The 516,990-nt window shown below is 46.5% G+C and overlaps 9 protein-coding genes across 17 annotated transcripts; 3 read left to right on the forward strand and 6 right to left on the reverse strand.

The window, feature by feature from the left end:
- Positions 1–20,331: 20,331 nt before the first annotated feature.
- Positions 20,332–44,664, reverse strand: PANK2 (pantothenate kinase 2). 2 transcript variants are annotated; one of them, XM_074951912.1, is made up of 7 exons: positions 44,448–44,664; positions 31,748–32,100; positions 30,437–30,690; positions 28,913–29,089; positions 27,033–27,156; positions 21,753–21,878; positions 20,332–21,243 (listed from the first exon to the last, which is right to left on the reverse strand). In XM_074951912.1, the coding sequence occupies exons 1-7, from the start codon at positions 44,659–44,661 to the stop codon at positions 21,193–21,195; spliced, it is 1,299 nt and encodes a 432-aa protein (XP_074808013.1). In that variant the 5' UTR covers positions 44,662–44,664; the 3' UTR covers positions 20,332–21,192. The 2 variants fall into 2 exon arrangements, with proteins under 2 accessions (XP_074808013.1, XP_074808014.1); XM_074951913.1 differs by lacking the exon at positions 44,448–44,664 and having other exon boundaries at positions 31,891–32,021.
- Positions 44,665–49,495: 4,831 nt separating this feature from the next.
- On the reverse strand, positions 49,496–92,587 carry MAVS (mitochondrial antiviral signaling protein). Of its 4 annotated transcripts, none has more exons than XR_012639385.1 (8): positions 92,478–92,587; positions 85,012–85,141; positions 82,718–82,892; positions 80,184–80,470; positions 78,348–79,293; positions 75,761–76,107; positions 72,282–73,634; positions 49,496–49,686 (listed from the first exon to the last, which is right to left on the reverse strand). XR_012639385.1 is itself a non-coding variant. In XM_074951915.1 (7 exons), the coding sequence occupies exons 2-7, from the start codon at positions 85,126–85,128 to the stop codon at positions 72,864–72,866; spliced, it is 2,418 nt and encodes an 805-aa protein (XP_074808016.1). In that variant the 5' UTR covers positions 85,129–85,141; positions 92,478–92,587; the 3' UTR covers positions 67,013–72,863. The 4 variants fall into 4 exon arrangements, 2 of the variants coding, with proteins under 2 accessions (XP_074808016.1, XP_074808015.1); XR_012639384.1 differs by having other exon boundaries at positions 72,194–73,634; XM_074951915.1 differs by lacking the exon at positions 49,496–49,686 and having other exon boundaries at positions 67,013–73,634; positions 78,573–79,293.
- A 29,899-nt stretch (positions 92,588–122,486) lies between these two features.
- Positions 122,487–377,932, forward strand: PTPRA (protein tyrosine phosphatase receptor type A). 3 transcript variants are annotated; one of them, XM_074951917.1, is made up of 25 exons: positions 122,487–122,714; positions 159,099–159,198; positions 247,247–247,319; positions 313,871–313,949; positions 315,472–315,834; positions 317,060–317,080; positions 319,156–319,179; positions 335,204–335,288; positions 337,621–337,694; positions 341,133–341,269; positions 345,708–345,798; positions 346,750–346,826; positions 349,599–349,635; positions 351,957–352,054; positions 352,955–353,074; positions 354,768–354,934; positions 356,478–356,613; positions 357,986–358,135; positions 359,345–359,438; positions 364,854–364,930; positions 368,717–368,851; positions 369,386–369,511; positions 370,139–370,290; positions 370,937–371,072; positions 371,854–377,932. In XM_074951917.1, the coding sequence occupies exons 3-25, from the start codon at positions 247,293–247,295 to the stop codon at positions 371,926–371,928; spliced, it is 2,481 nt and encodes an 826-aa protein (XP_074808018.1). In that variant the 5' UTR covers positions 122,487–122,714; positions 159,099–159,198; positions 247,247–247,292; the 3' UTR covers positions 371,929–377,932. The 3 variants fall into 3 exon arrangements, with proteins under 3 accessions (XP_074808018.1, XP_074808017.1, XP_074808019.1); XM_074951916.1 differs by lacking the exon at positions 159,099–159,198; XM_074951918.1 differs by lacking the exons at positions 159,099–159,198; positions 335,204–335,288; positions 337,621–337,694 and having other exon boundaries at positions 122,488–122,714.
- A 21,495-nt stretch (positions 377,933–399,427) lies between these two features.
- On the forward strand, positions 399,428–406,216 carry LOC141986012 (progonadoliberin-2). The gene is made up of 4 exons (XM_074950179.1): positions 399,428–399,670; positions 403,639–403,803; positions 404,862–404,945; positions 405,654–406,216. The coding sequence occupies exons 2-4, from the start codon at positions 403,666–403,668 to the stop codon at positions 405,690–405,692; spliced, it is 261 nt and encodes an 86-aa protein (XP_074806280.1). The 5' UTR covers positions 399,428–399,670; positions 403,639–403,665; the 3' UTR covers positions 405,693–406,216.
- Positions 406,217–410,948: 4,732 nt separating this feature from the next.
- Positions 410,949–414,943, forward strand: MRPS26 (mitochondrial ribosomal protein S26). Its single transcript, XM_074950180.1, has 4 exons — positions 410,949–411,171; positions 411,967–412,104; positions 413,635–413,758; positions 414,557–414,943. Exons 1-4 carry the CDS (start codon positions 410,966–410,968, stop codon positions 414,686–414,688), a joined length of 600 nt encoding a protein of 199 aa, XP_074806281.1. The 5' UTR covers positions 410,949–410,965; the 3' UTR covers positions 414,689–414,943.
- Positions 414,944–418,900: 3,957 nt separating this feature from the next.
- LOC141986016 (neurophysin 1-like) lies at positions 418,901–424,060 on the reverse strand. Its single transcript, XM_074950181.1, has 3 exons — positions 423,870–424,060; positions 419,928–420,132; positions 418,901–419,100 (listed from the first exon to the last, which is right to left on the reverse strand). Exons 1-3 carry the CDS (start codon positions 423,987–423,989, stop codon positions 419,051–419,053), a joined length of 375 nt encoding a protein of 124 aa, XP_074806282.1. The 5' UTR covers positions 423,990–424,060; the 3' UTR covers positions 418,901–419,050.
- A 16,288-nt stretch (positions 424,061–440,348) lies between these two features.
- On the reverse strand, positions 440,349–447,700 carry LOC141986017 (vasotocin-neurophysin VT-like). Its single transcript, XM_074950182.1, has 3 exons — positions 447,512–447,700; positions 441,596–441,797; positions 440,349–440,637 (listed from the first exon to the last, which is right to left on the reverse strand). Exons 1-3 carry the CDS (start codon positions 447,629–447,631, stop codon positions 440,474–440,476), a joined length of 486 nt encoding a protein of 161 aa, XP_074806283.1. The 5' UTR covers positions 447,632–447,700; the 3' UTR covers positions 440,349–440,473.
- Positions 447,701–477,533: 29,833 nt separating this feature from the next.
- On the reverse strand, positions 477,534–503,241 carry UBOX5 (U-box domain containing 5). Of its 3 annotated transcripts, none has more exons than XM_074951921.1 (5): positions 503,135–503,241; positions 485,274–485,377; positions 482,605–483,799; positions 479,529–479,690; positions 477,534–478,434 (listed from the first exon to the last, which is right to left on the reverse strand). In XM_074951921.1, exons 2-5 carry the CDS (start codon positions 485,325–485,327, stop codon positions 478,229–478,231), a joined length of 1,617 nt encoding a protein of 538 aa, XP_074808022.1. In that variant the 5' UTR covers positions 485,328–485,377; positions 503,135–503,241; the 3' UTR covers positions 477,534–478,228. The 3 variants fall into 3 exon arrangements, with proteins under 3 accessions (XP_074808022.1, XP_074808021.1, XP_074808023.1); XM_074951920.1 differs by lacking the exon at positions 503,135–503,241 and adding an exon at positions 494,429–494,556; XM_074951922.1 differs by lacking the exons at positions 479,529–479,690; positions 503,135–503,241 and adding an exon at positions 494,429–494,556.
- FASTKD5 (FAST kinase domains 5) lies at positions 495,084–503,231 on the reverse strand. Its single transcript, XM_074951919.1, has 2 exons — positions 503,135–503,231; positions 495,084–497,606 (listed from the first exon to the last, which is right to left on the reverse strand). Exon 2 carries the CDS (start codon positions 497,566–497,568, stop codon positions 495,088–495,090), a length of 2,481 nt encoding a protein of 826 aa, XP_074808020.1. The 5' UTR covers positions 497,569–497,606; positions 503,135–503,231; the 3' UTR covers positions 495,084–495,087.
- Positions 503,242–516,990: the final 13,749 nt, after the last annotated feature.

Here is a 516,990-nt window from a genome sequence, read left to right on the forward strand (position 1 = left end):
CATAAGCTTTCGTGAGCTACAGCTCACTTCATCGGATGCATAAAAGTGGAAAATGCAGTGAGGATGTTTTTATACACACAGACCATAAAAAAATGGGTGTTTATCACTTCAAAAGGTTTTCTCTCCCCCCACCCCACTCTCCTGCTGGTAATAGCTTATCTAAAGTGATCACTCTCCTTACAATGTGTATGATAATCAAGGTGGGGCATTTCCAGCACAAATCCAGGGTTTAACAAGAACGTCTGAGGAATGGGGGGGGGGGGAGGAGGGTAGGAAAAAACAAGGGGAAATAGGTTACCTTGCATAATGACTTAGCCACTCCCAGTCTCTATTCAAGCCTAAGTTAATTGTATCCAATTTGCAAATGAATTCCAATTCAGCAGTTTCTCGCTGGAGTCTGGTTTTGAAGTTTTTCTGTTGCAATATCGCAATTTTCCTGTCTGTAATCGCGTGACCAGAGAGATTGAAGTGTTCTCCGACTGGTTTATGAATGTTATAATTCTTGACATCTGATTTGTGTCCATTTATTCTTTTACATAGAGACTGTCCAGTTTGGACAATGTACATGGCAGAGGGGCATTGCTGGCACATGATGGCATATATCACATTGGTAGATGTGCAGGTGAACGAGCCTCTGATAGTGTGGCTGATGTGATTAGGCCCTATGATGGTGTCCCCTGAATAGATATGTGGGCATAATTGGCAGTGGGCTTTGTTGCAAGGATAGGTTCCTGGGTTAGTGGTTCTGTTGTGTGGTATGTAGTTGCTGGTGAGTATTTGCTTCAGGTTGGGGGGCTGTCTGTAGGCAAGGACTGGCCTGTCTCCCAAGATCTGTGAGAGTGATGGGTCGTCCTTCAGGATAGGTTGTAGATCCTTGATAATGCGTTGGAGAGGTTTTAGTTGGGGGCTGAAGGTGACGGCTAGTGGCGTTCTGTTGTTTTCTTTGTTAGGCCTGTCCTGTAGTAGGTGACTTCTGGGTACTCTTCTGGCTCCGTCAAACTGTTTCTTCACTTCAGCAGGTGGGTATTGTAGTTGTAAGAATGCTTGATAGAGATCTTGTAGGTGTTTCTCTGTCTGAGGGGTTGGAGCAAATGCGGTTGTATCGTAGAGCTTGGCTGTAGACAATGGACCGTGTGGTGTGGTCTGGGTGAAAGCTGGAGGCATGTAGGTAGGAATAGCGGTCAGTAGGTTTCCGGTATAGGGTGGTGTTTATGTGAGCATCGCTTATTAGTACTGTAGTGTCCAGGAAGTGGATCTCTTGTGTGGACTGGTCCAGGCTGAGGTTGATGGTGGGATGGAAATTGTTGAAATCATTGTGGAATTCCTCAAGGGCTTCTTTTCCATGGGTCCAGATGATGATGATGTCATCAATATAGCGCAAGTAGAGTAGGGGTATTAGGGGACGAGAGCTGAGGAAGCGTTCTAAATCAGCCATAAAATTGTTGGCATACTGTGGGGCCATGCGGGTACCCATAGCAGTGCCGCTGATTTGAAGGTATACGTTGTCTCCAAATGTGAGATAGTTATGGGTGAGGACAAAGTCACAAAGTTCAGCCACCAGGTTTGCCATGACGTTACCAGGGATAGTGTTCCTGACGGCTTGTAGTCCATCTTTGTGTGGAATGTTGGTGTAGAGGGCTTCTACATCCATAGTGGCCAGGATGGTATTTTCAGGAAGATCACCGATGGATTGTAGTTTCCTTAGGAAGTCAGTGGTGTCTCGAAGATAGCTGGGAGTGCTGATAGCGTAGGGCCTGAGGAGGGAGTCTACATAACCAGACAATCCTGCTGTCAGGGTGCCAATGCCTGAGATGATGGGGCGCCCAGGATTTCCAGGTTTATGGATCTTGGGTAGTAGATAGAATATCCCAGGTCGGAGTTCCAGGGGTGTGTCTGTGCGGATTTGATCTTGTGCTTTTTCAGGGAGTTTCTTGAGCAAATTCTGTAGTTTCTTTTGGTAACCCACAGTGGGATCAGAGGGTAATGGCTTGTAGAAAGTGGTGTTAGAGAGCTGCCGAGTAGCCTCTTGTTCATATTCCGACCTATTCATGATGACAACAGCACCTCCTTTGTCAGCCTTTTTGATTATGTCAGAGTTGTTTCTGAGGCTGTGGATGGCATTTGTTCTGCACGGCTGAGGTTATGGGGCAAGTGATGCTGCTTTTCCACAATTTCAGCCTGTGCACGTTGGCGGAAGCACTCTATATGTAGAAGTCCAGTCTGCTGTCTCGGCCTTCAGGAGGAGTCCACCTAGAATCCTTCTTTTTGTAGTGTTGGTAGGAAGATCTCTGTGGATTAGTATGTTGTTCAGAGGAGTGTTGGAAATATTCCTTGAGTCGGAGACGTCCAAAATAGGATTCTAGGTCACCACAGAACTGTATTGTGTTCATGGGGGTGGAGGGGCAGAAGGAGAGGCCCCGAGATAGGACAGCTTCTTCTGCTGGGCTAAGAGTATAGTTGCATAGATTAACAATATTGCTGGGTGGGTTGAGGGGGAACCATTGCTGTGGCCCCTTGTGGCATAACATTCATAAACCAGTCGGAGAACACTTCAATCTCTCTGGTCACGCGATTACAGACATGAAAGTTGCGATATTACAACAGAAAAACTTCAAAACCAGACTCCAGCGAGAAACTGCTGAATTGGAATTCATTTGCAAATTGGAGACAATTAACTTAGGCTTGGAAGAGACTGGGAGTGGCGAAGTCATTATGCAAGGTAACCTATTTCCCCTTGTTTTTTCCTCCCCCCGCCCCGTTCCTCAGACGTTCTTGTTAAACCCTGGATTTGTGCTGGAAATGCCCCACCTTGATTATCATACACATCGTAAGGAGAGTGATCACTTTAGATAAGCTATTACCAGCAGGAGAGTGGGGTGGGGGGAGAGAGAACTTTTTGAAGTGATAAACACCCATTTTTTTATGGTCTGTGTGTATAAAAACATCCTCACTGCATTTTCCACTTTTATGCATCCGATGAAGTGAGCTGTAGCTCATGAAAGCTTATGCTCAAATAAATTGGTTAGTCTCTAAGGTGCCACAAGTCCTCCTTTTCCCTGTCCAAAGGAAAACAGTCACCATCAACCTGGGAGAGCCTGGTGTTGGCAATTCAACCTTGCATTGTCCAAATGCAATGTCCTGTCAAGCTAGATGAAGCTGAGCCAATCATTCACAACAAAGAATTCAGGTGAGGAATTCAAGGGTTACTGTGTATTCTTCCCCAGCTCCATTGGGGTGCCTTTTGGCTAGACTTCAGACTAGATCCCTGTCTGTACAGAAGAAGTTGCTTGGAAGGTCTTCCCAGATGAGTAAATAGCTACTTAAGACTGCGACTACTCTTTGGTCAACAGTTCTACAGCTTTCCCTGGGGGGTTTCTGATGCCAAATAGAGAAACAGCAGCTGTGACATTCTCACCCTTGAAAGATTTGCCCTCTCTGGAGCAGAGACTTGCCTTCCCCAGGGTGGTGGTGGCTGTTTCCAGTTCAGGGGGTTCTTGGCTTTTCCATACCAGGGCTCTTCAATCTATCTGGGATTCTCCCTTCCCTTTAACCATATGGATAGGTCGGAGCAGTTGTGATGCTCTGACACCCATTTGCAACCCCGGGAGGGGGGGGTCACAATCCCCAGGCTGAGAAGCCACATTCTTGTGTTCCAGGAGCTGGGATACTATGGCAATGGAATCATCTGGAGTAGGCCGTGCCAAAACCAGTCAATGCCAGATTGTCTTCTGGGAGCAGAATGGAACGCTTTGGCTCAGCGAACCTTTCCCTTCCAGGGGAAGTGTCAGCTGCTGTTGCAACTGGAACTCTGCTGCTGCCCTGGGCCGATCCCCATCTGGCCCAAAGGAGTCTGAATCGCCTCCCCAGCTCCACAGATGGGGGCTGCTCCTGCAGGGGGAGCACAGGGGCAAAACCACACACCGCTGGAATTCTTCCAGGCCAGCTCTGAGCAATCCGCTCTGACTCTCCCCCACCCCCTCGGGGCTGGTAGTGGGAAGCAGAGTTCTTGACTGATGGCTGCAGTTAAGTGAATCTGAAGCAGCCTGTTCCTAAAACAGGAAAACCAGCCCTTCCCCCATCAGAAACGAGGCACTGCTGGTTCAGGGCAGGTTTCCTTACTGAGCTTCCCTGAGAAGTTCTGGTCTGCCAGGGACTTTCCATGGTGCTCTTGGCACTGAAGTAATTCAGGTCCCAGAGCTACATGCAGTTGCTGCCTAGTGAAGGGTTCGGCTCAGACACTTTTTGTGTGTTGTCTGTTGCTTTCACGGGGAAGCAGCAGCCCCCTGGGCTCTCCCCCCGGTGAGGTGCTGGAGAACGCAAGGGAAAAGAGGAAATTTTTTTTTTCTTTTTTGAACCATCCTAGCAAAAGTAACCGAACTAGCCCAGGGAGTATTCCACAAGGATGGCTCCAAAACTCTCCAGCAGGGACTTCTCTTGTTCTTCAATGCTACAGGCTTTTACAGCAATAGAGGAGGCTATTCATGATAAGGACAGTCACAACTGGAAGGGACCTGACCCCTCCTGTTTCAGGGCATTAGACAACCTCTTACTCTAGGGACCCAGAGGCGATTCTCCTAGGGAGGCAGGTTTAGAGGGAAAAGCGTCTATTCGGTGCGAACTGCAGCAGCCCACAGCTCTGTGTGAACAAACACCTCACCCTGCTCTCTGCACTGGCTCCCCTTGGACCACACAGAGCATCTCCACGGCAGCTGCGTTGCCCCTGGAGAAGGGGGCAGGGGAGGGGGCTTGTGGCTTAGCAGTTCCCAAGCCATTTAGGGCTTTCTAGATCAAAGCCACCACCTTTAAATTCCAGTGGGAAACCCCCAGGCGGCCAGTGTGACCTCCTCATGATGAGCGATGCTGCTTAACAAGCAGGCTGGCAAATTCTGCCCTAGCTGCTGTACGGCCACTATGGTTGGTGAGCAAACGGCAAGAGGAGAGGAGCTGCGGGCCCTCCCTGCCTTGTTAGCGCAGCTCTCCTCCGCTTTCACTCAGGGAGGTGTTACCATGGGGTCTCCGGGAGTTGTCAATGGGGGGAAGAAGGACTTGCCATGCCTCTCTGGCAAGATGGTCTATGCACTGTGATCTAAACAAGATGGGACCTAGACATGTCCCATTCCCCTGCAGCAGAGAGTTCCACAGCTAAGGTGCCCTTTCTCCCTGAGCAGGTTCCCTCATATGGTTTTGTTGCTGGACTCAGCCCAGCTTGCAAGGGCCTGGGGTACCTGTGCCAATTCTGGTACCTTCTTCCCTATCTCACAATGGCACCTGGCCTGTCTAGGCACACCAGTGCGGGAGGTGTGTGCTGTTGTTGCTTGGCCTGTACCTGTTCTGTGGGCAGGCGCCTCCAGGCTCCAAGATTGGGTGGGCTGATGCCTTTCACCAGCACTGAATTGCTTGATGGATCGGGAAGCCCAGCTAGCCACCTGAGGCTAGAGCAAAGAAACGATGTCAGGCTTTCCTAACCTTAGCAGCTCCCCCGTGGTACACCGAGCCAGGCTTGTGTGGCCTGCAGTGCCCTGTTGCTATGCATCTCACTTGGGCCCCTGAGAAGATGCGGGGGGAGCCTCCTTTGAAGGCAACTGGGGATCCCCACTTCAGAGCACAACTTTTTAAATCTCCTGCCAAAGTCACAACACACAGCTGCTGTCTGAGCCAGGAGGAGGAGGAGGGGCTGAGCTCCCAGCAGGTAAGGATGGGGGTTGGGAGCAGATGTTAGTCACATGAGATCCATGGCAGTTGGATTTTATGATTCTGGGCCATAAACCCCAGATTCATCGCCACTCCCCACCAGCCGTGCTAGGTATGGAGGCCATGGGTGCTGCGCTATACTCCTTAGGAACTGGCTGCATCCCAACATAACATACGCACCCTAGAGCCTTACTGGCATGAAAACTGGCCTCTACAGAGGAAATGAATAGAGCTGTGGTTCCATGTCTACAGGTGGAGAAAGCTGAAAAGGCAGCCGTGTGTGTTTTAAAGTAACTGCACTCCACATTAAACCCCAAACCCAAATGAAAGTATTAGTTACTTCTATCACAGTAGCACCTCTGAGTAATCTGAGCCCCATTGTGCAAGGTGCTGTACATTTTAAGCCATAACTACCACATTAATTACCTTTTACATGGGCTAAATGTGAGCTGCTTGTTGCCTCTCCCCTCTGGCTTCAGGGGAAGGCTGCACTGAAGTTTAAGAAAGCAGGAGCTAGAGCCAGCTGGGAGCTGCTGATGAGGCAGTGGTGGCTCCAGGCAATGACCTTTCTGTGCCTGGAAAGTGAGGCTTTTGTAGGCATTCTGAAATGTAGCTGTAAAAATGGCAGCCTGGGCTTCCCTTTCTCATGATGTCTGTGTAGCCAGCCTGCTTGACTGACAATCCAAAACTGCATCCTCTAACTGCCTGCCCTGCAAATTCAACCTGGGAGCTGAGAGTCAAGCTGGGTACTTCCCTTCTCATATCTCACCACTACTGCTAACATTTCTGCTGAAGAGCCAGATGACACCAAAGCAGTCCTCTATTGCTGCCTTCCTTGGTGGGACCAAGAGGAGTAAGAAAATTACTCTTGGTGTTAAAGTCAGTAGCCCTGTCTCTGAACGTGCACACAGCCTGAGTCTGCTCTAATTTACATTGGTTTTACCCGGGTGAAATTCCATTGACCCCCCATGGTGTTAACTCCTGATTTACATGGATGTAAGTGAGAAGAAACTCCAGCCCATGGGACAGATCTTTAGAGCAAGTCTGGGCCATTTTTACCTTGTCATGTAATTGCACTTTATGGAAACCCACAAGGGCATTTAATGATTCTTCAACAGCCAACACAAATGACTGCTGTGATTCCTTTGAACAGACACTCAACCAACCAGATCCCCTCCAGTTTTTACCCTGTGCTGCTCCCCCTCCCTCCTCAGAGACCCACCACTGAAAATGAAACGGTAGATTCATGAGAGACGTGCCCACCTCAGAACTCAAGGTCCAATCCCCACCTGAATTGTGGTCCTGCAGTGCCTGAACCCACAGCGTTCTCTGGGTTAGGTTCCAGCCTTTCCCAGCCTGAGGCTGCTCAGCACACCACACAAGGGATCAGACCAAACAATTAGCTGTTATCAGCCCTGGGCTGTTACCTCTCTGGCAGTCATCAGAAATCTTATCACACTGGCTTTGCTGCTCCACTCACATGCAACCTGGGGAGGGAGGGAGGTGGGGAGGGAGGGAGGCGGGGGGGGGGGGGGGATTCTGCTAGCCTAGGTGATACATTTAAGGCTAAGAACCTGATCCTATGTCCATTACAGGCAATGGGGAAATTCCCCAGGAACTGGGCTCAAGCCCTGAGTGCCACACTCTCTTCCCCCAGCTCCAGCCCATGAGACTTTTGTGTTGCTGGCTGTGCGTGCAACCGGAGCCAGAAGCTGAGCCAAGGGGCAGCAGCAGGTGTTTCAGCCGCACCCCATGACAACAGAAGCACAACTAACTAGCGGGGAACCAAAGCCTCATGTGCTAGCGTAAGGCAAAGTGGATTTATTTCCCCCTTTTTTTAATAAGCAATAATCACCTGTCAACACTGCATTGTTGGCAATAAATAGCCAGGTGGCAAGTCACGCTCGCTGCCTACTATCCATGGGCCCAGCCCGGGCTCAATCCTTCATGCTGTGGGGCCATGGAGCATTTCTCTGCCCCATGTAATGCTGGAGTAGGCCCCTCCCCAGCTCACGCCATATGCCTGGGTGGGTGCCATGTTTACAGTGTCTTTCTGACTCGGGCAGAGGGAGGTGAAGGACGTTTGCTGTGTGCTGGTTCCTATGCCTCTGTCACCCGCTGCACCAGCCCCCTGCAGCCGGCCTGCAAAGGTTTCATTGCTCTTCTAGGGGCCTCAGCACCTCACAGGCCCTGAGTTCCATTTTTCTCCTTGCCCGATTTACAGCTCTGCTCCTACATGCCCCGCTGCTCTCTCCACACCCCTGTCCCTCTGCGCACCCCTCAGCCCAGTCCCTGACCCTGTGCTTCTGCTTTCCCCTCACCCCTGTCCTCCCCTCAGCTAACCCCTCATGTCCTCGCAGTTGTGGCCGAAAACCCACCTGCTCAGCAGAGCCCACCTGCTGCCTGGCTGATGGGCACCAGGCCCACGACCCAGGTTTTAAAGGTATCAAGGCATTTCTCTGCTCGGCGTTACAAGGGAGACATGATTTAGGAGGCTGCCTCAGTTTCTAACATGACCCAGCCCCCAATGAGACTCAGGTTCCTAACTGAGCGCCCAGTGATGGAGGACAAGTGTTTCCCTGGGGTGGAGTGGAGAGAGGTTGGGGGGCTGAGAATGGGGGAGTTTGGGAAGCCCGGGGGGTGGGGGGGAGTGGCAGCCATTTTGCAGGAGAGGGCAAAGAGCTGTGAAGAGGCTTAGCTAGAAGCTGGGCAGGTCCCGAGGGAGGCTGAACAGGGAAAAGAGACCTTGGGGAGGGATGGAGAAGGGGATGGTTAGCAGGCAGAGCCAGAAGGGGGACTAACAATAGCTTCTGCTCCAGGAGCTCTGGCCAGGGGTCATAGCAGCCAGCTAGCTGGAGACAGTTATTGCTGGCCTCAGCCCTTTAACCCCCAACAGTGGACTCACTGCCCCCTCCCACTGAGCCAGGAGATGTTTTTCTCCTTTAGTAACAAGAGGGGAGCTAGATCCTGTGCTCCCTGATCTGTCCTGTCCCTGGCCTCATGGCATCTGATCACCCTCCAGTCAATTCAGAGGTGGGCCAGTGCTACAGCCATTCCTCTAACCAACACTGCCAACTGCCCTCCCAGGAATCAGTTAATTGAAACCAGGATCCTTGGTTTGGTTTAGCTAAACCTGAAACTCCTCCAAGAAGGTTTTGCCCATCTAACCCATCCCCTGTTTTCCCATCCCAGGCTGCCTGCTGTCCCCTTCACAGTCTCCCCTCTGTAACTTAGTGGGGGTAGGAATCTGAGCTGTGATGCCATGGAACGGCCTGCTACTGATCCAGCCACACTCCAGCCTCCAGCCCTGCCACAGGACCTTGATTCTTTTCTCTTCTCCAGCAGCTTGAGCCCTCGTTGAGATCACACTGATTAGTTATCAGGGTGGCAATGCTGGTGTGGAGGGTGCGGTCTGCTGCTGTTCCCCATCCGGCAGCTTGAGTGCCCTGTCTCACACACATCCCTTCCACCCAGCAGTTTCTGTATGCCCACCTTGGGGCTCGTCAGCTACCAGCAGCCTGCGCTGCAGGGCCTCTGTTTCTGACATTCACTGAGCCCATCCTCATGGGCACCACTGCTCCCTGCGACAGGCTGGAACTGAGGCTAGGCCAAGTTTTCAGAAAAGAGTTGATTTTAGTGTTCATCACCCCCCAGGGGGAACAGAGGCAGGTGAGAGGGGGTAGGGAAGATCTGCGATGGAAGATGTGGTATAATGACCCACCACCATTGACGTTCAACCTCCGTTTGCTGCCCTAAGCACAATGAGTTAGGGGGCATCAGATCAGTTCCTGTCAGAATAGGGGTCCGTCATTAAAGCTATTACAATTGTCATTGGTAAGCAACAGCAAAGGGACAAATTGTCCCGGGGGGGGGGGGGTGCAGAGAAGAGGCTACATGGGTGAGAGTGTGAGGCAAAGCTTCCCAGCTGCTGCATGAGTTATACCAGTGCCCTAGGTAGAGGGCTTCAGCTTGCAGAGCTGTCAGTCCAGCACTATGCACCATCTCTGAATATGCACATGCAGCTGCCAGTTCACAGTAAGGAGGACTGAGGAAGCCAGAGCACAAAGCTGCAGGCCCAGCAGAAGTGGCAACTCTGTGATCAGCTCCCCCCACACAAACAGGAGCAGGGAAAAGCCAGGGTTCGGTCAGAGCACGAGGAAGATAAGAGGCCATTTACAAAATGTGGAGCCTGCTTTGGATTTTGGGGTATAGGAGTTTGGTTTAAACTCATCCCAGCCAGTAGCAGGGCCCATCTCCTCCATATCTGTACTTCACCGCAGCAGGAGGAGGCCCAAGGGCCCAGTTCTATTGTCAAAAGTGAACGTACTTGAGCACCAAGGCTGTTAGTTTTCAGAGCAGCAGTCGTGTTAGTCTGTATCCCCAAAAAGAAGAGGAGGACTTGTGGCACCTTAGAGACTAACCACAAGTCCTCCTTTTCTTTCTAAGGCTGTTAGTGTTCAGCTGTTCCCAGCAAGATGTTCTAGCATGGTGCTACCCTGCCCCCTAGTGTCTGTGGCATCTGAGTCCCATAACAGAGCAGGGCTGGACAGGCAGAGGCATCCGTTGGCAGGGGACTGCACGGGAACCGCACTATCTAATGTCACACATTTATAACCTCCAAATCCAAAGAAAAGTTCAGCCAAGACCACTGTCATCGTCGTCATCCCCGCCGCCCCGGACTCAGCCCCAGCTCAAGGGCAAGCCTTTTGGTAACCCTGACTCATTTCAAGGAGAGGGCTGTCCCTCCGCTGCCCAGGAGTATTTCCTGCTCACGCCAGTTCCCAGCACCTGCCTAAATTCCTCCGGAAATTTCATTTGGATACAAGACAAGTCTTCGATTTTGTCTAACCTGTTCTGTCGTGTTTCTATGCTCTGCTGATCATTTGCTGTGTTCCACCACAGAGGTGGCTAGATTTCATTATCGTAATTAGAATTAAATCATCAGTAGAAAATGACAATCTCCCTGCAACTCCAAATAGCCCTCAGTTGTTACAGGCAGCTACAAGGGATTTTGGGAAGTGGGGTGAAAAAGGAGATGACACCAAAAATATTTTTTTCCCCAAATACATGTAAGTTTAGATGAACAAGAGTTTGCATGCTATCAGTACTTTGCATAGCTATAGCACCTCTGCTCCAGGGGCCTGAGCACTGTGCCCCTCCCCACCACACACACACACACACACACAGAGTCATTATCCCCATTTTACAGATGGGGAAACAGTGACACTTGGGGGAGCACAGCAGCTCCCTGGCAAGGCTGGGAATATAACCCAGCACTCACAATTCAGACCTGAGTTTTTTACTGCACATGGTAAAAAACCTTCCTCTGCATATGGCACCCACACCCAGCCTCTCCGCTGACCATTGCACATACAGAGCGGAAACCATGGTAGCTAGCGGCAGGAACAGAGGGCACAATTGGGACTCCTGGGTGGTCAGTACTGACTGACTCCCACAGGGCCTTGAGCACAGGTTTTCAAAAATGGCTCCCCAATTTCAGATGCTTCCGCCTTGGTCTGTGTTTGTATAGCACCTAGCAAATATATTAAGAACAAATAATGGTACTAGTCCATTATTAGATGGAAATGGTAGAATTATCAATAGTAATACAGAAAAGGAAGAAGTGTTCAATACATATTTCTCTTCTGTATCTGGGGGAAAGAACAGATGACAGTCTCATCAAATGGTGATGATAATACTTTCCATTCCCCCAGCTCTGGAGGATGTTAACCAGAAGCTACTAAAAGTAGGTAATTTTAAAAATCAGCAGGTTCAGAGAACTTGCACCCAAGAGTTAAATGTTGCTTTTCAGTAAGGCTATGTCTACACTACTGCGGTAAGTCGACCTACGCTATGCAACTCTAGCTACGTGAATAACAGAGCTGTAGTTGACATACCTTAGGGTCTACATTGCGGGAGGATCAACTTACCTTACTCTTCTTGTCGGGGGTAGAGTACAGGGGTCTACTGGAGAGCGATCTGCTATCGATATGGCGGGTCTTCACTAGACCCGCTAAATCAACCGCCGGTGGATCGATCTCAGAGTGTCAATCCCCACTGTAGTGTAGACCTGCCCCAAGTCTTGGAGCTCTGGGGAAGTTCCAGAAGACTGGGAGAAAGCTAACGTTGTACCAATCTTTACAAACGGGTAAATGGGACAGTAATTATAATCATATTATAGGCCTGTCAGCCTGACATCAATCCTGGGCAATATAGTGAAGTAGTTGATACAGGACTCAGTTAATAAAGAATTAAAGGAGGGTAATGTAATTAATGAAAATCAACATGGGTTTATGGAAAAAAAAACAGATCCTGTCAAACTAGATTAATATCTTTTTTCAGGATTACGAATTTGGTTGACAAAGGTAAACCAGTGATGTACTATATAGCAGAACCCCATTTATCTGATCTAATTGGGACTGGGACCAGATCGGATAGTCAAAAATTCTGATTATCCAGATAATGGGAAAGTGTGAGGCTGCAGTGCCATCTAGCAGTCACAGGAGGGACTGCCTTCTTCCGGACTTCTGTGCGCTGGTTATTCAGTTAATAAGGAGAGCCAAATAATTAGGGCCCTACCAAATTCACGGCCATGAAAAACATGTCATGGACTGTGAAATCTGGTCTTCCCCCATGAAATCTGGTCTTTTGTATGCTTTTACCCTATACTATCAGATTTCATGGGGGAGACCAGTGTTTCTCAAATGGGGTTCCTGACCCAAAAGGTAGCTGTAGGGGAGATCACGGTATTTCCACACTTACTTCTGCGCTGCCTTGAGAGCTGGGTGGCCGGAGAGCGGCGGCTGCTGACTGAGGGCCCAGCTCTGCGGGCAGCAGCGCAGAAGTAAGGTGGCAATACTACCATACCATGCCACCCTTATATCTGTGCTGCTGCTGGTGGTGGCTCTGCCTTCAGAGCTGGACTCCCAGCCTGCAGCTACCACTCTCCAGCTGCCCAGCTCTGAAGGCAGCGCTGCCGCCAGCAGCAGCCAGAAGGGTAGCATTACCTCAACCCCCCCTACAAGAACCTTGCGACCCCCCCCCCCCCACAACTCCTTTTTGGGTCAGGACCCCTACAATTACAACACCATTAAATTTCATATTTAAATAGCTGAAATCATGATTTTTAAAATCCTATGACCATGAAATTGTCCAAAATGGACTGTGAATTTGGTAGGGCCCTACAGATAATGGAGGGTAGGATAAACAGGGTTCTACTGTACTTAGATTTCTGAAAAGTGGTTGACTTGGTACTGCACAGCAGTTTGATTAAAAAACTAGAATGATATAAAATTAACATGGCACACATTAAATGGATATAAAGCTAGCTAACTGATAGGTCTCAAAATATAATTGTAAACAGGGAATAGGCATCAAGCAAGTTGTTTCCAGTGGGGTCCTGAAGGGACCGGTTCTTGGCCCTACACTTTTTAACATTTTTTAATCAATAACCTGGGTTTGTCTAACCTGTTCTTAAAAACCTCCAAAACACCTGTCAGGAATGGTCTAGTGTTACGTAGTCCTTCCTTGAGTGCAAATGACTGGACTAGATGACCTATTGAGGGCCTCCCAGTTCTAAACTTCTATGATTCTATGAAAATCATCACTGATAAACTGTGCAGATGATGCAAAAATTGGGTAAGTGGTTAAAAAAAAAAAAGGACAGGGTCACTGATTTAGAGTGATTTGGATTGGTTGGTCACCTGGTCACAAGCAAAAAATGTGTGTTTTAAAATAGGTAAATGTAAAGATATACATCTAGGAATTGTAGGGTGTACATACAGAACCAGGGACTTCCACCTGGAAAGCAGTGACTCTGAAAGATTTGGAGGTTGTGGTGGATAATCAGCTGAATATGAACTCATAGTGTGACGCTATGGTCAAAACAGCTAATGTGATCCTGGGATGCATAAACAGGGGACTCTTGAGCAGGAGTAGAATGGTTATTTTACTTCTGTATTTGGCATCACTGCTGGAATACTGTGTCCAGTTCTGGAACTCACAATTCAAGAAGGATGCTGATATACTGGAGACGGTTCAGAGAAGAGCCACAAGAATGATTAGCGGATCAGAAAATATACCTTATAGCGACAGACTCCAGGAGCTCAATCTATTTATCTTAACAAAGAGAAGATTAAGGGGTGACTTCATTGCGTAAGTATCTACATGAGGAACTAATAATTAATAATGGGCTCTTCAGGCTAGTAAAATTATTACATAATCCAATGGCTAGAAGTTGAAGCTGTACAAATTTGGATTGGATTCAGTGTAAATTTTTTGACAGTGAGGGCAATAAACTGTTGGAACAATTTGCCAAGGGTCATGGTCGTTTCCATCACTGACAATTTTTAAATCAACATTAGGTGTTTTTCTAAAAGATCTGCTCTAGGAATTATTGTGGGGAAGTTCTTTGGCTTGTGTTATACAGAATGTCTAGATGGCCACAATGGTCCCTTCTGGCCATGGAACTCTACAGTCATGCTCCACCTGGGATGCTCAACACCCAGGCAGGTATCTTGATGATCACAGGGCCAATACACCAACTGAGCTGGGACAAGGCATCAAGTAATACTTTGGCTGGTCTTGAGCACCAGCAATTCCCCTTGAAGGCAATGGGAGCAGCAGGTCTTCAGCACTTGTAAGATCAAAGTAATAGTGTTGATAGAATTTTCGATACATATCCCTTATCTTAAATAAAGATGGCAAAAATTAAATTTATCATAATACAGTTTTCTCTCTCTCGCTGCAGATCTGTCTACCCTCAGGCTAGGTGCAGCAGAGTTCAGCAGTGCAATCTTCAGCAAAACCACTCTGGCTGGAACTCCCTCTATTGATTAGGCCCATTTAAGCCCTGGCCTTACTGTAAGATAACCAAGAAAGATGACCATGTTAGAACCTGACCATTTCGCCCCAATAACAAACACTATGTTAAAACAGCTCTCAGGATGACTACAGCTCAGTGGCTCCCACTATACTTAAGCTACGCTTGGAGTGGAATAGCATACAAACCATGAGAACTATTCGGATAGCATCCATCCTGGTAAGATCCGGACTTGGTTACTATAGCATAGGCCTTAGTCCAGAACTGCAAGGAGATAGTTTGTGTGGAGATACTGGACAGCACAGGTTACATTAGCCAAGAAGCTAAAGAAAACGACACGGTTTGTGTCCAGCAGCCTCCAGAAAGGCTCCTCTTTATATTCATTACAACCAAATCCTGTCTCTTCTCTATGATACGAGATGCTAGTTCCGTATCTCCAATAACTATATTGTGACTGATAGTATCTGCAAAATAATTATTTTCCAAACAAGATTACCACAATGGATAATGTGCATTTGAGAGAACTGAATTGTATATTTAAGCACAAAGCTCTTCTTGACCTACGTTCATTAGTTACAGATATAAAATCTCTTCCATCAGGACCTCTGCTTCCCACTCCCTGAGATTAAGGGCAACCCAGAAGGGTTGCTTAAAAATCTGACATGCTTCAAGCAGTGAGCATCAAAAAAGGAAAACAATTTAGAGTCAAACCATGTCTCTAAATCAACCATTTGTACTGTCTCTCTGGCTGGTTTTCTCATTTATGGCTGAACAACTGAGCCAAGAATAGAAATGCACACCCATACTCTGAGTTTAGATACACCAGTGTAAATCCAGGGAAGTCTGGATGCACTCTGGGTTTACAATGGGGTAATCAAGTGCGCAGGTGAATCTAGTAGTTACTGGTTTATCTGGAATTAGTGGCATTTTTGCAGATGAACCGTGAGAACAACCACATTGTTCCTAAGACAAAATGTCGATCTGTGTAAGATCTGTTCAGGTTTTCAGCATTTTAAAACAGCTCTGGGCTCCGTATTCAAAGCCAAAACAGATACAATTCAAAGACTGAATATTCACAATGGAAAAAATGAAAGGAAAAAAAAGGGATTTGGTAACTCTACCAAACATTTTATATATACAAACCCAACACGACCATCTACAAGGCCTCTTAAATTAGCCACTCTCCTGAACAATCAGTGCCCATGGAAATTTTATATGCTATATACTAAAAACCAGCTGCAACATAAATTCAGTCCCTATTATTTGCATCAAACTCAAGGATAAAAGGTTTATTTTTATAGACTTAAAAGCAGCGGAGAATTATTTCACTTATTATGATACTTTTCCGCCCCCTTAAGAAAGCCATAAAATAATATTGATTATATTTGAAGCCAAAGGAGTTTAGTTTTACAAAATCATCTCACGGCTGCAAAGGAGCAGGGGTTTGAGGTTTAGGAATGATTAAGTTTTGGCATCACACCTGATGGAAGTTATCAAATTAGCAGGCAGGAGAAAATACAAAAATAAGAATCAAGCAGTAAGACAGAAAGTCCTTTAGCACCCTAAAGAAACGGACCATTCATTCCAAGCAGAATCTGTTTCAAAGATTGTGCTAAGATGCTCTCAGCTCTCAAAAGCTAAGAATCAGGAAAGGTCACTAACTAGGATGGCTGCGACCAACAAGTAAAATTAAAGTGATAAAAGGGAATATTTCCTGTCTGTACTGAGCCCAGTGCCCCAGGGTGGCAATGGTGGATACTGTGCTGCTTGGAGGCCATGTCTTTCAGATAAGGGGAAAATGAAAGTCCTGACATTACAGATCATTCAGCACTCCCATGAAATAGTAGAGGGCATTAAACCTTATAACCTGGCCAACTACGAGCAGTTACAGTCTCGCTATCTAAATTACTTCTGCAGTTTCCATTTGATAGAACATTTTTCATTTCCCATCTTAAAGAGATGCTTTGGTTCCCCTCCAGAGGCTACAATACCCTTCATACATTTTAAGGATAAAATGGACTATTTATGCTCATCCAGCCTGCACAACACAGATCACAGAATTTCACCAAGTGATTCCTGCATCAAGCCCACATATCTTTTAGAAAGACACCCAATATTACTGGCCCCTAGGGTACTGTGAGCCAGTTACTGTTTGCAAAATATTTTGATATCATTGAATAAAAGGCATTACAAAAGTACAAAGTACTCAGGGATTTAAAATCAAGTACAGAGTTAGACCCAGATTCAGCAAAGCACATGCTTAAGTCCATCTCCATTCAGCAAAACACCCTACTACATCAAGACCCACTAAATTCAATGGGGCTTAATCACAATGCTTAAGTTCTTTGCTGAATTGGTGCCTTAACCCTTTAAGCAAGCCAGTGCTTTAAATATTCCCCAAAACCAATGAACTACGAATTGCTGGAATTCTGGAATGCTGGAAGCAGAATTAGAGCAGCTGTGAAGCAATCAGTGCTTCTCCATGACAAAGACGAAAAGGCATTGTTTTCGCAAGAAACCGTGAAAAGGGATACTGAATAGCACTAACCTTTGCATTTTATTTAAACTTAATATTTTAGGAGTCTATATTTATCTCAACACTTGGCGAGAAGGTACCTACTTTAAAACCTCCCACACCAAGACAGAAATAGACTGAACATTCTGTAACAACAAAAAACAGCTTCTTTCTATGCCTTGCCTTTTGTAGATGCTGCCGTCATTTGCCTTGAATATATTTTTAAAAGCAATGATTCAGACTGAGGAAGCTACTGTTTGGAATCTCTTCTCAATACAAGGAGCAGGTAAATATTGGATTCTTTTCCTCCAGGTATCCTGCTTTAAAATATAGCTAATTTCCAATGATGACCAACAAAATGTATATGTTTAGTTAGAAGGGCTTAATGACAGTCAACCCCATAAAAAGAAAAAGCTTTGTCAAAATAGAGTTAAATGTGGAGAAAACTTTTCAGTAGGTCAGACCTGCCATCTCATCCTAGTACTCTAGATAATTATTCAGATTGGTTCATTTGCTGAGCAGGACGAGAGACTTTAAATAGGCAACACAAGAATGAGTCTCGAGTATATAAAAATAACTAATATTTTATCCAAAGAAAAAATTAAAAACAAACAGTTTTACAAAAAAAAAAAAAAAATACATAGGTGAGTTCCATGTTTAAGCAAAGACATCACAACCCACAACTTCAGCCTCTATTTAAAAAAAAAAAAACCCACCAAAAAAAAAAAAAAGACATCTTACATATACATGTATGTGGAGTGAATGGGGGAAAAGCAGCCAAGAAAGGGGAAATTCCAAGACACTAGATGGCTTGCTTTTTTACTCCAGTTTCAGTTCCAAGGTTTGGCATGTGCACAGCTGCAACATGGCACATGACCTGGTTTTAGGCCAGATAGCTTACTGCAGAATTTATGTACATTTCTCTTCCCTCCACAGGTTCCATTTGTATACAAGACCATATGAAAGCACTGTCAGATAGCCCCTTTCATCATCCTTTAACTCATGACCATGCTCCAAGTAATTGCTATAGAAAGATAAGCTGCTTTCCTGTAACCAACATGTATGTACGTTAATCTCTGAGAGGTCCAGTGTAGGTCCTTTGTTCCTGCTGCTAAAACACTAAGTGTATTAATTCACCTCTGCACAGGGATTCCAAATGAAGCCCTTTGCACCATTTAAATCTCACATTAAGCAATGTACAGAGGGTCCACATGAGCTCACTGCATCTTATACCGCAAAATAAGGGGTTCAGTGGTACAAAGGGTCTGCACAGGGGTAGACCTCAACCTAACAGATAAAGACAATAAGAATTTCAACTGGATTCTAGACCAAAGCTGAAGCAAGGACTGAAATTCCAGTTGAGGTTGTGTGACCAAGCAAGCTGCAGAAGTTGTCTAAATTCACTGAGCATCAAAAATTTGCTGTGCATTATACAGAACATGGCATAGAAAAAGCCCTTGCCCCAAGGAGCTTACAATCTAAGTTCTGCTATATCTGGAACTAGGTATGTTAGGAAGTCTGACTTATTTCTAAAACGATCCGGTATTATCATATTATTTTTAGTGGGATATCATGATAAAGCACAAATCCAAGATCCTAGGCATGAAATATTGTCTCCTCAAATGTGCACCTTCAAAAGTAGCGTAATTCAAATTTTGTACGCAGATCACTGCATGATCTAAGTTAGCAATGTTACACTTAAAGAGCTAATGCAATTTTTCTAAGTAGTTACTTATTTTTCCACATATCTGGGAAGATTTCCTTCTTTGCAGAAGAGGTGACAAGGACTCTGGTCTACAGTGGAGAACTAGCAGCTGAATCTCTTGAATGGTACAATCCTTCATATGTACCAATACAGCTGAAGAGGTTTAAAGGTTCTGGATTCTCTCATCCGATGTTCGATCATCATTTTTGTCTATGACTAGATTGCTGAGGCTGGAATTTCTTGAATATAAGTTCTAACAATACATTATTTTACAACAAACCCGGTGGAATTTAGTGCTTCATACTGCAATGTAGCTAACACCACTGCCTTTAGTAAATAAAACAAATGGCCTGATCTTGTGAAAAACCCAGGCACGCTCAATTCCCAGTTATTTCTCAAGTACAGACATGGTGGGACCAATCCTGCAAGGTGAAGAGCACCTCCTGTGAGCACTCAGCTCATAGACTGCATTTGGGAGTTAAAGGGGCACACAGTACCGTGCAGGTGATGTCTGCAGATGGCAGCATGAAGCCCTAAGACAACTCCCACCCATCCCACATCTCTGCTACTGCACCTTAATTCTGAACTATTTCAGTTCAGGATTGCTAATCATGTCAAACTATCAGACTCGTGTGGATTTTTTATGCCGTGATCAAAAAATATCCACCAGGGCCTATATAAGACCAAAGAGCTTTCATTTGAGATCCACTGCAAATATGAACCCAAATATAAAGAGGCAGATGCATTAATTTACTAAATCCTAAAAAGAATAAGTTATTTAAAAGGTTCTGGAGCAGATTCCCCAACTGGTGTAAACCGATATCAAGTGGAACTATGAAAATTTACACTAGCCGAGAATCTATCCCTGTATTCGCCAGAAATTTTATTCAATTTTTCCTGCTGTGAACCAGGTTTCTACATATAGTGGAGCTATTCAGCAGAAAAGCCATATTACCATTTTCCAGAAAACTCTCCACAGCAGCAACACTGGTTAACATCAGGGTAAGATGCAGTAGCTTTTAAGGAAGGAACTGCTTCCAACCCCCTGCAGTGAAATTATACTGAAATACCTAGTGTCATCCATAGAGGAGGGAGAGCATTTACACCCTCCCAGTGGACATTCTGTTCAGATTAGTAGCCCAAGACTATAGCTCCAAGGACGTGGGGGACCCTGGAACCTGACAATTATTCCAGACAAAAGGCTGGTTTATAAGCCACATGCTTGTTTCAAACATAGCTCTTTTAAGGGTAGCCTACTGCCAATGTTGTTTAACCTATTGTGCATGGAAGGAATGTTCTCTCACACAATATCTTCTAGTTTAACATCTTGAAAGGTCAATGTCTTCAAGAATCTGAAACCGTGGCAATGAAGTGTTTGGATTCTGCAGGAATGCGCACACCAGGGAAACAAAGAGAGAAAGAGAGAGAGTAATGCTGATGTGGAAAGAAGATTGATTTTCCTCCTGAGTCTGGATTATGTTATTAACTAGCTGACAACAAACATCTACAGAATATTAAGTTATACAGAACAGCCTGAGTATATCAGGAATAGCATTATTATAATTTTTGGTAAAGTTACATACAATTCTTTAAAAAAAAAAAAAAAAAAAAAAAAAAAAAAAAAGTAACACACACTAGTTATAAATACTCTTAAATTTACTCTTAGTGGATTTCAAGTGAGATATCTGCTGCACGTTGCTAAGACTACATTATAAGGGTTTGACCCTCACATCCAGAGGAGTTTCTGGTTGGCTTATAAGGAGTCACCAGGGTGCAGATGGTAGGAAGTTGCTACACACTTTTACAGAAAGCAAGACCCAAAAAAGATAGAGAAACAAGAAATGAGGACTAAAAAACAGTGACTGTCTTGCCAGAAAATAAGCCACTACTGATCGTAGGATGATGTTTTTACAGGCCACTATAATGTTCAGAACAGGGCAAAAAACAAGGACTTTCAGAAAAAGGTCAGTTTTTATATTTCTGGCTTCTGTTTTGATAATTTTCATATATAAACAATACACTATTCAATACTACCACAAATACTTCAAGTCCTTCAATCCCATACATATAAACATTGCAAGTGAAATATAAAATAGTTAACAATGTAGACACTTGGCATTTTACAAAAGAAGTCTTTTGAGAACAGGATAGCCTAAGTCTCACATTAAACTATCTCCATCTTGCACCTTCCCACACTATCTCAACATGTGTAGCAGATTATAATAAAAACTGCAGAAATAATATTTCTTATTATTAACTAATCTACATTAAGATGCAGGATTAATTTTAACTGTTTACAAAAAATTCATTTGTCCTTTTCTTTTCCGCAATGATTAGGTCATGTACAATTACTGTAATAGTCACTTAGCAGATGCTTTAAAAAAATCTAAACAAATGTGGGAGTTCCAATAGGGTAGAAGCTCCTGCACCTTATGTCCAATGTACAGGATCTGTAATGACTCAGGTTGAATTCAAAAGCTCCAGAAAAGCACCAACTGCTCCAAAATAACCCTATAAAGCAAAAGGCAAAGAGTTTCTATTAGATTCAAGGTTTAAATATGTTTGACAGAAATACTGGGAAAGGAATATTAAAAATATTCATACCGTTTTAAAATACTGGTTATAAAAGAAAACAGAAGAAACTACTGTATGTAAACTTATTACAACTCCTAGTTATACTGTTTATACAAGGAAACAATTTTTTTTTTTTAAATTACATTGTTAGATATGCAGGTGAAAAGTTTTCAAAAGTAGATGTTGGCAAGCTATTACAAAGTTAGCAATAAAGTAGACAAAGTTTGCATTTTTAACTTCTGAAACAATAAATGTTACATGGATAGAGTCCTAGAACTGGAAGTTCTGCAATAACTGTGGCTATAGTAACAAATGCATAGAACTGGCTGCAAAACGTATGTTGCCAATGCCAAGAAACTCAACATTGGTATGTTATAATCAGATAATTTTAAATAAAAAGGTCTTCAGTTTTGACAAGGCACAATGGATTTAAACAGTAACTTCACCTCATGTTCCAAGAAAAGTGCTTTCAACTGCCCCTTGGACCAATAATCCAAAGCATATGCTAGAAGCCTCATTGAGATTGTATTGATCCGCAAGAAATTGCCAACAAAAACCACCCGATTAATGTTCTGCAAACACAAAAAAAGATAGGAGAAACTTTAAGCTGAATTCAATTTCATCTTCACAACGAAAAGGCTATCACACTGAAGGAGAATCCATATATTACACTTCTCACATTTAATTATGAGGATACATGAAGCTTTTCAAATATGGCTTCGAACAGAGCAGTAAAAGTCAGCTAAAAGCCAAGTTAAAGTTGCCAGTATTTGTTAAACTGAGTAAAGTCTGGATACTGAACTTCACAGCACTCCAAATATCCATGCTCTTCATAGTGATTCCTTTGTTCACACCAAGGGAGAAAGCAGATACGCAAGAAAGGGCAGTTAGATGGAGGATGGTTGTCTTGAGTGAGGGGAGGGGTGTCTGGGGCTGAGAAGAGACTCATGATGTATTTGCAGCTTTCTGTATTTAGATCCTCATTAGGAAAACTCCAATCAAATCCAACAGAACAGAATTGCAACTGGGAAAGAATGAAGTACCAAGCAGACTGGGGTCTTGCAGCAGTGTAGTGGAACAAGAGGAACTAGAGTGGGATGAAATCAAGAGGCAAGTTCAGGTGTTCAAGATACTGGAAGAGAGGAGACAGAGAATGCACTGAAGGGGAGAGGATGAACAGTGATTGCTGAAAAGCATCAAATAGGATCTCAAAAATACATCCAAATATAAAAGGGGTTGATAAAGTTTATGTTAAAAGCACAGCATCCAGCTTATTTCAGGGTAGGTTCTTTTCCGGAGTCCCTTTCACACCGCTTTATATCCACTCTCTAGACCAGGGGCGGGCAAACTTTCTGGCCTGAGGGCCGCATCAGGTTTCGGAAATTGTACGGAGGGCCGGTTAGGGGAGGCTGTGCCTCCCCAAACAGCCAGGTGTGGCCCGGCCCCCACCCCTATCCCCCCCCCCCCGGCTTCTTGCCCCCTGACAGCCCCCCCCCCCCGGGACTCCTGTCCCATCCAACCCCCCCGTTCCCTGTTGGCCCCCCCCAGGACCACTGCCTCATCCACCACCCCCGCTCACTGTCCCCTGACCGCCCCAGGAACCCCCACCAACCCCTCCTCTCATTCCTGACTGCCCCCCCGGGACCCCTGCCCCATCCAACCATCCCTTCTCCCTGTTCACTGACTGCCCCCGGATCCCCTGCCCCTGACTGCCCCCCACCCCATCCAACCCCCCACCTCCTTCCTGACTGCCCCCCCGGGACCCCTGCCCCATCCAACCATCCCTTCTCCCTGTTCACTGACTGGCCCCAGATCCCCTGCCCCTGACTGCCCCCCACCCCATCCAACCTCCCCACCTCCTTCCTGACTGCCCCCCCGGGACCCCTGCCCCATCCAACCATCTCTTCTCCCTGTTCACTAACTGCCCCTGGATCCCCTGTCCCTGACTGCCCCCCGCCCCATCCAACCCCCCACCTCCTTCCTGACTGCCCCCCCCCCCCCGGGACCCCTGCCCCCATTCAACCCCCTGCCCTCTGACTGCCCTGACTCCTATCCACACCCCCACCCCCTGACCACCACCCCGAACTCCCCTGCCCTCTATTCAACCCCTCCCCCCGCCCCCTTCTGCGCTGCCTGGAGCACCAGTGGCTGGTGGCGCTACAGCCGCGCCACCTGGCTGGAGCCAGCCACACCACCGCGCAGCACCAAGCACCGGGTCAGGCCGAGCTCTGCAGCCGCACTGCCCCAGGAGCTCGCAGCCCCGCCGCCCAGAGCACTGCGCTGGCGGCGCAGTGAGCTGAGGCTGCAGGGGAGGGGGAACAGCAGGGGAGGGGCTGGGGGCGAGCCTCTGGGGCCAGGAGCTCAGGAGCCGGGCTGGAGGGTCCTGCGGGCCGGATGTGGCCCGCGGGCCGTAGTTTGCCCACCTCTGCTCTAGACCCTGAGTTGCAGCCATATGTTTTCTGGCTAATGAGTCTGAACCCCTTGTGGAATAACAATGCCAGTCCTTCAGCTGGCTAGAGCAGCATTTCCTGAAACTGGGGTCCACGGGTCGCGCTGAGAAACTGCTCCCCCTCCCTCCCAGGTGCGCCTCCAGCATGCTGGGGAACAGGCTTACCTGTCCTGACTCCCCGAAGTGGCGGGCACGTCCCTGCACGGGCAGGGGGCCAGAGGGGTCTCCATGCACTGTCCCCACCCTGAGTGCCGACTCCGCAGCTCCTATTGGCCAGGAACTGAGGCCAATAGGAGCTGCAGGGGCAGTGCCTGCGGACAGGGGCAACACACAGAGACCCCCTGGCCTCCTGCCTAGGAGCCACAGCGAGAGGGATGTGCTGGTCGCTTTTGGGAGCGACCCGAGGTAAGTGCCGCATGCCTCACCCCCTCCCATACTCCAACCCCTGCCCCAGCCCAGACCCCTCACCCAAACTCCCTCCCAGAGCCCGCACCCCCTCCTGCACTCCAACCCCCTACCCCAGCCTGGTAAAAGTGAGTGAGGGTGGGGGAGAGGGAGCGATGGAGGGAGGGGGGATGGAGTGAGCATGGAGCTGGGACTCGGAGAAAGGGTGGGGCAGGGCCCTAGGGAAGGAGCAGGGCAAGGGCTGAGCCGGGAGACTTGGGGGTCCCCGAAAAAATTTAAATCAAAATGGGGGTTCTGTTTGCTAAAGTTTGAGAACCACTGGGCTAGAGGGATGCTGTTGAACAATGAAGGGTACTCCTCCTCCCACACTCCCTTTGGTCCCACAAACTAAAAGTGCAAGTATGCTTCCTCCACACCCACTACCAGCTTGAAGATCAAGAAACCAATAATCAGAACAATCCAAATGTTTAAGTGACCTTATGCAGTGAAGTGGATACATCATCATTGATTCTGCAGAGTGACATTTTGGGTTTAAACAATCTCCATCCACGTTTTAATAACTATACTCTTGAAAAAAAGATGTTTTCCCTACTTGGCGCAGGGAGTTCTGCAGCTTCTTGATCCTTCAATCAATAAAGAAATGTAAGGTTCCAAAGTGACTGAAGCATCATGACTGAGCACCATCTCTGGTCCTTCAAACCTGTTCTTCCATGCATTCTTCTGTGATGGAATGCACCCCCATAGTCACACCCTACATACCACTGTAAATAATCTTTATACAAAATATGCTTTGTCAGGTATCATTTGAAAACTAGTAACTCGCTGGTCAATAATATCATGGTGATGTGTGTGTAGACACATTACATAGAAAGTTATGAACATAAAACCGAAATTATGACTGAAATGTGTTTACCAGACAACTCTGGGAAGGGGGTAAACCTGTTTCTCAAAGACAAAGGATAAACTGACGCCTCTAGTCAGGTGTCATCAAAGCTGATTGGCAATCACAAGTCAAGTGGCCATTCTTTGGCAATGGAGCGGGCAGGAACAGATCTAGCTGCATTTTAACCAACAACATACAACCTTTTTCATCACAACACTCTCCATCCTCACAGTGGGAAGAACTTTACCTAGGGGTAACCCTCAGGAAAATGCACTTCCCAAGGGTAACTGGATTATAAGAGTGAGGGGCAAAATCACCCCATGATTTCTCTCCCTTGCTCTCTTTCACCTAAGAGACAAAAGAACCAGCCTTTGGACTTTGGGAAAGGTTATGACCTGAGAAATTGGTTAGCCCTGTTGCTAGGAACATGTGGTAAGGATTTTACCTTGAACCAAGTCTAGTTTGTTAAGCGATAATTACTAGAAAGCGTTTTATCTTTATTTCTCTCTTAACCATTTCTGACCTTAAGACCTCATACTTGTACTCATTTAAAATCTCTCTGTTTGTAGTTAAATAAAGATAATCAAGTGTTGTGTTTAAACTGAGCTATTTGGTAACACCATTTATAGTAGTCTGCTGGATATTGCCCCGTTACAGGGGTAATGAAACTATGATATCTGAACTGTCCAGGAGAGGGCAGAACAAATGCTTTCAGGGAAAATTTGGGACTGGGAGTGTGTTGTGGTCACCCTGCAAATAGTAACCTAGGCTGCTGAATGTCAGAGGGGCGCTCATGTGTTGCTGGCAGGCTGCTGGGGTCAGAGCTGCTGGGCTAGGGCTATACAGAGACACTCAGGGCGTGACCTGCATGCTGTTAGGCTCTTTGTGAGTAACCCACGGTGGGAGCTGCAACAGCAAAGCATTGTGAGACACCCAGATTACAGGGGAAGCTGTGACAACTCCTCACTGGTGTGGATTGTACCCCAGGATGTGACACCTTCCCATGGTGTTCTCCACTCCAATGAATTCACCACATCTTCCTGTACCTGAATTGTTCAGTGCCTTGTGTGCATTAGATTCTATATTCATGGAGGAAGGGGGGGGGGTTGGGGGGGGGAGACAAGAGGGAGAGAAATGAACATACCATGGGCAGGGCTGTTTTTGGCTGCCATTTTAGATAGTGCCTTGTACATTTATTGCCCTTGCTCTAGTGCAGAATAGTAACTGTATGCTGATAAGAACTATGAAAAAGTTATAAGTATGCTTCAACCTGCTGGACTCAATCCTGTTTAAACAGCCCCAAAATAAAGTGAAGAACAGGTCTCAGTTCTTTCATAGCCCTGTACAATGCTGCTTGACATGAATGCAACAAGGCAGCACTGTAAAGAAGCTGAAAGCACAGAGCTCAGAGAGACAACCCCACTAAGGCCCATGAGTGTTGTATTAGCTTAAAAATGCAAGAGTAACTAGAACAAATGACATACAGAAGGTCCTCTTTCAGCAGGTATAGTTCTCTTTTCACTGATGCGCTTAGTTTGGATTCCTAGCAAGGACAAGATATGATAATTTTGTGCCTGAGAAGAAACAGGATATTGCTTATCATTTTCTACCTGCAGTTCCAGGAGACTAAAACACATTGCTATTCCACAGTTCCCTCAACTCTCCCAGAAAGCAATTTACCTCCTGAATAATAAGGGAAATTGACTGGACCAATAAATGACAACACATCATATTATTATTATTTTTTACAAGGCTTTGAATTGTAGAGCTATTATTTGACTAGACCATATGGGCCCCTAGACCATATGGGGAAGGGAAATCTAGGGTTACAATTTAAACTAGAGCATCTGGACAGGTATGCATGAAGGTGCTTCTACAGAATTGAAAACAAGCTACTGCAGACTGGTGGCACACGTGAGTAATTGATTTACATGTGTGTCTCAGAAAAAAAAAAAGAGGTTATATGCTGTTTTCCATATTTCTCAATACCTCATTAAGTGCACACATCCGTGCTATGGAGCCAATGTTATTGGTGATGGTTATTAAAGTTGCTCTTGCCAGGTCCTCTTTACTGACAGACTCTCTCTTCTCCTTGCTCATCATATTCCCAAAGCTGTGCAGAAAATTATAGAGTTAAGTGTCCATTTACAGAAAACTATGCAGTATCAGAACGCATGTAGCAATGTCGCAATTCCAAAATGAATGCACAATACCATTTTTAATGGAATTATGTAAAATTCTAATCATGTAGTTACAGCCTCTGTTACTTAAATCCAGTAACAATGAATCACAATTAATGTTGGTCTAAAATAGACTTATGTTATTGTGATGGGGTATAAACCCCACACTAGTACTGAGAGGGTTAACAAGAGACTGAGAGCTCAATTCAAGATTAACTAGGTGAATTAGGAGGTCCACTGGAAACAAGTCAGGTTTCCTTAAAAGGACAGAGAAAGATCAGTTAGAAAGAGACCCAGAATGGGAGACTGGTCCAACTGAAGTGAAGCGAGAGAATAAGGAAAAACCACAGGAGGAGAGGTTTCAGAGAGGTAGCCATGTTAGTCTGTATCAGCAAAAAGAACGAGGAGTACTTGTGGCACCTTAGAGACAAACAAATTTATTTGAGCATAAGCTTTTGTGGGCTAAAACCCACTTCATTGGATGCATGCAGTGGAAAATACAGTAGGAAGATTACACACACACAAACACACACAGAGAACATGAAAAAATGGGTGATGCCATACACACTATAACGAGAGACATCAATTAAGGTGTGCTATTATCAGCAGGAGAAAAAAACCTTTTGTAGTGATAATCAGGATGGCCCATTTCCAACAGTTGACAAGAAGGTGTGTGTAACAGTAGAGGGGGAAATAAGCATGGGGAAATAGTTTTACTTTGTGTAATGACCCATCCACTCCCAGTCTTTATTCAAGACTAATTTAATGGTGTCCAATTTGCAAATTAATTCCAATTCAGCAGTCTCTCATTGGAGTCTGTTTTTGAAGTTTTTTTGTTGTAATATTGTGACTTTTAGGTCTGTAATCAAGTGACCAGGGAGACTGAAGTGTTCTCCGACTGGTTTTTGAGAGTTAGCTCCTATGGTGGGTTTCAAAACAGACAAGACTCCAGGAGGAAGTCCTTGGGTGTTGGTGTTCATTTGAGGAGCACAGTATTGGGGCAGACTGGGAAGGACTAAAATTCAAATCTGGGAAGGGCAGAAATGGTTTACGTTTCTCCTTTTGGTTTGGGATTTGTTGGAGAATTCCAGGGGCCACAGCCCTGAAGGAAGGGTGAAGTCCAAGACCTCAGGGAGCCTGAGAGGAACATAGGTGAACAGGGAGCCCAGGAACTGACTTGTGGGGAGGCCTGTAGATGTCCAAGGTAAGAAGTAGCCCAGAGTGGAAGAATGGGGCTTGAGTAGACAGACCTTGCCTGCTTAATGCAGCGTCCCTAGAATGGAACCCAGAGAAGAGGAAAGGCCTGGGTTCCCCTTCTGACCACCAGAAAAAGTAGTGCAAAGATCCCAGAGACCAGGGAGTGGAAGGACTACTGAGTCAGAACTTGAGGTCATGGGACTATTGTTTGTTGGACTTTTAGTGCCACTCCTTCCAGGGTAACCAAAAGTTACATGAGTTACAAGAGGTAGCACACCAATGCAGGGCTGGAGAGGCTGTCAGTAGGGTGTGCTAGAGAGGAGAGCCTACTATGCTACGCGCAGCCATGGGGGGTGCATGAATGGTGAGTCTACACTCCACAGTGCCAGTTCCACAAAAAAAACTAGAGGTGCTAAAAATATACCCTTGCTGCCCCAGTTTTTCATTCAGGCACATTATATGCATCCTCAAAAACCCAAGGTATATCCTTACCTGGATGCTACAGCCCAGCCTGGCAGTCCAAATCTCTCATAATCCCCTCCATAGATGTCCCGCACCAGTTTATCCACTTTCGTGCTGTCTCCAAGGGATGCCATTTCAAGAGCCTCTTCAAAGGTGGAGCAGCCAGTAAGAAGACAGCAGAGACCAAAAAATGTTCCTCCTCCAAGACTAATAAAACAAAACAGAAGCGATATTTTCTACCTCTCACTTTGAGGAGAGGGAGAAAAAAGGGCTTGTTTTTGTTTTTTAATTAAGTTATGTAGCTAAACTCCTCTGACTACCAAAAATTAGCTGTGCTGCCCAAGCATTTTTTAAATTTCCTTCTCATTGGAAATCTAGAAAGAGTAATTAGATTTATGTCTCCTTTCTTACCACATTTAAATCTGCCTCCTTCGGGTAACTTCACAGCCCACAGATAAACCCACAGCTTAGCATCCTTCCCCAGAGTTATTGCTTAAATGAGAAGTGGGTTTTCTCCACTTACAATATTCACTACACAGTGTTGAACAAACAGCTATGTACAATGTAAGATGTCAACCTGCAATGAGCTCCATGAATCTGCAAGGGTATGCCCATATGGAATTCACTGCAGAACTCGGGTCTAATTGTTCAAAGCCTGGAAAAAGTACGTTCTGCTGAATCATTGCATACACATGCTGGCAAAGATGTATAACAAAACTGTCCTTCCTGAGGTGCACTGTGCAATCCTTGTCTGTACTTTTTTTGTAACAACAATATTCCTTAAGTCCAAGAAAGTTCACATGCACAGATCTCTTTGGCTCTGCTGTACAATAGGTGGCTATATTATTCTTTCAGACCTGACTAGAACTGTGAACACCATCCCATCATTCATAAAGGGTAGTACAGCTTTTAAAAGTCAGAATCCAAACCCTGAATACCGGAATTAAAGTGATCACATTAAAAATTCATCTATTTGAGCATACCTGGGTTGTTTCCAAAATATGATTTACACTCCTCTGATGAAAAAAAAAATTAGTTTCTTGCAGTAGCAGACGGATGACCAGGTCAAGAACTGGCCTTTCTGAAGAGGCTGACTGTGGTAAGGAGAAGATTGTGACATGCCATCCAGACCACAAAAAAAGACCTTTGCTTACTGGGGGTGGGAATGAGGAGGTACTATATTATGGTGAAACAAAGTTCTGTCAGATAAGAGTCATTTTTAAAGCAACTTGTCCATGAAGATGTGATCTACCTTTTACCACGAGTAAATTCCAAGCTCCAAGACTATGCTCTTAAACAGGGGTTCTCACACTGGGGGTCGGGATCTCTCAGGGGGTCACAAGGTTATTACGGGGGTGGGGGACCAGGAGCTGTTAGCCTCCACCCCAAGCCCCGCTTTGCCTCCAGCATTTATATTAGTGTTAAATATATAAAAAAGTGTTTTTAATTTATAAGGGGGGGGGTCGCACTCCGAGGCTTGCTATGGGAAAGGAGTCACCACTACAAATGAGAACCACTGCTCTTAAAGGTAATCACATTATTTATAGATCTTACCTGGTCCCAGTTACCCGCTTATAATTGTCTTTGGAATACACAGCCAAGATGCTGACCCCTGAGCCAATGTTCACCAAGAGGAGAGGATATGGATTCTCCAAGTTGAATGGGAGCTTCTGACATTTTTGAGAATCAGTTGGGTTTTCAAAGTAGTAGCACTCTGAATGTCCATTGAATCCAACTGAGTCAATGTACAAAACCCCTTTAATAAGGCAGTCAAGTTCATCTAGTTTGTGAAGTTGAAGGTCACCCATCTGTTAAAGGAAATAAAACTATGAAAGAGCTGAAGAGATCTAATGTTTTTATACTCAGGGCTAGAAAAATGCACTCACCAGTGCATTCAGTACCCCTCCTTGCTCTGAATTGTGGCAGAAGGAGTAGAGTACAGATCACAAGAGGGTTCCTACTTTCCCACATATATCTGTATTGCGCGGAGTGGAATGCTCCCTGTGCTATTTAAGTTTAGTGCTTGGCAATTTGTAACGAGGTTCATGCACATCCTCACCCCATTGGGTAGGAAGTATTAGAAGTCCTGAGCAAATGCCAATGGAAAGATTCCCCCTAACTTCAGTGGGGTTTTGGATCAGGCCCAGAGTGCCACACAACATCTGGAAACGTTAAGGGGTAAAGGGAAGAAGAGAAAATGCTGACTTCCTCACAAAAGCCAGGAGGGAGCAGCATGATAATCTTTTCATTGGACCCTGCATCGGACCCCTTAACGTTCGGCTGTATGATAAATATATTGTAGAACCTGGGCTTGAAAAAGTTAACATACAATCAAGCTATAAATATATTATCTACACATATATTCTGCTTATAATGAAACACACCTTCTTATGATGAATCTAGACCAGCAAGTCACTTGCAGTTAATTTACCACTTAATTCAATAGAATCTTAACCAAATCACAGCAATATAAGTTATAAATGAACCTTAATCAACCAGGCAAGTACGAAACAAATATTAAGCTCATGAATAGACAGCAATGGAAAAAATAAAGTTAAGGTAGGTAGCAGAGCTGACTTAAGTCTAATGACTATTCAAGTCTGGTAAAGGCATATTTCATGGAAATTAAAATGAATAATTCTGGAGTCACAGCAAAGCTGCACAATCTTAAAATAATAAGTATCTGTGTTTACAGAGGTGAGCTTATTTCTAGCTCATATTAAACTTGAGCTCAATTTAGGACGCTAGACTTTTCAGAGGCTAAGTCAGAGACTGAAATTACTTTCAGCCTTTATCTTACAATCTTTCAAGTTACATGAGACTTCACTACCGTATCCTAAGTGTATAGAAACCAAAAATGCATACTGTGCGAAAGTCCTGCTCAAATTTGTAAGCTCCACCTCCCGTGGCACATAAGGTAGTGTGGAGACTTGAGAAGTGTTTTTCGCTGCCCATTTGAATAAAAGCAGGCATGTCATGAGTAGGAAAGCGTATAAAGTGCAGATTGCCTTTACGTCCACACAGGGTAAGGTCCTTTAGTTCCAGGTGCACATCCCGAATGCCTGTAGATCCATAGGCTACATTTGAGGTCAGGTATTTTCGGATACTTTTAAGATTTTCCACTTCCTCCTCCTCCTCCTCAGCAGTGATGTCTTTTGGTTCAAAATAAACAAGCTTGACCAAGGTCCCGCCAATATCCAAGCCAAACCAAGGAAAGACTAAGATGAAAAAAAAACAACACATATTATAATGTCTTAATTTCTGCAGAACAAAGATGTTAAATTGTACAGAGAACCAATTTGTTAATAAACAATTTCATGCCATGCAGTTTCCAGAAAATTCCACAAAATGCCTATGAATCGCTACACCTACCTTCACAGTCCCAGTAACCATCTCAAACTCACCAAGAAATCTGTTATCTATAGTCAGGAACTCAGATATGCTCTGAGGAGAAAGTCCAGGGTACACACCTTAACACACTTAAAAATGCCTTCACTAAACAAGCACACTCTACCAGAGAAGTAGACTGTATCATGGAACAGGCCACTCAAATACCCCAAGACAACCTGCTTGGAGACAAAACCCCCTCCATCCGCATACCCATAGTCATTACCGATCACATAATATTGGAACCTATACAGAGTATCATTAAACAATTACGATCCATACTTAGAGTCATAGAACCATAGAGTCAGAAGAGACCACAAGAATCGTCTAGTCCAACCCTGTGCCAAGATATCTGATGGGGACCATATCCTGAAAGAAATCTTTCCTGAACTCCTTCTTCTCGCCTTCAAACAACGCCCCAACCTCATCATCAGAAGCAAGCTCCCCACAGGCCAGGACACACCACCTCAAAGCAGCACCAGAACAACAGGTGTAAAACTAGTAGACATATCTCCACTGCTACAATGATCCACACACCCCCAACATACCTTTCAAGATCCATGGATCCTACACATGCCTATCACAACACGTGGTGTGGCTCATTCAGTGCATTAAATGCCCTAATAATTATGTGGGTGAAACAAGACAATCACTACACAAGGGGCCTGTCTACACCTGAAATGCTACAGCAGCATCGCTGTAGAGTGTCAGTGTAGACATCACCTATGCTGATGGGAGGGGTTCTCCCATCAGAGTAGGACTGTCAGCAATCTACCTCCCTGAGCAGCGGTAGCTAGTGCATGGAAGAATTCTTCATTCAACCTAGTGCTGTCTACACTGGAGGTTAGGTTGGCTTAACTACCCCCCCCAGGGATGTGGATTTTTCATATCCGAGTGATGTAGTTACACGGACTTAATTTTCTAGTGTAGACCAGGCCAAAAACACCGTATCACCTGTGAGTGAACACTTTTCACAAAGCACTCTATATCCGACTTCTCAGTTCTCATCCTAAAAGGATACTTGCAAGAGATGAGCCTGGGACCTTAAATTCATAAAACTGTTAGATACTAAAAATCGTGGACTGAATAGAAACACTTGGATTTATGGCTTATTACAACAATCAATAACAGACTGGATCTCAGCTTTTTTTTTTTCTTTTCTCCTTTCCCCCTATGACTGAAGAGGTGTTAACTGGCCACTTCACCTTGAATGGTCTCTTGAAACGTGTTAACTACTTACGTTAAACAAGCTGTTCCACCTTGTATTTAGCGGTGACACCGAGGGTATGTCTACACTGGCCGAGTTACATCGCCGGCAGTTACAGCGCCACTCAGAGAGCGCTGAAGGGAAACCGCTGTTGTGTGTTCACACTGTCAGCTGCCTGCGCAATAGCGTGTTCACGCTCGCGGCACTTGCAGTGGTATTCGGAGCGGTGCACTCTGGGCAGCTATCCCACAGAGAATCTATTCCTCTTCCCCCGCTAAGAGTTGTGGGAAAGCAGAGGGGGTCACGGGGCATCCTGGGTCCTGTCCCAATGCCCCGTGATGCATTACTTTGCATCCCAGCAATCTCTGTGCTTCTGTCCGCATTTGGCGCCATCTTTCAACGGTGTGTGTACTGCATGCTCTGCCTCTTTGGTTTGCAGGAATGGATCCCACACTGTTGACCAATATGCTGCTCGCTCTCACTAACATGTCACGAGTGGCAGTGGAGGTATTCCTTAAACTACAAAGGCAAGAGGAGTGCGACATTGATCTCACCAGGCATAGTAGCTACGACACGAGATTGCTTGTGGCATTCACAGAGGTGCTGATTATAGTGGAAAGCCACTTTTGGGTTCGGGAAACAAGCACTGAGTGGCGGGATCACATTTTCATGCACGTCTGGGATGATGAGCAGTGGCTGTAGAACTTTCGGATGAGGAACGCCACATTCATGGGACTGTGATGAGCTCGCCCCAGCCCTGCGGCGCAAGGACATGAGAATGAGAGCTGCCCTGCCACTGGAGAAGCGCGTGGTGACTGCACTATGGAAGTTGGCTACTCCAGACTGCTACCCATCAGTCACTAACCAGTGTGGAGTGCGAAAGTTGACCGTTGGACGCATGTTGATAGAAGTGTGCAGGGCCATTAATCGCATCCTGCTCTGAAAGACCGTGACTCTGGGCAAGTGCATGACATTGTGGATGGCTTTGCACAAATGGGCTTCCCTAACTGCAGAGGGGCGATAGATGGCAGGCATATTCCAATTCTGGCACCAGACCACCTAGCACATTAATCGGAAGGGGTGTTTCTAGCGGTTCTCCAGGCGCTTGTGGATAACCGTGAGCATTTCACAGACATTAACGCAGACTTGTCCGGAAAGGTGCAGGACGCATGCATCTTTCGGAACACTGGCCTGTTCAGGAAGCTGCAAGCGGGGACTCTCTTCCCGGACCAGAAGATCACCGTAGGGGAAGTCGAAATGCCCATTGTGATCGTGGGAGACCCTGCTTACCCCTTAATGCTGTGGCTTATGAAGCCATACACAGGGCATTTTGACAGCAGCAAGGAGCAGTTCAACAGGCTGAGCAAGTGCAGAATGACTGTTGACTGTGCTTTTGACCATTTAAAGGCCTACTGGTGCTGCCTATATTGGAGGCTGGACCTGGCTGCTGACAATATTCCTATGCTTATAGCCACGTGCTGTACGCTCCATAATATTTGTGAAGGGAAGGGTGAAAGCTTCACTCAGCGCTGGACCACTGAGGCTCAATGCCTGGAGGCTGAATTTCAACAACCCGAGACCAGGGCTATTAGACGGACGCAGCGCAGGACCACAAGCATCAGGAATGCTTTGAGGCAGCAATTTGAAGCTGAAAGCCACTAATATGTGTTGCTATGCTCGGGAGGGCAGTGCTTGTAATTCTAGGAGGTGATTGTGATTGGTACAGACGATGCACTATGAAGGTTTAAGAAAATTGCCTGTTGCTTTGCGGGGCTCTGTTTGCTTTCAATTAATGGAATAAAGATTGCTTTCAAACCAAAACAATTTTTTTATTAAAAAACAACCACCGGAGGAGAGAGACAAACAAAAAAAAATACATCAGCATTGAGGAGGATGGGGAAAGGGAGGGTCCCAGGAGGAGGTGGGGTCCTGGGACAGTTAAAGATTTGTGTATGTTTAGGTATCATATCCAACCTTCTCCTTTGGAGTACAGTGCAGCAGGTACTGCACTGCAGCAGGATTAAACTGCAGAGGGCCGGGTGTTGAGTGCAGTGGGTACTGGGAGTCCACAATGCTGGACTATGACGGGGGAGGAGTGGAATGACGCGGGTACAGATTGGAGCCAGGAGGTTGACAACTGTGTGTTGGTCGGGTCTGGGGGGCACATAGGAAAAAGTTTTGCGATAGCAGCTGCAGGGGAGGGCGGGTGGCTGCAGAGCTGCTCAGTTTGCAGTGCTAGTAGCACCTGGAGCGTGTCCGCTTGGCGCTCCATAATGTTTAAGAGCCGCTCCGTGGCTTCATTCTGGCACGCCACGTTCTCCTTTCAGTCCCTCTTCTCGTTGTCCTGCCACTCCTTCAATTCTTGTTTTTCGGCTGCGGAGTGCATCATGACATCACGCAGAAAGTCCTCTTTAGTTCTTGGTGGCCGATTTCTAATTCTGCCAACATTTTACGAAGCAGTATTGTTTGCAACACAGAGACCACTGATTCAGTTATTTAAAACACAGCCACTATTCACATACCTATCACTAACTGGCTGACCCCAGGCCAGCACACATGAGCCACAAGACCCTCAAAATGGTGAGTAATCGCAGGGGAAATTAGTGTTCCAGGACCATACTGTACACTGGGCACATAGCTCTTGGGGAGAGTCAGCACTGTAGGGAATGGGCCTTATAATCATTACTGTCCCCACATTTTTCCCAGGCTGTGTTAATTATGGAAGATATCTCACTGCTGAGGGTGAGCAGGGAATCAAGGGAGGGTCTTCTCCAAGACTGCAGCTTCCACCCTGGCTCTTATGCGGCTCACCTGTGTGCAGCAATGGTCCCCCCATCCCCCTGTGACAGCAGAGTAACGAGGAAAAGTTACCCTTAATGGGGCAAGAAACAAAGCAGCTCTGCCAAAGAACCTGCAGCAGCGGATTGCCCAGTATCTCCATGAATGTTTTGTGGAGATCTCTGAGGCAGATTCCCGTGAAGTGAGGGAGGCAATTAACACCCCACTCCGTCACTCAGACTAGGCACATGGTGGTACATGCATCATACAGACACAAGCCTGCTTTCTGCAACCCTCCTGCCCTAAACAACTAGTGTTACAGAATAACTCCATGTGTGGACAAGCCTTAAGTAACCATGTGTTATTCTCATAGTAACTCTTGCCCTACTCCTTTCCTCTTCAGCCGCAAGTCAAATAAAAAATTAAAGCATGAGCTCTAGTGTGAGCTCTTTGGGGCAAGGAACATGTAACGTTTTTATTTGTTCTGAAAAGCATATAGCAGTTCTGGACATTATGGAATTTGAACCTGGTAGAGTGCATAAATTTTCTGTTTTCTTGTTTATAAAAAACTACAGAAGTGTCTGATGAAAAATCAAGGTGGATAAAAATCAATGATTTTTAAAAAAAAATCAAAACAATCAGATTTTTTTATTTAAATCAGATTTTTTTGATAAAATGCTTTTGGAGGAAAAACACTTATCTAAAGATAAAGATACATTATAGTTCAAAGATATCTCATCATGGAACAGGGATTATAAATTCTAATTCTATAGTATGAGGCTATACATTTATGTAAGGTTTAAGAAAAGTTTTGTAAATGAGTTCCAATAGTTCATGGATTAGGGACCCAATTTTATGGGGTTCAAAGGGCTTCCGTAAAGATTATTTAGATTAATCTTTCCATCTACCCAATGGGACTCAGTGCTCAGTCTAGAAGATACCATCAGAGATGCTTAGTTTCACAGTTCTCAAACTGTGGATTTGTGTCTCCAGAGATAACATGCTTGTTAACAGCAAAAATGTTTTTAAATAAATAAAAATAAAATATATAGAGGTGAGAAATAACAGACCTCAACCCTAAATTTGTGTACACAGAGTCAATCCCTTACCTCTCTCTAAAAGTACAAAGTTTCAAAAAAAGTTCAATGAATAGAAGATTGTTGGGGGCGAATAGATCTGGATAAGGAGAAGAAATCTGGAGATAAACATGAGAAGGGAGGGACAGGCAGTAGAAACAAAAGTGAAACTGTTTGAGCACCATATTCCAGAAGTCTTGAGGTCTTTCTGAGTGTAGCCTTCATTGGTTTGAGATCTACCATACCATTCTCTCACTAGAAGGGAAAATGGCAGCAGGCCAGAAAAGAGAGCCAGTTTGAGAATATTTTAATGAAGTTCCTCTATCTGGGGGTAAGACAGGCATGCATGCAAAATGCAAAACACTGCAACAAAGAAATGCAAGGCCTGGCTGCCAGAATGAAACAACATCATGAGACGTGTTCCATCTCAGGAGGAAGCTGCGTTGAAGATGATGAAAGGAACATGTTTGAACATGCAGGATCTTCAGGCTGGTAAACTTTTTTATTCCATACCTCTTTCTTAAGGACTGCCTGTCTTCCTTCTGGACTATTATTGCATTGTCATGTTTGAGCAAAAAATATAGTTGTTACTCTATGCTACTATCAGTTTAGATGCAGTTGTGATAAAAAATAACTAGTTGAAAGATGCAGATCTTCCTTTTACAATTTCACCTTTAAGGTAGTACTGTCAGTGAATGCAATGAGTAATACTGAATGAGCAGTATGGGAATAATAATTAAATAACTGTATTGACTTATTTTGTTTAGGAGAATCCATCCTCAACATACAGGATTCGGAAGACTAGCCACCTTCAAGAGCACCATCATTTTCTACAGTTTCAGAAAAAAGAAAAAGGAGGACTTGTGGCACCTTAGAGACGAAGGTGCCATAAGTCCTCCTTTTCTTTTTGTGGATACAGACTTACACGGCTGTTACTCTGAAACCTATAGGTTTCAGAGTACCTGCCAATGATAGTGTTTCAGTCACACCATGTATATCACATACCCACAGGATATCACCTGAAGCAAAAAAAAAAAAAAAATCTCCATCACCCAGAACCAACCATAGATAAGTTTGTGATAAGAACCAGCAGATTACAAAAAGAGGTAACTGATGACAAAAGTGCCCGATTTGTTTATGCAACAAGCTCTCCTTTCCGTATGATTGAGAACCCACACTTCATTAACATGGTTCAGTCATTAAGACCAGGATACAGTCCACCCAACAGCAGGTGTGACAGGCAAATTGGTGCATAAAGTGTATGAAAGAGAAATTGAGCAGTGTGCAAAAGGTCTAGAGGGTGAAATTGTTAACTTGAGTCTTGATGGGTAGAGCAATGTCCACAATGATCTTGTTGTATGTACTTGTGCGACAACAGAAGAAGGGAATGTCTTCCTTACAGAAACAATTGATACACCAGGAAATGCACACACAGCAGAATACTTACAAGTAGCAGCAGTAAAAGCTATAACACACTGTGAAAAAAAATTCAGATGTCTAGTATGCAGCTTGGTCACAGACAATGCTACAAATGTATCCAAGATAAGAAGAAATTTAGAAGAGAGTCCCAAGCTAACAACATACAGTTTCAGTGCTCATTTGATGCACCTCCTAGCCAAAGACTTCAGTGTTCCAAAAAATAAAGGCTAATGTTGTTGAAATTTCAAAATACTGCCGTAACAACCACTTGGCAGCAGCCGCTCTGAAAAAAAGTGGGAGGAACCAAGCTAACTCTCCCACAAGACCTGCGATGGAACTCGGTAGTGGACTGTTTTGAACACTATATCAAGAACTAGCCTAATCTGATGACAGTTTGTGAACTAAATCGTGAAAGAATAGATGGTACTGTCACAGCCAAAGTTCTCAACATTGGGCTTAATAGAAATGTTGAACACATGCTGAGTACCCTGAAGCCTATTTCTGTAGCCTTGAACAAAATGCAGGGAAACAGCTGTTTTACTGCTGACGCTGTTGAAATTTGGAAGGAACTGAGTGAGATCTTAAGAAGAGAAATATGCAATGACAGAGTTAAATTACAAGCATTAAAAAAAACCGAATGGGACAAGCACTATCTCCAGCTCATTTTCTTGCAAATATTCTCAATACTCGGTACCAGGGTCAAACCTTAACTGCTGAAGAAGAGGAGTTGGCTAGGACATGGACATCCAGCAATCATCCCTCCATAATGCCAACTACAATAAACTTCAGAGCTAAAGGTGAACCATTCAAGAAATATATGTTTGCTGATGATGTTTTAAAGAAAGTCACACCAGTGAACTGGTGGAAGTCACTTAAGCACTTGGATTCAGAGATTGTTGACAGGATAATCTCACTTTTAACAGCAGTAGCTTCTTCTGCCAGTGTAGAAAGAATATTTTCTTCCTTTGGACTAATTCATTCCAAATTGAGAAATCATTTGGGACCTGAAAAAGCAGGAAAGCTTGTTTTTCTTTTCCAGATTATGAACAAACAGGAAAATGAAGGTGAAGACGACCGAGTTAGCTGCAGAAGCCAAAATTTTAAGTTTCCCATGTTGATCTGGCTGACATAGTAGATTTAATTTTTCTTTTTTAAATATATTTCATTTAACTATTTTAGTTAAAAACAATTTTAACAAAAACAAACCTGATTTTAAAAAACTTGAATGTTTAACTAAATTCAAAAATTCATATGCCTGTTTTGTTAAAATATTATGTTTGCTGTTGAAGAAAAAAATCCAGAATACATAATGTTGTTGTTTTAGTTAAATAAAACAATCTAAATGTCTGTCTGGTGATGTTCTCCTCCTAATACAGCATGGCAAGAAAATCCTCCAACTATTAATGATTAACCCGTTGAATTGGAGATAGTTCACCTCCCAATGACTTCATAAATATCTGCTTCAATTACCTTTGGTAAATGAAATAACCAAACAAGCATTCATTTTCTGATCTTGCTGCAAAACTAATCTGAAAAGTTTTCAAAATAAATTACTTTAAAAATGTACAGTTTTAAAAATGAAACCTACGTCCACCTCTAAGTTGTGAAGAATATGTATTTAGGTTATAACAACCAACAAGAATGCACTTTTCTGTAGAAATCCATGATTAAATCGAGTCTTCCTGACTAGTGACTACTGATCATGATTTAAATCAAATTGATATAAATGAAATCCACCCTGTGAAAAATGGAGATATAATCACAGATCTCAAAAAGTTATGAAGCTCAAACTGTATTTTTAGACTGATCTTTAAGTTATGAAACAATTATAGTAAGAGCTAACAAGAAGCTTAGCCTACAGAGCACTGAAAACTTACAGATGACAGCTAAATGTAGAACAGCATCTCTCTACTTACTCTAAAATATTACGTATTAAATCTTAACCACCTTGTACCATTATGGAAATTATACAACTGAGAATTTTTTAGTACAACTTTTTATTAAACATGTGTTTAATAAGTCTACACTTCTTCACCTCTCTAAAATGGAGCTTCATTAGTAATTAACATTTTATATAAAATTTCAAATCATAAAAGGTAATTAAATCAGGACTTAAATTTAAGACAACAAAATAACTACCAAAATATTTTATTTTTACCTCCAGTTATTTACATTACTTTCTGTTCTAAATGTTATGTGTAGTTTACATCTTTGGCTGGATTTGATCAAATATACAGTATTTGAAAGGCTGAAAGATACAGAAGCCCTTTCACAGAAATCAGATAACGGGACCAGAACACCTAGGACAAGAGTTGGGTGAAATTTTTCTACCAAAACTTTTTTCTGGCAAAAAATGTAGATTCTGAAACATTTCACGAATCCACGCCAATTTCACTGAATTGTTTAATAAAAAAAATAAATAAAAAATAAAAACAAGAGCAAAAATCAAAACATTTAATTTCACCATTTTCAAAATGAAATGTTTAGATTTTTTAAATTTGGAACAACTTTCTTTAGAAATTTTAAGTTTTAAAAAATGCTCAAATTCTAAACTTTTTGTGACCCAAAATTCTTTTTTCCTCCAAATACTTCATTCCACAATGCTCTCCAGCTAGACACACACCATGCACCCTATTCCCTACTGGGGAACTACTGATGTTTCCTCTTCTATTTTCTATGTCAGTACATTTATATGAAAGGAAAATATCTGTACGCAGGAATAATAATCCGAGTGCTGCTCTCAGAGCATATACAAAGTATTTTCTTGCAGTTGTTCGTAGTGTCTACAAAGACAAGTGGATTCTATCCTTGTTCAATCCATTTCTGTTAACAGAAACAACACTCATTACCGCATAGATTCCATGAATCATTTGGATCTAGTCATCATCAGTTTTATATCCTACACTTGAGGGAAAACGTTGTCTATTCATGTCCAGGTCATTTGGCATATCTTCTCCTACAGTCTTATCAAAATAGATATGATATTGATACCCTCTTTCTTCATCTGGGCTATTTACTACATTACCTACTACCAAAAATGTACTTACTGAACTGTGTGGAGAAAAGGTTCTTTTAACTGTGCCACAGTCCTGTAAGTGTGCAAGTATGAGGAAAAAAAATAAGTTATCTCTGGATCGATTTTCATATGTACATTGGCGTTGTGCACATGCAAATACAGAGAGTAATGCCCCACCACTAAATACTTTTTGAATTGGCACTAATTTAAGATTTTGATATTAGTTCAAGAGCAGCCAGAGATCTCATAGGAACCCTGTTTCACATAAATTTCCAGGAACATCTTTTTATTCCACAAAGCAACACACAGAAAGGAACAAAGATCATCAACCTGAACGACAAAGCCACTGGAATCCTTTCTTACTTGAAGAAGCAGGCTCATCTACTAGTGTAATGTACATGGAGGGCAAGACAAACCTCAAGGTCAAAAGGATTATTTGCCACATACCAGCGCCAGATAAGTGGGAGCTAAACTAGGACAATCTTCGATCATCTGCCCATTAAGTGGTTCTCTCATTTAGACTTACTTGTAACATAAAACAAGAGGGTACCAGTACTATACTCTTGCCAATGCGATCACTGAACACAGATGAGGGACACACATTCTACCTGTGACAGGATCTACTTGTGAATGTCTTTCCCTTATTTCTTAAATCATCAATGATCTGGAAAATAAGTCTAGACAGACTATCTGTAATCGTAAGTACACCACGCTGGTCTCTCAGGCTGCAGATCCCAAGGTTTATAAAGATACCCAAGATTCAATCCTCAACCCTCAGGAATATTAACCCAACATTTCTAGACCCAGCCATCTCACATCTTCTGTTTCACTGGGATTCTCCTGTGAGGCATATGATGAAACTGACATTTCAACCTTGTTTTGTAGCTCTCCAAAGCCTTTTCAATTCCCTAATGGAAGCTTCACCATATTTGTTTTTTTACATAAATTAGGAGAGTAAACTTGGTCAATTAAAGAACCCCATTTCAATGCTTCTTTTAAAAAGATGATCCTTAGTCCAGGTACTAACTTTCTAAACATAAAAAGGTGCCCTTATTTTTGCTCTAAGTCTAAATCTACTTCGAATGTGAAAGGGGCTTTAATGTCTATGAACACTAGATCAAAGAGTGAAGAAAGTTATATTTGTTCATTTATGGGGATCTTAAATGATTGAAGGTCTTCAATACTCAGTCTTCTCAATGGATCAAGAAAAGGAGGACTTGTGGCACCTTAGAGACTAACAAATTTATTTGAGCACAAGCTTTCGTGAGCTACAGCTCACTTCACTCATTAAAGCTTATGCTCAATAAATTTGTTAGTCTCTAAGGTGCCACAAGTCCTCCTTTTCTTTTTGCGGATACAGACTAACATGGCTGCTACTCTGGAATCTGACAATGGATCAAGTTATACACTAAGCATGCAAAGCATCCAATAAGATCCCTCCTCAAGGCAAAATCTGCAAAGGACTCTCTAAAGCCATAGCTGGGAATAATAGAGCTTTATACTATTCAGTATGCCCCCCTAAGATCTGCAATTCCTTCAAACACTATAAGACTGTCTCTCCTCAGCCAATGCAACCTTTGACTCCTTCAGGATCCCTCAAACTAAGCAAGCAAATAAAGTCTCAAATTACAAAAATGAACAAAAAATTTTCCATTTTAATTTCTCCTGGGGCATTTTGAGATAAATGTTTTGTATTTACTTTCTTTCCCACTTTGGAATTTGGTATTTACTGCTTGCTATTTCCCATTAAAGATATCCACACAAGTGCATGCTCATGTATCATGACGAAAAAATTAGCTTCCTTACCTGTAATTATAATGATGGATACCCTTTGTTATGGCTATTACTTTCCTATATATAAAATATAGAAAGTATCAACAGGTTCCTAATAAAGGGATAATTTCTTTCATCTTATACTTTGGAATTCTTTCTAATGTCTTCTACTCAACTATGCAGTTTCAGCTTTGGAAGTCATTTCCTGACACAACTGCGTTGCTGCAGCAGTTCTGCACAATTTGAACTTGAAGTGAGGAAGGAGGCGGGGAAGCCTAGGATGCTCACATTATGTGAAACTGGCACTGAGTAGTACTCCCTAGAAATCAGCATAAATAACACCCAGACCAGTGGATGCTTTCTATTATGAAAAATAAGTTTCATATGTTAGAGCCACCTCAACAGCAGCTGCTCCATGCCCTGCTAAGATGAAGGCGGTGTTCCTTTTTCCAGCTTCCTCATTCTACATGCCATTTCTAACACAACATTTCTAAAACATGCTTTTTCTGATCTCATTTGCACCTTACCCACCCTACCTAGTTCCCCCTTCAGCCCTGGGCAGCTCTCCCCCATCACCATGGCTCAAACCCTGACGTGTACGGCTCCCTGTGTGCCTCGTTCATTCCCCATCCAGGTTCTAGCTCCACCTTTCGCCACTCCCTTCCTAACCCCTCCTACTTCTACCCATCTACTTCTCCTTACCCCCCCCTTACTTCAACCTCCCCCCACCCAGCTCTACTTCCACCTGCCCCATTCTTCTCCAGCTCTGACCCTGCTCGCCCAGCCTCATCTACCCCGCCCCCACCTCTCCCCAGCCCCGCCCACCTGCCACGCCCACCCCCACTCCCTCCCCCCAGCCCCGCCCCAGCATCACCTCCGCCCCACCTGCCCCCATCCCGCATCACTTACGCGGGCGGCTCTTGCGGAGGGAGTCGAGGCGCTGGCGGGTCACGGAACCGCCCCGCTCGCGGGGGTGGGGCCCTGCCCCGCTGTCAGCGTCGGCCCCGGCCCCGCTGTTGCTGCGCCGCCGCCGCGGAAGGACGGGCTCCCGCCGCCGCTTCTCCTCCGGGCCGCTCGTCGACGCCGCCTCGGCGCTGCCACCGCCATTCTGCAGCGGCTCCATCCGCAGCGCGGCCCAGCCGCTCGCCTCAGCAGCAGCCGCGCGCCACCGCCGCAGCCAACAGAGGCACTGCGCCGGCGCCAAGTGGCCGCGAGCGTGCCCCTTCCTGGGGGGGGTGGGACAGCCCTACAGATTGTGCCAATCGTCAGCTTCAGGGGCCAGCGCGACAAGAGAACTGACCAATAAAAATGGGACATGGCCAACGAGGCGGGAAAACGGCCCATCGATCACCCTCGTCCAATTATGTCCTCCTGTCGCAGATATTGACAGGTGATCTCAACGAATAATGTGGCGAGAGTTCATATAGGGCGTTTCACATGAATTTATCGGGGGACGGTTCAGAGTCCTACGATTTAGGAGGAAGAGTGACAGGGATTCCATCCAATGGAATCTTAAGGGTGACCAAGCGGGTTGGAGTAGAGGAATGATTGACAACCATAGTAGCTATAACAACACGGCCAACGAGAAAGCCGCGTTCGGCTCCGTGGCTCAACCCGTGAAGAGCAAATTCCCCCAGAGGGCGCTGCGGCGCAGACTAGCGTGCGATTCGTTTGCATTATATTAACATATGCAAATAGCGGTGGCCTAAAGTGGCCTGCTCGGTACAAAGCCAACCCCCTACCCCCTATACCGTCATGAGCCCCCTCCCCACGGAAACATCCTACCCGCTCCTCCCTACCGCCCCCCCAGCACCGTGCCCCCCCCACTCCCCACGGCAACCCTCCTCCCCCCCAGCACCATGCCCCCCCCGCTCCCCACGGTAACCCCCCCGCCCCCACAGCACCCTGCCCCTAACGGCAGCCCCCCTTCGTCCCCACAGCACTGTGCTCCCCACGGAAACCTCCTGTCCGCTTCTCCCTACCGCCCCCCCAGCACCGTGCCCCCCCCGCTCCCCACGGCAACCCCCTCCCCCCCAGCACCGTGCCCCCCCCGCTCCCCACGGCAACCCCTCCGCCCCCCGGCACCGTGCCCCCCCGCTCTCCACGGCAACCCCCCGCCCCCACAGCACCCTGCCCCTAACGGCAGCCCCCCTTCGTCCCCACAGCACTGTGCTCCCCACGGAAACCTCCTGTCCGCTCCTCCCTACCGCCCCCCCCAGCACCGTGCCCCCCCCGCTCCCCACAGCAACCCCTCCGCCCCCCGGCACCGTGCCCCCCCCGCTCCCCACGGTAACCCCCCTCCGCCCCCCCAGCACCATGCCCCCCCGCTCCCCACGGCAACCCCCCCCCAGCACCGTGCCGCTCCCCACGGCAACCTCTCCGCCCCCCCACCACCGTGACCCCCCCCCCGCTCCCCACGGCAACCCCCCCGCCCCCACAGCACCCAGCCCCTAACGGCAGTCCCCCTTCGCCCCCACAGCACTGTGCTCCCCACGGAAACCTCCTGTCCCCTCCTCCCTACCGCCCCCCCAGCACCGTGCCGCTCCCCACGGCAACCCCCCCGTCCCCCAGCACCGTGCCCCCCCGCCCCCAACAGCACCGTGCTCCCCACGGAAACCTCCTGCCCCCTCCTCCCTACCGCCCCCCCAGCACCATGCCCCCCGCCCCCCACGGCAGTCCCCCGCCCCCACCGCACCGTGCCCCCCCGTTCCCCACGGAAGCCCTCCGCCCCCACAGCGCTATGTCCCCTGCCCCCCACTTCACCCCCAGTACTGCCCCCCCACTCCCCACAGCAACTGCCCACTGCACCGCCAACACCATGCCCCCCCGCTGCCCACAGCAAGCCCCCGCACCCCCAGATCCGTGCCCCCCCACTCCTCACGGAAACCTCCTGCCCTCCTCTCTACTGCACACCCAGAACAGTGCCCTCCGCTCCCCACGGAAACCCCCTGCCCCCGTTCACCACAGCACCCCCTCGGCAGTAATTCACCCCCCCCACAGCATCCCATCCCCTGCAATGCACCCCCATCCCCCACAGCACCCTGACCCCTGTTCCCCACAGTAACCCCAGGCCCCTGCCCCCTCCATAGGGTTACCAGCTTTCCAATGGCACAAAACCAAACACCCCTGCCCCACCCTTTCTCCAAGACTCCATCCCCCCTCTCTCCATCGCTCGCTCTCCCCCACCCTCACTCACTTTCACCAGGCTGGGGCAGGGGGTTGGGTGTGGGAGGGGGTAGGGGCTCTGGGCTGGGGGGTGCAGGCTCCAGGGTGGGGCCAGATATGAGGGGTTCAGGGTGTGGGAGGGGGATCCAGGATGGGGCAGGCAATTGGGGTGGGGGGGTGAGGGCTCTGGCTGTGAATAGGGGCTCTGGGATGTGACTGGAGATGAGGGGTTTGGGGTGCAGGAGAGGCAGGGGGTGGGGGTGTTGGAAGGCGTATGGGCTCTGGGCTGGGGGGCGCAAGCTCTGGGGTGGGGCCAGAAATGAGGGGTTCAGGGTGCAGGAGAGGGATCCAGGCTGAGGCAGGGTGTTGGGGAGGGGCTCCAGGCTGTGGCAGGGGATTGCGGTGCAGCTGGGGGTATGGGCTCTGGGGTGGGGCCGGAGTTTGGGATACAGGAGGGGGTACGGGCCCCAGGCAGCACTCACCTCAGGTGGCTCCCAGGGCCAGGGTTAAGCACAGCAGGGGGGTTGGTCCCCATAGTGAGTCCGGGGCCAGGATAAGTACAACGGGCGGCGGCTCACGAAATGAGGCAGGGGCAAGTATAGAGGAATGGGGGGTGTCGGTTCCCAGAGTGAGGCAGGGGCTGGAGGCAAGCAGAGAGGGATGGGGGAGACAGGATTCCCCCCAATGTGGTGTAGAGCCTTGGGAGCCAGTTCTCTCTCTCTCTCTCTCTCTCTCTCCCCAACTGAGCGGGGGCTCCTCCAGGCAGCAGCAGCTGCTCTTCCTGCCCTCCTGACAGGGAGGCTGATTTGTGGTTACTCCTGTAACTGGACTTGACCACACAGTGCTGGTTGCAGGGTTCTGGGGGGAAGGTTTTTATTTATTATGCCCCCATGCAGGTTCCAGGGAATCCAGGGAGATTACTACTGAACACAGGAACCTGAGTAGCAAATACTGCCTTCTCAGCCGCCCCAGAACCTGCATGGGGCATATCAAAAGCTTCTTCCAGACCAGAGACATTTTTCCCTGGGTGGCTTAGGGTCCGGGGAGGGGAGGCACAGGTGCAGCTGGTCCGGGACTTCTCCGGGCTGGGGGTGGGAGGTGTCCAAGGGTAGAAACACATCTCTGAGGAGTATACGGCAATTCTGTTCCCCAGGAGTCTAGACAAAAACAGAATCTTGCGGAAGTCTTGGACAATGTGTCTCAGACCGCACTAGAACATGTGACTTGTGCAAAACTCTGTAGAGTTTAGTAGCACCTCTCTCTGTGGCACTGATGGCAAGCATGATAATTTTAGTGTCAGCTTCCTCACTGGGACTACAGAGCAACTCCACTGAACACTGCGAGGTGGTAGCTTCATTATACAATGCAACGACTGAAGTCTTTGAGCAATTCTTCATATGCTGGAGCATTTTTCCTACAAGGTATGTGGTTAACTCATCCTTCGTCCAAGTATGAGACAACAGCTTCTTCACTGTAAGATTGGAGATGTTTGTGGAGTAAATGATTTTGACAAGTGCCATACCATGGAGTCTCTTCTTTCTAGTAATATTTTTAATTGATTCCTCTGCGTATGTGTCAGACACAAGGTGGACTTCGTCATAGGTTCAGTATTTTCTCTGTAGCCTCAGAATGAAGTATTCAGCCAAATCTCGGCCAGCGTTAACAGGTTCTGATTTGTCGAGAGTTGTATCTCAGGTATACTATCTATGATTGCTATACTGAAAGGCCTTTGCTGGATTACGGTATTGGTTAGGTTGTCAGTAGGCGCTGGTTTAGAAAGACCAAGCAAGATGTGCATTAGTTTGCTTTTCCCCTGGTGCACAGGCATTGTTCCGTTGCTTTCGAACAATGATCATGATACCACAGAGAACTTGTACTTTCCCGAAGTCTCACACAGATCAACATCATGCTGAGGTCTGGACACAACCAAGAGATGAGTAAACAATTACCAGTCTGTGGTTAGCTCTGTAATAGTCCCTGCCACCTTCACTCTGACTATTGTCTTTGCATTTGAGCACAGCTTTAGTCTGTTCTTGATTGGAGTCCATAGACTGACAGAACTTTGGATAATTCTTTGGGTTTTGAAGGCTTCATACAAGTCATGACCTGAAGTATCCATTCGACTGATATTTTTTAACTGTCTCATCATTGAAGGCTGCTTTCATCAGAATATCAATGTCAGGAAAATCTAGTATTTTTTTCTGTTGCTTTTAGCTTTTGATGCAACACATTACATACACTCTTGGCGTAGTACTCAATGCCGCATGCATGGGCGTCTTTTGGGTCAATGCACCCACTTACCTTTACTTTCCATGCAGTCTTCTCACTCAAAGTGTCTGCTTTTCACTTGTCTCATGCTGAAACTGCTTAATTGAAACCACAGGCGCTGGAGCACCCCCCAGCACCTCCTGCCCACCGGTGGGCCCTGCCAACAGCACCTCCCCCTTCCTCCCCGCGTCTCCCGCCTGCCACAATCAGCTATTTCATGGCGTGCGGGAGGCTCTGCGGGGGAGGAGCAAGGACATGGCGCACTCGGGAGAGGGGAAGGAAAGGGATGGGGGCACGGCAGGGGTGGGAAGAGGCAGGTAGGGCCTTGGCGGAAGGGGTGGAGAGGGGACGGTGCCTGGGGCAGAGCCGGAGGTCGAGCGCCCCCCGGCACATTGGAAAGTTGATGCCTTGTGATTGAAACTGTGCTTAATGGATGCCTGCAGGTTTCTGGCTTACCATAGAAACATATGTTCTGCTTGAAATGCATGCCGTGGGACCTAGTATAAGGTGAGTCTCACCCACAGCTGGTGCTTGTCCCATCATCTTCAGCTTTTTCCTGATGCTCAATGTACTTCCTCTCCAACCTTACCAAATTAAGTTTATGGTGCACTTCTTATGTAAGGTGCCACTGAGTGTTGTGTTTAACAAGGTCCTCTGTGGTTGTATTCTCCAGAGATTCAACTACTAGTTGGTACTCTTCATTTCCCATTGAGGCCTAAAAATGATCAAGAACAAAGTAAAAGGGATTTTGTAATATATTACTTTGGGATTGTACTTATGTAACATAATTAACTGTAAAAAGAAAAGGAGTACTTGTGGCACCTTAAAGACTAACCAATTTATTTGAGCATGAGCTTTCGTGAGCTACAGCTCACTTCATCGGATGCATACTGTGGAAACTGCAGAAGACATTATATACACAGAGACCATGAAACAATACCTCCTCCCACCCCACTCTCCTGCTGGTAATAGCTTATCTAAAGTGATCATCAAGTTGGGCCATTTCCAGCACAAATCCAGGTTTTCTCACCCTCCGCCCGCCCACACACAAACTCACTCTCCTGCTGGTAATAGCCCATCCAAAGTGACCACTCTCTTCACAATGTGTATGATAATCAAGGTGGGCCATTTCCTGCACAAATCCAGGTTCTCTCACCCCCTCACCCCCCTCCAAAAACCACACACACAAACTCACTCTCCTGCTGGTAATAGCCTATCCAAAGTGACCACTCTCCTTACAACGTGCATGAAAATCAAGGTGGGACATTTCCAGCACAAATACAGGTTTTCTTACCACCCCCCCCCTTTTTTTTCCCCCCCAAAAAACACACACACACACAAACTCACTCTCCTGCTGGTAATAGCTTATCCAAAGTGACCACTCTCCCTACAATGTGCATGATAATCAAGGTGGGCCATTTCCAGCACAAATCCAGGTTTTCTCACCACCCCCCCAACACACACACAAACTCACTCTCCTGCTGGCAATGGCTCATCCAAACTGACCACTCTCCCCACAATGTGCATGACAATCAAGGTGGGCCATTTCCAGCATAAATCCAAGTTTAACCAGAATGTCTGGGGGGGGGGGTAGGAAAAAACAAGGGGAAATAGGCTAACTTGCATAATGACTTAGCCACTCCCAGTCTCTATTTAAGCCTAAATTAATAGTATCCAATTTGCAAATGAATTCCAATTCAGCAGTTTCTCGCTGGAGTCTGGATTTGAAGTTTTTTTGTTGTAAGATAGCGACCTTCATGTCTGTGATTGCGTGACCAGAGAGATTGAAGTTTTCTCACTTGGGGGGGTGAGAAAACCTGTATTTGTGCTGGAAATGTCCCACCTTGATTTTCATGCACGTTGTAAGGAGAGTGGTCCTAGCGGATCTTAAACATAAAAAAGAAGCTTACAAGAAGTGGAAGGTTGGACATATGACATATGACCAGGCAAGAGTATAAAAATATTGCTCGGGCATGTAGGAATGAAATCAGGAGGGCCAAATCGCACCTGGAGCTGCAGCTAGCAAGAGATGTCAAGAGTAACAAGAAGGGTTTCTTCAGGTATGTTGGCAACAAGAAGAAAGCCAAGGAAAGTGTGGGCCCCTTACTGAATGAGGGAGGCAACCTAGTGACAGAGGATGTGGAAAAAGCTAATGTGCTCAATGCTTTTTTTGCCTCTGTCTTCACTAACAAGGACAGCTCCCAGACTGCTGCGCTGGGCATCGCAATATGGGGAGTAGATGGCCAGCCCTCTGTGGAGAAAGAGGTGGTTAGGGACTATTTAGAAAAGCTGGACGTGCACAAGTCCATGGGGCCGGACGAGTTGCATCCGAGAGTGCTAAAGGAATTGGCGGATGTGATTGCAGAGCCATTGGCCATTATCTTTGAAAACTCGTGGCGAACGGGGGAAGTCCCAGATGACTAGAAAAAGGCTAATGTAGTGCCAATCTTTAAAAAAGGGAAGAAGGAGGATCCTGGGAACTACAGGCCAGTCAGCCTCACCTCAGTCCCCGGAAAAATCATGGAGCAGGTCCTCAAGGAATCAATCCTGAAGCACTTACACGAGAGGAAAGTGATCAAGTACAGTCAGCATGGATTCACCAAGGGAAGGTCATGCCTGACTAATCTAATCGCCTTCTATGATGAGATTACTGATTCTGTGGATGAAGGGAAAGCAGTGGATGTATTGTTTCTTGACTTTAGCAAAGCTTTTGACACGGTCTCCCACAGTATTCTTGTCAGCAAGTTAAAGAAGTATGGGCTGGATGAATGTACTATAAGGTGGGTAGAAAGTTGGCTAGATTGTCGGGCTCAACGGGTAGTGATCAATGGCTCCATGTCTAGTTGGCAGCCGGTGTCAAGTGGAGTGCCCCAGGGGTCGGTCCTGGGGCCGGTTTTGTTCAATATCTTCATAAATGATCTGGAGGATGGTGTGGATTGCACTCTCAGCAAATTTGCGGATGATACTAAACTGGGAGGAGTGGTAGATACGCTGGAGGGCAGAGATAGGATACAGAGGGACCTAGACAAATTGGAGGATTGGGCCAAAAGAAACCTGATGAGGTTCAATAAGGATAAGTGCAGGGTCCTGCACTTAGGACGGAAGAACCCAATGCACAGCTACAGACTAGGGACCGAATGGCTAGGCAGCAGTTCTGCGGAAAAGGACCTAGGGGTTACAGTGGACGAGAAGCTGGATATGAGTCAGCAGTGTGCCCTTGTTGCCAAGAAGGCCAGTGGCATTTTGGGATGTATAAGTAGGGGCATAGCGAGCAGATCGAGGGACGTGATCGTTCCCCTCTATTCGACATTGGTGAGGCCTCATCTGGAGTTCCGTGTCCAGTTTTGGGCCCCACACTACAAGAAGGATGCGGATAAATTGGAGAGAGTCCAGCGAAGGGCAACAAAAATGATTAGGGTCTGGAACACATGACTTATGAGGAGAGGCTGAGGGAACTGGGATTGTTTAGTCTGCAGAAGAGAAGAATGAGGGGGGATTTGATAGCTGCTTTCAACTACCTGAGAGGTGGTTCCAGAGAGGATGGTTCTAGACTATTCTCAGTGGTAGAAGAGGACAGGACAAGGAGTAATGGTCTCAAGTTGCAGTGGGGGAGGTTTAGGTTGGATATTAGGAAAAACTTTTTCACTAGGAGGGTGGTGAAACACTGGAATGCGTTACCTAGGGAGGTGGTAGAATCTCCTTCCTTGGAAGTTTTTAAGGTCAGGCTTGACAAAGCCTTGGCTGGGATGATTTGATTGGGGATTGGTCCTGCTTTGAGCAGGGGGTTGGACTAGATGACCTCCTGAGGTCCCTTCCAACCCTGATATTCTATGATTCTATGGTCACTTTGGATGGGCTATTACCAGCAGGAGAGTGAGTTTGTCGGGGGGGGGGGGGTGCGGAGGGTGAGAAAACCTGGATTTGTGCTGGAAATGGCCCAACTTGATGATCACTTTAGATAAGCTATTACCAGCAGGAGAGTGGGGTGGGAGGAGGTATTGTTTCATGGTCTCTGTGTATATAATGTTTTCTGCAGTTTCCACAGTATGCATCCGATGAAGTGAGCTGTAGCTCACGAAAGCTCATGCTCAAATAAATTGGTTAGTCTTTAAGGTGCCGCAAGTACTCCTTTTCTTTTTGCGAATACAGACTAACACGGCTGTTACTCTGAAACCTATAATTAACTGTGTGCATACATTTTGCAGAAGGATTCCAGTAATTTCTGTCTGGATACTGATGTCTTAAACAGGGCCTCATTGCAACTCTTTTGGCATAATAAATAAGGCTGATAATCAGTCCCACTGACCCACTTCTTTTTTGTCGACTGCAAATCAACTTGAAATATTTTTCTATTTACAGTAATCTGTAATATTAAAAAAATTAATCAGATATCATGGTCTGAGCATTAATGGTATGGTCAGCCAACGGCCACAATTTAACTTTGTGAGGGCTACATGTGTGACATGCCTGTGTTAACGTATAATAAAAAAAATAATTTTTTAAACATTTTTCTCAAATATCTATCTACATAATTGTTCTAAGTTGGTCATGTTTGATACCATTTTGTTTGTGGGAGAAAGGGCTTTCAAATGATACCAAACTCAACCTCTTTCCAATGACACTGTATTATCAAAAGTACCATCAACTGGAGGCTCTGGAGCTGGGAGCCAGGGGCAACGAGTCACAGAAGGTGACACCATTGAAATTATAATGCTGTGGACTTATGAATCAAATGGCACCTCCCCTTAACCTTTTTATCATTAACTTTCTCTGTGGTACCATGACTGTTATTCAAATGCAACAGAACAATGCCTATGTGTCAGGTAAAATATCTTGCAGGGCTTTAGCTCTTTTTATGCCAGGATCTCAAAGTGCTTTACAATATTAATTAAGCCTGGAATGCCATTATTTTTTCTAAACGGGCGTAAACAGGAATACAAATTTGGCTGCTTTGGAGGGGCACTTTGTGTGCCCTGCGGATGAAGGAGCTAGCTCTCCTTCCCGCCAGCCCCCTGGAGCTGGCTCTCCTTTCCCTGCCCCCCCAGGAGGACCTGGTTCTCCCTGCCACAGCCCCAAGGCCAGTGGAGCTGGCTACCCTCCCACTCCCCCGCCCCAGGGTGGTGGAGCTTATTCTCCCACAGCAGTTGGAGGAGCTGCCATCCTCGCCGTGGTCCCAGGCCCAGAGGAGTTCTGTGCCCCCACTGATTGGGGGGCCCATGCCCGCTTGCCCCCCCTTGCTAATGCCCCTGTTTCTAAATATTTTAGAGATGGAGAAACAGACACTGAGCGGCTGATTTTTCAGAGGTGCTGAGCACTTACTGTTATAAGAGCACTGAAAGAGGTGGGTACTAGATGGGTGGCATACAAAAGTAAGTAGCATTGTTCAAAAAGTAATAGATTCAATAAAGTTGTTGTTATGCACTACCAATAACTTTCTGAGTCAAGCTCTTAACACTTACCATTCCAGTTAACTTCAGTGTGAGGTCGGGAGGGGATGTAATTCCCCTCTGAAAATCAGACCCTTGGCATATCAGACCTGAAAACTGAGGCATACTAAATGACTGGCCACTTCTAATTTTGGCATTAGTAACCTGCCCAGAGCCATACAGCAAGTCAGAGTCCAAAGTAGGACTAGAACACAGGAATACTGGTACACAGTACTGTGCTCTGAGCACTACATAATCCAGCTTTCCCATGTCACATCTGGTCCCCGCAATGTAGGTGCTTAACCTGAGCCATTCTGGGTGTGTTTTCAGAGATCCTTGTGCTGTTTTTGAGTTGAGGCTTGGAATAGGTAACCTCTCTGTTCTTAAAAACATTATCACCATTAACCTATAGCTTTTATTTTAACCCTGTTCCTTCTGAGAAACTATGGGGTTATCCTGTTCTGATCAGAATATGAATTTGAAGATTAGGTTTCTCAGTTTAAGAGAAGCCTGTTTGATTAAAAAACAAATTCTAAATAATCTACTGGAGATTAAAAATCTAAAAGTTTGTATTGTAAAAACATGTAACAAATCTGTTCTCTCTTGCTCCCAGAGGAGTGTTTGCAAAGATCCTCAGCCAAAAAAAAAAAAAGATAGAGTTGTCATGCACTGCAACAGGGACACTGGGCAATGTTTGCATTGTGAGAGTCAGACTAGTTCAACCAGGGCCGGTGCAAGGATGTTTTGCACCCTAGGCGAAACTTCCACCTTGAACCGCCCCCTCCACCCTGAAGCGCCCCCCCCGCCCCCCGCGGCAGCTCCCTGGCACCGAAACCACCACAAAGTGGCAGGTTTGACACTTCCTGGGATTAGCAGGCTATTATAGGTGGTTTATCCCAGATTTCACCATGATTGCAGTCCAATTGACAGACCTGGTGATAGACATAGCCCTCAAAAAGGTCTGGTGGTTTCAAGAGTGCACCACAGCCTTCAAGAAATTGAAAGATTGACTGACGCGGGAGCCCATCCTGTTCCACCCTGATTTTTCAAAACCTTTCACCCTGCAGATGGATGCCTCTGACCTTAACCTCAGGGGAGCGTGTTATGCCAAGAGGTAGAGGGAGAAGAACACCCAATCCTTTACCTCAGCTGGAAATTGTTTGGCCGGGAAGTTGTGTACTCAGTAATAGAGAAGGAGGCCTTGGCAGTAATATGGATATTGAAGCACTCTGCTACTACTTATGAGGACAAACATTCCATCTCCTGACGGATCATGCACCCCTGTGATGGCTGAACACCATGAAAGACCATAACCCGTAGATTATAATCGGGTTCCTCAATGCAGCTGTACAAGTTTGAGGTACTACAGTGAGCAGGACATGATCATAAGAACATGGGAGTTCTTTTCGTGGGACGGAGGAGACCCGTCTGCACAGACTCCAGTGCCCAGTCTGAGGGGGAGAGTATGCGATGAGGTTGTTTACAGACCCGACACTAAGGTTAAAAGAGTACTGGAACAGTATTGGGCCAAGCAGGCCCTGACCTTCTGCAGCTGCTGGGCATGCTTCCTATCCTATGGAGGACCTGCTTAAAAGGGAGCTCTGGCAGGTAGGCATGCAGGAGAGTGAAGGAGAGACAGGCAGGCAGTAACAGCTGAAAAAAAGCGGGCAGACAGTAACAACTGAAACAGAGCAGTCTGCAGGGGAAGGACTGGGTCTGAGAGTAAGACTTGGCTGGGGCCCTGCCCCTTTTTCTCCCCTTCTCCCTGAATAGTAGGATCAACTGGACTCTGAGTGAGCGGGGAAGCCTCCACTCGGGGCTCTGAATTACTGAGACTGTGCAAGGAGAAAGCTGGGGCCACGCCACAAGCTGAAGGAAAAACTGCCAGGGAAGGTAAGGAGGCGGCTGGGAAGGCCAATTTGGAGCGGCACCCACAAGGACTGAGCCACCCCTCGCCTCTCTCCCACTGGGCCAGAATCAAGTGGAAAGGGAGAGCCAGGTCCCCCTAAAGATCTCTCCTCCCACTGTCTGCCTGAGAGAGCCTAGAGGACTCCGGGTTGGGGGTGGGCTTTGTGACTAACTGGGACTTGGCTGCCAGGCTACCCAAACGGCCTGGAAGAGCTATCCCAACACTCAGAGAGACTATTTGGCCATGGCCTGACCACTAGGCCTCAAAGTGAAACCCACTACAAGCAGTGAGATTTAAAACAAGAGAACCAGTAGGAGGAGGAGAGCAGTCCCCTGACTGCTATAGGAGTGATAAGAAACTGCTTCTGGACTGACTGCACTGCAGCACGGAAGGGAATCCCAGCACTGTGGTGTGACCCTACAAGCCCTAATGTGACATGGAGGGATGAGGTGAACAGGGTGGGCTGAGCACACGTATGGCAGAAGGGTAGGCAGAACTGCACAGGGCAGTTAGAAGTACTCCATGCTCAGCACAAAGAGCCAGGACCTGCACCCGCAATTCCTGCTGTAAAAAGGGGACTGTTGGGGCAGAGAGGGACTGTGTCTGAGGCCTCATTGTTGCTGTGAAAATGAGGCGCACAGAAGCAGATTACTGGGGGGTGGAACAACCCCACCAAAGTCTTGCTAAGACTAGGAATGCCACTGGCCCTGTGCTGTCAGATTTCAACTGCACAGCAGGGGGAGCACCTCAGGAACACGCTAAATGTAGATAGGTTTCAGAGTAACAGCCGTGTTAGTCTGTATTCGCAAAAAGAAAAAGAAAAGGAGTACTTGTGGCACCTTAGAGACTAACCAATTTATTTGAGCGTAAGCTTTCGTGAGCTACTGCATCCAATGAAGTGAGCTGTAGTTCACGAAAGCTGATGCTCAAATAAATTGGTTAGTCTCTAAGGTGCCACAAGTACTCCTTTTCTTTTTGTAAATGTAGATACGCACCCTCTACTGTCCACCCCCCAAACATTCCTGTGGCCTCAGGCATCTCTGGCCATTTTAAAATTGCACGAGCTGTTATTGTCTGTGGGAGAAACCTTCTGGGGAATCTCTGTCCCAGAGTGCTTAAGAGGGTGTGGTATGAACATAAGAATGTCCATACTGGGTCAGACCAAAGGTCCACCCAGCCCAGTATCCTGTCTACCGACAGTGGCCAATGCCAGGTGCCCCAGAGGGAGTGAACCTAATGGGTAATGATCAAGTGATCTCTCTCCTGCCATCCACCTCCATCCTCTGCCAAACAGAGGCTAGGACACTATTCCTTACCGTATGGGAGCTGGATTAACAGCATTAACATTAAGTGGAACAGTATCAGAAGTTCCTGAGCCTGACACATCCTGTAAAGCACTAAAAGGCATCCAGCCACACTTGGATGCTTGCCCATCTCCCTCGCTCACGAGGTTTTCAGAACTTCCTCAGAAGAGCTAAGATGCCACTGTTATGAGGGAGGAAACAATGCCCAGTGAAAAAGAATTCCATTTCCTTTGCGTGAAGGACGAGAGGTTAGACCTTATACAGCACCAGAAAGCTGTGGAATGGACGGTAGAGAGGGAGGATGAAGTGACAGCTGGCTGGCAAAACTGTAATGTAACATATATGTAGCGATATCTTTCTCCTGAAACTATCAGACTGACACTTTACTTTGGCTACAGAGGGAACAGGTGTGAGATCTTCCAGATCATTGCATGTATTCTCAATTAGTAGCTGAAGAGAGACTTACCTTCCCTTTATACCACATGATCCAATTTAAAACAGTCCAGGGCTAGTACCTGCACAGTGACAGTTGCTTTGTTTTTACGCAACCAGTGCATGCAGCATGACGACAGCACATCCACCCTCCTTAATATTATTAATTACAATAGTGCCTACAACCTTCAACCAAAATCAGGGCCCATTGGGCCTGCCCCAGAGAGCTTGGAAATCTAAATAGACGAGAGAGACAAAGGGTGAGAGAGGAAAAAGAGGCTATGAGTTAGGAGGAGAGATGACAAGAAACTAAGGTCCAGGTTACTGGATGTGCTCAGCACCCAGAAACTCCCACTGAGCTCTTTTGACAATGTAGATGCTTCATTTAGGTGCCTAAATAGGAGTCATTAGATTATGGCCAGATTTTCCATGTATAGGTTGGCTAAGCAACAACTACCTACAAGGATTAGAAAGGTGTAAACATAAAGGCAGGAGAGAAGTTGATAAGGGGATACAAAGAAGTATGGAATAGGAACAATGGGATCAAATCAGTGAGGAAAATTTAGATGAGTATCAAGGAGGAGAAAAAAATTCCAGACAATGTGCTGTATTCAGCTGTGAAGTAGTTTCCCAAGGAACAAGGTGGGAGCTCCATCAGCTGGGATGTTAGAGATATACTGGTTAAGCCCTCGAAGACAGAAGCTAGCCAATAGCATTGTGTGAGCTGTGGGTGTACATTAGAAATGTTCACTATTAAACACTTAGGATCTGGTAGTGAGTGTAGTGCTAATGAAAGGTGCTGCAGTGCCAAGCTCTGGAAGTTGAAGATTCCTTTTTATCCACAGCACGCTTCCCTCCTGCCTTAACCAGCCAATGTGCCACAATAATGCTCTGGAGGAGAACTGAATCTCTGTGGCCCTGTCCATCCTTAGCTCCTCTCCCACGATTGCTGACAAGACTGCCCATTCGAGTCAGCCATGGTGTTGTTTTTGATGATGCAGGCACCTGTTCACTGGACTGCACTGAGACCAGACTCGTTTCACACAGGGTCATGAGCTGCTGGACAGTAACCAGCATTGGTCATGTCACACCTGGCCCGAGCCAGGCTTTGCAGAGGAAGCACCTGTTCCCATCTCAGTTTTACTATTTATAATTCTGGACTATAATCCAACCAGAGGGCTGTTTATGCCTGTACATTTCCCTTCAGGAGACATGTAATAATGCACTAAGATTGCCTGGGGATAAGGGCCACAGTAGGAAGGTCTTACACATAGCTTCTCTTGGGAATTAAGCTTTCTAATTATGAGCAAGATTTTGGTCTAACTTACACAGCAGTAAATCCAAACATATACCAGTAGTGAGATTTTTACTATGCTGTAGAGTCTCCCAAGAGAAGTGGTGGAAGGCCCATTGCTTGGGTTATTTGAAACTGTACATGGCAAAGCAATGGAGATGGTGTAGCTCTTTTTGCCTTTAGACCTCAAAAGTACCTTATAAGGTGATTAATAATAACACCACCTACCTGTTTTCATCAGAAGATTTCAATGTGCTTTACAAAGGAGGTCAGTATCATAATCCCCATTTTACAGATGGGGAAACTGAGGCATGGGTGACCAAGGCCACTGGCAGAGCTGGGAATAAACCCCAGGTCTTCTGAGTCCCAGTCCAGTGCTCTAGCCACTAGTCCATACTGTTCCACCCATCAGTAACAGATGGGAAAAAGTGAAGCAAAGAGACCTCAGGTGAGTTACCCAAGGTCACCCAGCAAGTATTACACCTGTCTTCCGAATCACTCTGTCTGCTTGAAAGAGGTATTGGTCCCACACTGTTTTGTACTGATCCTACGAGGCTAGATTAGAGGATTTCTCCATTTCTAACTTCCATGCTAGAACCTCTTATGAATGTCTCTTTGTTCTATATGTGCTTCAAAAGCCAGATTTACTCCTCCCGAATTTAGGAACACATATAACAGCTTCACAACTTGAGTTTGATTTGAGAAATAATTTTATTACCTCTCCTACAAAATGCTTCACGAAAGGTTTAGTGGACAGTGAAATCATGGCTTTTCACTTTGCAGGTGCATCTGACCTTTATTTTAAAAGGATCACGCTTGAAAGACTAAAATTTCACACCATAAAAACAAGGTATGTGCAATTTCATAATGTTAGCAGATGCCGCAAACTGACCATTTCATAGAAAACTTTACTATGTGAAAATAAATGTGTACAAATCATTACTACACAGCACAGAACAAAACAAGAGAGAGCAAAACTTTGAAGAATAGGCTACTGCTTGGTATGACCAATCTGTTAGTGGTCCAGCTTGCTAGCCATTCCACATACATGCTGAGAATTGTGTTGGGAAGTAAGCATATGAAGATACACGTGCTCCACCACCTTAAAATATTGAATGTTCTGACTGACTGCACAACATGGTAAAAGTGTCTGATTAAACAGGAAAAATTCTGTCTCTGTTTTATAATTAACAAGTATTGCTGATGATCTCAGATGATTTCCATCTGTTTTCCCAATGAATTGGCCTCTTTCCATTCAACTCCCTCTTTCTAATAATAACAAAAAACCCCAACAACCCAGACTTTCAATGATAACTCACCATAGTTAGAGACAGAAGCCTTGGGAGAAAATTTCAGAACGATTTTCAAAGGGCCAAATGCTGAGCTTGTATAAATCAGCACTGCTCTATTAACTTCAAAAAAGTGTTGCTGATTTACACCAGATTAGACGCTAGCCCTAGCCCTTCAATTGATGTTACTGCTAGGCTGATTTGGATGGACAGCTCTTTGGGTGTAGCCAATAATATGCATCTTCTTCTGTAGTACAGCACTGCACATTTAGATCGTAAGTTCTCTAGGACTGGGACTGTGCCCTCCTGCTGTCTGTACAGTGCCTAGCACTTTGTGCAGCCTATTGGGAACAAATAAACAATAGTAATAAATGATAATTACTACTTAGGGACACCCATCATGTACTCATTACTTTGCAGATGTTCCACTAACATCCTTCCATGTAAAAAGATTCTTGTGTTTACCCCAGAGCTGTGTAAAGGAAAAGGCTTTAGATCTCTGGTCACAATTGAAGCTTTCAGGCTGTCTGTCAATGAAGCCAAAGGTCAGTATCAAACTTTTTTCTCTAGAAAAAAAATCTGATTTAAACATAAAGGAACCACTCAGGGAACTATCGTTTATTAGAGAATGGAACTGGGAGTCTGGCCTCCTGGGTTCTCTTCCCACTTCTGCCACTGACCAGCTGTGTGATTTGGGGCAATTCACAGCTTTAGTTTCTCCATCTTTGAAGTGGGATAATAGCTGCCTACCTTACAAACTGATGTGAGGCTGAATGCATTCATATTTGGAAAGTGTACTGAGACCTTCAAAGAGGCACTACAGAAGTGCAAAGAATTAATAAGCCTGGTTCTACTCTGAAAAGTGACTATGTGGATTTAAAAAAAAAAGCATTGTGGAGTTCCATTTTTATTGTCTCAATCACTTGACTGCAAAGCTTGCTGTTTCTGTGTAAAGAGATGGTTTCCTAACTGCCAGACCTACAAACTCAGCCTGGGATCTAAAAGTCAAGCTGGGCTTTTTCTGGCTTGAGTATCATCTGCAGAATTAACTAAGTTCCATCTGCTATTTGTAGACTGGCAATTCTGTTGATGCACGAGTCAGAACAGACTCCAGCTCACCCTCCCACCAAGCTGTATCGGCTGCAGTGTTAACAAGATTAAACAACAAAATTTCAGACCAAAAAGCCTCTACGACTAAGTAAAGCAGCCGTGAGTCTAAAAACAGTAGGAACAAAATGAGCAGGGTGATGACTAAGCTTTTAGGCCAGATTTTCAAAGGTAATTAGGTGCCTAAAGATGGAGAAGGGTGATCTGGGAAATCCCACGAGGCATCCATCTGCATCTTTAGGCACCTGATACCTTTGAAAATCTGGCCCATATGGGAAGTAATTTTTTACAGTCATTTTTCTACCACACCTATACTTCAAGGATAAAAGAAAGTCAATGTCCATCATTTGATGAACACTAACTGGTTAGCAGAGCTAGTTATTGCCAAGATGCATCCTAAAGGCACAGAATATAAAAGGAACCTCATGTCTGATTATTCCCAGCATTGACACGTTGAGTATGTCTGCACTGCAAGAAAATACCTGTGGCTAGCCTGTGTCAGCTGACTCAGGCCTGCGGGGCTCAGGCTAAGGGGCTGTTTAATTGCAGTGTAGATGTTTGGGCTCTGCTGCAGGCCGATCTCTGGGACCCTCCCACCTCACAGGGTCCTAGATCTCAAGCTCTAGCCTGAGCCTGAACAATCTACACTGCAAATAAACAGCCCCATAGTCTGAGCCCCATGAGCCCAAGTCAGCAGCCACAGGCCAGCCGTGGGTGTCTAACTGCAGTATAGACATACTCTCAGGGCCCATGCTGGAGCCCAAGCCCAAATATCTACTCTGCAGTTTTATAGCCCCACAGCCCAAGTCAGCTGCCACGGGCCAGCTGCAGGTGTTTTACTGCAGTGTAGACACCCACTGGGAATTAAGTAATGGTAGCCACTCCCCCATAGCTCTCATTGTTGAAGTCTCTTTGTGGTATCATCTCAACGGTATTGCTGAAGAGCCAAATGCATCCCTGAGTGGTTAAGGGAAGCAGACACTGGTGGTGCATCGTCAACCCTGGAATCCTGCTGAGCAGGGAAGGATTCCAGTGCAAGAGGGAGGTGGTGAATATGTGCGTGGAGGGGGAGGGGGGCGGATGCACTTTGTTTCTTTAAAAAGGAATAGCATTTGCCGTGTGTTAGCTTGCATGAATGGCATGCTAGAGCCTGCATGCTAACAGGGGCCAGACCCTTAGCTGGCACCCCAAGCCCTCTTGGGCGCATAGTGCGTCTGTCAGAACGGGAGTCAGTCCCCCTGGCTTAGCACTCTCTGGCATGCTTTGCAGAGAACCTGCCCTGCTGTTTAAACCATACAAAGAGGCTCCCTAATACCTTCTTCTCCATCCTCTCCTACCAAAGCATAGCAGGATTCATCAGGGTCTATCCTCCCTGCCATGTAGTGTATGTGTAACTGCCATTAGACTCAATGGGGAGTGACATGCACATGTAAGGGGAGAACAGACCATCACAGGATTATAAACAAGTCAAAGGACTACAGAATTTCCAATCCCAGACATCATATCCCACTCAGCACCGGTAGGAACATACTAATGACATCTCTTATTAGCACCCAGCATTCTGGGACTATGCGGCTGCATCCCATCTGTACTAGGGACCAGCAAGCCAGTTCCTAGCCCTGGTCTACACTACAGAGTTAGGTCGACCTCACTCTGTAAGCGTCTATACTAAAATTTCACTCCCGCCGACGTAACTCGCCTGCTACATGGATTTAATAACCCCATCTCCACAAGAGACATAGAATTAATGTCAATGTAGTTAGGTTGACGCAGTGTCAGTGTAGACACCGCACTGCTTATAGTGACTGTTGCCGGCTTTCAGAGGCCATCCCACAATGCCCCACACTGACAGTTCAATCAGTGCAAGTGCTCCTGGTGAGGACGCAAACCGCTGACACAAGGAGTGTAGTATGGACACGCACAAGCGATGTAATTACCGCGGCGGCTGTATGCTGACATAATTTAGGTCAACATAATTGTATAGAGTAGATGTGGCCTAGTTAGAGAGTTAAAATACAAACCAATAGGTTTGTGTAAAGCTGACGACTTTGCTACAGAAGGACATTCAGGAAAATTAATTTAAAAGGGAATTAAGCTAAACTGACTTAAGGCCACGAATTCTAAATGAGAGTGTCTACACAGGAGTTTAATGCAGTTTAACAAATCCACTTTAAATTCATGTTAGTTTATTCTGATTCACTTTTTTGAGTCTCCCCATGTGGACAAGCCCTAAGGTTACAATGTTCAGCACTCAAATCAGGAAATGAAAAGGCTTTGGCTACAACATAATATTGTAATGTTAACCTGGGCATGTTTTCACACATCCAAGCACATCATTCCCTATCACAGAGTGATGTGGCTCCCTTTTAAAGGACCTTGTCTCATCACCTGGAGATGGGGGAGGTAGGTAGCCTGGGCCAGCGCTAATAAGGGAGAGTTGAATAATAACTGGGCCATGAGGATCAGTTGAAAGGTTCTATCTATTTGATGACTATCACCTGGTTAAGGAAGCATGTGAGACTAGAAAGAGGAAGGGCTGGGGGCTTCAAAAGGGGGAAATGGCAGTGAGAGAGGGAAACTAGGACTGAAGGTAGCTGAAACTGCAGGGGAAAGGGAGGACCTTGGTCAGTGGACCCTGAAAGAGGAGCTCGGAGTGAAGGTAGTTGTGCTGCAGGGAATGAGAATACCCCGGAAAGAATGGCCAGGACTCAAGGGGTGCTGGGGTGCAAGGGGAATGAATGTCCCTGGGCAGCAGGACTCTGAAGGCAAAGGATCCAGACAAGGGGATGTTAGGCACCGTGGGACAAGGGTCTGGAAGAGAGGGTGATGGCTGAGGGGTAGGGTGGCCACCCTTTCAAAACATAAAAACAGGGACACATGCAGGAGCCCTGCCCCAGCTCTTCCTCTTTTCCAAGGCCCTGCCCAGGCTAGAAGCCAGAGCCAGGCCACCGTAAGAGCTTCCCAGGGAGCCCAGGCCACTCTGGGGAGCCCCGGACCCTCCATCTGCTCTGGGTGAGGTGCTGTGGTGCCCAAGAGCAGCCCCCCGTCTGTGTCCCTGCCCTCCAGGGTGCGCTGCCCAGAGCAGGTGAAGCGTCCCGGGCTCCCCACAGTGGCCTGGGCTCCCTGTGTGGCTCTTACTACTGCTCGGCTCCGGCTTCTGGCCTCTGGCCTGGCCATGGGTGGGACCGCAGGGGGAAGAGGAGCAGGGGGGTGGGGCTTCATGGTGGGGCAGGGGCCCACCTTAGACCCCCCTGGGAAGGGGCTGCTGCTGCCCCCGAGCCTCAGGCAGGCATGGAGCAGTGCCACACGGAATCCGGGACAAATGGCATCCCAGTGTCATCCCTCCTAGGACCTTAGAGACTAACCCATTTATTTGAGCATAAGCTTTCGTGAGCTACAGCTCACTTCATCGGATGCATACTGTGGAAAGTACAGAAGACATTTTTATACACACAAACCATGAAAAATTGGGTGATTATCACTACAAAAGGTTTTCTCTCCCCCCACCCCACTCTCCTGCTGGTAATAGCTTATGTAAAGTGATCACTCTCCTTACAATGTGTGGGCCCACATTGTAAGGAGAGTGATCACTTTAGATAAGCTATTACCAACAGGAGAGTTTTTTTGGGGGGGGGGGGCGGGGGGGGAAGAGGGGAGAAAACCTGGATTTGTGCTGGAAATGGCCCACCTTGATTATCATACACATTGTAAGGAGAGTGATCAGTTTACATAAGCTATTACCAGCAGGAGAGTGGGGTGGGGGGAGAGAAAGCCTTTTGTAGTGATAATCACCCATTTTTTCATGGTTTGTGTGTATAAAAACGTCTTCTGTACTTTCCACAGTATGCATCCGATGAAGTGAGCTGTAGCTCACGAAAGCTTATGCTTAAATAAATTGGTTAGTCTCTAAGGTGCCACAAGTACTCCTTTTCTTTTTGAGAATACAGACTAACACGGCTGTTACTCTGAAACCAGATTTTATATATACACACAGACCATGAAAAAATATACATTGTAAGGAGAGTGATCACTTAAGATGAGCTATTACCAGCAGGAGAGTGGGGTGGGGGGAGAGAAAACCTTTTGAAGTGATAATCAAGGTGGGCCATTTCCAGCACATTTCCAGGAGTTAACAAGAATGTCTGAGGAACAGTGGGGGGAATAAACAAGGGGAAATAGTTTCACTTAGTATAATGACTCAACCACTCCCAGTCTCTATTCAAGCCTAAGTTAATTGTATCCAATTTGCAAATTAATTCCAATTCAGCAGTCTCTCGTTGGAGTCTGTTTTTGAAGTTTTTTTGTTGAAGGATACTCACTTTGAGATCAGAAATCGAGTAACCAGAGAGATTGAAGTGTTCTCTGACTGGTTTATGAATGTTATAATTCTTGACATCTGATTTGTGTTCATTTATTCTTTTACGTAGAGATATGTGGGCACAGCTGGCAACAGGCTTTGTTGCAAGGATAGGTTCCTGGGTTAGTGGTTCTGTTGTGTGGTGTGTGGTTGCTGGTGAGTATTTGCCTCAGGTTGGGGGGCTGTCTGTAAGCAAGGACTGGCCTGTCTCCCAAGGATCTACAACCTATCCTGAAGGACAACCCATCACTCTCACAAATCTTGGGAGACAGGCCAGCAACCACACACCACACACCAGAACCACTAACCCAGGAACCTATCCTTGCAACAAAGCCCGTTGCCAACTGTGCCCACATATCTATTCAGGGGACACCATCATAGGGCCTAAGCACATCAGGCACACTATCAGAGGCTCGTTCACCTGCACATCTACCAATGTGATATATGCCATCATGTGTCAGCAATGCCCCTCTGCCATGTACATTGGGCAAACTGGACAGTCTCTACGTAAAAGAATAAATGGACACAAATCAGATGTCAAGAATTATAACATTCATAAACCAGTCGGAGAACACTTCAATCTCTCTAGTCACTCGATTTCTGATCTCAAAGCGAGTATCCTTCAACAAAAAAACTTCAAAAACAGACTCCAACGAGAGATTGCTGAATTGGAATTAATTTGCAAATTGGATACAATTAACTTAGGCTTGACTAGAGACTGGGAGTGGTTGAGTCATTATACTAAGTGAAACTATTTCCCCTTGTTTATTCCTCCCCCACCCCCGCCCCACTGTTCCTCAGACGTTCTTGTTAACTCCTGGAAATGTGCTGGAAATGGCCCACCTTGATTATCACTTCAAAAGGTTTTCTCTCCCCCACCCCACTCTCCTGCTGGTAACAGCTCATCTTAAGTGATCACTCTCCTTACACTGTATATTTTTTCATGGTCTGTGTGTATATATAAAATCTGCTCACTGTACTTTCCACTTTATGCATCCAATGAAGTGAGCTGTAGCTCACGAAAGCTTATGCTCAAATAAATTGGTTAGTCTCTAAGGTGCCACAAGTCCTCCTTTTCTTTTTGCGAATACAGACTAACACGGCTGCTACTCTGAAACCATCCTAGGACCAGGACTTGAAATGTGCATTTCGGGCCTGTCCTGCCCAATTCAGGATGGGTGGTCACCCTACCGAGGGGCGATAAGGAGGCCTGAGCAACGAAGAGGTGAACCAGAACTCCAGCTGCACAATGGCTGAAGGACTGTTCCATTGGTGGCCACAGATGGGTTCCTGTTGGACTAGTGAGGTAAAAGACACTCCACGCCTGACAGGGCTAGACACTAGAAGGAGTCTGACTGGAGGCCAGGCCAGGCCTCGATGGCAAGCGCAGTGTTGCCAACTCTCATGACAACCTCAGCTGGGGCTGGAGCCAGTCTGGCGATGACTCAAGAGACTCCAGCCCTCTAGCAAATCTGAGCCCTCTGGCTGCCTGCCCCACCTCCTGGGGCAGCATAACCACTCCCTAGAGCAGTGATACTGCAGCTCATGAACCGCAAGTGGCTCTTTAATGTGGCTCCTGTCACTCTTTGCAGATCATTATATTAAAACACTGTGTCATTTAATTATTAACCAGTCTAAGGTATTAACCAATCAGGATGCTTTTACAATATTATTGACCAATGAAGTTAAAGTTATTAACTTATTTGCTATGAGAATAATACATATAAACTAAATAAATAGTTCCCCTGTGATACTGTGTAAATATGAATCTCTAGTACTATAGTAAATGAAACCATGAATTCACACGACTGTCGCTCTTTTGGGTAATGCTGGTTGCTAATTTGGCTCCTGAACCACTGAGGTCTGAGTATCATTGCAACTCAAAGCCACTCTCACAGGAGGGGAGGAAGGAGCTAAAGAACCCAGCAGAACAGTGCAGCTCCAGTCCTCCTTGGGATGGGTCCTCTGCTCCTCCCCTCCCTCCCTGCAGCACCCAACCTGGGAAGGGGCATGAAGACCCCCTGGTGCTGCTCCTCCCCCAGCCTGGGAAGGTGGAGTGTGGACTCCCCTGCAGGAGCAGGAGGGGGTAAAGTGCTCAGGAGGAGCAGAGGTGAGGCAGGGTAAGTGAACTGATGGAGCAGGGGGCTGAGCTGATGGGAGTGGCAGGCAGAATTAGCTGCTGGGCAGGGGACGGGCAAATATGGGGCTAAGCGCTCCCGCAGCGGGGCCCAAAATCACCATGCCCAATAAATTTGGGAGAGGGGGCAAGGCTAGTTGTCACACGCACACACTGGGGATGGGTGGGGGAGATCAAAAAATCAAGAGACCCCCCAAAATTTGCAATACAGGGGGTGAAGATTTTTTTTTAAAAAAAAAAATCTCATGATTTGGGTGGGGGTCCGACTCATGCATTTTGATCTTTTGACACTGGCAACACTGCATATGTGCCGGGGTGCTCTGGGGTCAGTACACTTTGTGACATTGCTATGGAAAGCAAATGGGAGTTGGGCGCCTAAATCAGAGGGTACATCTACACCGCAGCTGGTGGTGTGCTTTCCGGCTTGGGTAGATGTACCTGTGCTAGCTTTGATCGAGCCAGCATGCTAAAAACAGCAGCGTGGCCACGGGGCAGGGGCTAGCCACCCACGTATGTACCTATGGTCTCAGATAGGATTACACTTGAGTGGCCAGCCCGTGCTGCTGTGGCTATGCATGCTAGCTTGCTGAGAGCTAGTACATGCATATCCGCCTGTGCTGGAAAGTACACCTCCAGCTGCAGTGTAGAAGTACGCTCAGTGACACTTCCCAGCTCCAGAGCAGACCTGCCCTTAGACAGGTTTGAAAATTGTACCCATTATCTTTCTCATACCCCAGCTTTTGAGTGTTTAAACTTAGGAGCCCAACTCTCCTCAAGTCTCATGGGGATTGATGTTAACTCCTGTAGGGTCCATTAAAAACTGTAGACTAGGATTTCTAACTTCAACTGGGCACATTTATATTTTACGTTTCCCTCTTTTTCTCTGAGGGGGAGAAAAGGAAAAAGCTAAAGGTGGCTTCTAAAACTCAGGGCACCTTCTGCTACACAAGTCTTGCACTTGCAGAGGTTGTTGGAGTTACAGTTGCCTGACGCTTCCCATTATAAAAACCTGTTTTCATAATGTTACAGGGTTTATGAACTCCGCTAGGACAGGGCTTGTAACAAACAAGACTCATAAACATGGCATAAAACTGTTTGTTTCATGCCCAGATATGCTTAATGCTTACACTGGGACTGTTGTCTTTCAGACAGTAGGCCACATTCTGAGAGACAAACTCCCTCCCCAAACTCCGTTCATAGAATTTGGCCCATGGATTAATCCTCCTCCACCCTGTGAGATGGGCAAGTAAATATACCCATTATCAAGATAGGGATACTGAGGCAGGGAGGTTAAGTGACTTGTCCATGGCCAAAGGGGAGTCATTGTCACAGATGGGATTAGTGCTCAGGAGTTCCTATTCTAGGTTTGGGAACAGGTTACCACCTCCATCTCCAAGCACATAGATTTTATGTACTGAATTGCTCCCCTCGCTGCTGGCTTGTTGAAGAAAAAATTAAAACCAACCTGCAAGATTTTTTTTTTTGTTTTTGTTTTTTTAAGCCTGTTATGTGCTCACACAACAGATTTTTTTTCTCCCACTCTGCAGAGTTGACCCTCCTAACTGAGGCTAATACAATCCTGGAATTGCATGCAGCTAGCTTTCAGCGGACAGAACTTACTCCATAGACGGCTTCCAACCCAGAAACTGCCTCAGAGCCTGATCCTGTGTGGTGCTGAGTATAGTACCTTCAACTGAGAGATGAAGGTGCTCAGCACCATGCAGGTTCAGACCCAGAAGCAGGTTCTGGACTGGAAGCTGTCTTTGGAGTAAGTTCTATCAGCTGAAAGCTAGCTGCACATAAATTAACTACTGGACTGTACTAGCCTCAGTTAGGAGTGTAAACTGCCAAATGGGAGGAAAACTTCCACTGTGTAAATGCAGAACAGACTCTTCAGAAATGCTAACAACTTGGGGGGCTGTCTGTGGGTTTGTTTTTTTTTTGCAGCAAAAAGGACTATTGGCCTGCAAATTCCTACACTGTAAAGTCCAGCCAGTTGAGCATAGGAATGGGGGAGGAGGAGAAAATCATTTAAGCATTTCAATTTTTCATCCATTCATCAATGACTACAAAGTTGTGGTTTTTGTTGCACATTTTTTTTCTGCCCTTATACCCCTTGCATCTTTTGGCTCCAACTAGAAAATGTTAACCTCACAGGAACTGATGTGATCTTAAGTGCTATACAGTTCTTACTGCATTCACCTGGCAGAGAACCAATCTGATCTTCTGTTTTACTGCTGGATTATTTAAGGGTTGAACAGGTTCAATTAAGGAGTGGAAGAGGCTCTGCCTCACAAGGTACATAGTTAGTTAGCTGTGAAGACCATCTTGGGACCAGCCTCTCTCTAGTCCCACTGCAGAGCCTCATGCTGGACACACAGTTTAGAAGCACGTTGTGTTTTGGAATGAAATAGGGCAGAAGTTTTCAACCTTTTTCTTTCTGAGCCCCCTGCTATAAAAATTCCACAACCCACCTGTGCCACAGCAATGGTTTTTCTGCATATAAAAGCCAGGGCCAGCATTAGGGGGTAGCAAGCAGGACAACTGCCCAGTGCCCCACATACGGGGGCCCCCACAAAGCGAAGTTGCTCAGAATTCGACTTCAGCTGTGGGTGGCGGGGCTCAGGGCCCCAGGCTTCAGCCCTGCCGGGGCATGTGGGGCAAGGAACAGGGAACACTGTCGGGTCCTGGGCAGTTGCAGAATTGACACCTGGAGAGTTTTACATAAATGGCCACTCTACCATAGCTGTCAGTTCTGATTTCTCATTAGTAAGGCTTTGAGTCAATCATGGATTCTGTGATTTTTACAAGACCTCTGCAATTTCCTCAAAATTCCACTGAAGCCAAAGCCCGAGCCCCACCGCCTGTAACTTAGCTTTGCGGGGCTCCGGGCAATTGCCCTGTTTGCTACCCCTTAACGCTGGCCCTGTATACATATCCACGGTTTATTGTTTATTTCCCACATCCTGCCTGTGACTTTCAATAAAATACCCTTGCCAAAATCGTGGCCCAACTCATTAGCAAAACCACTGAGACAATGCGACAGGAAAAGGAGTAAACCTCATGCTCGCTGGAGCAGTGAAGCTGGAGGGATATTCTCTGTTCCTTGAATCCTGCAGGACAGTTGCTTCAACTGACCTACAGACCCAGTTACATACATTACCATCACCATGATGGTGGCCGAGTTCTCTCCAACTACTTAATTCCCACCCGCCCATTTCCACTTAAAGTTTGATTCTACAGTAAAATTACGCCCAGACAATTTGGAGGCCTAGGACGGCAACAGGCAACACCTGCCTTTGCATGTAATCCCAGGCTCTGACTAAGGCTATGCAGCATGACAGGTATGGGAAATGTACGCTAAGGGGAGAAGGAAACCACAAGCTTAGTGGTGTCCCCTGCAGGCATGGGAAGAGAATTTTGTGCTAGTGAAAGGCGACAGTCTATTTGACCTCTCTACTTAGTCACAGAGCAGATACAGCATGGAAGCTGCAGTGCAAACTTCCCCACACTGCCTCAAAGCTGGAGGGACCCCCCTGTAGGCATATAGAATGGTAGTTTAACCTCCAGGGTCCATTTTAAACCTGGGCCTCTCAGCTGGGACTGCCACCAGTGGGACCAGCTGTGGGATTTTTGTAACTTGGTTACCTGCTGAGCAGATTTTCAGACCCTGCTCATTTCACACAGGGCACTGAAAAGGCATTAGATGTTAACAACCAAGTTACTGATCTGGTCTGAATTCAAGCCGGTGAGGTGTAAGCTAAGGGTGAAATTCACCCCAGTGCAAAGGGCCTAGTTGCCAGTGGGATCTGACTGGCAAACAGGCCTCATGCTAGCCCTCCATGAGTGAATAGTTGTACCAGCAGCACAGCCATTCAACTCAGCGAGAGCAGAGGATCCTGAATTGTGGACCCAGTCAGTCATACACAAACACATGGCAAGAAGGAAGGGGAGAGTGAACACAGACCCAATCACGAGGCATGGCTGGAGGAGAAAGCCAGAAGAGCCCTCAATGGACCACGTTTGAGTTCAAGGTAGTATCCTTGGTCAGGTACCTGCACAGGAGCTAGTGCCCAGCCCCTCTCCATGCACCAGCATTTTAAAGTTGGGCAAAACCTAGCAGCAGAGGCCAGCTGCGTTGTCTTGATGTTCATACACTTCAGATTCTGCAAGGAATCTCCTTCTCTCAGAGCTGGCAGTAGGAATCCTGAGATTCACAGGACAACAAGCTCTCTCTTGTAGAAAGCCTCCACCTGTCTCTTTGGTACCCGCTTCCACTGCACTGGGCCACAGACAGGTGTGGATAATGAGCATCTGCAGAAGGGGTTGCAAATTTCACTGTCTCAGATAAGGGTCCATCAGCGACGGCTTGCATGGTGGGTTGAGGTGCAGCAGGAGAAGGAAAGTATATGAGAAGGCAACTAGTGACAACAAGGATGGAGAAGAGCACAAGGGGGTCAGGCATCTGAGGCCTCATTTCCAAAAAAGATTGAATAGTGCATTCGAAATTCCACCCTCCAGCCTAGCCTTAAATATGCCAGTTAAAATTCCTATGCAAGAGAAAGCTAAGCATGAAGTTTACAGTTGACTTTGTGGCTGAACAAAGTGATGTTCTACCTCTCCACCCTGCTCAACTCCTAATTCCGCAGATGCTTATAGAACAGGAAAGCCACAACAGAAGTGAATGCAGCAATGGCAGCTGGCAGTATATAGTCCTTCAAGGGGAAGGATGTCCCATCACTGTCTCGCTTTGGCCTGTTAATGTTCGAGCCAGAGCTGGCTGGAGATGGGTTCTCATAGACACTGGCTACAACCCTCAGGCTGGGAGCCTCCCCCAGATCAGCGCCAGGATACTCAACCACATGGACTTCGTGAGTTCCCACAGCTGTGCTGTCCCAGGTGCTGCTGCTCTCTGGCAGAAGGGAGGCTCTGCTCGTTTTGGTAGCCTCGACTCTTCTTGGGCCATTGCTGGTAGCCCAAGATGGGAGGGGGTGGTCAGACTGAGAGGAGTAGTGATTCTCTTCAGGCTGATTCCTCTGGGCTCTGCTGGAGCTGGGGCAGGCACTGCTGGATTCGCTTATCATTAGGGGATTGCTGCCCAGAGAGCACTCGCTGCTGAGGAAGAAGCGGTTGGACCTCCCAGAATATTGGACATTTGTCTCGGGTGACTCTGGCTGCCTCTGGGCTGGCTCCTCCACACCTCCGGTGGAGGTTAGCACACCTGGCTTGCTGAGCTCCACCTCTTCATCCGGCTCACTGGAGAACACTTGGCAGCCCCCAGGGGAGCCTGGCAAGGCGTTTTGGATCTTCCACCCTGCCTCCCTTGCGGTGGTGCGAACTGTGCTCCCAGGGAACCCTGGACTGGTTTGGGTCACATTCGGAGCAGGGGGCTTTGGCGCTTGATTTGCCTTCAAGAGACAACAACAGGGACTAGTTAGACCACAAACTGAAGCATGTCACCAGAAGCACTGATGGCACCCAACCTCTTGCTTTGGGGCTGAGTGCTGCAAGCCCAGCTTCAGGCTGCCCCCAGCTTAACACCAATCCCTCCCAACACTCTGTGGCTCAGAAGGAAGGGTCATAGCCAATGTTCCCTCTAATTTTTTCCATCCACGTGCGGAATAAATTTTGTTACGTGCACCAAAGTATGTGCGGATGTGCGCCACCAGTAGGAACAAAAAACCTAGATATAATATATATTTTTTAAAAGTTACCATAGGGATATTACTCCAGCCAGGACAGGTTGGGCATCATAGAACTCACTACTCAAAGAATTAAATTTAAGTGTAAGAGAAATAAAAATTATGAAATACATAGACCAGTCAAAACAGTAAAATAACACACTTTGAAAGAATAAAATTACAGAGAATATATGTGCATTGCAGGAAGTACCAAGTAGTAACAATAATAGGGTGAGTGAGAGAGAGAGAGTGAGTGTGAGAGAGAGACCTGGGTGGGGGTGTGTGTGTGTGTGTGTCTGTGTGTGAGAGACAGACAGACAGAGATGGTGTGTGTGCTGGCTGTGTGTGAGAGACAGAGGTCGTGTGTGCGCCATGCGCTGTCTCTTTAAGCCACTCACTGAACGCACTCCTGCTCTGTCCTGAGCCCTATTGTCTTGTCTCCCCTCCCCGGCTCTGTGGAGATGGGGTACACGGGGAGGGGGAGAGGGAGAGACAGAGACAGAGAGTGTGAGCTGACTGCTGGGGAAATCTCAGAAACAGTGCACTCTCTCTTTAAGAAGGCACTCAGCCTCTCACCATTCAGACCTCAAGAGCTCCCAGGCCTCCTGAGCCAGGCTGTCCCCTCTGCCCTGCTCTGCAGAGATGGGGTACAGGGGAGGGGGGACACCCTGACATCAGCACCCTCCTCCCCACTCTGCACAGCCAGCAGGAGGATCCTGGGAGCAGCTGCAGGATGGAGCAACGTGGCGGGAGGGGCACCTGAACACACACTGCTGGCTGTGCACGCTCTGATAATCAGCTGGGTGGCATCTGAATCTCTCCTGCACGGTCGCCCAAGCGCGCAGCTTAACAGGGAACACAGGTCGTAGCTAGCTCCCCTCGGCTGGAGGGATGGGGAGCCTCTGGGCAGGTGTGGAGAGGAGGTTATCAGGGCTCTGGAGGACCCTTTGGGACGGGGAGGGTGAGCAAAAGGTGGAAGAAGGGTAGATAAACTGTGGGGGGAGTGAAGGGGGGGAACTGGGACACTAGCCACTAAAATGAGCACGAGGCTGGAGGAACTGATTTACAAACAAAGGGGAGAAGAGTTAACGGGCAGCCTGGCTGGGGCAAATCTCCACTTCCCTTGTCTGCAAATAGCGTCTTGCCCCATGGCAGCCAGACCAACGGCTGCTATCAGGGCCACTTCCAAGCATAGATAAGGCCCTGGGGACAAGGCCAGGAGGGAGGTTCGACACCTGATCCAACAAGCATTTGCAAACTGTAACCACCAAGGTGGGAGGGGAAGTATTCAGTGCAATGCGCAGGGGTCTAACCAGGAGGGTTGGGATGAAATTAAGAAGATGAAATTCCAGGCTGTTGAAGGGGAAGCTTCCTAACAGTGAGATCTATCTGCCAAGGGAAGTATGGGAGGCCCCATCATTTTGGACACAAAAGACTGTACAAGCCACTACAGTACACTACAGGGAACAATCTTGTTTACTCCTCTATGCCAAGGGATAGACTAGGTGACCTACAAAACAGACCTTGCCAGTCTTTGGGGTATGAAAAAGTCTTTCCACCGACTTCAGTGGGCTTTGACTCAAGCCCTTCATACCCATGATTACGGACTGTGCTGCCTGATTCTACCATTAGAACCTCACTCGGTTTAAACAAGGCTCTGGGACAGGGCAAGGAGAATGGAGAGAAAAAAACCTGCAGAAAGGGTCCAGGCTAAAGGGAGCTTGTTTGGCAGGATCTCTCTGAAATGCTATGGTTCTGCGGGAGACCATAGCTCAGGCAGAACAAGACCATTTGGGGTCATTGTGTACAACAGGATCAAGGTGAACACACACCCAACACACGTGACAACCTACGTTCTCCTTTGGCATGGAGGTGCTGCTGCTGTCTGTCTCTCTCGTTGGCAGTTTGCACTCTTGGACAGGAGATTTCAGCTCACGCAGGTCGCTGTTGAACGCTGGCTCTGACGGGTCAGAGGGCAATGCAGGTGAACTAGGCGGAATCACAGCAGTAGAGGAGAAGCCACTAGGGTCAGGGAATTCCACAGCAGGCATGGCATTGGAGAGCTTGAGAACTGTCTTAATGCTAGTCGTACTGGGATGGAGGGGGGAACTGGTTGGAAGAACGTTGCTGGGTCCAGGAGTTGAAGCTGGGCGTAGCATGTGAGCTGCAGGAGCTAGGATCTGGACTTTGCTTTGAGGATCTGGAGGGAAACAAGGCAAAACGTGTATTAATCAGGATGTATGAAATGAATAGGAGTTGTGAGTTCCTTCCCCCCGCCCCCAACAATATTTCACTATTAACAATGGGAAAGTCCCAGTTCAAGGGGGGGGGGTGGTCTCCAGGGTAGAAGGAGTCTCTTATCTGGTGCCTCTTTATGAAGTCACGTTTCTTGGTTTCCTTGTACAGGGGAAAAACGTTATACCTGCTCCAAACAAAAAGGGAGGGGAGGAGGTCATTCTGCATTAGGCCTGCCAAACATGAAGTGCATTGTTAACAAACCATGTGTGCAACAGGGGTCTGAGCCACAGGGCTCTGACGTCAATGGAAAGACCCCCCCAATGACTTCAGAGAGCTTTGGAGCAGGCCCATGAAAGAGAACAGGAGTGTGACTGTGGGGCACAGGGTGATGGGTCTAACGCAGGGGTTCTCAAACTTCATTGCACCGTGACCCCCTTCTGACAACAAAAATTACTACAGGACCTCAGGAGAGGGGACCAAAGCCTAAGCCCGCCCAATCCCTGCCAGCCTGGGGAGAAAAGTCAAAGCCCTCGAGCTTAGGCTTTGGCCCTGGGCCCCAGCAAGTCTAAGTCAGCCCTGGTGACCCCATTAAAATTGGGGTCGCAACCCACTTTGGGGTCCTGACCCACAGTTTGAGAACCGCTGGTCTAATGAGAGGCACTAAGGAACGGACTCAGGTCAGGCATTTAGTAACGTCCATTGTACTGTAATCTGAGCTAAGAGGTTTGGTCAATTCCAGGTAGACAGGTAACTGGGAATGCTACACAGCATCCTCAGACACATCTGTCTGCTGCCAGCACCATGCGAAGCCCTACCCTTCACACCCCATCCGTCTCGCCCCCACTGAAAGGTAGTAAGGGCTCCAGCTTATAGCTCTCTTTTCTACCTCCCATGTTGACGAAGTAGCTAAGCTCACTGGCTTCCAAATTCATCTCTCTAGTACCTTCAAGCTCTGAGCAAGGTGTTTGGCCCTCGGCCTGGGCCACAGGGAGCAGATGGATTGACCAGAGTGCTGTGGGGTTCTCTCTTGGTTCTGTCTCTCACAGCGCTCTGATCCGTAACACAACTCTACAACCTGGACCTACTGCTGGGGAAAGTCTTTGTAAAGAAGTCAGCTGGGCTAGCATAGACAGCAACAGTCACATTCACTATCTTGTTACAACCAGCATCTCCACTTTGCAGGGGTTCATGGGAAGCCATTTTCTGGTTTTGGTTCATGAGAGGTTGACACCCCCCTCTATTCCAAGTCCAAACCCAAATCGAAACTCAGCCCAAGATAGCCAAGTTTGGCTTGGTCCCACGTGGCATGTCACCACATTTGGCCGGTTTTTCCCCTGGCAAACCTGATTGAAGGCAGCGCAGGTTGGCAAACCTACTGACAAACGGGGCCCAAGTCTCAGGTGCATAACTAGGCCAAGAGACTGTCCCTCACTTCTGGGTGTATATCTGTTTCCTACAGGGAAATTGTACTAACAAGTTACTTTGCCTGGGACCCAGGCACTGGAGCAAGGAGGGCTGTGAACTGAGAGACACCATGGGAGGGGCCCTCTCTTGACACGGGCAAAGTCTGGCTTTAGCCTTCTGGGTGGGGGAACAGGAAACTCCAAGACTAGCAAGGTGGTCAGCCCCATTCCTCCCTGTCACACTCACCCCAGGTCCCATCTGCCCCATGTCGCTGGGAAACCAGAAGTGGCTTGGGGCTTCAAAACACATGTGGTACGTGGTGCTGCCTCCTTCAATGCTGGGCTGGGCCAAAGCTGTGCCAGGCTTGAGGATGAGCTGTGAGGAATCCAGCTTTGGCTGCTCTCAGCCAGCGAGTGGACCAGCCAGTTCCACATGGAGTAGAGTGGCACAATACCAAGAACAGCCTTGCATTGAGTCAGGTGCACCTCTAAGTGTACCTCCCCCACACCACAAATTCTGCTTGGGGGTAGGAGAAGCTAGTGGATGCTATGCAGACACTGCAATTCCCACTGCAGCTGGAAGCCAGTGCAATTTTGATCACAGGTTTCAATGTCCCTAACTCATCCCCGGTGATGAAGATGCTGCCCCCTTTGCACCAGGAGCAGACTAAAACGGCCCTGTGTGAATACTGACGGGGAAAGCTCTTACTCCTGCTGTTTGCTGGTACACTGGCAACGCCCAGGGTATCTGCTAGGCACCCGCCCGACCACCCACCCCAGTGGGAATTGATGCTGCTACCTGAGTTCTGCTCAGGGATCCCCTGGGAAGGTCCAGCAGAGGGGCCTGAAGCCAGTTTTTCAGAGGAGCTGGCCAAGCATGTTGTGTCGAGATCTAATGCTCCCAAATCATGAGCAGTCGCATCCTCACTGAGGTCCGTGGGGATGGTGCTCGTCGTCTGAGAGGCGGGCGCTGATCCGATTGCAGGGCTAGAGTCAGCCCTTCCTTTGATGGCTCCCAACTCACCATAACTGTGTGTGCTTTGTGCGGAATCTCTGATTTGGTGTAGAGGAAACGCATCCCTCTCTCCACCATGGTCTTCTCTCTGCCCCTGGGCACGTTTCTGCTCTGCATCAAACTGGGTCTGCAGGAGGACAGGGTTATGAACATCCACCATGCTGCTCGTCAGGTTCCCATTCTCGTAACCCTGCAAAGCCTGAATCTTCTGTTCCCGGAGCGAATCTCCAGCCTGCTGCCCATGTCCGGGGACAGCTCTGTTGGCACTGGCAGCCAGTGGAGAGCGCTCAAAAGAAGAATAGTAAACCTCTTCTGGCTGGTTCTTGAAATCCTCTGGGCTAGGAGCAGCGGCCGGCTCACCTCTCTGAACAGGCTCTCCAGGCATGGATGCCTTTCTGCTGTTCCCAATGTTCAGGTGATTCATGTTCCCAAAATACCCACCGTTCACACAGACCGGATGCTGCTGGCGGCCGGCCCAGTCCTGCCCCTGTCCGCTTGGGTCAAATACTGGTCTGCCTGGCTGAGCCACTTCCACCTCTCCTCTGGGCACACCCCCACAACCCAGCAGGTGTCCCACTGGTGATCCAGGAGGTAATTGGACTGCTGCTGAGGACAGACCATCTCCATGGTTACTGCCTTCCTGTGATGCCCTGAGATCAGCTAGTGCTGCGTTCCCAGTGGGCTGGGGACTCGGAGCTTCCCTCCCCGGGGTCAGGGCATCTTCTGCAACCTGGAAGAAAAAACGAGATGTGTTCAGACCATAAGAGAATTATTCTTTAGGCCCAAATTGGGATGGGGGCTCCCACGAGGCGCTGGACAGACCCACCCCCAGGCCTTGTTTTGACCCAAGTGTTCAGAAGGAGACAGAGCCCTGGTGTCCAAACTCCTCTCTCCACAGCGCTGCCTCTACACCTAAGCCCTGGACCACCCTGGGAGGTGGTGTTTTACCCTCGTCACTGAACTCTGAAGAGAAGCAAGGACTGAATGGACATGGAGACTAGCTTTCCTCCTCAGCCTTGGAGGCAGTCACTCTGGGTTCTCCCCTGCCTTGAGGCCTGCGGGAATTAGGGGGTGACAATCCAGCACTTCCCTAGCACCGACATCGCCTTTTAACCAGAAGGAATCGCCGTGTGCCGGGGCACGTAGAATGGAACAGCTACCTCCGGAGAAAGAACGTGACTGACAGGGTACCCGGCACATGCTGCAGCCACTTCTCTGTGGCAGGAGCGATGGCAGCACCAGCTAGAGAGAGAGAGAAGGGTCCAGACCACCTTCTGGCCCCCAATCTATCAAGCCCATGGCAAAGGTGGGTATCGGGCAGCTGGCTGTAACACCCTGAATCTCTGGATCATGTGCACCAGGCTGGAGTGGCTGGAGCACATCTGCTTTGGATGGAATGGGAGCAGTGCAGGAGCCAGGGATGCTGGCACTGTGCCACCTGCGTGCTCCCACGCCCTGCAGGGCAGCCAGATCTGGCTGACTTCTCACCCCTTTGAGCGGTCAGAACAGCACAGGGGGCTGGGACACAGGCAGGAACTCGGCCCAGTTTTAAGAGTCAGGTTCTTGTCAACCAAACCCAAGAGATATGACGCCACGGGACACTCTCAGAGACCAACAAACCTTTTGCTTTGCCAACGGCTCCATTTCTTGCACAGGAGTGTTGTATTCCCCCAGGTCTTGGTAGCTTTCCACTGCAGACGGATTCGTCTGGAGAGGCAGGGTTGTGTCAGGCCCTCGGAGACTTGCTGGCTGCCTAGGCAATGAAGGCGTATGGGGATTGTTCTCAAAGGTGGGGCCAGCGCGCTGAGGATCAGGATTAGCTGTCGGTGGAGGCATCTGAGAGCAAACCGACTTGCAGCTGGGCAGAGAGTTATTCACAGCAGGAAGTTGTGCCTTGTTCCGAGGACCTGCAGGAAGAGAGAGCACAGAATATTTGAAGTGATGGGTAATATGGGAGATGGGGAGTACCGGCAGGGGCTGACTTTAGCACTGGTGTGGCCCTAGAAGGGAAGCATGCTGTCTAGTCAGAGGGAAACCAGGCACCGCCAACAAATGTACCTTCACTCAGAGGTGTGTCCTCTATGAGGGAGTGAGGAGTTCTTGCTCTCCATGGCTCATTCAACCTCCCAGCTCTCAGCTGAGACAGTCAATGAACAGTTGTTGTCACTGTGACAGCACTTCCATTGAAATGGACACGTCCCCTAGCAACCGGGCTGAGACCCACCTCATCTCACCTAGGCTACGGAGCATTTGTGTGTGTCTGGCACGCTAAGCCCCGGCTCATTACAAAAATATATGAGTACAAATACAATCTATATGCAGGGCAGGGCATCCTGCCAGGCACAGATCACCCACAGAGAAACCAAGAACTATCGATCTCCTGCTCAACTCTCCCAACTCAGCCTCCCCCACTTGCTGATCAGCCAGGTGCTGCTCCAAGTGAGCAGATGAGGAGAGGAGCTTGCAGCGTCCCCTGAAGCTCAAAGCCAGGCTGTGGCACGCACAGGAGGATTCCAGGAGGTGACCTTACCGCCACCAGACTTCTCCCATTTGTCCCTGGAAGGGACTGTTAGCTTGAGCACCAAAGCCAAGCATGCCAGGACAGACAGGATCCTGCGCTGGACCCCTTTGCCTTCACAAGGTCCCATTCTACCACGCCACTCATCCAACGTGGACTAGCTAGTGAGTGAAGGGCCCACAGTCCATATTTTCTATGTGGATGATGCTCAGGGTTCTCTCCCCATCTTACCCAACCCACTAGTGCGTGGCAGTGCCATTTACCCCGTGCCTAGCAGAGACGGAGGCTTGGACAAGGCCTGCAAGGCTAAGAGTTAGCCCATGAGCAAGCGCTCGTAGGTTGGCAGAGGCAGTCACAAGACCTGGTGAGGTTTGTTGCTGCTCCCTGCACCGAGTGACTTTGCTGGCTGTTTGTGACACCAGTCTGCAAGCTGGGGATGGGTCTCATCGGCTCTCTAGTGGTCCCAGGCAGTTGGAAGGAAAGATCACAACCCGCTTGAAGGGGGGCCAGACCTCGCTACAGTTTTGCAGGTCTCTGTCACCTCGAGTCTGAATTACTGCAAAGCAGACAACATGGGGCTGCAGCTTCAGGCCATTCAGAAACTCCAGCTATTGCCCAGCACGAAGGTCCAGTAGCCACCTTACCCTTGTGCCCTGCAATTCTACATGTGGGATTCAACCTCAGTGATTTGGGGTGCCAACTTCCACCTCTTTCCTTGGGCGGTGCCACTGCAGAGGAGATCAACTGAGCAGCTGGAGCCAGCAGCCTGTAGGTTTTAACAAGGGGAAGGGGCAGGTGCTGTTTCTGAGGAGAAGCCTCCAAGGTTTGGAACCTGCTAGCATAGCCAGGACCTGCTGACTTCCAGAGCAGATGCATCACCAAGCTTTCAAGAAGGAGGTGGGTCGGGAGAGGGGTAAGCGGGTGAAAGGCTGGGGTTAATTTATTAACCCTGCGGGCAGGAGGGATGGAGGAGTCAGACTTTGCTACTGGTGCTGGTCTCTACAATTGATTGGAGTTGTATATTTAAAACTTACACCCTCCTAATAACAGCAGTGATAGCTCCAAAGAGACTTCCAGGAAATGGGAAAGAAACAGTACAGTTTCAAGGGAGGAAGGATTGACCAGTGGTTAGAACATAAGAACGGCCACACTGGGTCAGACCAAAGGTCCATCTAGCCCAGTATCCTGTCTTCCAACAGTGGCCTTTGCCAGGTGCTTCAGAGGGAATGAACAAAGCAGGTAATCATCAAGTGATCCTCCCCTGTCGCCCATTCCCAGCACTAGCCTGGGCCTTGGGAGACCAGAGTTCAAATCCCAGCTCGGCCACGGACTGCCAGTGTGACTTGGGCAAGTCACTTAGCGCCAGATCCTCAGAGGTGTTTATTCGATTTCAATGGGAGTTTGGTGCTGAAACCGGCTTTGGTGCTTTCGCAAATCCCACAAGGTGTCTATTGGCAGCTTTACGCCTCTCTGACAACTTGGCCCCCCTGTACCTGTGGGATAACAGCCCTGCCCTACCTCACAGTCAAGGCTGCGAGGCGTTGAGATACTGTGGTGATGCTAGAGAGAGTCCCAGGGCCAGGCAGTTAAGAGAGCGCAGCATGTATTAAGGGACAGGTGCTGCAAGGAAACTTACCGACTTGATGAGCATCGTACTTGCACTGAACCCTGTCTGCGAGATCATGGTGCCTGTTTTTCCTGAGCGCCTCAATGAGCTCCTTCACCCAGCCATTCCTGCATTTCAGGTAGGAGAAGAGCTGCCCCACGGCGTGCTCGTTCCCTTTCCTGTCGTCGTGGGCTTCGATCTCTTCCTAAAAATCAGCAGGGAGAGAACGCTAAGAAAGGGGCTGGCTACGGGGCATTTCATCAGTCTCAGAAGGAGTCAGACAAAGCTCTCGGCCACTCAGCACCTGGGGTCCCGCTCAGGCCGAGGCATTTAGCCAGGAGTCAGCTGGCAGGGTTGCTCAGGGTGAGAGGAAGCTCCAGGAGCCACGGCGCAGTTTGGCAGAGTTCTGTGTTGTGTACTAGGAGGTGGCCCCGTGCTGGAGCAGCAAGGGGAATTGCAAGGCAGGATGGTAACATGTTACTGGGTCTGCGTAGAGGCAGGACAAGCAGGGGTGCCGCAGGTCAGGAGTGGGGCGCTCAGGAAGGAGGGACGACAGAGCAGGAGGGCTGGAAGCAGTTACAGCTCACAGAACCTTGAGCACCCTCCATGTTGTACCCTACATTCCACCTCCCCACTGCGAGGACTGCAGCCAGTGGGAGCTCTGGACAGGGGAGCAGGCGAAAGCCAGGAGCAAGCCAAGGCTGGAGAGCAGCGGGAGCAGAGGTTCGGTTAGGGAGGGAGGAGGGAACAGAGTAAGGAAGGGGGGGCAGGAAGGGGCACTATTTTTCAAATCCTGCTGTACGGCTCTCCCTTTACCTTTCAAGGTTTTTTGGGGGGGGAGGGATCAGTAACTGAGGGTCAGCAGCCCGCCTACTAGTCAGAATACAGCCATGCACGCCAAGACCATATAGTCTCCATGAGCTGCAGTGGCCACAGACCTAACAACTATATTAACCCTCATACTTCACGGTTTAAGCTGATCACTATTATGGATCAGGAGATCATCTTTCTGCGGGGATAGACTACCCCACCTCTGCCCACTGCAGAGTTCTTGCATCTTCCTCAGGAATACCTGGTGCTGCTCGCTGTCAGAGACAAGACACAGGACCAGAGTCACCGGATCCAATCTGGCAATTCCTAGGTTTCCTAATTCCATGGGCTGTTCTTAGCTGGCAGGGCACACTGGTTGGTTACCTGCAACCGTGCTGCAGGAAGAGCCTGTCCCTGAGATGCAGACAGAGAGCCCAGGCTGCAGAAAGCAGCTCCCTGCTCTAACTAGGTAGAGACTTCGTGAGCAGCAGCAGCTATAGATACAGCTGCCACAAAACACTCCCACACGTGGTGGTTTTCTCCCTCTTTCTTACCATACACAGAGCTCAAACCAAAAATTCTCCTTTACTGGCAGCACAATCCAGAGAGAGAGAGAGAGAGAGAGAGACAGACAGACACTCTCCTTAAAAACAAGACAGACTTTTCAGGTGTCCTGCCCAGGACGGGGGCATTTCACGCTGGGGTTGGGACTGGGTATGACATGAGTGTCCATGGCTGCTCCAGGGACAGATTGCTGGGTAACATGACGCCAGCTCTGTGTCTCCCATCCCCACCCCCTCCACCGGTTGGTTAGTTTTCCCTCATCACTTTTCAATATTTAAATATATATATATATATCTGAGACTGTAAGGATCTCTCTGACTTGTGCTCCCTCCTAGTTACAATTCTGACATCACTGTGTCCCACTGGCTGCATGGCTACTCCTTCTGGGTTTGGACTGGGCTTCATGCCTCCCAGTATCCACCTCTAGTTTGCAGCCACCATCCAATTCTGTATCTGGCAAGAGACTGCCTTAGTTTTGCACATCGCCCTGTGATGAGGGATCTGGCAGTGTAACCCACTGGTCAGCATGCATTATGTGTCCCCCTCTCTGTGCCTGCACCATAGAGGATGTGAGCCTAGTTACTTGGGAGACTTGATGCTTTAGCTCAAGCTGTGGCAGTTCAAGCTTCTAGCTTTGGAGGTCACAGGTTAGCTCCCCAGCCGGTCGGCCACCACACTAGCATGATAGTTCTGTCCAGGAATCTAGAGCAGTCTAGCTTGTTGTTTTCTATTTGTTCTTCCCAGCGATTTGTACATTGGTGTTTTAAGCATTGATCTAGCACGTTGAGCATTTTCCAGTTTGGGGCGAAGTTGCTGGTTCCGCGAGACAGGAGGTTAGAGTTGTGGAGGGATGATATCTACTGTCACCCCAACCCCGTTCCCACACATGTGTGCCTGAACTAGCATGGCAGGTTCAAAGAAGAAAACAGAGGTAAAGAATAAATAATTACCCTGTCTGCATCAGAGAGACACGGCAGATGGTGAATCAGCTGGCGCACCCGGATGCGATGGAAGTCGTGCATATTTTCCCTAATGTACTCATAAACCTTGTCCTCAGCAAACCCCATCTTTGCTTCGCACCTAGGAGCGAGAAGATCAATTTAGCAAAAAAACCCAACACACAGCAGTTGTTATTAGTTAACTTTTATATTGCAGGTTGGCCCACTGTGCAAGGCACTGTACAAACATAGAAAAAACAGATGATCCCTACCAAAAAGAGCTTACAGTCTCATAATAATAATAATTGGAGCTACTCAGAACATTTTTATTGAAAAAAATCCTATGAAAAATGAAAACTTTTTCTATTAAAACTGTGTATCTAGCACAGGGATCGGCAACCTTTGGCATGCAGCCCAACAGGGAAAGCCACTGGAGGGCCAGGCCAGTTTGTTTACATGTGGCGTTCACAGGTTCGGCCCATCACTGCCCCCAATGGCTGTGGTTTGCCGTCCCAGGCCAGTGGGGGCTGCGGGAAATGCGGCCAGCACATCCCTCGGCTCGCACTGCTTCTCGCAGCCCCCGTTGGCCTGGAGTGGCAAAACGCGGCCGGTGGGAGCTGCGACCGGCCGAACCGGCAGACGCTGCAGGCAAACAAACTGGCCTGGCCGGCCACGGTCTCTCTCTGATGGGCCACGTGCCAAAGGTTGCCAATCCCTGATCTAACAGCACTTCGCATCTAGTCAGTTTCACTGTATGATCAATTGTTCATATTGGGCTTTCACACAGCAAGAGAGACATTTTTAAGAACAGGAAAATGGCATTATAAAGCCATTATTTTTACAATTAGGATTAGATTTGTTTCAGACTTAATATTGTGGCTGCCTTGAGAGTTTACAAATTATTCGATTTTAAGTAAGGGATTTCAGTCAGTTCAGTGTGTTGATGTATTACGCATTGCAGCACCAGGTTTTCTGTGCAACTCTTGCTACAGTAGGAATGTTGGGCCCCCAGACTGTATATTACTAGAACCTCCTAAACAGTGTAAATAAGAGAGTTATCGCTTGGGCTGGGAAGTGATGTGGTATTCTACACAGCAAACACTTGCAGCTTCCTGAGAAAGAGAATCAAAGCATGTTCCTCAGTGAAACCGAGAGATGAAACTGGATGGAGTTTATGACAGAGAAAACTGATACACATAAAGCGGATGAATGAGTCAGTGGATAGCACGCCGGATTGGGAGGGACTTAGGTTCCAATCCCAGCTGAGCATAGGCAAGTCACTTAGTCTACCTTGTCCCTTATCTGTAAAGCAGGCATAATACCTTCCTTTCCTGACGTGCTGGAAGGATAAAATCCATTAATGTTCGTGAGGTGCTCAGGTACCATGGTGATGAAGGCCACAGAAATAACTGGACAGATCCTTGCAATTTGCTGGGCTCACCTGTATTGGCTAAAACAGGGTCTGTCTGTTCCAAGCAATGGAAAGAAGGTCAGTTTCCTTGCTGCCTCTCTACTCACAGTGTTCCAAATTTGAATTAATGGCCATTAAACCAGTGGTGGGCAACCCATGGGCCGCACACAGCCCATCAGCGTAATTTAATTGCGGGCCGCGAGACATTTTGCGGACGTTGACCATCTGCAGGCACGCCCCCCCCCCCCCCCAGCTCCCAGTGGCCGCGGTTCGCCGTTCCTGGCCAATGGGAGCTGTGGGAAGCGGCGGGCTGCAGGGACGTGCTGGCCACCGCTTCCCACAGCTCCCATTGGCTGGCAAAAATACTGGGCCGAAGTCTGCTCTCAGGTAAAAGTGTAAATACAAGGTAATTCCACTACCATCCATGGGGTTGATTTACACCAACGTCACCAAAAGCAGAATTTGGCCCACTCTCCCTGCAACTGCTGTCACAAACCGGATTTGTCACGTCAGCATCTTCTGCTCTGAACTGGCTTCAGCCAGTTCCTTGCCCCAGCTTCCTTTAGAACTGTCAGCAGCAAACATATGTTTGCGATAGGTCTGCTCCAGCCCTAGTGCTCAGTTGGGGATTTATTATCCCCATAAGAGCACTAGCTACCTCTCCAGTACTTAGACACTGATCCGGTGGTCAGAGCAGATATAAAACTGAGGCATTGGGCACATGTAGCGATTGATTAAAAGTGATCTGCAAAGGGAGGGGAGGGGGGCGGGAATCAAGAGAGTTGGTGCTCTTTTTAGTTTCCTTATGGTGTAGACCTGGAAGAATATTAATTGGTTTGTGGGTTATTCTCGTTTTTTTAAGGGTTTTTCCTGCCTGTTTGTTGTAGAGGTGCCAGGAATGCCCACAACACACTGATCTGGTGTTGAAGACCTTGAAAAGCAGTACATGACCTTCACTAGTCAAGGCAACACACTGTATCAGGGTATCACTTTCTGAAGACATTGGGCTTCATGCTTGTGAATGCAGCATTGTTCATTTCCTTTCATTTCAGTCTATCATGAGAACACTTCTGTGTTCCGGGAGAAATCTTGTGCCATTTTGTCTGATACTGGAGAGACAAGGTGGGTGTGGTAATACCTTTTATTGGACCAACTTCTGTTGGTGCAAGAGAAACTGACAGAGAGCTATTCTTCAGAACCCACGAGCAGCATCTGGCACTTCAGCAGCAAAAATCTGATTGGTCAGTCCAAGGGAATACAAATCTTTATTATTTAGTAGGGATGCACTTGGCATTCGGGAAGAGTACAAGGCACTGCTAGACAAGGATAGCGAATTCCCTTTGTTTTTTGTGGAAGTGGTGGTAGTAAGGGGGATATGACAAGGGACACCCATGCTGAGGGAGGGGGTTGGCACCAGACTTCCTGGGAACATGTCACTGCCACTCATTTATCAGCTCTGTCCTTCTCGGTACCCCGAGTAGGGCTGGAGAGGCCGCAGGGAGATAGGAAGGTGGTAACCGTTGGGCTGGGAGGAGCACATCTACCGGCTGGAGGCAGCAAGGGCAAGTGGAGGAGAGTCACAGACTTCGGGGGCTAGCCTCAAGGGAAGGGGCGCGGCACAACCCTCTGCAGTAGAGGCAAGTGGATTACAGAGGTGCAAGGTGAACCGTTCGGCTCCATGGGATATTCTCAGATGAATCTACAGGCCACGGAGCCAGAAGGGCTGCCTGGGCCACATCCCAACCACTTCTGGGCTGCACCAAACCTTAGTGGTGCTGAGATTCCATGAGCCACGTTGCAACACCAGTCACTCAGATTTGGAGGGGGTGGGTGAAGGGGATCATGGGCCAGGGGGAGCGATGAGAGGGGCACCTGAGATGAGAAGAGAAGAGGATCAGGCAGAGGGGCCAATCAAAGGCCCCCATTTTAAATGGTGCTCCGCAGCCCCATGAATGAGAACACATGACACAGAAGCTCTGAGAGGTGTGGACTGGCCCATTCATCTCAGTGGGTGTTCTCCCACTGTCCCTCAAAGCCTACTCCAGCCCCTGCTGTGAAATACCAGTTTTCATGGCACTACCGCTATACACATGCATTTTAGAACACTTTATTAAAATCAGCACTGTACTGAGAGGGCGGGGGTCTGTATCTGAGAAACCCTAGACCACACGACCCCAGTTTGCAATAGGAATTCTACCTCTGGCCCTAATGTGGCACAGCAATATTATGGCTGGGTGACAGTGCTACCACAATGAAGGTTGCACCAGGTTTTGTATTTATCAGGGGTAAAAATGGGTTACAAAAATTCTGTCTGCTGGGCTAGTATAATTTTTAAATGTTTATTGTAGCATGTGCACCGCTTGATTTTTCTATAGCAATTGGGGGGGGTGGACGGGGACGGACGTCATTTGAGGTTTGCTCTGATTTAAAAAGGGCATATGACAAATGTTTAGCATCTGACATCTTCTTCACAGAAATTACAGCGCTTTGAGCAGGGTGAAACTGATAGGGGTAAGCTCTTGGCTGAAATACTGCAGAAAGCTGAAACTCCATTTCCTGTTACTAAGCAACCCCTTTGATCATGACTACTGATGAGCCAAAGCTACTTGCTTTTCTCAAATCCCACTGTGGCTGTGTACACACTACAGTTTAAGTTGACATAAATTATGTCCATCAAGGGTGTGAATTAGCTACCCTCATAATTTATGATGACATAAGTGCAGGTGTGGACAGTGCTATGTCCATGGCAGAGCTTCTCCCACCAACATAGCTACCACCACTCGCATGCGGGGGGGAAAGGGGGGGTCTGCCTGTAAAGGCCTGTATTTTAAGAATTTAGGTGTATTTTTATCATTTAGCTGGTTATAGAGGTATAAAACAAAGACTCAAAATCACAGTCTGCCTGTATATGGGCCTTCTCTCACTAGGATAGTCTGATGCCTTGTTCTTAGGCTAAGGCCTTTGGCTAAGTAGCAGGGGCAGCCATAAGCTGGGAAGCCTACAGTCACATCCTCACATTCCAAACCAGTCACCTTGAAATAAGGTGGCATGTGGCTGTTAGGAAGACGATCCTGTCCTGATAGTGCCCATCACCACCAGATAAAGAAACAGATCTTAAGATGGTTAAAGAAAACGTAGTTTGATAGCATCCTGTCTGGCAAGAAATCACCTATCAATGGTTGTGAAACCCTCATTTCTGTATTGTTTTATCTTTATGGCCCACAATTTTCTATTGTTAATCTGTCTGTTTCTCTAATTTTTCTGTCTGGTGTATAATTAATTTACCTAAGTGTAAGTTAATTAGGGTAGTGGGATATAATTGGTTAGAGAATTATGTTACAGTATGTTAGGATTGGTTAGTTAAATTTCAGTAAAATGATTGGTTAATGTATAGCTGAGAATATTACTATATAAACTGGGGTCAAACAGGAAGTGGGTGGGAAAATTGGAATCATGCTTGCTGGAAATTAACCCCAATAAACATTCCATTGTCTGTACTTTGGATTCTGGTCTTTTGCTGCTTGCGTGAGAAGAACTAGGGAAGTGGGAGGGTGGAGGGAAAGCCCTCTAACGGGGGGAGGGGGGCTGGAGTAATTAAGTAATTAGAGCAGCTACACTAGAGTTTACAGCTGTAAACTCTCTAGTGTAGCCATAGCCTCAGTCCTACCATTCAGGAAACAGACAAGGAGCATGCAGCACGATTACATTGCCCTAATGCTGCTTCTTAGGATAGGTCTACACTACTGCTTCTGTTGGCAGAACCCAAGGATGTGAATATTCCACCCCGCTCAGAGATGTTACACTGACATAAGATCTAGTGTACCCAGCGCTATGTTGACGGAGACAGAGCTTCTGCTGCTCGTGGGGGTGATTTTATTATGCCAACAGGAGACCTCTCTGTAAGCTTTGAGAGTAAAGGAGCAAGGACTACTGAGCCCAGATTGATGCGGAAAGCCTGGTATAAGTTTGTTAGATTTAGGTTTTGTTTGGGCTTTTTTGTTACCCTGAAAGGGGTGAGGATGGAGAGATCACTGAGTGGCCCAAGCTATTCCTGGCAGGGGCTGACGGAGACAGAGGGACTATTAAACCATGCCAGCCACCCCAGAGCACACGGACTGCTGACTGGACCTCATACATTGTCTTTCATGTCTCCTCCATTTTCCTTGACAGTCCTTCTATGAGTAAAATATGAGTCTGCATGAGCTCTATCAGAGGCTCATTCACCTGCACATCTACCAATGTGATATATGCCATCATGTGCCAGCCATGCCCCTCTGCCATGTACATTGGCCAAACCGGACAGTCTCTATGTAAAAGAATAAATGGACACAAATCAGACGTCAAGAATTATAACATTCAAAAACCAGTCGGAGAACACTTCAATCTCTCTGGTCACTCGATTACAGACCTATAAGTGGCAATTCTTCAACAAAAAAACTTCAAAAACAGACTCCAACAGGAGACTGCTGAATTGGAATTAATTTGCAAACTGGATACAATTAACTTAGGCTTGAATAAAGACTGGGAGTGCATGTGTCATTACGCAAAGTAAAACCATTTCCCCTTGTTTATCCCTCCCCCCACATTCTTGTCAACTGCTGGAAATGGCCCACCTTGATTATCACTACAAAAGGTTCACCCCCCCCCCCCAGCCCCGCTCTCCTGCTGGTAACAAGAAAAGGAATACTTGTGGCACCTTAGAGACTAACCAATTTATTTGAGCATAAGCTTTCGTGAGCTACAGCTCACTTCATCGGATGCATCCGATGAAGTGAGCTGTAGCTCACGAAAGCTTATGCTCAAATAAATTGATTAGTCTCTAAGGTGCCACAAGTACTCCTTTTCTTTTTGCAAATACAGACTAACACGGCTGTTACTCTGAAACCTGCTGGTAAAAGCTTACCAAATCACTCTTGTTACAGTCTGTATGGTAACACCCATTGTTTCATGTTCTCTGTGTATATAAAATCTCCCCACTGTATTTTCCACTACATGCATCTGATGAAGTGAGCTGTATAGCTCACAAAAGCTTATGCTCAAATAAATTTGTTAGTCTCTAAAGTGCCACAAGTCCTCCTGTTCTTTTTGCGGAATTTGTCTGTGGCTTTGGGCGGTTTCCACCCCATCTTTTATGGGATCTCTTGTCCACAAGAGGTCAGGACCACAGCCATGGATCTCTTTAAAAACATGGCACTCTGAGCACATGATGTTAGGGGACTGGTTCACTACTGACAGCACAATTCATTTGGCCCTTTTACACCTCCTTTGCCAATGCAAAGGGGTTGTGAAGAAGTTAACCCCTCCCATAAATAACACCTGTCCTGGGAGCCTCTCTGTGAGGTACAGGATTGGCTCAGGGGACATCCTGGGATGTGTGGTAACATGTGGGGAGCAAGGCACCAGTGATTCCCTGCATGCCACGAAAGCTGTAGAGGTGAACTGGTCCCCAACAGTCCCAGAATCGAGGAGACCAGTCCTTTCCTCACTTCCTGAGTTGAACTGAGTTCAGTGCCGGGGTGCCGAGTGCACCTTACTTAATTCCCCAACACCATCTTGAGGTTTCCCTAGGGCGCCCCCGTCCAGGATGGCCAAGCCTAATGTGATGCGAGATCACAGTTTGAGGCTGTAATGCCACAACAAACTCCTGCACAAAAGGGGAGTGCGCTCTCTGCCTGAAGAAGGAGATACATTTCCACAGATTTTTGCATCCAAAAGGGGGGTGCTCCAGGCCGAGGGACGTGCTGCCGCCCTTCCCGCAGCCCCCCTCGGCCTGGAGCCGTCTTGTTCATTTCTCTGCTTGATCCAACGAGCGCGCTGCTCCGCTGACTCGCACCCAACTTGCCCTAGCTTCCTTCAGACTCCCTTCCGCCCAGCGGCGCGGCCAAGCCTTTTGCTAAACAAAGTGGGCCCGCCAACGCCTTTCCCTGCTCCTGCCTCTCGCTGGGGCTGCTCCGGGCGGAGAGAAGGCGTCGGCAAACCTCAGCCGGCCCCCGCCGCAAAATCCGGCCTCGTGCAAGGACACCCGGCGTCACGAGCCGGGAGAGGGCCGGGGGTCGCCGCTCCTTACCTGCGCGCGTGACACCAGCCGCGGAAGGGCCTCCCCGGGAACGCGAGACACGCCCGCGCGCGCGCGCAGCAACCCCTCTCGCGCGCGCGCCCTCGCTTCCCTCCCGGGCAGCGTTCTAAGCCCGCCCCCCTCCGCGCCCCGGGCTTCCGCCGCCCATTGGCCGCTCTGCCTCGCTCCGGACGTCCATCAAGCGCTCGGCGTGGCCGGAGCCGCGGGGCCGGGCAAAGGGCGGGGGTGAGCGGAGCTGAGCCGAGTCTGCGGGAGGAGTCGGCGTCTGCAGCGCAGGGGCTTCCCGGCCGCCGCGATGGCGAATTACACAGTGATGGTTGCTGCGTCCAGCTCCCAGGGGAGGCTGCAAATGGGGGGCCGCTAGAAGCCTGAATTTTAATTTTAATTTTATTTTATTTTTCTGCCTCCCCAGCCCCCAGAGTCCTCACAGAAAAGGTCAGATCTGCTTCCAGAGGGGTGGGTTCGATCTGGGACGAAGGCGAAGGCTTCGGCTACAAGAGTGGAAGGAAAGTGGGCAAAGCTTGGTCACTTCTGACCCCTGAAAAAGAGGGGCGCTCGGTGGTTCCAGCAGCTAACTTTTTTGCTACTGTGTGGTGAAAAAAGAGAAACAGATGACAGATGAAACCGCCTTTACTGAATTCCCCTCCCTCTGGCTTAGTGCTCAGGACAAGCATGGTGTTAATAACTTCAGTCATTTGACTTTAACACAGTAGTGCGGGATGCAAGAGAACAGGGGTCATTCTCTGCCCCTTCCCCCAGTCCTGGAAATCTACCTTCAGCAAAGAAGGATGTCTTTATGGTGGGCAGAGTTAAGGATGTTTAGGTGCCTTGCTTAAAAAGTGCCATTGTGTCTTTGCATTTCCTTGGTTTCTAACATTGGGGAAGATTGGTTGGTTCTTTGTGTGTGTGTGTGTGTGTGTGCGCTTTTGCTTGTGCATGAATTTAAAAACATTTTAACGTATTTGAGAGGTTGTATGCACTCAAACCACTTTGTGTCTGCAGCTCTGACTTCATCTACAGTAAGAGCACTGGCTACAGGCTTGTGCCCCAAGTCCTGCAAAGACTCATGCACGTGCTTAATTTTACACACTCTGATTTCACTCAGTGCATCAGATTTAAGCACATACAAGTCTCTGTGTCCTCCGCACAGTGTGACCTTGCATACACTGTATGTGCAAGATGACTGACAGGGACCCTGGAATTGAGCTTTGCAGGGGGCCCCAAGGGGACAAACAGTGTCACTGGTGACCACCGGTGAGCAATGACTATCCCATGTTAATGTTTGCAAGAACTGGGGGGCTAGTCTGGGCATCCTGTGAATATTTCATGGCATTAAATTACATTCTGTCCCTTTAAGGCCCATTGTTTCAGTTGGATACAATTTTTTTCCTTTATTTCTTGCCCTAAGCTGTTGTGTAGTGGTGCCATGCAGTGTTTGGTAGCTGCTGTGTTCCACCCCAGAAGTGGCTGCATTTCAGATGCAAGTGAAGTGATCTCAATATATTCCTTACCTTCCTCACAAGGGCTTGTGTGGCTTAGCTAGTTCAATATGCAAGACACCTTGAGAGCTGCAGATGAACAGGCCTTTAATGCTGGTATTTTTGTAAGAATAGGATTGTAAACATGAAAATATGGTGATTTCTACCTTAATACCAGCTGTACAGAAAATAGCACATCCCTGATGTGACAATCTCCAACATCAGTCAGTTTCTTCAAGGAAGTGAATGGTGCATTCCTGATGGATCCATTAGAGAACAGAAAGGTCCAATCCAACCTGCTCCATAAGCACAGAATGGGGACGTAGCTGCAGAATGCTGGGTCACATTAAATGAATGACAGAGCAGAAGAAAAGTCCAGGCTGAAACGAAGTGGAGTTTGGTGCTTTCGGTGTTGACAGTCAGCCAGCATCCACTCGAGGGTGGGCTACGGGAGCTTTTGGCCCTGCCTGGGAAAACCATCTACAGGAACTTCGTTTGCACAGGGGAAAAAGCAGGTTTATCAGGGTCTGGTAGGGGACAGCTATGGAATAATCTGCCCACAGGGGAAGTGCAGCAGAGCAGCCTGTCCCTTTAAGGGCCAAGAGGCCCTGGGCCGGTCAGCCCAGTTCAGCTGCACCTGTGCTGGGTGTGGGGCTTAAAAAGAGGAGCGAAGTCCAGCACTGGGAGGCAGACATGCATGTATACAGACTGCAGGTAGGAAGGCCTGGGAGTGATTGCTTGGGAAAAGCAAGGAGCAACCCAAAGGAGCCCAGGAAGGGTGAAAGCTAAGCCCAGAGTGTGGGCAGAAGAATGCTTAGAATCATAGGGGTAGAAGGGACCACAAGGGTAATCTACTCTAACCCCCTGCCAAGATGCAGGATTTGTTGTGTCTACTCTAAACCATGCAAGACAGATGGCTATCTGGCCTCCTTTTGGAAACCTCTAATGAAGAAGCTTCCATGACCTCCCTAGGCAGTCTGTTCCATGGTCCTACTGTTCTTACAGTTAGGAAGTTTTTCAAGAGATTTAATCTAAATCCTGCTATGCTGTAGCTTGAACCCCTTATCCTGCCTTCTGTGGCAAGAGAGAACAACTTTTCTCCATCTTCTTTATGGCAGCCTTTCAAGTATTTGAAGACCGTTATCACCATTAATTTCTTTTCCAAATTAAACATACCCAGTTCCTTCAGCTTTTGCTCATATGGCTTGCATTTCATCCCTTTAATCATCTTTGTCACTCACCTCTGGATCCTTTCCAGTTAATCTATATCCTTTGTGACCAAAGTACTCCAGCTGAGGCCTAACTGGCACTGAGTAGAGTGGTACTGTCCCTTCCTGTGACTTGCATGTTATGCCTCTGTTAATGCAACCTAACATTGCATTTGCTTTTTTTTTTTAAATTTGCAACAGCATTGCATTAGTGACTCAAGTTGAGGTTGTGATCAACCACAACTCCCAGATCCTTCTCAGCAGTGGTGCTGCCAAGCCAGTTTTCCCCCATTCTATATTTGTGCATTTGGTTTTTCTTCCCTAAGTGTAGCACGTTACATTTGTTTTTGTTGTATTTCATTTTGTTGACTATAGCCCAGTTCTTCCATTTATCAAGATCCTTCTGAATTTTAGCTTTAGCCTCCAAAGTGTTGGCAAACTCCTCCCCTCCCCCACCAGCTTTCTGTCATCTGCAAATTTGATCGGTGTGCTCTCTATTCCTACATCCAGGTCATTAATAAAGATGTTAAATAACACCAGACTCAGAACAGATCCCTGTGGAACCCCACTTGAGACCTCCATCCAATCTGACACCATTCCATTAATAGTTACTCTTTGTTTGCTGTTGTTTAACCATTTATATATCCACTTAATGGTAGTTCCGCTGAGCCTGCATTTCTCCAGCTTACTTCTCAGAATGTCAATTGGGACTGTGCCAAAAGCCTTGTTAACATCCAGGTATATTATGTCCGCCACATTTCCCCCATCCACCAAACCAGTTACCCTATCAAAGAAGGAACTCAAGCTGGTTTGGTATGATTTGTTCTTAGTAAATCCATGCTGGCTGCTAGTGATCACCCCTTCATCCTCCAGGTATTCGCAAATTGAATGTTTTATACATTGATCTAGTAGCTTCCCAGGTATCAAAATCAGGCTTACTGGTCTATAGTTCCCTGGCTCCTCCTTTCATAGGATCATGGAAGATTAGGGTTGGAAGAGACCTCAGGAGGTCATCTAGTCCAACACCCCGCTCAAGGCAGGACCAACCCCAACTATATCATCCCAGCCAAGGCTTTGTCAAGCTGGGCCTTAAAAACCTTTAAGGATGGAGATTCCACCACCTCCCTAGGTAACGCATTCCAGTGTTTCACCACCCTCCTACTGAAATAGTGTTTCCTAATATCCAGCCTAGACCTTCCTCACTGCAACTTGAGACCATTGCTTCTTGTTCTGTCATCTGCCACTGCTGAGAACAGCCGAGCTCCATCCTCTTTGGAACCCCCCCTTCAGGTAGTTGAAGGTTGCTATCAAATCCCCCCCTCACTCTTCTCTTCTGCAGACTAAATAAGACCAACTTCTCCTCATAAGTCATGTGCCCTAGCCCCCTAATCATTTTTGTTGCCCTCCGCTGGACTCTCCAATTTGTCCACATCCTTTCTGTAGCAGGGGGCCCAAAACTGGACACAGTACTCCAGATGTGGCCTCACCAGTGCTGAATAGAGGGAAATAATCACTTCCCTTGATCTGCTGGCAGTGCTCCTACTAATGCAGCCCAATATGCCATTAGGCTTCTTGGCTATAAGGGCACACTGCTGACTCATATCAGGCTTCTCATCCACTGTAAGCCCCAGGTCCTTTTCTGCAGAACTGCCGCTTAGCCAGTCAGTCCCCAGCCTTTAGCAGTCGTCCCCAGCCCTTTTAAAAGATGGGCACTACATTAGTCCATCTCCAGTCTTCCAGTCTGTTAACCATGAGTTTGTAAATATTATTGCCAGCAGCTCTGAGATTTCTTCAGCTCATTTCTTCAGCACCTTTGGGCAGTGTTCCCTCTAATTTTTTACATCCATGTGCGGAATGAATTTTTTGTGCACCAATATGGAGGTGATGTGTGGTGGGGGTAGGGCCGAGGGGTTTGGCTTGTGGGAGGTGGCTCAGGGCGGGGGCAGAAGGTTGAGGTGCAGGAAGTGAGGGCTCCAGCTGGGGCTGTTGGATGCCCACATTTACATGCCTTCATTCAGCAGTAGGAGGAGAGTAAAGAGAGGAGAAACTTTATGCAGACACTAGCATCCAGTGGTACAAGTAGGGCGGTCTGGTCCGCCGTACCAGTAAGAGATTTATAGCCAGTACGGCATACCGGAAAGACGCAGGAGGAGCAGAATGTGGGGCCACCTGGTGGCTGTACCACCCCCAGCCCTTCCAGACAGCTGTGTGCCTGCATCTCCTCTCCGGGCTCTGTACAGCAGCCCCACGAGAGGACAGGGGTGGGGTCGGTACAGCCGTGCCAGAGGAGCTGCCAGTGTGGGGCTGCCCGGTGGCCCCATGTTCTGCTCCTTTTGCTGCTGTGGTTCCCGGGAGCAGAATGTGCAGCTCCTCTGGCATGGCTGTACCACCCCAACCCTGTACAGACCCCCCGGACAGGAGACACGGGCGTGCAGCTGTGTGGAGGGGCTGGGGGCGGTACAGCCGCACCAGAGGAGCTGCATGTTCTGCTCCTTTCGCCGCTGCTGTTCCCGGGGGAGCCCTGCGGTTCACATGGGGAGGTCACGTACACCCCCTTCCCCACCCCCTTTAGCTTTTACTGGCAAGAAATGAATTCTACTTGCACCACTGCTAGCATCACTTGTTGTATTCTGGGGCCTAATCCTGTGAGGTGCTGAGCACCTTGAACTCGCATTGTGAGTATCAAGTGAGGCCTCACCAGTGCTAAATAGAGCAGAACAATGCCCTCCCATGTCCTGCATATGACACTCCCATTGATGTATCCCAGAATGACATTTTGCCTTTTTCACAACAGCATCACATTCATTATTGACTCATATTCAATTTGTGGTCCACTATAATTCCCAGATCCTTTGTCAGCAGTACTACTGCCTAGCCAGTTTTCCCGATTTTGTAGTTGTGTGTTTTAGTTACTGTTTCTTTTTCGTTGTCTTACTACACAGGAGAGGAAGGAGTTAATGGAGGCCTCATGGGCCGGCCATGCTCTGTCTCAGAGGAGTAGTGGAGGAAGGGTGACCATATTTCCCAAAGGGAAAACGGGACACGGCCCGGGGCTTTCCCGAGCCTCCCCTGCCCCACAACATTCCTCTTTGCCCCACTTTTTTGGCAAAATTATGTTTTTGTCTTGTTTGCTCTTGTCAGCCGATCATCAGTTGGCAAGAGCAATGGGACAAATGCCCAGTTTTGCCAAAAAATCGAGATACCTGGGACAGGGCTTAAAAAGAGGACTGTCCCGGCCAAAATGGGACACATGGTCACCCTATGTGGAGGTGAGTCCTCCAAGCAGCCAGTTGGAGGGAGGCTGCACGGAGCACCAATCAGGGCCCAGCGGGCTCACATAAGAGAGCTGCAAAGCAGAGCAGGATCAGTGGCTGCGGGGCGCTCAGGGAATGAGGACTGTGTCCCTGAGAGACTAGGAAGTACCTTGGACAGACCCGCTGCTAGCAGGACTAGGGGAGCGTGAGGGAGCTTCTAGCTGGCTCAAGGCCCTGAGAAGAGGGCGGAGAAGGTGCTGGGGCCATGGGGAAGTGGCCCAGGGAACTGAAGCAGCCCAGACAGAAATTAGAGGTGCAGCAAGTGGCTGCTATCTACAGAGGACCTGGAGTAGTGGGCGGGCCTGGGTCCCCCCTCTCATCCCTTATTCGTCACTGGGAAGTGGCTGGATTATAGAACTGGGAGAGACTCCCCCCACCCCCCACCCCTCCCGAAGGGGGGGAAAACAGATGGTGGCATGGCTGGAAAGTTGAGTCTTGAAGAGGTCTCTGCGGTTCCTGGACTGAGGGGGGGTCTGCAGGCGGAAAAGGCAGCGGGATAGGCACCACCAGGAGAGGGTGCAACAGCTGAGAGCTAATCCATGAGCCAGTCAGCAGGAGGCGCCGCTCTCGTGCGTGAACTCCATCACACACAGAATCGTACTTTTCACCTGTCTTCAGCCAATTTCACTGTGTTGGTTTCAGACCAATTTATCCAGATCATTTTGAATTCTACTCCTGTCCTCAATAGTGCTTGTAACCCCTCTCAGCTTGGTGCAATCTGCAAATTTGATAAGTGTACACTCCGCTATATCATCCAAGTCATTAATATTGAATAGTACCAGACCCAGGACAGACCCCTGCGGTACCCCTCTTGATATATCCTCCTGCACTGATAGCAAACAGGTTAATTCTCGGAGTATGGGTTTTAGAACCAGTTGTTCAGCCAACTTTCAGTAATTTCATTTAAACCACATTTCCCTAGTTGGCTTATGAGACTTTCATGGAGAACTGTGTCAAAAGCCTTGATAAAATTGAGAGACAAGGTGGGTGAGGTAATTTCTTTTATTGGACCAATTTCTGTTGGTGAACAAGAGCTTGTGTAGCTTGAAAATGTGTCTCACCAGCAGAAGTTGGTCCAATAATTACCTCACCCACTTTGTATCTCTAATATCCTGGGACCAAACGGCTACAAAAACATTACTAAAATCAAGATAGCACATCTACTACTTCCCCCTTTCCACTAGGCCAGGAACTCTGTTAAAGAAGGAAATTAGGTTGGTCAGGCATGATTCGTGCTTGAGAAATCCATGTTGGCTAATGCTTATATCTCCCCATTATTCTCTAGGTGCTTACAAATTGATTGTTGAATAATTTCTTCCAGTATCTCTCCAGGTATCAAAGTTAGGCTGATTGGTCTATAATTCCTCAAGTCCTCTTTGCTCCCATATTAAAAGATAGGTACTGTGTTTGCCCTGCCTTCTCCAGTCCTTTGAGTTCTCAAAGATAATTGTCAATGGTTCTGAGACTACTTCTGCTAGTTTCTTAAGTACCCAAGGATGCATTTCATCAGGCTCTTCCAACTTGAATACATCTAAATATTCTTTAACTTGTTTTTTCCCTATTTTGGCTTGCATTGCTTCCCTCTTGTTAATATTAACAATGTAACATTAATATTATTACATCTAGAAATGGACAATGTAGGTCGCACTTATAAGGTGGAATCCTGGAATGCAGTGATTCTGAAAAGGACTTAGGGTAATGACAGATAACTGAACATGAGCCTCCGTGTGTTGCTGTAGCTAGGAAGGTACATATATGTGTAAGCAGGGGAATATCAGGTAGGAGTAGGGAGGTGGTATTCCTCTGTGTACAGCGTTGGTGAGACTACTACTGGAAATCTGTGTCCAGTTCTGGTGTCCATGCTTCAAAAATGATATGGAAAAAATGGAAAGATTTCAGAAAAGAGCTATAAGATCAATTCCAGATCTGGAAAACATGCCTTATGCTAAGAGATTAAAGCAGCTCAGTCTATTTAGTTTATCCAAGAGAAGGTTAAGAGGTGACTTGATCAGTCTGTAAGTACCTACATAGGGAAGAGATTTCAGGTAGCAGATGGCCCTTTAATCTGGGAGAAAAAGGCATAACAAGATCCAATGGCTGGAAGCTGAAGCTAGACCAATTCACACTAGAAATAAGGTGCAAATTTTAACAATGAGGGTAATTTACCATTGGAATGACTTATCAAGGGACATGGTGGATTCTCCATCACGTGAAGCCTTGAAATCAAGGCTAGATAGCTTTCTAGAAGGTCTGCCATAGTTCAAACAGAAGCTATGGGCTTGGTGCAGGAATTACTGGCTGAGATTGTCTGGCCTGTGTTATGCAGGAGGTCAGACTGGGTGGTCATAATGGTCCCTTTTGGCCTTAAATTACCTTCAAATGTATTACATTCAAACAAGGGAAACATGAAGCTACCGTCATGCCTGTTTGCTGGCATAGGGTCACATCTATCCCTGACTCACACTGTGCAAAGGCCATTGAGCTTTGTGGTGTTACATGAGATCTAGATGATAAATTATTAATACAATCACATGGGGCGCTTTAAAGTGCTTTAAAGTCAGATAAACAGTGATTGAGCCCTGTCCCAGGGTGCTTACAACAGCTTGATTCTGCAGCCCTCACTCACGCTGTGTAGCACTGAAGTCATTGGGACGGCTTGCTGGAGTGGGTGCTACTCAGTATAAGGCAGGGTTGCAGAACCAGGCCATAATTAAATGTAACACAACAAGAGAGGGCTGCCTGGAGAGGCAATGTGGTCTAGTGATTAGAGCATTGTCCTGGGAGTTGGGTGACCTGCGTTCTATTCCTGGCTCTGCTGCTAACTTGCTAGGCCTCTGTTGTTATGTGATTCTGTAACCCATGTGCCTAATAGGGAGATATCTCTTTAAGAGACCCATTGGAGAGAGGTAGGAGTGAGTTGTGTCTAGGTCACTGTTGCTAGGCAGATTTAGCACTCCACATCCAGAAGCTTCTGGAATTGGGTGTGGTAGCTTTGGGTCTGCTCCACTAGGTTCCCTGTGGCTGGGGTCAGACCCCATGAGGGTCAGCAGTCAGGGCAGCTGCTTTGCAGAAGGCCATGTGCCCTGTGTGAGTTGCGAGAAGCTGAGCCCAGGAGTAGGAAGCAGGCTGGTGTCCCTAAGGCTGAAGCATTTTGCAGCAGGGTTTTCTTTAAATCTATACACGTAGCTGAGTGGTTGGTTAATCAGTTCGCTGACTGGCTGGCAGTGATTTCAGCACAGGAAGAGTCTGCCTGGATTCCAGCTGAAGATTCCTACAAGAAAGCGGAGGAAAGATGGTTTAGACTTCTCACTGTGTTTCTGTGGGGATGGAACTGTTCAGATTTTAATTTGTTTTCTTTATTTATGTTTATGTATAACTGAAGGTAATGTCTGTGGATTATAAAATAGCCATGTCGTGCTGTAAAAATTAGATTATTTGTTTCTTTATCATAAGATTTTATAAAGTTATTTAATTAAATTCATTTCTTTCGTTCCTTTTGGGACTTGAATGGGGGAGGTTGACCCTGTGCAATCCTTGCTGAGAATCCTTAGAGATTGAACTATGGGTCTCCAGCTACTCTTCTGTGGGAGTTGGGGTTTTTTAGCCCACCCAAAGTTACAATTCTACAACACCTCGCTCAACAGGATTTCGTTTGGGGTCTTGAGGCATTACACTAATACAAATAATTCTACTGCAGAGAAGACACTAAACGGTGGGGGCAGAAAGAGGGCTACATTGCATGAGAGCAGCTTAAATATTTGTCTTGCCATGGAACTTGCAATCGAGCCACGCTGTTGTAAGGGAGCATTCAGTCCCCTTTGCCACAGCGAAGCCACTCTCCTCAGTAGCATTCGTGAGACAGCTGCATCTTGCTAGTTCCCCTTTGGGATTTTAAAAATTTTCAATTAATTTAATGCATCAGCATTTGGGGAGTGAAGGTCTGGGCAAGGTCAGCCTATCACATGTGACAAGAGAAGTGATACTAAGTGCTGTTAGCAAAACTCATTGTCCCTCCCACAGTGACAGGCATTTACTCTGTGTTACGTTGCATCCACTGCCAGCATTTGTTAGTGGGCCCTGGTCTACACTAGGAGTTTAGGTCAAATTTAGCAGCGTTAAATCGATGTAAACCTGTACCCGTCCACACGATGAAGCCCTTTTTTTCGACTTAAAGGGCTCTTAAAATCGATTTCCTTAATCCACCTCTGACAAATGGATTAGTGCTTAAATCGGCCTTGCCGGGTCAAATTTGGGGTACTGTGGACGCAATTAGATGGTATTGACCTCCGGGAGCTATCCCAGAGTGCTCTATTGTGACCGCTCTGGACAGCACTCTCAACTTAGATGCACTGGCCAGGTAGACAGGAAAAGGCCCGCGAACTTTTGAATTTCAGTTTCCTGTTTGCGTGGTCACCTGCAGCTTGCCACGCTGGCCAGAGCTCATCAGCAGAGGTGACCATGATGGAGTCCCAGAATCGCAAAAGAGCTCCAGCGTGGACCGAACGGGAGGTACGGGATCTGATCGCTGTATGGGGAGAGGAATCTGTGCTATCAGAACTCGGTTCCAGTTTTCGAAATGCCAAAACATTTGTCAAAATCTCCCAGGGCATGAAGGACAGAGGCCATAACAGGGACCCGAAGCAATGCCACGTGAAACTTAAGGAGCTGAGGCAAGCCTACCAGAAAACCAGAGAGGCAAACGGCCGCTCCGGATCAGAGCACCAGACATGCCACTTCTATGATGAGCTGCATGCCATTTTAGGGGGTTCAGCCACCACTACCCCAGCCGTGTTGTTTGACTCCTTCGATGGAGAAGGAGACAACACAGAAGCAGGTTTTGGGAACGAGGAAGATGATGATGATGATGATTGATGAAGTTGTAGATAGCTCACAGCAAGCAAGCGGAGAAACCGGTTTTCCTGACAGCCAGGAACTGTTTCTCACCCTGGACCTGGAGGCAGTCCCCCCCCGGACCCACCCAAGGTTGCCTCCCGGAACCGCCAGGCGGAGAAGGGACCTCTGGTGAGTGTACCTTTTAAAATACTATACATGGTTTAAAAGCAAGCATGTTTAATGATTAATTTGCCCTGGTATTTGCAGCTCTCCTGGATGTACTCCCAAAGCCTTTGCAAAAGGTTTCTGGGGAGGGCAGCCTTATTCCACCCACCATGGTAGGACACTTTACCACACCAGGCCAGTAGCACGTACTGGGGAATCATTGTAGAACAAAGCATTGCAGTGTATGTTTGCTGGCATTCAAACAACATCCGTTCTTTATCTCTCTGTGTTATCCTCAGGAGAGTGATATCATTCATGGTCACTTGGTTGAAATAGGGTGCTTTTCTTAAGAGGACATGCAGAGGTGCCCGTTCCTGCTGGGCTGTTTGCCTGTGGCTGAACAGAAATGTTCTCCGCTGTTAGTTGGGGGGTGAGGGGCTAGCCACGTGGTGGGGGGAGGCAAAATGCGACCTTGGAACGAAAGCACATGTGCTGTGTATGTAATGTTAACAGCAAGGTTTACCGTGAAAGAGTGTAGCCATTGTTCTAGAAAATGTCTTTTTAAATACCACTGTCCCTTTTTTTTCCTCCACCAGCTGCATGTGTTTCAGTGATCACAGGATCTTCTCCTTCCCAGAGGCTAGTGAAGATTAGAAGGTGAAAAAAACGCACTCGTGATGAAATGTTCTCTGAGCTCATGGTGTCCTCCCACACTGACATAGCACAGACGACTGCGTGGAGGCAGACAATGTCAGAGTGCAGGAAAGCACAATATGACCAGGAGGAGAGGTGGCGGGCTGAAGAGAGTAAGTGGGAGGCTGAAGAGAGGGCTGAAGCTCAAATGTGGTGGCAGCGTGATGAGAGGAGGCAGGATTCAATGCTGAGGCTGCTGGAGGATCAAACCAATATGCTCCAGCGTACGGTTGAGCTGCAGGAAAGGCAGCAGGAGCACAGACCGCCGCTACAGCCCCTGTGTAACCAACCGCCCTCCTCCCCAAGTTCCATAGCCTCCTCGTCCAGACGCCCAAGAACGCAGTGGGGGGGCCTCCAGCCACTCCACCCCAGAGGATTGTCCAAGCAACAGAAGGCTGGCATTCAATAAGTTTTAAAGTTTTAAACTTTTAAAGTGCTGTGTGTCCTTGTCCTTCCCTCCTCCTCCACCCCTCCTGGTGCTTCTCTCCTCCACCACCCCTCTTGGGCTACCTTGGTAGTTATCCCCCTATTTGTGTGATGAATGAATAAAGAATGCATGAATGTGAAGCAACAATGACTTTAGTGCCTCTGACAGCGGTGATCGAAGGGAGGAGGGGAGAGTGGTTAGCTTACAGGGAAGTAGAGTGAACCAAGGGGCGGTGGGTTTCATCATGGAGAAACAAACAGAACTTTCACACCGTAGCCTGTCCAGTCATGAAACTGGTTTTCAAAGCTTCTCTGATGTGCACCGCACCCTCCTGTGCTCTTCTAACCGCCCTGGTGTCTGGCTGTGCGAAACCAGCAGCCAGGCGATTTGCCTCAACCTCCCACCCCACCATAAACGTCTCCCCCTTACTCTCACAGATATTATGGAGCGCACAGCAAGCAGTAATAACAGTGGGAATATTGGTGTCGCTGAGGTCTAAGTGAGTCAGTAAACTGCGCCAGCGCACTTTTAAATGTCAAAATGCACATTCTACCACTATTCTGCACTTGCTCAGCCTGTAGTTGAACAGCTCCTGACTACTGTCCAGGCTGCCTGTGTATGGCTTCATGAGCCATGGCATTAAGGGGTAGGCTGGGTCCCCAAGGATACATAAGGGATTTCAATGTCCCCAATGATTATTTTCTGGTCTGGGAATAAAGTCCCTTCTTGCAGCTTTTGAAACAGACCAGAGTTCCTGAAGATGCGACCATCATGTACCTTTCCCGGCCATCCCACGTTGATGTTGGTGAAACATCCCTTGTGATCCACCAGTGTTTGCAGCACTATTGAAAAGTACCCCTTGCGGTTTATGTACTCGCCGGCTTGGTGCTCCGGTGCCAAGATAGGGATATGGGTTCCGTCTATGGCCCCAGCACAGTTAGGGAATCCCATTGCAGCAAAGCCATCCCCTATGACCTGCATATTTCCCAGGGTCACTACCCTTGATATCAGCAGATCTTTGATTGCATTGGCTACTTGCATCACAGCAGCCCCCCCAGTAGATTTGCCCACTCCAAATTGATTCCCGACTGACCAGTAGCTGTCTGGCGTTGCAAGCTTCCACAGGGCTATTGCCGCTCGCTTCTCAACTGTGAGGGCTGCTCTCATCTTGGTATTCTTGCGCCTCAGGGCAGGGGAAAGCAAGTCACAAAGTTCCATAAAAGTGCCCTTATGCATGCGAAAGTTTCGCAGCCACTGGGAATCGTCCCAGACCTGCAACACTGTGCGGTCCCACCAGTCTGTGCTTGTTTCCCGAGCCCAGAATCGGCGTTCCACAGCATGAACCTGCCCCATTAGCACGATGATGCCCACATTGCCAGGGCCCCTGCTTTGAGAGAAGTCTGTGTCCATGTCCTCATCACTCATGTTACCGCGCTGATGTCGCCTCCTTGCCCGGTATCGCTTTGCCAGGTTCTGGTGCTGGATAATGCGCGTGGTGTTTAATGTGCTCCTAATTGCCAAAGTGATCTGAGCGGGCTCCATGCTTGCCGTGGTATGGCGTCTGCACAGAAAAAAGGTGCGGAACGATTGTCTGCCGTTGCCCTGACGGAGGGAGAGGCGACTGATGACATGGCTTACAGGGTTGGCTTACAGGGAATTAAAATCAACAAAGGGGGTGGCTTTGCGAGAAACTGAATGGCCCCCTCAAGGATAGAACTCAAAACTGGGTTTGGCAAGCTGTTGATTTCACAGAGGGAAGGAGGAGAAAATGAATACAAAACAAATCTGGTCTATTTCTTGTTTTGAGCCACTTCATCTATCTTTATACATCTTGCTGGCAGCAGACTGTGCAGTACGACCGCTAGCCGTCATCATCTCCTGGGTGCTCGGCAGAAGACGGTGCAGTATGATGACTAGCCATCATCTTCTGCTGGTTGGAGGTTAAAAGACAGTGCACTGCCGGTAGGACTGAATCGCCACAAGACGAAACTTAAAAGGGAAATGACCTGGCTGAGTCACTCCCATGTTTGCCCAGGTGCCCGGTTAAAAGAGCACCCAGGACTACGTCGACGACGGCTACCAGTCATACTGCACTGTCTGCTGCCAAAAGGCAATTAACTGCTGCTGTATAGCAATGCAGTACCACGTCTGCTAGCACCCAGGAGACATACGGTGACGGTTAGCTGAGCGGTCTCCATGCTTGCCGTGGTATGGCATCTGCACAGGTAACTCAAGAAAAAAGGCGCAAAATGATTGTCTGCCCTTGCTTTCACGGAGGGAGGGAGGGAACAGGGGCCTGACGATATGTACCCAGAACCGCCCGCGACAATGTTTTAGCCCCATCAGGCACTGGGATTTCTACCCAGAATTCAGATGGGTGGTGGAGACTGCGGGAACTGTGGGATAGCTACCCATAGTGCAACACTCCGGAAGTCGACGGTTGCCTCGGTACTGTGGACACACTCCGCTGACTACATGCACTTAGAGCACTTGTGTGGGGACACACACAATCAACTGTATAAAACCGCTTTCTACAAAACCGATTTCTATAAATTCGACCTAATTTCGTAGTGTAGACATACCCTGGGAGAAATGGCTCTGGGTCCTTTCGGATATAAAGAATTTCCACCAGCAGAGGGCAATAGCACTCTTGGTATAGTCGGCTGAGGGCTATACATACTTTGCAAAGTAGGATGGGTTACTGAGTGGGACGCGATTTATGAATCAAGGGCCAAATGGATGAGGGAGGCATTGTAGGGGGAACATCAGAGAAGCAGGCAGGTGGTGAGCGAGTCTGAGATGGCGGCTTCCCTGCTGAGAAAAAGAAAAGAACCAGTGCCATCTCTTAGCTACAGCCAGTGCATCCGTTCCCAGCCTATGAGAGTCCAGAGGGCCATGCAAGCAGTGCTTAATTGTAATGAAAGAGGTGCCAGGGCTCAAGTAGTGTTTTTACACTTATAACTGATGCGGCAAACCCAGAGGTGCCGGGGCTATGAACTGCCAAGCCTAGAGGTGCCGGGGCTCAGCCCTGGCACGAATTAAGCCCTGCATGCAAGGCAGGGTATCCTGCTCTTCCTGTCACGCAGTGAAGGGGGCTGCGGGAGTATAAACATCTAGCTATTTGCGTGGACTCTCCTGATATGCCATGTTGCTATGAAGCCGTGAGGGTTGTTTTGCCAGGCACTGCATGATTGGCACACTTTATACCTCCCCAAAGAAATAGTCGCACGCAGGGGGATGAATTATGCCTCTGGCAGGGCAAGCCCAGGCCTGGGGCCTCCACTGGCAGCGAAATTGGTGGTGGTGGTGGTGGGGAGTTTTGCCAGCATAAGCTGAAAGCAGACTTCTCTGTAGTAGGAGGTGAGTGGCCAGGGCAGCCCCGGAAATGGGGCTTGTTGAGCACATCTCCCTGTGCAGCTTGATGGAGCTCCTAGCTGGGGTTAGAGCTGCCCTCCCTTGGTGGAAAACTCCGGAGTGGGCAGGCACTGTTGCCACCGCTGAATTGCTCTTTGGGGGCAGTGGGACAGGATGGCACAGAAAGGGGCGCTCTGGGAAGTGTGAATCTGGTCCCAGGAACAAAGCCAACCACTGGGCACCTCATAACTCCCAGGCTGGCCCGACTGCTCCTTTTGGCAACAGGACCAGCCCCTCCTGTAGCTGGGTGGGGTTACAGAGCTCTCCCGGAGATCACCTTGTGGTTACGACACTGGACTGGCATTCAGCAGAGCTAGATTCAATTCCCAGCTCTCCCAAAATCATACTGGGATGTGGGAAAGGGGGATAACTGTTCTTTCTTGGTCTTTGTAAACTCTTTGTGGCAGGAACTCTTTCTCAACATATGCAGTGGTCCCTGAACATTTTACCTCACATCCCCCATTACCTCTGTCTGCACCCCCCACTCCCGGGGCCAGGAACAGGGCTGTGGCTCTGGGGTGGGGGGTGGGGGAATGCAGACAGGGGTAAGGGGGCCAGGAGTGGAGCTGGGTGATGCTCCCTCCTAGCCCCCCACGGGGGCTGGCCCAGGATCTAGCCATGCCCCCCCCCACCGTAAACGTTCCTCTGCCCTCCCTTCTCTGGCCTAGAGCAATGGGGCCTGATTTTGGTTGGGGCGACTGTAATAAAAAGAACTAATAAAATGTTACCCCAAAGCAGAATGGTGGTGATCTGCACCAATGTGGAGCCTTTACAGTTTATAAAATACTCTTGAACCCATACAGAATGATAGCTGCTGCTTCTTGGCCGAGACAAGGCCTTAATTCAACTACACATTCGTGGTCCTTCTGCATTGCCACCCACACGATTCCTGCTCAGCGTCAACACCCTCAGCCAATGAAACACAAGGCAGAAGCACTGTATCATTGGGTGACCATACTCTGAGGGCAGGATTCTGTTACTTAGCAGGCATGGCAAGCTGCTTGCCCCCTTTGTGGGAGTCCCATACCTCACAGATCCCCGTGGTATCCGTGTAAGAATCTGAATAGAAGAGACTCTCGTTGCCTGAGCCCTGCGGACTTTGTGAGAGTCAATGGTACCGAGGGAGCCTGAAGGTCTCTGAGTAGCTGTGAGATGCATGTGCCCTGTAGCATCCTCCCAGACTTTAGCTTTGCAGAACAGGACTAGTGCAGCTCCAGGAGGAGGGGGCGGGGAGTCATCTTCAGCCTTTCACCACATCTCCTCAGGGCTCTCTTTGGGGGGCGGAGGAGCTTGGAAAGAGCTTTCAGCCGAGCTTCAGGACACAGGCACTGAAGCTTCCTCCTTGCAGAGCTTCATGCTTCTGTCAGAGCCCAGGCATCTGGAGCAACGGGCCATAAAGCACAGGGTTGGGAGATGTCCCCTGTGCCTTGCTAGAGTGGGAACAAGCAGTAGATACGTATGAGTCAGCTTCTTTCTTGTTAATAGAGAAAGGAGCTGAACGGAGATTCCCCAGGGACTGAAATCCTTCATCTAGAGCATGGGCTGTGACTTAATTCTACTTCAACTTGAGAAAGGAGCTTCACTCGTGCAGTTCTGGTCAGAAAATGGACATTGTACAACACCTCAGCGCTGTCTCTCAGATCCTTGGCTCAGGGCTGTACTCAGCCAGGCCGAAGTCCTGGAGTGCTTTAATGGGAGTTTTCCCTGAGGAAGGGCTGGGATTGGTTCTTGTAGCACTGGAGGTCCCCGGTTCATCCCTGGTGTGTCAGGGAAGATGGCGGTCATTCCACCTGCTCCCATTTGAGTCAGTGGTGAAATGCTCTGTGACTAGGATGGGCGTTGTTCCGCACACAGAGTCAGAGAATGTAAGGTGACCCCTTTGCTCCCCCACGTGGGCTACCTGCCTGGTGGATCACAGCATGGGAAGAGCAGGCCCTGTGGGTCTGGTATTCCCACTCTTGCACAGGTGGGTGCGGAATAGGCAGATCCTAGTCTCCAGGCCCATCATGCCAGTCAGTTTACTTTCTCTTCAGAGATGGTCCAGCTAGTCTGCTTCTGGTATAGATGGGTGGCAGGTCTCTCCCCCACTGGAGTAAGGGGAGAGCCAAGGGGGAAATATCATGCTGTCAGTTTTCTCTCCCGGCTGCACTCCTGGGGCAGAGCCAGCATGTGCTGGACCTTACTGTAGGCTGAGAGTAAACTCTCCCTCTAGTCCTGTGGGAGAAGGATCAGGCTCAGCGTTAGGGACTCTGTGCATTTCTTAAAGTTGTATTTGCTTCCTTCAGTGTCATGAGCAAGTTTCTACTTCTCTTGCCCCATAGCGCCAACCCTGCTGAACTGGGTCTTAGTCAACTGATTCATGCTTCCTCCATCACACTGTGACAGAGGTGTGATTTCAAGATCTTTGCTGTGTGGGTGAGGCAAAGGGGTGGAAGGAACACAGCTGCATTTTCAGAGGCTGAAGCTCTGGCAGTCTGAAAAGTCACCTTTGGAATTGATGAGCCCATCTGGAAATGTCAGCCAGAGAGAATAAAGCTGGAGTCCAGCAGTACACCCTCAAGTCCAGTGCCAGAGTAGGACTGCATTGTAATGCTGAGATTTTAAACAAATGGGGAGTAGATTCTACCTTAGCTTTTGCACCCCAAATGTCTGGCTCATGTTTGGATAGCCCAGATGGCACAAACCTTTGCCGATCCATCAGAACAAAGTGTCCTACTGCTCTGAAAGTGCATAATACTGGAGGCTGTTGGAGCCCCACACTGGTGTGATGAATGTAATGGCCACACTGGGTCAGACCAATGGTCCATCTAGCCCAGTGTCCTGTCTTCCGACAGTGGCCAGTGTCGGATGCTTCACAGAGAATGAACAGAAGAGGGCAATTTTCGAGAAATCCATCCCCTGTCATCCAGTCCCATCGTCTGACAGTCAGAGGTATAGGGACACCCAGAGCATGGGGTTGCATCCCTGACCATCTTGGCTAATAGCCATTGATGGACCTATCCTCCATGAGCTTATCTAATTCCTTTTGATGTCCTTTTGTTGTTCATCACAACGAGTTCCACAGGCTTACTGTGCATTGTATGAAGAAATACTTCCTTTTGTTTGTTTTGAACCTGCTGCCTCTCAATTTCATTGGGTGACCCCTGCTTCTTGTGTTAAGAGAAGAGGTAAATACCACGTTTTCTCCATACCATTCCTGATTTTATATATTGTTATCGTATCCCCCCTTAGTCATCTCTTTTCTAAGCTGAACAGTCCCAGTCTTTCTAATCTCTCCTCACCTGGAAGCTGTCACGTTGCCCTTCTCTGTACCTTACGCAATTCCAATATATCTTTTGAGATGGGGTAACCCGAGCTGCCTGCATTATTTGAGGTGTGGGTGTACTATGAATTTATATGGCATTATGATATTTACTGTCTTATTTTCTACCCCTTTTCTATTCGTTCCTAACATTCTGTTAGCTTTTTTTGACTGCCCCTGCACATTGAGCAGATATTTTCATAGAACTATCCAATACTTAGTCCTGCCTTGAGTGCAGGGGACTGGACAAGATGACGTCTCGAGGTCCCTTCCAGTTCTATGATTCTATGATAACTCCAAGATCTTTCTTGAGTGGTAACAGCTAATTTAGACACTACCATTTTGTGTGTGTAGTTGGCATTATGTTTTCCAGTGTACATCACTTTGCACCTATCAGCACTGAATTTCATCTGCCATTTTATTGCCCAGTCACCCAGTTTTGTGAGATCCCTTTACTGTCAGCTTTGGACTTAAATATCATGAGTAATTTTGTATCATCTGCAAATTTTGCCACATCACTGTTTACCCCTTTTTTCCAGATGATTTATGAATATGTTGCACAGCACAGGTCCCAGGACAGATCCTTAGGGGACCCTACTGTTTACCTCTCTCCACTGTGAAAACTGACCATTTATTCCTACCCTTTGTTTCCTATTTTTTAACCAGTTAGTGATCCATGAGGGCCGCTTCCCTCTTAACCCATGACTGTTTACTTTGCTTATCAGCCTATGATGTGGGACCTTGTCAAAGACTTTCTGAAAGCCCAAGTATACTATATCAATTGGATCACCCTTGCCAATATGCTTCTTGGTACCCTCACAGAATTCTAATAGATTGGTGAGTCATGATTTCCCTTTACAAAAGCCATGCTGACCCTTCCCCAATATATCTTGTTCACCCATGTGTCTGATCATTCTGTTCTTTACTATCGTTTCAACCAGTTTGCCTGGTATTGAATTTAGGCTGACCAGTCTGTAATTGCCAGGATCTCCTCTGTAGCCTTTTTTAAAAAATGGATGTTGTATTAGCTATCCTCCAGTCATTTGGTACAGAGGCTGATTTAAGTGATACGTTGCATATTGCAGTTCTGAAATTTCATATTGGAAATCGTTCATAACACTTGGTCGATCAGATTGTGTTGTAATCAGCCTATCACTGTGATCAAACAGGTTAGGATGATGTGGGTGTCCCTCATCTGTAAACAGTGGTTGGTTAGACCAGTTCTGGTTTGCTTCTAGTGCAGGGTATAGGTTGATATGTGACTGTGATGGGGTGTTCACCCTACACTAGCCTAGAAGGAGTTAATGAGGCTGAGAAGGGGCCAGTTAACAGGATAGGCCACAGCTCAGGGGAAACAGCTGATCCCCTGAATGATGATGGAGCTAGCCGAGAAGGAACAGGCAGGGATAGGATAAAGCTGGGAAGGGGTTGTAGTGAGGGAGCCTGTAGCCACACTCTGGACATTAGGGAGGGAGAGAAGGAAGGTAAAGAGGAGGGGAGAGGGTGTAGGAAAAAGGTCACGGAAACAGCAGCAAGGTTTAAGATGGTGCAGACCTTGGCTGCTGATTAGAAAGGCCATGTGCGGGAACCCGGAGCAGTGGGTGGGCCTGGGTTCCTCTGTGCAGGGAATGGGAAGACTGCCTGAGACAGTTCGTACGGACTGACTTTGATAACGCGGAAGGGGAGGACTACAGTGACCTGGCCGGAGGGCCAAGCCAATATGAGAGATCACCCTGAATTACAGAGAGAGAGGAGGCAGGGCACAACAAGCAGCAGAAGGGGGCATTAGACCTGGAAAGAGCTAATCCCCAGAGCAACCAGGCGGAAGCGCTCTAGCGGTGAGTGGGACCCTGTGATAGTGACCTGTTATGGAAACCCAGGAGAACTCTCTGCACTTCAGTCTTTCTTATGAGATTTTAGACGTGGAACCAGACCACTTTTGGTCATTGAAGAGACGTGTCACTTTTCACTAGGGCAACGGGTGCTGACACCAGCACCTTACTCAAAATTCAGTGTGTGTAATTGCATTCTGCCTAGATCCCTTGTGCTGTTTCTATTGGCTATGGGATTCTTCACTTCCTATACTGCAGTATTCCATCTCAGAGGTGGCTCCATTTCAGTGGCCAGTGAAATAATTCCTACATGTTCATCAGTGTATAGTTTGTAGAGAACTTGGAGATAAAGTATTCTATATAAATGTAAAGGGTTCACTATTAATAATTGTAATGGGGGGGGGGTGTCCCTTTAAGGGCCTGGGGATAAACAGACCTGGTAGTCCGTCAGAGGGAAGGGGTCAAGTGTCCCCCAGAAAGGGCAGAGAGGGCTCAACTGGAGGAAGGCTGCAGGAGAGAGGTTGCCTGGCTCCTGTAACAAGTTCTGGAGCTGAGAGAGGTGAGTAGATGGACAGGCCTCTGGGTCCCAGAAGCATACCTGGGGTTATGAGGTTTCATTTGAATTAATAAAATGGCATGCTGGAGGAAGAGCCCGAAGGACTGTGGGTATTACAGTGAGCCCTTGGTGGGTTGGGGAGACAGGCCAGCAGCAGCACATGTGGTAGAGAGCAAAGGCAGGTACTTGCCCCCTGAAACTGAGGCAGCAGCTAGCCTGAAGCCAGACTAGGTAATGCAGGCCTGCTGCAATAACCACAATAAAGCATCTGATTACTTCTAAAGGGGGATGACACTCTCCTACTCATAGAGATGGTGCCTCCAGGTCAAGGATCAGGCACCAAGTGAAGGAGAAGGAAACTGTGTAAGAGAAGCTACCCATTGTTTTATTTCTTTGTGCTCTAGGGACCTGATGATCCACAGCCAGTAGAAGTCCAGGGGAGCTTTGCACTCCTGGGCTGCCAAGCAAGCACCTTTCATCAACTCTAAATTCACTTAAAAATAATAACCCCCTACCAAGAACATATGAAATGGACTATCTTTTCAAAGCCTGCCACATGTAATCAAGTGAGCGAAGAGGAGGCCTGCATGACCCATATCGTCTGTCCTGTACTCCCTTGAATGCTCCACAGATCACCTGAGTCACTTCACAGCCAGGGGTTAAAATCACCTGCCTGCTCTGGAATCTCAGTGCTTGGCTCTTTTGACTTCTCCCTCAATTACCCCGCCCCCTGTTTCCACACCTGATTGTTCTGTAGAGAGGAACTCCCTGTCTCTGAGGGATGCAGGTGCACAAATGTCTGTTGCGTAAGATTTCAGAGTAGCAGCCGTGTTGGTCTGTATTCGCAAAAAGAACAGGAGGACTTGTGGCACCTTAGAGACTCACCAATTTATTTGAGCAGAAGCTTTCGTGAGCTACAGCTCACTTCATCAGATGCATAAAAGTGGAAAATGCAGTTGCATAAGAGTTACCGGAAACGCGAATTTATGGGAACAGAACCATGAGCAGAGTCTCTCAGCTTGGGACCTGATCTGGCTCCCTTTACAGTCAGTAGAAAGACTCCTATTGACTTTAGTGGACGTGGAGAGGCTCAAAGTGTGACAACAAGGACTGAGCTGCACCTGGGAAAACTGGCGCAACTTCATTCATTTAATGTGACCGCGAACAGCCTTTACTGCCCCTCCCCTCACTATTGCTGGCAAAGCAGCCTCTTCTACCCCCCAGCAAAAGGCAATATGCAGAGCAAGGAGTTAGCCTGAAAGAGCCTCAACTCTGCCTTCTCCTGATAACTTGTCACAAAGAACCTGTGTTGTGAGCATCACTAGAAGCTGGAGGAATCTTCCGTAAGCTCACTAAATAGGGCAAGGCCCGCTGGAGAGCCTGTATGGAGATCCTAACTACAAATGAGGAAATTACCCTGCAACGATGGTTTTTTAGGCTATTGGAGCTTTTCAAACAACTGTGCGACTCCGGTCACTCGTGTTCCTGGTGCCTCCATCCTGTCTCCCATGCCCTGCTCCTGCCTTTCCCGGGAGTTTAAAAAGCCTTTTGTTGGGATTGCTCTGCATATTTTGCAGTTTGCTTGACCAAACTGCGGCCCGGGTTAGCAGCATCTGTTAACGTCAGTGCACCCTGCAAAGGAGATCACTCGTTAAAGGAATGGTCTCTTGGCACCACAGCTTTATGGCAGGTGGGGAATTTCCCCCTTGTCGGTGAACCTGAAATGAAACGGACTCTTTTTCGCCTCGGAGGCTAGGATAGGTCAGGTGAGCAGTCTGAGCATCAGGGTAGACTGCTTGGTGCCTGTGACACAGAGACTCCTTGGCAAAGAGTCCCTTCCCCTGTTCATTGCAAACATCTCACCTCAGACCTGGCAAACTCACCACACCAAACCTGTCTTGCAGGGTATTTATCCATAAAGAGTAACATGTCAAGTATCAACAGAAAGTTCGTAACTTGTAACGATTAATAAGTGTTGTGTGGGGTCTGTAAACCCCATGGCTAAACCAGCTCAAGGTATAGAGCAGTACTGGGTTAGGGAGGCTCTGCCCCTCAGCAGCTACTTTAGGACATGCTCTAGGTAGAGGAGTAGTGTAAAAGGACCGTGGTAGGCACGGGGCAGAGCACCAGGAGGTTGGTGCTGAGCATTCCTATGGCTATTTGGAAGCTGTGATCCAGATTCTCCCTTGCCCCCCGACTTCGAGAGGTGGAAAAAAATGGGATGTTGTCCCACTGACAGACTCTCCTGTGTGACCATGCCCCAAACGGCCTGGTAGGATGTGACCGGGGGAGAGGGGACCAGCAAGTGGATAATGCCTCTTTAGGGTGCTGGGTTGGGATCTAGTGGAGTGGTAAAGACTGTGTCCCCTTCCTTTGCCCCCCCATACCTCTGCAATGACAGAACCCTATGGGGAGTGGAAGAGCTGCTGAGGAGAGATTGAGGCCTGCCACATATGACTTGGCTGGAGCCCACTCTAGAATGATCAGGCTGGAAAGGGCTGTGGAGCCACTGCCTGACCAGTAGGCTAGCTGGCTATCTTACTGACCTGTTACGTAGGGTTAATATTGACGGAATAATGTATCCATATTTATGGACTTGGCACAGAAATTAGTCACCAGGGTAATGTGTCTTGGTGATGACCCATTTGGGCAAGGGTGAGTTGTCACCTCAGCCTGTTTGGCTGGTGATGCAATGCAAGGCTTCATTGTTTTGCCTTGTGCAATACTACGTCTTTTGTTGTTGTTACCTCTGATGGTTTCCCATTGAACGGAAACCACTTGAAGGTAAAAAAGCTTTACCCCGGATGGGGATTCACCGTGTCTGTGAATAGAAACAAAAGGCTGTTGTCCGTATAACACACAAGGGGGAAAAGCACTCTGTATCCAGTCACTGAGGAAACCACTTAAGGAGTGGGGTGCTTTCATGAACATTTGGTCCTGCTTCTTGTGAAACCAGCCAGTTATGCAAGAGCCTGAACTTTGGGGGCAGAGAGGAAATTTACTTTATTATCTAGGAAAGGTAACTATTGATAAAATGTGAATGTAGGTCTACACTTATTCTATTTTTTGTTGTTACTGGTTGATTCCATAACTACCTCTCACTTCTTGTTGAATCTTTATTTCTTACAAGAAAACAGAAGAAGGTTTCTTTAAGTGCTACGTGGGTTACAGGAGTGGTGGTTTAAGATAAAACTAATAAACTGAGGCACACTGCACATTTGAGTGCAGAGGATCTGAAATTTTTGTGAGTAGCCAGTGTTGTGGGCTGGATATCAGAGGGGAATGATTCAAGGGGACTGGGGTGCACCAACTATTAACTTGCAAGGTGAAGTTAGGGCTGGCCTAACCCAGAGGAGAGCTCTCAAGTGGCTGAAAAGCTGGTGTGTTAAGGAGCTGACACCCAGCTACCACAAGACAGATTCCCTCATGCTGGAGGCATAGGGTAATGAGGTGACTCTCAGTCCTAGGTGCCCAAGAACTGTCACAGTACCAGATTTAGATCCTGGGATGACCAGCCTAAGCCCTTCATCCCTCTGAAGAGATTGATTTAGATCTCATGGAGCTTGGTCTCTATGAATCTTGTAGGGACTCAGGAGACATGGATTTTCTTCCTGGCTCTGCCACTGGCCTGCTGTGTGACCTTGGGCAAGTCACTTTCACTCTGTGCCTTTTTTTTGCCATCTGTAAAATGGTGGATAATGATACTGACTGTATTTTGTAGTGATTGGCGGTATGTATGGATGAAAAGTGCTATATGAGTTAGGTATTATAATTATTTTAGACATGAACTGGACATTAAAGATCCAGCGGGTAGAGGGGGAGCAGGAGGGTCCACTTAGAGAAGGATGAGATGTAGGAACAGAGAACAGGAGAAGACGGAGAAAGCCAAAGGAGGATGAGAGTTCAAGGAAGTGGGGGTGATCAACAGCATTGAAGGCAGAAAGGCCAGAGAGGCTGGGAATAGAGTGAAATTTTGGCCCCACTGAGATCAATGGAAGTTTTGCCATTAATTTTGTTAGGGCTATGATTTCACACTTGGAGATTCAACCAGGAAGAGGTCATTGGAGACTTTGGTGACCATGCTTAACTTGGAGTGAAGGAGGAGAGGAAGCCATGCTATAGGGGAATCTAGAGGACTGCTTTGTGGGGAAGGATAGCTCAGTGGTTTGAACATTGGCCTGCTAAACCCAGGGTTGTGAGTTCAATCCTTGAGGGGGCCATTTAGGGATCTGGGGCAAATATTGGGGATTGGTTCTGCTTTGAGCAGGGGGTTGGACTAGATGACCTCCTGCAGTCCCTTCCAACCCTGATATTCTATGGTTGCTAACCTTACAGCATTCAGAACAAAATGCAAAACCTCCATTTCTTTAAGTGAAGCTTTTCCACCATAAGCTCTCCTTATAGATTTGCATACATATATGCTCATCCTCATTTAAAAGACCGTGAAACTGAGGCAGAGAGAAGAACAGTGTTTAACCCAAGTTTAGAGGAGGAGTGTGTGCCACATCTAGGACTAAATCACTGAGGTTCTTGCTCTTAACTAGTCTTGTGTTTAGAAGCTCAAGGTTGCACCTCACTCAGAAAGCATCGCCTGTGGGACTGAGCATGCTAGCACAGGGGAGAGATGTGCTATCCTGGGTGAGCAGAGAAGACCTCTTTTTTGGGGGTGTTTTTTTTTCCTTCATAGCCAATGTGAGTTTATCTGAGTAAAGACCTCTGGATTTGGCCCTGTATGAACAGCAACCGGATTCCTTTCAGCTGGTTGGAGAGTGGGGCTTAGCTTGAGGCTAGTCAGAGTGAGTTGCCTGACCAGATGTCCCGATTTTATAGGGACAGTCCCGATTTGGGGGTCTTTTTCTTATGTAGGCTCCTATTACCCCCCACCCCCATCCTGATTTTTCATATTTGCTGTCTGGTCACCCTGTGCTTTACAAAGCTCTTTGTCTGACTCATGAATGATAATTAGAGCTGTTTGAGAAGCAGAAAGATTTGGCTGTTCAGGAGCTCAGGGACACAGAAGAAGAGTCTGAGGAGCTGAGTTCATGATTCAATGGGTTGGCATAAGTGTAACAGCTGAAACATAGCAAGTGATTCTGTTGATGGTGGAGAAGGAAGAATAGAATCCAGTTCCCTCACCGGTAGCTGGGCTGGCTCTGCAGGGCTAACAGGAGTAAAAAAGCAGTTTAAAAATTCTGCTGAGGATGTACAAGAAGGAAAGAATCAAGCTTAGCTCTCTGATCCCAAGCTGATCTGCGGGACTGACATACTGGAGGAAAAACAGTCTTGTTTGTAAACTGAGCATGTCTGATAGGGAGTCACTGATAGACAACAAACAGAGCCCAGCTATGCTGTTTTATGACAAATGCTTTCCTGCGTGTGGAATGCCCACCTCTAGGTGTCAGAGTAGCAGCAGTGTTAGTCTGCAGCCGCAAAAAGAACAGGAGTACTTGTGGCACCTTAGCCTAATAAATTTATTTGAGCATAAGCTTTCGTGAGCTACAGCTCACTTCATCAGGTGCAGCACTTCCGGTTTAGGTAGAGAGTGTTAACTACAGAGCGGGTACCTCAGTGCAGCCAGAAGCAATAAATGTTTGAAAGTGGGGGGTGGGCTGGCTTTTAATTTTTTGGGGGCACGAATTACAGCAAGTGTGTTTGTGTGCAAGAGATTTTCCCAATGTGCAGAGTCTTGTTTTTTTAAATTTTTCTTCACACATTGCTGGTATGTACCCATCAATGGCCTTTGGTCACTTTGTGAAATATTTGCTCTTAGCTTTATATCTGCTTGAACCAAGACTTGGGTCTAGGGTATGAGGATTTTAGAAACCTCAGCTCAAAAGTTGTTATGCTGAGGCTGACTTTGCTTGCACATCTGCAGTCCACAAGCCTCACTGGCCTAAATTCCTCAACCCCCATAAGCTCACAGAGTCACATCCTCCCTGTGAGTTGTTCTTTTCTGATTTTTTTTGCTTCCAGCTATCGCAAAGCAGACTTGCAGAATACATGCAGTCCTATTTCCGATCGCCTGAAACATACCAGCCTTGGAGCATCCTGCTTTATGGCATGACAGGAATTTTACCTGCATCTAATTTGTACACAGAAATTGGGAGGCTAAATCATTTGCAAATCAGAGTAATAAGTAGTGACTAAATCTGGTGCCTCTGTTTGTTAGGCATTTTAGACTAATGCTGTAGGATGTGTGTATATAACAGAAATGGTTCAGCAGCTTTTCCCAAAGAATGGCATCTTATTACAAACATCACACCACACCCTATACAGAGTCTCTCAAACTCTTGTGACTGATAAGTAAATCTGCACACCTCCATTGACTTCAGTAGTCACTTCAAGGTAGGGTGCTGTCCCAAAGTGAATAAGGTGGGTAGGATTTGGCCACTGGGATGTGGTCTTGTTTCTGGTGAACTCAGTTGGAGTTTTGTGGCTCACTTTAAAGGAAGCAAAGTAGACCCCACTGAGCTACCTGATTCTGAAAGTTCCTGTGCACCTGTGGAGCCCACTGAAATCACAGGAGTGGGTGCTTAGCACCACCCAGACCCAAGCCCCTGGGTTGGATTTCAGCTGGTGTTTTAGAGGTGGAAAAACTTAATATCCCACTGGCAATCTGCTTGAGCTACACCATCCTTTTGTGTTGCCAGCTTTGATACCTGGTGATTTTTCTCAAAACTCCAACTTCTAGAGTCATGTGGTTAAAGAATTTTAGCTTTAATTTTTTTAAAAGTAACTTCCTAGCCCTCATGATTGCAGAGAGGAGCTTGAACATGTGAAGCCTAAAAACTCCAAAACCAGAAAATCAAATAAAAAAGTATCCAAACTTTCTGAATTTTTTTTTTTAGCAAATCTGATAATATTTGGACACTTGGGGTTGACAATACTGACCCCTGCTGATAGTTGAATCCAAAAATGTGTGTGTGTATGTATACAAGTTTAAAAAATGTAAGACAAATAAAAACCTCAAATGTATTATTTTTAAAGGAAAATGTCCACTTTTAAAAGCCATTTTCATTACTCTTAGGACTTGATTCATGATCTTTTAGTGGTGGGGGGTGGGATTGGGACTCATTGCATGTGCCACTCATTGCATGTCCAAACACAAAGTAGAAGCCAGTCTCTGTCCTGAAGAGCTTACAGTAAAGACAAGATGCAACAACTGGTAGGGAAACAATGATAAAATCATGATGGTGTCTCTTAAATTATATGCTGGGTTACAAAGGAAAAACTGATAAAGCATATTGTTTGAATAGGCACTTTTATTGTTCCCTGTTGTTTTAGTGCATCTGCCGAGCAGGTGGCAGCTACATCACTGAACACCCAAGGTCAACAAACTGACCTGGGTTTGCTACCTTTCAAAAATGGTAGATACACAAACATTTAAAACTGAGTCTGTAAATAACTTAATTACAAAGAAATCCTGAAGGCCTGCGTGGTCTGCCATTCCACATACCTATCTACAATAGTACAAAGGTGCCACTAGGTGGTGCAGTGGAGCTAGTGCATTGGGGCGCATCTCTGGGACTCAAATCATAGCTTAGGTGGCAAATAAATATTAGTGTGGTGTACAATCATGACAGTCTGCAACACCGTTCAGAATACTAGCAGTTTCAACTGAAATGAGAGCTGGGATTACAAGGACATGTGAGGAGGTTTGAGGTGCACTGACATAACTATCTTGGGGACCTGGGTCTGGTGTTGTAAATCAGGATCAAGGAGAGTGTAAACTCAGGACTGGAACATCCAGGAATATTGTAGAGACTTGGCAGAGCTGAATGAAGATCCATGAGTGGAATAACCGGAGGTATTAAGATAGGTCACTTCTGTGGTGCATTGGCAGATGCGAAGGGAGCCCAGGATTTGAACATCAGAATGAGCATGTGTCAGGATTGGGATGTATAGGCCAAGCCATGTGTGGGTGCTCCGGACAAGAAGGGGTCAGGAGGAAGTGCAATTTAGGACTAGAGAGCACAGGAAGAGCTGAGTATGTGCCCAGCACTAGAAAAGCATAGGGGCTGTAAGTCAGTAGGGTGGGGTGCTGGCAGAGCTATGTGGGTGCCCAGCACTGGAATAGCAGGGGGGCTGTTCGGCTGGAGGTGCACTGGCAGGGCTGTGGGGGTGCGCAGCCCTGGGATTGCAGGGATCTGTGGGTCAGGAGGAGGTGCACTGGCAGGGCTCTGGGATTTCAGGGATCTGTAGGTCAAGCTGGGATTGTTAAGCACTGGGATTGCAGGGGGCTGTAGGTCAGGCTGGGGGGCGCACTGGCAGGGCTGGGTGGGTGTGGGTCTGGCTCTGGGATTGCAGGGGACTGTGGGTGCACTGGCAGGGCTATGTGAGTGCCCGGCAGTGGGGCTGTAGGTCAGCCTGGGGGTGCACGGCCAGGGATAGAGGGTGCCAAGCACTGGGATTGCGGTGGCCTGTGTGGGCGCTGGTAGGGGGCCCTGGGGCGAGTAGCGCGCGGGGCGCTTGCCCAGTGCGGACTCTGCGGACCCCTGGCGGTGCGGCGCCCCCGCGCTCAGGCTGCAGCAACCTGCGCGCGCCCGCCCCGTCCCCGTCCCCGTCCCCATCCCCGTCCCGTCCCGTCCCGTCACGCGCCCCCCGCCCCGGCAGCACATTCAAAATCCACAGGACCAAGAAGAAGGGAGCCCCGTCGGCGGCCAATCAGCGCGGGCGTCTGATCGGCCAATGGGAGGGCGGCTTACAGAGGCGCGTGCCCCCGCGAAGGAGGCTCCGCGGCAGAGCGGAAGCGGCCCGGCTGGGGACGCGCTGCGGTAACTTTTCTCCTCAGCCGCCGCCGGCCTGTCACTCGCGCGCCGCGCATGGAGCGGCCCCACGGCGGGGAGGCTGCGGGGGCGCCGAGCCCCGCGGCGGGGTGCTGAGGCGGGGAGACCCCCCCTTCCTCCCCGGGGGTGGAGCGAGCGGGGTAAATGCTCTGGCTCCACGGGCCGCTGCGGAGTCACGCCGGAGTCACTCGCGGCTCGTCACGCACCGTCCCCGCGGCAGGGTGAGTGAGCGGGCGGCGCGCCCTGGCTTCCCCCCTCCGGGGGCGGCGAGCGCGGCTCGGGTCTGGGGGCGTCGCGTGTCCCGGGGAAGGAGGGGAGACCCCCCCCGCCCCGACCCGGATCCGCCTGCGGGCTCCGCGCGGGCGGAACGGGGCGGCCCCCCGGCCGGGTGTCTGCGGCTGAGCGGGCTGGTCTCCGCCCCGGCCCGGGGGGGCCGGCTGGAGGCGATGGGCTGGGGACCTCCCTGTCCATCCGCTGGGCAACTTCCACTGCCAAGGCCCCCTCCGGCCTGTGCGCTGCCCGCCGATCGGCCGCCCCCGGGGGTGGGGTGGGGGGGCGTGAGCGTGGGTCTGAAATGCCCCGTCTAGGGGCGGGACAGATATTCCCAGTGGCGCCCCCCCTCCCCTCCCCTCCCCGCTCTGGTTAGATCCTGCCTCAGTGCTGGGCTGTGGGGCGGCGCTGGGGGGACCCTCGGCTTGAAAAATCCTTGTCCCTGTGGGGAGGTTTGTGGTGCTCAGCTGAAATCTCGCTGCCTTGTTCGGGTTCTTGTACCTTGCCCGTCACCATGGTGTCTAAGGCCTGGTCTGCACCGGAAAATGAAGTCTGCTTAAGTACATCGCTCAGGGGTGTGAAAAAGCCACCTTTCTGAGTGGCACAGTTAAGCCAGCGTAAATCCCCGTATAGATAGCTGTCGGTTCACAGAGGAATTCTTCCATCCATCTAGCTACCGCCTCTCTGGGAGGATTATCTGCACCAACAGGAGAACTCCTCCTGTTGGCATAGGTAGTGCCTGACTCCACACAGAAGCGCTGTAGCTGTGCAACTGTTGCGTTTCAAGTGTAGACAAGTCCTAAGTGCTTGTCTCTCTATTATGCTATGTTATAGGAGTTGCATTTCACAGCTACGTAATCGTTAAAACCGTTGTTAGTTTGAGGGCTGGCCCTTTCTGGCTATGTGTGCAGTGCCCAAACTCCCACTGACTTCACAAGAGTGGGCTCTTACTTGAGCCCAATCCTGGAAACTGTTCCATGGAGGCACAGTAAGGCTCTGTGCATCCATATGGAGAGGGGCTTGGTGTAGAGTGGAGAAAGAGGGATATCAGTGGAAAATGTTGTAGGCAATTGGTATTAAATTCAGTCCTAGTGTAAACAAGCATAGCTGTCATTTTAGACGATGACTATTCAAGTGATTTATGCTAAGACCAAACTTATTCTTCTGTTTTCTAGGTCGTTTATCAGGTTCAGAGCAGTTTATAGAGTAAATGATCTCAATCAGCTGCCCCCTCCCTCCTGACCTTTCGAAAAACTTTTATTTTTACTTTCTCAGTTCACTCTGATTTTTAGAAATACAATCCCATCTCTTCCATCATATGTATTCCTCACTGCAGGAGAAGAAGTGCAATGCAAAGAGTCCCATATGCAAGATGCTCAGATATCCAGGGAGGGATTATAGATGGGTGTATAATATGACACATGCTCTGGTCACCATCCTGCTTCCTTTGAACTCAAGAAGGAACTTTTCTGTAGACTGCAGTGGGAGCAGGATTGAGATTTAATTTCATATTTAGGTCCGTATCCTGAACAGTGTAGCCTGCTGTGTAGATGCAGCATTCTGCCCATGTTCCACATAGGGCACGAACAGGGCCACAAATTCAAATGCTGTTAAAATATATATTATCTTACTGGTAGTACTAATATGTAATACTGTTCATACGCAAGCTCTTTATGAGGATTGATTAAGATATGTTGTTGAGACTATTCCCATTCTCTCCACTCACCACCACCTCCACCCCAAAAAGAGGGGCAGGGGAGAAACGTGACAAAGACCAATAATTATTTTGATAAATTTTCAAGTATAGACAAAACTTCAGATATTGAGGTGGAGGAGGGGTGTGTGTGTGGGTGCATGTAATTTTTTATACTACTATAGCATCTGGAAGTCTAAGAAAAGATCAGTGCTCCATTGTGCTGGGTACTCTACAGACACACACAGATGGTTCCTCCCCAAAGAATTTGCAATCTGAACAGACAAGATGGACAAAGTGTGGGAGAAACATTATTATTCCCATTTTACAGAGAGGGGAACAGAGGCACAGAGTGATTAAGGCTCAGATGGTGCAGTGAGTTCTGTATAACCCACTTGGAGCCCTGCTAATTTCAGTGGGGGTCTGCACTCTTGGTGTCTGCTCATGGCGAGATTATTGCATGGTTGGGGGTCTTTTATGTGATTTGCCTAGGTCACTCAGGGAGCTGAGAATTGAATCCAGATCTCCTGAGTCACAACCCAGTGCCTTGGTCCTAGTTCAGTGTCTTGATTACAAGACTATCCTTTCTCATCCTAGATACATATATACATTCTACTTATTAAAGGGAGAGAGTGCTGTCTACTGGTTAGAGCAGGGGCCTGAGAGGTGGAGCTCCTGAGTTTTCTTCCTGATTTTGCCAATAACTTGCCCTGTGGCCTTGGGCAAGTCACTTTATATTTCTGTCTCAGATCCCCCATCTGTAAAATGGAGATGACACCTGCCTATCTTGCAGAGGGTGGTATTATGGTTGGCTAATGCTCATAGGTTGAACGTTCTGTGCAAGTTAAAAATGGCTGTTAGTGTGTGAACCAGGCCTGTCTTATTTTGTTTAATCCTCTTGTCCCCCAAAATCACCCTATTTGCAGTCTAAATGACAGATGAACAGGAAAGTTATTCTGACATCCAGGTCACCAAGTGGAAAGGAAGCGGGAACGAGAGACTGTGGCCATTTTGGCTGAACGCACTGAGGAAAGTGATGCTTCTGTTAGTGGAAATCTTGGATACAAGCAGAGTGGGGGAAAATAATTCTAGACTCCCTGAACAGCAACCCCCTGCGGTAGTACATGGAAGCCCCCCAGCAGGGAACAGGCCCTATCATGTTGGGTGCTGTACACAAATATAACGACAAAATAGACTATGCGGGGCGGGAATTAAATTGCTGTATAATAGACTTGAGTATCAGTGCTGCATTCTGTAACACTGCTGCACTGTTGCATGGCTTAAGCCCCCCAGTGTTGTGTGAAGTTGTTACTTAACATAAGGGAAAACAAATAACAAATGGCTTGAATTAGGGGGCCAGATTCTCATCTGGTATAATTCAGTATGGTTCCCACTGACTTATGCCAGCTGAGAATGTGGGCCTCAGAACCCAACCCTGAGAGGTGCTGGGGACCTACATCTCCTGTGGAAGTCAATGGAGAACCATGCTGACTGCACCAGATAAGGATCTGGCCTTTTATTTTTAAAATCCCCTTTCCTCACCACCTTCCCCCCCCCCTCCCCCCGCCCCACCCCACCCCACCCCAAAGATACAAAATTTAAAACCTGGAGGTGGGAAGAGACCTGTAGAATTCTGTCAAACATAGCTGATGTCTGCTAAATAGTACGTTTTCCATAGGGTAGATCTCTCCCTACCTGCCTTGGGAAGTGGGATGGGGGTGCGCATGCATATGTAATGTAGTATTAACTGCTCCAAACTTCTGTAAGTAACGCTGGCTTTTGCTCTCCCACGCCTTGGTGGAAAGCCCCAGCTCAGATGAAGATCTGCTTATTTCTGATCATCTGGGATGTCATCAAGAATGGAAAATGTGACAGGAAGGAAGGGAGGCTTTTTTCTCCTGCTAAATACGGAGTGACATTAAAATCTGGAAATAGCAGATATCGGTGTGAAAAGAATCCTGGCCCATTTTAATCTTGCTTCCATTTTAACTAGATCCCAGTGGTTCTTTTGTAAGGTGAGGGGAGTGAAGGAGGGCCCTATGCTTTGCTCAGCCACTTTGCTGGGTTTTTTGTTCCAGACTGGAAGATGCTAACCCTGTTATGGGCCTCTAGAGCTTAATTCAGTTCTGTCCTAGAGGCTGAGTGCTCTTCCAGTTTTGAAATCGTTGTGTGTGTTAGCAGGAGAGAGAGGGTTCATTTCTATCTGCTGTTGATTAATAGTTTGCTGAGAGCATTCAGGAAGCTCTGGAAATGTTTTTGGGTTTTCTCTTCTGTTTGTTTGGTGATTTCTAGAAGAGAAAGAATAATGGTAGAGAGGGTGGCATGCGTGTTAGCTAGAACCTGCAATGCTTAGTGCTACAGAACAATCTGACAGATACGTAAAAGCAATGTTGTCCTTCCTGCAGAGAAGTTTTTCTTTTGCTCTGTGTGTATTAGCCAAAATGTATTACATTTTTAAAATCTTTTACTGCAGATCAACAAGAGCTGCCTAGGTCCCAGCTCTGAGCATGGGAGAAAGGGGATTAGGAATTAAACATGCAATCGAACTGCAGCTCCTCTTTTCCTTTTTAATTTTAACTGCAGTTGCTGCAGCATGCTCATAGCAATCTAGGTGCCTTTTTTAGTGGTCTTTTCAGCCAGTGTGATGAGCAGCCATGTTTGTTCATTTCCTTCTGTCTTCTAAGCACATTTTCCAGGGTCACTTGTGTGTACTCTCCACAGGAGGATTTAATTATTTCCAGCCAGCATCGGAAGCAAGCTGTTGTCATCCTCTCCATACTGCATGGGATACCTGTGAATTATGCAATATAGGATCAAATTTCCAAGGCTGTCGGGGGAGAAGGGACATAAGGGCTGGGTATCAGTATTTCCGCGCAGGCCTCTTCTCCCTCCCCCTTCCTGCCCCTTTCTCAAGGATGCCAAAAATTTTTTGTGGGCCACTTCAAATGGAAGAGGGAAACCCGTTTGGCTTCTACCTATAAAAGCCTCTGTTTAAATACAGGGTGGATGTGCTTCCAGGTGTGGCCTTTATATTATCCACCATGCTGATATTTAATGACTACATTCTATGCTGCTTTTGGCAGGTGTGGAACCCTCCTTTTCTCTTGAACTAAATGCAATTTACGGAGTTTCAGGACTGCCCATGAGTGTTTAGGAGAAGGGAGAGCAAGTTGTCTTGGTCTGATCCTGGACGTGGGAAAACTCTGAAAATCTGGTCACGGTGGGCCTGGGACAAATTCTGATCTGACTAACATGAGTGTTAATTTAGGATGACTCCCATGAAACCAGTAGTTACTCCAGTGTAAAAATGGAGTATGTCCTGGGTGGTGTAGTGGGCACAAATGTGGCTGTTTTGCTGGAAGTCAGGGGAGAGTGCACAGAAAGGTATTGGTAATGGTCCACAGGGAGAGAGTGAGTGTCTGGTAACACCCCTACCTCTGCTTCCTCACTACCCTGAGGGCTTGACTCTGGTGGGGAGGCCGGCTCTGAGGGATTTTGTGGGTAGGGTAGGGGATCTTGCTGTAAAGCTTTGGGTGGGCTGTGGGTGCTTACAAAGACTAGGCTAGACTTTGTCAAATCAGCAGGAACTATGAGAGGTGTTTCTCGTTCCCAGGGACACCACTTCCCTGGCATCTACCTTGCTGTATTGTTCTTAGACTAATAAAATATATGACCCTGAATTCTCTAAAACAAAACACAACAATCCTATAACAAAGTGGTGCATATTACACTGATCCAGATTATCAGTCAAAGACCAACAACAGCATCCTAATGGAACAACCTCTTTAATCCCCTCTGTCCCCAGCCAAACACTAAAATCCTCTCCAAACTCCCTTCACTGACTTATTCTAGTATGGTTACAGGCTGTGTGTGTAGTTTAGAAGGAAAGACAATGTTGTGAGCAATGATCGCTCATACTTCAGTGCTGCTAGTTGGTATTGCAAAATATTCTTGATGTGAGAGAGGTGCAAGTATGAGGAGTTGTGTGAGCTACAGTGGTGATATGCCAGAGCTCCTTGCTCATCAGTTTTTCACAGGAGATTTAAACCCCCAGGCACTGACCTCTTGTGATCACTAATAGTCCTGTGACAGTTTGGTGGAGTAGACTCATTGTCATCCATGCCCTGGTTTATTAAATCTGGTTGGCCGAAATTCCCCAGTTCCTGTTTTAAGGTCTTTTATAGAGTTACTGTGTCTTAACCAGTTGTTGCTTCCCCTGCAGCTGGCATTAAATGGTGTGCTGGGCTAGCACTGTTCTGCTGGCATTATTAGTTTCTGCAGTATAGAATGTTCCGAAAGATTCTCTAGTTCAGCCATAACCTTTAAGCCATATGCAGGAATCACTAGATGAAATTCTCTGGCCTGTGTTATGCAGGATGTTGCCCTGATAAAGTGAATTCTGTGAGCTTTCATTTGAGATAAAATGTAGCCCTGTCCTTATTGTTTCAGAGTAAAGCTTTCAAACTTTCCAGGTATAGCAATGTATTCCCACCTCTCTCAGCTGTATTTTTCTGCCTGTCTACAGATTAACTGTTTTGCTACTATCATGCCATGTCATTGCTGATCACTTCAGTGGAAACACGGAGCTGTTGTATTCAGAGTTTAGGTAGAATGCTGTCAAGGTGCCCTGCAGTGATTTGAGCATGAGTACCAACCTCAGGGCAGACTGTTAGGAAATGGGGCCCAAGCCCACATTGGTGAAATCTAAATATAGATTTATATAAATATAGAATTCACAATCAACCAATTTATTGGGTGTAAACTCCTCATGCACTATAACAGCCTTAACATGGAATCACAGACAGTTTCCCTTGCCTACTCCAATCTGTGTTGCCACCCAGGTAAGCTTACCTTTGTGATAGTCCCTTAAACCAAGGATCACAACAGTATTCAGGTTCCAAAGAAACAGTCACTTACCTCAGGTCAGTTGCACCTTAGATCTCTCACTGGTGCAACTGACCTGGTTTAGATAGAGATGAGGGAAGAGAGGTGGTTTGTCTTCTCTGTTCTCCCTTCTTATAGCATTTCTCCTCTTTTGAGAGTCATCTCCAGCTGGGGTTCAGGTGACAGCAAGACTGTTCGCTAAAATGTAAATTTCTCTCACACCCCTCTTCCTGTGGAAGAATGGCTGCTTACCCAGCTGATTGTCCAGCTGATTTTGTTGACACCTGGCTGAGGCATCTGTTTGCCTTTTGTCTCTGAGGAACTGGTTTGGGATGCTTACTCTGGTTTGGAATATCCCTTAGTAACATCATACAGTATAATCTTATGACTGTACAGTATTGCCACACATTTTACCAGGATAATAATAATCAGCAAATGATGAGATTTCAAATGATACCTCACAAGGCATACTTTGCACAAAATTTATCATCATTTTATAAAAGTGGTGAACATAAGGGTAGAATCTGACACAATTTGCCATTACCTTTTCTTTTTCTTTGATATGGATGACTTCCATGTAGAGCTAGGCACCAGTGTAGTCTGGAATTGGTCTCTTTGGCTAAGTGCAACCATGCAAGTGGGCAGTGGTCTGTTAGAACCTTTAATTTTTTATTATACAGTTAAGGCTTAAAGTTGCTTAACAGCCCAAACTATGGTATAACATTCCCTCTCAGTGACAGAATAGATCTCTTCAGTTCTTCACTCAAGAAGGCAGGGGGGTGCCTCGTGTCCTCCATCCCAGCCTATGATTAGCACTGCACCTAACCCAACATCAGTGCACAGCACAAAGGGTTTGCTGAAATTAGGGTTAACTAATACTGGCTCTTTAGACAAAACCTCTTTTATATTTTAGAAGCCCTTTTCACAGGCCATAGTCCATATCATCTGGTCTGGCTTCCCCTGTTTTTGTAAGGTCTGTTATGGAGGCCACAGTGTTGCTTACAAACCTCTGGTAATAGTTGGCCAGACTGATAAGGATTGGACCTGCTTCTGGGTTTGTGGGGCAGGCCGATTCCAAACGGCTTCTACTTTTAAAGGTTCAGGGTGAATAAACCCACTTCGTCCCGTGTCCTAAATAAGTTACCTCTGAGGCCCCCATCTTGCATTTAGGTACCTTGATGGTGAGGTTGGCTTCTGTAGACCTCTGCAATACAATTCCCACATGGTTCAAGTGGTCTTGCCAGGAGTCACTAAAGATACCAAAGTCATCTGCGTAGGCCCTAATGAAGGTGTGCAAACCCTGCAGCACTTCTGTGACAAGCCTCTGAAAAGGTTGCCCCTGCATTAATTAATCCAAAAGGCAAAACCTTATATTTATACAGGACAGATTCCACTATGAAAAATGACTTTTCTTGGGCATCCGCATCCAAGGGAATTTGCTAATATCCACAAGCCGCATCTAGAGTATTTATGTACCCCTCAGTAGATCCAGGTCCACTGTCCTTGGTGCAGAGTGTAAGGATCATGTTGGGTGATGGCATTTACCCTTCAAAAATCCACACAATCTCATGGGTCTTCTCCCTTTTAAGTACCATCACAATAGGAGATGCCCAGGGGCTTTTCGATTTAGCAGTCACCCCCTCCCCATAGCATGCCTTCTGCCTCCTAAATCTTTTTGCGTTTCTCCTTTAGCATGGTGTGCTCTGCTAGGGGCAGGGCATGGCCCTGTAGTTTCTATGGAATGTACTGTTTTCATAGTTAAATCTGGTAGGCTGGAAAAAACCTGCCTCTGGTATTTCAGGAGGGCCAGCATCTCCTGCTCTTGAGTCAGCAAAACAAACTGTACTCACTACCAACTCTCTTTTATGGTAAACTTTTAATCTATTGACACGTACTGTTTGCATAGCTATTCAGCCTTGGGATTTTACTACATTAGAAGTGACCTCATTTGTGCTGTCTGTCATCTCAAAAGGTCCTTCCAAACAATCTTGCATCTTGTTCTTTCTTACTGGAATCAACAACACCACGTCCCCCATCTCAAAAGATCTTTCTCCAGCATGCTTGTTATACCAAGATTTCTGAAATGCCTAAGTCCATCAGTCTTTAAATTCTCTTTAAGATGAGTGACATGCTGCCTTACAGGCTGTCCAGACTCTTCTGTATTCCCTTTCCAAGAGCCTCAAATTAAATGTAGAGGTTCCTTCACCTGTCTCTTGTAAAGGAGATCAAAGGGGGCAGACCTTATAGACTCTTGGAGTAATGCCTGTATGTGAATAACAAATAAGGGAACAACATATCTGTCATTCTCTCATCAGGTAACATACATCTTCAGCGTAGACTTCAGTGTCCCATTGAGTCTTTCTACCAGAGCATTAGTTTCTGAATGATAGGGAGCAATCTTTATATACCTCACTCCACCCAACTCTTATAACTCTTTTGAAAATGACAGACATGAAATTTGCACCATGGTCTGACAAGATTTCCCTGGGAAAACCTACTGTGCTAAAAATGATAAATAGGGCAGCAGCAGAGGTGCTGGAATAATTTTTATAGTGGGGATGCTGAGAGCTATTGAACCAAACTGTAAACCCTGTATAATAATGGAAACTACTTCAAGACAGGTGCTGGAACTAGGGAGGGTGGAGGATGCTGCAGCACCCCCTATGTGCAGCAGCCACAGTTTCAGTTTCTGTATTAGATAGACCTGTGATTTCAGGATAATTTCTGGAAGGTCAGTATAGGACCTTCCTTGTTGGCCAGGATGTAACACCTTCTATTGGATATCAGCACTTCACACTAGTTAACGTCTCTTGTGTCTGGTGATTTATACAGTTACTGAGGCTTACACTGCAAACTCTCAAATACTACCTTATCATGTGGGATGCAGATGTTATAAGTAAGATTAATGATGGACAACTTACAAGCATTCCATAAAGTCTGAGTACTAAACACATACTTACAATTCTACTATATATTTTACCAGTACCAATGCACAGGTGAGCTGGACTGATTTTAGCCATGGTATTTGTCAGTGTTCCACCAACGCTTGAGGACCTTGGGCTGAGCTGGCACCTGGTCTGTCAGCATCACATGTGCTATCGGCTATCAGTCTTCTCTCCATCCACAATCTGACCGCAGAATCTTACTACTTAGAGCTGCATTTTACTGGTGGGTGAAGGGTGGATTAGATGTGTATAGATACAGGTGTCCTGTGTGTGTGTGTGAAGTGCTTTGGGATTGAAAAAAGAATTAGACATCTACATGGATAATGAGAACATCAGAAATTACATTAAGTAGGATTAATATTACAGGTTTGGAATATAAACTCTTGTACTCAATCACTACTGAGGGGATTAGGAAGAAAGATTCCCTATATGCAGGGTATTTCATGACTGGCCTCTACATGGTTCCATGTATCTTTCTCTGAAGCAGCTGATACAGCTACTGCCAGATACTGGTCTGGTATTGCAATTCCTATGGTTCTAACTTTTGGGATGAAAGGTACAAAAGTTAGTATTTATTAAAAAACCTCTTCATGACACTGAGAACCCTGTCTTCAGATACTTGTGACCTTGTTGGGAAATGTTAGCATTAGTGCAAAGCAGTGCCTTGAAACCTGTATTTACAATCAAAACTTTCCCATATCCTGAAAATACTTGTTACCTGTAACATGCCACCTCCAGCTACGTCTTCCCTACCATCACTCCTAATCGTTCCTGTCCTTCATATCATCATTGTCTTTGTTCTTGGTTAACCATCTGCCAAGCTCCCTCTTCTCCTCTAAAATGTTCCTGGAAACCTCTGCAAAGACCATCTGTAACCTACTATCTTTTACCTGCTTGTGGTGTTGGACTGTAACATCTTCAGGGTGAGATTATTTTGTCTCCCTTTTGTGTGAGATAGCACGGTCTAGCAGCTTGGGGTCTGTTCATGACTCTATTGACAGATTGTGTGACATTGGGTATGTCTCTTTCAGAGATGTTGAGCAGCCAAAATTTGGATTAAAGTTAGTGGGAACTCTGATACCTCAAGGCCTCTGAAAATTCTAGTTAGTCTCAGTGCTTCAGTTCCCCCAACTGTGGAACGGGAGTAATGCTCACCCAGATGAGTCAAATGTTTAGGGGTTTGTCAGAGACAAGTGCAAAGATTATAGGGGTGGGGCTAAAGTGCAAAATATTGCTTCATTGTAAAACAATGTGAGCATTTTAGCCCTAATCCTGCTGTTGGATCCACCTTCTCCTATGCCAGTGTGCACTTCCAGTGAAAAATAGAGCCCTTGTAAAGATCCTAGAAAATAAATCTAAACCCTACCTTTTGTCCTAAAAATCGACCACTGCAAAACTATGTACTGTACAGTATAGGAAATAATCCTATATATCAAATGTAATAAATACCAAACAGTACAGTTTTTAAATGCCTGTCACCATTCACTGCTGAGACAAGGTAAATAAGTCTTATCAAACGGTTCTAAAATTGTAAAGCCTGCCTTCTTGAGAACTGACTAGAGTTAGACACACAAGTGGGTAGTTCAGGTCCAAAACATAGGAACTAGGATTTCTCCTGCATATGCAGAATACAAAATCGATATCCTAATTCTAGAAGCTCCAATGAGGATTAGGATCCCATTGTACTGGGTGTTGTCGTACGCATAGTACGAGTAGTTTCTGGCCTGAAGAGATGACAGTGTAAATAGGTAAGACAGACAAAAGGGTGGGGGAAAATGATGCAACATGTATGCTGAATGATGGTGGGCAAAAGTCATTTTTGTTCCAATTTTTGTATTTGGGTTTTTTCAGTTTTAAAACTGCATTGCAGAGGATGAGGTTGGGTGAAGGGGTGAGTTAATTGGAGCAACGGAGTGGGATAGACAGTGGCTCATTGAAGCTGAAGAGAAGGGGAAAGGGCTGGGACTGTGTGTCTCAGACCAATGGATCTGGGAGGGGAGGGTGCAGCTTGGATCAAACAGCCAATCAGTAAACTGAAGAAGGTGCCCAGAGTTAATATTCCAAGTCAGTCTGATATCACCAGCATCCATGGAGAGAGTCCTTCTGATCGCGGTCCTGCTTTTTTTGGAGCTGCTTTTTTTTTTTTTTTTTTTTTTTTTTTAAATAGCTCCTCTGAGCGCATATGGCTGGGGTAGGTGGCAGGATGGGACTAGTGCCCTGGGCAAGTCTGGCGTCAGGGCTTGAGAAATGGGGTCCCAGTTGGGCTTCATATCCTTCCCTTGTTGCTGCTCCCGGGCTTATTAGTAATGTTTCCATAAATATTGCAGACATGGAGACATAGAGCATGAGAACTGGAGGTGAAATTGAGTAGGAACAAAAGTGATATTAACAAGCACTGGATCTAGACTATTCTCAGTGATAGCAGATGACAGGACAAGGAGTAATGGTCTCAAATTGCAGTGAGGGAGATTTAGGTTGGATATTAGGAAGAACTTTTTCACTAGGAGGGGGGTGAAACACTGGAATGCATTACCTAGGGAGGTGGTGGAATCCCCTTCCTTAGAAGTTTTTAAGGTCAGGCTTGACAAAGCCCTGGCTGGGATGATTTAGTTGGCATTGGTCCTGCTCTGGGCAGGGGGTTGGACTAGATGGCCTCCAGAGGTCCCTTCCAACTCTGTTATTCTATGATTCTAAGCAAGGTTTTCATTGTATAATCAGAGACAGCATCTACCTTGCATAGTAAGTTAGATCTTTCCATTTTAATAGTCTAAGGTATTTTTTGCATGAATAGGATCTTCAGAGTTGCTTTAAGTGATTTCCCAACTCCCTTTTAAACTTAAGTCCTCTCATCCACTCCTAAACAGAGCTTCTTGTTGGAAAATCTTGTCTCACCACCCCAGCTTTAACGGCTGCTGGGTTGTTCCATGGATCTGTAAGATCCACTCTAACATTACTGACAGGTTTCAGAGTAACAGCCGTGTTAGTCTGTATTGGCAAAAAGAAAAGGAGTACTTGTGGCACCTTAGAGACTAACCAGTTTATTTGAGCATAAGCTTTCGTGAGCTACAGCTGTAGCTCACTAAAGCTTATGCTCAAATAAACTGGTTAGTCTCTAAGGTGCCACAAGTACTCCTTTTCTTCTAACATTGCTGGCTTAGTGGAAAGCATTAACATAGTCTGTGGAATTGGGTTAGTGGAACTGTGGGCTTGTGACTCCTGTTTTGTCACAGAGGTGCATACAAATGGCTGTGACAACTTGTGATGGCTAAGATGGTCAGCAGACAATATAATGGGTGGGGCGGAGGGAGAGATTTCAGATGATTTGAAGCCCTCAGATTGTGCGCACAGCTAAATTATATAGCCAGTTTTATTACTGATATAATATTTACTAATCTGTATTAGTGTTGCTTAGAAGCTCCAACTGGGATCGGGGGCCTTGTTGTAGATGCTGTACAGATACCTAATAAAGACAGTCCCTACTGAGAGTTTACAACCTAAATACACCAGGCAGACAACGGATGGGAAGGGAAACCGACTTAGAGGGGAAATGACTTGCCTAAGGTCATGCGGTAGCTCAGTGGCAGAGCCACGGGCACAATTAGAATAAAACCCCTGTCACTTAAGTCTCAGTCCTGTGTCCTATCTGCTGGACCACACTGCCCTTATCCTTCACACCCTGTTCCCTTAGTTCAGGGGTCTCAAAGTCCTGGCCTGTGGGCCATCTGGGGCCTGAGAACCTCCCCACTGCAGCCCCTGAAGGAGAGACCCATGCAGGCACGCTGCTGGCTCTCTCTTGCAGGCGCTGGCCCCCGCAGCTCCCATTGGCTGGGGGAGAGGGACAGAGATAACATCACTAGTCGCTGGGCAGACATCTAACGTGTCTAAGTAATTTTTAACTTGTTTTTTCCTATTTTAGTCTCTGATCCTACCTCATTTTCACAGGCATTCACTATGTTAGACGTCCAATCGCTACTAACCTTTTTGGTGAAAACTGAAACAAAAAAAATCACAGAACACTTCTGCCATGTCCACATTTTCTGTTATTGTTTCCCCCCCCCCCCCCATCCTGTCCTTGGTCTTCCTTTTGCTTCTGCTGTGTTACCCTTTATGTCTCTGGCTAGTTTAATCTCATTTTATGCCTTGGCCTTTATAATTTTGTCCCTACATACTTCTATTAGTTTGTAATTTGACCTAGTTTCAACTTTTTGTAGGACTCTTTTTTTGAGCTTCAGATCACTGAAGAGCTCCTGATTAAGCCAGGTGGTGGTCTCTTGCCATATTTCCCATTTTCTCTACAGCGTTTACTCTTGTGTCTTTGATAATGTCTCTTTTGATAGACAAACAGTTGCTAGTTTTGGTTGTGGTGGTTTTTGTTGTTTTGTTACAAGCTGATATAAAATGTGTTTTTCTTCATCCTTCCCACCCTTAAATGTGGCAATCCCTCCACCAACCCAAGAAGTAGTACACCACTCTGAGAGACAGAGCAGGCGATATTCACTCCTGTACCAGTGATAAGTTTAAGGTGCAGATAAGTTCAGGACTAGAAGCAGGATCTGTATGCCTGGCAAAGTTTGTCAGTTTGTCAAAGGAATGGACAGTACTTTCTTCTATTCTTCATTGTAGCATTTAGAAGTCCCAATAGATATTGGGGCTCCTGTGACCTGAGGTGCCTTGAGTAGCCCACGCTGAGAATGCAAAGGTCAGGGCAGGCTGCAAAAAGGAGAGAAGATTACCCCAAAACTGGTGGTTAACACAAATTAGATTCACCAACCAGTAACAAACTGAGCTCCTGATCCCCCACACTGGTAATAAAAAGGGCTTCTTGATAGCATTCCAGTCTCTGGCTCCCCATCAGCAAGTCGGTCTAGTAAAGTGAGAAGTTATTTCAAGCTCTATTCACTATACAAAATGTTCTGATTCCCAAAGGGCCAGCCACATAACCAGATCAATACTAGTTTGTATCTTACCGAAAATATCACACTACCAGCTAGTCCTTTAGTATCTAAAACTAATCGTTTTATTATGAAACAGATGAGAACTCTTAAATGGTCAAAGCAATCAGCTACATACATATGACTTTATAGTCCACATATCAGGTTCTTAGCAGCACTGGTGAGTTTTCTGGCTTGTAAAGTCTCTCTGGAACACATCCAAAGCTTGGATGTGTCTATCAGTCCTTTGTTCAAAGGTTCAGTTTATAGAGCAGTTACTCCAGAGGTGAGAAGCATGATTGAAGACAAAATGGAGAAGATGCAGGTTCCTTTTTATATTCTTTGCCATATGGCTTGTATGTCCTTTGTCCCAAACATAAACTCACAGCGCATGGAATGGAAAAGCTCTTGGAGTCTCCTGTCCACAGACATGTCCCTATATGTCCTGCTGACTCGTAGGTGTAGCCCTCAGCTTCTCTCAGTGGGTTAATTGTATAGCCGATTGCCTCGATATGCCATCAAACAGGCTAGATAATGCTGATGCCAATCTGTCTGGGAGTGTCCCCCAGAAACACAGCACAAGTTTGAGATGCACATATATCACACACATTTATAACTCATGATGCAGGTATGATGCATATGTGTAAACAAGGTTGTCGTGCTCACCAAATCATAACTTTTCCACTGTTATCTTGTATGGCATATCTTGTAAGATTCATTACAATTTTGTAATATTGATATTGGTAATATAAATGGTCACTCATATTACATATGTCATCACAGCTCCATTTTGTGAGGCACTGTACAAACAGGCTTGGCAGATTTTTTTAATAACTTGTATAATACGTTTGTTTAAGCATTTTTGTTTTTTGTTTTTATAGATATAAATTCTCCCAGTTGTGGGAAATTGGATGGGTCAGACAACTATTTAGTGACAGTAGATGTGGAGATTCAAAAAGTTACAATTTATTAATGGTAATAAAACTTCATATTTTGCGTGATGTTGACAAAGTAAATATCCTTAAATAAAACTCTTAAATTCTCAAGCAACAAGTTTTTTTTTCTTTGCTTATCTGTAAATTTTGATTATCAATGGAAGTATTTTTTTGGTTGATTTGTGTTTGTTGGTGAAATTGATATTTACAGATAAAAATCTAATCCTTCTAAGCCAATACATAGTGAGAAACAGTGTCTGCCCCAAATAGCTTGCAATCTAAATGGATAAGCCCAGTAAAGGGGGGGGGGAGAGGGGGGAGAAGAGAAATGGAAGCAACAGAGAGGGGGAAGTGACTCATCCAAGATTACACAGCAGGTGAGTTGAAGGATCAGGCATAGAATTCTGGCCTTTTAAGTCCCAGTTCAGTCTCCAGTCCACTGCCTCTAACATTTCTTTTGTCTTTTGGAAGTCTCAAAACACCAGAATTTTAAAGAAGTGATATTCTGTGTGGAAAAGCTACTTTAAGTAACTTTTTTGGTTAGAGGCTTCTAACATGCATTGGTTGTGATTTCTGTCTTCCCCTAAGTTCTGCACACTCGGACTCCATGGTAAGTACTTGTACAGCCAGAAAGTAAAACTCTGTAAAATATTTTTTCTGCAAGATTTGTGATCTATTCAGTACACATGATGATCCCTAATGAGGTATAAAATGGCTATTAATGCTTGTTTGAAGGACTGGCCTATCTGCTGATGGCCTCACCACCTGTCAGTAATAAAGGCTTCGTACCACATCAACAGATAGTCCTCTCTCATTAGAGTGCCTAAAGTCAGACTCTCAAGCCCATATTTAGGCACTGTCATAAGTGGCCTGAATACATTCTCTCCCCCCCACCCCCCGAGGTCCTGAGCTCCCACAACCCCCAATAAAAGTCTATAAGAGTTACAGGAGTTCATCACCTTTGAAAACAAGTCACCTTTTTTAAGGTAGCCTAGCAATTGATTTAGGAGTATAAGTTTAGGCCTCAGTATATTTTATGAGTATGTGGATTTTCAATCTCTGGCAGTTTTTAAATCAAGTTTGGATGTCTTTATAAAATATCTAATTCAAATGAATCATTTTGCAGAAGTTCTATGACCTGCGTTACTCAGGAGATCAGACTAGATGATCACAGTGCTCCCTTGTGGCCTTAGAATCTATGAATAATATAATCACAGTGGTTGATACATGCAGTTAGTCTCAGGTTAGAACCACAGGCTTTATTCTGCCCTCATCCCAATAAACACCAGATCAGCATGTACTGCTCTGGGCTGCTTATAGCTGCACCCTTCCAAATGCTGCAATTTATTGTCTGTTTTCCAGAAGACATTCATACAGTATATCTTAGGACTGATGATTAATAATAAACTGGCAAGCATGGATAATCCTCAAGATTTTCTCCAAAGAGTAGACTTTAGCTGAATACAGTGAGCTGTGGTTAATTTCAATGAGTTTGCAAAATGCCTGTTTTTATTCAGATTGGGGGAGGGGAAAATCTCTGGGTTAATAAGTCATTGGCACAGACATGTTATCAGATTGGTTACCAATGAAACCTTTCATATACCTAGCTGTAAAGACTGGCCAAGCTGTGAATTAGGTCTGATTATTTTTTAGGCTATACCTGGTGGTATGCTGAAGAGAGAAGCAGGAAGGCAGTCTGCATGATTAGCTCTGGTTTGTCTCTGAAGCTGCATGAACAGATTGATACGGCTTTTGGGGTTTGTGTTGTGGTTTCTTGTTTTGTTTTTTCCTGGAGCAGACTTTCAAGATCTTTTGTCTAGGGAGGAGTGTAGAAATTGATATGAGGTTTGTCAGGGTTGATTAGATATGTGTATAGCAGAAAACCTTGATTTAAATCAGTGATTTTAATCACGTTTTTTCATTTGTACTGTTAAGTTACTTTCCTGAAGAGGATGATTTTTTTTATTGATTGGTAACCATTAAAACTTCTTGACTTACAACTCACATAACGTTTACACTAAATTTGCTGCTGCTTTTGTTAACCAGGAGGATACAATATATCTAGTTACATTATTTAAGCAATTACATAGTTTAACTTATGTTTATTCAGATTCTTAAATTTTTACATTTGTATTGTTAGAAAATGATGAATGATACATCTTATTTACTAGATGACTCTTTTTTATTCCCCCCCCCCCCCATTTGTGTCAGGCTCTCTTTAGATGGAAATTCAATTGAATATTTACAAAAACAGCATTTAATTTTTTTATTAAACAAAACTACTTTGACCGTGCTGGATACGTAGGGAAAATGTTTATCAAAACGCATTTTTCATTTTCAAACTGATTTATTTAACAGAGGAAATATCAATAGTTAATTTCTTGAACTGATCGTTTCCAGTCACAATTTCTTCAAGATTTTCAGAGTAGTAGATCTCATTCTCAGCTAGTTTTTATTCATAGAGTGGAAGAGGAAAACTAGCTTTCTCACTTCTTGAATGCCCAGTTGGCTTAACTTTGAATGAACTAGTCACTGAACTGAACTAGTTGAATAAACTGAAATGAAGAAAATGTTCTCTCTGTCCCTGCAGAAGAGACTGCTGGTGGCCAAAGCTGTTTAGTACTTCAGCAAACTCTAGTTCCTGTGTTCAGCCAGTGACTCAAACCACTGAATGAATGGAACTTTCTTTAAAATTCAGCAGCAAACGTACTGCTTAGTATTTTTTTGCATTTAAATTATTTTAATAGATTTATAGTAAGTGTAGGTCTTAACATAGGTTGACCACTTTACATTTATTTTTAAATAGGTTTATTTAAAAATGTATTTAATTTCAATCAAATCTTTTATTTAAATAAAAAACAGATTTTCCTTTTAAAAAAAAAACAGTTTTTGTCCACCCTTATGAGTACTTAATAAATTTACATTTAAAAAAAGCCTACCAACTCTTTGTAAGTCACAATGTACAGAGTTATAACTAAAGGAATAAGAGTTGACGGCATATACCAGTCATGTACAGGGGAGAGATGAATTACAGATGGTTTATCCTCAATGTAATTCTGATATGTATTCTCTCTAGCCCAAAATAGAAAAGTCCTAGAGTTGTCAGTGAGTGGGATAGTGATGATTTCCATGTTTAAAGGAAATGTCTCAGCTGTTGGAAAATAATGAAAATTCTCCTCCGGATCCAGGGATGGTTCCCACCTGAAATAGCATTTTTCACAGTTTACAGACTGAAATGTGTACATGTTCTTCCCCCTCCTTATGCAGTACTGTATACCACAGAGACATGAAAATGGAAACTGCTTGATGGTACATGGGTGTGTATGTAACAATATCAAAATGGGTCCGTGTCCCCCTACAGTGGCTGAACCATATAAAGGAGTTGATGAACCTGCTACTGCTGGCAAGTTGGTGGGCCTTATTAGCAAATGCATATGTAGAACAATAAAGATATAAAGTAGGGAGATAGATGTATACATTTAAAAAAATAAAAAGTCCAAAAGATCTTGGGTAGGCACCACACCCTTGCATGTATTAGCCATTCTATAGCTTATCACTTTGCGATCAGCAATGGGGATTCTGGAAAGTCCTCCTGGTAGACCAGCACGAGGTGAGCAGCTACACAGAGCTGTTCCTGAGTGATGAGAGAGGTGTTTCCTACAGAGGGAGCAGCTCCCATTCTGCTCGCTAGTGTGACAGTCTGCCATGGAGGTGGTCCATAACATAGTGCAGATTGAACTTTTGCTAATGAGTCAGTGGCAGGGCACCTTCTATATATCTTTGAAAAGTGATAGTTGTGGTATCTCCTGGATTTTGTTACATAGGTTCTTAGCTGCAGTATAATGCCTGCTATTAGAAGCAGGGCTTTGGAGCCGGCCTCCGGCTCCGCTCCAGCTCCAAGTAAAAACCTGCAGCTCCACTGCTCCAGAGTTTCTCCGCGCTCCAGCTCTGGGCTCTGCTCCAAAGCCCTGGTTAGAAGGCAAGATATTAGAAAGGGCTGGTAGCCACTCAGTGTCTGTTGGTCTCATATTCCCTGGTGGTGGTTGTATACTGTAGTTTGATTCAATTCTACATTAACTAGCTTTCGGTGGGGAGAATTTAAGCACACAGGAGTGCAATGTTCTCCAACGGAATAGTAGAGAGCTAGTGCAGAGCTGCTCAGTGGCTGCTCATTAATTCCCCAAGATGAGCATGCAAGCTTATTTAGTAAGCCCTTTAATCTTCTGAGTTACCTTGGTGGGGTGGTCCTTGTAGGTAAGCGTGCAAGTCAGAGTTACTCATATTCATGACTCAGCCGGCTTTGCATCATGTGCCGGTTCTTTATGAACTTCAACTGAGCTACACATTTATGTAACCTGAGGAGCTCACTGAAAGTGTCCCTAAAATATAAGTCGTCAGAACAAACAAACATGCATTTTATGTTTTTCTTACCAAAGTGTAGCAACATTTCCAATGAAATCTCATCAAGGCCTAACGCTTTTCCTGCTTTCATGCAGCTCAATACTCTCTTCACTTCCTCGGTGGAGAGAGGCTATAAATGTCTTCCTGGCTCTGAGGTCTGTCCATCTATATCTGCTCCATTCCCTCTGTTCTGATTCCTCAAAGGGCTCATCCCTGTTGGCTTTTGCCACTTTAGTTAGATGCATGGTGATGCTGTTTGGGGACACTTTACACTGGCATATGGGTCGTGTTTTCTGTGCTGCTCCAAGCATCCTTACGAGCGACCTCACTTTCCTGCTAGTCCCTATGTCCATATTTGATGTAACTTCTTCCTAAGGTTCCCAGCAGCGGGCATTGAGGTGGTTATTGAGGTAGTTTGTTATAGCTGAGTTTCCAGATTCTTCACTGTTTCAGAAGTTCTGCACATTCCTTATCTAAGTAGGGCAGGGGTCGGCAGCCTTTCAGAAGTGGTGTGACGAGTCTTCATTTATTCACTCTAATTTAAGATTTCGCGTGCCAGTAATACATTTTAACGTTTTTAGAGGGTCTCTTTTTATAAGTCTGTAATGTATAACTAAACTATTGTTGTATGTAAAGTAAATTAGGTTTTTAAAATGTTTAAGAAGCTTCATTTAAAATTAAATTAAAATGCAGAACCCCCCCGGACTGGTGGCCAGGACCTGGGCAGTGTGGGTGCCACTGAAAATCAGCTTACGTGCCGCCTTTGGCATGCTTGCCATAGGTTGCCTACCCCTGAAGTAGGGTATGTATGACTTTTGGTATAGATGTGGGATAGATTGCTCTTGAGAAGTGAATGTGTTTTCTACCAAAATATTATGTAGTGTGTATATACTACATGCTCATTGATCATGTGAGTATTTTTTTTTTCCCCAGTCTGCTCTTCTGTAATTCCACTGCAACCTAGGGACAGTGAATGTAAGAATGGCCATACTGGGTGAGACCACTAGCCCAGTATCCTGTCTCTGACTCTGGACAATGCCAGATACTTCAGAGGGAAAGAACAGAATGCGGCAATCATCGAGTGATCCATCCCCTGTCGTCCAGTCCCAACATCTGGTAGTCCAAGGCTTAGAGACACCCAGTGTGTGGGGTTGAATCCTTGACCTTGTTGGCTAATAGCCATGGATGTACCTATCCTCCATGAATTTATCAATTTTTTTTTAAACTCAGTTACTCTCTTGGCCTTCACAACATCCTCTGGCAACGAGTTTCACAGGTTGACTGTGTATTATGTGACTAAGTACTTCCTTATCTTAGTATTAAACATGCTGCATATTAATTTCATGAGGTGACCCATGGTTCTTGTGTTATGCGAAGGGGCAAATAACACTTCTCTATTCACTTTGTCCACAACATTCATGATTTTATAGACGTCTGTCATTAGTAGTCTCTTTTCCAAGCTGAGAAATCCCAGTCTTTTCAGTCTCTCCTCATATGGAAGCTGTTCTGTATCGTTAATCATTTTTGTTTCCCTTCTCTGTACCTCTTCCAATTTTAATATATCTTTTTTGAGATGGCGTAACCAGTATTCAGGGTGTGGATGTACCATAGATTTATGTATTACTGTCTTATTATTGATCCCTTTCCTAATAGTTCCTAACATTCTTAGCTTTTTTTGAGTGCTGCTGCACATTGAGTTGATATTTTTAGAGAACTATCCAGAATGAGGCCAAGATCTTTCTCGAGTAGTAACAGCTAACCTACATCCCATCATTTTTGTATGTATAGTTGTGATTGTTTTCTACTGTGCATTACTTTGCATTTATCAATATTGAATTTCATCTGCCATTTTGTTGCCCAGTCATCCAGTTTTGTGAGAGTCATCCAGTTTAGAGATTACTATGAGAATCATCGCTCAGATCTGAGTAAGAATGAGGTGGTGCTGGTTGTGTGGGAAGTTTTTCCACAGAAGTCTGATAACAGTTGGGTCCCTGCTGGGGTCAGGAGATTAGCCCTGCTTCCACTGTGCAAAAAGAAAGGTTGCAGGCTGCTTAGGGTCATGCAAGAGATACAGATAATTTATAGAAGCCAAGTATATGACGTCCAGTCCATTTTTGTCAGATTTCTTTGTAGCCCCATGAGGTGTGGTGGCAACTGAAGTCCCCAGCATAGGTAAATGAATGTTGTAGTATTGGTAGAGGTGTGGTTTCCCAAGCTTCATCCGGAGGTTTATAAATACTCACTCACAATTTTAAACTGACCTACTTAGAATGTCACAATGAGGTGAAATAGTTGGTAGGGCTTCTATAAAATCAGTACCAGATTTCACATAAATGGCTCTGACATGTTTTCCATGAAGATTGTAGCTAACAGTGTCGTAGCTCGTTATTATCAATGCCTGCTGGTAAGGAAGGAGTCTACGTGCATTTCTTGAAGATACAGTGTCCACCGTGTAACAGGCTGTGAGTTTCTCTTTCTCTCATGGTCCTGTCCTTTGTGTCAAGAGTTGAGGGGCAGGCTTTTACATTCAGCGGTCCTGAGTTCTGTCCACACCAACAATCCAACCAAGGATATCATGTCACTTCTGATATTCTCCCCCCCCCCCCCCTTTTTTTTTTTAAAAGAAGGCGCTAGACAGTCCCCCTTTACAGGACTGGTTTCTCTTTCACTACTTTGTACTGTGAATTCAGCATTTAGTAACATGCTTTCTGTCTCCAACATTTTTGTTTAGGAGACATGTCACTGGAGAAAAGACCATAATCTGTCAGTCCTTCTGTACAGGTGTTAACAGCTGAAGGGATCTCCCTCTCAGCAGGTAGGGGAAAAATATCTTTAACCTTCCCAACCCTCACAGTGCTTCAAATACTCTGGCAAGGATCCACTACCACTGCCCCCCTTCATTGCATGGTAGCAAAGAATGGAGGAGTAGGGCAGGGGAAAAAAAGTGGAAATCATCTTGACTACTCTGTGCCTCTCCTTACCCCGGCACTGCCAGCACAGAGCTGGGTTGGTATTGGCCTGTTCCCTTGTCCCAGGTACAGAGATGATCCCTCAGCAATTGTAATAGCCTCAGTTAAGTTGCTGCTCCGAGCAGTGAATTAAAACATACATTGTCTTGTGAATGTATTACACTGCTTTGTGGGCCTGATTCTCAACTCCCTTATGCAACTTGAAATCAATGGGATTGTACTGGTGCAAGGGAGTGGAGAATCAGGCCTTGACATAGGAGAAACACTGCAGAACATGGCTGTTTCCCTGATTCTTCCCCACTTGATGAGTCATGCCCCTTGGTTTTTCAGAAATGAGTCACCTGCCACCATAAGCAAGCATCTTCCATGATGTAGCTACCATGTAGCTACTTTCTATCTCACCCCACCCCTCTTCATATTCCCGAGTGGGAGCTCATCTCTGAGCCATAGGGGAGAAACCAACCAGCACTTTGGGTAGAATTTACCAGTGTTGTGCAAAGACACCAGACAAATGCTTACTCTGGCCAAAACGGCCATGGGATTTTAACAGCCAACCAAGAGCAGAGGCTATTGGTTTATAAGCTCTCATCTGAAACACACAGACTGTAAACTGCATTGTACTCAGTTTGTCTACCACAAAGATATGAAAGGCTGAGACAGCTGTGCTGTCATTTGATTGTGTGGTTTCAGCGGCTGAGGTATTTTCAAACAAATGCTAGGCCATCTCACCTGGATGCTCCACGGTAGGTAGCCAGACATAAGAGTATTCCTTTACTACATCTTTGTGAGGAAGACTTTCAAGAGGTAGAATTTTCAGTCTTGCCCCTCACTAGAAGAAAAATCTTCCTGTCCAACCACACAAATCAACAACCTGGTCAGTCCCAAGCAATTAGCCTAAGAAAAGCCAAGGCTCATTATAAAGGCTTTAACTAACTGACTGTTAACTAATGAAACAGGCTAATTCTAAAAGACTCAAAAAAAAAAAAAAAAAAAAAAATCAACCACATACTGTGTTCAGCACTTTCCAGAACTGTAAGGAACAGTTTGTATAGTCAGCTCCAGTGTAGAGCCAACAGGCTGCACTGGAAAAACCAGTCATTTCCTGGTAGGTTAACAAACAACTTTTTCATCAGTCAGAACACAGGATATGATACACAACCCTGAGAAATGAAATAGTTACTGAGGCTCCATCTATAGTGGAAAAGAACACTGGTGGTTGCATCTGGGCTCAGCAGTAATTGTCAAGTACATTTTTGCCAGAAGATGTACTTGACCTGTTTTTCAGCCCAGTGTGGATTTCACATGGAGAGGGATTTGTGTTTTTTCTGCTTAAGACGACAATTCTGTTAGGGGCTAACCCTCAGCAATCCATAGCATAGTTTCTTGACAAAGTTTGTAGTCTTATTAACCATCTGTACAAGACAGAGCAAACAATCAGAAAATAATCCTAATGTTCAGTGTGGGCACTAACATTGTTATCACAGCATTTGGTTGCCAGTGTGTCTGCGTTTCTTGTTTCCAGGCACACATCAATTTGTAACTAATGGAGGCTAGGAGAAACTTTCCCTAGGGGCAGGTTATCCTATAACTGCCTATTGCAAGGCTTCTTACACCTTACCCTGAGGCAGCTGGTACTAGTAACTGACCTAAAGGATACTGGACTAGCTGGTGCTTGGTCCAGTCAAGCAATTCCTATTTAATCAATTGTGTTTAAAACTAATTTAAGTCCTAACTTGGGTAGGTCTGGGTGGACTACCAGGTGGACTCTTATATGTGAGCATGTGGGAAATACTACAAGAGTTGATGCAGGAAGAGACAGTCAGCGGCCTTAACATAGTGGCTGCCCTGGTAGTTGACAACAGCTTAAGTGAATAGGCACAAGTAATATGAAGAGTGCTGCTCAGGGCCCATTTACAGTGTTAGGGATAGAGGAATTCAGACATTGATGTGCAGGACACAGATACCTTGGAAAGACCTTTCTATATCAGACTCGGAGCAGGGAAGGTAGTGCTTCACATATGAAGGCTGGGTACTGGGGTAATGGTGTATGTTTCTCATTCATTAGTTCACCCATTTTTCTGAAGACCCCATTGTTGGCTCCATATTAAAGTAGCTTATGTATTCATTTCTCTTACTAGATGTAGAGAGGTTGCTGCCTCAGTAGACAAGCAATGCATCCCCCTTCCACTTACCATCCCTTTGTATTATGTTTAAACTACATTTTAGCATTTGGACAGATGACAGAAGGCTCATGCACTCTTTCTGTGAAGCGCTGTTCCAACTGGTGGTCATCTACATGGACACATGTACTGTAGATGTCCAGAATGTTGCTTGGTTGAAGTGATGTGGAATAGGATTTGGAGTTTTTCACCTCTAGGTTGCCAGTTCAACTTCATCATTGTTCATTCCAGTCTATGATCGACTATAATAATTTAAAGCTGGGTTCTCAAACTTTTTGTACTGGCTACCCCTTTCATACAGCAAGCCTCTTAGTGCGACCCCTCCCCCCTTATAATTTAAAACTCATTTATATTTAACACTATTTAAAGTGGTATTTGTATGTTTGTTAATATTACTTTTCATAGCAGACTTAGTGTACCATTGCTACCCTTACTTCTGTGCTTCTGCTGGCTGTAGCGCTGCCTTCAGAGCTGGGTGGCTCTGCAAGCAGCACCACTGCCAGCAGCAGTGCAGAAGAAAAGGTGGGGTAACTCTGCTATGAAAAGTGGTATTTGTATGTTCGTTAATAGCTAGTATGTCTACTGTGAAAAGTGATATCTGGGAGGCATGTACTTGTGACCCCCATGCAACAACCTCGCAACCCCCATGTAATAACCTCCATGACCCCGAGAGGTCACGACCCTCTGAGAACCCCTGGTGTAGAGTGAATTGGTGGCCCAGTTCTGTTCCTTGTGGACTGCTATCCGCAACATACAACCGTAACCGTTGAGTGGCCAAGGTCACATTAATCATGGAGAATGAACACCTTTGAGGCAGAGTTAGATACCATGATAGACTGTGGGGAAGCTAGCACTACTGTTGTCCATGCTACATCTGTTCTGTGTAGAAAAAGACCCATCCAGCAACAGAAATCAAAAAACAAAATGTGGGTAAATTCCTTAACTACTCAGTTTTCCTGTTATTGCTGAATCTGCTTTGTCACCCAGTCTCTGGCCTGGCACCTGAGTGCAGTTTCAGGTTTCCATTAGCTATATTTGGCACTTGCATCCCCTGCCACTTCAACAAAAATGCTGAAAGTGGTGTCGAGAGTCTGCCAGGTCACCCCCCTAGCCAGTATTCATCACACAAACAAACATGGTTTTCAGGGCAAGCATTTAATTCTTCTGGCTTAAAAATTAGGAAGGGGTTTGTGGGTTGGGTTTTTGGGTTTGTTCCCATTGGTTTGGAGAGAGGAAATGAAAATGGATAGTTTCAAATGGTCTAGTGGGGAGACTTCCAATACTGTATAATTACCCAGTACAGGCAGCTTGTAAATCCTGGTAGCATCAGGTCTAGAATTACTCTTATACATTCAACTGAGCTGTTTTCAAAATGGCTAATTAACAGAAATGAGCATTGCGGATGGGTGAATGGCTCCTTTTAAGGTTCAGTGCAGTCCGCGGTAAACAACGGCCATGAATTTCATACCAACTGATGGGCTTCTGTCTCCCAGGAACTAAATGCACCATCCTGCAAGGTGCCACGCACCTCTGTCTCCCCTTGACTTCTGTGTGAATTGAGAGAAGCTGCAAGATTGCACATTGAGAAAACTGATTCAGATAAAAAACCTAGCATGTTCAAACTTAAAAAAAAACCAAACACAAAGATAAAAGCTGGCTTTCCTCTACTAGTTCAGGCTGGAGAGAGGCAGTAATAGTTGTGCAGTGCAGGGCAAGATGTCTCAGGGTGGCCATAAGGGAATTGAGTAGTGGAGAACATGCAGTTTTTCCTTTAAAGAGGAACCATAGCTGTTCCCAGCAATGTGTACCTGCTGCTAGCTGCTTAGTGGCTCTCCAGGCCCTCCCTCAGAAGATTGCATTGCTTTTGGGCAACAGAGGGGCTTAAGTGCTGTAGCCAGGCCCCCTGTTAGTGCTCTGTTACTGACTGCATATTCTACCCTGCTGCTGCACAGTTATGGTAAGTATTGGAGGGGTAGCCGTGTTAGTCTGTATCCACAAAAATAACAAGGAGTCTGGTGGCACCTTAAAGACTAACAGATTTATTTGGGCATAAGCTTTCTTTCCTCTGAGGAAGTGGTGTTTTTTTACTCTCAAAAGCTTCTGCTCAAATAAAGTTGTGCTAAGAGAAGACGAGGGGAGAGAGCTCTCCTCTTGGCACGTAGAACACAGAGCAGGATTCCACCCGGAGCGTGTCCCCCTAAAGCAAGAAAGCACTTGGCACTTCATAACTAATTTTTCTAAGCTCAGATTCCTGTGTGAAAAGTGCAGCATACAGGATATTGTGTAAATTAACACGTGCACCCTGGAATATGTAATATCCTGGCTAGATGATGACTAGCTCCCCACTAAGATTTAAAAGGTGTTCATGCTGACAAGGGAAAGAAAGTGGTTTGGGTGGCCCAAAGAAGGATAACAAAGACTCATTTAGACATTGAGGAAAGTTTTCCGAACTATGAGATGGGTTAAACTGTTTCCCAAGAAAAGCAAGCAGTGGATGCTCCATTGTGTGGGACATTTAAGACAGGACTATAAGAAACACTGTGGAATATACTGTAGGGACCAACCCTAAATTAGAGATCTGTGTTTTGGTGTTAGGACAGTTTGCTCAAGGAGAGGATCACCCAGATTTCCAGCATTTTTGTGGACATACGATAATCACGTACCAGTATCATTGAGGGATGCAGAGGTGTTCCAGGGGAGGTGCATCAACCCTCTGGCCAGTAATGGAGAATCATCTGTGTTCTGACATCATTGCGGTAGGGAAAGCCAACATGCCAATTGATGGAGGAGCAACTGTAATGTACTTTTACTCTGAGCCTCCAACCTGGTTCAATCTAGCTTGGATCCTGTGTTGGTGGAAAATGCGCTAGTGCCTGCAAGGTTTGCAGACTCCTCAGGATACTTGGCCTAGGAAGGAGCAGTTGAGGAGGGAGAGGGCAGTCCTCTGTTTCCCACAAATATTGGGGAGAGGAGGACTTGTGAGGGGGTTCCCTTAGAGGCTGAACTCTGTCAAACTTGAACCTCCCAGTGAAATTGCTGGGGCAATCTGAGTTCCAGCACGCTCCCGCCCCTTTGCAGGGTTTAGGTTTTGAAGAAGTATGGTCTTTTAGTTCAAGGTAATGGATTTGGGAGATCTGGGTTCAATCTACAGCTTTCCTTACATACTCCTGGCATAACCTAGGGTAAATCAGTCTGTCTGCCTCAGCTTCCCACCCATAAAAATGGGAGTGATACTTCATTTATCTGTCTAGTCTATTTAAATTTTAGGTTTTTTAGGGAAGGGAACTGTTGCTAGCTATATCTGTACAGTGCAGAGCACAATGGGAGTCCAATCTTTGTTCGGGCTTCTAAGCACCGGTGTTATACAAATTATGAACAAGCACACCATTATGAACCTTTCAACACAGTTATGCCTCCAGTGCCCTTCTGAAATGAGGAATCATTTGTGAGAAATAATGAACATAATTATAAATGAAGCAAGGAATAAAAAGATGCCTTAAAATTAAGTCCAGAGAAATAGGAGTTCACCTGTGGTAAATCAGATGCTCTCTCCACAAACCCTAGGATGGAAAAATCTTTTTTTAAATTAGGTTGACTACTTTAAATTTAATTTAAGACCTACACTTATTATCATCTGTTTAAAATCATTTAAATTAAATCTGAACACAAACCGAGCAGTACATATTTGCTGCCAAATTTTAAAGAAAGTTCCACTAGTTTAGTGGTTTGACTGTCTGAGCACCTGGAATCAGAGTTTGTTGCCATGCTAAACCAGCTTTGGCCAGCAGAAGCCTCTCGTGCAGGTACAGAGAGAATATTTTCTTCATTTCAGTTTATTCAACTAGTTCAGTTCAGTGACTAATTCATTCAAAATTAAGCCAATTGGACATTCAAGAAGTGAATTTTATTCCAGTCCATGAATAAAAACTAGGTGTGAGAGGATGAGATTAATAATCCAAATATCTTGAACATTGTGACCAGAAACAATCAGTTCTAGTAATTAATTACAGATAATATTTTCTTTGTGTAATAATAAATTTTAAATGCAAAATGTGTTTGAATAAACATATTTCCCTATCCATCCAGCATATTTAAAGTAATTTTGTTGAATTAAAAAAAGTTTTTATGGATTTTAAATTGAGTTTGAATTTCCCTCCAAATAATTTGACAAATCACAAGTAAAAAATAAGTCGTCGCCTAGAAAATAGAAAATGGTGAATGATGTACTTAACATAATAAAGTAAAAATTTAAGAATCTGAATTAAACGTAAGTGAAACTATGTAATTTCTAGATAGTATATCCTGGCTAGCAAAAAAGCACCAAATTTAGTTTAAGGGTTGAATTTAGTTGTAAATCGCCATGTTTTTATGGCTGCCAGTGAATGAAAATCAACTTTTTTTTTTTGGTAGGAAAGAAATTAAAAAGTACAAGTGTAAAATGTGATTTAAAATGACTTAAATCAAGGTTTTCTGCTTGTTGATTTAAATCATGATTGAAATCAGTGGTTTAAATTGCTTTGATTTTAAATCAGTCCACCCTGATGCTGGTGGAAGTTGCCAGATTGGTGTGTGTGGTGTGTTTTTTTTTTTTTTTTTTTTGTGAGAAGGGAGTTGGTGGTTTCAGCCCAAACCAAAAGGGACGTGTCATAGTAACTATTAACAAAGGACCAAATCCTAACAGGACTTAGTACCTCTCAGGATTTGATCCAGCATTAGCACCCTTGTAAACAGCCTCAGCAGAGACCAAAGATGATTTTTTGCCACCAATCGTAGTAGACTTGAGCAGTTAAGGTGCCATATCATATCACCTGTCTCAGTGAGTCAGTCCCCTCAGTGACTTCCTTTGTATTAGAATTGGGGATCTAGAATGCAGCCTTTTCAAAGCTGTCCACATATTCATATGACAGCCCCAAATTATCAATGTGATTTGGATGCACCCATGAACAGTAGAAGGTAATGGGGTTGTTGTGCATGTATGTTGTACTGGCCTTGTCTTTTCTTATTGTGACATTGCATTCTTTAATTTCGTCTTTTTTTAAAATTAAAATTGGAATGGGAGTGGGGAGGGGAGTAAATAGAACACTGCTTAGGATGCTCCAAAACTGGGAAAAAGTTTGGACCTGATTGTTCATCTGAACTTCCTTTTGGGTCCATTTCTGTTTTGGGCCTGAACTGAAACAGTGAATCTGAAGACATCCAAGCTTCAGAGAAGTTTGACTCCTTTCGCTTGGGACAGAAGTGAGGCTGGGTGAGAGAAGAGAGGGGTTAGGGAGAGCTGTAGATGTATGGACTCTTCCAAATATGCTCTTGTGAGAAAAAGGTAGAACAAACCAATTAAATCCAGTTCAGAGCTCAAATTGTGTACTGTGTGTTGGGGGTGAATCTGTCTCAAAACTTCATGACCCGGGTTTATGCTCTATCTCTATAATGTACTAGGACCCGTCTTCACTTTGGGGAAAGTGGGATCTGAATTTTTTTGTCTTGACTCAGCTTTTTTTTAGTTTAAACCTATTAAAACACAGACTCAGCTTTTGAAAGAAAGAGTTTTTGTTTAATTCAGAAAAGTCCAGCTAGCCTTATTCCTCTCTTCAGGTTTTCCCCCTGAAGAGTACAGCTTCACTGGATTCTGTAGAATCTGATTTCAGCCAGGTACTGGATATAGTCAGTCAGTCCGTCCGTCCCTTTTTAAATTTTTTTTAACCTATTCATAAGTTGGTTCTAGCCCTACTCACAGCAGTACACTGTCAAAAGCTTACTAGTTTTATTATCCCATGCTTAACTTTTCTTCCCTCTGGCCATGCCTTTTTTTTTTTTTAAGCTGCTTCCGATGCGAAGAGGTTTTTTAAAATCTTTCCTGGCTTCAGCTGGGGGACCCAGAATTTTAATACCTCCCTGATCTTGTGGACTTTCTTCAATTTGTTGCAGTTCAATAATTCTTTTTTCTCCCCAGTGTTCCCGTTTGAGGTTTGGCTACAATTGGACATTTTAAATAGTAAGCAAAGAGGAGTTAGAGCAATTTTGTTAGTTACATCAAGCTAGGTAGTTTGTTCTCTGCAGTGTGGTGTTTAATTTTAAAATTAAATCTGCCTCCAATGTTGTTGGAAGGTATTAACTTGATAGACATCCTAGAAGACAGAAATCCTCTATTCGTAGGACAGTTATAGCACGAATAGTAGCAATGCAAGCTCTCCAGCCAGTGTGTCTAATGTGTGACCAAAAATGGCCATGCTGAGGGGGTCAAAAGAGTTCATTCACCATGGCCCATTCAATCCTTGACCTCCTTGCTGGAGCAGCTGACCAGATGGGTCAGTTAGCGCAAATCATGATGTTGTTTTGTCTGATTTGGGCCCCAGTTTTGAATTAGGGAGGGACCCGCCAGCTCACTGCACATACCAGACTGGTGAACAACAGCTTTTTTGGTCAGTTGCTAAGCTGGACTTACGTTGCTACCTTTCATCAATGTCCCAGATTTTACTGGTAATATGGGGGTGACTATCTCTGTATCCCATCATCAAACTCTTCGGCCAAGCCATATGGTTCTCTGTCCTGTTACTAGCAACAAAATCATGATCTCCGTTCGTTTTATCAGCTGAATTGCCCCATTCCCATGCCTTACATGTGAATTGCAGTAGCCAGCTGTGTAAATCTTCATTTCACGTTCCAGAATACATGAAACACACGACTTTCACTTGGAAGCAGAACCAACCTGGAGTATCATAGGGTCTGGGAGGTGCCTCTTCTGTTTGGTCACTACCATCCAGTTTTCACTTTCCCGTTAACTAGGGCTCCGCATCCTGCCCAGTGGCAGCTGCATTGTTTATCTAATTACCATAATGGGGGCCACAAGTTTTCTGAGCACCTCATAATCTTTAATGTAGTTGCCACAATACCCCTTTGAGGTAGGGCATTGCTGTTGTCCCCATTTTACAGATGGGGAACCAAGGCACAGACAGTCTCTTACCCAAGGTCACAAAGGAAGTCTGTGACAGATCAGGGAATTGAATTTTCCCTAAGCACTGGACCATCTTTCCTTCCTGGTGGCCTGCACCAAGTTCTAGGTTGAGATGAAAAGATGAATAGCAGACATCCAGAGTTTTTTTTTTTTTTTGTATGACTGCCCGCATTCAGATATCTCTTGTCTCTGTTTTGCCCCTGTGATGTTTACTAGTAGTTATCTAAGAGCTCACTCTTGCATGATGCTGGTTACCTTCAGCTCTCATTGATTTCACTGAAAACTGAGGATGCTGAGCCTCTTTCTTGTAGGATCAGGCCCTGAGAGGTTAAGACGTGGTCAGAAGTCCCCAGTAGAGGCAGCTCTGCCAGTGGGTCATTACCCCATCCTGGAAATAGGAGAAACCAAATGTATTGTCACTTCAATTCTGTGCTCCATTGTATGTTAATTAAATCAAATAGCTCTTCTAGATCCATGTGGGGCATCAACTCCTCTGCCCCAGCCTATTCAGTGCATAATCAGGTCGGGGGGCTGCAAAGTGGCAGCAGGACTCTGGTCAGTAGCCTGGCAGCTGTGCAGAGGATAAAAAGGTACTTTCAAAAATACCCTTAATGAGCACACAGATGTATAAGGCTAGTTATAATGCCCAACTTATAATATTGGCCTTGACCTGCTACCATTCCCCAGAGTCAGTTTGGAATTTCAGCAAGCTGAAATGAAATGTCTGTGAACCTAGCTGTGTTTGCAGACTTTACCTGATTCTAGATTAACTGTGTCCTTTTTGTCATCGCTTAAATTTCCTAATGTCTAAAACTTCCCTTCCTTTCTGAAACCACCACCATACACCTCCAGTCAGTGGACAAAGTATTCAAGAGCATGTGAGCAATGCGTTCCTTGCAAAGCATACGTGCGCCTTAACATTTTGAAAGAGCCCTACATCATATTTGTCTTTTTAAAAAGGTGGCTCAGCATAAATTACTTTAAAGGATGTTCTTTCCTCAGCACTTTCACATGCTTTGTCTTAAGTTTTGCTGGTCTGTGAATACTGAGACTTGAAAGGGTTGTATTAATATTTTTAACTACATCTGAACATCAAGCTGTTTTTCTCCCTCTTGCAGCATCACCTGTCATAAAGATTCTGCAGTCCGACATCAACTGGTGATTATATTTTTAATGTGCAAGGCAGAACTAAATCCAGATTGCTCTACCATGGACTGGCTTTGCAGGATGAGTTATAGTAAAAACCTACTGCTTTTGGCACTGAAAACTGGTATGGACAAAGCATTAGGAAATGACATACTCTAGGGGACAAGATGATCTAATGCACCTTTCATATCTAACTTTAAGAATCAGACCTTGTGGTGACCCCTGATTTTGCCTGTTCAGAAGCATTGGTGGCTTTCCTAACTTTTCTGTGCATCATTGGCTTGCTCATAAGTTTCCTTTTTAATAACTTTAATGCTGCATTTTATGTATTTTGTACCTGTCTGATTCCAGTTATTAGCTCTTAAGAAAACTTTTCACATGCAAAAAAGAATTCTGCCCACAAAACATTACCTGTAACTTCTTCTTCCCATTTTACAGAGGAAGAAACCTGAAAGGGAGGGTAAGTGACTTGCTCAAGGTCTTGCAGTAAGCCAATGGTACTGAATCCAGAAGTCCTGATTAGTCTAGTGATTACAGAACAGGAGAGATCATGTTCTCTCTGTACTGGTAATAACTCTTTGGAATGAGGGGCTCTAGCTACACTACTACACTCTAGCTCTTCCCTCTTTTATTTAATCACTAGGGAGTCTTAAATAAGATCTGTTCCCTAGGATTTCATCATTTCATGCTGCTTAATCCCCACTTGAAGTTACTATCCCCTGTGCATGACTTTATAACATTGTGGTTGCCATGATTATGATTATAAATAGAGGAGTAAATCCTGTATCCTTTATGCCACCAATATTCCCATTTACTCCCATAAGAATTTGCGGGGATAAGAGTAATGTAGAATTCAGCCCAGAGATGAATCCAAAGCACACCCCAGGAGCCAAACCTCCCCAGACTTTTGGAAAGTTCCAATCTGAATTTGTGGGTGGAGGTGGGGGAGGGACGGAGGGACTTGTCTCCAGTTACAAACAGGATTATGGGCTCAGGTAGTGACTAAGCAGCAAAATCTGATTGAACAATGCTATTTTCATGAGGACATCTCTAGTAATGTGACAGAAAGGGAGAGAATGTTTCTGAATAGTATTAGAAATGGGCCTGGGCTGTGGAGGTCGTGTCCAAACTTCTCTAAGGTCTGGGGTATTTGGGCCCATCTCTTTATAAATGTGCTGCAGCATTCCTTGTTCAGCAGCTTATTTGTCTGAACAGTATGTTGACTGACATTTCTCTTGCACATGTTCCCGGGCATGGTCTGGTCTCTCCGAAAAGATACCTTTTAATTCTGTTTTGTTTTTCCCTCTCCCTGATGCGGTAGAGAGAAAACGAGGATTTTGCTGGCAAGGCCTGACTCTCACACTCTTCTATGAAAAGATGCCAATTCTAGACCTGTGCAGGAATTGTCTGGAAGCAGCTATTCTGCTTTCTTCTTTTCTAAAAGATACTAAAATTGTGAAAGGCTTGTCCATTTTTTCAACTAACTTTTCTTATCAAACTTTTTTCAGCCAATTTAAGTACTTATTTTATTTAATGTGTGTATGCATCCTTTTTTTAATTAACCTTTATTAATGCAGTATCTGAGCACCTCATCTCTGTTTGGATTTAACATCACTACGCTCCTATGAGGCAGGGGAGGATTATTATCCCTATTTTATAGATAAGGCATTGGGGTACAGAGAGATTAAGGGTATGTCTACACTTGCAGAGTTTTTGTGCTGTAAATTTCACCGGTGATAGGGAACCGGTGAAAGAAAAGCACTGGTTTGTGTGACCCCTGAAGTGAGTAGAGTGTGTTTACACTAGCAGCACTTCCATCACTGATGAGAGCAGCGCTGTAGGGCAGCTATCCCACAGTGCAGCTCTTTTGATAAGTCTTGTGGGAAGGGGTGGGTGAGCGGAAGGCATTCTGAGTCCTTGCTCAGTGCCCTGTGCTGCCCTGCTTGATGTCCCAGCAGCCCAATTCTTCCTTGTTTCTTGTGGCATTTTTTTTAAAACCCCCTACTGTCTGGCTGCTTTTCCTGCCATATCTACAAGCAAAAGGAAAGGGAGTTTCAAACTTCATGGGGCTTATGGGGGGCAGACATCTGTTTACCTGGCGTCAGACCAGTGGAGATGCTGGCCAGAGTGGTCACTTTTGGAACTGTGGGATATCCTTCTGAGGCCAAAAGGTGTTTACACTGGTAGAATGTGTCTTCACTTTTACAACAGTGCAAAAAGAACAGTGGTAAGAGCTGTATGCCTCTCGTGAAGGTGGTTTTCTTTTTGCTATGAAAGTTCTGAGTTTCATCTCAAAAAGTCATTAACAAGTGTAGACGCTCCCGCAGTTTTAGTGCAAAAGGACTTTTTGCACTTTAAATGGTAGGTGTAGACATAGCTGTAGTAACTTGTCTAAGGTTACTCAGTAAGTCTGTAGCAGAGCCCTGGATTGAACTCAGATCTCCTGAGTACCAATTCAGCACCTTAATAATCTTCTCTAGGAAGTATCTTGTCTTTGAAGCTTCATGGTTTAGACCTGAGATTGGTTTAGAAATAGGTTATGGGGATATATAGAGCCTTTCATATCTAGGCTTGTATTAAATCCAAGGGTGAAATCCTGGTCTCATTGACTTAAATGCAGGCAGGGTTTCACTCCATGTCAGTAATGGTTAATCACTAGTGTAGATGTGAGAGCTGTTTGGTGGCCTTTTGTAATTAGTCTGGTGGTGGTAGTGCTGTTACTTCAAAAGGATCACCGCACCCTTTGGCAATTATAATCTCATGTTGCTAGTCCTGGGGATGGCGGGGGCGGGAAGTGACCTGGCTGAATGAGGGATGGAAACTGAACTCCCTCTCATCCCTGGAAAATGCTGGTATAGTGATATGTTTACCTGTACTGCTGATAACTGGAAGACTTTAATCTCTAATGCTTCCAGCTCAGAAGGGGTAGGGCTTTTGTTGCTCAGGTAGGATCTGTTTACTATCTCAGCATCTAAAAGGCCAGAATTCTTCACAAATCTAAAAACCTGAGGAGAAGAATCCTCAAAGGAAGGAAATTGAGAAGTAGGTTGGGTTTTTTCCCTTACCCCACCCAAATGGACTAAAGGCTGATGCCACCCAGAACTCTAGTTCTGACTGTGGAGGAGTTTGTCAATATCTTCTGAAGACTTTATAAAGAGTTACTGAGCGTTTTTCAAAAGCATTGGGATAATGTTTATTCTCAGATAATACTCTTCCTTTGCTCACATGGCTGATCACAAGCAGCTCCATATACTACTCCCTTTTATTTTATTTTTTACTTTTGACTGTTCTTCCTTTAGAATGACTGAGGAGACACTTCTTTAAAATTTGCTTGGCTCTGCACTTCACACACAGACTTTACACAGAGATTGAGAATTGCCTTCCAGCACTTTGTGAACTGTAAGTACGATTTGGACATGGAATTTATTTATTTATTTACTTATTTATTTAGTAAAGAAAAGATTTTGATAAGACTTCAGGGTTTTTCCTGATGCTGGGAGTTCGTACCTTTCCCATGGCTTAGGTTAGGATCACTTATAGCTTGGACTAGGGGCTCTGGTAAGGGAGGGTCACTTCAAGAGTTTCCTTGGAATTTTGTTTTTGGTCCCCCTCCCTCTCAGGACAAGGGTTTGTTTTTTTTGTGGTTTTTTTTTGGGGGGGGGGGGGATTGTTTCTCCTCCTCCTTCTCCCTTTTGGCATAGATGTGAGTGCTGCCTTCAGAGTAAGGAGGTCTCATCCTGATCCCAGTTGCACCAGTATAATTCCAATGATTTTAATGGAGCTGCTCCTTATTTTACCCCACTGAGAGCAGAATCAGACCCACATTTTAAAGGGATGCATCCATGTAAAATACTTTTATTTTTAAAAATATGTACTTACTTGCATTTCAAATATCTTAAATACAAAAAAGGAAGATTTTTACAAATGCATGCATGTGTACATGCACTTTTGATTGGCATGTACACATGCATGCAATCAGAATGACACACTAAATAACAGTACTTGGCAATTAATGAGTTGACTCAGTAAGTTGAATCTCACACAACCAGCTTCTGCAAAAGCTGCTTTAAATAGGTTCAGAGGCATCTGTAAAGATTCTGCAAAACTTCTGAGGCAGTGTGATCTGATGGATGGGGCACTAAACTTGAACTCATGTCTGTGGGGTCCTGTTCCTGGCCCTGCCAGTGACCTCCTATGTGACATTGGGGAAGTCATGTCAAACTTCTATGCCTCAGTTTCTCCTCTCACCTTTTGTCTTCTCTGAATAGATTGTAAACTTTTGGCCGGGGTCTCTTACACTGTGTCTGCAGAGTGCTGTGCACAGTGGAGCCCTAACCTTTAGATAAGGGGTTCTCCCATCAATTTTTTTGGTGTCCTTAGAGTGCGGCCACCAACCTTTGCTGGTGGCTGCTCTGACAATTTTTCCTAAAATACTTAATTAACTTTAGGAAAAACAAATAAATATGCGCATACCCATGTCCAAATCCATTGTGATTTATTCATGTAGGACTTTTTTTCCCCCAGACTCAATAATAAAAAGAGTGCACGGTTGTCTCTCTTCTTTACTGGACCTAAACAGAATAGAAAAAAGGTGCTTTGCACATTCTTGTCCCCCCCCCCCCTTGGTTTTTTTTGGTTGCTATTTTTTTTAGACTTGCTAGATACTAAGTCTGTGAAAAGTGATATTAACAAACGTACAAATATCACTTTTCACAGCAGACCTACTCAACCCTGGCGAGCCTTGGATGTGGAGGTGGGTTCGTAGGCAGAGGGGGTCGGGGCGAAAGGACACTGGGGGAGGCAGTGGGGGCCAGGGATGATGGGGGGTGGTGAGCTCGGGGCCAGAGCCCACCATCTTGTGGCTGGGGAATGAAGCCCGAAGCGCCGTGGCTGGAATCTGCCACCCCAGGGCTGAAGCCCAATCCACTGCCCCTGGGAAGGTGGGGAACTTGCTGGCCGCCTGCTCCTCCAACTTTTGTGTCTCCAGAGGGAAGCAGGGCCCAACCACTGCTGGTGGCCCTGTGGGAGGGGCCACTGCTTTAACCTGCCCTCAGTCACTGCCCAGGAGGCCGTGGCTGCAAGAAAGCCCCTGGTTGCCACATTTGAGAAACACTGCTTTAGATGCTATTGTAATATTAATAAATATTGAAGATCTTGGAGAAAAGTGTTACAGTAATGAGATTTTGCGGGTGGTCAGTTTTGTTATGTGATCATCCACTTACTACAACTCAGGGTAGTGTTATAAATGTAATTCAATTTTTTGTTTTTAAAAGACATTGCTAGTATGTTCAGGCGTGTGTGTGTGTGTGTGTGTGTGTGTGTGTGTGTTCAAAAGTCAGGCCATACCAGAGTTCAGTGCTGCATGTGCAACATTAACTCTGTCCTCGTGTGTGTGTGTGTGTGTATCCATTAAGGAGGATGCAACACTCCTTCATGGCTTCAGATTGTCCTCTGCCAGCACAAATAAACTAGACTGTAATAGGAATGATTCCCCCAGTTAACATAAGAACGGCTGTACTGGGTCAGACCAAAGGTCTGTCGAGCCCAGTAACCTGTCTTCTGACAGTGGCCAATGCCAGGTGCTTCTGAGGGAATGAACAGGGATCATGTCACCCATTCCCATCTTCTGGCAAACAGCTTAGGGACACCATCCCTGCCCATCCTGGCTAATAGCCATTGATGGACCTATCCTCCATGAATTTATCTAGTTCTTTTTTGAACCCTGTCTTGGCCTTCACAACATCCTCTGGCAAAGAGTTCCACAGGTTGACACTGCATTGTGTGAAGAATTACTTCCTTTCGTTTGTTTTAAACCTGCTGCCATTTAATTTCATTTGGTGACCCCCCTAGTTCTTGTGTTATGAGAAGTCGTAAATGACACTTCCTTATTTACTTTCTCTATGCCCATCATGATTTTATAGACCTCTATCCTATCCCTGCTTAGTTGTCTCTATTCCAAACTGAAAAGTCCCAGTCTTATTAATCTCTCCTCATATGGAAGCTGTTCCATACCCCCTAATTTTTGTTCCCTTTTCTGAATCTTTTCCAATTCTAATATATCTTTTTTGATGTGGGTGTATCATGGGTTTATATAGAGGCAATATGATATTTTCTGTCATCTTATCTATCCCTTTCTTAATGATTTCCAACATTGTTAGATTTTTTTGACTGCCGCTTCACATGGAGTGGATGTTTTCAGAGAACTGTGGATGTTCACAATGACTCCAAGATCTCTTGAGTGGTAACAGCTAACTTAGACCCAGTCGTTTCAGATGTATAGTTGGGATTATGAGATTCCAGTGTGCATTACTTTGCATTTATCAACATTGAATTTCATCTGCCATTTTGTTGCCCGGTCACACGGTTTTGTGAGATCCCTTTGTAACTCTTCACAGTCTGCTTGGGACTTACCTATCTTGAGTAGTTTTGTATCATCTGTAAATTTTGTCACCTCACGGTTTACCCCTTTTTCCAGATCATTTATGAATGTGTTGAATAAGACTGGTCTCAATACAGACCCCTGTGGGACACCACTATTTTCCTCTCTCCATTCTGAAAAATGACCGTTTATTCTTACCCTTTGGTTCCTATCTTTTAACCAGTTACTGATCCATTAGAGGACCTTCCCTCTTATCCCATGACCGCTTACTTAAGACCCTTTGGTGAGGGACCTTGTCCAAGGCTTTCTGAAAATCTAACTACACTGGATCCCCCTTGTCCACGTGTTTGCTGACTCCCTCAAAGAATTCTAGTAGATAGGTGAGGCATGATTTTCCTTTACAAAAACCATGTTGACTCTTCCCCAACAAATTATGTTTATCTGTGTGTCTGACGATTCTGTTCTTTACTATATTTTCAACCAGTTTGCCCAGTACTGAAGTCAGGCTTACTAGCCTGTAATTGCTGGGATCTCCTCTGGAGCCCTTTTTAAAAATTGGTGTCACCTTAGCTATCCTGCAGTCAACTGGTACAGAAGCTGATTTAAATGACCGGTTACAAACCACAGTTAGTAGTCCTACAATTTCACATTTGAATTCCCTCAGAACTCTTGGGTGAATACCATCTGGTCCTGATGACTTATTACTGTTTATCAGTTTGTTCCAAAACCACCTCTAATGACACCTCAATCTGGGACAGTTCCTCAGATTTATCACCTAAAAAGAAGGGCTCAGGTTTGGGAATCTCCTTCACATCCTCAGCCATGAAGACTGATGCAAAGAATTTATTTAGTTTCTCTGCAATGGCCGTATCATTCTTGAGTTCTCCTTTTAGCACCTTGATTGTCCAGTAGCCCCACTGCTTATTTAGCAGGCTTCTTGCTTATGGTGTAGTTAACATTTTTTTGCTATTACTTTTTGAGTCTTTGGCTAGCTGTTCTCAAATCTTTTTTTGGTCTTCCTAATTCTGTTTTTACACTGGTCCTCTCTGCTCATGTTCGCCATCCCTACTGGGCCCCATGCCTAGACTCCCTACCCAGGCTTCTCCTCCAGTTTGTCTTGTCTTCTCCCCCTGGCTCCTTGTCCCAGTGATTCCCCCTGTGTTCTGGCTCTTTGTCGGATCTGTGTTTCCTCCCTGCTCTCACCCTAGTCCTAGTCTACACTAGAAAATTAGGTCAGTTTAACTATGTCAGTCGGGTGTGAAAAATCCACACTCCTGAGTGAGGGCGTTAAGACAGCCTAATTTTCTAGTGTAGCTAGCACTAGGTCAACAGAAGAATTCTTCTGTTGATGTAGCTACCACCTCTCGGAGAGGCCGATCCCTTCACTGACAGAGAACCCCTCCCCTCAGTATAGGTAATGTCTACATTGAAGTGCTACAGTAGGACAGCTGTAGTGGCGCAGCTATGTGTCTGTGTTTTTTAAGCCTAGACAACCCCCTAGTCTCTACCCTTGCTCCTCCCCCCCGCCAGTCTCCAGTTTCGGTCTCTGCTCCAGGCTTTTTGTCCCAATCCTAGGTCTGACTCTTGTCCCCTTGGCACTTGAAACTGACTGCTTCCTTCTCCATGCTACCTGTGTGGCACCAGGGGCTCATCAAGAGCACAGGAGAGATGGGCTCCCTTCTGTCTGTTCCAGTACCCAGCCCCCCACTGGAGCACCTAGGACAGGGGTGGGCAAACTACGCGGGACCGTCCTGCCCAGCCCTTGAGCTCCTGGCTGGGGAGGCCTCTCCCCTGCTGTTCCCCCTCCCCCGCAGCCACACTGCTGCGCAGGCAGCGCTCTGGCCCGCTGCTCCTGCCGGGTAGCGTGGCTTGCACCCACCCACCTCTCAGGCTTTCCAATAAGCCTGTCCTGCCGCTCTGAGTGGTATGGTAAGGGAGCGGGGGTTGGATAAAGGGGCAGGAGGTCCTGAGGGGCAGTCAGGGGACAGGGAGCGGTTGGATGGGGAGCGGTCAGGAGACAGGAAGGGTTAGATGGGGGCGGGGGGGTCCCGGGAGGGGGTGGTCAGGGGACAAGGAGCAGGGGGTGGGTTGGATAGGGGGCGGTGGGTCCCAGGAGGGGGTGATCAGGGGACAAGGAGCAGGGGGGTTGGATGGGTCAGGGGTTCTGAGCGGGGTGGGAAGTGGGAGGGGGTCGATAGCGGGTGGGGGCCAGGCTGTATGGGGAGGCACAGCTTTCCCTATCTGGCCCTCCATACTGTTTCGCAACCCCGATGTGGCCCTCAGGCCAAAAAGTTTGCCTACCCCTGATCTAGGAGCAGGCATTGTAGGGAAAAATCTGTCTCAGCCTCCCTAGCCCTGGGCTGAAGGGCACGTGCTCAGTTGCTCTGTGTTGGTGGTGCGTGCGCAGTCTGGTTAGTGCTGGGAGCGGAGAGTGTGCCGCCTAAGCATTTTCCTTGAGGACAAAATCTTCTGAGGCTTTTGGATATTAGACTCTAGGAAGTGTCAGCGAATCATGTGTAAGGTGTTTTGTTTTTTGTTTTTTTTTTTTTTTTTCCCCAAAGGCTTATAACTGGGCCAGATTTGGTTGGACTTTCCCAGGAAAGGCAGAAAGCACATTCCTGAAACACAAGCCACTCCTGCCAAATTTCAAGTCCCTTCTCCAAAGCTTGAAGGTACACCTTCTAGAGCTTTCCAGAGAAAAGGTTGTCAAAACCTTTTTTACCATTGAAAAGCATATTTTTCCCAGCCTCATTCTTGGAAACAGCTGAGACATTTTGGTTGTCTTCCCCCCCCACCCAAAAAAAAAAAAAAATCAGTCTGAGACATACCCAACATGGAAAATTTCACTCTGAAAGGTTAGTTTGGCAAAGTATAAGCAACTGCTAACAAGGTCTTCTAATGAGGAAGTGTGGCACAACCTTAATAGGCAGGGCGACGAGCCCTGCCTATAATTAACCATCCATCCCTTATTCCTCTAGTCCAGGGTGTCTCAAACTTCATTGCACCACGACCCCCTTCTGACAACAGAAATTACTACACGACCCTGGGAAGGGGGATTGAAGCAGGGCTGAAGTCCAAGCCCTGCTGCCTGAGGGCAAAGCCAAAGCCTGAGCCCTGCCGTCCAGAAGGGGGGCTTTAGCCCTGGCCGGGGGGAGGGGGCTGTAAACTGAGCCCTGCTGCCCAGGGCTAAAGCCAAAACCTGAGCCCTGCCGCCTAGGACTGAAGCTGAAGCTCCAGCATGTCTAACGCCAGCCCTGGCCACCCCATTAAAATGGGGTCACGACCCACAGTTTGAGAACCGCTGCTCTGGTCTGAGATTTTTCTGAGGGGAGCAATGATGCAGTGTGTGATAGGAAAGCATATCTGGCTTGGTGTGTCTGGTCTGAACTCATTCCTAGCTTGCTAGCATGTAGATAGGTCTGCACTGAAAAGTGTTGGGTATGGTCTTGATTGAAGACAAAACAGATGGGGTATGTAGAACACACCAGCTTGTGCTCAGTTTGTGCTTCGTTAACTAGGCACGAGAAAAAGTCAACAACTGTGTTTTTCCTTTTCTTCCCTTCCCCTTTTCAAATCAATTCTTCCAGTTTTCTGCCCTTACAGACGCTTACAGGGAGAGAAGGAAGGTCTCTCTGTTGGAGACCTGTTGCTGTCCTAGCAGCATGCTTTCAGCCCACTGTGGGAGCTGTGCTTGTCAGGGTACTTTTATACAGGGCTTCTAAAAAGCAAACTCCCCAAGTTGTGGTCCCCTGCAGCAGGAAAGGATTGTCTAGTTGTGATTAAAGTACAGGGTTAGGAGTCAAGAGTCCTGGGTTCTGTACCTGGCCCAGATACAGGGTTTTCCTTCAGACCTAGCGCAAATAACAGGTTATCTCAGATGAAAAAAATAATCTTATCCAACTTGTGGGGGTGCAGCCTAACTTAAATATTGGAAGTGTGCTGAGATCCTGTTTTGTGTGGTAAGGCAGCAGAACCCCTACAACCAGTCCTTGCCTAAGTGATTGTATAATCTTCTGTATCTCTGGGAGGCACATTTATGGTGTCCTGAGATAAACAGATCTAAGCAATCCTGTTTCATGTTGAATGGATCCTGACATGCTTCATGCACTGTTGTCTGAACTGTAGGGATCAGTAAACCCACTACTGAAATTCTACCACCTCTGGGGTGGAAAACGTCACTGCTTAACAACTGCACAGCAAGATGCATAAGTTGGGAACTGCATGTGAAGAATACTAGGCCAAATAAGAGATGGTGTGGGCTGGAGCAGCTCTATTTGAACCTGGTCTGAATTGGCTCTCTGTAGACAACGGAAATGACTGGTGGGGCATTTTAATGAAGACAGAATGTGGTTAGCCAAGCTGAGATGTGGTCAGGGCAGCAGCTGACAAAAAGCAACATGGATCTTTAATCCGTTTTAGGCATGTAATCTTGACATTGCTCCTTACACTGGAATTGGATAATAAGTATGTTCCAAGCACTTCCTTTGCATATAGGCACCAGCATCCTTTTTCTCCTTGAAGTGTTCTGTTTCCTTTGCTTAGCATACCTTTGTGCACACTCAGCACCTACTATGTTAATGGGATGTTAGCACCTCACCAGGATCAGCAAGTTAATTGGATCCCTTGGTGCACCAATGTTTCTGGCTGGTTTCTCATCTGCATCCTCTACCTAGAGCCATGAGGACCTCAAGTACCTGCATTGCCAGGGAACAAATGTATCCTGGATTTAAAGGAGCATTGTTTAATCTTTAGGGGCTTCAGAATGAGCAGCCAGGTAAAGTACAGGTGATCATTGGGGAACCATTCCAGCGTAGTTATTTTAGATCTAGGATGAGTTATTTACCACCTTAGAAGTGGGCTGTGAAGGCAGCATGTGACTCCCCCCACCAGATACAGGAGGTGTTGTTTGATGCTCTATACTGACCCCCCCGGTAAATTAAGGAGTGGCATTGATGGGCTCTGAAAGGAATTTCATCCATAGCGTTGGGCCTTGAGCAGAGTGTGCCTGGAGCCAGTGAAGCAGTGAGACGGACATGAGAGCTCTCCAAAGAGAGTGTACGCAGTGTGCCCCTAAGAAGCACATGCATGTGTCAGGACAGTCAGACTACCTCTCCAATACTGAGGGACGGTCTGTGAAGACTTCAGCTTGGGTGGAAAAGGATCATTGCGTATTCATGGCTGGAACCTATATTTCCTGTCAGTTGTTTGGATCATGACGCAGCATTGCCTGCTGACACCTTGGTCTTATAAATGCAGTTGCCTGTATCCCTGCTACTGTCTGCCCTGTTATGTGCCACTTAGGTGTGGCCCTCAATAAGTTTCCAGTTTGACCTTCTGAGTAAAGTCTGGGTTAGGGTGACCAGATGTCCCGATTTTTATAGGGACAGCCCTGATTTTTGAGTCTTTTTCTTATATAGGCTCCAATTTCTCTCTCCTCTCCCCCACCCCATCCTGATTTTTAACGCTTGCTATCTGGTCACCCTAGTTCGGGTGCAGTTTCATCTACACTTACTGTATCACTTGCTTAGCTTCATTTCAACAATATAGACTCACTCGCTCACTCAGAGTTGGAGGTTCCCTTTTCAATTTGGGAATGACCTGTTCAGCTTGGATGAATCCAGGAGCACTTCAGTGTGTGTAGAAAAATGTTCATCTGTGTTGAGATCCACTGATAACTTTAAAAAAAATCAAATCACTGTTAAAAGAGAAAAATGGATTCTAAATTCAGAACAATTAATTATTCATGATAAAACAATGTGCCCTTTAGTTTATTTTTTTATATAATATATATAAATAAAAAAACGCATCTTCATTTGAGCTTGGCTCCTCTTAGCCAAAGCTGGAGGGAAATGAAAAGGATAAGATGAAAATGCTCCTATCATGCAGGCAATTGTCAGGTCTTCTTTTGAAACAGAATTGTTTGGTGCTTTTCCTGCTTGACTCCTACTGTCAGAAATAATGGCCATTAGTTATGCATGGGGAGGAAGGATTTTTCTCTCTTTATGACTAGGGCACAGGACTGACAACTGAGTGACCACGGATCTATTTCTGGCCCTGCTACTTACTGTCTCAGTGTGACATTGAATAAGTTACTTCGCTTCCTTTCTCCCTGCATTTCCCCTTCTGTAAAATGGGGGTGATACCTACCTCCTGGACTCAAATGTAAGGAAAGTTTATTCAGATCAAAATGGTATAGCCACTTCATTTGAGAATCCAGAGACCAGACTAATCTGGGCATCCTGCTTAAACTATAAACCTCTGGACACCTACAGCTTTCCAGAGCAGATGTGAGAGACTCCATCTGGTAGGATGATAAAATTCATAGGACCCATTATCTTGGAGGAATTCAGCATCCACATGAGTGACTTACAGAAGGACTCTCTCTGTCTCTTTCCTCCCCCCCCCCCCCCCTTAAAACTCCATTGAAGCCGTTGCTCTCAACCCACAAAGTTTTTAACCAGGCCATAGATGCTGTGGAACTAATAGGAAACACTAACTCTTGCTCAAATCTTTTTCTAGTGTTTAAAAAAAAAAAAGTTAAAATGACATTGTGGGCAGGCTTATGGTCCTGCATTTTCTGTTTTTTATAGTTATAGAGCACTGCCATCTTCATGGGGCGGAATCTATAACCTGCCATTAAGCTCTTTAGGTTCTGGAAGGCAAAGTCCTCTTGAATAATAAAAAAAAAAAACAACCTCGTTTTTCAAGGAATCCTAATGTGGGTGAAAGTGAAAGGGGCCACATACAGACACCTGGAACCTGAAGTTCTCTAATACCAAAACAGGTGAAAACCAGCCTGGGCGGCCTCAGTCCATGCTTCCCCTGCCAAGCAAATGTGCCAGGGGGCATGGGCAACGTTCCCTCTAATTTCTTCCATCCACGTGCGGAATTAATTTTATGTGCACCGAGGTATGTGCGGATGTGCGCCACCAATAGAAACAAAAAACCTAGATATAATATATATATATTTTTTTAAAGTTACCATAGGGATAATTACTCTAGCCAGGACAGGTTAGGCATTTTAGAACTCCCTACTCAAAGAATTTACCTTTAAGTATAAGAGAAATAATTATGAAATGCATAGATCAGTCAAAACAATAAAATAACATACTTTGAAAAAATAAAATTACAGAGAATATGTGTGTTGTAGGAAATACCAAGAAGTAACAACAACAATAATAATACAAGTATGTGCTGGGAGGTGAGGGAGGGAGTGTCTGTCTGTGTCTGAGAGACGCCATGCGCTATCTCTTTAAGGCACCAACTGAAAGTTCTCCTGCTCTGAGCCCTGTCTCCCCTACCCCCGCTCTGCGGAGATGGGGTACATGGCTTGGAGGAGGGGGGAGAAATACAAGTTGCCTGCTGGGGAAGTCTGACAGTGCACTGTCTCTTTAAGAAAGGCACTCACTGCCCAGAGGCTGGAGTCTTCAGACTGCAGCAGCTCTGAGTCCTGAGCCAGGCTGTCCCCTCTGCCCTGCTGTGTGGAGATGGGGTACAGGGGTGGGGAAAGGGGGTCCTGGGAGGCTCCCGGGAGCAATGTGGCTTCAAAGCAGCAGGGGGAGGGGTACCTGAACACACACTCCCAGATGTGTGCGCTCTGCTAATCAGCTGTGTGGCACTTAAATCTCTCCTGGGCAGCCGCCCAACTGCGCAACTTACAGGGAACACAGGACATGGGACTTCAGTTTCCATGGGCCATTTGATCCTTCACTTCGCTACTGAGACTGCCATTGAGCAAGCCAATTAGTGCTGACAGCAAATGACTTTATTTACTTCTGGGTGGGGAGAACTCTCTAGAGACTGGACTGCAGCTATCTTTTTGGATGAGGGGGGCGGCATGTATGGGTGGTGGAGGGTGTGTGTGTGTGTGTGTGGAGGGGGAGGAACAGCTCTTTAGTGCCCGGACCCTAGTTACTACTGGTCTGTGTTAAAACTTCAGGTGGTGACGACGAACCTCACAGCTTATTAAACCCCTAAGCTACCCAGTTGTCTGGATTATATCATATTTGTTTTAATAAAGCCAAATGATAAATGTGCCTCATCCTTTTGCAGCCACAGCACACATGAGTGCTAGGGGCATAGCCTGTGAGGAGAGAGAGTGGCCAGAATGCTTTCCAGTCTGGTTATTCCAAGCTGCAGAGAAGCCTGTGCAAGGCGTTGTGGAATCTGGGAGGTGCAAAGGTGGCATAAAATCAAATTTGGCTTCCATTGCCTGCCCTAGGTTGTGGCTTCTGAGCGGCACAAGGCTAATTTGGCCCTTAGGCCGTGTCTACGCTATCACTTACGCCAGCAAAATTTGTTGCTCAGGGGTGTGAAAAAACAACCTCCTCCAGTGATGCAAGTTTTGCCAGCATAAGTGGTAGTGTGAATAGGTACTGCTGCTCTTTGTGGATGGTTTAATTATGAGGGCTCTCCTGTTGGCAGCTACACGAGAGAACTTAGTGGTGTAGCTGCATCGGTACTGCTGTGTTGCTGTAAAGTCTCTAAGACTGTCTACACTAGTCTTAACTATAGTGTGTGCTACTTATTGTTTGTGTGTGTGTGTTGGGGGGAGGGGACTAAATATTGGATCACAAAGCACTTCACAAACTCTTTGAATGCTGTATATTATATAAATGCCAGATCAGCATCCTAGCTTCTTGTACTTGAATTTCTCATGCTGGTTGTTTGAATGAATTTGTATCCTTGTGCTTGTTTTTTCCTTTGCCTGGCTGCTCCTTGTGCCTTCCCAGATGTCTCTTCTGACCAAACTTCTTTGTCTTTCATTGTTCTACTTGCTTTCAGTCTTCCTTTTTGCATAAAGTGTACTCTTTTAAAGCTTGGTTTCCTAGGGTCCACTGAAAATTGATGGAGTGGAGCATTCAAAGTTTTAGTTGCAGGAAATAAAATACTAATTTCAGCTGTATCCTTCCTATATCCCATCTGATTTAAAATACAGACGGGGGTTACAAACAAAGATAGTTTTTTAAGCTATTTTTTTCGTGAATGCAGGAACAGATTTTAAACAAAAACCTTTTAGAGTGACATTTTTAGTGCATTCTTTATCTGTGTTTAGGGAAGTATCTGAGCCCTTTACATTACTAGCTGTAATCTGTCTCCCACAGAAGTTTCAGTCTCTCTCCCTCTCAACCACCACCAAAACCCAAACAAAACAAAGATTAATGCATAGACAGGAAGTGTATTGGGTGTAATTGCTAGTAGATCTCTGCATTTTATTTTGGTTTCACCCAAAAACCGACGTTTCTGTGGTTTGCTTGAGTAGATTTATTATGAACTCCTGCTGTGCACTAATTTGACGTTTTTGGCAGCTCTGTAAATTTTAAAACATCCTCTAACAGTCTCCTAGCCATGCGAAATAAAACATTGTGATGGGAACGAAAGCAACTTGTGTGTGTGTGTTACTCCGCCAGTAATACCAAATACGTTTGTCCTCGCCCTGATAACAGACCTCTGCTTAAAGGTTCCTTTCTCTTGGCTCCAGGTCCTTCTAGTTGGATAATCCCACCTTGATATCTCCCCATGTTGTTAAAATTCTTCTGTTCCTTAACTTTCAAGAGCGGAAGGGGTGCTGTGTTAGGAATGGAAAAATCTGTGAGTGAGAGAATCTGCAGATTACTGGGTTCACAATACTAGTTCTGTTAGACCAAAGTTCCACCCTTTGTTTGAAAGCGCCCTATCCAGTGGTTAAACCCCGGGGGCTGTTGTGTTGGTTTGTGTTGTAACTGAGATTGGGGCTTGTCAAGGTTCCTTCCCCACTCTGAACTCTAGGGTACAGATGTGGGGACCTGCATGAAAACCTCCTAAGCTTACTTTTACCAGCTTAGGTTAAAACTTCCCCAAGGTACAAACTATTTTACCCTTTGCCCTTGGATTTCCACTGCCACCACCAAACTTTATCTGGGTTCCTGAGAAAATGTAGTTTGGACACATCTTTCCCCACAAAATCCTCCCAACCCTTGCACCCCACTTCCTGGGGAAGGTTTGGTAAAAATCCTCACCAATTTGCATAGGTGACCACAGACCCAAACCCTTGGATCTTAGAACAATGAAAAAGAGTTCAGTTTTCTTACAAGAAGACTTTTAATAGAAGTAAAAAAGGAATCACCCCTGTAAAATCAGGATGGTAGATACCTTACAGGGTAATTAGATTCAAACATAGAGAATCCCTCTAGGCAAAACCTTAAGTTACAAAAAAGACAGACAGGAATAGTCATTCTATTCAGCACAGCTCTTTTCTCAGCCATTTAAAGAAATCATAATCTAACACATACCTAGCTAGATTACTTACTAAGTTCTAAGACTCCATTCCTGTTTTGTCTCCGGCAAAAGCATCACACAGACAGACACAGACCCTTCGTTTTTCTCCCTCCTCCCAGCTTTTGAAAATATCTTGTCTCCTCATTGGTCATTTTGGTCAGGTGCCAGCGAGGTTACCTTTAGCTTCTTAACCCTTTACAGGTGAGGATTTTTCCTCTGGCCAGGAGGGATTTTAAAGGGGTTTACCCTTCCCTTTATATTTATGACAAGGCTCCACTCTGCTATGCCCTGTATGTGCATCCAGTAAGACCGGCATCATCCCGAAGATCTTACAGTCTAAATAGACAAAACAGACTGGGTAAGAGGGAAAACAGAGGTGAAGTGACTTGCCCAAGGTCACACAGCAGGTCAGGGACAGAGCTGGGAATAGAACAGAGGTCTCCTGAGTCCCAATCTAATGTTCATATGCTGGACCTATCTGAAGCACTTCAGAGGATGGCAATGCCTTAGTATGACATAGGGAGAGAGAGTTTTAGCTGAGCAGGACCCAGACCACTTATGGGTTCATATATCAAACCCAAACCTTAAACGGTGCCCAAAAAACAGCCAGAAATTTCAGTGCAGATTATGGAGTCCAGATGTGGAACACTGTAAAGCTAGAGGCCCATGTGCAAGAATAGTGCAGGATCTGCAGAAGTTTCAGACCCAGGACAGGAACATTCGATTGAGATGCCTCCTTATGGAGGCAGTGCTCCATCCTTCTTCGGAGCCAACTTAGGTCTAATTGGCACTGTGTACTTCTGTGTCGGTAAGAAGTGCCCTGGCATCTCTGAGGGAGGTGCAATGCTGTTCTGCATCCCTGGCAGCGAGAAAAGACTCTGCACTGTTGGCATGGGATTCCTGGCACTGACGTGAGTTCCTGATGCAGAAGAAGTCCATTCCGGCATGGGAATCTCAACACTGCTCACCATTGCTGGTGCCAAAATAAAAACAGAAAATGCCAGATCTGGGGTGTTCTCCAAACCCCAAGGTCTGCAGGCCATGGGGACATTGGTAGAGTGCGATCCATGCTGGGCCACTCCAGATGTGTCAGCGGGGCATGCAGCACTGTTGACTCTGGCTGCAGGGAGAGCGCCGTTTAGTACAGTACCTTTGGACTCCACGCCTAGGGAGAGCCACCGTGGTGCAACAGCCCTGGCTCTAATGTCAATGCCAGAGGCTTTGAAGCAGCAAGAGACTTCCTTTCCCGTCTGGTGCCACCATCCCTGGCCATTTGGGAGATGTCAGCGACAGCATCAGAACCGAGGGCCATCATGGCACCAAGGTCGGTACCAGCAAAGGGCAAGCTGGCCATGATACCATTCATGGTACTCCTGTCCAGCGCCGGTTGGCACTGCCCCACCTTGGTCGCAGAGAAGCAACTCCTCGGACTCTGATTCGGAAGCAGAGTCCTATGCCTCGTGCAGGAGCAGATGTTGCTTCCGTTGCTGCAGTTGGCAGCACCCTGTGGCGAATATGAGTCAGGGCATGCTACCAGCGATGTGGCCATTGGCACAATGGCAAATGCCCCTGCAGTGGTCATTTTGGAACCCCTGGGATTCCAACCTATCCAGGGGTCCCAGTCTAGGAGATCCTTCTCTGCGATATCAGAGGCACGTGCTCCCCCGCCATACCCCTCAGAGCGGGGATCGCTCCCCGGTGCTGAGCCCAGTACTGAGCCTCAGGACTCCCCCTCATGGGACCCATCTGGAGCAGAGGGAGAAGCACAGGGCCCTGTGCCTGTACAGACCTCCTCTTTCTCCCCTAATGAGGCTGTGGCGGGGACAGCTATGGCACCCACCGAGGATGATTATAGTGTGTACCAGGACCTCCTGTGGAGGGTAGCCCAGAACCTGGGCATGCAAGCAGAGAACATCTCTGAATCCTCCCATGCCCTAATGGATATTTTAGTGGCCTCAGTACCGTTGTAGGTGGCTGTGCTGTTGAACAATGCCATCCTAGAGCTTATAAAAGTGCTCTAGCAGATCCCTGCAACCTACTGCTAAGAGGTTGGAGAGGAAGTACTTTCTTTCACAAGGGGTATTTTCATCCTCCTCCCGACACAAACACTGGGCTCACTGGTTGTTTTGGCAGTGAATGAAAGGGAGAGACGGGCAGCAAGAGCCATTTCCTAAGGCCAGAGATGCCAAAAGACTTGATCTTTTTTGTCAGACAGGTCTATTCTACAAGTGGCCTCCAGTTAAAGATTGCCAACCACCAGGCTCTCCTGGGGCGGTATGATTTTAACTCTTGGACTGCAATGGCAAAGTTCAAAGGAGCTCTGCTGTTGGAATCTAGGGGTGAGTTTTTGGCCATGGTGGAGGAAGGCAAAGCAGTGGCCAAGATGTCTCTCCCGGCAGCTCTGGACACGGCAGACTCTGCAGCCCTCTCCGTGGCTTCTGCGATGGTCATGAGACTGAGCTCGTGGCTTCAATCTTTGGGGCTGCCCTGTGAAGTCCAGCAGACCATCAAGGACCTGTTGTCTGAAGACAAATTGCTCTTTTAGGAGCAAAGTGATTCAAAGCTCCATAGCTTGAAAGACTCAAGGGCTACTCTGAAATCCCTGAGTCTGTGTACACCAGCCCCTCCTTAGGAAGCACTATAAGCCCCAACCAATGGCCTGCTTTTACACTCTGCATCAGAGGCAGGGATATGGTAAGGGAAAGAAAAGATGCTACAAGAGGAGGCCTCTGTCCCAATCCTCATCTGCTCTGGAGCCTACCCCCTTGAGACACTCCGCAGGCTCTAAACAGCCCTTTTGAGGGTGCACCTGCGGACGGCATACCAAGATCGTATTTCCTCTACGTTTGTGGACTGGTTGTCCCGCTTCTGTTGGGTGTGGGCCCACTTTACCATGGATCACTGGGTACTGCACTTGGTAGAGGTGGGATACACCCTTCAATTCAGTTGCCCTCTTTCCCACCTCCCTTCCCATCCCTCTTCAGGGACCCTTCTCACAAGAGACTTCTAGCCTAGGAGGTGCAGTCAGTCCTAAGGGCAGGAGCAGTGGAGAAGAAGTTCTACCCATGCTAAGGGGCTCAGGGGTCTTCTCCCGTTACCTCCTAATCCCAAAAGCCAAGGGCAACCTCAGAACGATTTTTGGATCTGCAAAACCTGAACTGATTCATGAAGAAACTGAAGTTTCACATGGTCTCTTTACACATTGCTATCTTTCAGGGTAATAGATGGTACCTATGATTTTGTAGTAAACCACAGATGTTATCAGTTTATGGTACTCACTTTCAGTCCGTCAGCACCACCACGAGTGTTTATGAAGTGCCTGGCAGCCATGGCAGCCTTCCTGAGGAGGCAAGGGATGCAGGTATACCCCTACCTAGGCGACTGGCTGATCAGAAGTTGGGCTAGGGATCAGGTGGAGGCAGATGTTAAATTAATACAGTTGACTTTCCAGGATTTGGGGCTGTTGATAAATATGCAAAAATCCATTTTTTTCCCCTCCACAATTCAAAGAATAGAATTCATAGGGGCAGTCCTCGACTCGATCCAGGCCAGAGCGTTTCTCCTGGAAAGTCAGTTCAGAGCTATAACAGCCCTCATAAAGAGCGTGAGAGATCACCACAGCAAGAAACTACTTGAAACTTCTGAGGCATATGGTATCATGCACCTATGTGGTGCAACATGCAAGACTACGACTAAGGCCTCTCTAATCTTGGCTAGTGTCTGTATACGTACCAGGTTGACACCATCTGGACAAGGAGGTCTCACTTCCTCTCTTGGTGATTTCCACTATCCTTTCGTGACTGGACCTGGAGACTGTGTATGCAGGTGTCCCCTTCTTGAGACTCACACCATCAATGTCGCTGGTCACAGACGCATCAGAGACCTGCTTGGGGATCTCAGGACTCAAGGCTGCAGGTCCCCAGAGGAACTCGAGTTTCACATCAATGTGAGAGAACTGAGGGCAGTGCACCTAGCCTGCCTAGTGTTCCAGCCTCACCTGGAGGGCAACTGTGTGTCAGTCCTCATGGACAACACAACAGCAATGTTTTACAATAACAAGCAGGGCAGAGCTTGCTTCTCTGCCCTGTGTCAGGACTTCTGTATAGCCCATTCCATTCACCTCGAAGCCTCCTGCCTCCCAGGTCACAGAACGAGTTAGTGGATCACCTTGGCAGATCCTTTTCCAACCATCATGAGTGGTCCATTCGCCCAGACGTCATGAACACTATTTTCCAGAAGTGAGGATTTTCCCAAGTAGATCTGATCATGATGAAGTACAACAGGAAATGCCCTCAGTTCTGCTCCTTCCTAGGCTGCAGACCAGGTTTACCCACAGATGCCTTTCTCCTCCCTTGGTTGGGCCAGCTCTTCAACATGTTCCCTCCCACTCCTCTCATGCACAGGGTCTTGCTGAAGGTCAGAAGGGGCAGGATACAGCTGATCCTGATAGCTGGCTGCACCAGCACTGGTTCATCACTCTCTTCTAGATCTCTCATTGGACACACTGATTAAACTGCCACTGTTCCCGGATCTGATCTCTCAAGACCACGGTCTCCTAAGTTACCTGAACCTCAAATCTCTCCACCGCCCAACTTGGAAACTCTATGCCTGAATCCAATGGAATGGGCTTACTCAGGGCCAGTTCACGAGGTGCTCTTGGGAAGCAGGAAACAGTCTACTAGAGCTACTTACCTGGCAAAGTGGAAGATATTCTTGGTCTGATTGATACAGAAGGGTGTTTTGCTTACTGAGTCATCGTTGCTCTTCGTTCTAGATTCTCTACTCCTCTTAAACCAGGAGGGTCTGACTCTGTATCCATAAGGGTTCATCTAGCTGCAATCTGCATTTCACCCTTGGGTTAGCGGCCGGTCTGTCTTCTCAAAATCAATCTGTGGCCATTTTCTTAAAGGGGTGAGACAGCTGTATTCCCTAACAGGACTTCCATTCGAGCCACTGGCAACCTGCTCTGTCTTGGAAGGTGGCCTTCCTAGTTGCCATTACTTCTGCCAGACTGATCTTAGAGATCCGGGCTCTTACCTCCGAGCCACCATATACTGTCCTTTCAAGGACAAGGTACAGCTATGGCCACACCCGTCCTTTCTCCCTAAGGTGATCCTAAGTAACCAGGATATCTTCCTATCCGTCTTCTATGCTAAGCCACACGCTAACAAGGAGGAACAGACTTCACTCGCTGGATGTGAGGCGTGTGCTCGTCTTCTACACAGAGAGGACTAAACCCTTTAGGAAGACTACCCAGCTGTTCAAAGCCATTGTGGACAGAATGAAGGACTGTCCAGTTTTGGCCCAGAGAATCTCATTGGGGATCACTTCCTGGATCCACACATGCTATGACTTAGCGAAGGTCCCAGCTCCTTGGCTCTCAGCCCACTCTACAAGAGCTCAAGCATTGGTGGCGGCATTGGTGGCTCAGGTTTCAATCCAGGATAGCTGTAGGGTGCCAACCTGGTTGTCAGCCCATATATTGGGTGATGGTGTAGTGTAATGCAAACAAGCTAGAGACAATGTGGGCTTTGGCTGAGTGGTGCTACAATCAGCATGTCCGTGAACTCCGAACCCCCTACTTGCTCAACTGCTTGGGAGTTACCTATATTGGAATGGACATGAGCAAGACCTCAAATTAAAAATGGTTGCTAACCTTCTGTAAACTGTTGTTGTTCGAGATGTTGCTCCTGTCCATTCCAAAAACCCACCCTACTACTCTATCGGAAGGTTAGTAACCTTCTGTAGTTTTTTCTGTAGGAAGGTTAGTAACCTTCTGTAGTTTTTTCTGTAATTTAAAAATAAGTGAGATTAACATAACAGTAAATGATTTAAATATATGTATTGCATAGCTGTCCATATATTTCTTAACATGTTGGAAATTCCAGTGGGAAAGCTCTAATTCTTTGAGTCCTGAACTGCAACCTGGGGACCCGCAGTCTTATGTGAGAAGTGTATCGGACAGAGCAGAGAACTGGGAGCTGAGACTCCAGGGTTCCAATCCTGGCTCTGCTACTGACTTGCTCTGACACTAAATGAGTTGCCTGACTGGTGTGTGCCTTAATTTCAGCATCTGTAAGAGGTGGGAGGGGTGTTAACTTTTACCTACTGCACAGGCACAATTACAAACACTCAAACTGCTCAAGTATTTAATATTATTTCTTGGTGGTGGGAGCCTGAGGCTTATTATAGAAGTAAGTGTTAGAAATTGCCTATTAAATTGTCTAGTCCAGTGATACTCGGACCTCAGTGGTTCAGGAGCCAGTTCAGCAATCAACATTACCTGAAAGAGCCACAGTAGTATCTGGTTATAATACTATGTTTGTATTTAAACAGTATGATGGGAAATTGTGTGTGAGATTAAGTTAATAACTTAGTGCAAGTTGATAACTTAATTGGTTGTTAACCTAGTAAAAACATCCTGATTGGTTGTTAATTAAATCAGTGTGTTGTAATATCATGTGCTGCAAAGATTCACAGGAGATCCATTGAAGAGCCACTTGTGGCTCCCGAGCCTCAGTCTGATTATCACTGGTCTAGTTCCTTCCGTACAGGGTATTTCCTAATGCTTTGTCCAGCCTTGATTCGTAAAGATATGAATCATGTAACATTTATAAAAGTGCTTTGGGCTATTTAGGTGGAAGGTGCGCTGCGTCCAAAATTAAGGGAGATGGTGGAAGCCTCCCTATCCGAGACCTTTAACAGGAAAAAACACTATTAAAAGTGGGCTTGTGTTTAAGGGATTGGAATAGGACTTGAGACCTGTGTTGAGTTTTTGGGTCTGCTACAGACTCCTTGTGTGACCTTGGGCACTTCACTTCTCTGTGCCTCAGTTTCTGGTCCACAAAATGGAATATTTGTGAGGAAAAATGCTTTAATGTTTATGGTGCTCAGATACTACAATGGTGGGGATGAAATGTAAGTACCTAGATAGGTTGCACAGAGACCGATCTGAGACTGTTCACAGGAATGCACTAGAGCTGACCTACATTAATAGGTCTGCTCCTTTCTTTACTTCTGTGTCTCCCCTTTCTGCATTTCACAGGCTGTTGATCTGCTTCCAGATGAGCTTGTAGGATAGATTAAGAGTGGCAAATTTATTTTGTATTGAGCTCTTCTTCACTGTCCCACCCCCACCTCCCAAATTGTCAGATGGGACAATCCTAGCCCTACACAAGGTAACTTTAGCCCCATTCTGCTTATAATATAATAGCTGTTTGTAGAAAGTGGCTGCCCTGTGAAGGTTGTTGACTGGCATGTGTGAAATGGGTTATTGGTCTCAGCCCAAACCATTAATGGGGCACATGTCCCTATCGTGCAAGGTACACTCCAGTTAACAGTAATTGGCATCCTTAGCAACAAAGATGCATCTAACACAATTTACCACCCCTCCATCCTGATAGATAGTATTTGGAACAACTTTGTGGACAGTTTTGGCAGAGAGATGAAAGGCTGGATAAATGGATCCTGGAGATTGATATAATCTCTCTTATATATGATCCCTTCACGTAAAGTTGAAGTGTTGGTGGGGACGGGAAACTTGTACTGCCTATGCGTGCATGGAACCTGCCCTGTGGATAGAAAATGTCAGTAACCAGGGTTGTTGAGTTTGTATCTCTCCTATGGAGTCTTCAGCTCTGTGTAGTCTCTTCTCACCCTCACCCCCCCCACACCAGCAAGTTTGACTCTGATCACTACCCCTCACTTGACCCCATCCTTTTTTGCTCCCTCCCTCTGATTTGAGAAGTTACCTTTGTTGCCATGCCCAAAGCTTCTTTAGGGGTCTTGTCTGTTTTCCCCACTGAGGGCAAACAGGAGTGAGAAACTCTTGCTGGTGAGAGGTGCCGGCATACATGTGTACATACAAACTTTCAACATTAACTCTGTTTTTAAAGAGGGGTTATCTTGAGCATCATCTCTGCCCCCAGGAATACGCCTTGCTGTGTGGGATAGTCAACGCAGACAAGTTTGCCTTTGTTATTTCTTACTCTCTAAATGGATGTTTATCATCTGTTTTTTCCCCCGCAGGCATTCTGCAGTGTGTGTGTGTGTGTCTGTGTGTTTGGCTGGAATTGTAGGGCTAAGGACCATTGGCTTCAATGGCTCTACACCTGCTTATTCCAGGATAAATTTGACTGGTCAGGGGGTTGGTCTGGCCTGGGGAAAAACAACTTTACCAGGAATTGGTGGCACTACAAGGCATTGTTCAGCATGTGAATGAATCAAAACACCAGCAGGGAGTTTGCACCAACTTGATTTCTTTTCCCCTAGGTTCCCAAGTAGTTTAGGGAGAACTTCCAAACACATTCCCTACTCCAAGAGTTCTTCCCTTGTGTCTGAAGAAACCACACTTCACAGTTGAATTGGCTATGATACCAGGATTGAGTTCTTCAAGTAGTAGGATGAGCTCTGTGGGAAACCAGGCAATTGGTGTGGGAGCAGGGGATCATACAAAATAATTCTTATTGCCTTTGATCTGTGCAGATTCATCTTTACCTTCACCCAAATTCAAACGCTTAAATTTCACCTGTGTTCCTGCTGACACTGCAACCTTTTGAATTATTTTGATGCAAAGGCATAAACTGGCCCAACTTTACATAGGAAACTTTGACTCTTTTATCAAACATGGTCAGAGTGAATAGTTTGCTGTAAAACTAAACCAGATATGCCTTGCATGTATGTATATATGTATTCAATGTTGATAAATGAAAAGTACTGCACTTTGGAAAACATAATCCCACCCAACTATATCTATAAAATGATGGGGTCTATACTAGCTGTTACCGCTTAAGAAATAAATCTTGGAGTCATTGTGGATAGTTCTCTGAAAACATACCCAGTGTGCAGCTGCAGTCAAAAAATCTAACTATGTTGGGAATCATTAAGAAAGGGATAGATAAGAAAATATCACGTTGCCTCTCTCTAAATCCATGGTACACCCACATCTTGAATACTGCGTGCAGCTGTGGTCGCCCATCTCAAAAAAAGATGTATTGGAATTGGAAAAGGTTCAGAAAAGGGCAACAAGAATGATTAGGGGTATGGAACAGCTTTCATATGAGGAGAGATTAATAAGACTGGGACTTTTCAGCTTGGAAAAGAGACGACTAAGGGGGGCATTGGCACTGTCGGAAGAGAAGTTACTGGGCTAGATAGACCTTTGGTCTGACCCAGTATGCCTGGTCTTATGTTCGTTGTGTTATGTTCTTATGTTTTACACAGCTCTAATCAGGATTTGTGACATGACTAACTTGTCCCTCCTTTCCAAACTCTGTGATTTTTTTTTTTTTCCCCCCCCTTGTGGAGTCATTCTAAATTGTCCAGATTTTATTTTTTGTATGTAACCAGGCTGTAGATTTGGCTTTGTTTGTGTTGCAAGAAACGAGATCTCTGCTTTCTTAGTTGTATCCATCTCCCTTTGATGTTCAGCGTAAAAGCTCTCATTGACTTCATTGTGAATTGAGTCACCCCAGTTTGGTTCCTTGCCATCAGTACTGCATACATGCTGCATGCTTCAGTAAAGTTCAGTGTAAGCAAGTCTCTGAAGAGGAGTGGAAACTTCTGTCCTATGATGCATAACCTTAAAATGTGTATTAAGTGATTGAAAATTATGATTAAATGTGCATCTGGTGTTGAAAGTCCTAACAGCATTGAGAAATTTCACAGTCTCTCTTAATACCTGAGTTTATGCAGAATGAACCTGGCTGAACCTTTGAAACCGTATGGAAACAGTTAAGAAAGATTTACTGCTGATGATCAGTTGGCAAGAGCAGTGGGACAAATGCCCAGTTTTGCCAAAAAAAAAAAACAAAACAAAACAAAAAAAACCCACCAAAACAAAAAAAACCGAGACAACCGGGGCAGGGCTTGAAAGGGGACCGTCCTGGCCAAAACCAGACACATGATCACCTTGTGTATAAATAATAATATTAAACCATTGTTTTTGTTTAGGGAAATTGGGTTCAGTGTTCACAAACAGGCAGATATGGTATTCTGCAGTATTTCATTAGCAATACTGTAAGAAATGGAGTCTTATTAAACCTACTGAAATGTCATTATGTGCTGCGGCTCTGCTCCTAGCAGCCAGTACCAAGTTTACACATGTGATCTTCAGGTCCATCACCAATTTAAGTCCTTCCTGAAACCTTTTTGTGGTTTTGCTGCTTATGCTACATTCAGGTCATGATATGAACCATTAGGTAGATGGAGAACAACTGAGGTATCAGAGTAACTTGTTTGTTCAAAGGCTTCCTGCCCAACCCTTCTTGGTTTGGTCTTGGTTAGGGCTGGTAGAAATGTTTCCATCTAAACTGTTTTTCTATGAAAAGCTGCTTTAGTATTTAAAAAAAAAAAAAGACACTCTTCACAAAAAGCTTGCTTTTTGTGGGGTAAATTCACTCTTTGGGCAAACCCTGAAACATCTCTATTTTAAATTAGTGCTGTAGCACCTTATGGTAGTTGTAGTTTGTGTGCCTTATGCTGTCATTCTCCTTCATGAGCTGAGTTCTCTGGCTGGACTATGTAGCCCATGATACATCATGGCCAGGGACTCCTATGGTACATTTCCTCCACTTATTAAGAGAGGAGTAAGTGGTGCATCATGGGGGATGTGGTCTAGCTAGAGAGCCTGGCCCATAGGGGAGAATGATAGTGTAAATCAGCTGAACAATAACTCCCACCATGGCACTAGTTTTAATCTACATCTTTTGGCTGAGAAGTTTAAAGTGCGGGAGGGGAGACTCTTTTTTCTGACTATCTGTAGCCCTGATTTTGGTTGGCTGTCTAGGCATTGTAGTGGAAGTAAGAGTGATAACTCTGATTTTACATAAGAGAAGGACCAGCATTTGCCACACCTGTCTACCTGTGTGTGGGTAGAAACCCATCACACATGGAATGATTTTTCTGATGAAGACTGAAGTGACTGTTCTAAATAGAGGTCACTTTTGCTACCACCAGTGGGAGGAATGGTAGTATGGATTGGCTGTTAGCATTTTAACTGTTTATCTAGGCCAGATCTGAACTGGGTTAGACGATAGGAAAATTAAAAAATTTGGTAATTCCAACAGTGGGTATACTGACCACCCTTGCTACTCTTGCACCAGTGGGACCACCAACTGCTGGGGAATTATAAGTGTAATGCAGACAAGCTTGAGTGAGGGTTTTTTCCCCTCCCTTCTTGTTTGTATAAAACCCTTTTATATCTGAATCCTGACTGACTTTAATGCTTCCTGACAATTAAACCTTGTGAAGAAAATTTCTTCCCAGTAGTCCGGCCATATGGCAACTTCCAACCATCTTACTGTCCCCTGCAAACTCCTCTGTGTGCAGTATTCTGTCAAATACAGACTGCTGAGGGTTGGTATAAAATCAGTGCAACTTCACTGAACTCCAGAGTTGACCTGTTTACATCAAGGTTGAATAGCCCTTTGTTCTTCTCTGATTCTGTTCAAGTTTAATTCTGTAACTGAAAATGGGCTGATAGATTTCATGAGTGAAAATTTAACAGCAGCACTTCTGGTTTATAACTTCTGAAAATTAATCCATTTGATTCTCTTCCCCCCTCATGCCCATATTTTCTTAGATTCTAAACTCTTTGGGGGCTGGGACTGTTTCTCTTATGTGTATAGCACCTAGGACAATGGTGGGTAGAGCCCTCTGCAGGACTATTTTTTTAATCCCGCTCCCACCTGGCCCTGCAATACCCACTCCCACCTGCTCCAACATTTTCTTGCATTTTTATCCTGCTGCAACCCAGAAAAACCTTGTATCCCACTAGAGATTTTCCCCATGCTACTTAAAACAAAACACTGTTGATTAATATATTATACATGGAATTCAGACCATTTTTACCACTAAAAGAATAAAACACATCTTGCTTAAACTATGTAAAAAGACATCAAATCTTTCTATCCTCACTTAAATTTAAGTATTATAAGCTTTATCTAAAATAAATAAATAGTGTTTTCCTGCAAATTACCAGAGTGTCTGGTTTTTTTTGCCCACCCGCAACGAAAGTACATGGCAGCATGAGACGTGTAGGATCCCGGTCCCGCTGCAGGGCTCTACAGTGGGGCACTTATTGCGCTCACCGGACATTAATTTAATATAAATATTAAACAATGATCTTTATAATTAAGTGTTAAGTGCTGGTGAAAGATGCCAGATTGAAATACCAAAGGATTTCAGTTTATCCATAGGACTGGAAGCTACTGGTAAGCTTCCTCCATGCTGCCCTGTTAGTGTGCCTCCTCCCTGACTTGGGGGGAGGGCAGAGGGAAATTCAATTGCTTTGGTTCATTCAGTCCTTGGCCTCTTGAGTAGAATTGCCAACCAGTGTTTGTTCTTGTGATCTTGTTACCCAGGGTTCTTCCAACCCAAAGCTCTTGGTAACTTTTACTCTGTGCGAGGTGGTGTCAGGAAATAAATCAGGGGAGACACGGCCATCCGACCTATAGATGGCTGGCACAAGCAGGACAACACAAGTTCTTTCACTTAAAGCTAAACTTTGCTTAGTCTCAAGCACTTATACACACGTCCGCAAGAGGTTAGTAAAACACCCCCAACCCTTGATAATTACCAAAGCTGAGTGTGGCTCTCGAGTGGCACAGCGGCTGCCGCTGGGAAACAAGATGCATCCAGAGAGAGAGAGTCCAGTCCTGAAGAGTCCCCCACCTCAAACTTTTCCCCCTTATTTATACATGAGTAATAGAATATGTCCCTTAAAAAAAACGTTTTAAGCAAGCAGTTCCAGTGGGCAAGCAAGAGGCTCCTTCTGATTATCGATTAACCAGGTGTGGGTTTTTCCAGAGTTTGCAGTCTTGAGGCCCCAATAGACATTCCTGGGGCACATCCTGCTCTTCTAAGATGCATGGATCAGCAACTTCAACACAATTCTTATCAGGACGGATGCGGGGTCAAGCTGCCCTCTCTGTGGCACCCAAAAACCCCCTTCCCCTCCTGCCTTGGTCAAACTGAGAGTGCTGAATGGCCAATTTACAGCCTGCTGACTTGGCTGCTTTTAGCAATAAGCCATAGTGGTTTCAGGCACTTTACTGGTTTGCCAGAATCTCCCCGTACAATCTGACACTACAAGGAGATAAAGCTGTTGTGGTCACCCAGTTCATGTTGCTGGTGAGCCAGAAGGGAAAGGTGCTGTATCTGTACTAATGTCCTGAGCTCCCCACTTTTCCTGGAAAATGTAGTTTTTGCAGGTGAGATGTGGGGTAGGGCATCACCCGGCTCTGTCAGCCTAATCAGCTTAGGTTTGAATTGAAGACTGAAGCCCTGGCTTTAGAATTCAGAACAAACAAACAGAAATCATTGAAATGTGACTTGGAGCAAGCTCTTCATTTTCACTGTTGTTCCTACACCCACATTGTTTCTCCCCTTGCCTTTCATCCAGGCCTCCTTAGAGCCTGGGCTGCATTTCTGTTTTATACAATAATGAAATTGTTAGCTTAGTTTGGCACACTTGAATAGCTTTCAAGAACAGCTTTCAGATAAAGTGGTGTTTTAGAAAAATTCTTGCATGGCCCCTTGCCCTGGTGCGGAGTGCAACGGCAGTTATTTTACAAACGCAAGGGATGCGGGACTCTTTCATGGTGACTTACAGGTCAGCCCATGCAGGGTAGCCACAGAAAGCGGTATGGATGTACAGCCGTCTTGCAAAGTGTAGGGAAGCAGAGATAAGATGTAACACTAGGCCATGGTCCATTATTAACTCTTTAGATGAGGCAGTTTCATCAGGAGGCCTGTGCATTGTGAAGATCTACAAGTGACCACTAAGGATCGCTCCTGCCAGTCTGTGCTCCAGGTTTTTTTCTGTGCACTTGCATAACTACTGTGAATAGGGCCAAGGAATGCTCCATTGACTTCAGAGTTCTGGCTAAGTAAGGACTTCAGGACTGGACCGCCAGGAGCACCATTGTGCGCTTGTATTGAGAGGATACTGTATGCTGTTGGTGAAATAGCATTGCACAGAGGTTCCAGTATACTAGTATGAGTGACTTGTCTGAGCTATAGTGTACAAAAATGTTTTTTAAAATAAGATCATATGCATTTTAGCAGTGGTTTGTCTGCCATGGAGATTGAAGTCCCCCCCCCAATAGAACAGGGACAGCATGGGTAGCATGTTTTAATTTTTAGAACTGCTAAAGTGTGCATGATATGTTGGTCTTTCAGATAGGGTGGATTTGATTTAAATCACTAGTCAGGAAGACTCAATTGAATCATGGATTTCTACATAAAAGTGCATTCTTGGTGGTGGTTATAACCTTAATACATATTCTTAACTCAGATAGATGTAGGTTTCATTTTTAGAAGTGTACGTACACCTATACATTTTTAAGTGATTTATTTTGAAAACTTTTCAGATTAATTTTACAGCTATATCAGAAAATGAATGATTGGTTATTTCATTTACCAAAGGTAATTGAAGCAGATAGTTCACCTCCCAATGATTTAATAAATATCTCCAATTCAACAGGTTAATCATTAATATTTGGAGGATTGTCTTGCCATGCTGTATCAGGAAGAGAACATCACTGGACAGACTTTAAATTGTTTTATTTAATTAAAACAATGTTATGTATTCTGTTGAAGAAAAAAACAGCAAACGTAATATTTTAACAAAACAAGCATATGAATTTTTGAATTTAAATATTCAAGTTTTTTAAAATCAGGTTTGTTTGTTAAAATTGTTAACTAAAATAGTTAAATGAAATATTTTTTAAAAAACAAAATTTAAATAGACTATGTGCTCCAGGTCAACATGAGAAACTTAAAATATTGGCTTCTGCAGCTAACTGAGTCATCTTCACCTTTGTTTTCCTGTTTGTTCATAATCTGGAAAAGAAAAACAAGCTTTCCTGCTTTTTTCAGGTCCCAAACAATTTCTCAGTTTGGAACGAATTAGTCCAAAGGAAGAAAATGCTTTCTACGCTGGCAGATGAAGCTACTGCTGTTAAGTGAGATTATCACTTCAACAGTCTCTGAATCCAGGTGCTTAATTGACTTCCACTAGTTCACAGGTGTGACTTTCTTTTAAAGCATCATCAGCACACATTTCTTAAATGGTTCACCCTTAGCTCTGAAGTTTATTGTAGTTGGCATTATGAAGGGATGATTGCTGGATGTCCATGTCCTAGCCAACTCCTCTTCTTCAGCAGTTAAGGTTTAACCCTGGTACTGAGTATTGAGAATATTTGCAAGAAAATGAGCTAGAGATAGTGCTTGTCCCATTCGGTTTTTTTAATGCTTGTAATTTAACTGTCATTGCATATTTCTCTTTTTAAGATCTCACTCAGTTACTTCCAAATTTCAACAACGTCAGCAATAAAACAGCTATTTCCCTGCATTTTGTTCGAGGCTACAGAAATAGGCTTCAGGGTACTCAGCATGTGTTCAAGATTTTTCTTAAGCCCAATGTTGAGAACTTTGGCTGTGACAGTACCATCTATTCTTTCATGATTTTGTTCACAAACTGTCATCGGATTAGGCCAGTTCTTGATTTCATGCTCAAAACAGTCCACTACTGAGTTCCATCGCAGGTCTTGTGGGAGAGTTAGCTTGGTTCCTCCCACTTTTTTCAGAGCAGCTGCTGCCAAGTGGTTATGGCAGTATTTTGCAATTTCAACAACATTAGCCTTTATATTTTTTTTGGAACACTGAAGTTTTTGGCTAGGAGGTGCATCAAGTGAGCATTGCAACCGTATGTTATTAGCTTGGGACTCTCTTCTTCTAAATAATTTCTTCTCATCTTGGATACATTTGTAGCATTGTCTGTGACCAAGCTGTGTACTAGACATTGGAATTTTTTTTCTCAGTTTGTTATAGCTTTTACGGCTGCTACTTGTAAATATTCTGCTGTGTGTGCATTTCCTGATGTATCTGTTTCTGTAAGGAAGACATTCCCTTCTGTTGTGTCACAAGCACATACAACAGGATCATTGTGGACATTGCTCCACACATCAAGACTCGGGGCTTGTCTACACTGACAATGTACAGCGCTGCAACTTGCTTGCTCAGGGGTATGAAAAAACACCCCCCCCTCCTCCCCCCCCCCCCCCCCCCCCAAGCACAGGAAGTTTCAGCACTGTAGAGCGCCAGTGTAAACAGTGCACCAATGCTGGAGCTGTGCCCCTCGTGGAGGTGGCTTTTTTTTAAAACGCTCTCTCCCAGCGGTCTGCCGCGAGCACACAAGTACTGCCATGGCAGCGATTTATCACTGCCAGTGTAGACTAGCTCTTCGGTTAACAATTTCACCCTATCGACCTTTTGCACACTGCTCAATTTCTCTTTCTTTCATACACTTTATCCAGCAATTTGCTTGCGACATCTGCTCTGTTGGGTGGACTCTATCCTGGTCTTAATGACTGAACCATGTTAATGAAGTGTGGGTTCTCAATCATACAGAATGGAGAGTTTGTATGGCAAAGAGTTTGTAAACCGGGCAATTTTTTCATCAACTACCTCTTTTTGTAATCTGCTGGTTCTTATCACAAACTTATCTATGGTTGTTTCTGGATGATGGAGATGTGTGTTTTTTCTTTTTGCTACAGGTGGTATACTGTGGCTATGTGACATACATGATGTGACTGAAAGACTATAATTGGCAAATAACTCTGAAACTATAGAAAATGATGGTGATCTTGAAGATGGCTAGTCTTCAGAATCCTGTATGTTAAGGATGGATTTTCCTAAACAAATTTAGTCAGTGCATTTATTTAATTATTATTACCATACTGCTCATATAGTATTACTCATTGCATTCACTGACACTTGAAAGGTGAAATTGAAAAAGGAAGATCTGCCTATTTCAACTAGTTATTTATCACAACTTCATCTAAAATACCATAGAGTAACAACTGTATTTTTTTTGCTCGAACTTGAGAATTCAAGAATAGTCCAGAAGGAAGAAAGGCAGTCCTTAAGAAACAAGTATGAAATAAAAAAGTTTACCAACCTGAAGCTCCTACATGTTCAGACATGTTCCTTTCATCATCTTCGTCAAGGTTCCTTCCCCACTCTGAACGCTAGGGTACAGATTTGGGGACCTGCATGAAAACCTCCTACGCTTACTTTTTACCAGCTTAGGTTAAAACTTCCCCGAGATACAAACTATTTTACCCTTTGCCCTTGGACTTTCGCTGCCACCACCAAACGTCTAACACCGGTATTATTATTATTAGGAAAGAGTTCCTCTGGAAACGTCTTCCCCCCCCCCCCCCAAAATTCTCCCAAATCTTACCCCCTTTTTTTCTGGGGAAGGTTTGATAAAAATCCTCAATTTGCATAGGTGACCACAGACCCAAACGCTTGGATCTTAAGAACAATAAAAAAAAATTCAGTTTCTTTAAAAGAATTTTAATAGAAGAAAAAGTAAAAAAAGAATCACCTCTTTAAAATCAGGATGGTAAATACCTTATAGGGTAATTAGATTCAAAACATAGAGAATCCCTCTAGGCAAAACCTTAAGTTACAAAAAGACACAAAAACAGGAATATCCATTCCATTCAGCACAGCTTATTTTCTCAGCCATTTAAACAAACAGAACCTAACACATATCTAGCTAGATTACTTACTAAGTTCTAAGACTCCATTTCTGTTCTGTCCCCGGCAAAAGCATCACACAGACAGACCCAGACCCTTTGTTTCTCCCCCCTCCAGCTTTGAAAGTATCTTGTCTCCTCATTGGTCATTGTGGTCAGGTGCCAGTGAGGTTATCCTAGCTTCTTAACCCTTTACAGGTGAAAGGGTTTTTCCTCTGGCCAGGAGGGATTTTAAAGGTGTTTATCCTTCCCTTTATGTTTACGACAATCTTCAACGCAGCTTTCTCCTGAGAAGGAACACTTCTCATGATGTTGTTTCATCCGGGCAACCAGGCCTTGCATTTCTTTGTTGCACTGTTTGCATTTTGCACACATGCCTGTTTTACCCACTGGTAGAGGAACTTCATTAAAATATTCCCAAAGTGGGTCTCTTCCAGCCTGCTGCCATTATAGGTTTTCCCTTCTAGTGGGAGAATGGTATGGTAGATCTCAAACCAATGAAGGCTACACTCAGAAAGACCTCAAGACTTCCGGAATATGCTACTCAAACAGTTTCACTTTTGTTTCTACTGCCTGTCCCTCCCTTCTCACGTTTATCTCCAGGCTTCTCCTTGTCCAGATCTATTTTACCCCCAACAATCTTCTATTCATTGAACTTTTTTTGAAACTTTGTACTTTTAGAGAGAGGTAAGGGATTGACTCTGTGTACACAAATTTGCAGAGGGACTATAGGGTTGAGATCTGTTATTTCTCACCTCTGTATATTTTATTTTTATTTTATTTAAAAACATTTTTGCTGTTAACAAGCATGTTGTCTCTGGAGCCACAAATCCACAATTTGAGAACTGCGAAACTAAGCATCTCTGATGGTATCTTCTATACTGAGCACTGAGTCCCATTGGGTAGATAGAAAGATTAACTTACATAATCTATACAGAAGCCCCTGGAATCCCATAAGATTGGGTCCTTAATCCATGAACTGTTGGAACTCATTTACAAAACTTTTCTTATGAATATCTGAATATATTCAGACTATAGAATTAGAATTTATAATCCCTATTCCATGATGAGATACATTATAGCTCAAAAAATATCTTAATTAAAACTATCTTTAGATGGGTTTTTCCTCAAAAATCCAATTTCAATTAAAAATTTTTTAAAATTTTTATCTACCCTTTCAGAAGTGAGCCTTAAATATTTAGTTTGTATTTGAGTATAACACTGGCAGCTAAGGGTTAGAGCACAGAAATGGGAACCAGGAACTCTAGCATTTAAGTCACGATGCTGCCAAGAACAGGATGACTTGCCTAGTGTCTCCATTCACCTCTCTACCTCATTCTCCTATGTGTATAATGTACATTATCCCAGTACTTATCTACTTCAGAAGTACTTATAGAGTGTTCGTGTCCTGTGCTTGAAGTTCTCTGTGTATCTAATGCAATATATAATTGTGCACACACAAGTTTACATTTAAAAGAATGTTAAATTTGCGAAGTCAAGCATTCAAAAGTTAGGAAATGCTAGTGTTAAGGTTGCTCCTATCTGTGGGATAGGAATCTTTTTTTGGGGAGGGAGGGAGGCAGGGCTGGCTGGCCTTTTAAGGGGAATTGGGGTCTAGTGTTACTTGTGACTTATTAGCTACCTCTCACCTGAGACTGATGAGCTAGGGATCAGGTGACTAGAAAAGCAGCAAGTAACCTGGTTGTGGGGAGAACTGCAGGGAGGAGGTTGGATCTTCTGGCAGGCCCTGAACAGGTGGTCTTGCAGACAAACTGTCTATAAGAGGGCTGGAAAAGAGCTGCCAGTAGCAGGTAGGCTCTGGAAAGAAGCCCTTTTGCCAGGGGCTTGGCCGGGGGGCACAATTTGTGTATGACTCAGAAGCAGATTGCCCACCCCCTCCCCTACAGATTTCCCCTCTATAGGCTAACTTTTTGGCCCGAGGGCCACATCAGGGAGCACCATGAATGCTCACAAAATTTGGGTTGGGGGTGCGGGAGGGGGTGTAGGCTCTGGGGTGGGGCTGGCTATGAGTTTGGGGTGTAGAAGGGTGCTCTGGGCTGGGACCGAGGGGTTAGGAGTGTGGGAGGGGGATCAGGGCTGGAGCAGGGGGTTGGGTCATGGGGAGAGGCTCGGGGTGTGGCCCCTGACTCTGCGCCCTAGCCGGAGCAGGGCCGAGCCACGTGGTGCGGCTGCTGACCCAGCGCCCTGGCCGGAGCGGGGCCGAATCATGCGTCTCGGCCCCCAACCCAGTGTCCTGGCTGGAGTGGGACCGAGCTGCGTGGTGCGGCCGCTGACCCAGCACCCTGGCCGGAGCTGGACCGAGCCGCTTGGTGCAGCTCAGGGGCTGACTTAAAACGGCTCAAGGGCCGGATGCGGCCCTTGGGCCATAGTTTGCCCACCCCTGCTGTAGGGAATACACTGCTCCTCAGTTCCCAGCCCCCTTGTTCACGCAGCTGGTAAGAGCTGCCGGGGTGGGGGGACCCGGCTCTGTGGCTGGCAGAGCCCTCGAGAAGCAGGGACTAAAGGGGAGCCCTCCCTGTACTGAGCAACCCCCTCCCTGCACCCTGAGCTTATCCCCCTGCCTGCACACAGCCCTTAGGTACCCCTCTCCCTGCATCCTGAGCAGTTTTCAAACTTTTGAGCTGAGCCCCCCCCCCCCCCCCCCCAACTTTGAGTTTTTGGTTGGCGTCCCCCTCCCCCCGTGCCATAGCCCAGACAGGCAGGTTGCCTGCTGAGGTGAGTCAGGGAGTGGAGGTGGCACTCCTGCCCCGGACCCTGATGTGTGGAGCTGGCTCAAGCCCTGCTGGACCCTGTTTACCCAAAATAGAAGTCAAACTACACCTATGCCTGAGCCCTCGCCCCCTGGCCAAGAACACTGGGTCCTCCCCCTCCCCTGTTGGGCCTTGGAGTTTTTATAGCATGTTGGGGGGGGGGGGGGGCTCAAAAGAAAAAGGTTGAGACCCCCTTCCTTATGAGAACATTGAGGGTTAGGGGAAAGGAACAGTTGAGGTGTAATTTACCAATTTTAGGTGAAAGAAATAAAACAAACAATGAGGAAAAGGGCATGACTAAGCTCTGGGCATGATGTCAGTCCATCCTGAGCTGCAGAGAGAGGCCAGTGCACCCTATGGTATTATCTGCATTACACAGAGGGGTGAAGGTACAGAGCATCCTTAACTTTAGTTGAAGATCACTTGGTACTTCTGTTGAAAGTCTTGGTTTTTCTGCAACTTGAAGACCATAGTGACTTGTCCAAGATGTGTCAGTGAAGTTAGTGGGAGAGCTGGAGACAGAACACAGAAGTCTCAACTTGCCTGATCTAAGATTAGAAAATCCTCTTTGTGAAACTAGAGATCCTGCTTCCACATCTATGTGCCTAGCACTGAAAACAGAGGTGGTGGTGGTAAGGATAGGAAAGAGGTAAATTATGCCAAAAACAGGATTGACCCTTCACATTTTAAAGCTGGAGGCATCACTGGGTCTTCTTATTTCTCTACTCCAGACGGCCAGGTCCCCAGCCTCAAACTGTAACCATTCGGTCTTCATTCCCTTGAGCCATTGATGAAGTGAGTCTGGGTTTCTTTTTGTGAGCTGAAATGGTATCTGTATATGAGAGAAGCACTCTAATGGGAGCAATAAGAATACACTTTACAGTGGTAGGGAGTAGGGTGACCAGATGTCCTGATTTTATAGGGACAGTCCTGATTTTTGGGTCTTTTTTTTTATAGGCTCCTATTACCCCCCGACCCCTGTCCCGATTTTTCACATTTGCTGTCTGATCGCCCTAGTGGAGAGGCACTTTGAACTAAAGCTGTTGCTGCTGCCCTTGTTAGCTGGAGATTCCAGCTGCAACAGTTTCACTGGGGCAAACTCCCCCTCGCTCCCCTGTCTTTATAAAGGGAGAACTTGTAAAAATTGGTAATAAGTGTATTTTTATCACTAGGAGCAAACTGAAGGTCTTGTAAATATTATTTGCTGAGACAGACTTGTAATCTTAAACCTGTTTATCTAGAAAGATGGAATTTCTCATAGAATTGTTTTGTTGCAAGCAAAATACCCCCATCTGGGGGAAAAAAATCTTTTTATAAACTGCTGCATGGTCAAGAGTTTATGGATTTAGATAATGCTGTGTTTAATCTTTCTGCTAGAGGTTTTCTGGGTTCTGGGCCTATTGGATTTAAAATTAAAATTCCCCTGGATTAAACTCTGCGTGAGATAGTGGCTTGAATGATCTGTAACTGAAAAGTATAGTAGGTAATTTAATCTCAATAGAGATTTGTGCCTCCTGTTGGATGATTTCTGAAAGTTGTTTTAACTTGCAGGGACATTACTATTGTAATATATGTACACAGGGCCAAATTCTGCCTTGTTTCACGAGGTTACTAGGATGATCCGAGGAATGGAAAACTTGTCTTATGAAAGGAGTCTCAAGGAGCTTGGCTTGTTTAGCCTAACTAAAAGAAGGTTGAGGGGAGATATGATTGCTCTCTATAAATATATCAGAGGGATAAATACTAGAGAGGGAGAGGAATTATTTAAGCTCAGTACCACTGTGGACACAAGAACAAATGGATATAAACTGGCCACCAGGAAGTTTAGACTTGAAATTAGACGAAGGTTTCTGACCATCAGAGGAGTGAAGTTTTGGAATAGCCTTCCAAGGGAAGCAGTGGGGGCAAAAGATTTATCTGGCTTTAAGATTAAACTCGATAAGTTTATGGAGGAGATTGTATGATGGGATAACATGATTTTCGTAATTAAATATTCATGGTAAATAGGCCTAATGGCCTGTGATGGGATGTTAGATGGGGTGGGATCTGAGCTACCCAGGAAAGAATTTTCTGTAGTATCTGGCTGGTGAATCATGCCCATATGCTCAGGGTTTAGCTGATTGCCATATTTGGGGTCGGGAAGGAATTTTCCTCCAGGGCAGATTGGAAGAGGCCCTGGAGGTTTTTCGCCTTCCTCTGTAGCATGGGGCACAGGTCACTTGCTGGAGGATTCTCTGCTCCTTGAAGTCTTTACACCACAATTTGAGGACTTCAGTAGCTCAGACATAGGTGAGAGGTTTATCGCAGGAGTGGGTGGGTGAAATTCTGTGGCCTGCGTTGTGCAGGAGGTTGGACTAGATGATCATAATGGTCCCTTCTGACCTTAGTATCTATGAATCTGAGTGTAAATCTGGAGTAAATCTATTGACATAAAAGCAGAGTAAGCTGTCTGCCCCATAGTGTTTTGAATGCCCTCTATTGGTGGTTCTAACTATATGACTTCTTAGGACAGGAAATACTTGTTGAATGATGCTACCCAGAATTCCTGACAGGCAGTTAAGTAAGTTTGGTTTGGAAAGTGGATAATTTAGAGTGTGATGGGGAAAATATTATGGCAAACAAAGCATGCTGGCAGCAAACCTCTAACTCTAAATCCTATATGTGTACAGTATCCCAACCATGACAGCCTTTCATAGGTCAGGAAACAAAAGGTTAAGATCACCCAACCCCCTGATTGCGACTTCTTTTTTAATTGCTTGACCCATATGGTCTACTCCTGTCAAGTGCTCTGACTTTTTTTTGTTTCCCTGTGTCTGACATGCTTGCAATTACACACACTTCTATAAAAATACTGAAGTGTAGGTAGGGTGGGGCTGTTACTGTGTCTGACAATCATTTTCATGTTTTTATTTTAGAACTGGAATGTACTTGTTCAGTAGACAGAGTGATAATGAAAATGGCACAGGGCCATGTTCTACTACAACACCCATTAGGGCGGTAGTGTGGGCGTAACCCAGACCATAAATTAGCCCAGGTCTCCTGAGTCCCAGGCCAGTGTCCTGTTTGATAGATCATGAAAACATCTATCCCACTTCCCTAACATTCTTAATTTCTCTCTTCTGCTGCTACTTCATAACAAGTTCCTCTTAAACTGTATACTTAAAGGGGGAAATGTTCTTGTCTCCATTAAAGCTTTAAATGATTAAAACATTGAAAAATGTGATTAGCTCTTTACCAGGTGTAAATTTTTGTGGATTGGGTTTTTTTTGCTTTTTGCTTCACATTCTGCTTGGAAACCAAACAGCCAGTTTTCAATTTCAGTTTCTGGCTCTCCTGCATTAGCACAATGCTCTAGTGTTTGTGTTCCAGGTACTGCCACGTGAAGCTCTGGATCCAAATGAAGAATTATTATTTTTAATCATGGCAATGCTTCTATTGCTGTTGTATGAAACTAAACTTTTTACTAAGCCTAAATTCTCAGGCCTAAAGCCCTGACTGCAATATAGTCACAACATTAAAAAAAAATTATTTATTTTAAAAACAGGTCATGCCACATTCCCTCTGACCTAGTTATGAGAGATGCTTTTTGAGTTGTGTTCCAACCTAGCCTTTAAGCTTCACAAACCTGGCTGAACTGGGTTTATGCATCTGCATCTACCATGCTACATAACTGTGTGTATTAATGCATTTTGAATAAATATGGGCAGCTATCCCATAGCGCTTCCTCTGGCATATAGTGCCCTGAGGGCATATGCACAGCGACAATAATAGCTCAAGGGATAAAGCACTCTTGGGTGTCCTGCCTCACAAACAGCTGGGGAAGAAGAGGAATGGCCAAATAGCGGGCATAGTTGGGGAGTCCTGTTCCTGCTACAAAAGGGTGCCAAGCCAGTTATAGGATTCAAACAAGTGCCATCTTAGGGTTCTGGTAGGGGTGAAATGCTGCCACAGTTAGAGAGTTAGCAGTGTGATCGTCCTCTTAGTGTATGCGCAATGTGCCTCAGGCATTACTTGACCAGGATTCATCACCAAAGAGGTGAGCTGAGCTCATGTTGGAGCTCCAGGGCCACATGAGGCCACAAAGGATCAAAATCGAAGATTTTTTTTTTCTTGAGGACTCGTTCCACCTAGTATTGTCTTTCTGGAGATGGAACTCAAATGAAATTCTTTCCCTAATTTTCTGCAGAGAAAGTGAAAATAGTGGCAGAAATGGCTTTTGGGCCACTACAACAATGTTGTCATGTAAAGTATCTGTCAAACATGCTCTTTACCTCTGGCAGAAAAAGGTTACGGCCAATACTTTTTTCAGAATTTTCTGAACAGAGTTTAGGAATTGGTTGCCCAAATCTCTTAAGTATGTTGGTCAGTGTAATGGAGACCTCTGGATATGGAAGTGAGTGACCTGAGTTCATTTGAAACCTTGCAGAGCAACAAGTCATTGCTATTGTGAAATGTAACAGATGGGCTCCTGCTGAAGCCCTGCATCCAAACTCTTTGTGAGGGTCTGGATTTACATGCATGAGCTTTAGCCAACCTCTAAAATGTAGCTGAGTGACTAAATTTTTACCTTCGTATTAAAACCATTTTCAGTGCACATGTTCAGAGGAGCATCCATCTGTAGCAGTTGCTTTCTTGAATCAATGGGGCTGTGGTGGGTGAAGAAAATGCATCATGTTTGATTCTCAAAATGGAATTTCTTTTGTGTTTTGGAAAGGAGTGTTTTAAAAAAAAATCCATGTGCCTGTGGCTTATTATAATACTTTTGTCGCTCCCCCATTCAGTTCACTGTGAATCAAAATGTGTATAGTACTGATCCAGGGCAGAGTGTATGCAGAATGCTAAACACGCACGCACACAATACAAAATCTACTTTTTTTTGTGAAGTGAGTCTGAGTTTTGCAGATCACTTCTATTTTATGAGCAGAGTTGCAAGAGGAATGTACTTTATGAGCATTAATTTGCTTTCACTGTTCTTGCTTTAGGAGCACAGCTGGGAAAGCATTTAAAAAAAGCTTTGTCTAGTGGCAGTAGTTAAAACTTATGAGAATTAATGGGATCTCTGCAGGATTCTGCCCGCACTGTTATTTGTGGATCTGTCAAATGTAGCCCTCTGTGCCATAAAATTTATTGGAGTGGAAGTTAGGTTTTCAGAGTCTTGATCTTATAGACGATATGAGGTTAAAATGTATTTTCCTTACTACTTTTTTAGAACCCATTTAAAATGGTTAAATACCAGTTTTAATTGATTTATGTTTCATATAAACACTGCAGTCTCTCCAGACTTTTATCTGAGGCCTGTGGGCACAGAGGAGAGGAAATGTAGCCATTTTGCTGGGGATCAGACTCTCTCTATTAGCAAATAAACCTTGCAGCGTTGAAGGCCATATGACTTTCTTGAAACTGGCAATACAGCTTGAAATGCTATGCTCCAGAGCTGGAAAGTAACAACTTACTGGTTAGTTCTGAAAGATGTTCTCTCCTTTTTGTGATGTGTTCTAAGGTTCCTGGGTTCAGGGTTTGGAAGTGTGCCCTATGGGGACAAATCATGCATCAGGTAGTAGTCTGGATGACTTCACAAGTCTCTTCTGTCTCATTTCTGTGACCAAATATGTTACCTTAATACCGCCTCCTCATACCACAGATATGTGTTTTTTCTATAGTTGCATGTTTTTAAAATCTCTTTATTTGAATTTTTAAATCGTTCTTTTTATCTTGGCTTTTGTTTTTAAGCAAAATCTTTCATGAAGTTCATGAACGGTGTTGTGCTGAAGTTGTTAATCCTCAGAACACACACCATTGGCAGCAATAGTGCAAGATTAAGTCTAGGTAGCCATAAAACCACCCTTCCCCTCTCTGGACCAAATCATGAACAGCTACTTCCCATGGGTGAGTGGTGATTCACATAGAATCATAGAATATCAGGGTTGGAAGGGACCTCAGGAGGTCATCTAGTCCAACCCCCTGCTCAAAGCAGGACCAATCCCCAATTAAATCATCCCAGCCAGGGCTTTGTCAAGCCTGACCTTAAAAACTTGTAAGGGAGGAGATTCCACCACCTCCCTAGGTAACGCATTCCAGTGTTTCACCACCCTCCTAGTGAAAAAGTTTTTCCTAATATCCAACCTAAACCTCCCCCACTGCAACTTGAGATCATTACTCCTTGTCCTGTCCTCTTCTACCACTGAGAATAGTCTAGAACCATCCTCTTTGGAACCACCTCTCAGGTAGTTGAAAGCAGCTATCAAATCCCCCCTCATTCTTCTCTTCTGCAGACTAAACAGTCCCAGTTCCCTCAGCCTCTCCTCATAAGTCATGTGTTCCAGACCCCTAATCATTTTTGTTGCCCTTCGCTGGACTCTCTCCAATTTATCCACATCCTTCTTGTAGTGTGGGGCCCAAAACTGGACACAGTACTCCAGATGAGGCCTCACCAATGTCGAATAGAGGGGAACGATCACGTCCCTCGATCTGCTCGCTATGCCCCTACTTATACATCCCAAAATGCCATTGGCCTTCTTGGCAACAAGGGCACACTGCTGACTCATATCCAGCTTCTCGTCCACTGTCACCCCTAGGTCCTTTTCTGCAGAACTGCTGCCTAGCCATTCGGTCCCTGGTCTGTAGCTGTGCATTGGGTTCTTCCGTCCTAAGTGCAGGGTCCTGCACTTATCCTTATTGAACCTCATCAGATTTCTTTTGGCCCAATCCTCCAATTTGTCTAGGTCCCTCTGTATCCTATCTCTGCCCTCCAACGTATCTACCACTCCTCCCAGTTTAGTATCATCCGCAGATTTGCTGAGAGTGCAATCCACACCATCCTCCAGATCATTTATGAAGATATTGAACAAAACCGGCCCCAGGACCGACCCCTGGGGCACTCCACTTGACACCGGCTGCCAACTAGACATGGAGCCATTGATCACTACCCGTTGAGCCCGACAATCTAGCCAACTTTCTACCCACCTTATAGTACATTCATCCATGTACATGATAGTCCCAAAAGGGGTTCATAATCTTTCCCTGAGAGAGGAGGAATGGTCTGTGGTAATTCACTGGGTTGCGGCAGGGTGGATTGATTTAAAGCTTTTTAAATAACCAGTTATAATCAAGATTTAAATCAACAAGCAGGAAACCTTGATTTAAGTAATTGATTTTAATTTTTTGTGTGTTGGTGGTACTTAGTTTCCTAACAGTTGATTCTCACTGGTTGGTAACCATTGAAATGTGTTCATTTGCAACTAAATATCTTTACACTAAATTGGTGCTTCTTTTTGCAAACCAGGAGGATAGGCCATATCTATACGTAGGTAAGAAATTATATAGCTTAACTTACATTTATTCAGGTTCTTAATTTTTACATTTTTGTTAGAAAATTGTGAATGATGCATTTCTTTCTTTCTAGCATATTGCGTCAAACTCTAGTTTGAATTTTAATTCCCATTCAATGTAAAATGCACAAAGAGAATTTTAATTTTTAATTTTATGTTTGGTATACATAAGAGAAGTTTATCAAAACATGTTTTGCATTTAAAACTGATTTAATAAAAAAGGAAATAGCTATAGCGAGTGAATTAAATTGATTTGTTTCTGGTCACAATGTCCCTCAAGGTTTCAGAACTAGTAGATCTCATCCTGTCACACCTATACTGGAAGAGGAAAATAGACTTTTTTCTGCGCTTTCAACTTCAAATTGGTTTCTTAACTTTGAATGAGCTAGTCATTGAGCTAAACTAATTGAATGAATTGAAATGAAGAAAATATTCTCTCTGCACCTGCAGAAGAGGCTGCTGCTGGCCAAAGCTGGTTTACTACTTAAACTCTGGTTTCAGATGCTTAGCCAGGGACTTCCTCCCGTTCATAGTCTGACTTTCTTCAAAAGTTGGCAGCAAACATGTACTGCTTAATATATTTTGTATTTAATTTTGTTGCCTGGTTATTAATTTGGTCAATTCTCATCCCAAGATCAGTTCCAATATTATCAAAGTTACTGCTTTGGGACCCTGTGGGGCATGGCAAGGACAACACTACTCACACTGGGGGGGAAGACCTTCTGTAATGGTAAAAGTTTTATTATTACAATAATTAGTCCAATAAGCAAAACAATCTAATCAAGTAAAGTAAGATAGTATAACGCTGTCAGAGCCACCAGCACAATTACATGTGTATATACTCACTCTATCCTTGGGGTGAGTCTAAGGGTTGAGACAGATCCTAGTCTGACTCTGGTGTGCCGATGATGAACTCCGATGGCTGTAGCTGAGATCGGCTGTTTTATAGGCCTCAGTGTTTCTCATGCATATGTATCCATATCTCTTCATTCCTTTACCATACGTTAACTTCCTCACCCTCCTGAGATTGGGGTGTCCCTATCCTATAGGTTAGTACGTTAATTAGGTTAAACTCGTTAACATACTTTAGTTGGATTACTATGATTACTTGTTAGGCATCTGCTGATGTCCTGCTCCAAAAATACCCTAAACTGGTACAAACTTCCTTCTTGCTGTTACTTATCAGTAGTTTACAACACCTGTGTTTATTACAAAATAATAAACAAAGCCTTGTCCGTTCTTGTGACTTTTAAGGTCTCCGTTAGTTTGTTTACTTATACTAAATTATCGAGCAACTACTCCTACTCAGGCTATAAGGCCTTATGCTAACTGCTTGAGCTATTCTTATAGATCTATGCCTATAGGTTTCTTGTGTTTCTTCTATCAGTTCCTTACCCCATCATCCTTTAATTCCTGTTATGATTATTACATGGCTACAATTTAAATGATTATACATTTTAGTCCTTAACATAGGACTTAACATAGATTGTCAATTTCAAATTTAATTTTCAATGGGTTTATTTAAAAAAAAATTACTTAATTTGAATTTAAAAAGCAGATTTTTATTTAAAACGTATTTTATTTTTAAATATTCTGTGTTCTCCACCCTGGTTGGGACTTGGGAGATCTGCAGCTTTGCCACAGTCTTTTGTGTGATCTTGGACAAGTCCCTGAATATAACTGTGCCCCAGTTCCAAATCTGCAAATTGGAAATGATACCTTTACTCGCCCTCTGTCTTGTCTATTTTACATTGTTAGCTTTTTGGTGCAGGGACTCTTACTCTGTCTGTACAGTGCCTAATACAATGGGGCCATGATCTCAATTTGAGCCTCTAGACCCTATTGCTATCTAACTTCCCTCTAAGCTGTGCGGCCGTGCAGCAGGCTATCAAGAGCCACACAGGTGGGGAGAGGTGCCCCCAGCCCAGCCCCGCTCCCTGTGACCGAAGCTACCGCAGCCTGGGAGAGGTGCCCCTCCCCTGACCCAGCCAGAGTGGCTGCAGCCTGAGAGAGGCGCCTCTCTCTCCCCTGGCCCTAAGCTGCTGCGGTGAGAGGGTTGAGGGAGTCCCGCTCCCCCCTGCCACGGCAGTCCACACCCCAGAGCCTTCACCCCCCAGCCAGAGCCCTCACCTCCCATACTCCAGTCCTCTGCTCCAGCCCTGAGCCCCCTCCTGCACCCCAGAGCCTTCACCCCCCACACCCCGACCCTGCCCTAGCCCTGAGCCCACACCCCCATCGAGCGCCTTCACCCCCCTGCACCCCAACCCTCTGCCCCAGCTTTGAGCCCCTTCCCACATGCCGAACCCCTGGGCCCCACCCCCGCCACACACCACCTCCATATTGGTGCACATAACAAAAGTAATTCTGCACATGAATCTAAAAAGTAGAGGGAACACTGATTGCTACTACTAAGCTTCTCTTACTAGCCTCTGCCAATAAGCCTCAACACTAGGCTGGAGGGACTACTAATACAAATAAGAAGTGAGTTTAGTCTCCATATCCCATTCAGGCTTTTTGGTGTTTCTGTTGAGACTGTCAGCAAGGGTTTTTCAGCTAGCACCAAGTTAGACCATATTTCACAGAGAGGCAAGTGAACACACGTATGATCTCAAGGATATCATCTTAATGCTTTCCTCCTTGGAAAGAGGCACACTCTGAGCCAGTCTTCAATTAACTTTTTTAACAAGGGGGTAGGATAGTATACAAGAACATCCTATAACTTGCATGTATAGAAGCATCCTCAGAGAAGTGCTGTTACTCACTTAGTACAGGATTTGCCAAATACAACATCAGTATAGCTGCACCTAGTGAAATGTGTCTCCCAGGTGAGTCCCATCTTGAAGAGGTCGGTGCTAGGTACACCTGCTGGATAGGCAAGTCCGCAGAAGAGAGGTATCTATCGTGGTGGGCTTTGCTATTTGGACACTTGATTGTGTACCAAAAGGAATAAATGATCTCCTGGGCCTTCGCCTCTACTGGACATCTGCACGTCATGTAACAATCATTCGTGCTTATGCACCCAAAATGAAATGTTCTGACAATGTCAAAGAAAAATTTATGAAAACTTCGATACAGCCATAAAGTCAGCTCATTGGCATGACTAATTATCTTAGGTTCCTTTAACACCAGAATTGGTCAGAATCATTAAGATTGACCTAAAGTAATTGGTAAACATGGTGTGGGGAAAGAGAACTCAAATGGTACACAACTCCTCACAAAGTTCATGGAGAACAAGCTAGTCATCACAAACATGATATTTCAACAAGCAACAATGTGAAAAAGAACATGGATGCATACCCACTCTGGACATTGGCATTTAATTGACTATGTTGTACACCAGTGCGACTCAGCATGTCAAAGTCGCCAGTGCAATGCAGGGAATTTGCATGTGGTCTGATCATTGGCTTGTGAGATATAAAATGACATTGATCCTCCATTTAAAACAGCATAGATGTAGTCAGTTTCCAATACCCAATCCTAATGTGCACATATTAAAATCTGAAGTCACATGCACAAGGCTGGTTTAAAAACTTGAAGTTTTAAACACACTTTCTCAATAGGACATAATAAACACGGACTCTGCCTGGTCATCTTTTAAGGAAACAGTGTTTGCATCTAAATAAGTCCTCGGCTTTGTAAAGAGGAAGCATCAGGACTCGTTAGGTGAAAATGATGCTGAGGTAACTAACTCCTGACATCAATACATGCCCTTCATACTCAAAGGTTGTCTATTTAAAAAGATGGCTTATTCACATATAAAGTGTAATTTGCAAGCTAAGCTTTACTACGTGAAGGATAGCTGGTAGAAAAATGAAAACTGAACAGCTTCAATCACTTGCAAACCAAAGACTCCAAATGTGTTTTTGATGAACTAAAGACCATGTACAGCCCACAGTCTAATGGCATCACCCTCTCTGGAATGAAGCAGATGAGTAAGTGCTGCTGTACTGATTGTGGAAAAATTCTAAAAAGATGGCTGAACATTTTAATAAGGACTGTCAGCATCGGCTCTTGATGATCTTAAACAACTTCCAGTTCAGGACCAAATCTCAATTCCACTGAACATGTCTGAAGTATGGAAAGCTGTCAAGCAAATGTCAAACAGTAAAGCAGTGGGCCAGGGTGGCATTCCTGTGGAGATGTTCAAAAGCGGGGGCCGTGAGCTGACCAGGAAGCTCACTGGCCTCTAATTATGATTTTAGGAACAAGAGGCTTGTGCCACAGAAACTTAAAGATGCCAACATTATTCATCTTTACAAAAGGAAAGGCAATTACACTTCTTGTGATAGTGATAATGGCATCTTGCTTTTGGCCCCTGCAGGAAAGATACTTGCCCGGACCATGCTCAGCTGGCCAACTGATCAACTTGCAGACAAAATACTGCCTGAAAGTCAGTATGGCTTCCATCCTGGATGTGACGTTCAGACATGATCTTTGGACTCTGGCAAATTCAGGAGAAAGTTATGAGCCAGATTCAAGACTTTTATATGTAGCTTTTGGCGATCTTAAGGCCTTTGACGCTCTGAATCAAGATGGCCTGTGGACAGTCTTCCAAGTTCAGTTGCTCCAATACATTTTGTCAATATTAAATTTTTTTCATGTGGGAATGGAGGTTCATGTCCTTGACCCAGGCTGCTTCTCAGCTCCCTTTGTTGTCCCCAGTGGAATAAAATGACTGTTCTTGCTCTGACATCATTTAGCATCATTTTTGCAGCTGTTCTGATGTGTTTGGAGACATTGTGACATTTATATGCAATACCACATGGATGGAGGTGTCTTGAATCCACATTGCCTGCATGCTAAGATAAAAGTTGTTATGAAGGCAGTTATTTGTGAATTACTCTTTGCTGCTGATTGTGCTTTATTGGTCAGTTAGCCTCAGAACGTTCAGTTGCTCACTGACTGCTTTCTGTATGCAGCAAAAAGTTTTGGCATTGCAATTAGCCTAAAAAAGATAGAAGTCATTGTCCAGCGTCAACCACGAAGTACTGTAACTACTCCAGTTGTAACAACAACGAGGAGTCCTTGTGGCACCTAACAAATTTATTTGGGAAAAAGCTTTTGTGGGCTATAACACACTTCATCAGATGCATGGAGTGGAAAATTCAGTAAGCAGGTATAAATATACAGCACGTGAAAAGATAGGAGTTGCATTACCAAGTGGGGGGTCAGTGCTACCGAGGCCAATTCAGTTAGGGTGGATGTGGCCCGTTCCCTCCAGTTGTGTCATTGATGATGTACCACTCAAGGTTACTCTCAGATTTTGCTACATAGGCAATGTCATTTCACAAGATGCAGTGATTGGCGATGACATTATGAAGCACGCTGGTGCAGCCGGCGATGCCTTCAGAAAACTTCACCATCATCTTTGGAAAGAACATGGTGTCTGACTGCAAACAAAAACTGATGTTTACCATGCTGTCATCGCCACATTGGTCTATGGCTGTGATATGTGGACTGCTTATCAATGCCACAAAATGCTTGGGCCAATACCCCTTACCATGTCTCTGGTGAATAATGGGAATTAGATGACATGGTTTGGTTCCAAACACTGAGGTCTCTAAGTGCTACAACATCACAGGCATTGAAGCTTTTACAGCGAGAGCTCAGTCCTGTGGTGTGTTTATTCCTGACAGAATACCAAAGGCAGCCTTTTCAAGAGAATTGCAGACTGAAACTCGTTTTAGGGCCGGACCAAGAAAATGTTACAAAGACTCTCTCAAGGCCAACTTCCAGTCTTGCGCTTTTGACCTTGATAACTGGGAGCTCTTACCCCATAACAGAATCTGATGGCTGTAGCTCTGCCTTTTCTGACTAAAGGATTTTGAGAGCTCAGAGATTGTTGCAATCAAGGAGAGCCATGTGAGGTGTAATGCTAAAAGTAGTGCACATTGATCTATAATTGTTTTCAACTGTGGCACTTGTGGGTGGGACTGCAGTTCTGAAATTGGTCTTCGGTTTCATTTCAGGACCCACAATAAGTGACGGTAGCTTATCCATCAAGCTAGATGGGAGACTGTCACAAGACTCCAGTAACTGTTTGGCTCATGCTGACTGGGATCCATTCTAAACTTCAGACAGAACTAAGGAAAATCTTGCAGGCTGTTTCGTGATTGAGGGAAGCCTGAACAGTTCAGCCATTTTTGTGTTTATTTCTACCTTTTGGGTTGCATCCAAACCAAATTTGGAAAGTGTGTGTGTGTTAATAAATGGGTGTTTATAGCATTCTTGTCCATAGGCCTCTTCTGATCTTGGCTCCTACGTCAAATCTTAACCGATGGGTGTTGGTATGCATCTGAGGCCTTAGTTTCTTCCTTTCTCAAAATATTGGGAGAAGATGGTTAGATTTGAGGTTCTAGTTCATGTTCCTCTCCATTTCAAAATTGTCATAGAGTTGCAAAGCTCTACATACCATGAACTGTCTGATTTTCCTTGTCATTTTTGTTTTTCATTATTCCTAAGATAAACGGCCCAGAACTATACTCTTGCTATATAAACCTATTATAGCCTCTTATAACAGTTAGTTAGCTCAATCAATTCATTATTGTTGCTAGCGTAGCCACACTTCCAGAGTTGGGTTGGGTGGGGGGTGAGTTTAAGATATAAATCCAGTTACATTTCAAACTTTTTGGCCAAATATATTTCCTACAAGTCTAGGAGGAATCTCATCTACTGGGATATGTATTTTGTTCTGCATAGCTTCTTAGACTTTGCCCATCACTCTAGTAGTATCTGAACTCCTTCCAGGAGTGCATTAGGCATTGTGGCTAACAGCTCTCTTATGTTTTCATTCTCTCACCAGGGGGAGAAGCATGTGCAATGGAATTAGTTGCCTTGATGGGTGTGGGTGGGTATGTGTTCAAAAAAAATGCACCCAAAAACAGAAAACTCCCCACAGAAACACAAACCTCCTCCTACCTGTTGCTATGGATGGTTTAAAGAAGTCGAGTCAAAACAATGAGCCTTGTGCTTAGAGCAGAAGGTGGTGAAGTTTGTGATGCTCCTTAGTTCTTAAGGGCTGGAATGAACTCCTCCAGGAAAGTTTTTTGTCTCCTGCACAGCTGAGTTTTACCCTAATTGTGCCAGAGGAGCATAGTTATTGACCATGGTCGTCTTGGTCTAGTTAACTGAGAACAGAACCCAACAGACTGAACTTGTTTGAGCTGGGGGCTGTACGTGATGGCCAATGGTGTTCTGTTATTTTCCTTGTTGGGCCTGTCCTGTAGTAGGTGACTTCTGGGTACCCATCTTACTCTGTCAGTCTGTTTCCTCACTTCCCCAGGTGGGTATTGTAGTTTTTAAGAATGCTTGATAAAGATCTTGTAGATGTTTGTCTGTGTCTGAGGGATTGGAACAAATTCGGTTGTATCTTAAGGCTTGGCTGTAGACAGTGGATCGTGTGATGTGTCCTGGATGGAAGCTGGAGGCATGTAGGTAAGTGTACCGGAAACCTACTGACCGCTATAGGGTGGTGTTTATGTGACAATCACTTATTTGCACTGTAGAGTCCAGGAAGTGGATCTCTTGTGTGGACTGGTCCAGGCTGAGGTTATGCCCAAATAAATCCCTTAGTCTTTAAGGTGCCACCGGACTCCTTGTTTTTTTGTTTTTATTTTTAAAAACACCAGAGCATTAATATCAGATAGTCCTTGATTCTGAACCCTATACTTTGTCCCGTATCTACCTCCTCTTCCACAGCATTGCATCTTCAGAATTTCAGCAGAGGTAAAGTGGAGGCAATGCTGTATCAATCATGCCTTCATCTCATCTCATCTTTGGGTTTGTCAGGCCAGGTCTGTGTTACAAACTGCATAGCTGTGTCTGTCAAAGGTGTGGTGAGGTAGCTGTGCCAGCAAAAGTCCCTAGTGTAGATGCAGTTACACCAGCACAAGTTCCAGCAAGCTAGGCTCTGTACAACGTAAAAAGCAATCCCTACTGAAATGAAACGGTCACTCTCCTCTACCTCTCTTCCCCCCCCCCCCCCCCAAAAAAAAAAAAAAAAGTCTCCTGGCTCTGCATTAATTTCCAAGACCAGTCCCATAACTGGCTTCCTTTGCCTTTTAAAATTATATATCCATGGACTTGGCTCTGCTTGTCCTGTGAATCTTAGACCAGACTCTGATCTCCAGAAAACCAGTGTAAATAAGGAGTAACTTAACTCATGTCACTGGAGTTACACCCATGTAAAATGGGTGCAAGTGAGAGCTGTGTAGGCCCTGGTCTCTATCTGCTCCTCTCCGTGTTCCCTCAGCTCATTTAGCTCTTCAGTCCTTTCTGCCCCTTTATACTAACTCTGTTGTGCCTGCAACAGCCTTCTGCTGCAGCTGGAACAGTTTTTCTAATCTCTTCACCTTATTGATTCTTGCCTTACAGAGAGGCTGTCTGACCTAGTGGAAAGAGCTCAGGACTGTGACCCAGACCTGGGTTTTATTGCCAGCTGGTACTGGCCTGCTGGGTGACCTTAGGAAAGTCACTTAACCTCTCTGTGTCTCAATTTCCTCATTGGTAAAATGTGGATAAATGATATTGGCTGCCTGTTGTAAAGTGCTTTGAGATCTACTACATAAGCGTTAGATTGTATTCTTATTTTATTATTAAACCTCCTCTTTTCCCCCTGGCCTGTAGTACTTTGTTTGCTCTCTTTCTGCGATAGTTTAAAGCATTTTGTATCTGTATAACAGATGCTGTACCAAATAACCATGTTGTATTATGTGGGGTTTCCAGAGGCTAACAGAGAGGATATTAGAGGGGTAGTGGAAAAGGGGCAGGTTTTTTATATTCAGAAAACAAAGGCTGAAAAGAGGACCCCACAAATTAAAACCTGTTAAACTGAGATTTATGCAGTGATAGAGAAGAGCAGTATTCCCTCTTGTGGGGAAAAATTACCAAGTACCTAAGAGAAAATGGAACCTTGAATACTAACCAGCGCAGGCTTTAGAAAAAAAATTTGGAACAAATTCCAATGATTCTTTTTGGCAGAGTTATTAAATTCATGTGGGAGGAGAAAGCAGTAGGTGCTGTGTATGGATTTCAGGAAAACATTTGACAGCATCTCACCAAAAATTGCACTCAAAATGAATTCAGATTGCTAAAGAGAAACTTGATGAGCTTAAAAACCTCCTGAAGGACTGTAAGCAAAGAGTAATGCTAGGCTGCATTTTATCAGCTTTGAGGGAGGTGTCTGGTGAGGTGCCTCTAGGCTTAGTGTTATGTGCAGGCTTATTTAACATGGTGATTGTTAATAAACAGACCTGTAAAAGAGATTCACGGATCATACTGAATTTGGAGTTATGAATTCCACAAACCTCACACACCATTGATAAGTCCATGAATGGGGTAAAAAATCCCAATCTTTAAACTGCATGAGAGGTCAGGGGAGAGGAGAGGTTTGTTTAATGAAATTGGGAGAAATTCTGGTATTACAGTGATGACGGCCATGCAAGTACCTAGCTAATGAGAATGGAAAGGGACATGAAAACTACAGCCCCTGTGTTCTAATGGATATGGCACTGGACTGGGATATGGGAGACCTGGATTCCATTGCCAGCTCTTCCCCTGGCCTGCTGGGTCATCTTAGGCAAGTCATTTCACCTTCTATGTCACAGTTTCCCCATTTTATAGATGGGGATAATAACCACAAACTTTCTTTGCAAAGTGATTGGGAGATTAAAAGCTCCATGTTTGAGCTAGGTGGTGGTTTTAGAGAAATTGGAAATAACAGTGAGATGCGGCTTGGAAAAATCCAAACAAATACTTTTGAGGAAAAGTAATCAGAAACGCAGCATTCAGTGGGAGGCAGAGTACTGACAGAGACTTAGAGGCAACAGTGGAGAGGAGTCTACAGAATGATATGGCAGGGTAAAGTGCCTATGACTCCTTTTGATATGGACATTGAGGCCTAGTTTCTGGTATGAGGCTAAATTGATGAGGTCAGGTGCTGCTCATATGCAGTCCTGTTCATTTACAAAGAAAGTACACACTGGTACCAGTGGGCACTGTGGCCCATGGTGGAAGCCTGCTCGGAGGCCGGAGATTCGGAGGCATCATCGGCCTCCCTCTCCAGATCCCCTGAGAAAGGAGTCTGTGGGACGTACGTCCTTGGCACCAGGTGGTGGACCCTCCGGTGCCGGACGACACCCAGAGCACTGTACTGGTCTCCTCGCCCCGCCCGGAGGAGGCGATTACAGCCCCACCCCCCTCTGCCCCGCAGGAAGACTTCAGGACCCACCAAGAACTCTTAAAGAAGGTGGCAGCAAGCCTGCACCTCCAAGCAGAGTAGATGGAGGAGCCCTCAGACTCCCTGTTTAACGTGCTGTCCCCGTCAGCACCGGGTAGGGTGGCCTTGCATCTCCATGAAGGGATGGCTAAGATTTCAAATGCCCCATGGCAAACAGTGGCCTCATTAGCCCCCATCTCTAAGAAGGCAGAATGCAAGTACTTCGTACCCAGTAAGGGGCATGAGTACTTGTATACCCACCCGGCGCCCAACTCCCTGGTGGTCGAGTCGGTCAACCACAGGGAACGACAGGGTCAGCCAGCCCCAACCCCAAAGAACAAAGACTCTTGGAAACTGGACTCTTTCGGAAGGAAAATGTATTAGTCTTCGAGCTTCCAGTTACGAGTGGTAAACCGTCAGGCCCTCCTGGGCCGATAAGAATTCAATCTGTGGGGCTCCCTGCCCAAGTTTAAGGACTACCTCCAGGAGCGCGATAGGAAGGAGTTCAAAGCGCTAGTGGAGGAAGGGGCAGCGGCTGCTAGGGCATCCCTGTAGGCAGCCTCGGATGCTGCGGACACGGCCGCATGATCCATGGCCTCCACGGTGTCCATGAGATGGACGTCGTGGCTCCTGCTCTCGGGGCTGTCCAGCAAGGCACAATCTTCCATGCAGAATCTCCTGTTTGACGGGAAAGCTGTTTACGGAGGAAACAGATACAAGGCTGCATGGCATGAAAGGCTCCCGCATGAGCCTCCAGACTCTGGGCCTCTGTGTCCTGGCTCCGGCAAAACCTAAGTTCAAGCCACAGCAGACTCCTGCCCAGGCCGCCCTCCCGAAGTATGAGGCCGCCCATAAGAAGCAGCGAGACTATAAGACGCCCTGAGAGGCAGTTTCGGCCTGCCCCCCAGCCGGGGTCTTCCAAGAGCAAGCAGGCGGGGAAAAGGCATTTTTGACTGGACGCTCAGGGGCACCCCGCCAGTCCTCACCAGGGATGCAATAAAGCTTCCCTTCTCCAACTTCTCCAATGTGCTTTCCTCCCAGGGTGGTCACGGCTAACCTTGGACCCATGGGTCCTCAACACCATCTCCTGGGGTTACGTGCTCCAGTTTACTTCCTGCCTGCCCAACCACCCCTTGTCCCAGTCCCTCTTGGGGGACCCCTCGCACGAAGCTCTGCTCGAGCAGGAGGTGGGGTGGCTCCTAGGACTAGGAGTGATAGAGGTGGTGCCCGAGGAGTTCATGGGCAAGGGGTATTACTCCTGCTGTTTCCTTATCCCGAAGGCCAAAGGGGGGCTCAGGCCCATCCTGGACCTGCAAGGTCTGAATCAGTACATAGTGAAACTCAAGTTCTGCATGGTTTCCCTGGCCTCCATCATCCCCTCCTTGGATCCCAAAGACTGGTACGCTGCCCTCGATCTAGGACGAGTACTTCCACATCCACATATTCGAGGAGCCCAGGCGCTTCCTCCGTTTTGTGGTGTGACAGAATCATTACCAATTCACGGTCCTCCTGTTTTGGTCTGTCCTCTGCCCCCAGGGTATTCCCAAAATGCATGTCGGTGATAGTGGCCTACCTCAGATGGTGGTGAGTCCAGACATTTCCCTATCTGGATGATTGGTTTGTCAAGGGCACCTCCCGGTCGCAGGTGAGGGATCACGTGGCGCTCCTCCTGTCCACGTGCACCGCCTTCGGCCTGTTGGTAAATAACACCAAGTCCACGTTAGTCCCAGTCCAACGCATAGAGTTTATCGGGGCGTTCCTGGACGCAGTGTCGGCCAGGGCCTCTCTCCTGCCAGACAGATTTGAGACCCTGAAAGATCTCATCGACTCGGTCACAAGGTTCCCGATGACAACAGCCAGGGTTTGCCTGCAACTCTTGGGTCATATGTCGGCATGCACATACGTGGTCCGTCACGCCAGACTCAGGATGAGGCCCTTCCAACTCTGGTCGGCCTTGAAGTTGTCCCAGGCCACAGTCAGGATGGACAAGCTCCTGACCGTGCTGGACTCTGATCACCTCCCTATGGTGGTGGTCCGCCTCAAACAACATGCTCCAAGGTGTCCCGTTCAGGGACAGGGCCCCATTGTTGGAGCCGGTGTCCAATGCGTTGGACTTTGGTTGAGGGGCCCATGTGGGGAACTTTCATACCCAAGGCCTGTAGTCGGCTCAAAACCTGATCCTACGTATAAACATCAAGGAGCTCAGGGCTGTGCAGCTGGCGTGCATGGCCTTCTGCTCACACCTGGAGCACAAGGTAGTCAGGGTCCTTCCGGACAACATGGCCTCGATGTTCTATATCAACAGGTAAGATGGGGCCCGATCCTCAGCCCTCTGCCACGAAGCCCTCCGGCTGTGGGACTTCTGTATAGCCCATGGCATCCACCTGAAGGCCTTCCACCTACCGGGCGCCTGGAATGAGAGGGCGGATCGCTTGAGCAGGGACTTTTCCTCACAACACGAGTGGTCCCTCCACCCGGAAGTGGCCCACCGGCTCTTCCGAAGGTGGGGAACTCCCCAGCTGGACCTATTCGCGACTCGGCAGAACAGGCGATTCCTCCGGTTCTGCTCGGGGGGGGGGGGGGGGTCTGAGGAGGGGTGTTGTCTCCGATGGCTTTTTCCTGTCCTGGTCAGGCCGACTTCTCTACGCCTTCCCCCCCGTTCCCTCTAATCAGCAGGGTCCTGGAGAAGATAAAGATGGACAAGGCCCGGATCCTCCTTATTGCCCTGGCGTGGCCCAGGCAGCATTGGTACGGGACCCTCATGGGCCTGGCGGTAGCTCCGCTGTGGCCATTGCCACTCTGCCCGGACCTGCTTTCTCAGGACCAGGGCTGCCTCCTCCATCCCAACCTAGCGGCTCTTCACCTCACGGTGTGGCTGCTCAGTGGTTAGGCGGAGAGGAAAGGACGTGCTCAGAACAGGTTCAGCATGTCCTCCTTGAAAGTAGACGTCCCTCCACTTGCCACTCTTATTTGGCGAAGTGGTCCCATTTCTCTGGGTGGGCGGCAGACCAGGGTGTCTCCCTGGTGGCCGCCCCGATCCAGCTTATTCTTGATTACCTCCTCCACCTGAGGGTCCAGGACCTGGCGCCCTTGTCAGTCAAGGTGCACCTGGCAGCCGTATCAGCCTTCCATCCGCTGGTGCAAGGGCGCACGGTATCTTCCCATGCTATGACTGGCCAGTTCCTTAAGAGTTTGCACCATCTTTTTCCATATTCTAGACCCCCAGTCCCACAGTAAGATCTAAACCTGGTGTTGGCTAGTCTCATGGAGCCAGTGTTGGAACTGCTGGCCACGTGCTCCTGGTGTCACCTCTCATGGAAGGTGGCCTTCCTGGTTGCAATCGTGTCGGCCAGGTGAGACTTAGAGCTCAGGGCCCTGACCTCTGAGCTGCCGGACACGGTCTTTTCATAAGGACAAGGTCCAGCTTCGCCCACACCCTGCGTTTCTCCCAAAGGTGGTCTCCACCCACCACATGGGTCAGAACATTTACTGGTCCTCTGCCCCAAGCCTCACACGTTCAGTGAGGAGCGCTGTCTCCACACGCTCGTGTGGCGGGCTCTGGCTTTCTACCTCGAGTGGACCAAGCTGTTCAGAAAGTTCTCGCAACTGTTCATCACCTCGGCTGAGCGCGCAAGGAGTCAGCCGATGTCCACTCAGCGGCTTTCCAATTGGATCACTTCGTGTGTCCGCTCCTGTTATGAGCTGGTGGGTGTCCCCCTGCCACCCATTGTGAGGGCACACTCGACTCAGGTGCAGGCCTCGTCTGCTGCCTTCATGGCCCATGTCCCATTCCAGGACACTTGTGGGGCTGCCACGTGTTCTACGGTTCACACGTTCACCTCGCACTATGCGATTGTTTCCCAAACCAGGGATGGCACCGGGTTTGGTGGGGCCGTACTCCGTCCCAGTAATTTGTGAACTCCTACCCACCTCCAACAGATATAGCTTGGAATCATCTATTGTGGAATACACATGAGCAATCACTCGAAGGAGAAAAGACTGTTACCTTTTCCATAACTGGTGTTCTTAGAGATGTGTTGCTCATGTCTTTTTCACATCCCGCCCTCCTTCCCCTCTGTCGGAGTTGTCTGGCAAGAAGGAACTGAGAGTGGGGGGAGCGTGCAGCTCTCCTTATACCGTGCCAGGCATGCGCCACTCCAGGGGTTGCAGGGGGCACTCCCCCTCTACGGGTACTGCTAGGGGAAAAACTTCTTGCACCGGTGGACATGGTGAGCATGCACACCTATTGTGGAATAGACATGAACAACACATCTTGAAAAACACCAGTTACGGCAAAGGTAACTGTCTTTTCCCTAAACGCAGTAGGACTCAAGCAGGAGATTCCTTACTCAGTATTGCAAACCACTTTTTCCAGCCATCACTCCGCTCAGGGAGCTCTTAGCTTTCTCTCAGGGGCACACTACAAGTGCTCCTCTGGGTGTCCTTGGCTTTTTCTGCCACCTTCTGTCTGCTTCTGTAGTGTTTCTGGCTGGCTCTGCATGGATGTACATGCATGTGTGCGCACATGCCCTTCCAGCTGCATCAAAACAATACCCAGCCAAAACCCTACACCCACATAGTTGGTTTCTGACCAATCTTGCACGTGGCTTCTATGTTTGAGTAATGGGCCCTGTTTAATCTCTTACTCCAAAAGGAGCTTAACTGTTTCTAACCTTTATCCTGAATAAAGGGCAGCTATTACCCCCATCTCAGCTTCACCCATCATCTGAGTCCAAAATAGTCATACAGGGAGTCAGACATCTCAAACAAAGAGAAGAAATAACTTGCAAATAACAAATGATACAAGATTAACTATTTACATATTGTGTCTTTCTATCAAAACATTTTCACATCACCAACCCAAATTGATTTTACTCCCATCCAAATCTCACTGGAGCTTTCCCTCTTCCTGCCAGGTTTCTTTCCAGCCACCCGGGAGGGTACTTGCTCAGTGAAGCCCTGAAGAAAGTCTGTTGTTTCTGGGAAATCTGCTGTCTAGAGCAGTGGTCTCCAAAGTGGGGTGCGCAAGATGATCGATAGGAGGGCGCAGCAGCAGGAGTGCCGCCGTAGCAAAAGGGCAACGTGGCAGGAGGAGTGCCGCTGGAAGGAGAGAGGGGGAAAAAAAAGGGGGGCGGGCGGCCCTGAGTCCTCTGGCCCGTGGAGGAGCAGGGGCAGCCGCGCAGCCAGCTGCTGGAAAGAAGCGGCACTTCCCCTTCAAAGCCAGCCGGAGAGAAGCCGCGCTTTGAAGGGGAAAGCGCGGCTTCCCTCCGGCCGCTGGCTGCGCGACTGCCCCTGCTCCTCCTGAGTCCTTCGGCCCGTGCTCTCAGGGCCGGATTCCAAAAGGGGCTTTAGAGCTGCAGGCCACGGCCCCAGGGCCCTAAAGCCCCTGCGTTCTGGGTGGCCCCGCCTGCTGGGGGGCAGCTCCCAGAACCGTGGCCATGGGGGTGGTGCTGCACTGCGCAGAGTCACCTGCATACCCCGTGCACCAAACAAGAGCTGCCCCAGGTAAGTGCTCTGCACCTCTTGCCTGCCCCAGCCCTGAGCCTCCTCCCGCACCCAACTCCCTCCCAGACCTCGCACCCCACCCTGAGCGCCCGCTGTATCACAAAGTGTTAAAGGTTTTCAAAAATAATAAAGCATATTCAATCACATTGCTCTATAAAAATATTAATTTTTTTTTAGTGAGAGCAAAAAGGTTTTTTGTACTGTTAAATAAAATAAATTATTTTAAAAATATTTTTTCATCTTTATCTCATCTTTTTTAATTTCTATTTTTTGTTTTTTATAATTTACACAATATATTAGTACAGTAGTACATGTGTATATAATTTATACATAAATATACATATTTGGGGGTGCGTGCTCAAAAAAATTTTACTGATAGGGGTGCGCGATCAAAAAAGTTTGGAGACCACTGATCTTGAGCAGACTCCGTCCATTCCCTCCTAATGGGGAGATCATTACTGTTACAACTCTCCCAATCTTAGCTTAAATGGTTCAGTTTTGTATCCCCTGTTACCTAGGCTTTTTAGCATGTCTGGTCTAATAACTGTTGTGCTTGAGCCAATATCAGCTAATCCTGTGCTTTTCACAGATTCGGTTATACATTTAATAGCGAAATTCACACTAACTGCCCAGACGGAAATAAAAACTGTGCGCGTCTGATCCTTGGACCTCCCAAACTATGTCTCTTCAGCTTAGTGTGTCATCTCTTCCCCCCCCCCCCCCTTTCTGTTTTCTGAGCTTGAGGGCCTTTTGCCATACGCTTGTGGCTTTCTGTCCTGGCCTACCTTATATCGGAGTCCTTCTTTTTATGGCCAATCTTTTTCAGTTTCAGCATTTAACTGAACTGCTCTCCTTAGGCGTGTTTTTCTTAGTTTTGTTTTTTGTGTTGTATGCCTCTTTTCTTTAAAAAACAAACAAAACAAAACAAATGTATCCCTCTTTCTGAGTCTTCCAAAAATTTTATGAATCACGTTAGAATTCCCTTTTTCTCTCATACATATTAGGTAAAGAGCTGTACTTACATGGCTTGTGGCAGTCAGCTTCCTCACTAATGCCTGATTCCTCTTTTGTTGAACTGTTGCAAGGAAAGATTCAATTTCCATGGCAAATTCCACAGTTCTTTGAAATGTCTCTTGGCTTTCTTGATCTTCAAGTCCAATTCCAGCTGAGCTTCTTTAAATTAGTCCATTACCATTTTATCCTGGAAGTCCTCATTAGTGTCTGGATATGCCAGGAGCCCAGGTCTCCTCTGTCAGTTCAGGTGCGGTTTCTTCTTTCCGTCTACTTCTAGCTCTTAGCTGTCCCCTGATTGGCTTAGATTGATGGCTAGCTCAAAGTACATATTAAGGACCTGGTCCAGATCTGGATAACTGTCTCTTTTCTGTGCGGAAGTTCTGGCGTGCCATCAGAGCTGTGCCACTCAAGTTGGCTGCTAAAACCCTCGTTTCTGTCCACCTTTCCAGCCATTCATTTTGGCTATGATGCTGAACTGAACTAAATACTCCCCTCAGGGAGTGTTTTTTGTTTTGTTCTTTTTCCCCCCTCACTCAAAGATACTGGAGTTTAGCATTATTTGAGCTGGGACAGCCTGATCCCTCCCCTGTGGACGTGTGTGTTCACAAACTGGGTAGAAAAGTATTGCAAATGTTTGGTCTTACCTAAGTCCTTTGGCTTGCTCAGTTCTACATCTAGGTGGCTGACTTCCACTGTGGTTTGTGACCCACTTCGTTCTTAAGTTGACGTTTCAGCTCCTTAAGTACTTGCTGCAACTAATATCTATTAACAGATTCCAAGTTGACTGAAGCTCTTGGGGTCTCCCTATTTTGTGGAAAACCTTCTGGTCCCTGACAGGTGAGTTGCTGGTCACCTTAGCAATCTGTCTTGCCATTCCAACCTGGGAGCGGTGCAGCTGGGCTTCCTAATCTGCCTGGACACACACTATAGTTGCCACTCAGTCAGAAGTTTTCAACTCTGCCTGCATGTGACCCCTCAGCCTTTTCCCAAAAACCTCCAGATTTTGCTTAAATTATTTTTTGTGAAGTCTCGATCTGCTGTTTTAGGTCATGTCGTCAATTCCTTTTGGTCTTCTGTTAATTCCTTTTGGCTATTTTTGATTTCTGTGAGCACCTCCATTATTCAGTCTTGGTTCAACAGAAATACCAGCTCTTAATTTCTCTCCTTGGAAATTTGCATCCCATTGTTTATGCTAGTGTTACCCTTTTATAACCGAACTGGTGAGCTGGTATTCAGGGTCTTGTAGACTGTTTCTGTTACGAGAAAATGATGATAGTCATGTGCTACTTAAATGCAGTCCTGTTTATTTACAAAGAATGTACACAGACCCTGTTTCCCTGAACACAATAGAAATCAAAAAGGAGATAGTTTCCTTGCTTGCTTGCTTTCCAGTATTCTACCCAAAAAGCACCCTCTTCACTTTCTCTCAGGGTCCTGCTTCATGTGCTTCTCTGGGCGTCCTTGGCTTTTTGACGTCTTCTGTCTGCTTCTGTGGTGTTTCTGGCTATGTCTACGTACACAGCACCTTGCATGTGGTTTGTGTTTTGAGTGGTGGTTCCTATTTCAGCTATTGTATTCCAAAAGGAGCTGTAAACGAAGGGTGGCTGTTATGCCCATCAACCTCAGCGAGATTTCACCCAACTCCCAGCACAACAGGCCAGTACTGGGGCCTGTATGCATCAGCCACCTTGTCCTCTGATACAGAAGTGGTCATTCCTTTCTGTATGGCTTTGGGATGACTGTTACCTCCCTGCATTCAGGTACAGTAACTCCTCCCTTAACGTTGTAGTTATGTTCCTGAAAAATGCGACTTTAAGTGAAACGATGTTAAGCTAATCCAATTTCCCCGTAAGAATGAATGTAAATAGGGGGATTAGGTTCCAGGAAATTTTTTTTTGCCATACAGTACTATAGTTGGGAGGTGCCCCTGACTTACCCCACACAGGCACAGCCACTGGCACTGGAGATAGTGAGGCAGGCAAGGAGACCCAAGGTGCTGTAGGCTAGGAGAAGCACATTGCACAGCGGCAGCTTTCCCTACTCTGCAAGCACCAGGGGTGGGGAGCTCAACCCTCGGCCTGCCCACTCCACCCCTTCCCTCAAGCCCCCCACCCTTAACCTGCTTCTCTCCCCCCCCCAACCCCCCCCCCCCCGTTACTCCGCACACCATATCCTCTCTCCTCCTCCTTCTACCCCCGGCCTCCTGCCCGCGGCAATCAGCTGGCTTGAGGCGTTTGGGAGGCCAGTGGGAGGGGGAGCCTGCATGCCGAGTCCTCGCTCCTCCACCCTCCCTCCTGAACACTGCAAGCCAGCTGATTGCCACGGGCAGGAGGTGGGGGGAGGAGGGGCAAGGCGCTGATCTGTGGGGTCTGCCAGTGGGTGGGAGGCGCTGTGTGTGTGGGGGGGGGGCAGTAAGGGGAGCTGATAGTGGGTCTGCCAGCTGTGGACAAAGCAGGTAGCCAAATGGCATTATAGCACAGTATTGCACAACTTTAAATGGAACATGTTCTGTAATTGAGCAGGGATGTAAGATTGAAACAACGTTAAGCATCAGGATGTTAAGTGGGGAGTTACGATACTGCATTCAGACTAGAACATCTCACTGTGAGAAGGATACAGATGAATCTGCGGGGTGACTCTCTGGAAAAATGGCTGTTGGCAGGGAGACCTATTTGGCTGTTGAATGGTCTCCCAAAGGAAGTGGTGGAAACTATTGTTTTGGATACTTAAAAAAATCTGTGCTGGACAAAACATCATCAAATATAGATTAGAGGGAACCATCTGCACTGGCAGCAGGACGGATTGGATGATCTAATAGGTCTTTTCTCTCACTAACCTCCAGGATTCTCTCCATCTCCCTTGCACTAGTCTGACTAACACCTGTTCCTAGAAAGAGGTTTGAAGGAACCTGAGACTCTAGCTACACACTCTCTCCTGAGCCCACTCAAATACAGTTAATTAAATTATCCAGTCAGGCAGTTACAATGCAAACAAGGATCCATTGTAGGTTTTTCTCCTCTTTTTTTCACCAAGCAATCATTGTAGTTTGTGTGCTCTTACCCATCTACCACATAGCTTGTGGCTCTTCCTTGGTAAACAGCTTTCCAGAACCTGACAAATATGACTTTCTCAGCTATACCTCAGCTTCCATGTTGTGAAGCTGGAGTGTACATCTCCTACAGGAATGGAGAAACCTTTGGTATTTCTTCAACAAGCAATTGATGCATTATCACTGCCATAGCATCTAGCACAGGGGTGGGCAAACTTTTTGGCCCAGAGGGTGGGGCTGAGGATGAGGCTTTTGGGGTGTAGGAGGGTGCTCTGGGGTGGGATCGAGGGGTTTGGAGGGCAGGAGGGGGATCAGGGCTGGGGCAGCGGTGCGGGAAGGGGTGCAGATTCCAGGTGTGGGCTCTGGGGTGGGGTGGGGATAAGAGGCTTGGGGTGCAGGAGGGTGCTCTGGACTGGGATCGAGGGGTTTGGAGAGCGGGAGGGGGATCATGGCTGGGGCAGGGGGTTGGGGTGTGGGGAGAGGCTCTGGGGTGCAGGCTTCGAGCAGCGCTTAACTCAAGTGGCTCCCGGAAGCAGTGGCATGTCCCTTCTCTGGCTCCTATGTGGAGGCATGGCCAGGCGGCTCTGCATGCTGCCCCATCCACAGGAACCGCCCCTGCAGCTCCCATTGGAGCTCCAGAGGGGGCCGTTGGAGCATGTAGGAACCGGAGCAGGGACATGCCGCAGCTTCTGGGAGCGGGGCTGAGCCGCGTGGTGCGGTCTCCGCTCCCTAACAGGAGCTGCAGAGCAGCTTAAAACGGCTCATGGGCCGTAATTTGCCCACCCTAATCTAGCAGCCCCATTCATGCACTAGGACCCGATTGTGCTACATGCTGTACAAATACAGGATAAAGAGAGATCCCTGCCCCAAACAGCTTAGAATCCAAATATAATATGAAATAATAATAGATGGATACAGAGTTGCAGTAAAGAGGGAAACAATGAGACAGTTGGCCAGTATGATGGGGAGTGGCCTCAGCACATCAGCAGCCTAACCATTGTCACGTGATTTGTAAGCATCACGGCAAAGATTTAAGGAGATTTCAAAGAGGATAATGAGGCTGCTTTGTGGATGTTTATAGGGAGCATTCTTCTTAAGCAAAAGAGGTAGCATGGGAGAAAGCACAAAGGTGCGTGTTTGAAAATATAACAAGTGGGTGATGGAGACTGGCATCATGGGCTCATTGGAGGTGGGAGTCAATCTCTCGTTATTCAATGAGAGATGAATGGAAGGGTGGTGATAGGCTGTGCATGGCCTTGAAAGTGAAGTTGAGCAGTTTCTGTTTGATGCGCTAGAGCAGAGGATAGAGGACAGTAGAGGGTTTCAAAGAGAGGTGACATGGTCAAAGTAGTGGGCTAGGAAAAATCTTTTGTAGCACATTCTAAATGGATATGAGTCGGATAAGACTGCGCATATATATATATATAATTTTTCAAGGCCCCCAGAGAGACAGATGTTGCAGTAATCATGATGCTGATTTTCAGCAGCCTGGATGGATAGAAAAGGCTGTATCTTAGGGATGTCCATATCAAAAAATGGTGGTGTAGGCACCAAAACAATTCAGTTACTATGTGTCATGCTACAGTGTCTCGAGTGGCTAAAAAGTCCAATTCTTAAGCAGCACTCCTTGCCACAGAAGGATGGTTCAGGTGAAAGGCACGGGGCAGAATGAGATTGGTTGCTCCTGGCACTTGAGGCCCACTGCGCTTAGACTTGTGCTGGGGAGTACGAGGGTAGAGATCAGGATGGAGAGGGAAAGAGGAGCAGGTAGAGTTGGTGGGAACTGTTGAGGGTAACCAAGAAAGGAGGATGGAGCCAGTGGGGATAGGGAAAGGGGGAAGGAGAAAGATGGATTCTGGATACAGAAGAGTGGTGTGGTGAGGGCTCTGGGTGAATGGCTGAAGGATGAGATTAGAATACAAAAGAATCCCACAGTAGAAGATCTGAAGATATGCTAAAAGAAAAGGAATACTTGTGGCATCTTAGACTAACAAATTTATTTGAGCATAAGCTTTTGTGAGCAACAGCTGTAGCTCATGAAAGCTTATGCTCAAATAAATTTGTTAGTCTCTAAGGTGCCACAAGTCCTCCTTTTCTTTTTGTGGATACAGACTAACACAGCTGCTACTTTGAAACCTGAAGATACGCTGAATCTGTTGTCTGGGAAGGGTCCAGTGTTGTGGCCAGAGCTCTCTGGTCAGTCCCCCAGAGTGGTAAGAAGGTGGGCCCCCGCTCTCTTGGCTTGGAGGAACAACACCCTGCCTCTCTCCTCTCCTCTCTTCTTCCCGCCCCCCCACCCCCAACTAGTTGGCTGGTGCAGTGAGATCTTCCAGTTTCAAACTATTTTAACCACTGCTGTCCCATATTCTTTTTTTTACTGCCCCACCCAGGGTGGATTTGATTTAAATCACTAGTCAGGAGGACTCAATTTAATCATGGTTTTCTACATAAAAGTGCATTCTTGTTGTTATAACCTTAATACATACATATTCTTCACAAATCCGAGATAGATGTAGGTTTCATTTTTAGAAGGTACACACTATAGACATTTTTAAACAGTGATTTATTTTGAAAACTTTTCAGTTTAGTTTTACAGCTATATCAAAAAATGAATGATTGGTTATTTCATTTACCAAAGGTAATTGAAGCAGATATTTATGAAGTCACTGGGAGGTGAACTATCTCCAATTCAACAGGTTAATGATTAATATTCGGAGGATTTTCTTGCCATGCTGTATTAGGAGGAGAACATCACCAGACAGACATTTAAATTGTGGTTTTTTTAACTAAAACAACATCAAGTATTCCAGATTTTTTCTTCAACAGCAAACATATAATATTTTAACAAAACAAGCATATGTCCCTCGCTTCCCACAGTCATCTCCAGACTTGTTCTCATTGTCTAGATCTATTCCGCCCCCAACGATCTTCTCTTCATTGAACTTTTTGAAACTTTGCACTTTTAGAGAGAGGTAAGGCATTGACTCTGTACACAAATTTGCAGAGGGACAGTAGAGTTGAGGTCTGTTATTTCTCACTTCTATATATTTACATATTTAAGAACATTTTTGCTGTTAACAAGCATGATACCCCTGGAGACACAAATTCACAGTTTGAGAACTGCAAAACTAAGCATCTCTGATGGTATCTTCTAGACTGAGCACTGAGTCCCATTGGTAGATAGAAAGATTAACCTAAACAATCTCTACAGAAAATTGAGTCCCTAGTAATGGAACTCATTTACAGAACTTTTCCTAAACATTACATGAATATATTGTTTCATACTATAGAATTAGAGTTTATAAGCCCTATTACATTATAGCTCAAAGATATCTCATCATGGATCTTAATTAAAACTATTTTTAGGTAGGTTTTTCCTCCAAAAGCATTTTATCAAAAAAATCTGATTTTAAATTAAAAAAACTGATATTTTTTTAAAAAAATCATTGATTTTATCCACCTTGACCCCTACTGCTGCTGTTAATTGGGCCCTGGACCACTTTTCTACCATTGCTCAGAAAACAATAGAGAGCGCCTCAGGAGCACTACTGACTAGATTGTCATATGCTTCATGCCATTGCTGCCCTGCAGTCTTCGAGAAGTAGAAGCCAACGTCAGTGCATTAACCTTCTGCTGCTGGGGCAGTGAAGAAGACACTTTTTTCTTTCTCCCATTCCACTCCAAGCAGCACAGGACGAGATCTTTGCCTTTGCTTCTGAGTTAGTGTAATGTAGAAGAACATGGAGACTTCCACTTTTGCTGCAAAGAATGAAATGAGCATTTTCAAGGCTGAGACTCACCAGGCTCCAATAATTTTCACTGTTGCTGGGCAGCAGTGGCAGAGATTGGTTATCTCATGGAAATTATCCTACTCGTGTTTCCAAGGCCCTCTCTGCTATGCGTGTGCACATTCTGCTGGCTTGTATTTTAGGGACACTTTGGTCTAGATCTTCAGATTATGTAAATAAGTGTAGCTCAGTTTAAATTCATGGAACTATGCAGACTTACATCAGCTGAGGATCTGGCACTCTGGGTATTAGTTATTAAACTATGATGTTGGGTGTACTCACAATAGATCTTGACTTGATCCCTCTTCAGTTCTAATTGAAGAGATGTCAATTGGTTGAATTGAACAATTGCTTAGATTGTAGGTTTCTCAGGGCAGGGATATTGAAGAGAACTGGGCAAGAACTGATCCCTGTGGGACCCCTCTGGATATACCCTTCCAGCTTGACTGTGAACCACTGATGATTACTCTCTGGGAACAGTTTTCCAACCACTTATGTATCTGCTTTATAGTAGCTCCATCTAGATTGTAGTTCACTAGTTTTTGCTTCTGAGAAGGTCATGTGAGACAGTATCAAAAACCTTACTAAAGCTGAGATACAGCACATCTATCCCTTCCCCCCTATCCACAAGGTTTGTTACCCTGTCAAAGCAAGCTTTAGGTTGTCTTGACACAGTTTGTTCTTGACAAATCCGTGCTGACTGTTATTTATCACCTTATTATCTTCTAGGTGTTTGCAAAGTGATTGCTTAATTATTTGCTCCATTATCTGTCCGGGTACTGAAGTTAAGCTCACGGGTCTGTAATTCCCTGGGTTGTTCTTGTTTCCCTTTTAATAGATGTGCACTTTATTTGCCCTTTTCCAGTCCTGTAGAATCTCTCCTGTCTTCCATGACTTTTTGAAGATAATTGCTAATGGCTCCGATATCTACTCAGTCAGCTCCTTGAGTATTCTAGGATGTATTTCATTAGGCCCTGGTGACTTGAAGACCACCAAACTTGTCTAAGTAAATTTCAACTTGTTCTTTCCTATTTTAGCCTCTGATCCTACCTCATTTTCACTGGCATTCACTATGTTAGATGTTCAGTCGTTACTAACCTTTTTGGTGAAAACCAAAACTAAAAAGTCATTTAGCACTTTTGCCATTTCCATGTTGTTGTTTCTACCCCCTCTTTGTGTAAGAGGCCTACCCTATCCTTGGTCTTCCTCTTGCTTCTAGTGTATTTGTAAAATGTTTTCTTGATACTCCATCTCTAGCTAATTTAATCTCATTTTGTGCCTTGGCCTTTCTAATTTTGTCCCTGTGTGTGTTTGTATTCAAATTTTGTAATTTGACCTAGTTTCCACTTTTTGTAGGTCTCTCTTTTTAAGTTTCAGATCATTGAAGATCTCATGGTTAAGACATACTAATCTCTTGCTATACTTCCTATCTTTCCTATTCAGTGGGATAGTTTGTTATTGTGCCCTTAATACTGTCTCTTTGAAAAACTGCCAACTCTCTTGAGGGCATGTTTACACTACGAAGTTAAGTTGACTTAATTTAAGTCGACATCAAGCTACTGCAGTAATTAAATTGATTGAGCGTGTCCACATGATGCCCATTGTGTCTGTGGAGTGCATCCTTGCCAGCAGTGCTTGCATCTGTGCAGAGAGTAGTACGCTGTGGGTAGCTATCCAACAATGCAACTAGCCGCAGGGGGTTTTGGTAAGGGCTTCAATGCCTCATGGGGCCAAAACATTGTCTCAGGGAGGAACAGGAACGTGACTTTGACCTCCCATGATGGAGTTTTCCCCCTCCCTCCCTATCCTGATGTCAGGGGCAAACAATCAATTTTTTCATGCCTTTATTCAAAAGCCTGGCTTAGCGGCACGTACGCCGTGGCCTGAGGATCATGGACCCAGCTTAGCTGTGCAGTCTTGTTGTGGCCATTACAAATACCTCACGCCTTATCCTGCAGTATTTCCAGAGCCGAGACAGGCGCCAATGCGCGGACCATTGTGATGTCCTTCAAGTAGCCCTGCTGCAAGTCATAGAATGAAACAATTCCCGGTTGCTGCTGGCAGTTGCGCAGCAGCTAAACATGGTGGAGCACCGTTTCTTGTCCTGGGAAACAGCTGGTGGAACTGGTGGGATTGCATTGTTATACAGTTATGGGATGACGAGTAGTGGCTGCAGAACTTCCGAATACGGAAGGCCACTTTCCAGGAACTTTGTGAAGAGCTTTCCCCAATCCTGAAGCACAGCAACACTAAAATGAGTCCTGCTCTGACAGTGGAGTTGCAAGTGGCTGTTGCACCATGGAAGCTTGCAAAACTAAACTGCTACCCGTCAGTGGGGAATCAATTTGGAGTTGGCAAATCCGCTGTGGGAGCTGTTGTGATCCAAGTTTGCAGGGCCATGCATCAACTTCTGCTAAGAACGATAGTGACTATGGGCAATGTGCAGGACCTAGTGGATGGTTTCACCACGATGGGGTTTTTCCCTTACTGCGGTGTGGTGATAGATGGCACTGTGACAGGGTCCCCTGGGTGCAACCTGGACTGTAAGCCACTGAGCCCTCTGTCCCACCAACCTGAGGTATCCTTCTCCTACTGTGATGCTGTATCAAGCCACGAACCTCTGACAGGCACTGCACTTACATAGACATCCACAGGCAGGGACACACTCAACTGAGTTACATGAGTGGCTGGGAGAAGCATTCATGAACCAACAATAGAGAAGCTCCAGGCAATTCATGCCAGCACCCCATCTTTATTGGCTGTAAATACCCTAAATTGAGAAGAGATCAGAAGGTTTTGTCTCCTGGCTAAATTATTTGGTTTTACATAGGATTGTGTGAGCAAAATTCAATTTGAGCCCGAGTTGCTGCAGTTGCCTGATCCTGCAGCCTTGAAATCAATGGAAGCTTTACTGTTGGCTTCGATGCAGGCAGGACTAAGCCCTACAGTTTTATTCCCTAGTAGTTATTATTTGTGCACATAGTGTGAGAGAGTCCCTACCCCAAAGGCTTTATAATCTAACTAGGCAAGATAGACAACGGGTGGAAGGGAAACAGTTCCTCATTGTGCTTCTGACTTAGATCATATAGCAGATCAGTGGCAGAGGCAGGAAAAGAACATAGGTCTCCGACTCCCAGTACAGTGTCCTATTCACTAGATCACATTGTCTCCCCTTGTAAATTTTTCTTCTGTTTAACTAAGCCCTGTGAAGTGTAGAGGATATTCAGAAAAGCACTCCTGGAGCTTAGGTTTTTAAGAGGAGTTAGAGATTTAAATCTCTTGCCAGGCTATTTTTTTGACCCCCATTGTTGCTGATTACTCTAATGAACTTGACACATTAACACAAATGATTCTTTAAAGAGCAAGCCAGTCTTTGAGGTATCATGTATCCAGCTAGCAGAACAGTTATGCCACTTAAGAGCCTCGCACATATCATGTTCATTCATTAAAGTGTGACTCTGAAGTGCTTTCCTGGTTGGAGGCAGAGTGGCTACTGTTCTTCATTAAATGCATCCCCTTGCAAGGCTTTTATGAGGCTAATAGCCAGGCTTGGGGCAGCAACTGACTCATCATCATGTGGTGATCTGCAGAAACAGATTTCTGTTCCTTTATACCACAGCTTCACAGTAGATACATCAAAGAGCACAATACAGAAAAATTCTTCAGTCAGAGTCATAATGCTGTTCTCTTCCTGTGTATGTGCACGTGTCGTCCTCCCCATTTAATAGCATTATACCTTTCATCCCTAAAGCTGTCCACACACTGTCCATCAGCATGGCCCAAAGGACAGGGCACGAGACTGGGAGTCTGTAGAATTTTAGGTCCTAGTCTCACATCTGCTCCTGTGACCCCAGGGAAGTCCCTTAATATCTGTGTGTCTGTTTCCCTGTCTGTCAAAAACAAATGATTCTTACTTATCTTTTTGTAAAGCATTTTGAAATAAGGGGTTGAGCAGTGCTATATAAAAACCAAAAAACAGTGGCACAGCAAAAGATTTAGGGGTCATAACAGACAAACACCTGAATATGAGGTCCCAGTGCTAAGCTGGGGTAAAAAGAGCTAATGCAATTCTTCACTATATAAACAGGGGAGTAGTGAGTATAGGATTAGTGAAGTGACATTGCCTCTGTACATGGAATTGGTGAGAGCAATACTGAAATACAGTGTCTAGTTCTGGTGTCCACATTTTAAGAAAGATGTTGAAAAATATGGAGAGGGTGCAAAAAAGTGCTACACAAATGATTTGAGGGCTGGAGAAAATGCCTTACAGTGAGAGAATGAAAGAGCTCATTGTGTTTATCCTATCAAAAAGAAGATTGAGAGGTGATGTGTTTATGGTGTAGGAGTTCCTTCACACAGATCAAATACCGGGTACTAAAGGACTCCTTAATCTTGCGGAATTGGACATAACAAGAACCAGTGGCTGGAAGTTAAAGTTAGGCTCAAATAAGATGCACATTGTTAACAGGAGGATGACTAACCACTGGAACAAACTACCAAGGGAAGTGGTGGATTCTCTGTTTTGAGCTCTTCGGATAAAGACTGAATGCCTTTCTGGAGGATGTTGCTCAAACCCAAGTTATTCACCTCAATACACAGAATTTCAAGACATGGATTGTTATACATTAAGTCTAACTAGATGATCTAAAGGTCCTTTCTGGCTTGAAAGTCTATGAATTTGAAAATAGCATTATTTTTTGTCTTATATAAGACCACTATCATGGGAAGCTCTTCTGGGGTGCAGGATGACAGCTGGGTGGACATGCCCTACAATAGGGAATGGGAAAGGAAACTTTAGTTAAGGACATAAGTAAATGCCCTGGTTTTCTGGAAAGTGTCAGTGGATTTCTGATGTCCAAGTAAATAGGACTCCACCAAAATGCCATCAGGACCCTATACTTTTCTGCATCCTCAAATCTGTCTTGGATGTGGGAAAAGGAGTATAGAATACCCCTCCGCCTTACTCCAACTTAATAGTATTTTAAAGGGTGGTAGAATCTGCTGTGAGGACAACGCAGGAGTTTTCTGAACTAGAGTAGCTATACTGACATAAGCTGCACCAGAGCAAATGTCTAGTGCAGAGGTATTGCATTCCTGAAAAGAGTGGTTAGCACCAGTGCAACCAAGCCTTGTTTTGAAACCAGGCTGAACTGCACCAGTGTTAGTTATATTTTATACCAGTTCAGTGTGTCTACATTAGGGGGTTACACAGTTGTGTAGCTTTAAAGGTGTGAGCTACACAGGTGCAAACAAGCCTGAACTTGGCTTTCTGTAAGCTAGTGCTAATACAGAGACTTTTGCAGTGTCTTTCTCTTCCCCACTGTACTTGGCTGGTTGGTATTTTATTGTGTGTTCCCAGTATAGAGAGAATGTGCAGTTCCCCACTGACTTAGGTGAGGAAGACTGTTACTTGTAATGATGCTGACAACAGCCTGAATGGGTGATGAGCAGAAAATTCCCATCATCCTGAATTTAAAATGCCTGCTTGGATTTCTAGAAAGCTGGCAATGTACTTTAACCCCTTCATTGCTAATGTGTTTTTAAGAAATCTTGATAACAGGTAATAGTAGTCACAAAGGGAATGGCTATCTTTGGCATTGTTTACATAGAGTTGTACCAGTTTAACTAAAAGGGTGAGTTTAAACTGGTGCAAATTCCTTTCTGGCCACTCTGAAGAAAAGCTAAACCAAAATAAGCTTAAGTCATAAGAATGTAAGAATGGCCATACTGGGTGTTGCTGGGTTTGGAGTGCCGTCCATACCAGTAAGGAATTGTTGCCACTTCCCCTCAACCCTGGGTGCCTGACAATGCTTTGCTGCTGTAGCTTTTAGCCTGGGACACTTACAGCCAGCCTTCAAGCACGCAGGTCATGCCCTACATTTCTGTGTGCTAGACAGCCCTGGTTCAGCAGCTCTGACCCCAGCGTCCTGTCTATAGCCCTACAGCCCCACTGTGGCTTCCACCAGCCTTTGTTACAACCAACAGGGTGACCCCAACACACTCCCAGTCCTGAATTTCCCCCAAACCATGTGCCGTGAAGTGTCTAGCTCTCTCCTAGACAGGTCAGAGAAATAAGGTTTGTTGCTCCTTTAAAGAGACAAAAACACAATCTTATGAACCCAACTAGGGTAAATACATCTCTCCCTTCAAATGCAGCACTGAGTTAAAAAATAAAACAAATTTATTAACAGTAGGACATAGGTTAAGTGATGCCAAGTAATAGGAATAAAGTTAAATGGTTACAAAGTAAACAAAAGTGAAAACATGCATCTAAAACTTAATTTGGCAAGGAACAAGCTGTGTTCAAGATGGTTATCTTCATCAATCTTTCTTCTCAGCTATAGCGGACCACCTCTGTCAGGATCTTCCACAGAAGCACAAGTGGCTGGTTTCCCTTCTCTTCTAGGTGAAAGATCTTTGTCTAAGCAGGTTTATCACCTATATTCAGTTTCCAGAGACTTCAGCCCCCCACCCAATGGTTGAAGGACCCATCTTTATCAACTTATAAGAGCTTTAGCCCCTTGTGTCTGTCTCGTGATGGATGCCAAAGATGGCCTCTGTCCTTGTTTATATCTTCCAAAGTTCAATGGCCTTGTTTCAAGAGGCAGGATGACCTTATGCTATCCTTCTCTTCCTGTGGTCTTCCCATCCCCTTGCTGATTTCTATGTAAATAGTTTTCATTGTTTCTGGTCACACCCTGCTTATTTCATTAGAGACAGGTAGGTAGCTGCCTTCCCTCCTGTCTGGGAGAAAGCCTCTTTCTCTTTGTTTGGTCACAGACTGGAAAGCATAATATTATGTAGATCTATAATTCCTCATATGGTGTTTAATATCATTGTGGGATGTATGTATTATCACCAGTGTCATAAGCTTTCATAAGACGCCTCAATTAATATACTTTTATAATTAATGTTATATACAATCAGTTGATTCAATTGCTTATCACATGAGGTTCAGACCCCCTGGTTTTATATCCCAGATGAAGTTTCTCTTCCCTGCTTATTAGCTTGATAGCTTTGCCTACCTAATATGTAAATGGACCTTCATTGTCCCTGCCTGATGACCTTGCTGGCCAGAGAAGGAAATTATAACATTAATGAGCAGTGTGTTGTTAGATTTCAAACAGTATATTACATGCCACCTTTTGAATAAATGACACAAATGTGTGAGGTGTAGTGTATGTCAGACCTGACAAGAGTTGCTAACACAGAGTCATGAACCATAAATGGGCTTCTGTGTCACAGTAGGTCAGACCAGTGGTCCATCTAGCCCAGTATCCTGTCTGCTGACAGTGACCAGTGCCAGATATTTCACAGGGTATGAACAGAACAGGGCAGTTATCAAGTGAGCCATCCCTGGTCAGTTCCAGCTTCTGGCAGTCAGAGGTTTAGGGATGCCCAGACTATAAGATTGACCATCTTGGCTAGTAGCCACTCCTCCATGAACTTAGCTAATTCTTTTTTGAACCCAGTTATACTTTTGGCATTCACAACATCCCCAGGCAATGCCTTCCATAGGTTGACTGTGCATTGCGTGAAGAATTACTTCCTTATTTGTTTTAAACCTGATGCCAATTAATTTCATTGGGTGATCCCTACTACTTGTGTTGTTTACCCCTTCACGTTTCACTTTCACCACACCATTCATGGATTTGATAGACCTCTGTCATATATCCCCATAGTTGTATCTTTTCTAAAATGACCAATCCAAGGTTTTTTAATCTCTCCTAATATGGAAGCTAGTCCCCGTAATCATACTTATTGCCCTTCTCTGTACCTTTTCCTATTCTAATATACCTTTTTTGGGGATGGGGAGACCAGAACTGCACACAGTATTCAAGGAGTGGATTTATGTAGTGGCATTGACACATTTTTCATCTTCTTTTCCTTTCCTAATGGTTCCTAACATTCTGTTAGCTTTTTTGACTGCCCCTGCACATTGAACAGATGTTTTCAGAGAACTGTGCACAATGACTCCAATATCTTTCCTCAGTGGTAACAGCTAACTTAGACCCCATCATTATTTTGTATGTATAGTTGGGATTATGTTTTCCAGTGTGCATTACTTTGCACTTATCAACACTGAATTTTATCTTCTGTTTTGTTGCAGTTTAGTGATATCCCTTTTCCAGATCATTTATGAATATGTTGATCAGCACAGGTTCTAGTATAGATCCCCGGTGACCTGCTGTTCACCTCTCTCCATTGTGATAACTGACCCCTTTATATCTATCCTTTGTTTCCTATCTTATAACAAGTTACTGATCCATAAGAGGATCTTCCCTCTTAGTCCATAACTGCTCACTTTGCGTCAGAGCCATTGGTGGGGGACCTTATGAAAGGCTTTCTGAAGGTCCAAATACATTGTATCATCTGGATTACCCTTGTCCACATGCTTGTTGACCCCCTCAAAGAACTTTTATAAATTGGTGAGGCATGACTTTTCCTGTACAAAATCAATGTTGACTCTTCCACAAAGTATCTTGTTCATCTGTGTGTGTGCTAATGTACATTAATCCAGTTCTAGAGGGTTCAGCCTTAATAGCCACTACAGGCCTAAATCTGTACCATTATAGTTCAGTGGGAGTTCTGTCATTGACTTAAGTGGGAGTAGGACCAGGTCCTACATTCCTGTCTTTTTGGGCTGAGGCTGACCAAAAAGGTTTGACTTAATGCCAATTGTAGTGAAACTAGATAAGTTCATGGAGGATAGGTCCATCAATGATTATTAGCCAGGATGGGCAGGGACAGTGTCCCTAGCCTCTGTTTGCCAGAAGCTGGGAATGGGCGATGGGATGGATCACTTGATGCTTACCTGTTCTGTTTGTTCCCTCTGAAGCACCTGGCATTGGCCACTGTTGGAAGACAGGATACTGGGCTAGATGGACTTTTGGTCTGACCCAGTATGGCCATTCTTACGTGGTATCTGTCCCCTAGGAACTGGAGCTGAACAGTCCTGTTACTTCATACAGGCCAACGAATAGCCCTCAAGAAGTGATGGTTTTTGATCAGTACTGACATGCTGTAGACTTAAATTGGTGACCTAGAGGTGAAAGGCACAATATCCAGGCACAACAATGTCATATTTATATTTTTAAGCTTAAGATCCATGTAGAACCTCTGTGCACAGGAATGAAGAATATCCTATTGCTGTCAGAAGCTATAGCCATTTTTAGAAATCCCTGGCTGGAGTTTGTGTTTCTTGACTCTGCTTCCTGAAGAGCTGCTTGACTTTCCTGCCCCAGATTTGCAGTCTCTGTACAAAGGAGACTGTACAGGAAATTAGAGGCTTCTGAGAAAGCTGAAACCATCAATTGACTAAATCATGCAAATTATATTGCCTGAAACTGCCTGAGGAAAGGCTGTTGATATCAGACTTTGAGATTAGGGCTCTTGTAATTTGGGTTCTGTGAATGTGCTTTCGTATCAGCTCTGAGGAGAGAGAGACTTTTAAAAAAAAACAACCCAAAACAAAACATGAAAATAACAGCCTAAAATTCTTGCTGCAGAAACTGGCAGGATTTCTTGGTAGTAATCTGTATTTGAAGACCGAGTAATGATGGGAACTTTGTGCATTGGAGCTTGCAAGATCAGGCCCAAATGTGTATAAGGGCTTGTATATAAAATATATATAGTGTTGTGCTTTAAATTCACATCCTGCCTTAATCTGAACCAACTTTTAAGAATAGATGAGACCTAGGAAAGAGGAGTTTACCAAATTTGTGGCCATGGACTTTGTTGTGAGGTTGGTGGACCCATGACTTTGGACAAGTCTGAAAAATGGGATGGACAGACTCAGTCTTCAGGCCAGTAGAAGGGCCACATCTGGTTGCATTTAATGCAAAGATATTCTTGTGATGAAGTGTGGGGAAACTATACAGAGCCGTGTTCTAGGTTTATTCTGAGAGAGGGGTCAGGGACTAGGAGAGACTTGGGCTTTCCACTGAGAATAGCAGGCTAGTTGCCTGGAGAGAGAGCAGTGGCCAAAGGTCTGGTGTGAGCTTTGGGAGAGCCAAAGGGATCGTGGTGAACTGGGGCAGGAACAAGATTAGCAGGGGTCCAGGCTTAGGGATGTGAGGTGAAGCCCCAATATAGTGTTTTCCAGACCCTTTTGCAGGGTGTCATTTAGGACTATTGACTCTGTAACAGGTCTGAAAGGACAGGAGAAGCCCAAGTACAAGTGCAAGGGGTTGTTTCATAATAAATGAAACTCCAGGAGAGGCCACTTTGTTGTAAAATTCAGAGTTGTTTGAGTCTTTATTGAGGTGACCCTTGAAGAGGAGGAACTGTGGCACAACACCACACCCAGACAGGTGGGGCCTCTAGACACTGCCATGATACAAACAATTAAATAATTTGAAGGGGTAAAGGTGTGAGTAGCTTAATGGATTTTGATGGGATGTTTTCACTCACATAAGGGCTCACATAGGAAAGAGCAGAGCGCTACAGGAAGTTAGTTGGACCTCTCATACACAGTTTTTCACATGCATAAGTGTTTGCGGGATTGTGGCCTATAAGAAAGACTATAAGAATGGCCATTCTTGGTCTGACTAAGGCTCCATCTAGCCCATATCCTGTCTGACAGTGGCCAGTGCCAGATGCTTCAGAGGGAATGAACAGAACAGGGCAGTTTCTAGTGATCCTTCCTGTTGTCCAGTCCCATCTTTTGGCAGTTGGAGGTTTTAGGACACCCACAGATGGGGTTGCATCGCTGACCAGCTTGGCTAATAGCCATTGATGGACCCATCCTCCGTGAGCGTATCTCTCTCTCTTTTTTTTAACCCAGTTATACTTTTATCCTTCACGACAACCCATGGGAACAAGTTCCACAGGTTGACTATGCTTTGTGTGAAAAAGTACTTCCTTATGTCTGTGTTAAACCTGCTGTTTATTAATTTCAGTGGGTGACCACTGGTTCTTGTGTTATGTGAAGGAATAAATAACACTTCCCCATTCACTTTCTCCATAGCATTCATGATTAAATAGACTAAGGGCTAGTCTACACTGGCAATGCTAAAGCGCTGCCGCAGCAGTACTTTAACGTGGCTTGTGTGGTCACGGTGCAGCACTGGGAGAGAGCTCTCCCGGTGCTGTAAAAAACCCATCTCCATGAGGGGCGTAGCTCCCAGCGCTGGGGCACTGTTTACACTGGCACTTTACAGCACTGAAACTTGCTGCACTTGGTGTTTTTTCACATCGCTGAGCGAGAAAGTTGTAGCGCAGTAAATTGCCTGTGTAGACAAGCCCTAATTCTTTGAATGTGGAGATCCCCACACCTGAGCCATAGTTTTTTAGGTGACAGATCTGAGGAACTGTTCCAGATTGAGGTGTAAGTAGAGGAAGTTTTGGAACAAAGTGATAAGTTAAACAGTAATAAATCACCAAGATCAGATGATATTTCTGAAGGAACTCTAACATGAAATTGCAGAACTACTAGCTGTGGTATGTAACCTGTCATTTAAATCACCCTCCGTACCGTTATTTTTTACTCTTGCAGGGTTTGGGGGGAGGGAGGGGAGATTATTGGTCTAAGTTTAGTGTGTTAGGTATATCTGCCTCCTGCACTCCCCCTCAAAACTCCCTCACAGAGCTCCCCTGTTTGCTGCTCCTGTTCGCTAGCTCCTAGAAGAAAAAGGGAGGTACAAAGGGTCATACAGGATAATGGCCTGACCTGGATGATTCTGCATGTTTTATAGGATTTATGGTTGGGGATTTAGGAGAGGAGTTTTTTAGATTTATTACTGATCAGGAGAAAGATAGGAGGAGGAGATTAATTTCCAACAGAGTTAATGTGGAGTGACAGTAATTCTAAATAGTCCCCTTACCCATTCTTCTCTATTAATAGTTTGCTTTGGGGGAATATGTAATGGCTCATTTGCAATGCTTACCTGTGAGAACTGTGGCAGATTGCCAGCAGAAAGTCGTCCTATTCAGATGTAACAACTTGCTTACAGTGCTGTCCCGGAGGATCATAGCAGACTGCAAACATAGACGTGGTACAGTCATGCTGTTTAAATTAGCATAATAACTCTGCCTAATTTATGTACAAGTGGACCTAGTTTATGCATGTTGATACACATGGATATAGTTTAATGCTGAATTTATTCAACCTATTCAGTGGTATTGTGGCAGCAACAAGTAATCTGAACTAGTCACTAGCTGATGGGAAAACAGGAGTGGAAATCTATGCTGCTGCTGTCTACAGGAAATCATGCCCTGTCAGGGTTCCCTCCCCACTCTGATCTCTGGGGTACAGATGTTGGGACCCGCATGAAAGACCCCCTAAGTGTATTTCTACCAGCTTATGTTAAAACTTCCCCAAGGCACAAATCCTTTCCTTGTCCTTGGACAGTATTGCTGCCACCACCAAGTGATTTCGACAAAAATCTAGGAAAAAGGGCCACTTGGAGTCCCTGTTTCCCCCAAAATATTCCCCTAAACCCCTTCATCCCCTTTCCTGGGGAGGCTTGAGAATAATATACTAACCAATTGGTTACAAAGTGAGCACTGACCAAACCCCTGGGTTTTTAGGACACTGAAAATCAATCAGATTCTTAAATGAAGAATTACTTTTTTTTAAAATAAAGAATTACACCTGCAAAATCAGTATGGAAGGTAACTTTACAGAGTAAATAAAAAGATTTAAAACCTAGAGGATTCCCCTCTAGGCCTAGCTTCAAAGTTACAAAAAACAGGAATAAAACTCCTCTTAGCATAGGGAAAATTCACAAGCTAAAACAGAAGATAATCTAGAAGATAATCTATGTTACTGCATACATAAGGGTTTTTACCCTTCCCTTTATTTATGACACGCCCCAAGAGATAAGTTTCTTATGTCACGAGCACGTTACCCTTCATGTCACTTTCATCCGTCTTTCCTGATGGAAGACACTGAAATACCAGCAGCATGAACAGGTGTCCGTCCATCAGGAATAACAACTGGGGGCAGGAGCAATGAAGGATAAAATATACTGAGATTTGTAAGGATTAAAGGCAGCTTTAATTTGCCCTGATGCTTTTGGCTTTCAGGTGGATTACACAGGAGGTGGGATTTGGTCCCATTTAGCCAACTAATACCTGTTTTAGAATTATTTTAATAGGAGAGAGGGACAGACCTATAGCTGTAGGTCACCTAATTCATCCCTGGATGAAATAAAAATAGCTTTTCAGTGCAACACCACTAACTGTCTACTGCAGTTTGTTATATTGGAGGTGCATCAAGACTCAGCTGTATTAAGCATTACAACAATAATGGCGAATATGTATTTTTAAAGTCTCATCAAAGCACTTTCCAAATGTGAATCCTCTCATTGGCGCCTCTGGGACCTAGGTACATATTAACAAACATACAGAAGGGTTGTGATCACACAATGAGATTGTTTCAGAACCAGAAGCAGTATGGTCTAGTGGCTGGGCATTGGGCTGGGAGTCTGGAGACCTGTTCCCAGCTCTGCCACTGACCTGTTGTTACCTTGGGTGAGTGATTTCATTTCTGCTCCCTCCCTTTGTGTTATTTACTTACAGACTTGTAAGCTCTTTGGAGCAGGGACTGTCTCTTATGTGTCATACAGTGCCCAGTACAATGGGACCCTGATCTCAATTGGAGCCTCTAGATGCTAATATAATACAAATGATAAGGACTAGAAATCAGGAGTTTGACCCCCAGCCCTAAACACAAACAACTAGACAATAGTTTTCTTGGCCTGTATGAATATAAGACTGTCTCTTAAATTCTAATCTTTGGGCCCTAAACTCTGTGGTGGTGGGTTTGGAAGGAGTGATACCTCCATTGCCAGAAAAAAGGGGGGCTGAGGGGTGAGTTCCCACCCAACACATTGCCCTCTGGTCTTGCTGTTGGGTAGAGGAGATGGGGCCACTGCCCATGATCTCTGGAGTACACAGGATCCCAAGCTGTTGCTTGTACTTAAGGCCAGCCCTATATAACACTGTACTGTGACTTTTTACCATTACACTTTTTTTTGCCTCTTATCTTTCTGAAAAATGGATTAACACATGGGATAGATTTTTTTGTTTTTTTTGTTTTCCCTTCTCGCTCCAATCTTTCAAAGTGCAGGTATTGCAGGGGAGAAATCTCTCTATGCATTCTTGGGAACTTGATGGTAGCTGCCCTAACTCAGTTACAAAACTGCCCTTGCACACAACACCTTTTGATCCATGAATCTTGGAGACTTACAGCATGCGTGAAAGTCTCACTACATCCCAGTGAGGTAGGTCATGACTAAAGCAGTATGGCTTGGTGCATGGGACTGGTAGTCTGAACTCCCGAGTCCTACTTTGGTTGTGATGCTGACTGGTCCTGAGATCTTGGCTTAGGCTTAGGTTTGTCTTAGTGTCTTTGGCTGTGATTTTTTCGGAAGGTGCCTACTGAAGTTGAGCATGACTTCCATTGAAATTCAGTGGACATTGGAAGCCTCACACCTTTAGGCTCTTTTTTGAAAATCCTAGCCTTAATATCTCTCACCTTTTCTATCCGTAAAATGGGGATAATAGTGCCCTTGTTTGTAAAGTGTACCTTGCATTCATGTATGGTTTTTGGATGAAAATTATCTTCCTCATTTTACAAATGATCAACGTCTATAGCACAGTGTGTCTCCATATAAACAACTTTTTTATCCTCCTGAGCCCTCTGGGCAGCTCTCTACTACTGTGATGTCTAGAGGGTCCAAACACTTGAGCCTCGTCTGTGCTAGCACTCCCAACATTGCAAGTGCAGATAGAGCTGACCAGGTTTACAACAACAGAAGGCTTAGGCCCCTCTCTTGGTGTCTTGTGTGCCCCCCAACAGTATACAAATTCACTCACTTAAGAATGCTGCCATCCAAATATACAAATAACAAGGATAGCCTAATTAGATCACGTCTGCAGCGCAGTGACCTCAATACAACATGGCTTATCAAAGTCAGCTGACTGCTCCATGGCAAGATTGCATTATATTCATATCCTCAGGATATTGCATTTTTGTAAGATTATCTGGCAATCGGATTACATTGTAGGCACACTGTGTCAGTCCGATCCTAGCAAGGCAGCCTAGTGAAAATACTTGTACAATTGGCTGGTGCTTACTAAATTGAATGTAGAACATACATTCCTATCCCTTTCAATACTGCTGTATAAACTTCAGTTGCAAACACATTTTTTTTTGTATGCACAGGCCATATGAATTTAAACTCCAAGGACAGGTCTGGATGTATGAACTTCTTGGTGTATATAGCAGTGTTAGCATATGTTAAATATACATTTACGTTGATATCTTGGGACATGTCTACACAATCCAGTATTTAACACCTGTCAAAAGGAAGTAGGGAGGGCATTGAGTCCAAGGACTAGAACAGAGGATTAGGAGTCAGACTACTGAGTTCTAGTCTCAGTTCTGCCACTGGTGGTTCATGTGACTTCAACAACTATCTGAACTTGGGGCCCAATCCAGTGGCCATTGAAGTCCATGGAAATCTTTCCATTGGCTCAATGGGTTTTGAATCAGGCCCTTAAACTCTCTTCCTGTCACAGTTCTTCCTTGTGCCACAGTTTCTCTAGGGATCTGGATACTTTTCTCATAAGCTTGTTGGCATGATTGTAAAAGAGGTTTTTGTGCTGGTGATCCTTCTGTATTGAGAGAGAGGGAGCTACTAAAGAGAGGAATAGTGGTTGAAAAATGGAGGGTGGGGTTTGTTTGGTGTGTGAAATATCAAAATCTTTTATTTAAAAAAAAGTCTGCAAATTTCAACTAGCTTCTGTTAGAGATCTGAACTGCAGAATTAAATCTAATCTAGTGTTCAGAGGGGTTTGGATCTAGGGTTTTTTTGTTTGACTTCTGCATGTGTAGCAATACCAATGAGAAGGGCCCTACCAAATTCATGGTCCGTTCTGGTCAATTTAATGGCCAGAGGCTTTCTAAATTGGTCAATTTCATGATTTCAGAAGTTTACATTTGAAATTTCAGTGTTGTAACCATGGGGGTCCTGACCCAAAATGGGATCATGGGGTGGGGGTTGCAAAGTTGTGGGGGGGTATCCAAGATTGCGACCCTCACTTCTGTGCTGCCTAGGCAGCAGCCTCTGAGCTTCCTGTAGTTAGTGGAGGTTCCTAGAGGTGGGTAGGATCTGCCCCATGCTGCTAGCCAGGTCAGTTAAAGATTAAGGCTGGGTGCCCCAGTCCCAGAAGAAGCCCTGGGGGATGGAAGCCCGGAGCCTGGGTTGCCTCGGCCTGGGGGGTGGCAGTGCGGAAGCCCGGGCTGCCCTGGCTGCAGCTGGCAGGAGCAGAAGCCCCAAACCCGGGCCGGAGTTGCTGAGGGAGGAAGCCCGGAGCCTCAGCAGGAGCCATGGAGAAGGGAGGAGTGGGGGGGCAGAAGTCTGGCTCCCAGGCTAACCTGGCTGGAGCAGCGGAGAACAGAAGCCCAAAGCCTGGGCTGCCTGCAAGCCCTGGCTGGAGCGGGGGATAGGCCTTGAGTCTGGGCTGCCCTGGCTGCAGCTGGCGGGAGCAAAAGCCCCCAGTCCCAGGAGCCGCCGGGGGAGGAAGCCCCTAAGCTCTGTGCCAAGAGCCGTGGCCAGAGTCCTGAGGTGGGGGGCGCAGAAACCCAGAGCCCGGGTTGCCCCAGCTGCAGCCACTGGGAGCAGAAGCCCCCAGCCCAGAGGGGCTGGGGGAGCAAAAGCCATGGGGGAAGGGGGATGGAAGCACAGAGCCCAGCTTCCAGGCTGCTGCATCGTAAAAGTGGGGGTGTATCACCCTCATTTCTGCACTGCCTCTGGAGGTGGGTCTGATCTCCGCACCAAGAGCTGCCATGCAGGGGAAGGACAACTCCTGTCCCTTCCCAGCTGTCTGGACTAACAGTTAGGAGCCTGGGCTCCCAGCAGCAGGGGAGATCAGAATTAATGGGGAAGGGCTGATTTCACAGTCCGTGACACATTCGTCATGGCTGTGAAACTGGTAGACCCCTACTGGTGAGATGTGGTCATCAAAACTTTAGGTGACAGATGTATTTTGTTTTTTGGCTTCTGTGGCCCTCTGGATTTTAGGACAGACATGAAAATAAAAACCAGTATATGGAACAGTTTCCACAAATACCTAGATGTAATTGGACGAGGTAAAAATGCTTTGGTGATGGATCCTAGAGTTAAACACTGTTCCTATCTGTTTCAAGCAATCTTCCATCAATCAGAAGAACCCAGTGGGGCACGGAGCGGAACATGTGATCCTGCCTACGTAGACCTTTAATAGAAACTTAGCTGTGTGTAAACAGAGATTAACTCTGAGGTGGTCCTATATGGCTCTAACCCAAGGAATACTATTCACTCTATCAGTGCTATACAGTGTCTAGAGCCCTGTATGGCCAAATAGTAGCTGAATCTAAGGTTAAGCAATGGTTGAAGTTTATTAAAAGGAAAGTAAGCATGTTCCTGTGGCTAAAGCCCAGGCCAGAAGTGGGGATGCCTTTATTCTATTTTGACTTGTTCAGACTTTGTGTGTGTGTGTGTGTGTGTGTGTGACTTTGTGTATATTCAGGTAGTGTTGAGAGACAAGGTCAGGGCTCCATTGTGTTAAGTGCTGAACGCACATAAGGACTTCAAACAGTACCTCTCTCTGAGCCTAGTTTAAGAACTATCTAAGAAATGCTGACACACTCCATATGAAGAATGAATTTAAGGCCCCTACACAGCTCTTCCAGAACTTCTTGCTCTTGCAAGGAAGGGGAAACAAAAACAGAATCCACTAAAATCCAAGTGCCTCCAATGTGTAGACTTTTGCTAAATCAATTATTTATTATTTGAGTAATATTTACAATTAGGGCTGTCAAGCGATTAAAAACATTGTGATTCATCACACGATAAATCGCAATGTTAATAATAAATATCATGTATTTAAATATTTTTGGATCTTGTCTACATTATCAAGTATGTTGATTTCAGTTATAACACAGAATACGAAATGTACAGTGCTCACTTTATATTGATTTTTTATTACAAATATTTTCACTGTAAAAAAACAAAAGAAATAATCTTCTTCTTCGAGTGATTGCTTATGTGTATTCCACAATTGGTGTGCATGCTCACCACGTGCACTGGTGCCGGAAGTTTTTCCCCTAGCAGTACCCGTGGGGGGGGGGGAGCGCCCCCTGCAACCCCTAGAGTGGTGCCTGCCTGGTGCGGTATAAGGGGAGCTGCGTGCTCCCCCCCACCCTCAGTTCCTTCTTGCCACCAGTGAAGGTGCGTCGGAACTGCTCTGCTCCAGCTTTGCTGTAGCTAGTCACCAGAACTGTTCGTTAGTACCTGTAGTTAGTTAGCTGTTTAGTTAGTTAGTTAGTTTAGTCAGTGATCCCGGGACAGGGCATGCCCCGCACCCTGGGGTTTAAGTCGTGCGGATCTTGTAGGCGTTCTGTGCTAAGAAGTGACCCGCACACAGATTGTTTGCGCTGTTTGGGAGAAACCCATATCAGCGAAAGGTGCAAGATTTGCAAGTTGTTTAAGCTTTGGACCAAAAGAGAAAGGGACATTAGGCTCTGGGCCATCCTGATGGAGTCGGCACTGACCACCACTCCGGCACGCCGCTCCCAACCGGTACCTGGCACCGCGGCATCGGTATGTGGCGACCCTTTGGTGCCATCGACCAATTGACACCGCTCCCCATTCACAGGGCCAGAAAGACTCCCTCTTCACAGCGGCACCGAGGGAAGTCTGGGACAGCGGCTAGGCCCATGTCGGTCAGTCCTCGATCCCCGCTGGGCCCCAGAGTTGACCGGAGTAGCCCAGCCCCTTTGGAACAGACCTCTCCAGATATCCGGATGCCTTCCACACCCGGAGCCCTCCAGGCGGCCTGGGATGTTATGTCTGTGCCGGTGCCCGGAGCGTCACCGATGTTGGCCCCACGCTCCAGAGGTAAGCTGCCCCTGGGATCTCCGCAGTCGCCTCCAGCCTGGTACTGGTCTCTTTCGAGGGTACGTTCCCGACGCTGTTCACTGGGCAGAGTCCATGTGGATCACCCTTGATGCCGACCAGACTGTCTGGGTTCCATCCGGCCGGGACTCTCAGCACTGCTCGTCCTCCAGGAGCGAATATCGACGGGACTGTGGCAGGCATCGCCAACAGTCCTCGTCCAGTCAGTCACGGAACAGTCGTCAATGCTGTTTCCGCTCAGACTCCTGCTCCAAGTCTCCGCCAAGACATCGCAGCCCTGGGTGTCAATTGCCGGTCTCTTGCTGTCGTGGGTCCGCTCCTCCTGTCCATGTGCACCGCCTTGGGTCTGTTGGTAAACAACACCAAGTCCACGTTAGTCCCGGTCCAATGCATAGAGTTTATCGGGGCACTCCTGGACGCGGTGTCGGCCAGGGCCTCTCTCCTGCCAGACAGATTTGAGACCCTGACAGATCTCATCGGCTCGGTCACAAGGTTCCCGGTGACAACAGCCAGGGTTTGCCTGCAACTCTTGGATCACATGTCGGCATGCACATACATGGTCCGTCACGCCAGACTCAGGATGAGGCCCTTCCAGCTCTGGTTGGCCTTGAAGTTGTCCCAGGCCACAGACAGGATGGACAAGGTCCTCCCCATGCAGGACTCTGTGATCGCCTCCCTACGGTGGTGGTCTGCCCCAAACAACATGCTCCAAGGTGTCCCTGTTAAGGGACAGGGCCCCGTTGTTGGAGCCGGTGTCCAATGCGTCGGACCTCGGTTGGGGGGCCCATGTGGGGAACTTTCATACCCAAGGCCTGTAGTCGGCTCAAAACCTGATCCTACGTATAAACGTCAAGGAGCTCAGGGCTGTGCAGCTGGCGTGCATGGCCTTCTGCTCGCACCTGGAGCACAAGATAGTCAGGGTCCTTCCGGGCAACATGGCCTCAATGTTCTATATCAACAGGTAAGGCGGGGCCCGATCCTCTGCCACGAAGCCCTCCGGCTGTGGGACTTCTGTGTAGCCCATGGCATCCACTTGAAGGCCTTCCACCTACCGGGCGCCCGGAATGAGAGGGCGGATCGCTTGAGCAGGGACTTTTCCTCGCAACACGAGTGGTCCCTCCACCCGGAAGTGGCCCACCGGCTCTTCCGAAGGTGGGGAACTCCCCAGGTGGACTTATTCGCGATTTGGCAGAACCGGCGATGCCCCTGGTTCTGCTCCAGGGGCGGTCGGGGGAGGGGTGTTGTCTCCTGTCCTGGTCGGGCCAACTTCTCTACGCTTTCTTCCCTTTCCCTCTAATCAGCAGGGTCCTGGAGAAGAAAAAGATGGACAAGGCCCAGGTCCTCCTTATTGCCCTGGCGTGGCCCAGGCAGCATTGGTACGGGACCCTCACGGGCCTGGCAGTAGCTCCACTGTGGCCGTTGCCACTCTGCTTGGACCTGCTCTCTCAGGACCAGCGCCGACTCCTCCATCGCAACCTAGCGGCTCTTCACCTCACGGCGTGGCTGCTCAGTGGTTAGGTGGAGAAGAAAGGACGTGCTCAGAATAGGTTTAGCGTGTCCTCCTCGAAAGTAGACGTCCCCCCACTTGCCGCGCTTATTTGGCGAAGTCGTCCCGGTTTTCTAGGTGGGCGGCGGACCAGGGTGTCTCCTCTGTGGCCGCCCCAATCCAGTTTATCCTTGATCACTTCCTTCACCTGAGGGCCAGGGCCTGTCCCCTCGTAAGTCAAGGTGCACCTTCTATCGGCCGGTGCAAGGGCACACGGTATTTTCCCATGCTATGAGTAGCCGGTTCCTTAAGGGTTTGGACCATCTCTTTCCATATTCTAGACCCCTTGGTCCCGCAGTCGGACGTAAACATGGTGTTGGTGCTTTTAACAGGGCTCCCGTTGGAACCACTGGCCACGTGCTCCTGGTGTCACCTCTCATGGAAGGTGGTCTTCCTGGTTGCAATCACGTCGGCCAGGCGAGTCTCAGAGCTCGGGGCCCTGACCTCTGAGCCACCGTCTCTGCCCCAAGCCTCACGCGTCCAATGAGGGGCGCCGTCTCCACACGCTTGATGTGCAGCGGGCTCTGGCTTTCTATCTCGAGTGGACCAAGCTGTTCAGAAAGTCCTCGTAACTGTTCATTGCCTCGGCTGAGCGCATGAGGAGCCAGCCGATTCCCACTCAGCGGCTTTCCAGTCGGATCACTTTGTGCATCTGTTCCTGTTATGAGCTGGCGGGTGTCCATTGTGAGGGCACACTCGACTCAGGTGCAGGCCTCGTTGGCTGCCTTCGTGGCCCACCTCCCCATCCAGGAGATTCGTGGGGCTGCCATGTGTTCTACGGTTCACACGTTTGTCTCGCACTATGCGATCGTCCCCCAAACCAGGGATGACGCCGGGTTCGGCAGGGCTGTGCTCCGTCCTGGGAACTTGTGAACTCCTACCCACCTCCAACAGATATAGCCTGGAATCACCTGTTGTTGAATACACATGAGCAATCACTCGAAGAAGAAAAGACAGTTACCTTTTTTGTAACTGGTGTTCTTAGAGATGTGTTGCTCATATCTATTCCACATCCCGCCCTCCTTCCCCTCTGTCGGAGTTGTCCTGCAAGAAGGAACTGACGAGTGGGGGGGAGCACACAGATCCCCTTATATCACGCCAGGCAGGCGCCACTCCAGGGGTCGCGGGGGGCGCTCCCCCCTCAACGGGTACTGCTAGGGGAAAAACTTCCGGCACTGGTGCATGTGGCGAGCATTCACATCTGTTGTGGAATAGACATAAGCAACACATCTCGAAGAACACCAGTTACGGAAAAGGTAACTGTCTTTTTTTTTTTTCAGTTCGCCTAATACAAGTACTGTAGTGCAATCTCTTTATCATGAAAGTTGAACTTACAAATGTAGAATTATATACAAAAAAACCCGGCATTTAAAAATAAAGCAATGAAAATTTTAAAGTCTGCAAGTCCACTCAGTCCTATTTCTTGTTCAGCCAATCGCTCAGGCATACAAGTTTGTTTATATTTGCAGGAGATAATGCCGCCCACTTCTTGTTCACAATGTCACCTGAAAGTGAGAACAGTCAGTTCTTATGGCACTGTTGCAGCTGGCATTGCAAGATATTTACATGCCAGATGTGCTAAAGATTGATATGTCCGTTTATGTCCCTTTATGCATGGAGATTGCATTATAGTACTTGTGTGAGGTGAACTAAAAAATGCTGTTTCTTTTGTTGATAGTTTTTACAGTGCAAATATTTGTAATAAAAAATAATGAGAAGTGTACACTTGATATTCTGTGTTGTAATTGAAATCAATATATTTGAAAATGTAGAAAAACATCCAAAATATTTAATACATTTCAGTTGGTATTCTATTGTTTAACAATGCAATTAAAACTGTGATTAATGGCGATTAATTTTTAAATTAATCACGAGTTAACTGCGATTAGTCGGCACCCCTATTTACAATACATTTTAATAGCAAACTAAAGACATTTCAAGAATAGAGCGCTGAAAATTTAGAAAATAAAAAATTATCCTATTCTAAGCCAGATGGCAATGAAATACAACTGGGCCTTGATGCCCGAGTTCCTGCATTCCGCCTGATTTCACTATTAATGTGGGTTTGGGTTGCGGCCTCTGTGTGGAAATACAATGTTTTTGTTTTGGTGGACAATGTTTCTTGTTAACATCTTATGAGTTATCTCTTTCCTGCTGAGTTTAGAGTATATTTCCAGACAAAAAATACCGAAGTTGAGAGTACATATCAATTACTTACAGGTAAAAACACCTATTTACAAAAACAGTGTTATAAAACAAAACTAGCAATCAAAATTAAAGGGAATGCAGAGAAAAGGTGAAATTTCAAACATTGTAAAGTATGGGAATTCTTTTGCTAGTGACTACTTTACATTTTTTGTGGCTCTCTTTGTAAGGAAAAAAGTTAGTTCTACATGCTTTTTTAGAAAATGGTAATTTAGGTGCTTGAGTCATTTGGAGCCATTTAAAAATCCATGAGAGCCTCATGGGCTATCAAGAGGTCCATACTGGACCAGAGATCAATGTCCCCAGTATAGCTTTCACTTTGTCAGAACTGGCCACAGTTGTAAAGGGCAGGTTTTTCAAAGGCAGTTCATGCCTTTTTGAAAATCTCCCCTTAGATCTCTCGAGTATTCCACTTCTTAGAAGTTATGAGAATAGTGTAAGGCCAGACTTGGCAAAGAAGTATTGGAAGAATTTTCAAAATATGTCAAGAACCTTTTTTTTTTTTTTTTAAATGGAGTTCTGTATCTTGGAAATGGCTTTTCAGAATCACCTCAGGTTTGCTGTCTCTTGTACCTGCCTCTCTCCCACACTCAACTCCTCCACACCCCAAAAAATAATAAAACTGAAACCCTGTCTCTTGTGTATAGACTTTTTCCATGCAAAATGTGAAGCTGAAATGACTTTGTGTCATTTAGAGGGAGGTCAAGTGAGGCCTTAGAGTGAAAAGCTGGTCTCAAGCCTGACTATGGAGAGGCGACTGCCTCTTCCTCGTGCCAGTCCTCTACTTCCTTCACAGAATGACTAGTGTGCTTAGGATGACCATATGTAGTGAAAGTGTTTTGCTCTTTCATATCTTTCCTAAAAATGTTTGTAATTGTATAGTTTGTTGAATTCAAAGTCTTCATTTTTTGTTTTTGTTTGTTTGCTTGCAGGGGACACACTTAGAAGAACCTGTATGGGATCCTAAGGACTTAACGGATGGATGATGTGCTTACGATGATTAAGGTAAGGGAAAGAGTCACTTGTTTTGGCATCACCCAATTTCCCCTCTTCTTGAAGCAGGCCTTGGGATTTAGAAGGCAAATTATAGTCCTTGCTTTATTTAAAATTTACTAATAATCAAAGGTGGTATTGGGACACTGCTAAAGTACTAACTTGTTCTTAGGAATGTCCCTTTAAATGGAGAAAAAATTGTCTTGCATTTTAAAAATAACCTGGAACATACACAATGGAAAAAATACTATTGTCTTCCTTAAGGATAATAAGAAGCTCTTTAAATTGTAAAAACTTTTATTTGAAGAGCTCGGTACGGTAATTTTTGTTCTCTTGAAAATAAGAGGTTGAGTTTGCAATTCAGGTTCTTACTTGTCATTTTGAGCCACTAAGTAGAATATATTTTATTAGTCTATTTCCATCATATTGAAGTGCTGTGGTCAGCTAGTCTGTCCCCAGATGCCATGGTCGGTACAGAAGTGTTGCAACTGTTGATTAATTAGATACAGAAGGATTCTTGTTTTGCTGAAAACATGAATGTACTGGGCAAAGATTTGAAAAGCAAATATAAACGTACTCAGGCCTGGCATTTATTTATAGGTATTTTTGTGACACTCATCATTGTAGTAATTTGTGTCTTGTCTATATTTACACTTTTCAGAAAGCTTCCTGTGTTTCCATTCTGCCACTGGTAGCAAAAATGGAATGTTTATATAGACAGTGCACTTTCACCACCATGATCTGTGCAGAATTAGGTATCATAACAGTAAAACACCATTACACTACTCATTATTTCTATTATGGTAGCACTGAAAGAGTTGATTTGTCCCAGGCTTTGTATACACACACAAGCCGGTCCCTGCCCTGAGGAGTTTATTGTTGAATTAGACAAGACAAGGGGCAGGAGGGAAAACGGACAGAGGGTTCGCTGGTAGAGCTGGGAGGAGAACCCAGGTTTCCTGATTTTCATGGTAGTGCTCTGTCCACGCTGCCTGTTCTAGCCGCACTTCCTGTTCTACATTAGTTCTCCTGCTGTTGCAACCATCTGGTGGAGCTGTACTGGAACTATTGTAGAGACAGCGAGAATTACCTTGTGTGTGTTGGCCATCACTCCAGCAGTGTTCTGCTGACCACCAGTTTATATTAAGTTCTCTGCAAATAATCCACTAAAAAAAAAAGCAAACATGAAATACTGTAGTGAGATTAGAAATATGAATTGCCAGTCAAAAAACCATACCCAATATAGTAGTTTAGAACTTTTTTCGTGATATTAGAATTCACTGATACTGTTTGGCACTGTGCAAGACAGAGGGCTAGAAACTGACACCCCTATTCATCTTGAGTAGTACTTTACTCCATGAAGAGTCCAAGAGGAAATTAACGGGGGGAGGGGGGTTGTCTACTTGTGAGTAGGATATTCTGGATGTAGGCAGGATGTTCCATGCATGGGTGGTGGTATGTGTCTGGGTGTAGGTATGTGGTGTGGGCAGGAATATTAAATCCAGATTTGTTCTCTAGGTTTCCAGTTAGCCATCCTTCCTTTCATTCATGGTTTGTATCATTACCTACCTTCTTTGGCATCCTTTCTTCTGATCCCCTTTGTCATGTGCAGCTCACATGGCCATAACTGGAAGGAAATGATTGAGATGGGTAGCACAATATGTCATGATGTTATGTTGCAAACATTAGACTGCGATCATAGAAACAATGTTAGTTATGCACAGGAGAGACCTCTTAGGTCATTGTCCTTCTGTCAATAAAGAATTATCTTACAGTATCTCCTTTTATGCTCTAGTTTTCCTTGGCTGAATGTTCCACAACCTAAGAGATTTCACCATTAGGTAACTTTTTCCTGTTCAGTCTAAATGTTTCCTTGCTCAATTTCATCCTACAACTCCTAGTTATCCCCCACATTGAACACCCTACATAAAGGCTCCCCTCCCTCTCCCACACCCACTTGCAGTTCACACCCTCCAAATCCCAAACGTGTAGTTAGTTATTAATTCTTGTCCCTTATGCATTGCTTTATCACTCTAGACATATTATTTAAGTCCAGCCTCATTCATCTTTTTTTGCCTTTCTCTAAAGGCCCAACACAACTTACTCTGTTGTCCACGGAAAGACTTCCATTGCCTTCAGAGCGGTGATCAGCCTCTAAATGCCCACCAATTTAACATCATTCCTGTCCAGAGGTACATGGAAGTGAGATTGCTCCATGAAATCTTGCATACGTGCCTTAAGGCACAGTGCCGCATTGTGGGCTGGATTTTGCCCTCTTACATGCATGCAGTCCAGTTGACTGCAAGAATGTATCATAAATGAACATTTGATCCAGTGTGTCCATTCTTCGCCAGTGCGAGAAAGCTGCATGCTGTAAAACGGGTGCTGTCTTTTGGTAACACCAATGGAAACAGTGAGTTTCATCGGTAGTGGTAGCTCACTGGTTGGTAGTTGGGGGAAGAGATGGAAATTCATGTTCTGACAAGAGCAAATGATTTACAGTAGGTGTGTGGATCTTAAATGTATTTGGACTTGTTTGGCTTAGGATAAGAGCTGTGTGGAATGTACTTGAGAAGGAATTTCCATGGATGATTCCTTTCACAAAATGAACATCTGTATAGGCATTCATGCCATGCTCCATAGTATCTGAGCATCCATAAGATGAGTCTGTATATGGTTCAAGCAGTGTCTAGAAGATGCCATGTTAAAGCCCATGTGGTTATCCTGCCTCTTGGGAGAGGTAGTCTTTTTTTTTATTAAGTTAGATAAAATACTAGTCAGTAGCTACAATCAAGGGGGTTCTCTGGTATAGACAGTACCATGGAGATATTCCGATACACCTCTCATTCCTTTAACCTCTTCCACAGTTGTGTTTGGCTTGCAGTAGTGCTCAATTACATAGCTGGATAGAGTGATTCCCTACACTGCAGGAATTACTGGATGAAATTATATGGCCTGAGTTACATAGGCGGTTGCGCTAGATGACCATATTGTGGTCCCTTTCGGCCTTAATGTTTATGAATCTGTGATGCTTAACTCTTGTCAGTTGCTTGATGCAAATACCCCAGTATTCCTTTAGAGGCATTTTATTTTTGTAAAATTACTAGTTTAACACAGGTTAACTACCAAATAGCAAGTAGCTGAATTTTTCACCCAAGCCATAGGCTGAAAACTGTTGATCCAAGTTGTTCAGTGAATAATTACGAATAATGAAGCATCCTCATAAATAGGAAAAGGTCACCTAGACCCAAAGGTTTCTTTCTCACACACGCAAAATCATAAAGCCTGTTTATCAAATTCTTGGTTCAGCTCAGCTTTAACATAGACGCAAGTTATGGTGAAATTTAAACTGAAGCCAGGGGATTGAATAAACTGGTTATAATACTTTTCGCCTCCATGGCTAGACACAAAGAAGAAAAGAATGAGTGGATGTCTGGCTTAAACAAGTGCTACAGGTTCATATCAACTAATCGCATGTTCATCATCTGAAAGGTTGACTTTGACAAGGAGACTTCCCCCTATTTTTACAACTTGCCATAAGAATCAAATACAGTATTGTACAATCTGAGAAATATAGGAGCAAGAAGAGAGCTGAATGAAGCTTCTTCAGTGGCTTATCCATTCTCATTAATGACACTAGGGTTGGGGAGAGAGCTAGAATAAGTTGTAATAAACAGGAGTGATGTCATCACAGAGGTGTTTATTTTGAGAACTGTTAACTAACAGGACTGTATAATCTAGGCTTCAGCATTAAATATAACCAGTAGTCTAATGTCTGTGCCCTGGAACAAATGTTTTGGTGTTGTGTCTACATTAGAATTTATAGTTGTGTTAATGCTTCTGAATAAAAATGTACATGTAGATATACTGAGCAAATGGGAGGCAGTGGATGGCAAGGTGGTGGTTTGAGATTAATGTTGCTTTTCATGTCTAGTATGATCTGGTAAGCTGTCAAAGGAAGTGTTGAAAACCTCAACTCTGTTTGATGTATTTAAAACCAGACTGGACAAAAGTCTGGGAAACAGACTGAAGGGAATTATTCTTATGCTGGCTTCTGTGCAGGAGGAAATCGATGCTCTTCCCCTCTCTCATTTATGATTTGTAGAGAGACAAGGTGAGTGAGGTACTATCATTTATTATACCAATTTCTGTTGGCGAAAGAGATAAGCTTTCAAGCTACATGGATCTCTATCTTCTCTCTCACCAACAGAAGTTGGTCCAATAAAAGATATTCCCTTACCCACCTTGTCTCTCTAATATGTGGGACCAAACGGCTACAACAACACTGCCAACAGCGTCCTATTATTTTAATTTTTGTTGATTATCTTTCTGCTTAGTTCACTTTCAGCAGAACAGTGAAAAGTGGCCGTGGTGTAAATGAAACTCAGGCCCTGAGGGTATGTCTATATCACAGTAAAAACCTGTGTCATTGTGTCTGAGCCTGGGTCAATGGATTCGGGCTAAGGGGATAAAAATCACAGTATAGACATTCGGGCTGGACTCCTCACTGGGTCTCAGGGCCTGGGCTGGAGCCCAAACCTGAACATCTAAACTGCAATTTTTAGCCCTACAGCCTGAGCCTTGTGAGCCCGAGTCAGCTGACTGCAGGATAGAAGTATCCTGGGGGTATATCTGCATTGCAGTTAGACACCTGTAGCTGGCCTGTGCCAGCTTACTCGGGCTGCGGGGCTGTTTAGCTGCAGCATAGACTTCTGGGCTTGGGCTGGAGCCTGACCTCTAGGACCCTTTGAGGTCCGAGGGTCCTGGAGCTCAGGCTTTGGCCGAGCATGGAAGTCTGCACTGCAATTAGGCAGCCCTGAGGCCCACAACCTGAGTCAGCTGGCTTGGGCCAGCTGTGGGTTTTTAATTGCAGTGTAGACATACCCTCTGTGTCTTGCTCCCTCTACAGTACTAACATTAAGGCCAGTGACTCAGAGAGAGAATGGTCCAGCGGTTTGGGTGCTAGCTTGGGACTTGGGAGATCCAGGTTCAGTTCCCTGTCCTACTACAGGCTGCCTGTGGACCTTGGGCAAATCACTTTGTCTCTCTGGATCTCCATGTCCCCATTTGGAAAATGGGTATAATAGCACTGACCTACCTCAGGGATGTTGAGGATAAATACATTAAAGATTATGCCGCATTTGGCTGCTAATGTAATGGGGGCCAAATAGGTGCCAAATAGACTAGTCTCCTTAAGAGGAGACTGCACTCAGCGTAGAGCAATTTGCCATATTAAAAAGTGGTGGTAGACATGTTGCCCTGCAGCCTAGGAGTGTCTCAAGACAGTCGTCTGTTCATAACATGCTTGCACGCTGAAAAAAAAGTATTCCTTGTTCAAATGAAACAGATTTGGCCTCCTCATGGTGATGAAAAGAACTTTACCTCATGGTGATTACAGCTGGCAGGTAGATTGCTTATTTGGGTAAGGAATGCTTCATTCAGGGATTGTGAACTCCTTTATCTCCGAACAGATCTGTGTTTGGGGCACTCCCACATGACATGAAGGTTGTCTACTGCCACTCTTCTGACATGTGGTCAGCACTTGAGAATCAGCTTTGACATGGATATGCAGATAATAACCTGTACTAGTATTTTTAATCAAGGCTCTAAGTAATCTGTAGAAGCATCCGAGTATTAGCCATTAGGACCATTCCAAAAGCCAATTTTAAGAGTGCCTTTTAAAAGACCTTTTAAACATGGAGACTGGGAGAAGAGTTGGAATCTGGGAGTAACATGGGCTGTTATACCAGGGATAAGGGAGAGAGGAGAGAACATAAGGGGGAAACTCAAATCAGCATCTTAGATGTCTGTATACTAATGTGAGAAGTATGGGGAATAAGCCTGAAGAACTTGAAATGCTAGTTAATAAACACAGCTGTGGCATAGTTGGCATCACAGAGACTTGGTGGGGTAATACATATGACTGAAATATTGGTATAGAAGGATACAGCTTGCTCAGGAAGGACAGAGAAAAAAGGGAGGTGTTGCATTATATATTAAAAATATATACCTTGGACTGAGGTTGAGATGGGAATGGGAGACAGACTTGTTGAAAATCTCTGGGTAAGGATAAAAGGGATAAAAAACAAGGGTGCTGTCATGATAGGGGTTTACTGCAGACCACCTAACCAGGAAGAAGAGGTGGATGAGGCTTTTTATAAACAAGTAACAAAATCATCCAAACCACAGGACTTGGTGGTGATGGGTAGAGCCCTGCATGGATACAAAATTTGAATCCACATCTGATCCACAGTCTGCAAAAATGATCACCAGATACCTGCGGATATAAAGCAGATATCTGCAGATTTGTAGGGCTTTAGATATAAAATTTAGATCTGCATCCATCTGCTATCCACAAAAATGGCTGGCAGATATCTTCATCCGCAGATGAAGATATAAAGTGCATATCTGCGGATTTGCAGTGCTCTGGTGATGGGGGACTTCAACTAGCCAGATATCTGTTGGGGAAATAACACAGCAGGGCCCAGATTATCACATATTCTTGGAATGTATTGGAGACCATTTTTTATTTCAGAAGGTAGAGAAAGGTACACGGGAGAGGCTGTTCTAGATTTGATTTTGACAAATAGGGAGGAACTGGTTGAGAATTTGAAAGTGGAAGTCAGTTTAGGTGAAAGTGATCATGAAATTGTAGAGTTCATGATTCTAAAGAATGGTAGGAGGGAAAACAGCACAATAAAGATGATGGATTTCAAGAAGGCAGACTTTAGAAAACTCGGAGATAATAGGTAACATCACATGGGAAGCAAGTCTAAGGGAAAAACAGTTCGAGAGTTGGCAGTTTTTGAAAGAGACAGTATTAAGGGCACAAGAGCAAACTGTCTCTCTGCATAGGAAAGATAGGAAGTATAGCAAGAGACCAGCCTGGCTTAACCAGGAGCTCTTCAATGATCTGAAACTCAAAAAAGAGTCCTACAAAAAGTGGAAACTAGATCAGATTACAAAGGATAATTATAAACCAATAATACAAGTATGTAGGGACAAAATTAGAAAGGTCAAGGCACAAAACGAGATTAAACTAGCTAGACACACGAAGGGTAACAAGAAAACATTCTACAAATATATTAGAAGCAAGAGGAACACCAAGGACAGAGTAGCCCTGCTACTCAATGAGGGAGGAAGAAATAATAGAAAATATAGTAATGGCAGAAGTGCTAAATGACTTTTGTTCGTTTTCACCAAAAAGGTTAGTAGCGATTGAACGTCTAACATAGTGAATACCAGTAAAAATGAGGTAGGATCAGAGACTAAAACAGGGAAAGAACAAGTTAAAAATTACTTAAACAAGTTACAGAGTAACAGTCGTGTTAGTCTGTATTCGCAAAAAGAAAAGGAGTACTTGTGGCACCTTAGAGACTAACCAATTTATTTGAGGATAAGCTTTTTGCATCCGATGAAGTGAGCTGTAGCTCACGAAAGCTTATGCTCAAATAAATTGGTTAGTCTCTAAGGTGCCACAGGTACTCCTTTTCTTTAAACAAGTTAGATGTCTTCAAGTCACCAGGGCCTGATGAAATACATCCTAGAATACTCAAGGAGCTGACTGAGAAGATATCGGCGCCATTAGTGATTATCTTCGAAAAGTCATAGAATATCAGGGTTGGAAGGGACCTCAGGAGGTCATCTAATGCAACCCCCTGCTCAAAGCAGGACCAATCCCCAACTAAATCATCCCAGCCAGGGCTTTGTCAAGCCTGACGTTAAAAACTTCTAAGGAAGGAGATTCCACCACCTCCCTAGGTAACGCATTCCAGTGTTTCACCACCCTCCTAGTGAAAACGTTTTTCCTAATATCCAACCTAAACCTCCCCCACTGCAACTTGAGACCATTACTCCTTGTTCTGTCATCTGCTGCCACTGAGAACAGTCTAGATCCATCCTCTTTGGAACCCCCTTTCAGGTTGTTGAAAGCAGCTATCAAATCCCCCCTCATTCTTCTCTTCTGCAGACTAAACAATCCCAGTTCCCTCAGCCTCTCCTCATAAGTCATGTGTTCCAGACCCCTAATCATTTTTGTTGCCCTCCGCTGGACTCTCTCCAATTTTTCCACATCCTTCTTGTTGTGTGGGGCCCAAAACTGGACACAGTACTCCAGATGAGGCCTCACCAATGTCGACTAGAGGGGAACGATCATGTCCCTCGACCTGCTGGCAATGCCCCTATGTATACATCCCAAAATGCCATTGGCCTTCTTGGCAACAAGGGCACACTGTTGACTCATATCCAGCTTCTCGTCCACTGTAACCCCAGGTCCTTCTTTACAGAACTGCTGCCTAGCCATTCGGTCCCTAGTCTGTAGCAGTGCATTGGATTCTTCCGTCCTAAGTGCAGAACTCTGCACTTATCCTCGTTGAACCTCATCAGATTTCTTTTGGCCCAATCCTCCAATTTGTCTAGGTCCCTCTGTATCCTATCCCTACCCTCCAGCGTATCTTCCTCTCCTCCCAGTTTAGTGTCATCTGCAAACTTGCTGAGAGTGCAATCCACACCATCCTCCAGATCATTAATGAAGATATTGAACAAAACCGGCCCGAGGACCGACCTTTGGGGCACTCCACTTGATACCGGCTGGCAAGTAGACATGGAGCCATTGATCACTACCCATTGAGCCTGACAATCTAGCCAACTTTCTATCCACCTTATAGTCCATTCATCCAGCCCATGCTTCTTTAACTTGCTGGCAAGAATACTGTGGGAGACGGTGTCAAAAGCTTTGCTAAAGTCAAGGAACAACACGTCCACTGCTTTTCCCTCATCCACAGAGCCAGTTATCTCATCATAGAAGGCAATTAGATTAGTCAGGCATGACTTGCCCTTGGTGAATCCATGCTGACTGTTCCTGATCACTTTACTCTCGTGTAAGTGCTTCAGAATTGATTCCTTGAGGACCTGCTCCATGATTTTTCCAGGGACTGAGATGAGGTTGACTGGCCTGTAGTTCCCAGGATCTTCCTCCTTCCCTTTTTAAAAGATGGGCACTACATTAGCCTTTTTCCAGTCGTCCGGGACTTCCCCCGATCGCCATGAGCTTTCAAAGATAATGGCCAATGGCTCTGCAATCACATCGACCAGCTCCTTTAGCACTCTCGGGTGCAGCACATCTGGCCCCATGGACTTTTGCTCGTCCAGCTTTTCTAAATAGTCCCGAACCACTTCTTTCTCCACAAAGGGCTGTTCACCTCCTCCCCATGCTGTGCTGCCCAGTGCAGCAGTCTGGGAGCTGACCTTGTTCGTGAAGACAGAGGCAAAAAAAGCATTGAGTGCATTAACTTTTTCCACATCCTCTGTCACTAGGTTGCCTCCCTCATTCAGTAAGGGGCCCACACTTTCCTTGACTTTCTTCTTGTTGCTAACATACCTGAAGAAACCCTTCTTGTTACTCTTAACATCTCTTGCTAGCTGCACCTCCAAGTGTGATTTGGCCTTCCTGATTTCACTCCTGCATGCCCGAGCAATATTTTTCTACTCTTTCCTGGTCATTTGTCCAATCTTCCACTTCTTGTAAGCTTCTTTTTTGTGTTTAGGATCAGCAAGGATTTCACTGTTAAGCCAAGCTGGTCCCCTGCCATATTTACTATTCTTTCTACACATCGGGATGGTTTGTCCCTGTAACCTCACTAAGGATTCTTTAAAATACAGCCAGCTCTCCTGGACTCCTTTCCCCCTCATGTTATTCTCCCAGGGGATCCTGCCCATCAGTTCTCCGAGGGAGTCAAAGTCTGCTTTTCTGAAGTCCAGGGTCCGTATTCTGCTGCTCTCCTTTCTTCCCTGTGTCAGGATCCTGAACTCGACCATCTCATGGTCACTGCCTCCCAGGTTCCCATCCACTTTAGCTTCCCCTAATAATTCTTCCCGGTTTGTGAGCAGCAGGTCAAGAAGAGCTCTGCCCCTAGTTGGTTCCTCCAGCACTTGCACCAGGAAATTGTCCCCTATGCTTTCCAAAAACTTCCGGGGATTGTCTGTGCACCACTGTATTGCTCTCCCAGCAGATATCAGGGTGATTGAAGTCTCCCATGAGAACCAGGGCGTGCGATCTAGTAACTTCTGTGAGTTGCCGGAAGAAAGCCTCGTCTACCTCATCCCCCTGGTCCGGTGGTCTATAGCAGACTCCCACCACAACATCACCCTTGTTGCTCATGCTTCTAAACTTAATCCAGAGACTCTCAGGTTTTTCTGCAGTTTCATACCAGAGCTCTGAGCAGTCATACTGCTCCCTTACATACAATGCAACTCCCCCACCTTTTCTGCCCTGCCTGTCCTTCTTGAACAGTTTATATCCATCCATGACAGTACTCCAGTCATGTGAGTTATCCCACCAAGTCTGTGTTGTTCCAATCACATCATAATTCCTTGACTGTGCCAGGACTTCCAGTTCTCCCTGCTTGTTTCCCAGGCTTCTTGTATTTGTGTATAGGCACTTGAGATAACTTACTGTTTGTCCTGCTTTGTTAGTATGAGGCAGGAGCCCTCCCCTTTCACGTTCTCCTGCTCGTGCTTCCTCCCGGTATCCTACATCCCCACTTACCTCATGGAAGACGGTAGAGATTTCAGGAGACTGGAAAATGGCATGTATAGTTCACATCTATAAAAATGGAAGCAAGGGCAATCTGGGGAATTATAGACCAGTCAACTTAACTTCAGTACCTGGAAAGATAATGGAGCAAATAATCAATCAGTTTGCAGACACCTAGACGATAATAAGGTGATAAGTAACAGCACCAATTTGTTAAAGACCAAATGGTGTCAAACCAACCTAGTAGCTTTCTTTGACAGAGTAATAACGAGACTTGTGGATGGGGGGAAGCGGTACATGTGCTATATCTTGACTTTACTAAGACTTTTGATGCTTTCTCCATGACCTTCTCATAAACTAGGGAAATATAACCTAGATGGTGCTAGTGTATGGTGGGTGCATAACTGGTTGGAAAACCATTCCCAGAGAGTAGTTATCAGTGATTCACAGTCAAGCTGGAAGAGCATAGCCAGAGGGGTCCCTCAGGGATCAGTTCTGTTCAATAACTTCATCAGCGATTTAGATAATGGCATGGAGAGTACACTTACAAAATTTGTGGATGATACCAAGCTGGGAAGGGTTGCAAGTGCTTTGGAGGCTAGGGTTAAAATTCAAAATGATCTGGACAAAATTGGAGAAATGGTCTGAAGCAAATAGGATGAAATTCAATAAGGACAAGTGCAAAGTACTCCACTTACGAAGGAACAATCAGTTGCACACATACAAAATGGAAAATGACTGCCTTGGAAGGAGTACTGCAGAAAGGGATCTAAGGGTCATAATAGATCACAAGCTAAACATGCGTCAACTGTGTCTCACTCTTGTGCAAAAAAAAAAATAAATCATCATTCTGGGATATATTAGCAGGAGTGTTGTAAGCAAGACACAAGAAGTAATTCTTCCGCTCTACTCCGTGCTGACAAGGACTCATCCAGAGTATTGTGTTCAGTTCTGGGTGACACATTTCAGGAAAGGTGTGGACAAATTGGAGAAAGTCCAGAGAAGAGCAACAAAAAGGATTAAAGGTCTAGAAAACATGACCTATGAGGGAAGATTGAAAAAAATTGGGTTTGTTTAGTCTGGAGAAGAGAAGACTGAGAGGGGACATAACAGTTTTCAAGGAGGAGGGAGAAAAGTTGTTCTCCTTAACATCAAAGGATAGGACAAGAAGCAACGGGCTTAAATTGCAGCAAAGGCAGTTTAGGTTGGACATTAGGAAAAAATTCCTAACTATGAGAGTGGTTAAGCACTGGAATAAATTGCCTAGGGAGGTTGTGGAATCTCCACTATTGGAGATTTGTAAGAGCAGGTTAGACAAACACCTGTCAGGGATTGTCTAGAGAATACTTAGTCCTGCCATGAGTGCAGGGCACTGGACTAGATGACCTCTCGAGGTCCCTCCCAATCCTATGATTCTATAAATCTACAGTTTATACTATAAAATTAGAATGTTCAAAAATGTCTTCGTTTTGTGTTTGTTTTTTTTTAAATGATGCCAGGGAGGAGGGAGGGTGAGGCACATTCCCCCTTTTGTTCCGGGCCATTTCACAATCCAGACATTTATAGCTGTGTGGTTTTGCAGGTTTTACATTTAATTCTGTGAAATAAATAGGGCCTGATTTCCGAAAGGGCTTAGTTCCTCTTACTCCAGTAAAAACCAATGGGAGCTCAGGCTCTCAGCCTCTTTGAAAATCAGACTCAAGTTTTTGGAGGATGCAAACTTACCGCAAACTGACCAAAGGCGGTATTTTCAAAAGTAAAAGAAAACAAGTCACACTGAAAATCATGGGGGTTTGTGTTCCTAAATCACTTAAACTCTTTTGAAAATCCTACGCTGTATGCACAAAATTAGGAAAAAGGACTATTTAAGTCTTAAATGTCTTTCACTTAAATGAATTTTCTAGCAAAATAGCCACATTTCACAAGACTCTTGCAAAATCTGATCTTTCTTGTGCATTTATAAACATCTAGGTTTTGATTTTCATGTTAACTGTTTCACATAGCACTGACATTAAACACAGTGCACCAATGTCCTGCTTTCTCGATTCACTGGTGTTTGTATAGTTAAATAAAACACAGTTCATACAGACCGTGCCAGGAAGCATGCTGGGACCTGTTAGCAATACCTTGAGCTGTTTATATAAACAAATTCACCTTCTACCTTTTCTCTGACAATTAGCTCCTTGAAATTAGTAATGTTGGCAGTAGATTGTGCGGCAGAAGGTCTTGGTGATTGGGAAAACTCTTTGGCATTGTATTGCATTCCTGTAGGTTACCTGGAGTATGTGCAAGTGCTGCATATCTGATCACAGAACATTTGTGATCCCTCCAATTTCAGCTGTTGTTCTTGGAGATCCCCAAGGCAGTTTCCAGGACCTGTGATTTTGAAATACATTCACAAAGAACTGATACCTTGCAACTGATTTGGCAGCTGGATAGTGCAGGAACCTATATAGATTCCATAAATGAGTTACTGTGTGAGTTTAAAAGATAACTGAGGACCTGATTCTGTGAATTCAAGTATTGTACACAGTAGGCTGGAGGGCTTTAAGTTCAGCTTGTTTGGTGTGTATTTAGCTAGGGTGTTTCTGTGTACAGTATTGTCTGTTTACACACTTGTAACCTAAAATGATGTAAACATGACAACAAAATGCTAATGCATCGGTCGTTAATATATTGTTCTGAAGCAGGCTGTAGGCCTTAAGAAATGCTCTGATTGGCCTTGTACAGCCCATGGGCTGTAGGTTGGGCACCCCAGCTTTAATGTTCTGCTGGTGGTATGGCTGAGGTTAATTTAAATAAGGTATGTGACACACAGTGCCACCTAGTGGCTGAACAGTATAATACAGATTGGTTTTAGAGTAGCAGCTGTGTTAATCTGTATTCGCAAAAAGAAAAGGAGGACTTGTGGCACCTTAGAGACTAACCAATTTATTTGAGCATAAGCTTTCGTGAGCTACAGCTCACTTCATCGAATGCATCCGATTGGTTAGTCTCTAAGGTGCCACAAGTCCTCCTTTTCTTTTTGCGAATACAGATTAACATTCTATTGCATTGCTCCCTTTGTCAGTGGTCCCCAAATTTTTGGGGGTCATGCCCCCCCCTTACCCTGTCTGCTCCTTCACCCCTGCCTAGAGTTGGGCTACAGCTCCCGTGGCGGGGGGACATGGACTGGTGTAAAGGTGGTAAGTCTGAGGATGCAGCTGCAGGTCAGTCTACAGCCAGAGCCATGGCCAAGTGTCGAGGTCAGGGGCAGGAGCAGAGCTACAGCTGGGCTGCACTGGGGGCCAGCAACTGGGTCTGCGGCCAAGAGCAGAGCAGCAGCTGAGCTGCAGTGGGGGCCAGCAGCTGGGCCTTCAGCTGGGTGTGGAGCTGTGCCGAGGCTGGGGACTGGGCCAGGTGTGGGGCCGGGGACCAGGGCTGCGGCTGAGGGGAGGGGTCAGAGCAGAGCTGGGGCAGGTCTGGGTGGCGCTCCCTTCCTGTTCCTCATGGGGGCTGGCCTGGGATCACTGCTCTCCCCCGACCCCGCCTGAACATTCCTCTGTGTCCTGCCAGCGGGATGACCCACAGTTTGTGAACCTCTGCTTTATGTTGTACATTCCTATCCTTTACAGAATTCGTACTATCACTTTATCTTTGATATTCGGTACGGATCAGTCTAAGTGTCTGAATCATACTGATTTTCTAATTACACAAACTAAATGCGTAACAACTTTTTCAGGTGGCTGTGGTCAGTTTGGAATCCTTGAGTCATCTTCTTGTTCTGCGTCTATCATCTGTAGAGTTTGCTCTATTAGTTCTTTCTGAAGCACAGACTGTAGTGTTGATGGCTTCTGTTGAACTCTCCACTATCAGTCTCAATTGCATATGATCTGGTTATTAAATTATTTTTCTTTCCAACAGCTGGAGTTTCTTTCCAACATCCTTTTTCTCCATCCAATTTGATACAAATGGAGTGACCAGGCTCTAGACTTGGCAGTAGTCTGTTGTAAAAGTGTTTGTAAGCTCTTTTTGCCTTTTTATCTGATTTGGCTACTCTCTTTGTACCTGGCCACTTTGCAGAGAGATTCTTTTCCAAAGCGAGAACAGTAGTTCTGAGTTTTCCCCATCAGGAACATAAGAACAGCCATACTCAGTCAGACCAAAGGTCCATCTAGCCCGGTATCCTGTGTTCCGACAGTGGCCAATACCAGGTGCCCCAGAGGAAATGAACAGAACAGGTAGTAATCAAGAGATCCATCCCGTCACACATTTCCAGCTTTTGGCAAACAGAGGCTAGGGACACCATCCCTGCCCATCCTGGCTAATAGCCAGAAGTCATGCTGGACTATATCTGGTAGCTACTACTGGTGCTGATGTGTACCTCAGAAGATCAAGAAATGGCTCTTCCTGCTCTCTGTCTCTCCATTCGCTTGTGGGTAATGTGGGCTGCTAGTAACATGGTCAAAATCATATTTCGTCCAGAATGTCTTAAATTCTGCAGCAGTGAATTGTGGTCTGTTGTCCATCATTAGTCGCTACCAAAATGAGAAAAAATGTACTTCAGTTTCTTGATAACACCATGACTATCATGTCTTTCAAGTACATAGTTTCTGTCTACCTGGAAAAATAGTCCACTTTGACTGGGTAATGTCCCCTGAATTCCCATAAATCTGCAGCTAGTCTCTTGCCAAGTCTGTCTGGTAAAGGTGTTTGTATGCTGTATGGTTCAGCATTGTCTAAAGTTTTTGTACTGGATCTCTGTTCAAAAGTCCAATATCATCAAATATTCAGTGTTCTTCAGCCTTTCTCAGTAGGCTTATCTTGTTGTTGATCTTTTGGTTGCTTACACTCTGAATGCGTAGCTTTGTCTTTGTAAGTTGTTTCTGTGGTTAAGTGGCTCTTGCAGTTCAGAATATCTCCAGCTCTAGTCAGAGCTGTGTCAAGTGACTTCAGAAGGGGTTGTAGGTTATTGTAAGTCCGTTCTGAGATGACTTGTGATATCCACTCCAGAGTCTATTTTAAAGTCAATAGTTTTTCATGAATTACTTTAACTGTCCAGGCAGGCTCTGTCATCACATATGATAGATCAAAGAAATAATGGCTCTTGATTGTCTGTAATATGAATCAACTCTGTGACTGCTTTAGTGCTGCAAACAACTGCAAAATGTCCATATTTTGTGCATTTATTACACCTTGTGTCTTTGACTGGGCATGCATCATCTCTTAGGATATGAATTTTTCCACATCTGGTGCATTTAGTGTAATGCTCTGGTGTTTGACTGGGAGTTATTTCTTCTTGCCATGGGAGGTCTTATGGTAACAACTTGAAGCAGTCATGCTGTCGGTTAACAGTTCCTAAGCTAGTTTTCTTCTTTTTCAAGTTTGGCAAATTGTTACTGGTTTTGCTGTCTGTCCAGCTCAGACTGCTTTGCTACTTGAATAGCTGTGTGGAGATTTAAGGTTGTTGGGGTTTTTTAATTGTAGCTGCTGTGAAAGATTTGTATCTGTTAACCAAATAACTAGCCTGTCTCTGATACTTTTGGCAAATAAACTAGTTGTCTGAGCTTTCCTAGAACAGGCACAAGTGATGAGGAAGATCTCTTTGCAGCTTAAAATCATTTAGCAGATCACGTATTTATCTAGATTTCTATACTACAGCCTTTACTGTATTTGTAAATAGTATGTATTTGGATTATAGTAGCATACACAACGTGCTAGGCCAAGGGTTCTCAGCTTAGCCAGGTCACAAATAGATGTCCAGAAGAGGTGGGGGAGAGCTGCAGCCATCTTTCCCTTTCCATGTTGCTAAATGGAAGGGGGTCTCAGCTAGATTCCAGCTAGTTGAGTGTGGGGTTCTGGTATGGAAAAAATTGAGAACTGCTTTGCTAAATTCATTCCAAACATGTAGGATAAAGTCCTAGAAAAAGATGTAGGAAAGGGATAAATCATACAAGCAATTTAAAAAGAATGTACAGTTAGTGTCCCCATTGGTCCTGTCTGTAGCCACTATTAGTTTCCTATTTCTTTGTAGGCATCATAGTAGAAATGAGTCTGGAGGAAAGACTTGGAGGAAGAGGAGGAGGAAAGGGTAGTGGCAGATCAATTCAGGGAGAGCAAGTCAGTAAGAAAAAAGAATGGATAAGAGAAGGGGCAGAGCTGTGAAGGGGAAGGTGAGGACAAGAAGCAGTGGAAAAGGGGAGTTGGTGGAGGTATTTAGAACTGGGGTGGCAAGAGGCTGGGAAGAATACCCTAGAAGCTGCTAAGGAGAGGAGCATGTTGTAGTGATCAAGGTGGAAGTTGAGGGCCTGGTCAAGAGTTCTAGTCGTGAGCATAGATAAAAGGTCTGAATTTAGAAATGTTCAGGCGCGAGGGGCAGGGAGGAGTGCCAGGCACTGGACGTAGCCTGGACGTTTGAAGCAGAGGGAGGAGTCAAAAATAATTCCTTGTTTATAGGTCTGAATCACAGGGAGGATTGTGATAACAGCTGTGACTGGGAATAAAGGAATTTGAAAGTGAAACATCAGAAGGAGTTGGAGTCCAATGCCTTAAATTCAAAATTCCGTGTTTTAATGCAAGGTTAGGAAGGTTGCATAATTTAGAACGGCATGAAGTCTGGAAGACAGCACTTCCCACAGCATAGCACCCCAAATACCACTGAATCAGTAACAACTCAAAAAGAAGCATGACGTGTACTGAATCGGCAACCTATGCAGCTCCTGCACTTTCTGCAGCAAAGCTATGAAAATAATTCCCTGCTTCTGCGCACCTTATTCCAATTACTAGACCAAGTTCCTTCATAAAAATAAAACAAAAATTCTCTCCAGATTATGATCTAAATCCAGGTGATAAATAACCTCTCAACTATTAATGAATAGCTGCCTTCAGCTGAGTAGGTACTAGCTGCAAGCTTCAGACTAGTTTATTGCTCTCACACCACCTTTTTAATACTTACAGTCAAAGAAAGGAAAGGCCCCTAGTTGCTTCACTGTGGAGGGAAACACGGAAAGCAAAGTTTCATGATGATGCTTGTTACAGGAAAAGCACCCAACTCTGTATTTCTACTGCTGCTTCCCCTACTGAATTCAAGTTGATGGGGAGGTTTACATCTGCTAGATGAAAGCTCAGCCACATATTGTGCATAATGCAAATTTCCCCCCAAATGACTGATCACATGTAACGAATCTTCCACTCTACAGCTGCTAGCCTAATCCACAGGAGGCTGTTGGGCTTCAGTGGGGCATCCAAGTTCCCACTGGGCTCATCTCTGCACAGGTGTGGTCTGTAACACTGAAATTGCCAGCTAATGTCAAGCAGGAAGGCTTAAAAATATCCATAGGCACAAAACCAAAAAACCCCCAACAAACTCTACTGATCTCGAGTAAGCTCCTTGGAGAAAAAGCTCTTTCTGTGTGGATGGTGGTGGAAATTATGCTACTTTGCTTCAAAGGGGAATCTATTAACTCTTCAAAGGCTGTTGTATTTCCAGAGTGCCAGCCAAAAGGCCTGACCCAAACCTGATTTAATTCAGTGAATCTTTCTAGTGACTTCAGTGTGCTCTGAATCAGACCCCAAATGAGTCTCTTGGGAAGACGACATAGATGGTGAAACCTCTGATAGGCTGAACACTTTCTCTTTTGCAGTGACTGTTTTCAAGCATTTCCCCCAAGGTATGAAACACAGTTTTATTTGACCTTTAATTAAGGATCATCTCTGCTGGGCACTGTTTTTGTTGGTCCCTAGGGTGGTTGTTTAAAATAGTTTTCACTGTATAATGTGTGATTTTAATCTCCAAAGGATTTCAGACCAAGTCCTGTATATTAAGTGTCTGTAGCAATAAGGGGGTGGGGAATGACCAACTGTGGAGTAGAGTGCTGTAAAAGCCCTATTCTCGAATGTGAAATTCACCCTAATGTAGAATGCCAGTGTACCACTCAAGGCCCTCTTATTTTGCCAGCCTGTTTTAAGGGCTTAAAATGTGACTTTGTTCTGTTTGTACAGCACTTAGCACAACAGGGTGTGGTCTATAACTAAGGCTCCTAGGTGCTATGATAATACAAATCATAATGAAATGCGGCATAGACCTTGTGCTGTCTTTCTGCACATGGCTAAATGTCACCATAGACAAAGGAACATCAAGAAGTCTCCGTGACTCTGAAGTGTCGTAGTGCAAAGCGGCATTATTTACAACTTTTTCCTTTTACTCGTTGGTCTGCCAAGGCCTCTGGTCTCAGGGACATAGACATGGAACAACAACTTTTTTTTAAAAAATATATGAAATTAACTTTTTTTTTCCCTGGTCCTGAACCATGACCATTTTGGGGGGGAATCATACAAGTCCTGAAAGGATTTGCACTGGTGTCCTTTTTAAGCACTCCATTCCTTTGTGAGGCTCTTCATCATAATAAGAGGTGTATCATGCTTCATGACTGAGGCAGAACAAATTCAGGTTGTGAGCTCTTCATAGCAGGAACTATTTCTTACTAGTCTGCACAGCACTTACGTGGCACTGATCTGGTTGGGGCCTATGGGTGTGATTGTGCTATGAACAATGATGATCTGCCAGTCAAGTGCCTTTGCCCCAGTGTTTCCCACATGATTGTAGGACCCTAAGCTCATGAGCAAGATGGCATTGGAGATAATTATTTTATCCTGAAGGTTCTCTTGCAATTGCTCAGGGAATGCTTCCAAATGCTCCATGGGGGAGTTGCACACATTTTCAAGAAGTGCTGCTTCCTGGTAGTTGTAGCTCAGTCCAGAATCCTCTGTTTCCAGAGGCTCTTTAACTGAGTAAGCTACTTAAAAACAAACAACCCCCTCTCTTTGCACAGTATATGGCTGGTGCCCCAAAAGGGAACAATCCAATTGGTGTTCCACCTTGCTGTGCAAAAGCAAGCCCAAAGAAGCATCTGCACGCAACATGCTCTGGAGAGAGTGAGTGTGGTGGTGGCTACAGGTACTATGGGGAGATTCATTGCAAATAAACACGAAGTCCCACACCCAGGAAGGGGGAATACACAGCCCAGATGTGAAATAAGTAATAACTGACTGCACCCATCACTTTTAAACCACTTTGTTTACACCCATGTCCTTAATCAGGTCCTAAAATTACCTTTTCATGTCACTGAGCTCTCTTGTTGCTGCAGGGTACTGTAGGTGTGGGGCAGGTTGGGAGAGGAAATGTTGTTTATCTGAAGAAGTGATCTGTGTGAGGAAAACATTTGGAAACTTGTTTACTGAGCAAAGTAAGTTCTTCACTCTACTTGATGGCATTTCTCTGTTTGTAACATGAACTTGTGAACACCACATCCAATCGATTCCAAAAGTCCAGGAATATTCTAGGTGTCAGTGAGCAGAACTATATTGATTTTGATGAAAATTGGAAGGGGAAAAAGACCAGCAGTGCTTAAAGGTTAGGCGCCTAACTCCTATTGAAATCAGTGGGTGTTATGCACCTAACTTGCTGGTGGGATTTTCAAAAGCACCTTAAGCATCTGTTTGCATCTTAGGCACCTAAATACCTTTGAAAATCTCGTCCTTCATCTCTGTGCCTCAGTTCCCCATCTATAAATGGAGGTTAATAATACTTTATCCTACTGTTTGCCTATCTTGTCTATTTGTTTAGATTGTATTTGGGGCATGGGACAGTCTCTTACTATGTGTTTGTAATGGGACCCTGAATATTGGTTGGGACATCTAAACACAACTGTAAAACAAATAATGATCAGCACCATAATATAAAGGCCCACCAATGATCTATTTTTCAGGGCAAGTCACAGGCCCAGCTGCTACAGAGGAAAGTCCGAGAAACCCCATACCAAACAATTATGGATTAACTTGCCCACAGGGGAAGTTTCTTCCTGACCCCCATCAGCTTATATCCTGAAGTATGAGGATTTATATCCCTTCTAAATTTTGTATCCCAGGAAAGTGTGGATGATATTGTCCATATAAATGTCTAATCCTTTTCTGAATCCTTTTAAGATCTTAGCCTAAATGAGATCTCAAGGTTACGAGTTTAATGGGCACATTATATTTAAAGAAAAGTGTATTTCCATGGATTGGTTTTAAATCTGTTGCCTTTATTGAATATCCTCTTGTTCTCATATCATGAGAAGGAGGGAGAGTCTGATGGACCTTTTCAATATCTTTCATTATTTTATCTTTCTCTAATGTCCCTTCTTTAATTCTCCAAATTAAACAGCCCTAACCTTTCTAATCTCACCTTACATGGAAGTCTTTCCACACCACTGATATTTCCATTGCCCTTCTCTAGGCCTCTTTCTGTTTCTTTATCCTTTTTGAGAGGGGATGCTCAAATAGGTCTCAGGCTTCATGGATATTACCCATTACGGTGCTTGTAAGAGCATAAAGGATTAATGAAATTCAATACTGAAAAGTTCAGAGAGGAGAGTTCTTGCCAAGCCATTTGTACTTGCTTGTTGGACCTCAGTACCCCTTCACTCCCACCACTTAGCAACAAATGATTTGGGGTGGGCATTGTGCTTGGTGGATATGCTGGCTGTGACTCCAAAGCCGCTGACTGCTGTGTAATTGACTTCTTGCTGTACCTAACAGCTAAAAGCACAAGACACATTGAGGAGAGACCAGCTGCATTTTCCTGTCCCAACTTTCCTTTCTACTTTGTGTTTCCTATTTCCTTGAATGCTTCATTTTAAACTCCTGTGCAAAATATTTTGTGTGCATACGTATATATGTATACAACCTTATATACAGTCCACCTTAACAATAGCAAAGCTTGTGTGCTATAATATGTACACATACACGGAAGTTAAACAAAGGGAAAGGAGGTTTGTAAAAAAGAAAGCACTCTAGAAAGAGCAGAGACTTTACTGTAGATCTGGATATGCTGGAACTAATATTAAATTTTTAAACAACTGTGGTGTTTCAACGTGAATTTTATCTAATTGGTGAAAGACTACCAGCCTTGTTAGCAATAAGTCCTCTTCTATTCCACACATCAATTGTAGGATGGATAGCAGCCTCGCAAGCTGTTCCACCAATGTACTTCACCACTGACCTGGATGCAGCAGCTGTAGGAGTAAGAGGGGAGATTCAGGCCCCCTTCCCTTTCATACCCTGATTCAGCAGTTCATCCCCAGTCAACAAAGCATTTAAGCATGTGCTTAATTGGGTCTTAAGCATAGGTTTTAGGTTAAGCATGTGCTTAAGTCCTTTGCTGAATAGGGAAGGGAATAGGGAGTTCTCCTTTTGTTCCAGGGGTAGAAACCTGTGTTTTTGTTTTTGTTTGTATTTTTTCCTTGGCGGGAGGGGAGCTGAATGACCAGGTTCTAGTCCCAGCTCCCAGGGTGTGTGATTTAAATGTTAAGTGTGATATGTCTGTAGGCATGGAATTGGTTACATTACCAATCACATAGTTCTGACTGTATTAAAAGGAGAGAGAGAGAGAGAGAAATTTCTAAAACACGTTCAGAAGTGTAGTCCTCATTTAGGATGGAACTTGAGCATATGCTTAACTTTAATTATGTGCTAAAATTTCATTGACTTCAGCATGTACTTAAATGCTGTTGAATTGGATCCCCAGCTCTCCCTGTATTTAGGTGTGGATTGATTTGGGTGTCACAATAGGGGGGTATAATTAGGAGTAATGGAACTAATTTAAGAAAAGGGAACCCCTGAAGGAACAGACTTGTTCTGACAAGGTGGGGTTCTTCTTTGAGTGATTGTTCATGTCCATTCCAAGCAGGTGTGCGTGCGACGTGTGCACGCCAGCCGGAAGATTTTTCCCCTAGCAGTGTCCGTAGGGTCGGCCTGGGCGCCCCTTGGGGTGGCGCCTAATATCGGGCCCCGCCGACCCCCCCCCACCCCCTCAGTTCCTTCTTACCGCCCATGATGGCTAGCTGGAACTTTGCTCGCTCTTACAGCAAGTGCCTTAGCAGTGTCTTTGTTCTTAGTGTAAATAGTTTTTCTCTATAGTTGTCATATAGTTAGCAGTGTTTGGTTAGATAGTTCGTTTCCTCTTCGGAGGTATGCCCGGGTCTCCGAGGTTTAAACTCTGTGAGTCATGTGGAAAGTTTATGCCCAAGAGTGATCCTCACTCGTCCTGCCTGCGGTGCCTTGGTGAGACTCACCAATAGGACAGGTGCCGCATTTGCAAGGGTTTCCACCCAAGAACCCTTAAGGACAGAGAGCAGAGACTAAAACTCCTGCCCATGGAGGCGGCTCTGAGACCACAATCCGACCCGGGACCCAATGACCCAGCACTGAGCATGTCCTCTTCGGTGCGCAGCGCTCTGGCACCAACGGCGCGCGAAATGGGCCCAGCTAAGGACTCTAAAGCCCACCGGCACCGCCCACTACTCGGGACATAGGGCGTCGGCCTCGGTTCGGCACCATTCTCCATCTCCGGTGCTGGTAAAGAAGAAGAGGCCGGTGAGGGACCAATCACCCCCCTCGAAGCCTAAGGGGCTGGCGCCGTCTGTGAGTGGCTCGGCACAGACCGCCTTTGCCTCACTTCCACCCAGGGTTTCGTCGACTCCTATCCCAGCCGGGGTCCAGTCGAGTCCGAACCCTCCTCCGTCCCTGGACCATCTGGTGGACATACAACCACCATCAACACCGGAGGCGTTCGGGGTGGCAACGGACCTGATGTGCCTCTTGGTGCTGTCCTCCCCCGAAGGGAGGGACAAATCTCTGGTGACCACATGCCCCCTGTTCCGCTCCAGGGGTAAGCCAACCATGATGGCTCATCGGTCTCCATCTCCGGCACCGCCTACACAGACGCAGGAAGTGCACCGCTCCCCGGAATTGAGTCGTTGTTCGTTGGTGACCCAGGGGACTGCTCCTCCATGGTCGTCTTATTCGGAGACTTCCAAGTCGGAGGTAGACTCAGCTCGATCTAGCAGATCGCGGACCAGAAGGTCCCGGTCCCGGCGCAGTTACCAACCATACCCGGCACCGTGGCAGCAACAGTGGCAACCGCCTGCTCAGTGGCCCTTCTGGACACCCTGGGCATACCATCAGAGCCAGGGTCAAGTCCATGGTCCGTGCTCCAGAACGGTGTCGGTGTCCTCAGTGTCGTTCGTGCCACTGTCAGCACCGGCACCGCCCTTGAGCAGAGTGGGCCTGCTGACTCACATGGTTTCGGCACCGATACTTCAGCCAGCTCCAGCACCAGCTCTCCAGGTGACGGCACCGGTGGTAGCTTCAGCTCCGTCCCTACCGACCCCGACGGTCTTGGTCCCACCGGATTTATCTACCCCGGCACCAGCTGCAGTGCAGAGTTCTTCATAGGTGCCGGCTCCGCAGCCTGAGTACCGCGTGCCGAGGGACCTCAGGGGTGCTGAAGGCAGTGAACCAGGCCCACCTCCGGTTCTCTCTTCCTCACCCGATGAAGCGGTCGCGGGGACTTCGATGGCCCCAGCTTTGGAGGACAACTGGGTTCTTCAACAGCTTTTGAGGCGGGCCGCCCAAAGCCTGGGGATTCAGGCAGACGAGGTGGGAGAGGATTTAGACCCTGTCATAGACATCCTGTCTCCCTCCGGCCCATCCAGGGTTGCACTGCCATTTATTTAGTCAATAACTGAAACCTCTAAGACCTTGTGGCAAACTCCTGCTTCTCTGGCACCTATGGCCAAGAAATCCGAGCGCCGCTACTTTGTTCCCTCTAGAAGGTATGAACATCTTTACACCCACCCTCCTCTGGACTCTTTGGTGGTCAACATGGCTAATCAGAGAGAACGTCAAGGGTTTCAAGGCTCCACCCCTAAAAACAGGGATGCCAAGAAACTGGACCTGTTTGGCCAGAAGGTCTACTCGACAGCAGGCCTACAACTTCATATAGCCAACCAGCAGGCCATAGTAAGCTGCTACGGACATAACACCTGCTCGTCTATCGCTAAGTTTACAGAACATCTGCCCCAGGAAGCTTGGGGGAGTTCTCTGCACTCGTGGAGGAGGAGAAACTGGTCTCTTGAGCGTCTTTGCAAGCGGCCTTGGACGCGGTGGATGCGGCCTCCCGCACTTTGGCCACAGGGGTGGTTATGAGGAGAGGCTCCTGGCTACAGGTCTCTCGTCTTCCCCACGAGGTCCAGCAGACCATTCAAGACCTTCCCTTCAAGGGGGTAGCTCTCTTCTCCGCGAAGACGGATAAGAGACTTCACAGCTTGAAGGACTCAAGGGCTACCCTTCGTTCACTGGGGCTTCACACGCCTGCTACCCAGCGCGGACATTTTAGGCCTCAACCTGCCCCTCGTCCTTACCAACCCCAAAACTGCCAGGATGCTCCGCGTAGGCGGAACAGGAGCACTCGGAGGAGGCAACGCCCTCCCTCTGGACAAAGCTTGGTCCAGCCTAGGGCCCCACAGGGCTCTAAACCACCCTTTTGAGGGTATGGTTGAAGACAGCTTGCCAATATGACCTTTGGATCCTTCCCATCTTACTTTTTCGTCCTATCTATCCCTTTTCTACCATGCCTGGTCTCGAATTACTTCAGACTGATGGGTGCTCCGCACGGTAGAGAGGGGATATTCCATCCAATTCTGTAGCTTCTCTTCCCCCCCCCCCCCCCCCCCCCCGGCCCAACAACCCCGTTCCTCTGCAGGGACCCCTCTCACAAGCAACTTCTAATTCAAGAGGTGCAGTCCCTCCTCTCGGTAGGGGCAGTGGAGAAGGTTCCTCAGGAGTTAAGGGGCAAGGGTTTCTACTCCCAGTATTTCCTCATACCGAAGGCCAAGGTGGCATCAGACCCATACTGGACCTGCATCAGCTCAACAAGTACGTAAAGAAACTCTCAAGTTGCGCATGGTCTCACTAACCTCCATTATCCCCTCACTGGATTCAGGAGACTGGTACTCCTCCCTCAACTTGAAGGACGTGTATTTTCATGTCGTAATAGTCACACATCACAGACGCTACCTCCGATTCATGGTGAACAGAGGCCACTACCAATTTGCCATCCTCCTGTTTGGACTGTCGACTGACCCCCAAGTATTCACAAAATGCACGGTAATCATTGCAGCATTCCTGCGCAAGCGCCAGATACAGGTTTTTCCATACCTCGATGACTGGCTGATCAAAGGTTGCTCGAGGGCCCAGGTGGAGGCTCAGGTCGAGTTTATAATAAGGAGGACCTTCCTCGACTTAGGTCTCCTCCTGAACGAGGAGAAATCTATTCTGTCCCCAGTGCAGAGGATAGAGTTCATAGGTGCGATCCTGGACTCTACCCAAGCCAGGGCATACCTCCTGGAGGCCAGGTTTTGCTCACTTCAAGACATCATACAGAGCCCCAGACGGTTCCCCATGACTTTGGCAAGAAACTGTCTAAAGCTGCTGGGACACATGGCCTCCTGCACATACGTGGTGCAGCATGCCAGGCTCAGGCTGCGTCCACTCCAGTCTTGGCTGGCGTCGGTGTACCGACCAGCCAGAAATGCATTGGACAGGGTCATAATCCTACCCCGCCTGATACTGGACTCCCTCCTATGGTGGCTCGACCCTCAAATGGTTTGCGCAGGTGCCTTTTGCCAGCCCTCAGCCCTTGCTCACCTCGGTGTCAGACGCCTCTGATCTGGGTTGGGGGGCTCGCCTAGGGGGGCTCAAGACCCAAGGCCTCTGGTTTCTGGTGGACCTCACTCTTCACATCAATGTCAAAGAGCTGAGGTCAGTGCGTCTGGCATGCTACGCTTCAAAACGCACATAATGGGCAGATGTGTTTCAATCCTCACGGACAACACCTTGGCGATGTTTTATGTCAACAAACGGGGGTGCACGCTCCTCTCCCATGTGCTGAGAAGCTCTTGCGCTGTGGGACTTCTGCATAGAGCACTTGATCCACCTGCAGGCTTTATACCTCCCGGGGTGCGAAACACGCTGGCGGACAGCCTCAACCGGACCTTCAGTGGCCACGAGTGGTCCCTTTGGCCAGACGTGGTGAGCTCAATCTTCCGGTTCTGGGGCTCTCCCCAGATGGACTTATTTGCCACTCCGGGCAACAAGAAATGTCAGACATTCTGTTCTTTCGGAAGCCACAGCTCGGGGTCCATGGGGGACGCCTTCCTTCTCTCATTGGAGGGCTGCTTGCTGTATACTTTCCCACCCATCCCCCTAGTCCACAGGGTGCTCCTCAAGATCCGCAGGGACCAGGCCTGAGTCATACTAATAGTGCTGGCGTGGCTGCGTCAGCACTGGTTCACCTCGCTCCTGGAAATGTCCATAGCGACCCCACTCACCTTACCGCTGGTCCCCGACCTGATCATGCAGGACCAGGGCTGACTCCGGCACCCGAATCTGGAGTCGCTCCACCTTACAGCCTGGATGTGCCATCGCTAAGTGCCACAGAGCTGTCTTGTTCGGACCAGGTCAGACAAGTCCTCCTGGGTAGTAGAAAGCCCTCCACCAGGGCTACTTACCTGGCCAAGTGGAAAAGGTTCTCCATCTGGGCGGAGCAACATAGTCACCGCTACTCGCCTCCATACCGTTTATACTGGACTACCTCCTTTACCTAAAGCATCAAGACTTGTCCTGGTCATCAATAAGGGTCCACTTGGCCGCTATCTCCGCCTTCCATCCGGGTTCAGACAGTCTCTCGGTCTTTGCAAACCCTGTGGTCAGTCGTTTTCTCAAGGGTTTGAACAGGCTCTTCCCACACACGCATCAGCCTGTCCCTGCCTGGGACCTCAATTTAGTCCTCTTCAGGCTTACAGGCCCGCCATTTGAACCTCTGGCCACCTGCTCCCTTTTATATCTCTCATTCAAGGTTGTGATCCTCATGGCAATTACCTTGGCTCGACTGGTTTCGGAGCTCAGGGCCCTCACTTCTGAGCCCCCTTGCACAATTTTTCATAAGGATAAGGTCCAGCTCAGGCCTCATCCGGCTTTTCTCCCGAAGGTCGTCTCCCATTTTCACATGACCCAGGACATCTTCCTCCCAGTGTTTTATCCCAAACCGCACTCCTCTGATAGGGAGCGTAGGCTGCACTCACTGGATGTGCGTAGGGCCTTAGGCTTCTACGTAGAGAGAACTAAGTCGTTCCGGAAGTCCGTCCAACTCTTCGTAGCTGTGGCAGACAGAATGAAGGGCCTCCCAGTATCCTATCAACGCATATTGTCATGGATAACGTCCTGCATTAGGGAGTGCTATACCCAGGCAAAGGAGCCCACTCTGCAGATAACCGCTCACTCTACCACGGCCCAGGCCTCCTCTGCGGCATTCCTGGCACAGGTCCCTATTCAGGAAATTTGCAGGGCAGCTACGTGGTCCTCAATACATACATTTACGTCGCACTATGCAATTACACAACAGTCCAGGGACGATGTGGCTCTTGGGAGAGCCGTGCTCTTTTCTGTGGATAACTCTGACCCCACCTGCTAAGCTCTAGCTTGTGAATCAACTGCTTGGAATGAACATGAACAATCACTCAAAGAAAAAACGGTTACTCACTTTCTCGTAACTGTTCTTTGAGATGTGGTGTTCATGTCCATTCCAGTACCCACCCTCCTACCCCTCTGTCGGAATAGTCGGCAAGAAGGAACTGAGGGGGTGGGGGATCGGCGGGGCCCGATATTAGGCGACACCCTAGGGGGCGCCCAGGCCAACTCTACGGACGCTGCTAGGGGGAAAATCTTCTGGCTGGCGTGCACGTAGCGCGCACACACCTGCTTGGAATGGACATGAACACCACATCGCGAAGAGCAACAGTTACGAGAAAGTGAGTAACTGTTTGTTTGTTTTTTTTTCAATGGGGAACAAAAGCAGAATGTAGGCCGTTGATTAGTTATTTTTATTTTGTTCCTTTTCAGTATTAAGCTATTAGAAGGTAATGGTACAGGAATAGTTGGGAGTGAAATGTGGATTGGTGAGGGTGGGGTTTGTTGCAGATTTCTTACTTTTCAGTTTTGAAAAGGAAAATTTAATCTAGAAATGCTTCCTGGCAGCAAAATACATAATGTAAATGTGTCTCTTCCATCTCCATTTCATATAAATTCTTGTTTACTTTTGTTAAAAATCCTGGAAAATAATAATAAATCCACTCCTCCTTGTCAACTGTTGAGAATTGCCTACTTCCAAGTTAAATTGAATTGGCTCGTTAGCACTGACACCCCCCAACCCACCACCACTTGGTAAGGCAACTCCAATCTTTTCATATGCTGTGTATTTATATCTCCCTACTGTATGTTCCACTCCACGAATCTGATGAAGTGAGGTTTAGTCCACGAAAGCTTATGCCCAAATAAATGTTAGTCTCTAAAGTGCCACAAGGACTCCTTGTTATTTTTTCTGATACAGACTAACACAGCTACCACCCTGAAACCTCGAAAATAATGTGGATTGTTGCTAATTGTAGTGAGGAAACCAGTGAGAGATTAGGTATCAGGGGTTGCATTGGAATAGGTCACAGTGGCTCATTGCGAGGCTAATTTTTTTTTTCTGGATGCTGCTTCCATTACTCGAAAATCTAATTTTAAATTTAAAAATGCCTAGCTCTTATATTTACTAAGAAAACCTTCAGAATATGAAGAGGGTGTACCAGTCTGGCAGTGTCTGCTGGAGTCTGCAGACACCTGGAAATAAGAGTTCTGAGAAAGGTGTGGCTTATCCCATTCTTCTCAGGGGGGTAGCTAAGCTGCAGCCTCGTGGTAGTAATTTAAATATGAACATGGCTAACTATTGTGCATCAAAGTATGTTGGGATTATTACATTTGAAGATCTGCACAGCCCACTGTGAGTGGCATCTCGTTTTGTCATTGTGGTTGGGTGGAGCTTGAGTTGTGGGCAGAGCTTGGGAGAGTGCCAGCACTTAATTTTTTGGAACCTTGCTGGGCATAGTGTCAGCTGCTGTGTACTTGTTCCGAGAAACCTTTTTGAATCATGTGACTGTGTAGTCCTTATTCATGTGAGTTGTCCTACAGAAGTTAGGAGCTGACTAGTAGTTTAATGCAGTGTTCTGATGGCTCAGTTGTATAGTGGAGGTAGCCCAAAGTGGTATAGGAGGCAGCAAAAGCAGTCTGCAGACAGCTGGGGTTGACTTTCCTTCAGGAATGGCAGACGGTCCCTAAAAGTGGGGTGGGGGGGCAGGCCAGCAGCACCCGATCCGTGGCCCTGCCCTCACCTCCGCACCACCCCTTCTCCCCAAACGCTCACCCCCCGGCCACCCCTTTCCCCGAGACCCCACTCCCGCTCCGCCATTTCCCCTCAAAGCTCCCCACTCGTTCCTCTCTGCTCCTCCCCCACACCACTCACCCTTATGATCGGCAAAAAGTGTGGGGGGGGGCATGGCACCCTTGCTCCCCCTATTCCGACCCCCCCGCTTCCTGTCTGACTTAAGATGTGTGTAAACATATCTGTTCCTGGAACATTACACACCATTTCACGTTTTATTGCACATCTGAATACCTGCACATTGTTTTTTTTAAATAGAGGTTTGAGAACTGAAATGTCCCTTTTTATTTTGGTGAGGATTGATGCACTAACATAGGCCTTTTATTTCCTCTTTTTCTGAATGCCAGAAGTTGAGACCCACTTAGTGGGCACTTCCATCTCTCATTTCCTATTCTAAATAGAGAGGTCTCAAGGGACCTCATTTGGGTCCAGGCATGTTAAGACAGAGCATTCTGAAAATGAGACACACATGTTTCAAGGTCAAGTTTCTGACAGCTGTGCTAGTTAGTGTCTGCAGAAAAGGAGATGAATTACCAGAATAACATGGGCCTGAATTTTCTCACTTACGCTGGTGAAATCCCACTGATGCCTATGGAATTCCTCCTCACTTGCGCTGGTGTAAGGAAGAGAAGGGATGCTGTTTGTTCTCTGCTCATATTCCACCCCACAACCACTCTCATCCAGAAGTACTTCCTAATTTATGTTTCAGATAGTTTTCAAAAACATATCTTAATCCTCTTTCTTCATTTGCACAAGATTAAATATTTCTCCATATTCAAGGGTACACTGTCAAGTCAAATTTGGCTCCATGTTTAAGATCTGTAAAAACCTTAAGGCCAGTGGAAACAGACCCATGATTTCTTTTTCCTTTTAAGCAAATTAACATGAGAGTTTACAACCCAGACATTGCTGCATGGCCTTAGTACATGACAGCCAGAAAGTGAAACTGACGAGAAACCAAGGGGAAAGTGTCTCTATTTAGCTACATCCTAGCAGCAGACCTATAATTTTGTTCAATACTTTAAAGTATTAAGACTCTCAAATATTGTTTGTAGATAGATTTCTTCATAACCATTTTGAAAGACATTTCCTCTTACCTTGCAGCTTTTTCTCTCCAAGATCATTGGCCCAATGATTCACAGCTCTCCATGTATTCAGGGAGTTACAAAACAATGTGTTTAAGTTTATAAACTACTACCATTTTAAACAATGTTCTGAAATTCCTGTCCTCTCTGCTGCATTATTTACATCATGATACAGTCTCCCAAGTGGAGTGTCACTAGTTTTAGATTCCTTTAAATCTGATTTGAGGACCTTTAAATCTAAGACTGAATAAAGAACTAGAAAATATAAACAGAACAGTTGTTCATTGGCCCCTTAAGAAGTCACTTCCCATATCATACCAGAACATGTTATTGAACATTTCATATAGATAGATAGAATCGAATTCTACTTTCTCTCTCACCAGTGTAAATCAGGAATAACTGCAGGGAGGTCATGGGGATGACATGGATATAAAATTGGTGTGAAATCAGAATCAGGCCCACAGGCATTTCAAACCCCTTGTCATATGTAATAGCCAGCATAGATGTTATAGTCACATTTGAGTTGCTAAGGCACAGCTTTCCAGTAGTGCCTTGTATAGCCCTTTATCATCTAATTCTTCTGCTTCATTGTAAATTAACAATGAGGGGAAGATAAAAGTTTGGCAACCAGTTTGTTTAGAGGAGTCAATTTATGCTGCCTCTTGGCAATGCAGTGTAAATTTATGCTTTCAGGCCATGGTGAATGCCATTCTCCCTCCAAGACCACTAACTATATATGGCCTAAACACTTTGTAAATGGGTCGGATGAAGCTGTATATGATTGTAAAGTGATGTGAACAATGTGAAAAATGCACCTTGGCTAATGTGGGGGGTGGGTGGAAGAAAATAAAATTTTTTGTCCTTATTGATCTCGTTCTTACAAACTGGGTCAGTTGGGCAACCTATGTCATCTGTTGGCGCCAAAGCTTGTACGTCACTGTGATTGCAGGGGGCATGCAGAAGAGGGAGTGGAGGTACCGTGGCTTAGCTTTAACCCTTTCATCATCAGTGGGAAGCTTTTTGTAGAAAAAGTGCTTCCAGCTTCCCTGAGCATCTGTCCAATGTATCTGGTCCATCTGGCATAGACTGTAACATGAAAACAGGGCCATATCTGGGCTCTGCTGCTTGTGAACATGTCTGAATTAAAGGTCTTGGCTTGGGTGCATTCCTGTGACTTTGTAATGCACCTTTTACTAATCTCAAAGCACTGCACAGAAAAGCAGCAGCACAGAGCAAGTGTCGAAGACTGAGAATGTTAAAAACATAAACTATGAGCATCATTAGGGAGGCAGCTTTGTCCAGTAGTACTGTATTGGGAGTTGGGAGAGATGGGCCCTGTTCTTGGAGTTACTACTGATACCCTTTGTGCGCTCTGGCCGAGTTGCCTGCATCCTTTCCTTATTATGGGGCTGGGTAGGTGAGTCAGAATTGATTCTCATGCATTAAAATAAAATAAGTGGCTATTTCTGATGCACTTTGTGGGTCTAGTTTTCTGATCTGGGTCTTAACTAGGGGCTTGTATACACTACAGAATTAAGTTGATTTAAGTTAAGTTGACATACAGCCACCGCAGTCATTAAAGTGGTGGTTCATGTCCACACTTGCTGCTTCTGTTGGTGGTATGCATCCTCACCAAGAGAGCTTCCACTGACTGACGTGGGTCATTGCGGGACACTGACAGCTGGAGCCTGGCAGCCCTGGGGCTGACAGCCTCAACTGTCGGTGCAGGGAATCAGTTCTTGCTCCCCCCACCCCCAAACTATCGGGAGGGCTCTGGGCTGACACCTCAGGCTGTCAGCACTGGAGCCGGCGGTGGGAGGGGCTCCATTCAGAGCTGACAGCCAATGTCAATAATGTGTCTACATAGACAATGTCGTCCTAACTACATCAACATAAGTGCTATGCCTCTCGTGGAGGTGGAATTATTATGTTGGTATAGCGGGCCACTTACTTCAGTGGAAGTAGCATTGTAGTGTAGACACTGACATAATTAGGTTGATGTAAGCTGCTTTATATCGACCTAACTCTGTAGTGTAAACCAAGCCTAGGATGTCCAGATCCTACTGTTGGGTGCCCACATAACCTGTTTAAGTGCATACATGCCATTTGAATGCTGAAACCTGGAGTTGCGTGCATGGAGATCTTGAAAGCTGCTTTCAAATGAAGAGGAAAAGAGGGAGCCAGGATCAAAGTCTGAAAACTGGGCTCTGCATCCACAAAGCTTTCTGCAAGAGCTGCTTATTTATTTATTCATGTACTTTGTTTCTCTCTTTGAAGGATGTGAAATGTCTTTGCCAGTTTCATGGGCGCTTTTGGAAGGGAAGCAGCGCTAACATGGGGCAAAGTTTCTCAGTCCTCCTCCTAAAAGATTCAAGTAAATTCCATGTGGGATGAAGTATTGAGCCCATGGACAATATACTGTCAGAAATCAGATGCCAAGACAAATATTGCTTTGGGGGAACACTTAAACTGACTCAAGGCCATATTATACTGTCATGATTACATGGGAAGTTCTACTTGAAAACAGTTCGTATGACATGACCTTGTTAGTGGAACTCCTTGAATGCCAATATTTTATGCTGCAAAGTCATGGTAGAGCTCTTCTCTGCCCCTATATCCAAAAGAGCAACAGACGGGAGTCTGTGATTTGTAAATACTTTGGAATCCTCCAGGGTGTGAGGTATTGTATGAGACTGATATCATTACAACCAACCACCCCCACCCCACAACCCCCTCTGTCTTTCTTCTTATTGTGGATTTCCCTCCACAAACCACCTTGGCTAGATTGTGGTTTAAGAAGGGGGAAAAGTTACATTGGAAACATTTAGCTCTTTTTCCTCCCAAACCACAGAAATCACTAGTGGACATGGGATAATCAAATGCCATGAATGCTTTTCATTTTGCAGCCTTGCTGGGGAGAAGAAAAAACATGTTCACTTGTATTAGAGCTTAGTAAGTTGTTATTTTTGGAGCAGTCCTCTGGCTGGGGTCAGCAGAAGTAAGGGGCAAGCTGGAATATGCTTCACCCTTTTAACTGCTTACCCCCCTGTGTGTATTTCCCTTCCTCTTCTACATGAAGACCCTTCAGCAGCACTAAAGTTAAAAACAACCCAGGCAAAGCAAGCTATGTTTGTTCAGCTCAAGTCTTGTCCTGGTGTATCAGTATCTTTTAGATGGGGACAATATCAGTCAACTTACAACCTTTTCTCTTCCAAAAAGAGGAACCTATTTCTGCTTGGCCATCTGTAGTTCCCATATTCTTTTGCAGTGGATGAAGGGGTATTCAGAAGGGGGAGCTGGGCTAAAGGGTTCTGGGCCACTTCTGAGAGCCAAAGGCTGAGCAAAAGGGGAAACCTCCTTTTGAGTTGAGGACTTAAGTGGTTGAGCCATTTGGGGTTGACCTGTTGGTGCATGACTACAGCAGGCCCAATACTACCCTGAAGTCTCCTTAGATGTGGCACTTTAGGTGACTGCCTGCTTACTCTGTACCTGAGGCCACCTTCATACCCTTCCAAACAAAAGCTTCCTCAGTAGATATCTGTACCTATTTCTACATTATGAAAGCATGGGAAGGGGATGAATGGGTTTCCAAAGCCGCTACTCTAGATAGGGATCAGGGGGCTGCTAGAGAAAACATTGTAGAGCCGTTAGCCTAAGCTACTCTTTATCTGAAACAATAACTGGTCATTGGTAAGACAGAAAACATAGTATATCTTGTATATGGTGAGGAAGGATGGTCTTGTGATTAAAGTACTAGATTGGAACTCATACATCTTGTCTATTTAGATTATAAATTCTTTGGGACTGGGACTAAGTATGTAAACAGTGCCCGGCACAGTAGGGCTTGGCTCTCACTGGGACCTCTGAACACTACGGTGGTAATAGCACAGCAAAGTTCCACTAGATGTTCTGCTGCTGTAAGAGCTTGTGGATGAGTGCGGAAATGCAAAAGAGAATCAGGACGGGAAAGGAGGGGAATGAAATAGCAAAATGTTGCATGGTGGATGGATGTGGGCTTAAACCTGTATCACTGATTCGAGTATGAGGCATGGTTTACAGTACAAAGTCAGGTTGATGTAAGCTAGCCTTGCGTTGACCTAGTTGTGCATGTGTCAGCACTGAAATTTGTCTCCCAACCACATAAACACCCTGTTACAGCGACGCAGTAACACCACCTCCCCAAACAGAGTTGAATCATGGTGGTTGTACTCCGAGCAATGCATCATGAGTGTAGACACTATATTATCTATGGATCACCCCTGACAGTCCTCCAGCACCTGTCCCACAATGCCGGACATTGGCCACTCTGGTCACAATTATGAACTCCACTGTCACCTAGACTGAAAGCCCCCCTTTAAAGCCCCATGAATTTTTTGAAATGCCATTTACTGATTGTCCAGTTTGATGAACATACCTAGGAGCTCTCCATTGTTGTGTGCAGCTGCCCAAGCCAGCTACATGCTCCACATGTGTTCTGGACTGCAGTAGACAGGAGATATTGGATCACCTGGGCCTGTGGGGAAGCGCAGAGACTATGTAGGCCCAGCTCCAGGCTAACTGTAGAAATGTGGACATTTATGAGCAGATTGCTTTCACACAGCACTACTATTGATTCCTGTCGTACCCCTTCTTCTGCATCCCCTATGCAAAGGAACTGCAGCAGGCATATCAGAAGGCCAGGGAGGCCTGCAGTCGATCCAGTGCCTAGCCACAGATCTGCCTCTTATGAGAGCTGCATGCCACACTTGGCAGAGACTCACCACCCCATAGGCCACCATGGATACCTCTGAGGAGCACAAGTCACAGGCCTCCTCAGTGAACAGTGAGGAGGATGAGTGATGTGACTGGGGGACATGCAGCCGAGTGGTCAAACTATGCTGCAAGCCAGGACCTGTTTGAGACTCTACTACAGTCCAGTCAGTCCCAGCAGTCGAGCATGGACAAGCCTGATGCACGGAAGGAATCTTGGGTAAGTGTGTAAATGTATTTCCCATTACAATGATGTACTGATGGTACCCCCAACTTAACAGGACACAGCTGTTGACTTTTTTCATTAATTTAATTTAATTATACTAGAAGAGGCAGTGGTACAACAAGAGGTTATCTGTGGAGGTAGGCAGAGGGGTGTGGGGGAAGGCGGGGCAGCTTGTTTATCTACACAGATATGTCCCTTGAATCCTCCTGAGAGATCTCGATAAAACTTTAATGGGAGGTACTCTGCAATCCTCTCCCAAAGATTTCTAGGGATGGTGGGCTTATTTCTTCCTCCACATTAGGCCACTTTCCCATACCAGTCAGCGATAACTTCAGCAGGACGCTATCATAGTAAACAGGCTAGTGCAGGGGTGGGCAAACTTTTTGGGCCAAGGACCACATCTGGCTAAGGAAATTGTATGCAGGGCAGGGGATTGGGGTGCGGGAGGGAGTGCTGGGTGTGCGGTGTGCAGGAACGGGCTCAGGGCAAGGGAAAAAGGGATTGGGGCAGAGGAGAGATGTGGGGTGCAGGAGGGGTGCAGACTGCGGGAGGGAGCTCGGGTGCAGGAGGGGTGCGGGGTGCGATGGGGCTCAGGGCAGGAAGTGGGGGTGCAGGGGGCTCAGGGCAGGGAGTTGGGGGGCGGGGTGCAGGAGGGGTTCGGGCTCTGGCCCGGCGCAGCTTACCTAAAGCGGCTCCAGGGTGGCAGTGGCACGCATTGGGGCCACGCCACGCTCCCTGCCTGCCCTGGCCCTATGCCACGCCAGTCCACTCCACTCTGGGAAGCGGCCGGAACCACGTCCCTGTGTGGCCCCGGGGGGGGGAGGGGGGCAAAGGGCTCCAAGCGCTGCCCTTGCCACACCTCCAGGTACCTCCCTTGAAGCTCCTGTTGGCCGCAGTTCCCCATTCCTGGCCAGTGGGAGCTGCGGGGGGTGCTGCCTGGAGGCAAGGGCAACGCCCGGAGCCCTCTGCCCACCAGGGGCCGCAGGGACATGGTACCGACCGCTTCTGAGAGCAGTGCAGGGCCTGCAGCACCACGGGAGCCAAAGCCCTGAGGGGCTGGATCCGGCCCACGGGCCATAGTTTGCCCATCCCTGGGCTAGTGGCATGCAGGTCCGGATGGCTTTGGGGTGCCAGCAGCAGCTGTGCTTTCTGTGCCTTTGTCACCCTCAGAAGTGAGAGATCCGCTAAAATCACCACTGCCTGAGGGAAAATGGTGCCAGTATTCAGTGCCAATGCCCTATATTCATGCAACTGAGCAATTCCCTCCTCGTTTCCCTCACCCCTGAGAGGTCATACTGACCATTTCTGGTGCTGAGTCATGCTATGCACAACCACTCTGAAGCAGAAGTGTCAATAAGCGTGTTGTGTTTAAAACTTTAGGGGAGCAAGGGAAGGGAGTTCTGATCTTAGGTTTTACTTTCCGTTATGACTATATTGACAATGGTACCTCTCTTGGTATTATCTGTAGCTGCTGTCATTGTGGTGTTGAAGCATTCCCCCACCATGCCTGTGGAGCGCCTGAGCCAGGGTGGGGAGAAGAAAGAAGAGGATTGGGATGACATCTTCAGCAAGATCCTGCAAGTCAGTGCTGCATCAGGCTGTGAGCAGAGAGCCTGGAGGGTGAATATTTCAGACTTACGGAGAAGGAAAGAGTGGACGGGGGAAAAGCCCAGGAGCTCCAGCAGGAAATAGAGAGGGAGATGCACTATGATATAATGGGGCTTCTCTGACAGCAAACACAGATGCTGAAGACTCTCGTAGATGTACAGGTTCAACAGCCTTGCATTTCTTTACAGTCCATGGAGGACTCCATTATAACACCTCTGTACACTGTCCCTCAAAATTTGTTGTGGCATCAGGGGTTGCATCCCTATCTCTACCCCTCCACTCCACACCGGAAAGATTGACAACCACAGCTTCACATATACTGACCTGTAAGAGCCACAGTTGCTGTATGTTTAGCTAAAATGAACATGAATGTTCTTTCCCCTTGTTAAGTTTTGTTCCATAAATTCATTGTTTTAATATATTTGCTTTTAACTTGCACAGAGTATTTTTGCAGTGTTTTTTTTTACTCAATAAACTTCTATTGTTTGGATAATCATTCATCTTAATTAGTTCCCAACATATATTGCAGAAAGTCTAGTAATACCCTAAAGCACTCATTTTCTTGTTGTTCACTGTGATACAACTCACAGGATCAGTGACAAAGTGTAATAATTATAAATATACAGCAAGCTCCACAAAATTAATAGGTGCATTGACAGAGTTATAGTCATAGATGTACAAGAAGCACTGCATGGTTTCTGACGGGCCCCAAAACAGCAGGACCAGGTAGAGCACAATCCATCACAGTTCATTACTGTAGCTCACTGTTAAAGTGCTCTTTCAAAACCTCCCTGAGCCATATATTCCGCATAAAGCTCCCATCTTGCTGTTCAAACTCCGCAAACAGCTACTCTACCTCCACCCCGGCAGCAACTTTTGATTCACAGATATTATGTGGGACATAGGAGGCAGCTATGACCATTGGAATGTTTTTTCCGTTGGGATCCAATCTTGTGAGTAAACAATGTCAGTGTCCCCTCAGTACCAAAAGCACATTCAGCTGTCATTCTGCACCTGCTGAGCTGGTAGTTGAATCTTTCCTTGGGTTTGTTGAGATGGTCATATATGGCTTCATGAACAAAGAGTAGTCTGGGTCCGCTGGGATCCCTATTTGCATTTCAACATTACCGATGTTAACCCACCAGTTGGGAAAGAAAGTCTCTGCTTGTAGCTTTCTGAACAGTCCTGTGTTCTTAAAGTTGCGAATGTCATATATCTTTCTTGACCAGCCAACACTTTTGACAGTGAAGTGTCCTTGGTGATCCACCAGCGCTTGCATAACGACGGAAGAGTAGCCTTTTCTGCTGCTGATCTCTGTGGCAAGGTGGTCTGGTGCCAAAATAGGGTTATGAGTGCTGTCTGTTGCCTCACCAGTTTGGGAGCCTGACTGCTGCATATCCATCCACTCTGTCCTGCACGTTGCCTAGACTCTCACTCCTGCATAGCAGGAGATGATTAATAGCCTTGGACACTTGCATGATAACTGCCTCTGCAATGGATTTTCCTACTCCAAAATAACTATCCACTAACTGTAGCAATCCGGTATTGCAAGTTTACATAGAATGATCACCACTTGCTTTTCCACAGTCAGCACAGCTCTCATTTTGGTGTACCTGTGCAAGAGGGCTGGGGTGAACTTGGCACGCATATTCCAGGACTGTGGCCTTGTGCATCCGAAAAGTTCTTCAACCATTGCTTGCGATCCCAAAACCGCATTATGATGTGATCATAACAGTCAGTGCTTGTTTCTCAAGCCCAGAAGTGGCACTCCACCATCTGCATCTACTCCATGAACACCACGACCAACCCCTGAATTGGTGTTGGCTGTGTCCCACAGCACTCTGTCCTCCACAAAGTCATCAAGTTCCCTGCTGATTCAGTTCTTGTGGCTCTGCAAATACTGGAGGATTGTGCGTCCTGTGTTTGCAATGCTCATGACAATAGTGCAGAGCTGTGCGGGCTCCATACTTCTGGCAGAGATGGCAGATAGCAACAGGGCCAGGTGAGTTTTTGAGATGACTTAAGAGGCGTGAACGTTATGGGATATAGATGACATTATGGGATGGCGAAAGTTGCTTGCTGGGAAGTTGACCCCTTACTCCCAGTCACCCCTGCATGTGACTCATTTCTGCCCCACTCAGTATTACTAAAACTTCCCAAAAGACTGCATGCGAGATGGTGGTGAGTTGCGCACTGAGATACCTACTCATGGTGCACCACTCTGAGTACTTGTGGTGAGACACCTGGTGAATATGCTCAGTGCCAATGCCAGGAGCCAAGTATGCACACAGATAAGCATCATACTGACTGAGGTGGCTTTATGCCAACATAGCATATGTCGGCAAAAGTTTGTAGCATAGACATGCTCTGAGTGTGATATGTGCTAGCTGGAAGTTGTTGACCTGTGATGTGAAATGCTATTAGCTAGAATCCAGTTGCTAGCACAAATTATTCCCTATGGCACTAATGGTTACCACAGCAGAGAGGTAAAGGATAATTGGATCATGGAGATTCAGCTTTCCTCTCAACCCTAGAGGTGATCTGTTCTACTTAGTGTTGGGGCACATTGCTGGGACATGTGAGGGGAGAGGAGCTTTCACTGCAAGCTGTATACGGAGTGCAGACTTGAAGACTTTACTCCACACATCCTGCATTTTCTGAGAGCGTTAAAATTGTCACCAAGATCAGGGGAAAACCCTGGTCTGGAAAAGACAGATAAAGCGAGGAAGTGAGAACTGAGGGAAGCTGAGCAACTGGACTAGATAAATGAGAAATGTTTCAAATACATCTCTAATGGAAGAGCAGATTAGGAGTCAGCAGCAGGAGCTCTAAGGTGGCAGTAGCAATGGCAATTTATCAAGAGAGGAATTCGACCTTGGTATATTTTTTTTTAAAAAATAGGGGCGGGGGAAGGGAGACAGACACCAGCAATGGACACAGATGTCCCAGGAGATGAAGGGAAAGCTAATGGAGGGAATCTGAATCATGCCAGGTATAGCGATCACTAAATATCTGCAGATTGACAGGGCTACAGAGGCAGATCAAGAGGGACTGTGAAGATAGCCTGTCATTTTATCTTCAAGAGAGTCCTTCGTTTTAATTAGAGATGGTAGCTTAGCCAGACAAAAAGCACGTGTGCGCATATGCTATTCATATATATGCAGTGTTTTTGTATCTGTGTCAGTGCCAAGATGTTAGAGAGACAAGCTGGGTGAGGTAACATCTTTTATTGGACCAACTTCTGGTGGTGAGTGAGACAAGCTTTCAAGCTACACAGAGCCCTTTCTCAGGTCTGGGAAAGCTACTCAGGGTCACATGCTAAACTATCTGTTTGACTTATAGCTAGGTGTGATGCCCTGAGTACCTTTACCAGACCTGAGGAAATACTCTGTGTAGGTCGAAAGCTTCTCTCCCCCCCCCCCCCCCCAGCAGAAGTTGGTCCAGTAAAAGATATTTCGTCTACCTTGTCTCTCTTCATACATACACAGCTGTAATTTTAAACTTGCATGAAAGTCTATCTTCAACCAGACAGAGGTTAGTGCAATATATTACAGGAATAATCATTTATTTAAAGAAAATGGAATAGTGACTGGGAAGGACAAAGTTCAACATATTGGGCTCTGGTAAATGTGATTGACTTATTTATATCTTGGTAGTGCCTAGTATCTCCAGTCCTGGACTAAGGCCCCGTGTGTACATATGATAAAAAGACAGTCCCTGCCACAGAGAGGTGATATGTGAAATTACACTATTGTTCAGGCTCCATGAGCATGGGAGGGGAGAGAGGTTAGTGAGTTATGTCAGCCAATTTATGTACTACCATTTACTAGGGGTGGTTTTTTTGTTTTGTTGTGGTTTGTTTTTCCCCCTTACACTGGATCTTGTGCTTTCCTTTAGTGTATATTTTCATAAAATAAACCAAAACAAAAAAAATGAAGGCGTGAAACCTACCTGAGATAATCTCCCCATAAGCTGTTTTTCTATACACGGGCCTCAAACTCTACCCTCGCTCTGCAGTACAATCTACTGAATTTACTGGACTCTGCTCATTGTGGTCTCTACTTTCCAACCATTTTAGGTGGGTGGGAGGGTGTATGGTTTGATTGCACTATGCCCCTGTAGTTGAAGAGGGTGCCCATATTCCCCTGTATATTTGTTGAACTTTTCATGGAACAGTGGGGCCTTTTCTATTCTATAGACTTATTTGCGTCTCCTTGTGTTCCTATATGTGAAGTTCTCTCTACCCATAGAACTAGGAACAACATGCCAGGTGGTTACACAAGCTTGCCCCAACCCCACAATACCCTGTTGCTACATCTCTAGCAATAAGTAAAATCAGTCTCAATGACTCAATCAGTCCTTGTTTCAACTGAGGCTCCCAATAAGGAATCTGACCCAGCAAGGTTGAGTGCAGTCTCTTTGCCAATTGAAGGCCCACCTGGAGTTGAGTGCTTTTCAGCACTGCGCATGATTGGGTCCAAGGGTGCCAACTATAGTGGAGTTAGCAATGGGGGTGCTGCCCAATAAAAACAGAATGGAGATAACAGACTCCGTCCACATAACCCACCGAGAAGCCTTCATATGGTAATGGACTTCAGTCACGATTGTGTCGGCTGGCAATCTAAAGGTGAAAGGTCTGCTTTGACCAGCTAACTCTTAAATATGATGGCTAGTGTGAATGAGTGGCAAATGTGGTGTTTTGCTGTCTAATTAGAGACGGGGCCCAAGGTAAAAAGCTCAGATCCATTTTGGGATCGGAACCTCTGTAAGGGGTAGGCAGTGTACTGTTCCAGTTCAGTCCCATCTCTGTTTTAATAGGAAAGAACTGACCGGGAAAAGCATGCAGATTAATGGAACCTGTGTTTCCCTCACCTCTATTGAGCAAGTTAACCTGAGAAGAAATTAAAGGTGTCTTAAGTGAAGTTCCTCCCAGTAACTCTGATAGCTTTGATTTTTTTTTCCTGTAGGTTCAGCTTTGAAAAACCAGGGCTAAATCTCCTGTATGGTTAAAAGCACAGCTGTTCAGAATCTGGACAGTGAAACCTGGCAACATTTAGCAAGTGAAATCACTTTGCTGATGTCAAATTGGCAGCTTTCAAAAGGGTAATCCAGTATAAGAGGAGTTAAAGCCTTTTGGTAATAGCTGCATCTTAAACAGGGTCATCTGACACACACTTTTCCCCTCTGTATTTCACATTCACCCTGGTATAAAAGGGTCTTTCATGAGTTTTGACTCTTGTGACTGCCAGACTTGCCATGGGCTCTGTGAAGAATAAAGGATCTTCCCTACACTCCCTCTGCTTGTGCATGCCTGTATAATCCCCATAGACTGTCTCGAATTGAGCGCAAAGCAGGGGGCAAGGTCTTCCTAAGTATGAAATTGTTTTGTTTTTTTAATCAGCCCCAGAAATTACTTCTTGGGAGTATGGGGTGCGGGGGGGGGGGGGGCAGGGGGAAGAAAAAGGTAATGGAAGCATGCAAAATGGTTACTGGGGTATAGCACTTAAGTCTTCAAAGCTAGCTATAAGGATATGTCTACACTGCAATTAAACCTACAGCTGGCCCATGCCACCTGACTCAGGCTTGCGGGGCTTGGGCTAAGAGGCTGTTCAATTGCACTTTAGATGTTTGGGGTCAGGCTGGAGCCCAGGCTTTAGGAACTTGCGAGGTGGGAGGATCCCAGAGCTTGGGCTGCGTCGCAAGCCTGAACATCTACACTGCAGTTAAACAGCCCATTAGCCTTAAGCCCGTAAACCTGAATCAGCTGGCATGGACCAGCTGGGGGTTTCTGACTGAACTGTAGACGTACCCTAATTGTCATGTTTCCGTGCCTAGATAGTACAGGGAGGATGAGTGTAAAGACTATTCTGTAGTGTATCTAAATCCAGTTGACAGAATGGGAAGAACTGGCTGGCTGGCTGTGGAGATGGATCATTGAATCTTTGCTTCAAAGTCACTAGGTCGAATCCAGCCCAGGTTGGTAATGATTGAGTCGTTCCCATCTGATGGCCATTTGGTAGTTATGTGAAAGGAATCTGGCTCAAATGAAAGGATTTCTCCATCCAGTTCCTAATAGATATCTCAAAATCTACCATTGCAACTGGTTCCTGGTGGCAGTCTCAACAGAGGTCAAGGATTGAATGGACTGAAATACCCTTTCATCCCTAAAAGGCAGTCATTTGTAGGATGGGTGTGGGGAAGCCTACACTGCTTTTACGTGCACTAAAACTCCTCTGTGCATACCAAACTTCTGTCTCGGGAGCTGTCAATACTGGCACCTTTCAGTCAGTGATAAATTCAGTTAGGAAAATACTATTGCCTTGACTAAGGGCTTGTCATTATTGCAGTGTTAGTTTGAGGTATAACTTGAGTGTTTCCTCTACCCTAACTCACAGGCGTGCACACAAATCTCTAGCTCAAAGTAGGTGTTGCTTAAGCTAGAGCAGGCTGGCCTCTTGGGAGTCATGGGTGGAAGCTTGATTGCTGCTGCCTAAGCTAGTGACGTAGAGAGATGCAGTTACTCTGTTCTGCCAAACCAAACGCTCTGTGCTGCTCATGCAGTCACTGTGTGGTTCCAGTGCTTGTTTTACAGTGTGACTGCTCTCACTCAAGCCAGGCTAACTTGCGTGTAGATAACTCAAGCTAACTGCACAGTGAAGATCCAGCCTGAGAACAACTCCAAGTGTTTAGTATTCATGCCAAATATTTCCCTTGGTCCCTGTACAGCTTTGGTTTGCCTTTGCCCATTCCCTCCCTCAACTCATTAGGATAGAGGACCTGGATCCTAGAGTAAATATCCTGTCAAATGCTCCGTACTGATAGCTCAATGAGGTGGGTTAAACCTTGGGTCACGGTCTATAATAAAGCAGTGATGAATGTTTCCAGATGGTGTTTCTTGGAAGATTTTTTTAAATGAAATAGTCAGCACTCTCTTGTACATTTATTTTGCTCACACTGTTGTAGCGAGAGTGTTAACACTCATTAATCATAAACACTTTCTGGAAGCTGCTGTAGGGCAATACTTTAGACTTGGAGGGAAAACATCAGCCCAAGTGCTACAACCAGTCTTCTGGACTTTAGAGCTGGGGCTTTCTCCTATTGAAATCCATGGAAATTGAAATTAAGGGTAACATTTCAAAAGTGATTTTGGAGCCAAAGTCCCATTTTCAAAATGACTTGGGCACTTAGAAGCCTAAATCTTATTGAAAGTCAGTGGGATTTAGTGTCTTTCATTTTTGAAAATGAGACTTAGGTGCTTTTGAAAATTTTACCTGAGGCCCTTACTTTGGTAAGATTTGGCTGTCTCAGGAAAAAATAACATGAGGACAGTATTAAGAAGACATGATTAAATCAATGTTAGTCTGGTGAATACAACTACTTGGTTACATCCCTCTCGTTTTGTATGTGTTGAATATTGCCACTTTCCACATGCAGGACTCCTCACTATTTTCAGCCCTGATCTCTCCAGGTCACTTAATATTTGGCACTACGTTGCTCCCCCTTCCCCCCCCCCATTTTGGTCTTATCTGCAAATTTCATTGTGGTTGCAATTTCACAGAACATACCCCCACACAGAGATTTTGAAGCGGCTGCACAGGTGTGAAGTGTTTTTTGAGTTTAATGTTCTGTAACTCCTCACTTAACGTAGTAGTTATGTTCCTGAAAAATGAGACTTTAAGCAAAACGATGTTAAGCGAATCCAATTTCCCCATAAGAATTAATGTAAATAAGGGGGGTTAGGTTCCAGGGAAACTTTTTTTTGCTAGACAAAAGAAACTTGGTTGAGGTGGTAAAGTCAGAGGGTGGGATATTTCCCAGGGAATGCCTTACTGCTAAATGATGAACTAGCAATTGGCTTAGCGCTCAAGGGTTAACGCGTTGTTAATGTAGCCTTACACTCTACAAGGCAGCAGGAATGGAGGGAGGGGAGACAGCATGGCAGACAGACACACGTGTGTGTGTGTGTGTGAGAGAGATGCACATTTCCCTTTTAAGTACGCTGACCCACTCTAAAGTACACTGCCTTGTTAAGTTAATCAGCAAGCTGAGCCCACAGCTGCTGCTAGAAAGCTCCCTCCGTCGCGAGCCTTGTCGTGTGACCCCCCCCGCTCTATGGAGATGGGGTAAGCGGGGTGCAGAAGCAAGGGGGAGGGGGACAGACACCCTGACATTAGGGCGCACCCCTCCCCCCCCCCGCACAGCAAGCAGGAAGCTCGGGGAGCAGCTCCAAGGCAGAGGACAGGAGCAGCACATGGTAGTGGGGGGAGGGACAGCTGAACTGCCAGCAGTTGATAGCCTGCTGGGCGACTGCTGCACAGGGAACTTAGGGGAGCGGGGAGCTGAAAGCAGGGGCTGCCGGTCCACCCTGGTTCCAAGTCCCTACCAGCTAGCTGCAATGGGCTGTTCTTCCTGCAAGCAGTGGACAAAGCAGGCGGCTGCCAAATGATGTTATAAGGGAGCATTGCACAACTTTAAAAGAGCGTGTTCTCTAATTGATCAGCAATGTAAACAACGTTAACAGGGACTACTTTAAGTGAGGAGTTACTGTAGCTGGTTTTAAAAACAAGGCCTCTGGAGACACTACATAGGTTCTGGACTGAGCTTCATCTAACAAGAAACAGCAGGGCTTGGAGACTGACATATATTTCCCCATTGTGGCAGAAGCTGCTTTGAGGACCACTCAGGAGTGGTCGGGAGCCCACCAGTTGCCTGCGGAGCCCATCTTGAGAACTACTACTCTGGGAGATTGGTTAATGCAATACCAATTAATGTATAAATGGAACAACTGGAGCTGGGCTCATCCCCCCGGAGCATGTAAAGCTATATCCTACCATCAGTCCAGTTTCATACAAGGGTTAGGGGATTAATTCAGCCCGGATTCACACCCCTGACCATGGTGCAGTTGCATAGGGATGGAGGTAAATCAGGGGAGGATTTATTCCCTGACCTAGAGCAGACTGGATTTCAGGCAGCCAAAGTGAGATTAGGTCATTACACTTGGCCACTATGCACACACATACAATGTTGGGCTTTAGCAACATCAGCTGTCTTGTGTCTGTACTGCAACTACAAAAAGCTCCCTTTGTTGCTTTCTTGTCACTAATCTTCTGTACCATTTAATCCCTGGTTAGGGGAGTCTCATATTTAATGGCAACACTGAAGAATCTTCTGTGTATTATATTCCCAGAGAGGGAGATAGTGGAAATGGATGTTTTCGGTGGAACAACTACTTCCAACATTGATCCCTTTAAAAGATACTCAAGACTGTTAGGCTCAGGACATTGCTTTTATATAGGAATTATGATGTTTGTAAGCTTTTGAGCTCAGGGAACTAGTTATGGGGTACAATGGTAGGTCACCAGTTCGCCGTCAGTTATTTTTGGTTACTACCAGTCTAAGCTATCATTTTGATGGCCTCTGTGATGTATGTTAGAAAAGTGTTAGACCAGTTCCTTTTGGATGAGTATCCATGTCCCAGGAATGTAGTGGGCTGCGACTCAGGAGATTGGGGTTCAATTCCTGACTCTGCTTCAGATTCAGCCTGTTGTTTATTTGGGTAAGTGAATTGTTTGGGTAAATAACGTAATCGCTCACTGCTTCAGGTCCCCCTCTGTGAAAACTCCAAGAAGCAGCATATTATTCCTAGTGCTCCCATGGGTGCTCCACGTCAGGGTGCACGTGTGCTTCAGATGCCTTTGATTGGAGATTTTAGATAGCAGTGTGTTCAGCCTGTGTATGTGTTCTGTCCGGCCTCGTGCACAGCACTGTGGCTATAGAGGGCTGCATAGATGAACCACCCTCCTTTCCGTCTCACCCGCTTGGGCCTGAAATTAAAGCTTAGCAGTGTCCAAATTGATCTCATCTCAGCTGTGTTCCTTTTCTCAGTAGACTTAGTAGTTTAGTTTTTTTAATGATAATATTTGGTGGTGGTGGTGGTAGTTTTTTAAATTTTTTTTTTTCTTTCTTGTTAAGGACTGTTGTCCTTTCAGTTGTTCTCCCCTCCTGGGAGCTTTAGATTGCTGGGAGTGCATGTCCGGTTCGCCCAGTTTTAAATGCTGTCATGCTTGCAGGCTATCCCAGTAAGTAACAGGTACACCTGGTGTGTCCGTTGCCTTGGGGAGTCACACATCCCTTACAATCACACCCCAGACTTTTAACCAAGGTGTCCTCTGAGTTCCACATTAACCAGCCTATTCATCTCCCAGCTTTCTTCCCTAAAGCACACCTGAATATGGAGGACACGGTATTGCACACACTTGATGTCAGAAGGGCTTTTCCCTTTTAGCAGGACGGGACTAAGCCATTTAGAAAATCTCGCAGATTTGTGTCTATTGTGGACAAATTGAAAGGATCTACAATTTTCAAACAAAAGTCTCTCTAGATGGATATCTGACTGCATTACCTGGCTGTCATGATGAGAAGACCCTTGGGTGTCTTGAGTGAAACTGAAAACCTGCCAAATGCTCTGAGCTTGGACCTGGTTATCGTGTATATGCATGTATTGTGCTTGAGCCCCTGGAGTCTGTAAGGATACAGCATTTAAGGAATGCTGTAAACAGGGAATCTGCCTATTTGATAGTTTATTTCAGGGTCAATATGATTTAAATCAATCCACCCTGAAATAAACTATCAAACAGGCAGATTTAAATAATTGATTTTAATCGACTTTCCCAGTTGTACGTCTTTTATTTTCTAAAGAAAGGTGTGTTCTCAGCGGTTAATAGAACCGTTAAAACATGTTGGTTTACAACTAAACAGATCCTTTCTAATTTGGTACATCTTTTTGCTATTAGGAAGGTACGCCATAAATATATACATTTTATTTAAGCAATTATAGTTTAATATTTTCAGTTTCTTGTACATTTTTAGTATTTTAGAAAACGGTGAATCATATTGCTTATTTACTAGATTTATGCTTATGAGGATTTTGACTGGGATTTAATTAAACACACAACAGCATATATAATTTTTATTAAAATCTTAAATATTTTGGATACATAAACTTTTCTTATCAAAACATGTTTTACATTTACAACTAAATGATTTATTAAAGGAATAGAGGGATTAACTTTAGTCAATGAATTAAAGTGATTTCAGGTCAACTTGGGAAAATTTTCAAATATGCCTAGGCGAAAGTGACGAGTTTACATTCTTACTTACCTAAGTCTCTCCTGAAAATGAAACCATCTAAGTTACTTTTAAATGACAAAATAAAAAAAAAACCATTAAAAAAAACCAAACCAATTTTTATCCACACTGGTTTATTTGGGGGCTTGCTACAAGTCGTGCCCATTTTTCACAAGTTCCACACCAGAATTTTGGCTCACCTTATTGCTAACCGTGCAATGTGGTATCCAGGTGGGACTTCCACACCAATGGGATCTATTCACTTGAACTGTCCAGGAGAAAGTGAAAGATCCCACACTGTCTTACCCAATGTTCCCTCTCTCAGCCAGGTAGTTTCAGATGCTTGTGAGCTATTGCTGAAGGCACTGTGGCTACCCATTGGCCTATAGCATTACTGTCCCAACAGTATAAAGGTCCTTCTTGCAGAAAGTGTTGAGGTTCTCAAAATATGGAGGAAAATAAGGCCAAATTCAGTTCTATTCTGTCAGAGTTGAAGAAGAGGTTGGGATTTCCATTTTGAAACCCAAAAGCAGGGCAGTGCAACTTCCTTAGCTACTAGTTTTGTACAAACCCAGAATGCAGAAACCACATAGGATTCTGTGGTTTTTCTTGGTTTCAGTTTGAAAGGCAAACGGCCATGGTTTGGGCTGGGGATTGCTTTGAGATTATGGGTCTGAAACTGAAGTACCTAGCACACTTCGGCTGTATGTGCATTCAGGGGACCAGATTCTCTGCAGGCGTAAATGGGTACAGCTCCAATGAATTCAGTGGTGCTTTGGCCATTTATGCCGGTGAAGACTTTGGCTCATGACATTCTCAAGTTCTTCCACTGTTGTCATAACATCAGTGCAGCTCTACCATAACTAGCAATGCTGGGAACGCTAGTGCAGTCTTCGTGTCTTATTAATCACAGTGTCAGTGAACCCCATTTGCAACATATCTAGACGACAAGATGGTCTGTCCGAGCGCTCACAATGTTGTTAGGATTGGTGGAGCTGCAATTGTACTAGTGCAACAGTGAGAGAATTCCGTAGATATCTCAATGAATATGAGGGCTCAGGGAGCTATGTAAGTAACAGAGGTACAGAACTAGACAAAGGATGCACCTCTTACTTCCCGTATTTACTCCCGTGAGTATTGCACAGCTCTCCTACCCAGCTCGCTTGGGCTGCTTTTCTCCTCTTTTCCTAGTTTCTGTAATAAAAATAAACACACACCCTTTACTGCTCTGTACCCTGAAGTCTACTGAACTTTTAACCCCACTGATTTTGATCCTGGTCCTCTTCCCAACCTTGCTAACACATGATGCGAGTCCCAAGTATGGTTTGCCTGACGCTAGAGATTGAAGCAATGCAGTGTGGGGTTAAATAATGTGACACCGACTGAAAATGACAGCCTGCTCCAGAAGTTCGCTTCAATTTAAAGCCTGTTACAGAATATTACAATTTTAAATGACATCCTTGTGGAAGAAATACTGCAGGATAGAATGACAGACATTTTCCCCCTTTTCAATCCCAATTGTATCACATTTTTAATATGTGGTGAAATTGAAATACTCATCGGTTGAGTTGTGCCAAAAATCACTGGTTGTAAACCCTAGCAACAGTTTTCTGTTTTGAGTCCCTTCATATCTTTATTCTGTTGTGGGAATCACTATTTGTTACTATGCCTTGAACAGCTGAAATGCTGATGTAGAAGTCCCAGTTGAAAACATCATCGTTAAACTCAGCCTTCTTGGTGGTAGGTGGAAACAGGGTATGAATTATTGGCAGTGTTTTCAAATGTGGGTGCTTAAAGTTAGTCATCTGAATTCATATCTTAGGCATTTAAATAAGCAGCCCCTTTTTTTTTTTAGAACTTCTGAGTACTTACGGTTTTTCTTAGTCAGTGGGGCTGCAGGTTCTTTGTGAGGTCAGTGCGGTTATTCCAGACTTACATAAGGGTAAATGAATTCAAAATCTGGCACAAAGATCCAGGAATTTTGTTGCATCTTCTTATATAGGTTGACTGAAAAAAACTTAAAAATTGAACTTGTTTTTCACCTTCTGAGCTGATTGTCACAGTTTCAAGATAACTGCACCTTTGCCCTTTCCCTGTGATCTGCCCCAGGAATGCCCTCTGAGGGCTCTAGAAGTCACCTCTTTCTGGGCAGGGACGTGCATCCCACTCCCTCCTGACCCAATGTTTTAACCTGCAGTGACCTTGTACTCACTGTGATTCTCCCTAAGCAGGTTTGACATATGTCCAGCCCTACTCTTTGCTTTCTCTCTAAGGACAGTATTTCACAACAACCAAATAGCTCTTCCAAAGCAGAGTATATTAAGGACAAAAGCATACAGAAAAAACGTAAAACAAGAACAGGATCTAAATGCTTTACCAGTCAGTCCTATGGAGACCCTGGCAAATTCCCATCTTTCCAGCCTTTTGGCAGGATTGGGTCCCTTGGACAAAAGGTCACATCAGTTTGCTGAATCAAAATGGGGTGGTACTTCTCTGGAGTCATGTACAATGCCAGGGACTGCAGTAATCACCCCTACAGTCTTTAGTCCCTGGAGGAACTGTGGTAACCCTCCCCAATGCAGTAGAATACAATCCCAAACATGCAACAAGACACAGAACATTCATAAATTTTTTACAATAAGATCCCCAAAGATACCGCATGTGGTTGCAACATCGGTCGTGCTGAACATTTACCTGTGCACCTTGCTCAGATTGGGTGGTGAAATGAGACCCTGGTCAGTATGAGACCCTGCTTATATCTACAGTTGAAGCTGTTTTCTCTAATAAATGTCTCCTATAGGACAGATATTCCATATATCATGTCAAAGGGGAGCTTACATTTACATCAGTAACTGTGTAAAAATTCACTGTGGTTTTCATTCTAATTTTACCCCTCCACTTCATGCAAATGCTTGAAAAAGGACAATTTGGCCCTAAATACTTAAATTTCACTTGATATTTGGCTGTCTCAGGCTGCCAGAGAATAGGATTATTTCCTAATCTGAGTTCAGGGTAACAATCCCACATTGTCAGAAAGATGAGCTGGATGAGAAAGATGATTTGTATATGTGAATAGTCTTTTTCCAGGCTGTAATTCTGGGATGGTAAGAGGTGCTGGTCTTAACCTCAGATGGTAGGTGTGAGGAAAAAGCATTGCTTGTCCCATTGTCTCTTCTGCTGGTCACTCCAAACCATTGCTGTGGTCTTGAATGAGTTTGCAGGTCTTGTGCTGTAGTGTAGCTGTCTCTTGAGCAGGAGAGAGGAGATTAATGGGGAAACTCATTAAGTGGGAGATGAGCCACAGAAGGAAAATTGAGGAGTCTAGTCTGCTCTGTCTTTTCTGTGCAGTATATTTTGCCTTGATGAGGAGTGATGGGCTGAGCGACCTTGCAGAGTGTTTCCATCCCTAACTTCTATATCTTTCTGAATCTATCTTCAGTTTTCACCTTTATAATGGGGCAGGAGGCAGAATGAAATGGCCCAGATTGCTTGGCAGATCAATGCAGCATACTTTGGTCTGCCGCTGAAACAGATTCCATTTGCTGTCATCATGAGTCATGTCACCTGACTTGAGAAAGAAGAAAGCAAATGAATTCATAATCAGTTGACAATATGCAGGCAATATGAGTAAACACAGAGATCAGGGAGAGGTAAATTCCTGCTAGAACCTCCATCTTTACTCCCTGCACATGCAAGTTTGTTCCTTAATGAATGTTTTGTAGAGTCTTGCCTTCAACGTCCCAGCTGAAAGGGGTCGGCTCCATGTCACTTGGGAGACTGTTCCACAGTCTACTACATTTGGCTGTCAGGAAGCTTTGTCATATTCCTCTTTTTAATCTCATCCTGTTACTTCTACATCTGTCCCTTTTTCCGTCCTAAGTAATTCCACAGCCTCTGAGGTGTTTCACCCTTCATATATTCATAGCCTGTTACTATATCCCAATATCCTCACTGCTAATTTCTTAGCCAAACACTACATATTAACTCTTTGATGGCTCGTCTACACATGAAAGTTGTTTTGGAATATGGAAGGGTGTGGATATTAAAGAGTAATACTTATTCTTAAATAACTCTCATGGGTGGACACTCTTATTGCAGAATAAGAGTGGCTATTTCTGCATTAACTTAATCCAATTTTGGATTAAGCTAAACCAGAAAGGGGCACTCTTATTCCATAAGAGTGACCACTCATGGATTTATTCACAAATAGCTTTACAGCAATAACTCCATATGTGGACAAACCTTCAGTCTTTCCTCAAAACTCAGTCCTCCCTCTTCAGTCATTTCTGTGGCTCTTCTCTAACCTTCCTGTAGTTTGTCCATATCTTCTTATTAACAAATTTCCCAGACACTCCAGATGTGATCACACCAAAGCCTCATACTAAGCCTAGTAAAAGGTTAAAACTTTTACTTCCTTCTATACTTACAGCTGAAGCACACTGTTTTCAGTAGGATTATTATTTACTTACTGTTTGTATTGTGGCAGCCCCCTAAAGAATTCATTTAGGGTTGGAGCCCCGTTTTGTTGGGCCACCTGGTTCCTAAACTGTGGTCCGTGTGCTGTCTGATCACATGATGCTGGCTCTTGGCCTTGTTCCCAGCTGCTAAATCACACTGAGACAATGAACAATGTTAAATACTTCCTCAGTTTTACTTTCCTATGTACGTTATTACTGCGGGGATGGTATGTGATTATGAATGGAAGGAGAGATGGTCTATGCAATCATGAGTGGGAGAGGAGTTTGTCCAAATGACAATCTCTCAGTTAAGATATGCTCCATGCTAGGGAAATATTTGAGAATCCCAGGGTGTGCTGCCACATAGGAAAACACATTCCTTGTCCAGAAGAGTTTACGGTCTGATGTCGCACTGTTGCTGCTCCTTCACTAGAGCACCCCAAGATAGTACATATATGACCCTCCTATACTGAAAGCACTGCACCATTTCTTCTGTAACGCACTATAGTTGATGTGAAGTAGCTAGACTGCAGAGAAAAGAGCTGTTACTTTAATACAAACTAATTAGCCTAATTGTCATTAATCCGATGTGCTACTACAGTCAATGGTTGGGTGCGAATTGGATTGCTCATTAGTAATCAATAACAGCACCATTGATTAATTCTCAACTGATAATTGAATAGTTACTGTTGGTTTAGTGGATTTCCACATGGCTTTAGATCTCTAAAAGATGCCTGTTATGTTAAAGTGAGGCTGACAGGTTTTGCCCCCTTTCTCATCATCTGACGGGTTTTTTCCTTCACAGTAAATGGGAAGCATTGTCTAGACCCGCCTTTAAAAAACAACCACCAAAAAACCCCAAACCAAAACAAAAAAAGCCCTGGCACTGTAATCAGTTGTTCCAGTCATGAAAAAAGAAAAGGTGCAGAAGTTTGGGTCTCCTTTGTCCTTTGTGGAAAAACAGATGCATGTTGCAAAAGCTGACTCCACTGCACATATCCAGGCAGAGAGACCGGGCTTTAGAAATTAAGAGCAGGATACAAGCACACAGTCCTTTTGTTTGCTGATAGCAAGCTGGGGGAGTGGATGGGATGGTTCTGCCCTGCAGAGTCCTTTGATAGATGATATTCTGACAGGAGCTGTTCTATGCCAGTGGTTGTCTTTAACGTTTGGTCCATGTCTAAAGTCCTCTCTATTTGTCCAGTGGTGAGAGCACAGTTGTACAGTCAATAACGTTGTATATAGTTTTCCTCACTTTACTTTATTCTGTTACTCTAATATGCAGGGACTCAGGCATTTTTTTAAGGTGGTGAATTGTGATCTGGGGTCAATGTAGCCATTACTGCCTGCATCTCAGCATGCAATACACTAGCTTGATCCAAACTCCAGGTGCAGTCTCTGGTGGGCTGCATCTTTATGTCCTAGGTGAGGGCACCAGTGATTTGCTCAATGTCTAAGCAAACTAGTTGTATCCCTCTGGCTTCTAGCAAGTTACCAGCATGCCTCTCAGATGGGAAAAATTTGGGCAACCTTGGGGCAGGGTCTCCTGAAAACTGATTGATATGAAATGCAGTCTAACAGTAGCCACTGGAGTCCGTGAGTGTTGAGTTTGTCATGGGACAGGGTATTGTTAATCTTTTGTGACACAGAGCCATGTCAGGTAATGGGGGCTAGGAAGCAAAGATCAGTATCCTAGAAATTCTTCTGATTGTAACACTTCCAGTATTTTTTTTTTTTTAAAGTGGTGTGTCACATGGCTGTTACACAATCTGGCTTCCCAGGTTACCCCTGCTTCACGATACCTGCTTCAAATCAACTTTTCCAGGTATAAGCTAAAATGGTGCAATGTTTTCAGACAGAGAGGCTTAATGATATCCTATTTAATGTTCTGTTGGTGGAAGAAAATCAGTACAAGGACATCAGACTCCTGCTCTGGGATCTCTGTAGATTGCTCTCATGTGCTGCTCCATCTGTGCGTCCTAGTTTATTTAGTTACGTTACACTTGCCTAAAATTCCCCCTGTAGTTTCAGCTGGATACAGTGTTCTCCCACGCTTTTTGTTCCGAATACTTGGGATCAAAATCTGAGTGACCCTCATGCTAACACCTGAGGTAGGGGGCATGGCACACAAGAACTCTTCGCCATTTCTTGTGAGGGCTTCTCATGTTGTGGTCCCTGTGCTCTGGGGGATGCTGGGACTGCTTAGCTTCTGCTCTCCCTGTGGAATAACTTACTGAAATGGAGGAAGGACATGGGGCCATAACCCCCTCCTCCACACCAGCCCACCGGGGAGCAACCTGTTCTATTATAAAGCTTGGGGTAGATTGCTCACACACACCATACCATGTACATGGTGCAGCCCTGGGAGAGATCATACTTTCCTAAAGCACCATTTTGGTAGCACTTCTCGTGGAGTAGTGCATCTCCACCTACCTCATGTAGAGCAGTGGTATAAATGCTGCAATCTAGATCTTCGGGTAATGTTGCTGTACACTGTAAAATGGTTGCCACTATCCACTCCATAGACAGCTGCATTTCAGGGATGGATGATGATATCCATGTATACTGTATAAAGATTTGGTGGCTTGGTGTATGCACACAGTTGGCGCACTCTGTGATCTGGCTATGATATCTATGCATCTCTTTTACATGTTTGCCTTTCATTTTAAATATTAAACTTGGGTGACTTCTTTGGTTGCCAGGCTTCAAGATTAGTTTGGAACGGTGGCTCTCTGACTCTGTACTCACTCACACTAGTGTAAATAAGCAGTGAGTGGAGAATTTGGCCCAAGTGAATATAACTTAGCTGTCATGTGTTAGGCAGGGCTGACAGTGGGGTCAGAGAAGTGCCTGGTCTGTCATTTCCCAACAACAGAATTTCATTAGCCGCTATCAAAATGTTAAGGTTTGGGGAACTTGTTTATCCACCTTTTCTGTAGCAATCAGCCCTCTCCCTCACTGTCCCCTGCAGGTGTTTCTTGTGGGATTTGTCTCTTCCTGTACTTAGTCAGAGCTGGGGAAATGTCAGACAGCTTTATTCATATTTGCAGGCCAGTGAGATTTGGAAAAATAAGGTGTTGTAAAGCAGGGGAACCTCTATCCCCATAGTTGTGTGAGTTAACTAATTTGTGACAATATTTGCCAGGTTCCAGTAATGAACTCCTAGCATGCACGTGAAATGTTCATGCCTGGCAGGATCACTGGCTTCAACCAACATTCTTCTGTATGAAGTATTCCATACAAACTATAGCCCAAACTACTTTGCAGTTAAATAAGAAAATAATAGGAAAGGGAAAAACTTTCAGGCCCTGGCCTCCCTCAGACACCTTTAGCTCAAATGGCTATCCCTGGGAAGTTACAAGTGACTAATGTGTAGTTTAGTAACAAACCTGAACTTCTATCTTTCAAGTTAAGTATATGGCCCTCATAGCTCTAGTATATGAGCCCTCACATCATTAATGGATTTATGCTCACAACCTCCTTTGCAAAGCAGTATCCCATTTTACAGCTGGGGAACTGAGACATGGATAGATGAAGCGACTTGCCCAAGATCACACAGGAAGTCTTGAATGAGCTGGGAGTTGAACCCAGTCTCACTGGTCCTGTGCCTTTCCACTAGACCACCCTTTTATATGCTGTCCTTAGCTATTGCTTATATTGAAATCTTTTAAAGGAGAAAGACAATGCTTCTCCAAAAATGTTGACTTTCTTTTAAATAGGAGAAGAAATAAAGACATTAAAATGGATGAGTGCTCTTATTGTCCAGGTCAACTAACACTGAAAAAGCATCCTTGCAAAAGATGGTTTCCCTTAGGAGTGACCTGAATTTCGTCTGTAATTATCACACACAAATGTTAGTTTCTGACCTGCCATTTCTTGTGCTTACTATTGTAATGCAGTTAATGTGGAGCTTTGAGAGAACTAGAATGTATCTTAACTAGCAGTCTCTGATTTTCCAGTTTTGTCATTAGCAATCTTTGGTATACCAGAAGTGTTGCTCTGGCAACAGGGAGGAAATTATCATGTGGTTGCTGCACTGTATCAGGTAAATTATTATTCCTTGTGCTTTCTTAACAAAGCTGTTCTAGGGGGCAAACCGCTTTCTTCCTGTTGTCATAACGGTGTTTAGCATAGATTTCAGTGTAGTCAAGAGCCACAATTAAGCATCCTTTACATGAGAGACTGAGACAGAGTGCCTTCTAATCGGAGCTTAGCTTCTGTAATGGGATTTGAAAGATGTCAAATGTGCACGGTATCCTCTAACACTTCTGTTTTAAAGTTGAGGCATGATAGCTATCCTGATGCTTAAACTTTATTGGTTGCTCAGTTATATGGCACTCCTTAGAAGGAAGATCTTGAGTACTACAGCATAGTAATTGGGACCGTATAATTACCTAGATTGGTGCCCCAATCACCCTTCTGCACCCAAACTCCCTCCCTCTTAGTTAACCGGCATTTTTCACTTACTGGCACCCCCCATTTCCCCCAATGTGCTGGATAAAACAGCTTTTACTGTACTTCCATGCTGTAATTACGTTGCCCCTGAACCTTCTCTTTGTTAAGATAAATAGATTGAGCTCCTGAGTCTGTTAGTGTTACTATAAGGCAGATTTTTTGATCCTTTAATCATCCTTGTGACTCTTTTCTGAACCCTCTCCAGTGAATCAACATCCTTCTTGAATTGTAGGCACCAGACTTGGTACAGCAGGTTGCATCTGTGCCAAATGCTGGGGTAAAATAACCTCTTTACTTTTGCGTGATAGTGCCCTGTTTATGCATGCAAGGATCACATTAGCCCTTTTGGCCACAGCATCGCACTGGGAGCTCATGTTCAACTGATTATCCACCACGACTCCCAAATCTCTTTCAGAGACATTGCTTCCCAGAGTACAATCCTCCAATCCTGAAAGTATGGCCTACATTCTTTGTTCCTAGATGCATATATTTACATTCAGCCATATTAAAACCCATATTGTTTGCTTGCATCCAGCTTACCAAGTGAGCCAGATAACTCTGTATCAGTGTCCTGTCCTCTTCATTATTTACCACTCCCCCAGTTTTTGTATAATCTGCAAATTTTATCGGTGATTATTTTTTCTTCCACATCATTAATGAAAATGTCAAATAGTACAAGAACCAATTACTGTGGGACTCCAGTAGAAACAAATCTGTTCAACTATGATTCCCTATTTACAATTACATTGAGACATATCAGTGAACCAGCTTTTAATCCCTTTAATGTGTGTCATGTTAAATGGAGTAAAAGCTGGCTAATTAATAGGCGTCAAGACAGTGCAAGCACTGGCTCTACAAAGTTCCGGAGTACCCTCAGTGCCACTTATCTTAATGGTCCTAAATATGGATTTGGCTGTCTATGTTTAGGCACCTAAACAAAAACCCCATTTGTTTGTTTTTAAATGTCCTGAACTTCTGACACTCAAATTTCCACATCTGTTAAATGGATTAGTAATATTTCCCTACCCACAAGGCTATTATGAGGTTCATTTATTAATGCTATGCATTTTGTGACCCCACTCATGGAGAGGGCTCAAGAAATATTGTTCTCTCTGACTAGCTTCATGTCTGCCTATCATCATCTCCACGTTGTGATGATTCTGCCTCCTACTCAGTGAGGTCTCTGATGTGACCAGTGAACTTGATGTAATGATTACTTGAGCATTTTCATTACACCGATTTGTCAAACTGAAGTATGCATTAGCACTTATTGGATACTGATTGTCAGGGAGGACCAGTGAACCTGGAGCTTGTGATGGGGCTCCTACAGTACTACGTAGTGTGCAATGTAGTAATGTCCCACTAAATGCAGGATGTTAACTGTGTCCCCCAGACCCTATTCTCTGCTTCTGTGGCTCTGCAGACTAGCATTTATCTGCAAGGATACTCCTGAAGGTCCCAAAATAGAGTATATTACACACATAGAACCTTACATCTGTGGTCTTAAAGGCCCTTACAAACTTTAATGAAGGAATTAAACCTTGCACAGCATCTTGGGAATAAACAAATAATATTGACGTGCCCATTTATAGTTGGAGAAACTGAGGCAAAGGCTGTTGTCACTTCCTATGGCAGAGCTAGAGAGAGAACAATAACATTCTTATTCCCAGGTCTAGTCATGGAGCAACATTCCTTCCCTAATCGTGGTCCATTACAGATAATTTTCTGCATTTGGGGCATGGCCCTTGGCAGCTGGAGTTTTATACCATGTAATGCTTATGTATTATTATTATTGGGAGGCAGTGTGACCAGCGGTTAGGGCACTGGATGAAGATATGAGAGATATGGGTTCTAAACTCTGCTCTGCTGCTGAACGGCTCTATGACTATGGACTAGTCTCTGTGACTTTTTTGCCTGTTCCCCCTTTGGCCTTTTATCCATCTTACCTATTTATAGTGTAAGCTATTCAGATCAGGGGTAGGCTTTACTATGTGTCCGTACAGTGCCCAGCACAATGGAATACTGACTTCAGTTGGGGGTTGCTATGTTTTAATGTAGTACAAGTAAATAATAATTCCTGTTGCTTTCACAGATCCAGGGAAAATTAGGGTCCCATTGTATTAGGTGCCATGCGTACACATAGGATGAGATAGGCCCAAAGAAACTTACAATATAATTTGGCAAGAGAAAGGAAGTGGTGTTGTACAGATAGCAGACAGAGGTGCAGAAAGATTGTGACTTGCCCAAGATCATGCAGGAAATTTGTAGCAGAACCAAAAATTGAAGCCAGATCTTGAGTTCCTGCCCGGTGCCTTAACCACAAGCCCATCCTTCCTCTCCATGTAGCATGTGCTGTATTTGCTGTCACTTGCATGGAAGTGATCTGCTTCTACAAAAGCAAAAATAAAATGAAGTGAACTTTAGGAAAGGGCCAGTAATTGTTGTGATTACTCATCCTTTCTATTTACTGTGGAATGTGAAGGGTGAGGAGGGGGGAATGATGTTTGGTGACACATCAAAGGCTTAGTCTAAGCTGCAAAGACCTACACAGGGAGTTAGTCAATCCGTATTAAGGTACCCAAAAAATGCACCATAGGATTTAAAATAAAAATGAAAAATTGCAAAAATCTCTTGCTTTTATGACAGTGAGGAGGTTGCTACTTTGTTTTGGTTTTTTAGGGAAAAATAATAGTGAAATCCAAAGTGCAAAGGCTTCTGGAGCTTTCATTGTGGCATTAGGAAACACAGAGAGAGAAATAAAGTTGCCTCATAAAGGGCCCCATCCTACAAACTGCTGACCACCTCCTGTAAAATACTTGACTACCCTCAGTTCCTGCTGATGTCAGTGGGAGCTGAGGGCACCCCAGCAACTTGCTGGAGTGGCTCAGCACCTGGCTGGTCAGATTTGAAGTCCTTAATAATGGTGGTTGTATTTACTTGGAGTAAAATAGATTCTAGAGGCTTTTTTCTACAGGCAGTTTAGTGCTAGTGAACTTGATAGCATGGAGAAGCTTGCTCTGACAACACCCTTAGTATTACACCTCTTCTCTCCTCCAGATTACCTGCTTCTAGGGCTGAAGGGGTGGGTTTCTCTGTAGACATTCTTTCCTGCAGCCTCTCCACTGAGTGCCAACAGTGTATATTATTGCAGCACCTATGAAAGCCAATTGAGATGTGGGCCCCATTGTGCTAGGCACTGTACAAACATAATAATTCCCTGCCCCACAGAGCTTGCAGTCTAAATAGGCAAGTCAGACAAAGGGTGGGAGGAGAATCAGTGACTCACCCAAAGTCACACAGTAGGTTAGGCAAGGCTGGGAGTAGAACCCAGATCTCCTGATTCTCAGGCCAGTGTCCTACTCAGTTGACCATGATGCCTCTCATAATGGGATGGACATGTGTGCCATGCTAATGAACATGTGTCTGATGGTAGCAATCTGTGATCACTGCTACTTACAGGGGCTCCGTTCTCCCCCTGTAGGATATGGATAATTGCTATGGAGCTCAGTAGGAGTTATGTATAGGAGATACTAGAAAGTGATAGTGTCCCTGGGCTGCATTTCGTTTGCTGACCTATGGCTGAGCAGCTCTGTATCCTGTTACCATTCATGTGAGCCATGTGGTGCCTCATAAAGATATTTTTGAGGGATGTCAGTATCTGCTTCCCTCCACCACTCCCTGTATTCTATAGCTTCAAACTGCAGTAGTGCTATTGTAAGCTTTACTGTAGAACACTGTAAGGGAGGTGGTATTCCCTGCATACTCTCCATTCATGAGTCTGGCTCTTTAAATGCACACGGCTGTTATCTAATGTAAATATGAAAATATTTCTAAATAAATTTTTAAAGCCTCATTACAAAGCTGAGAACGTTAACCATTTGGAAATTATTTTCAGCTGGTACAGTTCTCCCTGTCGCTTTGCTCATCTCCCCCGCTCCTGCACAGTCTTGCTAACACTCATTGCGGAGGTCTGGCGAAAGCCATCTTACAGTCGGGTCCTTTTTCTCTGGTGGATCCAGAGACATGACGTCAGGGTGTTTTTCTGTGAAGCACACAGGATGTTGCAGCCAGCCAAGAGCTGTGTTTATGTTGATAACGTTACAAGTATTTCCTCTCTGTTTCCGAATCAGCAGAAGGCGGAGGAGTGGGGGAGGGGAGGCTCAGATTGTTCTAGCTTTGGGGAAGGATGCATGAGGCCTTTTACGTTAAGAACTCAGCACAGCCCTGTCATTTATTTATACTGCATTTGGGGAAAGGACTTATTTAAATAACGGGACGGGAGAGATTCTCTCAGGGAAAAGACTGACTTGCAAAGGTCTCATACTACATGGGGTGCTCTTTGTTGCTCTGCACTGTGGATCATTTTTTAAGGTGATGAAACAGCTTTGGCAAGTGATACTTGATGACATTAGCAGCTCCCAAGCCTTCTATTCAGTGATCTCTCTGAGCATTTCTGAACCCTTCTCCTCCCTGTGCAATCTGCTTGAGAATCAACTAACTTTTTTTTAAACATATCTCAAGGGGGCTGTTAAGGCAGACAGCTGCATTACAACTGATGTAATCCTAAATCATGTCCAAGACGTGTTAGCCAACTCAACTGTACAGGCAAGGAGAGACTTACATCATTTTGTCTTCTTCTAATGGCCTTTCTAGCAATTGCCCACAGGGCCGTTCCAGGAATTGTTCTGTGTCTTTGATGTAAGTTCCTGTAGCCCTCATCAATACAGTGATAATGGCTATGTATGGAGAGCATTCTCTTTGCTGTCATTGTGCAGCCTGATTTCATCCCTGTCTTCAGTTAGTGAGGAATCCAAAAAAAAAAAAAAAAAAAAGACGTGCCCTATGAACCTCATTCTACCACAGGAGGAGGCAGCCTAATCCAGTGGATAGGATACCATGCTTGGATTCAGGACTCCTGGGTTCTATTTCTGATTCTTTCTAACTTCAGACAAAATTTCACCTCTCTGTACCTCAGTTTCCCCATCTATAAGATGGGGATAATATGTAAAGCCCTTTGAGATTTATGGATCACGAAAGCTTATGCTCAAATAAATCTGTTAGTCTCTAAGGTGCCACAAGTACTCCTTTTCTTTTTGCGGATACAGACTAACACGGCTGCTACTCTGAAACCTGTCGTTGGGCAAATAATGCCTTTGTTCCTCCATGCAGTATGCTCAGGCATGCAGTAAGAAGGCATCCAGTTTGATGGAAATTGGGAACAGTCCAAAATGCCTTTCTGTTGAAATAAGAAGTGGTGATGGGAGGTGCAGCATACACATTTTCCATTGATCAGTCAGATATGGGTTGCATAGAGAGACTTAAAGAGCAGAAGTGCCATGTGAGTACTAAGTGGTGTTGTTTCAGTGTGAATAGGAAGCCTCCCAGATACAGTGACTCATCTGTTCATCTTTATACAAAATGTTACTCTAAATCCAGTGTTGGCATATGCGAGTAAATCCCAAATGTGTTTTAAAAATGAAAGGTTGGGGAGAGGAGAGAGACTTTCCTATCTTATTTGCACAGAATAAGCACCTCCTCAGATTATCTGGTGGAGGAACCTCATACCTTGCAATCTGAAAACTCCAGAGCTCACAAGTTGCCCTGCTGGGGTCCTTTTGACTGCCCCTGATCTTTAATCATGTACTTCTTAATAAGTGTTTGGAGAAACCATTTTCCAGCAGCTGAATGATTATGGCATGTGGGGGTCTGCCCTTCTGGCCAAACCTATGTTGAATTTTAGCAGCCATGTATGCACTCTTCTGTGGAGAGGCACACTAGTGTATGGGTGGAGGTGTAAAGTTGAGGCTAATTTCACAGCATGGATTTGTCAAGAACAACCCATATCAAACCAACCTACCTTAATTCTTTGACAGGGTTACTGGCTGAGTGAATGGGGAGAAGCAGTAGACATGATATATCTTGATTTTAGTAAGGCTTTTGACACAGTCCCACATGACATTCTCATAAGCAAACTAGGGAAATGTGGTCTACGTTAAATTAATACAGGGTGGATGCACAACTGGTTCAAAGACCACACTCAAAGTAGTTATCAATAGTTCGTTGTCAGACTAGGAGAACATGTCTAGTGGGGTCCCGCAATGGTTGGTTCTGTGTCTGGTACTATTCAATATTTTCATTAATGACTTGGATAACAAAGTAGAGATTATGCTTCTAAAATTTAGAGATAAAACAAAGCTGTGGAGGGGTTTCAAGCACTTTGGAGCATAGGATTAGAATTCAAAATGACCGTGACAAATTGGATAATTGGTCTGAATTCAACAAGATGAAATTCAATAAAGATTAGGGCAAAGTACTTCACTTAGGAAGGAAAAATCAAATGCATAACTACAAAATGTGAAAAACTGGCTAGACAAAAGAACTACTTAGAAGGATGGGCGGTGTTATAGTGGATCACAAACTGAATGAGTCAACACTGTTACAGCTGCAAAAAAGGCAAATATCATGTTGCAGTGTATTAACAGGAGTGTATGTAAGAGTTAAGAGGTAATTGTCACACTTTAACCAGCACTGGTGAGGCCTCAGTTGGGGTACTCTATCCAGTTCTGGGTGCTACACTTCAGGAAATATGTGAACAAATTGGAGAGAATCCAGAGGAGAACAGCAAAAATGATAAAAAGTTTAGAAAACCTGACCTATGAGGAAAGGTTAAAAACCAGGCCTGTTTAGTCTTGAGAAAAGAAGAGACTGAACGGCAACCTGATAAGTCTTCAAATACGTTAAGGAATGTTCTAAAGAGGACTCTGATCAATGGTTGTCCATATCCACTGACGGTAGGACCAGAAATAATGGGCTTCCTCTACAGCAAAGGAGATTTAGGTTAGATATTAGGAAAAACTTTCAAACTGTAAGGATAGTTAAATACTGGAATAGGTTTCCAAGGGAGGTTGTGGAATCCCCATCATTGGACGCTTTTTCAGAACAGGTTGAACAAACACCTGTCAGGTGGCCTCAGCGCAGAGAGCTAGACTAGATGACTCCTTGAGGTGCCTTCCAGCCCTACATTCTTCTATGATTTTGTGTTCCTTCTGCTCTGTCTTCATTACTTGTGATCCGTCACAGATTAGTAATTCATACTGAGAAAAGTAAATGGCTGTGCTTGAGATGGCAGTAGTGAAAAAAGTCTTTGTGATGCAACCTGACACCAGGTGAGGCTTTCCTGCTTTTGGTTTCCTTGAAGGATGGCAGCTTGCATGGTTTATGGTGACGTTTGCTCACATTCACAAACCTTTGAAGTACAGAGAGGCCTGAGACAAAAGCCTCACTCCAGCCCCCAAAAGTTTGGGAAAGTTAGGATCTCTACACAAACAATGGCTTAGGACCATCTCTGCTCTGGAATGAAATTGCTTTGCTGTGTGATTTTTGCATTAAAATCCTATAGTTTCGCATGATCTTGGAGTAAATCCGGGGAATCTGGATGCTTCTAGGAGGCTCAAGGGAGAAGGTATAACTAGAACAGTTGTACTGAGCATGTGAAGCTTCTTGCTTTATATCTGCTCCAGGATCTGCACTGGTTTACGGTTACATGTGAAGGAGTTGGTTGTAACCCTAAAAGCCTTAAAAGGTTTAGGTTCAGAATTTTTGAGGCCTTCCCTGCAATAGAGAATTAAACTAGTTGTACTAAACCAGTTTCAGCACAAGCAGTTCAGTGTATATGCATTATCCAGGCCTGAACCAGTTGAATGCACCCACGTTAGCCCTAGCCTAAACCATTGTTTTCTGGGTAGCTATCCCACAATTCCTGGCTTGGCTTCCAGAAGCAGTGCATTCTGGGAGAAGTTGCAAGACGACCAGTTGAACCATTTCAGCTTGCCTCTGTTCATGCTGGCACTAAACTGTTTCAGACTGAACTGGCTAAGCTTTAACCAGTTATTAAACCTTCTGGAAGGCTGGCTGTTCTAACTGGTTATGAAGCCATTTGGGGAACGTTCTTATGTGTGGATGCAATGTTTTCTAAGCAATTTGCTCTCACTAGGGCAGACCAGGTCGCAGAGACAACTTCTTCCCTGTGTGATACCAGAATAGTTCAGTTCACTTGATGTGCTCAAGCTAGCAATCCACAGTTTAATCAGAAGGGGCTGGCAGCAGGGTGACTTCAATGAAGGGTCCTTGTCTCTAGAACTAAGTTCCCCCATTGGTCCAGGAGAGCCTGGGTTTGTTGACCTTTAGGTCATCCTGCAAGTTTGATTTCTGCAAGGCTTTCTGTGGGAAAGAGGGCTGAGTGGGTGATACAAGTCCCAGTTTGAGTGGGGCTGGGAGGACCTTGTATTTTGGACATTGTTTCTAGCGTGTTTATGACTTCAGTGTTGTCTGGGCGCCCAGAGCTTGGGATGGGCCCAGATTGAAACACAACAAAATAAATACAGTGAGAACTGATGTCATAGGAGAAGGGAAAAAATAGGCTGAATGTCAAGAGTAAAACCTTCTCTGGCAATGAGATGGCTTAATCAGTAGAACGGTCTGTCAGTTAAGGGAAGCGGTGGAAACTTTGTCCCAGGAGACACTGAAAATTAAACTGGACAATTGCCAATAGCATGTACTACAGGGAATTACCCTGCAATGGAAACTGATTAACTAAATGGGATCTAGTAGGTCCTCTCCATCTCTGACTTCCCGTGAGCCAATTGAATTGTGCTTTTAGATTAATTTGTACTGACATCAAACATCAGGTGCAAAACCCAAGCGGATTAAAATGCAGTTTACTGAATTTACTAGTCTCTAGTTCAGAAGCCTCAGTGAGAAGCAATGTAACTTAGTGGACACTGCACTGGACTGGGATTCAAGAGACTTGGGTTCTGTTCCTTTGCCAGCTAGCAGGGTGACCTTAGACACCGCTCTGTTCCTGAGTTTCCCCACCAGTAAAATAGGAGTAATGATATTTCCTTTTGTTAAGCTGCTTAAGCTCTACTAGGGAAAAGCTTTATATAAGAGCAAAGTGTTATAGATAACTGTGTTGGACAAAGCTGGGGAGACTATTCTGTGGAGTGCAATCCTACACATGTTCCCTGTATGTGATGGGGCAGAGAGATGGACTAACTGACCTTAGTAGTAGGACTTTTCCATTTCAGTCTTCTATCCTCCTGGATGTGGGAGTGAGTAGTGGTTGGTAATGCACCCTGTGATTGAGCTGATATGGGGAAGTGCCACAGAAGCTCTAATATAGCATGTTCACTTTCTTTCCTAGGTCAACATGGATTCGTGGTTCTTTGTCCTCTTGCTTGGAAGTGGCCTGATGTGTCTAGGTGCGCACGTCACTACCTCAGGTGAGACATGTTCATCGCTTCCTCTCCTTCTGGTTGTAAACAGTAGTCGGGATTGAATGAGGAGATCCTCAGATCCTTAGTGATTTATTGCCCTCATCCCCTTAATTACCTGCCATGAAGAAGTGTCTGACAGGAGTTGCAGATGGTAAAGATGATCAGTATTTGGTGTCTGCTAGAAGATAATGCTGGGCCTGCAAACATCGAAGATCCTCACTTATTGTGTGTGTTTGTTTTTTTTTTAATTAGTCATGCTCCTAGTTAAGGTAGCAAAGGCAGGGGATAATATCTGTCTAAAACATCTGCTCTTATATTGCCCTTATCACTGCAGGATCTAAAGCCATCTCCGTACTGTGGGATTGGTTTTTTTGCACTGATGTAGCTACAGTAGTGCAAATCCCAAGTGTACATGTGATGCAAGATGGAGCTTGCATTAGTGCGACATACCCAGCGACCTACTGGGATAAGATACATTGGTGCAGGCCCCATTGTGCACCAGTGCCGTGTGTTTATATTAAGGATTTGCACCAGTGTAACGTATCAGTGAAGTCTGACTATGCAATTCCCCAAGGCTAAGCAAGCCCTATATGCTGATTAACCAATCTTACCAGTGGTCCAACTGAAAAATTCTTCCTTTCCGGACCCTAAGTCTAGTATGTGTTTAGAGATACTTAGATTGCGTCAAGGTGTGTGCACTGGATACACCTATCGCTGCCAGTGCATGCCAGGTAATGGGTGCTTTAGGAATACACAGATACTGTATCAGCAGGGTTTATGCAAATTCTTTATAATCCTTGGTTCATTGATTCCATTCAGGTGGACAATCCTGATTGCCTGATGGGGACAGGAGGGAAGTTTTATCCCACAGTGTGCTGGCTGGAACCCTGAGGCATTCATTGCATTACCCTGAAGCATTTTTTAGTGGGCACATCCCACCTGACCAAAATCCTGCAATTGTGGATGATAGGCATTGGTGGCCTTTGTGCCTTCCTGTTGGCAATATCCCCCCCGATCTTACTGCCTTGACAGGGAATATAGTGGGAAGTCATCTTTTCCTCCATTCAGACCCTCCCACAGTGCCAAGTGAAACTATATTTGGACTCTGTTAACTCAGTACAAATGTTTGCTATGTCAAATGAAGTTGAGGTCAACTGCATTTAATACTGAAAACCTGCCTTTTAAATAATCTATGGTTGAGAATGAAGGGGAAGGATTGAGATTGTCACATATCCCTGGTTGTCTAGAGCCAGACCCAGCTCCCATTGAAGCCACTGGAAAGACTCTCAGGGATTTCAGTGGGAGCTGGATCAGACACCTACCAATCACTGAACTCCTGCGCTTCAGATGCAGGGCCTAATTCTCCTTTCACACGATTTTTATTCGACTGAAGTCAATGGAGTTGCACTGAAGTAAAGTCAGAGGAGAATTGGTCCCATTTGGTGTTCCCAGGTTCAGCTGCCCCAGTGTTGGGGAGGGGAAGGAATAAAAGGACATTGGAGGTTATCTTGTGCTTTGTTACTTCCAGTGCCACCGTCCGTAGAGCACACCTCCACCAAGCATTCCGTGAAAGCCCCTACATCAGAGCCAGATGGCGGAAAGGGCACTAATCCAAACAGTCTGAATGCTAGCTCTCCAATGACTGTACCTACCATGGCGCCTGGGCCTACTACCACGCAAGCCCCAGAGCTCTCTCCGCACACCACTGTCAGCTTTATGGGTAATGAAACCCGTACTGTGAGGACAACTGTGCCTGCACCTGGGTCCACCTCCAGTCCACCCAGCACGACGTCTTCTGCTGCACAAACCGCTTCACAAGACATAAAGACAGTGCCTGCAATGGGGAATATCACTGTGGCAGTAACTTCTCCAGAAACCATTGTGTCTTCAGGTATGGCAAGGACGCTTTTCATTCCTTCCTCTTCTTCCCTGTGCTCCAGGCCCCTCACCCCTTTAATACCTGGCTTTATTCTTTCTTTCTTCTGTTTGCTGAGAACATTTGGAAACCAGAAGTAAACTTTTTAGGGCCAGCTCCCCAGCTGGTGTAGAGTGGCCCCTCTCCATTGAAATGAATGGAGCAAAGTTGACTTACACCAGCAGATGATCTGGCCCTTATACTTAGAAGACAGGGAAATGAAACCCAGGCTGTGTCCAGGGAAGAACAATGGTATGTGGCTAAGGCACAGGACTGGGATGCCAGGAGTCCTGATTTCTAGTCCCATTTCTGCCACAGGTTTTGGGCCAGTCACATCACCACTGTCTCTTTCCTCATCTGTAAAACGTGTCTGGTGATACCTAGTCCCAAGGGTTGCGAAGTCATTCTTTAAAAGAACACATAAGCAAGAAAAAAAACTCACTGGGATCCTGCTCAGCTGAAGTGCTTTAGTGGTCCAAAGGGCAGATATTATCACTATGTATTTGGATTTTGATAGCACCTAAGGACCCCAGTCAGGGAGCAGGGACTCCTCATACTGGGCATCATACAAACACACATGAAAAACACGGTCCCTGCCCCAAAGAGCTGATGATCTAGGCCACTGTTCTGAATGGGATCCAAGAAGGAATTGCCCAGGAAAGGGATCAGGGCCCCCTAACAGTAGGTACTGAACAAGCGAATAACACAATGGCAGTCCCTGCTCCAGAGAGCTTGCAGTAAAGGCCACTTCTACAAAGGTGGCCCTTGATTTCTGTGCCGCAGATTCTTTGTGTAACCTGAGAGACTGTGTGGTTCAGTGGCTAAGGCACTGGCCTGGGGGGCAAAACACCTGAATTCTATTCCTAGCTCTAACCTGCTGTGTAATCTTGGGATCATTTCGTCAATCTGTGCTTCAGTTTCCCATCTGTATAATGAGGAGACTACTTCCTGTTGGGGGAGATTCTCAATCCTGTTATGCTGTGGGTCTGACTAGATGGCCATAGTTGTCCTTTCTGGTGTTAAAATCTATGATTATATAAAATGGGGGAAATCACTCTGCCACACAGGAGGGTTTCAAGCGCTTTGTGATCCACAGATGGAAAGGGCTATGGAAGTGCTGGGGACTGGAATAACAATGTCTGGTGAAAGGAGTAAGGGTTCAGTCACTGACACTCATTATGGTTTGTTTTGCTTTCTCTAGGTGAGCCGTCAAAAGGCCCAGGTAAGCGCTTACCATTAGACACTCACTCTGTATCCTAGGGCCTGACTGGTTTTAACTGAACCCTTGTTTCGATCATTCTTCATATTAAGGTACCATTAATATATATTTTATAAAGGGTTAATAAATGACTGATAAATGTTATATGCATGTTACAGACACAAGTAGCATGTGTTATCAATTGTTATAAGCGCCTCACTAAAAAGTGTTTAGAGCGGATCATAAGCCATGGTTATAAGCAGCCTGATGGACTCAATAACAATCAATTAACTACATCTAGTAGTTTATCAACTCTTTGTAAACTATTTATAAATGGATTTGTATGGTAAAGTGTGAGCCTTGTTTCTGAATGGTTGGTTCTACCTTTTTTTACTCAAGCTTCTTCACTGGTCCCAGGTGTCTGCCTTGCCATTCCCAGGAGGGAAGTGGGTCTGTGGAAGGAGATGGGGGTGGGCTTTTTCCCTAGCATGAATGTTCAAAAGAAGCTAGCTTTGTAAAAGCTGGAAACTCTGAGAGAAATGCACTTTAAATCTCCAAAGCCCTTTCCATTTATTTTAGGCTTTGAACTTTGTGTTCAGTGAATGATTTGGTTCTTTTATGTTTTGGAAGCAGTACCTGTTCATCCCTCGCCTCCTTTTCCTCTCCCCACCTCCTCCAGCCCATATGCCATGTGTATGTCACAATGTTTTAAGGAAGACAATTGTTTTGTGCTGCTGCTGACTTATCAGGAGATACTACAAGTAAGAAAAATACAAACAAGGATCACAGAAGTTAGAGGCTGAGAGAGACCTATTAGGTCACATCTGGTCCATCCCCTGCCAGTCCATAGCTGTTCCCTACAGTGCTTTGTCTTACAAGTGTGTGTCTTGCGGGGTAGCCATTCCTGGAATTCTTGGACCCAGCTTCTTTACTGGATCAGGTCCTCAGCTGATAAAAATTGGCATCACCCCATTAAAGGCAATGGAACTATTCTGATTTACACTAGCTGAGGATCTGACCCATAGTCTTTAGATGCATGCATGAACGCACGCACATGGCCACTGTTCTCTGTTGCACTGGTGTACAATTATGCCCAGTGGGTAGCTACGTGCAGTCACATTCTTAGGGGGCTCTTGTCTTTCTCACTGAGCCTTGGATGGTGCAAACAGAGCTCAGATTTTACATAGCAGCAGCCCCCATTTCAGAGTTTGCTCAGCCTGACTGTGATCTCTGGATTCATCTTCCTGTCTGGCAGCACTTTTTGCTTCCTCCTTCACTAGGCAAAGCTAATGGGACAAGTACAGAACTCCCTCTTAAAGGGGGCCATTTGCTTATAATGTGCTGAGGCCCCAGTGTGAGCTTAAGTGACAATAAAAGTGAACAGGGTTCTCAGTGCTACAAGCCAGCATGTATTAGAATGTAATAAAAAGCTTGAATTCCATTTGAAAATGGTATTTGTCATACTTCCACTGTTTACAAACAAGTGATTTCTTTGCCTTAAGAATTTCCTCAGTCTTGTGTGCTAGTTTTACTCCTGTTCTGTTTGCCACTGCATATTATATTTTTATACAAAATAACCTTGAGTTCTTCTCAGTTTATTTTTTATAGTCCATTTCAGTAGCCATTGAAACCTTTGTCTGCCCATCCTTCCTGGACCTGATGAGTGGTCTGTTTCTAGCAATACCAGCCCCCACTGCTCAAAAATCATGAGTCAGGTCTCAAAAACATAAGATCAGTTTAAATATCATGAGATTTGGGGGAAAAAAAGTTGCAGTTATTTTATTTGGTTTCTGAGACATTAGGGCTCACTCAGCTCATGTTTTCAAATTTTTCTCCACAACCAGAACAGTTAAAAATGTGTTTTGTTTTTTTTTATTGAAATGAAAGCTGAGGTTCTCATGTAATCACAGCACTCCAGGAGATAGGGAGTCAAAAGAAGAACCAAATACTGTGAGGCAGGCACTAAAAACACAAGGGTTAATTGTGTCTCAATATTGTTCGGTCTCAATTTCTAACACCTCTCCCCCCCCCAGTTCTTCTTACAATTTGTATTTCTGTGTGGCTAAGATATTCATGTTTTGTTCTTTTTTGTTGTGCAGGTGATTCTGATCCGGACAGAAGAGGTGAGAAGTTCACATCTCATTGCCATGTTATGTCCGTATACTGTGTATTCCTCTGCTAAGCGTCACCAGCGGTGCTTTGGGATTTTTTTAATAGTGTTTGAAAGAACAGAATGCGTTCTTAGGGGCAGGATATTTAAAGTGCTCAGGGGCCAGTTTTTCAAGAGCTCAGCACCTATTATTGGACTAGATGAGCTCAGCTTCCGTTTAGATATCCAAGTAAGGTCCAGATTTTCAGAAGTATTCAGCCACCCAGAAGCTCCCCATGTGACCATTCTGATCAGATTTTTGAAAGTGCTTTCTGCCTAATAATATCTTAAACACAAAAAAGAAGCTTCCAAGAAGTGGAAGACTGGACAAATGACCAGGGAAGAGTATAAAAATATTGCTCGGGCATGCAGGAGTGAAATCAGGAAGGCCAAATCACACTTGGAGTTGCAGCTAGCAAGGGATGTTAAGAGTAACAAGAAGGGTTTCTTCAGGTATGTTAGCAACAAGAAGAAGGTCAAGGAAAGTGTGGGCCCCTTACTGAATGGGGGAGGCAACCTAGTGACAGAGGATATGGAAAAAGCTAATGTACTCAATGCTTTTTTTGCCTCTGTCTTCACGAACAAGGTCAGCTCCCAGACTGTTGCACTGGGCAGCACAGTATGGGGAGGAGGTGAGCAGCCCTCTGTGGAGAAAGAAGTGGTTCGGGACTATTTAGAAAAGCTGGACAAGCACAAGTCCATGGGGCCAGATGCACTGCATCTGAGGGATCTAAAGGAGTTCGTGGATGTGATTGCAGAGCCATTGGCCATTATCTTTGAAAACTCATGGTGATTGGGGGAGGTCCCGGATGACTGGAAAAAGGCTAATGTAGTGCCCATCTTTAAAAAAAAGGGAAGGAGGGGGATCTGGGGAACTACAGGCCAGTCAGCCTCACCTGAAATCATGGAGCAGGTCCTCAAGGAATCAATTTTGAAACCCTTAGAGGAAAGGAAAGTGATCAGGAACAGTCAGCATGGATTCACCAAGGGCAAGCCATGCCTGACTAACCTAATTGCCTTCTATGACGAGATAACTGGCTCTGTGGATGAGGGGAAAGCAGTGGACGTGTTATTCCTTGACTTTAGCAAAGTTTTTGATACGGTCTCTCACAGTATACTTGCAAGCAAGTTAAAGAAGTATGGGCTGGATGAATGGACTATAAGGTGGATAGCTAGCTAGCGAGATTGTCACGCTCAACGGGTGGTGATCAATGGCTCCATGTCTGTTTGGCAGCCGGTATCAAGTGGAGTGCCCCAAAGATCGGTCCTGGGGCTGGATTTGTTCAATATCTTTATTAATGATCTGCGGTATGGCGTGGATTGCACCCTAAGCAAGTTTGCAATTGACACTAAACTGAGAGGAATGGTAGATATGCTGGAGGATAGGGATAGGATACAGAGGGACCTAGACAAATGAGAGGGTTGGGCCAAAAGAAATCTGATGAGGTTCAACAAGGACAAGTGCAGAGTCCTGCACTTAGGACGGAAGAATCCCATGCACCGCTACAGACTAGGGACCAAGTGGCTAGGCAGCAGTTCTGCAGAAAAGGACTTAGGGATTACAGTGGACGAGAAGCTGGTTATGAGTCAACAGTGTGCCCTTGTTGCCAAGAAGGCTAACGGCATTTTGGGCTGTATAAGTAGGAGCATGGCCAGCAGATCGAGGGATGTGATCATTCCCCTCTATTCAGCATTGGTGAGGCCTCATCTGGAGTACTGTGTTCAGTTTTGGGCTCCACACTACAAGAAGGATGTGGAAAAGTTGGAAAGAGTCCAGCAGAGGGCAACAAAAATGATTAGGGGGCTGGAGCACATGATTTATGAGGAGAGGCTGAGGGAACTGGGATTATTTAATCTGCAGAAGAGAAGAATGAGGGGGGATTTGATAGCTGTTTTCAACTACCTGAAAGGGGTTCCAAAGACTCATAGACATTAAGGTCAGAAGGGACCATTATGATCATCTAGTCTGACCTTCTGCACAATACAGGCCACAGAATCTCAGCCACACACTCCTGCAATAAACCTCTCACCTATGTCTGAGCTATTGAAGTCCTCAAATCATGGTTTAAAGACTTCAAGGTGCAGAGAATCCTCCAGCAAGTGTCCTGTGCCCCATACTGCAGAGGAAGGCAAAAAGCCCCCAGGGCCTCTTCCATCTGCCCTGGAGGAAAATTCCTTCCTGACCCCAAATATGGCGATCAGCTAAACCCTGAGCATGTTGGCAAGATTCACCATCCAGATACCCAGGAAAGAATTCTCTGTAGTAACTCAGATCCCACCCCATCTAACATCCCATCACAGGCCATTGCGCCTATTTACCGTGAATAGTTAAAGATCAGTTAATTGCCAAAATCATGTTATCCCATCATACCATCTCCTCCATAAATTATCAAGCTTAATCTTGAAGTCAGATAGGTCTTTTGCCCCCACTGCTTCCCTTGGAAGGCTGTTCCAGAACTTCACTCCTCTGATGGTTAGAAACCTTCGTCTAATTTCAAGTCTAAACTTCCTGATGGCCAGTTTATATCCATTTGTTCTTGTGTCCACATTGGTACTGAGCTTAAATAATTCCTCTCCCTCCCCAGTATTTATCCCTCTGATATATTTATAGAGAGCATGGATTGATCTAGACTGTTCTCAGTGGTAGCAGATGACAGAACAAGGAGTAATGGTCTCAAGTTGCAGTGAGGGAGGTTTAGGGTGGATATTAGGAAAAACTTTTTCACTAGGAGCACTGGAATGCGTTACCTAGGGAGGTGGTGGAATCTCCTTCCTTACTGGTTTAAGGTCAGGCTTGACAAAGCCCTGGCTGGGATGATTTAGTTGGGGATTCGTCCTGCTTTGAGCAGGGGGTTGGACTAGATGACCTCCTGAGGTCACTTCCAGCCCTGATATTCTATGATTCTAATGTGTTTGGGCTCTGTAGAAAATCTGGCCCCTGTCTGCCACCTGTGGATGTTAAATTCTTTTGAAAAAAGTGCTTCTATTGGGGGTGCCAAACTCTTTTAAAAAATCTGGCATTAGAACCTCCATAGATCTGGGTAAATAATTTGTATCTATGGGAGCTATTTGAAGAATTTACCCCTCCTTTTCTGCTTGGGAATTGCCTGTTAATCATGATTTCCCCTAATGTGTTCATTTTTCAAAATTATTTGCCAAATAATTCCTGTGAATAATTCTTGTTCATGAGCAGATCTGCCAGCAAATCAAAATTCCAGCTGTTTTGATTATAATGATAGGTCATTTGGTCTGTTTCTGTCATGTGATTGGTTGAGTTTAGTTTAGACACTCAGGTTTCCCTCTGGAATATTTGCAATTACAAATTAATTCAGAAATATAGGAATTGCCAGACCGGAGCAGACCGTTGGTCTTTTTAGTTTGGTTTTCTGTACTTTGAAATTAGCTTTCTGCAGATATTTTAGCAATACTCTGTTCAGTGTTTCAGCTAGATTAGGTTACAAGGTGCTCCAGTTAATTTGGTTAGATTTGCAACTCTCATGATTCTATACACAGTGTAAATAACTAGTTAGATACTCTGTTTCTGCAGATGTTCTTGTCAATAAACATGTTTGCTAGAACATGCTCAGAAAGTGAAAACAAAAGGGATACAGACCAAGTGAATTCATTTTAAAATTTGGCTGTACACCTATGGAAACTTTCTGCACAGTTCCCCTACCTCAGCATGTGCATTGTTCAGTGCCCTCTCACACCTGCAGATGCTGAAACAAAAAATTGCAAAAATGTGATTTACTTTTTATCTCTGCTGCTGTTAGTTTATTTTTTGCACTTCACTGGCTTGGATAGTTAAACTAAGCTGGTCAATTTCATTGCCTGGTTCTCAGGGACCAGTGAAAGGTGTTGGTGTTTTCAGTAATGCAAGGGGGATATTTAAAGGAACACCCACGTTTTTTGAGTTGCGCTTTTTTTGGTTTGTTTTTTTTAAGTGTCATGAACTTTTGTTCCCATTAGATACAACAAAACATTTTTATTGCCTGAACCTAATTTTTTTGCCCTCTGTGAGGTTGCACTAGTGTACCTGAGAGCAGAATTTTATCCTGTGAACCAGATCTTCTGTTGGTGTAAATCACTGTAACTCCATTGAAGTCAGTGAGTTACACTGACTTATACCTGCTGCAGATCAGGCCTCATATTTTCATTCTGATTTTACTCTTCTTTGTGTCTAGATACTCTAGTTGTGGTGCCTGAACCTGCATTATTTACTCATGCAAGAGCTCCCCTTGGACCTGGTTTGGTTTCTTTTACAATGATGTGTACATTAAATAGTTCCATTGACTTCAGCGATGTTATGACACTGTGAAACCATGACAGAGATTAAAATCAGGCTCATTAGCTGGCTTCATCAGGACTGGTTGCTGCAGGATCAGGCGTGTTATGAATAGAGCATCTTTGAAATTACACTGGAGTTTTCCTTTAAATGTAAGGAGCATTGTGAGCAAACATTATGAAGAGTTTATAGGGAAGTGAAGGCTTTGAGCAAATATAGTTTGTCTTCTTTTAAGTCAGGGCAAATGCCCTTTGGGAGCTACTTACTTTAAAAAAATGTATCTAGTATCAGGAAGAGAGAAATTGCTGGTACGCTTGTAAAGAAAGTTACAGCAATATCTTTAACAATATCTTTAATGACACTTCAAAACTTATCCCCCTTAACAAATTTCTAGTGATGTCTCTAATGCAAGCAAGATAAAGGAGCTTTCACTGAAAGTGAGTGAAAATGTTCTGTATTCCCCCCCGTGATCATTAAACTTTCAAGAGGAGTGGTGCAAGATGGTAAATGTCAGAGAATAAATCACACTTTGGCTACTTATTATTTAGGGCTATTATATAAAAAACAAATAACCCTTTAATTTTACTTATACACTCTGTGTGTGTGTGTGTCTCTGTCTCTCTCTCTCTCTCTCTCTCTCTCTTTTTTATATGTATACCTATAGCAGTGTCTGTGTAAGATATGTTCCTAGAAACCTGAAAGAATTTGGTTTCTCTGTTCGTTTTTTAATCCTCAGATGGCTGTAGTTTGGAATTCCGAGTGCTACTGTAAGATTCATTACTGCAGAACATAGGGAGAGTTGAGCTTGATGGATTATGCCAGAGAATTAATGCCTCTTTGTTCTTTGATTTGTTTCTTTAAATATGGTATTTTCAGAATGAAAATGTGTATATCGTACCAGATCTTGGTTTTATAGCATTTTCACTACATTGCACACAACAGGGCCATTCAGAACTTCCTCAGGACTAGACCCGGAACCACCTGTTCCAAAAGCAGTTAATCTAGAGTAGAATCTCCTTTAGGTGAAAGTAATATAGGGACTATGATACAAAGTTGATCAGTTCTGATTCCATCCAGCAGAAGATAGTGTGTGTGGGGGGGGGAGGGGTGCATTTGTAGACACATGTGCGTGCATGCACACACACACATACCAGTTCATTACAATATGTACAAAGATAGATATATTATCCAGTAGTTGGGGCAAAGGACTGGAAGTCAAAACTCCTGAGTTCTTCAGGAGATCAGTTCACGTCTGGCTCACTGTGTCAGCTAGATGTGTAAATTTTAAGGTCAGAAATGACCATATTATCAAGGTTTACCTCCTGTATAACACCAAACAAGTCATTTCCTCTTGTAACTCCTGTACTGAGCCCAGTAACTTGAGTTTGATTAAACCGTATCTTCTGGAAAGACATCCAGTCTTCAGATAAAGACGACAAGAGATGGAAAAGCCTCTGTACCTCCATTTTCCCATCTATAGAATGGAAATACATCTCTACTGTATAAGGGTGTACTGAGGCTTAAATAACACAAGTAAAGTGCTTTGAGATCTTGGGATGAGAAGCATTATATAATTGCAAAATATTGTTTTTCATAGATATTGCTGAATTTTATTAAAAATTCCTAGTAATCCAGAATTTACAGGAGGCCCATTGTAGTAAGCAACCTCCAAATTTATTCCTGTACCCTGGGGCTGACTATCTAAGAAGATGAGCAACATGTAAACAGTTTGGGAGAAATATGCAATAACAAATATAGTATCTTACAGTATATGTTGGTACTCTTTGGTTGTTGTGAGTATCAGCCTATTCCAGTTGTCCCTCAGCTGCTTGCTCCTCACCTCTAGTTTCTTGCAGGTATCTCAGCAGAGGTGAGCATTGAGAAATATGGAGGAGAAGGGACTTGGCCCTATGGATCAGTTCAGGGAGGACATTATGTACATATAGGGAGACATGGAGAACAGTGCTTCATCCATTAGACCACACTCCCATCTCGCTGTCGATTTCCTGGTACTGTAAATATAGAGATTAGGCCTGATCCAAATGCTGTTGGCTATGGGGAAGTTCTGCTTCAGATCCCAACTATGCAGCATGCACGTACCTATTAGGGCTGTCAAGCGATTAAAAAAATTAATCGCGATTAATTGCACTGTTAATATAATACCATTTATTTAAATATTTTTGGATGTTTTCTGTGTTTTCAAATACATTGATTTCAGTTACAACACAGAGTACAAAGTGTACAGTGCTCACTTTATATTTATTTTTTATTACAAGTGTTCGTACTGTAAAAAGACAAAAGAAATAGTATTTTTCAATTCACCAAAGACAAGTATTGTAATGCCATCTCTTCATCATGAAAGTTGAACTTACAAATATAGAATTATGTACAAAAATACTGCGTTCAAAAATAAAACAATGTAAAATTTTAGAGCTTGCAAGTCCACTCAGTCCTACTTCTTGTTCAGCCAGACAAGTTTGTTTACATTTGCAGGGGATAATGCTGCCTGTTTCTTGTTTACAATGTCACCTGAAATTGAGAACAGACATTCTCATGTCACTGTTGTAGCCGGTGTCACAAGATATTTATGTGCTAGATGCGCTAAAGATTCATATGTCCCTGCATGCTTCAACCACCATTCCAGGGACATGTGTCCATTTTGATGACGGGTTCTGCTTGAAAACCGTCCAAAGCAGTGCGGACCGGCGCATGTTCATTTTCATCATCTGAGTCAGACGCCACCAGTAGATGATTGATTTTCTTTGTTGGTGGTTCTGGTTCTGTAGTTTACATGTCGGAGTGTTGCTCTTTTAAGACTTCTGAAAGCATGCTCCCTACCGTATCGCGCTCAGATTTTGGAAGGCACTTCAGATCCTTAAATCTTGTGTTGAGTGCTGTAGCTACCTTTAGAAATCTCACTTTGGTACCTTCTTTGAGTTCTGTGAAATCTGCAGTGAAAGTGTTCTTAAAATGAACAACATGTGCTGGGTCATCATCCGAGACTGCTATAACATGAAATATATGGCAGAATATGGGTAAAACAGCAGGTGACATACAGTTCTCCCCCAAGGAGTTCTGTCAAAAATTTAATTAACGCATTATTTTTTTTAACAACTGTCATCAGCATGGAAGCATGTTCTCTGGAATGGTGGCCGAAGCATGAAGATGCATATGAATGTTTATCATATCTGGCATGTAAATACCTTGCAATGCCAGCTACAAAAGTGCTATGCAAATGCCTGTTCTCACTTTCTGGTGACACTGTAAATAAGAAGAGGGCAACATTATCTCCTGTAAATGTAAACAAACTTGTTTGTCTTAGCGATTGGCTGAACAAGAAGTAGGACTGAGTGGACTTGTAGTCTCTGAAGTTTTACGTTTTGTTTTTGAGTGCAGTTATGTAACAAAATCTACATTTGTAAGTTGCACTTTCAGGACAAAGATTGCACTACAGTACTTGTATAAGGTGAATTGAAAAATACTATTCTGTTTATCATTTTTACAGTGCAAATATTTGTAATCAAAATGTACACTTTGATTTCAGTTACAACACAGAATACAAGATATATATGAAAATGTAGAAAAACATTCAAAATATTTAATTTCCATTGGTAGTCTCCTGTTTAACAGTGCAATTAAAACTGCGATTAATCACAATTAATTTTTTTGAGTTAATCACGTGAGTTAGTTGAAATTAATCGACAGCCCTAATACCTATATGTAAATCTTACTTTTGTGTGCATGCACGCATGCTGCAGGATCATGCTACAGCCTGGGAAAGGCAGATCATCAGGAGAGCAGTCCAGGAAGGAGCTAGGAACATCTGGCATGGAGGCAATGGAGCGATGAGGCCGGTAGTGGGTGGAGGGATGTAGTTGGGAGGTCATGTGGCTTGTGGTTGGAAAGAAAGTAATGTGTGTGATGGCTTATGGCAGGGAGTTGGGAGCAAGGAAGGAGAAAAGAAGAGAAGTTGGTTATGAGTCCCTCTGTATACTACTTAGAACAGTGATCTCCAAACTTTTTCACTTTTTTCACGCCCCTCTGGGAGCCATGGTCAGGGGCCAGGGCTGGGAGCAGGGCAGGGGCTGCAGTTAGGAACAAGGCTGCGGTCATGGCTAGAGCTGCGGCCAGGAGCTTGGAGACACAGCTGGGGCTGGGGGCAGGGCTGGAGCGGAGCTGGGGGCAGAGCAGGGCTGGGTGGTGCTCCCTCCCCACCCCTAATAGGGGCTGACCAGGGCCCCGCTGTGCTCTCCTGAACATTCCTCCATGGCCCCTCTAGGGCGGCATGCCCCACAGCTTGGGGACCACTGCCTTAGAACCTTAGAACCAAAGGATGATACTTGAGAGCGTGGAAGCCATGTACAGAGAATATTGTCCTAGCCAGATCCACTTCAAAGAAAGTGGGTTAATCATCTAAGACCCTCTGTGGTTTTTTGGGGATCCATCCTTTCCTTCTCCCCATCTCTGCCAGTTCCAGGGACTGTAGTTGTTGTTAATAATAGCAAAATTGTTTCCGCTGCTGCCCCCAAGTCCTGAGGAACCTTGTGGTAGCTGCAGTTTGGAATGCCCATCTGCAGCCAGCTAGGAATCAGGGCAAAAAAGTGTGCCTGCGTATTCATGCATGCTCTGCTAGGTTTCTAAAGCTGTGATCTAGAACTGGTCCCCTCCCAGATTTTGCACCATGTTTTTCCACTGTTGGGCAGAGCACTTATCTGATTTCCATCTCTTCTGATTGACGTGTCTGCTATGAAATGTCAGCAGGAATTCCAGAAAACACTGAATGCAAACCTGTTTATTAGTGAACACTCCCAAATGAAGCTTTATATCAAATACACCCTTGTTTAATAGGATGCTAATAGCTTTTCTTTGTTAGCCCTGTATATTTTTATAGGTTGAATCATGATCGGACAGGGAATCTGAATATGCTGAGCCATAAAAGCAGAGAGGGCTTTTAGACTCTAAAAGAAAATAAGAGCATGAAGACTTTTAATCTCTTTCCTGGCACTATGATTGTTAAATCAGTTATTTAATTAGAAATTAGTGAATTAAAACCAGTGAGCCAAATACATCCCTGGAGGTACTGTAATTCCTTAGAACAGGTGGACTTACCCTGGGAGTGAATATGGCCCACACTTGCAAGTTTCAAGGGTACCACTGAGGTAGACACTAGTTCCTTTTGTGCATTTGAAAGAACTGTCAACATAAACTGCCTCTAAAATTCCTTATCTACAACACCTTGATTGGAGAAAGGATAGGTTTGTGGTCAAGGCACTGGCCTGGAAAAATCTGGGTTCAATTCCCGACTCTGTCACAAATTCACTGTGTGACCTTGGGCAAGTTACTTAATTTCTGAGTCTCCCCTTCCCATCTGTAAAATGGATATAATGATCTTTCCTTTCTCCAATCCTTTGGCTTATCTATTTAGACTGTAAACTCTTTGGGGAAGAGACTGTCTCTAACTAGTGCATATACAGCACCTAGCATGATGATGCCCCGATTTCACGTGGCTCTGTTGTAATGCAAATAATAGCTAAAAATGAAAGAAACTTGCTAATGTGAGGTAAATTTTCCATAATGGAGTTGCAGTTTGCACCTGCAAAATGCCATGAGTTAATCCCACATGTCCCACGGAAATCTGGGAATTGTGAATCAGCTGTTCCCAACTGGGTGGATTTAATTGCTGCCTTAGCCCTATGTTGGCCCTCTGCTTTGGGGAGAATTTCACTCAGCTGTGTGCACGTTTACTGTAACTGTTGCAATCCTTGTAATAATGTCTGTAAATGATGTGCACACATTTTTGCGTGTGTGTGCATTCATTTTGCATTTACAAACCCCAAACACAAATGCTGATGAGTCTAGCAGCTCACGTCAACAGGGAGACTGTATTAGACTAAGTGAGGGATGGAGCCAATAAAAATGACTTAACAAGACAGCCTCAATGACTCTTGCCTTTTTTTCTCCCTTCCCCCTCCATGGGATTTCTTGACAGTGATGGGTTGCTGTTGACTTTGGCCTCTTTTGGCCTGTGCTGATTTCTAAAGTCAATATGGCCTTTTAAACTAAAATATCCAAACAGAACACACCTGATTTATTTTCCCTATTCCCACACCCCACCCAACCACACTGTCTGTTGCTGGTTTAGGGTGTTGAAAAAGCAACGAGCATATAGCAGTGGGTGGAGTCTTTGAGCTCCTTGCTTTGTGATTTACTTTTTCACTGGGCTTTTATGAACAAACTCTTTTTGCAAAAAGAAAAGGAGTACTTGTGGCACCTTAGAGACTAACAAATTTATTTGAGCTTAAGCTTTCGTGAGCTGTAGCTCACTTCATCTGAGCTGTAGCTCACGAAAGCTTACGCTCAAATAAATTTGTTAGTCTCTAAGGTGCCACAAGTACTCCTTTTCTTTTGGTGAATACAGACTAACACAGCTGCTACTCTGAAACTCTTTTTGGTTTATCTTGAGTTGTTTTTATTCTGATTTCTTTTTTTCTCCAAATTTGATTGTAAAGAAAACTGAAGGGAACCAAACAAGGTTAGCAGCATGCATTTCTGCAGCCTCTTGACAATGTTTAAGAAGTGTAGATGGCTTTGTGATTAAGGCACAGTTCTGAGACTGGGGTATTCATGGCTCTGCCACAGACTATGTAAGACCTTTGACCAGTCATGGGAGAAACCAGTGTGCTGATCTCCCTTGAAAATCTGGCTCTTCGTTTCTCTGTGCTGTCTTTCATGTCTAATTACATGGTGAGTTCTTTGGGACAAGCACTGTTTCTTACATATATATGTACAGTGCCTAGCACTATCTAAGGTAATTATATGCCCCCCGTTACCATAATAATGAGGGCAGCACTCTTTAGTATATATATCCTCAACGCTCTGTAGTTTATATATCCTCACAACGCTCTCAGAATAGGGAAGTACTTATACCCATTTTACAGCTGGGGAACCTGAGGTTCGGATAAATAAGTGACATGCCCAAGGTCTCTCAGAAAATCTAGGGCAGAGCAGAGAGTTGAACCAAGTCTCCCCAAGTCCCCATTGGACCATCCTTGCAATAGGGCCCATATCTCAGTTGTAACTTCTAGGTTCTATTGTAATGTGAATAATTAATAACACCACTGTGTTTTGGGTGTTAATTGGATTCCACTGAAACCCACTTTCAATTTTAGCTAAGTTTTTTGTGCAGGAATTTCACTGTCTATTTTTAAATGAGCCCCAAAGTTTGAACTCCTTTGTGGATTTAGAAGGTGTGCAGAAGGGGAGCCCTGCTCTCACAGGAACTTTTGAGACCCACCAGATCAAGGCTGTCTTGCTGCAGAGACTAGCAAGGCCATAGGAGGGATGTGTGACCATGAGATATGTGAGAGGTGAATTGCGGAAAGGAATGGAGGGGGCAGTGGGAAGGCTTCTATCCAAATAGTGAATTTTAAGCACTTGGCCCTTTGCTGGGCCCCTCTGTCTGCCCAGGGCCCCTGCGCGCGCATACCCTCTATGCCTCCATGGTCCTGCATCCACCTTCTGTGCCTTTTCTCCCCTGCCCTATTCCATGCTAACTCCCTTTTGTCCTCCAGAGGTCCCCTCATGCCCTGAATCACCCCTCCATGTCTCACCATTGCCCTTCCTCCTCCTCCTGCCTCCCCAGAACCCATAGGGCACTACTCCACGTGTGCACCCTCACCCCGCTCTCCAGCTCCCTCCCCTGGTTCATGTCCCTCCCATAGTATTGCCAACCCTACATGTTCAAAAACCATAAGATTGGTTTAAATATCATGACATTTTATTTATTTTATGTATATGGTTTGTTTTCTTTGCCTTTTGGTTTCTGAGCCATTAGGGTGCACTCAAGTCACATTTTCAAGCTTTTCTCTGCAACCATGAGGGCTAGAAATTTAACTTAATTTTTAAATGAAAGCGGATATGCTCACATAATCACATGACTCTGGGAGCTGGGGCTTTAAGAAAAAAGAACCAGCTATTGTGAGACTTGTGATAAAATCATAAGAGTTGGTCACACTGCCTTCTGTATCATGTCCTTTCCCAGATTTGTGCCTCTTCACATTTCCCTTTAGTCTCCTATTCTGAAGTCCAGGCCCTGGCCCGTCACCTACCCCCCACCCTGCCCCATCTGGCTCAGTCTACCAGCTGAATTCAGCTTATGTTCATAAACCTTTCTCTGTATGCACTTAGCAACCCCAGCCCCAACCCTCTCAAAACCAGTAAAAGGCCCCTTGCCTCAGCAAGGCCAATGAGTATTTTGGCCAACCATTTTAGGGATATAATTTAATAATATCTAGCTCTTATAGAGTGACTTACAAAGTATCACTATCTCCATTTTACAGATGGGGAAACTGAGACATGGGAGACGAAGTGACTTGCCTAAGGTTACCCAGCAGGCCAGTGGCCGAGGCGGGAATAGAATCCAGGTCTCTTTAGTCAGTTCCATTGATCTATCTGCTGGTCCAGAATAAACAACCTCTACTTTTCCAAGCATCAACTAAAGGCGCATTTTCAGAACACCCTCACTTTAAAAGTCCTGCTTTGATATTTACTAAACTTCCCATGAGGGGATACAGTGTGCAGAATTTCATGAGATTCAACTTCTTTGTAGGGTTCTTAGAGGCGGGGTATGAGAGAGAGTGAGAGCGCCCAGGAATTTTATTATCTGATGCAGCTCCTGCGAATGTCGATGGAACGACTTCTGTTTACATTAGCGGGAACAAGATCCAGCCCACAAAGGGGAGCTAGCTTTACTCTTAACCAGGGCCAGCTCCAGGCACCAGCGTTCCAAGCAGGTGCATGGGGCGGCAGTTAGAAAGGGGCGGCAGTCCCTCCGGCTGCGGCGGCAATTCGGCGGCAGCTTCTCTGCGCCGCCCACTGCAGTGGCAAATCGGCGGCAGCTTCTCCCCTTTGCCGTCTGCAGCGGCAGTTTTTTTGCAGTGCTTGGGGTGGCAAAAACTGTAGAGCCGGCCCTGGTCTTAACTATGGACCAGCTTGCAATCCCCTTTGTCTCCCCACGCCAGCAAGCATTAAGTATTATTGTTATTGGTTCATTGCACTTGCATTCACTGGAAATGCAGCCCAAATAAAGAGCCCAAGCTAATGATTCCCTAGAGCAGTAGTTTTCAAGCTGTTGTCTGCAGATCCCTGGGTATCTGCAGGCTATGTCTGATTTCCAAAGGGATCCGCACCTCCATTTGAAATTTTTTATGGGTCCGCAAATGAAAAAAGGTTTGAAAACCACTGCCCTCAAGCAAACCCTTCCAGCCGCTGTTGGCGGGTGATTGGTGTGAGGCATGATTAATAGGCAGCGGCTTTGAAAGGGGGCACAGCTAGCGGCAGGATGCAGGAAGCTTGGGTTTTTTCGCAGCTTTACTTTTGACACTTCTGGCCTGATGAGTTAGAGCTTTTCTACTGTGGCCGTTAACTGTGGTCCCACTGCCTGGCCCACCTAGAAAACCCCAAGCAGGAAACAAAATGGAGAGCCCCCTAACTGTTTCTCTCCCCCTGCAATACCAGACAGATGTTGCATGCTGTGTGAACCTGCTGCTGCTCTCAGTGAAGTCCATGGCAAAACTCACACTGGCTTTCACGATAGTAGATCAGGTCCTCTGAGCTAGCGTTTCATGATGAGTTAACATAGGGAGCGTGTTTCTTGTGACCATGTCTTGCACGGGTTAGTGATTGCTAAATGCTTGTTGAGAGAGAGGAGAAGGTAACCCCATACGCATAGCCAAAGCCGACTGTGAATGCCCCTGAAAATGCCACCAGATGTTATCGTTGGCATCCCTGCTTGCTCCAGCTCATTACAAATGCACAGCATGTGCCCTTCAGGGCTACTTCACTGTCTGCTTGACTTTTCCCGGCTCCCCCTCTCTCTCCATATAGGTCACTAGCATCAGCAACCAGTTTGGCAGCTCTCAAGGGCCAGCTGAAAGCACCTCATTTGTAAAACCTGTTGCATGTTTCAAAGGATGAGAGCATTTTGTATATGTTAATCTGCAGTGAATTTGCAAAGGAATTGCACATTTCCTGCCCGAGAAAAGAAAATGTGAGTGTGTGAGAGAGAGAGAGAGCTAACAGTTAAACAGTTTTATTAAAGTTTTAGCTAATAAACTACAAGTGTTAAGTGCTACAGCATATACAGTGGCTTGCCTAGAATCTCATTCTCAATAAATTAAATATTTCTAGGGAGAGAGAAATAGAGATGTGAACCAAAACCCACCTCTGAGTTTGCCATTCACCCCGCTCTCTGTGATGGGCTGAAATTGATGCTAAATTTAATCACCTTGCACTCTGGGAAATTTTGGATTTGGATCTGGATTTTAACCCTCCTACTTCAGAAGTGTCCAGGTCAGGGGTTTGTTTTGTTCATATTGCCCTCTCAGTACATAGGAGAGGGAGATGGGCCCTGAATCAAAACCATGATGCCACTAAACTTTGGATGTGGATTCCAACATAGTGACTTGTGCCCATCATACCTCTAATACATGTAGAACCATGGTGAGCAATAATTTTTGCAGGGGGGCCACTCCACAAATTTTGGTACGTCATCACAGGCTGCGTATTTCTACTATATTAATTAACGGAGGGGGTGTGGGAAGGGGAGTTTGGCGCAGCAGCGAGCTCCGGGCTGGTGCGGAGTGTTGAGGTGCAGGTGAGGGGTGTGGGCTCTGGGAGCGAGTTTGGTGCAGGATGGGGGCTCCTGCCTGGGACAGGGGATTGGGGTTCAGGAGGGGGGTCCGGGAGGGAGTTTGGGTGCAGGAGGGAGCTCTGGGCTGGGTACAGAGTGTTGAGGGTGCAGGAGAGAGTGAGGGAGTTTGATACAGGAAGGTGTTCTGACCTGGGGCAGGGGGTTGGGGTGCGGGAGGGGGTGCGAGGTGCAGGCTCTGGCTGGGAGGCACTTACCACAGGTGGCTCCTGGCCCGCAGCGCAGCAGGGCTCAGGCAGGCTGCCTGCATGCTATGGCCCCATGCTGCTTCCGGAAGCGGCTGCTGCTGGCACGTCTCTGCGTGCCCCTTGGGGGGAAGGGGCAGCGGGTCTCTGTGCACTGCCTGCAAGCACCACCACTGCAGCTCCCATTGGCCAGTTTTCGGCCAATGGGAGCTGTGAGGACGGTGCTGGGAGTGGGGTCAGCACACGGAGCTGCCTTCCAGGGGTGCGCAGTAACCTGCCAGCAGCAGCCGGCTGCTTCCGGGAGCAGCGTGGGGCCACAGCAGGTAGGCAACCTGCCTGAGTGCCCCGCTGTGCCGCGGGACTTTTAGCAGCCAGCAGATCGCGAGGGAGAAGCCAAAGAGCCTGGCGGGCTGGACAGAAATGTTAGATGGGCCAGATCTGGCCCGCGGGCCATATTTTGTCCACCCCTGATGTAGAAGGAAGGGGAGACATTCCACTGTGTGAAATATCCCTAAAATAGTTCCATTCCTAGGGTCAGATCCTGCAGTAAAGGATTTTTCAAGGAAGATTAGGGTGCACAGAATCATGCCTTTAGAGTGTAAAATAGGATATCAGTTTGGGGCACTCGGTAAGTGATCAATAATGCTGAAGTATGCAATATGTGTTTCTATCATGCGTAACTTGACAAGGTATCGTTATTAAACAATTTGATAGTCTTTAGACCAGAAATTGTAGAGTGATCTGGCCTGTAAAGTGATGTAACTGGATGTTTTAAGATAACTGCTGATTCTTTTTGTTTGATTCTACTTTTTTGTTTCAGATGAGACTCCAATTATAGCTGTAATGGTGGCCCTATCTTCCCTGCTAGTCATAGTATTTATAATTATTGTGCTGTACATGTTAAGGTAAGAAACACTTCACACTCACTTCCGTTATGGGACATTAGTGACATGTTTTCAGTCTCCTTAAGCTAATTAACACACAATATTAAGCAGATGGCTTGCAGCTATGCTATCTTGGGCCTTTTGTTCTGTTTCCTAAGCTAAGCAGGGTTGGCTTAGCCAGTATTTAGAAGGGAGACCTCCAAGGACTGTGCAGGTAGTGTGCTAGTAATTGGGTATGTGACGCTTTTCCCTCTGGATCAGTGTAAAGCAAATCCTCATCATGAAGGTAGGAGATGCTGTGCTACTAAAGATGGATTCTTTGAGATTATAGGTCCTGACTCCTTGTGCAAAGGTAAGGGTGCTATAGATCAAATTCTGTTTTGGGTAACTATACTCACTAACTAAAATCCCTCTGCATTTAGAGCTGGAAATTTTTTTTTTTTGTCACTTCAACCTTGATTCAAAGCCTATTGAAGCCAGTGGGAGTCTTTCTATTGACTTCAATGAGTTCTGCATCAGGCCTTGAAACAGTGGCCCCATTCTGCACTAGAGGAGTGCATTTAATCGGTGTGTGAAGTGGTCTCTCTGACCTGGAAAAAGGTTTGGAATCCTTCAACCTGAAAGATGCTGTAGACATGATGTATTTTGATATTAGTAAGGCTTTTAACACAGTGCCACATGACATTTTCATAAGCAAATTAGGAAAATGTCAACATGAAATTACTAGGTGTACAGTTGGTTGAAAGACTGGACTCAGAGTAATTATCAGTGGTTTGCTGTCCAACTGGGAGGTCAACTTGGAGTGAGTGTTTGTTCACCTCCAGTAAACATTTTATTTAATTACCGGAATGCGTAGTCGATTTTAAAAAAAAAAAGCAGTTTCCTTTGCTGATGGGAAAATTCCCTTCATCTCTTGGCTTGGGCCCAGTGCAGGCCCGATGGAAGTAAATGGGAGTTTTGCCTTTGATTTCAGCATAAGCATGATTTGGGCCCTGGCCACATGGAACTTCAGACTACTGTTAGCTCTTATAAAGCAATATCAGTAACCTCTCTCTTTCCCGCCACTTATAGGCCTTGATTCAGCAAAGTAGTCAACCCTAAGGGCATGGCTACACTGGAAACTTCAAAGCGCTCCCACAGCAGCACTTTGAAGTGCGAGTGTGGTCGCGCATGAGGGGATTAGCTCATTAGCCCACAAGGGGATTAGCTCAGAGTGCTGGGAGCCTGTCCACACTAGCGCTTAAAAGTGCTCAGACTTGCTGCACTCAGGGGGGTGATTTTTCACACCCCTGAGCCAGCAAGTTAGAGCGCTATAAAATGTAAGTGTAGCCAAGCCCTAAGCCAATGGGACTTAAACATGTGCTTGAACTAAATATTTTGTTGAATAGGAATTAATTTAAGCATGTATTTAAGTGCTTTGCTGAATCAGGCCACAGAACATGTACTTCTGGGGTACTCCGTTCTTAATGCCTGTCATTCTCACTCACCTCTTCATTAAGCTTCTAGAATCCTTTGAATCTCAGCTGGTTGAAGATTAAATGTGTGTCTGTGTTAGGGTTTTCTATAGCTCCTATCACCATAGTATCTAAGCGCATGTGATGTTAATGAGCGTGTGATGCTGAATTCATGAAGGTTTCAGAAAGGGAAATGCTGCAGCTTCTCAGCTGTTCTCAGCACTGGGGCTTCTGGCCTCCAATGGGGTCAACAGGCATTGTCAGCTGACTTCTGCAGAAGCAAATTTGCTCAGCCATTTCCTACCAGATGCCACAAGTGTCTGCTCAACTATGGTACAGATCCCCAAGACAGCTGTTCTGAAGCTTGGTAATAACAGATGTATGCCTGAAGAGGCCGCACTGTGAATATGGAGGTCACTCTGTGAATGGGAACAGAGCCCTGCTTCTGGGTTGTGCTGTTAATGACTAGATACGTGAACTAGTGGTCTGAGCACCAAATCGGGAGCCAGGAACTCCCCAGTGTTAATCTTAGTTCTGCCACTGACACACTCTCTGACCTTGGCCTCTCTTTCCTTGTGTGTAAAATAAGGAAAATCCTACTTCCTACAGTGCATGGGGACAGTGAATCTTACATCCAGATTCTGTCCTAAGTTACAACCTGTATGACCCCAATAAATTCCTTCAAAGATGTAAAGTACTCAGGACTGGATGAGAGGTAGTATTGTTATTTATAAGAAACCTCAAAATAACTGTGACTCCAAGATTAAAAGCTGTTGAGCAGCAAGGGGGAGAAGAAACACACAGTGAAACTTGGGCATATTTCTCACCCAAATAAATCAATCTTAGCTGATCTCCTCGGATGGGCAGCTTCTGATTTTCTGAACTCTCTCCTTCGTTAGGTTTAAGAAATACAAGCAGGCTGGGAGCCATTCCAACTCATTTCGCTTGTCCAATGGCCGAACAGATGACACAGGTGAATCTTTGCCTTCCATTCTCTGATTCCCCACCCCTGCCCATCCCAGAGAGAATTTGGATTTTGTCTTCCTCTAGGGACTAGTTCATATAATGGGTTGCTTCAGCTGCTCAATTGGTGACATTTTCCATAAGCTCAAGCAGTAGGGACTCGGGCTGTTACAACTGAAAGTCCTGAGTTCAGATCTTGCTGGGTTGGTTATAAAAGACTCAAGGAGCTCATTTGTTAGCTTAACACAGAGAAGGTTGAGAAATGACTTGATCAATGTACAGGTATCTACATGGGGAGCAGAAACTTGATAATAGAATGCTTGCCAATCTAGCAAACAAAAGTATAACAAAAAACACTGCCTGGAAGTTGAAGCTAGACACATTCAGACTTAGAAATAGGCTGCAAACGTTTAACAGTGAGAGCAATTAACTATTGGAACAACCTATCAAGGGTTGTGGTGGATTCTCTGTCACGAGCAATTTTTAAATCAAGGTGAAACGTTTTTCTAAAAGAACTGGCTCTAGTTCAAACAGGAATTAATTCAGGGAAGTTCTCTGGCCTGTGTTATACAGTAGGTCAAACTAGATGATCACAATGGTCTCTTCTGGGTTTGTAATCTATATATAATGGTACCAAGTGTAGCACCTCTTGTAGTTTTCATTAAACTGGTACAGCTGTCCCGCAGTTTTTGGAGTAAATTACATTGTCCCCTTTTCTACTGGGATGAAAAAATGTGTTGGTTTCCATGTATTGTAGAGATGAATTTGTTTATAAAATATAGCTATACTTCCACTATTCCTCATTGTGCTAGGCTGCAGCTAAACCGAGCTTAGCTGGTTAGCTGTTGCATGGGAATCCTCCAAAGAAAAGCTAAATATTTGTTCCTTCTGAGCCATCCCTGCACCAAATACCCCTGGAAGGCTGTTTGACTCAAGGTGTCGCATTGCCTGCTGGAGCCTGTGGGTTAGTTGACTACACCTCCATATGAAGAATCAATGGCACCAGTCTGTTCATTTTATGGTAGTTAGGTGCAGTCTTCAGGCTCCTAGGAAGTTGTCTATGCAGCCCTCAGTTGGGTAAAAGTTTGGGCACTGAAAAATATGCGTGCACACATTTTCACAGAATTTTTTTTTTTTTTTTAAATTTTGATCAGCTCTGAGATGGTTTCATTCTGCTTGTTTGCAAAATAGAAATGGTTGATTTTCCAAAGTTTTGCATGGAATAGTTTACCCAAGATGACATTTCTCAAGTTTTGAAATAAACTGAATGTTTTAAAAAAAAATTAAAAAAACACAACTCTCTGCCTAAACCAACTGATCAAAATTAGCAGTAACTCTCCCCTAAATGAGAACAAAACCCAAAATGGGAAAATTGAAAACCAGAAGATGTCAAGAAAATCAAAATATTTTCATGAGCTTTTTTTTTTTAAAAAGGCTCTTTTGCACTAATCTTTTTTTATTTGAAATAATTTCAAGCAGCTCTACACACTTTGCAGGTTTGATACTGCAAAGACTGATGCTCAAGCTTAACTTTACACACTGTGAATAGTCTTATTGACTTCAATAGGACTACTCAGTGCATAAAGGTAAGCCTGCGGTCTCCGAGGTACTACTGCAGCACAAATAACAATAATAATTGTCTACGTCTTTTCAGGTTTAGGACAAAAGTGATATCTGGCATCACCTTACATAGGAGCTGAGTGCGAGAATATAGGCTATCCTGAGTTAGAAAGGACACCCTCATTTCTCAAACATCAGTTTGAGAAGTAATTTTGTGGCAAGCTGCAATGGGGGGGGAAATTGATCTTATCCGTCTTTTCGCTTGTTTATGATGTATGGAAGGCCTGAAAGGGTGGTGGCGGCGGTGGCACGGTTACAGTAGAGTCTGGAGGCCCCCGCCCAAGACCTGGACCCCGTTGGACTAGACACTGTACAAACCCAAGACTGAGGTGACTGGAGAAATAGTGACATTATGGCACCACAAATATCAATAGGCAGAAAGCTAGACAACTGAGGGGGGAAGAGATTTACAGGCAGTATGGTGATTTTTTTTCTCTCATGAAATATTTTCCTGAAAAGCAATTTTTTTCTATTTTCAGTTTAAAACTTTCTTTTAATTTTTTAGGTTTTCATTAAACAAAAAAAGGGTGTTTGTTTTTTTTTTTGACAAAATCAAACTTGTTTTGCAAAAATTTCCATTTAGTTGAAAAGGTGTTTTCCCTTGAAAAAAACATTCCAGTGGAAAATGTATGACCACCTATAATAATCAGACAGTTGAAAATTCCTCTTCAGTTTTGTTAATACCTGTTTAAGTCCTGTGACCAACATTTTGGAGAAAAGACATCTTTGTTAAAGTTCCAACAGCTCCTACTGCTTCAATTCAAGGGTAAGAGCTGGATAAACCTCTGAGAGACCTTTCAGGAGGTCATCCAGCAAAACCAGGGGAGACCAGCTTAGACGTTTCTGATATTTCTGATCTAAAAAAAATTCAGAAAAAACACACCCTGTTTTATTTTTAAAAATCTTCAGCGCTTATTTTTTTCCATCCTAAGGTGTCAAAAAAAGGGTACAAGCCCAATGTTAAAAGTCCATTGCAAGTTCCCTTTAAGGCACATGACTGAGAGTCATGACACCTGGCTTCCCTTCCTTTCTCTGCGGTTGACTTGCTTTGTGACTTTGGGCCAAAAGTTACACAGTTGGGTGCCTGAAGTGGTCACCTAAATAAGAGCTGTAATGTGTGCTCTGCGCCTCTGAATTCTGTTTAGGTCCTTGAACTTAAGTGCATGTGCATGGTATCAGAATACCTTTCAGTAGCACATTAAGCCTAAAAATCAGCCTCTGTTTATTTTGATGCTTAAGGTCTCGTCTGTATAAGAAACTTATACTGGTATAAACTAAGCTGTGAATTTAAATTGCTATGCTTACACAGATATAACCCCCATGTGGCCACTCTTACTCTGATGTGAGGGCCTTTTTTTGGCTTAGCTAATGTTGCTTGGAAAACAGTTTCTACTTAACCAAAAAAAGCTACTCTTCTACCAGAGTGCGTGTTTCCATGTGGGAGAGTTGTAAAAGTAGAGTGTGCAGTATGACTGATAAAACTTTCCCACATAGACATGGCCATAGTATGAGTGACTTAACTTCAGGTATCCAGGGTCGAAAATTTAGCCTTGATTGTACTCTGTTGTAGTTCTTTAAAATGGGGACAATAATACCCACCCCACAGGGATGTTGAAAGAGTTACTTGGTTAATGTTTGCAAAGCATTGGGACATCCTTGCATGGCCGATCCTGTAGAAGGAGCAAAGGATAACTATCATTCTGTCAGAGATGCAAAGTTGTCCTGAAAATTTATCAAACATAATACAGGAGTTCCCTTCGCTCAGCTTTGCCAGGATGATGCCGGTGGAGAAATGAACACAGTTGTAATAGCGTGTGTGATATTGCAGAGCCTCAGAGCATGCCACTGCTTGCCCGATCTCCCAGCACCAACAGGAAGTACCCGCCACTACCTGTGGATAAATTGGAAGAGGAGATTAACCGACGAATGGCAGACGACAATAAGCTCTTCCGGGAAGAATTCAATGTGAGTGCTTTGTTAATCCCTCTCTTCTGAACGCTGTTCAGTCATGCCAGGGGATTGCACTGGGTTGAACAATGAAAGGGGTGTTTTGTTTACCTGGTAGAAGTACTTACTGTAGCAGATTGAGCCAAACCAGTCCAGACTGACATTCACCTCTCAAGCTAATCAAGACAGTTTCTCTGTAGCTCTGCAAAGCAAGCAGTGTTAGATGTGGTTACAATATTGTAACCAATCTATCGCCCGTTAGGAACTTCACAGTTGTTGCTATCTGCATGCCAAGGCCACCCAGCACTTCACAGTTACAAGGATAGAATTCTCATCCTCCTGTCTCCTTAGCACAGGCCCCAACTGCTTGAGCTAAAAGGGTAGCTGTTGGAGGTATAGGGCCTATGACCTACAGTGGGGCAGTCTGATCTTATCCAGCAGGCGGCAGTGGTGCACAGACACACCAACCAGTTTTTTAAGGAACAAGTAGGTTGATACATTTCTGGCTGGGCAACATGGGTCAGAAACAGAGAAGAGGGTGTCCCTCCCTCTGTGTGTTTGAAAGAGTACCCTGTTTATGTGGCTGTCGTCCACCCGCCCAGCTGCTCTGGATCAACAGGGCTGCCAGCTTTCCCCAACTTGACCTGCTGCTTGAGCCCCCTCCAGATTCCTTCACTCCCTCTTCCCCTGCATCTTCCTGTTTCCTTTGTTAAAATAAGTCCCTGCATTATTTATTTAAACCCAGGGCTTGACAATAATTGTATTGCCATTGGGGGTTCCTCCTTCTCTGTACCATTTGCAGCACTGTTCAGTGTTAGCCATGATAGGATGATTACATGAATGAAGAAGTGTAATTGTGCTGATAAGACAAGATAATGAATAGGTCTCTGTTTCCAGTAATAGGAGTCCAGCTTCAGAAGAGCTGGCCCTGGAGCATCACAAGTGGGATTCCATATTATCTGGGCCTGTAGAGAACTAACGGAAAGCAAGCCATGTCTAGTGATTAGACCGTGGGACTGGGAGTGAGCAGATGTGGAGTCTATTCCCAACTTTGCCCCCTGACTCTGAGTGACCTTGGACAAGTCCCTTCAGCCTTCTGTGTTTCTGTGTATCCATCTGCGAAGCAGAGATAAGAACACCCACTGTACCCCACAGAAGTGGATGAGGCTTAATTCACTATTGTTTAGAAAATATTTAGAGACTGACTGCCAGAAACTGGGACTGGGCGACAGTAGATGGATCGCTCGATAATTGTCCTGTTCTGTTCATTCCCTCTGAAGCATCTGGCACTGGCCAATGTTGGAAGACAGGACACTGGGCTAGATGGACCCAGTTTGGTCAGTCTTATGTTCTTAATCTCAAATAGAAGGTGCTATAGACAAGACCCTGTGTATGCTGTGGTTCCATCACTGTGGAACTGGGCTCTAAAATATAAGCTTAATTTTTCTAGTCTTTATGGCTGCAAAGAGAACTTTAAAAACATGACATGGATGTTAAAACAGTGCAGTGTTGCCCTCCAGAGTCTACAGACTGCCAAAAACAGGAGCTGTAAGTGAGAAAGAAACTATCCTAATTATTTCAATGTAGTGTTAACTCAGAAACCTAATGGTGACAATTGAAACATCAGCACTGCTACCACTTTCGTCACCAGTCATTTCTGCTGACATATCCAGGTATTGGGCTTCTCACAATCCCAAATTCTCTCCCATGCCTCCCAAAGTGCCTGCACTTAGCTGTCCCATGTGCAGTGGCAAAACCTATAGCTTTCCGTGACAACACCACTGATGCAGTTAAACCTTGCCAATAGAAAAATCTGTGGCATGCTGAAAATTAATAATGTAGGGGGCAAAGGAAAATAACTGAATTAAGTATAAAAATAAATTGCTTAGGAGCTGCTGTATTGCATGGATTCTCCATTGTCATGATTAATAAAGAAAATCTTCGAGAACTGCTACAAGATTTTCAACACTGAGTTGCAGAATTTCGGTCCAGTTTTCCCCAGGATACACAGGCCTGTAGAATTACAATACCTTACTGTTAGACAAACCCACCAAAATGCCTTGTGCCCTAGCCAAAAATTTCCCCTCTCCCAGCTGCTGTTGGGCCAGTTGGTTGCTGCCTTGCACCACAGAAGTGGCTGCATTTCAGTAATTGAGTATTAGTGTAGTCAGTAAACTTCTTTGGGATCATTTCTGATGAAATGTGAATTGCACCCTGGACTTCTATCCCCAAAGCACAGGCCTCTATCTCTTGAGCTAAAGGAATAACTCTTTAGTTGGTAGCAGCAGTGGGTTCTTATCCTCTTGTGTGGACAGCCAGTAGAGGAAGACGTAACACCAGCCAGTAGAGGAAGACACTGAGCTAGTGGGCTACATAAGATCACCAATGCTGAGAAACCCAACTCTTCCTCCCCTCAATCTTAAATACCTGCTACTTCCCCCAGTTGTGGACGAAATCACATTGTGATCATATCTGATCTACTGTGATTGAAAGTTGTCACCCTCTGCTGCCTATTTGGTGACTTGCACGGAACAATTTGGCAGGTCTCAGTTGGTCTGCATCACAGCACTAGCACATTTAGTTCCAACTGGCCATCTTGCCAGAGAGGCCCAGGACTGCATGGGCTGTGGAGAATGAATCCCCTGTGACACCTGGGAAGGGGTCTATCCAGGTCAGGGTTGGAGTGAATTGGCAGGGCAGCGTGGGGGAAGCTTGCTCAGTTGCTGTTTGTGCTCTGTGGAGAGATGACGTTACTTTCCAGGGCTGTCAGGCTGCTATCTTTGAATCAATATTCAATTCACTTGACTATTTTTTAAAGAAGAAAAGTCCATAGCCCCTGCATTCTATGGTGCCCAGTATTGGCTCATGGCACCATAGAATGTTCCACCTGTCTGATATGCGGTGGGGGTGACTAATGGGATATGGGGTGACCAGCCAGCTCCAAACCCTAATTCAGTCTGATGTATCACTGGTGGCATTTGGGATCTGTCAACCTGAGGTAACGGGAAAAGAGCCGAGCTGCACCTACCCTGCCTCGGATGTGCTGATGGGATGGTCTGGTTTGTGTTGGAGGAGGATTTGCTGCCACCTTGTGTTTCTGGATAATATAGCACCTTATTTCATGTTAGGTCGGGGTGGCCAGTCTGTGGCTCCAGAGCCATATGCGGCTCTTCAGACGTTAATATGCGGCTCCTTGTCTAGGCACCAACTCCAGGGCTGGAGCTACAGGCGCCAACTTTCCAATGTGCTGGGGGGTGCTCACTGCTCAACTCCTGGTTCTGCCACAGGCCCTGCCCCCACTCCACCCCTTCCCGTCCCCTCCCCTGAGCCTGCCGTGCCCTCGCTCCTCCCCACCAGAACCTCCTGCACACCACAAAACAGTCGATTGGGAGGTGGTGGGAGGGAGGGGGAGGTGCTGCAGCAGGGCTGCCGGTGGGTGGGAGGCGCCAGGAGTAGGGCAGGGGAGCTGATGGGGGGCTGCTGACATATTACTGTGGCTCTTTGGCAAAGTACATTGGTAAATTCTGGCTCCTTCTTAGGCTAAGGTTGGCCACCCCTGTGTTAGGTGAAGATTTTCTCCCTGCAAGGAGGCCTGAGCTTGTATAAACAGTTATCTGAGCCTCTATTCCATCGCCTTCCCCTCCATCTAGACAGGCTCATTTTTCATTAACCATTTTCCATCTTGAGATGTCTGTGTTCAGAAATGAATTGCTTCTGTGAATGGTGCTAGCAGAGACATGCTGTCCTGCCATGCTGCAGTAGCAAGAGAGTATCTACAGATCCTAAAGCACTTCACAAAAGGGACTCAGCATTATTGGAACTGTGAAACCCTAATAGCTCATTTGTGCCTCTGGCTTTGGGAGAAGGGATGGGGAGATGGTGGAGGATTGTGAGCCTCAAGTGTAAGGGGGCTTCCCCTTGCCATCCTTTCTAAGGGCCTTCCACTGTACCCATGTAAGAGCTCAGCAGAGCAGAGTTGCACTAAGCTGAGCCCTGGCTGTTTCCCATGATCCCTTTGCTGTTACAGGAGCAGGTGCTGCCCCGTTGCTCTCTGTACCCCCTCCCACTCTTCTCCTGATCTAGCCTGCTTCTCTGAAGGGCACAGGAAGATGAGCCTTGAGCATTTCACATTGACAGGGAGAGGAGGGGAGGGAGCAGAGTTTGCCTAGAAGTTAGAGCAGGGGTCCTATTCCTAGCTCTTCCAGTTGTCATTTGTGTCTTTTCCATTGTGTCATCTTAGGTGACTCATGTAACCTCTATGCCTCATTTTCCCCCAAGTGAGAGGCTACTGGCTTACCACCTTTGAGATCTTGGATGAAAGACCCTCAAGATACAGCAGGGCTCATCACTGTATAGAATTGCTGATTGGTTTGTGTTTACTACAATGACACGCTCTTCCCCAACCCTGCGTACAGTGGAAGTATAACAGGAAATCTCATTTCTCCTGCCCTTACAGGCTCTCCCAGCGTGCCCCATCCAGGCCACATGCGAAGCTGCCTCCAAGGAGGAAAACAAAGAGAAGAACAGATATGTGAACATTTTGCCCTGTATGTATTTGCTCCCAGTGCGGCTTCATTGAGGCTTGTGTGGGTGGTGTAGCCAAATGCGGCTGACACTGCTGCTGTTGACCTTTTTCTCCATTCTGTATGGCTGTGGTGGACGGAAGTAGGGTGCGTAACAGGCCTGCTGAGCAGCGATTGCTAACTAACAGGAAACCACATACAAGGGGTTGAGTTAAAGCAACAGGAGAGGTGCTGTTGGTTCCCACCACTGTGCAGGCTGCTTCATCCGATCTAGGTCCAGTTAACACATAGTAGAAAGAGCTCCCTGCAGCTGTAGCCCAAGCCAGAAAGACTCAGGCCAGTTTCTATTGGACAGGTGTCCATGCTGTTGTAAAGCCCCTAGTGACAAAGATAGAATGGGTCCTGGAGAGTGAACTCCCCTCTCACTCCTAGAGCTTGTCTAGACTAGGATTTAAAGTGTGATGTTTGCACTTCTTAGCTAACACACGCTAGCTAACACATTTGAAAAGTCTAGTGTAGACCAGGCCAACTGCCTTTTAACACATGCTAAACTGCTCAATTTATAGCCTGGAAGGATGCAGGTGTACACCATAGGCAATAGCTAGAGCACAGGTCATGGTGGGAGGGTGAGGAAGATAGAAAATTAAACTGGACAGGAGGCCAAGAGCTCTCAATTGCCTGAATGTAACTGAAGAGAGACAATGTGTTTGCATGGTTGAGGGTTGGATGAGCACTGGGCATGGAACCCTCTTGAGTTTATACGGTCTGCAGAATTTATCACATCTCTAGGCTTAAGTACATGATGATTTCAGTGCATAAAGCTTTCAACAAATGCAGTGAAGTGAAACCTTGGGAACCTATCCAGCCAAAGGCTTCCTCTACCTGAAGCACCAATTAGATAATCAGCTTCCCCTGGATATAGAAGTTCATTAGCATCTATTTAGTTTTTAATGCATAGTTTTGATTTTTCTCTAGATGATCATTCCAGGGTTCATCTGACTCCCATCGAAGGTGTCCCGGATTCTGATTACATTAACGCCTCCTTCATTAATGTAAGTTCTGGCATGGACTTTGTTACTGATTGGTTTGAAGGGTACCTGGTCCTGTGATGGCCTGTTTCACTTGGAGTGAGGCTAGCCATTAGGCATGTGCCTTACGTGGAGTGTGGTTATAGTCGGGAAAGGGACTGCTAAGAAATGGCCCCTTGGTACTGCCTCTCTCTCTCCCTCTCTGACTCAAGTCTGCTTAGTTCACTGGCCAAGCGTTGTGATGGTGTTGTCAGTGCTGTAGCGTCAATACAGCTGTGGGAGAGGGAGCTGTGTTCTGTTCTGCCTCTTACATCCACAAAGGGAATGTGGTCTTAGAGCAAGGGGCTGAGAGCCAACACCACTGTTCCTTGCGCTGCCGCTAATCTGCTGTGTGACCTTGGTCACATCTCTCTGTGCCTTTGTTTCCCCATCGATAACACCTAACTCACTGCGATGTTGTGGAGCTTAGCTTTAATGTTTGGAAAGGGCTTTGTGGTCATCCCTGGTTGAAAGACAAATTTTAAGTGAAGGTGATCAACCATTGGAACAAACTCCCCGGGGAAGTGGTGGATTCTCCATATTTTGATGTCTTCAAATCAAGACTGGATGCCTTTCTGAAAGACACGATTTAGTCAAGCAACCAATTACTGGGCTCAATGCAGAGGTAAATGAGTGAAGTTCTCTGGCCTGTGTTATTCAGGAAGTCAGACTAGATGATCTCATGGTCCCATCTGGCATTTAAAATCTATAAATTACTGAGGACTCAGTCCTGCAATCCCTCCATGTTCAGAGCTCCCTTTGTAGCCAAGGGAAGCCATGCAGCCAAAGGGCTTGCCGGATCGGGAACAAAGTGCATGAAAAACCAAGCAGCTGGCCAGCTAAATTCTGCTTACAGCACCTTTTGGGCCTGCTCTGCTCCCATTAGAGTCAATGGAAGTTTTGCTGTTGACTCAGATGGGATAAGGAGATCATGGCTTTTGCTAGTGAAACATGGTGATGTGGATAGAAAAAACATAGCTTGATTTTCAGATGTCAGGTTGAGTTTGCAGCCCCATTTCCTTGACAGATATGTTTTGATGCATGAAATGCTTCCCTTTCTATGACAGGTCATTGAGTGAGCAGTTAATCCAGAGTCCTGTCTATAGAGTTACTCCCAGAGCTCAGTTTCCCTTTAAATAAACAATAAAGCATAATCATTGCACAAATGAGTGTTACTAGAGAGAAGAGGGATGATCTTGTGGGTAGGACACTGGCCTGGGACTCAGGAGATTTGGGTTCAATTGCTCTCTCTGCCACTGACTTCCTATGTGACCTTGAGCAAGTCATTTAATCTGTGCTCAGTTTCCCATCTGTATAATGGAGATAACAATACTTTATTTTCTCCCACTGTTTGTCTGTCTAGATGGTAGATTTTTCAGGGAAGCGACTGTTTTACAATGTAAATGTACAGCACCTAGCCCAACAGAGCCCCAAATCATTTGGGACCTATTGGTGCTAACATAATACAGATAATTAATAGTAGCAATAATAACTACTAAGAGGAGCAATATGTACTCCACGTATTTTAAATGGAGTATTAATGCACCAAAAGAAAAGCAAGGCGATGCAGGAATGGTGTTCAAAACATGAAATCCATTTTATTCTCTCCAAAATACAAATTGGCATCAACAAGAAAAGCAAAGAACCCTTTAAACACTCTAGCCAGGAGCCTGCAGGGTATCTGCTGACTTGTATGAGCGCTGAGTGGTGCTCAGACTGTGGTATCTGAGCTCATCTGTGAGGTTATCACACATCACTATGCCTGTGCTTTGGGGGAAATTACTTATTTCAGGCCATTTGATGGGCAGATTCAATGACTCCCCGGATCATACAAGGCCAGACTGCTTCCTTCAGGGAGGGGATCCTCTGGTCATGGTCCTTGCCTGGCTCAGGCACCATTTCTCCAACCAGAGCCTGCTGGGCCCATCCTGATGGGTTTGGGAATTGGACTGGTTGTTGAGAAGAGTGGGCAGGTCAGCAGTGGAGTAAGTGAATGTCAGCTCAGTTTATTAACCACTTGGTAACACGTCATGATTCTTGGTCTCCTGTACACTCTGCTGTACTGCATTCTTAGCACGTCTGCTTATGCATGGGGTCAGGGATTCCAAAAGCCTTTCTCTGCACTTTCTGCTAGAAGCACACCCAGCCACAGGCTGCTATAACAGAGCACTTCCAGCTGCTGACCCATTCCACGTATAAAGCCAAGCACCATCTACTGGTGGAATAATGTATAATGTTTGTAATACCACTTGTCATCCCAAAGGATTCCCAGTTTAGTTTGCAATTTTAGGAGACATTAGGTTAGGGGAGAGAGAGTTTGTAAAATGCTATAGGATCCTTCAAGATGAAAGTTTTTGCATTATAAATATGGATCACTTCACCCACCATGGGACTGCAGCCATCTCTGGGGTGCAACACATTAACTGCTTTTTAACAGCTTACAGCTGGATGAGAAGAAAATGAAGAACACCATATGCAACTGAAACTGCATGGTGATTGCTGCTAATGGGGAAAGATTTTCTTCAACTCTGAGAGCTGGGATTAACAGGTCACTCTGCAGCACTAATACAAGGGTCAGCAGAGTTGAGAGCGCGATGCTGTGTGCTCTCAGAATGCACAGTGAAGGGCATCCTTGTATGTTTGCTGATGTGAACACAGGGCACAGTGCTAGAGGGAGGCTGAGATGCACCCAGCTTTGTCTTGGAGGAGGGCTGCTCTTTCATTGTGATGTTCTTTTCTCGTTTTGTGTCTCTGCAGGGGTACCAAGAAAAAAACAAGTTTATTGCTGCACAAGGTAAAATCTCTAGTTACTGTGTCAAGACAGCATCAAGCTGATGGGGTAATTCTTCCCTGATCTATGAAATTGTGAAATTTTACCTGTGGCTCAACAGCCCTGGACCCATCATCTTGGTCAAAATCCAAGGAGTCTGAGATGGAAATGTCAGAAATGCCATAGTATGGACAGATTGTAAGCTCATGTACAAGTTCAGTGCTGGATGTGTCAAAGGAAGGTATTGAACTCCAGGAACCTATCTCTGCAGTACTAGATCTTAGGGAGGAAGTCAAGACAGTCCCTTCTTGACCTCAGCTGGTGGTCACCTTGAGCCCTGAAGTATGAGGATCATGGGCACTGTGACAAAGTGCCTCCTCTACCTTTGTGGGTCTTGCACTTATTGGCAGTTTTGCTCGCCTTGGAGATTCATGGCAGCCCTCAGTTTGGCCGTTTTCGTGAACCCACAGCTCAACTCCTCTGGTATCAAGTAGGGAGTTGTGGGGGATGGAGGGATGGGGGGAACCCGGGCCCGCCCTCTACTCCGGGTTCCAGCCCAGGGCCCTGTGGATTGCAGCTGTCTACAGTGGCTCCTGGAACAGCAGTGCGACAGCTACAACTCCCTGGGCTACTTCCCCATGGCCTCCTCCCAACACCTTCTTTATTCTCACCACAGGACCTCCCTCCTGGTGACTGATAATGCTTGTACTTCTCAGTCTTCCAGTAGTACGCCTTCTCGCTCCCAGCTTCTTGCACATGCATCACAAACTGAAGTGAGCTCCTTTTTAAACCCAGGTGCCCTGATTAGCCTGCCTTAATTGATTCTAGCAGCTTCTTGATTGGCTGCAGGTGTTCTAATCAGCCTGTCTGCCTTAATTGTTTCCAGAAAGTTTCTGATTGTTCTAGAACCTTCCCTGTCACTTTACCCAGGGAAAAGGGACCTACTTAACCTGGGGCTAATATAGCTGCCTTCTCTCCTGTAGCCATCTGGCCTGACCCTGTCACAGTACTTACAACCCCATGTCCCTGCTAGTGTAACTGCCGGGCTGTTGTGATTCATATAGGCCTGTAACCCTTTCTGGTGTAAGCTATTGGAATCTCAGTTAAATCTCATAATAAAAATACAGGAATCCTCTGATGTGAAGACAGTTTCAGGCTTATTTGGTCTAATCTCCACTCCTTTTGTACATCAGTAGACAATGGTGTATCAACAGTGAAAAACTTAGTTGCAACATTCACTATGGCGAGACTTTTCCTTCATGACAGGGGGAGGAGTGTTGGAGACTAACAGGTGGGCGAGTTTCTCAAATCTTGCCAAACCCTGCTGATCTCCCACCCCCACAAGCCACTCTAGAGCGGGGTTGTGCACCATCTGTACCTCCTTGGCACTGGTGGATTTCCAGCATTGTATGTGGTACTAACCACTTTGCTGCATGCCCAGCAGACTGTGGCCCTAAAGCCATGGGAGGATCATGCCAATAAAGGAGGCAGCTCTGGTGGTGTAGAGAGTGTCGCAGCTCCTACCCTACCCATCACCCTTTATCCCTGCTACTGGCATAGGGGGCTTCCCTACAAGCTGCTGATCACCACCTGCTGTAACAACCCCATGGGCCGGTGGCAACTGTTGTAACTTGGAACAGTCTTACAGCTAAGTGATGTTAGAGGATGGGCCTGCCATTCAGCCAGCCCAACATAAGGGATGGCAAAGCCTGTGCTGTGTGTTGCCCAGCCATAGCCTGGAGTTTGAGTCATGATGTTTTAGGTACAGTTCAGCAGCTTGTCTGGTGGGCCGTTAGTAATGACTCTTATGAGAGAGCCCTGAAAATATCCGCTTTATAGCCGCAGATATCCGCATCCGTGGACCATTTTTGCGGATCGCAGATCGGATGCAGATATAAATTTTGTATTGGTGCAGGGCTCTACTAACGAGGATCAAATTTAAGGAAGATCTTGCAGTTAAAGCACAGGACTGGCGATCAGGATTCCTAGGTTTTGTTTCTGGCTCTGCCACAGATTCCCTTTGTGACCTTGGGCAAGTCATTTCATTGATCTGTGCCTCAGTTTCCCCCTCACATTTATCTTAGCTTGCATTGCTACAAATGTAATTACTGGTCATAAAATGTATCCAGTCCCTTTTAAAAATACAGCAATATATTAGAGGAATTTGAATGCCCTTTGCTGCCACTTAGTGGGAAAAAGCGGAAAACCTATTACATTGCTGCACAGTCATTACCAACTCTGTATGTGCCTCTCCCTGCTGGTTTTTACTAGGAGAAAATCTGGCACTGGCTGGATGACGTGCCCTTCCAGTGCGTAATACCTGTGTTTGGTCTTTGTCTTTTTAGGACCAAAAGAAGAAACAGTGAATGATTTCTGGAGAATGATTTGGGAGCAGAACACAGCGACAATAGTCATGGTGACTAACCTGAAAGAGAGAAAAGAGGTGAATGTCAGGGAATACTACCCACATGGACACATTTACCCTGCTGTGATGGTGAATGGAGGCATGGGGAATTCCTGGGCTTGCCACACCCTGGACAAGCACATGAAAACTGGGAACCTAGGCAAGCGCTTACTTCACTTGTAGGTGCCCATGGGAACAAAGCCCCTAGAAGGGCTGTCTGTGAGATAGAACATGGGACTTCTGGATCTAAAGGCATAAGCTTCTACTGCTTGCACTAAAAGACTCCATCCATTAGCCTGCAGACAGTAGTAAACTTTTACACTTTTATATATGACCCAGCCACTAGAGAGGGACAAAGAGCTGCACATTAGCTTGGGTTATCCATGTGTTGGGGTCAGCAAGTATAACTCATACATGAGCTTCTGCAGATTTCCCCATAGCTCCCCTGCCCTTAACAGATGTGACAAACATGCACTCCACACACAAGGAAGCAAACAGTCAGGGCCTTCTCTGCTCCCATTGAAGCTGTTGGCCAAACTTCCCTTGTCTTCAACAGGAACAGGATAGGGGACCAGATCTTCAGCTGGTGTAAAACAGTATAACTCCATTGACTTCAGTAGAGCCAATTTACACCAGCTAAGGATCTGATCCAGTATGTTTATTTTTGTTACAATTCAGCTGTAAACTCATAGGGCCCAGTTCCACACTGTGTTGTTGCAGTGTCACTGCTGGGCTCCCTGGGGAATGGGTCTAATCCAAGATGGCAATTCCCAGGTACTTTTACTAGGCTCATCCTTGGGTCTCTAGACACTGGGCTTTCATAGATTCCAAGACCAGAAGGGACCACTATGATCCTCTAGTCTGACCTCTTGTATAACAGAGGCCAGAGAACTTCCCTGAAATAATTCCTTGCCTTGCTTTTGTGTCATTTCTCTCCAGTGCAAATGTGCTCAATACTGGCCAGATCAGGGCTGCTGGACTTATGGAAACATCCGGGTGTCTGTGGAGGATGTGACTGTCTTGGTTGACTACACAGTGCGAAAGTTCTGCATTCAACAGGTACCGTGGTTCACTTACTCCCCTTCGCTTCCCCACTATCCTCACTGCTTTCCATCACAGAAAGCAGGAAAGAATTAAGGTGCTCCTGCCTGTAGCGAGGATTGTCTGACTCACTACAAAGCCCCAAACTTTCACAATGTCCCCTAGGGACATGTTCTCGCTCAGGATCGGCAGGTTGGGACGGTTTGTGTGCCTCTTTGAAGGACACGGTCATGGTAAAAATTATATGCTTCCTGTGTTATTAATTGTGCCCTGAGTTTTGAGAGTGACATAACTAGAGTCCTCACTCCGTTTTCACCATAGCTTTTTGCACTTAACTCAGCTTAGTTATTTAAGGCCACCTCCTCAGCTGGTGTAAATCTGCATCACTCTGTTGGCACCATTGGAGATATACGGATTTACACCCGCTGAGGATCTGAGGATGGGCCAGTGTTGCTTTAATACTTAGCATACACAGTTTTACATGTGTATTTGCATGTGCAGTTACCACAGTTGCATGTGGAAGTGGGGCAGGTGTGTACCCAAATAGGCCAGGGCCTAAATATCCTCCTTGTGCATGCAGTTTCCCAGTGTGTACACACTGCTACAGTCATGCATTTGTTTGTGTATTTTTGCACCTGGGCCCTCACTCTCTTGTTACGGAGCATGTAGCTGTGTGCGCTTAGCAAAATGTCAGACATCTCAGGAGCTGAGATGGAATCCAAAGCTGCAGTTATTTTTTCCCTCTATTTCTATGGCCTCACTTGCTATAGAATCTGAACACCTCATGATCACTAATGGAGTTTATGCTCACAATCCCCGAGTGGGGCAGGGCAGTGCTATTATGGGGCACTGAGGCACAGAAAGTAAGTAACTTGTCCAGTGTCACACAAGCAGTCTGTGGCAGAGCTGGGAATTGATCTTGGATCTCCTGAGTCCCAGTCCAGTACACTGACCACAGGCTCATCCTTTCTGTGCTTGGTGCCTCTCTCCCCTTTGTACAGTTAGGACAGATATTAACAGGAGAGCGGTGTGGAATTGGAACAGTGAAAACGTGCCCCATTATGAATCTTAAGTCCTGCTAAGTGAGCCACTCTGGAGAATACTGGGTCACTCTGTGCCTTCAGGTTGTGTAGGAGTGAAACGCAGCAGCTTTGACCTGGTTTGATTCAGCTTGAAACACAAAGTGAAATTCCTGGGGTGGTAGCCAAGCAGTCAGCAGGATTCCTGACCACCCCAGACGTTGGGCTCTGCGTTTGGAGTCTCCATTGGCACTACCTTATTGAGAATGCACTACAGGACAACTGCAGGCTCCAGAACGCCTTAGAGGAATTGTGGGGCCCATCTAGTTTCTGCCCCCTCCCTCAGTAAACACCAGGAGAGACAGCCTCAGCTAGAAGAGATTGGCCTACCTCCACTGACTTCAGTGCAGCTGAGACTCTGATCCTAGGATTTTAGAAACGCTGAGGTATAAGCTGAGCAGTTCCTTGAGATTTCATAGCCTTGGAGTTTGGGGCATTAGTAGGGTGCAACACCTGATTTTCAGCCATCAGGCCTTTAGAACCAACCCTGAATCCCAAAACCAGTTCCAACCCCGTTGAACTTTAGGGCTGCCTGAACCCTGGACTGGAAGCTCCTCTCTGCTCTCGGTCCCTGGGGGAAGGTAATGAAGCTGAGTGTCTGACAGTAACCAAGGCATGTGCTCTCCCCACAGGTAGGTGATGTCACAAACAAAAAGCCTCAGCGCCTGGTGACCCAGTTCCACTTCACCAGTTGGCCTGACTTTGGGGTCCCCTTCACCCCTATCGGGATGCTGAAGTTCCTGAAGAAGGTGAAGATGTGTAACCCCCAGTATGCAGGAGCGATAGTCGTTCACTGCAGGTGAGTCCAGGGCCACATCTCCCAGAGTGTCCTCCCTCCCTTCTCCATGTATCTCTGCCTGACGGCTCTCGGGGGTTATCCAGAGAAACCTGTTCTATCTCCTGCAGAAGGTTGCCGGGGCAGACAGAGGGGGTCCTGGATTCACTGCATGAGTGCAAGCAACAGCCATAGTTATACATAAATCACATGCACAGGGAGCTGGGATTAGAGCCCTGCCCTTTCACCTCCAAAAGCACAGGCCTCGCGTGAGCCATGTGACCAAAGAAGATGGCCTGTGGCTAGCAGGAGTAGTAGTAACAGCTCACTTGGCTGCTCTGTGAACACAGCCACCAGGGGGTAATATCACAGCAGGCTATAACATTCCAGCATCCTGCATTTGAGATTTGGGCTTTAACCCTTACTGGAGTGGATCCCAGGCAAAGCAAGGAGCTCCAGGCTCACTCTCTACCTGGAATAACAAAGAAGCTGCAGAGCTTGCCTGGGGTAATATCCACCATATTTGATATATAGCTTCCACACACCCCTGTTCTAGAGCACTGCCAGGGAGGGTGGGAGCCAGCCAGGCACCTTGACTTGCTCAGGGTCATGGTGGCAAGTGAGTGGCAGAACCAGCAGTTGGAACCAGCTCTCCTGACTCACATTCCCCTGCTCTGGCCATGAGACAATGCTGTCTGTAATGCTGTTCACTTCTGTAGCCCCTTTACCCTTCACAAACTATAAAGACCCAGCGGAACTGATATGCAGCCACCTCTAGAGAGGAGTGTGGCAGCCAGTGTAACAGGGTGAGCTAGAGATGATGTGACTGAGGATGTTGGGCAAATCCCTCTTGCAGGACGCATGCGCGCACACACACTAGCGCATGGTAGTCCATGCGTCTCCCTCAGGCTCCCTGACAAGACTCAAACGTGTTGGAACTAGTGTGAGGATCCACCCTGAGCCTCTCCAGCTCTACATACTCTTCCATGAAAAGTTCCCACAAGCCTGACCTTCCCTTGGGCTCATCTCTCCCTTGATACATTGAGAGGTGAGCACTGAGAACAGGAACCCAAAGCATGGCCAGAGCCAGAGAGAGGAGCGATGGAGCTGGGCTCTGGCCTGTCAGAGTGGCTGGCTGCCATGGGCCTTCCCCTGTAAGGGAGAGGGCAGGCTGGAAGGAAGCTGGGGGCAGAGGACAGCCAGGCAACATCCACAGGCAGGCCTTCAAGACGCTACCAGTCTGAATCGACTCCGGGGTTCACTGTGGCCTGCTCTGTGCTCTCATGCGCTCTGAGTCCCAGGGGGTGGGATTGTTGGAGTCTAGAAATGTCTGTCTCAGCTGTAGCCTTTGGACCCTAGAATAGCCCCTGTTGTAGTTGGGTACAAGTTCGAGCTCCCTTCTTCTTTCTTGTCTGGAATGGATTGAGCTGCCTGCTGTCTAGGGTGAGTTGTTGTAGCCTCTTGGCTCTTTCTGTTGCTTTGTGCAGCAGCTAACCTTCCCTGAGCCGTGGAAGGGGCCATACTCCAAGGCCAGCTGCACTGACTGCTTGTTCCTCTGGTGTTACAGCGCCGGGGTGGGACGCACAGGCACTTTTATCGTCATTGATGCCATGCTGGACATGATGCATGCAGAGAGGAAGGTGGATGTGTACGGTTTTGTGAGCCGGATCCGGGCTCAGCGCTGCCAGATGGTACAGACCGATGTAAGTCCACTCCAAGGGGCTGGAGAGGGGCTCTGTGACTCTGGGCACTTACATAGCACTTCCCACACTCAGGACACTGCAGACAGCAACTAATCGGTTGCAGCACCCCTGTGAGGTGGGTCATTCTCACCTCCATTTTACAGAAAGGGCACTGAGGCACAGACAGGTGAGGTGATTTGCCCAAGGATGCACAGAAGTAAGAGGCAGATCTGCTGACTCCAAGAACCTCCATTCATTCCTCCAGACCACAGTACTTTCCAGCTTCCACCCATTACTGGAGCATGGCTGATAACACTTTGCCCTCTGTAGCAGTGGTGCACACACTTTTCCAGTCATGCCCCCCTTACCAGTAATGGAATCTGTCCGTGTACACACACACACACACGTGTACACACACACACAGAGCGCCAAGGCTTCCTCAGCAGCAGGCTGCTTCTATCTTGCAGCCAGGCTGCACTGCTAGGGCAGGGCCAATACCTGCCCCTCCCCCTTCCGGTTTTCAGGGTGGGGGAAGGCACGTCTCGGGGGTGGAGGCTGCTGGGAGTAGAACTAGGCGCAGCACACTGACCCACAGGCAGGGTGGCCTGCTGAGGTGCTTCCTCCATGCCCCTTGTGGGGGCTGGCATGAATCGCCCGACTTCGCTGCTTGGCCTCCCAAACATCCCTCTGCGCCCCCATAGGGGGCACGCCCCACAGTTTGCACACCTCTGTTCTATAGCACCCTTCATGCAAAGCTCCCCACGCCCTTTGCAAACCTTAACTAAGCCTGTGTGGCAGGCAGGTATCACCATCCCCATTTTACAAACAGTGACACTGAGGCACAGTGAGGACAAGGCCAATGTTCTAAAAAGTAGCCTCTGATTTGGGATGCATCAGTGTTTGGGAGTCCAGCTCTGGACATTCAGTAGCAGCAGCCATGCTCAGCCATTTAAACAGAGCATGTGGCCTTTCCCACTCTCCATGGACAGGGGAAGCCTGCGTGTGAACACCAGTCCTCTCCAGGCAGCTTCCTCTCTTGAGCCACTCTTCATTGTTCCATGCATCCTAGGTCTGCCCTTGTTCCCCCACCCTGTTTCCTTCAGCCATGAGCATCTCCTGATCTGCCAGACCATGGCCCCGCTCTGTAGCTGGTCACTGAGAACATGTTATAAGAGTTTGATCCTGTCCCAGATGGGGGGAAAGTTCCCATTGATTTTAATGTGTCCAGTTTGCTCAGTGGTTGTCCTGATGTTGGTGCCTGGACTTTGGGCTTCCACCCTTACCACACACGCTCTCCTAGATTGCACTCAGCTGAAAGACAGGGAGCTGAATGGGTTCAGAGCATGGTATGGAAGCTGCCATCTCTCCCTGTAACTTCACCCTTCCCTTTCAGATGCAATATGTGTTTATATACCAAGCACTTCTGGAGCACTATCTGTATGGAGACACAGAGCTAGAAGTGACCTCACTAGAGAGCCACCTGCAGAAAATCTACAACAAAGTGCCCGGGACCAGCAGCAACGGGTTAGAGGAGGAGTTCAAGGTGGGTTTGTCAAAACCATGGTGGCTCAGTGCCCTTGCAAAGAGAGACCAGGACAAGTGACTCATGAAAGTTGCATCCAATCCCATCCTGAGACAGCAGGTTCTCCAGGCAGAGTGACAGCCAGACTCGACAAAATACTAGGCAGTGCCTGCAGAGGGAACAGCCCCTCCACTGACACGAAGAGGTTGGATGATCTGTTTGTTCCTTAAATATCGAATAAAAGGGGGCCCTTCATTCCAAGGCCCTTTCCCCAGCAGGAACATTTCGCTGGAGTGTGTTTGTAGTAACCAGTGCAGTTTCTCTGTAAGTGACACCTGGAAGCCAGCTGGTTTGAGGGTTTGGAGGAGTCCTGTAGGGGAATGCCAGCCCAAAGATTAGGGAAAGCAGCCGTCAGCTGAGAAGTGTGGCCTGGGACTCCTGACAGGAAGGAGTCCTTTTTCAAAGCCAAAACACTCTCTGATTCTTGACATGAGCTCCTTGTGCCCCCTGCCTTCCCACTGCTAGTTCCCAGCTCAACAACCAGAATTTGACAGGAGGAGACAGGGCTGGGGACTTGATGATAAAGTAGAGTGTGTTCTCTCTGTCTAGCCAGTTTTATGGCCCCCATCACTGTAGCGTCTCTGTCTTGCAGAGATCAGCAGTAGGGAACTGTCACTGGGGCACACAGAGATGAAGTGACTGGCCTAAGGCCATATTGGGAATCTTTGGCAGAGCCAGGAATTGAGCCAGGTCTCCTGACCATCCTTATGAGAGTACAGAAGGGGGTCGTAGATCTGACAGCTCCATTAATTTAGTTGCGGTTGGTCCTGCTTTGAGCAGGGGATTGGACTAGATGACCTCCTGAGGTCTCTTCCAACCCTAATATTCTATGATTGCAGAATATAGTGTGCACAGCTGCATACAATGAGACACAGGCAGTGGCATCATGCAGAGACCCACATCAAGGCTCATTATTTAAAGGAGGGGAGGGATGGTCTAGCGTGCCAGTGGTGAAAGCGCGAACTCCTTATTCTGGTGCATATCCCAGTGGCTGGGAATTGCTGGCTCAAGGCAGCTCACTCAGACTTGGCAGTTGGCATGGATTGGCATGGGGCCTGGGCAGGCTTGGGGCAATTGGCTTGGACTGGTGTTGAGCGTTTTGACTGTTATGGTCTTGGCTTCTTTTGGTCATTTGAAAGTTATAGGTTGATTTTATTGTCCCCCATGCAGAAACTAACTTCAATCAAAATCCAGAATGACAAGATGAGAACAGGCAACTTGCCGGCAAACATGAAGAAAAACAGGGTGCTTCAAATAATTCCATGTGAGTTTTTCTTCCATCCTGCCCAGGGCAAAGACACACTCAGGGGACAAATGGATAAATATAGAGGGTGAATCATTTGGGAGGACAAAAGGCAGCAGCAGCTGCAGAGGAGGTGGCTCTTGCACCAACAGCAGTTTGTGAAGGGGATGGGGACGAGCCACTGTGAGTGGAGGGAGCAGAGTGGTGAGCATAAGATGGAAGGCCTTGAAAACAAATGAGGTAAATTTGAAGTGAATCCTGAAATGAATGGGGAGCCAGTGGAGGCATCTGAGCATTGAGGCTGTAGCTGGGCTTACCCAGTCTGGATTTGGGCCCTGCCCTTGCCTCAGTTTCCCCTTCTCCAGTTTAGGAAACTTCACACTGCAAGTGCTTTCTCAATAACTCTCCCCTTTTGGGAGTCTGGTTTATTAAAAAAGTTGAAAACTTGCCCTAGCCTTCCTAGCTGGCTCACATCCTTGGTGAAAGGCTCTTAGACGTGTCCCTGCCAAGGCTTTCCTCTTGCAGGCTGACTCCCCCTGGCCCCTTGCCTGGAAGCTAAGGGGCCTGTAACTCTGTACAGAGCAGCTCTTCTGCTCCTTTGAGTCTCTCTTCAAACTCTCCCTCACTGAGCTCACGCAGCCTTTTACATCTTTTAGTATAACTGGTTCTGAGTCATATGCTTCAATCATTTGACCTCCACCTGGGGAGACGGGCAAAACCTGGCTGTTAGGGCCAGCTCACTCTGTGGCAGGCCATGTGCTCACGTTTCTTGGTGTTTTTGAGAAGCTGGGCAGTGGCATGCAGACTAGAAGAGGTGACTCACTGCATAGTCCAAAGTAGCTTGCCCAGGAGATCATAGAAGATTAGGGTTGGAAGAGACCTCAGGACATCATCTAGTCCAACCCACTGCTCAAAGCAGGACAAACTAAATCATCCCAGCCAGGGCTTTGTCAAGCCGGGCCTTAAAATCCTCTAAGGATGGAGATTCCACCACCTCCCTAGGTAACCCATTCCAGTGCTTCACCCCCTCCTAGTGAAATAGTTTTTCCTAATATCCAACCTAGACCTCCCCCACTGCAACTTGAGACCATTGCTCCTTGTTCTGTCATCTGCCACCCTTGAGAACAGCCTAGCTCCATCCTCTTTGGAACCCCGCTTCAGGTAGTTGAAGGCTACTATCAAATGCCCCCTCACTCTTCTCTTCTGCAGATTTAAATAATCCCAGTTCCCTCAGCCTCTCCTCAGGAGTCGTGTGCCCCAGCCTCCTAATCATTTTCATTCCGCTGGACTCTTTCCAATTTGTCCACATCCTTTCTGTAGTGGGGGGCTCAAAACTGGATGCAATACTCCAGATGTGGCCTCACCAGTGCCAAATAGAGGGGAGCAATCACTTCCCTCGATCTGCTGGCAATGCTCCTACTAATGCAGGCCAGTATGCCATTAGCCTTCTTGGCAACAAGGGCACGCTGTTAACTCATATCCAGCTTCTCGTCCACTGTAAACCCCAGGTCCTTTTCTGCAGAACTGCCACTGAGCCAGTCAGTCCCCAGCCTGTATCAGTGCATGCGATACTTCTGTCCTAAGCGCAGGATTCTGCACTTGTCCTTGTTGAACCTCATCAGATTTCTTTTGGCCCAATCGTCCAATTTGTCTAGGTCACTCTGGACCCTATCCGTAACCCTCCAGTGTATCTACCTCTCCCCCCAGCTTAGTGTCAACTGCGAACTTGCTGAGGCTGCAATTTATCCCATCGTCCAGATCACTGATGAAGATGTTGAACAAAACAGTCCCCAGGACTGATCCCTGGGGCACTCCGCTTGATACCAGCTGCCAACTAGACATTGAACCATTGATCACTACCCGTTGAGCCCAACAATCTAGCCAGCTTTCTGTCCACCTTATTGTCCATTCATCCAATCCATACTTTAACTTGCTGGCAAGAATACGGTGGGAGACCGTATCAAAAGCTTTGCTAAAGTCAAGGTATATCAGATCCACTGCTTTCACCATATCAGCAGAGCCAGTTATCTCATCATAGAAGGCAATCAGGTTGGTCAGGCCTGACTTGCCCTTGGTGAATCTATGTTGACTGTTCCTGATTACCTTCCTCTCCTCCAAGTGCTTCAGAATGGATTCTTTGAGGACCTGCTCCATGATTTTTCCGGGGACTGAGGTGAGGCTGACCGGTCTGTAGTTCCCTGGGTTCTCCTTCTTCCCTTTTTTAAAGATGGGCCCTATATTTGCCTTTTTCCAATCGTTGAGGACCTCCCCCAATCACCACGAGTTTTCAGACATAATGGCCAATGGCTCTGCAATCACATCAGCCAACTCCCTCAGCACCCTCAAATGAGTTGCATCCGGCCCCATGGATTTGTGCATGTCCATCTTTTCTATCTAGTCCTTAACCTGTTCTTTCACCACTGAGGGCTGCTCACCTCCTCTCCATACTGTGCTTCCCAGTGCAGCAGTCTGGGAGCTGATTTTGTTGTGAAGACCAAGGCAAAAAAAGCATTGAGTACTTCAGCTTTTTCCACATCAACTGTCACTAGGTTGCCTCCCCCATTCAGTAAGGGTTCCACACTTTCCCTGACCACCACCTTGTTACAATACCCGTAGAAACCCTTTGTGTTACCCTTCACATCCCTTGTTAGCTGCAACTCCAATTGTGCTTTGGCCTTCCTGATTACGCCCCTGCATGCTCGAGCAATATCTTTATACTCCTCCCTAGTCATCTGTCCAAGTTTCCACTTCTTGTAAGCTTCCTTTTTGTGTTTAAGCTCACCGAAGATTTCTCTGTTAAGACAAAAAGCTGGTCGCCTGCCATATTTGCTATTCTTTCTGCACATAAGGATGGTTTGTTCCTGCGCCCTCAATAAGGCTTCTTTAAAATACAGCCAGTTCTTCTGGACTCCTTTCCCCCTCATATTAGCCTCCCAGGAGATCCCTGAGGGAGTCAAAGTCTGCTTTTCTGAAGTCCAGGGTCCTTATTCTGCTGCTCTCCTTTCTTTCTTTTGTCAGGATCCTGAACTTGACCATCTCATGGTCACTGCTGCCCAGGTTGCCACCCACTGCTACTTCCCCTACCAATTCTTCCCTGTTTGTGAGTAGCAGGTCAAGCGGAGCACAGCCCCTAGTTGGTTCCTCCCATCCCTTGCACCAGGAAGTTGTCCCCAACACTCTCCGAAAGCTTCCTGGATTGTCTGTGCACTACTGTATTACTCTCCCAGCAGATGTCAGCGTGAGTGAAGTCCCCCATGAGAACCAGGGCCTGTGATCTGGAAACTTCTCTTGGTTGTCCGAAGAAAGCCTCATCTACCTCATCCTCCTGGTCTGGTGGTCTATAGCAGATGCCCACCACAACATCACCCTTGTTGCTCTCGCCTCAAACTTAAACCAAAGACTCTCAACAGGCTTTTCTCCAGTTTCATGCTGGAGCTCTGAGCAATCATACCGCTCCCTTACATGCAGTGCAACTCCTCCACCTTTTCTCCCCCGCCTGTCCTTCCTGAACAGTTTATACCATCCATGACAGTGCTCCAGTCATGTGAGTTATCCCACCACGTCCCTGTAATTCCAATCACTTTGTAGTTCCTTGACTGTGCCAGGACTTCCAATTCTTCCTGCTTGTTTCCCAGGCTTCTTGCGTTCGTGTAAAGGCACCTAAGATAGCTAGCTGATTGCCCTACTTCTTCAGTATGAATCAGGAGGCCTCCCCAGTTGCACCCTCCTCCTTGTGTTTCCTCCCAGTATCCCATTTCCCCACTTACCTCAGGGCTTAGGTCTCCATCTCGCGGCGAACCTAGTTTAAAGCCCTCCTCACTAGGTTAGCAAACCTGCCTGCGAAGATGCTCTTCCCTCTCTTCGTTAGGTGGATCCCATCTCTTCCTAGCAATCCTCCTTCCTGGAACAACATCCCATGGTTGAAGAATCCAAAGCCCTTTCTCCAACACCACCTGTGCAACCACGCATTTACTTCCACAATTCGATGGTCCCTACTTGGGCCTTTTCCTTCAACAGGGAGGATGGAAGAGAACACGACTTGTGCCTCAAACTCCTTTATCCTTCTTCCCAGAGCCATGTAGTCTGCAGTGACCTGCTCAAGGTCATTCTTGGCAGTATCATTGGTGCCCACGTGGAGAAGTAGAAAGATGAAGAGCCAGAGCCATGCAACACGTCATGCAGATTTTTGTTCGGTCTTATCTACCTGTTGCATTCCATCTGATTAGTTGTCTGGGACAAGGGACTGTCTTTGTCAGTTATCTGTGCAGTGTCCAGCACTGATCCGTGATCCTAGATGCTACTGCAATACAAATTAATAATGCTAATGATTTAGGCCATGTGAATTTTGGCTCTGCGAACCATGCTCCATGTGCTTGCAAGCAATTATTCTACAGTGCCTAGATACTGATATGTGAGGGTTCATATTGGGAGAAAATAAACACTAGTACTCTCCTAAGCCCCACCCTCTGTTGACACCAAAATGACAAGTCACCCTTACCAGACTGTGCTGGAATTCCATAATCTGGTAATCTCTCCCCTTCCAGTCTTTGGTCCATGAAATAGTTAGCAATTCTGACTTTTAAATTGTCATAATTGGGCTTCAGAGTCAACACCCCATTGATCTGAAAAGGAGTGGTTCAAACTGCTGTGTAGACAGCACTGCTTTGGTTCCTGGATTCACATTTCAGGTTGCAACCATGAGGGCTAAAGACTTAATTCTTTTAAATGAAAGTTGAGGTTAAGATGGTAGTCACTGGGGAAAAGTGCTATCTTGAACTGAGATGGCAAATGGGTGAATATTTGCTGTGCTCATGCTAAAGGAGGCAGACCATGCTGGACGATTTCCTTTTCCCAGTATGGTTTAGGAATAGAGCTGGTCAACATTTGAGATTTCTGGGTCATGAGAAACTTTGATGATTCAGAATTTGAGTTACCACTATTCATTTTTTTTCCAGTGAAAATTTCTGACCAGCTCTGTTCCTAAATAGTTTGCCCAAGGCACAAACGTTTCTCACTCTGCTTTAGAGTGTCGTTAACACTATGATTTATCTGTCCAAGAGCTCCAGGGTCTCCATTACTGTGCATTATCTGAGCCCCTCACAATCTTTAATGAATGTATCCACACAACACAGCTGTGAGGTACAGAAATGCTGTTATCTCCAGTGTATAGATGGGAACTGAGGTACAGAGAAATTAAGTGACTTGCCCAGGGTCACACAGGGAGTCTGGGATACAGCATGGAACTGAATGGAGGTCTCCCAAGTCCCAGTATAGCTCCCTGTTCACTGAGCCATCCTTCATCTCGGTTGTCTCAATCTGACGGCACCCTTAGGGCTGCGTTAACTTTCATCCGAAGGTTGATGCCTGAGTAGCAAGTATCTGTGTTTTGAAAATATTCCCCAAAACTCCAACCTGCTTGTCTGGCTTCTATTTTAGATGAGTTCAATCGAGTGATCATTCCAGTGAAGAGAGGCGAAGAGAACACAGACTATGTCAATGCGTCCTTTATTGATGTAAGTTCTTGTTTCCTGTTCATACTCTAACCATGGCAGGTTGCAGCCAATAACCCTCCACCTCAAACATAGCCAGGATGGGCCTAGTCTTTAAATGCTTCCTTTTTAGGGTGTTGGGGGTTTTTTTAATTGTATTTAGAGCTGATGGAAGGTGCTAGTCTGACTGGGGACTGGAGTCCCTTGTTTATCCTAATAACATGTACAGCTCAGGCAAAAGCCGCATGAGCTTCCATGCTGCCCCACCCATGTGCCTCTTCATGACCTGAAGAGACACATCACAGGGTGATTTCAGTCTCAGCAGCCCCGTTGGGTCTTCCAGTGAGCCCCACAACAAGTTTGATAGTGACTACCTGTCTCCTAGGCATAGAACGGGGACTACAAGCTCCTTTCATTTGGCCACTGAACATCCACCAAACAATGCAATGTAATCATAATACACCAGTCTCAAAGCCCTTGACAAAAGCAGATCAGCCTTGTTATCCTCAGACTGGAGGAAATGAGACAAAGAGGTTAAGTGATCTGCTCACCAAGTTGCACAGCCCTTGCTGACAGGTAGTCCTGCTGATGTCAACAGGAAGCCTCACATTCGCATTCATACACGCAATGCACCCAACAATGAGTAAGTGATATAGGATCCCCAGGTCTTCTGACACCCAATCCTGTCTCTAACCCCCAGATGACAGTTGCTCCCAAAGCCAAGTCATTTTTGGTAATGACTGTCCTGGGCTAGATTCGAACCAGTGACGGAGAGGGGAAAGGCACTGTCGCATGCATAACGCCTTGATCTATCTATCCCCCTGCAATGTAATTTTCTAATGAGTATCATCCATAATGGGTGAGTCCCGCTATGCTGCTCTGTCATTACATTCTGACTCAATCTGTTTCAAACAGAGCGCAGTATAAGCAGCCCACTTGGCGTCCCAGCCCTGTTTGTTTGTCATGAATCTAGGTCAGAAAGCCCTTGATGTGGTGTAGGCAGCTTTGTTGAGAATTCAATTTCCTGCCTCTACTGAACTTTGCTTGACTGACACGCACCAAATGACTAAGCATCTTTGTGTTCTCGCTGCAAACTCGGATGAAAAAGAACAACAGAAACTTTGACTGTCAGAAGGAGGAATGTTTCTTGGTTGTGGAACAGCAGTTGTCACCCTATACTGTAGATTGCAATGTAGGCCTGGTTTTGCTCCTCTCTCCTTAAAATCCACAGTAAAAGCTACATCATCGTTAAAACTGGTAGGTTAGGTCTGGGCCCAGGGTAAAATTTTTCTACAAAATTTGAACTGACTCAAACAAGGGATTCCTGAATTATGACATCCTAAAAGCGGGTGTTCTCCAGGGTCCAAAGAGGCTTCTGATGTTTTGGTCATTTCACGTTTTCGTCACTCTGTAGCAACAAAAAAAACTGCAAAGAAGAGGAGAACAACACTTGAGTTTATTTGGCAGCCCTGGCTGCGAGCTAGTGCCCAGGACCAATAGTTAGCTGACTCAAGCCTAATTTCTAAAGACATCAACTTTTTAATTTGGACCATCACTGTGGATTGTTGGCTGTGGTGAGCCAAGCGCAGCTTATCTCAGGCTCGCTGGAGACATGAGCTTTCCTCTACAGAAGCAGTAAGATCTGGTCCTGATTTAACTACATTGCGTTAGACACCGAGTTAGCTAATTTGGTGTCATCCCCTTGTGTGGACACTTTTAAACTAGAATCTGAGTGTCCACAGAAGTGGCCAGCAGCTGTTTAACTACATCAGTTTCTAAAGCAGTGTAGTTAAATCTGAACCATTTTCTTTTGTAGATGAGACCGAGGTCTGTAGCCCTTTACTGTGCAGACAGAGCTCAGATTTGGTGTCACCGCATCACTGGGGAGGCTTCTCACTGTAATAGACACATTTCTACCAAAAGCCTCATCAGCACCCAGACAAGCTCGCTAAGTATTGGCAGACCTACCAAGGCTCATAGGGGCTTTGAGTGTCCCAGTTAGCCCCCTGAGGCTGGGTGGGGTTCTCTTTCATACAGACCTGGGTAGGTCCACAGGAAGTGAGAGGATGCCAATTTGATTCTCCAAGTTCCCTGTGCAGTCCATTCCACATCCGTCTGCAGCCTTCCTAAGGTCTGCCGGAGCCAAGCTCTCTTCCTACCACTGTTGGGACTGAGTGAGTCAGGACCACAGACCTTCCCCCCAATTCCTGTCAACCTCTATATGCCTCAATCTTCCCCCACCTGCAAAATGAGGACAGGACAACCCACCTCACAGTGAGGCTGGGAGGCTTAGTGAGGATTTGTCAGTCAGTTTGAGATCCACGAGTGGAAGGTGCATGAGAAGTATGACCATTGTGTGGTGCAGCAAGCTGGAACCCCGATGTCTGGTTCTTTGTACCTTGGGTTACAGTTCTCAGTTCTTCAAGAGCCAAATGAGCAACGTGGGCCACTTACAATGCGTGGCAAAGACCCAAAAGGAGACATGCAGTCCAACACAAGAGAGGCACGTGCTTGAGATGCTGTAAGGGCTCTTTATGTAATATGTACAAGACTATTGATCATCTGTTTCCTTTGTGTTGTCACTAATTTACTGGACCACCCTATGTGGGGCACAGTGATTAGATACCTAAGCTCAATGACGTGCTGTGATGAGTCATAGCTGAAAAGTGGGCCTGGGAAGGCTGGATGCATTGGAATTAAAGCTACTTTGGGGTCAGAATTAATGCTAAAAAACAAGGCTCCCCAGGAAGGAAGAATGTTTTGACTATGTCTAAGTAATAGCTTGTAGCGTGAGTCTTCACCATGGAGCATGACTGAGACAGCAAATTATGAGGCATAACAGAGCTGATAGAGTGTAGATGAGTGATGGCAGAGCCTTGGCAGAGCAAGAGCTCCTGCCATCTTGACTTTTTACATTTGGATAATGGGACAAAAGGACAGCCTCCAAATACATCAAGGGTGTAAGTGCCAGAAGGGAAAAGCAGCTACTTATGTGATATACTGGGGATAAGCCAGATTGATGGGGTTGCCTGATAATAGGGGAGATTGCAATGTGATGTATTGCCCTGTGGAACAGTCTCCCTGTGGTGGAAGCCTCATCACCTGGGACATTTAAAACAGGCCTGATCCTGCACTGGCAGGGAGGGTGTAAAGGGCCATTTCTGTCTCTGACTCCTGTGATTCTGTCTGCTGTGTAGCCATGTGCTACACAGCAGAAGATCTACACCAAGTAATTTGTACAAGAAGTTGTTCAAACATCCAACTTCTGAATGAAAAGGAAACTGGATCATAGAAGTTAGAGATGAAAAAGGTTTGTTGCAGCACTGATCCCCTTCCCTGCCTGTACAGAAAACAGCCAAGTTCACAAGCCTTTGGCAAACAAGAACCAAGTTTTTCAACTGCCACCAGGAAGGGATTTCAGGTTCTGGTTGGTGTGGGGAGAGAAATGGGAGACTCTGAGCTTTGGTGCGGTTTCCTCCTGAAACCAAGCCAAACACACTGGTTTCATATGATCTGTGCTTTGGAGCCTGTGATCCACCCACAGGACTCTCCCGGTGAGTTCCCACCCAGTTCCCCGCATTGTTGCCCACTGTCACCAACCCCTCACACTTCTTGTCTTGCCGTATGCTCTGCACCGTCTGATAGTAATCTCTCTGTGGATGAGCTTTTCAACGTGGCTGTGAGGGAGTTCATGGCAGCATAGCTCTGTGTCAGGTAGAACAGCTGCTGCTGCAGATGCTGACAGCACTGGGGTGATTTCCAGTCTGCATGCAGTTCTGCCGCCCCAACAACCATGGCTTGAAATTGCAGGGTTATCGCCAGAAGGACTCGTACATCGCCAGCCAGGGCCCTCTTCAGCACACAATAGAGGATTTCTGGAGGATGATCTGGGAGTGGAAATCCTGCTCTATAGTTATGTTAACAGAGCTGGAAGAGAGAGGCCAGGTAAGTGCCTGGGATTAACTAACCCTGCAGCTGTTGGGAAAGCAACATCATGATGACTTCATCACCGGTGGGAAAATCAAGGCAAGACCGTACAGCCCCCTGTTGCTTGTTCCCAACACATCCCAAATTATGTAACTATTTAACACACACACATGCAGTCGACCTTCTCTGGAGAATCTTGTGCTGCAGCCCGACCTCTGGTTTTACCCCCAAAGAATCCACGTGCTTATAGACACAGTATAAATTTCAGACATGAGGAGATGAGACAAGGACCCAAGACATTCCACTCCCAAAACACCTCTTGAGCTAAATGGCCACTCACTAGTTACTGTCTGTGCGCTGGCTTCTGGAGAGCAACATCACTCATGCACAAAGCTAGAGAGCAGCATCCTAATTCCCCTCTAAACCTCTGGATCCCATGGTTGGCCTACTGAGGCCTCCTTGTAACAGACCCCTTAGGCCAGGATGGAGAGGGGGGGATTTCATGCTGCCACATGGAGGTTTCTCACCTTGTCACCTCTCATGCTTTCTCAGGAGAAATGTGCCCAGTACTGGCCTTCTGATGGCTCTGTGTCCTATGGAGACATCACCATGGAGCTGAAAAAAGAGGAGGAATGTGAGAGCTACACAGTGCGGGACCTGCTAGTAACAAACACCAGGGTAGGAATCTCTCTCCCTCACAATGGAAGGCAGCTCTGGGGTCTCTGGGCATTTGCTGTAGTTAACTCCTGGTTCTGTCTATAGTTGCCCTGCTTCCCCTCACTCCTGCAGCCCTGTCCCAAATGCTGATTCTTCCCCTTTCCCCTAGCCCCTCCTCAGCTTCCCTACCCTTCCACAATCGCCCCAAACCAACACCTCCACTGCCAGTTCCCTCCTTCCTCACCCCTCTCCTTGCACGCTGCTGTCCTATCCCCTTCCCCGTTGTTAACCCCTCCTCTCCCACGGACCTATGGTCATGCTTCCCCCACCAGAAACTCAGTTATTCACTCCCTGCCCCCCACCTCCCTGCTGCCATCCAACCCATACTCTCTCCTCTGCTGGTTCCCTCCTGGGCCTCCCAAACCCTCCCTGGTTTCCAGTTCCCCACTTTGTTCCGTAGGGCACCCCCTACCAACCGACTCCCTGACACACTGCCATTGGTCCTATTGGGCATCTGCTGCTACTGCCCTTCTGATCATTCTCTTCTAACCTTTCTTCCCAAGCCCTTGCAACAATCTGTTTCCAGCTACGCATCTAGACTTAGGTTGGTCTAGTGGAGTGAAGTTGTCATTGTTTTTCTCCTGCAAGGAAAACAAGAGCCGGCAGATTCGACAGTTCCATTTCCATGGCTGGCCGGAAGTTGGAATCCCTAGCGATGGGAAAGGAATGATCAATATCATTGCAGCTGTGCAGAAACAGCAGCAGCAGTCTGGGAACCATCCAATCACTGTGCATTGCAGGTACAGCCCAGTCAGGCCAAGGGACTGGACACAGTTGGCCTAGAGCCAGCATTGCTCTGGTCTTGGGTAACTTCGATAGATCTGCAAGCCAGTGAAAGGGACCGGGTTGGTGATGGACGTCCTCAGCCCACTGATCAGGGGCAGCACAGACAGCTGTGGTGCAAGCTTCCCTCATGCTGCCCTGCCAGTGTGCCTCAACCTGGAGCTGGAGGGGTCCGGGAGTAATTCTGTCACCAGGCCCCATTCAGTCCTTGGCGTCTCTTCCTCCTATTTCGGCGATAGTTGAGTTTGTGGTGGGAGTTGATGTGGAGAAATTGGGAACTGGTCTGAGACCACTCAGCTCATGTCACATGATGTCCAAACCTTCTTCACCATCTGACTAGCTGTTTGACCTAATTCTGGCCAGACACGAGCTGGTGCCCAAGAGAGGAGGGAACAATGGATAGTTAGTCAGATGGGATGCTTCACATGAAAACAACTGTCTATAAATGGTAGTTAAACTAGAAAGCACAAAGGAGACTGTTCAAGATGTTCACGTTCCCCAGCATTTCCCTCCCACTGCCTGGGTTGGAGCATTCATGCAGCCAAATGAATGTACTCTGTATTGATCACTTTCTCTGTGCTCTTCTTTTTGTCTCTTTGCCAGTGCCGGGGCAGGAAGAACAGGAACCTTTTGTGCACTGAGCACTGTCCTGGAAAGGGTTAAAGCTGAGGGGATTCTGGACGTCTTTCAGACAGTGAAGAGTTTAAGATTACAGAGGCCGCATATGGTGCAGACACTGGTAGGCACAAGTTATTGCATCTTCACTACCTTGCTCCCTTCATGCCTTAATAGATCTCGGTTGAGATGTGCCTGCAAACTTTCCTTCCTCTCAGCCAAGTTTTTTGAGTGGGAATTTCCCTAGTTAAAATAATCCTAATGGTGGGGAGAAGGATTCTCTCCCCTATCCCCTTCCTCCTAACAACCTGAGTTCTACAGGGAGGGGAGCACCGTGCTAGGAATAAGGAGACCTGATTCTGTTCCGGACACTGCCACTGGCTGGTTTCAGAGTAACAGCCGTGTTAGTCTGTATTCGCAAAAAGAAAAGGAGTACTTGTGGCACCTTAGAGACTAACCAATTTATTTGAGCATGAGCTTTCATGAGCTCCGATGAAGTGAGCTGTAGCTCACGAAAGCTCATGCTCAAATAAATTGGTTAGTCTCTAAGGTGCCACAAGTACTCCTTTTCTTTTTGCCACTGGCTGCCTCTTTCACCATGGGAAGTTACTTACAGACAGAAGTGCCAAACATCCGTAGCTTCTGCTGATCTGTCGATGCTCAGCACCTTTGAAAAGCAGGCCACTAGCCTCTGCATGACTCAGTTTTGCCCATCTACGATGGGAATAATGATGCTTCACCCTTCTCTTGTAAAGTACTCTGAGATGTGCGGTTGAAATTGTTTTGATACAAGATAGGAAGGGACCACTGTGATTATCTAGCCTGACCCATTCATAACACAGGCCATAAGTGCAAAGTCCCTTTCCTCATCTAATGCTGTGCTTTTCCTCTCCCAAACACCACAGGAACAGTACGAATTCTGCTACAAGGTGGTGCAGGAATACATTGACGCCTTCTCAGATTACGCCAACTTCAAGTGAAAAAACAAAAAGAAACAAATGACAGAAGAGTTGCCTTCTTTAATATTTTGTAATATTCTGTTTGTTAATATACCCCCCAAAATATGTGTATATATCTTAACTGTTTTAGAGATTGGTACCATAGGCTTCATATTAGCTGGAGATTTTATATGTAGCAAAAGTGTTAGCTCGGATACCGTTGGCTCCTTTTTTCCAATGTTTTATTGGGGAATTAAATAGCGTGATGTTTGGATTAATATTGTCAATCCATCTCTCTGCTGGAGAGTTGATATAGGCTGTTTTGTTTGTAAATCTTTTTTTTTTTTTCCCCTGAGGGAGTAAAGCCTTTTTAAAAATAATAGTATTCTGGATCTCATCTAAAAGCACAAGCTTTTCCGAACCTGTGGGGAAATGGTTTCACATTTTCCTGCTGTTCTGCTCTTGAAAGGAAGGAAGGAAGAAAAGAAAGAAAAAAGCTTATTCTGTATATATCCTAGTTTTTGTATAAAAAGAGAAAAAGCAAAAGTTTCTTTCTCCGGGACTAAATAACTGTGTCACCAACTGAGAATGGTAATGGACTTGTAAGTGGCAGCAACAGTTGGGATTTCAACCAGAAAAAAAGGATTTTTGCTCCTTAAAGGAAACTTCCCTGTATGCGTGCCAGATTTCAGATTGTTTTTATCTGCCGCTCAGTTTGGCAGTTATTGGCAAGCAACACGGTAGGTCATTTAGATGTCTAGCTGAACTGTAGGTGCAGTCAGGTACGTGGATGGCCTTACCTGCTCCTGCAATTAACAAAGGCCATTGTCTGAAATCCTCTGGCTCTCTTATCAGTCTGTGTTCATCAGTGAACAGTAGCAGCTTTGTTGTTGTTAGTATTAAGATTCATTCTCTGTCTCTCTCGGCAAAGCCAAATGTTTCGTTCTAGCCTTGTGTACTCTGGGAGTTTCAGCCATTGGTGTCCAGCAGGTGGTATAGCTTCACCAGCACAAATGCTTAGTGTAGACAGGCAAAGCCTCAATAAGTCACCGTTTGTACCTCTGCCTGAATCTGGGGTTAAGCTACACTTGTGAAAATCATGGCTTCTTGCAGCTTTGCCTGTCTATGTGGGGAGTGTGCACTGGCACAGCTCCACCAATGGCTGCAGCTGGGGCAAATCCACAGTGTGGACAAGGACTTGGACTGTGTTCCGCCATGAGAGCTGTGTTTACTTCATGTTTGTCTTACACCTGCCAAGGGTGTTTGTTGGCCCATGTCAGTTATGGGTTGCCCGACCCTGTTTCCTTTATGCTTGGAGGCAGGACTGCCATGTGCCTGCTGGCTGTCAACACATCAGAGCCTCCGTGGCCAAGAAATGTGTTTAATTTTACTCCTTTCCATGTCTGTGGTCAGAAGGACTGAGGGAAAGAGTGAGGAGGGGCCCTCCTTCCAGTAGGTCTCTTCTAGGTGTTGGTGCCATGGTTTGGAGAGAGGATGTGGCACCATAACAATCCAAACTTCAGCCAGCCATTGATTGTCCCTCAGACATCAAGTGCGATCAGCTCCCCTGACACATCTCTTCCTTCCCTCCACACCCAGTGAATGGTCCTTGAGCAGCTCCTGGGCTAGACTTTCCTCCCATGCCAGTATAACTACAATGAAAGCTGAGGATTTACACACAAGTCATACTGATGGGAGTACGGTCAGAATCAGGCGTGGTGGGCGGTTCTGCCAAGGATAGTATAGGTCCACAGGTCCAATTCTGTATTTTCTTAGCACTGAAATGAAAATTAAAATAGAGGATTTGAGTCTTGCAGCATTCAGGGAGGCAGCACTACCAATAAAAGTCACCAGGAGAAGGTCTCTGGTACCATCCCTAAATAAAGATCCTGTTTGCCTGAGTTAATTGTGGAAGACCAGGTGTCTTCTCAGCCCTCCTGTGGGGGAGCTCACAGTCACTCCGTGTAAACCCTCTCCATCCCAGGTTAGTTGTGCAAGGGGAAAATATCAAAAAATCAGACTCTTCTAGAGGAGGGTTCTTTTGTTTGGGGGAGGGTTTTTATTTTTAATTTCTACACTGAATGTGATACTGTTGAAAGTGCTAACTGAACAGGCTTGGGGATCCATCCCCCAAGAGTGTAGGCTTGCTCTAGCTAAATACACATAGAAATAGTGTGTCTCCCTCTCTCTCACACACGGAATATCCCACCAGTTTGTCGCAGTCCTTACCTGAAGGGATCCTTTCTGAGTGTAAGAGGAGAATTCAGTCTACAGGGCTCATTCACATTTGTCTCTCTACAGAGACAGCCTGCAAAGGCCTCAGTTTTGCACTCTGATCCGCACAGTTGGATCCTTATGCCCATGCAGAGTCCTGCAGATGACAGTAGGGCTCTGTGTGGCCCTGACCCAGAAAAGCATGTAAGCCAGCACACAAACACTGTCCCAAATGGGGATGCTTTCCTGAATCAGGACGCGTGGATACACAGGCCTGCCTGCAGGATCACGGGCTAAAAGCTCCAGTTGATGCCAAGAATGGCGACATAGATATCTGTCCTCTCGGAGCTAGTCTGAAACCAAGAAGACTTATTGGTTTTTGATGGAAAGGAGGCACCAAGAATGTATCTCACTTCACAGATGGTAATAAAATGAATAGATCCATAATGTGTAAGGCCAGAAGGGAACAAGCCATAGAATTTCACCCAGTGATTCTGCCATCAAGCACACAGTAACCTGTAGCTAAGCTAGAGCACATCTTCAAGAAAGACATCCAATCTTGAGCTAGACTTCAAGTGATGGACACCACATCCCAGCCAGAGCAGAGATGATGGATAAAGCAAGGAGCCTATTCCTTGCTCCATGGAAAGTATTTCCCTTTTAAGGCTTGCTCTGCCCAGGTTGAGCCCTCCCACATCCACATGACATTATTTGCAGTTTTATGTAGCCTCAATCCTATAAATGTACATGTATGAGTAATTTTACTCAAATGAGTAAAGTTCCTCCCACACTTAGATGTTTGCAGGATCTAGCCTTTAGCCATTGCAGCCTGACTCTGTGGTGGTCTCCTAAACATTTTCAATTAACCTTCCTTTGAATATGAAACTTTATCCTGGGTTTTGTGGCTTTTATTGTAGACAAATCTTAAAACTTCTAAGACGTGTTAAAACTTTTCTGCCCCTTTTAAAAGGAAGGGAGCAAGTAGCTTTTACTTCCTTTTTCTCAATATGGCGTTGATTTGGCTCAATTGTTTGCTCTCTCTAGAAGAGAGAGTTCTGAAGTGTCTGTCTTTAAATACTAGATAGACCTTTTCTGTGTGTGTCTGAAGACTTTTTTGAATGAATCTGTTTTTGAGCTCAAAGATTGTAGCTGATGAGAGAAGAAGGCCGTTGAACTGTTCTTAAAGGAAGATGCAGTGTAATATCTGACCTATTCTAATTTACAATGGAACTTGATTTCAGGGGTCTAAAATACAGGAATTAGAGTGAACCATCAGAGCCCACTCTCTGTAGTCAGATTGAGTAGGGCTGAGACAAAGCCATTTGCCATTTGAATGCATGACTAAACAGAAGACTTTTCCAGCTACTGAATGAACCAATAGAATGTATCTTCCCTATGCATTCAAGTGCCAAGCCGATCTGCTGGATCCTCATCTACAGCCGGGAAAGGATCAGTGCAACAGCAGCCCTGCTTGAGAGACAGCTAATTTAGACCCCATCATTTTATATGCATAATTGGGATTATGTTTTCCAATGTGCATTACTTTGAATTTATCAGAATTGAATTTCATCTGCCATTTTGTTGCCCAGTCACCCAGTTTTGAGAAATCCGTTTGTAGCTCTTCGCAGTCTGCTTGGGACTTAACTATCTTGAGTAGTTTTGTATCATCTGCAAATTTTGCCACCTCACTGTTTACCCCTTTTTCAAGGTCATTTATGAATATGTTGAATAGGACTGGGCCCAGTACAGACCCCTGGGGGACACCACTATTAATCTCTCTCCATTCTGAAAACTAACAATTTATTCCTACCCTTTGTTTCCGATCTTTTAACCAGTTACCAGTCCATAAGAGGACCTTCCCTCTTATCCCATGACTGCTTACTTTGCGTAAGAGCCTTTGGTGAGGGACCTTGTCAAAGACTTTCTGAAAATCTAAGTACACTATATCCACTGGATTCCCTTTGTCCACATGCTTGTTAACCCCCTCAAAGAATTCTAGTAGATTGGTGAGGCATGATTTCCCTTTACTAAAACCATGTTGACACTTTCCCAACAAATTAAGTTCATCTATGTGTCTGACAATTTTGTTCTATATTATAGTTTCAGTCAGTTTGCCCGGTACTGAAGTCAGACTTACCAATCTGTAATTGCCAGGATCACCCCTGGAGCCCTTTTTAAAAATTGGCATCACATTAGCTATCCTCCACTCATTTGATACGGAAGCTGATTTAAATGATAGGTAACAGACTACCGTTAGTAGGTCTGCAATTTCACATTTGAGTTCCTTCAGAACTCTTGGGTGAATACCATCTGGTCCTGGTGACTTATTACTGTTTAGTTTATCAGTTTGTTCCAAAATCTCCTCTAATGACACCTCAATCTGGGGCAGTTTCTCAGATTTGTCACCTAAAAAGAATGGCTCAGGTTTGGGAATCTCCCTCACATTCTCAGCCATGAAGACCAATGCAGAGAATTCATTTAGTTTCTCCAAAATGGTCTTGTCTTATCCTTGAGTGCTCTTTTAGCATCTTGATTGTCCAGTGACCCCACTGGTTGTTTAGCAGGCTTCTTGCTTCTGATGTACTAAAAAAAATTTTGCTATTACTTTTTGAGTCTTTGGCTAGCTGTTCTTCAAATTCTTTTTTGGCCTTCCTAATTATATTTTTACACTTAATTTGCCAGAGTTTATGCACCTTCCTTTTTGCCTCTCACTGCTTCTTTTACTTTGTTGTTTGGCCACAGTGGCTCTTTTTTGGTTCTATTACTGTGTTTTTTAATTTGGGGTATACATTTAAGTTGAGCCTCTAAAGTTTCCATGCAGCTTGCAGGGATTTTACTTTTGGTGCTGTACCTTTTAATTTCTGTTTAAGTAACCTCATTTTTGTGTAGTTTCCCTTTCTGAAATTAAATGCTACAGTATTGGGCTGCTGTGGTGTTTTCCCCACCACAGGGATGTTAAATTTAATTATATTATGGTCACTATTACCAAGCAGTCCAGCTACATTCACCTCTTGGACCTGATCCTGCAGATTGCCCATGTGGGGGGGTCTAGGCCAACGTTCATGACTGTATGTGTGCATGCATGCGAGTAAAATATATCTGTGTTTATTTAGGACAATAATAATGGATAGAAAGAGCTAGGTTGACTTGGTGTGTTTAACATGCACTATATTTGTATTAATGGCCCAACTGCTTGTGTCATGGAGTGGAATGTAGGCTTACAAAATTTGCAGATGACATGTAGCTGAAGGGGTTGCAAGCACTTTATAGAGACAGCACTGGAATTCAAAACAACTTGACAAATAAGAGAATTGGGCTGAAATCAACAAGACGAAAATTGAATAACAACTTCCATTAAAATCCGAAGTCTGAAAGCTGACATGCATTAGGTACAGCCATAGGCAATCCAGTGTGAAGCAAGCATTAGTGAAATCTATCACAAGGGGTGTGTGTGAGGGAAGTGGGGGAATATTATATGCCAAACAAGAGGGTTTAATAACACACCCACCCAACATAAATTCTGCATTCTTACTGGAGGGGGTCTTATAAAGTGTCCTTAAAGGTTGGGTTTTTAGACAGCTATGTATATAAGGCTAAATCTGCTGGTGTCTTTTTGTGGCTGGGAAGTTAAGTTCCTATTGCAGAAGTCCTGTGTAAGAGTATGGGGAACTGAGTGTAGTTTTTACTGTTCAGATACCACATTTGATTGTTTAATACCCAAGATTGGTTAGAGAGAAAGGACTGAGAGATCTCCAAGGGCTCGGAAATATCTCGGAAATATAATACATTTTATGATATGGTTTGGATGTGTCGTTCCTCCCTCCCCCCCCTCCCCCCCCCCCCCCGATTGTATTTACTAAGAGACCATTTTCTTTAGCTATAGAATTTCATCTGGAAAACCTGTCTTTGGGGCCAAATTTTCAGCCGCTTCCTGCACAGAATTCGTGTTGAAGTTGATAGGAGTCCCCCATGCATTAGGCTTCAGTCCTGCAAACACACTTAACGTTACTGTCATGAGTAGTCCGGCTGGAATCAATGGAACTACAGTACTTGCATATATAAAGCTAAGTGTGTGTATAGGTGTATAGTTGTCTGCCATGTTAGTAGGCTATACATGAATTCTGAAAGGATTTCCCAATTCTATATATATATGGCAGTGAAAATGTTAAATGTCAACTTTCACTGCTTTGTGGCGTAAATTGAGGGGACTGTCTGCTGGAATATCATGGCCTCTCTCTCTGAAGAGCACCATACTGGGTATTGCTGAGTGATGCTGATCAAGCCTTTCCAAATAATCTGTGGATTTACTGCTATGCTGAAGCTAAAAATGGCCATGGTGTAGTGTTGTCAGTAAGTCTGTGACACAAATATGTCGATATGTGTATAGATGAGAGCTGGTCTGCACAAGTATTCTGTAGTATGTTTGTAGATAGCAGTATGTTTAACTAACATGACTTAACTCTATAAACAGGGATAGTCAACATTAAAAGGCTCACACTCCATCCCTCTTGCTATTTGGGTTGATGAGATCCAATGAGTCCTTAAGGCCCTCTTCAAAAACAACAAACATCCATGAACCCAGCGCATTATTTACACAGCTTACCCTTGGAGCTTGGTGCTGCAGTCCTTACTCAAGCAAAGCTTCCATTGATGCCACTGGGAAATCAGCCTGAGCAAGGACTTTATGGTGGGCCCTTTAGACTGGCATTTTCAAAGGAGCTAAGGAAGTTAAGTGCCCAAATCCTATTGAATTTCAGTGGGATGGATGCCTAACTCCCTTAGGCCCCTTTGAATATCCCAACCTCAGAGTATGATTTGGTGGTCATTGCTCTGTGCAATTCAATCCCCTAGCATATGCATCTCACCAAATACCTTGGACCTCCTTGGCATGGCAAGTCCGTGGGTGTGTTGGGGGTAGCTGGGATGCATAATAAACAGTAAGAATGTAGCCCATAATGTTGCCGATTATGGGCCCTGTCTAGAGCAGAGCCCTTTGGTTCTGGTACAGACTTTCATACTGATATTGTGACAGCATGTGCACTATTAAATACCCCTGGGGGAAGTTCTTGTTTCCAAGTGCTGCGTTCCTATAGGACTGACCCAGTTTTATATGTCCACCACACTCACCAAGACCTTCTCTGCCACAGTGCCCTTCAGAACTCCCCCAAGAAATGCACAGACCATGTCATGGCCAAATCATTTGCCAAACTTGATTTTTTTCTAAATAATTATTAGTTGAATTAGAACAGTATAAACCAAGGTTAAATCAGTAAAAGACAGACATTTCTGGGGCATGATTCAGCTGCCATTGAAGGCAATAGGCGAGTTGTCACTGATGTCAGGAATGGGCCCCGTTGCGAAGGTAGCCGTATGCCCTCTCAGCACGAATGTCTGCCAGAGGTCCTAGAATGTGACTTTGCTGCTGCTCTGGCAGCATCTTTTTGAATGGACTGGACACTCACAGCCTTCCCAGTAAGCCCCAGTTGGGCACAAGATGGCTTGGGCACAGACTACTAGTTCCAGCAGTGAGAGCAACCCCCTGAAAGTCCTCACTCAAACCTGCCCATACATACCCATTACCGAGGCTATAGATCATGAGTGTGTGTGTCTGTGGAGATGTCTGAATTCCCTGTATGTGGAAAGTACCTGCCACGTTTTTGTTGAAGTTATGACAGTTGGCATCTTGGAATCACTTTACCTGGGGGGACTGTACTTTCTCCCCCCCACCCCCTTCCAGGACAGTTATGTTGGTGGCGTTATGCCCACAGCGTGCCATCCCATGAGACCTCTCAGGATAGGAACTTTGAAGGGAGTTTAAAACACAGTGGGCCTGACTGTGATCTCATGTAGCCCTATCTTACTCTGGCAACACTCCAGTGGGTCTGATTCTTCTCTCACTGCCACCAGTTTCATACTGGTGCAATTCCATTGGCTGCCATGGAGTTACTCCTGATTTACACTGCTGTAGCTGATCATCAAGAACTATCTGACTCCCAAATGCCTTCTTTCTAAGGAGCAAATTCTAATAATTGAATTATCACACAATGGCAGTGAGGGTAACTGTGCAGACTGACAAGCCCTGCTCCGAGTAACACCAATGGGAGCAGATTGGGGCCATTTGTGTCTCGATATTTAGATCAAACATGCCCAGTGTGCAAGCCAAAATATGATGATTTTTTCACCTAACGTACACCCAATGGGATCTGAAAGTCAAGCTGGATTCTTCGGCCTCTGTCCGCATCTCCAAGTCTCTCTCATCCTGCAGGGGAGACTTAGCTGAAGGTGCTTGTTGTATGGGTGGAAAGAATCCAGCTTGGCCTTTGGTAGCTCTGTCCAGCCCAGAGGGGAGACAGACTGGATAATGATTCTGAAGACAAAAAGGACTGTTGTGCATGGGCCATCTGCCTCCTGCAAGGTGCTAAGCACCCTCTAACTCCTGCTGAAGCTGGTGTGAGTTGTGGGTGCTCAGCAAGTCTCAGGATCAGGCCCCAGTTATATCAGTGCCATATTTCGTCAATGGCCCCGAGTCTCCATTCACTTGAGCTTGACACTGACCTCATTGAGTTCACTCCTGATTTAAAGTGGAGAACCGAGCCTATTGACCTTCCCCTAGCCAAGCCTCCTAAGCTCTCTTACCCTGGGGTCCTGGACGTACTCTTCCATGTCCCTGCCTCTTCAGAAATGCCTCAGGGGCCCGAACTACCAGTAACGGGAACCCTTGTGCTAAATCTCTCCCAGCTTGTAAATCCATTGATTTCAGCTGAGTTCCTCCAAGAAATTGCAGCATTACAAAAACAGGCCAACCCTTTTCTCCCACCTGTTCCTTTCTGTAGCTTTAGTAATGCTTTATGCTGCCTTCATTTTGAATGATATTTTTCACAGGAAGTTTTAGCTTTTTTTAATCTTGTATTTATTTTGTTGGAACATTTCTGAACATGCTTTTTCTATAGATGCCCCTTCCCTCCCTGTAAGATACCGTTACAACCCGGATTACTTCTCGGTCAGTGTGCGTGTGTGTGTGGGGGGGGGATTTTACATTCAAATGATGAAACGTGAGGGCTCCATTGACAGAGCTGTGATGATTCAAACGCCCTAGATCCTCAATCTTGAAGGGGGAGGAGCGGGGGAAAAACCAGCTTCCCAGGGGTCAGCAGTCTAACTGCTCATGAGGTTCAGACACAGCTGAAAGCAGGAGAGAGGCTGTTCTCCAACTTATACCAGTTCTGTACTGGTTTGGCCCCACTGACTTCAGTGGAGTAATTCCTGATTTGCACCAAAGTAGGTGAGCTCAAAATATGATGCAAAAATTCACCTCTACCATTCCAGAGTGGCTCAACAAGGGGACCATGTAGCCCTGCTGTGTGTCACATGGAGGGAGTGCTCCTCTGGCCCCATGCAATTCTGCTGCATGGAGACGTGCCATTCCTGACGCTGGCAGATCTCCCAAGGCTGGATGTGCATTTGCCCTGGGGAAAATAATGCCCCCTTGTGTTGGCTGCACAACCGTAGCACTCTGTTCAAAGCCAGTCAAATGGGAGAGGAGAGGGGTGTGTACTGACCTGGGAGAGGCATGGCTCTTTCCATGAGTCATGCTTTCTAAAGTTAGACAGTTGGGGGCTACTGGCACATGACTCTGAGTAAAGCTCTGAATTGGCGCTAAAATGAACTCCTTGTCAGAGTTCATCCCCTCGCAATGACATGGACCAATGCCACCTTGACAAGTGACCCCTCTTATCCCTTTGGTGCAGTTTCATTATTTGTTTTTTGCAAGATGTGCTCTCTCCAGCCTCTGTGAGTGGAGATTTGCTTCTGCAGCACCTGGAGATGTGGTTTCTAGTGATTTCACAAGTGTACAGCCTCCATTAATCCTAACATCAGTAACTGCTATTAACTTTGTAAATAAACTTTGACCGAAATCCTTAATTTTGGGACATTGGCCAAGCTGTAAGTTATACTCTTAAATAAATGTGCTCATTCCAAACATGATGGTGTTTGACTTCCTGAATGCTATGATGCATTCCTGAATGTACGTACGTACGTGCGTGTGAGAGAGATGGGCACGGATTCTTTGGGTGTTCCCAGTATGGAAGAGAGGGTAGCATTAGGAAAAAGATGGAGAAACCCTGCCTGTGTCAAAAGCTTCAGCATGTGAAGAGTATCAGCTGGCTTCCCCTTGGCTGGCTGGGTCAAGGAGGCTCAGTACTGGGGATCCTTGGCTGTTCAGACTCAGGGGCACCACTGATTGTCCAGAGGGCTTGATGCCCCTTTTGGATGACTGGGGGTGTGATGTATCCGTTTGGATATTAGGAAAAACTTTTTCACTAGGAGGGTGGTGAAATACTGGAATGCCTTACCTAGGGAGGTGGTAGAATCTCCTTCCTTAGAAGTTTTTAAGGTCAGGCTTGACAAAGCCCTGGCTGGGATGATTTAATTGGGGATTGGTCCTGCTTTGAGCAGGGGGTTGGACTAGATGACCTCCTGAGGTCCCTTCCAACCCTGATATTCTATGATTCTAAGTTTCTTGCAGGCTCTGGTCCTTTGGGAATGGGAAGCAATCTATCAATCTATCAACTGAAGTATTGTTACCCAGGATGCCACATGCACAGTTAGCTAATTAATGGTGTTGCAATCATGTACAGGCTTACAGATCATGATCTCCTGTCCTGGCATTTTAGACTTCAAGCTGTACATCCACAAGGGCATGTTGGGGCCACTGGCTTGTTTGTGCATTTACATCCACAGGACATTGGAGAAGCTAAACATACTCACCTAACCTAGATGGGTCTATTCTCATTTCTTTGCTCTCAGTCTTAAGGGGAGTGAAACCACAGTTGCCAATATCCCATAGACAGAAGTACTGAAATGCAGGAGGTTCGCAGCCTCTTCCGTCCCAAAACCTTCTCACCAGCATTCCTCTTCACTGCCATACCCTGGGTCTGTTGCACTGGTTCTCACTGTACGTCAAAAGTGTTTCCTGCAGTGCTTTGCAGGGGGCACCATGGAATCAGAGCTACTATTTACAGGATGCTCCTAGTGTCTGAGGACCCTCTTGTTGTAAATGGTTAAGTGAATCCACTCCAGAACAAGACCGGAAATGTGGAATGGGAATCAGCACAGTCTTCCTCAAGGCCATCCCAACTCCCATGCTGAGGCATGCTGAACTTGGAGAGTGATTCACATTAACCAGACCTTAGTGCCAGTCATCCCAGTGCCATCAGGTGATGAATGGAACCGTCCTGCCGCCCATCGTTGCTATGGAAAAAAAGGCACCATCCAGACAAAAAGCACGTAGCTTGGCACCCTGGTGCAGGTGTACAGATATGTTGTACAATGTGAATTTAATGGGTTTATACCATAATAGATGTTGGCCTGTTCTATTACAGGGGCACCCGCCCACTCCACAATTGTGGGCAAACTACCACATTGTCATATTCTGATGTGCTGAGTCGGCCAACACATTCTAACTACAGCTGGTAAGATAATGCTCAGAAATGGTGTTTCTTCTAAGAATAAATATCCAGATGTTCTTCTTAAAGTGACTGTCCAAGTGGATCCCACTCCTGGAGCATGTCCGCCCCATACAGGTGAGATCAGATTCTTTTGGCCAGCAATGTCTTGTGGAGCTACACCAGTGTCTTGGGTGCCCTGACCCTCCCGCCCCAGGGCATAAAGGGAGGAGTGGGCCCAACTGTCCAATCCCGCCCTCCATTCCCTCTGCTCCAGTCTCTACTACGGCTGGGTAAGAGGGAACTGGAGCGTCATTGACCCGTGCAGCCTCTTAAAGCCTCGGACACGCCATGTCCAAACTGCATGAACAGTTCTGGCTCCAGCACATGGTGCGCATGTGCACCCACGTTTGGAATCCAGATAGGGACCACACATCTCGAAGAACCTCCAGTTACAGCAAGTAATCTTCTCTTGCACACATACAAAATGGAAAATGACTGTCTAGGAAGGAGTACTACGGAAAGGGATCTAGGGGTCATAGTGGATCACAAGCTAAATATGACTCAACAATGTAACACTGCTGCAAAAAAAGCAAACATTCTGGAATGTATTAGCAGGAGTGTTGTAAGCAAGACACGAGAAGGAATTCTTCTGCTCTACTCTACACTGAACTGGAGTATTGTGTCCAGTTCTGGGTGCCACATTTCAGGAAAGATGTGGGCAAATTGAAGAAAGTTCAGAGAAGAGCAACAAAAATTATTAAAGGTCTAGAAAACATGACCTATGAGGGAAGATTGAAAAATCTGGGTTTGTTTAGTCTGGAGAAAAGAAGACTGAGGGGGGACATAACAGTTTTCAAGGACATAAAAGGCTGTTACAAGGAGGAAGGAGAAAAATTGTTGTTAGCCTCTGAGGATAGGACAAGAAGCAATGGGCTTAAATTGCAGCTGGGGCAGTTTAGGTTGGAGGAAAAACTTCCTGTCAGGGTGGTTAAGCACTGGAATAAATTGCCAAGGGAGGTTGTGGAATCTCCGTCACTGGAGATTTTTAAGAGCAGGTTGGACAAACACCTGCCAGGCATGGTCTAGATAATACTTAGTCCTGCCTTGAGTGCAGGGGCTGGACTAGATGACCTCTCGAGCCCGACACTTCTGGACAAGCAGCCACGCCCATTGGCATAAACGTGGACCTAGCAAAACTGCCCTTTGTGTTTGTCATGCCCAGACAAGGCTACTGCTCACTCCTCCGGAAGCTGAGCTCAGGGGCTACCCGGAAACCACAGCAGGGAAATATACAGAAACCCACAAGCCCAGCAGACCCAGCTGGTGCAGGTACATCATGTCAGCCCTGCGCACCCTGCATTAATGGCCCGTTGAATACTGGGCATGATCTGAGGCCCTCACCCTCATGCTAAGAGAAACAAATGAGCTCAGAACCAGCTCTCTGCTCCCCTGCTCCTGGACATGGCAGCTCACAGAGCCCAGGCTTCTCTTAGTGGTGGGCAAACAAGGAAGTGAAAGGCCCCTGAAACAGAGTGAATTCTGCAGTGGATCAAGCTGAGCCTAGATCTCTCCCTCTGCACACCACACCTGCTTATGCCAGCTTCCCCCTCAGCACCATGTAGGAACAGCACCCAGCGCAGTGGTGGTCTACCAGCAGCTCCTGTTGCTGCGGGGAGCCCGCCTCAGAGGAGAAGGGAGCCAAGGCGCTGCCTCCTAAAGGCGACCCTGCTGTCTCTTGAATGATCTCTGCTCCCACAGCAATTTCTCGTGCCCTACAAACGCCTGTCAGTGAAATTGCTATGTCCCTTGGCCCTGCCTCCCAAATCGGGTCATTTGTATGGAGCCCCTTACACAGCTCCCCCTAGAGTGGCTTCAAAGGTTCCCTGAGCCGGGATTGCATTGATACCTGAGACTCAGCTGAGACCAGCGGAGCAGCCAATGCCGCCATGTGTCAGAGGCGTATTTCTGGCTGCCCGGGGCTCAGCCTCTGCCCCAGAGGAGCAGCAGTTGTAACAGGCAGTGACATTTCATGGCTTTGCTGGCTGCGGCATGTAAAGTCACATCTGCCTTCCTGACACTCCCGGCGGGGTGGAAACCAGCACTGAGTAAATGTCACCAGCAGCTCTGAAGTGCAGCAGTGACCTCCGCCTCTTGGCCCAGGCGCACGGGCAGCTGTGACTTCGAGCCAACAGATTAAGGCTCTGATGGTGCTGCTATGAGGCAGCCTCCTGGAGACTGCAGCCACCCCCCGTCTCCTTCCCTAGCAAGGATCTAGGGATGGACCTGAGACACTGGCCCCAGCTGGTACAATCAGCCCCTGCTGCGAGAAACCTAGGACCTGGCTGACTGTGATTCTGAAAGTCAATGTGAGCCGTGCCTGCTCTACTCCAGGGCAAGGCCTGCTGAGGACCACAGCTGTAGGGGGCCAGGGAAGTATCCACTGATCCTATGATTCATCTACCTTAAGGCTAGACAGGACCATTCTGATCATCTTGCTGAGCTGATTAACACAGGGCATAGAGTTCTTCCAGTAATTCCTGCAGGGAGTGTCCAGCTACTAGCAATGGTCAAGACAATGAGACTATGCTGGGATGCTGAATGTTTGCTGCTATAGCCTAATATTTGGTTTCCCAGCTCCTTCTCTCTACGCTGCCCACCAAGTGTGGGGGAGAGGAAAGCAAGAAGCCTGATCTAGTGATTAAAGCACAGAACTGGGCCTCAGGAGAGCGGAGTCCTATTCTTGGCTCTGCCACTGGCCACCTAGGTGACACTGGGCAAGTCACTCCCACTCTTTGAGGCAAGACTGAAATGGGGCTAGTGCTTCCTGGAATTGCAAGGGTATTTGTAAGCTCAGTTTGTCCATGTGCTTTGAGACCCTTAGACAGAAGATGCTCTAGATGTACTATTAATAACGGGGTAAAGTGTCCCACCCACACATCACATTTCCTTCGCATTCTCTTTCATCTCGGTATTCCCCTCGCTGCACAGAGTACTAAAGCAATGCCCCACAGAAGACCACTAGGGCTGCATGGTTTGGAATGGCTCCTCCTTATATGGCCCTCATCACCATAGTACTTGAGTAGCCCCTCACCCTCCTGAGGATTTTATCCTCACCACACTCCGAGTGGCAGGGAGATACTGTCCCTTGGTAACAGATGGGGAACAGGCACAGAGGAACCAAGGGACTTGCCCAAGGTCACCCAGCAGATCAGTGGAAGGGCCAAGAATTGAACCCAGAGCTCCTGAACCCCACTCCAGAGCCCCCTCCAATCGGCCATCCTGCTTACCACAGTAATCACCTAGTACCAAAACCAGCTGGTAAAATCCAGTCTCCTGTTTCTTCAGGAAGTGCAGGGGATTCTTTGGGAATGCTCACATCCCTTTGGTAATGGCCTCTTGCCCTCATGATTGCAAAGAAAACTTTGAAAACGTGACCCAAGTGCAACTGAGGCAGCAACATCTGCAGAGAGCCTGAGATGTTTGGTACCTGTGGAGATAACAGAGACTTGGTGGGATAACTCACATGACTGGAGTACAGTCATGGATGGTTATAAACTGTTCAGGAAGGACAGACAGGGCAGAAAAGGTGGGGGAGTAGCACTGTATGTAAGGGAGCAGTATGACTGCTCAGAGCTCCGGTACGAAACTGTGGAAAAACCTGAGTGTCTCTGGATTAAGTTTAGAAGTGTGTGCAACAAGAGTGATGTAGTGGTGGGAGTCTGCTATAGACCACCGGACCAGGGGGATGAGGTGGATGAGGCTTTCTTCCGGCAACTCACAGAAGCTACTAGATCGCATGCCCTGATTCTCATGGGTGACTTTAATTTTCCTGATATCTGCTGGGAGAGCAATACAGCGGTGCATAGACAATCCAGGAAGTTTTTGGAAAGCGTAGGGGACAATTTCCTGGCGCAAGTGCTAGGGGAGCCAACTAGGGGGGGCGCTTTTCTTGACCTGCTGCTCACAAACCGGGTAGAATTAGTGGGGGAAGCAAAAGTGGATGGGAATCTGGGAGGCAGTGACCATGAGTTGGTTGAGTTCAGGATCCTGACGCAGGGAAGAAAGGTAAGCAGCAGGATACGGACCCTGGACTTCAGGAAAGCAGACTTCGACTCCCTCAGGGAACAGATGGCCAGGATCCCCTGGGGGACTAACATGAAGGGGAAGGGAGTCCAGGAGAGCTGGCTGTATTTCAAGGAATCCCTGTTGAGGTTACAGGGACAAACCATCCCGATGAGTCGAAAGAATAGTAAACATGGCAAGCGACCAGCTTGGCTTAATGGTGAAATCCTAGCGGATCTTAAACATAAAAAAGAAGCTTACAAGAAGTGGAAGGTTGGACATATGACCAGGGAAGAGTATAAAAATATTGCTCGGGCATGTAGGAAAGATATCAGGAGGGCCAAATCGCACCTGGAGCTGCAGCTAGCAAGAGATGTCAAGAGTAACAAGAAGGGTTTCTTCAGGTATGTTGGCAACAAGAAGAAAGCCAAGGAAAGTGTGGGCCCCTTACTGAATGAGGGAGGCAACCTAGTGACAGAGGATGTGGAAAAAGCTAATGTACTCAATGCTTTTTTTGCCTCTGTTTTCACTAACAAGGTCAGCTCCCAGACTGCTGCGCTGGGCATCACAGAATGGGGAAGAGATGGCCAGCCCTCTGTGGAGATAGAGGTGGTTCGGGACTATTTAGAAAAGCTGGACGTGCACAAGTCCATGGGGCCGGACGAGTTACATCCGAGAGTGCTGAAGGAATTGGCGGCTGTGATTGCAGAGCCCTTGGCCATTATCTTTGAAAACTCGTGGCGAACGGGGGAAGTCCCGGATGACTGGAAAAAGGCTAATGTAGTGCCAATCTTTCAAAAAGGGAAGAAGGAGGATCCTGGGAACTACAGGCCAGTCAGCCTCACCTCAGTCCCTGGAAAAATCATGGAGCAGGTCCTCAAAGAATCAATCCTGAAGCACTTACATGAGAGGAAAGTGATCAGGAACAGTCAGCATGGATTCACCAAGGGAAGGTCATGCCTGACTAATCTAATCGCCTTTTATGATGAGATTACTGGTTCTGTGGATGAAGGGAAAGCAGTGGATGTATTGTTTCTTGACTTTAGCAAAGCTTTTGACACGGTCTCCCACAGTATTCTTGTCAGCAAGTTAAGGAAGTATGGGCTAGATGAATGCACTATAAGGTGGGTAGAAAGCTGGCTAGATTGTCGGGCTCAACGGGTAGTGATCAATGGCTCCATGTCTAGTTGGCAGCCGGTGTCAAGTGGAGTGCCCCAGGGGTCGGTCCTGGGGCCGGTTTTGTTCAATATCTTCATAAATGATCTGGAGGATGGTGTGGATTGCACTCTCAGCAAATTTGCAGATGATACTAAACTGGGAGGAGTGGTAGATACGCTGGAGGGGAGGGATAGGATACAGAAGGACCTAGACAAATTGGAGGATTGGGCCAAAAGAAATCTGATGAGGTTCAATAAGGATAAGTGCAGGGTCCTGCACTTAGGATGGAAGAATCCAATGCACCGCTACAGACTAGGGACCGAATGGCTAGGCAGCAGTTCTGCGGAAAAGGACCTAGAGGTGACAGTGGACGAGAAGCTGGATATGAGTCAACAGTGTGCCCTTGTTGCCAAGAAGGCCAATGGCATTTTGGGATGTATAAGTAGGGGCATAGCCAGCAGATCGAGGGATGTGATCGTTCCCCTCTATTCGACACTGGTGAGGCCTCATCTGGAGTACTGTGTCCAGTTTTGGGCCCCACACTACAAGAAGGATGTGGATAAATTGGAGAGAGTCCAGCGAAGGGCAACAAAAATGATTAGAGGTCTAGAGCACATGACTTATGAAGAGAGGCTGAGGGAGCTGGGATTGTTTAGTCTGCAGAAGAGAAGAATGAGGGGGGATTTGATAGCTGCTTTCAACTACCTGAAAGGGGGTTCCAAAGAGGATGGCTCTAGACTGTTCTCAATGGTAGCAGATGACAGAACGAGGAGTAATGGTCTCAAGTTGCAATGGGGGAGGTTTAGATTGGATATTAGGAAAAACTTTTTCACTAAGAGGGTGGTGAAACACTGGAATGCGTTACCTAGGGAGGTGGTAGAATCTCCTTCCTTAGAGGTTTTTAAGGTCAGGCTTGACAAAGCCCTGGCTGGGATGATTTAACTGGGAATTGGTCCTGCTTCGAGCAGGGGGTTGGACTAGATGACCTTCTGGGGTCCCTTCCAACCCTGATATTCTATGATTCTATGATTCTATGTTCACCTCCGTGGGTGTTGATGGAGTTACCATTGTTAGCTAGTGGGCTGGATTTCACTGTGTGGAAGGGCAAGTAGGATCCTATCATGAAGGTCTGCACAATCTATGCTGAGTGCCGGTTCATTTGGAAGCCCTGGCCTTGGGAGACACCACCAATAGTCTACCCCCAATCAAGACAACGCCCAAGAAACCCAGAAGGGCACCCAGACCCCACCATGGGGAAGTCAAGCAAGGATGTCCTCCAGCCCCACTGAGGAGGAGCCAAGACCAAGGAGCCCAACCAACATGCAAGTTCATCAGTGAACACCAGCACAATCTGTTGAGTGGTCTCCTTCGAGGGAGGAGCTTATCTGGTGGTTGGAGCTTGGAGTAGAACCACTCACTTTATTTTTTCCCCTCGCTGAGCGCCCAGCGGTGATAGAATGGAACAGGATACTGTGGGTGAGGATGTGTCATTGATTTATATTCAATAGTTTCAGAATTCCTCTGCTCTCATTCATTAAATTGTGTTCAGGTCTGGTCCCTCGCCTCTTGGTGTTCAAGCAGTTAAGGGTCTGGCACCACAACACAAGCTGTGCGGGAGCTAGCCTGCCCCAGCGAGCTTGATTCCAGCTAGCGTGGGTGGTAACAGTGGTGAAGAGGGTGCATCATGGGCTTCCACGGGGGAGGTAGAAGCTTGGCACGGACTCTGAGTGCGTTCTCAGCTAGCTAGCCCACTCGGAAGCACGTGCTGTGCTGGCTTCACTGCTATTGTTACCCTCGCTAGCTGGATTCAAGCTAGCTCAGGCAGCCGAACCTGTGCACAGCTTTTGCTGTGTAGACATACCCTACATTGGACAGATAAGGCTCTGGATGCAGCCTTTGTGAACAGGGCCACCCACATACAGGCACATGCAATGACCTGGTGTGAACATGATGAGGGGAAGTGGAATGTAAAGGCTGCTGGGCAGCTACACCTGGCTGATAACTATCTGTCTTCCTCAGGCAAGAAGGAACCTGGTTATTTTTAAATCAGTGGGCCCTGTAGATAGCTACGTCAAATTCTGTTCCTTGTGCAAAGGAGAAGGGGAAATGTTTTTCTATTTCCTGAAATTCCCCGGGCTTCTTTGCCTGTGTGTGTGCACATGTGTTCCTAAAATGCTCACTTCCCTAATTCACCCTCTCTCTGAGAAAAGAATGACAACTGTTTATAAAGTGGAGGTCACCCAGACATGAAACAGAAATTATACCATGCGTTCCCACATGGAGAAAAGATCTCCAGTTGTGAAGGGTTTTTTGTCTGGCAGATAAAAACATAACAAGATCCAGTGACCAGAAGTTGAAACTAGACAAATTCAGACTAGAAATAGGGTACACATATTCAAGTGAAGGTGTCATAAATATAAAGGGAAGGGTAACCACCTTTCTGTATACAGTGATATAAAATCCCTCCTGGCCAGAGGCAAAATCCTTTCACCTGTAAAGGGCTAAGACGCTAAGGTAACCTCACTGGCACCTGACCCAAAATGACCCATGAGGGGACAAGATACTTTCAAATCTGGAGGGGGAAAAAAAGGCTTCTGTCTGTGTAATACCTTTGCCAGGAACAGATCAAGGATGCAAGCTCTTCAACTCCTGTAAAGTTAGTAAATAATCTAGCTTAAAAATGCGTTATGTTTTCTTTGTTTTGGCTTGTAAATTCGCTGTGCTGGAGGAAATGTGTATTCCTGTTTTTGTGTCTTTTTGTAACTTAAGGTTTTGCCTAGAGGGATTCTCTGTTTTGAATCTGACTGCCTGTTTACAGAGTTGTTCTCATCTTTTTTTGTTCTTCTTCTAATAAAGTTCTGATTTTTAAGAATCTGATTGGGTTTTTGGGGTCTTAAAAATCCAAGGCTGGTTTGTGCTCATCTTGTTTATTCTTAAGCCTCCCCAGGAAAGGGGGTGTAAGGGCTTGGGGGGATATTTTGGGGAAATAAGAACTCCAAGTGGTCCTTTCCCTGTTCTTTGTCTAAATCACTTGGTGGTGGCAGCATACTGTTCATGGACAAGGCAAAGTTTGTACCTTGGGGAAGTTTTAACTTAAGCTGGTAAAAATAAGCTTAGGGGGTCTTTCATGCGGGTTCCCACACCTGTACCCTAGAGTTCAGAGTGGGGAGGGAACCTTGACAGAAGGTAATTAACCAGCGGAACAATTTTAATGTGGTGGATTCTCCATCACTTGAAGTCTTCAGATCAAGACTGGTTTCAGAGTAGCAGCCATGTTAGTCTGTATCTGTTTCATGTTCTCTGTATGTATACAGATATCTTCTTACTATATGTTCCATTCTATGCATCCGATGAAGTGGGCTGTAGCCCATGAAAGCTTATGCTCAAATAAATTTGTTAGTCTCTAAGGTGCCACAAGTACTCCTGTTCTTTTTGCAGATCAAGACTGGATATCTTTCAAAAAGATATGTTCTAGCTCAGCCAGAAGTGATGGGCTTGGAGAAATTACTGGGTGAAATTCTATGCAGGAGGTCAGACTACATCGTCCTTCTGGTCTTAAAATCTGTGAATCCAGGTGACCAATCAGTGTGAATTGTGAATACCTGTGGTGAACAGTTTATAATCAAAAAAATCAACAGTCCAAAATCTGTTAGCATCAACTATTCTGCATGGTGGATAAATTAACATAAGTCATCTGTTTGGGGATAATTTCCCATCAGAAAGAAGAGCTAAATCCATGGACAAAATTCCCCCCTGGGTTTTGTTCACCCATCTCTAGCCGGGTGTTTGTTTCATGGCTGTCATAAAGTGACATGGACGGAAATGAGCTTATTGATTTGTGCTCTGGTTCTTTGCTTTGGAACCTTAAGTCAATTTGGCCTTTTAAGTTGCCTCTATTCTTTTATTAATACTTTGCCTTATTTTTCTCAACAGTGCTGTCCAATTATGACTTGAGTGCAGAGGGCTCTGAAAGGGAGGCGGGTGCAGGGAGAGAAAAGCTAGCTACAGTCATATTTAAGCATTAACTTGCAAGTTTTCTATTCCAGAAAGAAAAGACAATGACTGCTGAAGTCACATTGCTGGCAGGTTATCCTCCTGCTTTAAACTTGTTTTACATTTGCTCATAATACCTAAGATATGGTAGAACCCCCTCCTAAATAGCCCCAGTCTCAGCTACTCTCTATTTCTAAGGGAATATTTAAAGCAACTTTGCACTGATTTAATGCTAATAATTTGCACTTCTGTTGCATCCTTCATCCCACCAGCTCAAAGTGCTGTTCAGACATTCATTAATAACATTGCTTTCCATTTATATTGGACTATCAAGCTCAAGGTGGGTGAGCAGCATTGTTATCTCTTTTTCACAGACTGAGCAACTGAGGCACTGGGGAGTCAAATGACTTGCTCAGGGTCACACAGCGAGTGAGCAGTACCACTAGAAACAACCCAGGAGTCCTGACTTTCTGCCCTGCATTCAGATCACTAGATCAAAGCTGCCTCTGGAGAACCCAAGAAGCAAAATGGTGTTAGGGTTAAAGTACAGGGCTGGGCGGCAGGGGATTTAGTTTCTATTCCTGCCACAGGCCTCTCATGGCCTCAATTTCCCCATCTAAAACCTGAAGCTAACGACAGTTACATACCTCACAAGAATGTCAAGAGGCCTAGCTCACTAATGTTTGCACAGGGCTGTCAGGCCTTCAGAGGGCAGGTGCTGCAGAAACACAGGGTATTATGATGCATCAAGGGTCCAATGCCAAGTCAACTTTGCTCCCAAAAACGTAGGTGATTTTAAAATGCTTTCAAACCCTAAGCCCACAGAAATACTTCCCTCCTTAAAAAAAATCCCTTTGGAAATCAATTACCATTTCCCGGCACTGTTTGCAACCCAACCATTGTGGCTTGGATTAATGAGCTAGTGCAGGGGTTCTTGCAACAAATTTTTTGGTGGCCTCAGAGTGCGGCCACCAACTCTTGCTGATGGCTGCTCTGACAATTTTTCCTAAAATACTTAATTAACTTCAGGAAAAACAAATAAATATGCAAATACACATGTCCAAATAATAATAATTTATCTATGTAGGGTGTTTTTCTTTGCAGACTCAATAATAAAAATAATGCATAGTTGTCTCTATTCTTTATTGGACCTAAACAGAATAGAAACACAAATAAGTTGCTTTGAACATTCTTGTCTTTTTTCTTGTTGGTTTTTGTGTGTGTGTGTTTTTGGGTTGTTGGGGTTTTTTTACACTTGCTAGCTATAAGTAACTCTGCTGTGAAAAGTGATATTTGCATGTTTGTTTATCACTTTTCACAGCAGACTTACTCAGCCCCCCACAAATTAAGCCCTGCATGGGGTGGTGGCTACAGAGGCAGCGGGGGCCAGGGGCAATGGGGCACTTGGGGAGGCAGTGGGGGCCAGAGGTGATGGGGTGAGCTTGGGGCCAGAGCCTGCCACCGCACAGCCAGGGAATGGAGCCCAAAGCCCCACATCCAGGGGACAGGGCCTGGAGCCTGCTGCCTACCACCCCAGGGCTGAAGCCCAACCCCACCACACCTGGGAACGTGGGGAACTCACTGACTGCCTTCTCCTCCAGCTTGTGTGTCTCCAAAGGGGGGCGGGGCCCAACCACTGCTGGTGGCCCCTGGGGAGAGGCTGTGCTTTGCCCTCCTTCTCACAAATCACTGCCCAGGAGGCTGTGGCCACAAGAAAAGCCCCTTGTGGTCACATTTGAGAAATGCTAAGCTAGTGCATGAGAACCAGAACCTGACACTGATTAGAAACAAATGTGAAACTCGCTAGTCTAGTGTCATTCTCTAAACCAAGTGAAATGCCAAAAATAGCCCAATCCATCCATGGTACTAAGTATATTCACTGACTGCAATGTTTGTCTGTAATAATTTGAGGGACTGTTAGTAACATACATAAGAACATTTGCTTTTAAAACATATACAGGGCCAAATGCTTCTTTGGTGGGACTCGAGTGACTTCAGTAGATCCAAGCCTGACAATGTGAGAGAAGGAACAGACATTATGGGCTCTGGTTAAGGCACTGGAGTGGGACTCGGGGGATCTGGGCTCAGTTCCCAGCTTTGCCACACACTCCCAGTGTGATCTTGACTAAATCACCTAAGGCTGGATCCAAAGCACGCTGTGATTAATGATAAGATTCCTACTGAGATCAGTGAAACTGGACCAAACCCATATTGCCTCAGTTCTCCAGCTGCAAAATGGGAATCACAATATTCCCTCTCTCTCGTCTATTTAGAGTCTAAGCTGTTTGGAGCAGGGCCTGTCTCTTGGTTGAGACCCCTAGATGTTACTATGATATGTATGAGGATCCTGGTGAGTTCTTACTGTAGGGTGCAAAGTTGCTCATCATACCAGATCAGGCCACTTGATCATGTCTGATCTCCTGCCTCTGGCAATGGCCTACGTCTGAGAAAGGCAAACTACAGCCCTCCATATGCACCTGTACAATGTTTATTGCTGTATGCAAGAGGAAAGTCTTTCTTCCTGACCTTTCCAGCAACTAATTTATGCCCTGGAGTATGAGTTTAGTGTGAATGCTTATCACTGCATGAATCAGGAGGCTCCCTCCACTTGGACATCTCTAACAGAGAATTAATTCATGAATCTGTACAGGACAGCATCTTGCTCTACCAGCTCATCAAAATGGGCCTGCCAGGTGCTATCACAGCCCTCAAGAAGGCTTGTTTTTCCCTTGAGGGTCAGAGGTTGCAGGGAATTACCATCACCAAAGATAAGGCTTAAGTTTCCTCTTCTAGGGTGATGCCAGCGCTTCTCCAAATGGAGTTATTCTGAAGTTCAAGCAGATCCCTGTGGAGACAGCAGGATATTTTCACACATTGAGCACTGTGACATCAGAACCAGCCTGTTGTTCCACTTGGCCAATGCGCTGTCAGATTCTGCCACCCCCATCTGCGTGCTGGCTTGAAGTTGCCAGCAATGACAGAAGGCTTTGGTGCCCAAAGGAGTGTCTTTTCCTACCCTAGCATGGGCTTTGGCTTTGCAGCATTAGTCCCTTCTGTACGTGCCACCATTATCGTCGGGAGGGATCTTTCATCTTGGACTAAAAAGCATTCCCAATTCTTCTGAAAGGAAATCAGAGAGTCGAGGCAGCAGCTGGGAATGAAAGCACCTTCTTCATTTCCGTCCAGTTCAAATATCTAGTGATATTCTGGTCCTGATGCTTTCCTCTGCAATTCTCCTTCAGGTTTTGGAGTTGCTTGCCTGAGTTGTTTTGTAAGCACCAGCAAAACACACACACACACACCCCGTCAGCATTTATATAGCACTTTTCATAGTCCAGGGGGATTGTGCTATTAGCCACTTTTTTTTCATTTCACATCAAGTGACTGTGAAATCAGGAATTGTTATTAGCTGATTTTGAAGAAAGGGAAACAGAGGCAGGGATGTAAAGTAACTTACATATGATCACAAGCAAGTCAGTGTCAGAGCTAGTTTCTTTCTGCTCACTTCTTGCCTCTCCCCCAGACCTCACTAGAGAGGAGCAATGAAAGGAGAGTTGGGTAGTAAGTGGAGCTGTACATTTAGTGTTTAAAGATACTGCAGTCTGCAGAAGCTGAAAGCTGTCTAGTGCCTTGTGTGACAGGTTAGTCATCCCACTTCCCATAAACCACCACCACATTAGGGACTAGCCAGCATCTTTGTGGCACACCCAGCAGAGCGGCCATTCCCCCTTTCCCTTTAGGGAAGGTCCCTCTCTGGCTTGCTACAGATGTAAGTTCTGATAATGGTGCCCATCTAGATCCCTGGGCACTTTTCAGACAGCAGGACTGTTAGCTGATATCCTGGCTACAGTCCAGCTTTGGGAATAACATGCTGCCCACTGCAGTTTCAGCTACATAAGGGGTGTATCGTGTCTGGTGCTGAATGGTAGTGTGATGCTGTGGGGTGTTGTTAATTAACTGTATTCCACCCTAGAGGTGACTGCAACTGCATGGGAGATGAAGCAATGCAGGCTGCATTTTTGGGCATTCGGTTTGTGCCCCTTTGGGATGAGGCGCCTGATATAAATGTGGCATCTTCGTATTTGGTATTGAGCGTTCCCTTGCAGTCGTCATATCAACAGGCAGGGAACGAAGGAGGCATTGATGAGCTAACAAAGACAAAAGGATCCAAAACAAATTGCTTATCAGGCTTTTTAACCCAGGGTCAGCAGGGCTGCAAGAGGAAATCGATGTAGTAATAAAAAGAGGGTGAAACCTCCCAAACCTTCTGGTGTCTCAGAAATAAGTTAATTTACAAATGTCGTGTTTGCCTGTCCGTTCACAAGATGAGTTTAACCTCACGCATTGGCAAGGTTACGCTTTCCCTATTAGACAAAGAGCTTCCAGCTGCTGGATGTCACTTGGGCTGGAACATGCCCAGCTGCTTTCCACATTGTGTTGACATGCAGTGATACAGGATGCGCTTACAGGAGCATTCCAGCCAGTGATGGAGCACTCTCATCGGGGTGCCAAGCCCAGTTTTCATGCCCTCACCTTAACAAAGAACCCGGCATGAATAGGGAGGTCCAGAGAAGGGCACCCAAGATGGCTAGAAGCCTGGAGATACTAAACAAATACTCACTTGTTTAGGGTTGAAAGGAGAGAAGTGAGAGGGAACTTGATTGAAGATCAGGAGTGAGAATGTGAAAGTACCTTTTAGGTTGTCCCATCTTATGAGAACAGGACAAGACCCAATGGCCTCCAGAGGCACCACCTTGTAAGGGATCCTCTGAGGTACCCCAAACTAAGCAAGGCTGGGCCTTGTTGAGTATTTGTATGGGAGATCCTCTCAGGTCACCAAGGCCCAGCTCCTCAAAGATATTCAGGCACCTAACTTCAGTTGAAATCAGTGGAAGTTAGGACCCTAAATATTTTGTAGCTCTGGGCTCAAGTTGCTACAAGAAACGGTGTGGGTGATTCGGTAGGTGTCGTACTTCACTCTGAATCAATCCCTCCACTAGTATGGCGCGAAGGGGTGCTCATTGCTGGAAGTATCACCTTTTGGACACGAAGTAAACCCAGTGCCTTGGCTGATTGTGGTCATTAAAGACCCCATGGCATTCTGTGTGGGAGCTGAGCTGGTGATGCTGGAGTCCAAGCTGAATTCCAGCCAAGGAAGAGTGCTTATTCTGCCCATTTATATTCCCCCTGCAGTATCAGCTGGATACAGTAATCTCAGTCACATCCTGTCCTGAACTGGTGTGTACTGATATCATACACCATTGGACAGCTGATGCCATGGGCCAGCATACAGCTGGATGAAGGGATGTTCCTCAGTGCTTTGTATAGTAGTTTGCCAGTAAAGTGCGTTGGGGTCCTTTAGAATGGAGTGACTATTATTGGCTTATTTACATGTGTAGGCCAATGTGCCATCCTGGCTGTCTCTCATTCAGACAAGCATGAAACAGATGAACCCAGGCCATCAAATTCACACTGCTTCAGGCTGGATGTGTCTCAGAAGTTACTTATGCACCCTGAGATGTTTGGGATTCCAGTTCAGCCCATTTCACAGGTAGGGTCCAAGTGTGAGGTAGAACTGGTCTGGAATTTTCCATAAAAATCTTGTTTTGACAGAAAATTTAAATTTTCTGGGGGCAAAATGTTAATTTTTGCCCCCCAAAAATCAGTTTTTCCATCACAAAAATCTAAACAAAACATTTTGTTTCAGGTTGGGTTGCCATTAATCCGTGCATCAACATGAGCTGCAGTGGTGCCTCATGGGAGTTGTAGTTTGGGTGCCTCAAGCCCCCATTCTCTCCTAAAAACTGGGCTCCCTGGTTGGACTATATGTCCCATGGTCTCCCACAGCTTCTCTACCTGAGGAAGAGAACACGGTGCATCGTGGAAGATGTAGTCTGACCAGGGAGCCCAGCCCAGCCCATAGGGGAGAATAGGGGCATGAAGCACCTGAACTACAACTCCCATGAGGCACTGCAGCATCTCAAGTGGGTGCAGATTGATATCAACCAGCCCAAAGTGAATCAATTCTGACATTTTCAAATATAAATTTTTCTGAACTGTCTTTCATTACAAATTTTGCATTGTCAACCTGATTCAGGACAAAAACAAATGTCAAAATAACAGAATTTCCTGTGGGATGGTTTTTCAATCAACTCTAGTGTGAGCTAGGATCTGGATTTAAATGCCCCCAAATCCTGCAGGTGAGGAGGGGCATTGGGATCTGGGGCTCCCATCTGGATCCATCTCTAGTTCTAAGCCACTTCTTTTTATTACACTTTCCTTAGCCCTAAATGCCTGATTTTCCATATTGTGGTGCACCCCAATATCACACATGCACTGGCCCAAATGCAGCCTCTGGGTAAGCAGGTGCAACTCCCATTGACTTCACTGGGAATTTCACATCCTTGCAGCAGGTCTGACTTTGGTCTTATTAATTGTATGTTAAATCAAGCACATCCTGCTGGATAGATCTTGCATTGGAGGACCTTACAGCAACCTTATTCAATTAGCCGTCTCCTTCACCAATCTCTGATTTAAACTAGATGTCCTTTGCCACTGTTGACAACTGCCTTGCAATACAACTCTGCTCCCATCTGCTAATGGACACAAGGAAACTTCCATTGCGGAGCTCAAGGAGTCTTTGCCAGCTAATGAGCTGGCAGGCGGGTGTTCCCAGAAGACCCTTTCCCAGTGCTGTCTCATCAGAGCACCAACCCGGTGGCAAGAGGGCTTAAACCTATCCGTGCACATCGTCGTCAGCAGAGTATGCAATGAACGTCAGCAGGCAGCCCCAACAGAGTGGGAGACCAATTACACTGAAGCACACAGAGGATGGTATAAATAATGAGAGCAAACTGTGCAGGCATCGGTGAAGTCTAAGAACATAGTGAGCCGGAGATCAGAACAGGGTGAGTAACTAAACTTCTCTAATGCTTTGCAAACCGTGTTAGTTACAAGCAAATCCGATACCAGAAGTACTTCTGGGGGCCCGGTATCCTAAAGGCATTAAATGCAAATGGATTTCATGTATGTGATTATCTTTCATAGAGTCAAATTCTGCGGACAGTGTAAATCTGGAGGGGCTCCAGTGGAATTCCTCCAGCTTTCCACTTGTGAAACTGGGGTCAGAATTTGCCTTCTAGATATGAAAACCAAACCGTAAATAGTGGCTAATCAACCCCAGCCAACCTGAGTATTTCAGCAGAAAGGTGCTGGCTTGCCTTCCTCTTGCCAGCTACAATATCTTCATCGTGTAATAGTTGATCAGACTTTCTTTTCTTAAGATGTAATATTTTGAAATGACAGATGAACCGCACAGCAGTTGAGCACAGAGTGAATTACCCTGCAGAACTGTTTTAGCCTGGAGATGGTATCACGCTGCTTCAGGCTGGATACATATCACAAGTTAGTTATGCAGTTGCTTTAAAAAAAAAAAAAAGGGGGAAAAAATTCTTATAATTAATATTCTTGACATCAGTGAGAGAACCCTGTAGGATCCCACCTAATCTCTATCTAGCCTGCACTCAGCCCCACAGTGGCCAAGTGCTTGTGGTCTTTGATCACCATAAGAGCCCTTGAAGCAGGTGGGTTTGCAGCAGGGGTTTTCCTATCAAAGCTTAAAATGGGTTGGGATGTCACAGACTCAACTCCCCAGAGCCTTCAGGAAAAAAGAGAGAGAGAATTTTGAGACGGAGTGAAGAAAATTTAGTCACTGATTATAGGCACTGTTTTATACCATGAATGAATGAAATTCCATCCTTAGTTAATGACAGACCAGCACTTGGATGAGAATGCTTCAAATCCTGACTGAGATCACACTAAACCCTGATTGCGGAGACATGTTCAGATACTAGGTTATGAGAAGAGTTTGTGATGCTGTGTCTGGAGGAACGGGGAGGTGCTGTAAACTGGAACAAAGTGTTGCCGGGGGTGCATAGGGGGAATCAAGATTTCTGGGTTCTAGTCTCAGCTCTGCCACTGACTTGCTGTGTGGTTTTGGGAAAGTCACTTAACATCTCAATATTTCCATGTTTAAAAGGAGCATAATAATCTCCTCAAGGTATTAGGGGATTGGATTGATATTCAGAAAGCACTTCAAGGCCCTCTGTGCTAGATAAGCACAAAGCGTTGGTATATAGTTGTTACTGCAGTTTCTTTAGGTTGTAAAATTAAGAGGGTAAAATTATATGCTTCTTTCCAGATTTAGGATATCGATGAAATCACAAACACTGCTCACATTGTGCTCAGTGGCTTGAGAATACAGTAGAACCTCAGTTACGAACACCTCGGGAATGGAGGTTGTTCATAACGCTGAACAAAACATCATGGTGGTTCTTTCAAAAGTTTACAACTGAACATTGACTTAATACAGCTTTGAAACTTTACTATGCAGAAGAAAAATGCTACTTTCCCTTTATTTTTTCAGTAGTTTGCATTTAACACAGCACTGTACTGTATTTGCTTTTTTTTTCTCTGCTGCTGCCTGATTGCGTACGTCCGGTTCCAAATGAGGGGTGTGGTTGACTGGTCAGTTCGAAACTCTGGTGTTCGTAACTCTGAGGTTCTACTGTGCCATTGACCAGTATGTGAGAGGGGATGATGGACTGGCACTTAGGTTAGCTCCACCTAACAAATGCAGGTAGCTGCCAACAAAGGGATAGCACCAGAGTCAGTTGCAAACATAGGGAGCAAAGCTGACTGCAGGGCTTGGCCATCCAGTTTCAGTGGAGCACGTTCAGAGCTTTTCGCTTTGCCCTGCTCTCTTAAATCTGCACCACAGAATCCTGGGGAAAGACCTCTTGGTTCAGCAACTCCTCCCTTTCCCCAGCTAGTGCAAACTCCACCACGCTATGGGCCCAGTCCTGCTCTCTGTTACATGAGTGTAAATCCAGAGTAATGCCACTGACCCAGTGGGGTTTCAGAGAGACCAGTGTAAATCCAGAGTAATGCCACTGGGGTTTCAGAGGTGCTGGGATAAATCCAGAGTAGACCCATTTTGCTTTACACTGGTGTAAGTTTTAGTGCAGTCATCAGTCTCTTCCATGACTGCTTAGTTGAAGGCAGGACTTAGGGAGATGCAATGAGGTGACATCCCGGAGAAGGCAGCACAGGCTGGGAGTGCCATCAGATTAAGAGAGTCTAAGGCCATAACGGACCACTGCGATCATCTCATCTGACCTCCTGTAGAACACAGGACAGGGAACATCCCCCGAAAAATAATTCCTAGAGCAGATCTTCTAGAAAAACATCCAAACTTGACTCAAAATTTGTCAGTGATGGAGAATGTTCCAAATGTTAATTACCCTCACTGTGAAAAATTTACATCTTATTTCCAGTCTGAATTTGTCTAGCTCCAACTTCCAGCCACTGGATCATGTTACACCTTTCTCTGTTAGTCTTAAGAGCCCATTGTCAAATATTTGCTCCCCACGTAGGTACTTATAAACCAGGGGTGGCCAAACTGCGGCTCTTCTCCAGAGCTCCCCATTCTCTGCCTACCACACTGGGGAGAGAGCTCAGGGCTTCTGCCCTGCAGCAGGGTGGTGGGGCTAGGAGCTTCTGCCAGAGACGACTGGTGCCTGCTGAGGAGGGGCACAATATAAAGGTTTGGGCCCCCCAACAGCTTGAGTCATGCCCCCCGCCCCCAGGCACACACACCTCATACCCTTAGTGGTCCCTCCCTGCAGGGAGGGGCAGCAGCAAAAGCAGCAGTTCTCCTTGCAGCTCCCAGCTGTTTGCTGCTGCCTCTCCGCACAGCTACACCTCCCAGCTTGCTGGCTCCAGCAGCTGCCGTGTAGAGAGGGGGCCCAGCAGAATCATGTGACCAAGCAGGCCCAGCAAACCCTGGCAAAAATTGGGGAGGGGCACAAGATCCCACATCTCTCTGCCAAATGTCACCTCTGGCTTCTGTCCAGCGTGGGGGGGGGGTCCTCAGGGCTTCAGCCCTGCAGGGTGCACCTGCCGGGACTCGGGGCTTCAGCCCCAATCCCCTGCAGACATCTCCCTCAGGGCTGAAGCCCCAAGACCCCCCCCTCCGCACAAGGCCGAAATCCTGAGCCCTGGCAGGCACGTCCCACAGTGCTGAAGCCCTAAGACCCCCAGCCCCTCAAGACTGAAGCCCCGAGCCCCGGCAGGCACCCCCCAGCTCTCAAACTTCTGAAGACTGTCGTATGTGGCTCGGAGGATCAGTACATTTGGCCACCCCTGTTATAGGCTGTAATCAAGTCACCCCTTAACCTTCTCTTTGTTAAGCTAAATAAATTGAACTCCTTGAGTCTATTGCTATAAGGCAGGTTTTCTAATCCTTTAATCATTCTCGTGGCTCTTCTCTGAACCCTTTCCAATGTATCAACATACTTCCTGAATGGGTGGGTACCAGAACTGGACACAGTAGTCCTGCACCAGTGCCAAATAGAGAGGTAAAATAATCTCTCTACTCCTACTCGCGAGTTCCCGGTTTATGTATCCCAGATCCCATTAGCTCTTTTGGCCAGATCTGCCTATAGGTCTTGAGCTAATGCTACCCTTAGTCCCTTTAGAAGCCAAGTGCCTTTCATCTGAGGGCCCCATAGCCTGTTACTGATGTTAACCAGTTGGGCTTCACAACCACCCTGCCAGGCAGGTGCGTGTTATCCCCATTATACAGGTGAGGAACACAGACACAAAGTAACCTGCCCAGGGTCACCCAGCGGGAGAGCTGGGAAGAGAACCCAGGAGTCCAGGCTCCCTGTTCCCATCTCTTCCCACCAGGCCATGCTGCCTGTGTGTACCCTGCACTGCATGCCCTATGGCTCTAGAATCACGCGTGCTGTGGGACCTTTCCCTCTGCTGACTGCTCCCAGGCCATGTCTGACTCTCTCCTCCCTTCTCCTTGCAGGATCTCCCCATTCAGCCAGACAGTGCCATGGCACGTCAACGACCTCTCCTGCTCTTGCTCTTTGTAGTGCTAGTAGTCAGCACCCACCTGTCAAGAGCTCAGCACTGGTCTCACGGCTGGTATCCCGGAGGGAAAAGAGAACTAGATTTGTCACAGACTCCAGAGGTGAGTTCCAGCCTTTCTGTAGGGGGATCTTCCATATTACTTTAAAGCCCACAGTACGTTCTAAATGCATCTTGTTCTGCAGCCCTAATTTAAGGACTGATCCTGGGAGGTGCTGAGCATCCCCATGGGATCCAGTGGGAATTGTGGGTGCTCAGCACCTCTCAGGATTAAGACCTTAATGAAAATGCTGGCATACATAGAGATCAACATATCATCACCACTTCCCAGCCCTGTGCTCACCACCCAGAGCACACGGCCTTCAGACACAGATCAGGATACGAACTGTCCCAAGGCTCAGGGTTCTTCTGATCTGCATAGCTGGAGCATCTTAACAGACACAACTGGGAGCAGGCCAAAGCCGGACAGCCTTTAGTGCTTTCACATGCTAGCTTTAAGGCATGCACCATTTCCTCCTTTCCTGCAGCATGTCAGCTGCTCTTCAAGGCAGATCCATGTGGAGAAGGGTTCCATCTTGAATTGAGCAGTTTGGGGGACTTTCCCCCCCTTAATATACATTGACTGAATTTTGTCACCATCCAGTATCCAGACATTATAGCTCAGCAAATTACATGCACATTGGAAAGCCTTGAAGAGGTAACAGAGAAATATGAGCTAACGCATAGCTCTGTTAACAGAAAAATACACTGCGGGCCCTGGTCTGCTAGGAGCTGCACTGAGGTTACTAACTCATTTCACACAGGATACCAAACAGCCATTGGATGGTAACGCTTCCACTTCTAGAGTTATAGGAATTACTGTATCGGATCAGACTGGTCACTCATTCTAGTCTAATATCCTGACTCTCATAATGGCTTCAGGGGAAAGTACAAGCCACTCTCTATTGGACAATTATGTAATAACCAGCCCATAGGGGGAAGTCTGTCGTCTGCTTATTCAGGCTTATACCCCACAGCATGAGGGTTTACATCCCTTGTTTCTTTCCCCCAGCTGTGAATATAAGTGTCTTCGTTACAGAGCAGAGCTGAATTTAATTTAGGGATGAAAGACCATGTAGCCACCCAATCCCCGAACTGTATTTGTTTTGTTTGTGAGTTCAGGCTTCAGAAGAAATCAAACTGTGTGATGGGGAAGAGTGTGCTTATCTGAGAAGCCCAAGGAAAACCATTGTGAACGCTCTGCTGGTAAGAACATGCAACCTTCCCCAGGAGCTACCAGAGTGCTTCAGCATTTAGCAGAGGAGGCAAAAGTGGGGCAGTAGTGAACAATCCTCTATTGTCGATGATTAAAAGTATTTTCTATCTCTAATGCCAAAGGCTTTTAAAGACAAAAAACAAACACAGCTGCCTGCCCAAAAGAACTTAAAGATCTAGCAAGATGCTGGGCATCTCCTGTGAAAAGTTCAGAATCACGGCCAGGACAAGTGTTAGGATAGGAAGAGCTCAAGAGATAAGACATCCAGGTTATTCAAGTTCTTACATTGCTCCTATCACAGAGGTATCTGAATGTGGCCTCTGTTGTTTCCTTAATATACATATAATATTAATAATTTTTTAGGGAGCACAGTCAGGCAAGAGGGGTAGGTGCGTAGGTGAGTGGTAGAAAGTTAATTGGAAGATGTAAACCTTGAAAGGAGGGATTTGAAGGAGTAATGAAAGGCAGGGATGATAAGCCAGACATAATGGGTGGAGTGCCCGCTTAGACAGAAAAACATTCAGCATTTAAAAGACTGGGAAAATTATTATTTATACTGCAGTGGTTCAGGCCCTGACTGTGGATCACAACTCCACTGTGCTAGATGGTCTGAGATCAATCAAATGCGATTAAATGGAGAATCAGGCCCAATAAATTGTGGGATTTTTTTTTTAAAAATTGTCTTTGTTGCCAAACAGGCTGACATGCTGGCAAGACAACTCCAGAAGAAGAAGTGAGCCCTTCCACAGACTCTTTCCGAAATGCATGCCAGCCCCACTGGCTTTTCAGTCGTTTCCTTTGCAACATGATGGTGTGTCTGTAGATTCCATGTATCTGACCGTTAAAGTTCATCTTATGAACATCTTGGCTGACTGCACTCAAATGCTGGGAATGTGGACAATGGTGTAATGCTTGAGAAATGTCCCCGACCCATCACCCGACCAGAACGAGGCCCTGTCTGGAGTTCTTTACGCACTGGTGTAACTCCACCATGTTGAATAAAAGTTTTATTTTGCTACATACACAATTCCAACCACATTTATGTCCTTACCCGTGTCTTAAAAAAATAAAAATAAACAAATCTCCAGCCCCATAAACAAGTTTTAAGCACGCACTGATTTTTGAACAAGAGTCGGGTCACAAAGCCCTTTATTGGTAATCCCTGCATTGCTTTCTGGGTAGTTCAGCCTTCTGGCTCAGTGCTGGAATATTCTGCCAAACTTGATTCAAAATGTGAGAAAACATCCTATGTACAGCCCTTTATTCACAGAGATATAAACATCAGCGTTACATGTAACCTTGGAAATGTTTGATGGTGTTAGTTTTTTTCACAAAAGGCAACATTCTCACATTCATATTAAGAAAATAAGAAAGAGCAAAGGTAAGCTTCTTGGGAAGATGATAAAAGGAAACGTGATCTAGTGGCTAGAGTGCTAGTCTGGGACTTGGGAGACCCAGGTTAAAGCCCTTCCTGCGTGACCTTGGGCAAGTTCACGTAGTCTCTCAGTGACACAGTTTCCTCTCTGTACAAATAATAGCACTGCCCTATTGGGGTGTTGTGAGGCTAAATACATTAGAGATTGTGAAGATACTATGTAATGGGGTTCATATACATACCTAAGACAGCCCAAAGAGGGTATCTTTTGTCTGTAGCAGGCTACATCTGCCATGAATTGGCAGCTGCTTCTGCAGCAGTGAAGTAATGTCATTAAAGGTGCAGCGCACAGAAACAAAGTCATAATAGATGTAAGGAGCGTACAGATTGTAACTGGAAAACATAGGTATGAATTCTTCCACCCAAAACCAAATGTGCATAAGTCCACTGTCAATCAACATCTACACAGAGTTTAAATACATACCGAGAGTTTCACTCACTGACAACTTCTCTGTTTTGCTATCCGTTCTATGTGGCAGTTACACTGAAATGAATATGAATTACAGTGATCAAATATGATTTATTCTAAATCAGCTGGGAATCTCAACCTCTATACTGATTGCTTTAAGAATCAAAAAAAGTTGGTAATGAAGGATTGTTTTAATTTGCTGCTCATGCAAAAAATGTGTCAATTAAAATGAGGCAAATATTCTTGGAACAAGATTTCAACATTTCTGAGAAATAACACCCTCATATTTCCAAGCCAATTTAATAGCACCTCGCATCCACACAGATTTCCCCAACAACTTACAAATTTAGAGCCATATTTTGCTCTCAACTGCATCAGTATAAAACCAGGGTAACTCCAGTGACTTTGAGGGGAGGGGCACATGCTGGGGGTGTACTCTGGATTCAAACCAGTGTAACTGGGATCAGAATCTGGCTGTTTATTAGCTGAGTGTAAACTGGGGGCTGGATTCTGCCCTGATTTATACCATGTTCAAGTCCACTGAAAACAACTGGCCTAATTTTCCTTTTGTTGATACAAATCAGAAGTAACTCTACAGAAGGCAATGGAGTTACACCAGTATAAAATGGGTGGAAATAGGATCAGACTTACTGATTCTAATGATCTTGCATGAGGAGGAAATCTGTAGTTATAAGAATTTAGCAATTGCCGGACGAGATCAGACCAAGGGTCTGGCTAGTGTCCAGTATTATGTCTCTGACAGCGGCAAGACTTGTAAGAATCCTGGAGTAGCAGATATGGGATAATCTACTTCCCACATTAGGTCTCCTAGTCAGAGATTGGCTTAACCCCTGAATCACGAGGTATAATATCCCTTCCACAATTTTTTAGCATTAATTATGATAATTCCGGATACTCTTCTTCATATAAATGTCAAAACCTTTTTTGAATCTTGCTGAATTCTTGGCCACCACAACTGCCTGTGGCAATGAGTTCCACAGCCAAAATACACATTGTGTGCAAAAGTATTTCTTTTTATCAACTCTGAATTGCCCTCCTCTCAGTTTCAGTGACTGTCCCCTTGTTCTTGCATTACAAGAACTCAGGGAGGACAAAAACTCCTGATCTACACTCACTATACTATTTAATATTTAATATACTTTTATCATGTTCATTGCCTTTCTATGGTAACAATCCCAGTCTTTTCAATTTCCCTTCACAGGAGAGTTTTTTCAGGCCCTTTGATCATTTTCATCACTGAATCCTCTTTTCTTCATCTCTTCTCTGAACCCCTTCCATTTCTGGAATCTCCTGAGATAGGGTAATCAGTACTGCATGCAGCCTCCAGAGGAGGCTACACGAATGATTTACATGAAGGCATTGTATTGTATTGTATAAAGGTTCTTCTGTCATCCTCATAACTGTAGTATCTGAGCACCTGCCAGCAGTGCATTAAGTGATGTGACTACCCCTCTGTCACATGTGGTTTGTTCTTTCTCTCATCCTCTCCCCAGGGGGTGATGTGTGTTAGCACTGGAGTGTTTTGTTTTGGTAGGGTTTTGTTTGTTTGTTTGTTTGTCTGGCCAATGGGAGCTGCGGAGCCAGCACTCAGGGCGGCACCTGCGGGCGGGGGTGGCCTGCAGAGCCCCCCTGGCCGCCCCTCCACCTAGGAGCCAGAGGGACATGCTGGCCACTTCCCGGGAGTCACACAGAGCCAGGCATGGAGCCTGCCTGCCTTGCTGGCACTGCGGCCAACTGGACTTTTAGCGGCCCAGTCAGCTGTGCTGACTGGAGCCACCAGCGTCCCTTTTCGACCAAGTGTTCCGGTCGAAAACCAGACACCTGACAACCTTATTCATCTCCTGCACAGAGACACTTTATCCTGCTTGCAGAGTGCTCTGTTGTGTCAGAGGCGCAATGCTGCCAACCGCTAGGCTTTAAGCTCTTTTTGGTGCCCAGGCCCTGGAACACCTAGACCAGTGGTTGTCAACCTATTTATCATTGCAGGCTGCATATATAGTTCTTTCTGTGTTATGTGGGTCGCATCCACACAATATATATACTTACCTGTACATCTACAAAAATAATACGGTTTAGTAGTATTATGACAGCAATACGATTAGAATCGACATAGTATCTTTCATTTCACCACTCGCAAATGTCTACCAAGAGCATTTTAAATTAGCAAACTAAGTGTTAAAATTAATTCATTTACTGCAACGGTGGCATGGCACAGTGTATTGCCACCTTCACTTCCACACTGCTACTGGCAGTAGCGTGGCTGAGCTGAGTGCCCGGAGAGCATGGCTATAGAGCAAAGATGGGGAGCCCTGCCCCGTGTGGGCTGCCCCCTCAGCCAGGGACTGTCCCCTATGCACCCAGCCCCTCCACCCAGGGACTGCCCTCCAGCTCCTCCCCAGACAGGGACTGTCCCCCCAGCATCCAGACTCCCCAACACTGGGCTGGCACATGTGCCTGTCCAGAGCAGAATGGCCCTTCCAGGAACTGCCCCCAGCACCCAGTCCCCACAAGGACAGCCCCCCAGCACTCAATCCTCCCATCCAGGGACTGTGCCCCAGTATCTAGGCCCCCCCCACCCAGGGACTGCCACCAGTCCCCCCACCTAGAGTCTGTCCCAGATGTACAGGCTGCACCCCCTCCCTGCAGCCCTAGCTCCCTGCACCTCCCTCTTTCCCTTGTCCCTTGCACCCCCCTCCCCATGCCCGCTGGTCTCCTACCGTGACTGCAGGTAGCTCTGCCTTGCAGCCTGCCTGTCGCTGCAGACCTAGTGCCAGGGAGCCCGGTCTAGCCAGGATCACTGGACCCACGATCCTGTAGGGACAGGGGGCGCTGAGCACCCTGGCCTCCTGCAGATGCTGCTGGACCCGACCCGGCTGGGAGTGGGGGGGCTGATGCTGCTGAGCCTGATCCTGGCAGAGGAGCTGATGTCGGTGGGCCCAATCCTGCACTACCCCATTTTTGCACGCACACGCAGCCCGCTGGCTCTGCGACCAGGACAGGTGCCCCTCCTGTCCTAGTTATGGCCCTGAGGATGTCATATGGGCCGCAGCTGTGCTGACTGGGCCACAAGTGGCCTGCGGGCCAAAAACCACTGACCTAGACAATAAGGCCCAAGCCCACGTCCGGGACTGGCTATTCCATAGGGAGCCAGGGTAGGGCGGAGGCCAGGCATGGTGTGCTTGTGGTGGCTCACGTTGCTGGGGTGATGCACTGCAGCATCTTGCCCTCTGTCGGACACCGGTCCCGCCCTTTGTCACTCTTGCCTGCCTTGGTTTTCCCACCAGTTTTGGGTGCTCCTTGGGCTGCTTCTCTCTGAGGAGCCACGGTCACCGGCCCTGAGCACTGGGGCAGGCCCGGGGGGGCAGAAGGAGCCTGGCTCTGAGTGGTGGGCCAGGCCAGGGGTGGTGGGGCAGCAGGACCTGGGCCCTGAAGAGTGGGGAACACCTGAGGGAAGTAGGAGCCCAGCCCTCAGGAGTGGGGCAGGCCTGGGGGGCAGCAGGAGGCCGGCCCTGAGCTGTGGGGCAGGCCTGGGGGGCAGCAAGAGCCCAGCCTTGGGACAGGCCCGGGGGCAGCAGGAGCCCGGCCCTGAGCCGTGGGGCAGGCCTGGGGGGCAGCAGGAGCCCGGCCCTGAGCTGGGGGGCAGGCCTGGGGGGCAGCAAGAGCCCAGCCGTGGGACAGGCCCGGGGGCAGCAGGAGCCCGGCCCTGAGCCGTGGGGCAGGCCTGGGGGGCAGCAGGAGCCCGGCCCTGAGCTGGGGGGCAGGCCTGGGGGGCAGCAAGAGCCCAGCCGTGGGACAGGCCCGGGGGCAGCAGGAGCCCGGCCCTGAGCCGTGGGGCAAGCCTGGGGGGCAGCAGGAGCCCGGCCCTCAGCTGTGGGGCAGGCCCGGGGGGGGGGCAGCAAGAGCCCGGCCCTGAGCCGTGGGGCAGACGAGGGGAAGGAGGCGGGAGTGGGGGTCTGATGAGACAGAGACCCAGGGGGCGGGGCCTGGCCTGGCCCTCTCCACGGAGCCCCGCCCACCAGTCGGTGGCCGGGAAGAACTACATTTCCCGTCATGCCCCTGCCCCGCCCAGACCCGGAGCCGACGTCCTGCATCCGCTTCCGGGTCAGGTCCATGGCGGCGCCCAGCCGGAGGTCGGTGGCGCCGCCATGCTGCCCGCGCTGAGCCGCTGCCGGGCCCTGCTGAGCCGCTGGCGGCCGCTGCCGGTGCCGGCCCGGGGCCGCAAGTCCCGCCACGACCCGCCCGCCAAGTCCAAGGCCGGGAGGCTGAAGGTGCCGCCGCCCGTGGACCCGGCCGAGCTGCTGGTGGTGAGCGAGCGCTACCGGCAGTACCGGCTCGTGCTGCAGGCGCTCAGGTCCGTCCCGTGTCCGCCTGCGCGGCGCGGCCCTTGCACGTTTCCCCGGGGGGCCGGGGCGGTTCTTTTCCCCAGGCCCCCTGCCTGGAGCCCGGGCGCGCTGGGAAGCGGAGGGCAGCCTCGCGCGTCCCCCGGTCCTGATTTTACAGGGACAGCCCTGGTGTGCGGGGCTTTTAATTATAGCGGGGCCTGTCCCCCGTCCGTCCGTCCGTCCCCGCCGCCTGTCCTGATTTTTCACACTTGCCCCCCGGTCACTCTGCCCTGCACGGGGCTGGGGAGCCGGGGCGGTCTCTTAACGTGCCCAGGAAGCAGTGAGAGCGGAGGTCCCGGCCGGTTCATCGCTGCCCAGGACAGCCACCCCGGCTCCCGGAGAGGAGTCGGGAAGTAGGGCAGTGTTGGGCGCCACGACTTCTACTGTGGAGAGCAGCGGGCGGGCATGTGCACAGGGCCGGCCTGTGCGCTGCCTTGCTGAGAGGACCCTTGGAAACCTTAGCCGGAGTGCGAGGGCGGGGAAAGCCTTAGAAATGTTCAGAATCCCAGGTTTCAAGGAAAACCGCCTCCCCCCAACATTTGGAAAGGGAAATGGTGCTGTTGGGTGACTGTCTGGAAGTCGTCAAATCAAGCTGACAGCGTCCCTTTGGCGTGGTGTCGGGGCCCAGTGGCGTGTGAGGGCCGCGAGCTGGTGAAAGACCTGCCTTGGAATCCATCTCCCAGGACAGAAGCATTAGTAATCCGGGGGAAAGCAATGTTGATGGGGCTGTGCCATGCTTAGGGCCTTTCTCTCCTCTCTCCCAGGTTGGAGTTCAAGCAAGAGGTGTTGCGGAAGCAGCATGAGGAGCGCCTTGATAGAGAGAGTGGGGAGGAGGTGATGGAGGAGCACCGGAAGCTGATGGCATGGAACAACGCTGAGAATGAGCGGCTGCGGAAGAAGAGGTGAGACGTGGCCCTCAGGCCTGCGGCAGGAAGGGCTTGGGGTGCCGCTTCAGTGCAATGAAACCATGTGAGATGCCAGAGGTACGCAGGGAGTCTGTGATCCATCCCCCTCCCCCACCAAGGGGTCTTAGGGAGCCTTCTCTGGTCTGTGATTCAGAGAGCATGTGGATTTATAGATTCTTAGGTGCTGATCCCTTCTGGCCTTAGAGTGCGATCGTCTAGTCTGACCTCTTGTATAGCACAGGTCATAGAACTTCCCCGAAATAACTTCTACAGCAGATCTTTTAGAGAAATATCCATCTTGATTTAAAAATTGTCCATGATGGAGAATCCACCACAATGCTTGGTAAGTTGTTCCAATGGTTAATTACCCTTACAGTGAAAAATGTGTGCCTTATTTCCGGTCTGAATTTGTCTAGCTTCAACTTCCAGCCATTGGATCGTGTTAACACCTTTCTCTGCTAGACTGAAGTGCCCTTTATTAAATATTTGTTTAGCCCATCTTAACCAATTAGCCTCTCAAGTTGGATGTTACCATACAAACTGTATCTCTCTGTGTGTGTGTGTGTGTGTGTGTGTGTATATATATATATATATATATATATAATCTTACTATATGTTCCATTCTGTGCATCCAATGAAGTGGGCTGTAGCCCACGAAAGCTTATGCTCTAATAAATTTGTTAGTCTCTAAGGTGCCACAAGTACTCCTGTTCTTTTTGCGGCTACAGACTAACACGGCTGCTACTCTGAAACCTGATGCTTATAGTTGGTAATCAAGTCACAAGCTTGGTAAACTGATTGTTTCTTTAAAATCTGACTTCTGAGGTAGGCTAATGGTTTCTGGAACCCTCTACCTCTAGCTTAAATCCAGCCCAGGCCACCGTAATAAGAGGTATTACTAGCTGCTGGCAGTTCAGCCCTATGTACACAATGCATGTCTCCTTCAATGGCTAGATCATAGAGACTGAACTGTATCCTCCCCTTTTTTATTGTGGACAGTATTATGGTTACATTTGAGGACACTTTTAAATAGGGGCTCAGAACCTTTATTTTGTAATAATCTCATTGAAATGGCAAAAACCAAACCACAGATTATAAACTCTCAGCATGATCTGAATTTTTCATGGTGGCTTGATGAAAAAAGAATTGATACGGAGAATGCAAATGTAAAAATCACCCCTTTCAGCGACTTTTTTTTTCCTTCACTGAATTCTCTCTTCTGTTGTACCTCATTGCATTAGTTATGCTATGTATGTATGAGGGGAATTTTCATTGTCGTTGCCCAAGCTGTCCCTGTTCTGTGAATAGCTAGGACTTCAAGCCCCATATCTGTCATGCTGAACCTTTCACCACCCCATCATCTTCTGCTAGGCATGCTAGCACCTTCCTTCACCATCCTCGTCCCATGGGAGAGGGGGAGGTTTCACCTGAACATTTAACACTTCCCTGCGAGGCTGCTGTGCTGTGCCTTCCCTTGTCCTGAGGAGGTCTCACCAGTACCCCATTTCTCTTGTGCTCATGTGACAGGGAGGAGCGACTCAGAAGAGAGGGTGAAGAATTGCAGGACCGTAAGTTACAAGGAGCCCTCAACCATGCCAGGTTAATGGAGGATTTTCTTAAGCAGAAGGAGAGAGAGGTTCTACAGCTGCAGGTGTGGAAGGCTTGGGTTTGAGGGCAGTGATCACTGTGTTGAGGTGACTTTGTGAACCCCTCAAATTGTAACCTGCTGTCGCCCACTGTTCTGTTTGGTACCCGTGGGTTGGGAGTTCTGTGGAAGCACCAGGCTCACACCCTGGAGAGGGGAGAAGGGGCTTATGTTGCTCTGTGGCAAACTCCTGCCTTCCCAGCTGCCTCAAGGAGCAGCCTTGATGATCTTGGGGTGCAATAAGGATGTCCTGCCTGAGACCTTTGAGAGCAGGTTGGGGAATAAATTTGGGTGGGAGATGGGGATTCATGTTTTTCCAGGGTTTCCTCAGTAAGAATATTACAGTTCCAAGCTCTCCTTTGCTCCTGATGAGTCCTGGGCCCCTCTTAAGGTGTAATGGGAATCTTTGTTGCGGTCTCCAGGCTTTGTCTTCCTGAATGAGGGTTGAGATCCTCAGGGCTGCTGGAAGAGCCATTCCAGGCCCCATAAACACAAGTTACGGGAGAAGCTGCCCTGTGGGGTAGGAACTGTGCATGCTCCGTTGCGTTTGAATTGAGATTGGTGTTTGGGTGAGAAGCTAAAGGAGAATTTCTGGGGGTGCTAATCCCTCTCCAGTTCATGCCTGTTTCATCAGCTGCACCCCTGGCATCAGATCAGGGCAAGTGGGCAATGTCAGAGTGCAGAGCCCCAACCCCGCTGCGCTGAAACATAGTCTCATTCCCTGTTCTGTGTCTAATCAGCTGCCTCGGTGGGCACAAACAGGGCACACACTGACAATTGGCTTCCCCCTTTAATTGATTTTAGGAGGAAGCCAGAAATTTCATCACCCCTGAAAACCTGGACGAGCGAATTGAAGAGTGCCTGGATAACCCTCGCAACTACAACTTCGCCATCGATAAAGAAGGGCGCATCGTCAAGCAGAGCATGCTGTCCTAGAGGTTCTCTTGATTGGGACAATTCAGATGGGAGACTTTCCTATGGCTTCCATCCAGATGCTGTGCTCAGGGCAGGAGCAAGAGGAAAGGAGCATCATGCATACAAGTTGACCATGGAATTTCATTTTGACAAACAGCCCTTTGGTGCCAGTCACAATTCCTGCCTTGAAAGGCTGTCACCTGCTTCCTAGCTCATGTCCCTTTGCTTTGGGACAAATTGCTGTTGTCTCCGAAATAAAGGAATGTGTTTTTTACAGCACTGTAGTTCTTAATTTCTTAGGCACAGTAGTTCAGAAGTATTAGTTGAATATATCTATGAGCTTATATAGCTTCCATCACTGCAGTGTCCGAGTGCCCAGTCAAGCCTTTGCCAGTTCAAGATTATTCCCTGAAAAATATTCCAAGGATTTGTGTTTTGGTAGGTTTTTTCCATCACTGGATGCTTAATCATGGGCCTTCTATCACTTTCCTAATATGTTTTCTAAACATTCCAACCTAATTTCCTTCTTTAACAGGGTTACTGACCTAATGGATGGGGGGAAGCTGTAGATGTTAAACCTCTTGATTTTAGTCAGGCTTTTGAGACAGTGCAATGTGACATTGTCATAAGCAAACTAGGGAAATATGGTGTTGATGAAATTGACTATGAGGTGGCTGCATAACTGGTTGAAAGACTTACTCGAAGAGCAGATATCAATGGTTAGCTGTCAAACTAGGAGGACTTACCTAGTGGGGTCCTGCAGGAGTCTGTCTTGGGTTGGCACTATTCCATATTTTCATTCATGACTTCAATAATGGAGTGGAGAGAATGCTTATAAAATTTGTAGATGATGCCAAGTTTGAGGGTTGCAAGCACTTTGAAGGACAGAATTAGAATTCAAAAGGGCCTTGATATATGGGAGAATTGGTCTGAAATCAACAAGATGAAATTCAGCAAAGACAAGTGTAAAGTATTTGCACTTAGGAAGGAAAAATCAAATGCACAATTACAAAATGGAGAATAACCATAGGTGGTAGTTCTACAGAAAAGGATCTGGAAGGGTTATAGTAGACTGCAAAATGAATGAGAGTCAACAATGTGATGCAGTTGCAAAAAAGACTACTATAATTCTGGAGTGTATTAATAGGAGTTTTGTATGTAACACATGGGGAAGTAATTGTCCTGATCTATGTGGCACTGGTGAGGGCTTAGCTGGAGTACTGTGTTCAGTTTTGGGCACCACGCTTCAAGAAAGATGTGGACAAACTGGAGAGAGAAGACTGAGCGGGGACCTGAAAAGTCTTCAAATATGTTAAGGGTTCTTATAAAGAGGATGGTGGTGTATTTTTCTCCATGTCCGCTGAAAGTAGGACAAGAAGTAAGGAGCTTCATCTACAGCAAAGGAGATTTAGGTTAGATATTAGGAAAAACTTTCTATGAGGATAGTTAAGTGCAGGAACAGGCTTCCACAGGAGGTTGAAGAATCCTCATTGGAGATTTTTAAGAAGAGATTGGACAAACACTTGTCAGGAATGGTCTAGGTTTACTTGATCCAGCCTCAGCACAGGGAGCTGGACTAGATGAGCTCTTTTTGTCCCTTTCTGTGCTACATTTCTCTGATTCCTTGGGGAAAACTACGCTGTAGCCAAAAGATATCAGGAGATCTGTTACTGATTTACAGCATAAATTCTTTTTGGTTAATTTCTTTCTGTTCTCATAGTGCTACTTCCTCTGATTACCCCTTAACTAACCCTCCTTCTAGACAAAAATCTTTATTAATCTCCACTTAAGGTTGAGAGCACTTATCTGCAAATTAAGGTTGAAAAAAAAACTTTACAAGAAGTTTTGTTGTAATAAAAATGTGAGGAAAAAAAGATTAAAAACCAGGGCAATTCAGAGTTAAGGTCAAACCTTTTGAGAGAAATCCACATGTTTGAAACTATGGAAACACACAGTTGAGATGTACAAGCACTCTTAACTGTGCCCTTGTAATGAGATCAAACTTGACGCTTACACACTTGTTCTCACCCTAGATCTTTCTCATATTTACTTGCCAGACAGCTGTCCTCTGATTCCCCGCCCCCCAGGCATCTTTTAACACATGACAGAGTTCAAAACAGAACTAGATCAGAGGTTCTCAAACATCATTGCACCGCGACCCCCTTCTGACAACAAAACGTACTATACGACTCCAGGAGTGGGGACTGAAGCCTGAGTCCGTCTGATTCTCACTGCCCTGGGCAGGGAAGGGGTCAAAGCTGAAGCCCAAGGGTTTCAGCCCCAGCCTGGGGGCCTGTAACCTGAGCCCTGCCACCCAGGGCTGAATACCTCAGGCTTCGGCTTCGGCACCAGGGCTTGGGCTTCAGCCCCGAACCCCAGCAAGTCTAAGCCAGCGCTGGTGACCCCATTAAAAGGGGGTCGCGACCCACAGTTTGAGAACTGCTGAACTAGATAAATTCCTGGAGGATAGGTCCATCAATGGCTATTAGCCAGGATGGGTAGGTGAAGGTGTCCCTACCCTCTGTTTGCCAGAAGCTGGGACTGGGCGACGGGCTGGATCACTTGATGATTACCTGTTCTGTTCTTTCCCTCTGGGACACCTGGCATTGGCCACTGTTGGAAGACAGGAGACTGGGCTAGATGGACCTTTGGTCTGACCCAGTGTGGCCGTTCTTATGTTCTTATTACCTACTGAACTATCTACCCAGCAGGTTAAAAAGAGGACTTCGCTTTTCAGTGCATATGCTGCCATTAGGTGCTTCAAAATCCTTCGTAGTTATATTTCCTCTGATTACTCTTTAACAGCTGCACAACATTGCCTTCTTTTTCTCTGCTCTCTTTTCTAGCATTACCTCCTCAATCCCACATCCATCCTTTTGGGATAGCACCTAGAGCATCTGGGTGGCAGGGCCATTGCTCTGAGCACACATACAATTCCCCATGCTCTTAATTCCTAGTATGGCTTTCCAGGTCCTCAGCATGCACTGACCTTACTTTTCAGAGAACCTCCCTCGGGTGCTGGATAAAACTGTGACCCAGGGACCGCTTGATGCCAACTGACAGAGGGCACAGGAGGTGCCTATGGGCTGTCAGGGATCCCCTGGGCCAGGTATATACATGTTAGTACACCAAAGGATGGTACGTAAGGTGGCTATCGTAAGCCAGCAGCCCACTAGTCGTAATCATTGCAAAATGTACATATGGATAATATTTAAGGCTTTATGTATCTATACTAAGAATTATGTTCTTAAAGGCTAGGAGTTTACCGCTCTCTCTGGTCCTGTGGGTATTGCATATTGTATGCTTTGTAATGGGCGCCTAGTTGCACACTGAACCAAATGCTGATCAAGAGATTGTGCAGTCAAGAAGAAAGAGGTGTACATGAAAAATCAACCAGCAGGGGGCATACAGTTTACAAATAAGGCCGATGGCTTGTGGGGATATCACCGGAGGTGCCAAGATGCACCCTGGATCCTTTCACCAAGGCGGCAAGCTGACACCGTGTTATGCCTCATGAAAGAGGGATCCCAGCCAGGCCTGGCTGTAAAGCGCTGGTGACTAATACTGCATTAGACAGGAGATTATCTTGTTACTTAAGTCTAGGGTCTAAAATGCATGTTGGAATTTTATTTGACACGTAGCCATTTGTTTCCAGTGTTGCTTCGTGCTATCCCTCGAATCTCCGCACTTGCTAAGTAAACTTTTGCTTGTTTTCTCTATAAACATATCTCAGCACTGTGCGTCCAGCGGAGCAGTGATCTGAGGTAGAGCTGGGGTATACAGCTGCTTTGGGAGCAGTGGCTCTGAATGCTCCGAGTGTCCAGTGGACCATGGACTGGATACTCCAGGGTACACTCAGAGGGCTTGAGGGGTGGCATGTTGCAGTGGAGCCTGCGTAGGCCTGGAGGGGAGTGTTTGTGTTGCCAGAGGTGTCAGGGAGCTGACCCCGGGCAGGCACAGACAAGGCTCCCTCATGCTAAGGGCAGGTGGTAGCATGGTGCCTCCCAATCCTGGGGACCGCTGGAAAGCATCACAAAAACCCCTGGCCTGGTCCTTAACTGCCTGCTTAGGTAAATCACCTACATTCCTCCCCTCCCTCATCCAGGCTGTACCAAGAAGCAGCGTCTCCTGTCCAGAGGGGGGATGTGATTCCCAGCTAAGCAGACAGCAAAGCTGTTGAGTTTGTTACAAAGCCAGGGGGCAAAAAAAGAAATATCAGGATTTTTTTGGTACAAGTTTTATTTCTAGCTGGGGATGTCATTTAAATAACTGTCAAGGTGCAGCGCGGCCAGGATTAATGCGTCCTATTGGACTGGCTTTTGGTCTTGCAAAGCCTCGTAGATGGCAAATCATGTGGCTTCATCCTTCTGTATAGTGGGTGGTCTAGGAAAATGGCGATTCTTGGTCACAGGCCGAGTCCACCATGCAGCCCTCTGAAGAGAAACAAAAGCACGTAAAAGGAAACGCTGCATGAATTTGGCCACTGGAGTTACGTATAGCTCTGCTGGATAACACCTTAGGCCAGATCCTCAGCTGATGTAAATGCGTGTAGCTCCATGGAAGACGATGGTACTATACCAAGATACATGTCTGAGGGTCTGGCCTAGGATGTGTGTGTGGTGCCTTTCCTGCAAAGGGAAAGCTATTATAAACTATTCCTGCTCGGTGAGTTTCGCTTCTGTGCATGGGGTTTGGCCTGATGTGATACTGCTGCTAAATTTGCCTGCGGCAATGACCAGGCTAATTGAGATTTCTCTCCTCTGGGAAAGGAGGAAACTGGCTGGTCTGCCACCCATATTAACTTCCCCACTTCTTCTCTGTCCACAATTACTATGGCCTGAGCAGTAGATAATGGCCCACGGCCTTTGCAGAACTCTTGCCACTGCGTGCCGTCCAGAGATCTCCAAGTGCTTTCCAAACATCAGTCAATGGAGCTGTGAGGCTGAAAGTATAATGATCCCTACTTTACTGATGGGGAAACTGAGGCACGAAGTGATTAAGCAACTGGCCCAGGGTCCCTCAGGGAGTCTGTAGCAGAGGCAGCGTAAAGCTCATATCTACTAAGCCCCATCTCCTCTCCCCCCCAACCCCAATCTCTTAATCACAAGGCCCGTTTTCCCCATGTTAAAAGTGCATGGGAGTATTGAGAATAGATAGGAAGTGTTACTTGAACAGCCATAAATTGTGGGTGTGGGAGGGATTGTGGTCTAGTTCATATGGAGCTATGGTTAAAGTCAAAGCTAAGCAAGTGCTCTCTTACCGTTGTTACAGCAGATCCCAGGGGCTGCGCAGGTCCCACCACTGGGCCCGCATGGCTTCCTGCCAGACTCGCAGGGTGTTGGCAGGTAATTCTCTTCTTGACATCGCAGGGTTTCTGAAGTACCGAAGTAGCATCCCATCTCCGCTCCGCAGCAGATGCTAGGGCCAAAGCAGTGGCCTTTGTTCCTAGGCCCACAGGGGATGCACTGGTGGGAGAGAGAAACCCAAAGGCTGGTTAACGGGGAAAACGGCAACCCGAGTTGCTTGGGTCCTGATTCAAAGCCCATTGGAAGGACTGCCACCGCGCTCAGTCCATTGAGCCCTTAGGATGGTGTCTTTCTGCCGTCATCTGCCAGTATTTAAGGAGCCCCTGTATGCTCTGCTCAGGCCGAGCGCTTCAGTTCTAGTTTTTCAACTGGTATTAGAAACCTTACTAGAAAGCGAAATCTTCTCATGGGATCTCTCTGTGGAACGGGATGTGGTGGGAAACGATATGTTCTCAGGAGGGGTCAGAACCCCAACCACAATAACCTGGGCTCGCATCCCCAGAAAGTGAAACCGACTAGAAAATAACTAGGCGTCCCTGTGGCACCATAGAGACTAACAACCCAAGAAAGCTTATGCCCAAATAAATTTAAAACCCACTTCATCGGAGACATGGAGTGAAAATAACTAGCAGCACCCCAAACTGAAATTGACCAGTGCAGGTGTCACTATTCTAGCTCGGGGGTGTGCGTGTGTGAGAGGGTGGGGGAGGGGGAAGCAAACACGACCTGGGAGTGGGAGGGATAAAGGATCATTTTGTTTTGCGATTGTTAAATAATTGACGCTGTTAGTTGCCAGCCCAGGGAGGGAATTGTTTGGAAACATTGCGTTAGACGGTGCCCCTTTCATAAACAGGTGAGACCATCCTGAGCAAATTGGGCTAAACTAATCCAGGGTGTAACTCCACTGACCACAGTAGTGTTTGATACTTGGCAAGTGACTCCTATTTAGAGAACTCCGCTCCGCTTGCTGGGCTGGGTCTCCTAGTGTATTCTGCTGTGTATTTCTTTAATTGAGCACAGTGTTTAGCTGCGCTAACTGCTTTCCTAGGCCCCAGCTAGATGATGATTTTTATGTGAAAGTCCCCAAGTTTTGCCTGAAGATCAATGACCCGAGGCGGGCAGTGGAGCAGCTATTGCTGTGGGTTCTACTGAACACTGGTGCCTCTGTGTATCAGTTCAGGGTTAAAGCTCCTGGCAGCCCTACCCACTTGAAAGCAGCCAGATCCTAACATTTGACCTAGGAGTTCATTGGCTAGGAAAAGGGATGCTTTGAAAAACAACAAATTGCAGGTCACATGAACAAATATCGACCTCACCCCCACCCCCGGACTTTGCTTTTAGTTGCACTGTCCCAGCCTTATTGGCTACAGTTGCATGGGTTCAACAGAGAGCAGAATTACGTCTTATTTTAATACATCAGTAATCGCTGGGTAGCTTTCTCGAATCTAACCAGTGCAAACGTATTCCCTCCTCACCCAAATTGTGGCCCTAACCAGCATCTCTTATGCAGTGGCCTCCCGCCTTAGGGAAATATTGCTCCAGAAGATTTTGCCTCCCTCAGAACCATTTGATTAAATGGCGTTACAGGAAATATGATTGGATTCATTCCCTTTGCCCCCCTGTCCCCCAATGTAGCTGATACTGGAGATGATATCTCCTCTCATGTGTACAGGATACACATTATAGCTATACAGACTGACTCAGAATATGATCAGTAAAATGTTCCTCCGAAGCAAAATAGCTCTTAACATTGTGGCATAGGTTCGGAAAGGCTGCAGGCCTTTTCTCCCCCAGTCCTGACTGTGCCTGTGCCCCAAGAATGGACAGGCAGCTGGAGGAACATGTAGCAGAGCACTGAAAACTCGTCTCAGCCAGCGACTGCCCCTTATGTGGCCCACTTTGCTCTTCTCCCAAAGCCAGCATGCAGTAACTGGCCAGCGGCCTGCTGCTGGTCTATCACAGCTATTTCTTGGCTGGCCACCTCCCGCCGGCTGGCATTCCTGACATGCGACGCAGACTATTTGCCTGCATCCCTGTGGTGTTTTCCTCTGTGTTTCAGCATGAGCCTATTAGCATGTGCGTTCGGCCCCCTCAAGGCTCCTTGCTCCAGGCTAGTCCCGCTGCCACTGCCCCGATCCAGTTCTCGTCCCCTCTGCATCTGAGTCAGGCAGCTTCTTCCTTCTCTTCCAAGCTGCATGGGCACCCACCGATGGGTTGCTGAGAGCACAGGAGAGAATCTTCTCTGCTGTTAACTCTGGTGCCTGGCATCACAGTGCCCTCTCCCCGCCCGCCTGCCCACAGCAACTGGGAACACAATTGCAGGGAAAGGCCGGCTCAGCCCCAGCAGTCCCGGGCTGGAGCATGCTCAGTCATTCTGTGGGAATGGGTCATACACAGGCCAGTCCCATGTAGCACCTGAGAGGGGTTGGCACATGCTCAGGGCAGATGGAATCTTCAGAGAATTTAGCTGCCAAACTCTAACACCTCTCTATTAAGTAAGTACAGAGGCTTGTAACGTGGCCAGATTTGAGTGCTTTATTCCACGGGGCTGGCAAAAGGCACATCCCTGATACCAGGGCGACCCCACTCCCAAATTTCAGGTCCCGTCTCCAAAGAAGGGGGATGCTAGAGCACCTCAACAAAACAGATGTACGAATTTGTTTTTTAATATGGGCAAAACAGTCAGTCTATGCTGCCCCCGACATCTCATTCTTGGAAGTAGCCAAGATATTTTAGCTGAACCTTTCAAAAGACAATTCAAGCTGAGGCAGACACCCAGCAAAGTACATTTCAAACCAAGCAGTTGAAGTTTGGCAAAGTTATAAGGAACTGAAAACACAGACCTATATGGGGAAGTATTGAACAACCTTCAAAATAGAGGCTGCTCCCAGACCTGCCTATAAGGCAATCTGATATAGACAGCTACACTGGTAACAGTATTTACAATTCACCACCAAATTAGACTTCTGATGTCCTCAGTACAGCTGGGCTGATAATTGTAGTACAATAGTGCCTGGAGAACCTGATTGAAATGGGACCCGATTGGGCTGGGTGCCGTACACACACACATAAAGCCAGCCCCAGAGGGTTTACACTTTAAAGAGACAAGACAGCTAAAGGAAAGATTATTATCCCCAGTGTACAGATGGGGAACTAAGGCACAGAGAGATTAAAGGACTTGCCCAAGATCACACAGCGTGTCTGTAGCAGAGCTGGGGATTGAATCCAGATCTCCGGCCTCCCTCTCAGTCTCCATCCAATGCTTTAACCACAAGACCAAGGCTGAAAAGTCTGGTTGCTTACCGCTCATCTGCAATGGGGCTCGTGCATGTGTTCCACTGTTTTTTAAACACACTTTCAGCTTTAGCTGCATCAGTAATATATTATTTAAAGAGGCTGAATGAAGTCCTGACAATCACAAGATGCACTTCTCTACTGCCCATGAGTTTGGCACACACTATAGTCTATGCTTTCCTAATTGGCTGAACATTGAACACAGAGACAGTTGGAATGGGGGACAGGAGAAGGGAAGGAAAAGAGGGACTTGGTAATGAATGTTAGTTAATGCTTGTTCAAAGCTTTACAAAATTCACACCACAGCTATGTGAAGAAATCTGGTGAGCCAGAGTCTAGCTGCGCGTGGTGTTGATCAGGGTATCAAAACATACGCGTGTCTAGTTGCTAGGGTTTAGACAGCTGCCATCGCAGCTGGCACAGCTCAGTCCCTTGCCAGCAATCTCTCCTTTCGCGCCCTGGACGTGATCCTTTTGGGTGGGAGTTGAGGGCTTTGGCGCAGTATCATGGCAGCTTGGGACCGTCACGCTTACAGGCTGTCAATGAGGAGTCTTTACCCAGATTCACCGTAACAGCCTGACGGTAAGGAAAGCATCACGTACCTTTCTGACATCCATGTCCAAGACCGATCGCTTTCCTCCGATGGGGCAGTTCTGGATGTAACAGGCCGAGGAGAGAGCCAGGAGCCACAAGAGGCAGATGGCGAGCGCATTCTGAGACATGGTGCCTGCTGCTGACCCTGCTTCGCTCTCGAGTGGGCTCAGGAAAGCCCTCCAGGTTTTGTCTTCGCTCCTCCCGGGGTGCCTTTATATATAGCGCCTGCTGCAACTACTTAGACATGCCACCACCATCGTCACTCATTTCCCTTAAAAAATACAAGGCATTGCTTTTCACACCAACTAGCACTGCTAATAATCCAGGGTCGAGGATGTGAGGTCAGCGAAGAAGGAATCATTTGCTCCTTGGTGCTTATTCCAAACATGGCGAGACATAAGTTCACGTCTACAAGTTTCCTTTAATTGGCACAGTCAGTCGGGGCCGCTGGGGGTCAGCAAGCAGAGTTGGCATGGCCCTCACCTTCCCTTGAAGTCCTAGGACGCGGCAGTTCCCTGCTTTGCTCCTGGCAGAAGAGTATTTCCTAACAGTTACATTTCATCACGCACCTTTCAGCCCAAGAGGCTCCAAAAGCAGTACACAAATATCAACAGGCAGCATTACCCCAACTATACATACACTATGATGGGGGGCTAATTTAGCTACAACTAATCAGGAGAAAGACCTTGGAGTCATCGTGGATAGTTCTCTGAAGACGTCCACGCAATGTGCAGCGGCAGTCAAAAAAGCAAACGGGATGTCAGGAATCATCTCAAAAAAGATATACTGGCATTAGAAAAGGTTCAGAGAAGGGCAACTAAAATGAATAGGGGTTTGGAACGGGTCCCATATGAGGAGAGATTAAAGAGGCTCGGACTTCTCAGCTTGGAAAAGAGGAGACTAAGGGGGGATCTGATAGAGGTGTATAAAATCATGAGTGGTGTGGAGAAAGTGAATGAGGAAAAGTTATTTACTTGTTCCCATAATATAAGAACTAGGGGCCACCAAATGAAATTAATGGGCAGCAGGTTTAAAACAAATAAAAGGAAGTTCTTCTTCACTCAGTGCACAGTCATCCTGTGGAACTCGAGTTAAGTATAGGGTAGTGATCAATGGCTCCATGTCTAGCTAGCAGCCGGTATCCAGCGAGTGCCCCAAGGGTCGGTCCTGGGGCCGGTTTTGTTCAATATCTTCCTTAATGATCTGGAGGATGGTGTGGATTGCACCCTCAGCAAGTTTGCAGATGACACTAAACTGGGAGGCATAGTAGATACGCTGGAGGGTAGGGATAGGATATAGAGGGACCTAGACAAAGTAGAGGATTGGGCCAAAAGAAATCTGATGAGGTTCAACAAGGACAAGTGCAGAGTCCTGCACTTAGGACGGAAGAATCCCATGCACCGCTACAGACTAGGGACCAAGTGGCTAGGCAGCTGTTCTGCAGAAAAGGACCTAGGGGTTACAGTGGACGAGAAGCTGGATATGAGTCAACAGTGTGCCCCTGTTGCCAAGAAGGCTAGCAGCATTTTGGGCTGTATACGTAGGGACATTGCCAGCAGATCGAGGGAAGTGATCATTCCCCTCTATTCAGCATTGGTGAGGCCTCATCTGGAGTACTGTGTCCAGTTTTGGGCCCCACACTACAAGAAGGATGTGGAAAAATTAGAAAGAGTCCAGTGGAGGGCAACAAAAATGATTAGGGGGCTGGAACACATGGCTTATGAGGAGAGGCTGAGGGAACTGGGATTGTTTAGTCTGCAGAAGAGAAGAATGGGGTGGGGCGGATTTGATAGCTGCTTTCAACTACCTGAAAGGGGGTTCCAAAGAGGATGGATTTAGACTGTTCTCAGTGGTAGCAGAGGACAGAACAAGGAGCAATGGTCTCAAGTTGCTGCGGGGGAGGTTTAGGTTGGATATTAGGAAAAACTTTTTCACTAGGAGGCTGGTGAAGCACTGGAATGTGTTACCTCGGGAGGTGGTGGAATTTCCTTCCTTAGAGGTTTTTAAAGTCAGGCTGGGAAAACCCTGATCAGGAGGGAGAGAGAGATATAGGGTCTCCGCCCAGGAGGGGTGACACAGCTCAGGAGCCTATGCCCTTGCTAGACCCTGGAGAGGGAATACAGGTGTAGTTTCCCTGAAGGTGATAAGGTTATTGGATTGAAAGTCCTTCATGCCCACCAAAGGGGAGGCTAATTTACACTGCCGTACGCACCACTTCTGAATGATCCTGCAGCCTGGAAACTCCAGCTGTCCTGCAGGGTGAATTCCTTGGAGTAACACTGCGTTCCTGTTGCAAGGGCATTCATTTCCTTCTAGCCTTGAGCACTGTAGGGTCTCGGACACCGGGCACATTGCCAGGTTAATGACATCAGAAGAACAGCCACAATTTAGAGGAACACACAAACCGTTGTGGATTAACCTATGTTCCACCACAGATCACCAGCTCCAGTGCATTGCAAACTGGGACTAGCAGCTAAACAGACAGGAAGGGTCTGTTTTTTTTCTCCAGAACAGTTTTCCCTTTTTTTTTTTAAGTGAACAAACCTAATGTTTCTGGTTACAGGCCTGCAGAGCTAAGTGACAGAGCCAGTCTGAGCAAACTGACCTATCCACCAAGAAGGAAAAACAGCTTCTGAACAGTTTCGGCAGGAAATACAAAGGCAGCGAAACCTACTCATGGAGATTCACTCTGAGGGGGTTGAGCATAATTTTTCCTGCTCCTCCCGAACAGCTGATCTGGTCAATTGCAAAAATGGACTATATACCCTGGGTCAATATCACTGTAGCCACTTAGGCCAGGATGCCACTGCCAAGTGAGTAATGCCTGGCTGAAAGGAAGAGAAAGTACCATCCAGGGATTAGGTATTAGCTTGGCATTCGGGAAACCTGCATTCAATTTTCTGCTCTGTTCCAGCCTTCCTCTTTGACCTGGGGCAAATTGCGCAGGGTGTGGCTGTCCTGCCATCAGGTGGGGTGGTTGTTACAGTTTGAGTGCACAGACCTGAGTTAGTTGTAATCTTGCTAACTCCGCTTCTGGAGGGGTGAAGCCCCAGCAGCATGTACTTTAGCGCAGGCCGTACAAGCCCATCGGAGCCCTGGGCAATTATTCGTGGGGCTAGACCACACTGAAGCATGAGCTGCTGCTGTACTGTCACTCCTCCGGTACCGGCGCTAGCTAGATTAAAGCTAGCGTAAGTGTGTCTGCTTGAGCTGCAATCACATCTTGTGATTGCAGTAGAGACATGCCCGTAGTTGCTCTGTGCCTCAGTTTCACCTCAGTGCACTGGGGATAATAGCACTCCGAGTTCCGGTGTCTACATCACAACAGCTCTGCCACACCTGGCCTCTTTGGTGCCAGGGTGAGGTCGCCAGGGCCAAGCAGACAGAGTTCCTTCTCCCCGAGGGGCGGCTGAGGTGGGCCGGCTGGGCGGCTTGCGCTGCGTCTGCCTGTGTTACACCCGCCACGAGGCTGAATAGCACGGCTGCTTTGCAGGTGCGCTAGTTCTGTCCTCAGAGCCCCTGCCGGGGGCCTGAACCATTTTGCCCAAAGTGACTCCTCCCCCCCATGGTGATTTGCGATCACTAACTTTCTGCGTGCAACCATGCCCCCGGGTTGTCCAACGCAGCGCTGAATCATCGGGAGAAAAGCAGATGTCTCGGCACTGAAGATGCGCCGGCAGCCAGTAATGCTGCTAAGCGTTAATGAGCGAGATTGACAGATAGTGAAATCAGTCAGGGACGCTGCTCACCTTGACCCCTCACCTTCATTAGCTCAATTAAGATCTTCCTGTCTAGCATAAATTCATCAGACATGGATAACGTCCTAAAACTCTTACATTTATTGGCTATATTATCCTGGCACTGTCACCATCCATCCCAGGGCCTGGATAAATGGTGCATACATTGCTCCAGACACTTAACAGTTGTCTAATCAGCAACCTTTGTCATCTTCGTTGGCTTGCTTTAATATTTGCCACTTAGCGAGGGCATCGTAGACAATAGAGTGGGTGAGAGGGGCTGTTTCACCCCTGCCTTTGGAATCTGAGCAGGGTCAGCCAGTCAACATTAAGCAGTGAGTCCTCACTTAAACCAATGAACGGGAAAAGAAGGACATGACGTAAATACTAATAGCCGTCTAGTGCAGTGGTCCCCAAACTGTGGGGTGTGCCCCCATAGCGGGGCCTGGAGGAACGTCCAGGGGGTGTGGCAAGGCCTGGGCCAGCCCCCCGACAGGGGGTGGAAGCACCACCCAATGCAGTCTGCCTCCAGCTCCATTCCAGCCCCGTCCACAACCCGTGGGCAACTCCCCACCTCAGCTCCGGTCCCGCTCCCAGCTCCTGACCACGGTTGCCGGGGGGCGGACAGGTTCCATTATGGGTAAGAGGGGGGGTGCCACATAAAAAGTTTGGGGACCACTGTTCTAGAGGGTTCTGAAATCTTCTCTGCTGTCATCTGCTGTCATCCTAGAGCCTGATTCTTATCTTGCACCACTATAAATCTGGAGTGACTCCACTCAAACCATTTAGCCTGATTCCAGTCTCCTGCATGATGGTATAAGTTAAGAGTGACTTCAGTGGAGTTACATCAGTACAAAACTACTGTGAGATCAGAATCTGGCCCACGAGAATTGCTCTGGCCGGTGCAGTAGAGCGAGGACAGAATACGCTCTTTGGGATAGGGGGACTGTAATGTCATTTTTCATACAAACAGCCCAAAGTGTTGAGCAAACCTTAACTGAGTGCGCCTCACACACCCTGTGAGGCAGGTAAAGAGCAACAGGCCCGTATTCCACAGATGGGAAAAGGATGACCTAGTGGTTAAGGGAACTAGGTTAGGAGACCTGGGCTAAATTCCCTACTCTGCCACAGACTTCCTGTGTGACCTTGGGCAAGTCACTTAGGCCCAGATCCTCAATTAATTTAGGTGGAAAAGAAGGGCCCAAAGAATCAAAAGTGTTAACACAACCCAGTTTAATGCTCCAGCATTAAACAGTATTAGGCTGTCAGGAGTGAGCTCCTTCAGCTGAACCTGAGGACTAGCCAGACCAGCCTCTGGGCCAGTTAATAAACTCGGATGGATTGCAGCAGGACTGCCTCATTGGCTAGCCCACCTGATTGGCTGAAGAGAGCCAGTAGGCCTGCTTTTAAGCTCAGCAGCAGCAGGTCACTGGCTGCTCAATGAATGTGTCTGCAGCTGGACCTGCTCCTGTGCCTGCCTTCTTCTTCTTCTTCTTCTTCTTCTTCTTCTTCTTCAATCCAGGCTGAAGAAGGTCCAGAGTCCCAGGAGATGGTGGGCATGGAGGCGATGGTGAAGCTTGCTCCTTTCCCTTCCTTTCATCAGCCAGCTTCATGATAACCTGCTCCTTATTCCTCCACAAAATCTCTTTCTGAGGACCCTAAAATGGGGCGGGGGGGGGGGAAGGGAATAGCTCCTCCTCTCATTATTTTGTCCACCAATTAGGCCTAGTTTCTGACACACCCATTCTGGTTCATTGATATCTGCTCCCACACTTCTCTTGGTTACCAGGCATGGTCTTAACACAGTCCGTGAGTTCTATGTGGAGGCCTCTTTGTTTGGACTCATGCTGTTTTTCTGTCTCCCTTTTGCACCTTTTCCCATCAACATTTCTTGTTTCAGGTTATTGTAACTCTGAATGAACTTTCACTCGCTCTTCGCAGCTGAGCTCACAATTTGGGTACATTTGTAGGCCCAGTTACCAGAACAGACCCTATAAATACCTTAGATGGACCGATAGAAAACTGAGACAGTGAGAGGGGAAGTGACTTGCCTATGAGCCCATAGAAAGTCAATGTCGGAGCCAGAATTGAACCCAGAAATTTGGAGTCCGAGGGCCAGTTTTATGGAGATATTTAGGTGTCAAAACCCCTAGTGAGGTTTTCAAAGGTGCCTAAGCGCTAAACTCCCATTAAAATCATAAAGGAGGAGAAAAAAGAGTGTTTCAAAGACTTAAAGATGTAACTGCACTAGAGAGAAAGGACTGCCTTTATAAACTCTCCCCCAGGTATTATTGTAGGTGATAGAATGACTGAGAGCCCCTGTCTGGAAAAGGGGCTGAGAACTGGGGTATAACACAGGGCTGCCCTTTCTCAGCCTGCTGTAGAAAGGGAAAAGAGGAGTCCACCAGTGGGAGACAACACAAGGCATCAGTGGATCAATAGTCTAGACCCACAATCGAAATCTGAATGCCAGCTTCAGAGCTATGCTTTTGGTTCTGTAGGATGCCGGTGGGTCCAGATCTGCTATTTCTCAAAGTCTGTGGGTGTCAATCCCAGGGTTTCCATTTCCTCTCATCTCTGATTAGTCTGTAGTTCAGGATTGTTTCCAGGAGACCCACTTGTGAGGCTGCTAGGCTAGTACATGTCCCTGAGAAACAGTCAAAAACAGCTGGTCACAGAAGAAAATGACTAGGAGGGGGAAGAGCTTCCTCTCTCTCATTATTAAGCTGCCTGTTAATTACACACAGACACAGTTGCTGTTTATAGGCCTGAGCCAGCCTATGTGATGCTCATTCGCTCTAAGGGGCTTCAGACCAGGTTCTGTACTTTCTTATCCACTAGTTAGCTAGGAGAGATGGGCCTCACCCTCCTGGCTGACCCCATACAGCTCCCCGGGGAGCAGGACCGAGACCCAAAAGAGAGTTCTAAGAAGGAACCCTCGCAAGCAGCAGGGCAATTTGCGGGTGCAGCAACATATATAGTGGCTGTGACTGCTCAGACACGGCATTACTCAGCAGGGAGGCGGCCCGGTTTCACACTGGAAGCTCCGCCTCTGGCTCCACCTCCCTGGAGTGCCTCCTCCCTCTTGGGACTCTATAAATGGTTGCTTCCTAAGCTTGGTGGCCATCAGAGCCGATTGAGGTGGTGCCTTTGCGTCGCCTGCATCACAGGCCAGCTACCATCCAACCAGCACTCTCCTGGTCCAACGGGTAAGTGTGCTCCTTCTCTTTTTCAACACCCTGTTGCCCCTTTGGACCCGAGTGGTTCGCTGAATTCGGGGGGTTGTGGGTAGTTCCAGTTAAAAGGAGAAATTGATGGCAGAATCAGGTCTTTTCTTCGCTGCAATCTTGTTTATTTACAAGGGGTGAACACAAAGTCCTGTTTCCCTGAACACAGAAGGAACCAAACAGGAGATAGGTTCTTTGCTTTCTGCTCCAAGCCTCTTTTTCCGGCACCAGACTCCTTCTCTTGGCTCCTCTCGGGGTCACCCACTGAGCTTGTCCAGACTGTGTCTGTCTCTGTGTGTGTGTGCTGTCTCCTGCTTCTCTTACATTTACACACCTCCCTCTGCTCAGACAATACCCAGAGAGTCTCTCCACACAGCTCATTCAGATTTCTGGACAACTTTGTATTTGCCTCTGTTTTGGGAAGAGCCATGTGCCTGTACTTTGGGTTTGGCAGCAGTTTTTATTTCAGTCACTTCTTCACATTCATGCTGAACAAAAGGGAATGTTGATGTTTAGGACGTTTTTGGGTGAATAAAGAAATGAGGAGGATATTGCAAACTGCCGGGGGTGAATTCCCCTCCTGCACAGGGGCCAGTGTGAGGGTGCTGGTGGTGCCTTGACTCTGCACTTGTCCCAAATCACACCCCAATAGAAAAAGCAAAGCAGCCAAGACACACAACAAGAAAGTTTTACCCAGCTGTGACCCTAAGAGCCCCTCAGTGCCAATTAGCAGAGAGCGCCCCCATTTTGTAACTCGCATCAACTCTGACATACGCATTGCCCCAACACACTGTTGTCATAATATGTAGCTCAAAAGTGCCATGTAAGGTACCCGCTGTCATGCGATGGATGTATGGGTTGTGTATAAAGAGTTACAGATGTGTGCTAGAAACATGTTCTCAAAATGTGTTTGGGAGGCAGTGCACAAAGGGGTGTGTATTACCTGTCTGACCAGCTAGATTTCAGGCAGAGGACAATGAAAGTACATTTACATGTAAGGTAAAGAAAGCCATCCAGATAAACAAATAGAGCAGAAGACTGTTCAACAATCATGCTGGGAGGCAGAATATGCACCCCAGGAAGACTTCCTGCCTCTTGTGGCAGACAAAATGGATTTTGGGTAATACAAGGGGAGGAAAAAGACTTTTTAGTGACCCATCACTGTGGGGACATAAAGGTACGGCAGCCTGTGAAAGTTGGATCCCCTAGCCTGGAGGGCTAGGGATGCTGGTAACTTCATATAGGGAAGAAAACTGCTTTGGCAAAGATGGTAACTTGCTAAAATTAGTTGCTATCAAGTGTGTTTTGTATTATTTGTAACCACACCTCTCTCTTTTATACTTGCTTAGTATCCCTTAAATCTCTGTTCTTTGTTAGGTTTCAGAGTAACAGCCGTGTTAGTCTGTATTCGCAAAAAGAAAAGGAGTACTTGTGGCACCTTAGAGACTAACCAATTTATTTGAGCATAAGCTTTCGTGAGCTACAGTTCACTTCATCGGATGCATACTGTGGAAAGTATAGAAGATCTTTTTATACACACAAAGCATGAAAAAATGGGTGTTTACCACTACAAAAAGTTTTCTCTTCCCCTACCCCACTCTCCTGCTGGTAATAGCTTATCTAAAGTGATCACTCTCCTTACAATGTGTATGATAATCAAGTTGGGCCATTTCCAGCACAAATCCAGGTTTTCTCCCCCCTCCCCCCCCAAACCCACTCTCCTGTTGGTAATAGCTTATCTAAAGTGATCACTCTCCTTACAATGTGTATGATGGAAATGGCCCACCTTGATTATCATACACATTGTAAGGAGAGTGATCACTTTAGATAAGCTATTACCAACAGGAGAGTGGGTTTGGGGGGGGGGAGAAAACCTGGATTTGTGCTGGAAATGGCCCACCTTGATTATCATACACATTGTAAGGAGAGTGATCACTTTAGATAAGCTATTACCAGCAGGAGAGTGGGGTAGGGGGAGAGAACCTTTTGTAGTGGTAAACACCCATTTTTTCATGCTTTGTGTGTATAAAAAGATCTTCTATACTTTCCACAGTATGCATCCGATGAAGTGAGCTGTAGCTCACGAAAGCTTATGCTCAAATAAATTGGTTAGTCTCTAAGGTGCCACAAGTACTCCTTTTCTTTTTGTTCTTTGTTAATAAACTTCTCCCTAGTTTTACTATAAACCAGCTCACTGCTATCCTATCGAAGTAAGTGTGAGTCTTCAGCAAACCTAACCAGCTGACATGCACGCTGTCTCTTTGGGGGCAGCGGATTTAGTAATTTCTGTGAGCATCCAGCAAGAGGGACCAGATGCTGCAGGGAGACGTCTTCTGGGAACTGCAATTCACTGATTGTTACCTGCAAGGCAAGGTTTAGACTGGCAGAGTTTCAAGGGGTTTGCTAGTGAAGCGGGTGGGCTGGTGTGGCAAGGAGCTGACACACGGGCTAATCTCTGCTGAGGCAGGGGGGTAACTCTGTGGCTTATGGTTCTGGCTGTCCTGAGCGGAACATCACGCCAACATACAGAACATTGAAACGTGTCGGGAGCTAGACCCAGTGTGTTGAACAGCCCCAGAACTTCACTCTGCTCCATGGAGCAAGAAGCCAGCGAGGGTGAGAGTCCTGGGATGACACTGAGCAAAGAGAAGTGTAAGTTATCCGGACAAATTCTCTACCCGTGAAATCTGGTTAATTATGGCAACCCCATGACCTGGCTCACGTTGAACCTGACTTGATGAGAGAATGAATATGTAGTAGAGAATGATTCTGCACAGCTGTGGGGGTTCGGTGGCCCTAACGAGGCTTTCTGCTGCCTCCTATTTGTGTGATTCACTAGATATACACTTGGCTAATCACCCTGTGGGATGAGAGCTCTTTAACTGTAAGATTATGTATTAATTGTGTTGAGAGGGTGCTTGCAGCCAGAGACCCACTGAACTGACTTCTCTGTCTCTCCAGCTTTGGGAGCTATACGTGACAGGGCAATCAGTAGATAATGTGGCATTATGCACTTCCAGGCACTGGAATCTCAATGTCGGGTCCCTGACGTTTTGAAAGGGCTGTATTGCTCTAGTCCAGAAGCCTCCGTGGTTTGCTGTGTGATGCGGGTGTGGTTTGCTCAGATGAAAGACCTATCTCTCTGCTTTGTTTGCAAAAAATATGCAAGGCATTAAAGAAAAGTAACCAGTGAGATAACTTCTGCTCTCAGGTACACTGGTGTACCTATAGATCAACTCTACTGAAATCAGCGACCCTGATTCTGACCTCTCATGGGTATAAACACAGACTAACTCAATTGAGTCTATGGGTCAGATTCTGATCCTGGTGTTAATGTATTGTGGTAGTGTCTAGCGGCCCCCACGCCATTGCGTTAGGCACTGTACACATAATCTTCAGGCAGTGTGGGGTATTGTCTCCCTCTGGTGGCTGGCTCACATGAGAGGTTTGAGTCTATAATTGCTACCAGTTTGGGGAATTTGGGCCAGGGTTTTAAAGGTATTTAGGCACCTAAAGATGCAGCCAGGTACCTGGTGGAGTTTTCAAAAGCACCTAGGTGTGGATCTCCCATTGATTTCAATCTTCAGCCACCCCGATACCTTTCAAACTCTAACCTTGTGTCCTCCAGTTCTGTTTGTAGCTGCCAAGGCCTTTCGCTCTGAAGGACGTGGATCCAAATCCCACTGCCACCAAAGTGGGGTTGGTTATAGGGGTCCTTAACAGAGCAAAGCTCTGTGTAAATGTGAACGTGTAACACCGACAGACCCTCAGTTGTCGGCGGGTGGGATCGAACCTGGGACCTCAGTGCATGAGCCTCTACCGCATGAGCTAAAAGCCATATGGCACTTAGTTAAGGCTATAGAGCAGACTCATTAATCTCTAAGTGATCGGTGCCACTAGATGGGACAGAACACCACACCCAGGCGGTGTGTGGGTTACACGTGCTATAGATGTACGTCACAAGCTCTGCTTCCAAGAAGACTCCATGGAGTCCAGTAGAGTTGTCTCCCTGCAGACACGAATTGCCTGGCTATTTAGGCACCGAACTCCCATGGGAATCCCTGCGAGTTAGGTGCCTAAATAGCATTGAGGATTTGGGCCTGAGATGCTATGGTGGTGGGTGCTGTGGCAATCCCCGATCGAGACCGAAGGGGCACACGCAAGCCGTGGGACGAGGAGAGGAAAGGCCATTAGCAGATGGAGGAGGAGGGGTCGCTTCAAGAGGTGTCATGGATTCCCAGGCCAGAGGGGACCATGGTGCTCCTCTAGGCTGCCTTCCTGTGTAGCACTGGGCGGAGAACGCTCCTGAAATAAACAGGTGGGTTCTCAGGAGGGACCTGAGGGAGAGGGCAGGGGAGAGGAGGAGGTGGAGAAGCCATGAATAGTAAAGAGCTGGAGAGGGAGGGCTAGATGGGTCAGAGGGAGGGGAATGAGAGAAGAGCTGTAAGCAAAGACGGGGTGCTTGGCTGGACTGTACTGAGTGATCAGAAGCCAGCCCCCTTATTATCCAGTGAAGGGGGCTATTTTGTATGCCTTCCTCGGGAACCCGTTCGCTTCACTGTAACTCCAAGCAATGGAGATTAATCCCTCGCTGGCTGCTTTGCCAGCCTCCCTCCGCTCCCAAGCCTCTTGATCTGCCATTTATTTGCTTAGCAGGTCAGAGAAATGGGCTCAAATCATTCCCTTGCTGGTGCCCTCTCTCCCTCTGCTCTGGCCATGCTGACATGCCCTAATATTCTCCGCCCTCCACTGTTCCCTCTAAGGTGTGTGCACGCACACAGATCCTAAACCCGCGCACATGGCAAAACACGGCACGCCCAAAAATTTGCACAGAAGCCCAACAATTTGCACAGAAGAAATTTTTTGCGCACACGGCCTGTCAAAAATTAGAGGGAACATTGCCACCCGCAGTAACAGCGGTGACCCAATCTCTGAAATCTCACTTCCCGGCCCTGCCTCTCCCAGCCCAGGTTGCTCTGACCACGGGGTATTTCAAACAGAATGGCGCATCAAATGAGCCAGGGTGCTTTATCTGATTCTCATTGCAAATTCCCGGTCAGAGAGGCAGCACAATGAGACTAGAGAAGCCTACACAATGCCATGCTCTCTGCATTCAGGAACACGTTTCCCAGCCGCTTTCCCCTTTTGGGCTGTCTGACTGCCACTCAGCTGAACTATGGTGTCACCAAAGCGACATGGTCTGAGCATGTGTCCGGGAGCCAGGAACTCCTGAACTAGGCTCCTGAGTCTGATGCTGACTCCCTCCGCAAGTCACTAAGGATGAGAGGGTGAAATCTGCATAGGGGTGATGCACGCCAGGGACAGCTCAGCAGAGCACGGTCTCCCCAGGAGCTCCCAGGTGTGCATGAGGACTGTGCCAAAACTGAGCTACGTTTGGACAAGCTGCCCCCTCTGTGCCACTGCCCTGACCCTAGGGGGCACTAGGAGGAAGCAGGGTCTGTGGTTGTTACTAGCCACCACAGGGGGTGCAGTAGGGTGTGACACTCTATGTGCACTCACGGCAAGTCCAAACTCAACATGGCTTTTAACCGCTTTGCCTCAGTTTCCCCATCTGCACAGCGCGACTCTCTAGCTTGCCTGTGAGGGTTCGCTGGTGAAGGGGGAGAGAAGCTGCTAGCTGCACAAGGGCAATCTGGGTGCTGCAGGGGGTTCATTGCACAGGGCTCATGGGAATCTGTTCTTTGGCAGGGTCACAACCCTGAACTTTGGGCGGCCAGCTCCAGTGCCCCGGGAGACTCAAAAGAGAAAGGTGTAAAACTGCAGCGTTTCATGTTTTCCACCCCAAGCCCCAAAGCAGCCCTGGGCTCCCGGGAAATGTGTTCTCAGCCTCACAGGAGCTGGATGGGGTCTGCTGGAACAGCCAGTCCCTCCCCTGCCAAGGCAGGGCTCTTCTCCTCCCTGTGCCTTGTTTCCAGTGTCCCAACTGATGGGGCTTCCATTGCTTCCCTCAGGAAGTGTCTCCCCAGCCCGAGCTCTCACGGTCACAAGGGCTCAGCCCCTCTGGCCTGAGATCTGGGTTTGTCACGAAACTGGAAACCAGGAGACATGTGCTTCCAGTGCTACACATGGGCCAGCCAAGGCTCTGCTCTGAGCTCCAGGATGGCTGCAGCCAACAAGGGTCTGACAGAGCACCCCCACCCCCATGCTCAGACTCCCATTGAACTCCCAAGGGAGCCCCTGCACAGAGCAGCGTCAGAGCCGGGCCCTTAGCTTTGCTAGATGAGCAGGGCTTGCCTGTGGGGAGGAGCCGTAGCTGCCCCAGATTCAATGTCTGAGCCCCGGGCACAAACCCCAGGGCTTGGTCTGGCTCTGTGGCTGCCTGGCTTCGCAAGCCTGAATGACAGAAGGGTTTTACCCTGTATGAAAACCAGCCAGGGGCACTCCTATCCAGGGGCACGTCTGCCAGCAAGTCGAGCGTCTGCGTCTTTGCGCTCGTGCTTATTACCGCGCACGGTAGGCGACCATCAGCTCTAAGGGTGCTGCCCGTCATGGCTTCCATGGCGTATGGGATGGTGCAGTGCATCACAGCCAGACTTCCCAGGGGCTTGTCATGTAAGTTAAAGTCTTCGTAATCGTTTCACCCAGTTGAATTTTTGACTTAAAAAGCCCCAAATTCATTCATTCGACCCATGGACCTACAGGATCCATCCATCCGTTCTAGGTACCGTCACCGCAAAGTGTGAGCCCCTCAGCGCAGAGGACTTTGTAAATACAGTAAGCGAGATGCTGCTCTCTTTAGTGCCAACTGGACAGCAAGAAACCCAGAGCGTTAAATCAGCCACCCACATTGGTACACTGCCCTGTGCAAACCACCCCATTGCTCTTCCTGGAGGATGTCCTCTAGGCCAGCGGTTCTCACCTTTTTGGGCTCAGGACCCGTTGGTAAGTGTTGATGAGCTGTTGCAACCCTGTAAATAGTCTGGGGCTCTGGAGTGGGTTTGGTTGGATCCTGCCCCCTGGCAGGGGGTTGGGCTCTGCCCAGCACTCACCCCGCAGTGGCGGCTCCTGTAGCCCCTGTGCTGTGGGGCTGGCTGGGCTTGACTCTCTGCTCTGGGCATCACGACCTCTGGGGCTGCAGTGCTGCTCAGGTTTGGCCCTGCACCCCTGCCTGTACCAAAGGTGTGTGAGTGGAGTTGTGACCTGGCTCGTGGGGTTGCGGTGCCGCTCACTCAGATTTGGCCTATCCACACTCCCGTTGTCATGACGGCTGGGCCAAACCTGAGTGGCTCTGGGACCCCACAGGCTGCAGTGCCTGGAGCTGGGAGCTGTGCCCAGCCAGCCTCGTGGGGCAGGAGCCACAGGACCTGTCACGTGACCCTTTGAAACATTCTGGTGACCCAATTTTGGCTCCCGACCCACAGGTGAAGAAACCCTGCTCTAGGCAACAGAAGAGCATCAGCAACAGGCTGCCTGGTGCAATTACTTTAAATCACTCGGGAAAGCTGTTTGATACCCGGTTAGCAGGGCTGGTGAACCTTGGTTCAAGTTGTGCTGAAGTCATTTGGGCCAGATCCTCAGCTGGTGTCAATCAACCTAGCTCCACGGCAGCGCTAGGCTGATTGACACCAGTGGAGTACCTGGCCCAATAGACGTTGGATTTGCTTGTACCAGGATTGACCTTACAGCCCCTGGGGCAACCTCTGCCCAGCCAATGGGGTTGCTTGGATGCAAATATGGGCAGAATTGGACCTGGCAAAGCAATTACCTCTTCATAGGGGTTGTGTGAAGTTGCAGGGGTATAAATCCAAAGTGATTTCAATGGGGTTACTCCCGATTTACACAGGTGTAGCCTGGAGCAGAGTTTGGCCCTGAGGCTGTATCTTGCAGCAGGAGAACACTCAGAGCCAGTCAGGTTTCTGCGTCGGGGGGCTGATGCCATCCTTATGGAGTTCATATGCGATGGGGGGTGGGGGGGGGGAGAACAGATCGAGTCCTGGCACTCAGCTGGGTCCCGTGGCAGACTGTCTGGAGAGGCAGAGAATGGACAGTTCACCCTCTTGCATTGGGTTCATCCTCCCTCAAGGTCTGGTTGTTACTGGTGGAATCAGGGCCCTTCCTGGCTTGCCCCTCACAGGGCCGGGAGGAGATTGTTAAGGCAATGTGAGAATTTTGTCTGAAGTCTTGGGAGCTGGCCCTGTGGCTTCGAGCCTGCTGAACCTATCCGCTGATTATTAATATCTTCCCAAGAGCTAATTATGGGAGGAAGGCTGGTTTAATGGACAGGGCAGTAGCATGGGACACACAAGACCTGCGTTCAGTTCCTGGCTCTGCTGCAAATGATCCTTGGGTGCGTCCCTCAATTTACACGGTGCTGCCATCCAATGGAGATGATGTGTCCACACCTTGCAGGATAAAGCCTGCGAATGACGGTGACCCTGGTGGTCAGCTACTCCAGTGATGAGGGGTTGTATACGTAGAATCAAAAAAGGGGGCGGGGTAGGAATCTTATGGGGTAGTTTCCAAAGACAGTCTTTGGTGCCAACTGGAGTTAAAATGTCTTTGTGTCCAACGTCCAGTGGATAACATTTTTAAAAGCTTTTAAGTGAGTCAGGTACCTAAATCCCAGTTTCAAAAGGCACTTCGGAGGCCAAGTCTCACTGAAAGTCAATGGGACTTACCGTCACCGAAGCTTATGTCTACACAGCAAGCAGAAACCAGCAGCAGTGAATCTTGGAGCCCGGACCTACAGGTTAGTACTTGTGCTATGGTGCTAATAACAGCCGTGTCGATGTTTGGCTTAGGCTGCAGCTCCGGCTCTGAAACCTGCCCAGAGGGGTGAGGTTGGGAGCCCGAGTCTGAACATCTGCAGGGCTATTTTTAGTGCTGCAGTGCAAGCCCTGTGAGCCCGAGCCTGTTGACCTGGGCTCCGAGACTTGCTGCCTTGGGTTTCTGCTTGTCATGTAGCCCACAGGTGAACCCACAGGTGCTCAGGAACCTTTGAAAACTTCACCCACACCACTCTCTGCAGCTAGCCTGCCCTGCCGGGGGGGCTTCCATCAGACACCCCAAGCTGTGCAGAATTGTCCCCAGATAGAACTCCCATGGGAGTCTTCTGGGAAACTCCTGTGCTGCCAGGAGTGATCCTCTAAGTCAGTGCTCCGGGGGTGGGGGTGGGGGTGGGGGACTGCTGAAGGTTTGTACCCCATGAGGTCTGGTTTCTGCCTGCAGTGTACATCTGAACTGTCTGCTGCCTCTCTTAGCCGGGGGAACTTGGCAAAGGCTTTTGGAAGATCTGAATAGTGATGTCACATGTGGTGCTCCTTCTCCCCTCCACTGAATGAGGAGGGGCTGCTGAGCCATAGAGGGCCAGATTGCTGAGTGCTCAGCGCCCCCCAGCTTCTCTAAAGAGCTCAGCTCCCGCTGTGACATTGATGGGCACATCTTCAAATGAGCTCTGCACCCAAAGTTCTGAGCTCTTGCAGATCTAGCCCCTGGTGCCGAAGACTTCAGTGCAAATGACACAGGACAAAGTTGAATAGCACAGTGCAATAAAAGACTTTATTGGCCACATATTTACAATGCTCTCAAAGGGCTCTTCCTTTACATCTTGTAAGGGTTTTCTGAGGTGCTGCGGCATGTAAGCAACATACTCGCTGTTAGACTCATCTCTGATCTTGCTTCTTTCCCTCAGTAGAACTGGTGCTTCCCCTGTTGCTGCCTGTTCGCCAAATGCATCAGCTTGAGCAGGAGGTCACTCGCCGAGCCATCCAGCACAGTCAGGTTCTTCTCTGAGGGCTCTCGACTTCTGTCACTATCGTCATCCAGGCAAATGGTATCCATGGTGCAGCTCTCTTTGACACAAGAAAAGAAACCAAAGTGTTATCACTGATGTTACATGAAGCAGTGGGTTCCAGGGACTGGTGTCATAGGCTGTGATTCCATGCACTTTCTTAAACAGAAGGGACTTATTAAACAGAAAAGCTACACCTACAGCCACAAAAAGACTTCCACGGAGCTTATGTTCCAGCTTTGTCTCCCTTGTTTACCAGAGACCACAATCTGTCTGGAACTCACTACAGCAAACAGAGACATCGTGGATGAATAACATATTGCCAGCAAATACATTACAAATGGAGGTTGGAAGTGGGGAATTCCTGAGTTGTAATCTTAGCTCTGACATTGACGTGCTATGTAGACTTGGGCAAACAAGTTTCCCCATCTGGGAGATCGGGATTATAGTAATACTTTTACAACCCTACCTTTGAGTCTGGTGAGCTCTTTAGTTAATGCTCGTAAAGAGCTTTGAAGATAGAAAGTGTCATATAAGCCATAGGCTTTTGTGTTGAGTCAAATCCTTACTCCTGCAAAATGCCCATTGAGGTCAGTTACTCAGCAACCCCTCCGCCCCACCGGGGAAGTCAATAGGAGTTTGTCCTGATTCATGACTGAGCAAAAACTAAAGATGTCAGGCAGGTTTGGTCCATTATTGTTACTTGTATTTCCAGAAATGGTCCAATCCAAGAGTCAAGCAGCTGACATTCTGGATCATACCATCTCTTTCATTATCCTGCTGCTGACGGTGGCCAATTCCCCATCTCTAAGTGGGGCTAACAGCACTTCCTTACATCACAGAGTAGGGTGTTATGAGGATAAGTACATTAAACATTGTGAGGGGCTCAGCTACTACAGAAATGGGGCCAGTGCAGTACCCAGGAGAGGAGATGATCCACTAAGCAAAGGCTGTTACTATTTGAGGTGCCTCCTCTCTCCATTGTATTTGTTCTGGGTAGGGGGGTACGCCTCTATTACCATCATTGCAGCAAACGCTGGGAGCAGCGCATCTCCCTCCTGAGCTGCAGGCTTTCCCGCCGGCCTCGCAAGGGGAAGGCAGGTAGTTTTCTTCCACGCAGCGCAGGGTTTCGGAAGTGCCCACGTAGCAGCCGAGCTCCTCTCCGCAGCAGATGTTGGGGCCAAAGCAGTTCCCTCTGTTCCCGGGGCCACAGGGTATGCACTGGGAAGACAGGAGACAGATCAGCCTGCCAGGGGCTGCATGGGGAATGCGGGGAGGCTCATTCTCAGGGAACAGCGAAACCCCTCTTGCATGGTATAAGCACGGGGCCTGATCTCACCGCTGGGAATCAGAGGTGAGTCCATGGAGTAACCAGCCAGGAGAATAGGGTGCATGAATGGGACACTGTTGTAACTAGTGAGCCAGGTCTGAAGGTTGTGAGCCAGGTCCTACTCCCCACTGAAATAAATGGCAAAATTCCCATTGTGTTGAATGGCGGTTAATTCTTAGCTGATTTTATGGGCCAAATCCTTCAGCAGGTGTTTAACCTGAGCTAGGAGGCAGGACTGGGTCTCTGAGATCAACCCTAAAACCAGTTGCATGGTCACACATTTTCCCTATCCCTCTCCACCTGTTGCAGACAAGGCCTCTATGCCATGAAAGAGCCCATAAGAGTGGGTGTGTCCCAGAAGAACTGCACCCAGTTAATTACATCCTGCCTCCCTGAGCGCCCCCTGCAGCTTCAATTGGAGCTGATATTCTGCTTTAGGTGCTGTGCTGTTAACAAACTCCCTCCACCCCTTCATGTTTGTATCCCATGCCCATCACTGCAGTATCTGGGCACCTATTCCATTTACTAGATGGCTGCATTTCAATAGTGGGTGAACTGAGCCATATATACCTACCTCATCAGGTATTTATAAAACCGACAAATATTTTAAGCATAATATTCGTCCTCCCCTGAAGTAATATGCAGCTTTCTCAATGGAGGACGCATCCCTGTAAGGTTACCAATGTAGGGGACAATCATTTTCAGTTGATAGAATAGCAGCTGGGATCAGATCTTTCCATGGAAGATGATGCTATAAGTTAACTTATTTTTTTGAGCAGAAGGATGAGCTTATTCACTCTCTCAAACCCTGGAAGTAAGTACAGGGGTTTAAATATTCTGTGGCTCCCAGCGCTTTAGATAAGCGCTTGGCGTTAGCAGTCATAGTTTTTGTCCAAAAACCAGGAGACAGAAATGGCCTACTGGATTGTCTGCTCTTTCCCTTGTTGGCAATGCCAGATTGTGCCTCCTTTTGTTCAGTCTTGTTTTAAAGGTCTCCTACAATTTGCCTTCCACCATATTATATGGAAGCCAATGTCATTCATGGATGGTGGTGGCTCTCTTGCAAAGATGCCTTCAAGCCTTAAAGGAATTAGAGCCAAGCTGTAGAATGATGTTGCTTTCAGGGCTACATCAATTCCACTCCCATGTTTAGAACTTCCTAGTCAAGGGAATTTCCTCCCCACTAGAATTTTCAATATGTTTGTTTATTGCATTATGGGGTAAAGAGGTACAATGGTGCTCTTTTCAGTACAGCTCTGCTGAGACCACCAATGGGATAGAGCATTCAGTTCTGGCCACCTCATTAACAGAAATATATTAATTAATTAGAAGCAGTTCAAAGAAGAGCAGCAAAAAGTGATCGGGGGCTGTAGGGACAGTCTTGGAAAGAAAGAGGGAAAGGGTTAAATATGGGTAGTCTGGCTAAGCAGTGACTAAGGGTGGGAGGGTAAGCATGATTCTACAAACATTGAAAGAGGTCAGTGTAACCAATCCTAGCACAGTGCATTTTGTGTGTGTGTGTGTCCATCCACTGGAGGATAACAACCTACTGCTATTAACAGTAACAGAGTTATCCCTTTAGCTCAAGTGCTAGAGATCAGTGTTGTAGTGCTGAAGGTCTGGGTTGCAACCTGGCTGATGACCTCTGGGAGGGATGGGGGTCATTACATTCAAGCGGGTGAGAGGAATTACTTAGGATAGTACAAAGGGGAATAGCTAGACGTGATGGGGTCACATTAAGAAAGAACATAGGAACTGCCAGATTGGATCAGACCCATGGTCCATCCAGCCCAGTATCCAGGCTCTGACTATGGCCAGTACCAGATGCTTCAGAAGAAGGTGCAAGAGCCCCATACTAGGCAGATGTGGGATAAGCTGCCCCCTGCATTAGGGCTCCTTCTAGTCTTCCCTAGAGATTGGCTTAACCCCTGCAGTATGGGGGTTAGTATCCCTTCCACAATGTAAGTCATTAAGTATTTTAATACTGGATGTTCTTATCAGCCATATGAGAGAAGAGAGGACTTAAGATGAATAGCAAATAAAACAGCCTAACAGAAAGCTCACTTTGGCTCTGCAATTGCTTCCTAAGGGAAGGGGTAGCCTCTCCATCATAGAATCATAGAATATCAGGGTTGGAAGGGACCTCAGGAGGTCATCTAGTCCAACCCTCTGCTCAAAGCGGGACCAATCCCCAACTAAATCATCCCAGCCAGGGCTTTGTCAAGCCTGACCTTAAAAACTTCTAAGGAAGGAGATTCCACCACCTCCCTAGGTAACGCATTCCAGTGTTTCACCACCCTCCTAGTGAAAAAGTTTTTCCTAATATCCAGCCTAAACCTCCCCCACTGCAACTTGAGACCATTGCTCCTTGTTCTGTCATCTGCTACCACTGAGAACAGTCTAGAGCCATCCTCTTTGGAACCCCCTTTCAGGTAGTTGAAAGCAGCTATCAAATCCCCCCTCATTCTTCTCTTCCGCAGACTAAACAATCCCAGTTCCCTCAGCCTCTCCTCATAAGTCATGTGTTCCAGCCCCCTAATCATTTCTGTTGCCCTCCGCTGGGCACTTTCCAATTTTTCCACATCCTTGCAGTGTGTGGCCAAAACTGAACACAGTACTCCAGATGAGGCCTCACCAATGTCGAATAGAAGGGAACGATCACGTCCCTCGATCTGCTGGCAATGCCCCTACGTATACAGCCCAAAATGCTGCTAGCCTTCTTGGCAACAGGGGCACACTGTTGACTCATATCCAACTTCTCATCCACTGTAACCCCTAGGTCCTTTTCTGCAGAACTGCTGCCGAGCCATTCGGTCCCTAGTCTGTAGCGGTGCCTGGGATTCTTCCGTCCTAAGTGCAGGACTCTGCACTTGTCCTTGTTGAACCTCATCAGATTTCTTTTGGCCCAATCCTCTACTTTGTCTAGGTCCCTCTGTATCCTATCCCTACCCTCCAGCGTATCTACCTCTCCTCCCAGTTTAGTGTCATCTGCAAACTTGCTGAGGGTGCAATCCACACCATCCTCCAGATCATTTATGAAGATATTGAACAAAACTGGCCCGAGAACTGACCCTTGGGGCACTCCAATTGATACCGGCTGCCAACTAGACACGGAGCCATTCATCACTACCGGTCAGATTTAGCCAGGAGAGAAAGGTAGGCTGTGTTCAGTAGGGAACAAGTCTGTGTGGGCTGGTTGCCTAGAGCACTGGACTGGGCCTCAGGAGTCCTGGATTCAGTTCCTGGCTCTGCCACTGGCCTGGTAGATAACCTTGAGTGGGTCATGTCACCTTTCTGTGCCTCAGTTTCCCCATCTGTAAAATGGGGATAATGACCGTGACCTCCTTTGTAAAGCACTTTGAGATCTGCTGCTGATGAGTGATACATAAGAGCCAGGCATTATTATTAACTCCTGTGCTCTATAATCCATATAGCTCCAGCTCACAGTTAGCGTAGGAAGCTTACTGTGGACCGTTATATGAAGGGGCTATATTTTGCACACTCTCTTCAGGATAAAAGGGAAAGGCTACTCAGTGACGGGGGGCAATACAAGCACATGCTGTGTATCTCTGTGTCAAAGGTCCCCTCATTTAATAACTGCCCACCAGCAGTGGGATCATGACTACGCAGAAACCACAGAGGAAAGTAATTACTAAGGATAAGATTTTTGTCACGGAGGTCACGGATTCGGTGACGTTCAGCGATCTCCATGACATTTTCTGCTTCAGCTTCAGCCCCGTGACTTGGGATGGCAAGGGGCCTGCAGCTGTCAGCCACCGCCGTCGGCAATGGGGGCTGGCGCCGGTAGTCTCTTCCAACCCCTGTCCGCTCCCCCCCTATTTTTAGTAAAAATCATAGATAGATTGCGGGCTTCCATGAATGTTTGTTTATTGCCCACATCCTGTCTGTGAGTTTTACTAAAAATAACTGTGACAAAATCTTAACCTTAGTAATTACACTTAGAAGCCACATCAGTCTAAAGCCAGCCACCGTGAATCCTATTGAAATGGAAAATTAAATTGTGGTCTAGAGATGTTTAATTCAAACATGACATTTTCTATTTGGTGACTGGAGACACTGAAATTTTGATCAGAAGGAACTGGTTTAAAAAGCTGATCACAGGCTCTAATTGGTCAGCACAGTGGCTCTGTCCATGGTGCTTAATTTGTTAGGTTCTTTAATGGCCCAAAAACTTTTGGGACCAACTTTCCATAGGTGGACAAGCTACCATACATCAGAGATGTTGTCTAAAAATCAAGTCAGCCACAATAGGAAGAGACAATCCCATTAACTCTGGTTATTTTAAATCCTCTTGTTATAACCTGCATGTCTACAAATTGATATATAATTTCTCAGGTAACTGTTGTGTTCAGATCTGCTCAAAATGTGGTAGAACCAAAATGAAATGGTGTAAAACACTTTGCTACGACTGAAATGGTTTAAGTAAGTAACACAGTAGTGCCTCATGTAAATCAATGTGTGTTTCAAATGCACTGGTGCTATTACTTTTATGATATAGCCTTTCTTTCTGAAATTACTCTAAATACATTATTGATACTTCACATTGCATTGAGGGTGACATCCAGACTGCGCTGAGGTCAACGGCAAAATGCCCATTGACCACAATGGGGCCAGGATTTCACCCTAAGTACATTGGAAGGTCTGTAACTTAAAAAAAATTTCATCTGTTCGCTTTCCACAAGAAATACAAGTCCTGCGTTCTTGGGGGGTCAGATCCTTAGCTGGTGTTGTCATGCTCTATTGAAGATGATTTACACCAGCTGAGGATTTGGCTCTTCAAATGGGCTTCAGATGTCCTCTCTCTGCGAGTGCATTACTGAGGCTGTTACAACTAGCGACAGAGCAAACATTCTGCTCTCTAACCACAAGCCAAAAGAACTATTAAAGTTTGTGGAACAAGCTTGCATTAAAAGGGTGTTAGGTGGCAGAAGGAAATCACGAATGTCTGCTGTTCCTCTTTAGGAGGCACAGCCCCTGTTCCAGTGAAGTGCCCATCATTTTACCACTTCCCTCCCATCGCCCCCAGTTTCCCAGTCCAAAGAATTTCAGTCAATTTCACTGGCTCCCTATTTTTCTCCCTAGCTTTTCTCTCTGCAGTTTCCAAGTAGGGGCCAAGGGTGGGGGGACTTAGAGGCACCTTTCCTAAATCTAAATAGAGATTCCCCCCCCCACCCCCTTGTCTCTAAGAAGCGTCAATACAAAGCTCCTTCGCTCAAAGCAACGTAAGTTCATTTCTGTAAAGGAAGCAAGTTGGAGCAAGAACTAGGAGCTTTTGAAAATGCCAATCTGAGCTTCAGGCCAATGAGCTGAATCTAGCTGCCAGCCAGCAAGGAGTTTGCCCCCGTCCCTCTCACACCCAGAACTCGAATAGAGTCTCCACATAGGAGTTTGCCGAACACACCCAGGACTGGAAGACAGTCCCTTGTGCCCAGAGTATTGAAGTACACTCACTCACACTCAGTCACACACACACACACACACGTGCACGCACGCACACACACATTGTATGGGAACACAGTTCACCACACAGTGAAGAATTAGCCCCACCCCACCCCACGCACACAGCAAGTAGCCCCTCTCGTACCTGTCTGAGCTCTGTGTCGGGCAAGGCTCTCTTTCCTCCTCGAGGGCAGTTCTGGATGTAGCAGGCTGAAGACAAGGCGAGAAGACAGAGGAAGGGGACTGGAAGCGAGGTTTCGGGCATCTTGAAGGGGGGCGCCAGGCTCTCACACGCACAGAGAGAAGCTTTGTTTGCTTTCCAGCCTCCTGTTTGCATCTGGCTCCTTTCTGGACCAGCTGCCTATTTATACCCCTCCTGGTGCCGACGTAACGCCTTTCTTGGCCTTTGTCACCACTGCCAGGGGGAGGGGGCTTTTTTTTTTTTAAACCTCTTTCCCAAACTAGACTCAAAGTAAATCCTGTAATTGAGGTGATTCAGTGCAGAAGCACAAACAGCCAGACTGGGCTCAACAGCTCCTCTGAGACTTAGCTGGGTGCTGATGAATAATTCTTCCTTCCAGCCCAATGCGAAATCCCAGCAGGGAACCTGGGAACAGGTTGGGGGGGAGGCGGGGTAGCGGGGTGGGGATGGGGGGCTTGGGTGTCTGGGTCTGATTCTGATCTCACTCACCCCTGTGCTATTCCAGAGTGAGTCCACTGAATCATCCTGGGAACCCAAGGAGAACCGGCCCCAGCCATTTCCTCCAGAGCGGCACGTGGGGCCAAATCTACAACCGGTGTAACTGAAATCGTTGGCGCTGTGTCGACTTACACCAGCTGAGCATCCCACTCATACAGCGTATTGACTCCTAAGGGTAAAAGGCCTTTTCCTCTTTGGGATACACCACTTGCAGTAATACTGCACTGGCCCCGTCTAGAAACCTGGAGGCAGGCAGCAGACGCAGAGGGCAGTTGAGGCTCCAGATATAAAATGTATTTTGGGATGCGTTTGCTGGCGTAGTTTATGGGTTCTGCTTATTGAGGGCTTAGTCCTGCTGCCCCTTACTCAGGTGAGTAAGCCTTGCCCACGTAACCCAGATTGGGTCTTCACATTGTGAGCGCTTCCGGTCTCACCGAGCCTGGTTCGCCAGGGTGGGGCTGCTTCTGAGTTCCACGCAGGCAAGCTCAGAATCAGGCTCTCTGGGTTTTGTTCACCAGCTTCACCCTGCACAGCCATTCACACCTGTGCCCAGCGAGGGCTCAACGCCAACACTTTGCCCTCCCACTGCACAGGTGTAAAGGATAGAGCAACGTGCAAGGCAGTGGAGAATCAGGCCCATTGCTTTCACACCTGCCTCTGAAGCCCCTGCCACACCACTGGTGCTGTATAAACAGTTAGGTGACTATCAAAGGCATCCACAATTGAGGTTAAACTTGAGCCACATGCCGTTAACCCTGGCATGAAGCTGTCCCTTTTATCTAACAATGCTAGCTTGCGCTCGCATATATTAATGATTGCTAGCCTGGGGCTCCATTGTGCTAGGTGCTGTACAAACATAGTGAGAGACAGGCCCTGCACCCAAGAGTTTACAATTGAAATAAACAAGACAGAAAGAAACAGACACACAAACTTGTCCAACACAACAGAGCCAGGAATAGGACCCAGCTCGCCTGAGTCTCATTCCAGTGCACTTAACTACCAGACCAGACTGTTCTCCTGAAGCTTTTCTGCTGTGCGGGGAACATTTACCACATTGCAACAAGACTTGTGCCTTTTGTTTCTGCCTGGTAGTTTAGTTGTAGCAAGGTGACGAGGGAGAAGCCACAGCAATTACCTCTCTGGGGTAAATCCCAAAATCATTAGTCAGGATAAACTCCCATTGACTTATATGAATAAGGCACTTAGGGTATGTCTACACTACGAAATTAGGTCGATTTTATAGAAGTCGATCTTTAGAAAGTGATTTGATACGGTCGATTGTGTATGCCGCCACTAAGCACAGTAGGTTGGTGGAGTGCATCCTCAATACCGTGGCTAGCATCGATTTACGGAGTGATGCACTGTAAGTAGCTATCCCACAGTCCCTGCTGCCCACTGGAATTCTGGGTTAAGCTCCCAATGCCTGATGGGGCAAAAACATTGTCACGGGTGGTTTTTGGTACATGTCCTCAGTCTCCCCTCTATCTCTAAAGGCTGAGTAACTTCCCAGCCCCAAATAATGTTTTGTTCTGCTATTGGCCACTGTGGGAAAGAGGATACTGAATTAGAGAGACCTCAGGTATGATCCAGCCTCCATATTACAATTCCATGTCTAGTCGTCCTTCTCATCATGTGTACATTTTGCCGTGGTTTGCATTATTGCTTGCTTGCTCTTTGTGTGTAGAGCTATATAATTACACACAATGTTGAGGACATTAATGTTGCAAAGTCAAGCACTCCAAAGTTAGAAAATGCCAAAATTAAGGTTCCCATCCCCTCCAACCTGTGTCTGCCCCAGTCATGTCTCTTCCCTACCACTGGCTTCCTGGACTGCTCCCAGTCTCCTTGCCCAACCCTCCGTCCTACTTTCCCTCCCTCCCTCATCTCCCAGTCTCCCCATGTCCTCCTCCCTGTCAACTTCCAATCCCATTCTTCCACTATGGTGCTCATGAGTCTGCTCTCCCCCCATGCAGGTTTGGCTTCTGTTCCCTCTGCATTTGAATCAGGCAGCTTCCTCCTCCACCCTGCCTGGGCCCAGCAGAGAGAGCATCATGGGCACAGGACAGACAGTCCCCTTGCTTTCAATTCAGATGCCTGAAGTGGGAAGCCTGGCAGACATGGTGCATGGAAAATTTCAGCCCAAACAGTAAAAGTTTGGCAAAGTTATAAGCAACTGAAAACAGGGTCTTACTATGGGAAGTGTTGGGCAATCTTAATAATAGGGGGTGCTAGTTATAAATATCTTCTTAACCTCCAGCTTAAAATCCCAGGAGATTCACAAATAAATCACTAGCCACCCAGGGACAGAAGCACAAAGACACAGCTGACTTTCACTGGGTGTGTGGAATTCTAGTCAACGCTCCCAGCAATATTCTAGTCATACAGCGTGTGGAGAGACTGAGGGACGGGGACCGATCCAGCTCATCCGAGCACATTGCAGAGAAGACGAGCATGGAGCAGCTTGAATGATGTCGTTACATTCCTCGCTCTCCTCTGTGTGAGGATGCAGCTACCATGGTGATAGATGCAATGGGAGACCTAGCTACCTCAGTGCTCTGGGTTGAGGTCAGAAGAGGCCTGGCCTCTGAGGGAGGGGAACTCCTGGCTTGCACCTGGGTCCGACCCAGGCTGTGACCAGCAGAGACAACAACAGAAGCCCTTTCTCCACATGTCAGCTGTGGGCTGCTCTGGTGTACGTATGTGTGTGTAAAACAGAGTCCTGCTCTTTTTACAGAGCAGCCCATGAGCAGCTGATGCCCTGGTTCCTTCCTAGGGGACTGGTTTGGAGAGTATGGTACGGCCAATCCTGGGTCCTGCTTGGTTGTGAGCCAGAGCTGGTGGTGTGGACTTTGGATGGTGAAGGCACTGTCTAGCCCTGGGACTCAGAGGGCAGCATGAAAGCTGAGTAGGGCCAGTAAGAGCCTCTGGAGGGTCTTATGAAGGGATCGTGAGGCTTTTTAAGGCAAATATGATAAAGAGGCCAGTTGAAGATGGGGAACAGTGTGACTCTTCCAGAGACCAGTGTGGGTGGGTGGTTAAAGTGCTGGCTCGGGAATGGGGAAGCTCTTGGTTCATTTCACAGCTCTGCGCCTCCGTTCCCAGCTGTCCAATGAGAGCAACCCACGCTTAGGCTGGAAGGTCTTTGGGGCACAAGCTGGCTGTCACGCTGTAGCTTTACATTACTCACTGCAATGGGGCCTGTGCCCTCTGGGTCCTACTGTAATAGAGGGGCCCTAGCCCCAGCGCCGAGGTTCAGTTCTGCCTCGGAAAGAAGCACTTCTGTTGACTTATGTGAGTTCTCACCACCCGAACATTCGCCTCCACATTGCAGCCTCTCTCCAAGCCCTGTTCAACCCCTCCCCTCTTGCTGCTTGCAGGGTGTGAGCCAGCCGCTGATGGCGTGGCCCCTCTGAAGTCAGTCGCCGTCACTCATCACCAAAGCCAGCAGCCACCCACGCTTGGCTGGCTTAGCCACTAGCTCATACTGTTCTCACACATTCATCCCCCCTGCTTTATCCATGACCAAGGGGGGCTGGCAGGGGGTGTTAGATTCCTTGCTGGGTGATGAAGGACATCTGGGCACAGTCAGAGACACACCTTCTCCTGGCCCCACCCACGCCACTGTCCCAATAACCCCCGGAACGGTTTGACGCAGCAACACCCCAGAGATGGGACCACACAGCATTCCCTCCCCCCACCACACACACTGACACTCATCTGCCCACCCAGCCAGGGCATCCTGCCCACCCCATGGGCAGCCATCTGCAAGCACTGCACTAGCGCTGAGCTTTACCTCGGCCCCCACCCCCCCCAGGCGATGACCCCCACGCCATCGCACCGCAGCATCCCTGGACCTTTGGACAGCCCCAGCCTCAGCCCAAAGATGGAGGCTCTAGACAGGTGAAAAGGCTCACTGGAGAAGTGGGGCTTGGAATTGGCATCTCATATGGAAACCATCCCCTGCCCTGGGGGAGGAGACCTGCCCTCTGGGCCGCTGTCAGGGCGGCTGCGGCAAGATAATCTGATATCGGCAAAACGCCTCCCAACCCCCTCCGGTGAGACTATGGGCAGGGCAAGGTGAGCCAAAGCATGACAGACCACACACCCCTCTCCCGTCATCCCCATGACACTGAGGAAGGCGGGGTCAGGGGTTAGGGGCCCTCCCCCACAACTGACGAGCTCTGAGTTCAACACCCTCCTCATCCATAAACTTCCTGTGTCACTTTGGCCAGTCACTGAGGCTTGGGTTTTTACATGAATGTCAGTACTGACCATCAATAAGATTTAAGCGCCTACATTCCTAAATCCCTTTTACAAATGATGCCCCTAAAGCAGCGTGAGCTGTTGCAATGTTGACTGCAACAACACCTAAATACCATTCAAAAGCTAGACCTTAGTCTCGCCCTGTGTCTCAAGGCCCCATCTGTACAATGGGGCGAAAAGCCCGGCCCCACAGCACAAGGTGCTATGTAGCTAAATGCATTAAAGATTGTGAGACACTTTAACAGTACAGGGGTGGGGAGCATATGAATACCTAAGGCAAGGACGAACACTCAGACAAGTAGGTCCTCAGCTGGATCCATTCCTAGGCTGTCTATCAACCTGCTGTGCTTTCTAACCCCACGCCCTGTGTCTAGCTCCTCCCTGGACCTTTATGTCTCTACCACAGGAGTTTGCTGTGATGAGTTAGTTCAGGATGGCAAAGGGCTCTAAGTGTGGACTGGGGAGGCAGTATGATCCAATGGGTAAGGCCTGAAGTGGGGAATCAGGAAACCTAGCTATACTTTCAGCTCTGGCCATAACTTGCTCTGACAGCTCTGTGCTTCAGTTTCCCTGCCTTTGAAACAGACATAACAGTGTCTCCCCCTCGCTGTAAAGCATTTGGACCGCTACAAGTGAAAAGCGCCGCATATATTCTCAATGCTAGTACATGTATTCGACTATGCGCCAGCCTGTGTTCTTCCGCTTCCTGATTGATTGGAATGCGTGCAGCGTTTACATTGCACGGAGTGGCTCCAACACCGGATTCTGTGCTCCAAAGCCTCCACTGGCCAGTTCACACCAGCTGAGGCTCTGCCTCTCCCCCGACCCCCGCCACACACACACACACACAGAGGTAGCATTTGCCAAGGCAGTCATTCTCAACCAGGGGTACACGTACCCCTGGGGTTACACAAAGGTCTTCCAGGGGGTACTCAACTCATGTAGATCAGGGTTTCTCAACCTGGCGGGGTTGCAGCCCCAAGAGGGCGGTCACGTGACAGGTTTAAGGGGATTGCAAGTGCACGGCTGGCATTGGGACTGGCAAGTAGGGTGACCAGATAGCAAGTGTGAAAAATCGGGACGGGGTGGGGAGTAATTGGCGCCTATATAAGAAAAAACCCCAAATATCAGGACTGTCCCTATAAAACAGGGACATCTGGTCACCCTACTGGCAAGCAAGGCAATTGCCTGGGGCTCCATGCCACAGGGGACACCCTCAAAACTTAGCTACAAGCATCTTCCCTGCTGCGTGGGGCTCGGGCTTCAGTCCTGTCGCTTGGGCTTCAGACAAGGCTCAGAAATGAAAAACAGGCTCAGGTATCATCCTGAACTATCAGTATAATATTGATACTCCACTCCATTAATTCTATGGTCAAAATGAGAAAGTCAGCACTTTCAGTACTAGTGTGCTGGGAGGGATACGTTTGTATTGTTATGTCTGATTTTGGAAGCAAGAAGTTTTTAAGTGAGGTGAAACTTGGGGTGTGCACGACAAATCAGCCTCCTGAAAGGGGTACCAGCATCGGGAAAGATTGAGAGCCACTGCTCCAAGGAACTGACAGAACTTTAAAAAGCTGCCAGTGCTAACCCAAGAGTCAAGGGTTGCTGTTTCATGAAGAAGGCAGCAAGGCTGACTAGCTGCAAGTCACTCCTCCAGGACCCAGCTCCATCTGCTGAGTGAGTCATGGCAAGTGGTTTTTGGCCCTGACTTCTGCACCACACAGATTTGTTTGTAGCGGCCTGCAGGCTGGTTCCCTGGCAGCCTCAGATTCCAAGCCTTTGTACCTGTGACAAATTCCTGGCTTGGTGGCAGTGGCGCTAAATGAATCTCCTGATCACTCAGTGGCGCTGCTCCAGCACCCAGCACCTATATTGGGGTGGCACCTCTGGGTTACAGTGGGTGGCCTACAAATGCGCACGGCGACATCGTCCCAAAGAGCTTGCAACGTTGAACAGGTAACTGACAGCTGCAGTGTGGCTGGTTTCTGTCACGGAATGACTGCAAGGTGGCTTTTGAGCTTAAATAAACTAAAACCTTAGCCAAGCAAAAACCTACCCCTGCATGTGCAGGTCTCGCCCTGGGGAGAGGATGAACCACAGGTGACAGATGTCAATCACCTCACTTGAGGCACGACTGGAAGGCTCCCAGATACTACAGCAGATGACAGGTTAGTCGCCAGCCCCATTCCCAGCTTTGCTCCTCTTTTCCGTCGCTCCCCTCTGCTGCGAGCCTAGGAGCAGCACTACTCCTGCTAGCGTGTTGGGATTGTACCATCAGAGCCTACCAGGTTGAACCAAGTGAGGGGCTGCACTGCACCCCTGGCTCTGTGGGGCCAAGGCTTGTGGGCTTGTTGTTTTCAAGCCTTTGCTTGAGCGTCCACACTGCATTATAAACCTAGGCTTACAGTTGCTGGGCCCCCGGGACCCACAGCCACGTTAATGCGTCCTCACTGCACGACACAGGCCTTCTGACTCGGGTCTGCAACTTGACCTGCAAAATGACCGGGCTTGGACCCTGAGTCCCAGCAGGATTCTGGCTCAGACCCATCCATCTAGCAGGATCCTAGACCCCAGGTACTGAGTGCTTGGTGAACCAAGTCAGACTGATTTGTGTGTGCATGGAAGGGGAGGCATGGGCTCAGAGCCCATGCATACTCTGCAGTGCAGACAGACCCCCTCAGTCTTTGGCTGGGAGTCCTCCAGGGACCATCTAGTGCTGCAGGAAAGGGTGCTGGGGATGTAGCACATGACGTGATCTGAGCTGTTACGAAAACAATGCAACAGCAGAGCACACAGAGGTGCTTTTAGCCAGCCAAAACGGAAAGCTAAGATCCAGGTCCCTAGAATTGTTAAAAATCTCCAGCACCTTCCATTAAAAGAGGGGAGCTAACCCCAGGCTCTGAGCACATCCTAGGTTGGGTAGTTAGGCTGAACCACTGATGAGGAGCCATTTCTTTGGTGGCCGTGGTCCTTGTTTCCCTTCACAAACTGCCCGTCTCCAGACAGTGGCGTGTACGGATTTGGTTGCTCTTTGCAGCTGTCCAGTTAACATCGTTTGGCAAACGAATTCCTGCTCGCAGGTCGCTCACGAACTGTGCCTCCCGGTTCTGGTATTTGCCCACTCTGCAAGTGGTCACTTTAAACTCAGGCCTGTTGCCCGACTGGATGCTCTAGGCTTTATAAAGTAGCTCTGCTTCTGTCTCAACGGCCACTCCGTCCACAGTCCCTTTCATCTAAAGGCTGGTCCTGGTTGCCTCCTTCCTGCAGGGGGTTGCGCCCCTACTCAGATCTAGTGCTGCTTGGATTGGGTGACGGGATGGATCACTTGGTGATTCCCTGTTCTGTTCAATCCCTCTGGGGCACCGGGCACTGGCCACGGTTGGCAGACAGGCTACTGGGCTAGATGGACCTTTGGTCTGACCCAGTGTGGCCGTTCTTACATTCTTATGCACCATTTCCTGATGTGCTTACCTCTTGGAGGTAATGGATCAGATTCTCCTCTCACCAGTGTAAATCAGGAGTGATCCCAATGAAGCCCTGATGGGAGAGAAGCAAAGGCCCAGTAGCTGTAAGAGACCCACCCCACTCCTCTGACTCCCCCACCGCCACTAATGACATTAACTAGTTACACTCCCAGCTGAACTGTCGTTTCCTTGGCAGTAGGTTTTTGTTTGGTTTTTCGCAGTGGAGGAAACAAGACCTGGTTTATCTGTATTATTATTCCCATTGTTTTTGTCCCAGGTCCTCTTCCTAGCAACACAAGCCCCAGAGCCAGTCAATTCCTGTGGTGTGGATCCCGATGGGGACGGGCCCAGGGCAGGCTCCAGCAGAGGGTGACCTTAGCAACGTGAAATTAACATGCAGCGGGGAATCATCTGCCTAATGAGTGCGTCAGCAGCCCCCCTTGGAAAGCGCCCGATGGCCCCGGCAGATCAGCTCGGCAGCCACTTCTCATCCTTTAGAGGCAATTATTAAAGGTCATCTTCAGAGTCTAATGAAGTGGGAGGGGGCCCCAAGGTGCTAACGACACAGTAAGCAACCGAGTGCCACCAAAATGACTGTTGTATTTTGCTGGTCACATCCGGGTCTGGTGGGGTGGATGCAGGACAGTGGAAAGGGTTGTAGCTGAGCGTGTGTGTGTGTGTGTGTGTGTGTGTGTGTGGGTTTTAGAGGAGGAGTGTTGGGGTGTTGGGGGAGGAGGAGGAAAGGGGGCAAAGAGGAGGAAGGGGTTATTGATGGGCAGGGGGAATGGCAAGAAGTAGGGACAGGCAATTGGGAGAGGTAGAGGGAAAGATGACTGTTGGGGATGAAGGGCCAGTGGGGAGAAGCTAGGGCAGATGGCTGGAGGGAAGGGGCAGCAGTTGCAGGAGGGTTTGGTACAAAGGCCATGGGCTGTCTATCTGGGGGGGAGGAGGGAAGAGTTACCCAGCAGAGAAGGAGGAGCTGTGTTGGCCTGGGCCCTGTGACACACACAGTCTGAAGGCAGCGATCAGTCCCGGGTGCCACTGAGCACCGGGTCGGATTGCGAGCCGGCGGCGAGCCCCTCCTCCAAGAGAGGTGGGCGGAGGCGTTTCGGGCTAAATTCTGGTGAAATCCTGCTGGAGCCTTGGGGTCGGCTGTTTCAAGGGATTTAGGCACCTAAATAAGCAGGCAGGTGCCTGAGTCCACCACGTAGGCACCACTGACATTTTCAAAGCAGCAGCTCAGGCACCATCTTACCTTGTAGGTGCCTAACCCCCCCTAGGTGCTTACATTGCCCACAGCTGGCATTTTCAAATGCTGCTGCCACCCCACAGCTGATGAGTTGAAGCAGAAGCCCCCTGAGGGGATTTTACGTGGGGCCGGGGGGGACAGAGGGATGCCCAGCATGCCAGCGGAGCCCAACTCCATAGGACTGCTCTGAGCACCCCTCTGAGACCCGATACCGGTCAGACCCTGCAGCAGGAGCGCCAATCCAGGCCCCTGGGAGGTGTGGGGCCAGCACAGCCCCTGTAGACATGACAACCAGGGCCACAGGGCCACATAGGCCAAGTGTGAGCGAGGTAGTGAGTGTAAGGAGGAGAGAGAGACGGTTTTGGCTGTTCTGGGCTACGTATGGGGTTGACTCGGGTTAGGAGTCTAACTCCAGGAGAGGGTTTGTGGCTTGCCTGTCAGCAAGGCACACCAACTGGGTCAACTGTGTAGGTACTTGCACCCCTCTTCCCTCCCAACTCCTCTCCTCAGTGTGTCCTATTGGCTATCTCACGCGGCTCCCCGCTTAGCATGCTGGCCTCTGGGCACCCCAGGCCCCGGGGGCCTAAATTCTCCCTGTGCATTGTCGAGGGCGCCGGGGTGCCTCCCTGGGGGCTGTGTATTCCACTGGGCGGCAGGGCACCTGGACGTTAAGTGCTGCACCACTCAGCATTGCAACACCCACATCCCTTTGTGGCGCTCCCCCACGCCCATCCTTTTGCTAGGGCAAGGGCAGGGGCAGGCTGAGAGCAAACGTACATGATCCTTAGACCCGTTCCTCCCATTTACTGTTGCAAACGGAGCAATTATCCCCAAGTGAAATCATGGTAGGGCTACATCACCTGCAGCGCTATTCATCAGCAAAGCGGACAAGCCCTGCTCTGGAAAAGCCTTAGAAAGGCAGCTGTTAAAAAAAGAAAGCCAGCATCTCACCCCCCGCCCCCCGCCGCAAAGTATAGAAAGAGGCTCAGAGGACAATCTAACTTGGGATTCCTGGCATGCTGAGCAAAACCACCAAGGGAATATATTCAGCACTAAACAGGAATTATTAACCCTTGCAAGTAGCAGGCCTAGCCGGATCTCAGAGCCTTTCCATCAATCAAACCACACCCCACAGCTACTGCGGAGACACAGCTAACGAAATCACCTACAGATGAGGCGCGAAGACGAGCACCTAGCTACTCCTCTTCCCAAAACACAGGTCTCTACCGCCTGCCGTCAAGGGAGCACTATTAGCTGGGAGAAGCAGTGGGGCCAGTATCCTCACTGTGGGGCAGTCACCAAAGGACAATGTTAAATACGCATAGCCAGGACCTTATATACAAACAGCTGGGCGTAGGCCGAGACAGTTAAGTGAACAAATGCTGTCGCAAGGCGATGGTCAAGCCTCCTTCATCTGGCCCTGTCCCCGTCCCCCACATTCATCCATCACTCTCCTCCTCATGGATACCTGGCTAGGTAGTTCTCACATAATCTGCCAGCACCGGGCTGACTTCTGTTACGCTCTTCCAGGTTACCCCTCTTCCTCGGCCCCCCTCAGCAATAATGCCAGGCAGTTGCAGCTGGTTGGATGGTTCTTTTGACCCAGGAAAAGTTCCTGACTCATGCTGACATGCTATTAGAGACCCTGGGTCACAGCTACACTTCAGAGCCTCCACGACAAGCCAGTTCTCCAGTGCCCGTGTAACCCACACACCTCCTTTGTGTGGTGTTCTGTCCCCACTCGTGGCCCGGAGACCCCCCTTCGAGATTAATGAGTCTGCTACAGCCTTAGCTAAGGGCCATGAGGCTTTTAACTCATGCAGGAGAGGCTCATGCATTTAGCTCCAGAGGTCCCAGATTTGATCCTGCCCGCTGATGACTGGGGTCTGTTGGTGTTACAACTCCAGGCTTGCAGTACCCTTTACACTAGCAAGAACCAATGAGGAGACACACAGAAAAAGGGCTCGGGAAGCAGAGCCTCATCCTAATGGTTAGAGCAAGGGAACGGGTGTCATGAAACCTGCATTCTGGTCTGCGATTTGCCAACGATGCGCTTCAGGCAAGTCGCTCTGGCCCAGCTCCTCAAAGTGAGTCAGGTGCCTAGCTCCCGTTGATGTCAATGGGAGTTTGGTGCCTAAGTACCTTTGAGGATCTGGGCCTCAGCTTCCCCATGGGCACAAGGCTAGATACTCCCAGGGGGCTTGTGACATTTAATTCATTGACGTTCGTAACCTGCTTTGGGATCCTAAAGGCAAGGGGTGCTGGAAGCAGGCAAAGGGTTGGTGCTAAACCCAGTGCAGACGTATCCCAACTAACTGTCCCAAACTGAAGCCTCCTGGGCCAAATCCTGGTGCCACTGACGTCAGTGTCACAAGCCCCGTTGCCATCCATTAGCGCAGAACCCCATCCCCCACTCAACCCACCTAGGCTAGCTCTGGCCTTGGCGTTCCCCGCTGCAGGTTCAGTTTGAGCCTTGCCTGGTGGTTAAGGCACTGGAGTGGTACTCCGGAGATGTGCGTTCAGACTCGGGGACAAGTCACTTTAATCTCTCCTTGCCTCTCTCGTCCAGCTGCAAAGTTGAACGACCTTCCCCCCTCTGTTTGATCTAGTTAGTGTGCAGGTGCTCCAGGGCAGGGTCTCTTTGTGGACAGAACCTGGCACAACCGCCTCGAGGTGCTACAGTGGGACCAGTACCACTCCTCTTTGTCTGCATCACACTGCAGAACCCTAAGGCTGAGGTGTGTGGCCCTTACCTAGTGTAGGTCAGCCTAGCTCCATTGCCTTCCATGGAATTATACCCGTTTACGCCAGCTGAAGAGGTGACCCGCGGTGTGGCTGGTTATTTGCACACTGCTGGAGCTTAAATAATAGTAAGACATCATGTTACAGCCCTCTTTGGGTTCTTTGCCTCTTAAAGCACCAAAACCGATCAAAGGTGAAGAAAACCTGACCTCCGAGAACAGATTAAAAAACAGGGCAGGTTTAGTCTTGAGGAAAGAAGACTGACCGTAGGAAAAACCTTCTAACCTTAAGGGTGTTAAGGTCTGGGATATGCTTCCACGGGAGGCTGTAGAATCCCCATCACTGAAGGTTTTTAAGAACAGGTTGTTCAAACACCTGTCATGGATGGTCTAGGTCAGCGGTCACCAACCGGTCGCTCCCAGAGGATCTCCCAGTCGATCGGGATATCTGGTGGTGCAGCGGGGCTGCCCCTAAGGCAGGCTCCCTGCCTACCCCGGCCCCACGCCACCCCCAGAAGTGGCCAGCGTGGCCCCGCAGCTTGGGGGGGTGGGGGTATGGGTCTCCCTCTTCGCACTGCTCCTGCCTGCAAGCACCACCTGTGCAGCTCCCATTGGCTGGGAATGGGGAGCTGTGTCCAATGGGAGCTGCGGAGGCGGTGCTTGCAGAGAGGGGCAGTGTGTGGCGCCACGTGACCCCTGCAGCCCCCAGGGGCCGCAATGGTGTGTTGGCCCCTTCTGGGAGCAACTTGGGGCCGGGGTAGGCAGTGAGCCTGCCTTAGCCTTGCTGCACTGCCAACCAGGAGCTGCCCAAGGTAAGTGCCGCCCAGTGGGAGGTCGCACCCCAAGCCCCAGCCCTGAGCCCCCTCCCAGAGCCAGCACCCCACACCCCCTCCAACTTCCCAACACTCTGCCCCAGCCAAGAGCCCCCTCCTGTACCCAAACTCCCTCCCAGAGCTTGCACTCCTCACCCCCTTCTGCACCCCAACCCGCCTGCCCCAGGCTCAGCCCAGAGCCCCTCCCACACTGCAAACCCCTTGGCCCCAGCCCAGAGCTTGCACCCCTTCCTGAACCCCAACCTCCTACCCCAGCCCAGTGAAAGTGAGTGAGGTTGGGAAAGAGCAAGTGATGGGTGGGGGGTGGGGTGGAATGAGCAGGGCGGGGATTTGGGGAAGGAGCGGGGCCTTGGGGAAGTGATGGGGTATATCCTTGGTTGCCCTTAAATTCAGAAAGTGATCTTGGGCGTAAAAAGGTTGGAGACCACTGGTCTAGGTTCACTTGGTCCTGCTTCAGTGCAGGGGGCTGGACTTGATGACCTCTCAAGGTCTCACGATCCCTGCCCTTTGGGGCAGGGCTAACGTCATCTTTGGTGTCTCTGCAGCCGTGAATTGACCTGGCCTGCTGAGATCACTAAGACTCACAGCATCTAATGCTTTCACAATGGAGGAAAGATTTCCTTGTGCTGTATTTAGGTTTTTATAACCATGTCCATCATTGGGGCATCTGATCTTACAGATGCAGTGGCAAGCCTGGAACCTGGCCTCACACATGGGTTCCTCTGTACACATTTGATGGAAGAGCCGTGCCAGCCAAGGCTGAGAGACGGGGCTGTGTGCTGAACAGGAAAGGTGTTAAACATGCAGAATTTGCTTTCTCAGGCTGGTAAAGATACCACCACAAGCGTTGCTGCTACAGCCCCTGAGTGCTAGGCCCATCCGCCTGTCATGCACGCTGTTTAGCGGATGACAGAGAAATACTCGCTGCTCAGTTTATCGCAGGTTAGACTTATTTTATGCAATTTTCCTGGAATGACACAAAGGAGCAGTTTACATTTAAATGGCAGTAAAATAGACTGCCAAGCTCGGGGATCTTGCATCGGAGGCGACCATGGGCTAGGATTGAGAAGCAGGAAATGAATCAATGTCACCGTGACCCACACTTATTTCCACCCACACGTTACCATCTCCTGCCCTTAAAACAAGGTAAGTGGAATCTTTGGCTTCATTCCCAGAGACTTCAACTCACATTCAGGTGGTTCAAGAAAAATAATCAAGCCCAATGGGGCAGGCACAGCTCACAGCCCTGTTTCACAGCTGGGAGAAACTGAGACCCAGAGGCACTAAGACCAGACTCTTCAGAAGGGCTCCTCACCCACCAGCTCCCTTCGTTCTCAATGGGGCAAGTGTGCGTCTCCCTGGGGGTGGCCAAGCACTGCTGGGAATCTGACCCTTTTCAGTTAGGACCCCAATGGGAGCTGAACTCACTAGTAGAAGCCGTTCCCTGGCAGCGGGCTCTGAGTGCTTTAGAAAGCCTGGCCTCATGTGACTTGCACCAGGTGACACCAAGCGTTCTCAGTGACAGGGCGGGAACTAGGCCCCAGCAGTCCTGCTGCAAAAGTCCTTTGCTCTCAGTGGTAAACTACACTCCCTAACTTATACACATCCTAGTTACTGGGCTTTCAGGTGTTATCAGGCACTGTGAGACATGTATCCAGTAGATATTCTTAGGCACCTGTCTCAGTACTATCAACACCTGGTAGCTGCCTGCTCCCCTCACATTGTCCATGTCACGGTGGGTTCAGCAACTGACCCAAATCTAAGAGTCCGAGGAGTAAGCAAAAATTGTGAAATCGGGCCGGCAAACTTATTTAAAAAGAAACTCAAATGTCATCGCTAAATTGGATAACAATGTTACACGATCATGCGCGTCTCTTCATTACTGTATCTTAAAATTACATTAGCCGGAATGATCTGCATTCAAATGACTCTGTGTCTGGAATGCCAACGTGGATATAAGATTAAAATGTAATCACGCTCTTAAAAGTCAAGGTAGGTTAATCAAATGTTTTCCGAGTTGCAGAGGATTCACAGCTGCGGCGCGGAATCACTTAATGGAATCAAGGGGAGGATCAGTCAGGGAGCTAAGCGGGGAGGGAGAGAAGTTTTTAAAAGCATAAGCCACAAAAGAACATTTGGATAGAAAACATCAGGCCTGCGAAGAAAATCAGGGAACAGTTTCTCTAGGTCTGTGCCCTGCCGCTGTAAGGAAAAGCACTAGGTGTGGGACTTGTTGAGACTAAGGGTGATGTGGCCACTGCATATAACAGAGATAAATAGCAATTGGATCAGAGCAGGGGTTCATATTCTGGCTCTAATACTGGCCAGGACCAGCTGCTTCAGAGGAAGGGGCATGAAACCCCCTGGGGCCGATTATGGAATAAACTGGCCATGGGGGAAGTTGTCTCTTGACTCCAGGCAGCTAGTGGCTGGCTTGTTTCCTCATTCATTGGGGCACTGATGGACAGCAGCATTGGTGGAAGACAGTTCAGCCAACTATATATTATGCAGTCGCGGAGGCTGCTTGCTTCCGCCGCTACATGGGAGTGAGGGTGTTAGTAACATCTGTGCCGCCATAGCTGGCAATATGCCAAATCATGGTCTTTGTATATGAAGCTCTACTTACACGAGGCCCATAGCACCTGATTGCCCTGTACCCTGCCGAACAGTGATAATTGGCAGGGCAAGTCAGCTATCAGCCCCTAGGGGCACTCTGGACTATATTGGTGGCAGAGCTAGCTCACAGAGGGTCCTCCATTGTACAACTCTCCACGTGTAAGACGAGGAGAGGCCCTTCAATCCTGGAGACAATCCAGGAAGTTTTTGGAAAGCGTAGGGGACAATTTCCTGGTGCAAGTGCTAGAGGAGCCAACTAGGGGGGGAGCTTTTCTTGACCTGCTGCTCACAAACCGGGAAGAATTAGTGGGGGAAGCAAAAGTGGATGGGAATCTGGGGGGCAGTGACCATGAGTTGGTCGAGTTCAGGATCCTGACGCAGGGAAGAAAGGTTCGCACCAGGATACGGACCCTGGACTTCAGGAAAGCAGACTTCAACTCCCTCAGGGAACGGATGGGTAGGATCCCCTGGGGGACTAACATGAAGGGGAAAGGAGTCCAGGAGAGCTGGCTGTATTTCAAGGAATCCCTGTTGAGGTTACAGGGACAAACCATCCCGATGAGTCGAAAGAATAGTAAATATGGCAGGCGACCAGCTTGGCTTAACAGTGAAATCCTTGCTGATCTTGAACACAAAAAAGAAGCTTACAAGAAGTGGAAGGTTGGACATATGACCAGGGAGAAGTATAAAAATATTGCTCGGGCATGTAGGAATGAAATCAGGAGGGCCAAATCGCACCTGGAGCTGCAGCTAGCAAGAGATGTCAAGAGTAACAAGAAGGGTTTCTTCAGGTATGTTGGCAACAAGAAGAAAGCCAAGGAAAGTGTGGGCCCCTTACTGAATGAGGGAGGCAACCTAGTGACAGGATGTGGAAAAAGCTAATGTACTCAATGCTTTTTTTGCTTCTGTCTTCACGAACAAGGTCAGCTCCCAGACTGCTGCGCTGGGCATCACAACATGGGGAGTAGATGGCCAGCCCTCAGTGGAGAAAGAGGTGGTTAGGGACTATTTAGAAAAGCTGGACGTGCACAAGTCCATGGGGCCGGACGAGTTGCATCCGAGAGTGCTAAAGGAATTGGCGGATGTGATTGCAGAGCCATTGGCCATTATCTTTGAAAACTCATGGCAAACGGGGGAAGTCCCGGATGACTGGAAAAAGGCTAATGTAGTGCCAATCTTTAAAAAAGGGAAGAAGGAGGATCCTGGGAACTACAGGCCAGTCAGCCTCACCTCAGTCCCCGGAAAAATCATGGAGCAGGTCCTCAAGGAATCAATCCTGAAGCACTTACATGAGAGGAAAGTGATCAGGAACAGTCAGCATGGATTCACCAAGGGTAGGTCATGCCTGACTAATCTAATCGCCTTCTACAATGAGATTACTGATTCTGTGGATGAAGGGAAAGCAGTGGATGTATTGTTTCTTGACTTTAGCAAAGCTTTTGACACGGTCTCCCACAGTATTCTTGTCAGCAAGTTAAAGAAGTATGGGCTGGATGAATGCACTATAAGGTGGGTAGAAAGTTGGCTAGATTGTCGGGCTCAACGGGTAGTGATCAATGGCTCCATGTCTAGTTGGCAGCCGGTGTCAAGTGGAGTGCCCCAGGGGTCGGTCCTGGGGCCGGTTTTGTTCAATATCTTCATAAATGATCTGGAGGATGGTGTGGATTGCACTCTCAGCAAATTTGCGGATGATACTAAACTGGGAGGAGTGGTAGATACGCTGGAGGGGAGGGATAGGATACAGAGGGACCTAGACAAATTGGAGGATTGGGCCAAAAGAAACCTGATGAGGTTCAATAAGGATAAGTGCAGGGTCCTGTACTTAGGACGGAAGAACCCAATGCACCGCTACAGACTAGGGACCGAATGGCTAGGCAGCAGTTCTGCGGAAAAGGACCTAGGGGTTACAGTGGACGAGAAGCTGGATATGAGTCAGCAGTGTGCCCTTGTTGCCAAGAAGGCCAATGGCATTTTGGGATGTATACGTAGGGGCATAGAGAGCAGATCGAGGGACGGGATCGTTCCCCTCTGTTCGACATTGGTGAGGCCTCATCTGGAGTACTGTGTCCAGTTTTGGCCCCCCACACTACAAGAAGGATGTGGATAAATTGGAGAGAGTCCAGCGAAGGGCAACAAAAATGATTAGGGGTCTGGAACACATGACTTATGAGGAGAGGCTGAAGGAACTGGGGATGTTTAGTCTACGGAAGAGAAGAATGAGGGGGGATTTGATAGCTCCTTTCAACTACCTGAGAGGTGGTTCCAGAGAGGATGGTTCTAGACTATTCTCAGTGGTAGAAGAGGACAGGACAAGGAGTAATGGTCTCAAGTTGCAGTGGGGGAGGTTTAGGCTGGATATTAGGAAAAACTTTTTCACTAGGAGGGTGGTGAAACACTGGAATGCGTTACCTAGGGAGGTGGTAGAATCTCCTTCCTTAGAAGTTTTTAAGGTCAGGCTTGACAAAGCCCTGGCTGGGATGATTTGATTGGGGATTGGTCCTGCTTTGAGCAGGGGGTTGGACTTGATGACCTCCTGAGGTCCCTTCCAACCCTGATAGTCTATGATTCTATGATTCAAGCCATCTTCATCTTGACCTTTTTGAATCCCCCTCCTCTTGCTTTCCCCTTCTGGAGAGTTGGTGAGGCTGGCAGGTCCAGACAACTTGCATCTAAGAGTTTTCAAAGAGCTGCCTGAGGAGCTTCCTGGACCATTAATGATAATTTTAAGTACGTCTTGGAGCACCATGGCAGTTCCAGAGGACTGGAAGAAGGTTAACGGTGTGTCAGTCTTTAAAAATGTTAAACAGGATGACCTGAGTAATGATAAGTCTGTTAGTCTAACAACGATCCCAGCCAAGATAATGGAACAGGACTCGATTAACAAAGAATGAAAGGAGGGTAATGTAATTAATAACAATCAACATGGGTTTATGGGAAATAGATCCTATCAAACTAATTTGATAGCTTTTATGATGAAATTACAAGTTTTGTTGAAAGAGGTAATAGTGGTGTTGTATTAGACTTCTGTAAGGTGTTTGGCTTGATAGCACATCACATTTTGATTAAAATAACCCTAAAACTAAAATTAACATGGCACACATTGAATGGATTACAAGCTGGCTCACTGGTAGGGCTTAATATGGAGCATCATCATCAAATGGGTGTGTTTCTAGTGGGCGTTCCGCATGATTGGTTCTTGGCCCTATGGTCCTAGTTAACATTTTTCTTAATGACCTGGCGAAAACATAAAATCATCACTGATAAATTTTGCAGTAAATGACACAATAACTGGGGGAGTGGTAAATAATGAAGAGGACAGGTCAGTGATACAGAGAAATCTGGATTGCTTGGTAAACTGGGTGCAAACAGTGTGTGTTCTTACTATGGCTAAATGTAAATGTATAAATCTAGGAACAAAGAATGTAGCCATACTTACATGATGGGGGACTCTATCCTGGGAAGCAGTGATGCTGAAAAAGATTTGGGAGTCGTGGTGGATAATCAGTTGACCATGAGCTCCCAGTGTGATGTTTTGGCCAAAAGGGCTAATGCGATCCTGGGGTGCATAAACAGGAGATCTCAAGTAGGAATAGAAAAGTTATTTTACCTCTGTATTTGGCATTGGTGCAGCCACTGCTGGAATACCATGTCCAACTCTGGTGTCCACAATTCAAGAAGGATGTCGATACACTGGAGAGGGATCAGTGAAGAGCCACGAGAATGATTAAAGGATTAGAAAAACCTGCCTAATAGTGATAGATTCAAGGAGCTCAATCTATGTAGCTTAACAAAGAGAAGGTTCAGGGGTGATTTGATTACAGCCCATAATTACCTGCGTGGGGACTAAATATTTAATAATGGGCTCTTCAATCTAGCAGAGCAAGGCATAACACAGTGCAATGGCAGGAAGCTGAAGCTAGACAAATTCAGGCTGGAAATAAGGTGTACATTTTTAACAGTGAGAGTAATTAACCACTGGAGCAATTTGCCAAGGGTCGTGGTGGATTCTCCATCACTGACAATTTTAAAATCAAGATTGGACGTGTTTCTAAAAGTTCTGCTGTGGAATTGTTTTGTCCAAGTTCTCTGGCTTGTGTTATGCCGGAGGTCAGACTAAATGATTACAGCGGTCCCTTCTGGCCTTGGAATCTATGACTCTTTGGGGAACCCTCCCCCCCCAAGTTGCTGATGATCACATACAGCCTAAGTCCCCATTTTGAAATACTCCCTTTCCTTGGAACCATACGTTTGAACCCACTAGTCAGCTGAGCACTCCATTCCTGAGAGATTGAGTCACTGGAGGTTCATGGTGGGAGGTGGAACATATCTGTGCGTCTGGCTGACGAGTCATCATGTTCTGTGTATTTCTACCCACTGGAAATTTGCCACTGGCTGCCTTATGGGCAGGGTGGACTTGCTGAAACTGGTGTCTATTGCAACTAGACGGATCGAGACTTCCACAAAGGATGGGGTCGTTGGGAAGGACAAAAGGGGCTGCACTATAAGGGAGACAGACGCTGACGCGGAAGACATCTGTCTGCTGGGTCGTTCATCAGGTGCTGGAAGAGGCCAGTGTCATGTGACAGGCATGGTTGTCCATTCTGGCATGGGGAATGACCTGTTAACCTGAGTCACTGAGGCCTAGATCCACAAAGGGGACTTAGGCTGAGCATTGCATTGCAGCCCAGTGGAGTCCACAGCCCAGAGTCAGGCCCGTCCAGGCTCCCTAGAAAATACACAGGGCAAGTGAGATGTCAGAGAACAGGTCCCACAGGAGGCAGCAGGCTGGGTGGGGAGCTGCCTAAGCTAGCCATTAGGAAATGTCGAGGAGAGGAGTGGGGCCTATGCTCGGCCCCTCAAAGGACTGAGGAACCTAATGCTGGGTTGAAGCAAGAAGCCTGTCTGCAGTGGGGATGTGCAGCCATGAGCCTGCTCCTGTTGACACTGCCCCCACTTTATATGAAATAAACATTCATTGGGCCAGCGAGAGAATGACCCTAGCCCAGTGGTTACAGCATAGGTGGGAGCACTGGGCTCAAGTCCCTGCTCTGCACTGGGCAAAGTGGGGTTTTGAACCCAGATCTCCCACTTCCTGGGCGAGTGCTGTAACCACTGGGCTTTGGTCAGGGGGGAATGCGAGGGGGAGGGCAGGCATCACAATGTTTTGTGCAGGGCCTAATTCAGCAGGCATGCTCTTTGGTGGCCTTGGAGAATGCCCTCTGGATTAGACATAGACTGAGGCAGGCAAGGGAATGCCTGGTTTGAGTATCCTGCAGGCAGTGTCAGGACTTAGGTGACTTGGACATGCCCACTGGCCAAAATGTAGGAGCCCAGGGGACTCTACCAGAGGAAACTGAGGGGCCTACAGGGCTAGGTGGCAGCTGAGCAGGGGTTTTGAGCATCTACATTTGGATTTAGGTGCTTAAAATGGTGATTAGGCACCTAAATCCCTTTGTGTATCTAGTCTTAAGGTAACATTTTCAAAAGGACTTAGGCACTCAGATCCCTAAATCTCATTAGAAGTCAGTGAGATTTGGACCTCTAAGTCTCTTTTTAGACCACTTGATCACATTTGAAAATGTACCCCAGGGGCCTTGAGCCAGGCTGGGTGTGTCCTCACCTGGTTGAGAATTAAGTAGTTGCTGTTCTTTTTCTAATCCCAAATCTGATTCCTTGCCCTGGCTCCAGCAACTGATCTGAGCAGGCCTAACCCTGGAATGGGGAAGGCCAAGGGAATCCCGTCCTCTAACAGTGACTGAAAAGCAGCCCCAAGGATCAGCTACGGAGGAGCCAGAACTTGGTGACTGGGTCCCATTTCCAACTCACACTGCCACCAACTCTGTATTGACTCTTCTGTCTGCCTGCCGCACGACACGCTTGTTTACGTTCTTTTCGGAGGCTATCCCCAGAGGGCCCCTCTGTTTTCACTAATATTGTAACGACATGCGAGTCATTAGTTAAACACAGGGCAGCATCTAATTGGCAGAGTTAATTTGCTGGGGATGCTTTTTCTAAAGCAGTTCTTCGCGCCGCAGTGGGTTGTAAGTGGCTCTGAAAGAAAAACCCCAAAGATTTGTGACGAGCTGGGCATTCGTTAGCTCTGGGAAGTGTAAGGTTTATTTCTGTCGGCAAAGTGCTCTGCAAACATTAACTAATCAGGAATCACATCACTCATTATGCAGATTGAGAAAGTGAAGTGCAGAAAAGCAAAGTAACTCAGCCAAGCCTTCCATGTGCAGGGGCTGTGTCCAGCTTGAAGCTCGGGTCTCAGACTCTTTTGTGTTTATTTTGAACATCAAGTTAATCAACTGGACCCCAAGAAGGGCTGTTGTCATTGGACTCGTGAAAGTCTGTTGAGAGTTACCGAGGAGTCAAAGAAGGGAAACTGAGGCAGGGTGCCACAGCTCCCCTCCTAGCCAAGTGGGTACTTTGTGACATGTGGCAACAATGAAATTGACGATACTGCACACGATACTGTTCAAAGCACAAAAGACACATGCTAAAATAAAAGATTTTTAAATATTCTCTTTATGGTACAGAAAGGACAATGATTTTTCTCATCTTGTCAACAGAATGACTGCAAGCCTCAGCACCTTCAGAGCAAAATGCAAAACCCAGCCTTCCCTCAGTACTAAGAATGGTTCATTATAGTAATAATACCAACAAAATATCTCCTTCTGAAGAGTCCCTACAGAATGGAGGCTGGGGGAGTGGGTGGTAAGAATGAGAAAGACGGATCTTTTTGCATTCACTTTAATACCGTGGTAAGATGTTTAAATACCAGTGGTCAGTGCAATATAAGAACCCAATCAGCTTAATAGATTTTAAGACCAGAAAGGACCATTGTGATCAAAGAAAGATTATAGCAACTTGGATGCTACAGTACTTGGAAAAGTAATCGGTAAAACATTTTCAGATTGAAGTGTGATTTATAAATTGTCCCCTTAATATGGACAAGCAGAGATCGCTGATTAGATGGTTGCCTAACAGCCCTGAGAATAGAGCGATCCCTTGTAATAAACATAACTGGTGTTCTGTAGCTACAAAGCAGGTCATGTTGCCAAAGGCAAGATCCATTTTATTTTATAGGTGAACTAATGCTTCTTAATTCGACTAAATCTCACCAATACTTAGCAAAGGCTCAAGGTGCTTCATTCGGTCACCATGAACTAAGCGTGGACTATCAGTTAACTCTAATTTTGCACTCCAGGCTGCCCACTTGAAACCCGTTCAGGTGAAGGGCTTGTATGGAACTCCAGTTACCCCTGCCCAGGGGCTTAGGGAAAGGTACAGGACCTGGGTATTTGCTTCCTTGCCATGATTTCATAGAGGACAAAGGAGTGAGGTTACCAGCGGCAGAATGTTATGCTTAGAGACTCCAGCCCCACATAACATTATCAAAAAGACAGTCGCTGCCCCAAAGAGCTTACACTCTAAGCGAGCACAGCGTAGGGGTCCAAAGTGAAAGCGAATGCAGGCGTGTAGCTTAACAGGGTGCTAGTGGGGGAGACGAGTGTAAACAAGGCGTGTAAAGGAGTTATCGTGGATGGAGGAACGATGCAGACACTAAGCCCTGTCAATTCAAATGAAGCACTGCCGTCTTTAGAGCAAGCATTCAGGGCTGTGACGTTATCTTAGAGCAGGGGTGGCCAACCCATGGCCCCGGAGCCACATGCGGCTCTTCAGACATTAATATGCGGCTCCTTGTATTGGCACCGACTCTGGGGCTGGAGCTACAGGCGCCAAGTTTCCAGTGTGCCGGGGGGTGCTCACTGCTCACCCCCTGGCTCTGCCACAGGCCCTGCCCCCACTCCACCCCTCCCCACCCCTCCCCTGAGCCTGCCATGCCCTCGCTCCTCCCCACCACAGGCTCCTGCACACCAAGAAACAGCCGACTGGGAGGTGCAGGGAGGGAGGGAGGGAGAGGAAGGCGCTAATCGGTGGGGCTGCCAGTGGGCGGGAGCTGATGGGGGGCTGCTGACGTATTACTGTGGCTGTTTGGCAATGTACATTGGCAAATTCTGGCTCCATCTCAGGCTGGCCACCCCTGTCGTAAAGTGAGGCTCTGCACTGAGGTATGCATAAAACCAGCGCCTTCTATTCAGCCCTTCCCCTCGGCCACGTTCTGGCTGATCTTCCAACTTCAGTGCCAAAAGTGAGTTGCACCCCACAGAGCCAACACAGCTAAGGACGAGGGAGCTGGATTCTGCACCTCCTCCTTGGGCCTAGGATGCTTTATCCTGCTCCTAACACACTTACCTCCTTGCAAAGCTATTTAAGAAGACAGTGCCGGAGGGACAGGGCTTGAAGACAATGGACTTGCACAAGTGTATCTAAGAGCATCATTGAACCTGCAGAAATTATCACTAGTGATGATCTGGGATGGGGAAAGAACCCAGCTTGACTCAACTCCCAGGTTGAGTTCTCCGAGCTGCCAATTGGGATGAAAAATTCTTATTTATTAACGGAGCATCGTTAATCGGAAATTGCTGAGATGCAGTGAATGTGGCACCTCACCACGTCATTCTGAGCCAAGCCCCATTTAAGAATTGTTAAGAAAGGACGCATCATTTAGTGGGCAGCGCCTGGACAGCATAACTGGGGATCCAGACTTCTGGGTTCCCTTCCCAGATCTGCCTATAATTCAGTGAGACTTTAGGCAAGTCACTTAGCTCCCTTATGTTAGAAAAAGGTCCAGGGGTTGTTTACACCACAAATGTTCAGGACCTTGGTTTTCAGTCTCCTCAAAAAGACCCCATTCCACTTGCCCAGTGCTTTGCTGGGAAACTGGTTCTGAGCTGACTTGCAAGGGAAACCACCACCACCTAAAACACAGATATCACTTCTTGCAGCACCTAAAGGTTACTTGAAGGTCTCTCATCTGAGAACTGGGTCTCCTGAGCATAGCACCTAGATAGCACAGTGGGTGGCAGATATTGGGCAGGTAGAGTTCACGGGGTCATGGCCCCAGCTGATTGGCTGCAGAGAGAAGCCAGGCTGTTCCCAGACCCCAACTGCTTGCACTATTTGTGTGAAGAGATGGAAAACACCTTAAGCTGCTGAACAGCATCTCCCCTTTGGCAAAGTAAGGAGCAGGTGTGACCGTCTCTGAAAGAGATCCCGTTCTCTTGCTCTGAGCCAATGTAAAGCCTTGAAGGTGCGGCTGGTGCCAAACCTTACTAACGGCACAGAGCAGGGAGTTATTTGCAACAGGATATTCCCCATCCCCAGAAGGAAAATGGAAAAAAGACGCTCACTAGTACTGGTGAAATAGGCCTGCCCCTGGAATACGCACACAGTACTGGAGAACACTCAGGTAAGGCCTGTTCTTGTCCCTTCAGAACAGAAGTTGAGGATTACTGGGCTAATGAGTACCAGATGGATGGCCCCAGGGTGGCAGGTGCTGCAGATTCATGTGCTCCTAGGGGGAAATCCTGGAGTATGTGAGCAAGCAGCGAAATAGGAACCAAGATCCAAATGAGCAAATTTACTCTCAAGTGCCATTGCACAAGGGTCAGTGCAGCTACTGTGCATGAATTTGGCCCAGCGTGGAGAGAGATGGTCTCTGCAACATGTAGGAGTTCCAGAGGTGACATCAAGTTGTTTTCCAGGATGGCTTCGTGTGTACCTTTTGGGTATGGGAGTGGACTGCCTGAGCTGTGGCTTGGCTTGAGTTGGAGGTGGCTGGGTTCTGTTAAGCTTTAGAGAAAGGGAAATGAAGAGCTATGTATGCTGGAGTCTCCTAATGGCAGGGACTGTACCTTGGACTGTACCTATGGTGAAATCCTAGCGGATCTTAAACATAAAAAAGAAGCTTACAAGAAGTGGAAGGTTGGACATATGACCAGGGAAGAGTATAAAAATATTGCTCGGGCATGTAGGAAAGATATCAGGAGGGCCAAATCGCACCTGGAGCTGCAGCTAGCAAGAGATGTCAAGAGTAACAAGAAGGGTTTCTTCAGGTATGTTGGCAACAAGAAGAAAGCCAAGGAAAGTGTGGGCCCCTTACTGAATGAGGGAGGCAACCTAGTGACAGAGGATGTGGAAAAAGCTAATGTACTCAATGCTTTTTTTGCCTCTGTTTTCACTAACAAGGTCAGCTCCCAGACTGCTGCGCTGGGCATCACAGAATGGGGAAGAGATGGCCAGCCCTCTGTGGAGATAGAGGTGGTTCGGGACTATTTAGAAAAGCTGGACGTGCACAAGTCCATGGGGCCGGACGAGTTACATCCGAGAGTGCTGAAGGAATTGGCGGCTGTGATTGCAGAGCCCTTGGCCATTATCTTTGAAAACTCGTGGCGAACGGGGGAAGTCCCGGATGACTGGAAAAAGGCTAATGTAGTGCCAATCTTTCAAAAAGGGAAGAAGGAGGATCCTGGGAACTACAGGCCGGTCAGCCTCACCTCAGTCCCTGGAAAAATCATGGAGCAGGTCCTCAAAGAATCAATCCTGAAGCACTTACATGAGAGGAAAGTGATCAGGAACAGTCAGCATGGATTCACCAAGGGAAGGTCATGCCTGACTAATCTAATCGCCTTTTATGATGAGATTACTGGTTCTGTGGATGAAGGGAAAGCAGTGGATGTATTGTTTCTTGACTTTAGCAAAGCTTTTGACACGGTCTCCCACAGTATTCTTGTCAGCAAGTTAAGGAAGTATGGGCTAGATGAATGCACTATAAGGTGGGTAGAAAGCTGGCTAGATTGTCGGGCTCAACGGGTAGTGATAAATGGCTCCATGTCTAGTTGGCAGCCGGTGTCAAGCGGAGTGCCCCAGGGGTCAGTCCTGGGGCCGGTTTTGTTCAATATCTTCATAAATGATCTGGAGGATGGTGTGGATTGCACTCTCAGCAAATTTGCAGATGATACTAAACTGGGAGGAGTGGTAGATACGCTGGAGGGGAGGGATAGGATACAGAAGGACCTAGACAAATTGGAGGATTGGGCCAAAAGAAATCTGATGAGGTTCAATAAGGATAAGTGCAGGGTCCTGCACTTAGGATGGAAGAATCCAATGCACCGCTACAGACTAGGGACCGAATGGCTAGGCAGCAGTTCTGCGGAAAAGGACCTAGGGGTGACAGTGGACGAGAAGCTGGATATGAGTCAACAGTGTGCCCTTGTTGCCAAGAAGGCCAATGGCATTTTGGGATGTATAAGTAGGGGCATAGCGAGCAGATCGAGGGATGTGATCGTTCCCCTCTATTCGACACTGGTGAGGCCTCATCTGGAGTACTGTGTCCAGTTTTGGGCCCCACACTACAAGAAGGATGTGGATAAATTGGAGAGAGTCCAGCGAAGGGCAACAAAAATGATTAGGGGTCTAGAGCACATGACTTATGAAGAGAGGCTGAGGGAGCTGGGATTGTTTAGTCTGCAGAAGAGAAGAATGAGGGGGGATTTGATAGCTGCTTTCAACTACCTGAAAGGGGGTTCCAAAGAGGATGGCTCTAGACTGTTCTCAATGGTAGCAGATGACAGAACGAGGAGTAATGGTCTCAAGTTGCAATGGGGGAGGTTTAGATTGGATATTAGGAAAAACTTTTTCACTAAGAGGGTGGTGAAACACTGGAATGCGTTACCTAGGGAGGTGGTAGAATCTCCTTCCTTAGAGGTTTTTAAGGTCAGGCTTGACAAAGCCCTGGCTGGGATGATTTAACTGGGAATTGGTCCTGCTTCGAGCAGGGGGTTGGACTAGATGACCTTCTGGGGTCCCTTCCAACCCTGATATTCTATGATTCTATGATTGGACCTGAGGTGCAGGAGGCTTGAATAGTGCTGGATGGCTCAACTCATTGGAAACACAAACCTGTTCCTGCCTGGCAGACCTAATGGGGTGTTTGTTGCCTCTGAATTTACTGAATTTGCATATTTTATTTTCCAATAATTTATTATTTACAGTAGAGTCCAGAAGTCCCGCTACAACAGATTATGTATTATTTGCTGATCCATATGGAGCTCGATTCGGATCTCACATCAGTTCAAACCAGGAGTCAGACTAGTTTAATGGTGATGTGAGAACAGTTTCACATCACCATTACGTTGGTCTGACAACCCTCAGCAAATGGAGCTCCAGTGTAGATGTACCTCAGGATTACTCAGTAAGGATGCTGCTTGTAAGGTATACAAAGGGGTTACACACTGCTTGACTTGATCCATCTTAAAGCTGTACTACCCTAAAAAAGGGGCACAGGAAATGAGCCAGGGAAGTCGACTCTGACCATGACAATCGAGTGGCAGTATCAAAGTATGTATATTGTACTCCTGGGAGAATTCTGCACCACTGCGCATGTGCAGAATTAGTATCTCCTGCAGATTTTTTGTTTCCCCTCAGAATAAGAGATTCTGACAGGGAAGCAAAGGGACACCAAGAGAGGGGTTATGTGCCCCTCCCCAGCAGTGGTCCTGAGTGGGCATGTTGGTTCGGGTGTGGGGTGTGACCAGTGTGGAGGGGCAGGCCTGGCCCTTGTGCTGTCAGGGTTGGGTTCAGCCTTGCTGCCAAGCCTGTGTTCAGAGGTAAGGGGAGGCTACTGGGTGATCCCCCATCTCCATGCAGCCAGTGGCCTGCGCTCCCCACTGGGAAGCAGCCCCAGTGTGCGCCCCTTGCCGTCGTCACTGCACGTGCCCTGCAGAGGCGTGGGGCTGATACAAGAAGCTATGGGGAAATTGCAGGGAGCCTTGGCCAGGGGAGTCATTTAGGGAGGGTGGGGGTCACCTGCTGCCCCCTGGGTTTTGCACCGGGGTCTGCTTGCGGTGTACACCCCAGGCCCAGGCCGGGCGCTTACCTGCAACACTGCACAGGCAGGTCCCCTTCTCCAGGAGTCAGGGTTCTCCAGCTGCAGTGGTCAGTTTCCTCTGTTGCACAAAAGCCTCTAGGGGTGGGGCAGGCAAGGAAGGGGTCAGTCGGGGGGGAGCACAGGGGTGCCCAGCGGTTGTGGTGAACAGAGGGAGCACAGAGCCCCCAGGGATGTGGGTGGGCGGGTGTGAGAGAGAGAGACAGACAATCTCCAGGAGAACGGAGAGATGAGGGCATAGGGTTGTGCCCTGAGGGAGGGAGCAAGCAGTCAGTATGGGAGGAGCAGCTGAGGGAGAACAGTCACTGGGGCAAGGATCATGATGGAGGTGGAGCTGAAGAAGAGTGTGGGGCTAAGTGCAGCTAAATGGGTCTTGGGGTCTGTTTGCCCCCAGAGAAGCAGGGAGCACCCTCACTTCTCCCTGGGAAGAGACTGGGGACAGATCCCACTCAGCTAATGCATTCTCTCAACTGACTAATCTGCTCTCTGCCTTCCTTCCCATCTCTCCTTTTTTAGGGTAACTTATACCTTGATCCTGCAGTGAGGATCCACGGGTGTGCAGGGGACTGCCCACCTAGAGTTCATGCCTTCATCAGATCGATAACGTGTGCAGCACTTCATGTAAAGTGCGCTACCACGCTTTGTGGGCATCATCTTTTGCAGGAAGAACTGAGAATTTTCAGTACAGTTTTGTTCGATAGTGATTAAAATGAGCAATTTAAAACAACATTCTACTTTAATGTCGTTTTGCTGTTTGGTCTTCTGTAATGTAATTTAAATGAAAATCCAGGATTATAATTGAAATTCAGGGTACTGGTTACCAAGTATTTGTAAGTTAATTTTCAAGTGTTTAGGTTTAGGAAATGCTGAATAGTTATCGTGACTTTTCTGTTATGTAGTTTAAATGAATTATTACTCAGAGTTCTGTATTAATATGCCTAGTACGGAATCTATTTATCAAAATACATTTCCTGAAATCTTTTTTTTTTTTGGGCTGTATAGTTACAGACATATTTGCTGATAGCTATTTTGGAACAAAATTACCAAAATTGAAACTGGTGTGATTATATTGTGTTACGTGCAGAATTTTAAAATAGTGTGTGCAGAATTTTTAATTTTTTGGTGCAGAATTCCCGTAGGAGTAATATTAGCAAAACCCTCCAATAGCCACTTGTTCCCAACATAGCCAGGCTATGCAGGTGACAAAGGGTATCTGAGTAATTTTCCTGAATCCCTTTTCTCAGCAGATACCTGTAAACTGCAGCCCCATGGATTTACATATCTGAATTTCAATTTTTAAAGTCTGTATAGACTGCAGAGTAGGTTACTATGATCACCCCTTGAAAATATAAGGCTCTGGGAAGAATGTTCCTTTGTATCAACTTGTTTTTTTCCTTCACTTTTAGACTGAGCTCTGAAAAGAAACTCAAAAGGCGAGATCATTAGGAAGACTCACAAAGAGACCAATTACAAGGCAGAAAAAAGTAACTGACTTTAACCATAATTTTATTAAGGCGTAAATGTCTATCAGCCAGACGGGAGCCGGTCCTGTCACATGACAAACAGAGTGACATTGTGTGTAATGCAATGGCTTCTCTACAGTTCATATGAGCAGAATGAGATCATCATCAGAGTTACTTACGCACTAATTCCAGCTCCTCTTTCCATTACTTACTGGTCTTCATAACAGGGGACCTGTGTGCTCTTAGCACCGCTGGAAAATTGCAGGGAGTGGGGGCAGGAAAGGGGAGAAGTCAGGTAGCTTGCATGAATTCAATCACAAGGACTTCATGTGGCCCAGGACTGAATGGCTACTTGTCAAATATTGAAATGGTTTTAAGTGACAGGGAAGCTAAACTCACAGTTCAAAAGGCACCTATGCTAACCACTGAGCCGGTGGAATGGTGAAGTGATGGTGCGTGATTGGATGGATGTCAGTTTCATATAAATACATTTTCCTTGTTAAAGAAGCGTATGGCTTTATTATCCTTGTAACGCTTTGCTCTGGGGCGATGCTCTAACCTCCCCGCTACTTTGTAAGCATAAGAAGACAAAGTCCTCTTCGGAATTATGTGCACTCATCTGGCAAGCTCTTTAAAGGACCACGCCCTTGTACTATTCAATACAGGGAAGTAGAACAGCAGCGGCTCCAGCTCTCCCTGGGGCCTTTCAGCCAGCCATTTCAATAGCAGCACGCAAGAAGTTAAAAGTGGACCCTCAGCACATCATGAGCGGAGACTGACCTTTTACAATTCATGCACAGTATCGTTAAGGACGTCTGCTTTTCAGCTAAGCAAGGACGACACAGGAGGTGGCCGCAGGGAAGCTGGTAAACAGGCTCCGTTTTGAAATAAGAAGAAAACGTTCTATTACAGGAAGCGCATCCTTGAACCGGCCGGCTACTGTGCTCTGGAAAGTTGAAAGAAGAAAGTTTTGTCAATGTTAATGCAAGTCAGCTGATCCTACAGCAACCGTGGCAGCATGGTACCTATTCCACGCCTGAAACTCTGGCACAAGACGTTAGATGGAGGCTATCAACCCGATTCTGAGGTGAGGTGCACCTACAAGCAGCTAGAGCTGCAAGCGCTCACATTATCTTGGGAATGGGCCCTGTTTTCCTTATAACAAGCTACCATGCCAAAACTCCAAGGATATTCCTCTTGCTTCCTAGCATTTCTGCTTGGGAAGACTAGATCAAGGTGAAGTTTGGTACCACCAGAATTTTATTGAGGATGAAAGCTAGCAAAAGAATTCTTGCTTTTGTCTAGGCTAAAAATCACCCCTTTTCAAACACTGGCATTTGAGTACTGAACTCGGTCTCTGTCAGACATCTGCACGGGTATCATACTCCACTGTATGAAGAACTTAACGTATTTCCTTAAATACCACTTTGCTTTTTGTGCCCATAATGCCTAGAGCGGGCTATTCAGATTCCATCTCAATGGTGATAGCTCAACAATAGAACACACTGCTAGTGAAAGCAGCTCAGAAACCTGCATACACTATGGGAACTGCACGTGGTCCCCCGTCTCCTCCGATGGCACAAGTTAGCGTCTAGCATCTGATTTCTGACACAGAAAATGGGCAACAGCTTCACGCAGCGGATGAGGAAGGATGGTCTAGTGGTCAGAGCGCTGCCCTGAGATTCAGGTTCAATTCTCTGCTCTGGCACAGACTTCCTGTGTGACCTTGGGCAGATCACATAGTCTCTCTGTGCCTTGGTTCCCCATCTGTATAATGGGGATAATAGTACAGCTGTGCTTTGCCAGGGAGTTGGGAGAACAAAGCATTAAAGACTTGGAGGTACTCAGATGGTTATTGCTAAGTAAGGCTTCTTAGGAGACACTTTGGGTAGATTTACGAACTACGCTATGTCAAAAGAAGGGAAAAAAATGCACAGTCCAACCTGTGGGAGTCCTTATTAAATTATATTAATACAAATTCTACAGCCTACCATTGCGCTTCTGAATGCCAAAAGTGAAACCAATCGGTTTGCTGCTTACCAGCTGAGGCATTTGCATTCCACGAACTGCTGCAGCCCCCCTCGCTATGCGGCTGCTGCTGGCCTTTTACCAACCTAGCTGTAAATGATGGCCTAGAGCTGAGTGCAGAGGTCAAGGCAATGTCCAAGCTTTCGGACAGCTTCTGTTCATGAGAGACTGGACCTGCAGAGAAAGGCATGAGATCTAGAAATAGCCGGGTTTTGCGGGGGGGAGGCATCAAGGGACAAAATAAAAGCTGCTTTGCTACTAAACACATTCTTAATTTTGAAGGGATGGTCTGAACATAAGACAAAAGCCTTTTTATTTCTCTTCAAAACAGTGTCTTAGGGCTGAGTTAACACACGACAGGCCAGCGTGTGAATCTACAGCGCAGCCGTGCACTAACATCCCATGTGGTCACTGCTATGGCCCAGTGAAAGGCCCGGACTGAGACACGCAAAAGGACTTTTCAACTCTCATTTTACTTTTTCCCATGTCATGCGGTGGGTGAGTATGCAGCCAGGAGAGCTCAGTTCTGACTCTGCCACTGATTCACTGTGATGGACTGGCCCCATCACTCTAACTCTTCGTGCCTCGGCTTCCCCACCTGTGAAGTTGGGATACTGATACTTTGCCCAGCTGGGTAAAGTGCTTTGAGATCTATGGAAGACAAGCCCAATAGACATGCTACGCTTTTATTGCTTGGGACTTAAAAAGAGGACTAAGGGAGTTAGGTGCCTGAATGCCATTGAAGTTTAGGCCCCGATCTTGCAAATGCTTATGTGCCTGCTTAAAGCCTGCACTTCAATGGCATTCAAGCACCTAATTCCTTTGGGCCCTTTTGAAAATCCCAATCACCCTTTCTTTACTTCTGCATTTCGCTCAGCTTGGCCAGCTGACGCTAGACTGTTCAGTTTCACTTTCCGGTCTGTAGGCTCTAGCTCAGTGCCATGGGTTTGGTTTCTAACACCGATGGGGAATGTTTAAAGGAAAGGAAATGCTGTTTGGGAGACGGGGAGAGTTCAGATCTGAACAGTGCGGCTTCAGCCCACCTTTGACATTTTCATGTACCTACTGTGGACGAACGTTCTCCATGCCACCTTCAGCCCAAATCCTATTTGGTTTACATTAAGCCTTTGCAGAATGTATTCAAGAAAATTCAACTCAGCTCTTCAGGGAGACAATCCTTCTGTGTTCAACACACTCATGTGCTGTATGTGGGCCAGATTCCCTAAACTTCACTGCTTCCGTGGCTCTCCACTTCTCTTCAAGTTACCCATGCCCAAGTAGTCTCTTCTCCCTTGGTTATTCAACTTCATTTACCTCTCTTTATCTGTGATGTTATTAAATAATGCAGTAACTATAATTATGCCACACAACTGATAAGAAAGATGCAGAGCAAAATGGAAACGCATGCATATAAAGGGCTGTGTGTGTTCTGGAGTAAAGCCAGAGTTCAATACATTCTAGGTATTTCTGCACAAATGAGGAAGGAAATAAATATGCCAAGAAAAATGCTTTACATGACCGAACATGCCTGGAGACAGCAGGCCTATCATCCCCCTTGTGCTAAGCTGATCGTTATAGGACAGAGACTGAACGCGCTACTTGTTAAGAGAATGAAAAAGCAGGAGCAGTAGGTCCCATTCTGGAGGAGCAGATACATTTGTCTTGTGCTTTAACCACAAAGCCATCCTTCCTCTCCAACCAGTGTAACTGGCTCAGCAGTCAAAAAGCTTGAGTGTGCCGTCAATCCACGATTGCTATCCAGCACCCCACGCCCAACTTTACAGCGACGGGGAGCCCGAGAGGCTGCCTACATTACAGCAAGTGCAACCCAGCCAGAGAACCAACTTACAACATGGCTATCTCCTGGCTTGGTTGACAATGACAGCTTGTAGCACAGAAGGGACCTAAACGGCGTGTTAAAGCCTTGGATGATCAGTGGGACTGCTCACCGACCCAGGGGTGCAAGACTGGGCCCATAGTTGGTGACATGACAGCTGGCAAATGATTCACGATGATGAGCTCATGCCCAATGGCTCTGCTCACAGACATTTTTCTAACAGAGCATGAAAGCGGCCAATACTGAGGGGGGCGATACCAGTGTCAAACGGCCCTCCCCCCCTGGACACTTGCTACAGTCCATTTTTAGCAACTGTAAAGGCTTCTCCTTTGGAAACGTCCTCTCTGCCTTAATCATCCCCAGTCCATGGGTAGTACCTTCCCCTCCAGCCTTTCAAGCGCTGTCCCTTGGCCTCTAGAACTTCACTCTGATTGGACACACACACACACACACACACACTTGCTCTTTCTGCTAGCCATTGGTTTTAAGGCTTTACGCTCCCTTGGCAGGGACATCCATCAACACAAGCATTTAGTGTTACTGACTGGGATGTGACAAGTGCTACTCGAGCTGTGCTGTGTTAAGTAAATGCCACTTGGGGGAGAACGGTTAGGAATGTAAGCAGCAGAAGGGTCAGTAGAGCACATTTGTGATTGCCGTGACCTGTGTGAGCAGCCCACACATGATTCTACAAACCAGTTCATTCGGCGCAGGGAAGATATTTGAGAGTTTTCCCCCATTATGGGGACGATGGGCCAGCACGCTGCGTGCCTGGGCTAGTAAAATCCCCATGATAATTTTTTTGCACAGGCTGCAAGAGATGATTTTCCAGTAGAGCAAAATTTGTCAATGAACTGAAAATGATAGGGACAAAGGAAATAAATACTAACGGAAAAATTAAGTGATCTGAACCAATTATGGGCAAATAAAATGGTGTAGATTGATCACAGGCAGAACAATGAGGTCATGGACTGAAAAACAAAACAAAACAAGTAAAATCTGGCTATGAAAGAAAGAATGTGCTGGGTAGAGGAAAGGGGAAAGTCCGATATGAATGACACGCTAAAACCATTTCCATAATGTTTGGCAGGAGCAAAAGACAACAGCCTCAAAAAGCGCCCCTAGGTTTTGGTGTGAGAATCTGCAGGAGATGCGAGGATTAAGTAAAACCACATTTGGGATGGCGTGTGGGACTCTGGTCCTGGGAGATCAGCAAGGTGAAGAAACAGTGAGAATTAGGGAGGCGAGTACCTGTCGAGCAGTCCATTTGGGCCAAAGGCGAGTCACTCTCCGTTTTCATTTTTTTAGCACCGCTCTCGGAGGTAGACATGGCTAGTAAGTTTGTGGTAGAAAAATAAGAGGGTTCTACGTGGTTGCTGTCATCAGGGCTTTGCTCCATACAGTCCATTTTCCTTTTCAGAGAAGACATGGTTAGGGAAGAAGGTGTGACCATCCCTAAGACCTGAGCCCTCCCGAGGAGGTTGGTGCCCGGGATGCTGTGCTGTAATAGGAAGTGGTCTATCCTCGCCTTTAGAGAGGGGTGAGGGAGGGGCTGCGAGTGTTGGCTAAAGGCAACCCCAGTGAAAGGATCGCTGGGCACCCGACCCCAGGAAGCCTCACTCCGGTTGCATTTATCCAGAGTGCTCTGGTCGATCACCTTGCCAGATGGCAGCAGCATTGGGAAGGGCATTATCTCCAGAGTGATGGGGTCCAAGAACTCTTCAGGGATATCCTGAACAACATCGACCAGCTTCTGGAGACTCTGCTGTTCGCAGTCGGAGTTGCTTAAGGGCACACACTCGCTCTCCATTGGGAACATGAAACCGGCACTCTGGATGCCCAAGCCCTGAGCCAGGCACGCAGAGGCCACTTGGAACACGCTGTCCATCACTTCCTGCGGGCATGACTTAGCTGGCTGTCCCCAAACCTCCAGTCTTTTAATGCAAGGGAGGCCACCTCCCGCTACGTGGGAGATGCAAATTTTTAAGTGCGATACATTGCTCAGTGAGGCAGGGCCTTTATTCCATAGGTCTTGAGATGCAGAACCAGGGTAGAAGACAGCTTCCATCTGATGGAAAGGAGGCCTTGGCTTGAAGCCCCTATGGCTGAACGTCACTTTGCTTTGATTTTTTAGAATGGCTTTACCCACTAGTGTGAAAACGTCTTTGTCCGACACAGGCTGACCAGCCAGACCTGAGAACTGAGACTCGGGGCTGTTCCAAGAGCTTTTGTTCAATGAGGTAGACGTGTAAATGTCCAGCCCCGTGAAATTCTGATACCCGCCCGATGAGATGTCTATGTTAATCCTGCAGATTTCTATGTTGAAGGGAAAGGAGAGAGTAACATGGACTGGGGGCTTGATGAAATATTCACTGCGAAAGCCCCGGTTTCTCTTTGCAAGGTCTTCAGAGATGAGGTTTTCAACTTCATAACCATCAGCAGAAATCTGTGTTTAAAGAGAAATGAGAGGATACTGGGCTTGATTTGACCCAAAAGAGGAAAGTGAGTTTGCAACCACTTTTACAGAATTTTTGAGGCATTAAATGATCAACTGCGAATAACAAAACTTAAAGGATAAACTGTGCGCTCTTGATTGTCTTCCCCAGGGCATGTGTGTTCCTGAGTTGTTAGTCTAGGGGTGCTGGGCTCTGCAAACCCATTTGGTACAATAGTGTTGCTCAAGACGTTAGAAGCATTCACCAATTATGACAGTGCAGCTTTAAGGAAATGAGAATTTAATTGAAAACATTTATTGTAAAGGATTTTGCCATAAATTCATTCTAGACTAAAATATGGAGGAGAGGCTAAATTCAGCACTGATGTAAGAGCAGGCAACTTCACTCACTTAATTGCAGTCACCTTGCTTGTACAGACCAGCAATGTAATCAACCACGTCTAGGAAGGGTTTTAAATACTGTGTAAATAAATGCTGCGTTTTTCACAAGACAAAACCCAGGTTCTCTATTGTTTCTGAGATGCAGTTTGGGGGGGCCTTGCCATTCAAAATAGGCTTTGAATTAAGAACTAGGTAATCTCTAAGGCAAAGAGAAAAAGGTATCTGTCTATATTAAAACGTTGACTATGTAAGCACTTGAATAATGAAAACATTACCTACCACCTTTCATCTGAAGATCTCATAACTAATTAACCCTCAGAACTCCCCTATGAGGTGTAACAGTGTTATAACACCAATTTTACAGAGAGGTTAACTGAAGCAGAGAAAGGATAAAGGGCCAAATTTTTCAGAGTGACCTCCTAACTGGAGGCCCAACCTGAAATACCTTGGCACTGATTTTTAGCAGTGATGAGCACCCATAACTCTAAACGAAGTCAACAGGAGTTGCAGGTACCCAATACCCCCAAATTACCAGATGCAGAAAAAGAACCCATGAGTCCTAACTCACCATTATACCACACTGCCCCAATTCTTTGCAATAAGACTGGTTAGCTTTGAAGATGAGTCTTGAAGACTTGAGGGGCTTTCACAAAAAAATGTTATAAATTAAAAATAAATTGTCAACACCCGCCCCCAAGCAATTCCACCCAGTTTTGCAAAATTAAAAAATCCTGTTGTTTTCGCTGTAACCTACCTGACCATGGCCCTTTAAGTGTGATGCCACAAGAGCATCTCTCTGCACATTACACGGAGATAATTCCAACAGACACTGCTCAGGTGTTTTCTGGGGGATTTCACCACAGAGTGAAATTGGTTGCTTTCTCTTAGAAAGATTTGCATGAGCATCTGAGAATGCTCTTATGCAAACATTATCTCAGACACAATTGATGTAATGAATGAGCACTCCTTTGTCTACTCTGTCCAGCAGAGACAAGGACTGCTTATTCTCTCCACCTAACCAAGGGATACCAGAGCCGACCCTATGCCTTAAGCCGCAGAAAACACAATGCTTTTTTATTTTTACCTTGTTGCAGTGAATTCTTGGCTTGAACTGTGGGAGGCAGATGTTTATTACCATCTTTGCAGTTTGAGGACTCAACTTCCAAGCATCAGAGTCAGCTAGTAAAACTAAAGGCAAAAGCAAAACATACATGTTAGTGAACAGTGGAAAATAGGAGGCTCTTGTGTAAACGGTTCCTGAGTCACAGGTGAATCGCAAGTCTGACTGCTCACAAAATGCAGTTCAAATTCAAGTGGGCGAGGCTTTTAGCAACTCAAGAGAAACCCAAGTGAGCGTGTCATAGGTGATTCTGGGTTAAGATGCAAGATCAAGTTAAAATCATTCACGATTCAAAGGAGAAAAATATCTGAGAAGGAAGCCTAGGGAATGAATGTTTTTATGAAAATTCTAATTTGTACATAAACCAGTGATTAGATGCAAGCCTTATCAAAGGGGAGCGTGCTCTAGAGAGGAAGGGTTTGGTAGGGACTTAGTCCCTGCCCTGCCATCCATTCAACCTGAAGAAGTTTTTCAAAAGATGCCTAACTCTCAGCAGCCTAATTCCCCTTTGTGTCTTTGCAAATCTTCCCCACTAAGACCTTAGACAAATCACTTAACCACTCTGTGCCATAGCTTACACTATGCTCCTAGACGGCTAGGGCACTGATCTAGGAGTCAGAAGGCCTATTCTCGTCTCTGCCATCAACTTGCTGCGTGACCTTGAGCAAATCATTTTACATCTTTGTCCTTGTTTCCTCTTCCATCCTGTGCCTGTCTTGTCTATTTAGGTTGTAAGCAAGCAAGCCGGGGGGCATAAACTGTCTGGTAGTAAAAGGTCTAGCACAATAGGATGTGAGATCTCAACCAAGGAATCTAGCTGTTACTGTAATGTAAATAAGTAACAATGCACAGTGGTTGCAAGGATAAATGTTTCTAAATGCTCTGAAATCCTCAGATGAAAGTTACTCTTGAATGCAAAATAAATAACCATTATTTAACAGCCGCTCTCTGTTATCCAACAGATCACTTGGTGCTTTAGGAAAGGAGTACTCGTGGCACCTTAGACACTAACAAATTTATTTGAGCATAAGCTTTCGTGACCTACAGCCCACTTCATCGGATGCATCGAGCTGTAGCTCACGAAAGCTTATGCTCAAATAAATGGGTTAGTCTCTAAGGTGCCACAAGTACTCCTTTTCTTTTTGCGGATACAGACTAACACGGCTGCTACTCTGAAACCTGTCTTGGTGTTTTAGGGAGATCAACAAAATTCTGAGCACTGATCAAGTCAACTCTTTCAAACATGTTCAGAAAAGGAAGCCAGGAGAACACACAACCTTTTGCATTCAAAGAACTAAACAAACTGGTTAGACACAATTCTTTTTAAAAGTAAGAATTTTAACCTCTTAATGTGGGTGTAAACCTCATTGCTTGGAGCAATCTTATAACCACATACTTGCAAATTCTATCAAGAAAAAGGAGCCCTTTAAATGATTTCCAATTGAGGGTATTTGTTCAGCCTAACTGGATTTTTGCAAGCGCTTTTAGGTGTACAATGGGATTATAAAATGAACTGAAATCAGGTCAGTGTGTAATGCTTCTTATACCTGTCTAGTAAACGTACAAGCATAACACAGCCTGAACACTGATTAAGTGCAGATGTCAGAATACAGATAAATGGTGACATTGGCGCTAAAGTCCAAATTCAACGTAAAAAATATCTCAAGTCACCCATGAAAGAGTGAGTTTGAAGCTTATGTTACAAATGCCTGTCTGATAGTTTTTGGTGGATCAGGCTGTGTTTGTTAAAAGGAGACCAGTGTGCTCACATATAATAAATGTCAATTTCACGTAAGATAAACAGAGAGGCATTTTCAAGTCTCTATTTAGGTTAAAAAGTGCAAGGTCTGCAATCTATAGCAGTGCCAGGCTTGCTGCTGGAAATACCATCTCTCGAAAAGTAGAACTCTGTGTACATCTGTCCATTCCTGATCATGAAAGATCCTATGGAACTTTTGGCCCACCCCGTTCAGCAACCCATCTCTGGCAGGGACTAGCACTACATAATTGAGAGGAAGGCACAAGTCATTCCATAGTGCAGAATTACGTGATAGCCTGCTCATAAGGGAAGTTTCTTCCTAACCCCAGGCACTTTCCTGCTAGCTTCCATCCTAGGTTTAAATCCATTCAAAATATGTTTTGGCCCAGTGGTTTTCCCAATTTTTTTTTCCTGGGGCCCAGCTGAAGAAAATTGTTGATGCCCACGACCCAACGGAGCTGGGGCTGAGGGGTTTGAGGTGTGGGAGGGGCTCAGGGCTGGGGCTGAGGGTTGGGGCGAGGGCTGCAGCTGGGAATGATGGGTTCAGGGTGTGGGAGGGGTCTCTGGGTGGGGGCAGGGGGTTGTGGTGCAGGAGGGGGTCAGGGCTCTGGGCTGGAAGTGCAGGCTCTGGGGTGGGGCCAGGGATGAGGGGTTTGGGGTGCAGGAAGGGGTTCCAGCTGGGGGGGGGGGGAGGAGGCTCAGGGCTGGAGATTAGGACATGGGGTTGGGGCACGGACTTACCTCTGGCGGCTCCCGGTTAGCAGTGCAGCCAGGGTGTAGAGGCAGGCTTCCCGCCTGTCCTGACACTGTGGACCGCGCTGCACCCCAGAAGCAGCCAGCAGCAGGTCCGGCTCCTAGGCGCAGGCATGCAAGCGGCTCTGCGTGGCTCTCGCCCGCAGGCACCGTCCCGTCCCGCCCCCCAGCTCCCGTTGGCCGAGTGCAGAGCCCGTGCTCAGGGAGCCCCGTGGCCCCCCCGCCGAGAAGCTGCACCCGCTGCTGGCTGCTTCCGGGGCGCAGCGCGGTGTCGGAGCAGGTAGGCACTAGCCTGCCTTAGCTGGGCAGCATCACCGACGGGACTTTTAACACCCTAGTCGGCGGTGCTGCCCAGAGTGACCTAGTGCCTGTCATGCCGTGACCCAGTACGGGGTGGCGACCCGAACTTTGAAAAACGCTGTTTTAGCCTGTCCATTGACAACACCCCTAGTACAGTGTAAGTGCGTAGGCTTTTTTTGAATTCTACTAAGCTTTTAGCCACATGGACAGAATGTTGTACAACTCACGTAGGTGACCACAGAATAACTGTTTCCACTGGAGTGATTTCTGACTGAAGAACAAAGTACACTTCATAGTAATTTTGAAAAGGGGGCGTGGCACCAAAAAGTGCACAGCTCACAGCAACAGACACGTGTGAGATGTCGCTTAATCTTCTCTTCCCTTATTGAGAGGTGTAAGGAATATTCTGGTTGAGGGGCAATCCACTGTGAGGTAAGTGACTGGATAGAGCTGTGTGCGTTTTGGTCAATGGGCAGCTCATATTCTGCTCAGTTTAAGGACTGATTTCCTTTGAGCTGAAACACGAGAGATTTAAAATAAATGGTGCTACTATTTGAGATAAATGTTATTCAGCTCAATAGGGTATCAATAAGCTTCTCAGGCCTGTTAGCAGGCACTGTATCTTCTGTATGCAAAGGGTGAACTATACCTCCACTGAGGAGTGGGAAAAATTACAACAGAAGTAGGATGAGGGGGGGAACCACACCCCCACCAATCCTTTCAAACCCCAAAGTAGTGATAGGTGGGGCTGGTAATATCACTTGCTGTTAAGGTTGCCCATCATTTTGTGTCATAAGATCTTTTTCTCAGTTGCTTATAACTTTGTCCAACTTTAATCATTTGGTTTTCCATACTGGGTGTCTGCTTCAGGCTTGAATATTGTGTTTTAAATTTCAGCTGGAACAGTTCAGCTGTTTCTGAGAGCAAGACTGGGAAAAACTACGATTTGCACATGTTAATGGCTATGTTTTCTTTGAAAAGCTCTAGTACCCCCATGCTTTGGAGCCAGGGACTCGAAGTTTGGCAGGGGAGTGGCCTTTGGGCCAGGGATGTGCTTTTTGCTGTTCTTGTGAAAATCTGCCCAAATGTAGCCAAATTAAAGCCTTTCAAAAAAACTTAAGTTCACACATGCTCAATACAGACTCTATTTTAGCAGCTAAATTCCACAAACATTCCTCCACACTGGGCGTGCTCCAGCACAGAGATGGACAGGACATTCCCTGCTATTGCAGCTCTGGGCTGCTGTGGACTATGTTGGATCCAAGCACCTGAACTGAGAGCAGGAAGACTCTCTCCTGTGCTCTCAGGGCTCTCTCTGTTGGGCCCAGGGAACCTGACGAAGGAGGTTACTTGATTCAAATGCAGAGGGGACAAGAGCGAGTAGATTGGAGCAAGGAGCATGTTGGGATGTGATGGGAGGAGAAGGCTTGGATTGGAGACTGGCAATGGGGTGGGGGGAGGGAAGACTGGAATTAGCTAGGCAAAGAAACTGGGAAAGAAACTGAATGTGTGTGTGTGTGTGGCAGTGGGGGGGATGATAAGGAGCTAGTAGGTGGGGGGAGACTGGGATTGGATGAGGAGGTGGGAGGAGACAGGGACTAGCTGGACAAGAGAGAGGCTGAGAACCAGTGGGGTTGAGGGGAGGGGAGACAGATCTGATGAGGAGTCAGATAAGAACTGGGTTTGGCTGCACAAAAAATCTAGGACAAGGAGACAAGTGAACACTGAGATTGGAATGAGGCCATGGAGGGAAATTGAAACAGGGATCCAGTGGGGACGGGGAACATGGGCAGCATGAGGGACAGAAAATAATCAGAGGAGGAGCCTGGTGCGGAGGGAGAACTGGGAATGGCTGAGCAAGGAGACTGGGAGGAAGAGTCCAGAGGGGTGAGACTAGGGACTTGCTGGGCCTGAGGAGTGGAGACTGGGACTAGCTGGGTGAAGACATTGGGACATGGTAAGGTTGGAGGGGATGGTGCAGAAAGGATTGCACTTTGGGGGGAGGGAATGGGTTGCACAGGCAACCATAATTCTGACATTTGTTTGTGTGTGTAATATCACAGTAGGATCTACTGCCTCTACTCCACTGAAATATATTTAAGATTATATAATATTGCAGGATTGTCCTGCTGAAGCCTAGGATGTCTGATGAGTCAGTGTGAAATGATGGAATCCCCTACAACCATAGCTGAGAGCTCTTTTTGTTCAGAATATCACCAGTTTCAATCATTCAATCATCATGTGAAAGAAAGAGTAGAATCAAATGAAGTAAAAACCTTCAATGAACCAAAGTATACCACAGAATCTGTATGGATAGTAATTCCAAGCTCTAACAAGAAGAATATAGCAGTAGGGATATATTACTGATCGTCTGACCAGGATGGTGACAGAGACTGTGAAATGCTCAGGGAGGTTAGAGAGGCTATCAAAATAAAAAACTCAATAATAAAGGGGAATATCAACTATCCCCATATTGACTGGGTACGTCACCTCAGGACGGGATTCAGAGATAAAGTTTCTTGACACCTTAAATGACTGCTTCTTGAAGCAGCTAGTCCTGGAACCCACAAGAGGAGAGGCAATTCTTGATTTAGTCCTAAGTGGAGCACAGGATCTGGTCCACGAGGTGAATATAGCTGGACCGCTTGGTAATAGTGACCATAAGATAATTAAATTTCACATCCCTGTGGTGGGGAAAACACCACAGAAGCCCCACACTGTAGCATTTAATTTCAAAAAAGGGGACTACACAAAAATGAGGAAGTTAGTTAAACAAAAATTAAAAGGTACAGCACCAGAAGTGAAATCCCTGCAAGCTGCATGGAAACTTTTTAAAGACACCATAATAGAGGCTCAACTTAAATGTATACCCCAAATTAAAAAACATAGTAAGAGAACCAAAAAAGAGCCACCATGGCTAAACAAGAAAGTAAAAGAAGTGAGAGGCAAAAAGGCATCCTTTAAAAAGTGAAAGCTAAATCCTAGTGAGGAAAATAGAAAAGAGCATAAACTCTGGCAAATGAAGTGTAAAAATATAATTAGGAAGAATTTGAAGAACAGCTAGTCAGAGACTCAAAAAGTAATAACAAAAAAATGTTTAAGTACATCAGAAGCAAGAAGCCTGCTAAACAACCAGTGGGGCCAATGGACGATCAAGCTGCTAAAGGAGCACTCAAGGACAATAAGGCCATTGCAGAGAAGCTAAATGAATTCTTTGCATAGGTCTTCATGGCTGAGGATGTGAGAGAGATTCCCAAACCTGAGCCACTCTTTTTAGGTGACAAATCTTAGGAACTGTCCCAGATTGAGGTGTCATTGGAGGAGATTTTGGAACAAACTGATAAACTAAACAGTAATAAGTCACCAGGACCAGATGGTATTCACCCAAGAGTTCTGAAGAAACTCAAATGTGAAATTGCAGACCTACTAACGGTAGTCTGTTACCTATCATTTAAATCAGCTTCCGTATCAAATGAGTGGAGGATAGCTAATGTGATGCCAATTTTTAAAAAGGGCTCCAGGGGTGATCCTGGCAATTACAGATTGGTAAGTCTGACTTCAGTACCGGGCAAACTGACTGAAACTATAGTATAGAACAAAATTGTCAGACACATAGATGAACTTAATTTGTTGGGAAAGTGTCAACATGGTTTTAGTAAAGGGAAATCATGCCTCACCAATCTACTAGAATTCTTTGAGGGGGTTAACAAGCATGTGGACAAAGGGAATCCAGTGGATATAGTGTACTTAGATTTTCAGAAAGTCTTTGACAAGGTCCCTCACCAAAGGCTCTTAAGAAAAGTAAGCAGTCATGGGATAAGAGGGAAGGTCCTCTTAATGGATTGGTAACTGGTTAAAAGATCGGAAACGAAGGGTAGGAATAAATGGTCAGTTTTCAGAACGGAGAGAGGTAAATTTTATTTAACATATTCATAAATGATCTGGAAAAAGGGGTAAACAGTGAGGTGGCAAAATTTGCCCGATACAAAACTACTCAAGATAGTTAAGTCCCAGGCAGACTGAGAAGAGCTACAAAAGGATCTCTCAAAACAAGGTCACTGGGCAACAATATGGCAGATGAAATTACGTGTTGATAAATGCAAAGTAATGCACATTGGAAAACATAATTCCAACTACACATATAAAATGATGGAGTCTAAACTGGCTGTTACCACTCAAGAAAGAGATCTTGGAGTCATTGTGGATAGTTCTCTGGGGGAAAAAAAAAGGTAAAAAAAGTTAACAGAATATTGGGAATCATTAAGAAAGGGATAGATAATAAGATATAAAATATCATATTTCCTCTATATAAATCCATGGTACGCCCACATCTTGAATACTGCGTGCAGATGTGGTCACCCCATCTCAAAAAAGATATATTGGAATTGGAGAAGGTTCAGAAAAGGCCAAAACAAATGATTAGGGGTATGGAACAGCTGCTATATAAGGAGAGATTAATAAGACTGTGACTTTTCAGCTTGAAAAAAAGACAACTAAGTGGGGAGATGATAGAGGTCTATAATATCATGACTGGTGTGGAGAAAGTAAATAAGGAAGTGTTATTTATTCCTTCTCATAACACAAGAGCTAAGGGTCACCAAATGAAATTAATAGGCAGCAGATTTAAAAAAAAAAAAAAGTATTTTTTCACACAACGCACAGTCAACCTGTGGAACTTCTTGCCAGAGGATGTTGTGAAGGCCAAGACTTTAACAGGGTTCAAAAAAGAACTAGATAAGTTCATGGAGGACAGGTCCATCAATGGGTATTAGCCAGGATGGACAGGGATAGTGTCCCTAGCCTGTTTGCCAGAAGCTGGGAATGGGTGACAGGGGACGGATTTGATTACCTGTTCTATTCATTCTTCTGGGGCACCTGGCATTGGCCATTGTCGGAAGACAGGATACTGGGCTAGATGGATCTTGGTCTGACCCAGTGTGGCCTTATGTTCTTATTGCTGGGATTTATGGTCTGCTGCCATCCAATTTTTAAGTTCTCAGCCTTTTTGACTTTATGAATTACACCTGTTTGGTGTACAGCTACAGTAAGGCACATATCTATGCTATATCAAGAGTCCTAGACCACTGGGATGTCAAAGGTACTTTAGCTAATTACCACCTTTACAGGACAGCTACTTTGCAAGCAACAGTTCATTGGTTGCAGGAGACAGACTGAAGAGATGGTGGATTGCTTGGTCCAACTACCACAGCTGAGCACCCAAACTGCCACCCATGCAAATCTCCCAGCACAATGCCCCAGTCATCACAACCACCCACTCAATTCAACTGGCATGCACAGAAGCCCCAAACACTCACAGACACTCACCTCAGCACACATTCGCCACCTGCACAAATTCATACATCTTCCACGATGGTCACTCGGAGGCCTAGAATGTCTGCTGAGTCAGCGGGAAGACATGGAAACAGCAATAAGGATGGCTGAAAGCTCATTTTGTGTAGCATGTTGCAAGGTTCAATCATACCTGGGCCCTGTGAGAACCAGATGGAATGCTGGAGACCAAAGGTTCGGTGGTGGTTGGACCGCAACAGCTGATGACAGGAAGTGGGACTAACAAAGAAGTGGTTGTGCTTCCAGCCAGAGGCCAATTCTGGGCACAAAATTTGGGGCACGCGTACAAAGGGCAACACTGCATCACAGCACGTGGAAATAAGAGCCCTCATATTTACTCACATAACTTTACCAATTACACACAAGCGACAGCACAGGGTTTCTGCTGCTCGCATGGTTTATTAGTATGGGATCCGAAATATAACATGGTATAAAATAAGAGCAAGATGATAATTTACATACTGCTCCAAAATGTGCTAGGACCTTTACAGAGCAAAGACCTATTCCCTGCCCCCAAAGATTTTACTATCTAATTTTAGATGTGACACAAATAAGTATATCAACTAAGGGGACGACGACTAAAACCATCTTTTAATCTACAGAAAAGACATGCTAGACAGCAGCAGTACAAGCTCCTGCCACACTGCCTGGTCTCTGTGATTCAACCCTGACTTGTAGGAACCACTTAAGATAGATAGTTGGATTTCTAGGCCGTTCAGCCTTTACCTGTGAGAGTCAGACTGCCATCAACAGGGCTAATTAGTACGAACGTAATTGGGGGTTGTGTAAGGTGAATGCCTCTCCACTGAGAGTGACCCAAGACCTATGTTCCCTCTAAGGCTTTTTGTGTGTGCACACATGCATGAGAAACCAATGGCCAACAGATCGCAGTCCCTCCTCACACCTATCCCCCTCCTCTCTAGCACTCATGCGATCAACCCAACCCCATACCACTTACCAGCTCCCTCACTTTCGCTGTGAGCCCAAGAAAGGGGAAGCCCTGGAATCCTTCCCATACATCTGCAAACTAGAAGAACTGGAAGGAGCCAGGGCACAGGGAAGCCTATTTCCCCGACACCCAGACCAGTGGCTCTAGGTGTGGTAGGTACCTATAGGCAAGAGGTGTCCGTAGCAGGCGACATGTGCACAATTTAGAATTCACTGATTCTTCTCCAGGCATCCTGACTGCATTGATACATCATCCTGAAGGAGGGCAGGGTTTTCACACACTGAGCAACCAAACCCACCGGCTCTCGCTTGAAGGGAAAAGGTGTTGTGGATAAAAGAGTATGTTACCAGAGATTTTATTTGTAATGGAATCATTCTGGGATCTCCTTACAAAGCTGAACAAGCTTGGGATTTACAGCTGTAGATGAGGCAGCAGGACGAACCTGCTAACATGGTTGTCAAGTCTCTGCCTGCATGCTCTGCCTGCAAAGCAGCAACCAAAGCTTAAAGTAAGTTACTCTAAGAGAGGGGCCATTTTAAACAGTGATGAGAAACAACAGACAGGAGCATTTGTATGGCTATTTCACTGTCTGTAGCCAGGCAGATTCCCCTACAGAACTTGATTCAAGCATTAATTTGTCAAACAGCTTTTTGCTGACACTGTGATTCTTAAAGAACCGAGTCAAACACTTTGTGGTGCAGGTAGCTCAGCTTCTCTGAATGGGTCCGTCTGAGCAAAGGAAACCATTCCCAAAAGGGCAGCTCAACTACCACATATCCCATTTTCTGTAGCTGCCTCCTTTTCAAGCTGTGCAGTCCCAACAACTGTTTAGAACCATAGCAATAGTGGTTCCTGTTTGACACCTGAATGGCTAGCTTCACGCCTCCAGGATGAGGCCTTAGCTGGGAGGGACAATTTTTAGGAGAGGTCTTTGATTTGGTCAAAGCATTCAAAATGGTCTCAGTCAGAGGAACCTCATATGAAAATGCAGAATGATTCCGAATGGGTGGAGCCTGCTTCTGTTCTACTGCCTCCTTCTGGCTACAAGTCTCTGTCCGAGTTTTACTACCCCCAAGTGACTTGCCACTGGGCTTCCCCTTCAGCAGCTGATTCATTAAGTTATCTGTGAGATGGACTCCGATGTCTTGCAGTTCTCCTTTAGCTCTTGTGGCAGCTTCTAAGTTAAAAGGTAATGGCTTTCGGTCTGTGCCCAAGTGGACCTCCACATCATCTGATCTAGTGTGAGGCAAAATCATGTGGTTTTTGACATACTGGGGTCCACCTAACATTACCTCAAGTAGAGAGACAGCTTCTGTCACTTCCGGCTTTACGCAGATTTCCTTCTTCGCAAAATTCCACAGCATCTCAGTAACCTCTTGCCGAAACTGTGGCGTAAGGCGATTACCTTTGTAATCTGGGCACTCGATCTCTACACTGCCATCAAGAGTGAACAGGTCCTTTCTAAGCTCAAATTTACTCTCCCTGGCTAACTGAATAAACTCAGCACTCAGAGCGTAATCTATCAGGTCATCTAGGAAGTGCCCAGAAAATGCCAGAGCCAACAAACAGGTGAGGAGATGTTCTGGGAACTTCTCAAATTCATGCAGCTTTCTGTGCATCTGGTCTATGAGGCTGGAGTAAAACCTCTCTGCATTAGGCGGCTCATAATTCAGGTATCCGAATGACCACAAGAATTTAGCAATATCTTTGCTACGGCAATACATCACCCTGGAAGGCAACGAAGAGGCTACTGCATTCATAATCCCTTCATCAAGGTAATGCAAGGCTGAACAAGCAAGAGTTATGTGCATGACACCCTGGATGCCTATAGTACCAATCCGAGGAGGAACGACTTTCCCAAGTTGCTTCAAGAATTCTAAATGATCGACATGAGTATAGCGGAACATCTTAAGTACATTCACTAAAGCATAATTGCTCATGTCTGCCATCTGGCCTGACACCTTGTCTCCAATTTTTCTCATGACATGCTCAGAAAAGGTACTGTTGGACTTGAAGAACCCTAAGGAAATGGTGCCCACTTCCTCCAAGTTGAAGGAATCCAAATACTTCAACACTAAAGTCTCCAACTTCTGCATTAAATCTTGGGGCACCCTCCGGCCTTCACCGATGATATAAATCAGCTGAACCAGCTGAGGCAAGGTGAGGTCTTTCCAGTGCAAGTTAACATAGCTGAAGGAGATCTGTAAATAGTGAGGCACGCTGCGTCCCAAGCAGCGCCACAGGTCAGCCACCAGCAGTAGCTGATCCAGGCTCATGTCCCAGACCCTACGGCAAAATTCAGTCTCATACACATTCAGCATGGAGTGGGTTGGTGGAATGGCTAAACGGATAAAGGCCTTTAAAATGCCAGTGAGTTCTGAGATGCTAAACAGCTGGATGTTTTCAACTCCATAACGACACAGCATCATAAACTTAGTATTGGATCTCACCATCACATGCTGCTGCACTGGCGAACAGCTCAGCTTGCAAAAGTATTCCACAATGGTTCCTGGGATCAGGCCATTCTTAAGTACAGTTACTTTATGTAATATCAAGTCACGTTCTTCTAGAGGAAGGACCTGCAAGGTCTCAGACTTGTCATAACTTAGAGATCGGTATTCGGGTCTGTGCTGCTGAAACATTCTGGCATCTTCCTTAGTGTCATAGGCCTCCACATCAGCATCTAGCAATTTGTCTTCCTTGGGCTCCAGTGTGGCTGGAGGCACTGAGCTGGCCTGTGTGGAAAGAGTTTTATGGAACTCCAGATCCAGCAAGGTGTGTTTTGTGCTTGATAGACTTCGAGAACAGGTGATGCTGTACTTATTCTGAAACTGCTTAGCACTGATGGTGGAGAATTCATTTACAAGTGGCCCTTCACTATCTTCACAGTTTCTAGCAGCATTCTGATAGGATGCGGTTTTGGTTCCTGTGTAGGCTGATGGATTATAAAGTACTCTGTACTCCAGAGGGTTCAGCAATCTGATAGAAGCCGCAGCTTTAGCATCGGTGTTGCTCACTTCAGGGCTCTCATCCTCCTTTCGTTTTCTACTAGGAACTCTCTTCTTGGCCCCGCACTTGGTTGTAGTTGAAAATGCAACCATGCTGCGAACTCCGCCTGGAAATCTTCGGCATGTTATCATTGTAGCCATGGATCACAACTTACTGGGCTCAGAATTGTCTCCAGGTACTGAAAAAAGGGCAGATGAAGAATGAGTGGCTTCCATCTATCATGATGCATTTTTAAAAAACATAACCTTTAACACTATAGTAAGTTAGATGGTGAGAGAGACTTGGTTTCCCACATGGTTCAGAAAGAATTACTGAGTATCAGGTGTTTTCCTGCAAGTCAGCAGCTGAGTGTACTGTCCAAAACTACCACACGCAAAATCTACCCAAGATCAACGACCCCAGTTATTTTGCACAATGGAAGACCTGACGCATTATAGAATTGATAGGACTGGCAATGCAACTGTTACAAGTAACTTATAAAATGGCTCTCAGGTTAGGGGAAACATTTCTGTTTCTTCAGTTTGTGAAAGGACCTAAGGTACTTTTAACTCATTTTTAACACTGATTAGATTTCAAGCTGACAGCATCCCTTTGACATTTTTATAACTATCGTCAAAGCTCTAATAATTCCATTAGATTGTGTTTCAAATGACTCAATTCTATTAAGAAGCACCAACCAGAACCCTAGTAGTTCTCAAAATGAGGCCCAAGGATACGCATTGCTCCACAGATGGAAGTATTCTGAGACTATGTAATGTAAGGTTGGGGTATTGGGATGGGAGGTGGATACAGGAGAGGGTCTCTCTCTTACGAAGTGGTACACAGAATGAAAGCTGGAGTGGAACTACCCTGCCAGAAGGATTGGCACCCTACCACCAAAACAAAAGTAAATGGCTGTTGTGAGTGACTGTTAACACTGGGAGGGAAAAAAAGCAGCCCTAGAATGAATGGAGGGCAATGAAAAGCACGAGAGAAACCCTCCAAAGTCACAAGCTGCTGTTACACTATCACACACTGAAAATCAGTACTTAGAAGAACTGTAAAGATACCAAAGAGAGTTCCATTCTTTAGGCCTGGGGAAGTTTTCTGCAGGTTTAGATGACGTAGTGCTTCAAACGCTAGTCACCACCTGGGGCCTTGGCTATATGAGTGCTCTCACCACTGCTACTGCAGATGGAAGGCAACGATGGGAAAACTGCCAAAACAAAAATCTAGTGTAGCCATCCTGGGTAAGCAGCCAATTTAGCCTCTTTAGGATGAGTCAGATGGTGATTAGTTACAGCACCAGGTCACTGCTATGTGTAATATATACTTCCCCCGCCTTGTGTGGCTCACCCTGAGGAGGTATTAGACAGCCATCTTCTAGCATTTTCAACTTCCTTAAAAGCTCACTCTCTCTCTTTCATTACTTAGAAGAAAGATGTGTTGGAACTCCACGATGCCAAATAATCAGGGAAGCCAAAGCTCGGTGAAGACACAACAACAGCAACATGTATTAGCTTCTGTACTCCTCTGCACAAAGGCCTCCGACCACAGGGAGGGTAAGCTGTTATGGATGCCTTTATGACTCTGCACACAAATAGAGCTTCCTGTCTGAGGACAAGCATGTCAAACCCATGACAAGAAGAAGAAGAAGAAGAAGAAAAGCCTAGTAAATGCTTAGCTGAGTTTTATGCAGAATTCCCCAGCGTAGCAGCAATAAAGAACAGACCAGTAGTGCCCTCTCACAATGCTTCATTTATTCTACTTTTATCACTTATCCTACTTTTCTTAGCCATGTTGCACAGGGTGCCTCACTCACGCTTTCTGTCCCAGGAAGAATGGCAATTTGGAGGTGGCAGGAGGAGGTATAGAATAGGAGAGTGAGAAAAGGTGAAAAAACAACTTGGGTGAAGAGATCGAGACCACAGGAGAAAGCAAAAGAAAAAGGGAAATGATTATCATACAAGAAATCAAAGCAGGCAAAAAAAAAGATTCAAGAGAAAGAATTAAGGAAAAGATTGCTAGAAAAGAGGACAATTTATTTTTAAAAAATATATTGAACGGTAGATAAAACTCATTTGCAGCTACTTCTGTCCAATACCTTATCTGTGTCTAAACTGCATTGGTTAGGGCAATAACGGTGTCTTTGTCCATGTCAGCACAGCACAAAGTTAGATGTCAGTGCTGAACCCAACACCAGCCTTCTCGTAGCAATTCATGCCTTTGGTAGCCCAAGAGCAGATCGGTGCTATGCAGGAGATCAGACACGAGAGCACAATGGTTCCTTCAGCTATGAATCATGGCAACGCACTGTGCTTGGGCCTTTGGCTAATGCTGCAGAAAGCAACATCTCATCCTATGTGTGAGAATGCCACCCAATCCCTGTAATCTATCAGATGCTCTGATAAAACAAACCAAACAACCCCCCCCCCCCACCTCCCAGTACACGTACAATAAAAATAAAGCAAATAGCCATTACATATTGGCACAATGCAGGCCCCAGCAAATCCACTGTCAACAGTGAGTAGGACTCTTTTCTCTGGCTTTCCCTATCAATGCCTGCAGAACCCAAGATTTTGTTTAAAAACAGAAACATTTTTAGCTCTTAGGGTTGTCAGGGCAACCTTGAGTTGACCGTAATGGACACAGAGCCATCCTCCCAGGTCTCCAGACAGATAGCCTGGAACGGTAGAAATATGATCTGTGTAAGGCCCAAAATCTGGCCCCAGGGCATAGCCTGAGTAGTTAGCATGTATACTGGGAAGCACCTTCTCAGTGGAGGCCCACCCATCTCTGAAACCACCTCCTCTTCCAGCACTCTGCTGGAGCTTGAATTAGGTGAGCTTTGTGGCCCAAAATAAGCTAGTCATTGACTGTCAGACCACTTTAAGTGCAGGATACGCAGGTTTCTTTGCAGTCTATTTTTTGGTCTATTCTGTGTGCTCTATATTAATGATTCCACTAACAGAACGCACACGTTCACTGATGCAAGGGGTGCTATCTACTTTGCTCTTCTATCCAAGGATCTCAAAGCACTTTGCTACCGGTAGTGAACTAACCTTCAAAACTTTCCTATGAGAGAGTTATCCCCATTTTACCCAGAGGAAAGTGAGTCACAGAACCAGTCAGTATGTGCCCATGGTCACAGAGCTCATCAGAATCATGCTAAGAATCCTGTTAGAATGGTTTGGTATGAAGCTTTGTAAAACAAATCAGAAGTGCTTTGGGAGGTACTATGTAGAACTAAGAGTTTATTCATCAGTCCCTTGATTTCAAATCCATGGAACTAGCCCTCCAGAGAGCCAACAGAAGAACATGGAGAAGAGAAGGAAAGAGGAAGGAGAGGGACAGAGGACAAGAAATGCCAAGTCTTGAGGGAAAGACACTTTAGAGCCTTTCTTGCTCATCACTCAACCTATGTTACTCCCATCTTCAAGTCCCAACTACGTGCTAGATGAACTTTCAAGCTAGAGGTGTCCTTCATTTCCTCCTCCTCCTCCAAATGTATTTTCTTTTATAGGTCCCTCTGCCCACCACCAGGGATACATGCCAGCCTCAATGCCCCCTTTATTCCTTTGTGCTGCTCACACCTTTGTACTCTTTCCTATGCTTCTCTCCATGTGTAAACAGCCGGCCAACATCCCCTCTTCTCTCCATTCAGATCCCTCCTGGAAACTCACTTCTGCTGTGTCACGTATGAGAAGCAAGTTAAAGAGCAAACATAACTGGACCCCTCAAGCTGCATGCATGTATGTCTTATGGAAGTCCCAAGAGACGACATTGTCTATCTTATCCTTCCTCGGCCCCTTCCTTCTGACCCTCATTTTGTGGGTCATGCCTAATACAGGCTCCAATCCTGCAAGTGCAGCTGGATGGGTGTACCCTTGTGCAGCAGGGTGACAATGGTTCCAATTGTGCTGATTAAGTTGCAGAACAGGAGCCTCAGACTAGATGTTCTACGGGACAGGAACTGTACCTTTCTGGGAGTCTGAAGCATCTAATGCACTTTTGGAAACTCAAAAATTACAAATGTACGCTTGATAACTAACATTAAGAAATCTTTGTATCATTCCCGCTTGGAGTACATTTCCCATCACAGTCTCACTGCTATGTATCAGGTAAGTTATGTATTATACCAGTGCCCGCGGGACCATCCTGCCCAGCCCTTGAGCTCCCAGCCGGGGAGGCTAGCCCCCAGCCCCTCCTCCATTGTCCCCCCTCCCCCACAGCTACGCCGCCGCACAGGCAGTGGGGCTGCAAGCTCCTGCTGCTCTGAGCGGCATGGTATGGGGGCGGTGGTGATGGGGGTTGGGTAGGGGGTCCTGGGGAGCAGTCAGGAGACAGGGAGCGGTGGATGGGGCAGAGGTTCTGGGGCGGTCGGTGGGGTTGGATAGGTTGTGGGAGTCCCGGGGGGCCTGTCGGGGGGTGGTGGATAGGGGTCGGGGGGCAGTCAGATAGGGGGTGGGATCCCGGGGCAGGGCGGTTTGGGGCAGGGGGTCCTGGGAGGGGGCGGTCAGGGGACAAGGAGCAGGGTGGGGTTGGATGGGTCGGGGGTTCTGAGGGGGGCAGTCAGGGGGAGGAGGTGGATAGGGAGCAGGTGCCAGGCTGTTTGGGGGGCACAGACTTCCTTACCCGGCCCTCCATACAGTTTGGCACCCCAGTGTGGCCCTCGGGCCAAAAAGTTTGCCCACCCCTGTATTATACACTATGCTAGCCCCATAAATTAAAAACGGAAAGGAAGATATTATCTCCCAACAAACAATAGGAAATTTGGACCCGTATGTTAAAGTTCGGTGTGAAATTGCACATTTTACATGGGATTCAGATTTGGTTAAGAGTAAGGTGACCAGATGTCCTGTTTTTAGGGGCTTTTCTTACATATTACCTATTCTTGCCTATTACCCCCCACTCCCTGCCCTGTTTTTTCACAGCTGCTGTCTGGGCACCCTCGTTAAGGGCAGGGCTGACGCTGCAAAGCGTGCTGAGGACGGAGGAAAGGCTGGGAGAGGCACCTTCGCTCAGCAGAGCTGCCCCCTCGTGCAGTGAGAGCCCCTGGGGCGGGGACAGCCCGTGGGGTACCTCAGAGCCAGGGACCAGGGCGGAATTAGATACGGGGCCTGCTGCCCCTGGCGTCCGACAAGGCAGGCACCGGAGGGAACTGGCAGGCAACAGTCTGGGTCCAAGCGCTCGGGCCCGGCCCTGGGCGGGGTCACCCCGGGAGCCCCTGGCCCACCCTGCGGAAGGCAGCGGGAGCCGGCGACCAGGCAGGAAGGACACACGCGGGAGGCGATGGGCCCCTCGCCCTGCCTTGCCACACGGGCAGCGCCAGCTCACGGCCGGGCTGCGCGCCCGGCCTGGGCGGGGGGGGGGGGCATTCGTGCGCGTGCACCGCCCGGCAAGGGCAGCTGGACGTGCACACGCACGGGCCCCACGCGGGCGGCGGCGGCACCTGCGCAATGGGAGCGTGCGCGCGCGCAAGGCACGCCCGCCCCGGCCCAGGGCACGCGCAGCACACGGGGAGCAGCAGCACCAGCAGCGCCGCACACGCGCCGGGCGCCCGTGCAGGAGGCAGGGCGCGCCCCGCCCGCACCGTGCGCGCGCTGCCCGGAGGCGTGCGTCTGCCCGCGCACGCGGGGGCCCGAGAAGGGCCCGGCGGTGACAGGGGCACGCGGCGGTGGGTATCGGGGCCTGTCCCCCGGGGCCGGGTTCTCTGCCCGCACTCACCGGGGCCGCGCCGCTCGCTGTCTCCGTTGCCGGGTCTCGCCCGCCTGCCTGGAATCACCCTGCCCCGTCGCCGCCGAACGCTTCCGGTCACCTGACCCCTACGCACTTCCGCCGCGACGGGAGGCGAGCGGGGCCAGGCCGCGCTCGTCATGGGGAGCGCGGTGCCTGCGGCGTCGGCGTGGGCCCGGCAGAGGGCGCTCGCTCTCCGCCCGGCCGGCTCGGCCCCGCCCCGCCCCTCCCGCGGCCTGCGCTTGTGCCCGGCCCCTGGGCAAAGACTGCGCCGCGCGCCTGGCTGGGGGCATCAGCGCCAACGGGGGTCACGCCCCTGCCACCTGTTGTCATGCCAACGCCACCCGGTGTCACGCCCCTGCCACCTGTTGTCATGCCAACGCCACCTCATGTCATGCCCTTGCCACCTGGGGTCATGCCAGCACCACGCCATGGCCACGCTTTGTCACGCCTCAGCCATGTGGGGACGGGGTAACACCAGGGGTCGGTACCATGTTGCACGACGGACACTTGACAAAATGACCGTACTTAGTGATGGGCATTGGGGGGTGAGGGTGGGGGGTATGTCACTGAGTCATTCCCTTTTTTGAAAAATTACCATGGACCTCAGCATTTTTACCATGGACCCTTGTGTCCGTGTACGGACACGTTGCTGACCCCTGGGTAACACCAGCATCAGGCCAACACCACACGGTGTCATGCCCCCTCCCCCCCACCTGGGCTAACACTGGCATCATGCCAGTGCCACATGGTGTCCCACACCCCTGCTACCTGGGGTCATGCCAGCATCACGCCGGTGCCACATGGTGTCACACCCCTGCTACCTGGGGTCATGCCAGTATCACGCTGGTGTCACATGGTGTCACACCCCAGCTACCTGGGTCATGCCAGCGTCATGGCACTACCACACAGTGTGTCACGTCATTCCGCCACCGTATGAGGTCAAAAATGTTATGAAAACTCCCATGTAATGTTGCTTCATTGATGTGTGGCTAGTATAAGTGACTGATCACAGGGTATATTAATTTGCAGCGATGGGGGAGACCTGGACATACATCTGGTAGTCATAACACGCACCAACTACTGCCCCAGAGGAAACCAGCTGCTCCAGACAGATGTGTGGCCTTTTCTGGGGCTAGGACAGGCCGCATTAGCCTGGTGCAGCTGTTGCCTCGGCCAGCGGCAAGGTCAGGAGGAAACGTCTAACGGTGGCTCATGCTGGGTCTGAGGCAGTCAGACCGCGCCAGGGACTTCAGGGCTTTAAATAGAAATGGCAACGTCAGGCCTGACCGTTCCCAGTGTACAGTCAGCTCGGCAGCAGCCCCCTGGGCAGTGGGGCAGAAGGGGATATTGAGCAGAGCTGCTGCCATGTGAAATAACTATGGTAGGGAGCAGCTGTAACGTGACCGGCTGGAAGATGGCGGAGGTGCTCGGGTCGCTGGGAATTCGGTGCTACATGTCACCCGTTCACGTACAGTGTGACGTCCCAGCAGGTGTACGTGAGCCAGGAGCGGGTATCGGAGGATCAGAGCTGCTCTTGTGTGTGTGTTGTAATGAACCAGCTTTGTGTCGCTGAATGAGCGTGCCAGCCCACGGGCAAGATAAAGGATCTACTATTGCTGTTATAGGGGAGTTCTCTTGTAGCGCAGGCTGGAGATGTGCCTGTGCAGGGGGTGAGAATCCCAGCTTCTTGTGTGTGTGAGATTTCCCCAGTCGTGTTCCACAACACGGGGCGGGCAAACGGACCAACATTTCAAATTCATTTCAGGGAGAACTGTGACCCTCCCCGATCAGGCCCCCCATGGCCTGTGCTCCCTGTCCTGCCCACCCTCTCCAATCCAGCCCCCAGGCCTGTGGTCCCCAACTTCCCCTGACTTTCACCGATCCACCCTCCCATCCTCCCGACCCTCACTGATCTGACCCCCCCACCTGTGCTCCCGACCCTCCCTGACCCTCACGGATCCACCCCCTCATCTTCCCGACGCTCACCAATCCGAACCCTCAACCTGTGTTCCTCCTGCTGACCCTCACCAATCCGAACCCTCAACCTGTGTTCCTCCTGCTGACCCTCACCGATCCGACCCCCCGACCTGTGCTCCTCTCCCTGACCCTCACCGATCCGACCCCCCGGCCTGTGCTCCTCCCCCTGACCCTCACCGATCCAACCCCCCCATCCTGTGCTCCTCCCCCAACCCTCACCAATCCGACCCCCCCAACCTGTGCTCCTCCCCCCCGACCCTCACTGATCCACCCCCCCATCCTGTGCTCCTCCCCCGACCCTCAGAGATCCAACCCCCCCTCAGCCTGTGCTCCCCGTCCCTCTGACCCTCTCTGTTCCAGCCCCCAATCCTGTGCTCCCCTTCTCTGTGTGTTCGAGTCAGTGTTAGAATTCAAGGATTCCTGGCCCCCAGTCTTGTGCTCTGCACCCCCCATTTTTTTCTAATTGCTTTGTTTGATGCACCCCATTCATTTACGTAAGTGTTGCTTCATGCTGTAAACACTGTGCCCACCTGGGACTCTGCATTTTCATGATGCTGCAAACCCCAGCCATGCAGAACTCCAAGGCAACACTGGGGACAGACCCCAGCTCCTCCAGCTCAGTGAGCACAGGCCCCTACCACTTGAGCTAATAGAGGGTCCCCGTCAGCAGTATTGGGCTTATGACACACAGTTGAGCAGTTCTTATAACCAAAAGAAGCTCAGTGGTACTCAACCTTTTCTGTACAGGGATCCCTCTCCCACCTACTTGGGATCTAGTCAGGATCCACCTTCCATTTAGCAGTAGAGGAAGAGCAAGATGGTTGCAATACCGATACCTCTTCATGTTGCCATGTTGATTACCCAGACAGTGATGGTGGCAAGTGGGCTGAGGCAAGAGAACCCTCTGCTAGCACCATGGGTAGAGCAAGAATATTTGATGGCCCCTCCAGGCGACTCTGGGAAACCCCTCGTCCCTCTTGCTCATCTCCGTGTATTGGGATTTGGAAGTTCTTGCCTGAGTGTCCTGGCTGAACCACAGCAGTAACCGGGGTGCAAGAACCTGTCGGCTTCAGTGACTTTCCCCGTACCATAACCCAGCCTCTCCCAGCGAGTCATTATTCATCGTATGCTCACGGGCCCACGTTTCCGGAGCTGGCGCAGCTAGGACCGTGTAAGGCAGCGGCCGGGACACCGACATGACAAGCTGCATCCTGGAGTTTCTATTCAGCCTCTGGAACAACCAGTGTTCACTCTGTGTTCAAGCACTGGGCTCCCTCCAGCCCAATCTGAGCAAAAACAGGACTTCTGGCAGCTGTGCGGGAGAGGGGGGAATTTTCAAAGACATTCAGGGGATCGAAAATCACCTCCTCAAAACCTGAACAGAACAGGTGGGGCATCAGGCAATGGGGCAGCAAACTGATGGTGGCAAGTTGAGCAGCCCGTTCATCTGACCCCCTCACCCTTCCCTCCCCACTTCTCCCCTCCTGCTGTTCTATTGATGGAATCCCATCAGTTTAAGACCTAGTCAGTTTTACTCAAGGAGTTACAAGCCAGTTCAGGTCCAACTTCTGCCCTTTGGTCTGCTGGGCAAATTTGGGGGTTTTACCATTGCATTTACCTGTACAGTTGTTCTCCCTCCCTCCCTCACACAGACAGCAGGGAATCTCATTAAGGTCTCGATCCTTCAGTTGGATCCACGCAGGCCTGGCCCTGTGCCCACCTGCAGCCATAAAAGGGGGTGGGGGTCCTTTCTCCCCAAGGGCAGCGATCGCAGGAGGCTGTGTGTTACAGCTGTCAGACAGAAACATGCACTGAAGGCGTAGGGCCTCTCTTCAAGCCTGGCTGGAGTGTAGCAAAGGTGGGAAATGAATGGAGAAGGCAATAAATAACCCTATTGAAGTAAATAGCAGGCGGGAACCTCTCCAGAACAAACATTCCAGGACCCTCCCAGTGCTCGCAGCTCCGCTCTCAGGCTCTCAGGCAGAACAGAGGAACAATGATCACTTTGTTAATCCCTTGGTGTCAAATCCAGTGACTTTGGCCCCTCACTACCTGTCCCCTTTTTTCCTTAACCACCCTGCTGAGACATTACCAGCAGCCTTCCCTCCTGGAGGGGTGGTCAGCCTGAGGAACAAGGATGGTGGCGCACATCAGACATGCCAACTGGGGCAGAAGCTGGAGCTAGGGCTGATTAGGATTAGCTCGACCTGGCCTGGATGAGCCTCCTCCTTGCTACAGGTTTCAGAGTAACAGCCGTGTTAGTCTGTATTCGCAAAAAGAAAAGGAGTACTTGTGGCACCTTAGAGACTAACCAATTTATTTGAGCATAAACTTTCGTGAGCTACAGTGCCCCTATCTGTCAATCAGGGAAGGACGGGGTGGTGGGATGCACAGACACAAATGGGAGATAGGGGCTCCGCTTTCAATGGGAATTGGGTGCCTTAAGGACTCTCCAGTAACCAAATGGTTAATAATATACTCTCCCACCCAGTGCATGAAGGCCCCCTTCTATTACTGTGACAAATCCATTCATTGAATGACAGCCAGCAAAACCCAGACTGCCACAAGCTCAGAGCGAGCTGAGGCGAGAGTTTCTTTCTTCTGTGGTTGGTTTTTAAAACCTCTGTGACCTTCTCCCACCCCAGACACAGCTGCCAAGGTCTGAACGCTGAGTGCGTCTGTCCATTCACTCCCACTGCCCCTTTCCATCTACGAAAATACAGACCAGCCAGAAATGCAGATTCTTAAAAGGAGCCTTTCTCCATTTTATTTTGCTGGAATAAAAACCCTTCACAGTCAGATATTGATCTAGAGAGATAGCTAGAGATACGTATACATATAGATCTTTACATATATATATACACACCTATCTCTATATGGACATATATATATATGTACACTGTAGAAAATCCAGAAGGCAGTGACTCTTCACAACATTATAACCCGATGGGGATGTACAATAGACTAGTCATTGATTGTGAAATGTGCTGGAGGTTTAACAATAGGTTTCTAAATGGATACATCTTTGCTGTACAAAAAGTCCAGGGTTTTTTGTTTTGTTTTTTTTTTAATTTCTTTTCTTTAAACACATTTACCAGAGGCACAGTTAATGCGACGGTGTCTGAATGTGGACATGAGCCACACTTAGGTTTGTTTTAATTAAAACTTATTCTTTTGAAAGTATATGTTTTCGTGGATGTTTTTTCCAAGTCTCGCTAGATGGAGTTCAGAGAAACCCATCAAAAATCAACGCAGAACACAGGGGAACAGTTTAACTTCTGGTTTGAATTCACAGTAAGAGCAGATAATGAGTAAGAAACAAAACACGCAAGGTCAGGACTTAGCTGCAGAAGATCAGGACTTACATTTACAGTAGGGCCGTCCCAAGTGCTGCCTGCAGGTCTATGCGGATTCCAAAGAAGCCGCCTGCGGCTAACCCAAACCCTGCCACTGGCAGGGCCAGGCTCCAACCTGTTCAGCTGTGGGGTTTTTATTGCTGGTGAACCCAGACAACATTAGGCCAGATCCTCAGCTGGCCTAAGTTGGTATTTCTCCACCGAAGTCAACAGAGCTATGTGGACTGCCAGCAGCTGAGGATCTGGCTCACTGTTCCTGTAAAGGAACAGACACAAGACAGAGACAAGCAAATAAGCCATGGGAATTTAGTTTTGATTTAAAAAACCCAATGTAAATGCAAAGGCAGGTTGGACACACTCCTGGCAGGTCACCTGTCAGGGTCCCACATGCTTGGGTGCTCCCAGTTCACAGCTTTTAGAAGAGCAAATGTCAGACTTAGAGAAGATCTGAGGAAGTGCAAATGAAAACACCCTTGAGAGGTTCCAGCTCAGAACCTGACTCTGTCATCACATGGTAAGAAACTGCATAGGCATTTGGTTTGCTCAGCACACTACTAGGGTGTGGCATTTTGTACCAGTGGGGTAGATTTGCCCATGTGGTTTTGTTCCTCCAGTCATCCAAAAGGAGCCAAGGTGCCATCCCTATAGATGAGAGAAATACAGTGTCTTCCTAAGAGATGGGCCCAAAATGATACTCTGGATCCAACCTGCCCATACTTGGATTCTGACGAAGTTTGGATCCCAGTCCAAAATTCAGAGCTGCCCCGGTCTGTTTGGATCTGAATATAGCAAACTATGGCTGTAAAAGTATGGACACAATGGTTGCCAGTGGGGATCAAACTGGTACCTTCAATGCCATAAACACAAGCCCTCCCGCCTGAGTTAAAGGACTCCTTCTGTCAAGAAGCAGAAAGCTGTTATAGTTGCAGGGGCCAGCCCCTAGAGGGAGACATGATCATGCATACTAGGGGATTCTGATTCACAGAAATCTGAATCACAGCCCAGGGAAGGCAATGGAAAGACTCCCACTTACTCAGATGGAGTCTGAACCAGGGCTTGGGCCAATGTATTACACAAACTCCGGGGAAACTCCAATCTCGAGCCAAACTCTGTAGCTTGGGCCCATCCCTCATCCAAATGTCATAGTCCTGGCTCCAAGGGAAGAAAGCTGTGGGCTTCTTATACGCACCGTCTGAGATTAGGAGCATCTAAAGAAAGGCCCCATCAGAATGGATGGCTCTGCCTGACAGTATCTGGAGCAGGAAACAGCTACAGTTAAATCTTGCTTGACAATTAAATATCTTTGTAAGGGAAAGCCAAGATTGATTTCTTCTGAGAAAATAACCATTCAAATCCAGAAAAGTACAATCTTTGCTCTTCAGGTGCCTTGCCTGACACTGGGCCAAGCTATGGATTTTATTATATATTCAAGGATTTATGATCTAAACGAACAGACTCACCTACCAATTTGAGCCATATCCCCAATGTCTCCAATAGACCATCCTGTGTCTGACTTAGCTCTGGAGCCCTGTCTTCCATTTGATCTGCTAAGAGAGGTCTCCATTAACAAGCTGGTGTTTGCTAATAGTTCCCACATTGCAGTAGTCATGACTGTCATTGTTTCCCTCTTCCACTCAGATCAAGAGTGATCTGTGGGACCTGTGCAGGGGAGGGGGTGGCAACAGCTGTGTACATATGTAACATCTGGCAAATGAAGTTCTAAGGGATCCCTCCCCCACTTGCTGCTCTGCGGTGTGTATGAGGCATTGCACTGAGGCTTGCTGCTCGGGTTGGAACGGTTTTCCAGCACGGTTGCAGCCAGCTGGCTGCAGTTGTAACACTGTTTGAGCCCCCAGCTAATTCGCTGACAAGCCATGTGACAATGGCGCATGCTAGGCAAATATAGGCAGAGCATGAGAACTACATTACTTGGGAGCTAGTTCGGAGCATGTTATTGGCTAGCACAAGTTGTTCCAAGAAATATCTGCACACACTGGACAGGGAAATCATGGGGATCAATAGCTGTGCTGGAAAACAGGTGACAAGCATAGCTCCCAGAGAGGCAATCCTGAATTGGCCGTAGCTAGCATGGGTCAAGCTCTAAACACAGATGAGGATGACAAGGGCAGATCCTGCTAATAATTTCATGGCAAAGGAGCTGCCAAAGGCAGCTGATTACTAACAGAAGATGGTTCCTAAGAAAAGAAGGGCAATAGTTCCTTAATAGTGGAAGATCCAGGCCTTTCTGCGATCCCCTGTACAGCAGGCACTGAGACTCACCCTGCCAGGGGCTGACTCCAGCTGGCTTGCCAAGCCAGTTGCTAGGAGTTCCAAAGGGAAAGGGAGATGGAGCGATGGCTTGTAGGTGCGACATCTCTCACGGGTGCTTGCACGGTGGTCCCAGGCAATGTGCTGGGGCAACTTCCATGGTGTTTGGAGAAGGGCCTTGGGGGCAAATGTCCTGGTGGGGCAGAAGTGGTCATGTGTGTGGATTTTATGTGTTAGGCTACAGGGGTAAAAACAGGAGAATTCTTCGCACTGTATCAAATGTGAGGCCAACCAGGCCTTCACTGTTGTCACTGTGCTGCACATCCTGGCTGCTGAAACCTGCCCCAGCAGCTCGGTTCCTCACTACTTGAGCTAATGGCCTATCGCCACCGGGTGCGAACAGCATAGGTCCTATAACGCAGTGCCAATTCCATCCAGCAGTGGGCAGTAGTTCACACACATTAGCCTGATCACTACAGAGCACACTAGCATGCCCCTTGTGCCAAACTGTGGCCTGCTGGGGCCTTGAGCCCTGCATCAGTCGGTGAGACGTCGCTACCTCCAGGAAGTTTATTCTTTGTGAGGGACATTTAATAAGTTCTCTCCTATGAGGCGAGGGGCACAAGGGGGCAGGGGGGAAAGGCTGTTCCCTTTGTTCTCCCATAGCACTTTCAAAATAGGGCTCTCTCAGGCAGCACGTTATATTTTTCTAACCCCTTTCAGATGGAGATCTCAGGGCATCTTACAAAGGCTGTCCCTCTCTGGGCATTTCTTCTGGGCATCCAAGTCTCAGAAGAAGAATGGAGGGAGCTTAATGGCCTTGTCTAGGTGCGCTTTGTGGAAGGCACGCGCCAAAGCAACAACAGGACGTCAACATCTCAGGTTCCCCACAGGACTATCAATGGGTAGAAGGAACACACAGATAAGCAGGAGAGCAAGGGCCCAATCCAGGGAGATGGAGAACACCCCCCATTCCTATTGGAGTCAATGGGGGCTTGAGGATGCTGAGCACCTTGTCGGATGAGGCCTGTAGTCCAGAACTTAGCTCTTGAAAATGACTTCTGCTCTTACAGTCACCCACATAGAAGTCACAGAAGTTTCTTTTTTTGTTTTGTTTAATAATCATATATACAGAACTAGACCATTATTTACATCCAAGTACACTTGTCTCTGTATAATTTAGCAGCATATAGTATATGATTCGGTTCCTATTTCCGTTAATAAGCACTTCACACACAGAAAACCGTCAGTGATTTTCCTACAGTTTTACGCTAGCAACGATATTGTTTGCTTGTCTGTTTGCAGCGATGCGGTTGATCGCCAGTCAGTAGATTGGTGGAGGCTAAGCAGTACTGGGCATAGCTAGGTGCGCAGTTTTAATCTCTAATCCTTTCCCGTACGGCTGTGAAGCCATTACACACCTGCTGCTCTGGAGACAAGCCAAAGCAACGCAGGTGTGACGTCTTAAAGCAATAAAAGCAAAATCATGGAAGAAAAACAAACACATAAAGAAATAAAGGATCCCATTCTTCCCTCCCTTAAACGAGTGTAACTCATTTGAGCCAAATCTTCAGCTAATGTACGTCCGGGGCTCTGTGGCAAGGAAGTTATGCAGATGCACATCAGCCAAAGATCTGCCCTACAGACTTCAATGGAGTCGTTAAGGATCAGAACCTTCTGCTTGGCAACCCACCAGCAAGAGGCACCTCAGGCAGCTCGCTGGGGCATTAGCTCCGTGCTGACCTGGGAGGGAAGAATGCCCTTTCCTGAATCACCAGCCTAACTTCTGAGTGCACCTCGGGTATTCAGTGCGGCTCTCCCACTGAAGGAATGGAGGGCTCAGAGCTGCGTAGTTTAAGAGATCTGAGTAGATCCCAATCCAAGGTGACATATCTGCAGGAAGAAAGGTAATGACACACGACCAGAGGGGTGGGAACAGGCACTTTCCGCCTGTAAGGTGGAAACTCTCTGCACAACACTCTCTCCTGTCCTTAAGTGGCTCTGTGGTCCCTAAAATCGGCAGTGTGTCCAGCAGAATGAGTCCATTTTCCACCCAACAGTTTTGGTGGGGACTCAGGGAAAGGAAGGGAACGGGATTGTGCACTTGCTGGCATTTCGGCAAAACATCTGCCTACAGGATTCACGGGGTAAGTAACCTCAGAAGGGGGCAACCTCAAAAGGGGCCCTCGGCTACCCTCTTGTAATGGCAACACACGGGTGGGCGTCATACACAAAGAACAATTTGCAGCACCATCACCCTGCAGAAATGGTGACTTTGCTGAGTCTGGCTTGTTAAAGTGTCTGGCTAATTTGCATAGAAAACAGAGCCAGTTAAGGAAGGGGCGGTGGAGTGTTCAAGGTCCAGCTTTTTCTTGGATTTCCCTTTGCACTGGCTGATTCCTATCACAGCCTTAATGTCTCTTAATCACCACCAGATCCTCAGCTGGTCTAGCTCCGACTTCAGTGGAGTGACACTGATTTACAGTAGCTGAGGTTCTGGCCCAGAATCTTCACCCCCCCCCCCTCCCGATCAACAGTGGACAATGGACATTAAGGGTGGTCTTAAAACACACCACCTGCCTATTTACTCAAAGATCTGGGATGCTACAGTGCATTGGATAAATATGTATTTAGGGGCTTTTTAATGCGTGGATTGTTGGCCTCCCTACTCTGGGACACACCTAGGGTATATCTACAAAGCAACTAGACACCTCTGGGTGTGCCAGCCAACTCTGGCTCATGGGACTCGGCTCTTTCATTGCTGTATAGACTTCTGGGACCCCCACAGGGTCCTAGAGCCCAGGCTGCACCCCAAGCCCGGAATTCTACACAGCAATGAAACAGCCCCACAGCCCAAGCTCCCACCCCGAAGCCTGAGTCAGCTGGCACGGGCTAGCAGCGGGTTTTTCTTTGCTGTGTAGACATACCCTGAAGGAGCTTTCAGGAAGTGTACTACTGATCTCATTAGATCACTCTTTATTTAGGGAATGTTTCAAGCCTGCAGAACACGTAAATCTGCAATCAGGGTCTGTTCTGCACTTGTTAGGCATCAGTAGGAATCTCAGGTATGTATTGAGTGGGTATACGGCAACAATGTGAACTGCTAGCTGATGCTAACACAGGTTAACATCAGGGGTGTGAACATTCTCAAAGGCCGATTGGGGCCCTTTAGAATGATAGGGGGAACTCCTGTCACCACTGAATTCAGTGGGAGTTTTGCCATCAACTTCATTTGAACCAGAATTTCACCCCTAGTAATGGAGGAGCTGTAACAGGTCCTGGGGCTCATCCCATTCGGAGTGTGGATCCTGTTCCCCTAAACATCATCTCGTTAAATGATGGCCTGAAAAATGATATGTAAGGTTGGTCTGAAACCTATTAAAAATATTTGTAGTTGCTCAGCCCTTTTCCCTTCCATCCAAGGAGCTCAGAGCCCTTTGGAAACAGGAATAAATTCATCCCTGCAAGGTAGGGAAGGATGGTTATCCTGGTTCAATTCACGGGGAAACTGAGGCACAGCAAGGTGGCTTGCCCCAGCTCACACAAACAGAAATCAGACCCCCTCGCCCCATCGCTTAACTCATGAAGAAGCCTAACTCTGAGGGTTTAGGGCACTCAGCCCATCACGCTGACTGATGGGGACTCGGGGTGCTCAGCACTTTGCAGGATCCAGCCCTCACAGGGTAGGCGGGTGGCCAGCTCCATTCAAGTCAAGGGAGTTACTCTGCTTTACGCCAGCTGAGGAACTGGCCCAGCTAATTTAAAAGGACAGAAATAGGGCCTAATTTCGTACACGCTTAATTCAGCCTTCGCACACAAACTAGGCATTTGCAGACCCATGTGGCCCAGGTATGGCTCCAACAGGCCAACATGCAGATTAGACACGCCCCACTCCGGGTGCACAGAACGTTTGCCTGTGGAATTGCACTGCCTGCTGCTGAAAGCCAGGCTGCAGCTCTCCAGGAACTGTAACTGCAGGCACCGGCGAGGGAAAACGCCCTGGCCTGGAAACGGCGCCAGGTCCAATGTTCTAGCCAAGCCCTAGTCGCTGGTGTCTGCATGCTGCTCTGTGCACACAGCCTCAGCCCTGTGCACCCTCAAGCAGCACTTGTTATGGCCAACTCTGCTGCCTGGCTGGGGGCGGATTAACGACTGGCACCTGGAAACCTGAGCAGGGACATAACTGCACCACTAAAAATGGGCAGCACAGCGAGAAATCAAGCTTGCAATGCTAATGCCAGGTCTCGTCCATTGCTAAGACTGGAATGCAATAATGTGCCCTGCTGAAGCCCTTGTCGACGGATGGTGGCTGGGAAGCAATGCCCCCTTCCGCACCGTCCTGGCTCTGTAGACAGAGATGACGGTGGCTAAGGTTGCTCCTCTTCATATGACTGGGAGCTTTGCCACTGATCTTGCTCCCACTGACGTCAATCTCCCTCCTACTGTAAGTGCTTCTGCTCCCATAACTGGGCTACAGGGAACACGGTCAGAGCCTGACTCCTCTCTCACAAGGATGTTATACTGGAGTCATTCCATTGACTTCAACGGAGCAGAAACTGATTTAGGGCCTCATCCAAAGCCTGTTAAGTCAATGAGACTCTTTCTACTGGGCTTTGCATCAGGCCCACCCGGTATATTCAGTATGTGACCCCCATCTCCAAGAGCCAGGCCCACTCCTTGTCCTACATAGCCACCCCAAGACCAGGACAGTGCCATTTGGCCATCAATCAAAGGCCGTTTCTGAGGCAGCTGGCTTGGGTTTGTCTCTGGGACAGCCAGTTTCACAGGTATTTGCTTTAGTTTTTGCCTGAGTGATGCCATATATTTTCTTTGCCTCCCCTAGCACAAGAGCAGCAGGGGGAAAACTGAGGAGCCCTCAAGATCAATTGCTGTTTCCCAGGACAGGCTGCGACAGGTCATCCCGCTAGATGCCTTCACTTGTACAGCAACAGCGACCATTGTCATCCACCAGCACCACCCGTAGCCCATGCTGGTCCCTGCTGGCGCGTGCTCAAAGGGCAAAGTCAGCTGGGAAAACAACAGACAAACTCCCTGAGAACTGGTCAGTTTCCCCATTCTCCAGTGAGCCCTGCTTGCTGACTGCTGGGCTTTCCCCAAGATGTTCTAAATCCCAACCAAAGTTCAACCCCCCCCTGCCCCCCGAGGAATTGTGAGCCACCAGCTCGTAGTGAGAGCTCAGCTAAGGGGACATATGGAAAATAAGCAGCTTCCATGCTTTTCTCGGCTGCTCTTTTCCCAGTGCTGAGCCTCTCATCCTGCCTTTCTCGCTCAGTACACGCTTGGGCCTGAACTCTCATTGAAATCACCGTGTAGGGCTTTGTGTCGCTGCTCATTTTACACCCTTTGTTCCTTCTAGCTCTGCCTCTGGAAAGGACACCGGTCCTCCTCCTGAGTTACACTGAGTCTCCCGCACACCACTGCTTCCGACTGAGTCCCACTTGAAGACCCCTTTACACTTCCGGAAGGGTGTGACACATCCTTAGTAGGAGACAGAATCAGGCCCATTTATGGCTGAATGCTGCCCTTGGGTCCAGGTGTGAGACTTGGCGATTGTGCACCTGCATCTGCAGGCAGAACTGGGCCCCTAGGATTTTCCTACGACCCCGACTCAGTATGGTTCTTAAGCACATGCCTAGCTGAGGCCTTTGTTGAACTGGGGCCTAACTTACTTCCTATGCGACGGTCTTAACTCCTGCCACATCTATACATGGTGCTGATGCTTGTTCACTAGCAGAGCAGAGTCTGCAAATGTGTGGGTGGTTTCCTGAGGCCCTTTTGTAACTAGGCCATCTTGACAGGGAACAACGGCAAGAGGAAATGCAACCCTGGCACCTTTCTTTGGGAATGGGATAGTGTTGTCACCTGGCATCCCCCACGCGTTAATTTCTGGTTTGGACAAACATGGAAGGAGTTTGAATGCTTCTCTGAAGCTTAGTCCAAGTTCTTTCCTCTGGGATCTCTCCTGAGGACTGGGAATTGCTGCCTGAATCACTGGGGATTCCTTATCTTGGCCAGGTCAGAAATACAGGAAAAACAGTGGGGTTTGCTACAATTTGCCATTTCTGCTTCTAGTCCTGGTCATTGCCAAGAAGTGGAAGGGGACGGGAATGTAAATAGCAAAGCGAAAGCACAGCATGTATTCGGAACCTCAAACGCAACTCTCAGGTCATTTTGGGCAGCGGTTGGTGTCGGCTCATTGTACCTCAACTGGCTTATTCTAAC

The sequence above is a fragment of the Natator depressus genome, chromosome 4 (assembly GCF_965152275.1).
Source record: "Natator depressus isolate rNatDep1 chromosome 4, rNatDep2.hap1, whole genome shotgun sequence".
Lineage (NCBI taxonomy): Eukaryota > Metazoa > Chordata > Testudines > Cheloniidae > Natator > Natator depressus.

Coding starts and splice junctions, on each gene's coding strand:
- PANK2 (XM_074951912.1), bottom strand. CDS start 44,661: ATGGAGCCGCTGCAGAATGGCGGTGGCAGCGCCGAGGCGGCGTCGACG. Junction 32,101..44,447: donor CCTCCGCAAGAGCCGCCCGC/GTAAGTGATGCG, acceptor TTTTCATCTTAG/TCTTTCCTTGGTTTGGCTTG. Junction 29,090..30,436: donor AAGCGGGTAACTGGGACCAG/GTAAGATCTATA, acceptor TTGTTTTATTAG/TCTTGGAGGAGGAACATTTT.
- MAVS (XM_074951914.1), bottom strand. CDS start 85,128: ATGGGGTTTGCTGAGGACAAGGTTTATGAGTACATTAGGGAAAATATG. Junction 82,893..85,011: donor GTCTCTCTGATGCAGACAGG/GTAATTATTTAT, acceptor GCTGATTTTTAG/GAAGAGATCGAAGCCCACGA. Junction 76,108..78,347: donor GATCCCTGAGCAGAACTCAG/GTAGCAGCATCA, acceptor GTTTCCCTCCAG/ATCCTCAAAGCAAAGTCCAG.
- PTPRA (XM_074951917.1), top strand. CDS start 247,293: ATGGATGATGTGCTTACGATGATTAAG. Junction 319,180..335,203: donor TTCTGATCCGGACAGAAGAG/GTGAGAAGTTCA, acceptor TTTTTGTTTCAG/ATGAGACTCCAATTATAGCT. Junction 359,439..364,853: donor GGTGCTTCAAATAATTCCAT/GTGAGTTTTTCT, acceptor CTTCTATTTTAG/ATGAGTTCAATCGAGTGATC.
- LOC141986012 (XM_074950179.1), top strand. CDS start 403,666: ATGGCACGTCAACGACCTCTCCTGCTCTTGCTCTTTGTAGTGCTAGTA. Junction 403,804..404,861: donor ATTTGTCACAGACTCCAGAG/GTGAGTTCCAGC, acceptor TTGTGAGTTCAG/GCTTCAGAAGAAATCAAACT. Junction 404,946..405,653: donor CCATTGTGAACGCTCTGCTG/GTAAGAACATGC, acceptor GTTGCCAAACAG/GCTGACATGCTGGCAAGACA.
- MRPS26 (XM_074950180.1), top strand. CDS start 410,966: ATGCTGCCCGCGCTGAGCCGCTGCCGGGCCCTGCTGAGCCGCTGGCGG. Junction 411,172..411,966: donor CTCGTGCTGCAGGCGCTCAG/GTCCGTCCCGTG, acceptor CCTCTCTCCCAG/GTTGGAGTTCAAGCAAGAGG. Junction 412,105..413,634: donor GAGCGGCTGCGGAAGAAGAG/GTGAGACGTGGC, acceptor CTCATGTGACAG/GGAGGAGCGACTCAGAAGAG.
- LOC141986016 (XM_074950181.1), bottom strand. CDS start 423,989: ATGTCTCAGAATGCGCTCGCCATCTGCCTCTTGTGGCTCCTGGCTCTC. Junction 420,133..423,869: donor TGGACATGGATGTCAGAAAG/GTACGTGATGCT, acceptor CTCTCCCACCAG/TGCATCCCCTGTGGGCCTAG. Junction 419,101..419,927: donor TGGGATCTGCTGTAACAACG/GTAAGAGAGCAC, acceptor GTTTCTCTTCAG/AGGGCTGCATGGTGGACTCG.
- LOC141986017 (XM_074950182.1), bottom strand. CDS start 447,631: ATGCCCGAAACCTCGCTTCCAGTCCCCTTCCTCTGTCTTCTCGCCTTG. Junction 441,798..447,511: donor CCGACACAGAGCTCAGACAG/GTACGAGAGGGG, acceptor CTGTCTTCCCAG/TGCATACCCTGTGGCCCCGG. Junction 440,638..441,595: donor CAGCGTTTGCTGCAATGATG/GTAATAGAGGCG, acceptor CTTGTGTCAAAG/AGAGCTGCACCATGGATACC.
- UBOX5 (XM_074951920.1), bottom strand. CDS start 494,486: ATGGGAAGGATTCCAGGGCTTCCCCTTTCTTGGGCTCACAGCGAAAGT. Junction 483,800..485,273: donor CAAGAATTCACTGCAACAAG/GTAAAAATAAAA, acceptor CTTTAAACACAG/ATTTCTGCTGATGGTTATGA. Junction 478,435..479,528: donor GAATGCAAATGCCTCAGCTG/GTAAGCAGCAAA, acceptor TCAACTTTCCAG/AGCACAGTAGCCGGCCGGTT.
- FASTKD5 (XM_074951919.1), bottom strand. CDS start 497,568: ATGGCTACAATGATAACATGCCGAAGATTTCCAGGCGGAGTTCGCAGC.